The following is a 540,147-nucleotide window of genomic DNA, read 5'->3' as shown; positions in this document are numbered from 1 at the left end:
TTTTGATTTGGACTGGTACAGAGGACTTATTGATTGAATTTTACAATTATTTGAATACAGTGGATGACACGATTAAATTCACCTTGACACATTCGAGTACAGATATTCAATTTTTGGATGTCAATGTGAGAATTGAAAATAACAGACTTGTGACCCAACTGTATTCAAAAGTGACAGATAAAAATGACCTTCTTCTTTTCAATAGCCAACATCCCAAAAAAACAAAGGATTCTATTCCTTTTAGTCAATTGATTCGAGTTAAAAGAATTGAAAGTAATGAGGATTCTTTAAGAGAATCTATGAAAAATACTATGAAAAAATGTTCAGATAGAAGCTATCCTAATAACCTTTTAAAGACACAAAAGAGTAGAGTTGATCTATTAAAGAGAGAGGATCTCCTCCTAAAAAAGTCTAATAAAAAAGAATTGAATCGCATACCCTTTGTGACACCTTTCTGTGAGGAAAGTGGTAATATTTCAAAAATTATATGCAAACACTGGGGTATGCTATCCAAATGCCTACCACATGTGACGGAGTTTTCTAAGCCACCAATATTCTCATACAAACGTAACCGTACTATTAGATCAACATTAGTGAAATCTGATATCGGGTCCTTTAGAAAGTCCAGTCAAACCACACTCTCTGGCCGAAATAGAAAGGGTTGTTTCCCATGTTTATCATGTGTCAATTGCAGTATGATGCTCAAAGGGTCAAGCTTTCAACACCCTGTTACTCAAGAAGAATTTAGGATACAACATTTTTTGACTTGTGACTCTGAATTTGTTGTATATTTGTTACAGTGTCCTTGTTCCTTATGGTATGTCGGTGAAACAACTTGTGATTTCAAAACGCGGATCAACCAACACCGACATACCATAAGGAAAAAACGCATGGATTTGCCTGTATCAAAGCATTTTGTGGAAAAATCGCATACTGAAAAACAGCTGCGGTTTCGCATAATTGATATGATACCCACTCAGAGAAGAGGGGGTGATCGTGTACGATTGCTTAAAAAGAGAGAGTTAGAGTGGATTATGAAACTTAACACGTTGAAACCACATGGTCTAAATGTGGATTTTAAAATTAATCAGATTACATAGTGTTTGGTGACTTTCTTTATCATACATATGTTATAACAGAATATTGTTTTTATCTTTTATTGTTTTTTTCAGATGTCCCAATCTGTGAAAGGAAAAGCACAACTTGCACACAAATTTTGGTTCAGAAATGATACGTTGTTAATATTCTAATAAAAATAAAAATCTGGATGGCACTCATTGTTTTATATCTTTTTTGGATTTAGTGATATCATGGCAAAAAATTGGATATGGTCTATCTTTACAGGTGACGTGAGGATAATGGGAGAGTGTCCACCCCCTAAATTCTCTTCATCCTTGTAGTGGCTCACGATGCCCCACTTAATTGGGGAGGGCATCTCGGACCGTATGTGGACTTATGTCCTGACCATAATGCCATTATGATATTACGAATATGGAAACATGTTCCCGAATATGGGAATTGCTGTGAGTGCGTTTATATAAATAGAATTTGGCGCTTATTAATCCCTTAGTGACAGAGCCAATTTGGTACTTAATGACCGAGCCAATTTTTACAATTCTGACCACTGTCACTTTATGAGGTTATAACTCTGGAACGCTTTATCGGATCTCGCTGATTCTGAGATTGTTTTTTCGTGACATATTGTACTTCAAGTTAGTGGTAAAATTTCTTCGATATTACTTGCGATTATTTATGAAAAAAAACAGAAATATGGCGAAAATTTTTAAAATTTTGCAATTTTCAAACTTTGTATTTTTATGCCCTTAAATCAGAGAGATATGTCACGAAAAATAGTTAATAAATAACATTTCCCACATGTTCACTTTACATCAGCACAATTTTGGAAACAAAATTTTTTTTTGTTAGGGAGTTATAAGGGTTAAAAGTTGACCAGCAATTTCTCATTTTTACAACACCATGTTTTTTTTAGGGACCACATCACCTTTGAAGTCATTTTGAGGGGTCTATATGATAGAAAATAACCAAGTGTGACACCATTCTAAAAACTGCACCCCTCAAGCTGCTCAAAACCACATTCAAGAAGTTTATTAACCCTTTACGTACTTCACAGGAACTGAAACAATGTGGAAGAAAAAAATGAGCATTTAACTTTTTTTTGCAAACATTTTACTTCAGAACCATTTTTTTTCATTTTCACAAGTGTAAAAACAGAAATTTAACCACAAATTTTGTTGTGCAATTTCTCCTGAGTACGCCGATACCCCATATGTGGAGGTAAACCACTGTTTGGGCGCACCGCAGAGCTTGGAAGTGAAGGAGCGCCGTTTGACTGTTTCAATGCAGAATTGGCTGGAATTGAGATCGAACGCCATGTCGCGTTTGGAGAGCCCCTAATGTGCCTAAACAGTGGAAACCCCCCACAAGTGACACCATTTTGGAAACTAGACCCCTTAAGGAACTTATCTAGATGTGTGGTGAGCACTTTGAACCCCCAAGTGCTTCACAGAAGTTTATAACGTAGAGCCGTGAAAATAAAAAATCGCATTTGTTTTCACAAAAATGATTTTTTTTCGCCCACAAATTCTTATTTTCACAAGGGTAACAGGAGAAATTAGACCACAAAAGTTTTTGTGCAATTTCTCCTGAGTACGTCGATACCCCATATGTGGGGGTAAACCACTGTTTGGGCGCACCGCAGAGCTTGGAAGTGAAGGAGCACCGTTTGACTTTTTCAATGCAGAATTGGCTGGAATTGAGATCGGATGCCATGTCACGTTTGGAGAGCCCCTGATGTGCCTAAACAGTGGAAACCCCCCACAAGTGATACCATTTTGGAAACTAGACCCCTTAAGGAACTTATCTAGATGTGTGGTGAGCACTTTGAACCCCCAAGTGCTTCACAGAAGTTTATAACGTAGAGCCGTGAAAATAAAAAATCGCATTTTTTCTACAAAAATGATCTTTGTGCCCCAAAATTTTTATTTTCACAAGGGTAACAGGAGAAATTAGACCACAAAAGTTGTTGTGCAATTTCTCCTGATCACGTCGATACCCCATATGTGGGGGTAAACCACTGTTTGGGCGCACCGCAGAGCTTGGAAGAGAAGGAGTGTCGTTTTACTTTTTCAATGTAGAATTGGCTGGAATTGAGATCAGACGCCATGTCACGTTTGGAGAGCCCCTGATGTGCCTAAACAGTGGAAACCCCCCACAAATGACACTATTTTGGAAACTAAACCCCTTAAGGAACTTATCTAGATGTGTGGTGAGCACTTTAAACCCCCAGGTGCTTCACAGAAGTTTATAATGTAGAGCCGTGAAAATAAAAAAATCGCATTTTTTCTACAAAAATGATCTTTTTGCCTCCAAATTTTTATTTTACCAAGGGTAACAGGAGAAAATGGACCCCAGAAGTTGTTGTACAATTTGTCCTGAGTACGCCGACACCCCATATGTGGGGGTAAACCACTGTTTGGGCGCATGGCTGAGCTCGGAAGCAAAGGAGCGTCATTTGACCTTTCAATGCAAAATTGACTGGAATTGAGATCGGACGCCATGTCGCGTTTGGAGAGCCCCTGATGTGCCTAAACAGTAGAAACCCCCCAAAAGTGACCCCATTTTGGAAACTAGACCCCCCATGGAACTTATCTAGATGTGTAGTGAGAACTTTGAATGCCCAAGTGCATCACAAAAGTTTATAATGCAGAGTCGTGAAAATAAAAAATATTTTTTTTTTAACAAAAAAGATTTTTTAGCCCAAAAGTTTTTATTTTCACAAGGGTAACAAGAGAAATTGGACCCCAAAAGTTGTTGTCCAATTTGTCCTGAGTATGCTGGTACCCCATATGTGGTGGTAAACCACTGTTTGGGCACATGGCTGAGCTCGGAAGGGAAGGAGCGCCGTTTTGGAATGCAGACTTTGATAGAATTGTCTGCTGGCGTTATGTTGCGTTTGCAGACCCCTAATGTACCTAAACAGTAGAAACCCCCAACAAGTGACCCCATTTTGGAAAATAGACCCCCCAAGGAACTTATCTAGATATGTGGTGAGAACTCTGAATGCCCAAGTGCTTCACAGAAGTTTATAATGCAGAGTAGTGAAAATAAAAAATATATTTTTTTCCCACAAAAAAGATTTTTAGCCCCCAAATTTTTATTTTCACAACGGTAACAAGAGAAATTGGACCCCAAAAGTTGTTGTCCAATTTGTCCTGAGTATGCTGGTACCCAATATGTGGGGGTAAACCACTGTTTGGGCGCACGGCAGAGCTCGGAAGGGAAGGAGCGCCATTTTGGAATGCAGGCTTTGATAGAATGGTCTGCGGGCGTTATGTTGTGTTTGCAGAGCCACTGATGTACCTAAACAGTAGAAACCCCCCACAAGTGACCCCATTTTGGAAACTAGACCCCCCAAGGAACTTATCTAGATATGTGGTGAGAACTTTGAATGCCCAAGTGCTTCACAGAAGTTTATAATGCAGAGTAGTGAAAATAGAAAATATTTTTTTTTCCACAAAAAAGATTTTTTAGCCCCCAAGTTTTTATTTTCACAAGGGTAACAAGAGAAATTGGACACCAATATTTGTTCTCCAATTTGTCCTGAGTATGCTGGTACCCCATATGTGGGGGTAAACCACTGTTTGGGCACACGGCAGAGCTCGGAAGAGAAGGAGCGCCATTTTGGAATTCAGACTTTGATAGAATTGTCTGTGGGTGTTATGTTGCGTTTGCAGAGCCCCGATGTACCTAAACAGTAGAAACCCCCCACAAGTGACCAAATTATGGAAACTAGACCCCCTAAGGAACTTATCTAGATATGTGGTGAGAACTTTGAATGCTCAAGTGCTTCACAGAAGTTTATAATGCAGAGTAGTGAAAATAAAAAAATATTTTTTTTTCCCACAAAAAAGATTTTTAGCCCCCAAGTTTTTATTTTCACAAGGGTAACAGGAGAAATTGGACCCCAAAAGTTGTTGTCCAATTTATCCCGAGTACGCTGATGCCCCATATGTGGGGGTAAACCACTGTTTCGGCGCACAGCAGAGCTCAGAAGGGAGGGAGCACCATTTGACTTTTTTAGCGTAAAATTGTCTGTCGTGTTTGGAGACCCCCTGATGCACCTAAACAGTGGAAACCCCCCAATTCTAACTCCAACCCTAACTCCAACACACCCCTAACCCTAATCTCAACCCGATCCATAATCCTAATCACAACCTTAACGATAATCACAACCCTAACCCCAAAACAGCCCTAATCTCAACTCTAACCATAACCCTAATCAAAACCCTAAATCCAACACACCCCTAACCCTAATCTCAACCCTAACCTCAAACCTAACCCTAATCCCAATACACCCCTAACCCTAATCCCAACCCTAACCTTAACCCTAATCCCAACCCAAACCCTAATCCCAAACGTAACCCTAATCCCAACCGTAACCCTAATACCAACCCTAATCCAAACCCTAACCCTAATCCCAACTCTATCCCTAACTTTAGCCCCAACCCTAACCCTAACCCTAATTTTAGCCCCAACCCTAGCCCTAACCCTAACTTTAGCCCCAATCCTAACCCTAAATTTAACCCTAACCCTAGCCCTAACTTTAGCCCCAACCCTAACCCTAAGGCTACTTTCACACTTGCGTCATGTGGCATCCGTCACAATCCGTCGTTTTGGACAAAAAACAGATCCTGCAAATGTGCCCACAGGATGCCTTTTTTGCCCATAGACTTGTATTACCGACGGATGGCCACACGTCGCGTCCATCGTGCACTGGATCCGTTGTGTTTTGGCGGATCGTCGTCACAAAAAAGTTCAATGTAACCTTTTTTTTGTACGTCGCGTCCACCATTTCCGCGCATGCGTGGCCGTAACTCTGCCCCCTCCTCCCCAAGACATAGACTGGGCAGCGGATGCGTTGAAAAACTGCATCCACTGCCCACGTTGTGCACAATTTTCACAACGTGCGTCGGTACGTCGGGCTGACGCATTGCGACCGCCCCGTACCGACGCAAGTGTGAAAGAAGCCTAAGGCTACTTTCACACTAGCGTCGTACGCGGCCCATCGCAGTGTGTCGGGTCGACGTACCGACGCTAGCATTGTAAGCGCCGCACAACGGGTGCAGAGGATGCTGTTTTTTTCAACGCATCCGCTGCCTCATTGTGAGGTGCGGGGAGGCGGGGGCGGAGTTCCGGCCGCGCATGCGCGGTCGGAAATGGTGGACACGTCGCACAAAAAAAGTTACATGTAGCGTTTTTTTGTGCCGACGGTCCGCCAAAGCACGATGCATCCGTCGCACAACGGATGCGACGTGTGGCAATCCGTCGCAATGTGTCGCCAATGCAATTCAATGGAGAAAAAAACGCATCCTGCAAGCACTTTTGCAGGATGCGTTTTTTCTCCAACGACGCATTGCGACGGAAGCCAAAAAACGCTAGTGTGAAAGTAGCCTAACCCTAACCCTAGCCCTAACCCTAAATTTAGCCCCAACCCTAGCCTTAACCCTAGCCCTAACCCTAACCCTAACCCTAACCCTAGCCCTAACCCTAGCCCTAACCCTAGCCCTAACGCTAGCCCTAACCCTAGCCCTAACCCTAACCCTAACCCTAGCCCTAACCCTAACCCTAATTTTAGCCCCAACTCGTCTCTCCTGCCGGCCGGCAGATGGCAGCAGATGGCGAGCGCACTGCGCATGCGCCCACCATTTTCTTTGCAGAGGAAGAAGCCGGCCGGCAAGAGGAGACGCAGGAGGACCCGGGGACACTGGGTGAGTATGATAGGGTCCCCGAATCCCCCCATTTCTCTGTCCTCTGATGTGCGATCACATCAGAGGACAGAGAATTACAGATCGCTTTTTTTTTTTTTTTTGCGGTCGCCGGTAAACAGTTAATTACCGGCGATCACAATACAGGGGTCGGTAAAAACCGACCCCAATCATGTTCTTTCGGGTCTCGGCTACCCCGGCAGCCGAGACCCCAAAGATCTTCCGGGTGCCGGGCGGCGGGCGCACTGCGCATGCGCCCGCCATTTTTTCCCGGAAAAAAGATGGCGGCGCCCATCGGGAGCCACGAGGACCCCCGGGGGAGATAGGTGAGTATTGGGGGCCATCGGGGACACTATTTCTCTGTCCTCCGATGTGTGATCACATCGGAGGACAGAGAAATTAAATGGCAAATCGCGTTTTTTTTTTTTTTTGTTGCGACCGCCGGTAAACGGTTAATTACCGGCGATCGCAACTCGGGGGTCGGTAAAAACCCCCCGAATCATGTTCTCTGGGGTCTCGGCTACCCTCAGCAACCGAGACCCCAGAGAAAATCCAACTCTGGGGGGCGCTATTCACTTTTTCCACAGTGCCGTTAATTAACGGCGCTGTGGTTTAAGTACCCTTAGCGGCCGCCATTAAAAGGCGTATCGGCGGTCGTTAAGGGGTTAAAGCCGGATATATATTGATTACAATGGAAGTGTTGAAAATATATGTGATTTGCAAAATAAACATTAGAAGGAAACCACAGGCTAGCGCTTAATGAAAGAAATACATCTGCTTCATTTTCTGAAGAGTTTTTATTGTTTTCTCCTCTGAGGGAAAAATACACCTTATCCAAGATGGCGCCGGTGTCCTCAGAGCACTTGTGCGCAGGCGCAGACCATAATGCTATGGGTCCTAGTATGGACGTCACTGACATGCGCAGTGTCTCCAGGAGGACGCCAGCAATCGAATACACGCAGCAATGTGTCTGTAAGTGTGCTTCCTTGTTGATATTTTCATTTGATTGGGACACCTGTTAGATTTTAATTGATCATTTTACATATTTGAGAGATACTCACAAAACACTTTATTTGATTCACATATTTTTAATATGCTCTATGTGGTTATGAAAAAAAGCACTGATGCACTTTATTATACGATGGAGCACATTGGTACTTATGATAAAAAAAGTGATTATTTGTATAATTGTTATTAATAGAGAACATGTGTATTAGCTATATATACTCACTTCATTTGTATGTTCACTGCTTGAAAAAGGATTGTATATCCGAAACGTTGCCACGCCGTCCAGGCATTAAAAGCCCACTTTTTCCTATATTTTGTGTGCTGTTTTCCTTTTTTCTTCTATGATTGAAGCCATTTGGAATATTGGTTTGGAGAGCTTTGCACCACAGTTGCGGTAATATGATGCTGTTCTAATTTTTTCTACATAGTGAAGAGGAGCTATTTAATCAGCCCAGAAGGCGACGTTTTGGTCCCGACAGGAACCTTTCTCAAGCCTCAAGTCTCAATTTTTCTGGATTTTTAGATAGATAGACAGACAGATAGGTAGAAGGAATGAGATAGATAGATGATAGATAGATAGATAGATAGATAGATAGATAGATAGATAGATAGATAGATAGATAGAAGGAATGAGATAGATAGATGATAGATAGAATAGATAGAAGGAATTAGCTAGCTAGATAGATCTATACATAGATCGATAGATATTATCTATCTATAGATCCATCTGTCATCTATCTATCTATTTAGCTCATTCTTTCTATCTATTCTATCTATCATCTATCTCATTCCTTCTATCTATCTATCTATCTATCTATCTATCTATCTATCTATCTATCTATCATCTATCTATCTCATTCCTTCTATCTATCTATTCTATCTATCATCTATCTATGATAGATGGAAGGAATGGGATAGATAGACAGATAGATGGAATTAATCAGATAGATAGATAGATAGATAGATAGATAGATAGATAGATGATAGAATACATAGATAGAAGGAATGAGATAGATAGGTTCCATAGCCTTTGGTCGTCTCATCCCTTCATTATCTATGAGATCCAGTTATGTAGGTAAAGTAGCGGCTTCTCTTGGTAATGCAACTAAAAGCAATAAATAGGACTGAGCTGTAATGCTGGATACAGCTGTAATTATATGTTATACAGTCGTCAACTTATCAACCTCATTCTTTCTATCTCATTCCTTCTTTCTATTATGTCTATCAGCTATCTATCTCATTCGTTCTATCTATCGATAGATAGAAGGAATGGGATAGACAGACAGATAGATCGATAGAATAATAATCTTTATATAATAATCTTTATTTTTATATAGCGCTAACATATTCCGCAGCGCTTTACAGGTTGCACATCTCATCGCTGTCCCCTTTGGGGCTCACAATATAAATTCACTATCAGTATGTCTTTGGAATGTGGGAGGAAACCGGAGTACCCGGAGGAAACCCACGCAAACACGGAGAGAACATACAAACTCTTTGCAGATAGTGTCCTTGGTGGGATTTGAACCCAGGACCCCAGTGCTGCAAGGCTGCAGTGCTAACCACTGCGCCACCGTATAAGATAGATAGATGATAGAATACATAGAAGGAATGAGCTAGATAGATAGATCTATACATAGATCGATAGATATTATCTATCTATAGATCTGTCATCTATTTAGCTCATTCTTTCTATCTATCTATTCTATCTATCATCTATCTATCTATCTATCTATCTATCTATCTATCTATCTATCTATCTATCTATCTATCTATCTATCTATCTCATTCCTTAGATAGATAGATAGATAGATAGATAGATAGATAGATAGATAGATAGATAGATAGATAGATAGATAGATAGATAGATAGATAGATAGAAGGAAGGAATGGGATAGATAGATAGATAGATAGATAGATAGATAGATAGATAGATAGATAGATTAGATAGATGGAAGGAATGGGATATATAGATAGATGGAAGGAATGGGATAGATAGATAGGTAGATAGATAGAAGTCCAAAAATCAGAGGCAGCACACCATTGTGGATGAGGTTATGAAGGTATTCAAATTTAATAGCCCATCGTGGCATCGTTTCGGCCCGTGGAGAGCCTTTTTCAAGCTTGAGAAAGGCTCTCCACGGGTCGAAACGTTGCCATGATGGGCTATTCAATTTGAATACCTTCATAACCTTATCCACAATGGTGTGCTGCCTCTGATTTTTGGACTTCTATTACAAGGTTTGGTACATGCCTGAGGGGCCTTGCACCCTGATTTTTGTTTTTCTTTTCTGTGCTGCTCTCACTTTTTTGCAATAGATAGATAGATAGAAGAAATGAGATAGATATATCTATATCTATCCATATACAATACAGACCAAAAGTTTGGACACACCTTCTCATTTAAGGATTTTTCTGTATTTTCATAACTATGAAAATTGTAGATTCAACTGAAGGCATCAAAATTATGAATTAACACATGTGGAATTATATACTTAACAAAAAAGTGTGAAACAACTGAAAATATGTCTTATATTCTAGGTTCTTCATAATAGCCACCTTTTGCTTTGATGACTGCTTTGCACACTAATAAGTGGGATTTCTTGCCTTATAAATGAGATTGGGACCATCAGTTGTATTGTGCAGAAGTGTGGTGGATACACAGCTGATAGTCCTACTGAATAGACTGTTAGAATTTGTATTATGGCAAGAAAAAGCAGCTAAGTAAAGAAAAACGAGTGGCCATCATTACTTTAAGAAATGAAGGTCAGTCAGTCTGAAAAATTGGGCAAACTTTGAAAGTGTCCCCAAGTGCAGTGGCAAAAACCATCAAGCGCTACAAAGAAACTGTCTCACATGAGGACCGCCCCAGGAAAGGAAGACCAGGAGTCACCTCTGCTTCTGAGGATAAGTTTATCCGAGTCACCAGCCTCAGAAATCGCAGGTTAACAGCAGCTCAGATTAGAGACCAGGTCAATGCCACACAGAGTTCTAGCAGCAGACACATCTCTACAGCAACTGTTAACTTAAGAGGAGACTTTGTGCAGCAGGCCTTCATGGTAAAATAACTGCTAGAAAACCACTGCTAAGGACAGGCAAAAAGCAGAAGAGACTTGTTTGGGCTAAAGGACATAAGGAATGGACATTAGACCAGTGGAAATCTGTGCTTTGGTCTGATGAGTCCAAATTTGAGATCTTTGGTTCCAACTACTGTGTCTTTGTACGACGCATGCCTGGTTCCCACCGTGAAGCATGGAAGAGGAGGTGTGATGTGTGGGGTGCTTTGCTGGTGCCACTGTTGGGGATTTATTCAAAATTGAAGGCATACTGAACCAGCATGGCTACCACATCATCTTGCAGCGACATGCTATTCCATCCGGTTTGCATTTAGTTGGACCATCATTTATTTTTCAACAGGACAATGACCCCAAACACACCTCCAGGCTGTGTAAGGGCTATTTGACCAAGAAGGAGAGTGATGGGGTACTACGCCAGATGACTTGGCCTCCACAGTCACCAGACCTGAACCCAATCGAGATGGGTTTGCGTTTAGTTGGACCATCATTTATTTTTCAACAGGACAATGACCCCAAACACACCTCCAGGCTGTGTAAGGGCTATTTGACCAAGAAGGAGAGTGATGGGGTGCTACGCCAGATGACTTGGCCTCCACAGTCACCAGACCTGAACCCAATCGAGATGGTTTGGGGTGAGCTGGACCGCAGAGTGAAGGCAAAAGGGCCAACAAGTGCTAAGCATTTCTGGGAACTCCTTCAAGATTGTTGGAAGATCATTCCCGGTGATTACCTCTTGAAGCTCATCAAGAGAATGCCAAGAGTGTGCAAAGCAGTCATCAAAGCAAAAGGTGGCTACTTTGAAGAACCTAGAATATAAGACATAATTTCAGTTGTTTCACACTTTTTTGTTAAGTATATAATTCCACGTGTTAATTCATGGTTTTGATGCCTTCAGTGTGAATGTACAATTTTCATAGTCATGAAAACACAGAAAATCTTTAAATGAGAAGGTGTGTCCAAACTTTTGGTCTGTACTGTATATATATACACATCTATCCATAGATATATTTATCTCATTCCTTCTATCTATCCCATATCTATCTATCTATCTATCTATCTATCTATCTATCTATCTATCTATCTATCTATCTATCCATCCCATATCTATCTATCTATAGATATATGTATGGATAGATATATCTATGGATAGATGTAGATAGATATATGGATCTAATGGACAATACTCTGTACTCCTCCTTCTAGACCTGTCCTCTGCTTTCGACACAGTTGACCACTGCCTCCTACAACAGATCCTCTCCTCCTTTGGCATCAAAGACCTCGCCCTATCCTGGATCTCCTCATACCTTTCCAACCGCACATTCAGCGTCTCCCACTCCCACACTACTTCCTCATCCCATCCTCTCTCTGTTGGAGTCCCCCAAGGCTCTGTTCTAGGACCCCTACTCTTCTCAATCTATACACTTGGCTTGGGACAACTCATAAAGTCCCTTGGATTCAAGTACCACCTCTATGCTGATGACACTCAGATCTACCTCTCTGGCCCAGACATCACCGCTCTGCTGTCCAGAATCCCAGAGTGCCTATCAGCCATATCCTCCTTCTTCTCCTCTCGCTTACTCAAACTCAATGTGGACAAATCTGAACTCATCATCTTTCCTCCATCCCATAGATCTTTCTTACCTGACCTATCTATCGCAATCAATGACATCATGCTTTCCCCGTACCGGAAGTCCGCTGCCTCGGAGTAACCTTCGACTCTGCCCTGTCCTTCAAACTGCACATCCAAGCTTTTTCCACCTCCTGTCGCCTTCAGCTCAAAAACATCTCCAGAATTCGTCCTTTCCTCAACCGTCAATCTACTAAAATGCTTGTGCATGCCCTCATCATCTCCCGCCTTGACTACTGCAACATCCTTTTCTGCGGCCTCCCTGCTAACACCCTTTCACCTCTCCAGTCCATCCTTAACTCTGCTGCCCGACTAATTCATCTCTCTCCTCGCTACTCCTCTGCTTCCCCCCTCTGCAAATCTCTTCACTGGCTCCCATTCCCTCAGCGTATCCAGTTCAAATTACTAATACTGACCTACAAAGCCATCCATAACCTGTCTCCTCCATATATCTCTGAACTAATCTCCCTAAACCTTCCCTCACTTAATCTCCGGTCCTCCCAAGACCTCCTTCTCTCCTCCACACTTATTCGCTCCTCATCCAATCGCCGCCAAGACTTCTCACGAATATCCCCCATCCTCTAAAATTCTTTGCTCCAAAACGTCCGACTATCAACCACATTCGGATCCTTCAGACGGAACCTGAAAACGCATCTCTTCAGGAAAGCCTACAGCCTGCACTGACCCCGCTGCCTCCTCATCACTACTGAAGCTACCGCCTCACCAACGCTGGAGCTGCAGCAACCCTCAACCTATTGTCTCCTTCCCCATAATCCTGTAGAATGTAAGCCCGCAAGGGCAGGGTCCTCGCCCCTCTGTATCCGGCCATGTGCACACGTTCAGTATTTTTCGCGGTTTTTTCGCGTTTTTTCGCTATAAAAACATGATAAAAACGCAAAAAAGCGTGAAAAAAACACTTACATATGCCTCCCATTATTTTAAGTGTATTACGCATTTCTTGTGCAAATGTTGCATTTTTGTCCGCGAAAAAATCGCATCGCGGTAAAAAAAGCAACATGTTCATTAAATTTGCGGAATTGCGGGGATTCCGCACACCTAGGAGTCCATTGATCTGCTTACTTCCCGCACGGGGCTGTGCCCACCATGCGGGAAGTAAGCAGATCATGTGCGGTTGGTACCCAGGGTGGAGGAGAGGAGACTCCTCCACGGACTGGGCACCGTATAATTGGTAAAAAAAAAAGAACTCGCAAGAACCTTATATCCAAATGGATAATGCTGAATAAAAACTATTTTTTATTTATTTACGTTTAAAAACCTGTACCACACAACAAAAAACGTACAACCGTGCACACTATAACCGTCCCTCACACTGTAGACACTGATATCCCCTGCCTAACCAGCGGAGGTTGGCACCCTAGATATATATACGAGAGAGGCGCCCCCGCTCCTCGATGGCTGACCCTATCACTCCTACACTCTTTTCCTAGATGAAGTGATACAGCCAAATTAACAATCTCACGCGGCAGGAGATAGAAGAAAAACAATAATATCTTGATAGGATATTGACTAAACAGTGTGAGGGGGAGTGATGCCGTGACCTAAAGTGCAATCTTATAGTGCATAAACATGAAGGACAAACAACCTGACTATAACTGATCCCTGTTCACTGACCACCTGCCTGACTGTGGAGGTTGGCACCCTACTATACAGCGGAATTGGCGCCCCCACTCTGCGAAGGCTCACCCTATCAGTGTCCCTTTTTACCAATATGCCCCGGCTAGTAGATATATAGCCCGGCGCTTGTGCTGATGATGATTTTAATGGGTGGGGGCTAGCATGCAGGTTGGCAATAACATATTTCACAATGTATAAACACACATAGGGACCAGCCAAATGGCAACCATTCACAAAGGTAAGGTTACTCTATGAAACAATATAGCTAATACCACCATCTGATTGATATATAGCCCAGTATAAATAATACCCATGATGGAGCTAATACATAAGGGCCAACTCCAATTCCAATTCAGATGCAGATTAATGCAGCAGTTGCACACTGCTAGCATATGATGTAATAATCCCAAATTTCTTAATGTAAACACAGAGACCAACAGAATAGCGGTATGGATAAACCGCACAGTCAGAACATGATATCTGCCAGTATCAGTTAAAGTCAGGGATACTCATCATGATCGATGTTCTTGAGGACCCATGCCTCATGCCTCAACGCGTTTCACCAACTGGATCATCAGGAGGCTCAGATGAATGATGCTGCATGGTAAGCGCCCATATCCCTCCTATATATAGATTATCGTTGTAAAGCCCACACCAATCATGAGTGAGTCTCTTAGCAGCTGGAGGCAGATTTTACTCCCCACAGATAAAGAAAAAGAAAACCCCCCCTCCATTTTCAAGTGGTCATTTCCACCACCAACCGCATTAGATGTATTAGCTCACCTATCTAGCGCTGCCAGCGGTAGCATCACACCACCTTCTGCTCTATCAGCGCTGAAGCCGGCGTCCATTTCACACGTGGCACGCTGAGTTATGCATGGAAATCAAAGCGCAAGTCAGGAAGTGTAGTCTGCTTAACAGCGCAAAACCGGAAGTGACTTTGCGGCCATTTTCTTGGAGTCCAGATCGTGGTACAATCTCTACTGTTTCCACCTTTGGACTTATATATTGCGCTTATGTGCAGACAACAGCACTGCTATATCCTCATTCCTGCTGCCTCTACTCCTGGTAAAAACCGGCCAAAACGAGCACATATTTGCATAATGTACTGTGAAGTATACACGACCATGTACAAGGAGGGAGTGTTATAAGACATTTGCATAATGTACTGTGATATATGCATGACCAAATATAAGGAGGGAGTATTATATCCATTTATGGAGGGTTATATTAACCATAAGAGGGATCGGGTTATTAGAGATATATACACAATGATGATGAATAAAATTGATTTAGATGATAACACACAATAATTTGTGAATCCCAAATTAGCTGGGTTAGAAGGCCATGTTATAGCAAAACCTGATTTTTTACATATAAATCGGGATCCTCCACAATTATTATTTTGGTTACCATGGAGGAACACAAACCACAATTTAATGCACTCGGTTATCTCTTCATAAAAAGTCATAATATTTCATAAAAGGTCATAGTATTCAAGACAGCACCAGTGTATATTGTCAACACCAAGGGAGAATAATCCATACTGCCTTCACAGGAAGCATGCATAAGAGGTATATTCATTTAGACCCCTTGGAGTGACGCTATTAAAGCGGTAAATCCAGGCACACTCTTTCTGTAGTAACAGCCTGTCAAAATTACCGCCCCGAAAATTAGGGGTGAATGTTTCTATAATACTGAATGAGATGTCACTCACTCTGCCACCATGCACCTCATTCATATGTCTAGCGACCGGAGTGTCGCGTTTATGTTTAATATCACCAATGTGCTCACCTACTCTCCTCCTCATCTCTCTTATTGTTTTCCCCACATAGTTTTTGGGGCATCCACAGGTGGCTACATATACCACGCCACTGGTCTTACAATTGGAGAATTCACGCAGAAAGAATTCTCTACCATTGGATACACTGGTGATTGATCTACATGGCCGCATATATTTACAATTCACACAGTCTCCGCATTTAAAGAACCCACAAGTCCTACGATCCAACCAGGTACCATTCGGGGATGACCTTTTAAAGTGACTATGCACTAATTTGTCCCTAAGTGAGCGGCCCCTCCTATATGTTATCTGCGGCCGAGGGCCCACAATTTGAGCTAGATCTGGGTCAGCTGTCAGTACATCCCAGTGTCTGGAAAGAATCTTAATTATCCTGCTGTTTTGACAATCATATGTCCCAATAATTCTGGTCCTGGTTGGGGTTAAGTCAATACCATTGTTCCGCGTTTGTGTTTGTAGTAAAGAATTTCTTTCTTGTGCCAGGGCGTGATTATAGGCCTTCTCAATAGCAACCCTGGGGTACCCCCTTTCGGTGAACCTGTTTTTCATGTCCACCGCTTGTTTCCGGAAGGCATCCATGTCAGAGCAGTTCCTCCTTAGCCTCAAAAATTGGCCCTTTGGGATGCCATTTTTTAGAGCCTTTGGGTGGTGGCTTTCCCATCTTAATAAGCTATTCGTGCTAGTGGGTTTGCGAAAAATCTGTGATCTTAGTGATCCATTGGCCAGTTTGTTAATTTGTACATCCAGGAAGGATAATGTAGTTTCATTCAGCTCATAGGTAAACTTCATCCCTATTTCATTCATATTGAGCTCTCTTATGAAGTCTACAAACTCCTGTCGTGTACCTTGCCATATGACGAAAACATCGTCAATGAATCTATACCAAATATTGACATGTTTGTGCCACCACTTGATATCATCCGTGAACACAATGGTTTCCTCCCACCAGCCCAGGAACAAATTTGCGTACGATGGGGCACATGGGCTACCCATCGCAGTGCCCCTGAGCTGGTGGAAGTACTTCCTGTCAAAAGTAAAAAAATTTTTTGTAAGAGTAATTTCTAAAAGACCCAACACGAATAGACTATGTTCTCTACATTGTACCGCTCTTGATTTGAGAAAATGTTCTACAGCACCTAAGCCCAAACTATGTGGTATATTGCTATACAGGCTCTCTACATCAATAGAGGCCAAGAAGGAACCCTCCACGACATGGATGCCCTCCAGTTTGAGGAGAAGGTCCGAGGTGTCCCTGATGTACGAAGGGAGGGCTAGAACAAAGGGGCGGAGTATTTCGTCAATATAAATGCCACAATTCTGTATCAGCGAGTCCGAGCCAGAGACTATCGGACGTCCTTTTATAGGGTCTAAGCCCTTATGCACCTTCGGTAAGGTATAAAAGGTGGCAACCATAGGGTGTGATGGTAACAGAAAATTATATTCACTTTTACAGACAAGATTATTTGCCAGTGCTGTCTCGAGAAAACCTTTCAACTCGTTTTTATAATTAATCGAGGGATCATTTGTCAAGATTTCATAGGTGTCCCGATCTTTCAATATGGTGCAACACATTTCGATATATTTAGCTTCAGTCATAATCACCAAATTTCCCCCCTTGTCGGAGGGCTTGATAACCAGACCCTTCTTTTTAATGAGTTGGTCCAGGGATTCCTGTTCTGCCATAGTGAGGTTCGAGTCCATGGGCCCTGATGGAATCTTCCTCAAGTCTCTTTCCACAAGGCTAAGAAAAATATCCACACTTGTAATGTCTCCTTGAGGAGGCATTTTGGTGCTTTTGTTTTTTAGCTTGGTATACGGGGCCCCTCCATTTTGCGACTCGTTCTCCTCTAAGAGGCCTACCAATGCTCTAAAGCCCTCCATATCCTCCTCATTTACGCCCAACCTCTCACACTCCATTTTGTCATTTCGGGCAAAAAATTTGTTCCAACGTAATTTTCTACAGAACAGATGAATATCCTTGGTCCAAGTAAAGCTATCAAACTTATTTGTGGGGACAAAGTTTAAGCCCTTTCCCAGAACACCATAGTCTTCCCGTGTGAGAGGGACATCTGCCAGATTGATGATTTGACCATGACTCAGAACGCCTTGGGTCTCAGATGATACCCGGTTCTGATATCCCTCTCTAAAAAAGAAGAGGAGGAAGCAGAGGATGAGGAGGGGAGGGAAGATTGTTGTGGATATGAAGGGTTTGTTCCACTGGTAAACCCTCCTGTTCCCCGTTGACCCTGACCCCCTCTGAAGAGGCCCCTTGAGTACTGCTTTCCTCTGCCTCGCCATCCTGACCTATAACGTTTCCCTTCTCTCGGGGGAAAAAATGATGATGACTGAGATCGTTCTGTATCAGATGTTTCGATATCTGACGATGAGATATCAGAGACACTATTCTGATGAAAAGAATAGGCTTGATTTTCACCAAAGGTCCTGAGATCCCTCTGAAACTGTGACTGCTTCCTCTCCTTTAAATATGATTGATATTTTTCCACCGATGTTTGCAATAGGCCCTCCCGTCTATTAAAATCCGGGTCCGCCTTTAGTTTTAAAGTTTGTTCTATAGATTTATTAAGTTGTTTTGATGATGCTTCAAACAGCTTATTCTCCTCTTCGAGGAGCAGTTGCATAAATCTTATGGAAGAGTCTATAGATTCTTTCAACCACTTGGCTAGTAGCTCGGGGGAAGCAGCCCTAGGTGAGGGATTCAGATTTATTCTAAGACCTCTGGGAATCACCCTATTCTTGATATAGTTCTCTAAGGCCTTAATTTCCCACCAAGATTTAATGTGTGCCTTATAGTCACCATATAGGTCACCAAACTGTGATTTTAGGGACTGATTTACACCACTAGCATTAGACTGACCACTAGTGCAGAAAGCTTGATTTGCATCCTCCAACCAAGTATCGGTATTTAAAGGACCCGACAAGAAACTTGCCATACTGGCCAAAAAGAGTAAACTCGAACTAAACTAATTAGATAAGCCACTAAGGTTATAATATTAAAGAACTCGCAAGAACCTTATATCCAAATGGATAATGCTGAATAAAAACTATTTTTTATTTATTTACGTTTAAAAACCTGTACCACACAACAAAAAACGTACAACCGTGCACACTATAACCGTCCCTCACACTGTAGACACTGATATCCCCTGCCTAACCAGCGGAGGTTGGCACCCTAGATATATATACGAGAGAGGCGCCCCCGCTCCTCGATGGCTGACCCTATCACTCCTACACTCTTTTCCTAGATGAAGTGATACAGCCAAATTAACAATCTCACGCGGCAGGAGATAGAAGAAAAACAATAATATCTTGATAGGATATTGACTAAACAGTGTGAGGGGGAGTGATGCCGTGACCTAAAGTGCAATCTTATAGTGCATAAACATGAAGGACAAACAACCTGACTATAACTGATCCCTGTTCACTGACCACCTGCCTGACTGTGGAGGTTGGCACCCTACTATACAGCGGAATTGGCGCCCCCACTCTGCGAAGGCTCACCCTATCAGTGTCCCTTTTTACCAATATGCCCCGGCTAGTAGATATATAGCCCGGCGCTTGTGCTGATGATGATTTTAATGGGTGGGGGCTAGCATGCAGGTTGGCAATAACATATTTCACAATGTATAAACACACATAGGGACCAGCCAAATGGCAACCATTCACAAAGGTAAGGTTACTCTATGAAACAATATAGCTAATACCACCATCTGATTGATATATAGCCCAGTATAAATAATACCCATGATGGAGCTAATACATAAGGGCCAACTCCAATTCCAATTCAGATGCAGATTAATGCAGCAGTTGCACACTGCTAGCATATGATGTAATAATCCCAAATTTCTTAATGTAAACACAGAGACCAACAGAATAGCGGTATGGATAAACCGCACAGTCAGAACATGATATCTGCCAGTATCAGTTAAAGTCAGGGATACTCATCATGATCGATGTTCTTGAGGACCCATGCCTCATGCCTCAACGCGTTTCACCAACTGGATCATCAGGAGGCTCAGATGAATGATGCTGCATGGTAAGCGCCCATATCCCTCCTATATATAGATTATCGTTGTAAAGCCCACACCAATCATGAGTGAGTCTCTTAGCAGCTGGAGGCAGATTTTACTCCCCACAGATAAAGAAAAAGAAAACCCCCCCTCCATTTTCAAGTGGTCATTTCCACCACCAACCGCATTAGATGTATTAGCTCACCTATCTAGCGCTGCCAGCGGTAGCATCACACCACCTTCTGCTCTATCAGCGCTGAAGCCGGCGTCCATTTCACACGTGGCACGCTGAGTTATGCATGGAAATCAAAGCGCAAGTCAGGAAGTGTAGTCTGCTTAACAGCGCAAAACCGGAAGTGACTTTGCGGCCATTTTCTTGGAGTCCAGATCGTGGTACAATCTCTACTGTTTCCACCTTTGGACTTATATATTGCGCTTATGTGCAGACAACAGCACTGCTATATCCTCATTCCTGCTGCCTCTACTCCTGGTAAAAACCGGCCAAAACGAGCACATATTTGCATAATGTACTGTGAACTTGAAAATGGAGGGGGGGTTTTCTTTTTCTTTATCTGTGGGGAGTAAAATCTGCCTCCAGCTGCTAAGAGACTCACTCATGATTGGTGTGGGCTTTACAACGATAATCTATATATAGGAGGGATATGGGCGCTTACCATGCAGCATCATTCATCTGAGCCTCCTGATGATCCAGTTGGTGAAACGCGTTGAGGCATGAGGCATGGGTCCTCAAGAACATCGATCATGATGAGTATCCCTGACTTTAACTGATACTGGCAGATATCATGTTCTGACTGTGCGGTTTATCCATACCGCTATTCTGTTGGTCTCTGTGTTTACATTAAGAAATTTGGGATTATTACATCATATGCTAGCAGTGTGCAACTGCTGCATTAATCTGCATCTGAATTGGAATTGGAGTTGGCCCTTATGTATTAGCTCCATCATGGGTATTATTTATACTGGGCTATATATCAATCAGATGGTGGTATTAGCTATATTGTTTCATAGAGTAACCTTACCTTTGTGAATGGTTGCCATTTGGCTGGTCCCTATGTGTGTTTATACATTGTGAAATATGTTATTGCCAACCTGCATGCTAGCCCCCACCCATTAAAATCATCATCAGCACAAGCGCCGGGCTATATATCTACTAGCCGGGGCATATTGGTAAAAAGGGACACTGATAGGGTGAGCCTTCGCAGAGTGGGGGCGCCAATTCCGCTGTATAGTAGGGTGCCAACCTCCACAGTCAGGCAGGTGGTCAGTGAACAGGGATCAGTTATAGTCAGGTTGTTTGTCCTTCATGTTTATGCACTATAAGATTGCACTTTAGGTCACGGCATCACTCCCCCTCACACTGTTTAGTCAATATCCTATCAAGATATTATTGTTTTTCTTCTATCTCCTGCCGCGTGAGATTGTTAATTTGGCTGTATCACTTCATCTAGGAAAAGAGTGTAGGAGTGATAGGGTCAGCCATCGAGGAGCGGGGGCGCCTCTCTCGTATATATATCTAGGGTGCCAACCTCCGCTGGTTAGGCAGGGGATATCAGTGTCTACAGTGTGAGGGACGGTTATAGTGTGCACGGTTGTACGTTTTTTGTTGTGTGGTACAGGTTTTTAAACGTAAATAAATAAAAAATAGTTTTTATTCAGCATTATCCATTTGGATATAAGGTTCTTGCGAGTTCTTTAATATTATAACCTTAGTGGCTTATCTAATTAGTTTAGTTTTAAAAAAAAAAGAAATAAAATAAAAAATAGTCATATACTCACCTTCGATGGCCCCCGGAGTCTTCCCGCCTCTCATCGGTGCACGCTGCCGCTTCCGTTCCTATAGATGGTGTGGTGAAGGACCTGCGATGACGTCGCTATCACATGACCGCGATGGCGTCGCGGTCACGTGACCGCGACGTCATCGAAGGTCCTGCACCACACCATCTATAGGAACGGACGACGCTGAGGAGATCGGCTGTCTGCAGAGGGTGAGTATAACCATTTTTTAATTTTTTTATTATTTTTAACATGATATCTTTTTACTATTGATGCTGCATAAGCAGCATCTATAGTAAAAACTTGGTCACACTTGTCAAACAGTATGTTTGACAAGTGTGACCAACCTGTCAGTCAGTTTTCCAAGCGATGCTACAGATCGCTTGGAAAACTTTAGCATTCTGCAAGCTAATTTCGCTTGCAAAATGCTAAAAAAACCGCGAAAAAAACGGGAAAAAAACGCAAAAAAAAATGCGGATTTCTTGCAGAAAATTTCCGGTTTTCTTCAGGAAATTTCTGCAAGAAATCCTGACGTGTGCACATACCCTCAGTCTGTCATTGTTAGTTTGTTTACTGTAAGTGATATATGTAACTTGTATGTAACCCCTTCTCATGTACAGAACCATGGAATCAATGGTGCTATATAAATAAATAATAATATGGATAGTTAGGCTACTTTCACACATCAGTTTTTTTCGTCAGGCAGGATCTGGCGAATTTTTGAAAAAACGGATCCGTTGCAAATAGTAAAAAACTGATGCAACTAATCCGGTTTTTTTTAGAGAGAGAGAGAAAACGGAAAATGTGCATGATTTCAGTGGAAAAAATGCATGAAAAACCGGATTCGGGTGCCAGATTCATCATTACACATCTCAGTTTCATACGTTTTTCACAGGATCCATCGCTGTGCGTTTTTGTCGCCGTAGAGAAAAAAATGTTCCTCTGTACCTTTTCTCCGTTCGTCGGAAACAGCTTTTTTTTGACAGATCTGGCAAAAAACGGATGAAACGTGTGGCCATTAGGCGCAATCCGGCGCTAATACAACTCTATGAGAAAAAAAACAGATCCGACGAAAAAAAATCAACTTGCCAGATTATGCCTGACGGCAAAAACCTGATGTGTGAAAGTAGCCAGATATATATATATGGATAGATATATCTATGGATAGATGTAGATAGATATATGGATAGATATATCCATAGATATATAATAGCAAGGCCGATGTTGATTAATGAACATGTTTAATAAAAAAAAATTGGCAATTTTCTGCGCTAGAGGGGGAAAGCCGACGGCCGGGGGCCAATATTTGTAGCCTGGGAAGGGGGTTATACCCATGGCCCCTTCCCAGGCTATGATTAACAGCCCGCAGCTGTCTTCGTAGCCTTTACTGGCTATTAAAATAGGGGGAACCCCCAAAAGATGGCGTGGGGTCCTCCTATATTTTATAGCCAGAAAGGCTATGCAGATAGCTGCAGGCTGATATTAATAGCCTAGAGAGGGGCCATGGATATTGCCCCCCCCCGGCTACAAATACCAGCCCCCAGCCACCCCAGAAATGGCGCGTCTCTAAGATGCGCCAATTCCCACACTTAGCCCCTCTCTTCCCACTCCCCTGTAGTGGTGGGATATGGGGTAATAAGGGGTTAATGTCACCTTGCTAATGTAAAGTGACATTAAGCCCGGTTAGTAATGGAGAGGCATCAATAAGACGCCTATCCATTACTAATCCTATAGTAGTGAAAGAGTTAAAAAAAGACACAGCCAGAAAAAAGTATTTTAATATTCTTAATTTCACCATACTTACCATACTCGATCGCCTGCAAAAAATTAAAAATAATAAACCAACCGTATACTCACTTTCCGCCGTAGTCCATTTAATAAAGAGTGTCCCACGACGATCTCCCCTATAGAACAGTGACATCGGGTGATGTCACTGCTCTTTAGGGCCTCCAGTGACACACTGACAGGAGACAATGGCTCCTGCAGTGCATCACTGAGGTTACCTGAGTTTAGTGTCTCACTTTATGGTAAAGCTGCGTGGGAATTATCCCACACAGCAGTGCCACAAGTGACAGTAGGGACTATTTTTCACAGTGGCGGAGGAATACATTGCGGAAGGATACCTTCCTTCATTGTATTGTCGGAGCTCCAGGAGAGCGGTCGCATCAGCTGATCCACGGGAGATCGTCATGGGACACTCGTATTAATTGGATATCTGCGGACACAGGGAATATATTGTTTATTATTTTAATATTTTTTACAAGTGAGCAATGGCTTCAGGGATCAAGGTGATGGTGAGTATGTACTCTATGTTGTATGTACTGTATGTCTATATGTACTGTACAGACCAAAAGTTTGGACACACCTTCTCATTTAAAGATTTTTATGTATTTACATGACTATGAAAATTGTACATTCACACTGAAGGCATCAAAACTATGAATTAACACATGTGGAATTATAAATGTAACAAAAAAGTGTGAAACAACTGAAAATATGTCTTATATTCTAGGTTCTTCAAAGTAGCCACCTTTTGCTTTGATGACTGCTTTGCACACTCTTGGCATTCTCTTGATGAGCTTCAAGAGGTAGTCACTGGGAATGAATCTTGAACTAGTTCCCAGAGATGCTTAGCACTTGTTGCCCCTTTTGCATTCACTCTGCGGTCCAGCTCACCCCAAACCATCTCGATTGGGTTCAAGTCTGGTGACTGTGGAGGCCAAGTCATCTGGCGTAGCATCCCATCACTCTCCTTCTTGGTTAAATAGCCCTTACACAGCCTGGAGGTGTGTTTGGGGTCATTGTCCTGTTGAAAAATAAATGATGGTCCAACTAAACGCAAACCGGATGGAATAGCATGCCACTGCAAGATGCTGTGGTAGCCATGCTGGTTCAGTATGCTTTGAATTTTGAATAAATCCCCAACAGTGTCACCAGCAAAGCACCCCCACACCATCACACCTCCTCCATGCTTCATGGTGGGAACCAGGCATGTAGAGTCCATCCGTTCACCTTTTCTGCATCGCATAAAGACACGGTGGTTGGAACCAAAGATCTCAAATTTAGACTCATTAGACCAAAGCAAAGATTTCCACTGGTCTAATGCCCATTCATTGTGTTCTTTAGCCCAAAAAAGTCTCTTCTGCTTGTTGCCTGTCCTCAGCAGTGGTTTCCTAGCAGCTATTTTACCATGAAGGCCTGCTGCACAAAGTCTCCTCTTAAGTTAACAGTTGTTGTAGAGATGTGTCTGCTGCTAGAACTCTGTGTGGCATTGACCTGGTCTCTAATCTGAGCTGCTGTTAACCTGCGATTTCTGAGGCTGGTGACTCGGATAAACTTATCCTCAGAAGCAGAGGTGACTCTTGGTCTTCCTTTCCTGGGGCGGTCCTCATGTGAGCCAGTTTCTTTGTAGCGCTTGATGTTTTTTGCCACTGCACTTGGGGACACTTTCAAAGTTTGCCTAATTTTTCTGACTGACTGACCTTCATTTCTTAAAGTAATGATGGCCACTCGTTTTTTTTTTACTTTTAGCTGCTTTTTTCTTGCCATAAAACAAATTCTAACAGTTGTGGCATAGCGACTGGTCATGTGATTGACGGGAGGTATGTATCACAGAGAAGGCTTGTCGCTGTGATGTAACCCGGAGTGTTTTCTGTAATGCACATAAAGCAATAAGAAATTGTTTAGTATGTTTGGGTCCGGGTTACGGGTAGCTATGAGAGATGGGAGGGTCTGGCTACCCATAAACCTCACCCCTGGGTAAGGGGCATAACCATGCCTATCTATGTTTGCTTCAGGACCTGTGGTGATGTCAGAACCACATGTCTAATCATGTGACAGGTGCCTGGGTGTGGTTTTCAGGCTACATAATGGAGGTGTGTTTGGCACATGCTGGTGAGTGTTTGGAAGTCTGTCAGAGTGGACACACTTCCATGTGTCTTGGCTGGACACTGCAGAGTGGCCTGTGTGTTGGACGGTTCCAAGTGGGGACAGACGTCCTGGAAGCACACAGAGACCATATTTAGGCTGGAGAGCCTACGTGCTGGACATGGCACAGCCTGTATGCCTACAGGTCTGAGGGAGAGCGGAGCTCTACTATGGACACTGAGGACTTATCCGTCTGATGTAAGACTGTTTACCTTTGTTTTGCTGACTTAAATGGTTTATGGAGTGAATAAACCTACATGAACGCTGAAGAGAATGCACCTCCTGTTTCCTCCTACGTACGTGAGCGAGTGAACCCCTACACAGTCTATTCAGTAGGACTATCAGCTGTGTATCCACCAGACGTCTGCACAACACAACTGATGATCCCATTCTCATTTATAAGGCAAGAAATCCCACTTATTAAACCTGACAGGGCACACCTGTGAAGTGAAAACCATTCCCGGTGACTACCTCTTGAAGCTCATCAAGAGAATGCCAAGAGTGTGCAAAGCAGTCATCACAGCAAAAGGTGGCTACTTTGAAGAACCTAGAATATAAGACATATCTTCAGTTGTTTCACACTTTTTTGTTAAGCATATAATTCCACATGTGTTAATTCATAGTTTTGATGCCTTCAGTGTGAATGTACAATTTTCATAGTCATGAAAATACAGAAAAGTCTTTAAAGGGAACCTGTCGCCCGACCCCCCCCCCCCCCCAAGGTCGTTTCAAACTAACAGAGCCACCTTGTGCAGTAATGCTGCATTCTGACAAGGTGGCTCTTTTAGTTCTGGGTGCTGTAACTAGAGAAATAATCCGTTTTTTAATTTGTCAGAAATACCTTGTCTTCAGTCAAGGAGGCAGGCGTTTCCCCCCTGCTTCAGATGCCACACAGCCGTCACTCAAATCTTCTTGGCTCCGGGCGCCGCCTCCTCAGCGCTGTTTTGAAAATAGCCGGTGCCTGCGCTCCTTTTTCCTGCCTGGTGCAGGCGCAGTGAGCGCTGCCCTTCTTTCCTCATATGCAGTCTCGGTGACTGCGCCTGTGAGGCCGCCCTGCTTGTTAATCCCAGCCCCGCAGTGACTTATGATTTATTCACATTGTGGGACTGGGGGGGGGGGGGTGACAGGTTCCCTTTAAATGAGGTGTTTCCAAACTTTTGGTCTGTACTGTATGTGTTGTATGTACTGTATGTTTTATGTATGTTGTATGTACTGTTGTATGTACTGTAGTATGTTGTATGTACTGTTGTATGTATGTTGTATGTATTGTAGCATAGTGCCTACTGTTGTGATTTTGCTTTTTGCTCCCTCTAGTGGTCATTAGTGATTTGACTCTGGAGCGTCTGTCTTTTCCTATATCCTCACCTGGGCCGTTAGTTCAGGGGCGTTGCTATATAAGCTCCCTGGACCTTCAGTTCAATGCCTGGCATCGTTGAAATCAGAGCTAATCTGTTGTGCTCTTGTCCTCTGATCCTGGTTCCTGTTTTTCAAGCTAAGTCTGCTTCTTTGCTTTTTGCTTTTGTTTTGTTTGGTATTTTTGTCCAGCTTGTTCCTATCTGTATCCTGACCTTTGCTGGAAGCTCTAGGGGGCTGGTGTTCTCCCCCCGGACCGTTAGACGGTTCGGGGGTTCTTGAATCTCCAGCGTGGATTTTTATAGGGTTTTTGTTGACCAGATAAGTTATCTTGCTATATTCTGCTATTAGTAAGCTGGCCTCTCTTTGCTGAACCTGGTTCATTTCTGTGTTTGTCATTTCCTCTTACCTCACCGTTATTATTTGTGGGGGGCTTGTATCTTGCTTTGGGGTCCCTTTCTCTGGAGGCAAGAGAGGTCTTTGTTTTCTTCTCCTAGGGGTAGTTAGATTCTCCGGCTGGCGCGAGTCATCTAGCGATCACCGTAGGCATGATCCCCGGCTACTTCTAGTGTTGGCGTTAGGAGTAGCTATTTGGTCAACCCAGTTACCACAGCCCTATGAGCTGGATTTTTGTATCTTGCAGACTTACACATTCCTCTGAGACCCTGTCCACTGGGGTCATAACAGTATGCCAGGCCAGTATTAAATGTTTAATTGCAGAAGTGGGATTATAAGAAAGAAAATTTTGAGTTTTTTTTTTCCCTCTCTCATTTTTTTTTTTTCTTTTTTTTTTCTTTTCCCCTTTACCTCAGAGTGGCTTAAGCTTGCTGCAGACATGAATGTCCAGACCTTGATTACAAGTGTGGACCAGCTTGCCGCTCGTGTGCAGGGTATACAAGACTATGTTACCAGAAATCCTAGGTCTGAACCCAAGATTCCGATTCCTGAACTGTTTTCAGGAGACCGATTTAAGTTTAGGAATTTCAGGAATAATTGTAAATTATTTTTGTCCCTGAAACCTTGTTCGTCTGGAGACTCTGCTCAACAAGTAAAAATTGTTATTTCATTCTTACGGGGTGACCCTCAGGATTGGGCTTTTTCGTTGGCGCCAGGAGATCCGGCATTGGCTGATATTGATGCGTTTTTTCTGGCGCTCGGTTTACTTTATGAGGAACCCAATCTTGAGATTCAGGCAGAGAAAGCCTTGCTGGCTATGTCTCAGGGCCAGGACGAGGCTGAGGTGTATTGCCAAAAATTTCGGAAATGGTCCGTGCTGACACATTGGAACGAGTGTGCACTGGCCGCTAATTTTAGAAATGGCCTTTCTGAGGCCATTAAGAATGTTATGGTGGGTTTTCCCATTCCCACAGGTCTGAATGATACCATGTCCCTGGCTATTCAAATTGACCGGCGGTTGCGGGAGCGCAAAACCGCAAATTCCCTCATGTTGTTGTCTGAACAGACACCTGATGTGATGCAATGTGATAGAAAAACCGCAAATTCCCTCATGGTGTTGTCTGAACGGACACCTGATTTGATGCAATGTGATAGAATCCTGACTAGAAATGAGAGGAAAATTCATAGACGCCGGAATGGCTTGTGCTACTACTGTGGTGATTCTACACATGTTATCTCAGCATGCTCTAAACGTATATCTAAGGTTGTTAGTCCTGTCACCGTTGGTAATTTGCATCCTAAGTTTATTCTGTCTAACTTTGATTTGCTCACTGTCATCTTATCCTGTCATGGCGTTTGTAGATTCAGGTGCTGCCCTGAGTCTTATGGATCTCTCATTTGCTAAGCGCTGTGGTTTTATTCTTGAACCATTAGAAAATCCTATCCCTCTTAGGGGTATTGATGCTACGCCATTGGCAGAAAATAAGCCGCAGTATTGGACACAGGTTACCATGTGCATGACTCCTGAACACCGCGAGGTAATACGTTTTCTCGTTCTACATAAAATGCATGATTTGGTTGTTTTGGGGCTGCCATGGTTACAGACCCATAATCCAGTCCTTGACTGGAAGGCTATGTCAGTGTCTAGTTGGGGCTGTCGTGGTATTCATGAGGATTCCCTGCCTGTGTCTATTGCTTCTTCTACGCCTTCGGAAGTTCCGGAGTACTTGTCTGATTATCAGGATGTCTTTAGCGAGTCCAGGTCCAGTGCATTGCCTCCTCATAGGGAATGTGACTGTGCAATAGATTTGATTCCAGGCAGTAAATTTCCTAAGGGAAGACTGTTTAATCTGTCGATACCTGAACATACCGCTATGCGTTCATATATCAAGGAGTCTCTGGGGAAGGGACACATCCGTCCGTCTTCTTCCCCTCTTGGTGCGGGATTCTTTTTTGTGGCTAAGAAGGACGGATCTTTGAGGCCTTGTATTGACTATCGGCTTTTAAATAAGATCACTGTCAAATTTCAGTATCCTTTGCCGCTGTTGTCTGACTTGTTTGCCCGGATTAAAGGTGCCAAGTGGTTTACCAAGATAGACCTTCGTGGTGCGTACAACCTTGTGCGCATTAAGCAAGGGGATGAATGGAAAACCGCATTCAATACGCCCGAAGGTCATTTTGAGTACTTGGTGATGCCTTTTGGGCTCTCTAATGCCCCTTCAGTTTTTCAGTCCTTTATGCATGACATTTTCCGGAACTATCTGGATAAATTTCTGATCGTTTATCTGGATGATATTCTGGTTTTTTCTGATAATTGGGACTCGCATGTGGAGCAGGTCAGGATGGTCTTTAAAATTTTGCGTGAAAATTCTTTGTTTGTCAAGGGCTCAAAGTGTCTTTTTGGTGTACAGAAGGTTCCCTTTTTGGGGTTCATTTTTTCCCCTTCTGCTGTGGAGATGGACCCAGTCAAGGTCCGAGCTATTCTTGATTGGACTCAGCCCTCGTCAGTTAAGAGTCTTCAGAAGTTCTTGGGTTTCGCTAACTTCTACCGTCGTTTTATCGCTAACTTTTCTAGCATTGTGAAACCTTTGACGGATATGACCAAGAAGGGCTCCGATGTGGTTAATTGGGCTCCTGCTGCCGTGGAGGCTTTCCAGGAGTTGAAACGTCGGTTTACTTCGACGCCTGTTTTGTGCCAGCCTGATGTCTCGCTTCCCTTTCAAGTTGAGGTGGATGCTTCAGAGATTGGAGCAGGGGCCGTTTTGTCGCAGAGAGGCCCTGGTTGCTCTGTTATGAGACCTTGCGCATTTTTCTCTAGGAAGTTTTCGCCTGCGGAGCGAAATTATGATGTGGGCAATCGGGAGTTGTTGGCCATGAAATGGGCATTTGAGGAGTGGCGTCATTGGCTCGAGGGTGCTAAGCATCGTGTGGTGGTCTTGACTGATCACAAAAATCTGATGTATCTCGAGTCTGCTAAACGCCTGAATCCTAGACAGGCCCGCTGGTCATTGTTTTTCTCCCGTTTTGACTTTGTTGTCTCGTATTTACCAGGTTCAAAGAATGTGAAGGCCGATGCTCTTTCCAGGAGCTTTGTGCCTGATGCTCCTGGAGTCGCTGAACCTGTTGGTATTCTTAAGGATGGTATTATCTTGTCAGCTATTTCTCCTGATCTGCGACGTGTGTTGCAGAGATTTCAGGCTGATAGGCCTGATTCTTGTCCACCTGACAGACTGTTTGTGCCTGATAAGTGGACCAGCAGAGTCATTTCCGAGGTTCATTCCTCGGTGTTGGCAGGTCACCCAGGAATTTTTGGCACCAGAGATCTGGTGGCCAGATCCTTTTGGTGGCCTTCCTTGTCTAGGGATGTGCGGTCATTTGTACAGTCCTGTGGGACTTGTGCTCGAGCTAAGCCTTGCTGTTCTCGTGCCAGCGGGTTGCTCTTGCCCTTGCCTGTCCCTAAGAGACCTTGGACACATATCTCCATGGATTTCATTTCTGATCTTCCGGTGTCTCAGGGCATGTCTGTTATCTGGGTGATATGTGATCGCTTCTCCAAGATGGTCCATTTGGTTCCTTTGCCTAAACTGCCTTCCTCTTCCGATCTGGTTCCTGTATTTTTCCAGAACGTGGTTCGTTTGCACGGCATCCCTGAGAATATTGTGTCAGACAGAGGATCCCAGTTCGTTTCCAGATTCTGGCGATCCTTTTGTAGTAGGATGGGCATTGACTTGTCGTTTTCGTCTGCTTTCCATCCTCAGACTAATGGACAGACGGAGCGAACTAATCAGACTTTGGAGGCTTATTTGAGGTGTTTTGTCTCTGCTGATCAGGACGATTGGGTGACCTTCTTGCCGTTAGCTGAGTTTGCCCTTAATAATCGGGCTAGTTCCGCCACCTTGGTTTCGCCGTTTTTCTGCAACTCTGGTTTCCACCCTCGTTTTTCTTCGGGTCATGTGGAACCTTCTGACTGTCCTGGGGTGGATTCTGTGGTGGATAGGTTGCAGCGGATCTGGAATCTTGTGGTGGACAACTTGAAGTTGTCACAGGAGAGGGCTCAGCGCTTTGCCAACCGCCGCCGCGGTGTGGGTCCCCGACTACGTGTTGGGGATTTGGTGTGGCTTTCTTCCCGCTTTGTTCCTATGAAGGTTTCCTCTCCCAAATTTAAACCTCGTTTTATTGGTCCTTACAAGATATTGGAAATTCTTAATCCTGTATCCTTTCGCCTGGATCTACCTGTGTCGTTTGCTATCCACAACGTGTTTCATAGGTCCTTGTTGCGGCGGTACGTTGTGCCTGTGGTTCCTTCTGCTGAGCCTCCTGCTCCGGTGTTGGTTGAGGGCGAGTTGGAGTACGTGGTGGAGAAGATCTTGGATTCTCGTCTCTCCAGGCGGAGGCTTCAGTACCTGGTCAAGTGGAAGGGCTATGGTCAGGAAGATAATTCCTGGGTGGTCGCCTCTGATGTTCATGCGGCCGATTTAGTTCGTGCCTTTCATGCCGCTCATCCTGATCGCCCTGGTGGTCGTGGTGAGGGTTCGGTGACCCCTCACTAAGGGGGGGGTACTGTTGTGATTTTGCTTTTTGCTCCCTCTAGTGGTCATTAGTGATTTGACTCTGGAGCGTCTGTCTTTTCCTATATCCTCACCTGGGCCGTTAGTTCAGGGGCGTTGCTATATAAGCTCCTTGGACCTTCAGTTCAATGCCTGGCATCGTTGAAATCAGAGCTAATCTGTTGTGCTCTTGTCCTCTGATCCTGGTTCCTGTTTTTCAAGCTAAGTCTGCTTCTTTGCTTTTTGCTTTTGTTTTGTTTGGTATTTTTGTCCAGCTTGTTCCTATCTGTATCCTGACCTTTGCTGGAAGCTCTAGGGGGCTGGTGTTCTCCCCCCGGACCGTTAGACGGTTCGGGGGTTCTTGAATCTCCAGCGTGGATTTTTATAGGGTTTTTGTTGACCAGATAAGTTATCTTGCTATATTCTGCTATTAGTAAGCTGGCCTCTCTTTGCTGAACCTGGTTCATTTCTGTGTTTGTCATTTCCTCTTACCTCACCGTTATTATTTGTGGGGGGCTTGTATCTTGCTTTGGGGTCCCTTTCTCTGGAGGCAAGAGAGGTCTTTGTTTTCTTCTCCTAGGGGTAGTTAGATTCTCCGGCTGGCGCGAGTCATCTAGCGATCACCGTAGGCATGATCCCCGGCTACTTCTAGTGTTGGCGTTAGGAGTAGCTATTTGGTCAACCCAGTTACCACAGCCCTATGAGCTGGATTTTTGTATCTTGCAGACTTACACGTTCCTCTGAGACCCTGTCCACTGGGGTCATAACAGCCTACTATGTGTCTTGGGGGACACTCGCTTAGCATGGGATTAACACACTCAGGCACGGATTTCTATCAAAAACACAGTATCTTAAGTTTATTTCTCACAAAATAAACCACATCCTCAGGAACTTAGTAACAGTTTGAACACCATCTGGACGTATTCAACTTCAAAACAGTTCGTCTCTGACCCCGGTTAGCATTACACACGATTTTCAGACCGATACCCGTTGGCAACCTTCAAGGGTTCTTGGACACCTCTTGGCCTCAGAGGTGCCCCATACACAATGTCTCTCTCTTCTTTCACTCTGACCCCGGTCACTACAACACGGTTCCTTCCCGTTACCTGTGGGTGCCACACAGGTTCTCGGATACCTCTCTTCCTTAGAGGCATCCTGCAGACTTTCACACTCTGTCTTTCCTTTTCTCTGACCCCGGTCAGTACAACATGAACCTTCATTCGTTACCTGCCATTGCCGCACAGGTTCTCGGATACCTCTCTTCACTAGAGGCATCCTTCCGACATTCTCACTCTGACCCCGGTCAGTACAACCCGAGTCTCCATCCGTTCCACAGTCTGGTCTGTGCGAGGTCCAGAGCCCCCGCTATGTGCTCTTCAGGGAGCCGACACTCCCAACACATGGGGCTCTCTCCAGGACCTTCCAGCACAGACCATTCAGGTCCACACTCCAAGACCATGTGACCAGACCTCAGTCACATTATATAGTACTAACCACGCCCACAGGTGAGAGTGTGGATGTGTGGCTAGTTTGTCCCGCCCATCTCACACCACTAGCCTAGTAAGTCTCCCTTACAACTACACCATAGATATACACACTCTTGAGGGACTACAGGTCCCAGAACAACAACATTGCATCAGACTTACCACGCAGACTCCCTCTGCGACACATATCGGCCATTCACAACACTGCCAGTCACTGTTTTACCACCATTATCACAACAGATATGCCTCCATGCATATCCCAAGGAGCACACACAGCGCCCCCTAGCTGCCACAGGGGTCACTACAACACAGTATGTATGTTGTATGTACTGTTGTATGTATGTCATATGTTGTATGTACTGTTGTATGCTGTATGATGTATGTACTGTTGTATGTATGTTGTATGTACCTTTGTATGTACTGTTGTATGTTGTATGTATGTTGTATGTCTATATGTATGCACTGTGTATGTATTTATTTATTTTTTTACATTCAGCACATTAGCCGGATGATGGGACTACTACTGTCCCATCATTGGCTAATGTGTCAATCACTGTCACTGTAGCAGGCATAGCCCGATGAGACTTGTAATCCCATCGTACGATGCCTGCATGCACACACACACCCCAAAGACCCCCCCTGACAGCCAGCACAGACCCCCGACAGCCCTGGCAAACCCCCGGCAGCCCCACACAGACCCCCGACAGCCCCGCACAGACCCCCGGCAGCCCCGCACAGACCCCGGGCAGCCCCGCACAGACACCCGGCAGACCCCAGACAGCTCTGCACAGACCGACAGCCCCTCGGCAGCCCTGCACAGACCCCCAGCAGCCCTGCACAGAGTCCCGCACAGACCCCGGCAGACCCCCCGACAGCTCCGCACAGAACCCCGACAGCCACCCACACAGAGTCTCGCACAGACCCCCGGCAGCCCCACACACATACACACGCAGACCCCGTCCGCACACACATACACAGTCTCCGCCCACACTCTTCCCCCTCCCGATCTGCAGCTGTCATGTCGGACGCTATTCACACTAGGGCGTCCGACACAGCGGTAATTCCACATTCGTCCACTATATGCTCAGTGGCGCTGGCTAGATTTTTATCCAGGTTGCCCAGGGTTAATCTAGCTGGTACTCGGGTTGGAGGCTGGGTCACGCCCACGGTCTTTAAATAGTATTGCTGGACTTTGGGCGTCGCCGATTATAGCTTGTGCCTAGTGATTCCGGTCTGGAGTGGTGGTCTTGGAGAAGAAATATCGTATCTGGTGGTGTATTATCCTTTGTTATATTTCTCCTTCCTATTTTTGTATTTGTTTTGCCCTGGGCACATTATTGTGTTTTCCTGTGTGTCTGCGGCGTGGTGCGTTTTTAGTTTTCCCTGTCTGTGCTTTCTGTGGGGGTTGGTGTGTGGTCAATTCACTGGGTGGCGGGTGGTCATTTCAGCATAGGGCTGAAACAGGAGTCAGGGCCAGGCCTGGTGGCCCAGACAAGCGCACTATTAGTGTAAATTCTGGGAGAGGGACAGACAGGGTTTTCCCTAGTCTGAGGGATATCGCAGGGGCCCGGGTAACCAGCCTTAGCTTACCTAGTCTCCCCGTGACATTTTAATCGGCCCCAAAATTTTGTATTCCATGAATCCCATGACTTCCATAACCCGCCAGTTGGAGGCGCTGTCCTTACAGGTCACTGAGTTGAAGGGGGCGGTTCAGCAACAGGGTCTAGTAGTATCTAATGTGCAAGCTGAAACTGCCGGTAGAGTTGCAGAGCCAAAGATTCCTTTACCTGAGAGGTTTGCTGGGGACCGCAGTAAATTTGTTATTTTTCGTGAAGCTTGCAAATTATATTTTCGTATGCACCTGATCTCCTCAGGTAATGAGGCTCAGTGTGTGGGCCTGGTGTTGTCATTACTGAACAGGGACCCCCAAGCATGGGCATTTTCTTTACCATCTGATTCAGCTGCATTTAACTCAGTGGAGTGTTTTTTTTCTGCTCTTGGGCTCATTTATGATGATCCTGACAGAATGGCTCTAGCAGAATCTAAAATACGCGCTCTCCGCCAGGGAGAGCGAATGGCGGAGGATTACTGTTCTGAATTTCGCCGCCTGGCGGTGGACACACAATGGAATAACCCCGCACTGTGGAGTCAGTTTGTTCATGGGGTTTCGAGAAGGGTTAAACAAGCCCTCCTGATGTTTGAGACTCCTGCTTCTCTAGAGTCTGCTATGAGTCTTGTTATCCGCATTGATTGCCGTTTGCGTCAGGGGGCGCAAGAGACGCCGCCTATGGGAGAGGGCGTAGGTGCACGTGAGGTTGCTGCAGGTGAGCCCACGGAGCCTATGCAAATCGCAGGGGTGTCACATCATCGAGCCCCCTCGCTCAGGAAGCAGGGAGTCTGTTTTTGCTGTGGTAAAAATGGGCATTATGTAAATGCTTCTCCTCTGTTATCTAAGAAAAGTGCAACGGCGGAAAACTACTAAGCTCAGAGGGTGTGGAAGAGGCCAATCTGAGCTTATACATATCTTCCATGGTGGTCTCTCAATGTATGCTCCCTGCCAGAGTTATGGTCGCTGGCAGAGAGCTGCCAATCACTGTTTTTGTGGATAGTGGTTCTGACACTAATCTCATTGATGAGGAGTTTGTGCGCACAGCCGGGTTCAGGATCGAAAAACTGCCTCATCCTATCCGGATGGTCAACATCAATGCCGCTCCTCTCCCACAGGGGGAGATTACTGAGTTTGTGGCTGAGGTGAAACTCCACATTGGTGTCCTACATTTTGAGCAGGTTACATGTAGGGTGCTCAGTAATCTTCCTGCACAAATGGTTCTGGGTTTTCCATGGTTATCTATGCACAACCCGGTGATTGACTGGAAAACCCAGGACATAATGCAGTCGAGCGGATTCTGCCAGGAGAATTGCCTGGCCACATGTGTGTCCGCTGTGACTCCTAGCATTCCTGAGTCACTGCTGGATTTCGCGGATGTGTTCTCTGAGAACTGCTGGATTTCGCGGATGTGTTCTCTGAGAAGGGTTGCTCAGAATTGCCACCACATCAACCCTATGACTGTACTATTAGGTTAAAACCAGGGGCCAAATTGCCGAAAGCAAGGATGTTTAACATTTCTGGTCCTGAGAGGCAAGCTTTAAAAGACTACATTGCTGAGAGTCTGAGCAAAGGGCACATCAGGCCTTCGTCCTCACCTGTGGCAGCGGGGTTCTTCGTCATTAAGAAGAAAGATGGCGGGTTACGCCCGTGTCTGGATTTCAGGGAGTTAAACCAGATTACAGTTTGTGATCCATACCCTATGCCGCTGATACCTGATTTGTTCAACCAGGTGGCTGGTGCTAAGTGGTTCTCCAAGCTTGACCTCAGGGGGGCGTACAACCTCATAAGAGTCCGTCAAGGGGATGAGTGGAAGACGGCTTTTAATACTCCTGAGGGTCATTTTGAAAATTTGGTGATGCCATTTGGGTTGACAAACGTGCCTGCTGTATTTCAACATTTCATAAATGATGTGTTCTCGCATGTCCTGGGGAAATTCGTTATTGTGTACCTAGATGACATTCTCATTTATTCGTGCGACAGTGATACTCATTTAGAGCATGTTAGGCAGGTGTTACAGCTACTCAGAGAGAATAAGCTCTATGCAAAACTTGAGAAATGTGTATTTTCGGTTCAGGAGTTGCCTTTCTTGGGTTATATTGTGTCTGCTTCAGGGTTTAAAATGGACGCCGCTAAGGTGCAAGCGGTGCTGCGTTGGGAACAGCCTGATAACCTAAAAGTGCTCCAGCGGTTCCTTGGGTTTTCTAACTATTATAGAAAGTTTATCAAATATTTTTCTATCATTGCTAAACCGCTCACTGACATGACGAAAAATGGTGCCAATTTCTCCGCCTGGTCTGAGGCTGCTGTGCACGCATTCGAATTCCTGAAGAACAGTTTTGCTTCGGCCTCCATTCTGGTGCAACCGGACGTATCGAAACCATTTACCATGGAAGTCGATGCGTCTGAGGTTGGAGTGGGGGCGGTGCTGTCACAAGGCTCAACCTTGGGCGAGTTGCGTCCATGCGCCTACTTTTCCAAGAAGCTGTCGCCTGCCGAACGTAACTACGATATCGGCAACAGGGAGTTGTTGGCTATCAAGTTGGCTTTTGAGGAATGGCGACACTTCTTGGAGGGGTCGGTCCACCAGGTTACAGTTATTATCACCGATCATAAAAATCTGCTTTATTTAGAGTCAGCCAAGCGTCTGTCCCCCAGGCAGGCTCGCTGGGCATTGTTTTTCTCGCGATTCAACTTTTTTGTTACTTACCGACCGGGGTCTAAGAACACTAAGGCGGATGTTTTGTCCAGGTGTTTTCCGGGGGTAGAACCACGGGAAGATCCGGTACCCATCCTCCAAAAGGGTGTAGTGGTCTCGGCTCTCACGACCGAGGTTGAGGCTGAGATTGCCGAGGCTCAGGAGGAGGTACCACTAGAGCTTCCCATTAACAAATCGTTTGTACCGCTCCATCTTCGCCTAAAGGTGTTGGGTGAGCATCATGATGCTGTCCTGGCTGTCCACCCAGGGGTTAGGGGTACCTTGGAGTTGGTGTCGCGTCGGTTTTAGTGGCCCAAAATCTGTGGTCTCATACGTGTCAGCATGCACCACGTGCGCTAGGGCTAAAATGCCCCGTCCCGTCCTGCTGGCACACTACATCCTCTTGGGGTACCCAGTAGGCCATGGACGGAGATCTCCATGGATTTTATTACAGACTTGCCCTCCTCAGCTGGGAACACGGTCATCCTGGTGGTTGTTGATCGGTTCTCAAAGATGTCGCACTTTGTGTCCTTGCCTTCGTTGCCTAACGCGAAGACTCTGGCTCAGGTATTTGTTCAGGAGGTGGTCAGACTTCATGGGGTTCCGTCTGACATCGTGTCTGATAGAGGTACTCAGTTTGTGGGAAAATTTTGGAAAGCATTTTGCTCACGGCTGGGGATCAAGTTGTCGCATTCTTCGGCATTTCATCCTCAGTCAAATGGTCAGACCGAGCGTATGAACCAGAATTTGGAGCAGTATTTACACTGCTTTGTTTCTGACAATCAGGAGGAGTGGTCGACGTTCCTTCCTTTGGCGGAGTTTGCCATAAATAATCACCGTCAGGAATTGTCTGGGAAGTCCCCGTTCTTTTGTGTTTACGGGCACCATCCTCAATTTTGTATTCTGCGTCAGGGTGGCTCTGCTGGCGTCCCGGAGGAGGACCAGCTAGGAGCACAACTGTCATCTGTCTGTTGGAGAGTGAGACAGCGCTTGCTGAGCGTGGGTGCTAGGTACAAACGTGTGGCTGACAGTAGACGTGTGCCAGGTCCGGACCTGAGTGTGGGTGACTGGGTGTGGTTGTCCACAAAAAACATAAGACTCAAAATACCATCCCTGAAATTAGGTACAAGGTTTATTGGTCCATTTATGGTCGCTGCCATCATTAACCTGGTAGCATACCGATTGGAGCTCTCTACGGTATATAAGATACACAATGTGTTCCACAGATCTTTATTAAAAAAGGTGGTGGGTTCCATGGACGCGGCGCCGATGCCACCTCCGGTCTTGGTGGATGGCAATTTGGAATTTGAAGTCTCCAAGGTGGTTGACTCTCGAGTAGTGCGCCGCACTTTACAGTACCTGTTGCACTGGCGGGGTTATGGGCCGGAGGAGAGGTCTTGGGTACCAGCCTCGGACATACATGCGGACCGGCTGGTCAGTATGTTTCACCGCCGCCATCCGGACAAGCCGGGTCCTATAAGTCGTGAGGGCCCTGGGGTCCCTCGTAGAAGGCGGGGTACTGTCATGTCGGACACTATTCACACTAGGGCGTCCGACAGACAGCGGTAATTCCACATTCATCCACTATACGCTCAGTGGCGCCGGCTAGATTTTTATCCAGGTTGCCCAGGGTTAATCTAGCTGGTACTCGGGTTGGAGGCTGGGTCACGCCCACGGTCTTTAAATAGTATTGCTGGACTTTGGGCGTCGCCGATTATAGCTTGTGCCTCGTGCCTAGTGATTTCGGTCTGGAGTGGTGGTCTTGGAGAAGAAATATCGTATCTGGTGGTGTATTATCCTTTGTTATATTTCTCTTTCCTATATTTGTATTTGTTTTGCCCTGGTCACATTATTGTTTTCCTGTGTGTCTGCGGTGTGGTGCATTTTTAGTTTTCCCTGTCTGTGCTTTCTGTGGGGGTTGGTGTGTGGTCTATTCACTGGGTGGCGGGTGGTAGTTTCAGCATAGGGCTGAAACAGGAGTCAGGGCCAGGCCTGGTGGCCCAGACAAGCACACCATTAGTGTAAATTCTGGGAGAGGGACAGACAGGGTTTTCCCTAGTCTGAGGGATGTCGCAGGGGCCCGAATAACCAGCCTTAGCTTACCTAGTCTCCCCATGACAGCAGCGTTTCATCCGCAGCTAAACTGCAGATCTTTTTTACATCTGCGGTTTTGCGGCGGATGTGCCCGACTCAATGCAAGTCAATGGGTGCAGAAACGCTGCAGATCCGCACAAAGAATTGATATGCTGCGGAAAAAACAACGCTGTGTTTCCACGCGTTTTTTTTCCGCAGCCTGTGCACAGCGGATTTGGTTTTCCATAGGTTTACATGGTACTGTGCAACGCATGGAAAACAGCTGCAGATCCGCAGCGTCAAAAACGCCGTGGATCCGCAGGAAAAACTGCAACGTGTGCACATGCCAAGAGAGTTCGATTGTGAGCCTCATCAAGTAAGCAATGATAATGTCTGTAAAACGCTGTGGAATATGATGGCATTACAAGAAAAGCATAATAAATTAAAGAATACTTGCGGATTTTCTGCATCCAATGCAAATCTATGGGAAAAATCCCCACAGAAAATTCAGCAAGAGAAACTGACGTGCTGCGGATATGAAACACGCACCGCAGGTCAGTTTACGTAGCTTAAAAAAGCACAGTGGCCATGAGATTTCTAAAACACAGAGTTTTTGATGCAGCAAAAATATGCGGCATCAAAAAATCGTGGGCACACAGTGTAATTCTATATGTATTTTTGTAATAACTGGGCACTGTTAGGTATCATTGCCATGTTTTCTTTATTCTGACTCAATGCGATCTTGACAAAACCAAAGGTTTTTTATGTTCTGCTACATTTAAATAAGATACTTTAAACCCTTGTCGTCACAGGTAATTCTCATTTTCGTGCTTTCTTACCATATACCTTCGGTATGTATTGTTCACCCTCACCTGTGCCTTAGTGAATCCACCTAACAAAACACTCAGACCATGGATTCAGATCAAGGAGCAGCGGTATCCACAGCATGTCTTACCAGGGACATTTTGCTTTGTTAACTTCTCCACACGTGCCTACTCCTGCCCATTTTGATGGCGATCCTAAGGCATGCCGTGGCACTGTGAGCTAATGCACCGTATACTTTGATCTTTTTTCCCCAATGTTTTTTTCTGATCATTCGAAATTGGCATGTATTTTTTCTTTGTTATCTGGACAAACTTTGGTTAGGGCTATGGTAATATGGGAATGGAATGATCCAGTGCTGCATTCTCTACCATCCTTTCTGTCTTCCTTCAGTAGGCTGTTCTGACATCTGTGCCAGAAAACGCCGCACTCACATGTCCATAAAATAGTCTTTTATTACATATCACATGACATAAAGTGGTAAGCAGGGGAGAAGTAGAGAGCATGGAGGACATCTGTGCTAGTGCCTGTGCCCTTGATTGCCTGAAGAAGCTGGGCGAAACGCGCTCGTCGGGGCAGGAGGCTGAAAACTCCATTAATCTTTTTGATACAGCGGCTGATATTGAGGTATATTACTTGTTCGGTCTTTACCCTTCTTGATTTCTGTGCCTAAGACTTTCCTAAAAGGGGTTCACAACAGGCTTAAATACAGTAACCTTGTTAGATGATAGTGCTCTTTGTATTCTGTCCCCAGCGGTAAAATCTCTGACATTGATCTGTTATTGACCTTTAATTGCTTTGTTGCAATTCCCTATATAATGCACAAGCACTTTACATACGGTATTTCTGTTACTAAGCGCCATCTTGTGGCTAAACATAAAATTAACTGACATAATAAAGTGACAGCTTTGTGATTTTGGTATATTAGATCTTTGATCATATATTTATGATCATTTAACCTCGCTCCTATTTATACTTGTATTATGTCAATTCTTCTTATCTCCTTTATTCCAGTACCTGTTCCTGAATTTAAAAATATATATATTTTAATATATGTATAAATAAAATATATTTTATTTGAATGATTTGTTGTCACTTCTACTTGTTGCTCATAGTCACCTATATTTTAGTATCTGTAGCAAATATCGTTGTGAGTAGCCCAGATCACTCCTTAAGAATCATTATGAACTTGACAGATCTAAATTGTTGGTTACAAAAATCAGACATTTCAAAATAGAGACAATAGGAACAGCAGTGAAACTCTTCTTTCTAAAATGCTTCATGGCATTAATAGGGTATGTGCACACGTATTCCTGAGGTCTGCGGATTTTTCCGCAGCGAATTTGTGAAAACCGCAGGTAAAAGGCACTGCGTTTTACCTGCCGATTTCCTGCGGAATTACCATGGTTTTTGTGCGGATTCCACTGCGGTTTTACCGCTGCGGATTCTGCACAAAGAATTGACATGCTGCAGAATGTAAACCGCTGCGTTTCCGCGCATTTTTTTCCGCAGCATGTGCACTGCGGATTGCGTTTCCCATAGGTTTATATTGTACTGTAAACGCATGGGAAACTGCTGCGGACCCGCAGCGTGTGAACATAGCCTTAGATCTTTAAGACGCATATTACCATGTACCTATTCTACAGGAACACCCAAAATTTCCAAGAGTGGCAGTAAACATCCAGGGAAATTGGTATGTTCAGGTTCCCTCTTAGGTTGGTTTCACGCGTCAGTGGCTCCGGTACGTGTAGTGACAGTTTTCTCACATACTGGAGACACTGACACATGTAGACACATTCAAATAAATGGGTCTATGCATATGCCTGCGTATTTTCACGGACCGTGTGTCCATGTTGAAAACACGTAGACATGTCCGTTTTTCTCCGGCAGCACGGTCCGCAAAGCGTCCCGCACACGTGCACATGGAGAACAGTGTGCACTCTCCTCCGTGTGCACGTACCGCGGTAGGAGAGACAGCGCTACAGTAAGCGCTGTCCCCTGCGTGTGGTGCCAAAGCTGGCATTCATCCCTTCTCTCCTGCTCGGCTGAAAGCAGCGTTAGCAGGAGAGAAGGGATGAAAGATCAAGTTACAAGTGGGGTCACCTCCCGCCTAATGACCACCGTTACATTTGGAGGTAAAAGGGAGAAGCTTGGAAGCCTAAGAACACCATCCCAACTGTGAAACATGTGCGTGGCAGCATCATGTTGTGGGGTTGTTTTGCTGCAGGAGGGACTGGTGCACTTCACAAAATATATGGCATCATGAGAAAAGAAGATTATGTGGCAATACTGAAGACATCAGCCAGGAGGTCAGAGCTTAGGCGAAAATGGGTCTTCCAAATGGACAATAACCCGAAGCATACAGCCAAAATGGTAACAAAGTGGCTTAAGGATAACAAGGTCAATGTTTTGGAGCGGCCATCACAAAGCCCTGACCTCAATCCTATTAACCCTGCTGTTGTGATCACATTTACTATACACTTGTACTGTTTCAGGTCAATATGACCAGACCTATTAAAATGTTTATTTTAGCTACTGTGTTTTATGTGAACATGGTTGATCATAAGCAAATGAAAAATGAAATTAAAACTTCATTTTTATTTATTGTTTTCAGAAAAAAGGTTACACGGGCTGTTTGCAATTATGTTCGCTTTATAGCATTCTGCACACAAATAACAAACATGCTTTCGATTTCTATTACTATAACATGAAATCTAACTAAATATAACTTTGTGTTAACTTATAATGAAAACTTCAGTTTTTCTTTTTTTATCTTTAAAAAGGTTGAACAGGTTCAGGCATTTGAACACAGTAAGAAAACACATGTCCATTACATAGATATTTTGCACACCCAGCACATGTCAGATTTGCTTTATTGTCTCAAGAAGATGGACAGAAGATACATCTCATCCCTTTTTGGCTGGTAGCTGTGTTGGTGGAGGCCGTGGAGTCTCTTTTTTGAGCATGCTGGGGTTTACTTCTCTGGCTTCAATACACAGCCTAGCTAGTGATTTTACTAATTCTTCAATAAAAATTCTTTTATGCAGCTTATTTCCGTTCCACTTGGGGTCAATTTCTCTCCATAAAACAAATGTGTCGTATGCCGAAACATCCAGAATGTTGTAAAATATTATCATTGGCCAACGATTAGTTTTGCATTTGCATGTGTATGACGATATTGCTTGATCTAGTGTATCAACTGCCCCTTTTGTGGCATTATAAATAGTGATGGGCGAGCACTAAAATGCCCGGGTGCTCGTTGCTCGGGTCGAGCAGATTGGAATACTCGGGTACTCGGCCAGAACAACGAGCACAATGTAAGTCTATAGGAGACCCGAGTATATTTACCGCAATCCCCTCGGGGATCCTTTTAAGGTCTAAAAACGTCTGAAAATGATGGAAACACTGCTCAAATGACACAGGGACATCATGGGGATCGCCCCTGGAAGCATTCCTGACTCCTAGTTTACAGCCTTAATCATTTTTTTCCAAGATTCATGCCATTTTTCCCGGTGCCACAAAAAACACATTAAAACTAAACCAAAACGGGTTTTGCAGGGAAATATGTCAAAGTACATCCTCTGCTGGTTAATGACTTGCCTGTAAGGCCAAATATTTAACCCCAGACCGAAAATTTCCTCCCCCACTTAGGCTTAGTTCAGACGCAGCATTTTTTAAGTTTTCTTTTCAACTTTGACATTGCTTTCAACCACTACAAATGCATTCACTGGGAAATGTCATTGTAACATGTAACACCCCTAGCTGGCCATTTGGTGTGTGACACATAAGCAGACCCATCTTATTTCATTTAGGAAGCAGGGACTCTTGAAGTCACAGAGCCTATTGTTACTGGTGCATCAGGCGGCATTAATCTTCTTAAAGGGCCATTATTAAGCTGTGGGTCTCCTAAGCTGCTGTATTTATTAACAAGATCATGAAGCTCTGGAGTAGAAAATACCAGAGAGCAGACTAAACTAGCTCTCCCCAGGGACTCACCGGGTGCCAGCACAACAGGACAACTCCAAACAGGAAACAAAGCAAGAAAAAGGAGCAAAAACATCCATAACATCATAATTTAAGAAATGTATCTAACGTTTATTTGGAAGTTTAAATCAGTACAAAATATCCACACCATAAATAGGTGCTATATGCATAGTGCACAACAAGGAGGGCAATAAAGAGAGGATATGACAGTAACTAGGTTAACAGCGGTGCAACACAAGGTAAATCACATTAGTTACATAGGTTTGCAAGCAGGTGATCCCTATGTACTATGGTCCAACTGGTATCCAAGCTGCTGTAGCCTAGGCTGTGAGTGGATGGGCTGCCAAGAATTACGACGCATCACAATACCCCTTTCATAAGATGTCCAGGGGGGACTCCTGAAAAAGTGTTGCATTGAATTCAAGGCCTGGCCTACTAGCAATTCATATGCACCCCAATAAGCCTTTGAACCCACATACTGGATGGGCCCAGGAAAATCCACTTCACAATATGCATTTTGTACTCCCATATTCCTTTGTTTTACACATTGGCAGCAAGGCCAGCCCTGCTGCATAGTCAGCCATATGCACCCCATTACACCTTAGAACCCACATACTGGATGGGCCCATAAAAATCCACTTGTATTTTTTAATGATATGATGGTTCGGTTTGCAGAATTATTTACAGGAGAATTTGGCAATTTTATTTGCCATGTTTTTACCATTAAGGTTCAGATACAGCTTTAAAAAAGGTTAATACTTGCAATACAACACAATTTTATTGCAAACTACAAAATTCAAGGAATTGAATGTGCAGCGCCCCAGAGTCCTGGTCGTTGCAGTACTGTTGCTCCGCCACTAAGGGGGGCTATGGTACGTCTGATGGCACTGAAGGGATTCATCTGACCAGGTATCACATACACCAATACATTTCACAGTCTGGCCTCCAGGGGGAGTTAAGGGTTCTATTCATTAGGCCACTCCTCACACTTTGGTAAAACTGGGGGTTAGGCAGGAAGTTAGATCAGAGAAAAGCTGACTGGGTTGGAACCAGGCAACACCTTGTGGCAGACGGTATTGTGGGGGAAGATTCGGTAGGGTCCCTGTCAGGGGTGGGATCCTGACAGAGGCCTGGCAACCAGAGAGAACATTACGGGATCGTGCCTGCACAACATTGCGGCGGTGCCCCAAGAAAGGATAAGAAGCGAGATTTATTGTGCTGAGTGAGAAACGAGATCAAAGCAAGAAGGAGAAATTCCAGTAGGAGTCGTGCTGTTAGACCGAGGCAACATCCTACTGAGGCACAATTTACCGGTGGCCAGAACGCCGAGGAAGTATAGAACTCCAGGCCATACTTCAAACCTACGGCAGGACAGTCAGTTACAGGCGGGCTGTCTCACCTACATCACCTACGCAGACATAGGGGGCACACTAGGAGAGGGGCGACTCTAGGGTCCCGGAAGAGCTCCGAGCCTACCTGTCATACGGGTGCGTCCTAACCAGACCATCAGGGAGGGACGGAGGAGAAGATCATCCGATCGAGTTGTGAGGGAACACGAGAAACAGACACAACAGTTGTGGGGACTATCCCGTAAGCACAGCAGGGGAGGACCACAACACACAAGCGCTAGCAGGTAGACACTGATTTCCACCTGCAAAGGGAACTCTGGAGGTGCCATCGGACCGGCCGGACTTGCGCAGCCCGGTTAACCGTACCCAGGACTGAGGACCCTGAGACCTTCAGTAAAGAGGTAAAGAGACTGCATCCCTGTGTCCTTGTGATTGATTGCGTCCTGCACCACACACCGAACTGTCATCCTTCTATTGGGCGCCCCTCAGCAGCAGGGTCACGGACCGGGCCTAGCCACCGTGACAACCCCAGAACTGACAAGATAAAAAAGTGGCTGACAGCACTCACTCATTTGGGCGCTCGTTCCATATCCAGGGAACCCTCCTGGGTAAAGCTTCAGTATTATCTCAAAAGAACAGCGCTCCACCGGGTGTATCAATCCAAAGCAGTCTTTATTTAGCCATATAGTATCAGCAACGTTTCGACCATGTGCTGGTCTTTTTCAAGAAAAAGACCAGCACATGGTCGAAACGTTGCTGATACTATATGGCTAAATAAAGACTGCTTTGGATTGATACACCCGGTGGAGCGCTGTTCTTTTGAGATAAACCCCAGAACTGAGACACAGAGGCCCGGTACCGGGTACCCCTCGGCCCTGCGGCGGTGGGGGCGCTGCAAAAACTTGGCGTCACGAACAGGATCTACTTAAGCCTGAAGAATCAAGTCATGTGTGCCTTGGAACTGTGATTTATTTTGCTTGGACTGTGCTTTATTGCAAAGACTGTGTATTGCCACTTGGCGCCAGAAGTTCCCGCCAAAACCGCCGCCATTACAGCGCTAAGGAGAGCGCAGGAGAAGAAGAAGGGCATGGAAGTGGGCGTGAACAAGCTGAAGAGCGCGAAAGACAATGGCCGCCCAGTCTAAATATTTCGGCCCCTTGAGGACGTGTCCGTCAGCAGCCGAGATTCGCCTCCTGATCCTCAATGGTGGGCAGAGACAAAGAAAACGAAACCGCCCACGAAGGAGACAGCAGGAAAAGGACCAGGAAGAAGAAGTCAGCGACATGGAGGACGCCATGGCGAGCCACCCGGAGCGTGGGGTAGGAGCAGAGGACTCCCCCAGCTACCCGGGGGGGCACTGCAACCAGGCCTCCACCGCTGATGCTGAATTCCTGCAGGCCAGAGTGGACGAGCTCAGCGACCGACCCCGGCGGACGCAGCTGAGCACTGAGGCCGGGTGGAAGAAGATCTTCATCGGGAGCCTCGCCGGACGTCTGTCGGCAGCCTCGTCTGGTCCGGAGCAGGAAAGAAGTTCCAGCGCTCCGAAGCTGGAAAGCAAGGCCCTGCCGGAAAGCGGGATGCTGCAAGCAGAGATGACAACGTCGCAGCACAAGGCCCCGCAACCAGCGTTCCAGACCCCAGCGGAGACGGAGCAGACCGGCACCGGAGGGACCGCATCTGAAGCAGGTATGAAGGACGACCCTGCCCTGACAACCGACACCACTCCAGTGACTGCTAGTGCCACAACTGCTGACTCCATTCCAGTGACTGATCTTGCAGAAGCCGCTACCTCTGCTGCAGCAAATGCCCATACTCAAGCTGCGCAGACCTCCATCGCTGCGCATGATTTAACTGTACATGAAAGACGGATTAACGGCTTTTGTCCAGCACTGGGTGTAACCCTGGACCTCACTTTTCCCAGGCCAAGAAGGGTTAAGTGCCAGGTGCAGCCCTGGAAGCCGTCCAACTAAACCTCGGAGAACCGAAGATTGTAAATAGTTCATTTAACTGTTTCTGCTGTTTTGCTGCTAAAACCCGTTTAGGGTTAACTCTAAAAGGGATCCCTTTGTTGACCCGGGATCCCTATTGCTTTTTGTTTGTTTTCCACTTTTTGCACCAGTTATCAAGAACTACTGAATCATGAACAATGCATGATACAAACTCCTTGTATATAGTTTGCACCTTCTTAAAGGTGCTCTCTACTGGATTTACACAAAAACAGGACTCTTTGCGAAGATACGGTTCTTGGAACCTGCACCGGAGTCCTTGCTGCGTACGGACTTGCAGCTTGAGGAGTTGCACTACCTCATAGAGACTTGGTTCCCTCTTAAAGGGGATGTTCATCGATAGCACTTAGAAGAATGATGATGCTTTAAAAGAAAGAGTTATAATGCTGATATGTAAAAGTTGAATGTAACTAACTAGTTAATTGTAAGAAATGTTTAATAATGTTGATAGAAGAATGAGGACAGAAAGTGAACCCGTACAGGGTTAGTCAGTGAGTCCTCCTAGGAGCCATATAGAGATGGCTCAGTGATTTTGAACTGAAAGAAAAATGATAAGTTCTATACTGTGTATAGTAGTGGAAAGGCAGAAGGCCCGGGCGGAAAGGGGCGGTCCTGTAACAGAAAGGAGAGGCAGCAGGCCTGGAGCAGTTAGGACAGGCGGTCCTGCAGACATAAAGAAGGAGAATGTAGAAAAGTTGATTAACCTTATAGTGTTTTATAAGAAGGTCTTTAGTGGATTCAGCGAGTACGTCCTTAAAGGCAAGGTTAAATTATTGTTTAAGAATTTTGCACTTAGTAGAATACCTGGTTGGGTAAGAAAAGTTATTCATAAGAAAGTTATTTAAAAGTATTTAACCATGTTTGTAACGTTCAAGTGTCCTCACCTCCCATAAAGGGAAGCTCTGTTAAAAAGTTGACTTGTACTTGCATTTTCAAAATTGTATGTCTTTTTGCTAATATGTATTGTTGTTTTCTTCCCAGTCCAGGAGTACTGGATTTAACCGGGGGGGAGTGCAGCGCCCCAGAGTCCTGGTCGTTGCAGTACTGTTGCTCCGCCACTAAGGGGGGCTATGGTACGTCTGATGGCACTGAAGGGATTCATCTGACCAGGTATCACATACACCAATACATTTCACAGTCTGGCCTCCAGGGGGAGCTAAGGGTTCTATTCATTAGGCCACTCCTCACACTTTGGTAAAACTGGGGGTTAGGCAGGAAGTTAGATCAGAGAAAAGCTGACTGGGTTGGAACCAGGCAACACCTTGTGGCAGAGGGTGTTGTGGGGGAAGATTCGGTAGGGTCCCTGTCAGGGGTGGGATCCTGACAGAGGCCTGGCAACCAGAGAGAACGTTACGGGACCGTGCCTGCACGACATTGCGGCGGTGCCCCAAGAAAGGATAAGAAGCGAGATTTATTGTGCTGAGTGAGAAACGAGATCAAAGCAAGAAGGAGAAATTCCAGTAGGAGTCGTGCTGTTAGACCGAGGCAACATCCTACTGAGGCACAATTTACCGGTGGCCAGAACGCCGAGGAAGTATAGAACTCCAGGCCATACTTCAAACCTACGGCAGGACAGTCAGTTACAGGCGGGCTGTCTCACCTACATCACCTACGCAGACATAGGGGGCACACTAGGAGAGGGGCGACTCTAGGGTCCCGGAAGAGCTCCGAGCCTACCCGTCATACGGGTGCATCCTAACCAGACCATCAGGGAGGGACGGAGGAGAAGATCATCCGATCGAGTTGTGAGGGAACACGAGAAACAGACACAACAGTTGTGGGGACTATCCCGTAAGCACAGCAGGGGAGGACCACAACACACAAGCGCAAGCAGGTAGACACTGATTTCCACCTGCAAAGGGAACTCTGGAGGTGCCATCGGACCGGCCGGACTTGCGCAGCCCGGTTAACCGTACCCAGAACTGAGGACCCTGAGACCTTCAGTAAAGAGGTAAAGAGACTGCATCCCTGTGTCCTTGTGATTGATTGCGTCCTGCACCACACACCAAACTGTCATCCTTCTATTGGGCGCCCCTCAGCAGCAGGGTCACGGACCGGGCCTAGCCACCGTGACAACCCCAGAACTGAGACACAGAGGCCCGGTACCGGGTACCGCTCGGCCCTGCGGCGGTGGGGGCGCTGCAAAAACTTGGCGTCACGAACAGGATCTACTTAAGCCTGAAGAATCAGGTCATGTGTGCCTTGGAACTGTGATTTATTTTGCTTGGACTGTGCTTTATTGCAAAGACTGTGTATTGCCACTTGCCGCCAGAAGTTCCCGCCAAAACCGCCGCCATTACAGCGCTAAGGAGAGCGCAGGAGAAGAAGAAGGGCATGGAAGTGGGCGTGAACAAGCTGAAGAGCGCGAAAGACAATGGCCGTCCAGTCTAAATATTTCGGCCCCTTGAGGACGTGTCCGTCAGCAGCCGAGATCCGCCTCCTGATCCTCAATGGTGGGCAGAGACAAAGAAAACGAAACCGCCCAAGAAGGAGAGCGCGGGAAAAGGACCAGGAAGAAGAAGTCAGCGACATGGAGGACGCCATGGCGAGCCACCCGGAGCATGGGGTAGGAGCAGAGGACTCCCCCAGCTACCCGGGGGGGCACCGCAACCAGGCCTCCACCGCTGATGCTGAATTCCTGCAGGCCAGAGTGGACGAGCTCAGCGACCGACCCCGGCGGACGCAGCTGAGCACTGAGGCCGGGTGGAAGAAGATCTTCATCGGGAGCCTCGCCGGACGCCTGTCGGCAGCCTCGTCTGGTCCGGAGCAGGAAAGAAGTTCCAGCGCTCCGAAGCTGGAAAGCTAGGCCCTGCCGGAAAGCGGGATGCTGCAAGCAGAGATGACAACGTCACAGCACAAGGCCCCGCAACCAGCGTTCCAGACCCCAGCGGAGACGGAGCAGACCGGCACCGGAGGGACCGCATCTGAAGCAGGTATGAAGGACGACCCTGCCCTGACAACCGACACCACTCCAGTGACTGCTAGTGCCACAACTGCTGACTCCATTCCAGTGACTGATCTTGCAGAAGCCGCTACCTCTGCTGCAGCAAATGCCCATACTCAAGCTGCGCAGACCTCCATCGCTGCGCATGATTTAACTGTACATGAAAGACGGATTAACGGCGTTTGTCCAGCACTGGGTGTAACCCTGGACCTCACTTTTCCCAGGCCAAGAAGGGTTAAGTGCCAGGTGCAGCCCTGGAAGCCGTCCAACTAAACCTCGGAGAACCGAAGATTGTAAATAGTTCATTTAACTGTTTCTGCTGTTTTGCTGCTAAAACCCGTTTAGGGTTAACTCTAAAAGGGATCCCTTTGCTGACCCGGGATCCCTATTGCTTTTTGTTTGTTTTCCACTTTTTGCACCAGTTATCAAGAACTACTGAATCATGAACAATGCATGATACAAACTCCTTGTATATAGTTTGCACCTTCTTAAAGGTGCTCTCTACTGGATTTACACAAAAACAGGACTCTTTGCGAAGATACGGTTCTTGGAACCTGCACCGGTGTCCTTGCTGCGTACGGACTTGCAGCTTGAGGAGTTGCACTACCTCATAGAGACTTGGTTCTCTCTTAAAGGGGATGTTCATCGATAGCACTTAGAAGAATGATGATGCTTTAAAAGAAAGAGTTATAATGCTGATATGTAAAAGTTGAATGTAACTAACTAGTTAATTGTAAGAAATGTTTAATAATGTTGATAGAAGAATGAGGACAGAAAGTGAACCCGTACAGGGTTAGTCAGTGAGTCCTCCTAGGAGCCATATAGAGATGGCTCAGTGATTTTGAACTGAAAGAAAAATGATAAGTTCTATACTGTGTATAGTAGTGGAAAGGCAGAAGGTCCGGGCGGAAAGGGGCGGTCCTGTAACAGAAAGGAGAGGCAGCAGGCCTGGAGCAGTTAGGACAGGCGGTCCTGCAGACATAAAGAAGGAGAATGTAGAAAAGTTGATTAACCTTATAGTGTTTTATAAGAAGGTCTTTAGTGGATTCAGCGAGTACGTCCTTAAAGGCAAGGTTAAATTATTGTTTAAGAATTTTGCACTTAGTAGAATACCTGGTTGGGTAAAAAAAGTTATTCATAAGAAAGTTATTTAAAAGTATTTAACCATGTTTGTAACGTTCAAGTGTCCTCACCTCCCATAAAGGGAAGCTCTGTTAAAAAGTTGACTTGTACTTGCATTTTCAAAATTGTATGTCTTTTTGCTAATATGTATTGTTGTTTTCTTCCCAGTCCAGGAGTACTGGATTTAACCGGGGGGGGAGTGCAGCGCCCCAGAGTCCTGGTCGTTGCAGTACTGTTGCTCCGCCACTAAGGGGGGCTATGGTACGTCTGATGGCACTGAAGGGATTCATCTGACCAGGTATCACATACACCAATACATTTCACAGTCTGGCCTCCAGGGGGAGCTAAGGGTTCTATTCATTAGGCCACTCCTCACACTTTGGTAAAACTGGGGGTTAGGCAGGAAGTTAGATCAGAGAAAAGCTGACTGGGTTGGAACCAGGCAACACCTTGTGGCAGAGGGTGTTGTGGGGGAAGATTCGGTAGGGTCCCTGTCAGGGGTGGGATCCTGACAGAGGCCTGGCAACCAGAGAGAACGTTACGGGACCGTGCCTGCACGACATTGCGGCGGTGCCCCAAGAAAGGATAAGAAGCGAGATTTATTGTGCTGAGTGAGAAACGAGATCAAAGCAAGAAGGAGAAATTCCAGTAGGAGTCGTGCTGTTAGACCGAGGCAACATCCTACTGAGGCGCAATTTACCGGTGGCCGGAACGCCGAGAAAGTATAGAACTCCAGGCCATACTTCAAACCTACGGCAGGACAGTCAGTTACAGGCGGGCTGTCTCACCTACATCACCTACGCAGACATAGGGGGCACACTAGGAGAGGGGCGACTCTAGGGTCCCGGAAGAGCTCCGAGCCTACCAGTCATACGGGTGCGTCCTAACCAGACCATCAGGGAGGGACAGAGGAGAAGAACATCATCCGATCGAGTTGTGAGGGAACACGAGAAACAGACACAACAGTTGTGGGGACTATCCCGTAAGCACAGCAGGGGAGGACCGCAACACACAAGCGCTAGCAGGTAGACACTGATTTCCACCTGCAAAGGGAACTCTGGAGGTGCCTTCGGACCGGCCGGACTTGCGCAGCCCGGTTAACCGTACCCAGGACTGAGGACCCTGAGACCATCAGTAAAGAGGTAAAGAGACTGCATCCCTGTGTCCTTGTGATTGATTGCGTCCTGTGTCATGAATCCCAATGGCTAGGGATAGCACAGGACAAGCAAAGTACAAATATATTACGGACAAGCTCTAGGGTGATGGAACCTGGGCTGACCGCTGCCCTACGCCTGACAAACGCAACTAGAGATAGCCAGGGAGCGTGCCTACGTTGGTTCTAGACGCCACGCACCAGCCTAAGAGCTAACTAGCACTGCAGAGAAAATAAAGACCTCACTTGCCTCCAGCGGAATGAACCCCAAAAGATATAGTTGCCCCCCACATGTATTGACGGTGAAATGAGAGGAAGGCACACACATAGAGATGATATATATAGTTTTAGCAAATTGAGGCCCGCTGTAAACTAGAAAGCAGAACGATACAAAAGGGGACTGAGCGGTCAGCAAAAAACCCTAATCAAAAAAACCATCCTGAGATTACAAGAACCCATGTGCCAACTCATGGCACATGGGGAGAACCTCAGTCCACTAGAGCTACCAGCTAGCATAGAGACATAATAAGCAAGCTGGACAAAAAACCAAACAACTGAAAATCAGCACTTAGCTTATCCTGAAAGATCTGGGAGCAGGTAGGCAGGAACCAAACAGAGCACATCTGAATACATTGATAGCCGGCAAGGGAAATGACAGAAAGGCCAGGTAAAATAGGAAACACCCAGCCACTGATGGACAGGTGGAAACCAAAGGCCGCAACCCACCAAAGTCACCCAGTACCAGCAGTAACCACCAGAGGGAGCCCACAAACAGAATCCACAACAGTACCCCCCCTGTTATGGTTCTCAATGGCAAGAGAACATAGCCCAACAAACATAAGTACTAGCTCTTGGAAGGATGGAAACTAAACTGACCATGAACTAAACCTGCCGCACAACTAACAGTAGCCGGGTAGCGTTGCCTACGTTTTTTATCCCTAGACGCCCAGCGCCGGCCGGAGGACTAACTAATCCTGGCAGAGGAAAATATAGTCCTGGCTCACCTCTAGAGAAATTTCCCCGATAGGCAGACAGAGGCCCCCACATATATTGGCGGTGATTTTAGATGAAATGACAAACGTAGTATGAAAATAGGTTTAGCAAAATTGAGGTCCGCTTACTAGATAGCAGGAAGACAGAAAGGGCACTTTCATGGTCAGCTGAAAACCCTATCAAAACGCCATCCTGAAATTACTTTAAGACTCTAGTATTAACTCATAACATCAGAGTGGCAATTTCAGATCACAAGAGCTTTCCAGACACAGAAACGAAACTACAGCTGTGAACTGGAACAAAATGCAAAAACAAACGAGGACTAAAGTCCAACTTAGCTGGGAGTTGTCTAGCAGCAGGAACATGCACAGAAAGGCTTCTGATTACAATGTTGACCGGCATGGAAGTGACAGAGGAGCAAGGTTAAATAGCGACTCCCACATCCTGATGGAAACAGGTGAACAGAGGGGATGATGCACACCAGTTCAATTCCACCAGTGGCCACCGGGGGAGCCCAAAATCCAATTTCACAACAGTACCCCCCCCTCAAGGAGGGGGCACCGAACCCTCACCAGAACCACCAGGGCGATCAGGATGAGCCCTATGAAAGGCACGGACCAGATCGGAGGCATGAACATCAGAGGCAGTCACCCAAGAATTATCCTCCTGACCGTATCCCTTCCATTTGACCAGATACTGGAGTTTCCGTCTGGAAACCCGGGAGTCCAAGATTTTTTCCACAACGTACTCCAACTCGCCCTCAACCAACACCGGAGCAGGAGGCTCAACGGAAGGCACAACCGGTACCTCATACCTGCGCAACAATGACCGATGAAAAACATTATGAATAGAAAAAGATGCAGGGAGGTCCAAACGGAAGGACACAGGGTTAAGAATCTCCAATATCTTGTACGGGCCGATGAACCGAGGCTTAAACTTAGGAGAAGAAACCCTCATAGGGACAAAACGAGAAGACAACCACACCAAGTCCCCAACACAAAGCCGAGGACCAACCCGACGCCGGCGGTTGGCAAAAAGCTGAGTCTTCTCCTGGGACAACTTCAAATTGTCCACTACCTGCCCCCAAATCTGATGCAACCTCTCCACCACAGCATCCACTCCAGGACAATCCGAAGATTCCACCTGACCAGAAGAAAATCGAGGATGAAACCCCGAATTACAGAAAAAAGGAGACACCAAGGTGGCAGAGCTGGCCCGATTATTGAGGGCAAACTCCGCTAAAGGCAAAAAAGCAACCCAATCATCCTGATCTGCAGACACAAAACACCTCAAATATGTCTCCAAGGTCTGATTCGTCCGCTCGGTCTGGCCATTAGTCTGAGGATGGAAAGCAGACGAGAAAGACAAATCTATGCCCATCCTAGCACAGAATGCTCGCCAAAATCTAGACACGAATTGGGTTCCTCTGTCAGAAACGATATTCTCCGGAATACCATGCAAACGGACCACATTCTGAAAAAACAGAGGAACCAACTCGGAAGAAGAAGGCAACTTAGGCAGGGGAACCAAATGGACCATCTTAGAGAAACGGTCACACACCACCCAGATGACAGACATCTTCTGAGAAACAGGAAGATCCGAAATAAAATCCATCGAGATGTGCGTCCAGGGCCTCTTCGGGATAGGCAAGGGCAACAACAATCCACTAGCCCGAGAACAACAAGGCTTGGCCCGAGCACAAACGTCACAAGACTGCACAAAGCCTCGCACATCTCGAGACAGGGAAGGCCACCAGAAGGACCTAGCCACCAAATCCCTGGTACCAAAGATTCCAGGATGACCTGTCAACGCAGAAGAATGAACCTCAGAAATGACTTTACTGGTCCAATCATCAGGAACAAACAGTCTACCAGGTGGGCAACGATCAGGTCTATCCGCCTGAAACTCCTGCAAGGCCCGCCGCAGGTCTGGAGAAACGGCAGACAATATCACTCCATCCTTAAGGATACCTGTAGGTTCAGAGTTACCAGGGGAGTCAGGCTCAAAACTCCTAGAAAGGGCATCCGCCTTAACATTCTTAGAACCCGGCAGGTAGGACACCACAAAATTAAACCGAGAGAAAAACAACGACCAGCGCGCCTGTCTAGGATTCAGGCGTCTGGCGGACTCAAGATAAATTAGATTTTTGTGGTCACTCAATACCACCACCTGATGTCTAGCCCCCTCAAGCCAATGACGCCACTCCTCAAAAGCCCACTTCATGGCCAAAAGCTCCCGATTCCCAACATCATAATTCCGCTCGGCGGGCGAAAATTTACGCGAGAAAAAGGCACAAGGTCTCATCACGGAACAATCGGAACTTCTCTGCGACAAAACCGCCCCAGCTCCGATTTCAGAAGCGTCGACCTCAACCTGAAAAGGAAGAGCAACATCAGGCTGACGCAACACAGGGGCGGAAGAAAAGCGGCGCTTAAGCTCCCGAAAGGCCTCCACAGCAGCAGGGGACCAATCAGCAACATCAGCACCCTTCTTAGTCAAATCAGTCAATGGTTTAACAACATCAGAAAAACCAGCAATAAATCGACGATAAAAGTTAGCAAAGCCCAAAAATTTCTGAAGACTCTTAAGAGAAGAAGGTTGCGTCCAATCACAAATAGCCTGAACCTTGACAGGATCCATCTCGATGGAAGAGGGGGAAAAAATATATCCCAAAAAGGAAATCTTTTGAACCCCAAAAACGCACTTAGAACCCTTCACACACAAGGAATTAGACCGCAAAACCTGAAAAACCCTCCTGACCTGCTGGACATGAGAGTCCCAGTCATCCGAAAAAATCAAAATATCATCCAGATACACAATCATAAATTTATCCAAATAATCACGGAAAATGTCATGCATAAAGGACTGAAAGACTGAAGGGGCATTTGAAAGACCAAAAGGCATCACCAAATACTCAAAGTGGCCCTCGGGCGTATTAAATGCGGTCTTCCACTCATCCCCCTGCTTAATTCGCACCAAATTATACGCCCCACGGAGATCTATCTTAGAGAACCACTTGGCCCCCTTTATGCGAGCAAACAAATCAGTCAGCAGTGGCAACGGATATTGATATTTAACCGTGATTTTATTCAAAAGCCGATAATCAATACACGGCCTCAAAGAGCCATCTTTCTTAGCCACAAAGAAAAAACCGGCTCCTAAGGGAGATGACGAAGGACGAATATGTCCCTTTTCCAAGGACTCCTTTATATATTCTCGCATAGCAGCATGTTCAGGCACAGACAGATTAAATAAACGACCCTTAGGGTATTTACTACCCGGAATCAAATCTATGGCACAATCGCACTCCCGGTGCGGAGGTAATGAACCAAGCTTAGGTTCTTCAAAAACGTCACGATATTCAGTCAAGAATTCAGGAATCTCAGAGGGAATAGATGATGAAATGGAAACCACAGGTACGTCCCCATGCGTCCCCTTACATCCCCAGCTTAACACAGACATAGCTTTCCAGTCAAGGACTGGGTTATGAGATTGCAGCCATGGCAATCCAAGCACCAACACATCATGTAGGTTATACAGCACAAGAAAGCGAATAATCTCCTGATGATCCGGATTAATCCGCATAGTTACTTGTGTCCAGTATTGTGGTTTATTACTAGCCAATGGGGTGGAGTCAATCCCCTTCAGGGGTATAGGAGTTTCAAGAGGCTCCAAATCATACCCACAGCGTTTGGCAAAGGACCAATCCATAAGACTCAAAGCGGCGCCAGAGTCGACATAGGCATCCGCGGTAATAGATGATAAAGAACAAATCAGGGTCACAGATAGAATAAACTTAGACTGTAAAGTGCCAATTGAAACAGACTTATCAAGCTTCTTAGTACGCTTAGAGCATGCTGATATAACATGAGTTGAATCACCGCAATAGAAGCACAACCCATTTTTTCGTCTTAAATTCTGCCGTTCACTTCTGGACAGAATTCTATCACATTGCATATTCTCTGGCGTCTTCTCAGTAGACACCGCCAAATGGTGCACAGGTTTGCGCTCCCGCAGACGCCTATCGATCTGGATAGCCATTGTCATGGACTCATTCAGACCCGCAGGCACAGGGAACCCCACCATAACATCCTTAATGGCATCAGAGAGACCCTCTCTGAAATTCGCCGCCAGGGCGCACTCATTCCACTGAGTAAGCACAGCCCATTTACGGAATTTCTGGCAGTATATTTCAGCTTCGTCTTGCCCCTGAGATAGGGACATCAAGGCCTTTTCCGCCTGAAGCTCTAACTGAGGTTCCTCATAAAGCAACCCCAAGGCCAGAAAAAACGCATCCACATTGAGCAACGCAGGATCCCCTGGAGCCAATGCAAAAGCCCAATCCTGAGGGTCGCCCCGGAGCAAGGAAATCACAATCCTGACCTGCTGAGCAGGATCTCCAGCAGAGCGAGATTTCAGGGACAAAAACAACTTGCAATTATTTTTGAAATTTTGAAAGCAAGATCTATTCCCCGAGAAAAATTCAGGCAAAGGAATTCTAGGTTCAGATATAGGAACATGAACAACAAAATCTTGTAAATTTTGAACTTTCGTGGTGAGATTATTCAAACCTGCAGCTAAACTCTGAATATCCATTTTAAACAGGTGAACACAGAGCCATTCCAGGATTAGAAGGAGAGAGAGAGAAAGGCTGCAATATAGGCAGACTTGCAAGAGATTCAATTACAAGCACACTCAGAACTGAAGGGAAGGGAAAAGAAAAAAAAATCTTCAGCAGACTTCTCTTTTCTCTCCTTTCTCTGTCAATTAATTTAACCCTTTGGGGCCGGTCAAACTGTTATGGTTCTCAATGGCAAGAGAACATAGCCCAGCAAACATAAGTACTAGCTCTTGGAAGGATGGAAACTAAACTGACCATGAACTAAACCTGCCGCACAACTAACAGTAGCCGGGTAGCGTTGCCTACGTTTTTTATCCCTAGACGCCCAGCGCCGGCCGGAGGACTAACTAATCCTGGCAGAGGAAAATATAGTCCTGGCTCACCTCTAGAGAAATTTCCCCGATAGGCAGACAGAGGCCCCCACATATATTGGCGGTGATTTTAGATGAAATGACAAACGTAGTATGAAAATAGGTTTAGCAAAATTGAGGTCCGCTTACTAGATAGCAGGAAGACAGAAAGGGCACTTTCATGGTCAGCTGAAAACCCTATCAAAACGCCATCCTGAAATTACTTTAAGACTCTAGTATTAACTCATAACATCAGAGTGGCAATTTCAGATCACAAGAGCTTTCCAGACACAGAAACGAAACTACAGCTGTGAACTGGAACAAAATGCAAAAACAAACGAGGACTAAAGTCCAACTTAGCTGGGAGTTGTCTAGCAGCAGGAACATGCACAGAAAGGCTTCTGATTACAATGTTGACCGGCATGGAAGTGACAGAGGAGCAAGGTTAAATAGCGACTCCCACATCCTGATGGAAACAGGTGAACAGAGGGGATGATGCACACCAGTTCAATTCCACCAGTGGCCACCGGGGGAGCCCAAAATCCAATTTCACAACACCCCCCCTTGAGGAGGGGTCACCAAACCCTCACGAGAACCCCCAGGGCGATCAGGGTGAGCTCTATGGAAGGCGCGGACCAAATCAGTCACATGAACATCGGAGGCGACCACCCAGGAATTATCCTCCTGACCATAACCCTTCCACTTAACCAAATACTGGAGTTTGCGTCTGGAAACACGAGAATCCAAGATCTTCTCAACAACATACTCCAATTCTCCCTCCACCAGCACCGGAGCAGGAGGCTCAACCGAAGGAACAACGGGCACCTCATACCTCCGCAACAACGACCGATGGAACACATTATGAATAGCAAACGATGCTGGGAGATCCAAACGAAAAGATACAGGGTTAAGAATCTCCGAGATCCTATAAGGACCGATGAACCAAGGCTTGAACTTAGGAGAAGAGACCTTCATAGGGACAAAACGAGAAGACAACCACACCAAATCCCCAACAAGAAGTCGGGGACCCACGCGGCGACGGCGATTAGCAAACTGCTGAGTCTTCTCCTGAGATAACTTCAAATTGTCCACCACCTGATTCCAAATCTGATGTAGCCTGTCCACCACCACGTCCACTCCAGGACAATCCGAAGGCTCCACCTGACCAGAGGAAAAACGAGGATGAAACCCCGAATTACAAAAAAAAGGAGAGACCAACGTGGCCGAACTAGCCCGATTATTAAGAGCAAATTCGGCCAGTGGCAAAAAAGCAACCCAGTCATCTTGATCAGCAGAAACAAAACACCTCAAATAAGTTTCAAGGTCTGATTAGTTCGCTCCGTCTGGCCATTCGTCTGAGGATGGAATGCAGACGAGAAAGACAAATCAATGCCCATCTTGGCACAAAACGTCCGCCAAAATCTAGACACAAACTGGGATCCCCTGTCAGAAACGATATTCTCCGGAATCCCATGCAAACGAACCACGTTCTGAAAAAATAAAGGGACCAACTCAGAGGAGGAAGGCAACTTAGGCAAGGGCACCAAATGAACCATCTTAGAAAAGCGGTCACACACAACCCAGATAACGGACATTTTCTGTGAAACCGGGAGATCAGAAATAAAATCCATGGAAATGTGCGTCCAAGGCCTCTTCGGGATGGGCAAGGATAACAACAACCCACTGGCCTGAGAACAGCAAGGCTTAGCTCGAGCACACACTTCACAAGACTGCACAAAGGTACGCACATCCCTAGACAAGGAAGGCCACCAAAAAGACCTGGCCACCAAGTCTCTAGTACCAAATATTCCAGGATGACCAGCCAACACAGAAGAATGGACCTCGGAGATGACTCTACTGGTCCAATCATCCGGAACAAACAGTCTTTCTGGTGGACAACGATCCGGTTTATCCACCTGAAACTCCTGCAATGCACGTCGCAAGTCTGGGGATACGGCGGACAATATTACCCCATCCCTAAGGATACCAGTAGGCCCAGAGTCTCCAGGAGAGTCAGGCACAAAACTCCTGGAAAGAGCATCTGCCTTCACATTCTTTGAACCTGGCAGGTATGAAACCGCGAAATTGAAACGAGAAAAAAACAACGACCAACGAGCCTGTCTAGGATTCAAACGCCTGGCAGACTCAAGGTAAATGAGATTCTTGTGATCAGTCAAGACCACCACACGATGTTTAGCACCCTCAAGCCAATGACGCCACTCCTCAAATGCCCACTTCATGGCCAAAAGCTCCCGATTACCCACATCATAATTGCGCTCGGCGGGCGAGAATTTTCTAGAGAAGAATGCACATGGCTTCATCACCGAGCCATTAGAACTTCTCTGTGACAAAACCGCCCCCGCTCCAATCTCGGAAGCATCAACCTCAACCTGAAAAGGAAGTGAAACATCTGGTTGACACAACACAGGAGCAGAAGAAAACCGGCGCTTAAGTTCCTGAAAGGCCTCCACGGCCGCAGGAGACCAATCAGCAACATCAGCACCCTTTTTAGTCAAATCAGTCAAAGGTTTAACAATACTGGAAAAATTAGCAATGAACCGACGATAAAAATTAGCAAACCCCAAGAACTTCTGAAGGCTCTTAACAGATGTAGGTTGTGTCCAGTCACAAATCGCCTGAACCTTGATGGGATCCATCTCAATAGTAGAAGGAGAAAAAATGTACCCCAAAAAAGAAATCTTCTGGACTCCGAAGAGACACTTTGAGCCCTTCACAAACAGAGAATTGGCCCGCAGAACCTGAAACACCTTCCTAACCTGTAGAACATGAGACTCCCAGTCATCAGAAATCACCAAAATATCATCCAAATACACAATCATAAACTTATCCAGATATTCACGGAAAATATTGTGCATAAAGGACTGAAAGACTGACGGAGCATTGGAGAGTCCAAAAGGCATTACCAAATACTCAAAATGGCCCTCAGGCGTATTAAATGCGGTTTTCCACTCATCACCCTGTTTTATCCGCACCAGATTATACGCACCGCGAAGATCTATCTTAGTGAACCACCTAGCCCCCTTAATGCGAGCAAACAAATCAGTCAATAATGGCAATGGATACTGATACTTGACTGTAATCTTATTCAGAAGGCGATAATCTATACAAGGCCTCAGGGAACCATCTTTTTTTGCCACAAAAAAAAAACCTGCTCCCAGAGGGGACGAAGATGGACGAATATGTCCCTTTTCCAAGGACTCCTTAATATAATTCCGCATAGCAGTATGCTCTGGCAGTGACAGATTAAATAAACGACCCTTAGGGAACTTACTGCCAGGAATCAATTCTATAGCACAGTCACAATCTCTATGCGGAGGGAGCGAATTGAGCTTAGGCTCCTCAAAAACATCCCTATAGTCAGACAAAAATGCAGGGATCTCAGAAGGAGTAGATGAAGCGATAGAAATCGGAGGTGCATCATCATGAACCCCCTGACATCCCCAGCTTAACACAGACATTGTTTTCCAGTCCAGGACAGGATTATGAGTTTGTAACCATGGCAGACCAAGCACTAGTACATCATGTAAATTATAAAGTACAAGGAAGCGAATCACCTCCTGATGAACGGGAGTCATGCGCATGGTCACTTGTGTCCAATACTGCGGTTTATTCATAGCCAATGGTGTAGAGTCAATTCCCTTCAGAGGAATAGGAACTTCCAGAGGTTCCAGACTAAAACCGCAGCGTTTAGCAAATGACCAATCCATAAGACTCAGGGCAGCGCCCGAATCCACATAGGCATCGACGGAAATGGAAGACAGTGAAAAAATCAGAGTCACAGACAAAATGAACTTAGGCTGCAGAGTATCAATGGCAAAAGATTTATCAACCCTTTTTGTGCGTTTAGAGCATGCTGATATAACATGAGCTGAATCACCACAATAGAAACACAATCCATTTTTCCGCCTATAATTTTGCCGTTCACTTCTGGACTGAATTCTATCACATTGCATAGTCTCAGGTGCCTGTTCAGAAGACACCGCCAACTGGTGCACGGGTTTGCGCTCCCGTAAACGCCGATCAATCTGAATGGCCATAGCCATAGACTCATTCAGACCTGTAGGCGTAGGGAACCCCACCATAATATCCTTAATGGCCTCAGAAAGACCATTTCTGAAGTTTGCAGCCAGGGCGCACTCATTCCACTGAGTAAGCACCGACCATTTCCGAAACTTCTGACAATATATCTCCGCTTCATCATGCCCCTGAGAGAGGGCTAATAAAGCCTTTTCAGCCTGAATCTCCAGGTTAGGTTCCTCATAGAGCAATCCCAATGCCAGAAAAAACGCATCCACACTGAGCAATGCAGGATCCCCTGGTGCCAATGCAAATGCCCAATTCTGAGGGTCGCCCCGCAGGAAAGATATTACAATCTTGACCTGTTGAGCAGGGTCTCCAGAGGAGCGAGATTTTAAAGAAAGAAACAATTTACAATTGTTCCTGAAATTCAGGAAGGTAGATCTATCTCCAGAAAAGAACTCTGGAATAGGAATTCTAGGTTCAGACATGGGAGTGTGAACAACAAAATCCTGTATGTTTTGAACTTTTGCCGCGAGATTACTCAGGCTGGAAGCCAAACTCTGGACATCCATGTTAAACAGCTAAGATCAGAGCCATTCAAGGGTTAAGAGGAGGTAAGAAGCAGCTAGACAGCAATTAAGGGCTAGGCAGCAAAACTCTGAAGGGAAAAAAAAAAAAAAAAATTTCCCTTAAACACTTCTCTTTCTCCTGCTTCAGCCCAAACAATTAACACTTTGTGGGCCGGCTATACTGTCATGAATCCCAATGGCTAGGGATAGCACAGGACAAGCAAAGTACAAATATATTACGGACGAGCTCTAGGGTGATGGAACCTGGGCTGACCGCTGCCCTACGCCTGACAAACGCAACTAGAGATAGCCAGGGAGCGTGCCTACGTTGGTTCTAGACGCCACGTTCCAGCCTAAGAGCTAACTAGCACTGCAGAGAAAATAAAGACCTCACTTGCCTCCAGCGGAATGAACCCCAAAAGATATAGTTGCCCCCCACATGTATTGACGGTGAAATGAGAGGAAGGCACACACATAGAGATGATATATATAGTTTTAGCAAATTGAGGCCCGCTGTAAACTAGAAAGCTGAACGATACAAAAGGGGACTGAGCGGTCAGCAAAAAACCCTAATCAAAAAAACCATCCTGAGATTACAAGAACCCATGTGCCAACTCATGGCACATGGGGAGAACCTCAGTCCACTAGAGCTACCAGCTAGCATAGAGACATAATAAGCAAGCTGGACAAAAAACCAAACAACTGAAAATCAGCACTTAGCTTATCCTGAAAGATCTGGGAGCAGGTAGGCAGGAACCAAACAGAGCACATCTGAATACATTGATAGCCGGCAAGGGAAATGACAGAAAGGCCAGGTAAAATAGGAAACACCCAGCCACTGATGGACAGGTGGAAACCAAAGGCCGCAACCCACCAAAGTCACCCAGTACCAGCAGTAACCACCAGAGGGAGCCCACAAACAGAATCCACAACAGTCCTGCACCACACACCGAACTGTCATCCTTCTATTGGGCGCCCCTCAGCAGCAGGGTCACGGACCGGGCCTAGCCATCGTGACAACCCCAGAACTGAGACACAGAGGCCCGGTACCGGGTACCCCTCGGCCCTGCGGCGGTGGGGGCGCTGCAAATGATTGAATAGTATGAGTGCATACACTTTTGTATATGTTATGTGAGGCTGTGGCCTTTGATACAGCTAGGGGGCGCTGTTTGTTCTCCCCAGAATGTGCATGCAGACGGATGAAGTGCATAGGTGTGCATGATAGTCATGGATTTCCTGTCCGGGTTTTCCAGGTGGCTGAAAGCCACAGGTTTGTGTGTGTTTAAAAGCCCTGCAGTAAGGGGTATGGGTGTGTCAGGCCGTGCAGGCCGTGTCAGGCCATGCAGGCCGTGTCAGGTGTCTCGCCAGGTGAGGCCAGGTGTGCGAGGTGCACGTCAGTGTCAGTCTGGTGTGTGCTGGTCTGCAGAGTGCATGGAGGCCAGCAGAGCCAGCACCCAGGGCAGCTGAATAGCCTGGCACCCGCAGCGTACACAGAGATGCAAGTCGTCCATGGTACTGGTCTCGGAGGTGGACAGTCCTGTGCCCGGAGGTGAACAGTCCTGTGCCCGGAGGTGGATGTCCTGTGCACGTAGTAGTCGGAGGTGGACAGTCCTGTGCCCGGAGGTGGATGTTCTGTGCCCGGAGGTGGATGTCCTGTGGCCGAAAGAGGACTAGCATGTGCAACGATTGCAAACAGGTGGATATGGTGCCCGGCTGCTCCCCGGAGGATATCCTGAACTGTGTACGACTGTGTGAGTAAAGAGTCTGTAAGAAACTTTGTCTTATTTGTACCCGGCTGCACTCCAGAGGATAAAGAGTGCAGTGCGCTGAGTGAGTACAGAGACTGTGATATAGCGATGTAGGACACCCACGGGAACTAGTCAGAGGAGGGCTGGCGTGAGTAGTGTCTGCAACATATGAGGCTGTGTGTATGGAGACATATAGAGTCTGTGAGATGGCGTGCGGTCGCCCAGGGAAACTGGACAAGGGAAGTCTGGCCTGTTTAGGGACCGCAAAATCTAAAGCCATGTGAAATGCATTGCATTGAACTGGTGTAAACTGATCACTGAAGTTATATGCATTTATGTGAACTGGACTTTAATGCTGTGAAGAAACACATTAAAAGAGACTTTTGTGTTTGAATTTGTGGGTCACTGCTTCTTCACTGCATACAATGCTACTACAGCTTTACAGTTAACATACAAAGGTTAATAAGTACATATAAGGATTAAATAGAGTGATTATGTATATATGAAGATTAACTACATACAGTATACTTATATCATCACCAAGAGGCTTTTAAACATCATCCGTCTGGAATATCAGAGAAGCAACACCAAGACAGAGAACCCCTGGGAGATTACCTACACTGCATGGGCATCCCCAATTATGCAGGTATCAGCACACTGTACATGTACAGGCACCCCAGTTTTGGCATCTGTCTTAGTCATGTTTCTCCGGTCTTATATAGCGATTTACACTATGTAGTAACTCTAGTTTCACCCAGACCTTCAAGTCGCCACTTTTCAAGGTTGGATGAAACTGAGATATCATGGAGTCATCAGCCGAGGGGCCATAATCCCCTAGAAAATAAAAGCCACAAGGATTTAGATCAAACCACCACAGGAAGACTTAACCTTAATGTTTTTACAATGACAAACAGCAAACATATAGAGGCTTAGAACTGTTTGTGAAGTGAATACACAAACATTTATCAAGACTGTCTCACTATGAGCATTGTCTGTCACATCTGTAAATTTTTTACAAGAAATGCAGCTATGTGACTGAATGCATTCGGTATACAGTATTTTAATCTTGTTTACAAATCGCCATTTGTATTTTCACCATTTGTACATTTGAGGCAGCCAAAGTTATGGCTCTCAAGGAGAGAAACTAATATAGTGGGCAAAGCTATATTTTTAATGAACTACTGAGCCAAACTAACAGCATTGCTTTATCAAATTTATATGAAGTGTATTGTGTCCAATGTGAGCAACCAGGCAACACAAAAAGGAGCTTTTTAAGGGAGCTCTTTAAGGTGCACAAATGTTATGAAGTCTTTGCCAACAAGGATGTGGTTTCACCAATGTGGGGTATCTTTTTTAAAAATATACTATTGCCATCACAGCCCCCCCCTGCCCAAACTTCACTGGCCTATAACAGTACAAAGCACTTTCACCCTGGTGATCTAGTGACAGTTAAATAAGATACATTGCAGGAAACAGAGTTAAGAAGTAAGCCCAATGTAGTGGTGTGGGTCACTGAGACTTAAAATGGAGTGCATGAGCTGCCAAACAATTCCCCAATGGGGGTATCTTTTCTAAAAATAGACTAGTGCCATCGCAGGCCCCTTGCCCAAACTTCACTGGCCTATAATAGTACAAAACACGTTCACCCTGGTGATCTAGTTGCAGGTAAAGGACACATTGCAGGAGGCAGACTTAAGAAGTAGGCCCAATGTAACATAATGCCCAATTCCACAATGTGGGGTCCTGTTTTTACTAAATAAAATAGTGCCTTCACAGCACCCATGCCCAAAGTTCACCATACAGAACACGTTCACCCTGGTGATCTAGTGGCAGTTAAAGAAGAGACATTGCAGGAGACAGAGTTAAGAAGTAGGCCCAATGTAGTGGTGTGTGTCTCTGAGACTTGTAATGCAGTGCATGAGCTGCCAAACAATTCCCCAATGGGGGTACCTTTTTAAAAAATAGACTAGTGCCATCGCAGGCCCCTTGCCCAAATTTCACCAGCCTATAACAGTAGAAAGCACTTTCACCCTGATGATCTAGTGGCTGTTAAACAAGAGACATTGCAGGAGACAGAGTTAAGAAGTAGGCCCAATGTAATGTAATGCCCAATTCCCCAGTGTGGGGTCCTGTTTTTACTAAATAAAATAGTGCCTTCACAGCCCCCGTGCCCAAAATCACTGGCCTATAACAGTACAGAGCACGTTCACCCTGGTCATCGAGTGGTTGTGGATGATGAGGAGGATAAGGAGGATAACAACAAACAGACCAAATCTGGAAGCGTATACCCATGTGTGGTTGTGAGGAGGTGCATGAGAATATACCTCCCCAAAGAGAGAATGTATTTGAGGTTATGTTTTGCTGTTTTCACTAGGTGGTGTACAGAAGTCTTTGACAATCCAGCCCTTGTTCATTTTTATAAGAGTCAACCTGTCAGCATTTTCAGTTGACAGGCGGATGCGCTTATCTGTTATAATTCCACCAGCGGCACTAAAAACTCGATCTGACTGAACGTTAGCAGCAGAGCAGGCCAGGACCTCCAAGGCGTAGAGAGCCAGTTCATGCCACGTGTCCAGCTTGGATACCAAATAATGAAAAGGCACAGAGGAATCACAGAGGACGTTTGTACTATCTGCAAGGTACTCCATCACCATCTTCACAAACATTGCACTTCTTGTGACAGCACCCCTTGCCTCTGTGCCGTCACGATGGGAGTGTCTGAGAAAACTGTCCCAGAACTTTGCCATTGTTCCCCTACCTGAGCTGGATTGCACTTCTGTCTCACTCACTTGGACTCCTTTGTTGTACAACAAACTCTGACGTCTGCTGCCAGCGTTTTCACATGTGAATTTTCTAAGTAATTCCGCTACAAGGGCCCTCTGGTTCTGCAACATTTTAGTACACCTCTCTGCCTCTGGTAGAAGAGATTGAAAGTTCTCCTTGTAGAGTGGATCTAGAAGTGTCACCAACCAGTAATGAGTGTCACCCAAAATTTTTATAATGCAAGGGTCACGTGAAACGCAGCACAACATAAAGTCAGCCATGCGTGCAAAACTACTAACAGGCAAGACTTCTGTGTCCTTACCAACAGGACGACTGACCATGCTGTCCTCCGCCTTCTCATCCTCATCCTCCCTGTCCTCAGGCCATCCCCGCTGGACAGATGGTATGATAGCTGTGTTTGTAGTACCGTCTATAGCGCATGAAAGTAGCTCCTTTTCTTCCTCCTCCTCATTGACTACCAATCCACGATGAGAAGACATGAGGCTGGGCTGAGTGTAATCCCCCTGTATGGTTCCTTGCTCCATGTCCTTGTGCTCTGCCCGCAATGCATCCTCTTTAATTGTGAGCAATCTTGGTGCAGTCCTCAAAGTTTTTTAGGATGGTACATATATCGGGCATCCATGTCCACTCCTGAGGTCTTATGTGTGGAGTCTGTACTGAATATCGACGGCCTCGTTGATGTTGGTAGTCAACAACTGCCCTCTTCTGCTCACAAAGCCTTTCCAACATAAGCAATGTAGAGTTCCAGCACGTGGGGACATCACACATCAGCCGGTGAGCTGGAAGCTGCAAACGCTGCTGAAGCACAGCAAGGGCGGCTGAAGCTGTAGCTGACTTTCTAAAACGGGCAGACAGACGGTGTACTTTCACTAGCAGTCTGGCAGCTCCGGGTAGCTTTTCAGAAAACGTTGAACCACGAGGTTAAGCACATGGGCCAAGCAAGGTATGTGTGTGAGCTCACCTTGCCTCAGAGCCATCACCAGGTTACGGCCATTGTCACACACGACCATGCCTGGCTGTAGGTTCAGTGGTGTCATCCAAACATCTGACTGCTCTTTCAGCGCTGTCCACAACTCTTCTGCATTGTGCGGTTTATCAGCTATGCAGAATAGCTTCAGCACAGCCTGTTGCTGCTTGGCTGAGGCAGTGCTGCAGTGCTTCCAGCTTCTGACTGATGTGTTGATTTTAGAGATGGAGGATCAAGAGGAGGAGGTGCAGGAGCTGTAGACTGTGGGGGCAACACTGATTGACGTAGGGCCAGCAATCCTCGGCGTGGGGAGGATGTGTTCTATCCCAAGGTGCGACTGGTTCCCGGCTTCCACTATGTTAACCCAGTGTGCCGTCAGTGAGATGTACTGTTCCTGCCCACAAGCACTTATCCACGTGTCCGTGGTTAGGTGGACTTTCCCTGTAACAGCATTGTTGAGGGCACGGGTAATGTTGTGGGACACATGCTGGTGTAATGCCGGTACGGCACCGGGAGAAATAGTGGCGACTGGTGACCGAGTACCTTGGGACAGCCACCGCCATCAGGTTGCAGAAAGCTTCCATCTCAACGAGGCAGCATTTCTAGCGCAAGCAGAAGAGAAGAAGAGAAATATTAGAATTTAGGACTGTGGCCTGTGGGGTGTTGGCGGGGTATTTCCGCTTGCGTTCCAAATTCTGGGTTATAGACAACTGAAGGCTGTGCTGGGACAAGGATGGGACAAGGATGTGGATAGGCTTGATGATGGTGCTGCTTGACTGTGGGCCACAACATGTGCAGGGCTAGAGGCATCTTCACATGCACGGTGCACTGGGGATTGGCTTCTCCGCAAAACAGTCGAAGAAGCAGTGGTGTGACCTGCAGGCAGTGGTCCTGGAGCTGGGGTTCGGCTGACAAAGTCGGGTGCTTTGCTGCCATGTGCCTGATCATGCTGGTGGTGGTCAGGTTGTTTTGCTACCCCTGCTGATGCTCGCATGGCAGGTGCTGCATATGGCCTGTTTAGGGTTATCGGCAGAGTCTTTAAAAAATAACCAGACTCTGGAAGATTTAACAGTTGGAATGGCTACTTCCCTCATGTTGGTGTTACGGTGAACGGATGCACGCCTTCAGTCTGTGGCCACCACACTGCTTCTTCCTGCCTGTTGTGGTGATATGCCTCCTTCCCCATGTGTGCTGTTGTCCTCGCTCTGCATGCCCTCCTGCCTGGTTGGGTCAGTCACTATGTCATCCACCACCTCGTCTTTCACATCCGCACCCTGCTCCTCCTCCTGATTTTCTGGCAATTGTGTCTCATCATCGTCCATCTCTTCTGACACTTTCCCACCATCGCCTTCGCGTGACTGGGGCCGGTCAAAGCTTTGGGCATCTGTACATGCGATCTCATCTGTCCCCACTAGGGTTGAGCGAAACGGGTCGACCATTTTCAGAAGTCGCCGACTTTTGGCAAAGTCGGGTTTCATGAAACCCGACCCGACCCCTGTGTGGGGTCGGCCATGAGGTCGGCGATCTTCTGAATCTGGTATCGGAATTCCGATACCGAGTTCCGATATGTTTGCGATATCGGAAATCGGTATCGGAATCCACATTTAAGTGTAAAATAAAGAATTAAAATAAAAAATATTGATATACTCACCCTCTGACGCACCCTGGTAGTAATCGGCATCTTCCGTTCCTAAGAATGAGCACGTTCAGGGCCTTAGATGACGTCACGGCTTTGTGATTGGTCGCGGCGGCCCACGTGACCGCTCAGCGACCAATCACAAGCCGTGACGTAATTCTCTCAGGTCCTAAATTCCTCATTCTAGGAATTTAGGCCATGAGAATTACGTCACGGCTTGTGATTGGTCGCTGAGCGGTCACGTGGGCCGCCGCGACCAATCACAAAGCCGTGACGTCATCTAAGGCCCTGAACGCGCTCATTCTTAGGAACGGAAGATGCCGATTACTACCAGGGCACGTCAGAGGGTGAGTATATCAATATTTTTTATTTTAATTCTTTATTTTACACTTAAATATGGATCCCAGGGCCTGAAGGAGAGTTTCCTCTCCTTCAGACCCTGGGAACCATAGTATCCCATTGCACTGCATTGGGTTTCGCGTTTCGGACGACCCCGACCCCAATTTTTTTATAGGATCGGCCGATTTCACTCCATCCGACTTTTGAGAAAGTCAGGTTTCGTGAAACCCGACCCGATCCTATAAAAATAAAAGTCGCTCAACCCTAGTCCCCACTTCAAGTTGACTGGCCGAGAGTTCAGAATCTTGAAATGGAAAACTGAACAGCTCTTCAGAGTGTCCAAGTGTGGGGTCAGTTGTCTCAGGGCACTCGGCATAGTGGGAGGAAGGAGGATCAGGGTGAGGAATATCCGGGCCACACTCACGGCTACTCAGACTTGACCGTGTGGAAGACATGGTGGTGGTGGTGGCTAAGTGACTGGAAACATTGTCCGCTATCCAACCAACAACCGTTTCACACTGCTCTGGCTTCAATAGTGGTGTGCTGCAGTCACCTAGAAACTGCGACAGGAAGGTCGAGCGAGAAGATGTGGGTCTTTGTTGTTGCCCACTTTCACCTTGGCCACAGCCTCCCCTCTGCATGCACCATCATCATCACATCCAATTCCCCGTCCCTTGCCCCTTGCCTTGCCCATTTTAAATGACTACTGCACTATTTCAAGTGCTCAACACAAATATATTTATTAGTAGCAAAATAATATTTGATCAGTATGCCTGGAAATCTACGATTTTTCTAACCCAAACACCAGGCAGGCCTCAGCCTGATATAACAGACTGCAATCAATTTTGGGGGGCTTTTTTGTGAAGTAAATTTATGCAAAATAGTGCTGTATAGAATTAGAGTATCAGACAGCAAAAAAAAGGGGTACACCGGCCTACAATGCCAAACTTGGAGCACGCGGATATATGAGGGCTGTCACGGAAATACCACACTGGCAAATATGTGGCCTTTTTATATTTTTTGAAGCTAAATAGTGCTATATAGAATTAAAGTACTGTATCAGACATCAAAAAAAGGGGTACACTGGCCTACAATGACCAAACTTGGACCACACAGATATATGAGGACGGTCACGGAAATACCACACTGGCAATATGTGACTGCAAAAACAGTGGCAAAATGGCCTAAAATGCAAAAACTTAGAGCACGCAGATATATGAGGCCTTTTTCGGTGAATTTAATACACACAAAAAAAAATGGCACAAGGCTAGCACACACAACTATGCTATGTATGCCTGACAAACTATGAATTTTCAACAGGCCTCAGTCTGACAGAACAGACTGTATATTTTAGTTTTTTGGGGGGTGAATTTTTGGAAAAAAAAATGCAACCAGGTATATAGTTAAGAAGCTGCCGCAGCAGCAGACAGTTATGGAGCTTTGGGAGGGATGTTGTGGGAGCAATGGACGCACATACAGTTCCTGCAGGCCTTGCACTAATGTGGATATGCTGTGCCCTGCCTACCTAGCGCTGCAATATCAGGACCCACGAATTAGCCCTAAAAAGGACTTTTGGTTTCTGAGGAGTTGTGGATTTAAGAGTTGCAGACCTACACTAACTCTAAAAACCAAGATTCTGACCCTATCTTCGCACCAGCTCTTCCTACTCTTGCTGAATCAGGAACAGAATGTGGCAAGCAGCGTGGCGCCAGGTCTCTTATACTCGGGATGATGCTCTGCGGCCAAGCCAATCACTGCATGGCCACAACAAAGATGGCTGCGGCGTTTCATGGTCTGGCAGACAATCCCTGCACTTTGATTGGGTCTCTAAAATCCACCAAAAACGCTGGGTGGAGACACCAGTTACCGCTGAATAATCTCGGAAATGCTCGATGCTCGTCGAATACACCGAGCATAGTGATACTTGGGAGAGTAACGAGCAGTGGCGAACAAGTTCGCTCATCACTAGTCCTGAATAGCACACTGAGTAGCCTGTGTTGGAAGATCCTGGAAGTAGGACTTCCTGAAGAGCACATGGAAGGAGTGGATGCAGAGTCTGCAACAGCACTGCACAGGGGGAGCTACAGCCCATCTGAGGATCTGAACTAACTGATGTGTGCCTGCAAGACAAGTTAGTGATCCCAGTTCAGCAGTTTCCCTGGAGGAGTGAGGACTGACAGGAGGTCAGCGTGTGGAGCAGGAGCTCCTGGAAGGTAACCCAGAGTATGGGGAACTGTGTGCGCTGACAGGGGGTCAGTAATGAACTGTGTGGTCTCCCACGGTAAATGGACGAAGGTCTAGCGTGTTTAGAAACTATGAATCAATGTTGTGTGCGCTATATGAGTAGAGACATTGATACGGCGTACGGCCACCCCTGGGAACTAGTCAAGGGCTGGCGGGTGTAGTGTCTGAACTGTGAGTTAAAGTCATATAAGAAGTATATAAGTTAAAGCTGTAACTTAATGTCACCTGTTGGTGCCTATTGTGTTCTCTGAAGTTTAGAATGAACTGTGCATAACCCGGTTTATGACTGCATAATAAACCGCATGGACTGTTTTTGTGAGAAAAACGTGCCTGTGTGACTGAGTCCCGTTGCTAAGCGAGTGTTCTCCAACACATGCAGTAATAGTGTCGGTGTCCCTAAAAGGGGTGGTGACCCAAATAGGGATGGTTGCCCAAAAAGGGGTGGAGTCCCAAAAGGGGGTGGTAACCCGAACAGGGATAGTTTCCCAAAAGAGGGCCGAGCAACCCAAGGGGTGCCACAGTTAAACTATTGCCAGAGGCATGTGAATTATGTGTGTCCAGTCTGCTATGTGAACTTTCCACTTGGTGAGAGTTTACAGGGGTGTGCCCTACGAATGCATGAGAATGAAATGTGCAGACTGGTCGATTCTGGGAGCCCGGTGACTCTAGTGAGGGTTGCACCTGAAGGATTTGAAATACCCAATAGGAGGGTCAGGGTCACCTGCATCCATGGGCACACTCAGGACTATCCAGTGGCCAGGGTGGTCCTCGAGATGGCCAGGGACGGTGCAATCCATTATGTCGCTGTAGTCTCAAACATAACCTGTCTGGTGATAATAGGCCAGGACTCTGGCCAGTGACGTATCTAGGTGGGGGCAGCCAGGGCATGTGCCCCGGGCGCAGCTGGCAGGGGGGTGTAGTCAGGCTGCCTAATTCGGCGGTCTTCAATGTCTCCCCCGGCTGCTGCATTCTGCCTCCCCCGGGATTGAGACTCAGCTGTTCTCTGTGCTGACTGTCAAGCTGACAGCCGGCACAGAGAAGCTGCAGCGCGCCGGCTCCCAACATGTGCGGACATACCGCATATGCAGCCTGTGCGGCTGCATCGGGGTCCGGCGGAGATGGAGGGGGGCCCCTGCAGGGTGGTTGCGATGTGCAGGGAGAAATCCCTGCAGCTCCGCTGCCTGCAAGAGAAAGTAGCAGCAGAGCTGCAGCGATCTGTCTTCCTGCTCGAGCTACCTCTCACACAGGCAGCGCTGCTGGATGACATGATCATTCAGTGGCTGGCTGTGTCAGAGGAAGGCAATGAGATGCTGCGGCAGAGCTTGTGGAGGTGAGAGGTTTTGTGTGTGTGTGTATATGTAGAGGTGCTGTGTGTGTCTGTATAGAGGTGCTGTGTGTGTATATATAGAGGTGAGAGGTGCTGTATGTGTGTTGTGTGTGTGTATATATAGAGGTCAGATGTGCTGTGTGTTGTGTGTATATATAGAGGTGAGAAATGCTGTGTGTTGTGCGTGTGTGTATATAGGTGAGAGGTGCTGTGTGTGTGCATGCGTAGTGCTGCGGGTGAATCTGCAGAGAGGTAAATGGTTTTGAGTGTGTGTGCGGGGAGGAGAGGCGAGGAAAATGATGGGGCTGACGTGGAGAGGGCAATAATTGGGATGGAGGGGGAGAAGGAAATGATGGATGTGGTGGAATGGGCAATGATGGAGGTGGCAATGATGGAGGTTGAATGGGCAATGATGGGGGTGGGGGGGAAATGATGGAGGTGGTGGAATGGGCAATGATGAGGTGGCAATGATGGAGGAGGAATGGGCAATGATGGGGGTGGGGAGGAGGAAATGATGGAGGTGGTGGAATGGGCAATGATGGGGGTGTGGGGAGGCAATGATGGAGGTGGAAATTGGAATGAGCAATGATGGTGGTGGGGGGAGAATGCAATGATGATGGGGAGGAGGAAATCATGGAGGTGGTTGAAAGGGCAATGAGGGGGAGAATGGATGTGGTAGAATGGACAAGGATGGTGGTGGTGGAAAGCACACTGATGATATTGGAGGGGAGAAAATGATGGAGGTAGTGGAATGGGCAAAGGATATGATGGAGGTGGTGGAATGAGCAATAATGGGAGTCCTGGGGAAGGAGGAAATGATGGAGGTTGTGGAACGGGAAATTATGGGGTGGTGGGGGAGAAAGCAATGATAGTGGTGGTGGAGAAGGCAAAGATGGAGGTGGTGAAGGGAGCATTGATTGGGTGAGGTAGAGGAAAATAATGGGCATATATGAGGAAACAGTACAGGAGAATGGGGGGCTTGTATGAGGAAACAGTACGGGGGAATTGGGGGCATATATGAGAAAACAGTACTGGGGAATGGGGGGCATATCTGAGGAAACAGTATGGGGGATGGGTGCAGACAGTATGAGGAGCGAACTGGGGAATGTATGTGGACACAGCATGAGTAGTGATGTGAAAAATGTATGTGGACAGAGTACGGGGAGTGAGGGTGATGGGATGTGTGCAGACACAGTATGGGGAGTCAGGTGAGCAGGCAGTGTAGAAAGTGAGAGGGTAAATATGAGACAGTATGGTGAACAGGGGTATGTGAGGAGACAGTATGGGGGGAGAAAAGTGAGTGGGCACAGAATAGAAACTGAGTAGTGGGGGAGTAGCATGGGGAGACAGTGTAAGGGCACAGCCAGGAGGGGACAGTATACCAATGAGGGGGGAGTGTGATGAGAGTACAGTATAAATACTGAGCCCTATAGGGGGACACAGTATGAAGACAGTGTGAAGAGGGGGCCGGTATGAAAAGGACAGATCAGTGTGAAGAGCATGTACCATAAGAGGGACAGTGTGGGGGTCATATTTTGTGCAGACAATATAGTGAGGGGCAATTTTTTATTCAGGAGCATTATAATGACACTTATATTTTTAAGGGTATCGTGTGGAGATTTTCTGCAAAAGAGCAGAGAAGATGGAAGTTTGCAGCGACGAGCTGTGGATGAGAAAACTCATCATGGGGATCTGGACAAGATGAAGAAAAGAAGAACGACTCCAGAGACTACGTAATCTATAAGGTACCTGGATGTAAATGTTATTTGTGATACTAACTAACTCATGTTTTTATTTATGGTAGGAGCATTAAAGGGAATGTCCAGGTTTGTAATGAGTCTGCAGTCATTCTTTACACAAAGAGAAAGACACTGCATAAATGCCTGCACACCTGCGATATATAAATGTGAAGTCCAACTTTATTGTATAGAAACAAAGGACATACAAATTGTAAAACCATTTAAAACTTGATCCATAACAGACAGGATCAGAAACAAACACACCATTCCCCTCATATGATGTTATGCCAGAAAAACAAAAAGTATAATACTGGTGCAATCACAAATATATATACATATAAGAAAAGATGAAATGCAAAGCACAGTATAACCTTTTGCCTGAGGTAAAAAACCTGGTACCATACATGTGTGTAAAGTAACCACACGGTATGACAACATAAGGGCGTCCCCAAAATTGTCACCACACAACCACGCCAGACCCAGTGCTAGGGGGTAATGGCTGGACAGATCCCTATAATGAAAGATCAATGTGCAGCAGCACAAAATGTGAGGTGTCCAGCAAAATGCTGTATATAACCACTGTGACAACACAGCCAGTTAAGAAACCCCACTACAAGTATGGCAGAGCCGTATATAAATTATGCTCACATGAGAACCCGATAATTGCGTGAGAACGGCTGCCATAGAGAAAACACTGCCCAGCTGCAGCGATACGCGTGGGATTCTATGGGCAGCATGGTGGCGCAGTGGTTAGCACAGCAGCCTGGTAGCGCTGGAGTCCTGGGTTCTAATCCCACTCAGGACAACATCTGCAAAGAGTTTGTATGTTCTCTCCGTGTTTGCGTGGGTTTCCTCCCACATTCCAAAGACATACTGATAGGGAATTTAGATTGTGAGCCCCATCAGGGACAGCGATGATAATGTGTGCAAAATTGTAAAGCGCTGCGGAATATGTTAGCGCTATATAAAGATTATTATATTATTCTCCCACACCCTCTCCTCCCACCTACCAGCCAGCATGGTGTTTTCTCTATGGCGGCCGTTCTCACGCAATTATCGGGTTCTCATGTGAGCATAATTTATATACGGCTCTGCCATACTTGTAGTGGGGTTTCTTAACTGGCTGTGTTGTCACAGCGGTTATATACAGCATTTTGCTGGACACCTTCTCACATTTTGTGCTGCTGCACATTGATCTTTCATTATAGGGATCTGTCCAGCCATTACCCCCTAGCACTGGGTCTGGCATGGTTGTGTGGTGACAATTTTGGGGATGCCCTTATGTTGTCATACCGTGTGGTTACTTTACACACATGTATGGTACCAGGTTTTTTACCTCAGGCAAAAGGTTATACTGTGCTTTGCATTTCATCTTTTCTTATATGTATATATATTTGTGATTGCACCAGTATTATACTTTTTGTTTTTCTGGCATAACATCATATGAGGGGAATGGTGTGTTTGTTTCTGATCCTGTCTGTTATGGATCAAGTTTTAAATGGTTTTACAATTTGTATGTCCTTTGTTTCTATACAATAAAGTTGGATTTCACATTTATATATCGCAGGTGTGCAGGCATTTATGCAGTGTCTTGCTCTTTGTGTTCAGTATTTGCATTTCCATGCATTGTGTAGCACCCTGGTCCATATTTTGACTATATATATTCTTTTGGTATCAGTAGTGCTCCTGACAATTTTCTTTTGTGCAGTCATTCTTTGTGACTGCAGACTTCTGACTTCTCAGAGTGCGCATTGCACCCTGTCAGGATTGTCTCGTGCTGGTGATTTACATACATGCGGTCACATGCTGACTAGACATGTACACTATCCCTCTTCACACTGATCTCTCCTTTCCATACCGACCCCTCTTCACACTGTGTCCCCCCTAAAGGGCCCAGTATTTATATTGTACTCTCTCATCACACTCTCCCTCATTGGTACACTTCCCCCTCCTGGCTGTGCCCTTTCTATTCTGTGCCCACTTTTCTCCCCCCATACTGTCTCCTCACACTATTCCCCTCCCTCCTCATACTATCTCCTCTCACATCCCCCTGTTCACCATACTGTCTCCTCATATATTTACCCCCTCACTTTCTACACTGCCTGCTCACCTGACTCCCCATACTGTGTCTGCACACATCCCATCACCCTCACTCCCCGTACTGTCCATATACATTTTTCACATCGCTACTCATACTGTGTCCACATACATTCCCCAGTTCGCTCCTCATACTGTCTGCACCCATCCCCATACTGTTTCCTCAGATATGCCCCCCATTCCCCAGTAGTTTCCTCATACATGCCCCCCATTCCCCTGTACTATTTCCTCATACATGCCCCCAATTCCCCCGTACTGTTTCCTCATACATGCCCCCCATTCTCCTGTACTGTTTCCTCATATATGCCCATTATTTTCCTCTACCCCACCCCATCATTGCTCTCTTCACCACCTCCATCTTTGCCTTCTCCACCACCACTATCATTGCTTTCTCCCCCACCACCCCATAATTTCCCATTCCACAACCTCCATCATTTCCTCCTTCCCCAGGCCTCCCATCATTGCCCATTCCACCACCTCCATCATTTCCTCTTTTGCCTTTTCCACCACATCCATCATTTTCTCTTCCCCCACCATCCCCATCATTGCCCTTTCCACCACCATCATCATTGTCCTTTCCGTGGCCATCACCATACTTGCCCATTCCACCACTTCCATTTTCTCCCCCTTCAATATCATCAGTGAGCTTTCCACCACCACCATCCTTGTCCATTCTACCACCTCCATCATTTCTTCCCCCCTCATTATTTACCTTTCCACCACCTCCATGATTTCTTCCTCCCCCACCAACATTGCATTCTCCCCCCACCCACATCATTGCCCATTCCAATTTCCACCTCCATCATTGCCTCCCCCCACCCCCATCATTGCCCATTCCAACACCTCCATCATTTCCTCCTCCACCCCATCATTGCCCATTCCACCTCCATCATTGCCACCTCCATCATTGCCCATTCCACCACCTCCATCATTTCCTCCCCCCACCCCCATCATTGCCCATTCCACCACATCCATCATTTCCTCCTCCCCCTCCATCCCAATCATTGCCCTCTCCCCGTCAGCCCCATCATTGCCCTCGCCTCTCCTCCCTGTACACACAAAACCATTTACCTCGCTGCACATTCACCCACAGCGCTACGCATGCACACATACAACACACACACAGCACCTCTCACCTATACAGGTCCTTCTCAAAAAATTAGCATATAGTGTTAAATTTCATTATTTACCATAATGTAATGATTACAATTAAACTTTCATATATTATAGATTCATTATCCACCAACTGAAATTTGTCAGGTCTTTTATTGTTTTAATACTGATGATTTTGGCATACAACTCCTGATAACCCAAAAAACCTGTCTCAATAAATTAGCATATCAAGAAAAGGTTCTCTAAATGACCTATTACCCTAATCTTCTGAATCAACTAATTAACTCTAAACACATGCAAAAGATACCTGAGGCTTTTAAAAACTCCCTGCCTGGTTCATTACTCAAAACCCCCATCATGGGTAAGACTAGCGACCTGACAGATGTCAAGAAGGCCATCATTGACACCCTCAAGCAAGAGGGTAAGACCCAGAAAGAAATTTCTCAACAAATAGGCTGTTCCCAGAGTGCTGTATCAAGGCACCTCAATGGTAAGTCTGTTGGAAGGAAACAATGTGGCAGAAAACGCTGTACAACGAGAAGAGGTGACCGGACCCTGAGGAAGATTGTGGAGAAGGACCGATTCCAGACCTTGGGGAACCTGAGGAAGCAGTGGACTGAGTCTGGTGTGGAAACATCTAGAGCCACCGTGCACAGGCGTGTGCAGGAAATGGGCTACAGGTGCCGCATTCCCCAGGTAAAGCCACTTTTGAACCATAAACAGCGGCAGAAGCGCCTGACCTGGGATACAGAGAAGCAGCACTGGACTGTTGCTAAGTGGTCCCAAGTACTTTTTTCTGATGAAAGCAAATTTTGCATGTCATTCGGAAATCAAGGTGCCAGAGTCTGGAGGAAGACTGGGGAGAAGGAAATGCCAAAATGCCTGAAGTCCAGTGTCAAGTACCCACAGTCAGTGATGGTGTGGGGTGCCATGTCAGCTGCTGCTGTTGGTCCACTGTGTTTCATCAAGGGCAGGGTCAATGCAGCTAGCTATCAGGAGATTTTGGAGCACTTCATGCTTCCATCGGCTGAAATGCTTTATGGAGATGAAGATTTCATTTTCCAGCACGACCTGGCACCTGCTCACAGTGCCAAAACCACTGGTAAATGGTTTACTGACCATGGTATTACTGTGCTCAATTGGCCTGCCAACTCTCCTGACCTGAAACCCATAGAGAATCTGTGGGATATTGTGAAGAGAACGTTGAGAGACGCAAGACCCAACACTCTGGATGAGCTTAAGGCCGCTATTGAAGCATCCTGGGCCTCCATAACATCTCAGCAGTGTCACAGGCTGATTGCCTCCATGCCACGCCGCATTGAAGCAGTCATTTCTGCCAAAGGATTCCCGACCAAGTATTGAGTGCATAACTGAACATTATTATTTGATGGTTTTTTTGTTTGGTATTAAAAAACACTTTTATTTGATTGGTCGGGTGAAATATGCTAATTTATTAAGACAGGTTTTTTGGGTTATCAGGAGTTGTATGCCAAAATCATCAGTATTAAAACAATAAAAGACCTGACAAATTTCAGTTGGTGGATAATGAATCTATAATATATGAAAGTTTAATTGTAATCATTACATTATGGTAAATAATGAAATTTAACACTATATGCTAATTTTTTGAGAAGGACCTGTATACTTACACGCACAACACACACACAGCACCGCTCACCTCTATATATACACACACAGCACCTCTATATATACACACACACAAAACCCCTCACCTCTCCACAAGCTCTGCTGCAGCATCTCATCGCCTTCTTCTGACACAGCCGGGTGCTATTGATGATGTCATCCAGCGGCGTTGCCTGTGTGAGGAAGCTCGGGCAGGAAGACAGATCGCTGCAGCTCCGCTGCTATTTTCTCTTGTAGGCAGCGGAGCTGCAGGGATTTCTCCCTGCATGTCGCAACCACCCTGCAGGGCCCCCCCCATCTCCGCCGGACCCCGCTGCAGCTGCACAGGCTGCACATGTGGTATGTCCGCACATGTTGGGAGCCGGCGCCCTGCAGCTTCTCTGTGCCGGCTGTCAGCTTGATAGTCAGCACAGAGAACAACCGACTCTCAATCCGGGGGGAGGCAGAATGCAGCCGCCGGGGGAGACATTGCAGACTGCCGAGTTAGGTGGCCAGACTGAGCCCCCCTGCCGGCTGCGCCTGGGGCACATGCCCCAGCAGCCCCCCTTGATACGCCACTGTTTGAAAACACATCTGAGTGGCTGAAAACTAATTCTCTGTTCTTTTTCAGGGTCCAATCAAAGGCAAGGCGGCGTCTAAAGAGACCCTTGCTAGATGGGTTAGTTCACAATTTCGCTAGACCATTCTTCAGGCAGACACACTACTCCTGAAAACTTGAAAGCACACTATACAAGAGCAGTATCTACCTTGTGGGCAAAAAGGGCCAATGCCTCTCTTGAACAAATTTGCATAGCAGCAACTTGGTCTTCACCATCCGGGTTTTTCAAACACTATCGGTTGGATTTGGGTACCTCTGATCTTTTCTTTGGGAGAAAGGCTCTTCAAGCGGTGGTCTCTCCCTAAGGATTTCTTTGTCATCTCTCATATGGTGCTGTCATGGGGGGATGGGAAAAATGATAACTCCATACCAGTAATTTGATTTTCCAGGACCCACAACAGCACCCTTCTTTATTCTGTCCCATTTATGTGGTTTTTGGGTTCTTTCTACCTTTCACAATTGCTCACTGGGTGAAGCAGAAAAAAAAATATATAATAAATATTTCTACGAGTTAGTAGGTAATTGGAGGAAATAAGGATTTCCGATCATAAGTGTGCATATAGATATATAAACGTGTGCATGTTCTCTATCTAACTAACCAAACGAAGATCCTCTCATTGGGCTTCGCCTTTTAAATCTATAGGTTTCCTGGCCCTGGGGGGGGCGTATCCTCTCTCTCGTATGGTGCTGTTGTGGGTTCTGGAAAATCTAATTACTGGTAATTATAATTTTTCTTTCTGCTATCAGCTCTAGGTGGAGATGCTCGCTATATAAACCCCTGAGAATCAGTTCCCACTGCCATTTATAACCAAACTAGCTCTTTTAAATATCTGGGATCTAGTGGATATCCCAGATCCTGACATAGGCTTGATTACAGACAATTCTACTGGCTGATGATCTTGCAGAGCTGTTTCAGCATCATGAAACCATTTAGTCCATGCAGCATCCCCTTTGATAATTTACAAACTTGCAGTGGGGGAAATAAGTATTTGATCCCTTGCTGATTTTGTATGTTTGCCCACTGACAAAAACATGAACAGTCTATAATTTTAAGGGTAGGTTAATTTTAAAGGGAATCTGTCGCCCGAAAATTCGCCTATAAGCTTAGGCCACCGGCATCAGGGGTTTATCTACAGCATTCTGTAATGCTATAGATAAGCCCCCGATGTAACCTGAAAGATAAGAAAAACGAGGTAGCTTATACTCACCCAGGGGCGGTCCCAGTGCAGTCCGGTCATATGGGCGCTGTGGTCAGGGTGCAGCACCTCCCATCTTCATATGATGACGTCCTCTTCTTTGCTTCCTGCCGCGGCTCCTGCACAGGCGTACTTTGTCTGCCCTGTTCAGGGCAAAGTACTGCAGTGTACAGGTGCCTGGAAAGGTCAGAGAGGCCCGGCACCTGCACACTGCAGTACTTTGCTCTGCCCTAAACAGGGAAGACAAAAAAAGTGCGCCTGGGCAGGAGCAGCGGCAGGAAGCAAAGAAGACATGATAGTATGTAGATAGGAGGCGCCGGACCCGGACCGCGACACCCATCTGACCGGACTGCACAGGGACCGCCCCTGGGTGAGTATAATCTAATGGTACCGTCACACTCAACGAGAACGATCCGTGACGTTGCAGCGTCCTGGATAGCAATCTCATTGTGTTTGACACGCAGCAGCGATCTGGATCCTGCTGTGATATCGTTGGTCGGAGCTAGAAGTCCAGCACCTTATTTCGTCGCTGGATCACCCGCTGTCATCGCTGGATCGGTGTGTGTGACACCGATCCAGCGATGTGTTCGCTTGTAACCAGGGTAAACATCGGGTTACTAAGCGCAGGGCCGCGCTTAGTAACCCGAAGTTTACCCTGGTTACCATTGTAAATGTAAAAAAAAAAACCCAGTACATACTCACCTTCTAATGTCTGTCACGTCCCCCGCTGGCGGCTTCCCGCACTGACTGTGAGTGCCGGCCGTAAAGTAAAAGCAGAGCACAGCAGTGACGTCACCGCTGTGCTGTGCTTTACGGCCGGCACTGACACAGTCAGTGCGGGAAGCCGCCGGCAGGGGATGTGACAGACATCAGAAGGTGAGTATGTAGTGTTTTTTTTTTTACATTTACAATGGTAACCAGGGTAAAGATCAGGTTACTAAGCGCGGCCCTGGTTACCCGGGGACTTCGGCATCGTTGGTCGCTGGAGAGCTGTCTGTGTGACAGCTCTCCAGCGACCACACAACGACTTACCAACGATCACGGCCAGGTCGTATCGCTGGTCGTGATCATTGGTAAATCGTTTAGTGTAACGGTACCTTAACTCGTTTTTCTTATCTTTCAGTTTACATCGGGGGCTTATCTACAGCATTACAGAATGCTGTAGATAAGCCCCTGATGCCGGTTGCCTTAGTTTATAGGTGAATTTTTAAAGGTGATAGATTCCCTTTAATATTGAGAAATAGAATATCAAAAATACAATCCAGAAAATCACATTGAATAAATTATATAATTTTATTTGCATTTTGGAGTGAGAGATAAGTATTTGATTGCTCTGGCAAACAAGGCTTAATACTTGGTGGCAAAACCCTTGCTGGAAAGCACAGCAGCCAGACTTTTTTTGTAGTTGATGAGGTTTGCGCACATCAGGAGGAATTTTGGTTCATTCCTCTTTGCAGATCATTAGTGATGAGCGAATATACTCATTGTTCGGGTTTTTCCGAGCACGCTCGGGTGGTCTCCGAGTATTTGTTAGTGTTAGGAGATTTAGTTTTCATCACCTTAGCTCAGAGGTCCCCAACGTTTCTGACCTTGAGAGCCACATTCAGCTCTGAGAGAGGGTCGCGAGCCACATCCAGCCTTGAGAGAGGGTCGCGAGCCACATTCAGCTCCCGCCCCCTCACAATAGTGGCAACCAAAGCCCCCATTATGGGCATAATGGTAACCAAAGCTTTTCCACAAAAATCAATCAATCACTCCAAAGCAGTATACAAAGATCCAGGGGTTCCTACAATACCTCCAATTCAGTATTCTCCTATCAAGCACTCCCAAGTCACTGTCACATCCAGCTTTAAACACCTCCTCTGACAGGTGGTGTAATTTTGTCTTCAGTGTATCATACTTAATTCATCTCAAAACCCCTAACACCAGTATATGTGCATCCAGATCTGCTCTTCTCTGCAGGTCTGCTCACAAAATTCACCATTTTCAGATGTGCTCTTCATACCTGTTTGCTAGAACTGAAGCTATTGCACGAAGCTAACAGACAGCCACGAGCCACAATTCATAGGACCGCGAGCCACATGTGGCTCCCGAGCTACGGGTTGAGGACCCCTGCGGCTTAGCTGAATGATTTACAGCTACTAGCCAGGCTGAGTAAATGTCGGGGTTGCCTGGTTGCTAGGGAATCCCCACATGTAATCAAGCTGGCTAATAGCTGTAAATCATTCAGCTGCCGCAATGAAAATTAAATCTCCGAACACTAACAAATACTCGGAGGTCACCCGAGCGTGCTCGGGAAAACCCGAGCAACGAGTATATTCGCTCATCACTACAGATCATCTCTAAATCATTAAGATTTTGAGGCAGTCACTTGGCAACTCGGAGCTTCAACTCCCTCCATCAATTTTCTGTGGTATTAAGGTCTGGTGACTGGCTAGGCCACTCCATGACCTTTGTGTGCTTCTTTTTGAGTCACTCCTTTGTTGCCTTAATAAAAATATCCCACAATGGACAAAAGTACCTTAGATCTCTCACACATGCTCATAGTCATGTGTTTGTAACATTACACTTCAAGAGATCACATATCTCAGTCAAGGACACTCCACCAACGCATTACATAAACTAAAGAAAAACACGGAGCATAAGCTTAGGCCACCGGCATCAGGGGTTTATCTACAGCATTCTGTAATGCTATAGATAAGCCCCCGATGTAACCTGAAAGATAAGAAAAACGAGGTAGCTTATACTCACCCAGGGGCTGTCCCAGTGCAGTCCGGTCATATGGGCGCTGCACCCTGACCGCAGCGCCCATATTTATTTATAGAAAAAACAACAAATACATTACTTAGTAACAATTAATCATTAGAGACAGAATCTGAACAGCAAGGGAAACTAAGGAAAACACTGATACAATCTATACGATGGCAGCCCCTATGAAACTCTGCTTGTTTTCCATCATAAAGTGCTAAAAGTGCATGTCAAGGCAAGAGAAACTACCCAGACCGGGTTACTATCGGTCAATCCACATAAATCCCACAGTGGGGTACCGAACACATTTCGGCATATACCGTACCCAACCCGGTTCAATAACTCTTACCCATTACGCAGACATATAGGGATCACCACCGGAGCCCCAACGCGCGTTTCGCGTCGGCTTCGTCAGGGGGAAGTTTTAGCACTTTATGATGGATGATTAATTGTTACGAAGTAATGTATTTGTTGTTTTTTTCTATAAATAAAAAATGTGTATTTATACTTTTCTAAATGGGACTTATACTCCGTGTTTTTCTTTAGTTTATGTAATCCTTTGTTGCCTTAGTTGTATGTTTTGGGTCATTGTCTGACTGGAAGACCCAGCCACGACCCAGCAGGATTTTAAACCTTTACAGCGTAATGTGTTACCAATGGTTTCTTGCTGTCGTCACAGCTGCCTTGAGATCATTAACAAGTTCCCCCCATGTAGTTTCAGGCTGCTCTCACCTTCCTCATGATCAAGGATACCCCACGAGGTGAGATTTTGCATGGTGCCCCAGATCGATGTCGATTGACAGTCATTTTGTATTTCTTCCATTTTCTTACTATTGCACAGTTATCTCCTTCTCACCCAGCGCCATACTTATGGTTTTGTAGCGCATTCCAGCTTTGTGCAGGTCTATGATCTTGTCCCTGACATCCTCTTTGGTCTTGCCCATGTTGTGGTTAGAGTCTGACTAATTGAGTCTGTAGACAGGAGTCTTTTATAAAGGTGACTATGTAAAACAGCTGTCTTTAATGCAGTTAATGAGTTGATTAGGAGCGTCTCATTGGCTTGTAGGAGCCAGAACTCTTAATAGATGGTAGGGAATCAAATACTTCTCTCTCACTGCAAAATGCAAATAAATTTATGTAATTTATACAATGTGATTTTCTGGATTTTATTTTAGAACATTTTGATTTGATATTCTATCTCTCAATGTTAAAATTAACCTACCCTTAAAATTATACTGTTCAGGTCTTTCTCAGTGGCCAAACTTACAAAATCAGCAAGGGATCAAATACTTATATTCCCCACTGTATAACTGTGGATAGAAATAAAACAAACATTGCATAAATAGTAAAGAGATGATAATAAATAAAAAGTTTGTAATATGTTATTAGAAGTGTATTAAGTGTCAGAGCTCAATAAACAAGTTACATATTTGGTGTACACCACCAGTAGATCAAATCATATGGGGAAGGGTAGGACGATGAGAAAAGAATGTGTAATAAAATTTAACTTTTATTAATTATAGTGTTTACGGAAAGTATTCATAACTTTAAATTTTTCACTCCGTTTCATTACAGCTATTTGGTAAATTCAAAAAAGTTCATTTTTTTCTCATTAATGTACACTCTGCACCCCATCTTGACTGAAAAAAACATAAATGTAGTAATTTTTGCAAATTTATAAAAAAAAGAAAAACTGAAATATCACATGGTCATAAGTATTCAGACCCTTTGCTCAGTATTGAGTAGAAGCACCCTTTTGATCTAGTACAGCCATGAGTCTTCTTGGGAATGATGCAACAAGCTTTTCACACCTGGATTTGGGGATCCTCTCCCATTCTTCCTTGCAGATCCTCTCCAATTCCGTCAGGTTGGATGGTGGACATTGGTGGACAGCCATTTTCAGGTCTCTCCAGATATGCATAATTGGGTTTAGTCAAAAATATCCTCGGGTACAGTTGCCCAGGATAATGAGTGAAAAAGGCCAAAAACCAAATATTATTAAAATAATTTTTTTATTGAAAAGAATATATAAATAAGTATATATTAAACAGGGCTAAAACCTCCAAAGAGAGGGAAACGGATACAGACACAGATAGTATATGTGGAAAAAATTAATAAATATAATTAATAGTGGTAAGGCTATAATAGAAACTAAGCACCTATGGATACTGCTGGGATAGATAGAAAACAACCGTAACGCGACAGAGAACCGTAACGCGACAAAGATACAGTCCATGCGATGTGTAGAAATCCAGCAGTATACTAGTAAATGCGCAATAGCAGTAAATGTAGTAGCACCAATCTAGTATACAACTTGCATTAAAATATGCAGATAGCCTATAGTATCTAAGGCACAACATGAGGTAAAAGTGCTGGAAAAGGGAAAACTAAACCTATCAAAGAGGGGTACTACCGCTATAATCCAATGTAAAATAATTCAATAAATATAGCCGAAATCGGTCACATACACTGGACTGCGGTGTCCCATAAATGCGGTCTTACCAAATGATAGGAAAATAAACCCAAACCTAAAGGTGCCGATGCTGAATGTGCTATATATTAGAAGCGCTTACCACTAGAATGTACTGTGTCTGCCGTACTTCCTCCCGCCCGACGGGCACCGTTTCGCTTGATCGCTTCTTCCGGAGGCCGCATTTATGGGACACCGCAGTCCAGTGTATGTGACCGATTTCGGCTATATTTATTGAATTATTTTACATTGGATTATAGCGGTAGTACCCCTCTTTGATAGGTTTAGTTTTCCCTTTTCCAGCACTTTTACCTCATGTTGTGCCTTAGATACTATAGGCTATCTGCATATTTTAATGCAAGTTGTATACTAGATTGGTGCTACTACATTTACTGCTATTGCGCATTTACTAGTATACTGCTGGATTTCTACACATCGCATGGACTGTATCTTTGTCGCGTTATGGTTCTCTGTCACGTTACGGTTGTTTTCTATCTATCCCAGCAGTATCCATAGGTGCTTAGTTGTTTCTATTATAGCCTTACCACTATTATATTTATTAATTTTTTCCACATATACTATCTGTGTCTGTATCCGTTTCCCTCTCTTTGGAGGTTTTTTTAGCCCTGTTTAATATATACTTATTTATATATTCTTTTCAATAAAAAAAAATTATTTTAATAATATTTGGTTTTTGGCCTTTTTCACTCATTATCCTGGGCAACTGTACCCGAGGATATTTTTGATTAATTCTATGTTGAGTGTCCCCTTGGGCAAATTGATGTTTTGATGGACTAATAGTATTAAAATAATTGGGTTTAGGTCAGGGCTCTGGCTGGGCCAGTCAAGAATGGTCACAGAGTTGTTCTGAAGCCACTCCTTTGTTATTTTAGCTGTGTGCTTAGGGTCATTGTCTTGTTGGAAGGTGAACCTTCGGCCAAGTCTGAGGTCCAGAGCACTCTGGAAGAGGTTTTCATCCAGGATATCTCTGTACTTGACCGCATTCATGTTTCCTTCAATGACAACCAGTCGTCCTGTCCCTGCAGCTGAAAAACACCCCCATAGCATGATGCTGCCACCACGTTCACTGTTGGGATTGTATTGGGCAGATGATGAGCAGTGCCTGGTTTTCTCAACACATCCAGCTTAGAATTATCACCAAAAAGGTCTTTCTTTGTCTCATCAGACCAGAGAATCTTATTCCTCATAGTCTGGGAGTCCTTCATGTGTTTTTTAGCAAACTCTATGCTGGCGCTTTCATATGTCTTGCACTGAGGAGAAGCTTCCGTCGGGTCACTCTGCCCTAAAGGCCCGACTGGTGGAGAGCTCTTATGATAGTTGACTTTGTGGAACTTTCTCCCATCTCCCTACTGCATCTCTGGAGCTCAGCCACAGTGATCTTGGGATTCCTCTTTACCTCTCTCACCAAGGATCTTCTTCCACGATTGCTCAGTTTGGCTGGACGGCTAGATCTAGGAAGACTTCTGGTGGTCCCAAACTTCTTCCATTCAAGGATTATGGAGGTCACTGTGCTCTTAGGAACTTTGAGTACTGCAGAAATTCTGTTGTAACCTTGGCCAGATCTGTGCCTTGCCACGCCACAATTCTGTCTCTTAGCTCCTTGGCCAGATCCTTTGACCTGATGATTTTCAAGGCCACTTTCACACTTCCGTCTTTTCAGATCCGTTGCAATGCGTCATTTTGGGAAAAAAACTGGATCCTGCAAATGTGCCAGCAGGATCCGTTTTTTTCCCATAGACTTGTATTAGCGACGGATCGCGAAGGATGGCCACACGTCGCATCCGTCGTGCGACGGATCCGTCGTGTTTTGGCGGACCGTCGTCTGGAAAAAACGTTCAATGTAACGTTTTTTGTCTGCGTCGAAAAAACGTTCAGCGACGGATCCTGGGGCGTCCGTCGTTGGCTAGAATGGAAGCCTATGGGCGCAGGATCCGTTGCTGTCCGTCAGGCTACTTTCACACTAGCGTTAACTGCAAACCGTCTCAAATCGTCTTTTTTGCAGAAAAAACGGATGCGTCAAAAAAGTGAAAAACAGTGAAAAACGTATGCAACGCATACAGCATTTCGACGGATCCGTCGCAAATCCGCTAAACGTTTCCGTCGAAATACTGGATGCGTTGCATACGTTGCATCTGTTTTTACGACGGATCCGTTTTTAAAATGGGAGGCTCCCAAATTTGATTGGCTACTGGAAAATATGGAAAACTATATAGTTACTGTTTTTACAGCCCATCTTTGAGGGTTTTAGTTTTGTGGCAGCGATGGAAGGTGTTCTTGTGAGGATTGCTAGTTTGGTTACTGACGTTATCTTTGAGACGAATCGCCTGGATATCATAGTGCGGGAGAAGGAGGCGGCAGCGGAAAAACGTAGGATGCTTCGGCAGGAACGGAGACAGAGACGACTCTGGATACATCCGATTAATGAACTACGGATGACCCGGGGTGTCCAGTCCACTCTCTACCTGGAGTTGCGGCACAATCCACACAAATTCTACAATTACGTGCGGATGAGGATGGAAAATTTTGACCTTTTGCTTGCAAAAATGGAGGATGTCATCCGAAGACAGGACACAAGGATGGGGCTTGCCATCACACCGGCGGAGCGGCTGATGGTGACCCTGCGGTAAGCCTCTTTTTTTTTAATGTTTTTTAATGTTATATTACATGCTGCAGACAATACTGCGCTGACATACTGCGCACTATTTTCTGCAGCATGTAATTTTGGTTTTCTTTGCGGCCATTCCACTGCTTTTTTTTTAATGTCATTGCTGATATTGAATGTTCTATAACAGACTGCAGAAAATACTGCGCTGAAATATTGCGTTGCATTTTCTGCAGTTTTTTTTGGGGGGGGTTTGTTGACATGCAACTACTTGTTTTTCTGTCACTGGTCATTTTTAATGCTATATTACATGCTGCAGACAATACTGCGCTGACATACTGCGCACTATTTTCTGCAGCATGTAATTTTGGTTTTCTTTGCGGCCATTCCACTGCTTTTTTACACCGGTTTCATGCAGGTTTTATTGTGTGTCCCGTCCTTAAAAAATTTTTTCACAGTGCCATTTATTTAAAACTTGTTGGTCTGTGCAATTTTTTCTAACATTTTTTTTTTTTTTTTTTTTAAAGTTTCCTAGCTACGGGTGAATCTATGACTTCGCTCCATTACCAATTCCGGCTGGGCATTTCCACTATTTCAGGAATAGTGAAGGAGACATGTCAGGCTATTTGGACCACTTTACAGCCAGAGTATATCCCCCAACCATCCATGGAAATCTGGTTGAGAAGTGTAGAACAGTTTCAGCAAATTTGCAATTTCCCAAATTGTGTGGGTGCAGTTGACGGGAAACACATAAGGATTGCGAAACCGGCAGGAACAGGATCGGAGTACTATAATTACAAGAAGTATTTCTCCATCGTCCTTATGGCTATTGCAGACGCCAACTGCAAGTTCCTTGCCGTGGACATAGGAGCGTATGGACGGTCCAACGATTCGCAAGTTTTTAAAAACTCTCCAATGGGTCGTTGCCTTTATGGAGAGACATACGATTTCCCGCCAGCCAGACCACTGCCAGGAACAAGTGAACCAGCCGTGGAATATGTTTGTGTAGGTGATGAAGCCTTTCAACTGTCGCCGCACCTACTGAAACCGTATAGTAGCCGGAACTTAACCCGTACCAAGCGGGTATTTAATTACCGGCTTACTAGAGCACGAAGAGTAGTAGAGTGTTCTTTTGGTATATTGACGGCGAAGTGGCGAGTTCTGCTGACGGCAATCAAACTGAAAACAACAACTATAGACGAGGTAGTTAAAGCCTGTGTGGTGCTCCACAACTTTGTCCTTTCAAAGGAGCCCGTTTCCTTGGATGATGAAGAGTTGGAGACCACCTTGTGGGACTACCGCAGCAGCTCGGTTCGCTCTACAGGTTCTTTTACAAGGATGAGGGACCAGTTTGCGGATTATTTTGTGTCACCTGTCGGGTGGATCCCATGGCAAGACATGATTGTGTAACCTGTTTTCCATGTGTTTGGTTTATGTAAAAAATGTGTTTCTTCCGAAAAAAAAAAAAAAAAAAAAAAAAGGTACAAAAGCATGGTTTTCTTGCTAGTAAAACCAATATGTTATACCTTTCACACGTCTGGTGTTTATTTTTATTTTACCTTTGTTATTAGTTGCCATATTACCTTAATAAATCCACACACACACACAGACTAGAATTTAAATCAGACAGAATTTTATTTTAACTTTTTTTTTTTTTTTTTAAATTTTCTTTGCACAAGAAGTAGAAATATTTTTTATTTTCAAATTTTTTTTTCTAAAACTTTGCAAATTTTTTTTAAGAACATTAACAAACATTACAAATCTTGAAAGTGTGGGGTGGAGATACGAGGGGAGGAGGGGCTGGAAGGTTGGACCACGTCGATAGGTGGGGAAACCCTACTTGTTTGGGGTGCAGTGGAAGGGGGGGGGTAAAACCAGGAGGCTGACCAGAGGGGGGTGGTGTTGGGGTAGGGGGAAGACTTACTGGGGAAGGTAAGCTGGGCAAGGAAGAAAACATTGGGGAAGAAATTTGGTTTGAGGGCCGGGATGGGTATGGGGACTGGGTTGGGTGTGGGGACTGGGTTGGGTGTTGGGACTGGGTTGGGTATTGGGACTGGGTTGGGTAATGGGGCTGGTGTGGTATTGGGGCTGGTGTGGGTATTGGGGCTGGGTTTGGTAATGGGGGGTATGGTGTGGAAATGGGGCCTGGGGTGGGGCATGGTGTGGAAATGGGGCCTGGGGTGGGGCATGGTGTGGAAATGGGGCCTGGGGTGGAATTGTAGTGGATGTGTGGGGAGGTGTGTGGGTAGATTGTGGTACGTTAAGGGCCTTCAGTAGAGCATTATGGCAGGTATTCATTACCCGCATCTGTTGCTCAAAAGAAAGCTTCTCCATGCTCCTGAGCATGGATTGGAAAAAAAGATTGGCCGGAGCTTGACTTACAGCTGAATGCAGCCTATCCAAGCGACTGCTGGTTTCCTGGCTGCTTTCACTGATGCGTGATTGCACCATGTTGAAACCAGCAGTCACTTGCTCTCCCCAAATTTTGAAAGATCCTTGGAAGGATGCATTCAGATGTAAGAATTCAGGAGCATAGCTCTTTTCCTGACCCCTCTGTCGCCACGAACCTAATGGTGGTCTCGAGGTGGCAGGATCAGAGGGGTGGGGTAAAGGGAACGCTATCTGTTCAGCATCAGATGTGAGCAATGAAGGCTGCAATAATGCTCCACTGCTTGGGGCGGATGAAGTGGAGGGGACAGAGGGGTCAGTGGTGTGGGGCCTACCGACGTGGCCCTCAGTGGCGGACTCAGGAGGGATCGCTCCAGAGGGCGCAGAGGAAGATGCAGGCGACCGGTGGCTGGAGAAGGTGCTGTGAAAGAAAAAACAAAAAAAATTAATATATTGATATGAAAAAGCCCTGACTGAAACCAAACTAAGTTAGACAGGTTAACATGGTTATAAGTGGGCTGTAGAATACTTACACTCTGCTCAGCATTGTTCGCCTCAGGAAGGAGAGGGCCTGGCCGTGTTTATATCTGCTCCTCTTCCTTCCTGCTGAGCCACTCGGGGCCTGCATCTCCGCATTAAATTCCCTCTTAAAGCGATCCCTCAGTGACCGCCACCGCTTCCTAACCTTTCCATCTGTGAAGACAAGAATGAAAAGAAAAAAAAAAAATTGGTAAATGCAATACATTACATTCAGCTCAAAACATCACTGAAAAGTGAATACTTACATAGTTTGCTCTGCTGCTGTGGATGAAGGTCCTCCCACCTCGGAAAGATGTTCTGGCACACTTCGTCCCAGAGCTGACGGGTGACACTGGTATCGGCATGCCTGCGGTCAGCCATGTTCCACAGCGGCTCCCGCTCGCGAACCTCCTCGATGAGACTGTCTATGTCTATGTCATCATCGAACTCCTCTGCGGGAGCACGCTGTGAAGCCTGTGCAAAAAAAAAAGAAGAAGAAAAACAAACAAATTAGTACACTGAAACACTAAAGTACCAATAGAATCCCCCTCCAAAAAAAAAACTCACTGATGGCCGACCGCGGCGACGATTCCGCCGACTCTGGGAGCGTCTGGGAGAACCTTCAGCGGCAGCAGCAGGAGCAGGAGACTGAAATAAAGGAAACAAATTCTCTGTAATGTAGGCATATGTTTTCTGTGTTTACTTATGTATGAAAATCTGTTTTGTGTATGGTGCAGTGTGATGTGCGAAGTAACTGTTTCACCACTACTTACACTTGGTTCCTCCTCCACTTGCTTCTCTCCACCTGTCTCGCCCCCTTCTGACAGCTCCTCATCTGATTCAGCTTCCTGTTGAAACATAACTTATGCATGTAGTGATCCACAAAAATGTAAATTTAAAAAAACTAAAACAAAAACATTTTTTGTGTTACGTTACCGATACACGCTGTTGCTCTGGAGGAGGGCTGTCAGAAGAAGACATTGTTGCTGTGTCTTGCTGCAGCTGTGGTCCTGGTGTATCTGTAAGTTAAAAGACACTTTCAATCTGCTCTACACATTGAAGTAGCAGATTTGGAGTCTTCAAAACTTACTTTAAAAGACTTGTGGCTGTGGTCCTGGTGGGCTGGTCCTGGTTGGGACTAGAGGCGGCGGATGTGGTCCTGGTCCCTGGTGTATCTGTAATAAGTATAATGGATTTATAGTTAGACCACCCCCTGAACTAGGTAATGTTTAAGATAAACACCCGGCTGAATTGATGTGAGAAATGTTCATTAAAGGTGAACACCAAAACCCAAAAACAGGTGCACGTTATACCATTCATTTCCATGTCCCCCAAAAAATATTTTGAAATGTGAACCCACCATGTAAAAATATATTTACCACATTTTATTTTCAAAAATCACCTCCCCTAAAAAACCTTTAAAGAACCTTTATTAACCCCTTCCCGACATCGGACGTACTATCCCGTCCGATGTCGGGTCCCCTGCTTTGATGTGTGCTCTGGCGGTGAGCGCACATCAAAGTCGCAACATGTCAGCTGTTTTTTACAGCTGACATGTGCGCGCAATAGCGGCGGGTGAAATCGCGATCACCCGCCGCTATTAACTAGTTAAATGCCGCTGTCAAACGCAGACAGCGGCATTTAACTACCGCATCCGGCCGGGCGGCCGGATATGAGCGCATCGCCGACCCCCGTCACATGATCGGGGGTCGGCGATGTGTCAGGACAGTAACCATAGAGGTCCTTGAGACCTCTATGGTTACTGATCGCCGGTGGCTGTGAGCGCCACCCTGTGGTCGGCGCTCACAGCACACCTGCATTTTAGCTACATAACAGCGATCTGATGATTGCTGTTATGTCGCAGAGCCGATCGGGCTGTGCCTGCTTCTAGCCTCCCATGGAGGCTATAGAAGCATGGTAAAAGTTAAAAAAAAAAGTTAAAAAAAAATGTGAAAAAAATAAAAAAAATATAAAAGTTTAAATCACCCCCCTTTTGCCACAATCAAAATAAATCAATAAAAAAATATTCAAACCTACACATATTTGGTATCGCCGCGTTCAGAATCGCCCGATCTATCAATAAAAAAAAAGCATTAACCTGATCGCAAATCGGCGTAACGAGAAAAAAAATCGAAACGCCAGAATTACGTTTTTTTGGTCGCCGCGATTTGCATTAAAATGCAATAACGGGCGATCAAAAGAACGCATCTGCACCGAATTGGTATCATTAAAAACGCCGTCTCGGCACGCAAAAAATAAGCCCTCAACCGACCCCAGATCATGAAAAATGGAGACGCTACGAGTATCGGAAAATGGCGCAATTTTATTATTTATTTTTTTTGCAAAGTTTGGAATTTTTTTTCACCACTTAGGTGAAAAATAACCTAGTCATGTTAGCTGTCTATGAACTCGTACTGACCTGGAGAATCATAATGGCAGGTCAGTTTTAGCATTTAGTGAACCTAGCAAAAAAAACAAACAAAAAACAAGTGTGGGATTGCACTTTTTTTGCAATTTCACCGCACTTGGAATTTTTTTCCCGTTTTCTAGTACATGCCATGGTAAAACCAATGGTGTCATTCAAAAGTACAACTCGTCCTGCAAAAAATAAGCCCTCACATGGCCAAATTGACGGAAAAATAAAAAAGTTATGGCTCTGGGAAGGAGGGGAGTGAAAAACGAAAACGGAAAAACGAAAAATCCCACGGTCATGAAGGGGTTAAAGGGAACCTGTCACCACGTTTTTGGAAGATGGGATAAAAATAGCGTTAAATAGGGGCAGAGGTGGGCGTTACATTAGTGTGTTTGTTATGCGTTTATTACCCACCTAAGTTGCCGAAATACCTTTGCAAAGTCTCCGTTTTCGCCTGTCAATCAGGCTGGTCTGGTCAGATGGGCGTCTTGTCTTCCCCCAGATTTTGCGTAGTTTTCCGTTGGTGGCGTAGTGGTGTGCGCATGCCCAAAGTCCTGAATCCTCTGCCAGGGGATTTAAAAGAGCGCGCTGTTCGTTTTCATTGGTGATCGGTGGGCGCGGCCATCTTCCTTTGGCCGCGCGTGCGCAGAAGCGGCGCTCTGCTGGCCGCGGCTTCAGGAAAATGGCCGCCGCGATAATCCATCTGCGCACGCGCGGCATCCCGCGGCCATTTTCCTGAAGCCGCGGCCAGCAGAGCGCCGCTTCTGCGCACGCGCGGCCAAAGGAAGATGGCCGCGCCCACCGATCACCAATGAAAACGAACAGCGCGCTCTTTTAAATCCCCTGGCAGAGGATTCGGGACCTTGGGCATGCGCACACCACTACGCCACCAACGGAAAACTACGCAAAATCTGGGGGAAGACAACGCCCTTTTGACCAGACCAGCCTGATTGACAGGCGAAAACGGAGACTTTGCAAAGGTATTTCGGCAACTTAGGTGGGTAATAAACGCATAACAAACACACTAATGTAACGCCCACCTCTGCCCCTATTTAACGCTATTTTTATCCCATCTTCCAAAAACGTGGTGACAGGTTCCCTTTAAAAAATGGGATGTCAACCAACTCTTTATTGCATGTGTAACCATTGGTACATACACCAGTTTTAAATTTACCTTTCTGAAATGATACTACGGACATTTTTTTTAACAAACATTTTATTATTATTATTATTATTTTTTTTTTCTCCTTCACATCACAATTGGGAGCTGAAATGCTCTTTATTTTAAATACAAGTACGGTACATCAACTGCGAATGGTTTCAACAGAAAATCAACACTTTTAAATAGAAAAAAAAAAAAAAAGACACACACATTCAAACCACAAGCTGCAGACTAGACTTTGCAAAAATACATCCGATTTAAAAAAAATAAATAAATAAATAAAATAAGATTTAAAAAAAAAAACAAACAACAAAACATTTTAACCACATGCTGCACAGACCACTATACTTAGTAAATACATCAGAAAAAGGCAATTAACCCATTAGGCATGGACAAATGCACATGCAATCAACAAGATGCGCACAAACATGCCTGCTATGTGTCCACGTTCAGGATTGCATCAGGATTTGGTCAGGATTTTCCATCAGTATTTGTAATCCAAAACCAGGAGTGGAACAATTAGAGGAAAAGTATAATAGAAACATATGCACAACTTCTGCATTTAGCACCCACACAAATACTGATGAAAAATCCTGACCAAATCTTGATGAAATCCTGAACGAGGACACATACCCTCCCACATGAACAGTCATAAGATTGGCGAAGGCATAATAAGGTGCAGGCACATGAAGATATACTTACAAAAGCACACAGCTGTACAAAAATACACACACACACACATGCACAAAAGCTTTATGCAAATACACATATGTACAACAAAGGCAGAAAGGTGGACCTAATCAGAAGACGCATACGCACACACATACACACAGACACGTAAAAAAGGCTGACAATCCTTTGGCTGGAGCTGCATGTCTTCACAGTGGCTGGCATCAGGGTCGATCTGGACTCTAGCATGGCACTGGCTTGTGCAGGACGATGGCAGGCCTCTGGTTCTCTTCAGGTTTTAACCCCTTCCCGACCCATGACGCCACATAGGCGTCATGAAAACCCGTGCCAATCCGACCCATGACGCCTATGTGGCGTCATGGAATGATCGCGTCCCTGCAGATCGGGTGAAGGGGTTAACTCCTATTTTACCCGATCTGCAGGGAGAGGGGGAGTGGTACTTCAGCCCAGGGGGGGTGGCTTCACCCCCCCGTGGCTACGATCGCTCTGATTGGCTGTTGAAAGTGAAACTGCCAATCAGAGCGATTTGTAATATTTCACCTAAAAAACTGGTGAAATATTACAATCCAGCCATGGCCGATGCTGCAATATCATCGGCCATGGCTGGAAACACTAATGTGACCCCCCCCCACCCCACCGATCGCCCCCCCAGTGCTCCGTTATAGGGTCCGGTCCCCTCCGTCCGCCTGCCGGCTCCCCCGTCCTGCTGTCCGCTCCCCCGTCCTCCTGCCCGCTCCCCCCCTGCTCCTATGTCACCCCCCCGTGCTCCGACGCCCCCCCCGTGCCCCGATCTCCCCCCCTTTATACTTACCGAGGCTCCCGGTCCCCGTCCGCCTCCATCATGGGCGCCGCCATCTTCCAAAATGGCGGGCGCATGCTCAGTGCGCCCGCCGGCCGGCAGATTCATTAGAGGTACATTTTGATCGCTGTGGTAGGTTCTATCACAGCGATCAAAATAAAAAAATAATAAATAAACCCCCCCCTTTATCACCCCCATAGGTAGGGACAATAATAAAATAAAGAAAATATTTTTTTTTCTTTTTCCACTAGGGTTAGGGTTAGAACTAGGGTTAGAACTAGGGGTAGGGTTAGGGTTACGGGTAGGGTTAGGGTTAGGGGTAGGGTTATGGCATGTGCACACAGAGCGGATCGGCCGCGGATCCGCAGCGGATCGGCCGCGGATCCGCAGCGGATCGGCAGCGGATCGGCAGCGGATCCGCCGCGGATCGGCAGCGGATCCGCCGCGGATCGGCCGCGGATCGGCAGCGGATCGGCAGCGGATCGGCAGCGGATCCGCAGCGGATCGGCAGCGGATCCGCAGCGGATCGGCAGCGGATCGGCCGCGGATCCGCAGCGGATCCGCAGCGGATCGGCAGCGGATTGGCAGCGGATCCGCAGCGGATCCGCAGCGGATTGGCAGCGGATCCGCAGCGGATCGGCAGCGGATCGGCAGCGGATCCGCAGCGGATCGGCCGCGGATCCGCAGCGGATCCGCAGCGGATTGGCCGCGGATCCGCAGCGGATTGGCCGCGGATCCGCAGCGGATTGGCCGCTGCGAATTCGAAGCAGTTTTCCATCAGGTTTACAGTACCATGTACACCTAAGGAAAACCAAATCCGCTGTGCCCATGGTGCGGAAAATTCCGTGCAGAAACGCTGCGTTGTATTTTCCGCAGCATGTCAATTCTTTGTGCGGATTCCGCAGCGTTTTACACCTGTTCCTCAATAGGAATCCGCAGGTGAAATCTGCACAAAAAAACACTGGAAATCTGCTGTAAATCCGCAGGTAAAACGCAGTGCCTTTTACCTGCAGATTTTTCAAAAATCATGAGGAAAAATCTCACACGAATCCGCAACGTGGGCACATAGCCTTAGGGTTAGGGTTGGAATTAGAGTTAGGGTTGGAATTAGGGCTAGGGTTTGAAATAGGGTTAAGATTAGGCTTGTGGTTAGGGTTACGGATAGGGTTAGGGGTGTGTTGGGGTTACAGTTGTGGTTAGGGTTGGGATTAGGGTTACGGTTGGGATTAGGGTTAGGATTAGGGTTGGAATTAGGGTTACGGGTGTGTTGCGGTTAGGGTTGTGGTTAGGGGTGTGTTGGGGTTAAGGTTGTGATTAGGGTTATGGCTACAGTTGGGATTAGGATTAGGGGTGTGTTGGGGTTAGTGTTGAAGTTAGAATTGAGGGGTTTCCACTGTTTAGGCACATCAGGGGTCTCCAAACGCAACATGGCGCCACCATTGATTCCAGCCAATCTTGCGTTCAAAAAGTCAAATGGTGCTCCCGCCCTTCCAAGCCCCGACGTGCGCCCAAACAGTGGTTTACCCCCACATTTGGGGTACCAGCGTACTCAGGACAAACTGGGCAACAACTGCTGGGGTCTAATTTCTCCTGTTACCCTTGCAAAAATAAAAAATTACTTGCTAAAACATAATTTTTGAGGAAAGAACAATTATTTTTTATTTTCACGGCTCTGCGTTATAAACTTCTGTGAAGCACTTGGGGGTTGAAAGTGCTCACCACACATCTAGATAAGTTCCTTCGGGGGTCTAGTTTCCAAAATGGGGTCACTTGTGGGGTGTTTCTACTGTTTAGGTACATCAGGGGCTCTGCAAATGCAATGTGACGCCCGCAGACCATTCCATCAAAGTCTGCATTTCAAATGTCACTACTTCCCTTCCGAGCCCTGACGTGTGCCCAAACAGTGGTTTACCCCCACATATGGGGTATCAGCGTACTCACAACAAACTGGGCAACAAATATTGGGGTCCAAATTCTCCTGTTACCCTTGTGAAAATAAAAAATTGCTTGCTAAAACATCTTTTTTGAGGAAAGAAAAATGATTTTTTATTTTCACGGCTCTGCGTTGTAAACTTCTGTGAAGCACTTGGGGGTTGAACGTGCTCACCACACATCTAGATAAGTTCCTTGGGGGGTCTAGTTTCCAAAATGGGGTCACTTGTGGGGGGTTTCTACTGTTTAGGCATATCAGGGGCTCTGCAAACGCAACCTGACGCCCGCAGAGCATTCCATCAAAGTCTGCATTTCAAAACGTCACTACTTCCCTTCCGAACCCCGACGTGTGCCAAAACAGTGGTTTACCCCCACATATGGGGTATCAGCGTACTCAGGAGAAACTGGACAACAACTTTTGGGGTCCAATTTCTCCTGTTACTCTTGCAAAAATAAAAAAATTCTGGGCTAAAAAAATATTTTTGAGGAAAGGAAACACATTTTTTATTTTCACGGCTCTGCGTTATAAACTTCTGTGAAGCACTTGGGGGTTCAAAGTGCTCACCACACATCTAGATTAGTTCCTTGGGAGGTCTAGTTTCCAAAATGGGGTCACTTGTGCGGGAGCTCCAATGTTTAGGCACACAGGGGCTCTCCAAACGCGACATGGTGTCCGCTAATGATTGGAGCTAATTTTCCATTCAAAAAGCCAAATGGCGTGCCTTCCCTTCCGAGCCCTGCCGTGCGCCCAAACAGTGGTTTACCCCCACATATGGGGTATCATCGTACTCAGAACAAACTGGACAAAAACATTTGGGGTCCAATTTCTCCTATTACCCTTGGGAAAATAAAAAATTCTGGGCTAAAAATCATTTTTGAGGAAAGAAAAATTATTTTTTTATTTTCACGGCTCTGCGTTATAAACTTCTGTGAAGCACCTGGGGGTTATAAGTGCTCACTATGCATCTAGATAAGTTTCTTGGGGGGTCTAGTTTCCAAAATGGGGTCACTTGTAGGGGAGCTCCAATGTTTAGGCACACAGGGGCTCTCCAAACGCGACATGGTGTCCGCTAACGATTGGAGCTAATTTTCCATTCAAAAAGTCAAATGGCACGCCTCCCCTTCCGAGCCTTGCCGTGCACCCAAACAGTGGTTTACCCCCACATATGAGGTATCGGCATACTCAGGAGAAATTGCCCAACAAATTTTAGGATCCATTTTATCCTGTTGCCCATGTGAAAATGAAAGAATTGAGGCTAAAAGAAATTTTGTGTGAAAAAAAAGTACTTTTTCATTTTTGCGGATCAATTTGTGAAGCACCTGGGGGTTTAAAGTGCTCACTATGCCTCTGGATGAGTTCCTTGGGGGGTCTAGTTTCCAAAATGGGGTCACTTGTGGAGGAGCTCCAATGTTTAGGCACACAGGAGCTTTCCAAACGCGACATGGTGTCCGCTAACGATGGAGATAATTTTCCATTCAAAAAGTCAAATGGCGCTCCTTCCCTTCCGAGCCTTACCATGTGCCCAAACAGTGGTTTACCCCCACATGTGAGGTATTGGTGTACTCAGGAGAAATTGCCCAACAAAATTTAGGATCCATTTTATCCTGTTGCCCATGTGAAAATGAAAAAATTGAGGCTAAAATAATTTTTTTGTGAAAAAAAAGTACTTTTTCATTTTTACGGATCAATTTGTGAAGCACCTGGGGGTTTAAAGTGCTCACTATGCTTCTAGATAAGTTCCTTGGGGGGTCTAGTTTCCAAAATGTGGTCACTTGTGGGGGAGCTCCAATGTTTAGGCACACGGGGGCTCTCCAAACGCGACATGGTGTCCGCTAAAGATTGGAGCCAATTTTTCATTAAAAAAGTCAAATGGCGCTCCTTCCCTTCCGAGCCCTGCCGTGCGCCCAAACAGTGGTTTACCCCCACATATGAGGTATCAGCGTACTCAGGACAAATTGGACAACAACGTCCCTGGTCCAGTTTCTCCTTTTACCCTTGGGAAAATAAAAAAATTGTTGCTAAAAGATCATTTTTGTGACTAAAAAGTTAAATGTTCATTTTTTACTTCCATGTTGCTTCTGCTGCTGTGAAACACCTGAAGGGTTAATAAACTTCTTGAATGTGGTTTTGAGCACCTTGAGGGGTGCAGTTTTTAGAATGGTGTCACTTTTGGGTATTTTCAGCCATATAGAACCCTCAAAATGACTTCAAATGTGAGGTGGTCCCTAAAAAAAATGGTTTTGTAAATTTTGTTGTAAAAATGAGAAATCACTGGTCAAATTTTAACCCTTATAACTTCCTAGCAAAAAAAAAAATTGTTTCCAAAATTGTGCTGATGTAAAGTAGACATGTGGGAAACGTTATTTATTAACTATTTTGTGTCACATAACTCTCTGGTTTAACAGAATAAAAATTCAAAATGTGAAAATTGCAAAATTTTCAAATTTTTTGCCACATTTCCGTTTTTTTCACAAATAAACTCAAAAATTATCGACCTAAATTTACCACTAACATGAAGCCCAATATGTCACGAAAAAACAATCTCAGAATCGCTAAGATCCGTTGAAGCGTTCCTGAGTTATTACCTCATAAAGGGACACTGGTCAGAATTGCAAAAAACGGCAAGGTCATTAAGGCCAAAATAGGCTGGGTCATGAAGGGGTTAAGCTCTTGCTGTAGTCAGTACCTCATACACACACAAATGCACAGGCACACAGATGCACACAAAAATTGCAATACTCACACTGGCTCTATGGTGGCTGGAGTCTTGTGGCCGGCTTGCTGGAGTCTTGTGGCTGGCTCCTGTGGCTGGCTGGGGTCTTGTGGCTGGCTGGGGTCTTCTGGTTGGCTAGGGTCTTCTGGCTGGCTCTTGCTGGCAGTCTTCTCCTATCTGGGTCTTGCTGGCATATGTGGGGTTGAAGGCCCAGGCCAGGTTTATATAGATTTGGGGGTGTCTGGCCAATTGGCAACAAAATCCTGCTTCTAAGCATGCTCAGTGTAAAAAAACGTATTGCAGCTCTGCATTGCGTCGTACGACGTGTCCCGACGCATCCGTCGCTCATAGGCTTCCATTGTAGCCAACGACGCATGCCGCAGGATGCGTCGCGACATGTTTTTTAGGCGGAGACAAAAAACGTTACAATCAACTTTTTTGCCGACGACGTGTCGCCAAATTTCGACGCATACGTCGTACGACGTACACGACGTATGCCAATCCGTCGCAATACGTCGCCAATACAAGTCTATGGGGAAAAAACGCATCCTGCAAACACTTTTGCAAGATGCGTTTTTTCTGAAAAAAGACGATTTGAGACGGTTTGCAGTTAACGCTAGTGTGAAAGTAGCCTCAAATGACGGAATCCAACAACTGATTCCGTTTTTTTACACTGAGCATGCCTGGAAGGATTTCTATTCCTTTAATTTAACCCATTTTTCCTGCATCGACGGATCCGTCAAAATACAGGATCCAGTGCATCCGTTTTTTACAATCTGCACAGGATCCGTCTTTTTAACACTTAGACAGATTGTGACTGATTCTAAAAGCCGGAAGTGTGAAAGTAGCCTTATATGCACTGTGAGGTCTTAGGCTTCTTTCACACTTGCGTCGTGTGAGGTCCGTCGCAATGCGTCGTTTTGGGAAAAAAATGGATCCTGCAAATGTGCCCGCAGGATGCTTTTTTTTCCCCATAGACTAGTATTGCCGACGGATCGCGACGTATGGCCATTCGTCGCGTCTGTCGTGCACTGGATGCGTCGTGTTTTGGCGGACCGTCGTCATGAAAAAACATTCAAGGGAACATTTTTTTGTATGTCGGGTCCGCCATTTCCTACCGCGCATGTGCAGCTGGAACTCCGCCCCGGACTTTAGAATGGGTGGCGGATGTGTTGAAAAACTGCATCCGCTGCCCACATTGTGCCGAAATTTCACGTGCGTCGGTACGTCGCGCCGACGCTTTGCGACAGACCTGTACTGATGCAAGTGTGAAAGAAGCCTTATATAGACAGGTGTGTGCCTTTTCAAATCAAGTCCTATCAGTTTAATTAAACACAGCTGGACTCCAATGAAGGAATAGAACCATCTCAAGGAGAACAAGGAAATGGACAGAATGTTACTTAAATATAAGTGTCTGAGCAAAGGGTCTGAATACATATGACCATGTGATATTTCAGTTTTTCTTTTCTATTAAATTTGCAAAAATGTCTACATTTGTTTGTTTTTTTTCAGTCAAGAATGGGTGCATAGTGTACATTAATTTGAAAAAATGAACTTTTTAAACTTACCGAATGAAACAAAGAGTGAAAAATGTAAAAGGGTCTGAATACTTTCCATACCCACTGTACATAGTATGTGTTCGATATCTTTGGATTTATTCTGTTTATACTAACTATTGTGCAATTTTTTTCACTATAGTGTCTAGATCGCTTTTTTGGTATGCATTCACGCTGAAGTTTTTTTTTCCTTGTGTTATGTGATTATGTGTTATGTTAGGTCTTGTGACGCTAGTCACTACTCACGGACAGGCCGTGAGGCAGGAGAGTCAGACATTCCGAGGTCAATACCAAGAGAGTATGTAGATAACCAAGGGAAAAGACAATGGCGTAAGTCAGGTCACAGTCCAGGGTCAATAACAAGGGATAGCGGAGCAAAAGCCATACGACAAGACAAAGGGGTAGACGGAACATGGTCCAAAGGGTCTGGCAGCAGAAGATCAGAACTCAGAGCAACAGAATCAGGCTAACACTAATGAAGAAGCACAAACTACGTCTGGCAGGGATCATGGGCAGACAGCTCAGTTAAGTAGCTATGCGATTACCAGAACACTGAACACCTGCAGAAAGTCCCGCACATCCCAGTCAGATTGGACAGCAGAGCTGTCAATCAAGGCACCAGCAGCCCATCACAGAATTGGACAACCAAGCTGTCAATAAAGACACAGACAGCTCAGCAAGACAGTTTCCACAGAACAGCACAGCAATCATTCACTGAGTGGAGGAATCGTGACAGGTCTCATTTGTACAACGAACGGTGTCCACATATGTGTGATATCTTTGGACATATTCCGTGCATATTATTAATTGTGCAATCTTTATTATCATAGTATGTATAATGTTCTTATGACATGTATCAACATCAGTTTCCTTTTATGTGCTCTGTGATTATGTCTCTCCTGTGCAATTGGTGTCTACATTTTCATTAAAGGGAACCTATCAGCAGGGTTGTGCTCAGTAAACTACAGTGTCAGTTTAGCACCGTTATACTGATTAAAATGATATCTTGGTTGATGAAATCCATCTTGTGGTTGTTGTTTAATCTTTATTTTCAGTTAATGATACGCTCGTGCTCCGGGGCGGGCTGTGGGGGGGTCTTTATGTGGTGCTCTGCTTACAAATTCATCTGTATGGCTTCTGACAGGTCACTGATCCCTCACAGCTGTCTGTGGATGGATACCATGTTTTGGCATAGGTGGTTTTCCTTTATTGGATGCTGCCCTTCCCATAGTTGTTCCTTCCCGGTGAAAGACCTGGCTATTCATTGCTTGCGTTGAGAAACACGTGATGGTGTCTCCGCGGCTTTTCTACATGCATTTGCATATTTCCCATTAAGGATGAGGGCAGTGTTCTGGATCACTGTGTTGAGAAACACATGATGGTGCCTCCGCGGTGTTGGATGTTTTGATCTCCCCGAGGTCATTCACCCTTATGTTTATAGTCTTTTCACCAGGCACTGCTCCTAAGGCCTGTCCCACACGTCCAGATAATTCCGGTACCGGAAAAATCGGTACCGGAGTTATCCATGTCCGTGTGCTCACGTGGCACATCAGTGTGACACACGTGCGGCAGCCGTGTGTCGCCTGTGTGCCGACTGGGTACCACACGGACCGTGCAGGAGACAGCGCTAGAGATAAGCGCTGTCCCCTGCATCTGGTGCTGAAGCCGCCATTCATTTCTTCTCTCCAGCAGCGTTCGCTGGAGAGAAGATATAAAAAATCTTTTTTTTTTTTTGGTGTTTAAAATAAAGATCCCTGTCACCACCACCCTCCCACCCCCTGTGCGCCCGCCCGCTGGAAAAAAAAATACTCACCCGGCTCCCTCGATGCGTCCTCTCCGCGCCGCAGCTTCTCCTGTATGAGCGGTCACGTGGTGCCGCCCATTACAGTGATGAATATGCGACTCCACGCTGCTGGAGAGAAGAAATGAATGGCGGCTTCAGCACCACGCTGGGGGGACAGCGCTTACTGTAGCGCTGTCTCCTGCACGGCACACGGACTGCACACGGACAGCATCCGTGTGCGGTACGTGTTTTACACAGACCCATTGACTTTAATGGGTCCGTGTGATCCGTGCGCTCCCACGAACACTGACATGTCTCCGAGTTTTTCTAACGGACACACGGTCCGTGAAAACACGCTGACATGTGCAGAGACACATTGATTTTCCCATCACCCATGACAGCACACCTGAGAGAGGGATCTCTTTTGTGGTAATGGGCTCCATTTTCTGCTTGATTACCAGGGGCCAAGGAAGGCTAGTGCCAAGTCAAAGAACAAAGAATGTGACCTTTTGTAAAGTCCCGCTAGCAGTTCAGTGGCAGAAAAATCTCTGAACTGACTGTATACAAAAGACTCTTCAGGAAGAGACCCCTGACTTTGCCACGAATCTTCGGGCTATGATTAGAGTGGAAGTTAAAAGTTCCCGAAAGTCAGCCTTCAAAAAGTGGCGTAAAAGAGGCAGTGGACTTATCACGGATTCTGAAGCATCGCAATCCGGTGAGGAATGTCATAGAGAACCCCTGTCTCCCTCCCCATCCTCCACCCCATCCTCCGATTCCTCCTGGGACAGTGATGTAGGAGGCTGACCGTGTTTTCTGGCTGAGGACACAGATAGACTGGTTAAAGCGGTCAGGTCTACTATGGGCCTAAGGGAGGAGAAGACTCCTAAATCCTTAGAGGAAGGCATGTTCGGGGTCTGGAGGAAAAAAGGAAGCCCACATTCCCGGTTAATGCTAGGGTAAAAGTGCTCATAGAGAAGGAGTGGAAAAAGCCAGAAAAATCAGGTAGCCTGCCCTCATCTTCTAAAAGAAAATACCCCTTCGAGGAAAAAGACTCAGAAGGGTGGGATAAAGTCCCTAAGATTGATGGAGCTGTGGCCAGGTCAAGAAATTGTCCCTGCCCTTAGAGGACTCTGGCTTGCTAAGAGACCCATTGGACAAGAAAGCAGATGGGTTCTTGATGCACACCTGGGAGGCGGCCGGAGGGGGTCTGAAACCGGCAATAGCTGGGACATGTACTGCCTACTCTTTTATGGTCTGGCTGCAGCAGATAGAGGAACAGCTGAGGGGTAAGGTTCCAAGGGATGAGATCCTAGCCAATATGACCTTGGTGTGCAAGGGGCAGCAGCCTTCCTAGCAGACTCCTCAGCAGATTCTGTGAGACTGGCGGCTAGGGCAGCAGGCCTGTCTAATGCAGCTAGACGCGCCTTAAGGCTAAAGGGGTGTCCTGGTGACCTGTCTTTAAAGAATAGACTCTCTTCCATCCCATGTGACGGTCAATTCCTCTTTGGTCAGAAGATGGAGGACATCTTAGAAAAAGCAGGGGATAAAAAGAAAGGTTTCCCTTGTTTTCTGGGAGACCAGGAAACCTTTTCGGAGAAGGAAATTTAATAGAGGCCGTCCCCCTGGGGAGAGGAAGAGCTGGGACTTCAAAAACAGGGTCTGGTTACATGTTTAGAGGACCCTCTACATCATCAAAAAAGCCCTCCCAAAGACATCAGGTCAGAGGTAAGGTGGAGGCTCTCTTTCTCCCTGCCTGGATGTACTTCTCCCCCAGTCGTTGGGTACTGAGTGTCATCAGAGACGGCCTAAAGATAGATTTCATTCGTCCACCTCAGCAGACTTTTGTGTTGACATCCAGCAGAAAATCCCCAGGAGAACAACTAGCCCTGGAGGCGGAGGTGTTGGGGCTGGTGAAAAATCAGGTTCTATGAGAAGTTCCGAGGGAAGAGGAAGGAAGGGGATTTTATTCCCCCATCTTTTTGATACAAAAACCAGATGGTTCACTAAGAACTATTGTCAATCTGAGAAAGCTCAACCAGTGGGTTGTGAATTACTCCTTCAAAATGGAGTCAGTAAATACGGCGATAAAGACGTTGTTCAAGGACTGCTTCATGGCGGTTATAGTCTTTAAAGATGCCTATTATCACGTCTCAATCCATCAGGACCATCAAAAATTCCTAAGGGTAGCTCTATTTGTCCAGGGACAGATCAGGCACTACCGGTATGCAGCCCTCCCATTCCGTCTGTCTACAGCACCAAGAGTATTTACCAAGATAATGTCGGAGGTTGTGTCCTTCCTTTGTTCTCGGGAGGTAGTTATCATCCCGTACCTGGACAACTTCCTTATAGTGGGGAGGTCGGTAGATCACTGTATAAATCAAGTAGAAGAAGTGACTGTGACCCTAAAAGAACTGGGCTGGAAGGTAAATACCCTCAAGTCGAGGTTAGCACCGGAGAAAGTACAATCCTTCCTTGGGTTGTTTCTGGACTCCGAGTGCCAGCTCTATCTCCTACCGGAGAACAAAATAGTCAAAAATAGAATTATTCTTACCGTTAATTCGGTTTCTAGGAACCTTCCACGATGGCATACGGAGGTTGCCTCTTTGCGCTAATGGGGAACAGGAAATGGAGAGGTTAAAAGGCCCTCCCACCTCCCTCTCACCAGTGACTTATAACTGAAACCCATAGCACCGGTTTACCTTGAATCCCAGATTTAAATCCAGGAGTATAGGGAGGGAACTAGCGCCGTCGTGGAAGGTTCCTAGAAACCGAATTAACGGTAAGAATAATTCTATTTTCTCTAGTCACCTTCCACGACGGCATACGGAGGAATACCAACTGATTGGCGCTAGGGAGGGACAACGGCCTGGAGTACTTTCCGGCCGAAGGCTAAATCCTTGTTGGGCATTACATCCAATCTGTAATGCCTGGAGAAAGTATGCAATGAAGACCATGTGGCTGCCCTGCAGATTTGCTCTGCTGATGCACCTGCTCTTTCTGCCCAGGAGACTGAGGTTGATCTAGTCGAATGAGCCTTGATTCCCACTGGAGGAGTTTTGTCTTGAGCAAGGTATGCTTCTGCTATTGCTTTCTTTATCCAGTTGGCAATAGTACTTTTGGCTACCTTTTTTCCCTTATTTTGTCCTGATGGATGGATAAATAGATTGTGGTCAATTCTGTAAGAACTGGTTTGTTCTAAGTAAAACAATACAGTGCGCCTGACATCCAGCATATGGAATCTCTCTTCTTTGGAATTTGCAGGATTTTGGCAAAAAGAAGGTAGAATAATTTCCTGGGAGCGGTGGAAGTCCGATACGACCTTTGGAAGAAAGGAAGGGTCTAGGCGCAGTACTATAGAGTCATCTCGAATGGATAGATATGGTTCTCTTGAGAGAGCTTGTAATTCTCCCACCCTCCTTGCTGATGTAATAGCCACTAGAAAAATTGTTTTGTAGATTAGGTTTTTCTGGGAGCAGGAGGATAATGGTTCGAAGGGGGGACCTGTGAGCCCCTGTAATACTAGGTTGAGATCCCACAGTGGTACTGTTATTTGCTTCTTAGGGTTCATTCTAGAAGCCGATATCATGAATCTCTTGATCCAGCGATGATTTGCCAGATCCTGATCAAATATTGAACTGAGGGCGGACACCTGGACTTCTAAGGTGCTAGGCCTGAGGCCTATTTCTAAGCCCTTTTGCAAAAAGTCTCGAATTTTTGAAATATTCGGGTTGAAGGGATCCGGCACCTCAGGGAGACAAAAGGATGAGAATTTCTTCCAGATTTTATTATATATTGCAATGGTTACCGGTTTCCTAGATTTTTGAAGTGTGGAAACCACTGCTTCTGATAGTCCTCTGGCTCTTAATATTTGGGCTTCAGTAGCCATGCCGCCAGATTCCACTTGTGGGCATCTAGGAGATGGATTGGTCCTTGAGAAAGAAGGTCTTCTTCTATCGGAAAGTGGAGCGGCCCATCCACCTGAAGGTCCACTATCAGGTTGTACCAACTCCTCTTGGGCCACAGCGGAGCTACCAATATGGTAGGCGTTTGTTCTTCTCGCACTTTCTGTAAGACTTTCGCCAGTATTGGGATTGGTGGAAACGCATAAGCCAGCCGGAAATTCCACTTCTGGACCAGTGCATCCACTCCTTTGGAGCCGTCCCTGGGGTTCAGAGAGAAGAATGCTTCGACTTTCGCATTTCGGCTGGATGCAAAGAGGTCGATTTCTGGGAGACCCCATTTGTTCACCAGCATCTCGAAGCTTCGGTTGCTCAGGCACCATTCCCCCGGATGTATGTCTTGGCGACTTAGATAGTCTGCCTAAATGTTGGACGAGCCTTTCAGGTGAACCGCTGTCAGAGATAAGAGATGTCTTTCTGCCCAGGAGCATATCCGGGCAGATATATTCTTCAGGCAATTGTTTTTTGAACTGCCCTGATGTCTGATGTGGGCCACCGTGGTCACATTGTCCGAATATATCCGAACGTGATGTCCCTTGATCAGATGACCTCCTACTAGTAGGGCTTCTTCTACAGCTTATAGCTCTCTGTAGTTGGAAGATTTCTTGCTTGTTGACTGGTCCCAGAGACCTTGGAAAGGGGTGTGATTTATCATGGCCCCCCAGCCTCTCTGGCTGGCGTCTGTTGTTACTGTGATCAGTGGGACTTGCGTCCAGCTGACCCCTTTTTGTAAATTTTTTGGGGACATCCACCATGCCAGGGAGGCTTTGACACGGCCTGGCGTGTACAGTCTTTTGTTCAAAGAACTGGGATGGCCATCCCAATTCTGCAGGATATGTGCCTGAAGAATTCTGGAATGAGCCTGGGCCCATGGTACCGATTGAATGCAGGCTGTCATCGAGCCTACAAGAGACATGCCTTCTCTGATTGTAGGGGATCTGGTGTCCCTGAACGTTTTGACCTTTGATAAAAGGGTTTGACGGTGTTCCACTGGGAGGAAGGACATTTGTCTTGCAGAGTCCAGGAGAACTCCCAGGAATTTCCTGCATTTGGAGGGTCGTAGGTGAGATTTTTCCAGATTCGGCACCCATCCAAGAGATGTCAGGATTTCGAGAGTCTTGGATACATGAGACTCCAGGGCCTGTTTGGAAGGAGCTATTAACAGAAGGTCGTCTAGGTACGGCACTATACAGACGCCTTGCTTCCGGATAAAGGAGACTACCTCCCCCATTATTTTGGAAAATACCCTTGGAGCCGAGGAAATTCCAAATGGGAGGACGTTGAATTGATAGTGCTCTATCAGACGCCCTCTCTGTACAGCGAATTTGAGATATTGGCGATGTCTTTGGTGAATGGGGATGTGAAAGTAGGCATCTTTCAGATCGAGAGTGGCCATGAAGGAGTGTGGACCTATCAAGGGAATGGCATTCTTCACTGATTCCATCTTGAATCTTCGGTACTTTATATGCCGATTGAGATTCTTTAGATTTATAATGACACGGGACTCGCCCGATGGCTTGGGAACCAGGAATAAGCGAGAGTAGTGGCCTCGATCCCTCTCCGATTCCGGTATCTGGGATATCGCACCTGACATCTTTAGGGCCCTGAGACCGGACGCCAATTTTGACTGATCTTTGAGGGAAGGTAGGGAGGTGACTTTTAGACCCCGTGGGGGGAGGAAATGAATTCTATTAGGAGACCCTCTTTGATGACATTGAGGATCCAGGGGCAAGAGGTGATGTTTTGCCACTGGGAGTAAAAATTTGAAAGTCTCCCCCCAACTGGATCGAAGTCACCGTTTCTCCTGTTGAGACTGCTGCTGCTGTTGTTGAGGGATGAGGATGTTTCTCCCCCCTTCCTTCGGGTAACTCCACCTCCCGGACTTGCCTTTCCCTCTCTGAGAGGTTTGGGCCTGAAAGGGACGAAAAAACTTCTTTTTGGGAGTTTTTTGTTCTGGGAGGGCTTTCTTTTTATCGGTTGCTTTCTCCAAGATGTCATCAAGAGAAGGCCCGAAGACGTAGTTACCTTTAAATGGTAAGGCGCATAACTTGGCTTTGGAGGTGATATCACCAGACCACATTTTTAACCACAGCGCCCTTCTGGCTGAGTTAGTCTGTACTAACGACCTTGCAGCAATTCTGATAGTTTCCATCGAAGAATCTGCTAGGAAACCCGTGGCTCTAAGGAGACTAGGAAGGGAGTCTAATAATTCAGCTCTTGAAGTGCCCTGGGATATGTGAGACTCCAGTTCACCTATCCAGCGGAATAGAGCTCTAGCCACGCATGTTGATGCGATATTAGCTTTGAGGGCTACCGAGGAGGTCTCCCATGATTTCTTTAATAGACTCTCTATCTTCCTGTCCATCGGATCCTTTAATTGTGACGAGTCTTCGAATGGAAGAGCCGTTCTTTTAGCCACTCTTGCCACCTGAGAGTCAACTTTAGGGACATCCCATTTGGTCATTTCGCCTTCTAAGGGGAATCTACGCTTCATCTCGGATGGAGTACTGAGGCGTTTTTCAGGTAATTCCCACTCTTGGTCAATCATATCAGAAATATTCTGGTGGATTGGAAACCCCACCCGTTTACCCTTAGTTATGCCACCAAACATCTGGTCCTGTATGGACTGGGGTTCTGGCTCCTCCTCCAGCCCCATAGTACTGCGTACTGCGGCTACTAAGTCCTCAATCCAGTCAGAAGAAAAGAGATATTTTCTGGCCTCAGATGTAATAGAGGATGCAGATTCCTCCTGACGACCTGAGGATGAGGCATAAGAGAGGTCTGACTCAGATTCAGAATCCTCTTCCTGGATCTTCCTTTTTTTGGCTGGAGAGGGTGGTGGAGGGGGTGGAGGGGTAAAGGCTGCTAGGGAGGATTGCACCTCTTGCTTGACCAGGGACCGGATTTCCTCTAGTAAAGAAGGTTGCTCTGCCCTGACAACTTTGTCAGTACAGGTCCTGCAGAGTTTTTTCTCCCATGAAGGTGGCAGCTTAATATTACAGATGGCACACTTCTTTTTAACAGTAGTTTTGGGGGTAGACCTTTCTCCCTGCAATGAGAGGGGAGAGAGTGACCAAGGATACCCCAAAGTTACTATCTAAGGACCCCTGTCCCTGCGGCACTTACTGTGGCAGGGGCAGCGCTGGGCTCTGCAAGCGCAGGGCAGGTACTGCTCTCCATGATAGGAACGGTCTTACCTGCGACGTTTTCTGGCAGGTTTTATACGCAGCAGTATGCACCTGCCCCCAGCGATGTGGATACACCTCTTCCCCTCCATGGTCCAGCGTGGAGGACGCTGTCCTGCACGAGACACCGCCGGCGGAAGTGCCTCCAGGGAGCGCAGAAAGGACCGGAAGTGACGCGCGCGATCACTTCCGGGTTGCCAGCAGCATGTTGGAGGGGAAGGAGACCGGAGAGCTCCAGGAGGACTCCGGTCAGGAACACTAGCCTGCTTTGCCCTCACGGGGGCGCGGGAAGGCTAGGCACAGGTCCCGAGGACACCGCAGCGCGGCGCGACGGGAGCAGCATAGGAGGGGAGGTAAGATACGACCCCATGCTGCCCGGTTATACACAAGCCGACGCTTGTTAGATGCAGCAGTCACCGGCCACCACTGCATACGAAAGTAAACCTCTCCTGTCCCATGGGGAACAGGAAAGACACTGGTGAGAGGGAGGTGGGAGGGCCTTTTAACCTCTCCATTTCCTGTTCCCCATTAGGGCAAAGAGGCAACCTCCGTATGCCGTCGTGGAAGGTGACTAGAGAAATAAAGGGTGTTGCACTGTCAGCAATACAGCAGCCTGTAAAGACACTGAGGAAGGCAATGTCCCTGCTTGGATCGCTATCATCCTATATACCCGCTGTAGGTTAGGCACAGTTTCACATGAGGCAAATACAGTGTGAGGTTCTGTTAGCACAGAAGTCATTGAAAGGGCATTTAGAAGGAAAAATACACCTTTCCGTAGTCGTGAGAGATTACCTAATCTGGTGGACTGTAAGGGACCATTTGGCATCCAGGGTCCAATGGTTGAGGCCGCTGGAGGAAGTGATCACGACAAACGCAAGTGGTACAGGATGGGGTGCACATCTAAGGGCCCTCTCGGTACAGGGATCCTGGCCCCTGCTAGAAAGAGATCAGGTTTTGAATGTGAAGGAGCTGCGGGCCGCGGAAAAAGCCTTAAGACATTTTCTCCCTTTCTCACCATACCCGTGTCATGTTGGAAAATTGTGAAGTGGTAGCTTATATCAATCACCAGGGGGAACAAGGTCCCATTCCCTTATGAGGGCAACCACAGTCCTGTTCCAGTTAGCAGATCAACACCTGCTATCTCTCACAGCACTTCACATAAAGCGTGTCGAATATACAAAAGCAGACTACCTGAGTAGCAAAAGGCTAAAACAGGGAGAATGGTTTTTAAATCCTTGGGTGTTCCAACAAATTGTGCAGGCTTGGGGCACGCTGGATATAGACCTGTTTGCCACTTTTCACAACAGGAAAGTGGAAACCTTCTGCTCGTTAGATCCAAGGGAAGATCCGTTTGCGGTAGATACCCTTCAGATACCTTGGAAGTTCAGCCTGGCCTACGTGTTCCCCCCGATAGCAATGATTTCGGTGGTAGTGAGAAAGATCAGAGAGGAGCAAGCAAGGGTAATTCTCATTGCTCCGTTATTGCCGAAAAGACCATGGTTCTCCTTCCTAAGATAGATGTCGGTTACCGATCTATCCTAAGATAGAGGTCGGTTACTGATCCATGGATTCTACCATAGATTCCGGACCTGCTTAACCAAGGACCAGTATGCCACTCTCAGGTGAAGGGCTTCCATCTGGCAGCTTGGAATTTGAGAGGGTGTTACTGAGTCGGCAGGGATTTTCACCAGGTCTAGTCTCCACCCTGTTGAAGAAGGAAACCAATTACATCTAAAATCTATGGTAGGACATGGAAAAAGTTCCTGGAGTTTCTAGGGCAACCTGTGGGGGATGAAGCTCCGGTAGGAGCTATTCTAGAATTTTTACAGGGGGGTTTGCAACTAGGGTTGGCAACCAATACTCTCAAGGTACGGCTGTTGGCATTGTGGGCCTTGTATAATTGCAACCTGGCATCCAATAGGTGGGTGTCCCGTTTTATTAAGTCCTGTTGTAGGTCTAGACCGGTCATAATTCAGAAAATTCCTCCTTGGGACCTGAATCTAGTTTTAGAGGCACTAACTAGGAGTCCATTTGAGGCCTTACAGTTGTCAGCAGTATTCCTCACGATTAAAACATTGTTACTAATGGGCATTGACATCTGCCTGTAGGGAGAGTGATATACAAGCCTTGTCTATATGCCGTCCATACACACAGGTATTTGAGGACAGGGTGGTTCTAAGACCAGATCCGGCCTATCTCCCCAAGGTAGTTCTTATGTTCCATAGGAGCCAGATCACATTGCCCGCATTCAGTGATAATCCTAAAAATCCAGGGGAGGAAAAATTTCATACGTTAGACGTGAGGAGATCCATGTTAGACTACATGGCCATGACTAGTCAATGGAGGAAAGATCAGTCCCTATTTGTAGCCTTCCAGGGTAGCAGAAAAGGGTACGGGGTATCCAAGAGTACCATTGCCAGATGGATCAGGGAGGCCATTAGCTTGTCCTATGCTGCGTGTGGCGCTCTGGTTCCTGAAGGCATCAAGGCTCACTCCACCAGAGCTGTGGCTACATCCTGGGCAGAAAAGGCAGAGGTATCGATTGATCAGATATGTAAGGCCGCTACCTGGTCCTCACCATCTACCTTCTTTAAACACTACCGACCGAATCTGTTCTCCTCTACTGATCTAACCTTTGGTAGAAGGGTGCTGCAAGCGGTGGTCCCTCCCTAAGGTGTTTTATTCTCCAAAAATCTCTCAGGTGTGTTGTCATGGGTCAAGGGAAAGTACCAAGGTAACTTACAGGTAGCCAGTTTTTCTGGAATCCATGACAGCACAGCACCTGTATATTCCCCCCCTTTTTTACTCTTTGGTGTGCACTTTAGTTGGGTGCTTTTTTGATAATATAATGTGGTGATAAGTTTGCGATGTGAACCAACCAGGGGGACCTCTCATGCTCTGTAAACCAACTGAAGCGAGGGAGAGGTACCACCCTTTTATCCCTCTCTCAGGTGTGCTGTCATGGGTTCCGGAAAAAACGGCTACTGTAAGTAACCTTGGCGTTTCTGATACATAGCGCAGAGCTGCATCCCTCCTCTATGTATCAGAGGCGATCAGAAAAGTGCAACTTCCAGTCTCCCATGGTGACTATTGAAGCAAGTAAAAAAAATAAAAAAGTTTTTAAAAATGTAAAAAAAAAAATATATATATATATATATCTCCACTTGCAAAAGAACAGCGGGTATTACCGGCACTGAAAAGCTGTTTACTTCCCCCTTCTGTGATATTCACATTTACTGCGGATAGGAAACTTTAGGCTTGCTGCTGGAAATGGTGGTGCTCCACATAGAAAATTCACGATCCATATAGTGCACAATACATAGAGAAAAAATTTGGCACTCACCCGGTTTCTTCAGCTAGGAATGTGTCTTTATTCAACACTTAAGTGTAACAAAACATTCTTCAGCTTAGGCAGTGATGAACGAGGGAGCGGGGAGTGAAGGAGCTGGACGACGTTCAGACGATATGTTCAAATCACCCCCCTTCCGCGCCAATCAAAATAAAACAATACAAAAATCAAATATACACGTATTTGATTTTTTTATTCCACGTTCTGAATTGCCTGATCAATATATAAAAAGAATTAATCGAATCAGTAAACTGCGTAGCGAGGAAAAAAAATTTAAAAGCAAGAATTATTTTTTTTGGGTCGCTGCAACATTGCAATGAAATGCAATGACTGACGATCAAAAGATCATATACACACCAAAATGGTATCAATAAAAATGTCAGATTGGCGCGCAAAAAGGATGTCCTCACCCGGCCCCAGATCCCGAAAAATGGAGACGCTACGGGTCTCAGAAAAGAAAATGGGGTCATTCCATGTCAAGTGGACCAGTGGTCCCCACTCGACCTACTCCGATTTTGCTGAAAATTTATAAGGATGTACATGTATGTTTGAAAAGAGGTTCTGTAAATTTTTAGGGCCAGATCTCAAATACATTGGGCACTGTTGACCTTTCACTGGAGGTTCCACCAAGCCTGCGGCTTCAGCAAAGAGGATTTTGCAAACTTTGGCACATAGCCATTAGAGTTCTATACTGGCTATGATGCTGAAATTTGGCATACTAGCTCAAGTTTTGCTGCTAAACACGATAAAATTATTACCGGCTATGACAAAACAATATTTGAGACGCAATTTTGTGTCAAAGTAGCTTGAAAAACGCGTTGCATAAAATTTATGCCAAACTTTGCCCATATATAACTCAAGACCAAAAACCAATAGCAACTGGTGCTTTGCCCTGTACACCAAACATCTATATGACTTTGCATTGCTGCAATATCACGGTCAAAGCATATGTATTTTTGGAAATATTCACACCCACATATGATGAAAAACTTAAAAAAAACTGAATTTTACCTATTTTTAGGTCAAATTTCTCAAAAAGGGTACCCCTAAAATATATTAATTCTGATATCATTAGAAAGAGCACATTTTTCTCTACAAGGATCATTGGTGTTTTTTTGGAGTCTCTCAGTTTAAGAAATGAAAAATGCCACTGAACATGGTGTTATTTATTAATACGCAATGAATGGTAACTGCACTATTCAAACCCTTGCGTTGGTCCATGGTGGTTATACCACAACCAATTCCCTAAGAATTGGTATTATAATCCTATTAAGAATTGTAATAATGCTGTCTTTCGAGAATTGGCAGCCCCATCGCCTAGGAGCCATGGCCGATAGCCGTGCAAGGCGAGCCTCGGGCGGTCTCTTTATCGCAGGTTCCGAAGCCTGAGGGTGGGTGTCTTGGCCTAGGATCCCAAGCCTAATATTGGGTATCTTTTGTTGGTTCCCAAGCCATAATGTTCAGTCTAAGTGGTCTGGAATTGTTGCTGAATTTGCAACATAATCGGTTCAGAGAAGCTGTATTGTCGGCCCATTGCTGTCCAAAAAGGTCCAAATCTTAACATTGGCACCTAAAAGTTGGTCCATTAAGGCTATATCAGACAAATTCGGTGTCTCTGAACGAATGGTCAAACAAGCTCGAAAGCTTAAATGTGAACATGGGATCTTAGCCTTACCTAGAATCAAGTGTGGCAAGAAAGTTTCTGAGGAAGTGAAGAAAAAGGTGCAGTCATTTTTTGAGGACGATGAATTCAGTCGAATGTGCCCTGGTAAAAAAGACTATGTATCAGTGCGAATAGCAGGAGAAAAAAAGCAGATGCAAAAGCGACTATTACTGAGCAATATGAGGGAAATGTTTGTTGCCTATCAGGATCGGAATGGCCCTGAAATTGGATTTTCCAAGTTTTGTGAGCTTCAGCCAAAGTGGTGCGTAACCGTTGGATCTGCTGGAACACATTCCGTTTGTGTGAGTACCATTCACCAAAATGTCAAACTAATGCTTGCAGCATGCCCAATCAATGATGACTACAAAGAGCTCATATGCAAAATGGTCTGTGGGATTGAATCCAAGGACTGTATGCTTGGCCGTTGTGATAAATGGCCGGGTCCTGAAGTTTTAAAAGAATTTCTAGTCAATGTGTTTGTCAACAGTGATCCTGAAGATATTATTGAGTTCAAACAATGGATTCACACTGATCGAGACACGCTTGATACCAAACAACTACCTATAGAAGATTTCATTGAAGAATTGGTTTTGAAAATTTCTAAACTTTGTAGCCATCACTACATCGCCAAGCATCAAAGTTGATATCTGAAATCGTTGAAGGAAAATCTGAGACCTGGAGAGCTTGTGATCCTTGTGGACTTTTCTGAAAATTACTCATTTATTGTTCAAGATGCCATTCAAGGTTTCCACTGGGAAAATAGTCAAGCTACAGTACACCCATTTGTAATTTACTTCAAGGAGTTAAATGGTGAAGCTGCGCAGAACATCAGCTTGTGCATAATCAGTGATTGCTCACAACATGACACAGTTGCAGTCCACACTTTCTTAACAGTAATTGTGGAGTATCTCAAGACTCTCATCTATGGGATTCGTCATATCCACTACTTCAGCGATGGATCTGCAGCCCAGTACAAAAATTTCAAAAATTTTCACAACTTGTGCCACCACAATGCTGATTTCAATATCAGCGCTGAATGGAATTTTTTTGGTACCAGTCATGGAAAGTCGCCCTGTGATGGGATTGGAGGGACAGCAAAGAGGTTGGCAGCTCGTGCCAGTCTTCAACGCCCAACTGAAAACCAAATACTGACCCCGGTGGATTTATTCAACTTTTGCAACGAGCAACTGCATGGAATCAAGTTTTTTTTTGTTCCAAAAGAAAAAATTGACGAAATACGGGTAGTTCAAGAGGAAAGGTTCAAAGATGGACATACGATTGCTGGAACAAGAGAAAATCACCAGTTTGTGCCAATTGATGACAAAAAGATTCGCGTTTCAAGGGTGTCAAATGACCCATCATCTTTCATTGCCCATGTAGATAGATCTGTCAGATCAGAAATGCCTTTTGTGCCAATTGCAAACTCCAGCCAGGGCAATACATTGCCTGCATTTACGATAGGAACTGGTGGATTGGAAATATTTCTGAAATTTCAGTCGACGAGCATGATGCATTAATAAATTTTATGCATCCTCATGGACCAGCTAGCTTCTTTCACTGGCCTGTGAGAAATTATACATGCTGGATTCCCGAGCAGTCAATCATTGCAATAATTCCAGCACCAGCTGCAACAGCAATGGGCCGACAATACAGCTTCTCTGAACCGATTATGTTGCAAATTCAGCAACAATTCCAGACCACTAAGGGTACAGTTACACAAAACGATTTACCAACGATCACGACCAGCGATACGACCTGGCCGTGATCGTTGGTAAGTCGTTGTGTGGTCGCTGGGGAGCTGTCACACAGACAGCTCTCCAGCGACCAACGATGCCGAGGTCCCCGGGTAAGCAGGGTAAACATCGGGTTACTAAGTGCCGGGCCGCGCTTAGTAACCCGATGTTTACCCTGGTTATCATCGTAAATGTAAAAAAAAACAAAAAAAAACAGTACATACTCACATTCCGGTGTCCGTCAGGTCCCTTGCCGTCTGCTTCCCGCAGTGACTGACTGCCGGCCGTAAAGTGAAAGCAGAGCACAGCGGTGACGTCACCACTGTGCTCTGCTTTCACTTTACGGCCGGCAGTCAGTCAGTGCGGGAAGCAGACGGCAAGGGACCTGACGGACACCGGAATGTGAGTATATACTGTTTGTTTTTTTTACATTTACGATGGTAACCAGGGTAAACATCGGGTTATTAAGCGCGGCCCTGCGCTTAGTAACCCGATGTTTACCCTGGTTACAAGCGAACGCATCGTTGGATCGGTGTCACACACAACGATCCAGCGATGACAGCGGGAGATCCAGCGACGAAAGAAAGTTCCAAACGATCTGCTACGACGTACGATTCTCAGCAGGGTCCCTGATCACTGCTGCGTGTCAGACACAGCGATATCGTATGGATATCGCTGGAACGTCACGGATCGTGCCGTCGTAGCGACAAAAGTGCCACTGTGAGACGGTACCCTTAGACTGAACATTATGGCTTGGGAACCAACAAAAGATACCCAATATTAGGCATGGGATCCTAGGCAAAGACACCCACCCTCAGGCTTCGGAACCTGCGATAGAGACCGCCCGAGGCTCGCCTTGCACGGCTATCGGCCATGGCTCCTAGGCGATGGGGCTGCCAATTCTCGAAAGACAGCATTATTACAATTCTTAATAGGATTATAATACCAATTCTTAGGGAATTGGTTGTGGTTAGTGTTGAGCGATACCGTCCGATACTTGAAAGTATCGGTATCGGAAAGTATCGGCCGATACCGGCAAAGTATCGGATCTAATCCGATACCGATACCCGATACCAATACAAGTCAATGGGACTCAAGTATCGGACGGTATTCCTGATGGTTCCCAGGGTCTGAATGAGAGGAAACTCTCCTTCAGGCCCTGGGATCCATATTAATGTGTAAAATAAAGAATTAAAATAAAAAATATTGCTATACTCACCTCTCCGACGCAGCCTGGACCTCACCGAGGGAACCGGCAGCGTTTTTTGCTTAAAATGCGCGCGTTTACTTCCTTCCGTGACGTCACGGCTTCTGATTGGTCGCGTGCCGCCCATGTGGCCGCGACGCGACCAATCACAGCAAGCCATGACGTAATTTTCAGGTCCTCAATGCCTAATTCTAGGCATTCACAGGGTGGATAAAAATCAATGTTTTTTTAAAAAAATCAAAAAAATCGGATTTTTTTGATTTAAATCGGATTTTTTTTTATTTAAATCGGATTTTTTTCAATAAACTGCTTTTTGAGGAAAATATTTTACCATCCAAAGGTTCTTCCATCATGAGATAAAGCTGAGTTGTTTAACTCAGTAGAATAAAGGCTGTATATGTGTAACATTCACAATGCCATGCTCTTCCAGAGGTTTCTGTAGGATGCTGACTATCCAACAAGTTTGGGCATGTCAACTGAATGGAAAAAGAAACTAAACCAAAAGTGAAACCAAGCTAGAAGTGTGGAATTAAAGGGGCAGTATGAACAAAATGTGGAGGCTATTAATAGTTTATACAATTAAGACATGCTGCTTTTAAACACCTACCTATTGCCATATAGTAAAACAAAAAAGATTTTTACTTACTTTGGGGTCCCCCCCTCACCCTGGCGTTAGATCGTTGCCCCTAGTTTCGTCCGTGTAACTATGGGCGCACATGCGCACTGCTCTCACTTCTCATTTTAATCGTGATTTATATTAAAAAAAACCTTTTGATTTAAATCAGTGATTTAAATCATGATTAAAATCATGATTTAAATCGATCCGATTTAAATAGAAAAAAATCTTTTGATTTAAATCGTGATTTAAATCATGATTTAAATCGGCGTGATTTAAATCAATCCACCCTGGGCATTCAGGATTTTAAAATTACGTTCCGGCTTGTGATTGGTCGCGGTCACATGGGCGACGTGACCAATCACAAGCCGTGACGTCACGGGAGGCAGGAAACGCGCGCATTTTAAAATTACGTCACGGCTTGTGATTGGTTGCGTGCCGCCCATGTGACCGCGACGCGACCAATCACAGCAAGCCGTGACGTAATTTCAGGTCCTGAATGCAGAAATAGGCATTCAGGACCTGAAATTACGTCACGGCTTGCTGTGATTGGTCGCGTCGCGGTCACATGGGCGGCACGCAACCAATCACAAGCCGTGACATAATTTTAAAATGCGCGCGTTTCCTGCCTCCCGTGACGTCACGGCTTGCTGTGATTGGTCGCGTCGCGGCCACATGGGCGGCACGCGACCAATCAGAAGCCATGACGTCACGGAAGGAAGTAAACGCGCGCATTTTAAGCAAAGAACGCTGTCGGTTCCCTCGGTGAGGTCCAGGCTGCGTCGGAGAGGTGAGTATAGCAATATTTTTTATTTTAATTCTTTATTTTACACATTAATGTTGTTTCGATACCGATACCCGATACCACAAAAGTATCGGATCTCGGTATCGGAATTCCGATACCCGCAAGTATCGGCCGATACCCGATACTTGCGGTATCGGAATGCTCAACACTAGTTGTGGTATAATCACCATGGACCAACGCAAGGGTTTGAATAGTGCAGTTACCATTCATTGCGTATTAATAAATAACACCATGTTCATTGGCATTTTTCATTTCTTAAACTGAGAGACTCCAAAAAAAACACCAATGATCCTTGTAGAGAAAAATGTGCTCTTTCTAATGATATCAGAATTAATATATTTTAAGGGTACCAATTTTGAGAAATTTGACCTAAAAATAGGTAAAATTCAGTTTTTTTAAGTTTTTCATCATATGTGGGTGTGAATATTTCCTCAAATACATATGCTTTGACCGTGATATTGCAGCAATGCAAAGTCATGTAGATGTTTGGTGTACAGGGCAAAAGCACCAGTTACTATTGGTTTTTGGTCTTGAGTTATATATGGGCAAAGTTTGGCATAAATTTTATGCGACGCGTTTTTCAAGCTACTTTGACACAAAAATGCGTCCGAAATATTGTTTTGTCATAGCCGGTAATAATTTTATCGTGATTAGCAGTAAAACTTGAGCTAGTATGCCAAATTTCAACATCATAGCCAGTATAGAACTCTAATGGCTATGTGCCAAAGTTTGCAAAATCCTCTTAGCTGAAGCCACAGGCTTGGTGGAACCTCCAGTGATAGGTCAACAGTGCCCAATTTATTTGAGATCTGGCCCTAAAAATTTACAGAACCTCTTTTCAAGCATACATGTACATCCTTATAAACTTTCAGCAAAATCAGAGAAGGTCGAGTGGGGACAATTTTTTAAAACTGGTCCACTTGATGTGGAATGACCCAATGGCAATTTTTCTTTTTATTTTTTTTTTTTTTACAAACTTTGGAATTTTTTTCACCACTTACACTGTGTTCCAAATTATTATGCAAATTGGATTTAAGTGTTATAAAGATTTAATTGTTTTGTTTTTCAAATAAACTCGTGGATGGTATTGTCTCAGGGCTCAATGAATCACTGAAATCAATCTTAAACACGTGATAATTAGTTTTCCAGGTGATTCTAATTAAAGGAAAACTACTCAAAAATGATGTTCCACATTATTATGCAGGTCACAGGTTTCAAGCAATATGGGAAATAAAAAGGATCTCTCTGCTGCTGAAAAGCGTTAAATAGTGCAATGCCTTGGACAACGTATGAAAAAATTAGATATTTCACGAAAACTTAAGAGTGATCATCATACTCTGATGAGATTTGTGACTGAAACAGAGCACAGACAGAGTTCATGCAAATAAAGGCATAATGAGGAAGTTTTCTGCCAAATTCATTGGATTAAGAGAGCAGCTGCCAAAATACCATTACAAAGCAGCAAACAGTTATTTAAAGCTGCTGGTGCGTCTGGAGTCCCTCGAACCTCAAGGTGTAGGATCCTTCAAAGGCTTGCTGTGGTGCATAAACCTACTATTCGGCCACTCCTAAACAGTGTTCACAAGCAGAAACGGTTGCAGTGGGCTCAGACATACATGAAGACTAATTTTCAAACAGTCTTGTTTACTGATGAGTGTCGAGCAACCCTGGACGGTCCAGATGGATGGAGTAGTGGATGGTTGGTGGATGGCCACCATGTCCCAACAAGGCTGCGATGTCAGCAAGGAGGTGGAGGAGTCATGTTTTTGGCTGGAATCATGGGGAACCAGCTGGTAGGGCCCTTTAAGGTTCCTGAAGGTGTGAAAATGACCTCAGCAAAGTAAATAGAGTTTCTGACTGACAACTTTCTTCCATGGTCTAAAAAGCAGAAACGTGCCTTCAGGAACAAAATCATCTTCATGCATGACAATGAATACCTCTGAGTAATTGGCTGCTATGGGCATAAAAGGAAATAAACTCATGGTGCGGCCACCATCTTCCCCTGACCTCAACGCTATAGAGAACCTTTGGAGTATCATCAAACAAAAGATCTATGAGGGTGGGAGGCAGTTCACATCAAAACAGCAGCTTGGGAGGCTATTCTGACTTCATGCAAAGAAATACAAGCAGAAACTCTCCGTAAACTCACAAGTTCAATGGATGCAAGAATTGTGAAGGTGATATCAATGAAGGGCTCCTATGTTAACATGTAACTTGGCCTGTTAGGATGTTTTGGAGTTAAATAGCTTTTTTGTTCAGTGAATGTGACCTCCTAATGCTGCAAATTCCACAAATGAGCATTTTCAGTTCTTTAAAACAAATCAAATGTTTAGAAATTCTACTGTGCCTAATAATTTGGAACAGTGCATTTTGAGTTTTTATTCATTTTGGAGATTATACTGTTATCATTGGGAGGTTTCTTCAATAAAATTTGATGTATACTCTAACGGGTGATGACTTTTATTAGACTGACTGTCATTTGCACCGACCATTTAGGAAAATCCAAGAAAAATGTCATTTGCGTAATAATTTGGAACATAGTGTAGATAAGAGAGAACCTAGACATGTTTGGTGTCTATGAACTCGTAATGACCTGGAAAATTATAATGGCAGGTCAGTTGTAGCATTTAGTGAACCTAGTAAAAAAGCCAAACAAAAAACAAGTGTGGGATTGCACTTTTTTTTTGCAATTTCACTGCACTTGGAATTTTTTTCCCGTATTCTGTTACACAACATGGTAAAACCAATGGTGTCCTTCAAAAGTACAACAGTTGTACAAAAGTTATGGCTCTGGGAAGAAGGCGAGCAAAAAATGAAAATGCAAAACAAAAATACCCCTGTAGACTCATTTGTCTGTTCCCTCCCCTTTTTCCTATAAATCTTTCTGACCTGAACACCCACATTGTCTGGACTAAAGACCTGTGAGCGTGAAACGCGTAGACGTGGCCCCCTTCCCTTTTTGATCTTAGATATTTTTAATGTCACTATTAAGTCATGTTTTAATATCTTTACTTTCAGTGGATGCTGGAATTTCTTTCCTTGTGATGGTGGATATAAAAACGAGTTTAAAGGGAACCTGTCACTCCCAAAATCAGCGGGAAAGATCAGAAAGGCCCGGCGCCTGCGCACTGCAGTACTTTGCTCTGCCCTCAACAGGGCAGACAAAGTACGCCTGCGCCGGAGCCTCAGCGTGAAGACAAGAAGAGGACGTCATCGTAAGAAGATGGGAGGCCCCCGGACCGGACAGCAACGCCTATAGGACTGGACCGCCCCTGGGTGAGTATAATATGACCTCTTTTTCTCATCTTTCAGGATACATCGGGGGCTTATCTACAGCATTCCAGAATGCTGTTGATAAGCCCCTGATGCCGGTGGGCTTAAGGTACCGTCACACTCAGCGACGCTGCGGCGATATAGACGAGCCGACCTAAACTAGATCGCTGGAGCGTCGCTGTTTAGGTCGCCGTAGAGAAGTCAAACACAGCAACTCCAGAAGGATGCAGGAGCGATCCAGTGACATAACGGCGACTCACTTCTTGTTCTTGCTGGTTGTTAGCTCCATGTCAAACAGCCGGAGTGTACCGACTGGCTAGAAGGAGACGCTGCGACGCCCCCTATGCTCGTTGCTGGCGTCGTTGCTTTTGATGTCAAACATGACGATACACACCGACCTGACGACGAAATAAAGTTCTGGACTTCTAGCTCCGACCAGCGATGCACAGCGGGATCCAGATCGCTGCTGCGTGTCAAACACAACGAGATCGCTATCCAGGACGCTGCAACGTCACGGATTGTTGTCGTTCTCTTTGCAAAGTTGCTGAGTGTGACGGTACCTTAAGCTCACCTTCGATTTTGGGGGTGACAGGTTCCCTTTAAAGGGTTTTTTCAGACACCGATCAACCAGATGGTAATACTTTGAATAGAACGCCTAAACGCAGTTCAGTTCAAAGTGTAGCAGCCTTTGCCGAGTACTGCAGCACTATTCTCTTACATAGCTTTGCTACAATAACTGGAAGCAGTCAGCAGCTTGCAACACACTTCGAATCTAACGGTGCTCCAGAGTTCAGTCCAAAGTGTTTGCATTTGACAGCCGTCGGGGAAAACAGTTAATTTGTGGGTGATGGATGTCAGACTTCCACCAGTCTTCTACGGATGATCTATCCTGTACAGTGGGCATACAGATTTGATGACCTGACACCTTTACATTTTTGGATTAGCCATGCGACTGCAGTGGTAGAAAATAATAGACATATCAATACCCACCCAGTTCTTTGTTGTCATGTTACAACGATGATGTAATGACTGTAGCATAAGCGACCACTGCAGCCAATCACTTGCCTCAGAGCTATAAGATACAGGAATGCTGAAGCCAGCAAATGGGATATGGACTGAACAGGGAATAATGGGGGGACAACATCTTGGGTTACAGTCACATCTGTGTGAGTGTGTCAATCCGAGAGAAACTTAACAGATTTTTTTCCTCGGGTGTCCTCTTAGTTACATCAGTTTTTTCTCATCTTTTTTTCCTTCCTCTTTCCAGAAGCAGGCAGACTGAACTTTTTTTTTTTATCCATTAGCGGAGTCTGATCTGCAAACGGATGAGAATAGGACATGCTCTAAGTCTCATGGGCCGGAGACAAGAATTTGTTTTTAAAACTGGTATGTGAGTGGCTTTTTGAAACTCAGTGTCAGTATCTGTCTGAGAAAAGCAGAAACTGACAGCGCTTGGATGTGTCACAGATTCCTTTCCATTGAGAGATGCCGAGCCAAATTGGCACAGTACCACATGAATGCTGCGTAAATACAGTCATGTGACAGCCCACTCACATGGAGCATACAGGGGAGTCATGACAGTGAGTGCATCACACATGGTCATAATTCGGCAGCCCGCAGTCACAGACCACAGAATACTGATTTAATCCCAGATAATCCTTTAACAGAGCAAAGTGGCGAGATCATTATATAGCGTTTCAAAAATTTAAAACAGGCTGAATTTGTTGTCGCTGATCACAAGCGATTTTTCCAGCATAAAATTCAACATAAGCAACATATAGAACATGTCATCTAATCTTAGTCAATAGGGCTGTCATGTCTCCATAGACTCCAACGCATGTTGCACATGACCTGTCTGCAGATATTTTGAAGTTGCTATTTGGCACAAAAAAAAGCTGCCAGTCTTTTTTTTTTTTTTATTATTCTTAAAACAGAAATTTTGTGCTGCTGTAGTATGATTTCAAATACATGCATTTACACAAGGGCATGACATAACAGCTAGAAATAGCATACAAATAACAGTAAGTGCGTGATACTACATCTTATGTACCGTACATTAGAAGGCACTATAGATAACACTTTGGTACACTCTTTAATTACCAACACAGACTACAGATGTTTCCTTATAGGATCCAACTAGTTTGCATGATGAATAACTGCGTCACTACCAGGGCTGTGGAATCAGAGTCGTGGAGTCTGTATAAAATGGACGGACTCCTAAAATATACATAATAAATTGGGAACAGTAGCACAATACAGGATGTGCTGTCATTTTTTTCTTATAAGAATTTGGGAAAGTTATGAAATGTCCTATAAATGCCTGTTCTGTTCCTGATCTAAGGATCTCGGCTTTTAGTTGAGATTAATCTGAGCTGCACTTTGTGTACATGCTCAGTAGTGACCAGTGCTGTGGAGTGGAGAGTCAGGAAAATGTCGGAGGTTTGGCTTACCGACTTCACAGTTATGGTCACTACAAGTCCATCGTTCGTATGGCTTGGATTCCAGGACCATCAGCGACTGAAGGGCTGACAGCAGCAAACCCTGCTCGAGTTTGCGCATACCGCATGACCCAGTTATCAATTATGCCCTTAAGCGGCACACAATGATTCTCTAAAACTTTATACTGCCTCAAAGACATGTTACCAGCAACCTGGATTGTTAGTTGAACGGCAGCATATAGGCTATTAACAAACCTCGAGATCTTAATATGGCCTTGGGGCCGTATTCCCAGAGTAAGTTCCCATCCTGCCCAGCGACCTCCAGCAGGAACATCAGTAGAAGCTGTGCCGACTGGCTGGGGTGCTGATGGAGGGGTGGCTATGTATGCCCCATACTGCTTAATAGGCTCCAATTCATCAGTCCCTGCTAGTTGAACTATCAAATCAAAAAGTTCTTGCCATGGGAAGTCTTGGAAATCTTTGATTGCACGAATAGTTGTCAGAATCGGAGTCAACATCTTGAGCTCAGTTTGTTGGCACAAAGATGCTAGACATTGGGAAATTGGTCGGGTGGTAGCTTCAAGCAGTTGGAACAACTGTCTGAAGTCATCTCCTGTTGTCATCCCATGCATAGGGAGCAAAAAGTACCATCCCCGCTGGACCATTTTTGGGGTGAAGTCAATTGTATCTACATTACATTCCCGGCGTGTCTGTTTAATAATATTCTGAACTTTTCCATTTGTGATATTCCCACCACTGGTCACAATTGTAATCCCTAACGCTATTAAATTGATGATCTGACCATGGTGTGCAGCCGATCGAGGGGAAAAGAGAGCAATGATCAGTAACAATTCCAAGATGGCCAAGTCATCCCCAGCACGTTGTTTCACAGCTTCCCCAGTCGCGATGTCAACATCAATGTACATTGACACTGCCCAAGGATGAAGTTCCCCGTTGACAGGGACTGGTTTAATTGCGGACGGAGCATTATCAGCTTGACATGCAGCCACTAATCCAGTACCTCCAGGCACAAGAGTTAGTAACCAGGCAGCCCAGTGGGCAGGGTAAAATGAAAGGATGTTGTTCACTGGTTGCACAGGAAAGTCTGACGGCCAGGCATTTGTAATACTGCGAACATCCACTTTCACAGGGACTAGGACGTCACCTAATGCAACTGCGGCAGTGCCTGCTGACTGCCTAATCAGCTCATTCACTGATGCTTGGCTAAAGTACTTTGTGGGGTCCATCTTTAGCTCCCCTCCTATAGCATTGATGGCCATAATGCTTTCACGCAAGTCTCCATCACGAATCACTCCCTCTAGCTGTAATTTTCGCCCAATCTGCAGCGATAACAGGCCACGGAGCCACACATTAATGGGAGTGCCTCCTGGTAACGGGCTATGTCGTGGAAGAATTCGGGACCAGCGACTGCATGCTCCAACTTGTAGGAATTCAAAGCCACAGAGCGGGTTTATGGTCGCCATTATTCGTTTCACACTGAATGAGAATTGTACAGGGTTAAATAGACAGTAATATGGCTGCATAGGACAAAAGACAACACAGTAATATGGCTGTGGGGTGGGAGAGACAATAAAGTAATATGGCTGTAGGATGAGAGACAATCTACTATATAATTGTCTAAGGGGTACTTCCGTCTGTCTGTCTGTCCCGGATACTCATTGGTTGCGGCCAGCCAGTGGGCGTAGGCAAAAGGGCAGGGGAGGCCAGGAAGTATGCAGAGTGAGTCCCCGCCCACTCCGTACAGGCCCGGTCAAAAGCGCTGTAAAGGTGGCGGAGTCGCCATGAGGACGGGTGAGCCGACCGGGACCATGGGCACTGTTGGGCCTACCCCGGCAAAAAGCCGGGGACTAAATTAGCGGCCGCGGGTCGCAGCCTTACAGTACAGGCCCGGCCAGAAGCGCTGCAAAGGGGGCGGAGTTGCAGTGAGGAAGGCGGAGCCGGCCGGGACCATGGACGCTGTGGGGCCTACCGCCGCCAGAAGCCGGGGACTAAATTTGCGGCCACGGTCAGTGATGACGGCCGCGGTTATTCATAACGGCTGCGACAGAAGGAAACAGCGCAGCACATGCGGCGGTGACAGCGGCGGACGGAAGGTGAGTATATACTACTTGGGATGTGCTATTTACTCTGTGGCTGTGTTATATACTGAATAAATAGAAGGAGAAATTTGGGCAAAAAAGCCCTAGCCAGCTCACCACTCTCAGCCGCAGGTGCACGGGACCTTGCCCGAACCCGACGTGTTGTATCAATGAAGAAAAAAAATAAAAAAAAGGTGTTGTCCCAGCTCCTTTAAACAAATTATTTTATTGTAGACACATTAAAATTGTAAACAGCGGCTAAATCCTCATTCTGTGAAGGCGCACTAGTGTGCCAACAGTCCAGCTGTTTACAATTTTAATGTGTCTACAATAAAAGAATTCGTTTAAAAGGAGCTGGGACAATTTTTTTTCTTCATTGTGCTATATACTACATTGCTGTGCAATATACTACGTGGCTGTGCAATATACTACGTGGCTGTGCAATATACTACGTGGCTGTGCAATATACCACGTGGCTGGGCAATATACCACGTGGCTGGGCAATATACCACGTGGCTGGGCAATATACCACGTGGCTGGGCAATATACTACGTGGCTGGGCAATAAACCATGTGGCTGGGCAATATACCATGTGGCTGGGCAATATACCACATGGCTGGGCAATATACCACGTGGCTGGGCAATATACTACGTGGCTGGGCAATATACTACGTGGCTGTGCAATATACCACGTGGCTGGGCAATATACCACGTGGCTGGGCAATATACCACGTGGCTGGGCAATATACCACGTGGCTGGGCAATATACTACGTGGCTGTCCAATATACTACGTGGCTGGGCAATATGCTACGTCACTGGGCAATATACTACATGACTGGGCAATATACTACGTGGGCTGTGGCTGGGCAATATACTACGTGGGCTATGGCTGGGCAATATACTACGTGGCTGGGCAATATACTACGTGGCTGGGCAATATACTACGTGGCTGGGCAATATACTACGTGGCTGGGCAATATGCTACGTCACTGGGCAATATACTACATGACTGGGCAATATACTACGTGGGCTGTGACTGGGCAATATACTACGTGGGCTGTGGCAATATACTACGTGGGCTGTGGCTGGGCAATATACCACATGACTGGGCAATATACTACGTCACTGGGCAATATACTACGTGGCTGGGCAATATACTACGTGGGCTGTGGCTGGGCAATATACCACATGACTGGGCAATATACTACGTCACTGGGCAATATACTACGTGGCTGGGCAATATACTACGTGGGCTGTGGCTGGGCAATATACTACGTGGGCTGTGGCTGGGCAACATACTACGTGGGCTGTGGCTGGGCAATATACCACATGACTGGGCAATATACTACGTGGCTGGGCAATATACCACATGACTGGGCAATATACTACGTGGCTGGGCAATATACTACGTGGCTGGGTAATATACTACGTGGCTGGGCAATATACTACGTGGACATGCATATTCTAGAATACCCGATGCGTTAGAATCGGGCCACCATCTAGTACAGTAATATGGCCGTGGGGTCGGAGAGAATACAGCAATGGCCGTGGGGTGGGAGAGACAATACAGTAATGGCCGTGCGTGAACCGTCTAGAGTGGAGTTGATAAAATGAGGCCACAAAAAATCAACTCCGAACTAGACGCAACCACGGTACTAGCGGGAGTCGCCTGAGAAGTGCCGTAAAGCGCCATATGTGACCTGCAGTCCCGCAGCCCTCACCTACCTGAACACTAGTACTGACAGTAGCTTTAACGACTACAACTGTATGTTGTGCAGGGTGGTCACGTGACACAAGTCTGCACCCTACACGTCACCGCCACGTCCTCCGCGCATGCGCCAATCGCTGTCGCTTCCTGGTTTCATTCCTGGATGCCCACGTCATCACTCCTCCGCCGTGTACACTGGCATCGTCCTCCGCCCCTTCTTCACCCTTCACCCCGCCGCGTCTTCACAGCACCGGGGCCTGTGCGTCCAGTGCTGGGGCTCTGTGTAGCGATTCTCCGGCACATTCTCACCTGACGGCATCCTTCACCATGAATTTCCTGAGGGGAGTGATGGGCGGTCAGCAGAGCTCCGGGGTGCAGCCGTCTGGCGCCGAGACTGTGAGTGCTGCTGCCTCTGGCTGCTTGTTATACTTAAAGTGACGTCATATGTGTCAGATCACGGCGTTATGGGGTGTGTGGTCGCCATGTCTCATCCTGCACTGCCCTGGCGGTCTGTTACTCCATACACTGGGGGCTGCCCTGGCGGTCTGTTACTCCATACACTGGGGGGCTGCCCTGGCGGTCTGTTACTCCATACACTGGGGGCTGCCCTGGCGGTCTGTTACTCCATACACTGGGGGCTGCCCTGGCAGTCTTCTATTCCATACACTGGGGGCTGCCCTGGCGGTCTGTTATTCCATACACTGGGGGTTGCCCTGGCGGTCTGTTACTCCATACACTGGGGGGCTGCCCTGGCGGTCTTCTATTCCATACACTGGGGGCTGCCCTGGCGGTCTGCTATTCCATACACTGGGGGCTGCCCTGGCGGTCTTCTATTCCATACACTGGGGGCTGCCCTGGCGGTCTGTTACTCCATACACTGGGGGCTGCCCTGGCGGTCTGTTACTCCATACACTGGGGGCTGCCCTGGCGGTCTTCTATTCCATACACTGGGGGCTGCCCTGGCGGTCTGTTACTCCATACACTGGGGGCTGCCCTGGTGGTCTGTTACTCCATACACTGGGGGCTGCCCTGGCGGTCTGTTACTCCATACACTGGGGGCTGCCCTGGCAGTCTTCTATTCCATACACTGGGGGGCTGCCCTGGCGGTCTGCTATTCCATACACTGGGGGGCTGCCCTGGCGGTCTGTTACTCCATACACTGGGGGCTGCCCTGGCGGTCTGCTATTCCATACACTGGGGGGCTGCCCTGGCGGTCTGCTATTCCATACACTGGGGGGCTGCCCTGGCGGTCTGCTATTCCATACACTGGGGGCTGCCCTGGCGGTCTTCTATTCCATACACTGGGGGCTGCCCTGGCGGTCTGTTACTCCATACACGGGGGGGCTGCCCTGGCGGTCTGTTACTCCATACACTGGGGGCTGCCCTGGCGGTCTGTTACTCCATACACTGGGGGGCTGCCCTGGCGGTCTGTTACTCCATACACTGGGGGGCTGCCCTGGCGGTCTGTTACTCCATACACTGGGGGCTGCCCTGGCAGTCTTCTATTCCATACACTGGGGGCTGCCCTGGCGGTCTGTTACTCCATACACTGGGGGCTGCCCTGGCGGTCTGTTATTCCATACACTGGGGGTTGCCCTGGCGGTCTGTTACTCCATACACTGGGGGGCTGCCCTGGCGGTCTTCTATTCCATACACTGGGGGCTGCCCTGGCGGTCTGCTATTCCATACACTGGGGGCTGCCCTGGCGGTCTTCTATTCCATACACTGGGGGCTGCCCTGGCGGTCTGTTACTCCATACACTGGGGGCTGCCCTGGCGGTCTGTTACTCCATACACTGGGGGCTGCCCTGGCGGTCTTCTATTCCATACACTGGGGGCTGCCCTGGCGGTCTGTTACTCCATACACTGGGGGCTGCCCTGGTGGTCTGTTACTCCATACACTGGGGGCTGCCCTGGCGGTCTGTTACTCCATACACTGGGGGCTGCCCTGGCGGTCTGCTATTCCATACACTGGGGGGCTGCCCTGGCGGTCTGCTATTCCATACACTGGGGGGCTGCCCTGGCGGTCTGCTATTCCATACACTGGGGGCTGCCCTGGCGGTCTTCTATTCCATACACTGGGGGCTGCCCTGGCGGTCTGTTACTCCATACACTGGGGGCTGCCCTGGTGGTCTGTTACTCCATACACTGGGGGCTGCCCTGGCGGTCTGTTACTCCATACACTGGGGGCTGCCCTGGCGGTCTGCTATTCCATACACTGGGGGGCTGCCCTGGCGGTCTGCTATTCCATACACTGGGGGCTGCCCTGGCGGTCTGTTATTCCATACACTGGGGGCTGCCCTGGCGGTCTGTTATTCCATACTCTGGGGGGCTGCCCTGGTGGTCTGTTATTCCATACACTGGGGGGCTGCACTTGTCAGAGACCCCATGTATTACCCTGTGTGACTAGTACATGGGGTGCATGGCTTCTACCCCCATTCAGGACTTGTTACCCGGTGTCATTCTCCATAGGTGCGGCGAATCACACACATATATGGGGGGCCTCTCCACCTGGGGGTCAGACATGTAGCAGCGACAGCAGGGCCCACGGCTGGGGCAAGCTCAGAATGCCAGGGCGTTCCATTGCTGTGCCCCCCCCCACCCCACCGCAATTTGGGACATTGCTGACCCCCCCCCCCTGCAATTTGGGGCAATGCTGTGCCTCCCCCGCAATCTGGGGCATTGCTGTGCCCCCCCCGCAATCCGGGACATTGCTGCGCTCCCCCCCCGCAATCTGGGACATTGCTGTGCCCCCCCCCGCAATCTGGGACATTGCCACGGCCCCCCCCTCCGCAATCTGGGACATTGCTGTGCCCCCCCCCACTCCGCAATCTGGGACATTGCTGTGCCCCCTCGCATTCTGGGACATTGCTGTGCCCCCTCGCAATCTTGGACATAATAATAGCCTTTGTACAACGCCAGCATGTTCCACAGTGCTTTAGGCTAAGTGCGCACAACGCAGAATTGCCGTGGAAATTTTTGTGGCAATTCTGCAACTCATGCCGCGGGTATATCGCATGCAGAATTGGCATGCTTATTCCCGCTAAACGCTAGCGTTTTGCAAGCATAATTAGCTTGCAGAATGCTATCGTTTTCCAAGCGATCTGCAGCATCGCTTGGAAAACTGATTGACAGGTTGGTTACACTTGTCAAACATAGTGTTTGACAAGTGTGACCAACTTTTTACTATTGATGCGGCCTATGCAGCATCTATAGTAAAAGATAGAATGTTAAAAATAATTAAAAAAATGGTTATACTCACCTTCTGCAAACAGCCGATCTCCTCAGCGGCTTCCCTTCCTATAGATGCTTTGTGTGCAGGACCTGCGATGACGTCACGGTCACGTGACCGCGACGTCATCGCAGGTCCTTCACACACAGCATCCCTGGGAACGGAAGCGGTAGCGTGCACCGCTGAGAGGTGGGAAGACTCCGGGGCCATCAGAAGGTGAGTATATCACTATTTTTTATTTTAGTTCTTTTTTTTTTTTTACCAATTATATGATGCCCTTTCCGTGGACGAGAGTCTCCTCTCCTCCACCCTGGGTACCAACCGCACATGATAGCCACATGCGGGAAGTAAGCAGATCAATGCATTCCTAGGTATGCGGAATACCCGCGATTCCGCAAATTTAATGAACATGCTGCTTTTTTTTTTCTGGAATGCGATTCCGCTCAGGAAAACAACGCAGCATGTGCACAAAAAATGTGGATTGGATTCTATTAAATAGGGTGCTTAATGTGAGCGTTTTTTTCGCGGTTTTATAGCAAAAAATGCGAAAAATCTGCTACGTGTGCACACAGCCTTACAGTTTAACAGTTCATATATTATTATTGTTTATATAGCGCCATTAATTCCATGGTGCTGTACATGAAAGGGGTTACGTACAGGGTTATAGATATCATTTACAGTAAACAATATACAAGTCATAAGTAACAACGTTAATAATACAATAATTACCGTATTTCGCGGACTATAAGACGCACCGGACCATAAGACGCACCCCAAATTTGGGGTGAAAATTGCAGAAAAAAAGATTTTTTATAAGATGGGGGTCCGTCTTATTGTCCGAATTTACAGTATCTTACCTGTGGGCTGGCGGTGGCAGAGCAGGGTCACATGAGGCATGGTGTCGGCAGAGGTGGGGTGAGGCGGTACGGCGTGCACCTGAGCAGGGTCCCTTCCTGCTTAGGTGGGCGACGCCACGGCCTGGTGTCCATGGGAGGGTGGCAGCAGTGGTTACCGGCAGAGGTGTTGGGATGAGGAGGCACAGTGAGAGGTATGGCGTGAGAGGGGTCCGGGTGAATCCTGTTGTTACCGTGGTGGCAGAGGTGTGGAGACGAGGAGGCGCAGTGAGCGGGGTCCCTTTCCCTGGTGAGGTGATGCAGCAGCCCCGGTAATGCAGCAGAGCCGGGTGAATCCTGTGGTTACCGTGGTGGCAGAGGTGTGGAGATGAGGAGGCGCAGTGAGCGGGGTCCCTTTCCCCGGTGAGGTGATGCAGCAGCCCCGGTAATGCAGCAGGGCCGGGTGAATCCTGTTGTTATCGGTGCGCGCGGCCATCTTCCTGAGGCCGCGCGTTCGCAGATGGAGCTCTGCTGCCCGGGGCTTCAGGAAAATGGCCGCCGCGATCCCCATCTGCGCACGCGCGGCATCCCGTGGCCATTTTCCTGAAGCCCCGGGCAGCAGAGCTCCATCTGCGAACGCGCGGCCTCAGGAAGATGGCCGCGCGCACCGATAACAACAGGATTCACCCGGCCCTGCTGCATTACCGGGGCTGCTGCATCACTTCACCGGGGAAAGGGACCCCGCTCACTGTGCCTCCTCATCTCCACACCTCTGCCGCCGCACCTCTGCCGCCGCACCTCTGCCGCCAGGGTCCACAGTAAGCCTGCATTGCGAATATAAGACGCACCCCCCATTTTCCCCCCTTTTTTTGGGGGGGAAAAGTGCGTCTTATATGCCAAAAAATACGGTAACCCCTTTCTGCCATTAGGGGTACTATTCCGTCCATGTGACCCGGGCCCTACTTCCCATGGACGGAATATTATGTCATAAGCGATCGGCCGCGCTCACGGGGGGAGCGCGGCCGATCGCCGCCGCGTGTCAGCTGATTATTACAGCTGACATTCGGCACTATGTGCCTGGAGCGGTCAAGGGCTGCTCCCGGCACATTAACCCCCGGAACACTGCGATCAAACATGATCGCAGCGTTCTGGCGGCATAGGGAAGCATCGTGCAGGGAGGGGGCTCCCTGCGTGCTTCCCTGAGACCCTCGGAACAATGCGATGTGATAGCGTTGTTCAGAGGGTCTCCTACCTCCTCCTCCCTGCAGGCCCCGGATCCAAAATGGCCGTGTACATCTGGCCGCCACCGGAGCTGAGCTCAGCTGATCGTAGGGTGCTGGGCTTGGGACCCTCGCTTATCTCACATTGATGACCAGAGTAACTTGATAAATAAAGACAAACTAACAGGCCAACCTGATTTTGTGGAGTCCCATATGTGATTGGCAAGTTTCCATCACTCACAAAGTACCTATTTTTTTTTTTTGATAGGTACTTTGCTATATGTTTTCCATCCTTTTTAGTGTGATCAGAAGCGCCATGTAAAAGCCTGTTTACTCTTCTTTTTGCATCTTATACTATGACTTGGTAATTGATATCCTGGTTTTGATTAACCCCTTCAAGTCCTCCCACTCACTGTCGTATTGTCTTCCAAAGCCATATTTTGTCTCCCATTCCAGTGTGTGGGGCCTTTACTGTACTACATTTGCTTCCGATTTCACACAAAATCACCTTCTATTGGAGTCAGTAGGAGGTTGCCATTGTGCCACTTTCTATAGGACTCTGTATATAGCGCTTTTATTCATCAGAGCCTTGCTTACATAGGAGATTGGCTCTGTACATACGGCAGCACGCAGAACCCACTCAGCTTCCGATGCGAGCCCTGCACAGACTCGGCCTAACGTTTTATGCATTCATCAGACAGGATCAATATACAATTCTATTATATTGCCCAAGATAAGCAATGTTGCTTGTGAGAGTGATTAAGGGGAACCTGTCACCAGGTTTGTTCCATATGAGGTAAGGGCAATACCTATCAGTCCTCATGCACAGCATTCTAGTATGCTGTATCTCTGCCCGCTATCCGGCCTGCAACACCAGAAAAACACCTTTTATAAATGCTCGTCTACTGGGCGGGTCCAGTCCAATGACGTCTCTGGGCTTGATCCGGCGCCTTTTCTCTTCTTGCACTGCCATCGTCCTTGCTTTAGGTCGATGACGTGTCCTACGTCTTACATACAGTGTCCTGCATTGGGCTCCTGCTCAGGTGCACCTCTCTCTGTCCTGCCGCGGGCAGAGTAAAGTACTGCAGTGCACATGCGTCGGCGCTCTTTAGCCTTGTCCTGTGCATGCGTACTGCAGTACCTTACTCTGCCCTCGGCAGGGCAGAGAGAGGTGCACCTGAGCAGGAGCTCAATGCCAGGGACACTGTGTGGATAACATAGGGCACATCGCCCACATGAAGAAGAGAGGAGGCACCTAACCAAGACAGCAACGCCCATCATACTCGACTGCCCCGTAGGTGAGTATAATGAAAGGTCTTTTTCCTGTCTTGCAGGCTGGGTTGGGGCCATATATTAGAATGCTGTATATGGGGGTTTACAGGTAACTGGCCTTACCTCATATGGGACAAATCTGGTGACAGATTCCGTTTAAAGAAGATATCTTAACCCCTTAACGACCAGGGGTATTTTTGGTTTTGCATTTTCATTTTTTGCTCCCCTTCTTCCCAGAGAAATAACTTTTTTATTGTTTGGTCAATATGTCCATGTGGGGGCTTGTTTTCTGCGGGATGAATTGTACTTTTGAACGACACCATTGGTTTTACCATGTCTTGTAACAGAAAATGGAGAAAAAAATTCCAAGTGTGGTGAAATTGCAAAAAAAGTGCAATCCCACGCTTGTTTTTTGTTTGGCTTTTTTTATTAGGTTAGGTATTACTAAATACTAAGACTGACATTATAATTCTCCAGGTCATTACAAGTTCATAGACACCAAACATGTCTATGTTCTTTTTTTTATCTTAGTGGTGAAATTTTTTTTTCCAAAGTTTGTTAAAAAAAAAAAAAAAAAAAAAAAAAAAAGTGTCATTTTCTGAGACCCGTAGCGTCTCCATTTTTTGTGATCTGGGGTTGGTGAGGGCTTGTTTTTGCGTGCCGAGCTGACGTTTTTAATGATACCATTTTGTTGCAGAAACGTTCTTATAATCATTCGCTATTGCATTTTAATGCAGTGTTACAGCTAACGAAAAAAAAATAATTCTGGGGTATTGACTTTTTTTCTCGCTATGCCGTTTAGCGATCAGGATAATTTTTTTTATATCAGTAGATCAGGCGATTCTGAACGCGACAATACCAAAAGTGTGTAGGTTTGATTTTTTTTTGTTGTTGTTTTGAGTGGGGCGAAAGCGGGGTGATTTGAACTTTTATATTTTTTATTTTTTTATATTTGTAAAAACGTCTTTTTTTTTTTTACTTTTGGCACACTTCAATAGTCTCCATAGGAGACTAGAAGTTGCCGTAACCCGATCTGCTCTGCTACATACAGTTGATGATCTGATCACCTGTATGTAGCAAAATTTCTCACTTGCTATGAGCGCCGATCACCTGGAGAACTCTCGTTGTCATGCCAACCCATGGGCTAGCCGCGGCCTCCTCTCGCTTCCTCAAACTCAATGTGGACAAATCTGAACTCATAATCTTTCCTCCATGTCACAGATCTTCCTTACCTGATCTATCTATCACAATAAATGACATCATGCTTTCCCCCGTACCGGAAGTCTGCTGCCTCGGAGTAGCCCTTGACTCTGCCCTGTCCTTCAAACCGCACATCCAAGCTCTTTCCACCTCCTGTCGCCTCCAGGTCAAAAATATTTCCAGAATCTGTCCTTTCCTCAACCCTCAATCTACTAAAATGCTTGTGTATGCTGTCATCATTTCCCGCCTCGACTACTGCAACATCCTCCTCTGTGGCCTCCATGCTAACACCCTTGCACCTCTCCAGTCCATCCTTAACTCTGTTGCCCGACTAATTCATCTCTCTCCTCGCTACTCCTCCGCTTCTCCCCTCTGCAAATCTCTTCACTGGCTCCCGTTCCCTCAGCGTATCCAGTTCAAATTACAAATACTGACCTACAAAGCCATCCATAACCTGTCTCCTCCATATATCTCTGAACTAATCTCCCGATATCTTCCCTCACGTAATCTCCGGTCCTCCCAAGACCTCCTTCTCTCCTCCACACTTATTCACTCCTCATCCAATCGCCTCCAAGACTCCTCCCGAATTTCCCCCATCCTCTGGAATTCTTTGCCCCAACACGTCCGACTATCAACCACATTCGGATCCTTCAGATGGAACTTGAAAACCCACCTCTTTAAGAAAGCTTACAGCCTAGAATCACCCCTGCCTCCTCATCGCTACCGCCTCCAACACCAGAGCTGCTGTATTCCCCCAACCTACTGGCTCTTACCCCATCATCCTGCAGAATATAATCCTGCAAGGGCAGGGTCCTCTCCCCTCTGTATCAGTCTGTCATTGTTAGTTTGTTTACTGTGAGTGATATCTGTAATTTGTATGTAACCCCTTCTCATGTACAGCACCTTGGAATCAACGGTGCTATATAAATAAATAAAAAATAATGTGACACGGGCTGGATTTCTCACGCGCTTGTTGGAAGACAGTGTTAAATGCCCCTGTCAGAGATTGACAGTGGCATTTAACTTGTTAACAGCTGCGGATGGATCATGATTTCCTTCGGCTGTTAGAGGCACATGTCAGCTATTCAAAGCAGCTGACATGTGCTGGAAAAGATGTGGGCTCAGCACCGGAGCCCATATCAAAGGGAGGGAGTCCGACTTCGGCGTACTATAATTCCCGATGTGAGAAAGGGGTTAAGGTATAATTTTATTCAGCTTCCTATCACCTACATGCCCATATAGACGGCTTAGGAGGGTTGATCCTACTGAAAGATCCTTTAACCCCTTTCTGACCTCGGACGGGATAGTACGTCCGAGGTCAGATTCCCTGCTTTGATGTGGGCTCTGGCGGACTTCTATGGCTACTGATGCCAGTTTGCTGTCCCGTCTTCGGGCCACACTGGAACATCCATAGGGCCACATATGGCCCTCAGGCTGCACTTTGCCCGGTTCTCCTATAGACTATAGTACAGACTTATTTACAGTGGGGAAAAAAAGTATTTATTCAGTGACCAATTGTGCAAGTTATCCCACTTAAAAAGATGAGCGAGGCGGTTGAGCCGCATATTCATCACTGTAATGAGCGGCACCACGTGACCGCTCATACAGGACAAGCTGCGGCGCTGAGGGCACGCATCGAGGGAGCTGGTTGAGTATTTTATTTCCAGCGGGCGGGCGCACAGGGGGTGGGAGGGTGTGGGAGAGGGTTGGTTACAGGGTACTTTATTTTAACCAGAAAAAAATAAAAAAACAATGATTTTTCATTCCTTCTCTCCAGCGAACGCTGCTGGAGAGAAGAAATGAATGGCGGCTTCAGCACCACAAGCTGGGGGGACAGCGCTTACTGTAGCGCTGTCTCCTGCACGGTCCGTGTGGTTCCCAGTTGGCACATGGCTGCCGCACGTGTGCCACACTGATGTGCCACGTGAGCTCACGGACACGGATAACTCCGGTACCGATTTTTCCGGTACCGGAATTATCTGGACGTGTGAGACTGGCCTTAGGCACAGACACACACTGAAAAGATTTAGTCAACTTCACCCCTTATTATCTGGTTTCAGGTGTGATTTTCATATTGCTTACACCTGTTACTAGCCACAGGTGAGTTCGAACGAGCATCACATGCTTGAAAGTTATTTAACCACAGTTTTAGAAAGGTGCCAGCTATTTTGTTCGGCCCATTTTTGTTGTTTTGTTTGAAATGATTTCCAATTTTGCCCTTTTCTGGGTTTTTTTTTTTGTGTTGTTCCAATACATATAATGGAAATAAACATGAATAGAACAAAGAGTGTAATTGCAATAATTTTCTGGGAGAAATACTTCATTTTCTGGAACACTTTCGGCCATGACTGTAACTGTCAGAATGGAAAGAGAAAAAAAATTGCACGTGGGGCTAAAATAGTGTCTGCGTAAAATAAGGCCCCCTTAGGCTAGTTTCACATTTGCGGTAGAATCCGCAGCATTTACGCCGCAACCTGAAATGCACGATAAACAGCATGCAAACGCAGCGTTTTGCATGCGTTTGCATTTTCTGTGCGCATGGTGGAAAATTTAACAGGAGAAAAATCTCGATAAACAGACACCGCCAATGGGACAACAGTGGGAGTGTAATATGGGATATCTTTATATAGGCCCTTGGACTGCTGAAATCTTCAGATGTTGCTACTGTATCCTGTGTCATGATGGATCTTCGAATAGGGAGCTTTTATTTCAACCTGGATTTGAGCATCAAGCTGTTTCTTGCCTATACGTTTGGGAGCAATAAAGAAATCGAGAAAGACAGAGAAGGACACGGCGTCGGCGTTTTTAGAGACACCCCATTATTGAACTCCGGGAGAGCCGTGGAGCCTACCACACGCTATATGGCAAGCTTAATGCCAACCCAGACAAATTCCCGTAATATACCAGGATGTCTCAAGAGACTTTTCAGGATTTACTTGGTCGTGTCCAAGGAGCCATCCGGAGGCAGGACACCCAGCTCCGTAGAGCGTTTCCTGATGAGGAACGTCTCCTGGTCACACTAAGGTATCTAATAATTCTAAACAAACGCCTGTCATAATTATTATTGTTCTGCCATGTATTATTTGTATTTTCCTTTGTGTTTAGCAAAATCCCACCAAAAATAGAATTGTTCGTAATTTTTTTTTTTTTCAGATTCCTTGCTACCAGAGAGAGCTTATCATCGCTCCACCGGCTTGGAATTTTCACCTTGTCTGGAATAGTTGCGGACACCTGCCGGGCTTTGTGGAGCGTTCTCTTGGATGAATTTATCCCCCTACCCACCGCGGACATGTGGATTGAAATTGCCGACAAATTCTGGAGAGTGTGTAATTTCCCCAACTGTTAGGGAGCAGTGGGTGGAAAGCACAAATGGATTATGAAACCCACCAGATCTACAAGAAATCTTTTTCTGTAGTGCTCATGGCAATAGCAGATGCGGCTGTCGCTTTATCGCCGTGGACGTTGGAGCTTTTGTCCGTGGCAATGACTCCCAGACTTTAATTTTCCCATTCCACAACCTCCCCCCAACACTCAAGGCCCACCGATGCCATTTGTTATGGTTGGGGATGAGGCCTTTCAGATGTGTGAAAACTTACTGAAGCCATATTCCAGTCAGGACTTGAACCACACTAAAAGGATTTATAACTACAGACTGACCAGGGCCCGAAGACCAGTTGAGTGTACCTTTGGAATTCTTGTCTCAAAATGGCGCATTCTTGGGACAGCCATTAATCTAAAAATGGAGACACTCGATGAGGTTGTCAAAGCCTGTGTGGTTCTCCACAATTACATAATGGCTAAGGAGCGACCCAACATTGAACTGGATGAACCAGTTGAAAACCCATTGCCAGATTACCAGCATCACCCACTGCAGTCAACTGTTGAAGTTGCCCACATGTGGGACCAATTTGCTGCCTATTTTGTTTGACATCGGACGTGTGGCATGGCAAGATAGTATTGTGTAAAATGTGCTGTTGGGTTTGGGTCTGTACCAGTTATGTTTTAAATATTACTAATATTTGTTGTTATTGAACTACGTGTTTTGATACCTGTACTGAGTCTCCTATGTCTTTGCTCTAAAAACCACTTACCGTATATACTTGAGTATAAGCTGAGATTTTCAGCCCATTTTTTTGGGCTGAAAGTCCCCCTCTCGGCTTATACTCGAGTCATACCCAGGGGTCGGCAGGGGAGGGGGAGCGGGGGCTGTGTAATTATACTTACCTGCTCCCGGCGCGGTCCCTGCTTCCAGCACTGCATCTTCTTCCTGTACTGAGCGGTCACATGGTACCGCACATTACGGTAATGAATATGCGGCTCCACCTCCCATAGGGGTGGAGCCGCATATTCATTACTGTAATGTGCAGTACCATGTGACCGCTCAGTACAGAAAGAAGATGCAGCGCTGGAAGCAGGGACCGCGCCGGGAGCAGGTAAGTATACGGAGAGGGGGAGCGCTGCGCGATAGTCACCTCTCCTCCGTTCCGGTGTGGCTTCGTCTTCGGCGACCTCTGGCTATGACGCTCAGGTCAGAGGGCGCGATGACGTGGTCAGTGCGCGCCGTCTGCCTGAACGTCAGTGCGGAGAACGCTGAAGACGGAGCCACACAGGAAAGAGGAGCAGGTAAATATTAAAAGTGCCGGGGGCCTGAGCGACGGAGAGGTGAGTGTATGATTTTTTTTTTTTTTTTTAATCACAGCCACAGCATATGGGGCAAGTGCCTGTGTGGATCATCTATGGGGCCATAATGTTTGTGCAGCACTATAAGGGGCAAGTGCCTGTATGGAGCATCTATGGGGCCATAACGTTTGTGCAGCACTATAAGGGATAAGTGCCTGTATGGAGCATCTATGGGGCCATAACGATTGTGCAGCACTATAAGGGACAAGTGCCTGTATGGAGCATCTATGGGGCCATAATGTTTGTGCAGCACTATAAGGGGCAAGTGCCTGTATGGAGCATCTATGGGGCCATAATGTTTGTGCAGCACTATAAGGGGCAAGTGTCTGTATGGAGCATCTGTATGGGGCCATAACGATTGTGCAGCACTATAAGGGGCAAGTGCCTGTATGGAGCATCTATGGGGCCATAACGATTGTGCAGCACTATAAGGGGCAAGTGTCTGTATGGAGCATCTATGGGGCCATAACGTTTGTGCAGCACTATAAGGGGCAAGTGTCTGTATGGAGCATCTATGGGGCCATTATTAACCTTTATGCAGGATTATATGGGGCATATTTTAATATGGAGCATCTAACGGGGCCCATCAAACTTTATGGAGCATTATATGGGGCTCCTGATTCAATATGGATATTCAAAAATACTTAACCTACTGATGTCTCAATTAATTTTACTTTTATTGGTACCTATTTTTACTCTTGAAATTTACCGGTAGCTGCTGCATTTTCCACCCTAGGCTTATACTCAAGTCATTAAGTTTTCACAGTTTTTTGTGGCAAAATTAGGGGGGTCGGCTTATACTCTAGTATATACGGTATGTTGTTAGTGGTAAGGTAGTTGACGTCATTACATCCTGAATCTCTTCTGCATTGTCTATTGGATGCAGACTGAAGAGACGATGGAGGTATAATACAAAGTAGATCTGTACTCACCATTTCATGTGTGAGAAATAATGACTTCATGATGCACAAAACCCAGCCTCATGAATTCACTATTTCTGACACCTGTCCAGGTGAGTATAGATATGCCTTGTATGACCTCCATTGTCTCTTCAGTTTGTGTGAAATAGATTACGTAGACTGAAGAGAAAATGGAGGTTATACAAGGCCATTCTCTACTCACCAGGTCAGGTGTCATAAATAATGATTTCAAGACGCAAAGTTTTGTGCATCATGAACTCATTATTTATGACACGTGACCTGTTGAGTATAGATCTGCTTTGCATTACCGCCTTTGTCTCTTCAGTCTGCGTCACATAGATTAAGCAGACTGAAGAGATTATGGAGAAAATACAAGTAATATTAGTTTTTGACAACTCATAGCCCCATACCAATCACACAAAGCTGCAGTGTTCAACTTTAATAACTCCTGGAGCTACAGTGCCTACAAGTAGTATTCAACCCCCTGCAGATTTAGCAGGTTTACACATTTGGAATTAACTTGGCATTGTGACATTTGGACTGTAGATCAGCCTGGAAGTGTGAAATGCACTGCAGCAAAAAAGAATGTTATTTCTTTATTTTTTTTTTAAATTGTGAAAAGTTTTTTCAGATGGTCATTTATTATTCAACCCCTCAACCCACCAGAATTCTGTTTGGTTCCCCTAAAGTATTAAGAAGTAGTTCAGGCACAAAGAACAATGAGCTTCACATGTTTGGATTAATTATCTCTTTTTCCAGCCTTTTCTGACTATTTAAGACCCTCCCCAAACTTGTGAACAGCACTCATACATGGTCAACATGGGAAAGACAAAGGAGCATTCCAAGGCCATCAGAGACAAGATCGTGGAGGGTCACAAGGCTGGCAAGGGGTACAAAACCCTTTCCAAGGAGTTGGGCCTACCTGTCTCCACTGTTGGGAGCATCATCCGGAAGTGGAAGGCTTATGGAACTACTGCTAGCCTTCCACGGCCTGGACAGCCTTTGAAAGTTTCCTCCCGTGCCGAGGCCAGGCTTGTCCGAAGAGTCAAGGCTAACCCAAGGACAACAAGGAAGGAGCTCCGGGAAGATCTCATGGCAGTGGGGACATTGGTTTCAGTCAATACCATAAGTAACGTACTCCACCGCAATGGTCTCCGTTCCAGACGAGCCCGTAAGGTACCTTTACTTTCAAAGCGTCATGTCAAGGCTCGTCTACAGTTTGCTCATGATCACTTGGAGGACTCTGAGACTGACTGGTTCAAGGTTCTCTGGTCTGATGAGACCAAGATCGAGATCTTTGGTGCCAACCACACACGTGACGTTTGGAGACTGGATGGCACTGCATACGACCCCAAGAATACCATCCCTACAGTCAAGCATGGGGGTGGCAGCATCATGCTGTGGGGCTGTTTCTCAGCCAAGGGGCCTGGCCATCTGGTCCGCATCCATGGGAAGATGGATAGCACGGCCTACCTGGAGATTTTGGCCAAGAACCTCCGCTCCTCCATCAAGGATCTTAAGATAGGTCGTCATTTCATCTTCCAACAAGACAACGACCCAAAGCACACAGCCAAGAAAACCAAGGCCTGGTTCAAGAGGCAAAAAATCAAGGTGTTGCAGTGGCCTAGTCAGTCTCCTGACCTTAACCCAATTGAAAACTTGTGGAAGGAGCTCAAGATTAAAGTCCACATGAGACACCCAAAGAACCTAGATAACTTGGAGAAGATCTGCATGGAGGAGTGGGCCAAGATAACTCCAGAGACCTGTGCCGGCCTGGTCAGGTCTTAGAAAAGACGATTATTAGCTGTAATTGCAAACAAAGGTTATTCCACAAAATATTAAACCTAGGGGTTGAATAATAATTGACCCACACTTTTATGTTTAAAATTTATAAAAATTTAACTGAGCAACAAAACTTTTTGATTTATGCATCTGTTAATAAATCCTGCTCTTGTTTGAAGTTTGAAGGCTTCCTGGTCTCCATTCTGTGTTGCAGGCCCACTTGCTGCTGCGCTGCTGGATGGCTGGGACAGGTCCGTGGCTGTTTGATGAAACACCGCTCCAGAACCAGGATCAAGAGTGCTGCTCCAGGTGCTGTGAACAAAAAAAACAAAACATTAGTACAAAACATTTATAATAGTAAAAGCGCCAAGTCCTGTGGAATCGCAGAATACAGATTAGGCAATACAACACAATCCAATGCACCACAAAATTACTTACGTTCTCTGGGCAAGACCGGTCTCAAAAATGCCAGCATGCAGTGATGCTTATATTTTCTGATCCAGAACCACTGGGAACCCGGCTCTCTTGATGAAGGGCCTTGTTGAAGCGATCCTTCATCGAACGCCAACGTGTTCTGACTTTGAGCACCGTTTAAAAAAAGGAAAAAAAAACGGTTAGACGATGCACTTTTGGCCGGGATCACACAACTGTGTGTGATGAGAGAAACTCACATGGGCCACCTCATTCTATAGTCACCGGATCGTCACGTTGTCCGAGTGCTGCAGAACCCGGGTGTCCCACAACGGGACTCGCTCATGGACGAGGGAGATGAGGATGTCATTGTCAATGAGGTCCTCGTCCCATTCTGGAACCTATAAAATAAATAAATACATTAATGTTGGAGACATTGATATAAGGAAAAGAAAGAAAACAACAGAGACAGAAAACAGGCATGAATATTCAAAGTCAAGAAGAAAAAGGTAAAGCAAGAGCAAAGTAAAGAAATGAACAGTCAAGAATAGTAAAGTCAGGATACAATAAACAGAGTACGATCAGTCAGGTAAACTTACACGCAGCCTTGCCACACGAACGTGTCCACGCTGCTCAGGCTTGGCCTCTGCCGCAGTTGAAGAACTGTTCTGAAAAAGAAAAAATTGTCACTTTGTAGATGTGATAGAGAATACTTACCAATCTGAAGAGGTGAGTACTCACTTCACTTTCGTTTCCACCTTGTTCAGGCCCAAGACGCTCTTCAGAAGAAGACGATGACATTCTGATGCATGCAGCAAGAAAAGAAACAGAAATTATTAGGACATATAGAGACATATAGAGAGAGAAAAAATAAAATACAGACATTGGCTTTGATACATTGTTCAAAGTGTAGATTCTTCACAGCTTCAGAGCTTGTTCTCTTGTTCCCAGTCTGCTGAGTAGTGACCTGCCAATGTCCACTCCCTACTTTTATCAGTTTGGATGTGTGGGATGGCTAATCAGTGACAGGTTTTCCTGTGGAAAAACGCATGCATTCACAAACGCAAACAAATGCATGTGCTTGCAAAAGCATGCGTTCTCAGACTGAAATGCGTTTTTTTTTGCCGCATTCCATCCGCTAACAACCGCATAGGCGGCAAATTGATGCCTTTGAAATTACAACATGTAGCGTTTACCGCGCCAAGCCGCAGACAATGAAACGACGCATGCGTCGTCAAACACGGCAAAACGCATCCAATCGCAGGCACCTGCGTCCCTAATGTTAAAGATAGGAATACAAGACGCCTGCGGAAAAATGTGGCATAAACGCTGCGGACACAACCGCAAATGTGAAACCAGCCTTACCCATTACGCACAGGTCGGCCAGTCCTGCTATTGATTCAGCTGACCGTCTACAATGAGTATAGGTATCCTGGCTCTTGTCAGTAGGGGAAGATATGGGGTGGGAGGAAGAGATGGATCCAGACTCGTTAATTTTCCGACAGACGAACCGTTTGTTCTTCAGGAGATAAGTCACCGTTAAAGGTAACGACCCTCTCATAGAGGACACAGGAAATCTCTGCTGAGAATTCCAGTGTCAGAAAAGAGAACCCTCGGCGGAACAGTCGACTTATTATGTATGGGGTTAGCTAGGTCTTGGCTAAGTGTGAATAAAAAAAGCTTCTTGGACTTAAAGTAGAAAAATAATACTTGCTGTAGTAGAACGACTGCTGAGTGCTCATGTAAGTGTAGGGAAGCGTGCGTCGGTGTGTCAGGATGTGAGCTGACATGGCGTGACATTGTACTGAGCAGCTCATAAAGGCTTACAGAAAATCCAGATCACTGTACAGCATGGACGATGCGCTGAGCAGTTCTTTTTACTGACCATTGAAGGATCAGTCATAATATCTATACCCTTAGGGTGTGCTTGCAGTTTGTAGCTGAGCTGTGATGTACACGTCTGTGTACTGCTGGAGCTTTTCTCTGATTTGTACAGTAGGAGACGATTCTGATGCCAAATGCCTCCATTCAATAAAGAATGTTTTTACTGGCAGAATTGTATAATGTAATTGTATTTATGGACTGTAATATTATTCTGCGTGGTACAACTAAAAAAAGAGCTGTAGACCTTTGGCATAATAGTGAAAGCCGGGTGTTGGGACAACTAAAACTTTTCCTTGGAGGATCACAGAAGGTTATGGCTGTATTTTCTTGTGTTTAATAAGACCCTGTTCACATAAGGTTTTTGACCTATATTTAGCATGTAGGCCTGGAAAGCTCCCAATGCATGCACCAAACATCCATATGTCCCTATTGCTTAGCGAAGTGCAAAAAAGTGTCTTTCTGGTTTGTTTGGTTAGCAAACTGCACTATTCCATATTAAAGGTAACCTGATACATGCTGCCCGATCTATGAGCAGCATGTATCCGGCACTGGCTGTGTGATCCCAGCCAGGTATGTATGACTCTAAAACGCTGCTGTATGTCAGAGAAAAAGATACTTTAAAAATCACCTGGAACCAAGCTGTGCAAAAGGCTACACTAATATGTGTGTGGTGTGGCTAAGTCAGCCCATCAAGTTCCTGAAAAGTTATGCCACTTTAGTAGTTTATCTTGCCCAAGAAGTGTACTCCAGTCCCTGTGCGGCATGAATCAGCTTACAAGTTCATTATAAAGTGGCGTACATCTCTGCGGCGGTGCACACTAGCTTAACGATGGAACTAATTCATAAATTGGCATGCGCTACTTAAAGAATTGGGCACATCATCTGCTATCCAGCCCCTACATTAAGACTGGCGTGCACAACTCCAGGCTTATTGAATTGTAAGGTATACATCTATGCATCTTGGATGACTAGTCTGAGATAGGTCTTTGATGGCCTTCCACCCAACGCAGCTCATGACTGACAGGTCTCTCCATGTTCCTGCACATAGGGACAGACTTGTCAGTCTTGGAGAGGGTGATGGGGAGAAGACACCAGAGATCATCCCATGACTACGCATCCAAGGCGCATAGTCCATGGACAGATTTTCAAAGTGTGTTTTCAATGAAACCCTGCAGTGGTTCAGTGTAATCGTACACAGCTGCCGGTGTTGAATCATGCTGTAAGAGGTCCGGGGAGCATGGAAAAGGTGACAGTTTCTCTTTAATGGTGCTAAATAAGAAAAGGTGAATAAAGTTGTTTTTTTCTTTTGAGATTTTTATAGGTGACAACTGTTTCCTGACATCTGCTATATCTCCTGTTGTATTATAAAAGTCATGTATAAATAAAACTGTGCAGAACTGAGCAGCAGGACCTTGCAATGAAGCAGTCAGCACTCAGACACATTCTATACCGGCTGTAATAGAATTAGAGAAAGTCAATTAGCGTACTAAAGAAAAGGGAAACATTAGTTTATTGGTTATTGGGATGCCAAATGGCCATGAACACTACAGACTGTTTCACCCATACCGATAAGCTGCCAATGAAGCCACCGTGTTTGATACGCTGCTAAAGCTCCATTCACAACTATAGTATCATAGATTCATCTGAACTCCAACAATTCTTGATGGATCCCATTAAATGAAAGGGAACCTGTTGTGTCAAGGTATACCATTTTCCTTCAAACACTGTGGTAATATGCAGGTACATGGCGTTTAAATCATGTTTGGCCTGCATACTGGAGCAGCGGCTACAAGGAGAAAATTGAGTTGTATTCTCTGTGCATTTGCTCTTATCCAGTTATTGGGGCAGTGCTGGGAGCGGTTACTGCTCACTATACAGTGAGCTCTCTGCTATGGCTCTCCCGCACACATACGCTATAGAGCAGGCTGTCAAGCAAAGTGGCAGGAGTGATTGCAGCACGCTCACTGCATAGTAAGCTGTAATGGCTCCCTGCACCGCGCCAATGACTGGAAGCTAGCGGCTGAAGGTAGATTATAACTTCATTTTCTCCCTGTAGCCACTGTTCCACTGAGCCCGCCAAACATGTTTAAACACTATTTAACTACAGATTACACCTACAGCATTTCTGGATGTGACCAGTTCCGTTTTTAAAGAAGGTTCTTCAGTTACTCCCTTCTTTTTCATACAGTAGAAAAAAACAGGTTTGCTATAAAGAAATTAAAAAAAAAAATCTGTAGAGCAATAAATGATTAAATGGCCGTATCTTCTAATACCCCAACATTCCTCTCTCATCTCTGGTCCAGTGGGGTTGTCAAGGTTTGCTGAGGGCGTTAATTTTACAAGAGATCACAATTTTAAATCCACTAGGAAAAGTAACAAAACTTTATGAAACCAAGTTGAGATTTAAAAAGGAAAATCTTAGTTCCCCCTAAATGAGAAGCAAAACAAAGCATACTGGCTATTTCAGTGACTACAAAAGTCTGATCTTTTTTTTCTGATTATGGTGAGACCTCTCAGAGAGAACACTAAACAATTATTATAGTTTTTTAAAGCAGTAGAATATAAAAAAAAGTCATAAGTTTGGTATCACTGTAAAAAGACTGACAAAGTCTCCAGGAAAAGAATAAATCTGCCACGTCATTTTTGTTACACTTTTTTCACCACTTCACATTGAATTTTTTGAGTACGTTATACATTAAAGTGGTTTCATTCAAAACTACAGTTTGGATCTAAAACAAACAAAAAAAAAAACCCCAAGCCATTATACGGTTGTCAAGGAGAAAAAGAAGGCTTTTTTGATGACTGGGAGGGAAAAGACAAAGGCTCAAAGATGAAAAATGTCCATGACTGGATAGGACAGAATACTTAATGATGAGGTAAATACTGAACTGATGCTTCCTTAGCGTAAAGGACTTCTCCAGGCAGATGATATTGATCACCTATTCCTGAGATTGTCCTCAATATCAGATTGATAGGGGTCCGACCTCAGGTCCTGAAACCAATCGGGTGCTGTTAGCACAACACGCACAGCTACGCTGTGTAGAGGCTGCATCTGGGTACTGCAGATCAGGTCCTATTCTGAATCGGAGCTGATCTGAAGTGCAGCCACTACACATTGACCAGAGCTGCACAGCTTCATTCAATGTCTGGGCGTTGGACCTCCACCGGTCTGATATTGATGACCTATCCTATGGATAGGTCATCAACGTCTTACCCTTGGAGAACGCTTTTTAAGTGTGTCAGATACCACTCAGACATCCATAACAGGCAATCACAACCCATACGATCGAATGGTATCCATTTAACACGATGATGCTATATACCCATAGACTCAATGTAAAAAAATAACAAATACTGCTAAGTATACCTTTTCTAAGCGAGTCCTATGGATAGCATAGCATAGCCTACTGCCATATTCCTTACCATTTATTTTTTTGTAATACGCTGACATCCTCCAGTCAGATGGAGGTCTGAAGAACACTCTTGGTCTCTATTTGACGGGGCTCCACATACAAGTTTAGCATGTACTTTTTTGGCATATACGCTAAAACTAAATGCATAAGCATCTATTCATATTAGGTTATTTAATGTGTACATATATATTATGTATACATTACTTATCCGCTGGCTGCTTTTCCCAACTCTGTCATACACAGCTACGATGGACTCAGCCTAGTGTCCATGTGTTAACAGGAAAAGGTGAGTATATTATTACCAGGCATTGACTTATCTCCATTGATGACCAAGGATAAGACCTGTGAAATATATATACGGTGCATTGAGTTATTGTTTGCTTCATGTCCAAGTCCATCTTTTTTTTTTTTTTTTTTGTAAATATATTTTTAATAAAGAGAAAAGAATTTTACAAGAAAAACAGTAGTCGAAAACTACGACAATGATCAAAGTACTTTTCCTTATAATATACAATTTGAGAAGAGTAACACAAAAAAACACTCGTTCACAAACCTTGCATAAATCTTACATAAAAGGGAGAAAAAACAGAAAAAAATTAGAGGGAGTAAACCCTCTAGAATGACCACGGTAACTTTAACATATAAGCAATAACTCCTTGCCCCCGCAACAGGCGAGGACTTTCATTACCGTGAATAAAAAAAAAAAAAGGCATACCTAAAATCAATTCGCCCATGTCCCCTAGAGCGAGACATGCACGCAAATAGTATCATTATATAAGTAACTGGTAAATCATGGTACAGACCTATCACACCGAGCTGGTGGAAGGTAAACAGCTCACCCAGGGGGGAGATAGAAAGAGGAGGAAATAGAGGGGGGAGCCCAAGTAGGTGGGGCTCAAGAAAAGAAATATAAAATTAGAACCGAAAAGAAAAGAAGTAGCTTAGTAATCGACTGTAGAATAGACAGGTGTATTCAGGTAAACAGGTCAGGGAAACGAGCAGAATCTTTAAATAGAATCCATTCAGTCCAGATACCCGAAAAGGAGACCCTTGTCTGTGAAAGGTCTGCATCAATTTCCTCCATCCTAAAGATGGTTTCAAATTCTGAAAACCACTCCACAACATCGGGGGGAACCGGGTCTCGCCATCGGCGGGGGATCACCGTCCTAGCAGCCGCTAGGCAAAATTTAAGGATGTCCTTTTTTTGGGATCCCACCGAACCAGGAATCATGGAGAGCAATGCCATTTCCGGAGTACCGGTGATGTGCTTGCCTGTGATCAAACCATAATTTCGGAACACTTGGTCCCAGAATGTTCTAATCAAGGGGCAGCCCCACCAGATATGTAAAAGGGAGCCAATGCCATTTCCACACCTCCAGCAGCAGTTTGAAATTGAGGGAGAAAATTTGTGTAACCTGTCAGGTGTGAGGTACCACCTATATTACAGTTTATACCCCTTCTCCGAGGCCTCACTGGAACTCGGGAGTTTATAGTTCATCAGGAAGCAATGCTCCCATTCCTCATCCGACAAAGTCCGCCTTGCGTCAGTCAGGTGTTGAAAAAATTGAGTAGAGGGAAGAGATTCCCCTGCTCGGGGCGTCTCCACTGGCAAACAACAGTTCCAAGGGAGAGAGTCAACAGTTCGAACCCCTTGGCAAATTCAAAGAGGCCAGGAAGGACTGGACCTGCAAGTACTCCCACCAAAGAAGTTTAGTGGAGGGAGATTGGGTTTGGAGGGAACAGAGGGTGGGAATCTCGCCACGCTGTAAGATATCACCAACCCGTATGTCATCCTCGTATTTCCATTCCATGAAGGCTTTCCTGTGAATGCCCGGAGGAAATGCCGGGTTGCAAAAAATAGGTGTAAGAAGGCTGGCCCCAGGAGGAGCGGACCCCTTCACACCACTGCAGTGCCATGCCCTCATAGCCTCTGACGTTAGAAAGGAAAATCTCCCCCGTTGAAGAGCATATTGCTTTGGGATCCACTGAAGATAGTGAAGGGGCAAATCGGACCATTCTTGTTCCAACTCTACCCATTTTTTAAATTTAATTTTATATTTCCAGTCCAAGAGGCGAACTAGTATGGCCACCCTGCAATAGTTTCGGATGTTGGGTAGACCCACCCCACCAAACTGGCGTGGCCTAGATAAAACCTTGTAACTCACCCTCGGTTTTTTCCCCTTCCAGATAAAACGGGAAATCAAGGACTGTATTTTAATAAAAAACGATTTATGTGGCCAAATGGGAACCGCCTGAAAGATATAAAGAAATCTCGGCAGGATATCCATCTTAACCACCTGAATCCTACCGAGCCACGACAGCCTCAAAGGGCCGTAGGACTCCAGAAGGGATCCCACCCTGTTCAAAATGACCTGATGGTTCAAAGAAAATAATTGAAGAGGATCCGATGTGAGGTTCACCCCGAGATATGAAATCTGATCCTGTTGCCATCTAAAGGGGAAGGTCTGCTTCAAGGAAGCCACCACGGAAGAAGATAGAGAAATGTTTAGGACCTCAGTTTTGGAGTAATTAATCTTGAAGTTGCTTAAATCCCTGAAGGATTCGAACTCCTTCATAAGCACTGGAAAAGAGACGACTGGGTTAGAGACGAAGAGGAGGATGTTGTCGGCAAATAGGGCCGTTTTATGATTGGAGTTTCCAACCTGAATCCCTGAGTAAACCCATCCGGCCCAGGACATTTAGAGGTGGACGTGGATTTAACAGCTTCTGCCAGCTCCTCAGGGGTTATGTCCTTTTCCAGGACCGCCAAATCCGCCTCAAGGAGGGACGGGACCTTGATCCTATTCATATAAGATTTAATTTTATTCTTCAACGTGGTGGGATCCAAATCAGCGAACCTGCCCCTAATGTTGTATAGGGATTTATAGAACTTTTGAAAGACCTCCAGGATCTCCTCATTACTATGGACCAGTTGGCCCTTATCATTTTTGAGTGATGAGATAAGGGTGGGACCCGATCTGGGATGAAGCAGTTGTGCTAGAGGGCGCCCACAAACAGCTCTTTTGTAGAAAAACCCTTTAGTTCTTTCCTTCTATCAAGCGGGCCTTTAAGTTCAAGCCTTTTTGTAGTGAGCTCGACCAACGTCACAGAGGACCTCTAATTCTTATGCCTGCTTTCCAGGGTCTGAATTTGTGACAGCAAAGCGTCTATTTCCTCAGTCTGAAGTTTTTTTATTCTAGCCCCATGCTTGATTAAGGTGCCTCTCATGACGCACTTCAGTGCTTCCCATTTAATTGCCTGAGGTGTGGGATCTGACGCATGAGTATGGGCGAACGCTGCAATGTCAGATTTCAAATCACTCAAACAGGTGGTGTCTCGTAAAAGGTTGCCATTCAATTTCCATGAGAATTTTTTCATAGCCAGCCCGGGTATCTCCAACGATAAAAAAATAGGGCAATGATCCGACTGAACCATATTACCAATCTTGGCATCAGGCCTCCAAGATAAAACCCCCCTGCTGACCAGAAAAAGGTCAATTCTGCTGTAGGAGTTATGTGGAGTAGAATAGAAAGTATAATCCTTACCACTAGGATTGAGGATTCTCCAAACATCTATCAGATGAAGTTTAAGTAAGAATTTTTGTAGGGCTCTCACCTTTCTCGATGGGACCGCCCCCCGACCAGAGGAGGTATCTAGTTTGGGATCAAAGACAAAGTTAAAATCACCACCTATCACAACCTGGCCCTCCACAAATGAAGACAATTTCAACAATAGAGACTTGCAGACCTTAGGCTGTTCCCGGTTCGGGAGATACCAGTTAACTAGGGTCAGGATCCGTTCAGCAACTTTAACTTTCATAAAAATATAGCGTCCCCCTTCATCTATGACCTTGTCTATCAATATGATATTTAAATTCTTACAAAAGGCTATTGAGACACCTTTTGTCCTCGATTCGGGGTTGGAACTATGGGACCATCTATCATAAAGTTTACTCCCGACAACTGTTATCCGGTCAGCTCTAAAATTAGTTTCTTGAAGAAAAAGTATCTGAACCCCTAGCTTGTGCATATCTGAAAGTACGTGGCTTTGTTTTTGGGGAGTATTGAATCCCCGTACATTTAGGGAACCAAATTTCAAGGAACCCATTTTTCAATAGAACGTCGATTACCCAACCGTTAAGCCCCAAAAAGGGGTAATCCTGCCACCTGAGAGATGAGAGCAGAAAACAAGACGCAGCAAATTAGAAGAAAAAGAAGAGAAAAAGAGTAGGCAAATATAGAAGAAAAAAGGAATATAGCAGTAAATTGTTCCCCCGGGGGAGCTGAAAATTAAAAACTCTTACTTAAGATATGGGGTATAGCCGTTTCACGAATATCACGGTTTGGACCAACCGTCAACCCCTTAATGGGTCGTGTCCTTTCCACTGAAGAAAGGAAGAAAGTCAAAACAATATATAACAAAATAAATCGTATACCGACGGAATCGATAAACAATATAGCTGTATAACACACCATGTTCCCCTGCGAACTTCCCTGAGACAAAAAAATACACAAAATTGCCCAGTACAACCGAACTACCAGAGGGGGAGGGAAAGGGAGAAGAAAAAAAAGGGGGGGGAGGGGTAAACAAAGGAGAGGAGAGGGAAGGGAATGAATAAGAAGGGGGAAGGGAGAGAATGGAATAGCGGAGAGGGAAGGGAAAATGACCAAGGGAAAAGAGCAAGGCATATATCATCAGCAAGGCCATTACTGCCTAAAGCTAGACCAAAGACCTAAGGGTCTACAACTGACTGAACCAAAAATACTGGACGCTTGCATATCAGCCGTCTTCAGATACATCATTACAGTTCTGTCCTCTACCACGAGAGCTAGTGCGGCCTCTTCCACGGTTGCGACGCGCCCTCTTTCGGCGCTGCGGCATAGGGCCCATATCCTGACCAACGGAATAAGGCCAGTCAGGGAATTGTAGGCCCGGATCCAAGTCCATCTTTTTAAAGCATTTCTGTGAGTAGAAGATCCATTTCGTGTCTGGTTTTTCTAGTTGAAAACATTAGAATATGGCATAAGGCATAAAAATGGCCTACGCATTGGCATTTGTCATAATTAAGATTACTGCACAGCATTCTTTGCTAACTATATGGTCATTTTTAACCAGCTAGGCTTTGGTTCATGTTTTCTATTGCACTTATTGGTTTTAATAATTTCCCTCTTTAAACTGCAGATCCAAAAGCTTTGTGACCGAGTTGCCTCATCAACCTTACTTGATGACCGAAGAGATGCCGTACGAGCCCTCAAATCCTTATCCAAGGTTTGTTATTGGCTATATGCATGGATCATAATGTAAAAAGTGAACTGTTCCTGCAATTTATTAGCAATCTGATCTGTATCTTCCTGTCTGCATCTGTTACTTCTGTGGTTGCAGACAATAATAGAAATAGGGTCTGAAGTTTGCATAGTGTTGAAGAAAGAGGCAATAATTAAAAGTACGAAGTGCAGCTATATTGTGCCTTATGAATGCGCTTCATGAAGATATCAAATATATTCACTGTACCTCTGATTGTCACTATTCCAAAGTTTGACAACCGTCTGACTTCCTAAACACACAGTAAATTTTACTTTCTGGTCAAAATCCTTTTAAACTGTTCAAAACTCTGACATGTCTGAAATTATTTTTTTTTTATCAAGTTTGGACTTTTCTAGTGGTTAAAATAAAAACATTATGTACCATTGTTTTCACTTTCCATCTATTTTTTTTGTAACAGAGCAAATAAAAGGAACCTATTATCAGGTTTTTGCTCTGTACTCTGAGAGCAGCATAATGTAGAGGCAGAGACTCAGATTTTGGCCATGTCACTAATTGGGCTGTGTTTTGCCATTTTAATAAAATCTGTGTTTTATCCGCAGGAGATTATCACTAGAGGACTAGTTGTCTTGTGCTTCCTGGTCAACTGCTTTGTGTAACCCCACCCTCATCACTGATTAGCAGCTCTCTATTAATGTAGAGAGTGCACAGAAAGTGCTGTGGGCGGGGTTATACAGAGCTCTGCTAGATTTCTGTTTGTTTTTTTTTTGGCAGAACTATTAAAATTACTGTACCCAGTAAACTAAAGGTACCTTCACACGAAGCGACGCTGCAGCGATAGCGACAACGATGCCGATCGCTGCAGCGTCGCTGTTTGATCGCTGGGGAGCTGTCACACAGACCGCTCTCCAGCGACCAACGATGCCGAGGTCCCCGGGTAACCAGGGTAAACATCGGGTTGCTAAGCGCAGGGCCGCGCTTAGTAACCCGATGTTTATCCTGGTTACCAGCGTAAAAGTAAAAAAAACAAACAGCACATACTTACATGCGTCCCCCAGCGTCTGCTTCCTGACACTGACTGAGCTCCGGCCCTAACAGCACAGCGGTGACGTCATCGCTGTGCTTTCACTTTCACTTTTAGGGCCGGCGCTCAGTAAGTGTCAGGAAGCAGACGCTGGGGGACGCATGTAAGTATGTGCTGTTTGTTTTTTTTACTTTTACGCTGGTAACCAGGGTAAACATCGGGTTACTAAGCGCGGCCCTGCGCTTGGTAACCCGATGTTTACCCTGGTTACCAGTGTAAAACATCGCTGGTATCGTTGCTTTTGCTTTCAAACACAACGATATACAGCGATCGGACGACCAAATAAAGTTCTGGACTTTATTCAGCGACCAGCGACATCACAGCAGGATCCTGATCGCTGCTGCGTGTCAAACGAAACGATATCGCTAGCCAGGACGCTGCAACGTCACGGATCGCTAGCGATGTCGTTTCGTGTGAAGGTACCTTAAGTGATGCGTCACTTAGTCTCAAGATCATGTTGCTGTTGGATTAAATAGAAAAAAACCTGCTAATTAATTCCCTTTAAAGACTTAGAAACAAATTCTGTATAAGCTCGGTGGATGGTGGGGTCAGTACTCGAAAATGGTTTACTGTTTCTGCTTTCTCGACCCTTTTATAAACAGTTCTTACATAGGTTTTATCCTCTTACGGTTGTACCCAACCCATGACTCTTTGAACTACCATGCAGGCATTATTGTAAACAAAGTAAGGGTATGTGTCCACTGTCTGGATTAGCTGCGGATTGAACGCTGCGTACAACCGCAGCTTTCAGCCCGCAGAGTCCAGATGTTACAGCATAGTGGAGGGGATTTTATGAAATCCCGTCTTCACTATGCGTGCGAACACGTACCCGGCGGCCCTGCGTTTACGGACATGCGGCTCGTCTCTTTAGAATGCAGCATGTCTGTTTACCTTGCGGCGCCGCTCCGTCGCCACAAGGATAAATAACAGGGTCCTATATATGGGGTGCGGAGATTCCGGATGTGTGCAATGAACACATCCGGAATCACCGCTCGTACAGAAGGGGGAGGCGTTTTGGGCGGAGCGGGTTTTTCACTCCGTCCAAAGCGCCGTGAATCTGGACAGTGGACACGCACCTTAACAATAAGGTACACTAGAATAAAGCCCATTAATGTCCTTAGGGGTTCTCTGAGAACTTAGTAAAATGATGCCCGTGATATCATTCCAACTGCATCCCCTCCTAGTAATGTGTCAGGACAGGCTGCATACTGAAGACATAAAGCTCCCAAGTCCTGTGTCTCAACTGACAGAAGAGCCAGATCACACATACCTCAGGAGGCCAAGAGAAGGACTGCGATATGTGAAGAAGTATAACTTTTTGCTGAGCACAATGGTGGTTCTCTTCAGCTTCATCTTTCTCAATGAATACGTGCAGAATAGGAATACATAATGAGTCTCTTGTACATTGCTATAAATCTGTCAGTCCGACAGGAGGAGGATGAAGCTGGAGATAACATCCTTGTACTTGGAGAGCAGAATATATATTTCCAGGTCGTCTCTCATGACAGCACCACAAGGAGGTTGCTCTTCATATCCTTGATAGGGACAGGAACACAGAAGAGGTTAAATAGCCCCTCCCCACCTCCACCCTTCAGTGTTTTTCCTGTCCCTATCAGGGACAGACGCAGGAGAGATCTATGGAAGATCAGGGTTACCTGATTGGAAGCGGCGCTTCGGTCGCAGGCAGGCTCGGTTGAGCAGGAGCTCCCGAGTGCGGTCCCATCCTCCTGAAGGGGGCTCTGGCCGCGGGAGTCTGGAACTCCCCAAGTCGCAGGATACCGACAGAGGTCCCTCCACCGACAGAGGTAGAGCTGGGTGCTCCCACACGCGGCCTCATCCCCTCACAAAGGGGCTCTGAGACAGCGGCTGCTGCTGCAGGTTTCCGGCTCCCTCGGCCCCACGTGCGGCCGGTGCTGGCGTCGTTCCCCGGACTTCCGCTGGGGTCGGCGGCGCGGAGCATTTCCGGGGCGCCGGGAGGCTGGGGGAGCAAACAGAGAGGCCGGACAACACCGGATTTTTCGCCGGATCTTGGTCCCAAGCTGTCGGCGTGCGTTCCAGATGACGCATGCGCAATACAGCTGGGGACCTGTAATCACTATGGACGCCAGCAGCTGAGCTCGGAAGGAGGACGAATCAGATGTCATGAAGCCGGGTAAGACTGACTACTTAAATGACGGACAACTGACAGCACACTTGACTCAGATAAAATGGAAGGTGCTAGTCGTCCAGACGTCCAATCCTTAGAGCCGCCCACGGACCATGTGAGTAATACGTGGTATGGGAAACATCACAGTGCCTTAGATCCGTAGCTACAGGGGTCTCCCTTACGTTACAGGACAAGGACACCTCTGAAAGGCCGACTGTTAAGAAAAGGTCCACCAGATGTCCGTTATGCAGCGTCAAGCTTCCCGATGGCTATAAAAAGAAGTTATGCGAAAAATGTATCGCTAAACTTCTAAAGGATGAACAGGCTTCGTTACTGGATAATATTAAAACTATGATTCGAGACGAAGTCCAAGCTACGGTGTCTACAATGGTGCCACCCCAGTCCCCACGACCCAAAAGGCCCAGATGGGACATGGACCTAAGTTCCGAGGAAGGAGAGGTCTCGGGGTATTCCGATCCAGGCTCAGAGGAACAAGGTTCATCCGCGGTATCACCAGAAGAACGAAAGAGATACCGGTTTTCATCCGAAAATACGGACATACTGCTCAAAGCAGTTAGAAGCACCATGAAGATAGAGGACTCGTCTGAACCACTATCGGTTCAAGACGAGATGTTCGGAGGCCTAAGAACTCGCAGAAATAGAGTTTTTCCGGTCAATAACCACATTACAGCAATGATAATGGAAGAGTGGGAAGACGTGGGAAAAAAACTAGTAGTCCCGAGAGACTTCAAGTACCGTCTTCCCTTCGATCCAGAAGAAACTAAAATCTGGGAATCGGTTCCAAAAATTGATATTCCTGTGGCTAAGGTCACAAGGAAAACGGCTATCCCCTTTGAGGACTCATCAGGATTAAAGGATCCGATGGATAAGAGGTCAGAAGATCTTCTAAAAAAAGCCTGGGAGTCGTCGGCTGCCATTATGAAAACGAACATAGCGGCTACCTCCGTTGCAAGGTCTATGAGTCTTTGGGTAGACGAGTTGGAGAGTCATGTTACAGACAGAACCCCAAGAGAAGAGATCCTAAAATCTCTTTCAGTGCTGAAAATGGCGACTGATTTTATGGCGGACGCTTCCGCGGAATCGGTACGTTTTGCTGCCAGGAACAATGCACTGTCAAACGCAGCAAGAAGAGCCTTATGGCTGAGATCATGGTCGGGAGATACCCAATCCAAAAACAAGCTGTGTTCGATTCCATTTTCAGGATCTCACGTGTTTGGCCCAGTCCTTGACGAGCTACTCGAGAAGGCGTCCGATAAGAAAAAAGGCTTCCCTGAAGAGAAGCCAAAGAAGACACAATTTTTTCGTAGAACTCGCTCTCACCCAAGACAGGACTACAGAGGAAAAGGGAAGTCCGGCAGATGGAGCTACCCTAAAGGGGGCAGAGGAAGAGGTTCCTTTCGAGACCAGTCATCAGGACCCAGCAAACAATGACGCCAACAATATAGGAGGAAGACTACAATACTTCCTGGAGGGATGGCAGAACATTACTCAGAATCAGTGGATTCTGCAGACAGTGGCACAGGGGTACAAGATAGAGTTTACTCATCTACCCCCCAAGAGATTCTGTTTGACACAGACGGAGTCATCAGCAGTACATCAAAGACTGCTAACGGACATACAGGAACTCTTAGAGTTACACGTCATAATACCGGTACCCCATCATCAGCACTTCCAGGGGCATTACTCCAGTCTGTTCTCCATAAGAAAACCGAGCGGAGAATACCGCACAATAATAAACCTAAAACCATTAAACAAATGGGTGGCGTACAAACGCTTCAAGGTGGAATCTCTCAAGTCAATCGTACCGTTAATAAAAAAGAATTCGGTAATGTGCACGCTAGACCTCAAACATGCGTACTATCACGTTCCCATCCACCCATCACATCAAAAATTCCTCAGATTTGCAATAAGAAGTCGCAAGGGGATTCTGCATTTCCAGTTTCAATGTCTACCTTTCGGTCTCTCCTCTGCCCCAAGAATATTCACAAAGCTCATGACAGAGATCATGGCCCACTTGAGGGAAAAAGAAATTCTCATTACACCCTACCTGGACGATCTGTTGCTGGTAGCAAATTCATCCCAACAGATGGAAGAATCCTTAAGAGTTACCATGTCACTCCTGAAACATCTGGGGTGGGTAATAAATTTAAAAAAGTCGAGTCTCGAACCAGAGACACAAAAAATATTCCTGGGTGTACTTCTAAATTCCGAGCTGGAATACTCCTTCCTACCAGACCAAAAACAACGGTCAATCAAAAAAGAATTTCAAACGATAAAAAAACGGAAATACATTTCCATCAGGAAAGCCATGAGGATCCTAGGACTGATGACCTCGTGCATTCCCAGCGTACAGTGGAGTCAGTTTCGCTCCAGAATGCTCCAAAAGGAAATTCTTTCGGTATGGAATGGAAAGGAAGACTCCTTAGACAACAGGATGCGGTTATCCAGCGAAGTAAAACAGTCCCTCTCATGGTGGATCGATATAAAAAACCTCAAAAGAGGAAAACCATGGAATATATCTCCATGCATAAACATAACGACCGATGCAAGCTCAAAGGGTTGGGGAGCCCACATAGAAGGACGATACCTTCAGGGGACATGGCCACCATCGATACGCAACAGTTCCTCCAATTACAGGGAACTCAGAGCGGTCTGGGAAACACTAAAGGGGTGCCAACACGAAGTGCAGGGACACCATATCCGAGTCTTCTCAGACAACTCGACCACGGTAGCCTTTCTCCTACATCAAGGAGGACCGAGGCACCGTCCACTTCAAGTGCTAGCAGAGACAATATTCTCCTGGGCAGAGGATACTGTGAAGTCCATCACAGCAGTTCATCTAAAAGGCTCACAAAACCAAATAGCGGATTTTCTCAGCAGAGAGAAATTGCAACCGACAGAGTGGTCTCTAAACGGAGAAGTCTTTGCTCAACTAATCCAACAATGGGGCACTCCGCAGGTAGATTTATTTGCCACAAAGGACAATACAAAAACAAAAGAATTTTTCTCATTAAATCCAGGAGACAATCCAACTGGCATAGATGCCTTGGCTCAACATTGGGACATGGAACTTGCATACGCGTTCCCTCCCCTAGCTCTAATTCCCAGAGTTCTGAGGAAAATTCAGGAAAGTCCAGCGGTAGTGATCCTAATAGTGCCATATTGGCCCAAGAGGAGCTGGTTTCCTCTGCTGAAGTGGATGGCGATAGAAGACCCAGTGCTACTACCGCTGAGGCGGGATCTTCTGACGCAGGGACCGCTGGTCCATCAAAATCTAAAGATGCTACAACTCTCAGCATGGATCTTGAGAGGGAAATCTTGAGATCAAAAGGACTGTCGGACTCGGTTATCTCAACCATGAAGAAAAGCAGAAAGCCGGTAACCTCGGCTATATACCAAAAAATTTGGAAGAAATTTTTTACTCAAACCAATACTCCAATATCCGTTCTACGAGAACCAGATATCTCTCAAATCTTAAATTTCCTCCAAACAGGTTTTGATATGGGCTTGAGGCCTAGTACGCTAAAAGTACAAATCTCAGCGTTAAGTGCCTTTTATGATTATCCATTAGCAAACCATCCCTGGATAATGAGATACATCAAAGCTACGCAACGTATCAGACCGACAATAAGAAGTTCAGTACCCTCGTGGAACCTCACATTGGTACTAAATGAATTACGGAAAGCTCCATACGAGCCACTTGATCAGGCAGACCTAAAATCTGTAACATTTAAGACTGTCTTTCTGGTCGCAATAACGACAGCAAGGCGAATAGGCGAAATTCAAGCCCTGTCCATAACAGATCCATACTTAAAGATACAGGAAGATTGCATCATTCTAAAGTTGGATCCTTCGTTTCTTCCAAAAGTTGTGACGGACTTTCACAGAAGCTAGGAAATAATTTTGCCTACGTTCTGTCAGAACTTCACCAATGAAAAAGAACGTTCTCTCCATTCCCTGGACGTTAAGAGAACAGTATTGCAGTATTTGAAACTCACAGATGGCTGGAGAATTGATCCAAACCTCTTTATACAGATGTCAGGAAAAAATAGAGGCAAAAAAGCCTCAAAAGCGACTCTAGCTAGATGGATTAAATCTACTATTTGCGCTGCATATACTTCAGCTGGTGAATCCCCTCCAGAACATCTAGAAGCCCACTCTCTAAGAGCAATATCTGCTTCATGGGCAGAGAGTGCGGGTGCATCCATGGACCAAATTTGCCGGGCGGCAACTTGGTCTAGTTCAAATACCTTTTGTAGACATTACAAACTAGACGTTCTGTCAAAACAACAGACCGGCTTTGGGAGGAAGGTCCTCCAAGCTGTAATCCCGCCCTAAGTAGGAGTTATTTGGTATTTCTCCTTGTGGTGCTGTCATGAGAGACGACCTGGAAACTAAGAGTTAGACATACCGGTAACGGTATTTCCAGGAGTCCATCATGACAGCACCCATTATTTACCCTCCCTTGAACTCTTGTCTAATGTGTGATATAAAACATGTATAGAGAGGAAGTTCAATAAAATTGCGTTGTATCCATCCTGGTGTGGTACTTTGTAAAATCACTGAAGGGTGGAGGTGGGGAGGGGCTATTTAACCTCTTCTGTGTTCCTGTCCCTATCAAGGATATGAAGAGCAACCTCCTTGTGGTGCTGTCATGATGGACTCCTGGAAATACCGTTACCGGTATGTCTAACTCTTAGTTTCTTAATTATCACAGTCCTGCTTCTAGACGACTGAGGTATATGTGATCTGGCTCTTCTGTCTTTTGAGGCACAAGTAAAGGAATTTCCATTTAGCCAGTAAGTTCTTCATATCCCTATATAGCATGATGTAAATAGGGAGGGGAAATTGCTGAAGTACAAAGTATTGTATAAAGAGGTTAAGTTTACACCCAGGTATTTAATTGTTTCCGTTTTCCAACAGAATTTGTAGTTGTTTTTTTTTTTTTTTTTTTGTTTGTCTGTCTGTTTTTTTTAAGACCATACAATATCGCCAATGGGAGCACCTCTGTCTCTGAGGCGTTAATCTTGTGCCTCGACAATTTCTCATATTCCTGACGGGTTACTTTAAGATTGGGTGGTGTAATATGAAACTTAGTAAGAGTTAATAGGACATCATCTGCAAAAAGATAAATTTCTTCTTTTTCTTTTATTTACACCCCAAGATATTGGAGTTTTCAAGAATAACTGCTGCTAATGGCTCAATACACAATGCAAATAATGGGGGCAATAGGTGGCACTACAAAACAAAAGATTGACCAGCTCACTCAGGCTCCTGGCATCCTGAGGCATGGAATTTCAAAGGACGACTTGCAAACAGGAGAAAAGGAAAAGATTCCAGCTTCGGTAGTTGCAAAATTTATTGGACTAAAAGGATTACATCATGAGGATAGACACAGCAACGCGTTTCAAACATACAAACTTCATTCTTTGTCAAAACTCAATAGGTGGCACCCCTGTCTTGTTCCGTTTTGAGATTTTAAAACTAGGAGATATTTGGTGGGCAAATTTTAATGGAAGCCAAAGGGGATTTAGTTCCCCTTAAGGCTGTAAGAAAGGAGCCTGATAGTCCGAGTGTTTTGACTGCCTCAAACATGAAGGACCAGTTAAGGCGATCCTCAGCCGCGTCCAGTCTTAAGAGAAGGGCTTGGTTTTTATTTCTATTTTCCACTACCATCAAATCCACCACCCTCCTGGTGTTGTACCCACCCTTTCGGAAAGGAACAAAGCCCACCTGACTCTTGTGAATTAGTTGCGGTAGCCAGTAATTGAGTCTATTGGTCAGGAGATTGGTAATAATCTTTGGGTACGCGTTAAGGAGAGCAATTGGTCTATAAAGAGCAATCAAGAGGATCTCTACCTGGTTATAGGATGGGAATTAGATAGAAGTGGGTTAGAGTATCAGGTATAGGAGAACATATCAAAAAGGAATTGGAACAGTGTGGTCATATGGGTGGGTAACTGATCTGAAAATGTTTTATAATACAGGTATGTCAGACCGTCATGTCCCAGGTATCTACTAAAGGGAAATCCCTTTAAGATATCTAAAATCTCATTGGTGATTGATTTTTCTGAACCGAGCCCTCAATCTTGACAAGTTTTCGGAGGGAGGTCATCACTCCCATCCAAATCCTGTCTGAGATTTCCGAAAAGCTGACTTTGAAGTCACTTCCTATTGTTAGGGTTGATGAAGGTATTTTCTGTAGAAAGGAGAATACTTTACACAGAAAATGTATTTGGCCTGTGTTTGGCCCATATATATTATGTAGAGTAATGGGCTTACCCTGTAGGAGACCTTAGTTTATAATATATCTACCTTCCGGCTCTAGGTGGGACTTAATCACCTGAATTGAACAGCTTAGTGGGATTAGAATCACCACTCCTCAAAATAAGTGGTGGGGAAGCGGTTGTTTGGAAAGTGAAAAGTTCCTGTCTTGTCATAGTGTGTCTCCTGTAGAGAGGCAATATCCACCATCTGGGCACTCAACTCCTGTAAGTTATTTCTTCTTTTCCTAGGGGAATTAAGACCCCTTACATTAAGAGATATTAGACGAACCTTGGAGACAACATAATGGGAGTTAGGTAGTGAAGTTTATATTTATACTCACTTGTTTGAGTCGGCTTGCAGATGCATCCCCTAGGCCATTTTTGGAAGAGAAATGTTTTTCTCTCTGCTAGAGAAGTTCAATTTCCTTCAAGGGTGGGCATTGATCTGGCGACAAGGGTAGGGGGTGCACAGGAGAACAAGAGGAAGACAGAGACCGCAGTAACGGTAAATGAGAACATGTGTGTATATATATGTTTCCAGGAAGTTTCCTGGAGTAGGGTTACTTCTGCGGCACTAAATGAGCCCAGTAATGTGCTACCTAGACAACTCAACTCAAATATTAGAAAAGAGAAAAAAGGGAACCCCAAACAAAACTTTTAAGTAGGAGGGGACCAGGAGAAAGAAGTGGGAGGAACTGCAAGATAACCATTGGAGTGCCTATCCAAGTGCCCATTACAAATGAACTGCGGGACACCCGCGCAACTGAGGAACTGCTAAGTGTGAATCGGAATAAACTCTAGTAGTACCAGCCAGTACTATTTAGACAGTCCTTGTAGAGGACCAAGAAGATACAAAGGGACCCCAACTTCGTTTAGGTTTGAGTCTGGGAGTTCTGGGGGAGGTGTAATTCACTGAAACTCCATAATCATCAGCATCTCTCCCTTATCCTCTTCCACTTCGATTTCATACAGGAGGGGGGACCTCTGGAGGTGTTGAGAAGTCCCAGATTTTTGGTAAGGTCAGATTCAGTGGATCACAGAAAGAAGGCAGATCCTCCAGGGAACATAGTGTCGTTGATATCTCGCTCCGCCAAACAATCAATTATCTTCAATAATGGTTTGAGGTGCCTTCTTTTCTTATGAAGGGTTAAGTGAAAGATCAGAAAATAACTAATTCAGGGCCCAAGTAAGTTATGGCCTTCTGAGATCTAGCCTTCATTATTTCTTTATTAATTTAACAAATTATGCCACTAACAATAATAATAATCTTTATTTTTATATAGCGCTAACATATTCCGCAGCGCTTTACAGTTTTGCACACACTATCATCGCTGTCTCCGATGGGGCTCTGTTGTGAATTCTGTTCTTGGGCTCCCTCCTGTGGTTGTGAATGGTACTTTTGTGAGTTTTGCCCTTGGGCTCCCTCTGGTGGTTTCGAGTGGAACTGCTGCTCCTTGAGTTTTGCTGTAGCAGCTGCTTTCACTTATCGTTTCTCCTGGCCTTGCTATTTAACTTGGCTCTGGTCTTCAGTTCATGCCAGCTGTCAATGTTTCAGGGTTGGATTCAGTTTTCTCCTTGGATATTTCTCATGGCCTGTCCATTTCAGCAAAATATAAGTTCTTGCTAGTTCTTTTGTTGTCCATTTGCTTTGGACTTTATTGCTCAGCTCATGTTATGTTTCTTTTTGTCCAGCTTGTCATTATGATATATTCAGGCTAGCTGGAAGCTCTGGGGAAGCAGATTTGCCCCTCCACACCGTGAGTCGGTGTGGAGATCATTTTTGTAAACTCTGCGTGGATTTTTAGGTTTTAATACTGACCGCACAGTATCCTTTCCTATTTCTGTCTATCTAGATTAGAATTGGCCTCCTTTGCTAAAATCTGTTTTCATTTCTGTGTATGTCATTTCCCTCTCCACTCACAGTCAATACTTGTTGGGGGCTATCTTTCCTTTTGGGAATTTCTCTGAGGCAAGATAGTTTTCTGTTTCCATCTTTAGGGGTAGTTAGTTCTCAGGCTGTGACGAGGCGTCTAGGGAGTGACAGGAAGGTCCCACGGCTATTACTAGTGTTTGTGTTAGGATTAGGATTTGCGGTCAGTAAAGTTGCCACCTCCTCAGAGCTTGTCCCATGTTTCCTTTTAACCACCAGGTCATATCAGTGTTGCTCCTTAACCACCAGGTCATAACAGTACAGCTGGCCCGCAATGTGTTAAATGCATCTCAAAAGAGGGAAAAGAAAAGTTCTGAGTCATTTTTTTTTCTTTGCAGCCTGTTTTGTCTTTTTTCCCCTTAATCTCTGGGTGGTTCAGGACTCTGGTGCTGACATGGATGTTCAGGGTTTATTCTTTCGTGTGGATCAACTCGCTGCAAGGGTACAGAGTATCCAAGATTATGTTGGCCAGACTCCGGTTTTAGAGCCTAAAATTCCTATTCCTGATTTGTTTTCTGGGGATAGATCTAAATTTTTGAACTTTAAAAATAACTGCAGATTGTTTTTTGCTCTGAGACCCCGTTCCTCTGGTGACCCCATTCAGCATGGTGAAGATTGTCATTTCTCTGCTACGTGGAGACCCACAGGACTGGGCATTCTCCCTTGAGTCGGGGAATCCTGTATTGTCAATGTAGACGCATTTTTTCAAGCGCTCGGATTGCTGTATGACGAACCTAATTCTGTGGATCAGGCAGAAAAAACCTTGCTGGCTCTGTGTCACGGTCAGGAAGCAGCAGAAGTATACTGCCAGAAATTTAGAAAGTGGTCTGTGCTCACAAAATGGAATGAGTATGCCCTGGCAGCAATTTTCAGAAAGGGTCTTTCTGAAGCCCTTAAAGATGTTATGGTGGGGTTCCCCACGCCTGCTGGTTTGAATGAATCAATGTCTTTGGCCATTCAGATTGATCGACGCTTGCGTGAGCGCAAGGTGCTGCACCATATGGCAGTGTCCTCTGAGCAGAGTCCTGAGCCTATGCAATGTAATAGGATTTTGACTACAGTTGAACGGCAGCAATTCAGACGTCAGAATGGGCTGTGTTTTTACTGTGGTGACTCTACTCATGCTATTTCGGATTGTCCGAAGCGTACTAAGAGGGTCGCTAGGTCTGTTACCATTAGTACTGTACAGCCTAAATTTCTCTTGTCTATTACCCTGATTTGCTCATTGTCGTCCTTTTCTGTTATGGCATTTGTGGATTCTGGCGCTGCCCTGAACTTAATGGACTTAGAATTTGCCAAACGCTGTGGTTTTTCCTTGGAGCCTTTGCAGAGCCCTATTCCCTTAAGGGGGATTGATGCTACGCCATTGGCCAAGAATAAACCTCAGTACTGGACTCAGTTGACCATGTACATGGCTCCAGCACATCAGGAAAATATTCGCTTTCTGGTGTTGCATAATTTGCATGATGTTGTTGTGCTGGGTTTTCCATGGTTGCAGGTACATAATCCAGTGCTGGATTGGAAATATATGTCTGTGACTAGTTGGGGTTGTCAAGGGATACATAGTGATATTCCTTTGATGTCAATTTCCTCTTCCCCTTCTTCTGAAGTTCCTGAGTTTTTGTCAGATTTCCAGGATATATTTGATGAGCCCAAGTCCAGTTCCCTACCTCCTCATAGGGACTGTGATTGTGCTATTAACTTGATTCCTGGCTGTAAGTTCCCTAAGGGCCGACTTTTCAATCTGTCTGTGCCAGAACATGCCGCTATGCGGAGTTATGTAAAGGAGTCTTTGGAGAAGGGGCATATTCGCCCGTCTTCGTCACCGTTGGGAGCGGGGTTCTTTTTTGTTGCCAAGAAGGATGGCTCCTTGAGGCCCTGTATAGATTATCGCCTTCTCAATAAGATCACGGTCAAATTCCAGTACCCTTTACCTTTGCTTTCTGATTTGTTTGCTCGGATTAAGGGGGCTAGTTGGTTTACCAAGATCGACCTTCGAGGGGCGTATAATCTTGTTCGTATTAAACAGGGTGATGAATGGAAAACAGCATTAAATACGCCCGAAGGCCATTTTGAATATCTTGTGATGCCGTTCGGGCTTTCTAATGCTCCATCTGTGTTTCAGTCCTTTATGCATGATATCTTCCGGAATTATCTGGATAAATTCAAGATTGTATATTTGGATGATATTTTGTTTTTTTCCGATGACTGGGAGTCTCATGTGAAGCAGGTCAGGATGGTATTTCAGGTCGTTCGTGCTAATGCGTTGTTTGTGAAGGGGTCTAAATGCCTCTTTGGAGTTCAGAAGGTTTCTTTTTTGGGTTTCATTTTTTCTCCCTCGGCTATTGAAATGGACCCTGTTAAAGTCCAGGCCATTCATGATTGGACTCAACCCACATCTGTGAAGAGCCTTCAGAAATTTTTGGGCTTTGCTAATTTTTATCGCCGCTTCATTGCTAATTTTTCCAGTGTGGTTAAGCCTCTGACCGATTTGACGAAGAAAGGCGCTGACGTGATGAATTGGTCCTCTGCGGCTGTTGAGGCCTTTCAGGAGCTTAAACATCGTTTTACTTCTTCTGCCCCTGTGTTGCGTCAGCCAGATGTTTCTCTCCCTTTTCAGGTTGAGGTTGACGCTTCTGAGATTGGGGCAGGGGCTGTTTTGTCTCAGAGAAGTTCTGATGGCTCTTTGATGAAACCGTGTGCTTTCTTCTCCAGAAAGTTTTCGCCTGCTGAGCGTAATTATGATGTCGGCAACCGGGAATTGTTGGCTATGAAGTGGGCATTTGAGGAGTGGCGACATTGACTTGAGGGAGCCAAGCATCGCGTTGTGGTCTTGACTGATCATAAGAATCTGACTTACCTCGAGTCTGCCAAGCGGTTGAATCCTAGACAAGCTCAATGGTCTCTGTTTTTCTCCCGTTTTGATTTTGTGGTCTCGTATCTTCCGGGATCTAAGAATGTGAAGGCTGATGCCCTTTCTAGGAGTTTTTGCCTGATTCTCCGGGAGTCCTTGAGCCGGCTGGTATTCTCAAGGAGGGGGTGATTCTTTCTGCCATCTCCCCTGATTTGCGGCGGGTGCTTCGGGAGTTTCAGGCTGATAAGCCTGACCGCTGTCCAGTGGGGAAACTGTTTGTTCCTGATAGATGGACTAGCAAGGTAATTTCTGAGGTTCATTGTTCAGTATTGGCTGGTCATCCTGGGATTTTTGGTACCAGAGATTTGGTTTCTAGGTCCTTTTGGTGGCCTTCCTTGTCGCGGGATGTGCGTTCTTTTGTGCAGTCCTGTGGGACTTGTGCCCGGGCCAAGCCTTGCTGTTCCCGTGCCAGTGGGTTGCTTTTGCCTTTGCCTATCCCTGAGAGGCCCTGGACGCATATTTCCATGGATTTTATTTCGGATCTTCCTGTTTCTCAGAAGATGTCTGTCATCTGGGTGGTTTGTGATCGGTTTTCTAAGATGGTCCATTTGGTACCTTTGCCTAAGTTGCCTTCCTCCTCTAATTTGGTTCCTTTATTTTTTCAGCATGTGGTTCGTTTGCATGGCATTCCGGAGAATATTGTGTCTGACAGAGGTTCCCAGTTTGTTTCTAGGTTTTGGTGGTCCTTTTGTGCTAGAATGGGCATTGATTTGTCTTTTTCTTCAGCATTTCATCCTCAGACAAATGGCCAAACGGAGCGAACCAATCAGACCTTGGAAACCTATTTGAGATGCTTTGTGTCTGCTGATCAGGATGATTGGGTTACCTTCTTGCCGTTGGCCGAGTTTGCCCTTAATAATCGGGCTAGTTCGGCTACCTTGGTTTCGCCTTTCTTTTGTAACTTTGGTTTTCATCCTCGTTTTTCTTCGGGGCAGGTTGAGCCTTCTGACTGTCCTGGTGTGGATTCTGTGGTGGACAGGTTACAGCAGATTTGGACTCATGTGGTGGACAATTTAACGTTGTCTTAGGAAAAGGCTCAACGTTTTGCTAACCGTCGTCGGTGTGTTGGTCCCCGGCTTCGTGTTGGGGATTTGGTCTGGTTGTCTTCTCGTCATGTTCCTATGAAGGTTTCTTCCCCTATGTTCAAGCCTCGCTTTATTGGTCCTTATAAGATTTCTGAAATTATCAATCCGGTGTCTTTTCGTTTGGTCCTTCCAGCTTCTTTTTCCATTCATAATGTGTTCCATGGATCTTTGTTGCGGAGATATGTGGCGCCCGTGGTTTCCTCCGTTGGTCCTCCTGCTCCGGTGTTGGTTGAGGGGGAGTTGGAGTATGTGGTGGAGAAGATTTTGGATTCTCGTTTTTCGAGGCGGAAGCTTCAGTAACTGGTCAAGTGGAAGGGTTATGGCCAGGAGGATAATTCTTGGGTTGTTGCCTCCAATGTCCATTCTTCCGATTTGGTTCGTGCTTTTCACTTGGCTCGTCCTGATCGGCCTGGGGGCTCTGGTGAGGGTTCGGTGACCCCTCCTCAAGGGGGGGGTACTGTTGTGAATTCCGTTCTTGGGCTCCCTCCTGTGGTTGTGAATGGTACTTTTGTGAGTTCTGCCCTTGGGCTCCCTCTGGTGGTTTCGAGTGGAACTGCTGCTCCTTGAGTTTTGCTGTAGCAGCTGCTTTCACTTATCGTTTCTCCTGGCCTTGCTATTTAACTTGGCTCTGGTCTTCAGTTCATGCCAGCTGTCAATGTTTCAGGGTTGGATTCAGTTTTTTCCTTGGATATTTCTCATGGCCTGTCCATTTCAGCAAAATATAAGTTCTTGCTAGTTCTTTTGTTGTCCATTTGCTTTGGACTTTATTGCTCAGCTCATGTTATGTTTCTTTTTGTCCAGCTTGTCATTATGATATATTCAGGCTAGCTGGAAGCTCTGGGGAAGCAGATTTGCCCCTCCACACCGTGAGTCGGTGTGGAGATCATTTTTGTAAACTCTGCGTGGATTTTTAGGTTTTAATACTGACCGCACAGTATCCTTTCCTATTTCTGTCTATCTAGATTAGAATTGGCCTCCTTTGCTAAAATCTGTTTTCATTTCTGTGTATGTCATTTCCCTCTCCACTCAGTCAATACTTGTTGGGGGCTATCTTTCCTTTTGGGAATTTCTCTGAGGCAAGATAGTTTTCTGTTTCCATCTTTAGGGGTAATTAGTTCCCACGCTGTGACGAGGCGTCTAGGGAGTGACAGGAACGTCCCACGGCTATTTCTAGTGTTGGTGTTAGGATTAGGATTTGCGGTCAGTAAAGTTACCACCTCCTCAGAGCTTGTCCCATGTTTCCTTTTAACCACCAGGTCATATCAGTGTTGCTCCTTAACCACCAGGTCATAACAGGGCTCATTATCTAAATTCCCTATCAGTATGTCACTGGCGTCTATCGGTGAACCTTTAGGTTTAAAGGCCTGATATACTTTGTAAAGTTTGATAGTTGAGGTTGGAGGGTCTCCCAGTATAGATTTAAAGATTGTTTGCAGCAATACTTTAGGGTCTTCTTGAACGTTTGATTCAGGTATACTCCGTTCTCTCATGTTGCACCTCCTTCCCCTGTTTTGAATGTCCTCAATATGAGTATGTAGGTTTTCCACAGCTCTCATTTGTTATATTTATCAACTGTTGAAGACCCACTACATGAGATCTGGTAACATCTTGGACCCCCTCCAGAGTGTCCTGTGAGGTGCTGCAAATCTTGTCTGACACATGCAATTTCAGATCTACAAGCTTCTTTTACTTCTGTAATTAAAGTTTTAAAGTCCTCCTTAGTAGGCAAGTGGCGTAGGTACTTCTTGCAAGTAGAGAAGGATGAGGAAGACCCATGTCCATCCATTCATAATCTGATGGAGCGGGGGATGAGTTCCATCCCTCTGTGTCCTTATTGTGGCCTAGTTTCAGTGGAGTTCCTCCCAGGTATGTGACCTCACCAAGGTCCTAGTATTATTGGGCCCTTTTAGAAAATGATATATCTTGTAAACTGTGGTACCTATTCACATGGAATGCATTTTGATGGCGCTGGGCAGCCCGCCTGATCTAATAGAAGGGTGTAACTACTGGGCTGTTAACCTGGATGCTGTCCTTCAGTATGTAAAACAGGGCCTGATATTAGAAAAAGGAGTCTATAAGAAAAGAGGGAAAATAGCAACCTTCGATAAATTGTGGTCTTCGCGGCTCGCCATGGGATAGGTTCATAATAAAAGAAGGGTGTATAGTGTGAGGCATACAGATCTACATGAGATGATAGAAACTCTATAATCCCGATGGTTAAGTTATTAAAAGAGATGGGCTGTCTGTTTGGGAGGGGGTGGATTAAGTTGGGAATGGGGGGGGTCTGTTTTGGGGTGAAAACTCTGTATTGAAATATAAGAATGTAACAAGTTAATTGCCATGTGATCCTAAATAAAAATTTATTTGAGTAAAAAAAAAAAAAAAAAAACCTGGATGCTGTGCATTGCCATAGTGTGAAAAGCGCCACATGCAAGTCTTTATTGTGCATAAATATAGCAAGCAACCACCCCCTCCATGAATTGGTAGGCTGTGAGCAGTTGCCTCATCGGTATTCTTGCACCTGTGTTACTGCTATCTTAACTACATGGGTCCACTGCATCCTGCTAGTGCATTTGTTTGGAGACCTGGGCAGGTAAAGATCTCTGCCTTTTTGCTGTATTTTTGTCCTTTTAGAAAATGATATACCTGGTCTGGGGGAACTTGGGTCCGAGGGCCAGAGTGCGGTGGGGTGGACTCAGGAAGGTCTTTTTTATGTTCTATGCCCAAGTCCAGGGTGAGCTGTCAGGCCTCTGTTCTGGGAGGTAGGCTGAGGGGCACACAACCCTAGCTCAAGATACGTCTGCGGGAAGTCAGATAAAGAGATGGGGCCAAGATTCCCAGCCAGATTCTTCTCCATTATTGAAGTGACTGGAGCCTCTCCTACCTCAGTGCCGACTACAAAAATCTCCGTAGCGTGCGTGCAGGGGCTATGTCCATCATAGGCCAGGATGGTGCTGAGATGCGGGAGCCCGTCAGCTCCTTGATGAGCAAAGCATTGAGTGCTATAGCTGGTGCATGCGGTCATGGGTCTTGCCCTACCAGGGACCCATTCAGATAGATCTGCTGGCCGGTTCTTTAGTGGGAAAGCCCTTATTTTAGCAGCTCCTGGCGCGAACTCCTCTCACATGCGTCCTCTCAGGTCAGCATCCTGAACACCTTCTGTTTTTTGTTGTTATATTGAAGCCCATGTAGTTTAATAAGCCAATAAAAACATTTATTTTCTCTTTCTATGACCAGAAATATCGTCTTGAGGTTGGCACCCAGGCAATGGACCATCTGCTGAGTGTATTACAGTCTGACCGGTAAGGGACAATTACTTTTTCATCTAGTTATAAAGTTACCGTTGAAAAAAGGCGTTTGTTCATCACGTTTAACCTTTTATACTTGCATTACTACCAGAAACCTTGATCTCAATACAAATGATTAGTTCTCATATTTTCTATTTATTTGTTTTCGTGCACATGGATAGAAAACAAAGCAATAAACCTGAAGTGAATGTTTTGGCTTTAATGTAGCAAAAGGCAGAGGTCTCAGTGGGCAACACCATTTTCTTTTCTGCTCTCATTCTTATAAATAGCCGGGAGTATGCTTACACTGGTTTTCAGCATGTCCCAAAGGACACTTCTGTATATACTGAAGTGTTGACTCCTCAGTCAGTGGTTCTAACTGGGCTTGTTGTGTACGAAGCACAAATTCAATTCTTCTCCATAGTATTTTATGTGTGAATTCTTCATGGAGGTGTGTCCATAAAATTGACATTTATCAAGTATTTATACACTAGAAAATGTCTGATCGTTAGAGGGTCCCTAGTAATCCATATTTCTGTGTGGTCCTACGGTTAATGAACAGATCGGCAGGGCAAATGCACAACCACTGATCCATTTTAAACCCTCCATGAACAAAGCCTTAGCTATTAGCCGAGTTGTCTGACTTGGGGCTCGTGCACACGACCAGTTATATTGGTTTTCATGGTTGTGCAGAACCTCTCCTGCCCATTCTACATGCTAGGTGCCTTTCTATTCATCTTCTGTTCTCCTATGGAGACAAAAGTGCATTAAGAAGAGATTTTGGGTATGTCCACACTGTGTCTTTTTCCAGCAGTGAAACATGTCCATTTTTCAAGCAGAAGACACCTTAGGAAACTCTCCTCTTCTCAGAAACCCTTAAATCCAGCTTGGCGCGTTTTGAAGGCCTGACGCGTTTGAAAGAAGCAGAAATATATAATGTAATGTAAATAACAAGTCGTTTTTCCATAGAGATGAATATGTTCATCCTTTTGTGTATTTTTTGCTGTTTTCCACAAAAATGGCGAAAAAAGATGTAGCGTGAACACACCCTTACACTTCATAGACCTAAACATATCCTAATACTGAACGGTTTATCCAATGTACATTGTATCTTTCAGTGCTGATTCTGAAATAATCGGCTATGCTCTGGACACACTCTACAACATCATGTCTAATGATGTGGAAGAGGCAGGTAAGTCATGAGTCTCACCTAGATGCTCTCTTATTACTCACCTCTTGCACTTACCATTTGTAAATCTGAATGAAGTTTTCACAAAAATATCATCATCATCCACTGAAATGATTTTACATTATTCAGCTAACAGTAAGCGCCTGTCTGTCTCACAGCCAGAAGTTCTCTTTATTTATTGTGCATTCGTCTTATAGTCCCCATCCCTTGTAGAGAAAACACATGAAATGTTCTCCATGAACGTGATATCACTGTGACAGTGCCTAATATACGCAAGTAGTTACCATTTAAACTGCCGGTTCCATGGTCTCTTAATAACCTGGGCTTTTTTTTTTTGTTATCCAGTGCATCTAAAAAAAAACCCCCAAAAAATAAAAAGATGAGACAACTCAACAAGTAGTCTTAGCTAAAAGCATCCTACCATTTTTTGCATAGAGAGTTCCTTCACAGATCTAAGTGTCCACCATGGTTAGATAGCAGGGGTGGGCAATTAATTTTCCCGAGGGGCCACATGAGAGACCTTGACTGTTGTGGAGGGCCGAACCAATATGATGAAATTAATTGTGCACAATATTAATATTAGTATATTAATTGTAATTATATTAATCTTAATTGTATCTCTTAATATTTAGCAGAATTAACCCCTTTCTGCCAGCTGATGGAATAGTACGTCAGCTGGCAGAACCCCCGCTTTAAGGTGGGCTCCGGCGGTGAGCCCACCTTAAAGCCGCGACATGTCAGCTGTTTTGTACAGCTGACATGTGCGTGCAATGAGCGCGAGCGGAATCGCGATCCGCCCGCGCCCATTAACTAGTTAAATGCCGCTGTCAAACGCAGACAGCGGCATTTAACTACCGCATCCGGACGGGCGGCCGGAAATGACGTCATCGCCGACCCCCGTCACATGATCGGGGGTCGGCGATGTGTCAGGAAGGTAACCATAGAGGTCCTTGAGACCACCCTGTGGTCGGCGCTCACAGCACACCTGCAATTCTGCTGTGTAGCAGCGATCTTATGATCGCTGCTACATAGCAGAGCCGATCGCGTTGTGCCAGCTTCTAGCCTCCCATGGAGGCTATTGAAGCATGGCAAAAGTGAAAAAAAAAGTAAAAAAAAAAAAATGTGAAAAAAATAAAAAAAATATAAAAGTTTAAATCACCCCCCTTTCGCCCCAATCAAAATAAATCAATAAAAAAAAAACCAAACCTACACATGTTTGGTATCGCCGCGTTCAGAATCGCCCGATCTATCAATAAAAAAAAAGAGTTAACCTGATCGCTAAATGGCGTAATGAGAAAAAAAATCGAAACGCCAGAATTACGTTTTTTTGGTCGCCGCGATATTGCATTAAAATGCAATAACGGGCGATCAAAAGAACGTATCTGCACCAATATGCTATCACTAAAAACGCCAGCTCGGCACGCAAAAAATAAGCCCTCACCTGACCCCAGATCACGAAAAATGGAGACGCTACGAGTATCGGAAAATGGCACAATTTTTTTTTTTCTTTTTTTGCAAAGTTTGGAATTTTTTTTCACCACTTAGGTAAAAAATAACCTAGTCATGTTAGGTGTCTATGAACTCGTACTGACCTGGAGAATCATAATGGCAGCTCAGTTTTAGCATTTAGTGAACCTAGCAAAATAGCCAAGCAAAAAACAAGTGTGGGATTGCACTTTTTTTGCAATTTCACTGCACTTGAAATTTTTTTCCCATTTTCTAGTACACGACATGGTAAAACCAATGATGTCGTTCAATAGTACAACTCGTCCCGCAAAAAATAAGCCCTCACATGGCCAAATTGACGGAAAAATAAAAAAGTTATGGCTCTGGGAAGGAGGGGAGCGAAAAACGAAAATGAAAAAACGGAAAAAGCTCCGGGGGTGAAGGGGTTAAGTAAGCTGACATCCCCCTATATAACGTATGAGCACGCACATCCTGTCTATATACCATATGAGCCCATATAGAGCCTCCTATATTCAATATTAGCCCCCACATAACCTCTCTATGTACAGTATGAGCCCCCACATAGCCTCCTATGTACAGTATGAGCCCCCACATAGCCTCCTATGTACAGTATGAGCCCCCACATAGCCGCCTATGTACAGTAAGTATGAGATGACATCTGTCCATCTCCAACTAATATTTCTGTAACTGTCTTTAACTTTTATCAGCATTGCAGAAACAATGTAGGTTAGGCTGATGTCGTAGTCCTAACTCCAGTGGACAGAGTTGTTCATGTATTAGCCATGAAAAGCTGAGATGGAAACAACCATTTAACCATAGCAACTAGGGCTATTAGTTGATTATCAAGGATTGTTAGAATTGGGCTCCTCCTTTAAAATAACTTCTAAGACCCTTCTATATATGTCTATTCATTGTATTGTGAGGGCAGGTTCACAAGGGCTTATAGAACATTGTTCATTTTCATGCTGAAAACTGACAATATTTTACTCACTTGTCACCTGTGTGTAGTCCGAGTACAATGCTTTTTTTGGAATAACACCAGAAAACCATTTAGTTTCCTATGTTACAGAATTGCAACGTTTCCGTAAAAAACAGTAGCTATACTATGGCTCCTTATGGAATCCTTTGGTTTTTTTTGTGTGCACTCATATGCTTGAATGGGCAAGTGTAACTCAGTTTACGGAAGAAACTAGTGCATTCTGCAATTTTTTTCAGAGGCAGATTTGGTCGGTGAAAAAAAAAAAACGCTCATCTGCACTGCTCCATTGAATAACATTGGTCCGAGTGCTGTCCGTTTTTTTTATTTTTTTTTATGGATAGCACTCGCACTGAAATTTTAGTCGTGTGAACGAGCTCTGAAACTGATGGCACAATTAATCTTGCAGTTTCCTATAGGAGCACCTACAGGTGCTTCTCACAAAATTAGAATATCATCAAGAAGTTAATTTATTTCAGTTCTTCAATACAAAAGTGAAACTCATATATTATTATGTAGAGTCATTACAAACAGTGATCTATTTCAAGTGTTTATTTCTGTTAATGTTGATGATTATGGCTTACAGCCAATGAAAACCCAAAAGTCATTATCTCAGTAAATTAGAGTTATTCATAACACCAGCTTGAAAAATGATTTAAATTCCAAAATGTTGGCCTGCTAAAATGTATGTTCAGTAAATGCAATCAATACTTGGTTGGGACTCCTTTTGCATCAATTACTGCATCAATGCGGCGTGGCATGGAGGCAATCAGCCTGTGGCACTGCTGAGGTGTTAAGGAAGCCCAGGTTGCTTTGATAGCAGCCTTCAGCTCGTCTGCATTCTTGCGTCGCTCATCTTCCTCTTTACAATACCTGATAAATTCTCTATGGGGTTAAGGTCAGGCGAGTTTGTTGGCCAGTCAAGCACAGTGATACTGTTGTTTGTAAACCAGGTATTGGTACTTTTGGTAGTGTGGACAGGTGCCAAGTCCTGCTGGAAAATGAAATCTCCATCTCCAAAAAGCTTGTCAGCAGAGGGAAGCATGAAGTGCTCTAAAATTTCTTGGTAGAACGCTGCACTGACTAAAACACAGTGGACCTACACCAGCAGATGACATGGCTCCCCAAATCATCACGGATTGTGGAAACTTCACACTAGGCCTCAAGCAGCTTGGATTGTGACCTCTCCGCTCTTCCTCCAGACTCTGGGACCTTGATTTCCAAATTAAATGCAAAATTTACATCTGAAAACAACACCTTGGACCACTGAGCAACAGTCCAGCTCTTTTTCTCCTTGGCCCAGGTAAGATGTTTCTGGCGTTGTCTATTGGTCATGAGTGGCTTGACACAAGGAATGTGACTCTTGTAGCCCATGTCCTGGATTTGTCTGTGTGTGGTGGCTCTCGAAGCCATGATTCCAGCAGCAGTCCACTCCTTGTGAATCTCCCCCCAAATTTTTGAATGGCCTTTTCTTATCAATCCTTTCAAGGCTGCGGTTATCCCAGTTTCTTGCGCACCTTTTTCTACCACACTTTCTCCTTCCACTCAACTTTCCATTAATATACTTGGATACAGCACTCTGTGAACAGCCAGCTTCTTTAGCAATGACCTTTTGTGGCTTACCCTCCTTGTGGAGTCTGTCAATGACTGCCTTCTGGACATCTGTCAGGTCAGCAGTCTTCCCCATGATTGTGGAGCCTACTGAAACAGACTAAGGGACCTTTATAAACGCTTAGGAAGCCTTTGGAGGTGTTTTTTTTGTAATTATTCTAATTTACTGAGATAATGACTTCTGGGTTTTCATTGGCTGTAAGCCATAATCCTCAACATTAACAGAAATAAACACTTGAAATAGATCACTCAGTTTTTATTGACTATATATAATATATGAGTTTCACTTAATTTATTTCAGTTCTTCAATACAATAACTTTTTGATGATGTTTTAATTTTGTGTTAAGTACCTGTATGTTCCCTATGATATTAATTGTGTGGTCGGCACCAGGCTGAGCTGGACAGAAGAGGTTGCATGCAACTTTTCTCTGCCTGGCTTTGTGCGCTAGGATCATCATCAGGTTGAGAAACAACTTGCTGCACAAAACTCATGGGAAACTAGCCTAACAATGTAAATTGGAAGTTGTGATAAAAATGTATGTTTGTAGGACAGATAACCGTGAAAGCTATTTGAGGACGTACTACATATTTACATTAATACCAGTGATGCTGCTCCTTGAGACAATTTTGCGTTTGCAAAATAGTGACTTCCACACATATTAATAGGTAGAATTTGGTCATCCCTGGATTTTACATTGGGTTCACAGACTTGAATGTTCTTTAGGATTAGTGATGAGCGAACGCGCTGATATAAGGTGTTATCCGAGCATGGTTGTGTGCTAACGGAGTATCTTCGGCGTGCTCGACTACTATGCTCTAGTCCCCGCGGCTTTTCGACAGCCGCAACACATGCATGGATTGTCTGTTGTTCAATCCTAGACTGTTGTGGCTGTCAGAAGAGCTGCAAGAAATCCTGTTGAAGACAGTTAGCACACAAGCATGCTCAGATAATATGTTATCAGAGCACGTTCGCTCATCACTATTTAGGAAATCTTCAAAAGAAGGAATAGATTATGACACTCCAAATTCCTAACAGTTAGGGTACCGTCACACAGTACCATTTTCATCGCTACGACGGCACGATCTGTGACGTCGCAGCGTTGTATGATTATCGCTCCAGCGTCGTAGACTGCGGTCACACGGTGCAATCACGGCGCTGGAGCGATGCCGAAGTCCCCGGGTAACCAGGGTAAACATCGGGTTACTAAGCGCAGGGCCGCGCTTAGTAACCCGATGTTTACCCTGGTTACCAGCGTAAACGTAAAAAAAACAAACAGTACATACTCACATTCCGGTGTCTGTCCTCCGGCGTCTCCGCTTCTCTCCACTGTGTCTGCGCCAGCCGGAAAGCACAGCGGTGACGTCAGACGTCACCGCTGTGATCGCTTTCCGGCCGGCAGGCGCTCACAGTGCAGAGAAGCTGAGACGCCGGAGGACAGACACCGGAATGTGAGTATGTACTGTTTGTTTTTTTTACGTTTACGCTGGTAACCAGGGTAAACATCGGGTTACTAAGCGCGGCCCTGCGCTTAGTTACCCGATGTTTACCCTGGTTACAAGCGAACACATCGCTGGATCGCTGTCACACACAACGATCCAGCGATGTCAGCGGGTGATCAAGCGACGAAAGAAAGTTCCAAACGATCTGCTACGACGTACGATTCTCAGCAGGGTCCCTGATCGCTGCTGCGTGTCAGACACTGCGATATCGTAACGATATCGCTAGAACGTCACGAATCGTACTGTCGTAGCGATGAAAATGGTACTGTGTGACGGTACCCTTAGCCTTGCGTGTTTGCAGTAGGTTGATCTCTTTAGCACAGGTTACATCTTAGGGTTTGTTCACACATGGCACCTATGCTGCAGCATGGCAGTAAAATAATTTGATGTGGTTTCTTGGCGATTAGTAGTGGAGTACATGTTTTTATCCTTCACTGTTACTCGCCATTTCAGTTGTTGGAGACTGTGCGTTATTTGCTGCTTTTTTCTCACCCCAGCGCCACCACTTTTGGACATACCTGTAGGACATCTTGGAGTTGCTGCTAGTTTGCATTAGACCTGATAAGGATGTATGACCTGTTTTGTTATGTCCGCCTTCATGAATTCAGGAATTAGCCGCTTACTCTGATTTTGCTCCCTTGCCAAATTGTTCATGCAGTTGGTCGATTCCCTTCGTGGAGCCTCCTTCCCAGAGATGCAGGTGAACTAGCACCTACGAAAACACTGCTTCTGGCAAACAGACAGGCTGCTTTTGTTGGTGCAGTGACCCACCACCACCATGCACGTTCCACTGCCCGCAGCAGCATCATGTTGGACATTGTCACATTTGCTTTTTTTCCCATGTACCTTTTTGCAAAATGTTGTTTGTGCATCGTCCGCACTTAGATGGTAGCAACGCCGGTAACACTTCTTGAATTTCTGCCGTTATTTTGCTTTATGAAAATGGGAGAAACTCAGGAGTATAAGGATAAGAAATACTTTATTGTTACATATACATAATAGTTACTTAGTACCAAAAGACAAACATGATAAAAACCAGGATGGTGATAAGAGTGGATAAGGATCACCAGGTGTGCCACATCTATGGGGTCAGCATGCATACAGTGTAAGTAAGAGACCTCTGCTGTAATGGCACATACATACGTTGGCACAAAAATAATGATGAACAAGGTTACTCTTACCGCTGCTGAATCCCAAGATGATGCACACCAGGGTGGATCCCTAGGTACGGTCCCCAGGTGTGCATCATCTTGGGATTCAGCAGCGGTAAGAGTAACCTTGTTCATCATTATTTTTGTGCCAACGTATGTATGTGCCATTACAGCAGAGGTCTCTTACTTACACTGTATGCATGCTGACCCCATAGATGTGGCACACCTGGTGATCCTTATCCACTCTTATCACCATCCTGGTTTTTATCATGTTTGTCTTTTGGTACTAAGTAACTATTATGTATATGTAACAATAAAGTATTTCTTATCCTTATACTCCTGAGTTTCTCCCATTTTCATATCGCTTTTATGGAGTTGGTTTTCTATGGTGAGGGGTTGCTGGGCACTACTTAGTGTTACCCTATTCCTCTCAGTATCGAGTATGTTGCCTGGTTTTGGTATTATATTAACGTTATTTTGCTTTGTAGCCAGGCAGATCTGTGCGTGAATGATGTCCTGCTATAACAGGAGCTCCGCCGTTGCAGCGTTGCTCGGTCTCTGTCGTATGTGACTGTGTGGCTTATTAACATGGCATGCTCCCATCACCACCGATGTATACCTTGTATATTCTAGCCTTCATTTATCTGTCTTGTGTTGTAAACTTCTCTTTCTTTCTTCCATGTCTTTGCAGCCGAATCTGAAGGTAAAATTGGTGTCTGCATGCCGTTCTCATCCCACATACTCACTAACTGGTGTTGGTTTAGCTTTGTCTGTTCCCATGTCCTGTAGACCCCTAATGAACTAATCTTTAATATGAGCAGTATTTATGCAATTTCCATGGGTTGTATCAGATTACAATCAATGATCTTTTTTTTTTTTTTCTTTCCTCTTGTCCAATGGCTCTGTGTCTATTATTGCTTTTCAACTCTATTAAAGTCAATGCCATACCAGTCACAGTCTATGAACAGAAGTGGCGATGTTTCTGGGGAAAAACAGACTTGTCTTGCTAATATCACGCACTCCTGTTAAAGGGGATATCTGGGACTTTGTAAAAAATAAGTGTGCTTAAGCACTAACAGACAGACAGTTGCTACTTACCTGCCTGTTGTGCCCGACTTTGTTCTTTTGCAGCACAGAGCGGTCACAGGCTGCTCCTGCCGGCGATTCAGCTGCCTCTAACGTCATTTCGACAGAGTACCGGCTTCTTTTCCGATGGGGCCTAACTGCCAATATCCTGCTGATTGGCAGCTGACTCTCCCAGTTAGGCAGCGGGGTGTTGGCTGTTAGTCAGAATGACATTGGCAGTCCCGCCCTGTCAGCAGAGCAGAGCTGAAAAAAGGCCCCTGCTCTGTTGACGTGACATTCCAGATATCCCCTTTTAAAGAGGACGTCACCAGATTAAAAGTGACCAATTTTTGCTATTATTTTATTCCCACTGTTTACCTAAATATTCCAGTTTCTTCTTTCCACCATACAGTTCGAGATATGGGCCTATTTAATTAATGCTAATTTTTGATCTGAAACAAGGGGGTGTGGCTCCCTGCATAATAATGCAGAGCCACCTAAGGCCAGAATTGTGTGAGCCACGCCCCCTTGTAAAGACAATAAAAAAAAACACCCATAGCTTTTCAACTATATAGTAGGTTTTAAAAATGATAACAAGTTGAATACTCATGGGAGCTGCGGTAATTAAATAAGCTGAAAAATTACCACTTTTCACCTGGTGACAGGTCCTCTTTACTTAAATAAGATCTAATTCTAGCATCTCCAAAAAGGACCAATAACCAGATGATACTGAATGTAGGACATACCTGGTCTGTACTAACATACTACTAACAACACCTAATTTATTGAAAACATTCCTATAACTAGACTGAAATGTCCACGCTGTAGCTTTATGAAACCATTAGCAGATTAGAATCTGTGTTTAATGGCGGCATTGTGTTCCTTTTAAAGCAAGCAATTCAGAGATAAAAGTAGCGTGTGTACTCGAGTATAAGCTGAAGCCCCTAATTTTGCCACAAAAAACTGGGAAAACTTATTGAATCAAGTATAAGCCTAGGGTGGGAAATGCAGCAGCTACTGGTAAATTTCAAAAATAAAAATCGATACCAATAAATGTAAAATTGAGACAGTAGGTTAAAGGGAAGGTGCCACCAGTTTTCTTGAATTTTTTTTTTTATGAAATTAAGCTTAAAATAGTAAATAAAATGTATTAATGCAATGTTTGCACTGTTTGCAAACATTTCTATATGAAAAATATTCTATATTTTCTTACAAATATATATATTGACCACTAGGGGGAGCATTTTCCGTTTTAGACCTCAAGCAGCTATAGTAAGACTTACCAGCTTTACTGTTAGCTGGAAAATCTGGGCAGTAACTGCTGACATCAGCATTTCCCTCCCCTTTTGGGTGGTCTAGTATCCCTGGGGCAGAATGAAGAGCAGCATCACAGGGCAGCGCCATTTTGTGTGTGACTGCTCTGTGATCTGCTATCACACAAGTGGTGTGTGTGTTAGTGAGGTGTCGTTCGTGAACCAGCCAAAACAAAGAGCCGGCTCCCTGCTGTGAATGAAAGGAGTCGGCTCTGCAGCGTGAGTGAGCCCAGTGTTTTTTTTTGTTTTTTTCTTGTCTGTGCCTGGCAGCTTCTCAGATTCAGCCAGTGAAGTGTGACTGTGACTCCTGTGGGAGGAGCAGACAGCAGAGAGGGAGAGTGGAGTCTGTGGACTGTAAATAAATGCATGTGAGTTACCATGTGACCCAAAGAAAGGGGCAATATTACACTGGCTGGAGTGGCTTCCTCCCTGGTGTGTGACTGTGTAGGAGGAATGACAAATTGTATGTTCATCATCATCAACTGCAATGACCTGTGAGTTACCTTTTGTCCCAAATAAAGACACACTTTACTGTGGCCTCATCCATGGCATATATACATAGATGGTGGCCCGATTCTAACGCATCGGGTATTCTAGAATATACATGTCCACGTAGTATATTGCCAAGCCACGTAGTATGTTGCCCAGCCACGTAGTATATTGCACAGCCCACGTAGTATATTGCCCAGTGACGTAGTATATTGCCCAGCCACGTAGTATATTGCCCAGACACGTATGTAACAGGTTAAAAAAGAGTTAAAATAAAAAATAAACATATACTCACCTTCCGAGGGAGCCCTTGTAGTCCTGTCGCCTGTGTGCGGTGCACGAGGCAGCTTCCTGTCCCAGGGTTGGCTGCGCGCAGGACCTGTGATGACGTCGCGGTCACATGACCGTGACATCATGGAAGGTCCTTCTCGCATACCATCCTTGGCACTGGAGCCTGCCGCCTGCACTGCCAAGGAGAGGACGCGACGACGGAGGGTGAGCATAGCAGGTTTTTTTTAATTATTTTTAACATTACATTTTTTTTTTACTATTGATGTCGCATAGGCAGCATCAATAGTAAAAAGTTAGGGACACACAGGGTTAATGGCAGCGGTTACGGAGTGCGTCAAACACGGCATAACGCGGTCCGTTACCGCCGGCATTAACCCTGTGTGAGTGTGCCTGCCGGGGGGTCTGTACGGCCTGCCGGAGGATCTGTACGGCCTCTCCGGGGGGGTCTGTACGGCGTCTCCGGGGTCTGTACGGCCTGCCCGGGGGTCTTTGTGTCTGTGCAGGCATCGTCCGATGGGACTACAAGGCCCATCGGACGATGCCTGCTAGACTGACAGTGATTGACACATTAGCCAATGATGGGACAGTAGTAGTCCCATCATCCGGCTAATGTGTTGAATATAAAAAAAAAAATACTCCATACATACTCCATACATGCTACATACATACATACTACATTCATACTCCATACATACATACATACTACATTCATACTCCATACATACATACTACATTCATACTCCATACATACATACATACTACATTCATACTCCATACATACATACTACATTCATACTCCATACATACATACATACTACATTCATACTCCATACATGCTACATACATGCTACATACATACATACTACATTCATACTCCATACATAAATACATACTACATTCATACTCCATACATACATACATACTACATTCATACTCCATACATATACTACATTCATACTCCATACATACATACTACATACATACTACATACAGTACATTCATACATTACATACATGACATACATATACAGGTCCTTCTCAAAAAAATTAGCATATAGTGTTAAATTTCATTATTTACCATAATGTAATGATTACAATTAAACTTTCATATATTATAGATTCATTATCCACCAACTGAAATTTGTCAGGTCTTTTATTGTTTTAATACTGATGATTTTGGCCTACAACTCCTGATAACCCAAAAAACCTGTCTCAATAAATTAGCATATCAAGAAAAGGTTTTCTAAATGACCTATTACCCTAATCTTCTGAATCAACTAATTAACTCTAAACACATGCAAAAGATACCTGAGGCTTTTAAAAACTCCCTGCCTGGTTCATTACTCAAAACCCCCATCATGGGTAAGACTAGCGACCTGACAGATGTCAAGAAGGCCATCATTGACACCCTCAAGCAAGAGAGTAAGACCCAGAAAGAAATTTCTCAACAAATAGGCTGTTCCCAGAGTGCTGTATCAAGGCACCTCAATGGTAAGTCTGTTGGAAGGAAACAATGTGGCAGAAAACGCTGTACAACGAGAAGAGGTGACCGGACCCTGAGGAAGATTGTGGAGAAGGACCGATTCCAGACCTTGGGGAACCTGAGGAAGCAGTGGACTGAGTCTGGTGTGGAAACAGGTGCCGCATTCCCCAGGTAAAGCCACTTTTGAACCATAAACAGCGGCAGAAGCGCCTGACCTGGGCTACAGAGAAGCAGCACTGGACTGTTGCTAAGTGGTCCCAAGTATTTTTTTCTGATGAAAGCAAATTTTGCATGTCATTCGGAAATCAAGGTGCCAGAGTCTGGAGGAAGACTGGGGAGAAGGAAATGCCAAAATGCCTGAAGTCCAGTGTCAAGTACCCACAGTCAGTGATGGTGTGGGGTGCCATGTCAGCTGCTGGTGTTGGTCCACTGTGTTTCATCAAGGGCAGGGTCAATGCAGCTAGCTATCAGGAGATTTTGGAGCACTTCATGCTTCCATCGGCTGAAATGCTTTATGGAGATGAAGATTTCATTTTTCAACACGACCTGGCACCTGCTCACAGTGCCAAAACCACTGGTAAATGGTTTACTGACCATGGTATTACTGTGCTCAATTGGCCTGCCAACTCTCCTGACCTGAACCCCATAGAGAATCTGTGGGATATTGTGAAGAGAAAGTTGAGAGACGCAAGACCCAACACTCTGGATGAGCTTAAGGCCGCTATTGAAGCATCCTGGGCCTCCATAACATCTCAGCAGTGTCACAGGCTGATTGCCTCCATGCCACGCCGCATTGAAACAGTCATTTCTGCCAAAGGATTCCCGACCAAGTATTGAGTGCATAACTGAACATTATTATTTGATGTTTTTTTTGTTTGTTATTAAAAAACACTTTTATTTGATTGGACGGGTGAAATATGCTAATTTATTGAGACAGGTTTTTTGGGTTATCAGGAGTTGTAGGCCAAAATCATCAGTATTAAAACAATAAAAGACCTGACAAATTTCAGTTGGTGGATAATGAATCTATAATATATGAAAGTTTAATTGTAATCATTACATTATGGTAAATAATGAAATTTAACACTATATGCTAATTTTTTGAGAAGGACCTGTAGATATACAGTACATTAAACAGATTACATACTCACCGTTACTTGTCACTTTGCTCCCCGAAGCATGTGTCATCTGTAAAAAATATGAAAAAAACAAACAACCAATATACTCCCTGTCCGCAGAAATCCACCAGTGTCCCACGACGATCTCCCGTGGAAAGCAGCAGCATCAGATAAAAAAAACGGATCCGGCAGAAAAAACGGATCAGGCAGAAAAAACGGATCCGGCGGGAAAAATGGATCCGGCGGAAAAAAACAGATCCGGCGGGAAAAACCAGATCCGGTGGGAAAAAACATCCGGCGGGAAAAAACGGATCCAATTGAAAAAAAGGATCCGGCGGAAAAAAACGGATCCGGTGGAAAAAAAACGGATCTGGCGGAAAAAAACAGATCTGGCGGGAAAAAACAGATCCGGTGGGAAAGAACAGATCCGGCGGGGAAAAACGGATCCAATTGAAAAAAAACGGATCCGGTGGAAAAAAAACGGATCCGGCGGGAAAAAACTGATCCGGCGGGGAAAAACGGATCTGGTGGGAAAAAAAACCGGATCCGGCGAAAAAAAAACAGATCCGTCAGGAAAAAATTGGATCTGTTGGAAAAAACGGATCCGGTTGAAAAAAATGGATCCGGCGGAAAAAACGGATCCGGCAGGAAAAAGCGGATCCGGCGGGAAAACAACGGATCCGGCGGGAAAACAACGGATCCGGTGGAAAAAACGGATCCGGCGGAAAAACTGGATCCGGCGGAAAAAAACTGATCCTGCAAATGTGCTCGCAGGATGCCTTTTTTACCCATAGACTTGTATTAGTGACGGATCGTGACGGATGGCCACACGTCGCGTCCGTCGTGCAACGGATCCGTCGTGTTTTGTCGGACCGTCGGCACGAAAAAACGTTCAAGTGAACTTTTTTGTCAATCGCATCCACCATTTTCTACCGCGCATGCGCGGCCAAAACTCCGCCCCCTCTTTCCAGACTTTAGAATGGGCAGCGGATGTGTTGAAAAACTGCATCCGCTGCCCACGTTGGGCACAAATTTCACAACGTGCGTCGGTACGTCGGCCCGATGCATAGCGACGGACCCGTACCGACGCAAGTGTGAAAGAGGCCTTTATGAGCGTTGAATTAAAAAAAAAAAAAAAAAAAAAAAAAAAAAAAAAAAAAAAATGGAGTGGGCTCAAGTGCAATTTTCTGCGCCAGAGGGGAAAAGCCGACGGCTAGGGGCCAATATCTGTAGCCTGCTATGAATATCAGCCCGCAGCTGTCTGCATAGCCTTTACTGGCTATTAAACTAGGGGGACCCCCCAAAAAAAAATTACGTGGGGTCCCCCTAAATTTTATAGCCAGAAAGGCTACGCAGACAGCTGCGGGCTGATATTCATAGCCTAGAGAGGGGCCATGGATATTGCCCCCCCCCCCCCCGGCTACAAATACCAGTCCACAGCTGCCCCAGAAATGGCGCATCTGTAAGATGCGCCAATTCCGGCACTTAGCCCCTCTCTTCCCACTCCCGTGTAGCGGTGGGATATGGGGTAATAAGGGGTTAATGTCACCTTGCTATTGTAAGGTGACATTAAGCCGGGTTAATAACGGAGAGGCGTCAATAAGACGCCTATCCGTTATTAATCCAATAGTAAGAAAGGGTTAATAAAACACGCACACATTAGTAAAAAGTATTTTAATATTCTTCATTTCACCATACTTACCATACTTCAGCGCCTGCAAAAAACGTAAAATAATAAACCGTATACTACCTGTCCGCCGTAGTCCAATTAATAACGAGTGTCCCACGACCATCTCCCCTATAGAACAGTGACATCGGGTGATGTCACTGCTCTATAGGACCCTCAGTGACACACTGACAGGAGACAATGGCTCCTGCAGTGCATCACTGAGAGGTTACTAAGGTCCAAAGTCTTTCTTTATGGCAAAAAGCTGTGTGGGAAAATGTCTCACCCAGCAATGCCATAAAGTGAGACTAGGGACTTTTTTTTTTTTTACAGCAGCGGAGGAATACAGTGGTGGAAGGATACCTTCCTGCCCTCATTGTGTTCCTGGAGCCCCTGGAGAACAGTCGCATTATCTTATGCTGCTGCTCTCCATGGGAGATCGTCATGGGACACTCGTGGATTTCTGCGGACAGGGAGTATATTGGTTGTTTGTTTTTTTTCATATTTTTTACAGATTACAATGGCTTCGGGGAACAAAATGACAAGTAATGGTGAGTATGTAATCTATGTTTCATGTATGTATGTCTGTATTGTATGTAATGTATGAATGTATTGTATGTAGTATGTATGTAATCTATGTTTAATGTACTGTATGTCTATATGTATGTATGTAGCATGTATGTAGCATGTATGTAGCATGTATGTAGCATGTAGTATGTGCAGCGCCCCAGAGTCCTGGTCGTTGCAGTACTGTTGCTCCGCCGCTAAGGGGGGCTATGGTACGTCTGATGGCACTGAAGGAGTTCACCTGACCAGGTATCACAGACACCAATACACTTCACAGTCTGGCCTCCAGGGGGAGCTAAGGGTGCTATGTATTAGGCCACTCCTCACAGTCTGGTAAAACTGGGGGTTGGATAGGAAGTTAGACAGAAAGCTGACTGGGTTGGAACCAGGCAACACCTTGTGGCAGAGGGTGTTGCAGGGGAAGATTCAGAGGGGTCCCTGTCAGGGGTGGGATCCTGACAGAGGCCTAGCGAACAGAGAGAACGTTACGGGACCGCGCCTGCACGAGATAGCGGCGGTGCCCTAAGAAAGGACAAGAAGCGAGGTATATTGTGCTGAGTGAGAAACGAGATCAACGCAACAAGGAGAATACCAGTAGGAGTCGTGCTGTAAGACGAGGCAACATCCTACTGAGGCGCGCAGCCGGTGGCCGGAACGCCGAGGAAGTATTAGGCTCCAAGCAATACTTCAAACCTACGGCAGGACAGTCAGTTATAGGCGGGCTGTCTCGCCTAAATCACCTACGAAGACACAGGGAGGGCAACAACAGGAGAAGGGCGACACTAGAGTCCAGGAAGAGCTCCGAGCCTCCCCGTCATACGGGTGCGTCCTAACCATAGCATCTGGGGGACGTAGAAGAACATCATAATCGAGTTGTGAGGAAACTTAAGAAACAGACACAACAGTTGTGGGGACTATCCCGTAAGCACAGCAGGGGAGGACCACAACACACAAGCGCTAGAAGGTAGGCACAGATTTCCACCTGCAAAGGGAACTCTGGAGGTGCCATCGGACCGGCCGGACTTGCGCAGCCCGGTTAACCGTATTCCAGACTGAGGATCCTGAAGCCTTCAGTAAAGAGGTAAAGAGACTGCAACCTGGTGTCCTCGTTATTTACTGCGGCCTGCACCACATCATAACATCTTCACTATACCTCCACCTTCATTGTACGCCCCTCAGCAGGGTCACGGACCGGGTCTAGCCACCGTGACAACCCCAGAGCAGAGACTCAGAGGCCCGGTACCGGGTGCCCCTCGGCCCTGCGGCAGTGGGGGCGCTACGTATGTATGGATGTATGTATGCAGTATGTATGTAGCATGTATGGATGTATGTATGTAGCATGTATGTAGCATGTGTGTAGCATGTATAGCATATATGTAGCATGTATGTAGCATGTATGTATGGATGTATGTATGCAGTATGTATGTAGCATGTATGTAGCATGGATGGATGTATGTAGCATGTATGCAGCATGTATGTAGCACGTATGTAGCATGTATGGAGTATTTTTTTTTTTCATTCAACACATTAGCCGGATGATGGGACTACTACTGTCCCATCATTGGCTAATGTGTCAATCACTGTCAGTGTAGCAGGCATCGTCCGATGGGACTTGTAGTCCCATCGGACGATGCTTGCACACACGCATAGAGACCCCCCACACACGGGGAGAGAATGCAGGGGGGAGAGGAAGGAGAGTGACACGGGGGGAGAGAATGCAGGGGGAGAGGAGGGAGAGCGACATGGGGAGAGAATGCAGGGAGGAGAGGAGGAAGAGCGGCACGGGGGGTGGGAGAGAGTGCAGCTTACCGGAGATCTCCGGGACTGTGTGCAAGTGGGGAGGCGGAGACATAGCAGGAGAAGCACCCTGGGAGGGCAGCGTGTGAGGAGCAGAGGATGTCTGCTCAGAACATGCAGTGCCTGGAGTACAGACAGAGGAGCAGGGAGATAAATCACCCGCACTCTCCGGCTCCAGTCAGCGCTTCTGTTCTGCACCTGCAGCGATAGAGAGCAAGTGGATCTGGGCAGATAGCACTGGGCTATAGTAAAATGGCTGCTAGTCACACCTACAGCAGTGAGTTGTGCAGCCCACAGAGGCGTGCCCAGCTCACTGCTAATGCCTCTTCAATGTTATAGATAGGGTCCGCAGCGGTCTATTATCTCCTATGTCCATGGGGTGCCGTAATATGACACTGCTAGTGTCGTGCTACTACTGTGAAACCAAGATGTCAGCCCCCAGTTCCTTCTTTCTACTGGTATAACACACAAAATCTTTTTTACATGCATTCAAATCTTGGTTATAACAGCATGTTATGCTACATTACATTGATTAATGAATGATCTACAAACGCGGTACCTTACCTTTAAATGTTTTTGAATATCCATATTGAATCAGGAGCCCCATATAATGCTCCATACAGTTCATGATGGGCCCCATAAGATGCTCCATACAAAAAATATGCCCCATATAATGCTCCATATTAAAATATGCCCCATATAATGCTGCACAAGGGTTAATAATGGCCCCATGAGATGCTACATATTAAAATATGACCCATATAATGCTGCACAAAAGGTTAATGATTGCCCCATAAGATGCTCCATAGAATAATATGCCCCATATAATGCTCCATAAAGGTTTATGGCCCCATAATATGCTCCATAGAATGCTTCATAAAGGTTGATGGCTCCATAAGATGCTCCATAGAACAATATGCCCCATATGCGGCTGCTGCGATTAAAAAATAAAAAATGACATACTCTCCTCTCGTCACTGGGGGCCATTTGCCAGTGTCCTAAGCAGGCGGGGACACCGGCGCGCTATGGGGGTCAGGTGCGGGAGTCGCCGCTGGCTCAGGACACCGACACTTGCGATATTCACCTGTCCCTGTTCCACCGCTGCGCTGTGTCTTCCGGGTCTCTGCAATGACTGTTCAGGCAGAGGGCGCGCATTAAACACATCATCGTGCCCTCTGACCTGAACATCGCAGCTAGAGGACGTGGAAGACGTAGCCCGGCGGTGGAACGGGGACAGGTGAATATCGCATGGCTCACCCTCCCAGTCATACTTACCCTCTTGGCACTGTCTCTGCACTTCCTGCTTCTCCGTTGTCCTGGGGCAGCAGCTCCTTCCAGTGCTGAGTGGTCACATGGTACCGCTCATTAAAGTAATGAATATGAGCTCCACGCCTATGGGAGTGGAGTCGCGTGCATATTCATTACTTTAATGAGCGATACCACGTGACCGCTGAACACAGGAAGAGCTGCCAGTGCCGGAGACCATCTGAGAAGCAGGGACTTGCAGAGACCGCACCAGGAGCAGGTGAGTATGATGTGACAGCCGCCGACTCCTGCCGCTCCCCTGCCGACCCCCTGTGACAATGACTCGAGTATAAGCCGAGAGGGGCATTTTCAGACTAAAAAAAATGGGCTGAAAATCTCGGCTTATACTCGAGTATATACGGTATACTGGATATACAGGTAATTAGTGGAAACTTCAAGCTGTAGGTGTACAGTAGGATAGGAGTATATGTATTCATGTGTGTATATTATTATTAATCACACAATTGCCATTTGTTGTCTGGCAATGTTCTTTATTTTGCTACATGGTAATGTTTTTAATTTGTCAAATTACTTTTTTTTTTTTTTTTTGGATCGAGTGGTAGATTAGGAGCAAGCTCCATAGTCAAGCTCCATTAAAAATCATTCTCACATTTCCAATACTAAGAAACAATAGAAGCTGTTACATAGATAAAATTGGGCCTATCTGCGTCCCACAAAGTGATACTAGAAGGTTAAAGGGACTTTGTCACCTGAATTTGGAGGGCTATGTAAATGCCCTGTGTCCGGTCTGATGGACGGTGTTTCCTCTTCTTTCATTCACCCCTTCCTTTCCAGCTGGCCGCAATATTTTCTTGAATTTGAGTAGGTTTCCTCCGTAGTTCACGCGTGCGCGCAGTATGCTTTGCCCAACTGCGGGCAAAGCCGAAAATCATTACTGCGCATGCACCGGCGCACTATGTCCCGGAAGTATTTCGCTGTGTTCCGGGACATACTGCGGCGACACATGCGCAGTAATGCTTTTCGGCTTTGCCCGTAGTTGGGCAGAGCATACTGCGCGTGCGCAAGGCAAGATTGCATTGCGCACACGTGAACTACGGAGGAAACCTACTCAAATTCAAGAAAATATTGCGGACAGCGGGAAAGGAGAGGGTGAATGAAAGAAGAGGAAACACTGCCCATCGGATCGGACACAGGGCATTTACATAGCCCTCCAAATTCAGGTGACTGAGTCCCTTTAAAGGGACTCAGAATGACTGCTAGTGCTCAAACAAAGCATAGCCACTCAGTGCATCATGGCGTGGCCAAACATTTAATGGGAATCTGTCAGCAGGTTTTTGCTAGCTCATCTGACAGCAGCGTGATGCAGGTAAAAAGAAGCTGAATCCAACTGTGTATCACTTAGTTCCTTGAGTGCAGCGGTTCAGACACCAAGTTTTTAGACTTAGCAATGCAGCAGAGCTGATAAAGCTATCCCACCAGGCTGTGAGAGCATTATCCATAGACAGTGAGCTGCGTATCACGGGATGGGACAGAGTGGGACTATCATTCATAGCTGCTGTAGTCCAGACAATGATAATCACTAGGTGATGTAACCTTCATTGTAAGTAACAGCACACAGCCTGACATGTGACACATGCTTGAAGTCTGTGTTTTAACCCCTATCTCATGCTGTCCTCAGATTACATAGCAAAAACCTGCTGACAGGTTTAAGTGCAACTTACCACCTGCTTGTTTTCCTTTTATGTCCACCTTCCTTCTTTTTTGCTTGACAGCCCTGGCTTCACAGAGCATAGCTCCCTCACATTCATCCACTCTCTACATCCATACATGCTACAGTCACACACTTTACACCTGTACAGACACACATGATCACCCTTTCTACACCTGTAGGCAGTGCATACAGCCACACTACAGTCACGCACACCCCCATATGTACATGTACAGTAATGCCACATTCCCATAAAATCTGATGCCTAATCTGAGATATCAGCAGTCTATTGAATAGGACTAGATGAGTCTGCTTAACGACACCATGCTGGGGAAGAAGGGCGGCGCAAGATGGAGAAGGCATAGTGCTGTTACAAAGTAAATACATTATATATTTATCAAATGCAGACCTGCTTGTCTCCAGTGTTGGAGGCTGGAGTTCCTTCCACTTTGGGTATTTTCGACTATTTCTTTTAGCATGCCCAGGATCTGATTGTGGGGTAAAACCACTGAGGGCACTTCACCATCATTACCATTAATAAAGATAACAGCACATTCTACTCCTCTGCCATTTTATTTCTAAAATGTGTGTGATTCATTTTACAGAGGAGAACCAGCAAGTGCAGACAGACGACCTGGGAGTCCAGTTCACAGAAATGTTCATTAAACAGCAGGAAAATGTCACAATGTTACTCTCTATTTTAGAGGTTAGTCTCATCTGTTTCTTCGTTTTGTCTTCAACAAGTGGCTGTCTGGTAAAAAAAAAAAAAAACTTCCATCTTTTTATTTCTAGATGCCACAGCAGATAAAATATTTATATATTTTTAAGATTCCAGGCCATGCCCCTCTGTATACATTTTTACAGAATCCACCGCTCTGGTATCTTGCTTCTTCCTGGCAGTACTTACCCCGTCCATCAGAAAATAAATCTTCCTTTTTTTATGCTGTTCTCATAGAGGACCCTCAGTGACAGTTTGGGATTGTGGAGATTGTTATTTCAGGGGTAGAAACAGCTAGACCATAGGGCGGACCCTCACACAGGCAGAAAAGGAAGCTGCTACATCCACCATATATTATACCCTCCTGCATCCAGTAGAGTGCCCATCAGCCTGGTTGTCGTACTCCAGGACCCTGCTGCCGGTAGTGCCACTGTTGGCCTCGTGTGACGTTACACTGCTCCGTATGGTGCATCCTTAAGAACCTAAAAATGTACTCTTCAGAGAAATGCAGTTCATAGCTGGCACATGGGCAAATTGTATGGAAACGCCAGACTGTATGTGTAACTGATGACTGTTATTTACTAAATGTGAGCAGTGTTTGTAATAAAAATGCACAGATATTAAAATTGGATTCAATTATGTTATATTTAAATATTACAGATGATAAAATAAACATTTTGTGTGCACATTAATTCCTCAAATACAACACATAGAAGATCTGTCACCAAGAAGGGAATCTGTCACCAAGTTTTTGTCACCTAATCTGAGAGCAGCATAAAGTAGAGACAGAGACTCTGATTCCAGCGATGTGTCACTTATTGGGCTGCTTGCTGTAGTTTTGATAAAATCCGTTTTTATCAGCTGAAGATTATCACTGGAGGACTAGTACACCTGCTGCCATGTAGTTCTCCATATTCATGAGCTCTGGAAAACCCCACCCACAGCACTGATTGGCCAGTGTATAAACTGTGCATAGGCAGAAGGCTGCCAATCAGTGGTGTGGGCGGGGTTATACAGAGTTCAGAGAACTGGTAGATCTGCCGCAGATAAATCGGTGATTTTATCAAAACTGCAGCAAGCAGCCCAGTAAAGGTACCGTCACACTCAGCGACGTTGCAGCGATATAGACAACGAGCCGATCGCTGCAGCGTCGCTGTTTAGGTCGCTGGGGAGCTGTCACACAGACAGCTCTCTCCAGCGACCAACGATCAGGGGAACGACTTCGGCATCGTTGAAACTGACTTCAATGATGCCAAAGTCCCCCTGCAGCACCCGGGTAACCAGGGTAAATATCGGGTTACTAAGCGCAGGGCCGCGCTTAGTAACCCGATATTTACCCTGGTTACCATTGTAAAAGTAAAAAAAAACCCAGTACATACTCACCTTCTGATATCTGTCACGTCCCCCGGCGTCCACAGGGTTACGCACTGCTGCTCAGAGCTTCCTGCACTGAATGTGTCAGCGCCGGCAGTAAAGCAGAGCACAGCGGTGACGTCACCGCTGTGCTCTGCTACTGCCGGCGCTGACACATTCAGTGCAGGAAGTTCTCGGCAGCAGCGCGTAACCCTGTGGACGCCGGGGGACGTGACAGACATCAGAAGGTGAGTATGTACTGTTTTTTTTTTTTTTACATTTACAATGGTAACCGGGGTAAATATCGGGTTACTAAGCGCGGCTCTGCACTTAGTAACCCGATGTTTACCCTGGTTACAAGTGAACACATCGCTGTATCGGCGTCACACACGCCGATACAGCGATGACAGCGGGTGATCAAGCGACGAAATAAAGTTCTGGACTTCTAGCTCCGACCAGCGATATCACAGCGGGATCCAGATCGCTGCTGCGTGTCAAACACAACGAGATCGCTATCCAGGACGCTGCAACGTCATGGATTGTTGTCATTCTCTTTGCAAAGTTGCTGAGTGTGACGGTACCTTAAGTGATAGACAAAGACAGGAGGGGCGCACTCTATATTTAGTCTCAGATGGTGCTCAGAGGAAAAAAGTACAGTATAAAATATATGTGTAACCTCTGGCACTCAAAAAAATACAACTTTCTTTGCTTTGAATTAATGGATTTATTCACTACCTACCGGTATTTGGTACCTTAAGTGATGCATATCACTGCAATCAGAATTTCTGTCCCTACATTATGCTACATTCAGAGTTGTAGGCAAAAACATGGTCAAACATTTTTTTTAATAATTTGTGCTGTTAGTATTGTGAAATTTGGTAACTGATGCACTTAAAAGGGAAGCTATCATCAGAAAATAGCCTTATGATTATTAGGGTCTTGTATTACCTGTATTTTTAAAACATTTTTTGGATTTTTTTTTTTCTATTTGCTTTGCGATCTTTATAAAATAAATAAAAATGATTAATCTTACCATTTTCACACTGGCCACTGGGGCAATTTTAGACTCGTGCTTACTGTGAAAAAAATTGAGCACAGTGGCACATACTGTAGGATACAATACATATGGGACTTTTTGCTTGACGTTGACTAGGGACCAGTATTTTTCACCTTCCAGCCATATTTCATGATCACACAAAGAAAACTTATTAAAAAGTATCTAGCAATGCAAGTGACTGAGCATGTAGTAAATGTGGATTATAGCACTTGCCCCAATTTTGTGGTGCAGTTCAAGCTTGAATTATGGCACTGGTCTTCATAAATCTGCTCCATTATTTATCTGTCTCATTTGCTTTTACAGGAATTTGACTTCCATGTTCGTTGGCCGGGTGTGAAACTACTGACAAGTCTTCTGAGACAGCAGGGACCTCAAGTTCAGCAGATCATTTTGGTCAGCCCTATGGGTAAGGGTCATTCGCCACAATGACTGGTCTTTATTATTTGCATGCTATATATTTAATAGATCTTTTTGGCGTTTGTTACTATGACCGACTACATAAGTTTAGTACTTCATTGGATCGAGAACATTTGAAAGTAGTGGCGTCTGCTAAATAGCCCTCAAAGTGCCAAATAGGAGAGCTGAAGCCAAAGGTGTCGGTCATAGTGACAGATGCTTCATTTTGGTTATAGCTGTCACATAATATCTCTGGGTGAAGGATATTAGGTGTTTTCTATATATTCTAAAATGAAGAAATCTTATTTTTCAGGGGTTTCCAGACTTATGGATTTGCTAGATGACTCCAGAGAGGTGATCCGTAATGATGTAAGTCAAAGACTAGGCCGTGCTATGGAAAAGTATAATCTACTGATATAGTACATTAAAACCTTGCTACATCTGTATATCTTTTTTATGTGTGTTTTAGTTTGATTTAACCTATGTGCAGATATGTTTTTCTTTCGTTAGACCCCCTTCACATGTCCGTTTAAAAAACACGTAAGCATGAGATGGTCCGTTTTTACTATCTGTATGATTTTCACTTGGCCATCCCTGTGTACTATCCATGTGCCGTGTACTGGAATAGAATGTAGAATAGAAATTCCAGATTTTTAGATGTTAAAGATATGCAAAAAGTGAGTTGTGTGTAGCTTACTGTACAAGTAATAACCTAATAAAATGTAAAAAAAAAAAAAAAAAAAAAAAAAAAAAAAAAGACTAAATGGGTTACCCCTTATGTTTGGTAACCAGCAAAGGTAAAGAAGACAGCAGAGAGCTGATATTATCAGGCTGGGAAGATCCATGGTTGTTGAGCCTTTCCCAGCCTAAAAGCCTTAAATAAACATTCCAACTCTTTCCCTTGATCATCAATTTCTTAAAAGAATAAATAAAAACGGTTCCCATTAATAAGTATTGTTCTCCATCTAATTATAGCTCTGAGTTTTCACAATCATTAAAGTAATTTAGCGGTAAGGCGATGATGGCCTGGCATGAATGTGCTCAGGTCACCTGAAGGTAACTTCTCTTTTGTACTGCAGGGCCTTTTGTTGCTACAGCAATTGACAAAAAGCAATGCCGCCATACAGAAAATTGTAGCCTTTGAAAATGCTTTTGAGAGACTCCTTGACATCATTACAGAGGAAGGGAACAGCGATGGTGGTGAGTGTGAAGTGGTGAATTACAACGTTTCTTTAACTTGAGAACTTGGCTAATAAATAGTTTTGTGGTTTCCATAAAATGGAGCTTTAGGGTGGTTGCTTTACTCATAGGACCTCATATGTAGTTCACCCTTCATGGTGGGAACCATTTTATTATGTGGATTGTGTTAGGATGCTTTCACAGTGCGTTCTGTGTTCCCGTCAGGGCATACATTCTAGATTCCCCTCAAAACTGGTTCCGGACGCATGCACTGAAAGAGCCAATAGACTTAGGCTGTGTGCACACGTTGTTGATTTTTCGCGGTAAAAAACGCAGCATGTTCATTAATTTTGCTGTTTTTTGCAAATTTCCCACTATAAAATGCATTGGGAAATGTCCGGAAAAAAACGCACCAAAAACGCATGCAGATTTCTTGCAGAAAATGTCAGGTTTTTCTCAGGAATTTGCAAGAAATCCTGAACGTGTGCACATAGCCTAATGGTGATTGCAGAGCCAGCGTGTGCACTGCCGTGCACTTAAGGGAGTGTACACCTACAGGAGGCGGACACTCGGACACAGTCAACTATTTCTGGCTGTCATCCTCCTGCAGGTGTACACTTCCGATTGCTCTGCCTTCACCATTACAGACTATGGCCGCATAGGTGCCTGTGTCTGGCCCCCATTTTGCAGGCGATTTCAAGCATATGCCCTGACCGGTACACAGAACGCAATGTGAAATCACTCTTATTGATTTTCAATGTTATTTTCTCAGCATTTGTGATGATGGACGTTTCAGAAGCACAGCAGGCGTTCCCAGTTCCATGCTAGTATTATTATCAATAAACTCTTGGTAAAGGGTTATTCCCATACCCTGTCTTCAGCAGTGCACTACTTGCTTTTGTTGCTTCATTGGGGTACACCGGTAACCATGGGGTGTATGCTTCTGACGATAGGAGGCTGACACTATGCAGAAAAAAAAGAAAATGGCTCCTCCTCAGCAGTATCCACCCACCAACTGGTACAAAGCATGCCAGTTTTTGCTTAATGTCAGTAGGAGGCAAACATGGATCTATTCCTAGACCCGTTGTTTCCTTTTCAGGGCACCTGTTGTGTTTTATTAATCTTTTTCTCTTTGTTTTACAAGTTCTTTCTCTTTCTACAGGGTGCAGATTTTTCAACTGTTGTCCCACTATAGTGCGACCGAGAGAGCAGTGTGGTGACACCCACATCAATCACTCTTGGACCCGCAGGGCAGGACCTAATCCATTGTCACGGTGCATCAGGGTGATTCCCGGTGGCCGGTCCTAACCTTTTCCCCTCCCCACCCCTCTCCTCGGAGAGGGCTGGGAGGAAGACAGTGATCACCAGTGGTGGCCTTCTCCTTGACTTGTTAGTGGTTAACAGTCTTCTGCAACGTCTGGACCCAGGATGGTGTGGGAAGGAGGATACCTTATCCCAGTGTTCCTCTCCTACCCGGGGGCTCCTGGTGTTATCCTCAAGGGGCAAAGAAGGATTCGGAACTCCCTTTTCAGGTATGTCCCTGACCTCCCCGCGGTTTCACTCAGCCCTGGCGCATATTCGCTGTGGTGCCCAGCTAAATTTAATGGCCATCTTTGGCCCTTTTTTAGCACCCCTCTTTTCAGCAATGCCCCCTTACCGGCCACTCACCGCGCTTCTTTTAGATTGCCCGCTTTCTTTCCAATGAAAGCTCGTCTTTCTCTATCACAGTCCTGGCATTTCTGGGCCACACCCCTCGCAATCACATTGTCAGCCTGCTTCTTCCCCACTCGTTTTTAGACCTATCACAGGGCCTCTTCTCCTCGGTCAGTACACGCCCACCTTTGGCATAGCCATTCAATGGGTGGGCTCTTGCATCGCATCACCGGCAGGCATATTGGCCAACCATGCCTCCTGCAGTGTTTGGACTCCTCCATCTTTGCGTTGCCGCCTGCATCAGTCTGCACGCACCGCTCCCTTCTGCCACAGTTCTGCGGACACACAACCTGCAGAGGGACACAGCAGACCTCACTACCTCAGCTGGATCGTAGCTGACAGTGGGTAGGGCTTTGTTCTACCCTATTCATTGGTCCTCCACAGCAGTATCTGCAAAGCTCCCACTTATGCCCAACTCTAGGGAGGCTCTCCCCTGCCCCTCGAAACCTACAATTATTCATTACGCCTGCGCCTTCTGTAAGAAGCAGTGGCCCTCAGATCAGCCCTCACCTTTCTGCATCTCAGAAGTCCCCCCACTGTCTGGGATGAGATCACACCCTTTCCTCCGAAGTGGGCTGTCGCTATGTCGCAATCAGTTTCTGACCTGACCAGGGTGTCATAGTCCCTGGTTCAGGTCCTAGAGTGCGTTCCAAACCTGTCTGCAGCCACCAGTGCTCCGAACACCTCTCATGGTGATTCGCATGCACCTGACCGCAACCCTCATTACGTCAAATCTGAAGCTAAATCAAGGAAGCGAGCTCTGTCCAGCTCTCCGGGCTCCTCTACATCCTCCAGGATGCCATCCTATCCCATGCCCCCTCTTCTGAGGTGGCTTAGAATTCAAAACTTCAAGATATGATAGCCTTATTGTGGCGATTGCGCAGACCCTTAGTGTTAAAGGATGAGGCCTCTGTGCAGGAGCATTACGTCTCCTTCAAACGAGCAAAAAAAGTCTCTCCCAGGTGTTTTCTAACCACTGGAAGTTTGATGCAATTGTTTCCAAGCATTGGGAACTCTCTGAAAACCGCTTCCCAGGGAGGAAACTGCTGGATGTTCTTTATCCATTTAGGCCGGACTCACATTAGCATATGTGTGCGCAGCGTATACCTGCGTACCGATCCGCATGCGTCTTGTGTACATATATTTAAAATTGTGGAAACAGGGGCATCAGTTCGCATGCGGTAGCGTACGCCTGCGTCGTAGCGGTGTGCGGCAAACGCAGTATGTTGCATTTCTTGAGGCATCAAATATGTGCAGGTTTGCGCATGCGGATGAGTGCGTCAAAACAACGCATTACTGTCTATGGGAACGCATTGGTACGCTAGGACGTTCTAGCATGCGTTTGCACATGCAGATTATGCGTTGCGCACAGAAATGCTTATGTGTACTTAGCCTTAGTCCGGACCGCATTAGTAAATGCACAGACTCCCCTACCGTTGATCCGCTGGTGTCTCGCAAGACACTTTTGTCTCCGTCGGATTGTGCTTTTCTCAAGGATTCCACGGAAAGGCAGAATGAATCCTTGGCCAAGTCAGCTTTCGACGCAGCCAGTGCCTCCCTATATCCCATTTTTGCTTCTTCCTGGGTAGCATAGTCTATTTCTGCGTGGGCAAGAATGCTTTGTCAGGGTATTCTTACAGCAGTTCGCCCATATGTGCTGGCCGATTTGGCAGACCACATCATCCACGCTGGCAAATTTCTGTTGGCAACTTCCTTGGATGCGGCCAGTTGTAACGCCTGGGCTACCAGCTACATCGTTACCATACACCATATTGTCTGGCTTAAAGCTTGGAACGCGGACCTATCATCTAAAAAGTCGTTCACTAACCTCTCCTTCCAAGGTTTTAGACTGTTTGGATCCAAGCTGGATCAATTAATCTTGGATGCTACCGGTGACAAAAGTACTTCCCTTCCCCAGCTTAAGTCTAAACGACCATTCAATAGGAAGCGATCTCTCCAGTTTCGCTCCTTTCTGCCCTTTTCTCCTCCAGGGACTTCCTCCCGCCAAGTCCGCTCGCTCACCTGCTCCAAAGAGAGAGGAGGAAGCTGTCCTTCAAATGGGCTCCTCACAGGCATTTAAGGGGTGGATCCTCCAAACCCTCAGAGTCTCATTCCAACAGGTTTTCCTCAACCTGATGGGTTACCCACACCTGGGAATTCCTCCGGGGTGGGAGTCCGGCTTCTACTTTTCCGTGACGCCTGGTTGTCATTGGTCATCAACGCCTGGGTCAGAGAGCTTGTGACTTAAGACTACAAAATCAGGAAGACCTTTCTTCCTGTCTCTTCTACCAAGACTCCTGGCTCAGGCTCCAGGTTTTCTTCAGGCCATCTCCCTTCTATGGACAAAAGTTATTGTACCCATTCCCTTGCACGAACGCCTTTCAGGATTTTACTCCCATCTATTAGTGGTTCCAAAGATCGACGGATCTCTCCGTCCGATCCTGGATTTAAAGCAGCTGAACCATCATGTCCGGATCCGTCATTTCCGGATGGAGTTTCTACGTCCGGTCATTGCCTCTATGGAGCCAGGAGTGTTCCTATGCTCTATGGACGTTCAAGACGCTTATCTTTACATTCCTGCCTGTGTCCAGCACCAGCGTTTTCTCCGTTTCGGTATTCAGGAGAAACACCATCAATTCACAGCCCTTCCCTTCGACTTGGCAGTGGTTATGGCCATCCTTCGCTCCAAGGGGATTCTCATAATCCCCTACCTGGACGATCTGTTTATCAAGGGGCCATTTTCCCAAGACTGCCATCTGAGTCTCCAGATAACCCTGGACACTCTCGTCCATCTTGGCTGTATAGTCAACAGGGAGAAGTTCTCCCTGACCCCTGCTCAGCGTCTGGTGTTTCTGAGCATGAGGTTCGACACAGTTGAAGCCAAGGTCTTCCTTCCAGGAGAGAAGATTTCCCCTCTTCGTCAGGGGATCCATGCTCTAAACCGCCCATCTCCACATCCCCTACGTCTCTCCATGAGCGTTCTGGGGTAGATGATCGACGCTATGGAGGCCGTGCCCTTTGCCCAGTTTCATACCCGTCCCCTTCAGCTGACAAGAGGTCTGCTTCCCTGGACCAATCCATTCTGCTGCCTCTCAGGGTGAAGCAGTCTTTAAAATGGTGGACTCCCTCCTCTGTTCTGCATGGGAAATCCTTCCTCCCTCTCCGCTGGCAGATCATCACCACCGATGCCAGTCTCCTTGAATGGGGAGGGGGTTTTCTCCATCACACAGTACAAGTTTTCTGGACTTCCCAGGAGGCCGCTCTCCCCATAAATCTGTTGGAGGTCAAGGCAGTTTACCTTTCCCTTTGTCACTGGCAGACCCGCCTTGCAGGTCACCTGGTCCGCATCCAATTGGACAATGCCACTGCCGTGTCATACATAAATCATCAATGTGGGATGCGCAGCAAACAGGTCATGGCGGAGGAGGCAGATACTAGTTTGGGCGGAATGTTACATTACCACGATATCAGCCTTCCATATACAAGTGGTCGACAATTGGGCAGCTGACTTTTAGTCGTCAGGGTCTCGCATCAGGCGAGTGGTCTCTCAACACCGCCGTCTTCGACCTGATGTATCAGAGATGGGGCACCCCGGACGTTGATCTGATGGTGTCTCTGATGAACAACAAGGTGCCTCAATTTGTAGCCAGGTCATGCGACCCTCTAGCCATCGATTGCGACTCTCTAGTGATTCCGTGGTCCCAATTTCAGCTGCCTTACCTTTTTCCACCTCTCCCGTTGATTCCCAGAGTCGTAAAAAAAGATAAAAGCGGAAGGGATTCCGGTAAATCTGGAAGCACCGGACTGGCCAAGAAGGGAAGGGTATGTGGAGTTGCTAGACATGCTCTCTGATGTCCCCTGGAGGCTTCCAGACCGTCCAGATTTGCTCTCACAAGGCCCCTCCCTCCACTAGAATTCACGGTCTCTGAATTTAATTGCATGGTCGTTGAGGCCGCAGTTCTGACGGAGGCCATTTTTTTTCCCATCAGGGAATTCAGATCATGATTAATGCAAGGAAACCAGCCTCCTTGCGTATTTTTCACAGATAATAGAAAGCCTTCTTCCAATGGAGTGAGGAAAACAATTCTGTACCTATGTCATTTTCTCTTCCTTCCATACGGGGGTTTCTTCAATCTGGTCTCGACTCATGTCTCACACTCAGTACCTTTAAGCGCCAAGTCTCTGCGCTTTCAATTCTTTTTCAGCTAAATCTGGCCTCTCATCCCCAAGTCAAGACTGTCCATTAAGGAGCCTCTCACCAGGCACCCCCTTATTGTCCTCCGGTAGAGCCGCGGGATCTTAACGGGAACCTGTCACTCCCAAAATCGAAGGTGAGCTAAGCCCACCAGCATCAGGGGCTTATCTACAACATTCTGAAATGCTGTAGTTAAGCCCCCGCTGTATCCTGAAAGATGAGAAAGAGGTTAGATTATTCTCACCCAGGGGCGGTCCCGCTGCTGTCCGGTCCGATAGGCGTCGCGGTCCGGTCCGGGGCCTCCTATCTTTTTACGATGACGTCCTCCTCGTGTAGTCACGCTCCGGCGCAGGCGTACTTTGTCTGCCCTGTTGAGGGTAGAGCAAAGTACTGCAGTGCGCAGGCGCCGGGAAAGGTCAGAGAGGCCCAGCACCTGCGCACTGCAGTACTTCAACAGGGCAGACAAAGTACGCCTGTGCCAGAGCCGCAGTGTGAATACAAGAAGAGGACGTCATCGTAAGAAGATGGGAGGCCCCGGACCTGACCGTGACGCCCATCATACCAGGACCGCCCCTGGGTGAGTATAATCTAACCTCTTTTTCTCATCTTTTAGGATACATCGGTGGCTTATCTACAGCATTCCAGAATGTTGTAGCTAAGCCCCTGATGCTGGTGGGCTTAGCTCTCCTTCTATTTTGGGGGTGACAGGTTCCCTTTAACCTTGTTCTCGACGCGCTTCGGCAACCTTTGAACCCATTCAGGACATCTTGTTTTCTCTCCTGTCTTGGAAAGTTGCCTTTTATTTGCCATTACGTCCATCAGGAGAATATCTGAATTAGTAGCACTATCCTGCCATTCCTCGTTTCTTATTCTACATTAGTACAAGGTGGTTCTCAGGTCCATTCCTTCCTTCTTGCCTAAGGTGGTCTCTTCATTCCACATTAATGAAGAGATTGTCCTTCCTTCGTTCTGTCCCTCTCCTGTCCATCTCCTGGAGAAGTCTCTCCACAAGCTTGATTTGGTCAGAGCTGTTCGGATCTATCTCTCAAGAACTGCTTCTTTTCGTCACTCTGAGTCCTTGTCATTTCTGAGGGTCGTCATAAGGGGCTTCCAGCTTCCAAGTCCACCACCGACCGTTGGATTCGTTTCGTGATACTGGAGGCATATCGCGTTCAGGACAGACACCCTCTTCTGGAGGTACGGGCTCACTCCAGACGAGCTTCCTAGGCAGTTCGTCACCAGGCCTCTGCTTCTCAGATTTGTAAGGCTGCAACGTGGTCATCTTTGCACACTTTCGTCAGTTTTTGCAAGGCTCGTACCCATGCCTCGTCTGATGCAGGCCTGGGAAGGAAGGTGCTGCAGGCAGCGGTTGAGCACCGTCCTATCTAAGTCCTTTCTTTTTCGTTTACTCTGTTTCGGACTGCTTGGAGATGTCCCATGGTTACCTGTGTCCCCCAATGAATCGATAAAGAAAGAAGGATTTTTGGTACTCACCGTAAAATGTCTTTCTTGGAGCCTTCATTGGGGGACATAGCACCCCCCTGGTTTTGTGCCTATGTTGGACCTATGCGTCCTTTTGTTTGGCTAGTACATGGTTCTGTTTTTGGCTTCTCCTACTGCTTTGACACTAACCGACATGCTTTGTGCCAGTCGGTGGGTGTATGCTGCTGAGGAGGAGCTATTTTCCATTTTTTCTGCATAGTGTCAGCCTCCTAGCGACAGTACACCCCATGGTTACCTGGGTCCCCTAATGAAGGCTCCAAGAAAGATTTTACGGGGAGTACCAAAAATCCCTCTTTTCATCCTTCCTGATTGCTGGGATTACGGTAGTTACTTTATATTAATAGTTCAGGCAGTAGCACTGTCATGCACTGTGTGTACTCTTGATCAGACAGTTTTGCCACTGAAGCTGGCTGGTAACGGTGACACAATAATCAGCAAGCCTTGGAACAGTTCTTCCAAACTCGCTATGAAAGAGCTTGTAAGCACTTCATGAGTTCAGCCTCCGCTGCTACACACAGCGCTGGCCGGACCCCTTGGCCATGGGCAGCAAACAAAATAAAGAAGATTTGGAAATAACAGTAAACACAAATTTAATTGATAGTTAAATTGCAAAGTAGGTTGTCTAGTTCAAGCACTTTACATCTTTGTAGATTTTTTACAACTTTTTTTCTTTACTTTTGTTGTAGGAATTGTAGTGGAAGATTGCCTACTGCTGCTTCAGAATCTGCTGAAGTATAACAACTCCAATCAAAACTTCTTTAAAGAGGGCTCCTACATCCAACGTATGAAGCCGTGGTTTGAAGTGGGGGATGATAACTCTGGATGGTCTGCACAGAAAGTAACAAATCTTCATTTGATGCTGCAGGTAAATATCCTAAATAAAAGGGAAGGTGTCACCAATTTATTGCCAGCTAATCGGAGAGCAGCATAATGTTTAGACATAGACTCTGATTCCAGTTATTTATCTCTTAGGCTACGTTCACATTAGCGTTGCGTCAGGCGCAGCCGCTGCGACGCATGCGTCATGCGCCCCTATATTTAACATGGGCGCATGGACATGCGTTGCACTTGCGTTTTGTGACACATGCGTCACTGTGGTGCATGCGTCAGGGCGCAGAGGACGCTGCATGATGCAGTTTTTTCTGCGCCAAAAACCATGCAAAAGTGGACGCATGCGTCACAAAACGCTGCGTTGTGCATGCGTTTACATGTGCGTTGCGTCGCCGATGCTGCACCGCACAACGCAAATGTGAAAGTAGCCTTATTGGGCTGCTTGCTGAGATTTTGGTAAAATCTTTGTTTTATCAGCAGGAGATTATTACTAGAGGACTAGTACACCTGCCTTCAGGTAGTCCTTCATATTCATGAGCTCCTTATAACCCTGCCCTCATCAATGATTGAGAGCATTATGTGAACTCTGTGCGTAGGCAGAAAACTGCCAGTCAGTGGTATGGGCGAGGTTATACAGAGCTCAGCATTTAGAGAACTGATAGATTTGCAGCACATGAAAAGGTGGTTTTATCCAAACTGCAGCAAACAGCTCAATAAATGATACATCACTCGATTAGCTGATCTTTCCCTATATCATGCTGATCTCAGATGGAGTAACAAAAACCTGGAGTTCCATGAAATAGTAGTAAAACTAATTCCAGTATATATATCTTTGATAGCCAGCACTAAATAATATAGTTTCTGCAGAGCGGAGTTCTATGTAATTCTTCACTGTGGTCCAATCAGCACCTTATTTTCAATAAATATCTGATAAATTGGTGCATTTATGTGTCACTGTGCCCTAAATCATCATCTTCGACCTGCAGATTATTCTAGATATTCTAGTTTATGACCTTCGTATATTCTCATCCTGTCAGACCCCACAAAAGTGATGGGAGTAGGATATTTCTCTTTTCTGACAGGCCACATTTTTTCTAACCATATGTACATTTGAGGAATGATGTTTGACGGACAACTCACTGTGTTCCTGCTTGCAGTTGGTCCGGGTTCTGGTATCTCCAGGGAATCCTCCAGGGGCGACTAGCAGTTGCCAAAAGTTCATGTACCAGTGTGGTTTACTGCAGCAGCTCTGCATCATCTTGATGGCAACCGGGGTCCCTGCAGACATTTTAACAGAAGTAAGTCACTGGTGATATGACTAACAATCTGAAACAATCATGGTGTGCCTTATAAGATCCCTTTGGGGAGAGCATCTGTAGTAGCTGGAGCATGCAGGCTGCCAATTATGTCAATCTTAACGGTAAGCTGTCACCCGTAGAGGTGAGCTAATTGATTTGCAGGAACATGGTCCAGCAACCATTTCAGTAGTTAATTGCCGCCGGCCATGAGCCCTGCTTTTTCCTCCAGGCATGACAGCATTCCCAGTGTGTCTTCTGATCGAAGAGGTGCCAGCGATTCCAAAGGTAGCAAGCCGTTCATAGGGCTCTTGTCCAGTAGCCACAAATTACTGACATGGCCGCAAGACCAGGGTCCAGGGAATCGATTCTCTCTGCTATAGTCACCAGATTTTTCATTAGAAACTGCATCTATCTATTAGACTTGTTGAGGCTGGTGCACTTACTTTGAAAAAAAAATGTGCATGAGATTATAGTCCTTCTGACTTGGGATTTACACAGTAAGAACACCATCCTCATCAGGTCTAAGAGATCTAACTAATAAGTGAAATCTGATGAGACTCACTTTACAGGGGTTTCTTACTAATGATCTTTGTAACTTACTGTATCTGCAGGAAACGTAAGATCTGTATGATTTAGCGATGTACGCATCACTAGGACGAGGATTCCTCTATGCCCTCCTGACATCATAGCTTGGGTCTCCAACTTCAGTGATAATCAGTTGATAAATGTTAGATGTGGGAAGCCCCCTATAAGCATTTTCTAGGCGCTTTTTGTACTACTTTTGTGCGATTACCGCTTGTGCTTGGAAAGCTTTTGGTGGATACGGTAAATGTCACATCTCTAGACCCCTGTTCACACAGAGGACCTCCATTCTAGTGGGAGAAGTGTGAATTACAGTCTGTACTGTATAGAATAGTGCAGGAAATTGTCATAATTTCATCCAGTAAAAAAAAACAACATAAAACTAAACTTTTTATTTCTCTATCGCTTGAATGTAAATGGAGAATAAAAAGGGGACAACTGGAGGAAGAAATGCACAGACTCTGCAGGAGCTTCATTGGGAAGGACTATAAGATATTGTATACTCAAAGGGCCACCATGTCTAAAATAAGTGTGTCCTGGAGTCATGAACTTTTTTTTTTTTTTAAGAACATTAGAGATACAGGTGCTTTTGCTGAGTCACAAGCTCTGGAGGGATTGGGAGGGGGAGAACTCCTGGAGGGAATGATTTTGAAACATCTAGGCAGAGCGTCTTGACAGAGCGTCTGGCTCAAACACTGCAGTACAGCAGGTGGATGTCTCCTGACACTCAGGGAAAAAAATATGGCGATGAGGAGTCAGCATTAGGTAAAAAAAAAAGGGTGCGTTGGCGAGTCAGCCTGCGCAACTGGCAGACTAAATGGCGAGGGCAAGTACCGTCCACGGGAGCAGGCCCTGGAACCAGCCAGGGACTACATTTAGAAAACCCTCCGTCGGGAGAGCGGGGTGGCGAGGGGCCGTGGTTGGGCTATAACGATTTTACGAAAAAAACACCATATCACTATTGTGTTTAAGGGGACACCCCCTCCTTTTTTCCCGGGACTTATGGGGAGAGATACCTGTCCTGAAGGCCCCGGAATCCATCTTTGCAGCACGGTAAGGAAGACGTCATCAGACGTTCTGGAGGGACGGGTGGCTGGATGGTACCTGGTCCCAGGGCTGTACGTTGGGCGGCTATTAGGTACCCATACCATCTTCCCACCCTGCACGTCTGGCTCTGGAGGGCGAGCGGGCTAGGGTGTAGTGGCAAGGACCAGTCCGCATCTTCCTCCGTGCGGATGCCCCAAACACTCTTGATGTGTTAGGAGGCATGGGGTCCTGCCTGGTAGACACAAGAGGGTACAGTAGTGACGCAATCCCACACTGTGCTCCTGGTCTCTAGGGGGAGAGCGGAGTGATCAATTACACTCTGTCGCCCAGAATCGCAAACTGTATCAGAAAAAGAAAGATCATTAATAAAAAACAACAAAACCTAAAGGTAGAAATGGGGCTGAGAGCAGCCAGTTGGTGGGTGTATACTGCTGGTTTCCTGTGTCCCCCAATAAAGGCTCCGAGAGAGATTTTACGGTAGGTGCCCAAAATCTTCTATCATGGGGTTCTGGTAAACATAGACTCCATTAGCTTTTTTTTTCATAAACATTTAACAGAAGCTAAAAAAATCATTGTGAAAATAGCCATATAGAACTTTTACTGTGTTATGGTTTTTACCTTTTTCCTGTCGGTATATTTGTCTTGTTGCCACCCTAAGGCTGAGAACTGTGCGGGCCCCTCCCTGCTGCTGCGCTGTCCTAAAGGGAAGCTGATAGCTGATACACCCTGCCTGACCCACGGGCAACATGTGTCAGGCACTGATCTCAGCCAGGTATGTATGAAAAAGCATACCGCCGGGTACCATGCCTCACAGGAGACTAGCCGGACAAGCTGGTCCTTGGCGGCTTCTCACCGCCTTCTGCCAGTGACTGATGGTTCTCTCCCTATACACACACAGACCTGTCCACCAAGGGGAACGGGCAGGAGAAGCTACGGGGACTGGCATTTCCGACTAGAAGCTTGTAAAGTATCTTTGAATCTCCGCTCATTTCACAGTCACACATACCTGGCTGGCAGCATGGATCAGCTGTCAGGTTCACTTTAAGATTAAACATTAGGAGCCTGAACTATGTTTTCCATATTCCGCACAGCCGTGTATAGGGATTTCATTACATATATACCATGCAATGATTTTTCTTTGCTGACTTTACACACACAATTAATGTATTGTTATGTTTGTTTGCATTTAAAAGACCATAAACACCGTCTCGGAGGTGATCAGAGGCAACCAGGTTAATCAGGACTACTTTGCTTCCGTAAATGCTCCATCAAATCCTCCAAGGTAATTAGTTCTGCTGCTTAGCTCCTAAACTGAAGCCCCCTAGGAAGTGACCCCTTTTTAGAATCCTTCAGTGCACAGATTCATTGCAGAAACTCTCCAGTGTGAGGCTATGTGCACACGTCAGGATTTTGTCAGGCTTTTTCATCAGGTTTTGTAGCCAAAACCAGGAGTTGGTGATAAATGCAGAAGTGGTGCATATGTTTCTATTATACTTTTCTTCTAATTGTTCCACTCCTGGTTTTGGCTACAAATCCTGACAAAATCCTGACGTGTGCACATAGCCTGAATGGGACAGCCAATCTAATTCTTAAATTAGACTGGCCCAGCAATAGCTGTGTGCAAATGGGCGTCTCTTATTTGTCTGGTATCCAATAGTCAGACATTGGCTTACAGGATAGCTACCTGTAGGGGGCACTAGAGACAGTTTTCTTCTTTCTTTAGATCTAATTTGCATACTTTTTCCCAGGAGGCATTGCCAGTACAGGTATGATCACACAATATTTTTTTCAAGCATCTGAACCTCATTGTGTTTTCAAGCAAAAACTATTGTAGGAGACGCTGGAGCTTTCTCTTTTTTTTCCTGAAGTATGTTTTTGTGCGTTATTCCAGCGCTTTGTAAACCTTTTTAATTTGATTTTTGTGTAAGCATTTATGTGAGGGCTGTTTTTTGAGTGTTTTTTTTTTTTTGGGGGGGGGGCATTCGTGTGCATTTTCTTCAGTCCATTAAACAATGATTAAAACTCCAGGTTTTTTTTTTTGGGGGGGGGGTATGCAAAATGGCTCAGAAAATGCTCCAGATGACTTCCAGACATATTCTGGGTGGTTTGTTTTTTTTAAAGTCTTTTAACATAGAAACAATTGTGAAGATACGTATAAGCATTTTCTGAGGCCTTTTTCACCTGAAAGAATGTCGTGTGGCCATTTTTCTGGATTCTTTGACGCCTGAGAAAAATAAGACTATATACATCCGTCAAATACTCGTCCCCCGTATGGTAATTTGGGGCGCAGCGCTAGTCATTGATGTACTTCACATCCAACTTGACCACATGGAGGGAACGAGCCGAAGACCCAACTGTGTGCTGCGGTGGCAGGACAGGGAGAGTGGGCCTAGGACAGGCTAGTATAATGTTTATTATTCTTTGATGTCTAGGGAGATGTCAAGGCAAAATAAACATCTTTTTGGGAAATAGGGCACTTTGGACTTGCACTGAATGAAATTGCTGGCCAATGTGAGGGCATCTTCCTGAATTGTAGTTTGGGAGATTCACTTATCTCTAGTCACAAACATAACATCCCTTAGTAATCACAGAGAGAAGGAATACTGTAACATTTGAAATCTAAAGACATTTTCCGCTCTACCTTTCTTTTTTTTTCTTTTCCTCTTTTGTTTCTCTGAAGGCCGGCCATTGTGGTGCTTCTAATGTCCATGGTGAATGAAAGGCAGCCCTTCGTCCTGAGATGTGCCGTTCTCTACTGCTTCCAGTGCTTCCTTTACAAGAATCAGAAGGGACAAGGGGAGATTGTAGCCACTCTTCTCCCTTCCACCATTGATGGTAGCGCCTCTTTTATGTATCCTCATTTATCTTTTGACAGCCGATGAATGACACAGTGGAATACATCTTTACTTGTAGCACTCAGAAGCACCAATTCATTACATATAGATTGCTGTGCCATGAACGGCTTTTATATTGTATGTCCTTTATATGCCATGAAAGCTGAAAGTTGACATAGATATGATTCCCGGCAAGGTGGCTGTGCTTATGTGGATTCTGCAGTAGAATTGGACATTTTCCTGTGTCACTAGATCTTTTAATTAAGAGGGGACATTTATACCCCAGAAGCAGGACCATTTCCCCAGGGTCCTCTTGGCAATCCAGCAATTGGATGATTGTCCGATCTATCCACTCTGAATAATTATTGCTCCCACATCCTCATGTATTTTGAGAATTGGTTACCGTATAAATTTTGGAAAGCATAGGGTCAGATTTGCCCAATTTGTCCATTAGATAATATTTTAGCCAAACATCAAATTCCTTACTGCTTTTTTTAAAATTTTCGGTCAATGTGATGTCCATGTGTGCAACTATCTGACCAAAGGTGTATAAAAAAAATGAAGATTTTAGGTACTTGAGTGTAAGCTCTCTTTCTCTATCGTTTCATTGGAGGACAGAGGAAACCATGGGTCTATTCTGCTGTCACCAGGAGGCTGACACTATGTAAAAAATATTAGCTCCTCCCCAGTAGTGTACACCCACCAACTGGCAGGAAGCTAATCAGTTAGGGAGGAAGCAGTAGGATAAGCAACAGGAATACAAAAAATCATAACGGAAAACAACACAACCATAAACTAGGGCGGGTGCTGTTTGTACCCACTGTGGCCTCGTAGACCATAGATGATTCAGCAGTGACAGCTCCAAACTGTGCTCTTGGTCTCCTATGTAGGATTAGGCCCCTTTCACACATCAGTTTTTAGCCATCAAACACAATCTGGCGAATTTTGAAAAAAAGGGAACCGTTGCAAATTGTGAAAAACTGATGCAACGGATAAGTTTTTTTATTTTTACCCGGGGATAGAGTTTGGACTTCCTGTTCGAGAGAAAGAATGAATGCATGAGTTTTTTGCATGATGTCTTTAAAAAAACGGAATCGGTCGCCAGATTCCATCATTTCACCTCATGTTTCATCCGTTTTTGCGCCTGATCCGTCGCTTTGCGTTTTTTTCGCCGGACAGAAAAAATCATTCCTTTGTCCGTTTTCTTCGGCCGCCGGAAAACTAATTTGCGACGGATGCAGCAAAAAACAGATGAAACGTGAGGCCATCTGGAGCAATCCTGCTCTAATACAAGTCTAAGAGAAAAAAACTGATCCAGCGGCAATTTTTGACGGATCCGTTTTTTTCAAAATTCGCTGGATTGTGCCTGACAGTAAAACCCTGATGTGTGAAAGGGGCCTTAAAGAGTCACACAATTCCACTCTGTGCCCTCACAAGCCATGCATGGAAGAAAAAGGGAAATCATTAGTGATGAGCGAATATACTCGTTGCTCGAGATTTCCTGAGCATGCTCGGGGGGTCTCCGAGTATTTTTTAGTGCTCGGAGATTTAGTTTTCCTCACCGAAGCTGAATGATTTACATCTGTTAGCCAGCATAAGTACATGTGAGGGTTGCCTGGTTGCTAGAGAATCACCACATGTACTTATGCTGGCTAACAGATGTAAATCATTCAGCTTCGGTGAGGAAAACGAAATCTCCGAGCACTAAAAAATACTCAGAGGACACCCGAGCATGCTCGAGAAATCTCGAGTAACGAGTATATTCGCTCATCACTAGAAATCATTAATAAAAAACAACAAAACCTAAGGTAGAAAGGGGCTGGGTCCAGACCTGTCTGCATCCTAGTGACACTGAGCTAAAACTGATGAGCTTCCTGCCAGTCGGTGGGTGTACACTGCTGGGGAGGGGCTAGCTTCTTTTGGAGTGTCAGCCTCCTAGTGGCGGCACCATACACCCATGGTTTCCTAAGTCCACCAATGAAGCGATAGAGAAATCATGCAGGTAATGGCAGGCATCTCCTGTACCCATCCATGGTGCGGATGAGCCTAAGGAGCTGAATACGGACCCAGTCACAATGGCGATTTGTGAACATGATAGGGCTGATTAAATTAATTGTAGAGCACTACTCCTAAACATATGGCGGTTAAGGTTATGGAAATCTGCTAAATTATACATTACAGCATATTAATGTCTGCCCCTTCCCACAGCTACTTCATTGTCTGCCGGACAGCTACTCTGCGGAGGTCTCTTTTCTACAGATTCGCTCTCAAACTGGTGTGCGGCAGTGGCGCTGGCTCATGCATTGCTAGACAATTCCACACAGAAGGAACAGCTGCTCCGAGTCCAGCTGGCTACGAGTATTGGCAACCCACCTGTGTCTCTGCTGCAGCAATGTACCAACATCTTGGCACAGGTACAAGTATTCGCATGGCATCTGAAATAAGCCAAGGCATTTGTAGGGATGTCACAGTACTTCTAGAAAAAGTTTAAGTCTCCCTCTTTCCATTGTTTCATCAGTAGGAAGCTCTAAAGTAGACTACAGTTTGGGAAACCAATGTAGTGCTGGTGCTCAGAGCCATCCAGATATCTACTTTCTATAGACTTCCAAGGTTTAGTTCAGTTTTGGACAGTGGGGGGTATGCAGCTGTACTAGGTTTACCGAGAAATATGGGAACAGTACATAATATATGAATTGGATGGGAGAATCAATATTCAGGACTCAAGTCGATCAGCCAAGTTACTAATCTGTGACAGCTGGATGGTATCCCTACAGGAGGACATCTCACAGGCTTCCCATCCAGCAGTCACAGATTATTGACCTGGCCAATCGACCTGTCCTATAAGTCTGTTATCCCATCTCACAATTTTTTGTGACTTTGGATGAAATCCATTACAAAGCTTAAAAGTGTCATAATAATAATTCTAATAACTACATTTATGACATAATTTGCAGGGGGATAAGATCGACAGACGGGTATGTATATGTTGGCACTGCTTTCTGACACTGCAGGGCTTCTTTTACTGGCTTTTTCCGTCTGGGTCTTGTTTTCGTTCTCCCATTTAACCTTTTAATAACTGCTCTGCAGTGACTCTTACTCACATGTTCTTTCCTCTGCTGGGGTATTCCCATTAGAGGGTGCTGGGCTCATCACTGGTGCTTTCAGTAAGCAGCATGACTGCTCCATCATTCTAGAGTCCATGTCTTCTAGAATCAGGAGAGATGGACGAGGCACTTAATTCCTTATTTTAAGATGCATTCTGTATCACCAAAAAGATACACAGAAAGGTTTCTTGTATTATATTGTATTCATATTATTATATTTAATATCTTTATATTTCGATGACAGAACATCAGTTCTGGATTGAATTCTGCAGTTGCATCTTTAAAGTAATAAACCAAATCTTATTTAAATGTCCTTTGCACCTTTCTTTTACTTACGGGTGAATTTCATTTTCTACATTCGTCTTTTCTGTCTTGTTCCTTATGTATCCCCAAGCAGATCCTTGCTTGAATGCAAGTAAAACTGACTGAAGCTGTCACTGTCCCAAGATTTTGGGAAAATGAATAGTTTTGCCATTTTTCAGTAGCCATTGATGTTACCCATAGGTAGGGATGAGCGAATCGAATCTCGGGATCGTGGTCCAGTGGCCATGTCAGAATTGCAAGTCATCCTGACTGGACCCCTGCAAACCGCTCCCTTCCTGGCATGACGTCATGTGTATCACGTCGCAACAATGATGTCACGCCAGGTCTACAAATCAGAAGAGATGGCTGTTGGCAGGTAGGAGGCTCCCGTTTGGCAGCCATAAAATGGCCCCTGGACCATGGTCCTGCTAATCGATTCCCTCATCTCTACCCACAAGCAATTCTTCGCACACATGACCACTCCATGCCGTCAAAAAATCTTCCAAAAAATCATACATTTCTTAACTAAATGTAGGGCTTAAGAAGCAATCCACAAACCAAGATGTTCCACTAGGTCATTATTTTGTGGAAAGAAAATTGTATTTTTACATTCTCCATTACTTCAAAACGAATGGGTGTTAATGGCTCCACTTTTCCAATGATTTTCACAGTAGGAATGGCTTCCTGCTAGGCAAGCTAAGGCTAGGGTCACATTCTGCAGGGCAAGTACTATGTCGCGGTTTCTGTTGGAGTCCTTAGAATAATCTATTCCAATGTAAATCCTGAGCTGACGGAGTAAATGTGAACACTGTCTGGCCTCCGTCTTGGCTGTAGTTGTCTTTTTCAGACCTTTACGAAAACGAGCAACTTAAGTTTTTATGCATGTTTGAAAAAGGCGAATCCTGCCAGGGCTGAGGTCAGAGTAGCTCCATCCGCATCATGGCTTCCCGTCGGAGTACAGATTTTCAGGGATTCTCACAGAAACCCCAACATAGTGCACGGCGGAGTGCATTGTATGAGCGTGAACCTAGCGGAAACAAGTTCCTTTTCAAACTGATATTTCTCCGGAAGCAAATGCTTGAAAATTGAGAATCACATAGTTTGGGGGAGACTGCTGTATGAAGATGTAATTTAACAAGATCCCTTGTATGAATAACAGAGGACCTTTCTAGTCTCCTGATATATTGCATGAAAACATCACTCCCCCCCCCAAAAAAAAAAAGGTGGAGTTGCGCTTAAAATGTAAGCCCTCTATTCCCCGTCCTTATACTCCCTTTCCAGCAGCATCACTTTTACTGACACCGCTCTGGTCCCGCGGTGCCCTCTTGTGCCAGTAATTTCTGACTGCACGGAAGTTAGAAGCTACCGTATATCCACATACTCAGTGCAAGTCTATAATAGTCAGAGGGAGACCCTCGTAGAGATGTAGTGAAAAGTGACCTCTGCGCTCCGTAAACACTGGAGCTGCGGGAAGGTAACTTTTTTTTTTTCCGGAGACAGATGGGTGCGATGCTGGAAAAGGATGAAGGTGGCGGCAGGTGAGTATGAGACATGGGGCAGGGGAATTACATTTAAAGTACCACTCCAGCGGTGCAATAAACTAGGTGACTCCCACCTTTTCATCTATATTGTTAGTATGCAAATGTTTGCCTTGTGTTTTGTGGTTTAATCATCTGTAGGAGTAAATTAGTGCTATCTTTCTTGGTGGTCTTGATAAAGGGGTTGTTCGGCCTAAAGGTACCGTCACACTAAACGATATCGCTAGCGATCCGTGACGTTGCAGCGTCCTCGCTAGCGATATCGTTTCGTTTGACACGCAGCAGCGATCAGGATCCTGCTGTGATGTCGCTGGTCGCTGAATAAAGTCCAGAACTTTATTTGGTCGTCCGATCGCCGTGTATCGTTGTGTTTGACAGCAAAAGCAACGATACCCAGCGATGTTTTACACTGGTAACCAGGGTAAACATCGGGTTACTAAGCGCAGGGCCGCGCTTAGTAACCCGATGTTTACCCTGGTTACCAGCGTAAAAGTAAAAAAAACAAACAGTACATGCTCACCTGCGCGTCTGCTTCCTGCTCTGACTGAGATCCGGCCCTAAAGTGAAAGTGAAAGCACAGCGGTGACGTCACCGCTGTGCTGTTAGGGCCGGAGCTCAGTCAGTGTCAGGAAGCAGACGCTGGGAGACGCGCAGGTGAGCATGTACTGTTTGTTTTTTTTACTTTTACGCTGGTAACCAGGGTAAACATCGGGTTACTAAGCGCGGCCCTGCGCTTAGCAACCCGATGTTTACCCTGGTTACCCGGGGACCTCGGCATCATTGGTCGCTGGAGAGCGGTCTGTGTGACAGCTCTCCAGCGATCAAACAGCGACGCTGCAGCGATCGGCATCGTTGTCGCTATCGCTGCAGCGTCGCTTAATGTGACGGTACCTTTAGACTACAAGTCCTCAGTCATTCTTTGTGACTGCAGATTTGTGAATCCTCACATCGCGCACATTGCACACTGTGAGGATTTTACAGTCCTGGGAGCGGGCAGGCACGTGACTGCAAGTATGTGATTTGCATATATTCGATCATGTGAGAACTAGATGGGCGCTGCCTTGCTAAATGCAAATGTATTGAGGCTTTCCGGACACAGTCTATACTAGTCGGAATGTGGCCGGAAGTATGCAAATCACAGTCACATGATCGCCTGGTGCCAGCACTGGAGAATCCTCACAGCATTCAATGTGTGATTCATAAGTTTTCAGTCGTGTAGAGTGACTGCAGACTTCTTGCCTAAGGCCAGACAACCCTTTTAACATGAACCGTTTTAAGGTGGCCATAAATGTCTAATGTAACAGGGAGAAGACCATGGGGGTGTAGAGGAGAGAAGGATCAAGTATGAGTGATCTGATCTTACCTTGCCCGATCTTTTAATTCTCACGGAAGATAATGTCTGGCAGTGGCTTATACTCTCTCCCCAATTAAAATACATACTGGCGAGTTGATCTGGCGACCAGTATATGGGCGCCTTGAATAGATTTCTAAAATTGACTTTCACTAATCTTATAATCGTTTTGCTGTTGCATTATGGAGTTTCCTAAACAAGCTACTAACTTGGTTACTGTTTGTACAATGTCTGACCTAGGCTAGGACATGTAACTAATAGTCCTGGCATGCCGGGAATGTTTTCTATCCCCTTGTCTATGCAGAAAAGTCTTTTTCCAGCTCAGTTTTCTCATCTTTTTTTCTTATCAATTAGACAAATAACAATTGCCAGCATGTGCCATTAGGCTGGTTTCACACTTGCGTTTTTGTCCGCTGCGTTTTAGCGCTAAAAAACGAATGCGTTTTTTTTTCTATACTTAACATTAAAAAACGCATGCGTTTTTTAGGGTGCGTTTTGACGCGTTTTCGGCAACGCATGCTTTTTTTGACGAGTGCGTTCATTTGCAGAAATGCAACATGTAGTAATTTCTAGCGGCGTTTTTTTGCGGCAAAAAAATGCATTGCTGTCTATGTAAACGCATGCGTTTTCATAGAAAAACACAAGAAAAATTAAGAAAACCCTAACCCTAAACACAAGAAAAAACAAGATAACCCTACCCCTAACCCTAACCCTGACAAGCCACCCCCACCATCAAGGTGATAAAGGGATCCAAACCCTAACCCTATATGACAGTCAATACTCTACGAGTTTATATTTTTAGTACTCTATAGCAGTACCGTATATCTTGGTGTGTCCACATTGAACAAAGCTTTTTATTAGAAGAATATCCTGGTCACCAGGTCAACATAATAGCCAATTCCTATGGATCCCTAGGGTTAGGGGTAGGGTTAGGGTTAGGGTTTGGATGCCTTTATCACCTTGATGGTGGGGGGTGGCTTGTTAGGGGTAGGGTTAGGGTTAGGGTTTGGATGCCTTTATCACCTTGATGGTGGGGGGTGGCTTGTCAGGGTTAGTGGTAGGGTTAGGGTTTGGATGCCTTTATCACCTTGATGGTGGGGGGTGGCTTGTCAGGGTTAGGGTTAGGATCCCTAGGGTTACTAGGGATCCTAGCCCTAACCCTAGCTATTTCTGTTTATAGTGGGTTTTCTAGTTGATTTTGATGATTGGCAGCTGTCACACACTTCTCAGCATGCGTTTAAAAAACGCAAACGCTGGAAAAAACGCATGTAATCGCGGCAAAACGCCGCGTTTTTTTTTTTCTTGCAAAAACGCATGCGTCTAAAAAACGCGGCGTTTTGCCGCGTTTACATGCGTTTTTTCACCACATGCGTTTTTTTTTTAAAACGCTGCAGATCAAAACGCAAGTGTGAAACCAGCCTTAGAGGGACACATAAATCAGTGCACAAATCTCTGTAAAACCAGTGTCTTCTTTTATTTAGTCACACATGTTCTAAATATACCGGTATATTCAGAATTGCTCCAAATGATTATCTGATGTCATGTATAGATGGGCACAGATCACATTGGGGTAACTTACGACTACCGCTTATATCCAGGATGAAGATTTTTAAAAAGTGGTGAAAATGTAGCATAATCCTATCCTAACCCCATGGCTTTTGGGACTCAAGTAGTGACAGGTGCTCGGCCTCCCACGGTCTTCAAAAAGCATCTGGAAAATGTAAAGGAAATGTGTCATCTGAAAATAATTTATGCTTTTATGGGAAATATATTTACATAGGTTTTAGAATATTCTAAAACCTTTTTCCATACCAAAATTTTTTTAAAAATCTGAAATTTTGTAGTTTTCACACCGGTCTTTAAGCTTTTCTCCAGACTCAAACTCGCTGTTCTGAACAGATGATTTTTCAGCAGTCTCATTATGATCACAGACAAGATTATAATGATACGTATCATCTCTAGGTACAAGAACAGTGAACAGTCAAATTTTAGGCCTAGTGACCAGTGTGGAAATTGTAAGAATTTTTTTTTTTTATGGATACTGATATTTGTGTTTTCATAAGTGTTGACATGACCCCATTAGAACTGTAGTTTCCTGTAACTGCAGCGACCTGAGTTGGCTCCAATTGCTGCAGTTTAACAATTTAAATGCTGCTGTCAATTGCTGACAGCAGCATTCAAATTCTGCCATGCTTGTGCACACCTTGGCTCCCATCAGACTCCGGTGAAGCCATCTATGGGTTACTTCAGTTGAAATCACCCCAAATTTCCTCTTTCAGAAATAAAGAAATGAAAAAGTAAATATCCAAAGAAGTCTGATCTATCAAAATGTTCATTGTTTAAAGCCATGGTTGCACTTGATAGACCGGAGTCTTTTTTCAACCTATGTAACTATATGTTAAATGCCGAAAAAAAAAAAAAAATCAGAACTATAGAATTGCGGTTTTCCAGTTGATACACTTCCTAAAAAAGTGCAATTTAAGACCATAAAAATCTCAGATTTATTTCAATAAAATGTCCGCTCCAATGTAAGAAAACAAGCCCTCACACAGGCTCCAATAGGAAAATTAAAAAGTTCTGGGCGTCATAAAATGGTGACACAAACAACATTTTTTTTTCAAATTTTAGAATTCGTTTTTTATTACTACAAAAAACCTGGGTGAGTTTGGTTTCTCAGTAATTGTACTGACCTGGAGAATCCTGGTGCCAGGTCATTTTTACCACACAATTATGGCCGTAAAAATTAATGGTAAACTGAATGGTGTAAGTCGACACTACAAGTCGTTCCGCAAAAAAAACACGTTCTCACATAGATATGTCGATGAAAAATTAAAAAAAAATTATGGCTCTTAGAACAAGGGGAGGAAAAAATGAAAGTGCAAAAAAAGAGGGGTTAAAAGTTATTGAAGCAGTTATAAAATCCAGAATCAGCTGCCGTTTCAACAGCAAATTGAAACCTGTTGCCATCATGAATCAGTATCAAATCGCAGCGAGACTGACTCCTTCATACCCTTGTAGACTTGGTGAATGAAGGAGCTTGACCGACTGGGACAGTTAAAGGGGTTTTCCATGACTTCTATTATTTTGTGTATGGGGCTAAGAACTGATAACTACCTGCCTATTCTGTGCAGAGACTATCTCTGCTGGCTCATCTGGCGATCTCCTTGATTGATTTAACCCCTCGTCACCAGAGCAGCACCTTCTCTTCTGGTCTGCTCTGTCGACTGTGCATCACTGTAGACGCTTCGATTATTGACAGTCGGCTCTCCCTAGTTAGGCAGCTGGGAGCTGGCTGTCAATTAGCATGACATTGATAGAGACGCCCCATCATCAGAGCAGAGTGGAAGAGAAGACGCTGCCCTGTCGATGTGCAGAATCAGTTTGTCTAGTATTATATTTTATCCTATTCAGTATACGTGGCTACACTAGTAATAGCTGGGCGGCCATCTGCTTGTCAGTCTGCCTTGCTGCTACGTATCACGTGACATTGTGGTCTAATCTCATAAGTGCTTGTGTTTTGTCCCTTTTTGCAGGGCAGTAAGGTGCAGACCAGAGTCGGACTGTTAATGCTGCTGTGCACTTGGTTAACCAACTGTCCCATTGCTGTTACACATTTCCTACACAATGCAGCTAATGTGCCTTTTGTATCCTTTATTATTATGAGTATTTCCTGTCCAAGTGCTGTTATCATTTTTATACCAATGAAATAACCATACTGAAAAGAGAATACCAAAGTTATATCCTTTGTTTAAAAGGTTATTCCCATCATTCAAAATGGCAACGTGTCACTAGATATGGCAAAAATGATCAACTCGCCCATAGAAATTATTTCCTCAAAGTCTTCCGTACTCCTGATATTATTTTCTCACCCACTTCGCGGTTTAACACCTTGTTGTCAGGGGTTCCGGCCATCTCCTTGATCTGGCAGCAGTGGCCACACATCTGTTTCTCAGCCTATTGGTATTCCTATGCAGTCTGCCTGGTGTCTGGAGCGTACGTTTCTGCGGTATTTCTCATCCCAAGCCACCTCTTACCATCCCCATTCAGGCCCATAGAATAGGGGCTGTGCATGTCCAATAGCCCAGATATCGTTCTGTAAAGGTGCTGACTTCCCTGCTGTCGCAATCATTGAGCTTCTGATTTTTCAGAGGCATCGCGGGCACATGTGTTCAGCCTAGCGGCTGTCCTGGTGTGTCGGACGGGCGCACGACAGGATGTCGGAAGGCTAGGCAGCAAGACACTCCTATGTTGCAATAGCCCTTTAAGTCTATAATCTAAATAATTGGGGGAGGGAAAAGGGAGTGATGGGCGTATGTGGACCTCAAAATTCACCTAGGGATGTACACAGAAGTTAGTGCCTTACAGTCAAATTCCCAATTATGGTCCTTCCCAAACCCAAATCTTGAATTTAAACCTTTTCCACGTGATCCATTTTAAAACTCAATCTTTACCTTTTATTTTAAAATACTAAAAAAAAGCTAGTGAGATATAAGTATTTTTTTAGATTTTTTTTTTTTTTGTTCCTTAATGAACTTACAGCTCACAGGGCAGATATCCGAGAATCTTGGAGAAGAGGAGCAGCTTGTTCAGGGCTTGTGTGCTTTGCTTCTAGGAATCTGCATTTACTATAATGATAACTCATTTGAAGGCAATACCAAGTAAGTGAGTAATGTCACAGTATAGAGGTCTTACTTTCACACACAGCGTATTTGCTGCGTATTTTTACGCGCGTGTATTTTGCTGCTGCTTTACCTGCGTTTTTTTACGCAGGCAAAAAACGCAGCTGCTTTCACACACAGCGTTTTTTGCTGCGTTTTTTGCAGCTGCGTTTTTTTCAGCATTGTGTACTGAAAATAAAGTTTGTTTGAAAAAAAAAAAAAAGGGGAAAAAAAAAAGAGTCATTGAGGTCATTTCCTGTCTTTATGACTCAGAATACAATACACACTGGAGTTAACATCATGTCGATTCTGCCAGCTGCAATGGCCTTGAGCCAAAGACGCCTCAGCAAGCGGAACAGACATCAGCTGGGGTTTACTAACCCCACTGTCACTAACCCCAGGTTATTAGGGCAGGTGTCAGTCAGACGCCCCCCCTCGTAACCCTGTACGGTAAGGGTATGTTCACACGATCCTGATTTCAATCCTTTTTTTTCAGGACAAAAACCGCAGCTCTTGGCAGAAAACGCAGGTGCGTTTTTGGTGCGTTTTTGATGCGGTTTTTGATGCGGTTTTTAGTGCGGTTTTTTATGCAGTTTTCTCTGCAGATTGTCTGTGTTTGACACAAATAAAGCTTTAACTGCAGTGGGGGAAAAAAAAAAAGAAATGATGTCATTTCCTTGTCCAACCCTTTTCTTCTTCCATCCTCCATTTTGGGACTAAACACCAAAATGAGTGGACGTGTTTTGAATGACAGCGCTCCGTAGAGTGCTGAGCGTAGGCCAGATCACAGCCCGCGGATCCAGCTCTATCCAGCTATTTAAGTCTACGTTCACATTTGCGGTCTGCGCCGCAGCGTCGCTGCATGCGTCATGCGCCCCTATATTTAACATGGGGGCGCATGGACATGCGTCGCACTTGCGTTTTGCGCCGCATGCGTCACTGCAGCGCACGCATAAGTGCCACGTATTTAAGTGCCACGTATTTAAGTGCCACGTATTTAAGTGCCACGTATCATGTATTTCAGTGCCACGTATTTCAGTGCCACGTGCCACGTATTTCAGTGCCACGTATTTAAGTGCCACGTATCACGTATTTCAGTGCCACGTATTTCAGTGCCACGTGCCACGTATCAAAGTGCCACGTGCCACATATTTCAGTGCCACATATTTCAGTGCCACGTATTTCAGGGCCACGTATTTCAGTGCCACATATTTCAGTGCCACGTATTTCAGGGCCACGTGCCACGTATTTCAGTGCCACGTATTTCAGTGCCACGTATCAAAGTGCCACGTATCACGTATTTCAGTGCCACGTGCCACGTATTTCAGTGCCACGTATTTAAGTGACACGTGCCACGTATCAAAGTGCCACGTATCACGTATTTCAGTGCCACGTATTTAAGTGACACGTATCACGTATAAGTGCCACGTGTCACGTATTTAATTGCCACGTATTTAAGTGCCACGTATCAAGATTTTCCATGGAGAACAGACACATCCAGAGATATGTCTGCTCTCCACGGCTGCAGCAACACACTGACAGGAGCCATAGTTCCTGTCGGTGTGTCACTGCGCATGCGCGAGCGAGTTTACCGGCGGTCATTGACCCCGGCACTCTCGCTTAACGGCAGTGCTGCGTGGGAAAGTTCAACGCAGCTGTACTGCTGTTAACCGAGATGCCGGAGCCATTGAACTCCGGAACAGTACGCGATACACTGCTAGGAGCTTCGCTCCTGGCAGTGTATCGCCGGAGAGCAGGGGATCGGCGTGGGACACTCGTTTTATGGATTCTGCGGACAGGGAGTATGAATTTGGTTTATTATTTTTGGATTTTTTCCTGGAGGATCGAGGGCTTCGCCTACAAGTGTGCTGTTGGTGAGTATATACTCTATGTTATGTGTTGTATGTACTGTACTGTGTGTCATGTATGTGTATTGTGTGTAGGTGTTTTGTGTAACTTTACAATTGTGCTAAGTCGCCGGACACAGGGACAACTCTCCCATCCTAATACCGGATGGGAGTAGTAGTCCCATACGGCGACTTAGCACAATGGTGGCACTAGCGTCGCATGGGGACACACACACGCACACGCACACACACACACACACACACACACACACACACACACACACACACACACACACACACACACACACACACACACACATACCAAATCGATCAGCAGCCCCACGTTTATGCTCATTCTGAAGGACTCCATGCTGCTTCACTGGGGGGCGGGGGCTTCCCTCTTCCTGTCCGACGTCACGTCCGGTCCTGGGTGTCAACCCCTCCGCACAAAGACGCCGACACCCAGGACAAAGGCGCTGTGTGTGGACGGTAATATGGGGCCCTATGGGGATACGCAGACACGCCGCTGCGTAAAGAATTGACATGTCAATTCTTTTTACGCCGGCGTGTTTGCAGACAAAAGCGCCGCGTTTTTTTGCGGTGTGTCTGAACGGCAAAGTGAATTTCTCATTCACTTTGCCGGCAGACGAAAATGACATTGCGCATTTTTGAAAAGCGCCCGCAAAATAGCGCTCAAAAATGCGCTATGTCTGAAAGTAGCCTTACACACATTGATGTCACAGCACAGAGGTCTTGTACACAGTGTCACAGCACAAGGATAATCTACTTAGTGATATCACAGCACAGAGGTATTACACACAGTGATGTCACCGTACATGGATAATCTACTTAGTGATGTCACAGCACAGAGGTATTACACACAGTGATGTCACCGTACATGGATAATCTACTTAGTGATGTCACAGCACAGAGGTATTACACACTGTGATGTTACAGTACATGGATAATCTACTTAGTGATGTCACAGCACAGAGGTATTACACAGTGATGTCACCGTACATGGATAATCTACTTAATGATGTCACAGCACAGGGGTATTACACACAGTGATGTCACAATATAGGGATAATCTACTTAGTGATGTCACAGCACAGGGGTATTACACACAGTGATGTCACAATACATGGATAATCTACTTAGTGATGTCACAGCACAGATGTATTACACACAGTGATGTCACCGTACATGGATAATCTACTTAGTGATGTCACAGCACAGAGGTATTACACACAGTGATGTCACAATATAGGGATAATCTTCTTAGTGATGTCACAGCACAGGGGTATTACACACAGTGATGTCACAATACATGGATAATCTACTTAGTGATGTCACAGCACAGGGGTATTACACACAGTGATGTCACAATATAGGGATAATCTACTTAGTGATGTCACAGCACAGAGGTATCACACAGTGATGTCACAGTGCATGGATAACCTACTTAGTGATGTCACAGCACAGAGGTATTACACAGTGATGTCACCGTACATGGATAATCTACTTAATGATGTCACAGCACAGGGATATTACACACAGTGATGTCACAATATAGGGATAATCTACTTAGTGATGTCACAGCACAGGGGTATTACACACAGTGATGTCACAATACATGGATAATCTACTTAGTGATGTCACAGCACAGATGTATTACACACAGTGATGTCACCGTACATGGATAATCTACTTAGTGATGTCACAGCACAGAGGTATTACACACAGTGATGTCACAATATAGGGATAATCTTCTTAGTGATGTCACAGCACAGGGGTATTACACACAGTGATGTCACAATACATGGATAATCTACTTAGTGATGTCACAGCACGGGTATTACACACAGTGATGTCACAATATAGGGATAATCTACTTAGTGATGTCACAGCACAGAGGTATCACACAGTGATGTCACAGTGCATGGATAACCTACTTAGTGATGTCACAGCACAAGTATTACACACAGTGATGTCACAGTACATGGATAATCTACTTAGTGATGTCACAGCACAGAGGTATTACACACAGTGATGTCACCGTACATGGATAATCTACTTGGTGATGTCACAGCACAGGGGTATTACACACTGTGATGTCACAATATAGGGATAATCTACTTAGTGATGTCACAGCACAGATGTATTACACACAGTGATGTCACCGTACATGGATAATCTACTTAGTGATGTCACAGCACAGAGGTATTACACACAGTGATGTCACAATATAGGGATAATCTACTTAGTGATGTCACCGCACAGAGGTATTACACACAGTGATGTCACAGTACATGGATAATCTACTTGGTGATGTCACAGCCCAGGGGTATTACACACAGTGATGTCACAATATAGGGATAATCTACTTAGTGATGTCACAGCACAGAGGTATCACACAGTGATGTCACAGTACATTGATAATCTACTTAGTGATGTCACAGCACAGAGGTATTACACACAGTGATGTCACAATATAGGGATAATCTACTTGGTGATGTCACAGCACAGAGGTATTACACACTGTGATGTCACAATATAGGGATAATTACTTAGTGATGTCACAGCACAGAGGTATTACACACTGTGATGTCACAATATAGGGATAATCTACTTGGTGATGTCACAGCACAGGGGTATTACACACAGTGATGTCACAATATAGGGATAATCTACTTGGTGATGTCACAGCACAGGGGTATTACACACAGTGATGTCACAATATAGGGATAATCTACTTGGTGATGTCACAGCACAGGGGTATTACACACAGTGATGTCACAATATAGGGATAATCTACTTGGTGATGTCACAGCACGGGTATTACACACAGTGATGTCACAATATAGGGATAATTACTTAGTGATGTCACAGCACAGAGGTATTACACACTGTGATGTCACAATATAGGGATAATCTACTTGGTGATGTCACAGCACAGGGGTATTGCACACAGTGATGTCACAATATAGGGATAATCTACTTGGTGATGTCACAGCACAGGGGTATTACACACAGTGATGTCACAATATAGGGATAATCTACTTAGTGATGTCACAGCACAGAGGTATTACACATAGTGATGTCACAGTACAGGGATAATTTACACTGTAATGTTGTAACATTGGATTTACATAAATATAGTGATGTCACTTTAGGAATAATGCACAAAATGATTTCATAGTACAGGGATAATCTCAGGAATGTTGCATCATAGGAAATCTGTGTCTGTCTGTTTATTTTTATGGCCCTTTGGACTTTAGTTACAAGGTTACAAGGTTCTGACAAAGGCAAATATTTGTGACGTGTCCTGATGGATAATGGAAATGTGTTAACATTTTGTGTATGGGTTTTTCTATGCTTTTTTCAGCGATAGGTCTTGAATATTGGGTTGGTTGCGGTTTGACACCCCGCGCCACCAGTGACCAGACGTAGACTGTGAACACTGCAGCTCCGTTCACAGTGAAATGACCATTCACTGGTGCCGCTGCTCCGCTACAATTAAAGTGAATTGGGTCCAGAAGCTCTGCTTTTATTTACTGCCCCAGCTCCGGTCACCATTTACATCCAGCTTACAGCTGATCATTGGTGGTGCCAAGTGTCGGACCCTCATCCATCTGATAGTGATGACCTATGCAAACCATAAGCCGTTAGTATTGGAGGCCTGGAGAACCCCTTTAACTGTAATCAACTGTTTTTTTTTCTTCTCCAGAGAGAAGTTGAAGCAGTTAATAGAGAAGAGAATAGGGAAGGAAATCTTCACCGAAAAGCTGGGCTTTATCACAAAGCACGAATTTTATTCAAAGGCTGCTCAGAAACCTCAGCCGATTTTCCACACTCCTGACCACATGATGTTTGATCACGAGTTCACCAAATTAGTGAAGGAATTGGAGGGTAAGACTCCTACCCATCTTAGTTTATGCCATGTAGAATATTTGTTACACCATCCCCTCAGTGATCCGTTGTGAAAATCAAGTTTGTCATCTAGAATGAAAAATGATCTTCTTTATGTTGCCTCACTAAGTTTTCCTCATGTGCGAACGGTACACTGTATTTCCAAATCGGAGGAGTGTGCGCTGTATAAGGAACCTGTCAGTTGGTTCTAGGCCCACAAACTGCCATTAACCGGTTATCTGGGAAAAGAACAGGCTGACAATGAGGTCATTCTAGACTAGCTATTGAACCTGTTCTACAATAAAATGGCGCATGCACATACAGTGATATCCAGTGCCATTTTGTTGAAGACACAGTGTCTGCAATAACATGGTGCCATAGTGCGGTATGCACATGCGCTGACTCCGGCTCCACACTGCGCATGCGCTGCCCATCACGGCTTCGGACAGAAGGATGCATCCACCCTTGTAATGTATGTAAGATTCTGGCCGATTAAGCATAGCACATGGCTTGTGATGTATCGGGTCTGTGGGACATCAGTCAAACCAAGAGAAGGACCCGGCAGTGTGACACTTTGAGGCAAAGACTCCACCCCCATGACTCTAAACAAGAAATCTCAAAAGTAGAAACACATGCAGGAAATAAATAGTGGCTGACAATGAGGATATCTAAAGGTGAGGAAAAATCAGAATCACCACCACATGTGTTTATAGGACAAGTAAAGACCCATCGGTGAAGCTATAAAAGTAGAAAGAAAGAGCAAACCGAATACAAGAGTCCTTGGTAAACAAATAGTATAACTTTATTCATTACATAAGATTACAAATTTGGATAGGAGTGGAAAAAATAACCAGATGAGAAGCGAACGTAAGCCCCAGGGACAGTTGTATACACATTTGAATAGGACTGCAATTTATATGGCAATGCACAATACATATGATCATATCTATATATATATATATATATATATATATATATATATATATATATATATATATATATATATATATATATATATATATATATATATATATATATATATATATATATCTAATATATAAAGCTGAATGTGTGTGTGTGTATGTATGTATGTATGTATGTATGTCCGGGATTGGCATCTGAACCGTAGCAGCTACAGCCACAAAATTTTGCACAGTCACACGTCTGGACCCCGAGAGCGTCATAGGCTATGTTGTGAGGTGAAATTTTAACCCCGCGCTTTCCAATTCACCAAACAATTTTGCCCCTATCTACATAATGGGGAAAAAGTGAAAGGAAAAGTGTTGGAGGCGTCGCAGCTACAGGCACAAAATTTTGCACAGTCACACGTCTGGACCCTGAGAGCGTCAAAGCTATATTGTGAGGTGAAATTTTAACCCCGCGCTTTCCAAGTCACCAAACAATTTTGCCCCTATCTACATAATGGGGAAAAAATGAAAGGAAAAGTGTTGGAGGCAAATTAACAGCTGCCAGATCTGAACAAGGGGGACTTAAAGAATGACAGCGATGGCACCAAAGAGTATATACTGTACAGTTGCTAAGGTGGGGCCCCAACATGGGATAATCACACCACCACGGGGATATGAACACACACACAAAATGCGCCACACACTACCACGTGCTCGAACACATATACCACCCTCAGTGCACATTTCACCACACATACACCAACCTCGCCACATAAAAGTAGAAACACAAAAGTCGCCGCTCAAAACTCGCCACGCGCAAAACTCTCCACATGCAAAACTCGCCACACGTGCAAAACTCGCCACACGCAAAACTTGCACACGCAGAAAAATTGCCACACGCAGAAAAATTGCCACATGCACAAAAGTTGCAACACATGCAAAAGTTGCCTCACACAAAACTTGCACATACTCAAAAGGCACCACACATAAAACTCGCCACGCGCAAAACTCGCCATGCGCAAAACTTGCTGCACACAACTTGCTACACTAACCTGTCACATGCAACTCGACACACAAAAAGTTGCTACACGCATGTCGCCACACAAAACTCATCTCACAAAAGTCCCTACATGCATGTCGCCACACGCAACTCAACACACACAACTTGACACACGAAACTCGCCCTAAAACACACACAAGTCTGGTATCCTTCAAAAATAAAAATCTGATTAATAAGCAGACAAACTACAAGAGCAACAAATGTACCATATAGGAATCCGGCAGCTGTCAGTCACATGACCAGTCTATTATGTGTATGTGTGAGCTAATATATACTGCCAGGGGGTGGGCTTACTGTTGGCTGGGGATTTATCAGGCTGCCATTTTAGCTTACAAATACTGAGGTAAAAATACTGACCAAATAACGTGTGAACGAGGGCTAATACAGGAGGAGATGGCATACAGCTATATACTATATACAGGAGATGACACACAGGTATATACTATTTACAGGGGAGATGACACACAGGTATATACTATATACAGGAGGAGATGACACACAGATATATACTATATACAGGAGAGATGACACACAGGTATATACTATATAGAGGAGGAGATGACATACAGGTACATACTACATACAGGAGGAGATGACATACAGGTATATACTATATACAGGAGGAGATGACACACAGGTATATACTATATACAGGAGCAGATTACCTACAGGTATATAGTATATACAGGAGGAGATGACACAGGTATATGCTATGTATAGGAGGAGATGACATACAGGTATATACTATATACAGGAGATGACACACAGATATATACTATATATAGGTGAGATGACACACAGGTATATACTATATACAGGAGATTACATACAGGTATATCTAATATATAAAGCTGAATGTGTGTATGTATGTATGTGTGTATGTCCGGGATTGGCATCTGTACCGTCGCAGCTACAGCCACAAAATTTTGCACAGTCACACGTCTGGACCCCGAGAGCGTCATAGGCTATGTTGTGAGGTGAAATTTTAACCCCGCGCGTTCCAATTCACCAAACAATTTTGCTCCTATCTACATAATGGGGAAAAAGTGAAGGGAAAAGTGTTGGAGGAAAATTGACAGCTGCCAGATGTGAACAATGAGGACTTAAAGAATGAGAGCGATGGCGACAAAGAGTATATACCGTACAGTTGCTAAGGTGGGGCCCCGACATGGGATACTCACCACACACGGGGATATGAACACAAACACAAAATGCGCCACACACTACCACGTGCTTGAACACATATACCACCCTCAGCACACATTTCACCACACACACACACCAACCTCGCCACATAAAAGTCGAAACACAAAAGTCACCACTCAAAACTCGCTACATTCAAAACTCGCTACATGCAAAACTCGCCATATGCAAAACTAGGCTCACGCAAAACTCGCCACACGTGCAAAACTCACCTCATGGAAAACTCACCTCATGCAAAACTTGCACACACAGAAAAATTGCCACATGTACAAAAGTTGCACCACATGCAAAAGTTGCCTCACACAAAACTTGCACATACTCAAAATGCACCACACATAAAACTCGCCATGCGCAAAACTCGCCATGCACAAATCTTGCTGCACACAACTTGCTACACTAACCTGTCACATGCAACTCAACACACAAAATGTTGCTACACGCATGTCGCCACACAAAACTCATCTCACAAAAGTCGCTACATGCATGTCGCCACACGCAACTCAACACACACAACTTGACACATGAAACTCGCCCTAAAACACACACAAGTCTGGTATTATCCTTCAAAAATAAAAATCTGATTAATAAGCAAACTACAAGAGCAACAAATGTACCATATAGGAAATACGGCAGCTGTCAGTCACATGACCTGTCTATTATGTGTATGTGTGAGCTAATATATACTGCCAGGGGGGAGGGCTTCCTGTTGGCTGGGGATTTATCAGGCTGCCAATAGCAACCAATCACAGCTCAGCTTCTATTTTGCTACAGTTAATTAACCTGAGCTCTGATTGGTTAATATAGGCAACAAAGACATTCTCAGTATAACAAAGCTAATATATGTTGTGAAATGCTTCTATTTGCTTAGTTTTTGCCTTTTAATAATTACATTTCTATCTATTTGTTTTGTGGTTTTTGTGTGCAGAATAAATTTTTGTTAACACATTCTATTTTGCTAACAGCAGTCATTAACCCGGGCGAAGCCGGGTAGTACAGCTAGTATATATATATATATATATATATATATATGGTATCGTGATTACTCGCTAATCCCGCCCCCTGCACAGTAGCTCTGCCACCACCACATCACCACACATAATCCTGCCCCACACCCCATTACCACACACAATCCCGCCCCCCACCACATTACCACACATAATCCCGCCCCCACCCCATTACCACACACAATCCCGCCCCCCACCCCATTACCACACACAATCCCGCCCCCCACCCCTTTACCACACACAATCCTGCCCCCACCACATTACCACACACAATCCCGCCCCCACCCCATTACCACACACAATCCCGCCCCCCACCACATTACCACACATAATCCCGCCCCCACCCCATTACCACACACAATCCCGCCCCCCACCCAATTACCACACACAATCCCGCCCCCCACCCCATTACCACACACAATCCTGCCCCCACCACATTACCACACACAATCCTGCCCCCACCACATTACCACACACAATCCCGCCCCCACCACATCACCACACACAATCCCGCCCCCCACCACATTACCACACACAATCCTGCCCCCACCACATTACCACACAATCCCGCCCCCTACCCCATTACCACACACAATCCCGCCCCCCACCCCATTACCACACACAATCCCGCCCCCCACCCCATTACCACACACAATCCCGCCCCCCCACCCCATTACCACACACAATCCCGCCCCCACCACATTACCACACATAATCCCGCCCCCCAACCACACAAAATCCCACCCCCGAACACATCAACACATAATCCCGCCCCCTCACCATATTACCACATAATCCCGTCCCCACCACATTACCACACACAATCCCGCCCCCACCACATCACCACACGTAATCCCGCCCCCAAACACATCAACACATAATCCTGCCCCCCCACCCCATTACCACACATAATCCCACCCCCACCACATTACTACACATAATCCCGCCCCCCACCACATTACCACACACAATCTCACCCCCACCACATTACTACACATAATCCCGCCCCCACCACATTACTACACATAATCCCGCCCCCCACCACATTACCACACATAATCCCACCACATCACCACACATAATCCCGCCCCCCACCACATCACCACACATAATCCCGCCCCCCACCACATTACCACACATAATCCCGCCCCCCACCACACAAAATCCCACCCCCGAACACATCAACACATAATCCCGCCCCCTCACCACATTACCACACAGTCCCGCCCCCCACCACATCACCACACGTAATTCCGCCCCCGAACACATCAACACATAATCCTGCCCCCCCCACCCCATTACCACACATAATCCCACCACATCACCACACATAATCCCGCCCCCGAACACATCAACACACACAATCCTGCCCCCCCACCCCATTACCACACACAATCCCGCCCCCACCACATCACCACACACAATCCCGCCCCCACCACATTACCACACAATCCCGCCCCCCACCCCATTACCACACACAATCCCGCCCCCCACCCCATTACCACACACAATCCCGCCCCCCACCCCATTACCACACACAATCCCGCCCCCCACCCCATTACCACACACAATCCCGCCCCCACCCCATTACCACACACAATCCCACCCCCCACCACATTACCACACATAATCCCGCCCCCCCACCACACAAAATCCCACCCCCGAACACATCAACACATAATCCCGCCCCCTCACCATATTACCACACATAATCCCGTCCCCACCACATTACCACACACAATCCCGCCCCCACCACATCACCACACGTAATCCCGCCCCCAAACACATCAACACATAATCCTGCCCCCCCACCCCATTACCACACATAATCCCACCCCCACCACATTACTACACATAATCCCGCCCCCCACCACATTACTACACATAATCCCGCCCCCCACCACATTACCACACATAATCCCACCACATCACCACACATAATCCCGCCCCCCACCACATCACCACACACAATCCCGCCCCCCCAACGCATCACCACACATAATCCCACCCCATTACCACACACAATCCCGCCCCCCACCCAATTACCACACATAATGCTGCCCCCCCACCCCATTACCACACATAATCTTGCCCCCCCACCCCATTACCACACATAATCTTGCCCCCCCACCCCATTACCACACATAATCTCGCCCCCCCACCCCATCACCACACATAATCCCGCCCCCCCACCTCATCACCACACATAATCCCGCCCCCCCAACGCATCACCACACATAATCTCACCCCATTACCACACACAATCCCGCCCCCCCACCCCATCACCACACATAATCCCGCCCCCCACCCCATCACCACACATAATCCCGCCCCCCCACCCCATCACCACACATAATCCCGCCCCCCCACCCCATCACCACACATAATCCCGCCCCCCCACCCCATCACCACACATAATCCCGCCCCCCACCCCATCACCACACATAATCCCGCCCCCCCACCCCATCACCACACATAATCCCGCCCCCCCCACCCCATCACCACACATAATCCCGCCCCCCCACCCCATCACCACACATAATCCCGCCCCCCCACCCCATCACCACACATAATCCCGCCCCCCCACCCCATCACCACACATAATCCCGCCCCCCCACCCCATCACCACACATAATCCCGCCCCCCCCCACCCCATCACCACACATAATCCCGCCCCCCCACCCCATCACCACACATAATCCCGCCCCCCCACCCCATCACCACACACAATCCCGCCCCCCCACCCCATCACCACACACAATCCCGCCCCCCCACCCCATCACCACACATAATCCCGCCCCCCCACCCCATCACCACACATAATCCCGCCCCCCACCACATCACCACACATAATCCCGCCCCCCACCACACAAAATCCCACCCCCGAACACATCAACACATAATCCCGCCCCCTCACCACATTACCACACACAGTCCCGCCCCCCACCACATCACCACACGTAATTCCGCCCCCGAACACATCAACACATAATCCTGCCCCCCCCACCCCATTACCACACATAATCCCACCACATCACCACACATAATCCCGCCCCCGAACACATCAACACACACAATCCTGCCCCCCCACCCCATTACCACACAGAATCCCGCCCCCCCACCACATCACCACACGTAATCCCGCCACTGAACACATCAACACACATAATCCTGCCCCCCACCCCATTACCACACATAATCCCACCACATTACCACACGTAAACCCGCCCCCCACCACATTACCACACGTAATCCCGCCCCCCACCACATTACCACACATAACGCCCCCCCACCACACAAAATCCCACCTCCGAACACATCAACACATAATCCCGCCCCCTCACCACATTACCACACACAATCCCGCCCCCCACCACATCACCACACGTAATTCCGCCCCCGAACACATCAACACATAATCCTGCCCCCCCACCCAATTACCACACATAATCCCACCACATCACCACACACAATCCCGCCCCTCCACCACATCACCACACACAATCCCACCCCCCACCACATCACCACACGTAATCCCGCCCCCCACCACATCACCACACGTAATCCCGCCCCCGAACACATCAACACATAATCCTGTCCCCCACCCCATTACCACACATAATCCCACCACATTACCACACATAATCCCACCCCCCACCCCATTACCACGCATAATCCCGCCCACCACCCCATTACCACACACAATCCCGCCCCCAACACATCACCACACTATTGTTATTAACGTCATTTTAAGTTAATTTACCACCTGCGTAAGCACTATTGAATGTTGTCATTATTTACTTTAGTTTAATCACCAGCAGTGTTAATCACATAGCAATGAGCGTGCCGAGCGTTAGCTGGCTGGAAACATCTAGTATTACATAAAGTGCATGAACATAGCAAACTAGCGTAAATGCCTGCATAGAGAATTACTAGAAGGGATATTAGATGTCAGATTTAGTGTATTGGGGCTCATAGCCCCTGCTACATGACACTCCTTTTGCAGGTTTCTCTATTGCAGTGATGGACCGACCCAGGGGTCTTAGGGCGCCAAATTCTTTGGAGCAGTCTGCGGTCTGTATATCATTTGAGTGTGTTTTTCTAACATACTCGGACCAGTCCATATGCCATGGATCTGTGCATATTTTTTGCAAAACACTGTCCTCATACCATACCTTCAATAGGCTCTCAGCCCCTATGGGCATTTTCACAGCCTTTATAGGGGGATATATTTATATAAGGCCTCTTTTGGATATTTTATCCAGGTGTGATTTTCAGGTGTTTATGTTGTATTATTGTATCAATTCATCCTGCTAATTGCTATCTACAGACACCTTCGCTTTTTCTCCCTGAATTGCTTATTAGTGAGTACCATCTGGCATGATACTGGGCTATCTGTATAATATGCCACAGTATACATCTAGTGATTTCTCTCTACCTTAATGCTATTTTTTCATCCATAATAGAGATTTGATACTGATATGGTGTGCTGTTTGTATCCTGCATTCTTTGACCTATATACCGTAGTTTGTTTTCATGAGTGTCATGGTGGCATGGGTGTTTTCTTATCATGGGATTTAGTATTGTTATTTAGTCACGTGTGTGACTTTTAAATGTTTTTAATGTTTTTTTGCATGTTTTTGCGCTCAATAAAAATCTTTTATATTTCAATTATTGTGTGGTGATCACCCGTTTATGGCTTCAGCTTGTCCTTTTTATGTGTATTGTAGTACAGGTAATTAGGAAGATAGATGCCCTAAATAAGCTGCAGGCGCATAAGGTAGATATCCTATATAAAGTGCATATGCATATAAGTCTATGGGCTAGTTTATATACAGGATAACCAAGTAGTATGTACAAGCCCCATAAATGGATATACAAGCAAGCTAAGGATGGATATGCATGAAATTACATTTCCCTGTAAGGAGGTAGGCACAACTGTCCCTGGATGCGTCCACCCTGACGCGCGTTTCGGCGTCTGCCTTTGTCAAGGGCTCATTTCATCCTTAGCTTGCTTGCATCCATATGTGGGGCTTGTACATACCAATCGGTTATACTATTGGCTTATCAAAGACTCTTGTATTCGGTTTGCTGCTTCTTTCTACCCCATGACTCTACTAGAGTGCAGTAAACTTATGGATAAATATACACATGCTGTTTTCCGTCTCTTTTTTTCTTATGCTGCATTGGCTAGAATATAGAAGGACACTTTGTCAACTTGGTACTATGGTAGATATATAGTTAGTGGCAGTCTTTGGGCCTAAAAACACCTGCAGCCTCTTATGTCCTCCTGGCTGAGTGACTTGGCTAGCTAACTTCAGATCTAAAGAAAGAAAAACTTACTGCCGAAATAAAATGAAAACCTTTCCTTAGGAGGAATAATGGGAAAGTAGTCTAAGGCTGGTTTCACATTTGCGGTTGTGTCCGCAGCGTTTCTGACGCATACATCCGCATGCGTCTTGATTTCCTATCTTTTAACATGCATGGTGCATACGTTCGCTCGCGTTTGCTTACACATGCATTTTTTCGCGGGGCGCGGCTAACGCACCATGTTGAAATTTTTTGAGGCGGCAAATTTCCGTCAAATATGCGCAGGCATGCGGATGAGTGCGTTAAAAAAACGCATTAATGTCTATAAGAACGCATGCGTTCGATGTGCTTGCATACTTTGGACTGCGCATGTCCAGGAACTTATTTAGACCCGCCCATTGAGACACGCCCTCCTGGAAATATCGAACACATGCGCATGAAAAGCGTTTTTTCGCCGTTATGCGTAAGCTGATGCGGATAAAAAATGCTGCCTTAACCTTCCTTTTTGCATGCGTTTGCAGTTGCGGATGATACGCTGCGCATATAGACGCAAATGTGAAACTAGCCTGACTCTGGAGAGGGAAACTTGCTGGCTAATGAATTCCTGGAATCATAGCCACAGAGGCACCAAGTCAAACAGGCAGCTTTTCCCTCTGACTGCAGTGTGAGATGGAAGGGAGGAATAGGAGGAAGGTGAAATGTGAATGTAGGCAGTGACCGTGACTAGGCTGCATCTCCACGGTATCTGTGACATGCCCGATAATATGAAGGAGAGATGTGAAGCATGGCCAAAGTTTAAAGGAAATTTGTCAGCAGCCTTTTGCTGTGTAGTCTGAGGGCGGCGTTGAGACACTGATTTCAGCGATGTGTCACGTATTAGGCTATGTGCTGTTGTTTCATTACAATGTGTTTTATCAGCAGGACATTATCATCACTGGACTGGTGCCCGTGTGCATCCTGGTCCATCTTCGCCCCCACCATTGAATTATCATCTTACTGCTTTCTGAGCTCTGCTACATCTAAAAGCTCTGATTGTGTCACATTTGCTGCACCCAGTAATCTAAGTGATTCATCGCTGGAATCTGGGTGGCAAAAACCTGGTGTCAGATTCCTTTTAAAGAGAGTGATTTCTCAAACATACGGTGTCTAAGCGCATTGGGAAGTCTTCACTCCTCACTACAGAAGCACTTTACTACATTGCAGAAAATGCTGGCCTATACGCAGCACTATTTTTATGGTTAAAGCAGACTTCAGCTGGTGATGATTGTAAGATGAGTGGTAAAGACTATAGAAAAATCGGCTAGCCTATGTGACAGGTGGTAACGTGAGGCAGGCAATGGGCATCTAGTGTATATCTGACACTCTTACAAACACCAATGACATGAAGACCAAACCCAGGCAACCATGTAAGTCTTGTAAGTAAGTCCTGTAAATCCTCGATATTTCTGTAATGCGCTGCAATGTACCAGCTAGTCCCTATTAATATTCTGATAACATGTATGTATATGTTGATTTATTTGTGCATATTACTATGCTAAGGAAATACTAGCTAGTAACTCTTCCAATCTTCTTGGCTGCAGTGGTCATTATTAAAGCTATCTACAAATCTAGTGAAGAAGACAAGAAGGAAGAAGAAGTGAAGAAATCCCTTGAGCAGCACGATAACATTATATCGCACTACAAAAGTGTCATCCGAGAGCAGGTAAACGGCAATAAGGAAAAATAAATGGTACCTAAAGTACAGCACCACTTCAAGTGTGCCATTCCACTGAATGAAACAATGGTACAAATGACAAATATAACCAGACAGCTCACTGCAATTTTGTAACTTTCCATAGATAAGTGAAAACTATTATGTGGTTGTTTAGGTAACTGGCATTTGTTATATTTGCACTGGGTTGTTTATGACTTAAAGGGATCCTGTCACCCCTAAAATCGACGGTGAGCTAAGTTCACCGGCATCAGGGGCGTATCTACAACATTCTGGAATGCTGTAGATAAGCCCCCGATGTATCCTGAAAGATGAGAAAAAGAGGTTAGATTCTACTCACCCAGGGGCGGTCCAGTCCGGGGCCTCCTATCTTCTTACGATGACGTCCTCTTCTTGTCTTCACACTGCGGCTCCGGCGCAGGCGTACTTATCGGCCCTGTTGAGGGCAGAGCAAAGTACTGCAGTGCACAGGCGCCAGGCGGTATAAAGTGGACCAAGTCTTGACTCCTAAGATATGTAATAAATTGTATACGTTCGTACAATGCAGGATGTGCGGTAAATGTTTTCATAATAATTTAATGGCCTGTCATAAAGATAGGCAATCAACAAAGAAAAAGTAGTGTCCAACCCATTTAGGGTGAAATATTTAACTTTGCAATATTTTCTCCTATAGGACATACAACTGGAAGATCTGAAACAGGCAGTCTCTTCTTTACAAGTGAAAAATGAACAGTTCCAGACTACAATCTCCCAACAGCTTGCCCAAATTCAGCAACACAAAGATCAGTACAATCTTCTGAAGGTGCAGCTAGGTAGTATTCCCATAGTCCTTTCTTCAGCAAATGGAATTACTCAGATCACAAATGTTTAGAGGATCTTTTCTTTCCTATCTGAATAAAGCCATACTGGTGCTGTCAATCTCACATCTTTCTCCTTGTATATGGCTTTTTGGTTTTGTACTACATTCATTCTCTCCTTTTTGTTGGTAACCATAATGTGTAAATAGGAAAGGATAGCCAGCATCACAATTCACATAACAGCAATGTACAGATGAACGGGTTCCAGTCGGAAGAAGTCAGCCGATTAAAAGAGGAAATTGAAGAATGGACGAAACGGCATGAATTATTACAAGGGGAGCTTTCTGAAAAGAATGTTCTTCTAGAAAACTTGGTAAGATTTTCTAGGCTATACAGTAATCATGGGCTAGAGTGTACAAAACATCTTACTAATATAGACAAAACACTGTGATTCATCAATCTAATATTGGGTAGTGGTCTGGCCAAAATCTACCTGTGATCTTCATGAAGGCAAATGCATGTTGCACATTTTAATAGCTTTTCTGTGGTTTTGTCTACAGAAGTACAGTCATGCCGGCGGTCAGGCGGCAGAGCAAAGCGCTGGGGTATCGGAGCAAGTCAGCGAGCTCCACAAGGTACGTCCTCCTAACAAGAATTGGCATCAGCTCACCACATAGTTTGGTCACAAAATCATCTGCAGATCTTCCACATACATGTAACACCCATGCACACTCATAAAAAAAAGAAAAATAGCAAAACTAATGAAACAAATGTGTAAATTGTTGTAAAGAGTGATACTTTAACATAGCATCAGAGGCAGTTTATTTTTGTTTTATTTATGTGCAGGAAATGGAAACATTGAAATCTCAGCTCCTTGTTCAGTCTGCAGAAATTAACAGGCTACAAGCGGAAAGAATGGAGTTATTCCAAAAATTAGAATCCAATGTAAGTTGCTCTTGTATATTCATCATGATGCAGTTATTTGTGGCTGCAAGTGAATGTATCATTAGAAAGAATATTTTTAATAGAGGTTTAGATTTTAATTTTTTAACCCCTTAACGTCAGAAGCTATTTTCGTTTTTGCACCGATATGGCCATGTGAGGGCTTGTTTTTTGCTGGACGAGTTGTACTTTTGAACGACATCATTGGATTTAACATATCGTGTATTGGAATACGGGAAAAAACATTCCAGGTGCAGTGAAATTGCAAAAAAGTGCAATTCCACAGGTTTTTTTTTTTGTTTTTTTTTTACCATGTTCACTAAATGCTAAAACTGACCTGCCATCATGATTCCTCCAGGTCATTACGAGTCCATAGACACCAAACAGGTCTAGGTTTTTTTTTTTATTTAAGTGGTGAAAAAAAATCCAAACTTTGGTTTTAAAAAATGGCGCCATTTTCCGAGACCTGTTGTATCTCCATTTTTCATGATTTGAGTGAGGGCTTATTTTTTGCGCACCGATCTGACCTTTTTATTTATACCATTTTGGTGCAGATACGATCTTTTGATTGCCCGCTATTGCATTTTATTGCAATGTAGCAGCAATCAAAAAACGTAATTCTGGCGTTTTGAATTTTTTCCTCATTAAGCCGTTTAATGATCGGGTTAACCCTTTTTTTTATATTGTTAGATCGGGCGATTCCAAATGCGGTGATACCAAATATGTGTATGTTTGGCTTTTTTTCTTTTTTGTTTTTTTTCAATGGGGCGAAAGGGGGGTGATTTGAACACACATCTATATATATAATTGTCTAAGGGTTTTTCCGTCTGTCTGTCTGTCTGTCTGTCTGTCCTGGAAATCACTCCATATAAGGTATGGTCTACAAACAGGATACCTTATATGGAGTGGTCGGCGGTTTGTAGACCATACCTTATATGGAGTGGTCGGCGGTTTGTAGACCATACCTTATATGGAGTGGTCGGCGGTTTGTAGACCATACCTTATATGGAGTGGTTGGCGGTTTGTAGACCATACCTTATATGGAGTGGTCGACGGTTTGTCGGGCGGCCTCGACCAATCAGAGATGGGCACAGCATGGCGACGATGATGTCATAATGGTTGCCATGGCGACGATGATGTCATAAAGGTTGCCTCGACCAATCAGCGACGGGCACAGTCTGCCGCGAATCACATACTACGGGGACATGCATATTCTAGTGACGGGCACAGTCTGCCGTCACAGTCACAATCAGTGACGGGCACAGTCTGCCGTGAATTCGCCTCGACCAATCAGCGACGGGCACAGTATCGACGTAGATGTCATAATGGTTGCCATGGCGACGATGATGTCATAAAGGTTGCCTCGACCAATCAGCGACGGGCACAGTCTGCCGTGAATTCTGGAATCATCATTGTCCATATACTACGGGGACATGCATATTCTAGAATACCCGATGCATTAGAATCGGGCCACAGTCTAGTATATATATATATATATATATATATATATATATTTTGTAATCTTCAATAGTCTCCATGGGAGACTGTAATCTGCAGTTGTCTGATTGCTTGTGCCACACACAGGCGATGATCAGATCGCCTATGTGTAGCACAAATGCTCATTTGCTATGAGGGCCGACCACCGGGCAGCGCTCATAGCAATCCAGCTATGACAACCATAGAGGTCTGCTGGAAACCTCTGATTGTAATGCCAACCCATCGGTGACCTGCGATCATGACACGGGGTCACCGATGGGCGGGATTTCCAGCACACTTCCGGTATGCACAAGTTAAATGCCGCTGTCAGAGATTGACAGCGGCATTTAGCAGGTTAACAACCACAGGTGGATTGCAAATCCACCCTCGTCTGTTAGAGGCACATGTCAGCTGTTCAGAACAGCTGACATATGCCGGAAAAGATGTGGGCTCCGTCGCTGAGCACACATCAAAGGGAGGGATTCCGACGTGGGTGTATTTTTATGCCCAACGTCGAAAATAGGTTAATTGACTGTTCACATATCAAGCTTAAAATATTCCAAATCCTCACTGTTGCAAGCAAACTAGGTTTGAGACTTACTGAACCTTACTTTTTAGCTTTGCTGAATAGACTTCAACAGATTGAACAGAGCTATTTCATTAACATTACTGTACACCTAGGCCTTCTGTTGTACTTCTGAAGGCCTAGGTGGGGTTGAAAGAGACTCAAACCAGTGACAAAAATGTGTGCTTCTTCAGATAACTCCAAGTGCTTCAGATTTAATCAATTTGACAAAATTCTCACCAAATAAATATTGGCCATTATGTCTTCTACATATTTACATCTAGTGAGTTAATTTGAATATACCTTATCGGCCGCGGTGGAGCAGGGTAGCCGCTGGAGGAGGCAAGAGTGGCGTGTTGCTGCAGGCCGCAGGCTGGGATGAGGGGATGTTTGGAGGTGTGAAATTGTGGGTGTTTGGTGGTGCGGGGGCCCCGCTGATATTTTGTGAAAGCCCAGAGCCTCCGCATCTCCGTGGTTTACATTGCAGTGGACTCCGGGAAAATGGGTGTCGGGAGCAGAGCATGCACAGATGGAGATCTCGGGAGTTGAGGTCTCGGCGCCAAGATCTCAAATCTGTGCATGCGCCGCCACCGGCAGCCATTTTCCCGGAGTCCACCGTAAAGTAAACCATGGAAGTAAGGGGGCTTTGGGCTTTCACAAAATGTCGGCAGAGCCCCCCGCACAACCAAACACTTGCATCACATATCCGAACATACCTTTCTCCCAGTCTGGGGTCTGCAGCATCACCCCACTCCTGCCTCTGCCAGCAGCGACCCTGGGACCCCGCTTCACCTTCACCGCAGCCACCACCCCCGATAAGCAATAAGATGCATCAATTGTAAGAAGCGCCACCATTTCATTAAAAAAAAAGTTTTTTTTTTCCTATTCTTCTCAAAATGTAAGGTGCATCTTATAAACCACAAAATATGGTAAATAAAATACCTGAGACATTCTGCTTGAAAGGAATCCGGTCTCCTTTAGCTTTATCTCGATAAGTTTTTGTATAGACGGATCTGTAAATTTCATTGACTGTCTTCTTAACACTGCAGTAAAAAGCTTTAAAGGGTTATTCTCACAATGGCAATATCTGCATGACAAGTATTGATATGCTGTACACACCAGTCAGGAACAGGACTTCGCTGCTTCCAAACCTTAGGACAATCCCTCATTTGACTGACGGTTGATGGACGAAGCAATGGCTTTCGCTACTAGGCTGTTTATAGTGCACCCCCCAGTGAACATATAGTATATACATATCCGATCCCAACACACACAAATGTGTGTATGCACCGTATGTATGTGTGTATATATACACTCACCGGCCACTTTATTAGGTACACCATGCTAGTAACGGGTTGGACCCCCTTTTGCCTTCAGAACTGCCTCAATTCTTCGTGGCATAGATTCAACAAGGTGCTGGAAGCATTCCTCAGAGATTTTGGTCCATATTGACATGATGGCATCACACAGTTGCCGCAGATTTGTCGGCTGCACATCCCAAAGATGCTCCATACAAGGCAGGATGGATCCATGCTTTCATGTTGTTTACGCCAAATTCTGACCCTACCATCCGAATGTCGCAGCAGAAATCGAGACTCATCAGACCAAGCAACGTTTTTCCAATCTTCTACTGTCCAATTTCGATGAGCTTGTACAAATTGTAGCCTCAGTTTCCTGTTCTTAGCTGAAAGGAGTGGTACCCGGTGTGGTCTTCTGCTGCTGTAGCCCATCTGCCTCAAAGTTCGACGCACTGTGCGTTCAGAGATGCTCTTAGGCCTACCTTGGTTGTAACGGGTGGCGATTTGAGTCACTGTTGCCTTTCTATCAGCTCGAACCAGTCTGCCCATTCTCCTCTGACCTCTGGCATCAACAAGGCATTTCCGCCCACAGAACTGCCGCTCACTGGATTTTTTTTCTTTTTCGGACCATTCTCTGTAAACCCTAGAGATGGTTGTGCGTGAAAATCCCAGTAGATCAGCAGTTTCTGAAATACTCAGACCAGCCCTTCTGGCACCAACAACCATGCCACGTTCAAAGGCACTCAAATCACCTTTCTTCCCCATACTGATGCTCGGTTTGAACTGCAGGAGATTGTCTTGACCATGTCTACATGCCTAAATGCACTGAGTTGCCGCCATGTGATTGGCTGATTAGAAATTAAGTGTTAACAAGAAGTTGGACAGGTGTACCTAATAAAGTGGCCGGTGAGTGTGTATATATATATATATAGTATGTATGTGTATATATATATATATATATATATATATATATATATATATATATATATATATATATATATATATATATATATATATATATATATATATATATATATAATATATATATATTAGTAAGGTGGGGCCTTACGAGGCTTCAGGGGTGCGATTTATAGAGCAGGAGGAATTAAGCTGTTAAATATTATATATTTAATCCGAAAAGTTAGGCAGTGTTTATAAATTAGTAGACCTGTTGTCATGGGAATGGCGAAGTTCTTTGCAGAGGGTAGCACTCCGATTGGAAAATGGTGCAGTCACAGAGCAAGCTGTATCTGCCAGCACTGCTTTTAGCAGGTACAAGCCACTCCATTGGGTGACCTCAGATGGGGGCTGGTAGATGACATGCGACTAAGGTACCAAAAATTGAGATCCCCGGTCTTAAGGATATTGGCCCCCCCTTGTAGGTCCCAGTCGGAAGATATTAATGCCATATTTCCCATCGTGATATTAGTTTTGTATAGATAAGTGAGATGTAATACCTAATTTTATCCATCTAGCCCCGTAATATAGATGTATATTTTCCAATGTAATCCACAGGCCGTGCTTACGTCGGGTGACAATTCTACTATTGCTTCCAAGAATGAAGACTATGAAGAGAAAGTAGCAAATTTGCTAAAGGAGCTCAGCGCTTTAAAGGTTTGTCAATCAATTTCTATTTCGTAATGTTCTCCACATTAATAAAAAAAGTCAATTAAAACTCAGGTTGACATCAAGTGCCTACTACAGCTGTATATTAAGAGTAGTAACAAGATTAGTCTGTATTTAAGCATGCAGATAACACTTATTTCCTGATTTATCATTTATCTGAACAAGCTGGAAATCTCCTGACGAACAAGCAAAACGCTCGTTTGTCAGGTGAGATGATTTTTAAAAAGACTGTCATCAGACTGCCAGATAGAAAAGTGTGATTTTTTTTTTTCATTCCACAGGAAACGTCTCCACTGGTGTTGGGCTTTACTTCGTTCCATCCGATGCGTAGCATTGTGCTTAGTGATATAAGGCTAGATTGCAGCCATGCCATGAAGCTCCTGACTCACAGTTCGTGGCCTGATGTTAATGCTAGAGTTTTTTAGAAACTCCTTAGTTATTGAGTCAACAAATGTTGGCCTTTATGCTACTCTGCATTCGGTGACCCCGGTCTGTAACTTTGCGTGGTCTGCTACTCTGTTGATTAGTTGCTCTGGTTCCAAAACACTTGTATTTTTCCAATGATACCATTCACAGTTGCTTGCGGAATATTAAGGAAAGAAGAAATTTCATGCACTGACTTGTAAAAATGATGATATGTTATTACAGTACCATGCTCCACTTCAGTGAGCTCTTCAGAATGACCCATTCTTTCACAAATGTTTGTATGTTGCACATATGCAGTACATTCCATGGTCAGCGGACTGGAGCCTTGCATACTGCCGCTTACCTGCCACTGAAGATGAATGTGATGGACTGTTCCAGTAGCTCCGTGCCCTAGAAGTGCATATATAAAGTGGCCTTTTCTTCTAGAGCAGATGATGAGAATTATCATATGGTCACATTCCTCTTGCCCATAGCAGCCAGTTTGGTTCCTGCTTATTGCCTAATGTGGATGAATGTAATGTAAATGAATTAAATATAAAGTGTTATAATGTACCATATTGGTTTAAAATCTACATTAAGACTTTAAGGGATTTTCCATAAAATGCTTCTAAACTAGTATTAACAATCTGAAACTCTGAGCTATACTCATATGTGCAGCATTGTGATTCCCTGTCACACCTTGCTGACATGCCCATCCTAAGGCTGGGGTCACACGGCCCTCGATTTTCTCGTGCGAGAGAATTGGGATGATTGTGCAAAGTCTGTCAGAGTTTGAGCCACGTGTCAGTGCTCTGTGCTCCGATCCTCTCTCATGAGACAATTGTATCACAGGTGCGGATGAGATGGAGAAAGTAATTTCTCCATCTCCTCCATTGCCGGAGTCCGCGGTAATCGGACTGCACTCGGATAACATCTGAGTACAGTCCGATGTTTCACATCACCCATAGACTTGTATAGGTCCGTGTGTTCTGATTCTCGGATGCACTCGCAGCATGCTGTGGTTGTTCTCATAGTGAATCGGCATGAGAAAATAACCGGAGACCTGTACTGCCCCTTAGTATAATATTGGTCCGAGTGCTCTCGGATAAAACATTTCATGCCACTCGGCTGTGTTATACGCTCGTGTGAGTGAGCCCTAAGGATCATGGTGGCAGTCACTCTGACCACAGCAGTGTCCATAGGATCTACAGCACGGTCGCCATCATTGATTGACAGCAGCGGTCATCTGTTTTGCCAGCTATACGTTATTGTTGGTTTGCAAATATTTCATCTTGAAAAGACGGGCAAGTGCATGCGGAAATAACATTTGTCATTTCTTTTATTTTAGGATGAACGTAAGGCGCTATCTGAAGAGAAGTCTTTTTTAAAGCGGGAACTAGATGCTGCTCAAAGCACCTCGGCCATTTTACAGGACGAGAAACTGAAACTGACGCAAGATGTCACTGAGTCCAAGAAGGAACAAGATGATCTTTTGATACTTTTAGCTGATCAAGACCAAAAAATCCTCGGTCTGAAGAATAAACTGAAAGGTCTTGGAGAACAGGTGAGGCAGCTTGAGATTAAAGGCACATTATCAACAGAGACATATGGCAAGTGATCTAGACGCCCCAGCAGAGAGACTAGTGAGGCTCCTGCCTACAGGCACATTCTCAGCAGAGACATATGGCCCAAGCAGAGTCACTAGTGAGGCTCCTGCCTACAGGCATATTCTCAGCAGACAGACATGGCAAGTAATCTAGAGGCCCCAGCAGAGAGACTAGTGAGGCTCCTGCCTACAGGCACATTATCAACAGAGACGTATGGCAAGTGATCTAGAGATCCCAGCAGAGTCACTAGTGAGGCTCCTGCCTACAGGCACATTATCAGCAGAGACAAAGGCCCGAGCAGAGTCACTAGTGAGGCTCCTGCCTACAGGCACATTCTCAGCAGAGACACAGGCCCAAGCAGAGTCACTAGTGAGGCTCCTGCCTACAGGCACATTCTCAGCAGAGACATATGGCAAGTGATCAAGAGGCCCGAGCAGAGTCACTAGTGAGGCTCCTGCCTACAGGCACATTCTCAGCAGAGACACAGGCCCAAGCAGAGTCACTAGTGAGGCTCCTGCCTACAGGCACATTCTCAGCAGAGACATATGGCAAGTGATCAAGAGGCTCGAGCAGAGTCACTAGTGAGGCTCCTGCCTACAGGCACATTCTCAGCAGAGACACAGGCCCAAGCAGAGTCACTAGTGAGGCTCCTGCCTACAGGCACATTCTCAGCAGAGACATATGGCAAGTGATCAAGAGGCCCGAGCAGAGTCACTAGTAAGGCTCCTGCCTACAGGCACATTCTCAGCAGAGACACAGGCCCAAGCAGAGTCACTAGTGAGGCTCCTGCCTACAGGCACATTCTCAGCAGAGACATATGGCAAGTGATCAAGAGGCCCGAGCAGAGTCACTAGTGAGGCTCCTGCCTACAGGCACATTCTCAGCAGAGACATATGGCAGGTGGTAAATTGCAAAGTTGCTTGTTTGTTTTTTTACAGTTTTTGCAATTTTAACCCATGAAGAACTTGAGTAAACTTTTTTTAGGCTAGTGAGAATAGTGGGTGCTTTAGAAGGACAGTTATGTCAAGCAACAGGTGTCATGCAGCCAGTGGCACCTCAAAAACGGTTTAGCACCCAGATTGGGGGGTTAATGCTGAATGTCTAGGCATTGCACCCACTTTTTTAGTGGTTCATCAATTTTCTCCACCAACCAATTAGATTTGTTGAACGTTATTAGCTGACATAATCAACATCTCTACTCTTTTTTAGGTGGAGGATGAAGATGACTTGGAGTCAGGAGATGCCGGGGATGATGATGATGATGATGATGATCTAGATGAAGAAGATAGCCGAGATGATGACATTTAGAGACATTCATTATGCAAACAGATATCTTAATTATTTTTTTTTTACAGTAATAAAAAACATTCTAGTAATCCCCCTAATTGAACTTATAACAAGTTATGAAGGCAATGTGAAGGTGAAAACTAAGCAAGTCATTAAGGTTCTAGAGCTGTTGCCATACATCTTCCATAGCGTTCACACGTAATCATGCCTTTTTTATTTTCTTGAGGAATATGGCTTGGACAAGTGGTCTTTTATTGCTCTGCCAGTGTTATAAGCGCACCTTATCTTCTGTGGTGCTCCCCTTTACCCCTGCCAAGTACAAAGCATTGCTATGCAATGTCCGATGATCCCCAGCCCTTGTGCATCTAGTGGGCTCTGCTGAAATTTGCTGCTGCGGCCTCTTCACAGCTCACACTGAAACGATTGCTCTCTTCATATACAGACTGGAATAGTGAGGGATGGGTGGGATCAGTCCCGTCTCGTCTTTGTGGGATGGGTGGGATCAGTCCCGTCTCATCTTTGTGGGATGGGTGGGATCAGTCCCGTCTCGTCTTTGTGGGATGGGTGGGATCAGTCCCGTCTCGTCTTTTGTGGGATGGGTGGGATCAGTCCCGTCTCGTCTTTGTGGGATCAGTCCCGTCTTGTCTTTTGTGGGATGGGTGGGATCAGTCCAGTCTCATCTTTTGTGGGATGGGTGGGATCAGTCCAGTCTCATCTTTTGTGGGATGGGTGGGATCAGTCCCGTCTCGTCTTTTGATACAATTTCACGTCTACTACACTTGTGCAAGTCTAGTGCCTTCACGCCTAAATGAGCTGCGTTCCCCAGTGGTCGTGTTCGGCGCAACCTGTGGAGGCATAAGTATTTGTAGTTCTGGTAGATTATCCTTTTATTTTACACCACAATATCTTTTTAATATGGAGGGAGGGTTACTTAAAGGACTTTTTCCACTTTAGAGGACTTTTTTTTTTCTTTTCCTTAAATGCATGTATTTTTTGCTAAAAATAATTTTTACAATTTGGTTGAATTAAAGATGTTTACATTGTTTTCTGTAGCCAATCTGTTGTACTGCTTTGTGGCTGGTTGCAGAAGGAGTTATCTGAGAATCAATCAGTGAGCTCATTTTGACTCAGAGGGAGTTTGCTACCCTTATCTGTCTTTTCTGAGCTCCTCTCAGCTGATTTATGACCAGGCCACATCTAAATTAAATGTGCAGGGAAACAAAAAAGCCTGTAAAAGCCAAATAGTATACAAATTTTTAATGAAACCCAATTCCAAAAATAATTTTAGCTCTAAATGCATGCAAGTTTAAAAAAAAAAAAAGATCCCCAAAGGTGGACAACCCACTCAACACCGCGATACTTATTTTCAAACTTGTTGCCATTGCCGCTAGTTCACTATACTGGTTAAGTCAGACAAAGGTATATAATTTATTGGCTTAAGTCAGGCCATAGAGATTTAGCTGCAGAACGATGTTTTAAGAGTGAAAATATGAATTACATTAATTTCATGTTTTACAAATAAAATAATGCATTTACTTATCGATGTGTTTAGTGATTTATTATGAAAATATCTGATGCATAAATCACATGACACTCTCACTTCTGCATCTTTTTGTCTCCGATTTTAGACTACAGTGGTTTTACTTGTAGCAACAAAAAAAATGTAATTATCATGGATCTATTGATAAAATTATGTTCATAGCATCATTTATTTAAAGGGAAGTCAAAGAGGTGTTCTTAAATTGCTTTATTTAAACAGCATGAATATAAGCAAGTTTGCAGTTTACTTGGGTTTTCTATCTTCTGTCAATTTCCTTACATATTTTATCTTTTCCGTGGCGTGCATGCAGTTTCTAAATTACAGTAGATGGGTTAACTCCTAATATAACAGCCATCTCTCCCCAGCCCATTGAATTGTATACAGCAGTTAGCTGCTCACCTACCTCCCCCTCCATCTCCTCCTCTGACTAGATGCAATTATAAGTCACCAGCCAGCATCTTTCAGAGCATGTCTGGTAGTATCTGCTCTGCTCTCTGTCCTGAGCGTTGTGTTACTTCAAATGCCCTGTTGGCTATACACGTAAATCGTGTAGGCTCCAGAATAAACCACTGAAATCTGAATGTGTTACAACAAAACTTGTGCTGGGCTTTATAGTTCTACAAATACTACAGCTCTGCTACTCACCAGAGCTGTCGCTCAAGGAGGAGAACCCGCCCTCCTAGAAACCAGGAAGTAAGGAGACTGCATAGCTCTGAGCTGCTAAAGAGACAACTTGCGGATAACCGTGTATTTACATCTTCTATCAGTTTATCTGTCTTGATGGAGGAATTGAGAAACTGCTGGATCAATTTGTTAGTCTCTACTAGGATCGGATTCGTTTGATTAATTTGCCATCAGCATGCACATCTGCACATCGTTTTTTTTTTTTTTTATAAATCCTAATTTTGCCCCTCCCATACATCAGCACTGTTTTGACATTGGTGGGAGTGGGGCTGCTGAGCTTTGATGAAACAGAGGAGCTGTCTGTCTTCAGTGGGTGCCGCTGGCGAAGCAGTGATGTTTATGGGGCTGCACGTAACTAGGAAGCTGGCAACTCGCAGGGGCTGGAGGAGATTCATCTGTAGACAGTGTTGTGCCAGGATGTCATCTGCTAACTCAGCGCACACTAACTTAAAGGGGTTTTCTCAATCCATATGTTTGCTGCCACTAAAATAAGAACGCTTATACTCCCGTCCTGTGCCAGCGCCATTCCAGTAATGTCGGCACTGACTTTTGGCGATTGCGTGACATTGTTTGGACGTACCGCATATATCCCGAGGAGATGAGAGAGCTGCAGCACTCACTTTCTCCGGATGTATGTGATTGGTCTGGGGACAGGGACCGTGAATCAGCGCTGATTGGCCACAGGGATCGTGTGAGGCAACCATGTCGCCGGATCCCCAGGAGGGCCAGTGGCAACAGCGCTGGTATGGCATCGGAGAGGAGAATAGGTGTTGTTACCTTACAGGGGCAAACATACAGATAGAGAAGGGGTTGTCCGAGTAGTGTGCCACCCCTTTATCCCGCTAGCAGCTGGATCACATCTGGGACGGGGTTGGAGCACAAGGAGATCAGCTAATCAGTAACGGCTGCATTTCTTTGCAACAACTCTCTTAACTCAGAAAATACAATGACACTGCACTTGAACTAAGTAATTCTGGTGAATACTTAGCTCAACAGCTCATGTCCTCTGTATGCAGCCTTCTCCCATTGTGCCCTATGCCTCCCCCATACAGTAAACTCCTCTTCTCCTTTCTATGCCTCCTCCCCTCCAGTAATAAGTCTTCAGTCCTTCACCTGCACATGATGGCTGATTTAATCAGCTGTAATGTGCCTTAACAGCCGCAGGTGGATGAGAACTCCACCCACTGCTGTTAACCAGTTAAATCCTGCTGACAGTGGGATTTCAAAGCACCAACCAAAGGCATATCACAAATCCCACCCATCGTCAGCTTTTTCACATGTTTAGAGGGTGCCAATGGCTTCCATGACAGCTGGGGGTCTGCTGAAGTCCCCTGCACCTGCCATTATGATACTCTTGTGAACACTGGCTTGTAGAGATAGTGATTTCTGCTATACATAGCAGCGAGTCTCTGCTATTGCGCAGAAGATCGATGAAGCCATAGAAGGGAGGATAAGTTTCATATAACCACATGAGTGGACGGGGCATGCATGGGATTACAGCACCTCAACTGCACGTCACAGGTCAGTGTGACGTTCATGGGGCGGGGGGGGGGGGTGCCATAATAATGAGGAGTTAAGGGGATTTTCCAAAAACAAGTACGAAGATAGTACATAGCAGGTTTTAAAACTCAAAAAGGCATATGATCACAACAATCCCCACTCGGCATAATAAAAGCAAAGAAGGGTCCAAGAGTATATTCAACCATAAAATCAATTTATTAAATAATTGAACATTAAAAAAAGTGCAAAACCAGAGTATCCCTATCCAAGCAGGAAGAATGTATGGGGATAATAGTAGTATAACCAAAAAAACGCACAGTTAAAGTTAATATATATCAAAACACAGTTCATTAAGAGTAAGAAATGTGCAAAAAAAACAAAATGGCAATAGAAGGGTGCAAGATTACCACCCAAAGAGAAAGTCCTAGTAAGGTCCAGCATTTACTCCCAAGTGTCCTACCGAGTACTTTACTCATGCGAGATCGAGATTTAAGTTGGATGTATTTAAGACCGTGCTGCTGAAAGTGCTTGCTGGGCTGACGAAGACACGGCGAAACGCGCATAGGGGCAGCAAGTCGGAGTTAACTCATAACTATGCAAGTATTAGCCAAGCACATGCACCTTGCACCTTGCTTTTTTGCACTTTAGCACTTACAGCAGCACTGTCTTAAATACACCCAACTTAAATCTCCATCTCACATGAGTAAAGTGCTCTTTGGAGTGAATGCTGGACCTTACTAGAACGTTCAATTATTTTATTAATTGATTTTACAGTTGAATGTACTATTGGACACTCTTTTTGCTTGAATTATGCTGAGTGGGATTGCTGCGGTTCTTAATGAAGAGGAGGCAGGGATTTCTTCCAGGCACCGCACGCCCCGGAGTCTGGAAGAAATCATTAAAACATTATAACTGCATTTCTCAAGATGTACACTGCTGCTATGAGGCATACAGACAGGTAAGATTGTTTTAACCATTCTATTTTCTGTATGCCCTTAGTAATAGCTCAAAATCTTCCAGGGGGTGACAGATTCCCTTTAACCCCTTAAGCCCCAAGGGTGGTTTGCACGTTAATGACCAGGCCAATTTTTACAATTCTGACTACTGTCCCTTTATGAGGTTATAACTCTGGAACGCTTCAACGGATCCTGATGATTCTGACACTGTTTTCTCGTGACTTATTGTACTTCATGATGGTGGTAAAATTTCTTCGATAAGACTTGCGTTTATTTGTGAAAAAGGAAATTTGGCGAAAATTTTGAAAATTGCACAATTTTCCAACTTTTAATTTTTATGCCCTTAAATCAGAGATATGTCACACAGAATACTTAATAGGTAACATTTCCCACATGTCTACTTTACATCAGCACAATTTTGGAACTAATTTTTTTTTTTTGTTAGGGAGTTATAAGGGTTAAAAGTTGACCAGCAATTTCTCATTTTTACAACACCATTTTTTTTAAGGGACCACGTCACATTTGAAGTCATTTTGAGGGGTCTATATGATAGAAAATAACCAAGTGTGACACCATTCTAAAAACTGCACCCCTCAAGGTGCTCAAAACCACATTCAAGAAGTTTATTAACCCTTCAGGAGTTTCACAGGAATTTTTGGAATGTTTTTTAAAAAATGAACATTTACCTTTTTTCACAAAAAATTTACTTCAGCTCCAATTTGTTTTATTTTACCAAGGGTAACAGGAGAAAATGGACCCCTGATGTGCCTAAACATTGAAACCCCCCACAAATGACATCATTTTGAAAAGTAGACCCCCTAAGGAACTTATCTAGATGTGTGATAAGCACTTTGACCCACCAAATGCTTCACAGAAGTTTATAATGCAGAGCCGTAAAAATAAAAAATCATATTTTTTCACAAAAATGATCTTTTCGCCCCAATTTTTTATTTTCCCAAGGGTAAGCGAAGAAATTGAACCAAAAAAGTTGTTGTGCAATTTTTCCTGAGTACGCTGATACCCAATATGTGGGTGTAAACCACTGTTTGGGCCCATGGCAGAGCTCGGAAGGGAAGGAGCACCGTTTGACTTTTAAATGCTAAAGTGACAGGAATTGAGATGCGATGCCAGGTTGCGTTTGGAGAGCCCCTGATGTGCCTAAACATTGAAACCCCCCACAAGTGACACCATTTTGGAAAGTAGACCCACAAAGAAACTTATCTAGATGTGTGGTGAGCACTTTGACCCACCAAGTGCTTCACAGACGTTTATAATGCAGAGACGTAAAAATAAAAAATCATATTTTTTCAAAAAATGATCTTTTCTCCCCCAATTTTGCTGTATGGCGGCTCGTTTTTTGCGGGGCAAGATGACTTTTTCAGCGGTACCATGGATATTTTTATCTGTCTTTTTGATCGCGTGTTATTCCACTTTTTGTTCGGCCGTATGATAAAGCTTTGTTTTTCGCCTCGTGGTTTTTTGTTTTTTTTTACGGCGTTCACTGAAGGGGTTAACTAGTGGGACAGTTTTATAGGTCGGGTCGTTACGGACGCGGCGATACTAAATGTGTACTTTTATTGTTTTTTTATTAGATAAAGAAATGTATTTATGGGAACAATATTTTTTTTCTTTATTTAGGAATTATTTATTTATTTATTTATTTATTTACACATGTGAATATTTTTTTTTTACTTTATAACATTGCCCCGGGGGGGTCATCATGTTATAGTCAGATCACTGATCTGACACTTTGCAGAGCACTGTCAGATCAGCGGTCTGACGTGCACTGCTCCAGGCTTACAGGTGTAAGCCACCTCCCTGCAGGACCCAGAAGTAGCTCCGCGGCCATTTTGGATCCGGGGCCTGCAGGGAGGAGATGCTCGGTACAAAGTGAGCACATCACCTTGTACCGAGGGTCTCAGGGAAGCACGCAGGGAGCCCCCTCCCTGCGCGATGCTTCCCTATGCCGCCGGAACACTGCGATCATGTTTGATCGCAGTGTTTCGGGGGTTAATGTGCCAGGAGCCGTCCGTGACCGCTCCTGGCACATAGCGCCAGATGTCAGCTATGATAGCTGACACCCGGCCGCGATCGGCCACGTTCCCCCCCCCCCCCCCCATGAGGGTGGCCGATCGTATATGACGTACTATCCCGTCACTGGGAATTAAGTCCCTGGTCACCTCCACGGGCTGGAACGTCATATGGAATTAAGGGGTTAAAAAGAACTTATTAAAAATTTTAGTTTTTATTAAAAAATATAATTATATCTGTATTTACCCATTTTAAATACGGACTGCTCTGAAAGTTAGTATCTATCTAAAAACATTTGTTTTCGTACCTATTTAAGGGAAGGTGCACTGCCATCTTGTGCATGGCACAGCTTCTCACTGAACTCTCTGCACTGCACATGCTTCTAATGCGCATACGCAGGCACAGAGATCAGATGCACATTGCTAAGGGGAACATAGTGCTGCTTTATTAGAAGAGTTTTCTCTGCCTGCCTGCAGCATCATGATCTTCCATCTTCATGCTGGTCTTAGCTATAATGGGAGTGATTTTACACCCATCATAGCAAAGACCAGTGTGATAGTGATAGATAATAAAGCTGCTGATAGGCATGGACATGTGTGATAATATACTCCTCGCTGGTGGAGTGGCAGTGTTTGGTTTTCTCAGAAGGAGCAGTGATGTCTCCTGGATCCATGAATATGACAAAACTTTCTGGTCTTTCTCCTTATGAAGCCGTAGATCTCGTGAGATGAGGGTGTTTGTCACAGGTTTACTGCAACAGAGAGGAGCCAGAAGACCGCAGCATCTGAGTTCTGCTACTCATGCACTGATTAGAAGCACCTCACCTTCATATCAAACCTTGCAGGTTTCTTTTAGCAGTGCAAGGGTTAATCTGCTCAGTTGAGAGCTCCTGGTAGCTTTCCTGCATTAAGGCTCAGCTGTTCACTGTGATCCACTCCCATATCCAATATAATCTAGGCCCTGGCTAGTACTCATTGTCAGAGCTAGCTTATGCTGCATGACTGGAGGTTGGTGGTTGTTATTTTAGAAGGCATTTGGTGGATTTATCTGTGACTGTTGCTAGGTTTTGGGTGTGTCCTAATTCCCCATTGTCCCCTACTTTGGTTTTGCCCCATCCTCCATGCCTCGGTGTATACTTCACCATCAGAAGCAATCTGGGGAACACTGTGAGCTAGGGCGCCCCTAGCGCTCATAGAATCGTAGAATGTTAGAGTTGGAAGGAAACCTCAAGGGTCATCATGTCCAACCCCCTGATCAATCTCAGGCAGATGACTGTCCAGTTGGGGACAGGGAAGGATCCCCTTCTCCTGGTGACACCTGACAACAGTGTCATGACAGTGTTGTGGCCAAATCACATTTGTTAAAATCTCATGATATAATGTATATCAATTCAAACTGTGAGATAGGCGTTGCACAGATGCCGATCTAAAGCTGCCCATACACATTACTTTATATAGCTGTCAACTGAACACTCTGTATCCTGACTCCCCCATACACAAGAACACTCTGTTTAGCTGAGTGTTCATATATTGTCAATGGGAGAGAGGAGAAATCAATGGGTTCAGCCTTCTTTAACTTAATGTGCATTGTGACTTTTAGGCACAGGAGAGGTTACAGACTGTGATGTGCATGGTAACACAACCACATACATCATTCATAAAAATAAAGACACGGAACACGGAAATTAATTTGGAAAGAAATTGGCCGTGGCGTTTATTTTTGGGTAACCAAACAGGAATTTAATTTAATAAAATGAATAAACCAATATATCCTTTATCATATTACCATAAACAGCATAAACTTCACCATAGAATGTCCAACATCCACCCGAATCCGGGCGATTTTACCCACAAAATAAACAACACGACAAAATTAAAAACCAATAAAAGGGGAGGGAGGGCGGGATCTTCAAAACTTGCTTGAAGTAACTGCGCTCAGCGCCCATGAACAGCTGTATTTATATCTCCAAATTCTTCCCGCTCAGGGCCTTTTCACCAATCAGGGATCATAAAAATTGCGGGAATAACACCTGAGAGAAAACCGGTTTAAACCAGAAAATAACCTGCTCGTGTAACCACACAGCTTACCAGGGAAATAAAATTAACCCTCTGTATGGTAATAACTCTGTAGAATCAAACATAAGAATATCATGTTATCAAAGTGGCCGTGTTATCATGTGCCCCCCCTGAGATTTCACTAAGTAACACATGGTAACACAACCCACATACATCATTCATAAAAATAAAGACACGGAACACGGAAATTAATTTGGAAAGAAATTGGCCGTGGCGTTTATTTTTGGGTAACCAAACAAGAATTTAATTTAATAAAATGAATAAACCAATATATCCTTTATCATATTACCATAAACAGCATAAACTTCACCATAGAATGTCCAAAATCCACCCGAATCCGGGCGATTTTACCCATATGCCATGCCTTAAAAAGGCAGGGCCCCCCCAAAACGCCCCAGCCAATTCTCGACAATGGCCTGCATATCAAGATTAAAGATATCCAGGCCGATGTCGGACAAATGAACTAAGTCCCTCCTATACAAACCCGGGACTCGATCCTCAAGGTCAACGTGCCTAAAAGAAAAGCCATGAATTAATGGCATAAAATTCTGAACATTCCTGTTTACTCGTTTTCTAATTCGTTCAAGAAATGAAGAACTCTTCTGGAACCATAAAAATCGCGGAACAATTTCTGAGAAAACAAATGTAGTATTAATAAACTCATTTTTTAGTAAACACAAATCCCTTTTTATGCAAGCTAAGAGATCAAGGGTTTTCGTTTTTCCGATGTCATTGCCGCCTAGGTGAATAATTATTAGGTTCGGATAAGGTCTCATCTCAGCTAATTTACGAATCTCAAAAATCAAGTTCCTCTATACCATTCCTCTCTTGCTATGCCAAAAAATTTGGATGAGTGAATTATCAAAAGATAAATATTCAGTGTAGCATCTAACGGAAGCCCTCTTCTCAGCCCAATGAACAAACGAGTGTCCAATAATCCAAATAGTAACAATACCTGAAAGATGAACAACATGTTAATCATATAATTCGGGACGTACATATAGCTTAAAACGGCTAGACTCCCATCTACCAATTTTTTTAATGCGCGATTCACTGAGACCAATCATTGAAGCCTCAGCTGCTGCACCAATCCGAAAGGAATGAGATGAAATTTTAAGATCTCCCAAGCCCAAATAAATTAACGATTTTTTAGAATGAAATTAAATTGAAAAATGGTTGCAGGTTCATTATTCTTGTGCAAAAAGAATGGACCGCTCGAAGTAGGACGAACTGACAACCATCTATTCGCGTTAGCAACTGGGCAGATGGACGCATCGGAAATAGCATTTAGTCTTATTGATGTACCTCTGCCCAATTGATCAGTTTTGGATTTTTTGATAAACAAGGTCACGTGACGGCCGTGAACCGTAACGTGTTCAAATGACAAACCGGATGGAAATGATTTTTTGAGGGAAACAATCTCGCTCACTCTAAGAGCCCCGAAAAATGCAAAAGAAAAGGCGGAAGAAAAAAGGGATGCTTCGAAGATATCGAAACAAACCGACGGAAGAGATAGACAGATGTCTTTTAGTAAATTAACCGAAATAGGCCGACGCGAGTCAGGCAAAAACGTAGCCTTCTTAAATCCCTTTAAAAATTGCTTTACCACAAAAAATTCGGATAACGGTCTTTTACCTAGTATTTTTAAGAAAAATGAAATACCCGCCAAATTTTTCGAGATAGCTGAGAAGGATAGGCCATTCTTTACTAATTGTTCGGTGAAACCAAGAGCTAATGCGGGGTCAACATCCTGACAGGAGTGGCTATGAAGGTTACAGAATCTGACCCATATATTCCACGCGGCTGAATACTCAGCCCATGTTTTATTTGCCAGCGAATTCTTCACACATGAGTGAATTAGACTTGAATTAGTTCCCAAATCTGATGAGGACAAACTAGTCTTCCTTTTACAGCTTCTGCAATTCGGTCCAAGGATTGAGACGCCTGGCGGTGACAAATAAGCCGTGCGTTATCATTACTGTTCGACATAGAAAAAGCAGCCTTGAGCCAGATGTTAAATTTTAAACACAGAAGAGTTAAATGTCTCAGAATAGCTGCCGAAAATTGGTTCTTGGATGAGAGGGTATTGATCATAAAAACAAGGCCTTGTTTATCTGAACGGAAGATAATGCGTTTGTTGGCAAAATGCTTACCCCAAAAATGGAAAGCCACAAAAATGGAGAAAAGGTCCAAAAACGCTAAGTTCCTAGTAATCTTGCCAGTAACCCATGAATCGGGCCATGACTCAAAAACCCAAAATTCAGAAAAAACTAAACTCAATCCAAGAAGCTCATTAGCAAAACACGATAAACCGAGCTCTTCGGAGGAAATGAAAGGAGATTGCCAAAGATTCTTACCATTGAATTCTGAGAGAAATATCGACCAAATTTTTAGATCATCCTTAGCTTCTTTGTTGATACGAATATGGGCATGAGGAGAAGAATGCCCCGCTGTGAGATCATAAAGCCGTTTAGAGAAAACACGGCCCATCGGAATAACTTTTAGGGCGAAATTTAACATTCCTAGCAGCGATTGGAGCTCCTTCAAAGAAACTTTTTCCCTAGCTAAAAAACTCCGAATTAAAGTGCGTAACTTACAAATTTTTTCGTTCGGAAGGGAGCACGTCATGCTGACAGAATCAATATGGATACCTAGAAATTCCAAAGAAGTGCATGGGTAAACCGTCTTCTCCTCGGCGATCGGGACACCAAAATGCTCACAGATTTTTAAAAAACTCAGCAGGAGGGAAGAACAAGTGTTAGAGGCCACTGGGCCGACAAACAAAAAATCGTCGAGATAGTGTAAAACCCCCCCTTTTGCTACGGAAAATTCAACAACCCAATGTAAAAACGAAGAAAATGATTCAAAATAATAACAAGATAATGAAAAACCCATGGGGAGGCATTTATCAAAAAAGAATTTGTTCTCGAATAGTATACCGAGAGAATTGAAACCTTGAGGGTTGACCGGCAGAATCCTAAAGGCGGATTTTATGTCAGATTTGGACATGAGTGAATCCCTTCCAAATCGCTGAAGGATCTCAATTGCATCATCAAATGAAGCATACTTCACCGAACAAATATCGGTGTTCACTTCATCGTTGAGGGAGGCTCCTTTCGGGTAAGATAAATGGTGTATTAACCGAAAGGAGCCTGACTCCTTCTTGGGAACTACACCAATAGGGGAAATCCTAAAGTTTATAAACGGAGGAGACTCAAAAGGGCCAGCCATTCTACCCGATTCCAGCTCCTTTAACAATTTTTCCTTTACAATCATTGGGAATTCGGCTGCTGAAGGAAGATTCTGAACTAATTTACAACCCACACCTTTGAACTGGGGAACGAAAAAACCTTCAGTAAAACCATGAAAAATAAGGGAACTAATCTGCTGATTTGGAAAAAGACCTAGCCATGTGACCATGTTTTGAACCTTCACCGGGGTCAATGCTTTTTGCACTGGGTTCTTTAACGGACCCTTGCTGACTGGATTGGAATTGCTTCTTATAGCATTTAGACATAGGGTGAATGCCCCCGCAAAAGGAACATTCATGCCGAAAGCGGCAATTCGTGGACCACTTACAATTACCTTCATTAAAGGCAAAGCATATACCTTTCTTTGGAGGGGCATTCACACTCTGCCTAGATGTAGGGAATCTCTGAGGCAACATCAGATTGATCCATAAGCCGATATCTTTCTTTCCCCAGGATAAATTAGGATACATGGCCAGTTTTTGCCTGAACGACTCATCGTATTGCAACCAAGCCATACCACCAAAATGTCTATATGCTTCCAGAATGGAATCAAGGTGTTGAAATAAACCGGAGCACATATTGGGAAATCTCTCCCCAAGAACGGCAGCATAAATTGAAAATGCTTGTAGCCAATTGTTAAATGATTTAGGGTTAGATACCTTTCTCTCAAAATCATCTTTTTTGTCGTATTTATGCTGCTGTTCCTTTAAGGACGGTAATAAGGAAAAAAATATCAATGTACTCTTTTTTCCAAATTTGCTCTTTCACTAAAGAACTCAGGTGAAAACCCAGGGGAGTCACCTCACAAGTCATGGACTCCTTAAGAAAAACTTCAGGTAAACCTGGTTTCAAGATAACGCTCCCAGCTGCAGATTCACTAAAAGAAGCAGTGGGATTGCAAATTGTGGGCAGCGAGCCGCTAGAAAAGCATTCTAAGATAACATCCTTTACAACTGACTTGAGGTTAGAGGAAGAGACAAACTGGGGTACACTCAAAACCTCACCCTTGTCCTGATGAACGACCTGATTTTCCAAGCAGACTTCGGCATCCGGGTTCCCATAGGCTGGGGAGTGCAGCGGTGAAGGTGGGCTGTGATCTTCTTCAGTCTCCGAAATTGGTGAAGGAGACCTCCATGATGCCGCCGCAGCGGCAGCTGCGCTCACCTGCTTTGACTGTGTGCTTCTGGATGATCGGTAATACTTCTCTGGTGCTCCCTGGGCCACCGCAGCTCTTTTATGGCTGCGGTGGCTAGATGTAGCTAGCTCTGTGTGCCCGGCATCCGGATTCCCGGGATGTGCAGAGCGCCACATAGAGGAAGGTCCGGCGGCTGGCACTGATGACGCCGGCGATGAGGGCTGGCTTCGTCTGGCTTCCCGCGATGGACTGCGGGACTTCCGACGTGAGGGCCTCCTACTCCTGCTGCGTGCATCCGGCACCCGGTCATTCACCTTAGAAGATGGCGGCGGTGAGTAGGAGCTTCTGGGGCGGCGGCTCCTCGCTGAGCTGCGGCGTGGGAGCGGCGGTGGCAGCTGCTCGAGGGGGGCCGGAAGAGAGAGCGGAGCTTGCGGCATCGGAGCTGAGGAAGCCTCCGGAGCTGAGACAGGCCTCGCAGAAGGCTGTAAAGCCAAACAGCTCCGTAACCATTCTAGTCCACCTTCATCCTCCGCCCTGAGGATCATTTGCTGCATCAGCTCATCCGTGAGGTAATACCTTCTGATCTTCAAAACTTGCTTGAAGTAACTGCGCTCAGCGCCCATGAACAGCTGTATTTATATCTCCAAATTCTTCCCGCTCAGTGCCTTTTCACCAATCAGGGATCATAAAAATTGCGGGAATAACACCTGAGAGAAAACCGGTTTAAACCAGAAAATAACCTGCTCGTGTAACCACACAGCTTACCAGGGAAATAAAATTAACCCTCTGTATGGTAATAACTCTGTAGAATCAAACCTAAGAATATCATGTTATCAAAGTGGCCGTGTTATCATGTGCCCCCCCTGAGATTTCACTAAGGGGAGGGCATTCAGTAACATACATGCCATAGAAAGTGACAACTCCAGCCCCTGGGAAGTAAAATTATTGCTTAGAAGTGGCGTTATAGCCTCTAAAGCAAAAACACAAAGTGGCGTGGAGGAAACTTGGGGATTAGAGCAGTGTACACAGTGCTAAAATGATTTGTGGATGCAACCTATAAAGACCCCCATAGAATAACATCTGCCTAAGCTGCTAATATAAATATTAAAAGACTGACAGTCACTTGCAAACAGAAAGAAAAGTGTGAATAAGTGCAAGCTAAGAGAGCCACTTCCATATCTAGCTAAGGCTACTTTCACACTAGCGTTTTTTACAATACGTCGCAATGCGTCGTTTTGTTGAAAAAACGCATCCTGCAAAAGTGCTTGCAGGATGTGTTTTTTCCCCATTGACTAACATTACCGACGCATTGCCACACGTCGCAACCGTCGTGCGACGGATGCGCCGTGTTGTGGCGGACCGTCGGCTGCAAAAAAATGTTACATGTAACGGTTTTTGCTGCCGACGGACCGCCATTTCCGACCGCGCATGCGCAGCTGTAACTCCACCCCCACCTCCATGCACCTCACAATGGGGCAGCGGATGCGTGGAAAAACAGCTGTGCCCACGTTGCGGGAAGTAAGCGGTTAATGTGCAGGTGGTACCCGGGGTGGAGGAGAGGAGACTCTCCTCCAGGCCCTGGGAACCATATTTGGGGTAAAAAAAAAGAATAAAAATAAAAAATCATGTTATACTCACCTCTCAGCGCTGCACGCGGCCGGCCGGTCAGAGTTGCTGTGCGAACAGGACCTGCGGTGACGTCGCGGTCACATGACCGTGATGACGCCGTGGCACATGACCATGACGTCACGAAGGTCCTTCTCGGCACAGCATCTTTGGAACCGGAGCGCCGCGTGCAGCGCCGAGGAGATCCGGACATCGGAGGGTGAGTATAACCAATTTTTATTATTTTTAACATTACTATTGATGCTGCATATTGCTGCATATGCAGCATCAATAGTATAGGAGTAATCCCGCAGCGGAAACCGCGGAACAAACCGCGATAAATCTGCAGGGATAACCGCAGCGGTTTTGCCCTGCAGATTTATCAATTCCGCTGCGGGAGAACCCGCAGAGGGACGCCGCAAAGTGTGAACGTGGCCTAACAGATTAAAGCTGCACTCTGTAACGCTATAGTGTATAAACATGGAATATATGAAATTGAATGATCACTCCATCCATCAGCCTATAGCGGCTTTAATCATAGCTTGATCCTACCTACCCATATAATTGTAGACTTTCAGCCCTGGAGAGGTATCATGTTATGTTAGGTTCCCAGCAAAGAAGGTCAACTTTTGGCTGTTTGGCACACATGAATAGTCCAATTTATGCTCTAAGTATCTTAATTTTTAACTTATTCTCTATAGCAGCAATTCCAATTTCATGTATGCAATGTTTGCATACTATAATGTTAGAGTGCAGCTTTAAGTTGTTTCTTAATCTGCTGGGGAAACTAAGGATTTAGTATATCCTATATCAAACTGCTGATTATTTTGCTCTCTAGAGAACAGCTCCCACACAGCACATGTATGGGGAAGTCAGGAGAGAGAGATGCATGTCAAAAAAAGTGTTTGGCTGACAGCTTTCTGGTGTGTATGGAGGGTGTCACAAGTTTACTACGACAGAGAGGATCCAGAAGACCGCAGTGTCTAGGTTCTCGTACTCCTGCACTGAATAGAAGCACTTCTCCCTCATATTAAATGGTGCCGGTTTCTTTCAACACTGAAGGGGTTAAACTGTTCTGCTGTGCAGTATGTGCCACTCCCCTCTACTATATATTCTTGTTTCTGGTAAACTGAATTGCCAGTGATAAGTCTTGTACTGCCTGGTGAAGGAATGAAGGATTCGTTGTTCAGTAGAGGTGTTTTTGGAGAGTTGTTCTGTGACTGTTGCTAGGTGTTTCGGCTGTGTGCAATACCCCGTCATCTCCTATTTAGCTTCCCTAACTTTTTTACCTGGTGTTGTCTGTGAGTGCATATTTGTAAAATTGCTATATTCTTTTATCCTTGTACGTCCTTCCTGGTTTGTCGGGTTTTTGTATAATACATACACTATTTCTCCACACTTCCCTGGGAGGGGGAGGTTACAGACCCGGGCTGATTCAGGAGTACAGCAAGGTACATGGCCCCATCATCTTCACCATCAGAAGTAACCTGGGGAGCAGGGATAGTTAGGGTGCCCTTAACAGAATCGTGACCAGGGGCTTATGAGACAGGAGTGGTATCGGACATCATAATTCCAGGTGGGACCTTCAGAATCTACTGTTTTCACTTCAGTTTCCCTGAAAATATATTGTGCTTTCAAAAAATTTGGACTAAAGCACAAAATGTAGTTCAGATATTTTTTATATTTTTTTTTTTACACAGTTTTCATGGCTAGACGTTGTTTCATTGTCTCACTATATGGAGCAAACAACTTATTGATCTCCTCTTGTAAAGTCATTGTTGTCTAGTGTAAAAAAGCTCGCTACAGTATTCATGGTAGCTTGCACCGTGGTATCCAATATAGCAGATGATCCTTGTGAAGTCTGGGCTGTTGTTTCTGGTATATACGAGGATGTGGTGATTGTACTCCGTGTTGGCTGTGTCTTCTATAAAAATACAAAGTAATTTGGTTTAAATATACACATCGTATGCAGGTATTTTCAGAATTCGATATCAATGATCTAAAGAACAGCTTCTCAACCTTTTCTTCTGCTGCCTGATGTTGCCTGAGCCTGACCAGAAAGACCAAGGCAACTCCCAAGGCCTCAACATTAGTGGTGTAAGATTATGCCAAAATGACAAATACTACTTAATTTAAATACTGTGTAACACTGTAACATTAACCCCTTAGGCTGCTTTCAGACTAGCGTCGTACGACGCACCCCGCAATGCGTCGTTTTGGAGAAAAATCGCATCCTGCAAAATTGCCTGGAGGATGCGTTTTTTCCCCATAGACTTACATTAGCGACGCATTGCGACGGATGCGTCGTGTTGTGGCGGACCGTCGGCACAAAAAAAGTTACATGTAACTTTTTTGTGCGTCGTGTCTGCCATTTCCGACCGCGCATGCGCGGCCGAAACTCCGCCCCCTCCTCCCCGGAACTCACAAAGGGCAGCGGATGCGTTGTAAAACTGCATCCGCTGCCCCCGTTGTTTTTTTTTTCACAGTATGCGTCGGCACATCGCATTGCGACGTGCGTTGTACGACGCTAGTGTGAAAGTAGCCTTATCATATTCCAGCTTCCTGAGTTTGATATTCAGACATCATCATCCTCTGACAGCAACGCAAAGAATGGAGCTCCATCTAAGTCTGTTAACTTATTAAAATGCAGCTTTCAACCTTTGACTGTGGCATTTGCAGTGCATCGGAAGGTGGGGGAGGGTGTCATTCTATGTGCCCATCACAGTACTCGTGATGCTAAAGACCCCCATGCCTGTTATGAAGGTACTCTGGCAAACAACAGATTTTGGATAGTGTTTATTGGACACCGATGTTTACTTTTGTATTGCTCTACATAACACAAGCGATTTGGGTCAAGTAGGATTGGATTGCTAGTTTCAAGTGATCTTAGGGGACAAGCGTCCAGTGAAAAGTAAAAAAGAAAGTCTTTAAAAAATATAAAGATCCAAATCACCTCCTTTTTCCCCCATTAAAAAAACGAACAAACACGTGGTATCATTACATCCATGTAAGTCTGATCTATCACAATATAAAATTAATTAACCCAATCGGTAAGAGACGTAATGAGGAAAACATAAACGTTAGAACAAAAACCATGTTTGGTATCACAGTAATCATACGGAGTTGTAGAATCAGTCTGCCAGGTCATTATTACTGTATAGTGAACATGGTAAATAAAAAAAAAAAAACAATGTTGTGCAGGAGTTCAAATCAGTGTAAAATGAGTGAATTATGTTGCTAAAACGCCACGTGTACTTGGCTATTTGGTCAGTATTTTACCTCAGTATTTGGTCAGTATTTTACCTCAGTATTTATAAGCCAAAACCAGGAGTGGGTGATAAATACAGAAGTGGTGCATATGTTTCTATTATACTTTTCCTCTAATTGTGCCACTCCTGGTTTTGACTTACACATACTGAGGTAAAATACTGACCAAACACTAAATGTGTGACCCCAGCCTAATAGTGATTTCTGGAGCTTAGAATCACTTCTATGAATACTAACTCGCCAACAACTAGAGGACGCCTCACAGTTTGAGAAGAACTGATCTAAATTGGCGCTTCCATTGTTACCTAGGGAAAAAATGTATAACAAATGTATGCATTGGTTTTTTAACTCCGGTGAAATACTTACACAGTTCTTCCAAATGAAGTAATGATATTTTGGATAATGCTGGAAAATACCAAATAGGTGACAATGTTAATCTGAACTTTCCATCTTCTGCATTGTATATTTTATTAAAAACATTCATACTTTTTCAAGTTCCCATTTTTCCTGAACTGTAACTGCCCCATGTTATTCTGAGTTTAGAGAGTACCTGCTGTTTCGGCTGATTTTCCAGAATACATTTAGTGTAGACTATTTCTGGCCATTGAATACATTTTGCCACCACTTCTCCCCTCTACAGACTCATTTCTGAACTAGTGGGTGGAGGTTAGCTGCCTTGCATTCCACTCTCAGCACACTGAGACTTGAGGGATTCCTGCTCTATGGCCGCCCAGATTCCAGCAATTTTTCTCAGGGGGCTGTTGGGGCTCTTCATGTATCTGGAGTGTCAAATGAGTGGTGTACGCCTCCGTGTGTTATGCCGGAATTCTTACTCCAGTCAGGCACCACAACTCGTCATGAATTATACAAGCTCTAGTGTCACGCCTCTACTGTGCCCCTTCCCAGCCCAGCTCTGTCCATTTCAGCTGAGCTGGGAGGAACTGCCATGGAAACGCCCAGAACATGCACATTTTTAAAGTCAGAATGTTCTGACTTTTCAAAGCTTTTATCAGGGCCGTAAGTACAGCCGGGGCACTGCCTCGGGGCCCCAACCACCCAAGGGGCCCCAAACTGATGGTAAAAAATAGTATTTTAATACTTTCCAAAGATATTCACTGAATATTTAACTTCTAAAACTTGCATCATAAATCTATTAAAGGTCTTGCGGAACGTGGTGAAGTCTGTGTGTTCTATACAACAATGCGCAGCAGGCTTCACCACGTTCCTCTAGTGATTGAAATGTTGAGGGGCCCCACTATGAAGTTTTGCCCCGGGGCTCCGAACTTTATAGTTACGGCACTGGCTTTTATGCCACTTTTTGGACATTAGGCCCTGATTCATCACAGCTTTATGTCTCTGTAGTATTCAGGCGTCACTACAAAGAAGGCATTGCATATTATTACTTAGCAGTGTAGCTGTAAATCCAGCACTGAGGAGAGATAAAATACTAGGCAGCTACCGTCTCTCTGTGTTGCTGCAACTCCCTCAAGCTCTTCCTACCTCATTATAGACTTTGATAAGCAACCTTAACCTGATCCTTCAGTAGTCTGGTGTACTCTCTTGTCTTAAATAAATTCTGCAGTTTTTCAGAGTGAATGATGAGTTCAGAAGGTAGGGGGTGAAGAAGTTATAGCTACAAGTGGACAAACAAGCATATTTGTCTGCCTATATACTGTATATCACAAAGTTTCTTCTATCTGCTTTTACTATTAATACAAATAATATGGAAAGGATAGTGAATAAAATGATAAAAGCAGGCCTGTAGAGCATACCTTCCTGTGGGGATCTTTAATTCCATGTTTTGGATAAAATTTTCCCTTCTAAAGTAAGAAAAAAATTGACAACAAATCATTCAAAAGTATTGGAAGCATGTTAGTATTTTTGTTTTCATGAATAATTTGAAGGCTAAATGCACTTTTGTATTTTTTTTTTTGCTGCTCCCATGCATCTAAAAGAGAATGAAACAACCCTTCTCGCTACAGCTCCTTAAGATCTGGGATTCCATTCGCGCAACAAAAATTTAAGACTGATTCTTGGGTTTAGACTGTGAGTGCAGCAGAATAGCAAATATAGTAGATGTAGATTGTTAGAAGATGTAGGCGAAAAATCCATAATGAAATCCTCATGAAATCCAAGTTATGTGAAAATATTCTAACAATGCTTTAATTATTTTGTATGCTTCATATTTAATGTTAGGTCTTTCAGGTAGTGTGACATATCTGTTAGGCTAGGGTCGCACTAGTGTGTTTTCCCTCATCCGTGAGATTTGAGGCAATTATGCTAATCACACTCTGATCAGAGTCTTATCAGAGTATGATCATAGTGTGATCTGATTTTATCGGATGAAAAGATGGGAAAACAATTTCTCCATCTTCATTATTCTGTGAGGCCATGGAAATCTGACAGATGTCTTCTGAGTGCAATCTGATGTTTTTTTTACGGACTCATTGACTTACATGGCCAAGTGCGATTTGAATATTGGATGCAAATTAAGCATGCTGCAATTTTTCCTCGGACTTGTAACCGGCCACATATATTAACATTGGTCCAAGTGCGATCCGATGTTTTGTAAGATCACAACTGAACCAAAAATACAGTCATCTGCTCTCTGCACCTGCCCTTACAGGTGGAAATGGAACATTTGAAAGTTTTGTTCAACAAATTATTGTAAAGCCTTTATTTTCTATTACATCTCCTACATTTTTATGTTATTTGACTGAAGATCAAATATTGATGTCCACATATATTAAAAAAAAGATCAAAATACTGCTCTAGTCATCCCCAGATACATTGATCAACTAATTTACAGAAACACCAAAATCTGTTTCCTAAGTTGAAGTCATGACGTCATAAGTAATGATGTGACCGATGCTGGAGTCACAATGGTTATGGCCATATACTGTGTATTCACCACTAGAGAATAAAGGCAGCTCATCTAAGAGCGAGGTCCATGTTGGTGGCATTGTGTACTCATTTTAAGGCTCCATAGTTGGTGCTGGTGCCTGGTACATTGCCTCATTGTTGATAGTAACCACTGCCCCCCATAATGCCATCATACTGCCTGGGTTTGGGGCTGATGGGTGTCAGCCACTTATCTGTTTGATTGCATAGATGCAACTTACTGGAAAACAATAAGCTGTCACCAATAACAGGGCAAAAACCAACAGACACTTCATCTTGAAAACCTGATAACAACAGAAAAAAAAACTATTAGTAATATTATTGCAGTCAGTCATCGAAAGTTAAAGGGAACCTGTCACCCTAAAATTTGCCTATAAGCTAAGGACACCGCCATCAGGGGCTTATCTACAACATTCTGTAATGCTGTAGATAAGCCCCCGATGTATCCTGAAAGAGAAGAAAAACAAGTTAGATTATACTCACCCAGGGGCATTCCTGCTGGGGTCCAATGGGTGTCGCGGTCCGGGTCCGATGGGTGTCGCGGTCCGGGTCAGACGCCTCTTATCTTCATAGAATGACGCCATCTTCTTACATATTTTTCGAGTACGCCAAAGACACTCGGTTGGCACCTAAGCATGCTCACTCATCACTAGTCATAATGAATCTTTAAGATTCTAAGTATCATACACTAGTCTTAAAGGGCTCACTGGAGTAAGATTTTCCCCCAATTTTTTTTTTAAATATTAAAAAAATATATAGAAGTTCAAATCACCTCCTTTTTGCCCCACTCAAAATAAAACAATAATAAAAAAAATACATATTTGCTATCGCCACGTTCAGAAACGCCCAATCTATCAAATTATAAAAAGAAATCATCCAATCGGTGAATGGTGTAACGATGAAAATCTAAAAACGCCAGAATTAAGGGTTTTTTTGGTTGCCGCAATATAAAATGCAATATTGGGCAAATCAAAACATCGTATCGTCCCCAAAATAGTATCAATAGAAAAGTAAACTGTGCAAAAAATCAACCCTAATCCTTCCCCAGATTCCAAAAAATGGAGACTCTACAGGTTTCGGAAAATGGCTCCATTTATTCTTTTTTTTTTTTTTTTTTTTTTTACAAAGTTTAGATTATTCTTCGCCACTTAAATAAATTTCACTTGGATTTTTTTCCCCATTTTTCAGTACATAATATTGTAAAATCAATAGCGTCGTTCAAAAATACACCTCATCCCGCAAAAACAAGCCTTCACAGAGCTGTATTGACAGAAAAAAAAAGCTATAGCTCTGCAAAGAAGGGGAGCAATAAACGAAAATGGCCCGGGGTTGAAGGGGTTAAATTTCCTATGTTGTGCGCACATAATAAATTATACAGCATTACATCAGATATATTGTGTGTAGTAATATTTTTACTATACTGCAACGCATCTGCATCCAGATAGATATGATATGATCTAGACATATGAGTGTAGGAGGAGTAAGTAGTCTTAATAAAATGTATTTTAAGAAATATGAGTTGTTTATTAGCCTTGCTTAAATATTAAATGTAGAAAAAGTGGCTATGAAAATCATCATGTACCACCACATGTCTGTAAGGCAAAGTATTTGTCTGGATCGTGAAGTCTTACCTGAGAGAGGCGGACGGTTGTTGGAGAGTGGCGATGACTAGGCACTACCTCTGCCTTATATATACCAATATGAAGAGAGCCTGACTCATCTGCCACAATGCAGATTATTGTCTCACTGATATTGGACAGTTCCTACCTAATCTGGGAATTTTGATGCGTCATTTATAGTTATCCTAAGTAACAAAACAGAGGATTGTTTTCAGAATACTGAACCAAACCAGAAGATCCCAGCTGTCTTTGCCAAGATTTGTGCAATCTTCGTTCTTGGTTTTTGTGGACAAGTTGTTCATTATAATTCATTTTATGTAGACTGTGATTCACCTCATACAAATCATAACTCAAGACCTACCTTACATAAATTTAAAGGGGTAGTGTGAGATATGTGAAGTTCTACACCCAGGCATCGGTAACGCTAAACCTCACTCGTCCTCCATTCTAGCGATGCGTCTTTTCTGGTCTCCACCGGTATAGTATTGTAGCCAACCATTGGCCTCAGCAGAGTCGGACCATATTAGTCTAAGCTTCACTTATATTCAATTTCACAAGAAAAATGTAATGAAGCGGCAGCTTAACGTCTGTCTAAGAACAGAAATCAAAGCTGTCATAGCTCAGAAAATATTACAATTTTCACTGTCTACTCTCAACACTGAAAAGGCACCACCCAAGAAGCAAAAGCTTTGGAATTATGGAAATCACTGGTTGAAAAGACATGTTAATGATATCCAAATGATGAGAAAAGGAAGCAAAATGTCTCGATTTATACTGGCTCGTGCATTCGCACCAAGTGCAGAAAAGCATGCACTTACACAGCTCGGCTGCTATCAGTGAGGTTATTAAGAGTTGTCTGAGGACTGTTCTGCCACGCTGAATGCACTTGCATATGCAAATCAGCAAGAACCACTGTTGGAAACTACCTTTGCAATCACTGACCAATGACGTTCCAGATCTGCTTGATCGGGGACAAGTCTGGAGAAGCTGCAGGCCATGGTAGCACGTGTAGGCCACATAGGCTGCTCACACTAGCAACACCAACAGACGGGTTGGCACCATGCTGAACTCCACTCTGAGTCCTGGCACACTTTCAAGAATGATCGGTTCCTTGGGTGAATAAGTATGTGCTCTTTGTCATCATATCTACTCTGGATAACATCTCCTCTGGAAACATGTATCACTTATAAAACTTGCTACTGCTGTTTGAAGACCCAGAGTTCTTAGTATCCTCTAAATTAAATTACATTTTCTTCCACTAATTTGTTCTTTTAACCTTAAAGAGAGGGCAACCCGGCTCATCAACACTAAGGACATAGCAAGAGCCTCCACCACAATTTCAAGTTGTACTAGTACTCGGCTGTGAGGAGTTACCATTTTGAGGGGGTTACAGCCCTGGTCTCAGAAATCTTTATTAATAATTATAATATACGGTAATTATAATTATATTTTGCTTGCTTTAGAGGAGAGATACTTATTGTGCCCAGTAGGTGGCAGCATCAGACTGTGCGATGCCTCCTGCTCCTAGGGCAGGCAGTATGAAGGCTTCTTTCACACTTCCGTTTTTACAATCTGCACAGGATCCGTCAAAATATTGAAAAGACGGATCCTGTGCAGATTGTAAAAAACGGGTGCACTGGGCCCGTTTTTCTGACGGACCCGTCGAGGCTATGTGCACCTGTTGTGTATGCGTCTACCCTGCAAAAACGCATACACAACACAAACCAGGTTAAAAATAATTAAAAAAAATTAAAAAATCGCAATATTCTCACCTACCGGCGTCCCGTGCAGCGTTACATTGCGAAATCTGGCTACATCAATAGTAAAAAAAAGAAAGAGAGCGAGCATGCTCAGTTTGAAAAGACGGGACCCGTCGCTGGATTCCTGCTTTTCACAGTCAGCGACGCATCCTTCGCCCATAGGCTTCCATTGTAGCCAGTGACGGGCAGTGCAGGATGCGTCGCTGACCGATTTTCTGATGTGCAGAAAAAACATTCCTCTGAACATTTTCTCTGCCCGACAGACCGTTTTTTTAAGCAGGATCCAGTGCACGACAGATGAAATGGATGGCCATCCGTCACAAGCCTTCGCTAATACAAGTCTATGAGAAAATGCAGGATCCTGCATTCTCAAAAATCGACATATCTCGACGGGAGCTGAAAGACGGAAGTGTGAAAGAGGCCTTAGGGGCCCACTCAGAAGCTTTGCCCCCCTGAACCAAAACCCTTGCTACGCCTCTGGATAGTATAATAGGGACCGACAGGTCTTCCACTACACCCAATCCAACAGATTGACACCCAACCAGGAGTGTTAACATTTCCAAAAATTAGTGGCAGACACCACCAAAGTGGCATCAATTTCACCACAGTATAGATAGTATAATAGGGACCAACAGGCCTTCCACTACACCCAATCCAGCAGATGGACACCCAACCAGAGTGCTTACATTTTAAAAATGTAACCTAAATGTAGCCTGACACCACCGAAGTGGAGTAACTGTCAAGAGAATAGAAATAGAATAATTGGGACCGAGACGTCTTCCACTACAGCTAACCCAGCAAATGTAGACCAACCAGAACTGTTCACATTTCCACAAATTTGTGTTAACATGAGCATCAGTAGCAGCCACAGCAGGCACAGAAGCCACACTAAAAATATCACAGCGTGCAGTTACGTGACATTAATGCATCACACTAAAAAATGCAATATCACCTAGTCTGTACAGTCTGCGATTGGGGTGCAAAAGTCCTTGGAGATCCATGACTTGTTCATCTTCATGAAAGTTCGGCGGTCAACACTTTCAGGCGACTGCCCGCTGCGCTTATCTGTCAGGACACCACCAGCAGTGCTGAAGACATGTTCTGAGAGAACGCTGGCTGCCGGCATGATAAAACCTCCAAGGCGTGTGAGGTGAGCTCAGGCCACTCATCCATTTTGCAAAACCAAAATGTGAAAGTTTCCAAACCCTCCTTGATGGTATTTATATACAGTTCTAGATACTCCTGCACTATCCTGTCCATTCATTCACCATGTGTAAGACTTGGACTCTGGTATGCTGGTGCCCAAGTTGGTCTAAAAAAAAGTGTCAAAGGACTCACAGAAATTGCTTCTTCAACTTACACCACTGCTGCTGCTAATGTTTGACGTTGACAAATTGATGTGCCGGAGGTTGGAAGTCTAGAGCTGCGATGCGAACTGTGTGCTTCACTGCTGTCTTGGGGAAAAGCTCTCTTAAGGTTGTGTAAAGCGTGTTTCGATACTCCAGCATTCATGGGTCCCTTTCCAGGGTGGGAATCATCTGGCAAAATTTGGTTTTATAATGTGGATCTAACAGAGTGGCAACCCAGTAGTCAGCATTACTCCTAATCATAACTCTACGGGGATCATATTGCAGATAGTGCAGCAAAAAGGCACTCATATGCTGGTGTCTGGGTAACAATGAGGCTAATTTCCTCCTTCCCCTCCTGCCAACCATGAACAACTGAGAGGGGAGGATTATCCTCTTCATCTGACAGTTGCTCACCCATCACCTCTTCCTCCTCCATTTGTTCCTCGGATCTTGCACCTTCAATAACAGTTTGTCTGCTTTCACCAGCCCCCCAAGATCGCTGTAATCCAGACCTCCCTTGGCACCCACCAGTGTGACGACAGTCTTGAACTTAAAGACAATATTATCCCTTCCGCATCCTCCTCTGCTTCCTCCTCTTCTTGTGAGACCACCATCTCCTCCCGCAGGCTATTCAATGTCTGCTCCAGCATAAAGATGACCGGAATAATGATGCTGATGATGGCGTCGTCAGCGCTAATGATCTTAGTAGCCATTTCTAAACTGTGCAGAGATCCTTAATCTGTGCCCACTCTGTAAACGTGATGTGCGCCACGTCCATACTGCGTTTGCCCAGGCTATACGACATGACATACTGAATGAGGACTCGTTGCTGCAGCCACAGTCGCTGCAACATGTGCAGAGTGGAATTGCAGCGTCTGGTCGTTGCAGTAACGTCGCTCTTCCGCCAGGGGGAGTGATGGTACGTCTGATTGTACTAAAAGAGTTCACCTTGCCAGGTATCACAGTCACACATTACACTTCACACTCCGGCCGCCAGGGGGAGCCAAAAGGTCCTATCTACTAAGCCACTCCTCACACAGGGGTAAAACTGGGGGTTGGATAGAAAGTTAAAAAGAAAGCGGTCTGGGAGAGTTCGGGAGAGGACCTGTCAGGGATGGGATCCTGACAGCGGCCTAGCACAGGACAGATCATTACGGAGCCGTGCCTGTACCTCATAGCGGCAGTCTCCTAAGAAAGGACACGAAGCGAAGTATATTGTGGAGAAGTGAGAAACGAGATCACAGCACAAAGGCGATAGAACCAGAAGGAGTCGTGCCCCAAGATCGGCAACATCCTTCTGAGGCGCGTAGCCGGTGGCCGGAGCACCGAGGAAGTAATAGGCTCTACGCATTACTTTGAACTACGGCAGGGCAGTTAACTCTAGGTTGGCTGTCTCACCTTTTCACCTAATGAAGACAACGGAGGCAATTGTGGGAGAGGGGCGCCTCTAGGGTCCCTATAAAATAACTCCAGGCCTACCCCGTCATACGGGTGCGTCCTATCCATATCATTTGGGGGACGGAGAGAGAGAGAGAACAGAAACATACACGACAGTTGTGAGGACTATCCCGTGGTGCTCAGCAGGGAGGTACTACAACACACAGGCGCTGGTAGGAAGGCCACTGATCTCCACCTGCAAAGGGAACTCTGGATGTGCCTTCGGACTGGCCGGTCTCAGCCAGCCCTGCTAGCAGTGCTCTGGATTGCGGATGCCGAAGCCTTCAGTAAAAAGGTAAAGAGATTGCAACCCTGTGTCCTCGTTAGTTACGGCGACCTACACCGTCACCTACATCTTTAATTGGGCGCCCCTTAGCAAGGCCACGGACCGGGTCAGGCCACGGTGACATCCCCAGAACAGAGAGACCCGGTACCAAGTACCCCGCTGCCCTGCGTTTGGGGGCCGCTCCAACTTGGCATCACGAACAGGATCTACTTAAGCCTGAAAATCAGGTCATGTGTGCCTTGGAACTGTGACTGAATTGTGCTTGAATCGTGATTTATTGCAAAGACTGTGTATTGCTATTTGCCGCCAAAATCCACCATAGCTTTGTGGGCGGAGCCGGCCGAAAAGAGCGCGAGGCAAGAAGGCGCGGTGAGGTGCCGATTCTGGAAGAGGAACCCCACTTCCACCAGGTTAGGAGAGGGGAGGAGCGGCCATGTCTGATCCGGGAGGAGAGGTGGCGTCGGTCGCAGCCGCAGACTCAGAGACACCTCCGGGCCTTGCAGTAGGCGCAGCCGCGGGCCTTGTACCACCGTCGGGTCCCGCAGAGCTTGCAGCCCCCATCAGCCAGCCGAATACTGCCACGGCTATGGCGGCCATAATGCCCTTCTCCATGCCATACCTACCTGGAGCAGCCTGGCTCCCGTGATACTCTGGAGAATCACATACATTAACTGACTTTAAAGAAGGGATCTGCAGCCTGCTTGAGTTTTAGCCCCTGACAGAAGCTCAGAAAGTTCATATGATAACAGGCCAACTCTTTGGAGCGGCTCTGAGGGAAGTGAAGTCCTGGCCCGCTGTGGATAAGAGAACTGCGCAACAGGTCTTCGCAAAGCTTAAAGCCACCTTTGACACCCGCACCGCTACGGAAATTAAATTGACGTTCTATGGGTGCAAGCAGAGGCCGTAGGATAGCTTACGGGACTATGCCCTTAATCTCCAGGAGGCGTTGCGGGCCATCAAGCAGAATGACCCAAACAGCATGCAAGATGAGGATAAACTCCTAAAGGAGCGGTTCATTGAGGGGCTCCTGTGCAGTCACCAAAGGGCCCAACTGCACTTCCTGGCCATGCAGAATCCAGACCTGACTTTCGCGCAATTTAAAGATAAAGCCATCCAGGTGCTACAGGAGCGACAGCCCAGCCGTGCAGTACTTCCTAGGTGTCAAGCTCTCACGTACCACCAGGAGGTGGCGCCAGATGCTCCAGTTGCCGCTGAGGCCGATGCCCAGATCCTGGAAGACGATTCCCCTGCAGGACTACGCCTCCAGATGCAGGATCTGACCAAGAGCGTTGCTGCCCTAGCTCGGACCGTATAGTCCCTACAGGAGGCTCCCAAGGAGAAGATCCAGCTGGCTTCCAGACTTGAGGATGTCCCCTGGCAGCGACAGAGGAGGATTCCGCCGACCAGAGGCAGAGACGACGATCGCTTTCATCGGGACGGACGACCTACCTGCCGCCGCTGCCACCAGGTGGGCCATCTTGCAAGGTACTGTCATTTAAACGAGCAACCACTGGGGCAGAGGGCCAACCCCCAGGAGTAGGATGACCAGGCCCGCAAAATTGGAGAGCCAAATACATTGGAGGGCGACCAGTTCTTCCCATCGTGATCGACGGTATCCCCATGAACGCTTTGCTGGACACCGGTTCTCAGGTGACGACTATGCCTTACATTCTTTATAAACGTTATTGGGAGGACACCGATATTACTCGTGGCCCTGATGATGATTTCACCATAATAGCCAGTAATGATCAGCCATTGCCACAAGTGGGGTACAAAGAGGTCACCATTAAAGTGGGGCGGGTAGAATTGGAGGCCCAAGGGATTGTAACCCCATGATGACCATTGGTACTAATGTCATAGAAAATTGTCTTGCAGAGGTTATTGTCTTGTTACAGCAGGTAGCGGAGACAGCTGGTTACAGTGAACAACGTGCCCTGCAGAAAGAAATCAGAGCTCTGATGCAGAGACAACAGGTAGAGCTGACTGGTGGTGAAATTGGCCGTGTCACAGTGAGTGATTCGAACCCCATTGCGATACCCCCCAGGAGTGAAATGCTAATATGGTGTCGGGCAGCAATAGGCCTCAGGGGCCAGGACTACTAAGGCCATGGTAGAGCCTGTATATTCAGATAATAGGCCTACCCTCCTGACAGCCAGAGGGGTGGTTGAAGTCCACAAGGGGAGGGTGTCAGTACGTGTTCTTAACTGTGGGGAAGAGGAAGTCCATCTAACCAAGTATGCTATACTTGCCAAACTGTTTACTGTTGATAATAGTGTGATACAGGCACCAGGACCCTTGGTCCCGTCCAATCCGACGGAGAACAACGGCTCCGCAGGGCAACCGAGAGATTGGTGTCAGGAATTGCACGTGGGCACTGACTCCACCCCATCACACCAGAAACAGGGGGCCTACAGAGTGGTTCATAAGTATGAGTGGGTATTCAGCAAGCACCCCCTAGATTTTGGGCAGGTAAAAGGGATTCGACATCTTATCCCCACAGGAGATCATCCACCCATAAAGGAGAGATACCGTCCTGTACCCCCAGCTCATTATCAGTGTGCCAAAGACATGTTGCGAGAGATGAAGGAGGCTGGGGTAGTGAGAGACAGTTGTAGCCCCTGGGCAGCTCCATTAGTCCTCGTCAGGAAAATGGATGGCACAATGAGGATGTGTGTTGATTATAGGCAGCTAAATCGCATTACACATAAGGATGCATACCCACTGCCCAGGATAGAGGAGTCCTTGGCTGCTTTAAAATCTGCTAACTGCTTCTCTACCTTGGATCTCACCAGTGGGTACTGGCAGGTTCCCGTGGCAGAGGCGGACAAGGAAAAGACGGCCTTCATGATGCCGATGGGTCTCTGCGAATTCAACTACATGCCCTTCGGATTGTGCAAAGCCCCGGGAACGTTCCAGAGGATGATGGAGTGCTGTCTGGGGCACAAGAACTTTGAAACCGTGTTGCTATACCTGGATGACATCATCGTCTTCTCCCAGACTTAGGAGGACCATCTGAAGCACCTGGCCGAGGTGTTCGAAGCCCTGTCCAACTTTGGCCTAAAGGTAAAACCGTCCAAATGCCATCTGCTAAATCCCAAGGTGCAGTACCTGGGCCATGTAGTGAGTGCCGAAGGGGTGGCCCCAGACCCTGACAAGGTCACTGTGATCAAAGACTGGCCGAAGCCCGGCAACCTCCATGAAGTCCGAGTCCGGCAATTCCTCGGGTTGGTAGGCTACTACAGGAGGTTTATCAAGGACTTCACCAAGAAGGCCGCGCCATTGCAAGACCTGTTGGTGGGCCAATCCAAGAAAACCAAGGGTAAGAATACCCCATTTGATTGGAACGATGGACTGGAGGGATCTTTCACTTGTTTAAAGTTGGCGCTGATGGGAGAAGAGGTACCCTGAATATGACCAACCGTTTGTGCTGTATACGGATGCCAGCAACGTGGGACTTAGTAGCCGTGTTGTCCCAGGTCCAGAAAGGCAAAGAGAGAGTAATCGCTTACGCCAGCAGGAAACTTCGCCCCACTGAAAGGAACCCTGACAACTACAGTTCCTTTAAGCTGGAATTCCTCGCCATCGTTTGGGCAGTGACAGAGAGGTTCAAGCACTACCTGGCCTCAGCAAAATTCACCGTCTTCACGTATAATAATAATCTCACACATTTGGACACAGCAAAACTTGGCGCCTTAAAATAGCGATGGATGGCCCGGTTGTCCAATTACGACTTCACCATCAAGTACCGGGCAGGGCTCAAGAATACAAATGCCGATGCATTGTCCCGGATGCCCAACTTGCCAGAAATGGGAGAAGACCTGGAGGCACTTGAAGAGGTAGAGCTGCCTGCTTTCCATCGCCCCAAGGCCACCCAGTGTTCCCATCATGTGGAGAACAGGCGCAAGAACAAGCAGGATGCCACACTGAATCCCCTGCCCCACTACAGATGGGCAGAGACCCAGGATGGTGACCCCGCGGTCCGTCGGGTGAAAGAGCTCCTGAAGCAGGCAGGTTTGCATCCCGGCCCAGATGATCCACAAGAGACACAACAGCTGTGGAAGGGGACAGCAAACTGTTTATTCACGATGGTAAGCTGTGCCGAAGAAGCATCGACCCACGCACTCATGAATTGGTATGGCAGATAGTGGTCCCAAGGCAAGATGTGCCAATGGTTCTGGGAGCGTACCACGATGGGGCAGGACACTTCGGATGGAGGAAGTTGGAGAGACTACTCCGTTGGAGGTTCTACTGGATTGGCATGAAGAAAATCATCAAAAAGTGGTGTCGAGAGTGTGGCCCATGTAGCCTACGCAGGAAGGACCGTGACAGCCAACGGGCTCCCTTACAGCCTATCATCACCAAATGGCCGCTCGAACTGGTCGCACTAGATCATGTGAAGCTAACACCTAGCCGGTCAGGCTATGTCTACGCTCTTACCATCGTGGACCACTACTCTAGATTCCTGGTAGTTGTGCCTGTCAAAGATCTGACGGCCAGGACGGCCGCCAAAACCTTCCAGCAGTACTTCTGTAGACCACATGGGTACCCGGAGAAGGTACTGACTGATCAAGGGCCAGCATTTGAAGCGGAGGTGTTCCAAGAGTTCTGCAATCTGTACGGGTGTAAGAAGTTCAGAACCACACCGTACCATCCACAAACCAACGGGATGTGTGAGAAGATGAACCAAGTGGTAATCGACTTACTGAAGACCTATCTCAGTGAATTCCACCAACTGCACTCCAGCGTACCTGATGCGAGGAAGATCTAGCAAGTTACCTGTTGATCTAGATATGGGGGTCCTAACCCCCGAAGATACCTTGCCAGATCCAGATTGGGATACAGAAAGGCAGCAAAGGTACCTCCAAATACAGGAATGCGTGGAAAGAAGTTTAACCCAAGCCAGACAAAAACAAGAAAGGGACTACAACCAGCATGCTCCTGCGATTCCCTTGTCACCCGGTGAGCAAGTACTCAAATGAAAGAGGAGATTACACAAGCTTGACGACCAATGGGAAGCGGAACCGTATACCATCCTGCCATCCGATTTTGACAATACGAAGGTCTGTCTCATCAGCAAACATGGGGGAGAAACCTCAACAGCAATATCTGGAGACCACCTTAAAATATGCCCTGATAAGTTGAGAGAGAGGGAAACAGATCCAGGAACCTCTCCACCTGTAGAAGAGGAGAAGATGATACACACTGTTCTTGGCAATTTTCCCCAGTCTTGGACTCAAATAAACCAAGCCATTGTGGTACCTGTTTTAACGTTTCGTCAGCTGAAACCGCCAGAACCAAATGTAATGCCAGATCATCCGGAACCGCAATCACAGCAGACCCCACCAGAGGATGCCATGCCAACAGTTGAACCGGCAAGTCCTCCCTCTGCTATCGGTGAATCTGCCATGCCCACAATTAGTAGCAGTAGCCCTGAGAGCTCCAGCATACCAGTGCTACCCAGACTCACTAGAAGTGTAGCTAGAAGACAGTGCACTACACCAGCGATAGCAAGCGCAGCGGGCCCTGTTAGGTCAATAGCAACCCCTGCACTGCGGAGGTCTACACGTAGCACTAAGAATCAAACCCCAATTCGCTACAAAACTTGGAAATATTAACGATAGCTGCTATTTGGTTAAAAATGTTTGTGTATATATCTTTGTTACAGATTTAAAATTGACAATGGAGTAATGGACAGTGAATTGCTCCAAAGCTTTCAAAAGGGATCCCTTTGTTTACCCGGGATCCCTGCTGTTTCAAGTTTGCACCCACTGAACTGGGAGTCATGAACTGTGCATGACCAAAACTTTCGCAACGTTCAAGTGTCCTCACCTCCCATAAAGGGAAGCACTGTTATATTTACTTGTTCATAGCATTTACTTGTTCATAGCATTTCAAAAATTTTGTATGTCTTTTACTAACATGTATTGTTGTTCTTCTTTTCCCAGTCCGGGAGTACTGGATTTAACGGGGGGAGTGCAGCGCCCCAGAGTCTGGTCATTGCAGTAACGTCGCTCTTCCGCCAGGGGGAGTGATGGTACATCTGATTGTACTAAAAGAGTTCACCTTGCCAGGTATCACAGTCACACATTACACTTCACACTCCGGCCGCCAGGGGGAGCCAAAAGGTCCTATCTACTAGGCCACTCCTCACACAGGGGTAAAACTGGGGGTTGGATAGAAAGTTAAAAAGAAAGCGGTCTGGGAGAGTTCGGGAGAGGACCTGTCAGGGGTGGGATCCTGACAGCGGCCTAGCACAGGACAGTTCGTTACGGAGCCGTGCCTGTACCTCATAGCGGCAGTCTCCTAAGAAAGGACACGAAGCGAAGTATATTGTGGAGAAGTGAGAAACGAGATCACAGCACAAAGGCGATAGAACCAGAAGGAGTCATGCCCCAAGATCGGCAACATCCTTCTGAGGTGCGTAGCCGGTGGCCGGAGCACCGAGGAAGTAATAGGCTCTACGCATTACTTTGAACTACGGCAGGGCAGTTAACTCTAGGTTGGCTGTCTCACCTTTTCACCTAATGAAGACAACGGAGGCAATTGTGGGAGAGGGGCGCCTCTAGGGTCCCTATAAAATAACTCCAGGCCTACCCCGTCATACGGGTGTGTCCTATCCATATCATCTGGGGGACGGAGAGAGAGAGAACAGAAACATACATGACAGTTGTGAGGACTATCCCGTGGTGCTCAGCAGGGAGGTACTACAACACACAGGCGCTGGTAGGAAGGCCACTGATTTCCACCTGCAAAGGGAACTCTGGATGTGCCTTCGGACCGGCCGGTCTCAGCCAGCCCTGTTAACAGTGCTCTGGATTGCGGATGCCGAAGCCTTCAGTAAAAAGGTAAAGAGACTGCAACCCTGTGTCCTCGTTATTTACTGCAACCTACACCATCACCTACATCTTTAATTGGGCGCCCCTTAGCAAGGCCACGGACCGGGTCAGGCCACCGTGACATCCCCAGAACCGAGAGACCCGGTACCGAGTACCCCGGTGCCCTGCAATTGGGGGCCGCTCCAACATTATACCGTGTTGACACATCACATATCAACCTGATAACTGGCATGGAGAAAGACCTCTGTATCGATGCAAGTCGATGACCAGAGAGGTGCGAATGGTGGAAATGAGCAGACAGCTTACCTGCTTTCTGGAGCAGCTCACCCAGGCCAGGATAGTGGCGGAGAAAACGCTGTACCACCAGGTTGAGGACGTGAGCCATGCAAGCGGAAACAAAAATTCCAAGTGCGTTGAAATTGCAAAAAAGTGCAATTACACAATAGTTTAGTTTTTTTTATTTACCATGTTCACTTTATGGTTAAAACTGACCTGTCAATATGATTCTCCAGGTCAGTATGAATATGTAAATATCAAACGTATTATTTTACTGTGCACGCTGTGAGGATTCACAAGTCTGCAGTCACATAGATTGACTGCAGACTTGAAGCCCGGACAACTCCTTTAAAACTTTGGCACTTTTTTTGTATGATCATTGATAACCAAAATATACTGTAAGACTGTTTCCAAAAATCTTGTAGTTCTTCAGGAGAGAATGAAAAGCTTAAGATACTTGATAATGAAGGAAAATGTGTATTTCAATAATCTGCATCAATATCCTAAACCTACATTAAGATGTCATTTTCACCCAAAGAATATAATAATCAAATATATATTAATGGATTGATATCCCAACACAATTTTATTCATTATTAATATGAAATTTGGCATCAAAGACATACATTATGTTAATAAATAAACAATTCCTAATGAATATCAGTAACATACTGTATTTAAGGATAACATTTCTACAGACTATTGCTTGGGGTTTAATTAAAAATAAATATATAATGAAAATACTTTCTTGCTTGCTGTAATTTGTGTCTATTTCTTGTGACTATAATTCTGTCTTGGTTATGTGATGGGCACGTAGGTGCAAGGCTCGTTACCAGAGCTCTGAAATGTACCATAGTTATATGTAGCCATGCACCTGCTGTCCATCACATGACCTGGACACATTTCTATGCAATGAAAGTTAACAATGAACGTTCCCATTAAGTAACTGAAGTTGTATAGAGAAAGGGAAGAATGGGGTCTTTTTTCTCTCTCGACATTTTCTCCCTGGTTCTCAGGACGAGTTCTCCATTTAAAAGCAGCTTTATCTGTCCTACTGATCATTAGGCGTATTAGAGACAGTCTGAGTCATTTGTCAGGTGAAAAAACAAGACAGCAAGGTAAACTGTGCACGATATTTCAAGAAAAAAATATGTACAGAAAATTTGCTTAGAAAAGTTGATTATTTTTAACAAAAATGGTAGAAGTAGAAATTGTCCTGAGAACAAATTGGAGAAAAAAGCTTCAGTCCTTCCTGTCTCCAATACAGTTTCCTAATTCACCGGACCTCAATCGAAGAACCAGAAGGGATCAGCAACAGCAGCCTCCCCAAAAATATCCCTGCAAGCCTTTACAAGTGTTGCGCCTCTCTGCACAACTAGATCAGGTGAGTACATGAGCACAAATACCAAATCTGTAATCTGTGACCAAGCCAGGAAGAGTTTCTCTTCTCTTATACTCTACAATAGATGAATGCAAGCACAGATCCGAAATACCACAAAATTAGATACCGAGAGTATACTAGAAATTGGATAATTTTTTCTTATAGAAAAAATAACCTCTGTTTGCTCAATTTGGAATACCCCTTTAATTGCTACTTGCATGAAATTGCATTTATGTCAGAAATCTATTGTCCATCGTGAAGAATCTTCAGCGTTTTCAGTAAAGGTTCAGAACAGCAAGTCTTCATTAATGTCGCCTGCAAATTGAGAGGATATTTTTTTCAAACATGCCCATTGAAAAATTTCTAATAGACTAGTATACATTTGCAGCAAAGCAACAAAGTGATTTAATGTGACGTGATCATTTTCTTACATACAGTGGCATGTAAAAGGTTGGGCATCTCTGGTCAAAATTACTGTTATTGTGAACAGTAACAGCAAGTTGAAGATGAAATCATCTCTAAAAGGGATAACGTTAAATATGACACATTTCCTCCCTTATATATTTTCATCTTTTACATTTTAAAAATTACAAAAAGGAAAAAAAAGATGCAAAAGTTTGGGCACCCTGCATAATTAGCAATTAGTAGCATTCCCTTTTAAAAGTATCACAGCTTATAAACGCTTTTTGTAACCAGACAAGAGTCTTTCAATTCTTGTTTGAAGGATTTTCATCCATTCTTCCTTGGAAAATTATTCCAGTTCTGTGAGATTCCTGGGTCGTCTTGCATGCACTGCTATTTTGAGGTCTAACCACAGATTTATAATGATGGTCAGATCAGGGGACTGTGAGGGCCAATGGAAAACCATCAGCTTGCGCATTTTGAGGTAGTCTATTGTGGATTTTCACTTGTGTTAATGATCATTATCCATTTGTAGAATCCATCCTCTTTTTCACTTCAGCTTCTTTACAAATGGTGTTATGTGAGCATCAATAACACTGGTCAACAGCATTTTTGGTGCCAAAGATATTTCATCGAATTTAGGGTATTTTTGGGGTGCTGATTCTGAATATGTCATCAGTTTTGCCAGATTGGCTCAAGTTTTTGAGATTTTTGGTATCTTATTTATAGCACTTGTTGGTAAATGCGACGCATCATCTCATTAATTTCTTTGGATTAGTACTTGAACTGAGCAGTTCTCAATATAGTTTTGTGTTAATTAGTGTTCTAAAAGTTTGTTCATAGCTTGATTTTTGCACTAACTTTATGTTGTTGTCTGTTTTCCAGTGAAAAGCATGAACTCATCAAGAAGAAGTTGTCTTAACGATCCAGACTCATTCTGTTACATTTGTGGTGAATACACACTGCCAAAACATAGAAGAAACATAACAGACTTCGTAAAAAAAGTGTATTTTGCCTATTTTGGGGTTATGCTTGGGGACCAAGACAAGTTTTGGGCACCACACATAGTGTGCAAAGCATGTATCAAATTATTACGAAAATGGAGCAAAGGACAAAGAAAAAGCTTCAAATTTGGTGTTCCAATGGTGTGGAGAGAGCCAAAAAATCATCATGATGACTGTTATTTATGGTAAACACAGGTACAGGCACATCTTCACAATGAGGGACAGGCCTTCTTGCAGATTCCATGTTACTCCCATTTTCGTTTCTTATGCTTATTGAATCCTTGCACTTGCACTGCACAGAAATAACAGTCATCATGATGATTTTTTGGCTCTCTCCACACCATTGGAACACCAAATTTGAAGCTTTTTCTTTGTCCTTTGCTCCATTTTCGTAATAATTCGATACATGCTTTGCACACTATGTGTGGTGCCCAAAACTTGTCTTGGTCCCCAAGCATAACCCCAAAATAGGCAAAATACACTTTTTTTACGAAGTCTGTTATGTTTCTTCTATGTTTTGGCAGTGTGTATTCACCACAAATGTAACAGAATGAGTCTGGATCGTTAAGACAACTTCTTCTTGATGAGTTCATGCTTTTCACTGGAAAACAGACAACAACATAAAGTTAGTGCAAAAATCAAGCTATGAACAAACTTTTAGAACACTAATTAACACAAAACTATATTGAGAACTGCTCAGTTCAAGTACTAATCCAAAGAAATTAATGAGATGATGCGTCGCATTTACCAACAAGTGCTATAAATAAGATACCAAAAATCTCAAAAACTTGAGCCAATCTGGCAAAACTGATAGCATATTCAGAATCAGCACCCCAAAAATACCCCAAATTCATTAAAATATTATGGACACCAGAAAAAAATTTTTTTTTTTGTTGACCTGTGTAATTTTTTTCAATTTTATTGAATTCATTCTTCTCTCTACCTGCGGAATATTCCCTGTGCCACTGGTTGCAACACATCCCCAAAGCATGATTTATCTACCCCCATGCCTAATGGTTAGTGAGATGTTCTTTTGCTGAAATTTATTTTTTTTCTCTACACATACATTTGATCATTGTAGCCTAAGAGTTCTATATTACCTCATCAGTCCATGGGACTTATTTCCAAAATGCATTAGGCTTGTTTAGATGTCCTTTTGCATACTTCTGACTCTGAATTTTATGGTGAAGGCGCAGGAGAGGTTTTGTTCTGATGACTCTTCCATTAAGGCCATATTTGTGCACGTGTCTATAAACAGTTGGACAATGTATCACAACACAAGCATCTGCTAAATATTTCTGACGGTCTCTTGCAGTCAAGTGGGGGCTCTGATTTACCTCTCTAGCAATCCTATGAGTAGGTCTCACTGAAATTTTGCTTGGTCTTCCAGACCTTATCTTGACCTCCACTGTTCCTGTTAACTGCCATTTCGTAATTACATTTTGAACTGAGGAAAGGGCGACTTGAAATCACTTTGCTATCTTCTTTTGCCTTCTCCTGCTTTGTGGGCCTTCACCATTTTCATTCTCAAAGTACTAGGCAGCTGCTTATAAGAACCCATGGCTGCTGCTTTTTGGCACAAGGTTAGAGGAGGCTGAGTTTTTATAAAGCTGGGAAATTTGCATCACCTGGCCTTTCCTAACAATGATAATGAACAACTTATAACCCTAACAGGCTAATTAAGGTCTGAAACCCTGGATAAATGTACACAAGTCTCCAAGGGTGCCCAAACTTTTGCATTGGACCACATTTTCATAATTTTTGTAATTTAAAAACTTACTATATATATATATATATATATATATATATATATATATATATTTCTTTTTTTTATTATTTTTTTTGTGCCTAAAATGCAAAGGAATTGTGTCGTCTTTAACTTTAGGCCTTTAAAACCTAATTTAATCTTCAACTTCCTTAATTAATCACAATAACAGTAACTTTGACCAGGGGTGCCCAACCTTTTACATGCCATTGTATATCCTGTATGATACTCCAGTGTTTTTCTATTGCAGTACTGGAGCGGTGTTACAAATCTACTGTAACTTACCTGACCTTAGTATTATTGTTACCAGCCGCCGTCCTCAGCTCTTCACAGTGTCACTACAGTCCCGCGGCACCATCTTGTGACTGCAACTTTTGACTGATCGAAAGTCAGGGATAACGTTTACAAGTTCTCAATGCAAGTCTATGCAAGTCACGGATTTGCATTCACAAGTGAGATCTGGATCTCTGCATGAAACACAAACTGCTGAAGACTGATGAGATTGGCACGAATAACAGCAGAAGTTGGCAGCTGGTAAGTATAAGACAAGTGCAGGGGCCTTACAATAGTAGCACTACTCCAGCGCTGCAGTAAAAAAATGCTGAAGTGGTGATTTGTGTGGCAGGGATTGAAAATGTGTTTTTTTTTAAATAGAAATTTCCAGGTCCTAATTACATTTGACCCAATTATTATCTTGCACATGGCGTATCACATGGTACAGTAATACAGTACATACTTTGCTTTGGTTTGAAGGACCTTTGGAGACAAAGCATTTATCAGTTAACCCCTTCGTGACATGCACCGTACTAGTACTGCGCTGCGGCAACTGCAATTGTGCCAGCCGCAGTACTAGTACGGCACCGCGGTCTCGCGCTGAGCACCGCGGTGATCGGGTGTGGGTGTCAGCTGTATATGACATCTGACACCCCGCAGCAATGCCCACGATCGGCGCTAGCGCCGATCGCGGGCATTTAACCCCTCTGATGCCGCTGTCAGTAGTGACAGCGGCATAGAGGGGGATCGCGCAGGGACGGGGGCTCCCTGCGCTCTCCCACCCGAGCAACGCGATGCGATCGCGTTGCTCCGGTGATCCGGAAGGAGTCGCCGGATCCAAGATGGCCGTGGGACTCCTTCCGGGTCATGAAGTGACGTGGCTAGCCGGCGCCTGCTGAGAGCAGGCGCCGGAAAGCCTCCTGCAATGCGTGTCAGATCACTGATCTGACACAGTGCTATGCACAGTGTCAGATCAGCGATCTGATATAATATAGTGATGTCCCACCCTGGGACAATGGTAGAAAGTAAAAAACAAAAAACAAAACCCCAAATAAAGGAAAAAAAAAAATCCCAATAAATCCATTTATTTATGTAAATAAAAAAAAAACAATAAAAGTACACATATTTGGTATTGCTGCGTCCGTAACGACCCGCTCTATAAAACTATCCCACTAGATAACCCCTTCAGTGAACACCGCAAAAAAAATTAATAAAAAACAAGGCAAAAAACAACGCTTAATTATCATACAGGGGAACAAAAAGTGGAATAACACTCGATCAAAAATACGGATATAAATAAACATGGCACTGCTGAAAACGTCATCTTGTCCCGCAAAAAAAAAGCTGACATACAGAAAAATAAAAAAGTTATAGCTCTCAGAATAAAGCGATGCAAAAACAATTATTTTTTTATATAAAATAGTTTTTATTGTGTAAAAGCGCCAAAACATAAAAAAATTATATAAATGAGGTATCGCTGTAATCGTACTGACCTGAAGAATAAAGCTGCTTTATCCATTTTACCACATGTGGAACGGTATAAACGCCCCCCCTAAAAGAATTTCAGGAATTGCTGGTTTTTGTTCATTCCGCCTCCCAAAAATCGGAATAAAAAGTGATCAAAAAATGTCACGTGCCCGAACATGTTACCAATAAAAACATCAACTCGTCCCGCAAAAATCAAGATCTCATATGACTCTGTGGGCCAAAATATGGATAAATTATAGCTCTCAAAATGTGGTGATGCAAAAACTATTTTTTGCAATAAAAAGCGTCTTTTAGTGTGTGACGGCTGTCAATCATAAAAATCCACCAAAAAAAGCTATAAAAGTAAAGCAAACCCCCCTTCATCACCCCCTTAGTTAGGGAAAAATAATAAAATTTTAAAAAAAGTATTTATTTCCATTTTCCCATTAGGGTTAGGGCTAGGGTTAGGGCTAGGGTTAGGGCTGGGGTTAGGGTTTCAGTGAGAATTGGGGGGTTTCCACTGTTTAGGAACATCAGGGGCTCTCCAAACGCGACATGGCGTCCAATCTCAATTCCAGCCAATTCTGCGTTGAAAAACAGTGCTCCTTCCCTTCCGAGTTCTCCCGTGCGCCCAAACAGTGGTTCCCCCCACATGTGGGGTATCAGCGTTCTCAGGACAAATTGGACAACAACTTTTGGGGTCCAATTTGTCCTGTTACCCTTGGGAAAATAAAAATTTGGGGGCTAAAATATCATTTTCGTGGAAAAAAATATATTTTTTATTTTCACAGCTCTGCGTTATAAACTGTAGTGAAACACTTGTTGGTTCAAAGTTCTCACAACACATCTAGATAAGTTCCTTGGGGGGTCTAGTTTCCAATATGGGGTCACTTGTGGGGGGTTTCTACTGTTTAGGTACATCAGGGGCTCTGCAAATGCAACATGACGCTTGCAGACCAATCCATCTAAGTCTGCATTTCAAACGGCGCTCCTTCCCTTCCGAGCTCTGCCGTGCGCCCAAACAGTGGTTCCCCCCCATGTATGGGATATCAGCGTACTCAGGACAAATTGGACAACAACTTTTGGGGTCCAATTTCTCCTGTTACCCTTGGGAAAAAGAAATTGCGGGCTAAAACATCATTTTGTGGAAAGAAAAAATGATTTTTTAATTTTCACGGCGCTACATTCTAAACTTTAGTGAAACAATTGGGGGTTAAAAGTGCTCACCACACATCTAGATAAGTTTCTTAGGGGGTCTTCTTTCGAAAATGGGGTCACTTGTGGGGGGTTTCCACTGTTTAGGCACATCAGGGGCTCTGCAAACGCGACATGGGTTCCGATCTCAATTCCAGCCAATTTTGCATTGAAAAGTCAAACGGCGCTCCTTCCCTTCCGAGCTCTGCCATGCGCTGAAACAGTGGTTTATTCCCATATATGAAGTATCAGCATACTCAGGACAAATTGCACAACAACTTTTGTGGTCCAATTTATCCTGTTACCCTTGGGAAAATAAAAAATTTTGGGCAAAAAGATAATTTTTTGTGAAAAAAAATATGATTTTTTTTTACGGCTCTACATTATAAACTTCTGTAAACAACTTGGAGGTTCAAAGTGCTCACCACACATCTAGATTAGTTCCTTAGAGGGTCTACTTTCCAAAATGGTGTCACTTGTGGGGGGTTTCTACTGTTTAGGCACATCAGGGGCTCTCCAAACGCAACATGGTGTCCGATCTCAATTCCAGCAAATCTTGTATTGAAAAGTCAAATGGCGCTCCTTCCCTTCCGAGCTCTGCTATGTGCCCAAACAATGGTTTACCCCAACATATGGGGTATCGGCATACTCAGGACAAATTGTAAAACGACTTTTGTGGTCCATTTTCTCCTGTTACCCTTGGTAAAACAAAACAAATTGGATCTGAAGTAAAACTTTTGTGAAAAAAAAGTTAAATGTTCAATTTTTTTTAAACATTCCAAAAATTCCTGTGAAGCACCTGAAGGGTTAATAAACTTTTTGAATGTGGTTTTGAGTACCTTGAGGGGTGCAGTTTTTAGAATGGTGTCACTTTTGGGCATTTTCTGTCATATAGACCCCTCAAAGTCACTTCAAGTGTGAGGTAGTCCATAAAAAAAAATGGTTTTGCAAATTTTGTTGCAAAAATGAGAAATCGCTGGTCAACTTTTAACCCTTATAACTCCCTAACAAAAAAAAATTATGTTTCCAAAATTGTGCTGATGTAAAGCAGACATGTAGGAAATGTTGTTTATTAACTATATTAGGTGATATAACTCTCTAATTTAAGGGCATAAAAACTAAAAGTTAGAAAATTGCTAAATTTTCACAATTTTCGTCAAGTTTCCGTTTTTTAACAAATAAATGCAAGTCATATCGAAGAAGTTTTACCACTATCATAAAGTACAATATGTCACGAGAAAACTATCTCGGAATCACCAGGATCCGTTGAAGCGTTTCAGAGTTATGACCTTATAAAGTGACAGTGGTCAGAATTGTAAAAATTGGCCCTGTCACTTAGGTGAAAACAGGCTTCAGGGTAAAGGGGTTAATAGTGGTCTAAGGGTAATGTCTCTTTTTGGGGAGAGTGACATGCCTTAAAATTCATGTCCATTCTCCTGATTACTACAGTTTTCTTTTTTATTGTTTTGTTGCCAAGGGGACTACCCATTGCTGCTGTCTAACAGTGGTAGCCAAAAATGAACAGTGTTTACCAGTTCTTTTATTGAGCTTGTAAGCACTTTCCTGAAGCTCTGAGGAATCCTAGGAGAGCACAATTAGCTCCTGATCTCAGTCAAGTTCAGCCCTACACATCTCATGCTTCATAGGCAAAGCTGATTCATAGCAGCATCAGGAGCACACAGTTCAGGTCAGAAGAATTAATCAGGAGATCCCTTTCACCTAGCAATCAGGAGCCGGGAGAATGGAGAGCATTGTGCTCCTGAAAGTCACGTTGGGAGAAACCCTCTAAGTCATGATGGTGTCCAAATCTTATGAAGTCCATTAAATTCAAGTTTTGGTTATGATTTTTTCTTGCACATCATTCATACCTTCTTTGATTCCAAAACAGTGGCACCATTCCCAAAGAGAGATGTGTCTGTCATTGTTGGAGTTACACTCCTGTAAAAATGCTTTCACACAATGTTCTATTGGAATCAATGAGGCTCGAAGGGCTGCCAGCTCCGAGTGTGTAAGAAGCCTACAATAAAATAAAAAAGACTAAGAAACAAAGTAGACAATTAAAGATGTTTTAACTATGTAAATACTCCTCGATAGGAGAATTGAGTGGTAGTGTGCATGGTCAACCACTCTCTATGAAATTGCCAGAGATACAGCTCTTAGCTATCTACAGTAGTCTCTTAGAGGGAAAATAGAGTGGCAGCCATGCATCAACACTAAAGCTCAATTCAAAAGGGGACTTTTTGCCCCTTAGACACCAATGATCATTATTAATTTAAATCCTTATTCCAATAGTAGTTGCATTTTTATCATACTGAACAATACTATTCAATAGAAAGTATAGAAAATGTGTTTTTTTTTCTTTACAGTTTTTAAAAATAAAACCTACATTGTTTGGGGGAAAATATCTTTATTTTAAAATTATAATAAGTTTTGTAAATCTTTATTTAAATTGTTTCTCTACTCAACGACTTCACTATGTCAATGCTATAATGTTTTGGTGTTCCCAGCACCCCTAAGACATTATTGCTTGTCAGTAATGAACACAATGACAGCGCGCACTCTGTTGTCGGCTTAGATCAGCAGTAATGAGCTGGCACCAGAGTGTGTTGCCAAAATAGCCAGTGTGCAGAGACCAGTGCTGCCTTCACAATTGACATCACTGGTCTCTGCATGCTGTGCATTTTGACACCGCTCTATTGACGGCTTGTTACTGATCCTTTGAGCCAACAACAGAGCAGGCAATGTCATTGTGCATATCGCACAGTGTACATTGTGCAGGGACTAGCCCAGCCAATTCATTTCAGGAAGGGGCCAGAGGCTGCGGCGGTGGCTGCCTCCTGATGACCCTTCATTTGAGTATCTTAGTATGCAATGGGATTCTCAAAGTTTTTTCAGAAAGGAAGTAGGGAAAAAAGATAGAAAAGCAGTAGATAGGGAAGGATAGGGAATTTTTAATGCAACCATAGTAGAAAGTGATTCAGATTATGGCACTAAATAGATAAGAATTTAGAATGAAAATTACTTTGGTCTTTGAACCACCCTTTTAAGGCACCACTAGAATGAACGTACAGCTATGTCCATCTACCGGAAATGGTTAGTGTGCTGCTTCAAGAGTCATATGTTAAGATAAAATAAGGGGCTTTTAAAATATTTAAAGCTAAACTAAGAACAATGATGAGGTCCTAACAATATTTGTGAAGAGCCCACATACAATGATTGAGAAGCCCTGGTCTAAATTGCCTTTTCTGGAGTTTAGATTCATATGAATTTTTTCTCCTGTTGTTTCCTTCACTGCCAGTAGACATCCTTAAAATACTACTTTGTGTTCGGAATTCTTTTCTCCAATGCATAGCTCCCAACCTTCCTGCATTCAGTGGCACTGTCCCAATTTGAGGGATCAGTTCTGCTACATCAGGGCTTTGTCCCGACGCACAATACTCACTTTTCTCTCTGTGCAAAGTCTTCTATCTGGCGTCTTAATCTCTCCATAGATCCTCCTCCTCGGGAAGGACCAGCATTTCTCTTCACACACATTCATTAAATAAACATTTCTCTTCTTTTCTTGCAATCTGGTCTCTCCAAGCAATAAACCCACAACGTTTACCATTGCAGGCAGCAGCTAAAGATATGAACCACACCACTGACATTACAGATACAGTGTATCTCTATTTATCAGTATAATCTGATTAAACCCAGCCTGATAAAGTTAACTCACACAACTAAAGGTACCGTCACACTCAGCGACGCTGCGGCGATATAGACAACAAGCCGACCTAAACTAGATCGCTGGAGCGTCGCTGTTTAGGTCGCTGTAGAGAAGTCAAACACAGCAACTCCAGAAGGATGCAGGAGCGATCCTGTGACGTAACGGCGACTCACTTCTCGTTCTTGCTGGTTGTTAGCTCCATGTCAAACAGCCGGAGTGTACCGACTGGCTAGAAGGAGACGCTGCGATGCCCCCTATGCTCGTTGCTGGCGTCGTTGCTTTTGATGTCAAACATGACGATACACGCCGACCTGGCGACGAAATAAAGTTCTGGACTTCTAGCTCCGACCAGCGATGGCACAGCGGGATCCAGATCGCTGCTGCGTGTCAAACACAACGAGATCGCTATCCAGGACGCTGCAACGTCACGGATTGTTGTCGTTCTCTTTGCAAAGTTGCTGAGTGTGACGGTACCTTAAAGAAGTGTAAATGACAAAAAGTGAAATAAATATATTTTATTAAATAACAATGACAATTAAAAAAGATTTAAATTCAGAGAAGGTGCCTATAAGACTGGGGATATGGTAAAGTGCCAAATATAGGTGTACATAGTTGTACCTATAGAAGAACTACAGCAGAGGTATTACTACAATGTGGTATCTGAATACATCAATCCTGATCACCACTTTAATAATACATATTCTTCCTAGAGGTAGTATCAAAATTAGAGTAGCAGCTAAGGCTACTTTCACACTAGCGTTAACTGCAATACGTCGCAAATGCGTCGTTTTGCCGAAATAACGCATCCTGCAAAAGTGCTTGCAGGATGCGTTTTTTCAGAATTGACTAACATTAGCGACGCATTGTGACGGATTGCTACAGGTCGCACCCGTCGTGCGACGGTTGCGCCGTGCTGTGGCGGACCGTCGGGACCAAAAAACGTTTCATGTAACGTTTTTTACTCCCGACGGTCCGCTTTTTCCGACCGCGCATGCGCGGCCGGAACACCGCCCCCACCTCCCCGCACTTCCCCGCACCTCACAATGGGGCAGCGGATGCGCTGGAAAAATGCATCCGCTGCACCCGTTGTGCGGCGGAGACAACGCTAGCGTCGGGAACCTCGGCCCGACCCACCGCGACGGGCCGAGCCCGACGCTAGTGTGAAAGAAGCCTAAGACAGTTTATTTAACATAGGATATTACCTGGTGGTATACCAGATTAAGGCTGCAGACAGTGTGGCACTGTGTCCCTTCACCCCCTATGGTTATAACTATCTACACACATACTTGGCACTTTGCCATGTCCCCAGACTTATAGGCACGTTCTCTGATTTTTTTAATATGTTTTATCATTGTTATTTAATAAAATATATTTATTTTACTTTTTGCAGGTTAAACTTTAGTCCTGGGAGGTATCTTTCTCAGGCTAAGTTTAATCAGATTATAATGATATATAGATATACATTGTACATAGCAGTGTATTTCTGTATTCCTGTATCATACAGGGAGAATTAAAGTACGGTAAGATTTTTTTTATATGACTACTAAAAGATAATGACAAACAAAAACAAGTGCTTCTCACTAAATTATATCATCAACAATTACATTTATTTCAGTTCTTCAATACAAAAAAGTGAAACTCATATATTATATAGAGTCATTGCAAACAGAGTGATCTGTTTCAAGTGTTTATTTCTGTTAATGTTGATGATTATGCCTTACAGCCAATGAAAACCCAAAAGTCATTATCTCAGTAAATTAGAATACTTTATAACACCAGCTTGAAAAATCATTTTAAAATAAAAAATGTTGGCCTACTGAAATGTATGTTCAGTAAATGCACTCAATACTTGGTTGGGGCTCCTTTTACATCAATTACTGCAGCAATGCGGCGTGGCATGGAGGCGATCAGCCTGTGGCACTGCTGAGGTGTTATGGAAGCCCAGGTTGCTTTGATAGCAGCCTTCAGCTCATCTGCATTGCTGGGTCTGGTGTCTCTCATCTTCCTCTTTACAATACCCCATAAATTCTCTATGGGGTTAAGGTCAGGTGAGTTTGCTGACCAATCAAGCACAGTGATACTGTTGTTTTTAAACCAGGTATTGGTACTTTTGGCAGTGTGGACAGGTGCCAAGTCCTGCTGGAGAATGAAATTTGCATCTCCAAAAAGATGGTCGGCAGAGGGAAGCATGAAGTGCTCAAAAATTTTGTGGTAGACAGCTACGCTGACTTTGGTCTTGATAAAACACAGTGGACCTACACCAGCAGATGACATGGCTCCCCAAACCATCACTGATTGTGGAAACTTCACAATAGACCTCAAGCAGCTTGGATTGTGGCCTCTCCTCTCTTCCTCCAGTCTCTGGGACCTTGATTTCCAAATGAGATACAAAATTGACTATCATCTGAAAACAACACCTTGGACCACTGAGCAACAGTCCAGTTCTTTTTCTCCTTGACCCAGGTAAGACGCTTCTGGTGTTGTCTATTGGTCATGAGTGGCTTTACACAAGGAATGCGACACTTGTACCCCATGTCCTGGATATGTCTGTGTGTGGTGGCTCTTGAAGCAATGACTCCAGCAGCAGTCCACTCCTTGTGAACCTTCCCCAAATTTTTGAATGGCCTTTTCTTAACAATCCTTTCAAGGCTGTGGTTATCCGGTTGCTTGTGCACCTTTTTCTACCACACTTTTCCTTCCACTCAACTTTCCATTAATATGCTTGGATACAGCACTCTGTGAACAACCAGCATTTTTTGCAATGACCTATTGTGGCTTACCCTCCTTGTGGAGTGTGCCAATGACTGCCTTCTGGACATCTGTCAAATCAGCAGTCTTCCCCAGGATTGTGGAGCCTACTGAAACAGACTAAGGGACCTTTTTAAATGCTTAGGAAACCTTTGCAGGTGTTTTTTGTTAATTATGCTAATTTACTGAGATAATGACTTTTGGGTTTTCATTGGCTGTAAGCCATAAGCATCAACATACCTGAAATATATGCTCGTGTATAAGCCGAGTTTTTCAGCACATTTTTTGTGCTAAAAATGCCCCCCTCAGCTTATACACGAGTCATTGTCCTAGTTTACGGTGGGGGAGGGGGAGTGGCGGAGCAGCAGGTCACAGGAAGCAGGAGCCAGTGGCTGTGGCTATGAATATTAATTTCTCTTATAGCACGCACACAGTTACAGCTGCAGCCGCCGGTTTCCAGTAGCTGCCAGGCTCTCACGGGTGCCCACTCATTAAAGTAATGAATATTCACATCTCTCCACTCCTATAGGCTTAGAGTGAGGTGAATATTCATTACCTTAATGGGCAGGGACACGTGATCGCCCGGCCGCAGGAGCTGCTGGCACTGGAACGAGATGCTGCGAGGGCACGGAAGGTAAGTAGTATTTTTTTATGCTTTCTCATGGGGGCAATACATACAAGGATGGGGATGAGGAACCATGCAGACAAGGATGGGAGTAAGGAGCTATGCATAGAAGAATGGGAATAAGGAGCCCATGCAGACAAGGATGGGGATAAGGAGCCCATGCAGACAAGGATGGGAATAAGGAGCCCATGCAGACAAGGATGGGAATAAGGAGCCCATGCAGACAAGGATGGGGATAAGGAGCCATGCAGACAAGGATGGGAATAAGGAGCCCATGCAGACAAGGATGGGGATAAGGAGCCCATGCAGAAAAGGATGGGAATAAGGAGCCATGCACACAAGGATGGGAATAAGGAGCCATGCATACAAGGATAGGGATGAGGAACCATGCATGCCAAACTAGGGATTAGAGGAGAATGCATATACTCGAGTCAATAAGTTTTCCCAGTTTTTGGAGGCCAAATTAGGTGCCTCGGCTTGACTTATACACGAGTATATACTGTAAACACTTGAAATAGATCACTCTGTTTGTAATGACCCTATATAATATATGAGTTTCACTTTTTGTATTGAAGAACTGAAATAAATTAACTTTTTGATGATATTCTAATTTAGTGAGAAGCACTTTTATGTCATTTTCTCACATTCAAGTCTCCTTGGCAATTGAACCCACAGCCTCTATCATTGCAAGCAGCAGCTGAAGCTTTGAACCACAGCTTGCACTGATCAGCATAGGAGAATTTTGTATTCTTAAAGCTACTTCACACAGAAAAAATACTCCTATGCTTCTCAGTCTCTGAACCCACTGACAGAAAACATCTATATATAGCACATGTGAAAAACTGTTTGCTTGTTTTCTTAGAAAATAATGGTGTTTGTGATTTAGGGTGTGGTTAGGTATCTCCCTCCTTCTCTTCTGCAAAAGTTGGGCGCTATGCTCAAATGTTGAAAGAAATTAGCAATAATAGTAACCTAAAACATAACATTTATTGAAATATTAAAATACAAAGACACAACAACCATAACTGTCAAAGCCTCTCACAGGACAAGCCAAAGAATTAGCTAAAATTGTCGAGTCAAGAGACCGACGTTCTATCAAACCACTACCATTACCAGTACCACTAGCAATGTAGCAAAAATACTCAATGAACCAAAAGGGCCATAACCAGGTGCAAACTAGAAACAGATAATTCACGTTGCCCCATAGTTACAATGAAGATCCATGTAAAAGGAATACATTGGAATAATCTCACCCATCCAGTAGGGAATAGGACCTCCAAAGTGATAAAAAAAATCTCCTGTAGAGCTGAGGGCATTAAACTGTGAAAACAGACCTCCAGGTCAGGACAAACAAGATTTTAACATGCCATTCCAACTAGGGACTGCCTCCCAATGCGTTTCATCCCACCAGGACTCATCAGGGGATATAGCAGACAGGGCAGAAGGGCTCCACCATATCAGGTAATGTTCAAAAGCCTCCCAAGGGAACAGGAAACTGAAGAGGTCTATTTTTAGACATTAGCATATCGTAGAATTACCACCTACGTTTGTACAACTTATCAAATAAAGTCTCCCAACAATTAGTAGAACACCCCAAACCATCAAAGCGCCAGTAGCAATGCTCAAGTGTATCACATAGTACAATGAACTTACCCTATTGGTGACTCAAGTGAGGCGTACATGTCGTTAACAACACGCCATATTGGCATGCGTGTCGGCTCATCAAGTAATAGATTGTGCGCCAAAACCTGCGTCCATGTACACATGCTACCTGAGGTTGGGTTTCCGCTGTGTGAACTGCAAGCATTGACTCACATTAGGTATTTCCGGTCATTACCCGTAGTACTTCCAGTATGACTGAGGTTATGTGCACGAGTGAACCGCAAAGTGGTGGAACGCATCAATAAACATAGCTCACATGGCAACGAAGGTATAACCTCAGCACAGAAAAGGCTATGCGCATGCGTGAACCGCAAAGCCGTGGAATGCATCAGTATACATAGTGCCCATGGCAACAAAGGCATGCAGGATAATACATAGTTACCCAGCGCCCATGGGATTAATGCAATACATTGGATAATGCTGCCTAAAATGCAATGCGTACAAACCACAAAGGGGAAGATGATTGTAAATGGGTTACTCAATTACATATATGGAGGTAAATTAAGGTGTAAGATAGACAAAACAAATGAACATATGATTGTGTCATCTTCATCCAAAATTCAACTTGAGTTTTACATTAATTGCCCAAGAGAAAGATAGAGACAACCGAGCAACACTGTTACTCAGTATGGAAAAAAGAGAGTTTCCACTGGCTTTATTGATTACCACATGAATAGAGGTCGTCAAGCTATATTAGAGGTCAAGGATAAGGACATCATAAATGAATTAGTATGGAACAGACGGGGAAAAAAAAGGCGAGAGACAGCCTTCAAATTCCTTAAATCTGCACCTATCTGCCTATGCTCAAATGGAATTAACAAGTCACAATTTAAAGTTTTTTCATCAAACAATATTACAGTCCTGACACTCATACCTGTCAACTAAATGCTGGTCAAGCTGGTGAAACTGCCAGTGAACTGGATAGACATACATGTTGTAGTTTTTCTGAAAATCTTTCACCAAGAGCTCGATGTTGGGGTCACTTTCCCGCAGTCGTTTCTCATTGTCATAGATTTTCTTCACCTAATGTAACAATACAATTGAAATTAGAAATGCACCCTTCCCCTGTTGTAGACGGCCAATCCCAGTCCTCCTGCCAAATACAATTAGATATTATTTTAACCCAACTGTACAAACACTAAAGTGTAAGTTTTTGTAGACCTTACTTCTCCTTGTTATGTATTTATCATTAATGATGTAATAAAATATTATGAGAATAAAAGGAAAAGAGCAAGACTTGACTCACCTTGCCTTTCTGCTTCTCGGAGAGAAGACCAGTGTTTTCCTTATCCCTTTCATAAAGCTGCATGAGGACATTTTTCAACCAGTCTCTCATTCTGAATGGAAAATGTGTGAGTTCATATTCTGTACAAGTAGGGATGTCTGTAAAAAATATAGGATTATATGATATCAAACCATGGAGTAAGCTTTCACAGGGCTAAAGTTCTATATAAGATACACAAGATAAGATTCACATTTCACATGCCAACAATTTAACTTTCTGTATGAATCAAACCTCAAATTTCTAATTCATATCTGTTAGTGATGAGCGAGCTTGCTCGGATAAGGTGTTATCCGTGCTCGCTTGAGTTCTAATCGAGTATTTTCGGTGTGATCGACAAATATGCTAGAATCGCCACTACTGCATGTGTCATGGCTGTTCAACAGCTTCAACACATGCAGAGATTGCCTTATTGATAGGCAATCCCTGCATGTGTTGCGACTGTCGAACTACAGTGGTGACTCGAGCATAGTATTCGAGCACACCAAAATGCTCAATTAGCACTCAAGTATGCTCGGATAACACCTTATCTTAGCACACTCGCTCATCCCTAATATCTGTACATATTGTGGGGGCTTATGTCTTTATGACTTCATAGAAACTAGTTTAGTTTGACTTATTCAATCTCTTTCACATATTCAAAACATATCAAAAGTACTGTGCAACTTTCCAGCGGTTGATCTGAAGAATTCATATGCAGATTTAGCGTATATTTCATTGCATTTTCTGAAGCTGTCCTGCTATCATTAATGGGTCATAGTAACATTGTGAAGTGTCTTACGTTTGCATGGCCCTTGATAGTCCAAATGAAGATGATTTCCTTCTTTGGTGCCTTCCAGGAGGCATTTTGTGCCAAAAAGGTGACAGGCACTTGTGTAAGTTTTATTATCTGTCCCGCAGACCTTAAGACATAAAAGTTAAAATAAAAATCAAGCTTGGTTTTTGCCACAAGATATAATCTGTTTCCTTGGCTAGAATAGGTTGTACTCACCTTAAATCCTTGAAAAAGTCTATAGTCATGGGTATAACTAAATCAAATGCTACAGTAGCACTCACCTTAGAGCAGTGTTCCCCAAATCCGGTCCTCAAGAGCCACCAACAGGTCATGTTTTCAGGATTTCCTTAGTATTGCACAGGTGATAATTACATCACCTGGACAGGCAAGCATTCAATGACTTGTGCAATACTAAGGAAATCCTCAAAACATGACCTGTTGGTGGCTCTTGAGGACCGGACTTGGGGAACACTGCCTTAGAGGGTCCAGAGGTGAGACGCCACTGGCAGGGAATCTCTGAAGAGGATATTTGCATATCTAGAATCTAGGATCATTGCATGGCCTAGAAGTCTCCTTATGCCAGCTTGGCACACTCCACAAGGAGAAACCTTCTCCCTTAGACATCCTTTCAGGAGCTTCTCACCTACCCAAATCAAATATCTTGCTTTGCACTGATCTGGAGCAAACACTCTGAAACATGTGTCTGGTTTGGCTTTTTATCCAAAGTCATTTGACAAGGTTTGTATAAGGGTCTAATATGGACTTTTAGGATTGCTATCCAAATAGGGGGCATTAGAGTTCTAGTGCCAGCTTGACACTCTCCAAAAAGAAATGTTCCACATTAGAGGTTTTAAAATGAAATATAAGTACTTGGTGAATAACAGGTTTAACACTGGACTGGTGGAAGGGACTCAGGAAATGAGAAAAATCCACAGGTTGGGGGCACAAAATACTTTTACCAGATGCAGGAAATCCACATTGTGCCACTGGCTATACTCATCTTTATTGAAAGACCAAGTTGTTCATTCTTTGCGTTATTTAAAATTACAGTTTACAATTACAGTTTTTCAAACATGTGATTTTGAATTCTCGGTATTAAATGAAATTTAAAAAAATTAAATGAACGCTTTTGATGAAGATCATACACTATATGTGCATGGTCTTTGTCAAAAAGGTTCATTTAATTTTTCATCCGTTTGTAAAGCCTATTACATGGTTTGGACATTTGGCCTTTTAACCAACGGTGCCTCCCCATTGTGGACTCCTTTTGGCTTTTTAAAATTTTAGACCAATTTGTGGAATGCTTAGATCGCTTAATGGATTAACAAAATCTTTGCTGAAGGTCTGATTTTATTACCAACCAATTTCATCTTGACCTCTGGATGGTGCATTATCGGCCTCTCTACACTGTAAACTGTCTAGTATCATCAGCTAAGTTCCTCGTTGTGTGGTGTTTTGACATTATCGGCCTCTCTACACTGTAAACTGTCTAGTATCATCAGCTAAGTTCCTCGTTGTGTGGTGTTTTGATGCTTTGACTGTTTATGGTTTGGTGTTGGGGATGTGTGGCCTTGGGCAATACATCTGAAAGATGGAGTCTTTTTATAATGATAGACTTTTCCATAATAAAGTCCTGTAGGCTTATGTGAGATGGCTTATGTGAGAAGGCCATGTCTTGGTGTCTCATGCTGTGATCTGTTGTTCTAGTAGGAGGAATCAAATGGAGGATAGGTCTTGTGTATTTGGCTCCAAACATTTGTCAGGCATACATTAATGGGTGATGAAGGTCTGATGCTATTGAAATAGGTCAGGAGAAGTGTTTCACTAAGGCTGGAGTCACACTTAAAGTATGTGAAATTGGTCCGAGTCTCCCTGCCGAGAGTCGCACAAGTGTTCTCCGTATGGTCATGCGTGTGTAATGCATTTGCAATGCGATGATGCGATTTTCTCACACCTATGTATCCGTATGACATCCGTATGATATCCGTATGACATGCGTATGGCTTTACATTTCACACTGCTTTTTCCCATTGAATTTAATGGCTCAATGGGCTGAAATGAGGAAAATGTGTGCGTATTTGTTGCAACCTAGACGAATGGTCAGTGTGGTGTCCGAATTTTTCACGCACCCATAGGCTTGCATTGGCGAGTCTCGGCGTACAATCTCAGCATACTGAGTTTTTACACGCACATATAATATGCCAGAGAAAAAATATGGTGATGTGAGCTTAACACTGGTCTGAGTGCTATGCGATGTTTTCTCGCATAGCACACGTCCATATTCTACACTAGTGTGACCCCGGCCTAAGAGACTGTCTGTGGGAAGAGTGCCATTGATATCATAGATCATGCAAAAGCAAATCGGTCTCTGCCCTTGTTGTGCATCTAAGAGACATTCTGTCTTACCCTGTTTATGTCCTGTCTTGGGACATTTGCTTCTGCTTATGAATCCACGACAAACCTGTTACATTGGCATCCAGTGCACCGGTGAGAATTAGTTCTCTATTTTATCTTTTGTCATTACAGCTACCTTACTGATGTTTCTGAATTTACAGTTACGTTTCAACAGTTAAGTGTATTTTACTTACAAAGTCATTTCTGTTACCAGGTAAACAGTTAGCCGGGTCTTCACAAACACAAAAGGGGTCCCCATGCCGATCAATCTTACATATTTTTCCTCTTTTACATTGGAAATTATTGCATTGGTCTGTAAATGAATAAAATATTAAATACTGAACATGACAAGCTTCCTTCACACGTTTCGGTTTGGAGAGAAGTTTTCTTGCTAAATGGAATCAATAGATCCAGATTGTTCCCAACCATCCCTTCAATGATATCAATGGTAATAGTCATATAAACTGTTGAGAGACCTGACTATGCTAGTTGTAGACTATAATATATTTATGTGTTATAATGGATAGGAAATTATTTGAATGCACTATTTTGCAGCATTTCCAGTTGCATATACTGGATCTGACTAATTGAGATCTGATTAATACCTTGCAATGATTAAATAATAAAAACAGATGCAGCTCCAGCTTTATAGCATGACCTCATAAGAAAATTAGAAGATATGTTTCTACATTTTTTCAAGACCCATGCAAGTCTTGTAAACCTCAATAAATGTTTTCTTTTTATAGCAAGTCCATGCACACATGGGTGGAAACACAAAAAGCTGGTTTTCTTTTAAATAGTGTCAAGAATATAATTCATCCATCCTCCAAATACAAGAGACGTAGTGCACTTATCATATTTGAATATTTGCAAATCTTCTCTACAGTAATTAATGTTTTAAAAATTATTTAGTTTGAAAAATAGTAAAAAATATATATATATTTTAACACTCCTCTTCCTCCTTAATTCAAAGTAATATGCCTACCCAATGTCGAGGTCTGTAAGTTACCATACATTTTAAAGTATTATCTGCTGAACCTGCTGAGATCCGGCCTACCGTCTAATGTGCATTGGTGTCTGATTCTCCTTATCCATCCTTTCTGTCTAGCTATGGACCACAGCCACCCATCGAAAGTTTTACACTAAACTGTAGTTCTATTATTTAAGGCTATAAACAGATGTCAGCTACTCACTCGTAGAAAGGTTCACATTAGTTATCTCCAAACTTCCTTCCTCTTTCTGAATAGATACATTGACATCCTTGAAAAGAGAAAAAGTGAATTTATCGGGAAATATCACAAATGTTTCATTGATATATGTAACAGACTAAACAGTTTTTTAATGACACAATTAGTGATGGAGCTTACCTGCAGTTCACCAATATTCTCAAGATATCGTGGAAAAGCAGTAGTATCATTATCTGTGTTTTCATCATTTTTGTCATTAGTAGTCATTTTAATGGAGTCAACATCTGTCACGTAGCCTTTTATTCTGGTATTATTCACAATATTATCTAAGTGCTGGTTTTGCTGCATTGCTATATCAGTTTCCTTCTGTTTTCTTACAAGATCAATAAAAATGGCTCTTGTCTTGCCACCATTTTCTTCTTTAATCAATTTCTCCTTTTTAATGGTTGTGTCATCTCTAGAAGTTTCTACATCAACATTGACAGCTTCTTTTTTTATGTTAATTGCAGTCTCCAAGTCCTTAATGTCTATCATATCATCAGGAGATGGTTCTTCTATGTAGAGCTTGTCATTAGTGTCATTATTGATGTGTAAGAAGTTGGAGGCGTTGCCCACGTTTTCCACCTATAAGACATGTACATTGTTGCAATGTGTTATGACATTTAAATTATTAATTATCTGTATTGATAGTGATAAGTTGTGTTCTGCCCTGCCACACGGTTGATAGGGACAGGTAGAGTTAATGGTTGGGACTAGCTCAGAGTTGGAGACGCTAAAGCGTAGGGACAGGGGAAATTTCCTGTGAAGAACACCGATAGTCAGCAGAATCGCATGAATTGACTCCCTAAAGTGAGCAGAGACCGAGGCAACCGATTGCATGATCCAGAGTGGAAACAAGGAAAAGTGTTTGAACAAGTGACTGATTCTCCAGAGACAAGGTCTGGGGCAGGAAACCTAGTGGGACAGTACAGAGATATCTGACAGTCAAATGATGGAGCAGTGTTGAGAAGGAAAGCAGGATGAAGAGAGAGTGCCCTGTGTGATAGTTCCAAGGAGTCTGCAAGCAGAGAAGTTAAGTAACAGCCATAGTGGTACAAGTTGATCCCCTAAGGGGAAAGGGATGCAGAATCGGGGTAGAATAATAGGTCCCTCACTTACTGGTTAGTGGTGCTGTTGTTTGAGACTAGGGAATCTCCCAAAGTGCTGTGCTGGGTGGTGGTGAAGCTAGAGATAGAGGCTAACAGACAGAGAGCGAAGCTGCCTGTCTGAATGGAATGTATATAAAAATGTCATATGTTCGAAGAGAAAGGTCCATGAAGTTTTGCACCAGCAAAAGTCCATACACCCAGTTTGGACCCTCACTCTCAGGTAGCATGCCGGGCATGAAGCATGAATACCTCGCCTACGACTACCGCCCCATGCCACATTACATATGCTTTGTTTCATGGTATCCAGATTGTGACTGATGTTTAAAATATATCACAAATCTTCATCATCATAAATTCCCTCTAGAATATTTGCAATATGTGCATACTTTGTGTTACCTTCAGGTGTATGTTTTAAATTTTTATTTTTGGATTCTAATAGAAAACTTACATATTGTTCCGAAAGTCCATCAGAAGAAATTTCTTGACTTTGCTGATCATCACTTTTAGACTCTTGACTTTCTGATTCATGTTCTTTTTGCATTTTCATGTCCACTTCATCTATCATATTTACCGCATATCCTTCATTTTTGCTTTCTGAAATATTGGTTTTATTATCTTTACCATCCAGGGATGATAGCCTATCAGTGCCCACATTAAACAGACTCAAGAAGGATTCCAGTGAAAATGTGCCTGCCTTAGTTTTGGGATTGTCTGCTTGCTCACTTAGTTTACTATCTATGATGCTTTCCATGCTAGTATCCAGATCAGTGATGGCATATTGATCAATGATGGCCTTTTCCTTGTGTTTCTGCTCCTTCATGTCTTCATTTAACTGTGTACATTAAAAAGAATTAATAGGACATAAAGTCAATAAGTGAGCTAACAAAAAAAGTGCACTTTTTATTTATACAACCATAAACTTTGGATAGGTACAGTACAGACCAAAAGTTTGGGCACACCTTCTCATTTATAGATTTTTCTGTATTTTCATGACGATGAAAATTGTACATTCACACTGAAGGCATCAAAACTATGAATTAACACATATGGAATTATATACTTAACAAAAAAGTGTGAAACAACTGAAATTATGTCTTATATTCTAGGTTCTTCAAAGTAGCCACCTTTTGCTTTGATGACTGCTTTGCACACTCTTGGCATTCTCTTGATGAGCTTCAAGAGGTAGCTTGTCAATGTACAATTTTCGTAGTCATGAAAATACAGAAAAATCTTTAAATAAGAAGGTGTGTCCAATTATAACAGCGGATGTTAATCTACAGTACAGACCAAAAGCTTGATTTTAGGGTGACTTATTGTATTTTGCCATGCTGAAATGAAAGAACCATTTCATTGCCAGGTGTTTTCATTGAGACAATTTTTCCACTTTTGACACAAAATAAAACATGATAAAAAAAAGACAGGTATGATATCTAATATATATTGTAGCATAGCGCCTACTACGTGTCTTGGGGAACACTCGCTTGGCAGCAGAATCAAAGCACTCGGGCACGGTTTTCTATCTTTTCGGTTTATTTCACATAATGTAAACCGCATCCACAGGAACTTGGTAACAGTTTGAACACAGTCTGCATATATTCATCTTTACCACAGTTCGTCTCTTACCCCGGTCAGCATTATACACGGTTTTCAGACCGTTACCCATTGGCAACCTTTACGGGTTCCTGGACACCCCTTGGCCTCCGAGGTGCCCATACACAATGTCTCTCACTCTGACCCCGGTCAGTGTCACACGGTTCCTTCCCGTTACCTGTTGGTGCCGCACAGGTTTCCCGGATCCCTCTTCTCCACAGAGGTATCCATCAGACGTTTCTCACTCACACTGACTTCAGGACAGTCCCAGGTCCTCAACACAGACCTCCCAGGTCTACGGTCTCCAGGTGCTTCCAGGACGACTCCATTCGCCGGAGCTTCCAACACCAACCGTCCGTGCTATGTCCAGCACGCAGGCTCTCCAGCCTGGAATGGTCACTGTGTGCTTCCAGGACGTCTGTCCCCACCTGGGACCAGCACACAGGCCACTTTGCAGTGTCCTGCCAGGACACACGGAAGTGTGTCCACCCTGACGGACACTTACCCACTAACACTCACATTCCACCATGTGCTCCACACACCTCCTTTACATAGGTGTAACCACACCCAGGTACCTGTCACATGGCTAGTCAGGTGAGCGTGACATCACCACAGGACCTTGCACACCATATATATGCCTCAATGCATATCTCAAGGAGCACACACAGCGCCCCCTAGCTGCCACAGGGGTCGCTATACCACAATATATTGTGATGCAGTGACCCCTGTAACAGGTAGGGGGTGCTGCATGGTCTCCCCAGTATACGCACGGAGGCGTATTGAGGCTGTGATAGTGCATGGCAGTTGCATGCATGGATGTGATGATGTGACAAAGTCTGGCATTGTGGTGAATGGCCGATATGTGTGTCGCAGAGGAGGAGACTCTTCGCTGCCAGCCTGAAGCGATGTGGTGTTCTGGGACCTGTAGTCCTACAAGTATAGTGTTATATAATAGTCATGGGAGGCTGGCAGGGCTAGATATGTGAGATGGGTGGGACAAACTAGCCACACACCCACACTCCCACCCAGGGGATGGGTTACGGGTATGTAATGAGACCAGGGTGTGGGTCACATGGGCTGGGTGTGTAGACCTGTATGGTACAGGTGCAAGGTCCTGAAAGAAACCTCTGTGTTGGGCGTGCTAGCCCTGAAGAGCACATGGTGGGACTTTGCTACTGGTGGCCTGGGTATTGGACGGTCCCTGCCGGGGATGGACGTCCTGAATAGTACCCGGACTGGCCACCTGTGTGATCCTGAGTAACCTGGGTGTTGGGAGGTCCTGGGAGTAGGACCGGATCCCTGAACAGCACGAGGTGAGAACAGGGATCTGCAGAGCCAGTGACAGCTACTGTGTGGGGAAGCTACAGTCCTTCGGTGGGTCTGGACTGACTAATGTGTGCCGACCAGGCAAGTTGGTGATCCCCGTGAGGCAGCTTTCCCAAGAGAGAGGACTGATAAGGAGTCAGCAGGTGGGGCAGGAGCTCCCATAAGGTACCATAGTCTGTTGGTGCTAATTGTTTCTGTGAACTGTGTGGTAACCCACGGCAACTGGTCAGAAGAGGACCAGTGTGTTTAGTTGCTGCAAAGGGATAGTGCAAGCCAATGATACAGTGTGTAAAGGACTATATGTAAGCCGGTGATTTGTAACCTGGCTTACGGTGCGGTTTATGACTTGAAAATAAATCGTATGGACTGATTTGTGTTGAAAATTCGTGCCCGTGTGCTTGATTCCCGTGCCAAGCGAGTAATCCCCTACCCGTTAGTGAGTGCAATCTTACAATATATATTGTGATTTGACACTTAAAACTCATCAGCCATTCAGTGCTTAACGCTAATAGGCACCTTAATGTAAAAATACAAAAATTCAAGATGTTCAGAATGTATCAGTCTATATTACATGCACACATCTACCTATATACATCTGAACTGGAGAGATCAATAACAGTGAAGAAAATCAGAGTCAGCGTGTTATCTAGCATTGGTAAAAGGGGTAAGAACATTAGGATCCTGCTTCACACCTTCAGGATCACTGAAAGGCTGTACAGGGGAGGAGATGATAGTAAAATGCTATTTTTTCTGCTCCCACTCTACCAGTCTCCTTTACACAGACACAGAACCAAGACCAGAGATTGACTATAAAAGAGCAATGCACTTCCAATATTGATGTATTGAATATTGATTGTAGTATCATTTTAGAGAAAGATGAGATTCCTGGGACTTAAGCCTAAGATCTTTGCAATAACCCTCTTATTACTCGGCAGTAAAAGGGTTAAAGGTGAATTGTACATTGCTGCTCTTCTCTGTACAGTATGTTTGTATCTCAAGATGCAAAATTGACTTAGTGATTTTGATTTACCTTGGATTCAGAAGTCAAACCATGCTCCCTTATTAATGATGCTCCCTAGAAAGAAAAACAGAAAATAGAACTTAGTGTGTTTTTAACACTTATTAAATCCCACACTATTAATTAAAAGCAAACCTGTTACAGAGAACATGCTGCAAAAAATACAATGAGCGCTTATACGACTCTTCCTATGAACTTTTCCTCTAAGACTAATGGCTGGTAGCTGTTGCTTTAAAGCAGACGTGGGGAACATTAGGCCTCAGGGCCATTTACGGCCCTTGATGACCTTTTATCAGGCCCCCCCGAGCAGATTCTCAGAGACCACATTCTTGGGCAGGGAGGTGTATTTTGGTTACAACCAGCTCATTAATTTCTTCTTGCTCTGTTAGCACACACACAGTGTTCACTACTGAACACTGAAGGGCATGCAATGAAAGATTACGTCCTGAAACCAGTGCCAGAGTCAGGAGGTACTTTGTGGGTGGAGTTAGTACGGCCCCTGAAGGATGGTATAAATATCCAAATGGCCCTTGGCAGAAAACAGATTACCCACTCCTGCTTTAAAGAGAATGTCATCCCTTAAATACCATTTTAGAGTCTGGAAAATTATAAAATACTAAAACAAACATTAATTTCCTTTTGACTCACCACTCCGGTGTCACTGTTTGTCATGTTGTCTCATTTATCAGTTATGTGACCACTGCAGTCCATCACTGGCCTCAGCTGCCATGTGCTACATGGAAAATGTCACAAATAGGGCCAAAGCAAATGTAGTTAGTGACTGACTGGTGCAACATCATCACTTCCATTATCGACAAGGCCCAATGAGTGGTGATGCTGGAGTGAGTCATGCTTATTTTATTGTATTAGAATTCCCTACTTTTTGCCCAATTTTAAAAAGTCCTGGAAAAATCCTTAACTCGATGCGTTGGCAGAGGATAATGAGCCATGTATCAGAAAAGCTGAGCTGCTTCATCTTGCGCACAGTGCTCAGAAGGGAAAATACTTGTGTCTGGCTAAAAGAACATACTTGAGGATATCTACTGTACGCCCCTATCACTATACTGGGCCCGGAGACTTTCCCTATCAAAAGTGTGCAAACAACTGTGCTTGTAAAGGCATACATATATCAAGAGCAATACACAAGGGGTGTAGCAATACTCTTGTACACGGTGGTAATACACTTTATGTATAGCCGAACCACTGTGTACGAACACATTAATAATATACAATATTTACATTCTTAAAGGGGTTGGGGGTTGGGGAGAAGAAGGGAACAAATACATATTTACATCCCCTACAGAAGCATGAAATACTCTACAATTTCCTGGTAGACGGCTGCGCTGACTTTGGTCCTGATAAAACACAGTGGACCTACACCAGTAGCTCACATGGCTCCCGAAACTATCACTGATTGTGGAAACTTCACAATAGACCTCAAGCAGCTTGGATTGTGGCCTCTCCACTCTTCCTCCAGACTCTGGGACCTTGATTTCCAAATGAAATGCAAAATTTACTTTCATCTGAAAACAACACCTTGGCCCACTGAGCAACAGTCCATTTCTTTATCTCCTTGGCCCAGGTAAGATGCTTTTGGCGTTGTCTATTGGTCATGAGTGGCTTGACACAAGGAATGCGACACTTGTAGCCCATGTCCTGGACACATCTGTGTGTGGTGGCTCTTGAAGCAATGACTCCAGCACAAGCCCACTCTTTGTGAATCTCCCCTAAATTTTTTAATTGCCTTTTCTTAATAATCCTTTCAAGGCTGCGGTTATCCCGGTTGCTTATGCACCTTTTTTCTACCACACTTTTCCTTCCAGTCAACTTTCCATTAATATGCTTGGGTACAGCCCTCTGTGAACAGCCAGCTTTCCATCCTTGTGGAGTGTGTCAATGACTGCCTTCTGGACATCTGTCAAGTCAGCAGTCTTCCCCATGATTGTGGAGCCTACTGAAACAGACTAATGGACCTTTTTAAATGCTTAGGAACCCTTTGCAGGTGTTTTTTGTTAATTATTATAATTTACTGAGATAAGGACTTTTGGGTTTTCACTGGCTGTAAGCCATAATCATCAACATTAACACAAATAAACACTTGAAATAGATCACTCTGTTTGTAGTGACTCTCTAGAATATATGAGTTTCACATTTTGTATTGAAGAACTGAAATAAATTAACTTTTCGATGATATTCTAATTTTGTGAGAAGCACTTGTATGTGCATGCTCACCAAAGTTGAGCATGCAGGCATATGGGTTAGTTGGGTGGGAGAGTTGTCAACATGAAGAGTAATCAGCCAAAAGTTATCAAAGGTCTATAAGTCTCTTAAGGATATTAACCATATACCAGAGTGTCCTATTATAAATAGTATATGCATACAGTACACTTAGAAGGTTTGGAGAAGGTCTGCTACATAGATATGATATACCCAATAATAATAATAATATATGTTTCTAAAAAACATTAAACAGCTGCTAAATCTTTTACATTCAATTAGCTGAAATCTGAATTGTGCATACAATTAAATATGTTAAAAGTACTTACAGGTGATGTAAAACAGACAAGACTAGCCAGTAGGACAAAAGAATACATTTTTGCCACACCTGTTAAAAAACAATTACAATTATACTCTTGGTTATACTAATATCTGTGGAGAAAATCATACCTGTCAGCAGATTTCCTCCACTAAAAATGTATGCTTCAAACGTATAACTCTGCTAGTCAAATTGACATACACGACTACCAACCTCATATCAATAGCAAATATTTAAAAATGACTCTGACGCTTTTCAATCCCTCTTCAGTCCTAAAGTGCAGGCGTCTATCATTGATCTCTACCTCCCAATCACCTATTAACATCAATCTCCTTCCCACTCGTACTTCATCCAGTTCACTTTTCATCCACCACCCCGTCATAGAATGAGAAGTCGCTGGACTCCTCTTTCTAAAGTTGGTTAGAGGCCGTCAGCAAATATAGATGACCTCAATAGACTTGTTACCAGTCACTGCATCTAGCACATCACAGAGGAACCCCAGCCATCATCCTTTAAGCTTATAACCGGGATCTGGACATACTGTGGGGTCCCCATAGTTGCATCCATGGATTCACTTCTGCATTTGAGTGAGTCTGAGGCTAGAGTGGTCTTACTAGCTGGGTAAATAACTGTAAGGTCAGAATCAGGGATCAAATCAGGAGACAAGGATGAAGTCAGGGGGAGTACCAAGGACAATTATTTGTAGGTCAAAATCAGATGGGGTCGTAGTACAGACGTAGTCAAAGTCATTAGCTTGGTCAGAGTCAGGAACCGAGAATGTAAAAAGTCCTGGCAATCATGAAGTTATCTGGAAACTATGTCTATCAATTTCCATCAGAATGCTGGGAGTCTAAATAGGCTATGGTGCTGCACTATTGACCACAGCAGGGAGCTGATTTGGACACCACTCACACCCATTAGTCTGGCTTTGCGTAACCACAGGTCCAAACCACACCAGTATCTCTGGTAGGAAGAATTCTGCAACATCCAGAGATACTGACTGCTACCAGCAGAGTGAAAATGGCCCCTGGTGACACAAGCAGATGTTACTGGAGCAGGTCCAGGTAGAGACGTGACACTCTTTTCTTCTCGCCCTAATATCTGCACTTTTGACCCCATTCACATCTATTTCCTTCAGTAAATTTCACTAGCTGTCACTCCTCACCTAGGAAAGTATTTAATGTCTCCTTTATGGTCACAAATGGCAGTGGTTATGGATAGAACACTACCATCTAACAAACTTTGATGGTTCTCACGGTCTAATCTCTTACTAGTGTAACATCTCACTGATATTGATTTTACTGAACTGTGTTTGCTTCAACATATCTGCCATACACATCATTCAGATACAGTACTTAGTTTCCTTAAGATTCTGTCTTAGAACTGAATAGAGACTGTACAGATCTTTACACAGTCCTAAATAATAACGTTTTCTAATGAAATCCCTCCACAAAAAAAGTTTTAATGTATGATATGTTATGGAAAGTTTGAGAGTCTTAAAATGATTACCTTGGTCGCCAAGATCCAACACTGTAACCAGTCTGCGGCAGAAACCCAACTAATCATAGACCAGACAGGTTATCAGTCACAGTGATGCTAAATCCTATTCTTCTGATATTTGTCTGTTCGGCTGAAAAGTAATTGAAGTCCAGTGAGGCTGAAATTATGCTAGCCTGTCCCACACAACTGTTTATAGAGCAGTGCCATATTCCCAGACGAATGCTCCTCATTCACATGCTGTAGTGTCATGCGTAATAAATGGAAACCAATGCACCACTGACTAGTAGCTGAAGTTAGCATTGCAGTAATATATATGCAGAAATTATAAAACATAAAAGGAATAAGTCAGGACAATTTTACTACTGAAATTGTTGTTTAGGTCCTAGCGCAAAAATAAAATGATTTATCTTTTTTTAATAATATAATGTACCAGTGCTTACAATTCAAGTTTTAAAGCCTCAATCAAATTAGTCTTGCAGGGAATTGTGGGTGCAGCAATATACTCTCAAGGTACTGGTACCCCCCAATGCAATCTGCATTGGAAGATGACATGGATTATGCATCTCAATCCAGCTAAAAAAATATAATTCAGATGTACCAAAATACACTTTTGGCATGTATTATGTCAATTGGATACGTTAGCATTTGTATTTAAAACATTCTAACATTATGTTTTTCCAATTAGCATAAGATAATTCTATACATTCCATTGGGAAGACAAAAATAGCAACTGCTTATCATATTGAATAGGCATGTAACTCTGATGGAGATATGCCAGTCTTGATGAGTGCAGTGATGATTAAAGCAAAAATTTGATAGGTAAAATATGAATATTTATTAACGAGTAAAAGACCAGAGTGAACAAGTGAAAAACCAAAACCAAACTAATACAGCACCAGAACCACTAAAAGCACATTTCTGCTGTGGGTCATATTTTTACACAGAAACCTCCTAGGGAAACAATATGGCTATCATCCTACTGAACATCCTTCAAGCATTTTATAGTTACCACAAATGAATATGATATATCCATAATTCAGGGAGATATTACGCTCCTGTGGGTTGCCAGCTACCAAAACTTTTGCAATTTTACCCACAGATGTGAAAATGCTCCCCGATCAGGGATACATGGATTCTGTAAAACTAGTAAATGTAGTACAGATGGAGCACATGATGAAAGAATTGAAACCTGTGCATTTAACACCCACTGTATGTGCCAGTGGAGACATACAGAGATACATGTGCTTTCCCAAATAGTTATCCAACATTGACAGCTACCTGATAATTAGTCCATGTACACACTTCATGTCTGCTCTTCATCAGATAACCTACTTCCATTTCCTGTTCACAGCGGGGATGCAGGCAGGGATCCAATGCCCCCAGCCTTTAATCTGTATAACTATGTATGACATGTACCTTAATGAGGAATATCTCCCACGTTGTGCCCTTTAATAATAATTGTACCTAGCCTACACAAAATGTGTATACTATCTGCCCTTATTAACCATAACCACCATACTGTATTCTGTTATTAGCAATAACCTCCAAACCTGCACCTGGCAGCGATACGCGTGGGGTTTCTCCTCTCACCCCCATCCCTTTGAGACCACATGTTCATTTTATGTGAGCTTTTCAGTGAGTGGATCAGGCAGCTGATATCACAGTGATTGGTGCTTCCTATTCTCCCTTATTATAGGGTTTAATCAGTCTGATCATTTCTCTTTCCTGCTGCTCAGTCAGGTAGTATATTTACCTCTGCTTCATTGGACCTGACGTATATCTATTATAACCTAGCAATACATGTTCCCAGGGTTTTGCATTGTGATTATATATTAGATGGGCTCTTTTTTTCTGCTCACATGTGTTGCCTATTATTCTTGATGATATATCCTTTCTGTTGAATGACTGTTGTTATATTGGGATATGTACCTACTGAGTGCGGCCATTGGACACACATTCACAGTTTACAGTACGGTTTCTGGTCTCTCAGGGGATTTTTTCGAGCTCCATTTTGGAGCCTGGCACTACATACTCCTTATATGGGTTATGCCTAGGGGGTGTTTCATTACCATGACTCATTTTTGTTTTTAAATGGTTTTAATCTTTGTAGTGTTTTCAGGTGTTCAAATAACATTTATTTTATATATTCATCTATATCGTGTTGGTGTGCACACCATGATTTGTTTAGTCTTTTTTCTTCTGTACCTTTAACGAGCCTTGTCACATGACTCAGCATAAAAGCCAAAATCAGAATCTCAATTGGCAAACACTGTGTTTCGGGGTACTGCCATGGCACTACTCGGCCCCAGTGGATAACATAATAATATGAGAATATGAGAATATCTGTTTACAGAAGTTTTCAGATACATACTTCACATTTCACATATACAAAGTTGACACGCTGGGAACGTCAGAGCCGTTCTGTGTAGTATCAGCGCTGTGCATCAGCCCAGTCGCTGGTGTTCTGCATTAGATCTGCTCTATCAGCAGTTATAAGTAACATTTGTAGCCTTGTTCTCCACAAAGGCATAGATAGAAAAAAAAGTACAGTAGCAAATATAAGACATTGCAGAATGTTTTCTGGTAAAATATATTGCTTCCTACTAGTTGCCAGCAGGTGGCACACTGGCAATACAACATGAAGGCAAGTAGTTGTTGCTGAGCCAGGTAACTAGTCCTCTACATGATCTTATGTATGATTCTGATATATTCATATTGAGGCATTATACTGTGTCTGTGGGGGCATAACACTGTCTCACGACATTATATGGGAGCATAACACTGTGGGGGCATCATGCTGGGTCAGTGGTGGCACTATACTGTGTTGGGGTATCATATCGGGAGCATAATGCTGCAAGGAGGCATCATGTTGGGGCAGATTTTTGCTCACATTGGTGACTTATTTTCCAACTATTATAACCCATGTGTTTTCTATGGTATTAATATTTAGGCTTACATTATGGAATAACCTTCTGTGCGTGCACTTTCTTTTGTCTGCTATTATTATGTTTGTTATTCCATCAATAAAGATTTACCTTTTACTATTTGTCCTGTAAACTAATGCGGAGCGCCCCCACACCGCCGCAGGGCCGAGGGGTACCCGGAGCCGGGCCTCTGGGATCTCAGTCCTGGGGTTGTCACGGTGGCTAGACCCGGTCCGTTGCCCTGTCTGTCAGTGGGGGACATCCGTTGTAAATAGGTGCTGTTAACGGTGGTGTAGCGGTGCAGTTGTGGGGTGCAGGTCGCGGTAAATAACGAGGACACCAGGTTGCAGTCTCTTTACCTCTTTACTGGAGATCTCTCGGTCCTCAGTCCGGAATCCGGCTCACCAGGCTGCGCAAGTCCGGCCGGTCCAATGGCACCTCCAGAGTTCTCCTCACAGGTGGAAATCAGTGCCTTCCTTCTTAGCGCTTTGTGTTGTAGTCCTTCCCTGCTGTGCTTACGGAAAGTACCCCACAACTGTTGTGTCTGTTTCTTAAGTTCCCTCACAACTCGATTAACTGATCTTCTGCTAATCTTCCGTCCCTTCCTGATGTTACAGTAAGAACGGCACCCGTTTGTTAGGTAGGCCTGGAGTTCTTCCGGGACCCTAGAGACGCCCCTCTCCCGCAATTGCCCCCCAAGACTTCATAGGTGATATGTGGTAGACAGCTCGCCTGAGACTGACTGTCCTGCCGCTGTTTGGAGTATGGCTTAAAGCTGTATATTATTCCACTCCCTCGGCGTTCCGGCCACCGGTAATGCGCCTCAGCAAGGTGCTGCCTCTTTCAACAAAACCCCTGCTGGTATTCTCCTTCTGCTTGATTTCGTTTCTCACTCAGCACAATCTATCTCGCTTCTAATCCTTTCTTAGGGCACCGCCGCTATTCTGAGCAGGCACGGTCCCGTTACGTTCTTTCAATGCCAAGCCTCTGCCAGGATCCCACCCCTGGCAGAGACCCCACTGTCTCTTCCTCCACAACACCCTCTCTCACTAGGTGTTGCTTCGTTCGATCCAGTCAGCTTTCTCTACTAACTTCCTGCCTGACCCCCAGTTTACCCACTATGGTGGGGAGTGGCCTAATGAATAGCACCCTTAGCTCCCCCCGGAGGCCCAGCTGTGAAACATATTGGTGTCTGTGATACCTGATTGGAGGAACTCCTTCAGTGCCATCGAACGCACCATGGCTCCCCTTAGTGGCGGAGCCACAGTACTGCAACGACCAGGACTCTGGGGCGCTGCACTCCCACCTGGTTAAACGCAGTACTCCGGGACTGGGAAGAAAACAACAATACAGGTTAGCAAAAAGACATACAAATTTGTTGAGTGCAAAACAATAAGCATACTTGAACAGGCTTCCCTTTATGGGAGGTGAGGACACTTTAACGTTACAAAACATAATCAAATATCATAGCAACAGGCTACAATTAACTCTCATTACCCAACCGGGTATTCTACTAAGTGCAAATGCTGGAACAATAAATTAACATTGCCTTTAGGAAACATACACTCTTAGTTTACCAAAGGCCTTCCTATAATCACATTACAGGGCAAGGTAACTTCACATTCTCCTACTTTGAACCTGCAGGACCGCCTGTCCCTATGGCACCAGACCTACTGCCTCTCCTTTCTTTTACAGGACCGCCCTGTTCAGCCAGGGCCTACTGCCTTTCTCTACTATACATAGTATAGACATAACATTCCTTTCAATTTGAGAGCATGGAGCCCACTCTGCTTGGCTCCTATAAAGACTCACTCACTAACCCCTACGGGTCTACTTTCTGTCCTTAGTAACGAACTAACTTTCTATGGGGACGCAGGGTTTACCTTCTATCCTCACCTTCGTTATTACTTCTTTACTTTTAGTTAAACGGAACTCTACATCTACCCCTACGGGCTTTCTGCATCTTTCTCTTCAAAGAACATTATCTAGGTTTCACATTTTAAACAAATTAAACACACATAACTTTTCCATGAAAAACAGTTACATTTTCTTCAAAGCATTATCTCGACATTACTGTTCTAAAACAGTATCACTTTCAAGTTCAATTCTAACCTCCCCTTTAAGAGGAGATCAAGTCTTTCTGAGGTAGCTCTTCTTCTCAGCCTACCAGTCCATGCAAAGGCTCCGGAATGGTATCTTCGCAAAATGTCTTTAAACAAAACCAGTAGGAAGCACCTTTAAGAAGGTGCAAACTATTTACAAGAAAGTTCAAATCATGCACAGTCCATGATTTCGCAGTTTGTGTAACTTTGTGCAAAACTTCAAGAAAACAACAATAGTGACCCCGGGTCAACAAAGGGGTCACCTTTTTTTAAAGTTTACCCTGGACGGGTTTAGCAGCAACTTAAAGAACAAACAGTAACTATTTACATTTTAGAAGCAATAAAATCTTACTGGGGTTCTGCGGGAGGCGACCTCTTATCCGGCCTCACCAGGCCAACAGATCGCGCTGGTGAGCCAGGACGCCTGTTGTGAATTTGCTTTTTGCTCCCTCTAGTGGTTACTAGTTTTTTGACTCTGGTTTTTCTGTCATTCCTTTTATCCGCACCTGGGTCGTTAGTTAGGGGTGTTGCTATATAAGCTCCCTAGACCTTCAGTTCAATGCCTGGCAACGTAGTTATCAGAGCTAGTCTGCTGTGCTCTTGTCTACTGATCCTGGTTCCAGTTATATCAGCTAAGTCTGCCTTTTGCTTTTTGCTATTTGTTTTGGTTTTGTATTTTTGTCCAGCTTGTTCCAAACCTATATCCTGACCTTTGCTGGAAGCTCTAGGGGGCTGGTGTTCTCCCCCCGGACCGTTAGACGGTTCGGGGGTTCTTGAATTTCCAGTGTGGATTTTGATAGGGTTTTTGTTGACCATATAAGTTACCTTTCTTTATTCTGCTATCAGTAAGCGGGCCTCTCTGTGCTAAACCTGGTTCATTTCTGTGTTTGTCATTTCCTCTTACCTCACCGTTATTATTTGTGGGGGGCTTCTATCCAGCTTTGGGGTCCCCTTCTCTGGAGGCAAGAAAGGTCTTTTGTTTTCCTCTACTAGGGGTAGCTAGATTCTCCGGCTGGAGCGTGTCATCTAGAATCAACGTAGGAATGATCCCCGGCTACTTCTAGTGTTGGCGTTAGGAGTAGATATATGGTCAACCCAGTTACCACTGCCCTATGAGCTGGATTTTTGTATTCTGCAGACTTCCACGTACCTCTGAGACCCTCGCCATTGGGGTCATAACAGTTTGCCAGGCCAGTATTAAATGTTTAATGCGTTGCAGAAGAGGGATTATAAGAAAGAAGATTCTGAGTTTTTTTTTTTTTTATCTTTCTTCTTCCCCTTTACCTCAGAGTGGCTATGCTTGCTGCAGACATGAATGTCCAGACCTTGATTACAAGTGTGGACCAGCTGGCTACTCGTGTGCAGGGCATACAAGACTATGTTATCAGAAATCCTAGGTCAGAACCTAAAATACCGATTCCTGAACTGTTTTCCGGAGACAGGTTTAAGTTTAGGAATTTTGTGAATAATTGTAAATTGTTTTTGTCCCTGAGACCCTGTTCATCTGGAGACTCTGCTCAGCAAGTAAAAATAGTTATTTCGTTCTTACGGGGCGACCCTCAGGATTGGGCTTTTTCGCTGGCGCCAGGAGATCCGGCATTGGCTGATATTGATGCGTTTTTTCTGGCGCTCGGTTTACTTTATGAGGAACCCAATCTTGAGATTCAGGCAGAAAAGGCCTTGCTGGCTATGTCTCAGGGGCAGGACGAGGCTGAAGTGTATTGCCAAAAATTTCGGAAATGGTCCGTGCTGACACATTGGAACGAGTGTGCACTGGCCGCTAATTTTAGAAATGGCCTATCTGAAGCCATTAAGAATGTTATGGTGGGTTTTCCCATTCCCACAGGTCTCAATGATACTATGGCACTGGCTATTCAAATTGACCGGCGGTTGCGGGAGCGCAAAACCGCAAATTCCCTCATGGTGTTGTCTGAACAGACACCTAATTCGGTGCAATGTGATAGAAAAACCGCAAATTCCCTCATGGTGTTGTCTGAACAGACACCTGATTTAATGCAATGTGATAGAATCCTGACTAGAAATGAGCGGAAAATTCATAGACGCCGGAATGGCTTGTGCTACTACTGTGGTGATTCTACACATGTTATCTCAGCATGCTCTAAACGTATAGCTAAGGTTGTTAGTCCTGTCACCGTTGGTAATTTGCAACCTAAATTTATTCTGTCTGTAACTTTGATTTGCTCACTGTCGTCTTATCCTGTCATGGCGTTTGTAGATTCAGGTGCTGCCCTGAGTCTTATGGATCTGTCATTTGCTAAGCACTGTGGTTTTACTCTTGAACCATTAGAAAATCCTATTCCTCTTAGGGGTATTGATGCTACGCCATTGGCAGCAAATAAACCGCAGTATTGGACACAGGTTATCATGTGCATGACTCCTGAACACCGCGAGGTGATACGTTTCCTGGTTTTACATAAAATGCATGATTTGGTTGTTTTAGGGCTGCCATGGTTACAGACCCATAATCCAGTCCTGGACTGGAAGGCTATGTCAGTCTCAAGTTGGGGCTGTCGTGGTATTCATGGGGATTCCCTGCCTGTGTCTATTGCTTCTTCTACGCCTTCGGAAGTTCCGGAGTATTTGTCTGATTATCAGGATGTCTTCAGTGAGTCTGAGTCCAGTGCACTGCCTCCTCATAGGGACTGTGACTGTGCTATAGATTTGATCCCAGGCAGTAAGTTTCCTAAGGGAAGACTGTTTAATCTGTCGGTACCTGAACATACCGCTATGCGTTCATATATCAAGGAGTCTCTGGAGAAAGGACATATTCGTCCGTCTTCTTCCCCCCTTGGTGCGGGATTCTTTTTTGTGGCAAAAAAGGACGGATCTTTGAGACCTTGTATTGATTATCGGCTTTTAAATAAGATCACTGTCAAATTTCAGTATCCTTTACCGCTGTTGTCTGACTTGTTTGCCCGGATTAAAGGTGCCAAGTGGTTCACCAAGATAGACCTTCGTGGTGCGTACAACCTTGTGCGCATTAAGCAAGGTGATGAATGGAAAACCGCATTCAATACGCCCGAAGGTCATTTTGAGTACTTGGTGATGCCTTTTGGGCTCTCCAATGCGCCTTCAGTTTTTCAGTCCTTTATGCATGACATTTTCCGGAAGTATCTGGATAAATTTTTGATTGTTTATCTGGATGATATTTTGGTTTTTTCTGATGATTGGGATTCGCATGTGGAGCAGGTCAGGTTGGTCTTTAAAATTTTGCGTGAAAATTCTTTGTTTGTCAAGGGCTCAAAGTGTCTCTTTGGTGTACAGAAGGTTCCCTTTTTGGGGTTCATTTTTTCCCCTTCTGCTGTGGAGATGGACCCAGTCAAGGTCCGAGCTATTCTTGATTGGACTCAGCCCTCGTCGGTTAAGAGTCTTCAGAAGTTCTTGGGTTTCGCTAACTTCTACCGTCGTTTTATCGCTAATTTTTCTAGCATTGTGAAACCGTTGACGGATATGACCAAGAAGGGCTCCGATGTAGCTAACTGGGCTCCTGCTGCCGTGGAGGCTTTCCAGGAGTTGAAGCGCCGGTTTACTTCGGCGCCTGTTTTGTGCCAGCCCGATGTCTCACTTCCCTTTCAGGTTGAGGTGGATGCTTCAGAGATTGGAGCAGGGGACGTTTTGTCGCAGAGAGGCCCTGGTTGCTCTGTTATGAAACCTTGTGCCTTTTTCTCCAGGAAGTTTTCGCCTGCCGAGCGAAATTATGATGTGGGCAATCGGGAGTTGTTGGCCATGAAATGGGCATTTGAGGAGTGGCGTCATTGGCTCGAGGGTGCTAAGCATCGTGTGGTGGTCTTGACTGATCACAAAAATCTGATGTATCTCGAGTCTGCTAAACGCCTTAATCCGAGACAGGCCCGCTGGTCATTGTTTTTCTCCCGCTTTGATTTTGTTGTCTCGTATTTACCAGGTTCAAAGAATGTGAAGGCCGATGCTCTTTCTAGGAGCTTTGTGCCTGATGCTCCTGGAGTCGCTGATCCTGTTGGTATTCTTAAAGATGGAGTTATCTTGTCAGCTATTTCTCCGGATCTGCGACGTGTGTTGCAGAGATTTCAGGCTGATAGGCCTGAGTCTTGTCCACCTGACAGACTGTTTGTCCCGGATAAATGGACCAGCAGAGTCATTTCCGAGGTTCATTCCTCGGTGTTGGCAGGTCACCCGGGAATTTTTGGCACCAGAGATCTGGTGGCCAGGTCCTTTTGGTGGCCTTCCTTGTCAAGGGATGTGCGGTCATTTGTGCAGTCCTGTGGGACTTGTGCTCGAGCTAAGCCTTGCTGTTCTCGTGCCAGCGGTTTGCTCTTGCCCTTGCCTGTCCCGAAGAGACCTTGGACACATATCTCCATGGATTTCATTTCTGATCTTCCGCTATCTCAGGGCATGTCCGTTATCTGGGTGATATGTGATCGCTTCTCCAAGATGGTCCATTTGGTTCCTTTGCCTAAGCTGCCTTCCTCTTCCGATCTGGTTCCTGTGTTTTTCCAGAACGTGGTTCGTTTGCACGGCATCCCTGAGAATATTGTGTCAGACAGAGGATCCCAGTTCGTTTCTAGGTTCTGGCGATCCTTTTGTAGTAGGATGGGCATTGATTTGTCGTTTTCGTCTGCTTTCCATCCTCAGACTAATGGACAGACGGAGCGAACCAATCAGACTTTGGAGGCTTATTTGAGGTGTTTTGTCTCTGCTGATCAGGACGATTGGGTGACATTCTTGCCGTTGGCTGAGTTTGCCCTTAATAATCGGGCTAGTTCCGCCACCTTGGTTTCGCCTTTTTTCTGCAACTCTGGTTTCCATCCTCGCTTTTCTTCGGGTCATGTGGAGCCTTCTGACTGTCCTGGGGTGGATTCTGTGGTAGATAGGTTGCAGCGGATCTGGAATCATGTGGTGGACAACTTGAAGTTGTCACAGGAGAGGGCTCAGCGCTTTGCCAACCGCCGCCGCGGTGTGGGTCCCCGACTACGCGTTGGGGATTTGGTATGGCTTTCTTCCCGCTTTGTTCCTATGAAGGTCTCCTCTCCCAAATTTAAACCTCGTTTTATTGGGCCTTACAAGATATTGGAAATCCTTAATCCTGTATCTTTTCGTCTGGATCTTCCTGTGTCGTTTGCTATTCACAATGTATTTCATAGGTCCTTGTTGCGGCGGTGCATTGTGCCTGTAGTTCCTTCTGCTGAGCCTCCTGCTCCGGTGTTGGTTGAGGGCGAGTTGGAGTACGTGGTGGAGAAGATCTTGGATTCTCGCCTCTCCAGGCGGAGGCTTCAGTACCTGGTCAAGTGGAAGGGCTATGGTCAGGAGGATAATTCCTGGGTGGTCGCCTCTGATGTTCATGCGGCCGATTTAGTTCGTGCCTTTCATGCCGCTCATCCTGATCGCCCTGGTGGTCGTGGTGAGGGTTCGGTGACCCCTCACTAAGGGGGGGGTACTGTTGTGAATTTGCTTTTTGCTCCCTCTAGTGGTTACTAGTTTTTTGACTCTGGTTTTTCTGTCATTCCTTTTATCCGCACCTGGGTCGTTAGTTAGGGGTGTTGCTATATAAGCTCCCTAGACCTTCAGTTCAATGCCTGGCAACGTAGTTATCAGAGCTAGTCTGCTGTGCTCTTGTCTACTGATCCTGGTTCCAGTTATATCAGCTAAGTCTGCCTTTTGCTTTTTGCTATTTGTTTTGGTTTTGTATTTTTGTCCAGCTTGTTCCAAATCTATATCCTGACCTTTGCTGGAAGCTCTAGGGGGCTGGTGTTCTCCCCCCGGACCGTTAGACGGTTCGGGGGTTCTTGAATTTCCAGTGTGGATTTTGATAGGGTTTTTGTTGACCATATAAGTTACCTTTCTTTATTCTGCTATCAGTAAGCGGGCCTCTCTGTGCTAAACCTGGTTCATTTCTGTGTTTGTCATTTCCTCTTACCTCACCGTTATTATTTGTGGGGGGCTTCTATCCAGCTTTGGGGTCCCCTTCTCTGGAGGCAAGAAAGGTCTTTTGTTTTCCTCTACTAGGGGTAGCTAGATTCTCCGGCTGGAGCGTGTCATCTAGAATCAACGTAGGAATGATCCCCGGCTACTTCTAGTGTTGGCGTTAGGAGTAGATATATGGTCAACCCAGTTACCACTGCCCTATGAGCTGGATTTTTGTATTCTGCAGACTTCCACGTACCTCTGAGACCCTCGCCATTGGGGTCATAACAGACGCCGTTCCGGTCCCAGCAGTGATAAAATCCCTCGCCGGGAGGTCCTCCTTACTGGCAGACGCACACGTCCCTCCGGGGCACGGCAAGGCTGGGCTTCTCGGGGTTCCGCGGGGCCGGGCTCTGCTGCTTTCCCCACTGAATCAGCTCCTTCCGGTGTTCCGGCAGCAGCCTGGAGGGCAATGCATCGCTGCACGCCTCGCGCCATCCAGCCAGCCTCTCCCGCAGCCCTCCTCCAACGAGTGTAGGTGACGGCATCACCTGGCTCCAGATCGCGAGCGATCCTCCCGCTGCAAGGCTCCACCTCCTCCCGGTCTACGCGGACCTGTATCGGCTCCCCGATCTCTTGGATTACTCCCCTTCCGCACTGGGGATTAAAGGCCACCACCACACCCCAGTGTGATGGCGGGATCTCCGGAGCACTAACTAGGTCGACCGGTTCTGTAGGATGGGGCCGGCTCCGCCACGCTGCTATCAGACGCCGTAAATGTTCGGCGTCCGGCATGATCTTCAGGCCCGGCGCTGGTAGCGTACCTTCAGCCGCGGCCAGGTGAGGAGCAACAGGAGACAACCTGATCTCTGTGGGCTGGTCTAGCCGGGTAAGTACGCGGGCATCGGCCTTCAGCCGGCGAGCTAGCTGTCGGGCCTCGGCTGCAGCCACACATTCTTCAGCCAGCGGCAAAGGGGGTCGGCCCATCGGTGACTCTGTGAGGGTCAGATCCCGCAGCGCTGGCGTTTCTGGGGCTTTCTCAGGTTGCGCAGCCTCAGGCCGGACCGGGTCAGCCCCGCGTGGTGCTCCTGGTGCCGCCATCTTTGCCTCCTTTTCCGCGTCTTCGTCCCGCGGTCTCTTCCGTGGGCGGCCCCGTCCCCATGGTCTCCACCCTCCGGGCAGGATCAGGAGGCGGACCTCTGCTGTTGACGGGCACGTCCTCAGCACACAGAAATGTTTAGACTGGGCGGCCATTGCTGTTCGCGCTCTCCAACTTGTCTACGCCCACTCCACGCCCCTCTTCTCTTCCTGCGCTCTCCTCAGCGCTGCAATGGCGGCGGATTTTGGCGGCAAATGGCACAACACAGTCTTTTCAATAAAGTTACAGTTCATGCACAACAAATCACAGTCTCTAGGCACACATGACCTGATTCTTCAGGCTTAAGTAGATCCTGTTCGTGACGCCAAGTTGCGGAGCGCCCCCACACCGCCGCAGGGCCGAGGGGTACCCGGAGCCGGGCCTCTGGGATCTCAGTCCTGGGGTTGTCACGGTGGCTAGACCCGGTCCGTGGCCCTGTCTGTCAGTGGGGGACGTCCGTTGTAAATAGGTGCTGTTAACGGTGGTGTAGCGGTGCAGTTGTGGGGTGCAGGTCGCGGTAAATAACGAGGACACCAGGTTGCAGTCTCTTTACCTCTTTACTGGAGATCTCTCGGTCCTCAGTCCGGAATCCGGCCCACCAGGCTGCGCAAGTCCGGCCGGTCCAATGGCACCTCCAGAGTTCTCCTCACAGGTGGAAATCAGTGCCTTCCTTCTTAGCGCTTTGTGTTGTAGTCCTTCCCTGCTGTGCTTACGGAAAGTACCCCACAACTGTTGTGTCTGTTTCTTAAGTTCCCTCACAACTCGATTAACTGATCTTCTGCTAATCTTCCGTCCCTTCCTGATGTTACAGTAAGAACGGCACCCGTTTGTCAGGTAGGCCTGGAGTTCTTCCGGGACCCTAGAGACGCCCCTCTCCCGCAATTGCCCCCCAAGACTTCATAGGTGATATGTGGTAGACAGCTCGCCTGAGACTGACTGTCCTGCCGCTGTTTGGAGTATGGCTTAAAGCTGTATATTATTCCACTCCCTCGGCGTTCCGGCCACCGGTAATGCGCCTCAGCAAGGTGCTGCCTCTTTCAACAAAACCCCTGCTGGTATTCTCCTTCTGCTTGATTTCGTTTCTCACTCAGCACAATCTATCTCGCTTCTAATCCTTTCTTAGGGCACCGCCGCTATTCTGAGCAGGCACGGTCCCGTTACGTTCTTTCAATGCCAAGCCTCTGCCAGGATCCCACCCCTGGCAGAGACCCCACTGTCTCTTCCTCCACAACACCCTCTCTCACTAGGTGTTGCTTCGTTCGATCCAGTCAGCTTTCTCTACTAACTTCCTGCCTGACCCCCAGTTTACCCACTATGGTGGGGAGTGGCCTAATGAATAGCACCCTTAGCTCCCCCCGGAGGCCCAGCTGTGAAACATATTGGTGTCTGTGATACCTGATTGGAGGAACTCCTTCAGTGCCATCGAACGCACCATGGCTCCCCTTAGTGGCGGAGCCACAGTACTGCAACGACCAGGACTCTGGGGCGCTGCACTAATGTGCCCACTTTGTCTGGCAAAGAATAAAATAAGCCAATACTCATCTCACTCCAGTGCATTCTACATCTAGCCTGTGTAAATGGCGAAGTAGGGAGCCAATAGTTCTCTGCTTCGACACAGTTGTTAATACTGATAAAAATATTATGGGTCATGCTGTCCACTGCTGGATCGGTCCATCTGGTATTTGATAGACTTGCCAGATGGCCAGTCAGACCCTGCCCAGGGGAATGTTGCTGAGGGTTACAGAGAGCTAGATTAAACCACAATAGTGTCATACATTACTAACTGCATACAGTGATTTATCCAACTTCAGACTATATTACAGCATTTAGATGGTTCTCTTGGGGTGGTGTGTTGTGTGTATGTAAAGGAAGGCTCAGAGGGTGGGACTGAGTGGGCTGTGGGATAGATGCTGCTCTGCTTCTTGAGAAATGTAGTCTAGAGGGTGTGTGTGTGTGTGTGTGTGTGTGTGTGTGTGTGTGTGTGTGTGTGTGTGTGTGTGTGTGTGTCAAAAATTAAGAGACCACTGCAAAATGTTCAGTTTATCTGATTTTTCTCTTTATATGTATAATTTTGAGTAAAATTTAAATTGTACTTTTATTCTATAAACTTCTGACATGTCTCCGAATTTCCAAGCAAGAAATTTTGTATTTTTTTTTTCTGACACAGAAAAATGATTAAAATTAAAAAAAGACCTAGTGCTTTCAGACCTCAAATAATGCAAAGAGAACAAGTTAATAATCATTTAGAAACAATAACACTAATGTTTTAACTCAGGAAGAGTTCAGAAATCAATATTTTGTGGAATAACCATGATTTTTAATCACAACTTTCATGCGTCTTGGCATGCTTTCCACCAGTCTTTCACACTGCTTCTGGCGAAAAAATTAAGCAGTTTTTCTTTGTTTGATGGCTTGTGACTATCCATCATTGTCTTGATTACATCGCAGAGGTTTTCAATGGGGTTCAGGTCTGGAGATTGGGCTGCACATGACAGGGATTTGATGTGGTGGTCTCTTAATTTTTGCAGAGCTGTGTATATATATACATATATATATGTATACTGTATATATGACATCCTATCATATACAGTGGGGCAAAAAAGTATTTAGTCATTCAGCAATAGTGCAAGTTCCACCACTTAAAAAGCTGAGAGGCGTCTGTAATTTACATCATAGGTAGACCTCAACTATGGGAGACAAACTGAGAAATAAAAATCCAGAAAATCACATTGTCTGTTTTTTTATCATTTTATTTGCATATTATGGTGGAAAATAAGTATTTGGTCAGAAACAAACAATCAAGATTTCTGGCTCTCACAGACCTGTAACTTCTTCATTAGAGTCTCCTCTTTCCTCCACTCATTACCTGTAGTAATGGCACCTGTTTAAACTTGTTATCAGTATAAAAAGACACCTGTGCACACCCTCAAACAGTCTGACTCCAAACTCCACTATGGTGAAGACCAAAGAGCTGTCAAAGGACACCAGAAACAAAATTGTAGCCCTGCACCAGGCTGGGAAGACTGAATCTGGAATAGCCAACCAGCTTGGAGTGAAGAAATCAACAGTGGGAGCAATAATTAGAAAATGGAAGACATTCAAGACCACTGATAATCTCCCTCGATCTGGGGCTCCACGCAAAATCCCACCCCGTGGGGTCAGAATGATCACAAGAACGGTGAGCAAAAATCCCAGAACCACGCGGGGGGACCTAGTGAATGAACTGCAGAGAGCTGGGACCAATGTAACAAGGCCTACCATAAGTAACACACTACGCCACCATGGACTCAGATCCTGCAGTGCCAGACGTGTCCCACTGCTTAAGCCAGTACATGTCCAGGCCCGTCTGAAGTTTGCTAGAGAGCATTTGGATGATCCAGAGGAGTTTTGGGAGAATGTCCTATGGTCTGATGAAACCAAACTGGAACTGTTTGGTAGAAACACAACTTGTCGTGTTTGGAGGAAAAAGAATACTGAGTTGCATCCATCAAACACCATACCTACTGTAAAGAATGGTGGTGGAAACATCATGCTTTGGGGCTGTTTCTCTGCAAAGGGGCCAGGACGACTGATCCGGGTTCATGAAAGAATGAATGGGGCCATGTATCGTGAGATTTTGAGTGCAAACCTCCTTCCATCAGCAAGGGCATTGAAGATGAAACGTGGCTGGGTCTTTCAACATGACAATGATCTAAAGCACACCGCCAGGGCAACGAAGGAGTGGCTTCGTAAGAAGCATTTCAAGGTCCTGGAGTGGCCTAGCCAGTCTCCAGATCTCAACCCTATAGAAAACCTTTGGAGGGAGTTGAAAGTCCGTGTTGCCAAGCGAAAAGCCAAAAACATCACTGCTCTAGAGGAGATCTGCATGGAGGAATGGGCCAACATACCAACAACAGTGTGTGGCAACCTTGTGAAGACTTACAGAAAACGTTTGACCTCTGTCATTGCCAACAAAGGAAATATTACAAAGTATTGAGATGAAATTTTGTTTCTGACCAAATACTTATTTTCCACCATAATATGCAAATAAAATGATAAAGAAACAGACAATGTGATTTTCTGGATTTTTTTTTCTCAGTTTGTCTCCCATAGTTGAGGTCTACCTATGATGTAAATTACAGACGCCTCTCATCTTTTTAAGTGGTAGCACTTGCACTATTGCTGAATGACTAAATACTTTTTTGCCCCACTGTATACTGTATCTATGATAGGATGACTCAGCTGCTTTTAGAGGTAGACACAAGAATGTTTCTCGGGTTAATCTTCTGGGTTTCACATAACAGAAGATATCAACCTTTGTGACACACATTGCCCCTCACATACATCACAAGTGACCCTGTCACATACTCCCCCTCTGCTCAAAGCCAGGGGTTTTGGCACCTTCAGACACCAAACAGAGAATTCGGAGAGAGCATCTGCGTTACCATGTAACTTCCTGGGTCTATGCTCTATGTGGAAACTAAAGTCCTGGAGGCCAAAGAACCACCTACTGACCCTGGCATTCTTACCCTTCATTTCTTACACTAGTTTAAACATATGGCCTAGTAGGTAATACTTCAGCATATCCATGTCCCATTTTATGGCTTAACAATCTCTCGACAATGGCATTGTTTTTCTCTCAGGAAGAGAGTTTCTGGCTGAGATACAGGATGGGATGTTCTTCCCCATTTATTTCTTTAGACAGCAAGCCTCCCAACTCGACTTCTGAAGCATCAGTTTGGGCCACAAATTCTTTGCTGAAATCCGGTGCGACCAGGACAGGATGTTTACACAGAGCCTGCTTCTTCTCCTGGGATGCCATCTCTGTCTCAGAAGTCCATTTAGCCATCATCGATTTGGTGCCTTTATTTGTGGCTTGATTTCGCCTCTCCTGATGATATAGTTTAAGTATTTGGCCTCTTCATTCCCGTTGGCACATTTTTTTGATTTATGGTAAATGCCGCTTTTCTCAGAGCATCCAGAATCGCCTGTACCTTTGGTAGCTGACTACCCCAGTCAAAGCTGAAGACCACAATGTCATCAAGGTATGCTGCGGCATACTTCTTATGCGGATCTAGGATCCAATCCGTAGCCCTCTGGAAGGTAGCTGGAGCCCCCTGCAGTCTGAAGGGCATTCTGGTGTATTGAAAACACCCTTCAGGTGTCGAGAAGGCTTTCTTCTCCTTGGCATGCTGGGACATGGGGATCTGCCAGTAGCCTTTCATCAGGTCGAGGGTTGTAATGTCCAAGTCTCTCAATGAGTTCATCAATGCGGTGCATCGGATACGCGTCAAAACTGGACACCTCATTCAGACTGCAGTAGTCGTTTCAAAACCGCCACTCATCTGTCGGTCTTCAGCACGAGGATGATGGGCCTTGACCACCCATATTTTGACTTCTCTATCATGTCAATGGTCTAGCATTCTCTTCACCTCATTTGATATTACCTCAAGGAATACTTCAGGAATTCTATAGAGCTCAAGGTTCGCATTTATATGTGGCTCTGTCAAAACGTCATGCTCTACCGCCTGCGTATGACATGGCAACTCTGAGAACAGGTCACAGTTCCCCTGCAGCAATTCCAGACACTGTTGCTTCTGGGCTGGTAATAGAGTATCTGCAATTGTAACAGACTCCAATTTGGCTTCGCGACAGGATTGCAGGAAAGGAGCTTCCAGTGATTCCCGACCTCACCACGGCTTGAGCAAGTTAACATGGTATATATGGTGTGGCTTCCTTCATCCTGTCTGTTGTACCTTGTAATTAACCTCATATGGGCCTTGCCACTTAGATAGGAACTTGCTCTTGACTGTGGGGATAAGCACCAGTACGCTGTCCCCAGGCTGGAACTGCCTTAGTCTTGCTAATGGATTATACACCTTTGCTGTGCCTCCTGTGCCTGGAGAAGATGCGCCTTCATGATAGGCATCACTTACGCGATCCTGACCTACATTTGAGAGACATGCTCTACAGCTCTGGCAAAAATTAAGAGACTACTGCAAAATGTTCAGTTTGTCTGATTTTTCTCTTTATATGTATATTTTTGAGTAAAATGTAAATTGTTATTTTATTTTATAAACTTCTGACATGTCTCCAAATTTCCAAGCAATACATTTTGTATTTTTTTTCTGACAAAGAAAATTGGTCAAAATTAAAAAAAAGAGTGCTTTCAGACCTCAAATAATGCAAAGAAAACAAGTTCATAATCATTTAGAAACAACAATACTAATGTTTTAACTCAGAAAGAGTTCAGAAATAAATATTTTATGGAATAACCATGACTTTTAATCACAGTTTTCATGGGTCTTGGCATGCTTTCCACCAGTCTTTCACACTGCTTCTGGCACAAAAATTGAAGCAGTTCATCTATGTTTGATGGCTTGTGATTATCCATCATACTCTTGATTACATTCCAGAGGTTTTCAATGGGGTTCAGGTCTGGAGATTGGGCTGCCCATGACAGGGTTTTGATGTGGTGGTCTCTTAATTATTGCCAGAGCTGCATGATGCCTCTGTGTGGCGTGACCTTGCCTTCCCAGGTTTCCTTGTCAATGTTTAGGAGACCGCCTGGATGTGACCATATAGGAGCTCGAATGGAGAGAAGCCAGTGGAGGCTTGAAGATCTTCTTTGACCAAGAAAAGCAGAAATGGAAGCAGATAGTCCCAGTCTCGACTATGCTTCTCAATGACCTTTTTGAGCATGCCCTTTAAGGTCTTGTGAAACGCTTTACTAGGCCATCTGTCTGTGGATGGTAGACTGAGGTTCTCAGCTAGGTAATCTGGAGGACCTTACACAGCTCCTTTATCACCTTGGTCATGAAGGGGGTTCCTTTGTCAAGCCCATCCTAGCATAAATATGGATAAGTTCCTGGGTTATACGTTTCGCAGAGGAGTTCCTTAGTGGTACTGCTTCTGGGTACCAGATTGCATAGTCCATGACCATTAGTATGTATTGATGTCCCAGTGCAGACTTATCTAAGGGACCTACTAGGTCCATGGCGATTCTCTCAAATGGGACCTCTATCACAGGTAAGGGACTAGTGGACATCGTAAGTGAGAACAAGGAGCGGTTATCTGGCAAGTGGGGCAGGACCTACAATAATTTAGGATCTCCCGGTAATATCCCAGCCAATAGAACATCTGCATTATCCTCTACTGAGTTTTCGCTATACCCATATGTCCCCCAAAACACGTGAATGAGCCATGTCTAAAACCCTCTACCTGTAGGGTCCTGGAACCAGCAGCTGCTCCAATATTTCACCTTCCCTCTGTCATGACTCTGCTGTCTGGTGACCCGGGACCAGGGGCTCTTTCCCTGTCCCTAACACTAGGGGGCGAACTAGCTCACCCTGTTCCCCAGGTTATTTCTGAAGGTGGAGATGCCGGAGCCATTTACCTTGCCTTGTCTCCTGAATCTGCCCTCTGTCTGTATCCTTCCGCCACCCAGGGAAGAGGGGAGTAGCTGTGCACTATAGTACACCAACCAGATGAACAAGGTATCACGAACAGGGGAAACGGAAAATACCAGGCATACAAATATACCCTAACGTATAACAGAGGAATGCACCAGGGAGTGGAGGATGGGGTAAAACAAAAGTAGGAGAAGGAAAGGGAATTATCACACTTACTAAACCAAGCAGTTGTCACAGATAAACCCACCAAACACCTTCTCACATATCCACTAACTACTATCCTCCAGCTATGCAGCATAATACTATCTCTGATGATGTGTGTCAGTCAGGACCCAGATTACATTGAGGATAGGAGTGGCTAACAGTACTAAGCTGAGAGCCCTAGCTCCCAGGGCTCCCAACATTGCCAATTAACTCCTGTACTACCAAAATACCAAAATAAATTTACACCTTTTAAAAAGAAGGTGAAGTGCTGCTTTTCAGCCCAGGAGCAGGAGACCGCTATGTCATCTTCTCGCGAGACCGCAATGCACTCTTGGGACCGGAGCGTCACGAGGAGCATCGGTAAACGCCTGGGCTTGATCCAGAGGCCGACGGAAGGTGAATATATAACTATTTTTTATTTTAATTCTTTTTTTAACAGGGATATGGTGCCCACATTGCTATACAGTATACTATGTGGGCTGTGTTAGATACTGCATGGGCTGTGTTATATACTACATCTCTGTGCTATATACTATGTGGGCTGTGCTATATACTATGTGGCTGTGGTATATATTACATGGCTGGGCAATATACTACATTGCTGTGCTCTATACTACGTGGCCTGGGTTATATACTGCATGGGCAGTGTTATATACTACGTCTCTGTGCTACATATTATGTGGCTGTGCAATATATTACGTGGCTGTGCAATATACTACGTGTCTGTGCTATATACTACGTGGCTGGGCAATATACTACATGGCTGGGCAATATACTACGTGGCTGGGCAATATACTACGTGTCTGTGCTATATACTACGTGGCTGGGCAATATACTACGTGGCTGGGCAATATACTACGTGGCTGGGCAATATACTACGTGGCTGTGCTATATACTAAGTGGCTGTGTTATATACTACATGGGCTGTGGCTGTGCTATATACTACATGGGCTGTGTTATATACTACGTGGGCTGTGTTATACGCTACTTGGCTGTGCTATATTTCTCTGCTGTATCTGTGCATCATGAATCGTGGTATGTGTTAAAGAGGGGGCCCACTGAGACTCTTTCGCCCGGGGCCCTCAAAAACCTGGAGCCGGCCCTGGCTTCACTGATTGGTCACGCCCGGCGGCAAACAATCAGCGACAGTCGCAGTCCGCCCACGAATTGGCTCGGAACTTGAACCACGCTTCACCAATTGGTCGCGGCCGGCCGGCCTAATCCTTTGTATAAATTGCATTATTCTGAAAACTTCATAAAAAAACTACATACATATTCTAGAATACCCAATGCATTAGAATCGGGCCACCATCTAGTATGTATGTATATATATATATATATATATATATATATATATATATATATATATATTTACTGTGTGTGTATATATATATATATATATATATATATATATACTGTATATATATATATATATATATATATATATATATATATATATATATATATATATATATATATATACAGTTAGGTCCATATATATTTGGACAGAGACAACATTTTTCTCATTTTGGTTACAGACATTACCACAATTTAATTTTAAACAAAACAATTCAGATGCAGTTGAAGTTCAGACTTTTAGCTTTCATTTGAGGGTATCCATATTAAAATTGGATGAAGAGTTTAGGAGTTTCAGCTCCTTAACCTGTGCCACCCTGTGTTTTAAAGGGACCAAAAGTAATTGGACAATTGACTCCAAGGCTATTTCATGGACAGGTGTGGGCAATCCCTTCATTATGTCATTCTCAACTAAGCAGATAAAAGGCCTGGAGTTGATTTGAGGTGTGGTGCTTGCATTTGGAAGGTTTTCCTATGAAGTAAACATGCGGTCAAAAGTGCTCTCCATGAAGGTGAAACAAGCCATTCTTAAGCTGTGAAAACAGAGAAAAAACCCATCCGAGAAATTGCTACAATATTAGGAGTGGCAAAATGTACAGTTTGGTACATCCTGAGAAGGAAAGAAAGCACTGGTGATCTCATCAATGCAAAAAGACCTGGGCGCCCACGGAAGACAACAGTGGTGGGTGATCGCAGAATAATCTCCATGGTGAAGAGAAACCCCTTCACAACAGCCAACCAAGTGACCAACACTCTCCCGGAGGTCGGCGTATCAATATCCAAATCTATCATAAAGAGAAGACTGCATGAAAGTAAATACAGAGGGTTCACTGCACGGTGCAAGCCACTCATAAGTGTCAAGAATAAAAAGGCTAGACTGGACTTTGCTAAAAAACATCTAAAAAAGCCAGCACAGTTCAGGAAGAACATTCTTTGGACAGATGAAACCAAGATCAACCTCTACCAGAATGATGGAAAGAGAAAAGTATGGCGAAGGCTTGGTACAGCTCATGATCCAAATCATACCACATCATCTGTAAAACACGGCGGAGGCAGTGTGATGGCTTGGGCATGCATGGCTGCCAGTGGCACTGGGTCACTAGTGTTTATTGATGATGTCACACAGGACAGAAGCAGCCAAATGAATTCTGAGGTATTCAGAGCCATACTGTGTGCTCAGATCCAGCCAAATGCAGCAAAACTGATTGGTCGTCATTTCATACTACAGATGGACAATGACCCAAAACATGAAGCCAAAGCAACCCAGGAGACTATTAAAGCAAAGAAGTGGAATATCCTTGAATGGCCAAGTCAGTCACCTGATCTCAACCCAATTGAGCATGCATTTCACTTGTTAAAGATTAAACTTCAGACAGAAAGGCCCACAAACAAACAGCAACTGAAAACCACCGCAGTGAAGGCCTGGCAGAGCATCAAAAAGGAGGAAACACAGCGTCTGGTGATGTCCATGAGTTCAAGACTTCAGGCAGTCATTGCCAACAAAGGGTTTTCAACCAAGTACTAGAAATGAACATTTTATTTAAAATTATTGAATCTGTCCAATTACTTTTGGTCCCTTTAAAAACAGGGTGGCACATGTTAAGGAGCTGAAACTCCTAAACCCTTCATCCAATTTTAATGTGGATACCCTCAAATGAAAGCTGAAAGTCTGAACTTCAACTGCATCTGAATTGTTTTGTTTAAAATTCATTGTGGTAATGTCTATAACCAAAATGAGAAAAATGTTGTCTCTGTCCAAATATATATGGACCTAACTGTATACATATATATATATATATATATATATATATATATATATATATATATATATATATATATATACATATATATATATACACTCACTGGCCACTTTATTAGGTACACCTGTCCAACTTCTTGTTAACACTTAATTTCTAATCAGCCAATCACATGGCGGCAACTCAGTGCATTTAGGCATGTAGACATGGTCAAGACAATCTCCTGCAGTTCAAACCGAGCATCAGTATGGGGAAGAAAGGTGATTTGAGAGCCTTTGAACGTGGCATGGTTGTTGGTGCCAGAAGGGCTGGTCTGAGTATTTCAGAAACTGCTGATCTACTGGGATTTTCACGCACAACCATCTCTAGGGTTTACAGAGAATGGTCCGAAAAAGAAAAAAAATCCAGTGAGCGGCAGTTCTGTGGGCGGAAATGCCTTGTTGATGCCAGAGGTCAGAGGAGAATGGGCAGACTGGTTCGAGCTGATAGAAAGGCAACAGTGACTCAAATCGCCACCCGTTACAACCAAGGTAGGCCTAAGAGCATCTCTGAACGCACAGTGCGTCGAACTTTGAGGCAGATGGGCTACAGCAGCAGAAGACCACACCGGGTACCACTCCTTTCAGCTAAGAACAGGAAACTGAGGCTACAATTTGTACAAGCTCATCGAAATTGGACAGTAGAAGATTGGAAAAACATTGCTTGGTCTGATGAGTCTCGATTTCTGCTGCGACATTCGGATGGTAGGGTCAGAATTTGGCGTAAACAACATGAAAGCATGGATCCATCCTGCCTTGTATGGAGCATCTTTGGGATGTGCAGCCGACAAATCTGCGGCAACTGTGTGATGCCATCATGTCAATATGGACCAAAATCTCTGAGGAATGCTTCCAGCACCTTGTTGAATCCATGCCACGAAGAATTGAGGCAGTTCTGAAGGCAAAAGGGGGTCCAACCCGTTACTAGCATGGTGTACCTAATAAAGTGGCCGGTGAGTGTATATATATACGTACAACGCAGTACATGTCCAGGCCCATCTGAAGTTTGCTAGAGAGCATTTGGATTATCCAGAAGAGTATTGGGAGAATGTCATATGCTCTGATGAAAACAAAGTACAACTGTTTGGTAGAAACAAAACTTATCATGTTTGGAGGAGACAGAATGCTGAGTTGCATCCAAAGAACACCATACCTACTGTGAAGCATGGGGGTGGCAACATCATGCTTTGAGGCTGTTTCTCTGCAAAGAGACAATGACGACTGATCCGTGTACATGAAAGAATGAATGGGGCCATATATCGTGAGATTTTGAGTGCAAACCTCCTTCCACCAGCAAGTGCATAGAAGATGAAATGTGGATTGGTCTTTCAGCATGATAATGATCCCAAGCACACCGCCAGGGCAGCGAGGGAGTGGCTTAGTAAGAAGCATATGAAGGTCCTGGAGTGGCCTAGCCAGTATCCAGATCTCAACTCCATAGAAAACCTTTGGAGGGAGTTGAAAGTCCATGTTGCCCAGCAAAAGGCCCAAAACATCACTGATCTAGAGGAGATCTCCATAGAGGAATGGGCCAACCTACCACCAACAGTGTGTGCCAACCTTGTGAAGACTTACAGAAAACGTTTGACCTCTGTCATTGCCAACGAAGGATATATAACAAAATATTGAGATTAACTTTTGCTAATGACCAAATACTTATTTCCCATCATAATTTGAAAAATAAATCTTGCCAAATCAGACAAGGTGATTTTCAGGATTTGTTTTCTCAATTTTGACTCTCACAGTTGCTGTCTAAGTATGATGTCAATTACAGGCCTTTCTCATCTTTTTCAGTGGGAGAACTTGCACAATTTGTGGCTGAATAAATACTTTTTTCCCCCACTGTACCACTTGACAGTTGTAGTCTTTCAGCGGCCACTAATTGGCGTCAACCTTTCAGTATTCTACTCTGAGGGGATATTAGAGACTTTAGCTGACCAGTGGCTACTGACTGGCTGCAGCTGTGATGTGATATAACAATGACACCTGACCGTTGGGAGACACAGCACAACATGGCTGATATGTGGCTGGTCCAAGAGATGAATATTTCTTTCATACTTTATGGAGCACTTTTCAGTTATAAAAGAATGGCCAAGATGGACAGCTCCTCTAATATTGCACATGAGATTTTGCACTAGTATGTGTAACTGACAGTTTTTCATCAATAGAAAATCCATACACATGCTGTAGAAACAACACTATTCACATACTCTGGAACAAATCTGCTGCTCAACAGCATAGCTTAAAGGCATCTTCACACAAATTGGATTTTGCAGGGGGGAAAAATGGAGGAAAGCATTTTACGTTTAACTAATTGGCAAATCTCATCCATACAGTGTGTGAAATATTTGCTAGACTGAGTCAGTTTTTAATCTGCAGCATGTTACTTTACATTGAGAAATATGTTGCTATTTTATATCTAGAGCAGTATTATACACCAGCAGCAGTATCAAATTTATTATGATTTATTTATATGATATTCAACCAATCTGTGTTCATCTCAGTGTCCTTCTTAAAGACATACTTAAAGGGTTTTTTCAACAAATGTAATAGAATAAATTAATAAAATAAGTAGCACACATTCAAATATTAAACATTTTTCTTACTACGTTTATATTGCAAAAATATGTTTTTTATCTACTGCACTATGTCAGGATAATTAACACGGCTGCTTCCAGGACACCCAGTAGGATAGACTGCGTGAAGCATGAGACAGATACACTAAAACTGCTCCCGTTTGCTTCCAAACTCCTTGAGCAGCATGTCCATGCTCAACTTTCCTTCCACCTCTCATCTAACTCTCTCCTTGACAACCTTCAATCTGGCTTCTGCCCTCACCACTCCACCGAAACTACTGTGACCAAAATTACTAAATGACTTACAGCCAAGGCTAACAGACAGTTCTCCATCCTCCTTGTTCTTGACCTGTCCTCTGCTTTCGACACAGTCAACCACTGTCTACCGCTACAGATTATTCCTTCCCTTGGCATCAAAGACCTTGCCCTGTCCTGGATTGCCTCATACCTTTCCGACCGCATATTTAGCGTTTCCCACTCCCACACTACCTCCTCATCCTTCCCTCTCTCTGTTGGAGTCCCTCAAAGCTCTGTTCTAGGGCCCTACATTTTTCTATCTATTCCTTTGGCCTAGGACAACTCATAAAGTCCCATGGCTTTCAGTACCACCTGTATGTGGATGACACTCAGATCTACCTCTCTGGTGTCCAGAATCCCGGAGTGTCTATCAGCCATATCAGCCTTCTTCAACTCTCGCTTCCTAAAACTCAATGTAGATAAAATCAAACTCATCATCTTTCCCCCATCTCGCGTATCCCCCCTACCTGATCTATCTATTATGGTAAATGGCATCACACTCTCTCCCGCACCTGAAATCCACTGCCTCGGGGTAACTCTCGCCTCTGCCCTGTCCTTCAAACCGTACGTCCAAATTTTTGCCACCTCCTGTCACCTCCAACTCAAAAATATTGCCAGAATCCATCCCTTCCTCAGCCCACAATCTACTAAAACTCTTGTGCATGCCCTCATCATCTCCCGCCTCGATTACTGCAACACCCTCCTCTGTGGCCTCCCCGCTAACTCTCTTGCACCACTCCAGTTTGTCCTCAACCCTGCTGCCTTGTTAATCCACCTCTCTCCTCGCTACTCCCCTGTTTCTCCCCTCTGCAAATCCCTCCACTGGCTCCCAATTCCCCAACGAATCCAGTTCAAACTACTAACATTGATCTACAAAGCCATCCACAACCTGTCCCCTCCTTATAATATCGCTGAACTAATCTCCCACTATCTTCCTTCACATAATCTTCGATCCTCCCAAGACCTCCTACTCTCCTCCAAACTTATTCGTTCCTCCCACAACCGCCTCCAAGGTTTCTCCCGAATATCCCCATCCTCTGGAATTCCACGCCTCAACACGTCAGATTATCCACCACCCTCGGATCTTTCAGACGGAACCTGAAAACCCATCTCTTCAGGAAAGCATACAGCATGCAATAACCATTCTGCCACCTCACCACCACCAGAGCTGCCACCTCACCACCGCCAGAGCTGCCGCACCCCCGACCTTCTGTCTCTTCCCCATTATCCTGTAGAATATAAGTCCGCAAGGACAAGGTCTTCTCCCCTCTGTACCAGTCTGTCACTGTAAATTTGTTTACCGCAGACGATATCTATAACCCTGTACGTAACCCCTTTTCTCATGTACAGCACCATGGAATTAATGAGGCTATATACATAAATAATAATAATAATAATAATAATAATAAAACTGTCAGGATGACTGAGATGGATATTCATTCGCAGTCAGCTAAAGAAAGGCCTTTATCTTCTCCTTTAGTCCGGCTTCACTCGGTGTCCTGTCAGGTTGACTGGACAGAGGACTGTGCATTCACAATGCCTGATAGGACGCTTCTCTGTCCTGACCTCTGTTTCGTGCTTCATGCAGCCCATCCTACTTCTACTATGTGTCCTCTGAGGTCTAGGATGAGATGTGATTGATGGTAGCTGCCATATTGGAATCTTGACAGAGTGCAGTAAATATAACATAGCCTTTTGCTATAAAAAGTATATAAAAAAGGTTCAATATTTAAATGTGTATTATTTTATTTATTTTAGCACATTTCTCAAAGTACCCATTTAAAGACATACATTTTTTTTTAAATTAGATTTAAAACTAGTATACATATATACATGCAGAGTCCTATATACAGGGTCTTTGCGTGGGGTTATGGGCATAAGTCATAAGGTGTATTAACAGATAATCTATGGACAAAACGAAAAAGAATAACTAAATAGCGCAATGCAAGTACATGCGAAGGAGCTATATTTAATTTCAGACTGAGGCTGGCCCACTGGCCTATATTTATACCTGTACTAGACAGACTCCGTAACATTATTTTTGGATTATGGTTTGGCTTGGTTCAGGATTCGACTTGATCTTCAGAACTTCTCCTCCTCTGCTATACTCTATATTTGTCAATATCGGGAAGGAAGCAATTTCACCATTCCTTGTGATGCCAGGTATAAAAGAAACAGATGTTCAAACAGATCAGAGACTTTTCCTGGCAGAGATACATGTCTAATAAACAATTATCATATTGTTTTATTTTTTAATCAGCACAAGCAAACATTTTTTAATTAGAAATCGTAGATTTTTCTAAGAGTCATAAACAAATAAACTATTAATATGCTTAAGCAACAGGGCCGGGGCAAGGTATTTTGGTGCCCTAGGCAGATGAAGCCAATGACACCCCCCTCATGATTCCTTGGCCCTCATGTAAAGAACTGGGTCAGAGAGTAAGGTAACAGGACCACTAATGCACCCCTCCTTCAATAGGTCAGGTAACAAGGTCTGAAGATAACTTCCACTAGAATTTTTACCTTTTTCACCAAAAAATACCATCAAAAGTAGAAAAAAGTTTTATACTTTAGAGATAAGACTCAACAGGGAGTGTGTTTTCATAGTTAGTTATGGAATCATTCATTGCTTGCAGACCATTTACTTGATACCAGGGAAAAATAACAATATTCATCCTTGACATTCTATTGTTTAAATGTCAAACCCAAGGAGAGTCATGGAAACTAATACTACTTAACCCCTTAGTGACAGAGCCAATTTGGTACTTAATGACTAGGCCAATTTTTACATTTCTGACCACTGTCACCTTATGAGGTTATAGCTCTGAAGCACGTCAATGTATCCCACTGATTCTGAGATTGTTTTTCATGACATAGTGTACTTCATGTTAGTGTTAAAATTTATTTGATATAGCTTGCATTTATTTATGAAAAAAACAGAAATTTGGCAAAAATTTTGAAAATTTTGCAATTTTCAAACTTTTAATTTTTGTACCCTTAAATCAGAGAGTGGTGTCGCACAAAATAGTTAATAAATAACATTTCCCATGTGTGAACTTTACATCAGCACAATTTTGGAAACATGATTTTTTTTGTTACGACGTTATAAGGGTTAAAAGTTGACCAGAAATTTCTCTTTTTTTCAACAAAATTTACAAAACCATTTTTTTTGCGACCACCTCACATTTGAAGTGAGTTTGAGGGGGTCAATATAACAGAAAATACCCCAAAATGACACCATTCCAAAAACTGCACTCCTCAAGGTGTGAAAAACCACATTCAAGAAGTTTATTAACCCTTCAGGTGCTTCACGAGAACTAAAGCAATGCGTAAGGGAAAAATGAACACTTTACTTTTTTCACAAAAAATTTACTTTGGAACCAATTTGTTTTTTATTTTTACAACGGTGTCAGGAAAAAATAAACCACAAAATTTGTTGTGCAATTTCTCCTGAGTACACTGATACCTCATCTGTGTGGGAAAGCCACTGTTTGGGCATATGGCAGGGCTCAGAAGGGAGGAAGCACCGTCTGACTCTTTGAACATAAAATTGGCTGGAATCAATGGTGGCGGCATGTCGCGTTTGGAGACCCCCTGTTGTACCTAAACAGTGGAAACCCCCAATTCTAACTCCAACCCTAACCCCAACACACCCCTAACCATAACCCTAATCACAACCCTAACCCTAACACACCCCTAACCCTAATGTCAGCCCTAACAGTATTCCCAACCATAGTCACAACCATAACCCTAACCACAAACCTAACCCCTGCCCTAGCCCCAACCCTAATCCTAGCCCCAAACCCTAACCTGTCATGATTCTCAATGGCGAGAGAACATAGCCCAGCATATATGAGAACTAGCTCTTGGAAGATGGAAACTATACTGACCATGAACTAAACCTGCCGCACAACTAGAAGTGGCCGGGTAGCATGCCTACGTTTTTTATCCCTAGATGCCCAGCGCCAGCCGGAGAACTACCTAATCCTAGCAGAGGAAAAGACAGTCCTGGCTCACCTCTAGAGAAATTTTCCCAAAAGGCAGACAGAGGCCCCCACATATATTGGCGGTGATTTTAGATGAAATGACAAACGTAGTATGAGAATAGGTTTAGCAAAATCGAGGTCCGCTTACTAGATAGCATGAAGACAGAAAGGGCACTTTCATGGTCAGCAGAAAACCCTATCAAAACACCATCCAGAAATTACTTTAAGACTCTAGCATTAACTCATAACACCAGAGTGGCAATTTCCGCTCACAAGAGCTTTCCAGACACAGTAACGAAACAGCAGCTGTGAACAGGAACAAAATGCAAAAACACAAAAGGACAAAAGTCCAACTTAGCTAGGAGTTGTCTAGTAGCAGGAACATGCACAGAAGGCTTCTGATTACATTGTTGACCGGCATGAAACTGACAGAGGAGCAAGGTTATATAGCGACTCCCACATCCTGATAGGAGCAGGTGAACAGAGGGGATGATGCACACAAGTACAATTCCACAAGTGGCCACCGGGGGAGCCCAGAATCCAATTTCACAACAGTACCCCCCCCTCAAGGAGGGGGCACCGAACCCTCACCAGAACCACCAGGGCGATCAGGATGAGCCCTATGAAAGGCACGGACAAGATCGGAGGCATGAACATCAGAGGCAGTGACCCAAGAATTATCCTCCTGACCGTATCCCTTCCATTTGACCAGATACTGGAGTTTCCGTCTGGAAACACGAGAGTCTAAGATCTTTTCCACAACGTACTCCAACTCACCCTCAACCAACACCGGAGCAGGAGGCTCAACGGAAGGCACAGCCGGTACCTCATACCTGCGCAACAATGACCGATGAAAAACATTATGAATCGAAAAGGATGCAGGGAGGTCCAAACGGAAGGACACAGGGTTAAGAATCTCCAATATCTTGTACGGTCCGATGAACCGAGGCTTAAACTTAGGAGAAGAAACCCTCATAGGGACAAAACGAGAAGACAACCACACCAAGTCCCCAACACAAAGCCGAGGACCAACACGACGACGGCGGTTGGCAAAAAGCTGAGTCTTCTCCTGGGACAACTTCAAATTGTCCACCACCTGCCCCCAAATCTGATGCAACCTCTCCACCACAGCATCCACTCCAGGACAATCCGAAGATTCCACTTGACCGGAGGAAAATCGAGGATGAAACCCCGAATTACAGAAAAACGGGGACACCAAGGTGGCAGAGCTGGCCCGATTATTGAGGGCGAACTCCGCCAAAGGCAAAAAAGCAACCCAATCATCCTGATCCGCAGACACAAAACACCTCAAATATGTCTCCAAGGTCTGATTAGTCCGCTCGGTCTGGCCATTAGTCTGAGGATGGAAAGCAGACGAAAAAGACAAATCTATGCCCATCCTAGCACAGAATGCCCGCCAAAATCTAGACACGAATTGGGTCCCTCTGTCAGAAACGATATTCTCCGGAATACCATGCAAACGAACAACATTTTGAAAAAACAGAGGAACCAACTCGGAAGAAGAAGGCAACTTAGGCAAGGGAACCAGATGGACCATTTTAGAGAAACGGTCACACACCACCCAGATGACAGACATCTTCTGAGAAACAGGCAGATCCGAAATAAAATCCATCGAGATGTGCGTCCAAGGCCTCTTCGGGATAGGCAAGGGTAACAACAATCCACTAGCCCGAGAACAACAAGGCTTGGCCCGAGCACAAACGTCACAAGACTGCACAAAGCCTCGCACATCTCGTGACAGGGAAGGCCACCAGAAGGACCTTGCCACCAAATCCCTGGTACCAAAGATTCCAGGATGACCTGCCAACGCAGAAGAATGAACCTCAGAGATGACTCTACTGGTCCAATCATCAGGAACAAACAGTCTACCAGGTGGGCAACGATCAGGTCTATCCGCCTGAAACTCCTGCAAGGCCCGCCGCAGGTCTGGAGAAACGGCAGACAATATCACTCCATCTTTAAGGATACCTGTGGGCTCAGAATTACCAGGGGAGTCAGGCTCAAAACTCCTAGAAAGGGCATCCGCCTTAACATTCTTAGAACCCGGTAGGTAAGACACCACAAAATTAAACCGAGAGAAAAACAACGACCAGCGCACCTGCCTAGGATTCAGGCGCCTGGCAGACTCAAGGTAAATTAAATTTTTGTGGTCAGTCAATACCACCACCTGATGTCTGGCCCCCTCAAGCCAGTGACGCCACTCCTCAAAAGCCCACTTCATGGCCAAAAGCTCCCGATTCCCAATATCATAATTCCGCTCGGCGGGCGAAAATTTACGGGAAAAAAAGGCACAAGGTCTCATCACGGAGCAGTCGGAACTTCTCTGCGACAACACCGCCCCAGCTCCGATTTCAGAAGCGTCGACCTCAACCTGAAAAGGAAGAGCAACATCAGGCTGACGCAACACTGGGGCGGAAGAAAAGCGGCGCTTGAGCTCCCGAAAGGCCTCCACAGCATCAGGGGACCAATCAGCAACATCAGCACCCTTCTTAGTCAAATCAGTCAATGGTTTTACAACATCAGAAAAACCAGCAATAAATCGACGATAAAAGTTAGCAAAGCCCAAAAATTTCTGAAGACTCTTAAGAGAAGAGGGTTGCGTCCAATCACCAATAGCCTGAACCTTGACAGGATCCATCTCGATGGAAGAGGGGGAAAAAATGTATCCCAAGAAGGAAATCTTTTGAACCCCAAAAACACACTTAGAACCCTTCACACACAAGGAATTAGACCGCAAAACCTGAAAAACCCTCCTGACCTGCTGGACATGAGAGTCCCAGTCATCCGAAAAAATCAGAATATCATCCAGATACACAATCATAAATTTATCCAAATAATCGCGGAAAATGTCATGCATAAAGGACTGGAAGACTGAAGGGGCATTTGAAAGACCAAAAGGCATCACCAAATACTCAAAATGGCCCTCGGGCGTATTAAATGCGGTTTTCCACTCATCCCCCTGCTTGATTCGCACCAAATTATACGCCCCACGGAGATCAATCTTAGAGAACCACTTGGCCCCCTTTATACGAGCAAACAAATCAGTAAGCAGTGGTAACGGATATTGATATTTAACCGTGATTTTATTCAAAAGTCGATAATCAATACACGGCCTCAAAGAGCCGTCTTTCTTAGACACAAAGAAAAAACCGGCTCCTAAGGGAGATGACGAAGGACGAATATGTCCCTTTTCCAAGGACTCCTTTATATATTCTCGCATAGCCGCGTGTTCAGGCACAGACAGATTAAATAAACGACCCTTAGGGTATTTACTACCCGGGATCAAGTCTATGGCACAATCGCGCTCCCGGTGCGGAGGTAGTGAACCAACCTTGGGTTCTTCAAAAACGTCACGAAAGTCAGACAAGAATTCAGGAATCTCAGAGGGAATAGATGATGAAATGGAAACCAAAGGTACGTCCCCATGAGTTCCTTTACATCCCCAGCTTAACACAGACATAGCTCTCCAGTCGAGGACTGGGTTATGAGATTGCAGCCATGGCAATCCTAGCACCAAAACATCATGTAGATTATACAGCACCAGAAAGCGAATAACCTCCTGGTGATCCGGATTAACACGCATAGTCACTTGTGTCCAGTATTGTGGTTTATTACTAGCCAATGGGGTGGAGTCAATCCCTTTCAGAGGTATCGGAGCCTCCAATGGCTCCAAATCATACCCACAGCGTTTGGCAAAGGACCAATCCATAAGACTCAAAGCAGCGCCAGAGTCGACATAGGCGTCCGCGGTAATAGATGACAAAGAACAAATCAGGGTCACAGATAGAATAAACTTAGACTGTAAAGTGCTAATTGAAACAGACTTGTCAGGCTTTTTAGTACGCTTAAAGCATGCTGATATAACATGAGTTGAATCACCACAATAGAAGCACAACCCATTTTTTCGTCTAAAATTCTGCCGCTCGCTTCTGGACAGAATTCTATCACATTGCATATTTTCTGGCGTTTTCTCAGTAGACACCGCCAAATGGTGCACAGGTTTGCGCTCCCGCAGACGCCTATCGATCTGAATAGCCATCGTCATGGACTCATTCAGACTCGCAGGCACAGGGAACCCCACCATAACATCCTTAATGGCATCAGAGAGACCTTCTCTGAAAATCGCCGCCAGGGCGCACTCATTCCACTGAGTAAGCACAGACCATTTGCGGAATTTTTGGCAGTATATTTCAGCTTCATCTTGCCCCTGAGACAAGGACATCAAGGCCTTTTCCGCCTGAAGCTCTAAATGAGGTTCCTCATAAAGCAACCCCAAGGCCAGAAAAAACGCATCCACATTGAGCAATGCAGGATCCCCTGGTGCCAATGCAAAAGCCCAGTCCTGAGGGTCGCCCCGGAGCAAGGAAATTACAATCCTGACCTGCTGTGCAGGGTCTCCGGCAGAGCGAGACTTCAGGGACAAAAACAATTTGCAATTATTTTTAAAATTTTGAAAGTGAGATCTATTCCCCGAGAAGAATTCAGGCAAAGGAATTCTAGGCTCAGACATAGGTGCATGAACAACAAAATCTTGCAAATTTTGTACCTTTGTGGCGAGATTATTCAAACCTGTAGCTACACTCTGAAGATCCATTTGAAACAGGTGAACACAGAGCCATTCAAGGATTAGAAGGAGAGAAAGAGAGGAAGGCTGCAGCATAGGCAAACTAGCAAGTGATTCAATTAAGAGCACACTCAGAACTAGAGAAAAAAAAAAAAAAAAAAATTGTAGCAGACTTCCTTTTTCTCTCCTTTCTCAGCCAGTAATTTAACCCTTTTTTGGGCCGGTCAAACTGTCATGATTCTCAATGGCGAGAGAACATAGCCCAGCATATATGAGAACTAGCTCTTGGAAGATGGAAACTATACTGACCATGAACTAAACCTGCCGCACAACTAGAAGTGGCCGGGTAGCATGCCTACATTTTTTATCCCTAGATGCCCAGCGCCAGCCGGAGAACTACCTAATCCTAGCAGAGGAAAAGACAGTCCTGGCTCACCTCTAGAGAAATTTTCCCAAAAGGCAGACAGAGGCCCCCACATATATTGGCGGTGATTTTAGATGAAATGACAAACGTAGTATGAGAAAAGGTTTAGCAAAATCGAGGTCCGCTTACTAGATAGCATGAAGACAGAAAGGGCACTTTCATGGTCAGCAGAAAACCCTATCAAAACACCATCCAGAAATTACTTTAAGACTCTAGCATTAACTCATAACACCAGAGTGGCAATTTCCGCTCACAAGAGCTTTCCAGACACAGTAACGAAACAGCAGCTGTGAACAGGAACAAAATGCAAAAACACAAAAGGACAAAAGTCCAACTTAGCTAGGAGTTGTCTAGTAGCAGGAACATGCACAGAAGGCTTCTGATTACATTGTTGACCGGCATGAAACTGACAGAGGAGCAAGGTTATATAGCGACTCCCACATCCTGATAGGAGCAGGTGAACAGAGGGGATGATGCACACAAGTACAATTCCACAAGTGGCCACCGGGGGAGCCCAGAATCCAATTTCACAACACTAACCCTAGCCCCAACCCTAACCCCAGCCCAACCCTAACCCTATCTCTAGCTCCAACCGTAGTACTAGCCCAACCCTTACCCTAGCTCTAGCCCCAGCCCTAACCCTAGCCCAACATTAGCCCAATCCTAACCCTAATGGAAAAATGAAAATAAATACTCCACAATAAGAAAGAGACAAAAATGGCCTGCATGGCAGAGTTCCAATACGAAAACCACTGCTGAGCAATAAGAACATAAAGGCTAGTCTCAGTTTTGCCAGAACGCATCTTGACGAGCCACAAAACTCTGGGGAGAATACTCTGTGGACTGACAAGACAAAAGTTGAAATTTTGGAAGGCGTACGTCACATTATATCTGGTGTAGAAGTAATACAGCATTTCAGAAAAGGAACATCATACCCGCATTAAAATGTGGTGGTGGTAGTGTGATGGTCTGGGCCTGTTTTGCTGTTTCAGGACCTGAAAGACTTTATGTGGTAAATGGAGCTATGAATTCTGCTGTCTACCAAAAATCCTGAAGTAGAATGTCCAGCTATCTGTTCATGACCTCAAGCTAAAGCTCAAGCTAAAGCGTACTTGGGTTTTTGCAGCAGGACAATGATCTAAAACCCACCAGCAAGTCCATCTGAGAATGACTTAAGAAAAACAAAATTAAGACTTTGGAGTGGCCCATTCAAAGTCCTGACCTTAATCAGGTTGAGATAGTGTGGCATGACCTTAAAAAGGCGGTTCATGCTCAGAAACCTTCCAATGTGGCTAAATTACTGTACATCAATTCTGGGTGAGACAAACGCTTGATTGCAGTTGTTGCTGCTAAGGCTGCCGTCACACTAGCAGTATTTGGTCAGTATTTTACATCAGTATTTGTAAGCCAAAACCAGGAGTGGAACAATTAGAGGAAAAGTATAATAGAAACATATGCTCCACTTCTGCATTTATCACCCACTCCCAGTTTTGGCTTACAAGTACTGATGTAAAATACTGACCAAATACTGCTAGTGTGACGACAGCCTAAGGGTGGCCCAACCAGTTATTAGGTTTTGGGGCAATCAGTTTTTTACACAGGGCGCTGTAGGTTTTCTTTTAGCCTTAATAATAAAGACCTTCATTTAAAAAATGCCTTTTGTGTTTACTTGTGTTTAGTGTTGAGCGATACCGTCCGATACTTGAAAGTATCGGTATCGGAAAGTATCGGCCGATACCGGCAAAGTATCGGATCCAATCCGATACCGATACCCGATACCAATACAAGTCAATGGGACTCAGGTATCGGACGGTATTCCTGATGGTTCCCAGGGTCTGAAGGAGAGGAAACTCTCCTTCAGGCCCTGGGAACCATATTAATGTGTAAAAGAAAGAATTAAAATAAAAAATATCGCTATACTCACCTGTCCGACGCAGCCGGGACCTCAGCGAGGGAACCGGCAGCGTTGTTTGTTTAAAATTCGCGCTTTTACTTGGTTACGTGAGGTCCCGGCTTGTGATTGGTCAGGGCGGCCATGTTGCCGGGACGCGGACCAATCACAGCAAGCCGTGACGAAATTACGTCACGGCTTGCTGTGATTGGTCCGAGTCCCGGCAACATGGCCGCCATTAACCAATCACAAGCCGTGACGTCACGGGAGGCTGGACATGCGCGTATTTTGAAAAGCGCGCGTGTCCAGCCTCCAGTGACGTCCCGGCTTATGATTGGTCACGGCGCCATGTTGCCGGGACGCGGACCAATCACAGCAAGCCGTGACGTAATTTCGTCACGGCTTGCTGTGATTGGTCCGCGTCCCGGCAACATGGCCGCCCTGACCAATCACAAGCCGGGACTTCACGTAACCAAGTAAAAGCGCGAAATTTAAACAAACAACGCTGCCGGTTCCCTCGCTGAGGTCCCGGCTGCGTCGGACAGGTGAGTATAGCGATATTTTTTATTTTAATTCTCTTTTTTACACATTATTACATTAATGTTGTTGCGATACCCGATACCCGATATCACAAAAATATCGGATCTCGGTATCGGAAATTCCGATACAGCAAGTATCGGCCGATACCCGATACTTGCAGTATCGGAATGCTCAACACTACTTGTGTTATCTTTGTCTAATATTAAAATCTGTTTAGTGCTCTGAAACATTTAAGTGTGACAAACATGCAAAATAATAGAAAACCAGGAAGGGGCAAACACTTTTTAACACCACTGTTTATCTTCACAAATAATTAATGTAGCAGATGCCATGTGATTTATTATTTATTGTAACAGAATAAAATGTGTGCTTATTTGCTAAATAACTATGCTAATGAACAGGGATTAGAACAGGTTAGAAATATTAAATACTAGGCAGGATCTGCTCACATGTGTCTGATGTCATACCTTTTCTTCCCTCCTGGGTTTTTGCAAAAAGATAAAAGAGATTGAAGTTTAGGATCACAGTGCGGCACCATTCTGTTAGCGATTGCAATGTGATCCAAGATGTAGACAGCAGAGGCGTAGCTAGGGTTTTGGTTCAGGGGGGCAAAACTTCTCAGTGGGCCCCTAACCAAGTAACCTTGATTACAACTGGGTAATAGTGGAGGAGAACCTCAGCAACTGCCCTGTTGCTTAAAATAATCTCTATATAAAGACCAGCATGGATATTACTGCCATATGGTCAGTGTTAAATACCAGCCCTACAGAACATATAAGAGATTACAGCACAGTTATAGATGGTTACTTACCGCTGATGTTCTTTCTGATGGAATCATTCACTTTTCACGTCTTTTCCATTTGGCCCAGACCGACATGACAACTTATCCCAGCCAGGACTCGGCTGCAGAGAATACAACAAAAACACATTTCACGTCTCATATTTTCAGCACTGTCCCCAATGGGACTATTCCCAACCTGCACAAACTCCTTATCCTGCTGATACAACAAAACTGAACCACTGTTGCCATATGTGACCCTATTACTGCACTAGATTTGTGGTTCTCTGTGCCCTTTAAATTCTAAAGCACCCCCTCTACAATATAGTAATGCCGGGGGCAAGTGCCCTAGAAAACAGTGCCCACATTTTGTCCCCTAGAAAGTAATAATGTCCCTTTTGACAGTCAAAAAAAATCACAGAGAAAAAAGCAGAGATGGTTACCTGCTGAAGCCTCCAAAACAAATGCACCAGCAGGGCGCATCGGACCCGAATAATGATGGCAACAACACAGGTGCAAAAAATACAGATGAAACAACCACTTTCAATCCAGAATTGGTTGTTTGGCATTAGTGCACAAAAAGATAAGCGATAATAGTCTGTATGTGGCATTGTTCACACAAGCAATGCAGAGCATCTGGTCTACAGCCTATTACTAACGCACATACAGGCGGGCTGCCCAGTGCCACAAAATGCATGCTGTGTGAATAGAGGCCTACAGTTTACAGAGCCATCTTGGTCCGACTGCGCCCTGCAAGATAAAGTGCAAAAAAACCACATAACAATGTATGTAAGGTATTAGTTTATATTGGGGCCTCAATACGTAAGCCGGCAACCCACATCAAGGGTCCTTACATTTTTGCCGGTCCTAACGCTAAACATTGAGTAAAAGCTCACAGACGCACAAAGAGAACTTAAAAATCCTCCAGAAAATTGACAAAAAAAATCACAGAGAAAAAAGCAGAGATGGTTACCTGCTGAAGCCTCCAAACAAATGCACCAGCAGGGCGCATCGGACCCGATTAATGATGGCAACAACACAGGTGCAAAAAATACCGATGAAACAACCACTTTCAATCCAGTATTGGTTGTTTGGCATTAGTGCACAAAAAGATAAACGATAATAGTCTGTATGTGGCATTGTTCACACAGGCAATGCAGAGCATCTGGTCTACAGCCTATTACTAACGCACATACAGGCGGGCTCCCCAGTGCTACAAAATGCATGCTGTGTGAATAGAGGCCTTCCGTTCAGGTGTCCGGCTCCCATGAGGCCATGGAGGTTTTTTGAGCGGGACCTAAGTCCCGGGCCGCTTGAGTACCCGTGTTTTGTAATATTTGCCAACAGTTAGGACATTATGCTGATAAATGTCCACAGCAGTCGGGAAAACGATCGCGTCTAGTAACCATTGGAGGTAGTTCACTAGACACAGTGTCATCTTCCTCCAACTGTCCTTTAAAGGGACAATCACTTTAGGTTCATCCACTCTAACAGTCGAGCTTTGTGTGGACTCAGGAGCAGAGGGGAATGTCATGTCCTCTGCCTTTGCTCACCGCTGCGCAATACCTCTGGCGATGCTCGCCAAACCGGTGACTGTTCGAGTAGTGAATGGGTCGACACTGCCCTCACAAATCACACATCAGACTATCCCTCTCACATTATCCATGTCCCCTTCCCATCAGGAGATTATTTCCCTTCTTGTCCTTCCCGAGAGAATAGACGAGATTCTGCTGGGAACACCGTGGCTCCGTTTCCACTCCCCACAAATTGAGTGGACCTCTGGGAGGATATTGGGTTGGAGTGAATCATGTAGTAGCAGATGTGTGAGGGAGTGCGTTCAGGTTACCACTACAGAGATACCCGCAGATCTTACTTCCCTTCCCAAGTGCTGTTGGTTCTATGCAGACGTGTTCTCCAAAAAGGCTGTGGAGACCCTTCCGCCTCACTGCCCCTATGACTGTCCTATTCATCTCATGCCTGGAGCAAAACCTCCTCAGGGACAGGCCTATCCCCTCTCTCCTGGAAATGGAGGCTATGTCCCAATACATCCAGGAGAATTTGGCAAGAGGGTTCATTAGGAAGTCAGTGTCACCTGCAGGGGCGGGGTTCTTCTTCGTGCAGAAGAAGAACAGAGAATTACGTCCATGCATAGATTACAGGGGTCTTAATACCATCACCGTTAAGAATAAGTACCCGTTGCCCCTGATTTCAGAGCTCTTTGATAGGCTACGGGGAGCAAGGGTATTTACCAAATTAGATCTGCGGGGTGCTTATAACCTGATTCGCATCCGTGAGGGGGACTAATGGAAGACGGCTTTTAATACCAGGGATGGTCACTATGAATATCTGGTGATGCCCTTCAGGCTCTGTAATGCCCCAGCTGTTTTCCAAGACTTTGTTAACGATAACTTCCGGGATATGCTGTCCACCTCGGTCGTAGTCTATCTGGATGATATTCTAATCTTCTCTCCAGATATTGACTCTCATCGGAGAGATGTTTGCAGAGTCTTCGACCTCTTACGGGCAAATTCCTTCTATGCAAAGTTGAAGAAGTGTATGTTTGAGCAGGAGTCTTTACCTTTCCTGGGCTATATCATCTCCGCCCAGGGATTGGCTTTGGATCCTGCCAAACTACAGGCTGTGATGGACTGGCAAGAACCCCATTCTCTTAAACCGGTGCAGCGCTTTATGGGGTTCATTATTTACTATAGCCAGTTCATTCCCCACTTCTCAACTTTGAAGGCTCCCTTGGTAGCCCTCACCAAGAAGGGAGCAAATTCCAAATTGTGGTCTGAAGAGGTCTCCAAGGCTTTCACTTCTATTAAGTCTCATTTTGCTAGCGCTCCCATCCTACATCGTCCCGATGTTGATAAGCCGTTTATATTGGAGGTTGATGCCTCATCTGTTGGTGCTGGAGCAGTCCTCTTCCAAAAGGATGCTCAAGGTTGGATGCTTCCTTGCTTCTTCTTCTCCAAGACCTTCACACCAGCGGAGAGGAATTATTCCATCTGGGACAGGGAGTTGCTAGCAATGAAGTTGGCCTTCTTGGAGTGGAGACATCTTTTGGAGGGGGCTCGCTTTCCCTTCCAAGTCTTCACTGACCACAAAAATTTGTTATATTTACAAACAGCCCAGCGGCTAAATTCTTGTCAGGCTAGATGGTCCTTGTTCTTCTCCTGGTTCCACTTCACCCTCCATTATCTCTCTGGGGAGAAGAACATTTGTGCTGACGCTCTCTCTCACTCTGTTGTGTCTTCTGAGGAGGAGGAAGGGGAGCCTCAGCTTATTGTCCCTTCTGAGAGCCTGAGAACCGTAGCTCCGGTTTCGCTATAGTCAGTGCCTCCGGGCAAGACTTTTGTACCTACTTGTAATAATTATAGGGGATAACTCAGGAGACTCTTTGCATGGAACAAGACAACTACAGGACACAGTTTTATAAGTGGTAAAGTCTATTTTATAACACGGTGATTCAAACAGGTGCAGAGAGAAACTCAAGTCGACAACACTTGGTGCAAATAATAAACGCAGCTTAGCAGTCTATAGGAAACTTCAGAGGAAAATGAAATCAAGCAGAAAGTCTATGAAGCACAGTTATTCTTGAGGATACTTGGCACGAATAAATCCTTGTCTTAGTCCAAGCACAGATAGATATGCTTATTAGGCAGTTCAAATCATATCTTAGCTCAACCAGGGAGGCCTGGTTAATAGTCTCAAGTTATTGCAAAGCAGAAACAGCTTACATGTCCAGCAAATGCAGATGGAAGTAAACACGAACAGCAGATCAAGAAGGATTACTGGAAACTTGTGTATGCAGCAGGAACTCAGAGCTGAGTAGCAGGATCACCACACAGGTTCACAGTAGCAGGTGTATAGCCAGGGAGTAATCAGTGGTCAGGAGCTGGATGCAAGGCAGAATACTCTAGCACAGACTGAAGGCTGGGGTGGAGTTTTATAGCAGGAAGACACAGTGCACATGAGACCAAAGACGCCATCTTGGAAAAGGGCAGTAATGCACAAAAGGTAAAAAATGTTCAGAGTCCTGACATTACTCCCTCCTTAGAAGCGGCCTCAGGATGATCCTGGACCTTGTTTCTCAGGGAATCTCTGATGAAAACGAGAAATCTTCTGTTGGGCATTGATGTTTTCCACAGGTTCCCAAGAGTCTTCCTCAGGGGGATATCCCTGCCATCTTATCAGATATTGGAGCCGATTCCTGCGAATCCTGGAATCAATAATTTCCTTCACCACGAATTGTTCTTGCCCATCAATCACCACAGGCTGCGGAGGTGGCACAACACGTCCCTGGAAGGTATTAGGAGATACAGGCTTTAGTAAAGATACATGAAAAACTGGGTGTACCGTCATTGTCCTAGGCAGCTTCAGCCGGCAGGCCACAGAGCTCACAATACCGTTGATCTTGAAAGGGCCAATGAATTTCTGTCCAAGTTTTTGTGAAGGAACGTTTAACTTCAGATTCTTAGTTGCTAACCACACGGAATCTCCTACCTTGAACATGGGTGCAAGTTTACGGAATCTATCAGCCGATCTCTTATAACGTTCTTGAGCTGTGGTCAGGGATTCCTTCAGAACCTCCAGATTCTGTCTCATCGCAGTCAGCCTTTCCTCCACTGCCGGAACCGGAGAATTAATTGGAGACCTAGGTAAAATACACGGATGATAACCCAGATTGGCAAAGAAAAGGTGTAAATTTAGTGGAGGCGCTCTGAGAATTATTATATGAAAATTCGGCTAACGACAACAACTCCAACCAATCATCCTGGAGATAGCTGACATAACATCTTAGATATTGTTCCAGCATCTGGTTGGTACGCTCAGTCTGACCATTTGTCTGGGGATGGTAAGCAGAAGAGAGACAGACATTAAAATTGAGTGCAGAGCAAAACCCCTTCCAGAATCTTGAAGTGAACTGTACTCCATGGTCAGAGATGATCTCATCCGGAACCCCGTGCAACCGAAAGACATTCTGTATAACCAAGTTCACTGTATCTTTAGCTGAGGGGAGGCCGGTGCATGGAACAAAATGAGCAGCTTAAGTCAGGCGATCAACTACCACCATGATTGTATTCATGCCCCCCGATGTAGGCAGCTCCACAATAAAGTCCATTGATATAGACCCCCAAGGGCGGGACGGAACAGGTAATGGTTGTAGAAGACCCGTAGGTGCCACATGAGAAGTCTTGTAACGGGCACATACCTCGCAAGAGAGAACATAGTCCTTGGTATCCTTCAGGCAAGTTGGCCACCAGAAGAATCGGCTCAGGAACTCTTGTGTCTTCTGTACCCCCCTGTGACCAGCCAACTTGGAGTCATGTACCAACTTGAGGATATGCAGATGGACGACCTCCGGGACGTAGATACGTCGATCTCTGAACCACATGCCACCCTTAAAGACAAGATTAATATCCACAGGTGGGTTGGCCAGAAATACATCACCTTCATAGGCCTCCCTGCACTCCTTCCACAAGTCCTGATCATGGATAACTCTGATGAAATTGGCATCAGATAGAATGTTCTTGGTCAGGGCTCCAGGTACGGAATCTGCAGCATGGATTCGGGATAAAGCATCAGCCTTCCCATTACGAGAACCTGGACGGTATGAGATAACAAAGTTAAATTGATTTAAAAATAAGTTCCAATGAGCCTGATGAGGAGAAAGACATCTAGCGGATCTAAGGAACTCTAGATTGCGATGGTCAGTTAGCACTATGATCTGTTGTGCAGCTCCTTGCAGATGATGCCTCCATTCTTTGAAAGCCGCAATAATAGCCAGCAATTCCTTATCTCCCACGTCGTAATTCTTCTCTGCTGAGGTTAGTCTATGGGAAAAGAAAGCACAAGGATGTAGCAGACCCTTCTCTCCAGTTCTTTGGGAGAGAATAGCCCCCAAAGCATTATCAGAAGCGTCCACCTCCACAATGAAAGGAAGTGTTGGATCTTGGTGTATCAACAGCGGTGCTGATGTGAAACAGATCTTAAGCCGATCAAAAGCTTCTTGAGCCTGTGATGACCACTTAAAGGGCTTTTCCTTCTTTGTCAAGGGAGTAAAGGGACGGACAGTATCAGAAAAATTTCGAATGAAGCGTCTGTAGAAATTTGCAAAACCAATAAAACATTGGACCTCCTTAATGTTCTTGGGTACCGGCCAGTCAAGGATAGCCTGAATCTTACCAGATTCCATGTTCAGCCCCTGGGGAGAGATGATATAACCTAAGAACTGTATCTCAGAACGATGGAACTCGCATTTCTCCGGCTTAATATACAGATCGTTCTCTTTCAGACGTCTTAAAACAGTTTTGACATGTTCTTCATGTTCCTGTAGAGAGGGAGAAAAGATTAGTATATTGTCCAAATAGATCACCACAAGCTGGTCCAACAAATCTCTGAAAATGTCATTAGCAAGCTGTTGAAACATTGCAGGGGCGTTACAAAGCCCGAAAGGCATCACAAGAGATTCAAAGTGTCCATACCGGCATCTGAATGCTGTCTTCCACTCATCCCCTGGATTAATATGCACCAAATTATAAGCCCCACGAAGATCCAGTTTAGAGAACACCTTAGCATGGCGGACCCTTTCCAGTAATTCGGGAATCAGAGGCAAAGGGTAACGGTTTCGTACGGTTACCTTGAGTTCTTGATAGTCAACACAGGATCTCAGGGTCCCATCCTTCTTCTTTACAAAAAAGATATTTGCCCCTGCTGGTGAGGAAGAAGGACGTATGAAGCCTTTGGCCAGATTTTCATCAATATACTGTTTTAAGGCTTGAAGCTCAGGTGCCGCCAAAGGGTATACGTTACCAAAAGCAATGGCTGCCCCGGGAAGCAGCTCAATGGGACAGTCATAATGCCTGTGTGGAGGAAGCTGATCTGCATTCTTCTTGTCACAGATGTCAGAGAACTCTTTATAAGCTGGAGGTAAAGAAAATACCTGTACATGTGGTTCCGTAGCCGTGGACTCAGGGACAGCTTCTGTTAATGCTGAGTTGCTCCTTGTTGGGAAGATAATCTCTTTGGTCTCCCAGTTAATAATTGGGTTCTGAGAACGCAACCAAGGAATGCCTAAAATCACAGGAAAATGAGGAGAAGAAATTAGCAAGAAAGAAAGTTGCTCCTGATGATTAGGCTCCAACAAAATTTCAAGGGGTACGGTCTCCTGATCCACAAGCCCAGAGATTAAAGGTGACCCATCCACTGTTTCCATGGTAATTGGAGAGGCTCTTTGCTGAATTTTAATACCATGTTCCTTGGCAAATGCGATATCCATGAAATTGCCACCTGCACCAGAGTCAATTATAGCTGAACTGGAAATCCACTGTCCTGAACACAAGATCTTAATAGGGAGAGAACAGTGAGAGTTCTTTTCCTTCAGGTTTTTTTTTCTGCCCAAAAGATTGCTTGGATTTATATGAATTAAGGGTCTTTGTTTGGGGCAAGGAAACTAATTTTGTGGGGGTTTTTTGCTGAGTTTTGTTTTTTTGAGTTTTTTCTAAGTATATTCTTTTCAAGTTTTGCAGATTTTTTATATTGCTTTAATTTTTTGGGTAACCAATATATTGGGACACGACTTGTTAGGGATCACAGGGAATATATAGGGCTATCAGGGCCAGTCGTCGTGGAGCGAGGGCGCCAACCGCAGAAACTTAGGGTGCCAACCTCCGCAGGCAGGTAGCGATCAGTATTAGGGCACCTGACAGGGTCAGATAGTCCATATCTTATGTAACCCTGTGGTAATTTATTTGTATTAATGTCTTCAAATTTGGAACAAAGAGTTTTTAGCTTTATTTATTAAAAGTTATATTTTAGGGATCCTTGTGTTTTTGGTTTTTCTCTTGGTCTAGGATTCCGTTTTGTACTTGCTTTGGCGGTTTTGTTGTTTGCCCTGTAGACTATATCATTCGAGGATTAGTTACACAGCTCTGCTGACTGCATAACACATGATAAGATTACATGCAAGGATTAGATACATGGCTTGGAGGACAATTGCTGTGGTCTGAGCTGAGTAATTATGTAATTGGGGCCCTAAAATCATCACTGTAATGAGTGGTGAGCACAGGTTTCATCATATGTACTGGCTGGAAGAAGTCACTGGAGCAACACGGACCTGTGCTCACTGATAATTACATTGATTCCCTATAACCAGCAACCCTAGCAACCAGGCAAACCCCACATTATTTTAATGTATAAATATATGAGGGGACAGTACAAAGACCTTTCTGTTGATTTGTTTAATCATAGACCTGAGACAGGGACAAGGGGGCATCCTCTACGTCTGGAGGAAAGAAGGTTTAAGCATAATAACAGACGCGGATTCTTTACTGTAAGAGCAGTGAGACTATGGAACTCTCTGCCGTATGATGTTGTAATGAGTGATTCATTACTTAAATTTAAGAGGGGACTGGATGCCTTTCTTGAAAAGTATAATGTTACAGGGTATATACACTAGATTCCTTGATAGGGCGTTGATCCAGGGAACTAGTCTGATTGCCGTATGTGGAGTCGGGAAGGAATTTTTTTCCCCAATGTGGAGCTTAATCTTTGCCACATGGGTTTTTTTTGTCTTCCTCTGGATCAACATGTTAGGGCATGTTAGGTTAGGCTATGGGTTGAACTAGATGGACTTAAAGTCTTCCTTCAACCTTAATAACTATAACTATAACATGTACTTATGCTGGCTAACAGATGTAAATCATTCAGCTGTGGTGAGGAAAGCTAAATCTCCGAACACTAAAAAATACTCGGAGGACCCCCGAGCATGCTCGAGAAATCTCGAGTAACGAGTATATTCGCTCATCACTAGTATATATCACTGTAGGAAATTACCACTGCATTAGTGGTGCCCTGACCTGTCCTCACTGTTATCTGAGCGGACCAGCTACAATGATGTAATGGCTCTGCTCACATCAAAGTCATTACAAATGACAGAGGCAAATTGTAACCCAGCAAACAGCACTGGGCTACAATGGAATAGATGTGGGCGCCACCTACCGCTGTGAATTTGGTACCTTAGGCTTCCTGCCTTGTCCATGTGTTTTTCAGCCACAGTATAGGAGATAGGGTTGGATGCCGACCGCATTCTCCTATTGCCTGGGGTTGCTGTATTTGCAATTTCTAAGTTTCATGCTTTGACACTTACTCACCAGTGGCTCATTTAAAAAGTTACATGGAAAAAAAACAATGTTACACCAAATAATTTTAAACACTAATAAACACAAATTTTAACTTAAGTTCTAATCATAAAAAAATATATAAATATATGTGTGACACATTTCTGTTAATGTGAGTATTTCAGCTCAGTCTGATTAACTTGAATTGAAGAAAGCTGTAGTTAAGTGTAGTGCCGGGCACAGTCTCTATGAAATCTACAAAGCTGTAATGGTAAACAATCAAGGGAACACAATGTGCTTGTGAGTGCTCATCCAAACAGCTGATGGTGGGGAACACATGCCGATGGTCAGTGGCCTGCAGAACTAACATGGAAATCTATTTTTGTTCTATTTGAACTCTCGGGCTTTTTCTTCCACCCACATATCCCAATAACTAACAGATTTTTTGCTTTATGTGCCAGTTGCCAAAAGCTTCCATTTACTGCTTTTAGACCAGGCGGCTGCGTGCAAAGACTCTCCACATTCAGAGGATAGGATCTTCAATCACAGAAGTCTTTGCCATGCCACTCCAGGATGTGACCAACAGGGAAATATAAAATACAGGGATTAAACTTTAATATTGAATTGCATGCATATAATTAATAAGAATAGTTTCTTACTGATGCTCATTTACATCAGTCTGTGATTGTTGTGTCATATTGTTCTTAATAAAACTTTAATGTGTTTAGAGTTTATAGCTGTACAACCATTTCATGGCAATCTCTACACGCTGTCTAGTTCGTAGCCAATCTGGATAATTTTGCTGGTGTTCAGTAGAAGGATTTAAGTCCAATAACTATTGCAGAGAAAAACAATGACAGCCAAATTTAGTGCAGAAAAAAACATTATTGTGTTTGGCATCAAAACAATTCTGAGATTTTACAATTGTATCTATTTAACCAAAATACATATTTAGCATTTATGTGACTGATCCATTTTCTTCAGGTGGGTCCAAATATTTACTATACAAGCATATACCTAAATGCAATTATGTACCGACCATAGTATGGAGAACTGTGAGGATGCGCATATTGGGTGAGGGACTGTGGGGACCCTCATACTGATAGGTGGCTGTGGGACCATCATACCGAGTGGGAGTATCACACTAAGCAGACGGTGGGCTTTGGGGCCCATTATATTGAATAGCAGATGTGGAAACATCATACTCAATGATGCGCTGTGGTGGAGCCCATACAGAGTGGGGAGCTGTTGCATCCCCATACTGAGTGTATGGCCTTCAATAAGATGGTGTCTGTTGGTGCGCACACGTACCCGGGCTGCTGTATCCCCCTTGTCTCGGTGGCTATCTATTCAGGTGGATGGCGCATGTCTTAATGACGTCAGAGGCTGGAGTTCCGCCCACATGCGCACTTCCTCTATGACGGCCACTGGAATGATGGGTAATGTAGTCCGGGACCTGTGCGCCGCTTTCCTCAGATACTTCCGGTTTCCCCCTTTATAAACCTGAGAGATCAGTTTATGTGTGTCTCTCCTTTGAAAAAGCTGGACCGCGAAACGCGCATCAGGGGCGCCAGGGAGTCCGTGGGACTTACTTCTTTACATGGGTAAGCATTTATAATTACATCGGTGTATTTTGTGGCTGGCTGTATCGTGACCAACACTATGTGGCTACGGATCTGATGACATGCTGTGCCTCTTTTATTGCGTACACTGGTATATGCACTGGGCTTTTACCATGGTATAATATACTTATTTTGTGTTCCCATGAACTTTCTGTTATACCACTAGTCTGTTCCTTGGATTGTTCCTGTGTTTTATGTACTATGTTGACATGATTCAATTGTTCTTTGGTATTTATTTAATAAATTGAGTATTTTATAATGATTTGTGAGATTTTGTGCTTACTCCACTTTGTTGCTTTGGATTTGTCAGGGAGTACTCTCACACAAATAAACTATTACTGTGATGTTGTTGATGGAAGGGGGACATTAGTTTCCTCTTGGCCACGGTGTAACCCTGCGTTGCATGACCCGTTTAATCAATGAGTGTAGGACTGTAGAAGCCGTCATTCTGAGTAAGGGGATGTGGAACCATCATAATATGTGGGAGCCACCATACTTCATGGGATGTTATGTTATCCATTATACTGAGTACAGGGCTTTGGTGGCCCACCTAAGTGACTGGGATACTGTGCGGGCAATAATACTGTGTAGGGGCCACCAAACCGTGTGGGGGGCTGTTGGGGCCTTGATACTGAGTAGGAGGTTGTGGGGGACACCATAATTTCTGGAGGAAGATTAAAGCCATCATTCTGAGTGGGGGGCTATGGGAGCTAACATGCTAAGTGGGTGACTGTGGGATCCATCATACTAGATGGGGACTCTGGAAGCCAACATACTGAGTGTAAGGATGTGGGGGCTCCCATACTGAGTGAGCGATGGTGGAGGCTATCATTCTGAGTGGGGGTGGGCTATGGAGGCTATCATACTTATTAGAAAGCTTTGGGGCCATTTTACTGCATGGGGAGCTATGGAAGTCATCATACAGAGTGCAGGGCTGTGGGGCTCCCATACTGATTAGTGGACTGTGGAAGCAACTTTGACTCTCCACATTTCAAAAAAATAATTGTCACACACCACTAAAGTGACATCAATTTCCATAGAGTAGAAACTGTATAATAGGCCTCTGACACACCTTCTACTGCAGGCAACTCACCTGATGGAGACCTAGCTTTGAATCTCCACATTTCCAAAAATGTCACTCACCACTAAAGTGGCATCAATTTCCACAGAGCAGAAACAGTATAATAGGCCTCTGATACACCTTCTACTACAGGCAACCCACCAGATGGAGAACAAACTTTGAGTCTCCACATTTCAAAAAATTGTTTGTAACATCATCAGCAGTAGCAACAGTAGGCACAAAAGACACTTCAAAGATGGCACAGACTGCAATAACACGAGATCAATACATGACACTAAAAATGACACCATCGCCTAGTCTGCCCAATCTGCGAACTGGGGTACAAAAGTCATTGGAGATCCATGACTTGTTCATTTTGATTAAAGTTAGGTGGTCTACACTTTCAGGGGACTGCCAGATGCGCTTATTCTTCAGAACACCACCAGCAGCACTGAAGACACGTTCTGAGAGAACGCTGGCTGCCGGGCATGACAAAACATCCAAGGCGTGTAAGGTGAGCTCAGGCCACTCTTTTATTTTTTAAGACCAAATTATAAAAGGGTCAAAATTCCCCCTTAATGGTTTTGATATTGAGCTCCAGATACTCCTGAACCATCCTCTCCAGTCATTCACAACATGTCAGACTTGTATTCTTTTCTGCTGGTGCACAGGCTGGTTTGAAAAATATGTTAAACAACTCACAGAAATTGCTTATGTCGCTTACACTGCTGCTGTTTTGGAGATGATAACTTGATGTTCTCGGGTTTGGGCATCTGTAACTGGGATGCACACTGTGAGCCTCACTGCTGCCTTGGGAAAAAACACTATTAAGATTGTCTACAATCGATACTCCAGCATGCGTGCATCCATTTCCATGGGGTGAAGCATCTGGCTAAATTTACCTTGTACTGTGGATCTATCAGAGTGGCAACCCTGTACTCAGCCCTAATTCTAACCCTAAGAATATGGGCATTGTGTTGAAGATAGTACAGCAGTAAGGCACTAGGGGTGCATTGGGGTTAGGGGGTGTTGGGCTTCGGGTTGGGGTTAGGGTTGTGATTAGGGTTTGGGGTGTGTTTGGGTTAGGGGTGTGGTTAGGGATATGGTTAGGGTTGGGATTAGGGTTAGGGGTGTGTTGGGTTAGGGTTGGAGTTAGAATTGGGGGGTTTCCACTGTTTAGTCACATCAGGGGCTCTCCAAATGCGACATGGCGTCCGATCTCAATTCCAGCCAATTCTGCATTGAAAAAGTCAAATTGTGCTCCTTCCCTTCCGAGTTCTGCCGTGCGCCCAAACAGTGGTTTACCCCCACATATGGGGTATAAGTGTACTCAGGGCAAATTTGAGAACAACTTTGCAGTCCAATTTCTCCTGTTGTGAAAATAAAAATTTGGGGGCTAAAAATAATTTTTGTTGGGAAAAAAAATATTTTTTATTTTCACTGCTCTGCGTTATAAAATTTAGTGAATTACTTGGGGGTTTAAACTTCTCACAACACATCTAGATAAGTTCCTTGGGGGGTCTAGTTTCCAAAATGATGTCACATGTGGGGGGTTTCTACTGTTTAGGCACATCAGTGGCTCTGCAAATGCAACATGATGCCAGCAGACCATTCCATCAAAGTCTGCATTCCAAAACGTCACTACTTCCCTTCTGAGCCCCAACGTGTGCCCAAACAGTAATTTTGTCCTACATATCAGGTATCAGCATACTCAGGACAAATTGCACAACAACTTTTGGGGTCCAATTTCTCCTGTTACCCTTGGGTACAATTAAAAATTGGGGGCGAAAAAAATCATTTTTGTGAAAAAAATATGATTTTTTATTTTTACAGCTCTACATTATATATTTCTGTGAAGCAATTGGAGGTTCAAAGTGCTCACCACACATCTAGATAAGTTCCTTAGGGGTATAATATCCAAAATGGTGTCACTTGTGGGGGGTTTCCACTGTTTAGGCACATCAGGAGCTCAACAAACGCGACATGGCATCCGATCTCAATTCCAGCCAATTTTGCATTGAAAAGTCAAACGGTGCTCCTTCCCTTCTGAGCTCTGCCATGGATCTGATGTAAATTTTTTGTGAAAAAAAGTTAAATGATAATTTTTTTTTAAACATTCCAAAAATTCCTGCGAAGCACCTGAAGGGTTATTAAACTTCTTGAATGTTGTTTTGAGCACCTTGAGGGGTGCAGTTTTTAGAATGGTGTCAATATTGGGTATTTTCTATCATATAGACCCCTCAAAGTGACTTCAAATATGATGTGGTCCTTAAAAAAATGGTGTTGTAAAAATTAGAAATCTTTGGTCAACTTTTAACCCTTATAACTCCCTAACAAAAAAAAATTGGTTTCAAAATTGTGCTGATGTAAAGTAGACTTGTGGGAAATGTGACTAATTAAGTATTTTGTGTGACATAACTGTGTGATTGAAGGGCATGAAATTTTCAAAATGTTTGCCAAATTTCCATTTTTTTCACAAATAAACGCAAGTCATATAAAAGAAATTTTACCACTATCATGAATTACTATATGTCACAAGTACTATATGTCACAAGAAAACTATGTCAGAATCACTGGGACTTGTTGAAGCGTTCCAGAGTTATAACCTCATAAAGGGAATGTAGTCAGAATTGTCCTTGTCATTAACATACAAACCACCTTTGGAGGTAAAGGGGTTTAGGGACCTTATTCCTCAGCGCCGCTTTTTTAATGGCGCAAAGGAATAAGAGTATAGCGCCACCTGGCTCGTATGTCAACTGTACAAGACCTAATATAGCTCAATCAGCAAAAAATATGCTGAAACATATTGTTTTTAGACTGTAAAAATAGCAAGCATAAAAAATTATATAAATATGGCATCGCTGTAAAGCTGTGTGCACACGTTCAGGATTATTCGCGTTTTTTTAGCGTTTTTTCGCTATAAAAACACTTAAAAACGCATACATTAAGCATCCCATCATTTTTAATGCATTTTGCAATTTTTGTGCGCATGATGCGTTTTTTTCCGTGAAAAAAACGCATGCGGATTTCCTGCAGAAAAAGTCCGGTTTTGTTCAGGAAAATTCTGCAGAAAATCCTGAACGTGTGCACATAGCCTAATAGTACCGACCCGATGAACAAATGGGTCATATCACTTTTACCATGCAGTGAATGGCGCAAAAAATAAAAACAACTGAATAGCAGGCTTTTGTTCACTCTGTCTTTAAAAATTTTGAATAAAAAGCAATCAAAAAATATTATGTGCCCCAAAATGGTACCAACAAAATCTGCAACTCGTTCAACAAAAAATAAGCCCTCATACAGCTGTTTGCCAAAAATATTAGAAAGTTACAGCAAACAGAATGTTAGGGCTAGCGGAACGCACCAAATAATTAGAGAAAAGGAATAATGTGCGTTTGCAGCCCGGGGTCCACCGTGCAGAGATGGAACCTGCTGCTAAGCAATGACGGACTATATGGCGGTACAATGAGGATACACACGGGTTAGCTTCACCCTGTGTGAAATAGGCGAACCCTGTTGCGTCACAGGGCCGCAGTACCGCATGTAACAAAACTAATAATTAAATAGCACGAGAGTGCATGCGATGCCGCACTGGCAGATGCCACTAACCTCCCAGACTTGGGTTTGGAAAGCGCGGTGATAGCGCACGGCGCCGCACTGGCGGTCACAGCAATAGACGCTGTTTGTGTACCAGTGTTAGTTACAAGTCGGGCGCTAGATTACAATCATCCTCCTTACGCGAGCATTCAAACACAAGGGAGGGGTTGATTAATGAGCGACTTTCACTCACAACACACACACATAAACAAGTGTATACTAGTGCATGGCCGTGAGGCCATGCAAACCTTTTATAGCTGCAGCATGTACAGGACCTTCCCAGAAGGACCAATGGGAGGCTGCCACAGAAGTTGAGCACCTTCAGGACCTTCCTGGAGGACCAATGGGATCTGCTGCAGTATCTGAGCATGTGACCCTCGATCTCCAACGGGAGATCTTGCCCTGGGCATGCTCAGAAGGGGAAAAGCAGGACTTAGTCCCAAAAGCGTCTGCTCGCCGCTGCCCAGCACTGGCTTCAATGGCAGAAGCTGGAAAAGCAGCAATAACCCTTTGCACAGAGTGAGACTGAGCAAGACACTGGGACCGACGTCTCCGCTTAGCAGGCTCCACTGTGGCTGATGCAGAATGAGAGACCGCAGCAGACAAGGTTCGAGATTTCCCCTGTGCAGCAGCGGGAACTCGACTCCTAACACAGAATATGACAAAAACTTTTTTTTATTTTAAAAAAGTGCAGCGCCCCAGGGTCCTGGTCGTTGCAGTAATATCATTCTCCAATGGGGGGAGTGATGTTTCGTTTAGAGGCAATGAAGGAGATCTCTTTACCAGGTATCACAAACATACAACACATTTCATACTCCAGTCCACCAGGGGGAGCTATGCTCCTATTTATTAGGGCACTCTTCACACTTAGGTAAAACTGGTGGTCTGGGGAGGAACTTAGGCAGTTGCTGTCTGAGCTCCGCTCAGGTAGTTGGTCCCTGACTGGGGTGGGAGCCTGTCAGAGGCCTAGACAGAAGGTCACGGAGCTGCACCTGCCCTACGTGCGGCAGTTTCTAAGAATGGACACCAAGGAGAACTGTATTGTAGAGAGGGTGAAAAGAAGTCATAGCAAAGGAGTGGATACCAGAAGGAGTTCTGCCCTGCACAGGCTGCCTCCTTCTGAGGCGCAGGATCCCGGTAGCTGGAACACCGAGGGAGCAACAGTCCTTTATGCCTTGCTCCAGAGACCAGCAGGACAGCTAATTTCACGTTACTGATCCGCCCCATACCCAGGAGGCAAGGTGGCAACCACTAGAGGCCGGGGCATGATAGAGTCCCTGTAAAAAGCCTCAAGCCACCGGTCATACGGGTTGTCCTATCCATCTGGGGGACAGAGAGAGAGACATAACATCTACAACATCTGTGAGGACCTTATGAGAGGCTCAGCAATAAGGTACTACAACACCAAGGCGCTAGAGGAAGGTTACTGATTTCCACCTGGATAAGGGGACTCTGGATTTGCCTCCAAACCGGCCAGACTCTGCCTACCCTGTGGTCTGGTGCTCTGGACTGTGGATGCTGAAGCCTACAGTAAAAAGGTAAAGAGACTGCAACCTTGTGTCCTCATTCTTCACTGCACCTCTCACCATCCACCATCTACACACTGGGAAGCCCTGGGGATACACTTCACCTGTGGGAAGTATACCATCTAGCTGCCCTAACATCACCCCAGCGAACCCCTTAAAGCAGCGTCGGTCACCTTGACCGAATACCACAGGTGGCGTCACCAACTTTATCCCTTTAAAGACCTTTCCCTTTAACACGGACCTCCCGAGGGCCATGGACCAGGTCAGCCACCATGACATCCCCCTTGAGAACCGAAGGGCCCAGTACCGAGTTCCCCTAGCCCTTGGGGGCGCTCCATAAGCATTTTTACTGTTTGATAGCAGCAACACATAAAAAATCTGTTATAAATCTGGCATCGCTGTAATTGCACCAACCTTAAAAATAAATCCACCTTGTCACTTATACCACAGTTCAAAAATAAAAATGAAAACTATTGTTGCACTGCTGTCTATTTGTTCATTGTACCTCCCAAAAGCTCACGTTTATCCTGCATTTTTTGCTGAGCGCTTACATCAGGGTTTCCGTGTAAATTTCCAAAAACCACAATTCAGACAAAACCCTGATGGAACAACTCACTTATGAGTCAGATGAAGTCACTTTGGAAGATCTGTGTTCCAAGCAAAACCAAAGAAAACCTTGTATCTTAGCAGATAATAAACGATTAAAACCAACTCTTTATTACTTACCGTATTTTCTGGTGTATAAGACGACTGGGCGTATAAGACGACCCCCAACTTTTCCATAAAAAATATGGAATTTGGGATATGCCCGCTGTATAAGACGGGGGTCATCTTATACGCCCAGTCATCTTATACGGCGTGTGGTTCCCAGGGTCTGAAGGAGAGGAGACTCTCCTTCAGGCCCTGGGATACATATTCATGTTAAAAATAAAGAATAAAAATGAAAAATATGTATATACTCACCTCTTGTGAATTCCGCTCTTGGGCTCCCTCCGGTGGTTGTAAGTAGCACTTTTGTGAATTCTGCTCTTGGGCTCCCTCCTGTAGTTTTGAGTGGTATAGCTGCTTCTTGGATTTAGTATCAGCAGCTGCTTCCACTGATCTTCTTTCTGCTCGGCTATTTTAGTCTGGCTTTATCCCTCAATCAATGCCAGTTGCCAATTGTTCTTGCCTGGAGGCACGGCTCTTGGATTTCCCTGACACTCTGACCCGTTCAGCTAAGTTAAGTCCTTGCTTGTCCTTTTGCAGTCCACTTGTTGTAGACTTATTGTTCAGCACATTTATGTTTTGTTCATTTGTCCAGCTTATCAGTATGTATCTATTTAGCTAAGCTGGAAGCTCTGGGCTGCAGATTTTGCCCTCCACACCTTTAGTCAGGTGTGGAGATTTTTGCATATCTCTACAGTGGACTTTTTCTAGTTTTTATTACTGACCGCACAGTGTTTCTTTCCTTACTGTCTATCTAGCTAGAATTGGCCTCCTTTGCTGAATCTTGTTTCATACTACGTATGTCATTTCCTTCTCTCACAGCCAATATTTGTGGGGGCTGTCCTATCCTTTGGGGATTTTCTCTGAGGCAAGATAGCTTTCCTGTTTCTACCTTTAGAGGTAGCTAGTTCTCCGGCTGTGACGAGATGTCCAAGGAGTGACAGGAACATTCCACGGCTACTGCTAGTGTTGTGTTAAGATCAGGGACTGCGGTCTGTATAGTTACTACCTGCCCAGAGCTAGTCTCATGTCGCTCCTAAATTACCAGTCCATAACACTCACCCCTCCGAGAAGCCTGGCTGTCACTGCTGCAAGCGTCTGCCTCCGTTCCTAAGAATTGCAGAGCAACCCTCGATGACGTTGCAGTCCTGTGATTGGTCCGTGACCGCTCATGTGACCGGTCACCTGACCGTGACGTCATCGAAGGTCCTTCACGCTCTGCAATTCTTAGGAACGGAGGCAGACGCTTTCAGCGGTGACAGCCAGGCTTCTCGGAGGGGTGAGTATATACATATTTTTTATTTTTATTCTTTATTTTTTACATGAATATGGATCCCAGGGCCTGAAGGAGAGTTTCCTCTCCTTCAGACCCTGGGAACATCCAGGATAGCTCCCTGCACATGCCGTACCTGGCGTATAAGACGACCCCCGACTTTTGGGACAATTTTTAGAGGTTAAAAAGTCGTCTTATACGCCGGAAAATACGGTACTTTAAAATTTTAGACAGACCAGTCAACATACAAACAACCGTGCTAGGCTGTACCTGCCCCTCACACTGTTAATCCTAGACTGCCCTGCCTTGCAGCAGAGGTTGGCACCCTATACATATATATACGAGATAGGCACCCCCGCTCAACGGAGGCTATCCCTATGACTCCTGTATGTCAATCTACAGATAATGTGATACAGTTAGACCATCATTCTGACATAACAGGAAAATACAATAGCATTGAGGATTCCTTCTTGGCCTCCATAGACGTTGAAGGTCTGTACAGCAATATACTACATAATTTGGGCTTAAGGGCAGTTGAACATTTTTTGAGATCTAGAGCAGTACAATATAAAACTCATAACCAAAATACAAATAAACAAATCACCTGCGCTTATAGAATGGTTGTGCTGAAAGGTATTTTACATACTACCTTCCATCACAGGGAAGTGCTGAAGGTAAGCAGACACTGTAATTAAACAATAAACCTGGATGTTCAAGGGTTTAAATATATATAGATATGGACAAGACCTCCCCAAATAGTTCACCCAATGGTGGCCCGTAAACAAGCGTGCTTAGTTCTATGAACATATGTACTCACTGGGTGTGGAGACAGAAGTGAACACGACGTGGAAAGCAGCAATCGTCCTATTTGGGAATGGTGTTCTGTTTAGCTTGATGAATGCGGGCTGCACCGTAGGGCTGCGGGGTAATATCAGGACCGACTAGGCTTGAGAATAGGTACGCTCGCTCAGCGCTGTGTGCGAGCGGGGACCGCGAGCTCTTGGCGTGCCCCGGCCGGAAGCAACGCCGGAGCTGTAGCGGTGTATGCTGGGGGCGTGAATCCCGATGTGACGTCACAGGGTAGGAGGGCGGGCTAAGGACAGGGCAACCAATCCGACGCGTTTCGAAGGTTTCACACCTTCTTCGTCAGGGATCCCTGACGAAGAAGGTGTGAAACCTTCGAAACGCGTCGGATTGGTTGCCCTGTCCTTAGCCCGCCCTCCTACCCTGTGACGTCACATCGGGATTCACGCCCCCAGCATACACCGCTACAGCTCCGGCGTTGCTTCCGGCCGGGGCACGCCAAGAGCTCGCGGTCCCCGCTCGCACACAGCGCTGAGCGAGCGTACCTATTCTCAAGCCTAGTCGGTCCTGATATTACCCCGCAGCCCTACGGTGCAGCCCGCATTCATCAAGCTAAACAGAACACCATTCCCAAATAGGACGATTGCTGCTTTCCACGTCGTGTTCACTTCTGTCTCCACACCCAGTGAGTACATATGTTCATAGAACTAAGCACGCTTGTTTACGGGCCACCATTGGGTGAACTATTTGGGGAGGTCTTGTCCATATCTATATATATTTAAACCCTTGAACATCCAGGTTTATTGTTTAATTACAGTGTCTGCTTACCTTCAGCACTTCCCTGTGATGGAAGGTAGTATGTAAAATACCTTTCAGCACAACCATTCTATAAGCGCAGGTGATTTGTTTATTTGTATTTTAGTACCTATTTCAGACGGGGTGCAGCACAGTCCTCGTCACCTCACCAGCTGCTCCCTATTTCCTGTTTTCTTTCTCCCGGTTCTTGCACCCCCCTTTTTTTTTTCTGGTCAAGTGCAGCGCCAGTGTATATATTATTTTTAAAACTCATAACCAATTTGTGTTGGATTTACTACAATTTACACTTACTAAAATTTTTTTACCTTTGACAGGAAGTACTTCCACCAGCTCAGGGGCGCGGCTATGGGCAGTCCCTGCGCCCCATCCTACGCAAACCTGTTCCTGGGCTGGTGGGAGGAAACCATTGTCTTTGCTGATGACACGCGATGGTGGCACCAGCATGTAAATATATGGTATAGATTTATTGACGACGTCTTTGTTATATGGCAAGGGACACAACAGGAGTTTGTTGCCTTCATAGAAGAGCTCAACAACAACAGGATAGGAATGAAATCTACCTTTGAATTGAATCGAACGACATTATCATTCCTGGATGTCCAGATCCATAGAAACATAGATGGTTTGTTGAGGTCACAGATTTTTCGCAAACCTACAAGTACAAATAGTCTACTTAGATGGGAGAGCCACCATCCTAAAGCTCTAAAGAGTGGCATCCCCAAGGGTCAATTTCTGAGGCTGAGGAGGAATTGCTCTGACATGGATGCTTTCCTTAAGCAATCGTTGGACATGAAGAAAAGGTTTATGGAGAGGGGTTACCCAAGAGGAATTGTTGAGACAGCATACAATCATGCTCTCCAGCAGGACAGAAATTCCTTGCTACAAAGTCAAGCCCAGGGTCATAAAGAAAATACAGCCCTAAACACAACCAGAATTATTGGTACATATGATTGCCAACATGATAGAGTAAGGGGCATTCTGTCTAAATATTGGGATATACTTACAACTGATCCTGATTTAGCTGAATTTGTGGGTCCTCGACCACATATAACCTACAGGAGGGGCCTCTCATTGAGAGATAGGCTGGTACACAGTCACTTCAAGAGATCAGCCCCGAAGGGAACGTGGCTCGATCGTAGGACACGTGGTTTTTTTAAAATGTGGGGATTGTGTCAACTGCAAATTCATGCGACCCTGTAAATCGATCATTAGTGCATATGATGGTAGGGAATATTACCTGCGGGACTTCTCCAATTATAAAACTAGTGGCGTAGTCTATGTGGCCACGTGCGGATGTCCCAAAGACTATGTGGGGAAAACACGGAGGGAGTTTAGAAGAAGGGTATGGGAACACATCGGTGACATTAGTGTTATGACCCCAATGGCAGAGGGTCTCAGAAATAACTACCAAGTCTGCAAACACAAAAAAACAGCTCATAGGGCAGTGGTAACTGGGCTGACCATATATCTAATCCTAGCACCACAAATAGCAGTAGCCGGGGAACGTGCCTACGTTGGTTCTAGACGTCTCGCGCCAGCCGGAGAACTAACTAACCCTAGAAGGGAAAAGAAAGACCTTTCTTGCCTCCAGAGAAATGACCCCAAAAGTTGGATACAAGCCCCCAACAAATAATAACGGTGAGGTAAGAGGAAAAGACAAACGTAAGAATGAGCTAGGTATTTAGCAAAGAGAGGCCCACTAGCTAATAGCAGAATATAGTAAGATGACTTATATGGTCAGCAAAAACCCTATCAAAATATCCACGCTGGATATTCAAGAACCCCCGAACCATCTAACACGGCCCGGGGGGAGAACACCAGCCCCCTAGAGCTTCCAGCAAGGTCAGAAATCACATTTAGTACAAGCTGGACAAAAATAAGAGCAAAGCAAATAACCAAAAAACAAAGAAGCAGGACTTAGCTTAATTTTGCAAGAACCAGGACCAGCAGACAGGAGCAAACAGAAAGGATCTGATTACAACGATGCCAGGCACTGGACTAAGAATCCTAGGAAGTTAATATAGCAACACCCCTGGACTAACGACCCAGGTGGTGCCAAACTGAGGAAAGACAATCCCAGAGTCATATGACTAGTGACCACAAGAGGGAGCTAAAAAGTCTAATTCACAACAGTACCCCCCCCTTAAGGAGGGGTCACCGAACCCTCACCAAGACTACCAGGGTGATCAGGATGAGCAGCGTGAAAGGCACGAACTAAATCGGCCGCATGCACATCAGAGGCAACCACCCAAGAATTATCCTCCTGACCATAGCCCTTCCACTTGACCAGATACTGAAGCCTCCGCCTGGAGAGACGAGAATCCAAGATCTTCTCCACCACGTACTCCAACTCGCCCTCAACCAACACCGGAGCAGGAGGCTCAACAGAAGGAACCACAGGTACAACGTACCGCCGTAACAAAGACCTATGGAACACGTTGTGAATGGCAAACGACACCGGAAGATCCAAGCGAAAGGACACAGGATTAAGGATTTCCAATATCTTGTAAGGACCTATGAAGCGAGGCTTAAATTTAGGAGAGGAGACCCTCATAGGAACAAATCGAGAAGACAGCCATACCAAATCCCCAACACGAAGTCGGGGACCCACACCGCGGCGGCGGTTGGCAAAACGCTGAGCCTTCTCCTGTGACAACTTTAAGTTGTCCACCACATGATTCCAGATCTGCTGCAACCTATCCACCACAGAATCTACCCCAGGACAGTCAGAAGGCTCCACATGACCCGAGGAAAAACGAGGATGGAAACCAGAGTTGCAGAAAAATGGCGAAACCAAAGTAGCGGAACTAGCCCGATTATTAAGGGCAAACTCAGCCAACGGCAAGAAGGTCACTCAATCATCCTGATCTGTAGAAACAAAACACCTCAAATAAGCCTCCAGAGTCTGATTAGTTCGCTCCGTTTGTCCATTAGTCTGAGGATGAAAGGCAGACGAAAATGACAAATCAATGCCCATCCTAGCACAAAAGGATCGCCAGAACCTGGAAACAAACTGGGATCCTCTGTCAGACACAATATTCTCAGGAATGCCGTGTAAACGAACCACATTCTGAAAGAACACAAGAACCAGATCGGAAGAGGAAGGCAACTTAGGCAAAGGTACCAAATGGACCATCTTAGAAAAACGATCACATACCACCCAGATGACAGACATGCCCTGAGACACCGGGAGATCTGAAATGAAATCCATGGAAATGTGTGTCCAAGGCCTCTTCGGGACAGGCAAGGGCAAGAGCAACCCGCTGGCACGAGAACAGCAAGGCTTAGCTCGAGCACAAGTCCCACAGGACTGCATAAATGACCGCACATCCCGTGACAAGGAAGGCCACCAAAAGGACCTAGCCACCAGATCTCTGGTGCCAAAAATTCCCGGATGCCCTGCCAACACCGAGGAATGAACCTCGGAAATGACTCTGCTGGTCCACTTATCAGGAACAAACAGTCTGTCAGGTGGACAAGAGTCAGGTCTACCAGCCTGAAATCTCTGCAACACACGTCGCAAATCTGGAGAAATGGCTGACAAGATAACTCCCTCTTTAAGAATACCAACTGGTTCTGCGACTCCCGGAGAGTCAGGCACAAAGCTCCTTGAAAGAGCATCAGCCTTCACATTCTTTGAACCTGGTAAATATGAGACCACAAAGTCAAAACGGGAGAAAAACAATGACCAGCGGGCCTGTCTAGGATTCAGGCGTTTAGCAGACTCGAGATACATCAAATTTTTGTGATCAGTCAAGACCACCACACGATGCTTAGCACCCTCGAGCCAATGACGCCACTCCTCAAATGCCCACTTCATGGCCAACAACTCCCGATTGCCAACATCATAATTCCGCTCAGCAGGCGAAAACTTCCTAGAGAAAAAGGCACAAGGTCTCATCACAGAGCAACCAGGGCCTCTCTGCGACAAAACGGCCCCTGCCCCAATCTCAGAAGCATCCACTTCAACCTGAAAGGGAAGTGAGACATCAGGCTGGCACAAAACAGGCGCCGAAGTAAACCGGCGCTTCAACTCCTGGAAAGCCTCCACGGCTGCAGGAGCCCAGTTAGCAACATCAGAACCTTTCTTGGTCATATCCGTCAAAGGTTTAACAATTCTAGAGAAATTAGCAATAAAACGACGGTAGAAGTTAGCAAAACCCAAGAACTTCTGAAGACTCTTAACTGACGTGGGTTGAGTCCAATCATGAATAGCTCGGACCTTGACTGGGTCCATCTCCACCGCAGAAGGGGAAAAAATAAAACCCAAAAAGGGAACCTTCTGTACTCCAAAGAGACACTTTGAGCCCTTAACAAACAAAGCATTCTCACGCAAAACCTGAAACACCATCCTGACCTGCTCTACATGCGAGTCCCAGTCATCAGAAAAAAACAAAATATCATCCAGATAAACGATCATAAATTTATCCAGATACTTCCGGAAAATATCATGCATAAAGGACTGAAACACTGAAGGAGCATTAGAGAGCCCAAAAGGCATCACCAAGTACTCAAAATGACCTTCGGGCGTATTAAACGCGGTTTTCCATTCATCTCCTTGCTTAATGCGCACAAGGTTGTACGCACCACGAAGATCTATCTTGGTGAACCACTTGGCACCTTTAATCCCGGCAAACAAGTCGGACAACAGAGGCAAAGGATACTGAAATTTAACAGTGATTTTATTCAAAAGCCGATAGTCAATACAAGGTCTCAAAGATCCGTCCTTCTTTGCCACAAAAAAGAATCCAGCACCAAGAGGGGAAGAGGATGGACGGATATGCCCCTTCTCCAGAGATTCCTTGATATACGAACGCATTGCGGTATGCTCAGGTACAGACAGATTAAATAGTCTTCCCTTAGGAAATTTGCTACCTGGAATCAAATCTATGGCACAGTCACAGTCCCTATGAGGAGGCAGAGCACTGGACCTGGACTCGCTGAACACATCCTGATAATCAGACAAATACTCAGGAACTTCCGAAGGAGTAGAGGAAGCAATAGACACCGGCGGGGAATCACCATGAATACCCTGACAGCCCCAACTTGACACAGACATTGCCTTCCAATCCAAGACTGGATTATGAGTCTGTAACCATGGCAAACCCAAAACGACCAACTCATGCATTTTATGCAGAACAAGAAAACGAATCACCTCCCGATGTTCAGGAGTCATGCACATGGTTACCTGTGTCCAAAACTGCGGTTTATTTTCCGCCAATGGCGTAGCATCAATACCCCTCAGAGGGATAGGATTTACCAACGGCTCAAGAACAAAACCACAGCGCTTGGCAAATGACAGATCCATAAGACTCAGGGCAGCACCTGAATCCACAAACGCCATAACAGGGTAAGAAGATAATGAGCAAATTAAAGTCACAGACAAAATAAATTTAGGTTGCAAATTACCAATGGCGACAGGACTAACAACCCTTGTTAGGCGTTTAGAGCATGCTGATATAACATGTGTAGAATCACCACAGTAAAAACACAACCCATTCTGACGTCTATGATTTTTCCGCTCATATCTGGTCTGAATTCTATCACATTGCATTAAATCAGGTGTTTGTTCAGACAACACCACCAGAGGATTAGCGGTTTTGCGCTCCCGCAAACGCCGGTCAATTTGAATAGCCAGCGCCATGGAATCATTAAGACTTGTAGGAATGGGGAAACCCACCATCACATTCTTAATGGCTTCAGAAAGGCCATTTCTGAAATTTGCGGCCAGAGCACACTCATTCCACTGAGTAAGCACGGACCATTTCCGAAATTTTTGGCAATACACTTCAGCTTCATCCTGGCCCTGAGAAATAGCCAGCAAGACTTTTTCTGCCTGAACTTCAAGATTGGGTTCCTCGTAAAGCAATCCGAGCGCCAGAAAAAACGCATCAATATTTGCCAATGCCGGATCTCCTGGCGCTAGCGAGAAAGCCCAATCCTGCGGGTCACCCCGTAAAAAAGAGATAACAATTTTAACTTGCTGAGCTAAGTCTCCAGATGAACGGGGTCTCAGAGATAGAAACAATTTACAATTATTCCTGAAATTCCTAAACTTAAATCGGTCTCCAGAAAACAGTTCAGGAATAGGTATTTTAGGTTCAGACATAGGACTACTGGTAACAAAATCTTGTATGCCCTGCACACGAGCAGCAAGCTGGTCCACACTTGTAATCAAGGTCTGGACATTCATGTCTGCAGCAAGCTCAAGCCACTCCGAGGTAAAGGGGAGGACGAGAGGAAAAAAAAAAAAAAAAAAAAAAAACTCAGAATTTCCTTTCTTATTATCCCACTTCTGCAATGCATAAACATTCAATGTAGGCCTGGCATACTGTTATGACCCCAATGGCAGAGGGTCTCAGAAATAACTACCAAGTCTGCAAACACAAAAAAACAGCTCATAGGGCAGTGGTAACTGGGCTGACCATATATCTAATCCTAGCACCACAAATAGCAGTAGCCGGGGAACGTGCCTACGTTGGTTCTAGATGTCTCGCGCCAGCCGGAGAACTAACTAACCCTAGAAGGGAAAAGAAAGACCTTTCTTGCCTCCAGAGAAATTACCCCAAAAGTTGGATACAAGCCCCCAACAAATAATAACGGTGAGGTAAGAGGAAAAGACAAACGTAAGAATGAGCTAGGTATTTAGCAAAGAGAGGCCCACTAGCTAATAGCAGAATATAGTAAGATGACTTATATGGTCAGCAAAAACCCTATCAAAATATCCACGCTGGATATTCAAGAACCCCCGAACCGTCTAACGGCCCGGGGGGGGGAACACCAGCTCCCTAGAGCTTCCAGCAAGGTCAAAAATCACATTTAGTACAAGCTGGACAAAAATAAGAGCAAAGCAAATAACCAAAAAACAAAGAAGCAGGACTTAGCTTAATTTTGCAAGAACCAGGACCAGCAGACAGGAGCAAACAGAAAGGATCTGATTACAACGATGCCAGGCACTGGACTTAGAATCCTAGGAAGTTAATATAGCAACACCCCTGGACTAACGACCCAGGTGGTGCCAAACTGAGGAAAGACAATCCCAGAGTCATATCACTAGTGACCACAAGAGGGAGCCAAAAAGTCTAATTCACAACACATTAGACACAAACGGGATTCTCCAATTGCCAGCCACATGAACGAGGTATATCAGGGGAATGTGAGTGAAATTTCATTTAGCATCATTGAATCATTCATTTTAAACTCTCGTGGTGGAAACCTTGACAGATTGTTGTTACAAAAAGAATGTGCCTGGATTCACCGTTTCAATTGTGTCATTCCAAGAGGCCTAAATGAGAATGTGTCGTATGCATGTTTTTTATAAAGAATATGCCGGAACTCATCTCTTGGTATATATGAGCCTAGAAAAGACACTATTAAGCCTGCTTCTTTACAGTATTTACATGCAGTGGATTTTTTCGGATGATAAAATATTATTGAGACTTGCCAAGTCGGGTATTGATGCCCATTTTTTTATGGGATCCATGAATTATCATGGAACATCATTATACATCATGTTTATTTGTGTATTTACCTCAGATCATTGCAAAACCCACTGTTCCTATTATAAGTATATATGTTTGCAAGAATGACTTACTATGACAAATCATTGCTTTCAAGCTCTACATGGGACATAGCGATTGTGTATACGTGTATTGAATGGTGCACATACTTCTAAGCAATATAAGTTTGTACCTCGCCCTGGTGCTCTACATATGTAGCATAATCGAGGGCGTTCTGATATGCGCAAGGGAAAAAGCGCACAGCTTATTGTTGTACAGGTGCACCAGTTTATATAACTCTCGGCAAAACTGGGGCCGATATATACTTATTCATGCGCAGTGGCATTAAGTATCTAGTCCCCGGCAAAATGGCGGCTTGGGGAGGCATGATATGCGTAAAGAGCATAGCGCATAAGTTCAGCATGATGTTAAGTAATGTTGTCCCTGGTAACATGGTGCCTATAATATATCCGTGTATGTGAAGTGAGTTTGTATACTTTATTTTCATGAACAAGTCCTGATAATAGATCCGTACATACGCAGAATAACCTTTTACCACAAATATTGTACTTATCCACCCGCAGTGCTAATCAGCATTTTGTCTTCGGCAAGATGACTGCGAGGGATGGCCTGACATGCGCAAAGAATAGAACATAGCGCTGGGGTTAACATTACACCATGCAGTGCTGTCCCTGCCAATATGGTGGCCAGAACACATCCGTTCATGCGCAGTGGGATTTAATTAATTTTTTACCTCCAGAAACATGTCCGCCGGAACATTTCCGGACATGCGCAGAGTGATCTTTCACATACACGTTGGGACACCATGTGCTGTGGACGCCGACCTATTTCCGGTCCGGCGATCCTCAAGACAGCACACAAATAATATGGAGCTGGGAAATTTCGGCAGGGCTACAAGTTATAGAGTAAGTGTCTGACCTGATAAACACCTTATGCAAATATATATTGGGCCCATTTTTTAAGAATGTCTCTTACCTCTATCGATCTCAGGATGTGGTTCCTGATTGGTATGGTGCCCAATAGGTTAATCTATATATAATAGGGCAGTGGGCGGTCAACATGCAGCATCTATTCATCTAAGCCTCCTGATGAGCCATATTTGGTGAAACGCGTTGAGGCGTTTGGTTATGAATACATCAGAAATGATAAGTACCCCGTTGGTGTAACTGGTATATGTATATATCGCAATGTGGGATCACAGTTATTTATCAGTACTGTACCCATATAGCCTGCCTGATTGGTGCTTGGCCATAACATTGTAGGCCACTTGAAGTGACATTTGTTTTTTTCATTTAGCACATTTTGTAGGGCTTGTTGATAGGGCAAGCCGTCGTGGAGTGGGGGCGCCGCATCCGCTGAACAGTAGGGCGCCAACCCCCACTGACAGGCAGGGGGTAGATGAGCAGGGAACAGTTACAGAGAGGTACTTAGTATGTATCTAGCACTTTTTGCGCTTTATATTGTTTATTGGTTATTCACCCTTTTTCACACTGTCCTATAAGTGCCGCTATTGTATTTTCCTGTTATGTCAGAATGATGGTCTAAATGTATCACATTATCTGTAGATTGACATACAGGAGTCATAGGGATAGCCTCCGTTGAGCGGGGGCGCCTATCTCGTATATATATGTATAGGGTGCCAACCTCCGCTGCAAGGCAGGGCAGTCTAGGATTAACAGTGTGAGGGGCAGGTACAGCCTAGCACAGTTGTTTGTATGTTGACTGGTCTGTCTAAAATTTTAAAGTAAGTAATAAAGAGTTGGTTTTAATCGTTTATTATCTGCTAAGATACAAGGTTTTCTTTGGTTTTGCTTAGTTTTTTTGAACCTTGGTTGTATATTCTATTTTGTTTTAAGATCTGTGTTCCAGTAGTGTCCCACCATTTTAGGCATCTTTTTAGTTCACAAGTGTGGACGACTATAGATCTGTACACACCTAAAAAAATGGATACCACCGAAACAGACACCAAACTGTCTGCAAAGTGTCTCTATCTACCTCATTATGGTGGATGGTTCCATCTGGGGTTTTGTCTGAATCGCATTTTTGTGTGATTTACATGGAACCCTGACGTAAGTGATCAGCATAGAACACAAAAATCCCAGCCTTATATTGAAAGTGATAGAAAAATATTATGTACTCTGTAAGCGGCAGCTGGACAGGTCGTGGATGGGAGGTATGTGTCCCCCAGGTGCCAAACCTTGTTTATGTAGGACCCGGAGAAACAGGCTCCAGCACATATAGTGCTGAGAGGTGTTTTTATGTTCCGGAATTATGGGTCTGGGTTTTATGAGTAGCTGAAAGAGCTGGGTGGGATCAATTGCTCACTTAACTCCATCTTGGATGGTGAATCAAAAGGAGACAAAAAGGACCATACATTATGATGCGCACTCCTGGAGTATATGGTAGCAAAAATATGAACAATTTTATTACACAAAAAACAAACAATTAAAAACACAAAAAAATATCATAGCGAAAAGTGAATTCATTGCGAACAATAAAACCTAAAGATGATCAATGTAAATCACAACTAATATCCCATGGAGATCTGGAGTTGTAATGATGCTCAAAATCAAAGTGGAAAATCAAATTGCAGGCTGATCCAACTTCATTGGAAATGTCTCAAGACAAGGAAATTATGCTCAGTAGTGTGTGTGGCCTCCACGTGCCTTTATGACCTCCCTACAATGCCTGGGCATGCTCTTGATGAGGTGGTGGATGGTCTCCTGAGGGATCTCCTCTCAGACCTGGACTAAAGCATCCGCCAACTCCTGGACAGTCTGTGGTGCAACATGACGATGGTGGATGGAGCGAGATATGATGTCCCAGATGTGTTCAATCGGATTCAGGTCTGGGGAACTGGTGGACCAATCCATAGCTTCAATGCCTTAATCTTATAGGAACTGCTGACACACTCCAGCTACATGAGGTCTGGCATTGTCCTGCATTAGGAGAAACCCAGGGCCAACCGCACCACCATATGGTCTCACAAGGGGTCTGAGGATCTCATCTCGGTACCTAATGGCAGTCAGGCTACCTCTGGTGAGCACATGGAGGGCTGTGCAGCCCTCCAAATAAATGCCACCCTGCACTATTACTGACCCACTGCCAAACTGGTCATGCTGAAGGATGTTGCAGGCGGCAGATCGCTCTCCACGGCGAATTTGCCAATCCTGGTGTTCTGTGGCAAATGCCAAGTGTCCTGCACGGTGTTGGACTGTGAGCATAACCCCATCTGTGGATGACGGGCACTCAGACCATCCTCATGGAGTCGGTTTCTAACCGTTTGTGCAGATACATGCACATTTGTGGCCTGCTGGAGGTTATTTTTCAGGTCTCTGGCAGTGCTCCTCCTGTTCCTCCTTGCACAAAGGCTGAGATAGCAGTCCTGCTGCTGGGTTGTTGACCTCCTATGGCCCCCTTCACATCTCCAGGTGTACTGGCCTGTCTCCTGGTAGCGCTTCCAGCCTCTGGACATTATGCTGACAGACACAGCAAACCTTCTTGCCACAGCTCACATTGATGTGCCATCCTGGATGAGCTGCACTACCTGAGCCACTTGTGTGGGTTGTAGAGCCTGTCTCATGCTACCACGAGTGTGAAAGCACAACCAACATTCAAAAGTGACCAAAACATCAGTCAGAAAGCATTGGTACTGAGATGTGGTCTGTGGTCCCCACCTGCAGAGCCACTACTTTTTTGAGTGTGTCTTGATAATTGCCAATAATTTCCATCTGTTGTCTATTCTATTTGCACAACAGCATGCAAAATTTATTGTCAATCAGTGTTGCTTCTTAAGTGGACAGTTTGATTTCACAGAAGTTTGATTTACTTGGAGTTATATTCTGTTGTTTAAGTGTTCCCTTTATTTTTTTGAGCAGTGTATATATTCCACTGGTGTAAATACAATAAATGGGGAACACTGACAAGTAGCTAGCTGTGGGACATCACAAGAGCATGTTCCCTTCCCCTGGTCTGGTAACCATTCATTCAGGCACTCCCTTGGTGGGATATCTGTAGAACCCTGCATTTATTGGTTCCAAATGCTGCCCTTAGTGGTTTATTACTAAGCAGGAACCCTCTGCAGTTCTATTGTTCCCATTATAGGACACACAAGCTATTCTCTATACATTATTTTTGGAGATCACTTGCTATTTTAGCACTGTTTAGGGCAATTTTTCTGTGTCTCGCCTGATCTATCATTCATTCTGTGGTTACTGGAGTTTACACTAGCCCCACGCCGTAGTGATTTAGACTCAATCTTACTGGCTATAGGGGCTATTTTGTGGTGCTACTTTATATCTGATCTGGGGACGCCCACTCTTACATTTCAACATGTATGGTTGTACATTTTCTTGAAGTCTATTTATGTTTGTTCATATGTTTTTTACCATCTATATCTACCCACATTGGAGTCTTAAGCTCTTGTGTGATGTCTCGGAGCTAAACACTTGTTAGTGTTCCCCATTTATTGTATTTACCCCATTGGAATATATATACCATATATACTCGAGTATAAGGCGACCCGAGTATAAGCCGAGGCACCTAATTTTGTCACAAAAAACTGGGTAGTCTTATTGACTCGAGTATAAGCTGGGTATGCATTGTCCCCTCATCCCTATATTGGTATGCATTGCTCCCCCGTCCCGTCCTTGTAAGTGCGGCGCCCCAGTGTCCTGGTCGTCGTAGTGATGTCATTATACTTTCAGGGGAGAAGTGATGTCATGTCTGAAGGCAATGAAAGACAGCCACATTCAGGTATCACACACATACAACATGTTCACACTCCAGACCAGAAGGGGGAGCTCTAAGCCTGTTTAGGGTGTGCTCCCCTATTTACATCCTGATTTGGAGGAAAAGGGGTTCAGTTCCTGTCAGGCAGAGAGAAGGAGAGGAGCTCTGCTGGCATGACGTGCTGCAACTCCTGGGAAAAGACACTAAACGGTGGACGTACAGCGGAGAGTGTGCAGGAAAGCAGAGCACATGAGAGGAATATCAGAGGGAGATCAGCCAGGAACAAGCTGCTCCTTTCTGAGGCGCAGAAGCCGGTAGCCAGAAACACTGAGGGAGTAATAGACTACGCTTCAGAGACCGGCAGGACAGTCAATTCCAAGTTGGCTGTCCGACCTTAATACCTAAGAAGACTCAGTGGCAACTGTGGGGGCTGGGGCGTCTCTAGGGTCCCTACAAAAAGCCTCAGGCCATCAGTCATACGGGTTTGTCCTATCCACACCATCTGGGGGACAGAGAGAGGAAGACATACCACTAAGAACATCTACAAGAGTTGTGAGGACCTTACCGGGAAGCTCAGCAGGGAGGTACTACAACACCCAGGCGCTAGTAGGAAGGCTACTGATTTCCACCTGGATAGGGGGACACTGGAATTGCCTTCAGACCGACTGGACTCTGCCTGCCCTGTCATCTGGCACTTCGGGCTGAGGATACCATCTGAAGTCTTCAGTAAACAAGGTAAAAGACTGCAAACCTGTCTCCTCATTCTTTACTGCACCTTGCCCACACATAAACTCTTTTACTGGACGCCCCTGAGGGCCACGGACCAGGTCAGCCACCGTGATACCCCCCGAATCGCAGGACCCGGGACCGAGTACCCCATTGCCCTACTCTGGGGGCGATCCATATGCATGGGTCCTCCATCGCTGTCCTTGTATGCATGGCTCCCCCCTCCCGTCCTTGTATGCATGGCTCCTTATCCCCTATCCTTTTATGCATGGCTCCTTATCCCCATCCTTGTATGCCTGGCTCCTTATCCCCTATCCTTGTATGCATGGCTCCTTATCCCCTATACTTTTATGCATGTTCCTATTAAAAAAAACAACATCCTACTTACCTTGCCTGCGTGCCCTCGCTGCATCTCGTTCCGGCACCAGCAGCTCTTCCTGCCGAGCGATCACGTGACCCTGCTCTTTAAGGTAATGAATATTCACTCCACGCCTATGGGAGTGGAGAGGCGTGCATATTCATTACCTAAATGAGCAGGGCCACGTGATTGCTAGGCCGGAAATGCTGCTGGTGCAAGAATAAACGAGATGCAGCGAGGGTGCACAGGAAGGTACGTAGGATGTGTGTTGGACACCATTATGCAGGACACATCTGATTCTTGGTAATGAATGACATTAATATGTCTAGCTCTACTTGTCTATTATGCAGGTGCACCTTATCACTAAATCAGCTCTAACTGCGTTCATTTAGTCTATACTAACAGCCTCTTATATATTCTATATTGCACTTTGCACTTTATTATTGAACCAGGAGGCTGCATAGGTTGGATTAAGTATTGCAGGCATACATTCACTTTGCCTCCTGTTAGATTGGCACAATATATTATGGTACTAATTAAGTACAAATACCCTTGATCTTATATATTTTGTGCATTTAATAACACTGTATGTCCATGAACATGTATTAGTGTTCCATTTGTGTCCTGTCCTTTTGGTTCAGCCCGTGTTTTTAACCCTTGAATATTGATTACTAATGATTATTCTAATAAAATTTATAGAATTTTTAATTATCTCTTGGTATGGTCGTAATAAGAACAATAACAGTCTAGGAGAAGAGAATAATTGGAAAACATGTCAATTAACTGCCACCTTTGACTAATTTTAATCCACCCAGGGGAAAAAAAAGCAGGAGTCTCTCTGTATGGGAGACACCATAGCAGCTAGAGTCTTCCCAACATATCAGAGTTCATTTCAAATTAGGAAATAGAGCCTGCAAATGAGGAACCTGGTGAAAATATAGAATGTAAGTAATATAACAATTAGACATAGTTTTCTTCCTCATGTAGATCCACAGGATGGCTTATTCCAAAAAATTACTTAGAAGTACAGTTAGCCTTTAATATTTTAAAATCCCTTTCTTGTGTTCTAGGCAACCAGTAACAACATTTCTCAAAATGTTACTGAGTGAGAGACTTGCAGCTCCATTGCGTGTAAACCACTGACTGGCTTATGTGTTTAGAACGTAACATCCATCTTATAATGTTCCATTTCCTTGGTCTCATGGCCCACCAGTGGTAAACACCTATTACCATTTTGGGCATTCTCAATTACACGATGGAGTGAAAAATACAGCTATTATGAGTCTGCACATACTTGCACCTCCTCCACCGAGAACCTCAAATAAATGCTTGTAGCCCTCACTGAACATAAAAACATTAATCTACAGAAGCTATACCACTATGTTATAATCAGATTTCTCAGAAACATGGGCTCCCCTCATATGTATACAGTCTATACAAGTAAGGCTGTCTGCCTTGTATCCAGAGATAATTGATACTTACGTGCTGTGGTTTCTATCTTACAAAACATGCAGAAATAACATCTCCACTCATGGAATTTCTTACGTGGAGGATTGACACATTGTATGCCAAATAAGGACATCCTTCCAGTTGTCCCAATACCCATACAGATGACGTATTAAAAAAGCAAAACTATGAGTGTGTAAAAAGCTTGCCTATTAGAATATTTAAAAAAAACCCTGTAACCTCTCATGCCTCATATTTTTGACTCAAATGCATAGCTGGTCCCCTGGTGCTCTGCAAGTCGTTTTCTTCAGAAATGATGTGCTACTTTGAAAAGGATAATCATCGACATAAATATGTATGGCACATGAACACTATGGCCAGTGATTTGCTTGATAAAATTAAGCATAGATAACAGATTACATCAGCCTACACATCAAATCATTATGTAGAAACACTGGGAATTTACAATAATTCCACTTTCTTTCTACTTACATTACTGTACACTCCAATACTGATTATTTGAGGTTGCTGAATAATGGTTTAATGATATCTAAAACATAAAGGAACTCTTTCATAAGAGTTGAAAAATCAGCACACAATGATTTTCAATACAACCAATGTCACCCCCTTAGTTAGGGAAAAATAATAAAATTAAAAAAATGTATTTATTTTCATTTACCTGTTAGGGCTAGAGTTAGGGTTAGGTTTAGGGCTAGGGTTAGGGCTAGGGTTAGAGCTAGGGTTAGGGCTAGGGTTAGGGCTAGGGTTAGTGTTAGGGTTAGGGCTTGGGCTAGGGTTGGGGCTAAAGTTAGGGTTAAAGTTGGGGTTAAAGTTAGGGTTGGGGCTAAAGTTAGGGTTAGGGTTGGGGCTAAACATAGGGTTAGGGTTTGGATTACATTTACGGTTGGGATTAGGGTTGGTATTAGAGTTAAAGAAAAAAAAAAAAGGGAGAAGCCAGCACTGCTTAGGGTTAGAACACAATACAAATGGTGCATATGCACCTACTGAATTCTAACTGTAGTTCAAATATGAGACATTTAGCAAATAATTGATCAATTATTTGAGCTACCCCGCCACTTCACGGCAATCTCATAATAGGGCAGTCCTACTCTACGTATTATATTAAAATCGTGCCATACGGCCTCCTAGATGTATAAAGAGTATAAAAAGACAGACACCATTACTAATTATGACATGCAAACTGTACCTGGAGCATTTTAAGAGTCACCCCCTTGGTGCCAGGAAGGAAAAGCGTAGGTGAAGGCCTATCAGGTCCTGTGCGGACATATCAGATCTGGTTTCCACACCTCCAAACCAGCACCAAAGTTAAAGAGTGAGACAGGCTGAGACACAGCTGCAAAATTAATTAGAGCCTGAGGCAGGGCAGGGCTGCTGTGTGTGTGAACAGCAGCCTATCAATCACAGGGAACACAGAAAGAATGGCATACGTAACCCAGTGTGCGCGGCAACAGTGGTGGTCAGCCACTTACCAATGTAAAAGAAAAAAAAAAGGGAGAAGCCAGCACTGCTTAGGGTTAGAACACAATACAATTGGTGCATATGCACCTACTGAATTCTAACTGTAGTTCAAATATGAGACATTTAGCAAATAATTGATCAATTCTTTGAGCTACCCCGCCACTTCAATGCAATCTCATAATGGGGCAGTCCTACTCTACGTATTATATTAAAATCGTGCCATACGGCCTCCTAGATGTATAAAGAGTATAAAAAGACAGACACCATTACTAATTATGACATGCACACACACAGCAGCCCTGCCCTGCCTCAGGCTCTAGTTAATTGTGCACCTGTGTCTCAGCCTGTTTCACTCTTTAACTTTGGTGCTGGATTGGAAGTGTGGAAGCCAGATCTGAAATGTCCGCACAGGACCTGATCGGCTTTTACCTGCGCTTGCCTTTCGCGGCACCAAGGGAGTGATTCTGAAATGCTCCAGGTACAGTTTGCATTTTTTGGTAATGTTATTTAATGTGGTCTTTCCTTTTTTTTTTTCTCACTCTTTATACATTTAGGAGGCCGTAATGGCACAATGTAAATAAAATACGTAGAGTAGGACTGCCCCATTATGAGAATGCCGTGAAGTGGCGGGGTAGCTCAAAGAATTGATCAATTGTTTGCTAAATGTCTCATATTTGAAATACAGATAGAATTCAGTATGTGCATATGCACCTTATGTATTGTGTCCTGACCTTAAGCAGTGCTGGCTTCTCCCTTTTTTTTGTCTTTACATTGGTAAGTGGCTGACCACCACTGTGGCCGCGCACGCTGGGTTAGGTACGCCTTTCTTTCTGTGTTCATTGTGATTGATAGGCTGCTGTTCACACACACAGCAGCCCTGCCCTGCCTCAGGCTCTAGTTTATTGTGCACCTGTGTCTCAGCCTGTTTCACTCTTTAACTTTGGTGCTGGTTTGGAAGTGTGGAAGCCAGATCTGAAATGTCCGCACAGGACCTGATCGGCTTTTACCTGCGCTTGCCTTTCGTGGCACCAAGGGAGTGATTCTGAAATGCTCCAGGTACAGTTTGCATTTTTTGGTAATGTTATTTAATGTGGTCTTTCCTTTTTTTTTTCTCACTCTTTATACATTTAGGAGGCCGTAATGGCACAATGTAAATAAAATACATAGAGTAGGACTGCCCCATTATGAGACTGCCGTGAAGTGGCGGGGTAGCTTAAAGAATTGATCAATTGTTTGCTAAATGTCTCATATTTGAAATACAGATAGAATTCAGTATGTGCATATGCACCTTATGTATTGTGTCCTGACCTTAAGCAGTGCTGGCTTCTCCCTATTTTTTTGTCTTTACATTGGTATTAGAGTTAGGCGTGTGTCAGGGTTAGGGGTGTGGTTAGGGTTACCATTGGGATTAGGGTTAGGGGCGTGTTTGGATTAGGGTTTCAGTTACAATTGGGGAGTTTCCACTGTTTAGGCACATCAGGGGCTCTCCAAACGCGACATGGCGTCCAATCTCAATTCCAGCCAATTCTGCGTTGAAAAAGTAAAACAGTGCTCCTTCCCTTCCGAGCTCTCCCGTGCACCCAAACAGGGGTTTACCCCAACATATGGGGTATCAGCATACTCTGGACAAATTGCACAACAACTTTTGGGGTCCAAGTTCTCTTGTTACCTTTGGGAAAATAAAAATTTGGGGGGCTAAATATCATTTTTGTGGGAAAAAAAGGATTTTTTATTTTCACGGCTCTGCGTTGTAAACTGTAGTGAAACACTTGGGGGTTCAAAGTTCTCACAACACATCTAGATAAGTTCCTTGGGAGGTCTAGTTTCCAATATGGGGTCACTTATGGGGGTTTCTACTGTTTAGGTTCATCAGGGGCTCTGCAAATGCAACGTGACGCCTGCAGACCAATCCATCTAAGTCTGCATTCCAAATAGCGCTCCTTCCCTTCCGAGCTCTGCCATGCGCCCAAACGGTGGTTTCCCCCCACCTATGGGTTATCAGCATACTCAGGACAAATTGGACAACAACTTTTGGGGCCCAATTTATCCTGTTACCCATGTGAAAATACAAAACTAAGGGCTAAAAAATAATTTTTGTGAAAAAAACAAAGAATTTTTATTTTCACGGCTCTGCATTATAAACTGTAGTGAAACACTTGGGGGTTCAAAGCTCTCAAAACACACCTAGATAAGTTCCTTCTGGGGTCTACTTTCCAAAATGGTGTCACTTGTGGGGGGTTTTAATGTTTAGGCACATCAGGGGCTCTCCAAACGCGACATGGTGTCCCATCTCAATTCCAGTCAATTTTGCATTGAAAAGTCAAACGACGCTCCTTCCCTTCCGAGCTCTGCCATGTGCCCAAACAGTCATTTACCCCCACATATCAGGTATCAGCATTCTCAGGACAAGTTGCACAACAACTTTTGGGGTCCAATTTCTTCTCTTACCCTTGGGAAAATAAAAAATTGAGGGCAAAAAGATCATTTTTGTGAAAAAATGTGATTTTTTATTTTTACGGCTCTGCATTATAAACTTCTGTGAAGCACTTGTTGGGTCAAAGTGCTCACCACACATCTAGATAAGTTCCTTAAGGGGTCTACTTTCCAAAATGGTGTCACTTGTGGGGGGTTTCAATGTTTAGGCACATCAGGGGCTCTCCAAACGCACTCCTTCCCTTCCGAGCTCTGCCATGAGCCCAAACAGTGGTTTACCCCCACATATGGGGTATCATTGTACTCAGGACAAATTGTACAACAACTTTTGGGGTCCTGTTACCCTTGGTAAAATAAAACAAATTGGAGCTGAAATAAATTTTTTGTGAAAAAAATGAAATGTTCATTTTTATTTAAAAATTCCAAAAATTCCTGTGAAACACCAGAAGGGTTAATAAACTTCTTGAATGTGGTTTTGAGTACCTTGAGGGGTGCAGTTTTTATATTGGTGTCACACTTGGGTATTTTCTATCATATAGACCCGTCAAAATGACTTCAAATGAGATGTGGTCCCTAAAAACAAATGGTGTTGTAAAAATGAGAAATTGCTGGTCAACTTTTAACCCTTATAACTCCCTAACAAAAAAAAATGTTGGTTCCAAAATAGTGCTGATGTAAAGTAGACATGTGGGAAATGTTACTTATTAAGTATTTTGTGTGACATATCTCTGTGATTTAAGGGCATAAATATTAAAATTTGGAAAATTGAGAAATGTTCGCCAAATTTCCATTTTTTTCACAAATAAACGCAAGTTATATCGAAGAAATTTTACCACTGTCATGAAGTACAATATGTTATGAGAAAACAGTGTCAGAATCGCCAAGATCCGTTGAAGCTTTCCAGAGTTATAACCTCAAAAAGGGACAGTGGTCAGAATTGTAAAAATTGGCCCGGTCATTAACATGCAAACCACCCTCGGGGCTTAAGGAGTTAAAAAACATGAACCAAACATAAACGGGACAAAAAATAAGCAAGAAATTAATCTGTCCACACAAAAATGACACAATCCCCTTTGAGAAAGCATAACAGCGAAACGCACGTTGGGGCATTGGTGGGTGTGCGTGGGGTCCATTACCTTCTATATGAGTAAGCTCTATAGTACATCTATGCCATATATGGGCTAATTAATCTTTCACATTGATATTCAATACTGTACTGCGTGATCTTCTTTGTGGACGGACAAATTTCTTGTTCATTTTTTGCTTTCTGTCTTATATGATATTGTATCACGGTCCACAGTGATTGAGTCACTTATGTTTTACATGCATTCTTGAAAAATTGAACCAAATCAGTACCATTACTTGTCTGATATATACGTATTGCTACCCCTTATTCTGACCTTACCCTGCCACCTCTTTTCTTACTTGATTAAATCTCTCTTTGAATTCTCCCACGTCTCATTTATTTTTGGTTCATGTTTTTTTAGTATTTACTCTCTAATAAATATGTGTATTTTTATGTCTTTTTTGAGTGTTTTTTTTCCAGGTACTCTGTATACTGACATTGGTTGTGTGCTATATTAGAACCCACCTACTTATTTATTTAAATATGTTGGGGAGACTAACAATTTAGATGTCTCTTGCCCCTATATTTATGTATATATGTTTTTTAGACATTTTTATGGTCACAATGATTTTCAATGATGTTCAAATTAGGGGACTGTGAGGGCCATTATAAAATCTTCAGCTTGAGCCTTATTAGGTAGTTTAATGATCCTGCTAACTGCCATTTCTTAATTACATTTCAAACTGAGGAAAGGGCAACTTGAAAACACTTTGCTATCTTCTTATAGTCTCCTCCTGCTTTGTGGGCCTCCACCATTTTCATTTTCAGAGTGCTAGGCAGCTGCTTAGAAGAACCCATGACTGCTGTTTTTTTGGCACAAGGTTAGAGAAGGCTGGGCTTTTATAAAGCTATGAAATTTGCATCACTTGGCCTTTCCTAACAATGATATTGAACAATCCATAACCCTAACAGGCTAATTAAGGTCTGAAACTATGGTTCAAAGTTATCTGAGCACGCAAATCTCCAAGGGTGCTCACATTTTTGCATTTTCCTCTTTGTAATTTGTAAAATGTAAAAAAGACAAAATGTATATGTAGTTTATATATATATATATATATATATATATATATATATATATATATATATACAGGTCCTTCTCAAAAAATTAGCATATAGTGTTAAATTTCATTATTTACCATAATGTAATGATTACAATTAAACTTTCATATATTATAGATTCATTATCCACCAACTGAAATTTGTCAGGTCTTTTATTGTTTTAATACTGATGATTTTGGCATACAACTCCTGATAACCCAAAAAACCTGTCTCAATAAATTAGCATATTTCACCCGGCCAATCAAATAAAAGTGTTTTTTAATAACAAACAAAAAAAACAACAAATAATAATGTTCAGTTATGCACTCAATACTTGGTCGGGAATCCTTTGGCAGAAATGACTGCTTCAATGCGGCGTGGCATGGAGGCAATCAGCCTGTGACACTGCTGAGATGTTATGGAGGCCCAGGATGCTTCAATAGCGGCCTTAAGCTCATTCAGAGTGTTGGGTCTTGCGTCTCTCAACTTTCTCTTCACAATATCCCACAGATTCTCTATGGGGTTCAGGTCAGGAGAGTTGGCAGGCCAATTGAGCACAATAATACCATGGTCAGTAAACCATTTATCAGTGGTTTTGGCACTGTGAGCAGGTGCCAGGTCGTGCTGAAAAATGAAATCTTCATCTCCATAAAGCATTTCAGCCGATGGAAGCATGAAGTGCTCCAAAATCTCCTGATAGCTAGCTGCATTGACCCTGCCCTTGATGAAACACAGTGGACCAACACCAGCAGCTGACATGGCACCCCACACCATCACTGACTGTGGGTACTTGACACTGGACTTCAGGCATTTTGGCATTTCCTTCTCCCCAGTCTTCCTCCAGACTCTGGCACCTTGATTTCCAAATGACATGCAAAATTTGCTTTCATCAGAAAAAAGTACTTGGGACCACTTAGCAACAGTCCAGTGCTGCTTCTCTGTAGCCCAGGTCAGGCGCTTCTGCCGCTGTTTATGGTTCAAAAGTGGCTTTACCTGGGGAATGCGGCACCTGTAGCCCATTTCCTCCACACCAGACTCAGTCCACTGCTTCCTCAGGTTCCCCAAGGTCTGGAATCGGTCCTTCTCCACAATCTTCCTCAGGGTCCGGTCACCTCTTCTCGTTGTACAGCGTTTTCTGCCACATTGTTTCCTTCCAACAGACTTACCATTGAGGTGCCTTGATACAGCACTCTGGGAACAGCCTATTTGTTGAGAAATTTCTTTCTGGGTCTTACCCTCTTGCTTGAGGGTGTCAATGATGGCCTTCTTGACATCTGTCAGGTCGCTAGTCTTACCCATGATGGGGGTTTTGAGTAATGAACCAGGCAGGGAGTTTTTAAAAGCCTCAGGTATCTTTTGCATGTGTTTAGAGTTAATTAGTTGATTCATAAGATTAGGGTAATAGGTCGTTTAGAGAACCTTTTCTTGATATGCTAATTTATTGAGACAGGTTTTTTGGGTTATCAGGAGTTGTATGCCAAAATCATCAGTATTAAAACAATAAATGACCTGACAAATTTCAGTTGGTGGATAATGAATCTATAATATATGAAAGTTTAATTGTAATCATTACATTATGGTAAATAATGAAATGTAACACTATATGCTAATTTTTTGAGAAGGACCTGTATATATATATACAGATGCGGTGGAGTTTTATGGAAGATTATTCTTATATAGTGAGTGGGCTACACACACACACACACACTCACACATAGACTTCGCTTAGGGAATGTGATAGGCCGCCCTAAACAGATGTGTTTTAGAGAGTGTCTAAAACTGTGTAAGTTGTGGATAATCCTAATTTCTTGAGGTAGAGCATTCCAGAGGATTGGCGTGACCCGGGAGAAGTCTTCGAGCCGGGATTGAGAGGTACCAATTAGTGCAGAGGTTAGTGGAAAGTTGCTTGTAGAACGTAATGAGCGAGTAGGCCGATAACCAGAAATGAGGGAGGAGAAGTAGGGGGATGCGTTACTGTGGAGAGCTTTGTGGGTGAGAATAAGCAGTTTAAATTAGATCCTATAATGAATTGGCTGCCAGTGTAATGACGGGCAAAGAGCAGACGCGTTCGAGTACCAATTAGCCAGATAGACTTTGTGCTTTTTGAAATTTGCTATTACTAAATATTTTCTACTATACATTGCAGCAAGTGGCTCAATAGAATGGAGGAAACTCTGGTGATGCTGATCTTAAAGAAATATAAGGATCATTTATTTTTCAAATTATATTGCCCCATCACCTTTTTGAATATGGACTTTTTGTAAACTCACCAAAAGCAGGAACCTCTGTACTCTGTTAAGCTTGCAAATAGAATTTTTCTGGTTAGCCAATAAAGGTATCACTCCTAGAATACTTTTGTCTTTTTGGTTTATGTGTATTGCTGGCGACCGACATGAAAGGTACTGGACAGAGTGTATATCTCTCCTAGAAAGATAAGCTTGGTGAGATAATAAAAGTGGGTAGTACTGGTTGGTGCAGCAGCTTACGTGCTGAGCTGCTTTATTTATGCTAGTTCTGGGCCGGGATTTATTGAAATGATGAGGAGGATTTAGTGGTGGGACTCATCACTCCCACTCCCGCTCCAGTACAGGTTTTGCAGGAGGCTTTTCAGCTCACCTGAGAGCGGTCGTCTCACTATAGACACAGAAATGGCTGACAGAAATACTTCAAAGTGTCATAGCCTGTCGACTGATATGGTGTGGTTCTGAGAAGGACAGTGATTAAAGGTGCTAAATGCTGAGTTGCTGGAGAGGCAAGCTTGGCAACCATCCCTGGTAGCGCAAGTCAGAGGACTGTATGTTAGATAGTGCCTAGCCAGGCATATCTTTGTTGTTTTGGTTTCTTTACTGTTTGTTACATTTTTGCTGAAAATAAAGCTCCATATTTTACTTATATGAACTGTTCTTGCCTATGTCACTGCCACGATGCCCTACAAAGCTCTAGTGTATTACAATATGGAGGAGAATGTGGGCATCGCAGGATAAGGGGAATGGCATTAAAAATAAAGGCTTCACCAGACAGTGAGAGTTGCTGTCTGCTGTTGCTGTGAATCGCAAGTTCGCAAAGAATCATGGAAGCGGTGAATTAGTGGCTCCTGAACGTACGTCTACCATGTGGCTTGGGGAGTGTCCAGTTAATGACCTTGGTGCGGTCTCTAAAAACTATGCAGTCCCAAGTGCACACTATTGGAGAAATCGATAAAACTCTGGTACAGGCCAAGGAATGGGCCTTGGAGCAGCAGCACCAGGTCCAGGAGCAGACCACCCACCTAATGCTGGAGCTGATGGCATTGCTGAAAAAGGAAGTTGTAGTGCACTACAAGACAAGGCTATCTAGACTCCCTGTGTTGTCGGGTGCCAAGGAGGTGGTACAATGCTACCTGCAAGAAATGACTCCAGATGATGGCATGGAGACTTTCCAAACTTTCTTTGAACTGGCAGCCCAAAGGCAGAAGCTACCCATGGAAGAGTGGATGGATGTACTTGTGCCCTACTTAATAGGAAAGTCTCAAAAAGGCTATCATGACCTTAGTGAGCAAGACGTGCGAGACTGTTCAAAACTGAAAGATTAGATTATTGCCTTTAATGCTAATAATGTCACACAGAAATCAGATCTGTATTGGGGTCTTGTCTTACATTCTTTTGTTGGGTGCTCCTCCCCTAAAATTCAAAATATATGGTATACATGCAGACTACACTGCGTGCAGAATTATTAGGCAAGTTGTTTTTTGGATCACATGATACTTTTTATACATGCTGTCCTACTCCAAGCTGTTTAGGCTTGAGAGCCAACTACAAATTAAGTAAATCAGGTGATGTGCATCTCTGTAATGAGGAGGGGTGTTGTCTAATGACATCAAAACCCTATATAAGATGTGCTTAATTATTAGGCATCTTTCTTTCCTTTGGCAAAATGGGTCAGAAGAGAGATTTGATGGGCTCTGAAAAGTCCAAAATTGTGAGATGTCTTGCAGAGCGATGCAGCAGTGTTGAAATTGCCAAACTTTTGATTTGATCACCGAACAATCAAGCGTTTCATGGCAAATAGCCAACAAGGTCACAAGAAGCGTGTTGGGCAAAAAAGGCGCAAAATAACTGCCCATGAATTGAGGAAAATCAAGCATGAAGCTGCCAAGATGCCATTTGCCACCAGTTGTGCCATATTTCAGAGCTGCAATGTTACTGGAGTAACAAAAAGCACAAGGTGTGCGATACTCAGGGACATGGCCAAGCTAAGGAAGGCTGAAAAACAACCACCTTTGAACAAGAAACATAAGATAAAATGTCAAGACTGGGCCAAGAAATATGTTAAGACTGACTTTTCAAAGGTTTTATGGACTGATGAAATGAGAGTGACTCTTGTTGGACAAGAGGCTGGATCAGTAAAGGGCAGAGAGCTCCACTCCAACTCAGACGCCAGCAAGGTGAAGGTGGGGTACTGGTATGGGCTGGTATCATCAAAGATAAACTTGTGGGACATTTTCGGGTTGGGGATGGAGTGAAGCTCAACTCCCAGACCTACTGCCAGTTTCTGGAAGACAACTTCTTCAAGCAGTGGTACTGGAAGAAGTCGGTATCGTTCAAGAAAAACATGATTTTCATGCAGGACAATGCTCCATCACATGCCTCCAACTACTCCACAGCATGGCTGGCCAGTAAAGGTCTCAAAGAAGAAAAAATAATGACATGGCCCCCTTGTTCACCTGATCTGAACCCCATAGAGAACCTGTGGTCCCTCATAAAATGTGAGATCTACAGGGAGGGAAAACAGTTCACCTATCGGAACAGTGTCTGGGAGGCTGTGGTGGCTGCTGCACACAATGTTGATCGTAAACAGATCAAGCAACTGACAGAATCTATGGATGGAAGGCTGTTGAGTGTCATCATAAAGAAAGGTGGCTATATAATTTTTTGGGTTTTGTTTTTGCATGTCAGAAATGTTTATTTCTAAATTTTGTGCAGTTATATTGGCTTACCTGGTGAAAATAAATAAGTGAGATGGGATTATATTTGGTTTTTATTAAGTTGCCTAATAATTCTGCACAGTAATAGTTACCTGCACAAACAGATATCCTCCTAAGATAGCCAAATCTAAAAAATAAAACACTCCAACTTCCAAAAATATTAAGCTTTGATATTTATGAGTCTTTTGGGTTGATTGAAAACATAGTTGTTGATCAATAATAAAAATAATCCTCTAAAATACAACTTGCCTAATAATTCTGCACGCAGTGTATACAAAACAACAATACCATCTGAAACCTCTGTCCAGCTTAGGCTACTTTCACACTAGCGTCGGGCACTGCACGTCGCAATGTGTCGTTCTGGATAAAAAAAACGCATCCTGCAAAGTTGCCCGCAGGATGCGTTTTTTCTCCATAGACTTTTATTAGGCTACTTTCACACTAGCGTTAACTGCAATCCGCCACAATGCGTCGTTTTGCCGAAAAAACGCATCCTGCAAAAGTGCTTGCAGGATGCGTTTTTTCCCCATAGACTTACATTAAGCGATGGATTGCGACGGATTGACACACGTCGCAACCGTCGTGCGACGGTGGCGCCGTGTTGTAGCTGACCGTCTGGACCAAAAAATGCTACATGTAACGTTTTTTGCTCACGGCGGTCCGCTTTTTCCGACCGCGCATGTGCGGCCGGAACTCCGCCCTCACCTCCCTGCACTTCCCCGCACCTCACAATGGGGTAGCCGATGCGCTGGAAAAATGCATCCACTGCCCCCGTTGTGCGGCGGAGACAACGCTAGCGTCGGGAACCTCGGCCCGACGCACCGCGACGGGCCGAGCCCGACGCTAGTGTGAAAGTAGCCTTAGCGACGCATTGCGACACAGGGCCACACGTCGCAACCATCGTGCGATGGTTGCGTCGTGTTTTGGCGGACCGCCGCCACAAAAAAAGTTACATGTAATGTTTTTTGGTGCGTCGAGACCGCCATTTTCGACCGCGCATGCGTGGCCGAAACTCCACCCCCTCCTCCCCGGACCTTGCAATGGGGCAGCGGAAGCTTCCTAAGACTGCTTCCGCTGCCAACGTCGTGCATTTCTTTCACAGTATGCGTCGGTACGTCACTAGTGTGAAAGCAGCCTTAGACATCAAGGTGTTGCTAAGCTCCATACCTTGTGTGCTTTTAATAATACAATGGCAAGTTTTGGAACTTTTGATCAAATGGGTATTGAAGCCAGAGCAAGTGATATTCATACCAAGCATAAGAACATAGGAGATTTGAGCTTTTCTTTTCGCTGCAGTAATTGTGTAGAGAAATATATCTTATATCTTAGCCTCTTTCAAGTTAAATTAGTTTTCTGGGCTTGAAAGTAATTTCTGCAGTCACTCTATGTGACTGCAGATTGGCAAATCCTGACCATGTGCAGCTGGGTTAAGAGTCTGGTCAGGAATACCATTGTGGTCATTTATATTCACTTAGAAGAGTAAATCTAGTCAATAACTAGTCAAGTCAATATCATGAGGCTCTATTTGCACACAAATTTTATTTCCCCTGAATTCTACCATTACTGAAATTTGCTGTTGTGTTCTACTGGGACACAGCTGAAACCTGGGGTGACCAAGACTTCAGAGCAGCTCTGTCAGCAGCCACGTCAGAGTCAGGGTAGCAAATATCCTCAAACAGTATCACATTATCTTTAACCAGTTGATTTCATAAGTGAGACATGATTGGTTTTCCATTAGGACAATGAAATATCTGTGATTATTATACTGATTACACTGTATCAGGATACATTCTAGTCACATTCCTCTATTTAATATTTGTGCTTGAGTGATACAGAAAGATACTGAACTATTGTTTTATTATTATTATTATTATTATTATTATTATTATTTATATAGCACCATTAATTCCATGATGCTGTACATGAGAAGGGGTTACATACAGAGTTATAGATATCATTTTTCCCTAAATAAATTTACAATGATAGACTGGTACAGAGGAGAGAGGACCCTGTCCTTGCGGACTTAGGCTCTATTCATCCGTTATATCTACAAATTCACATGAAACCATTACAATATTCCACATATACCATACTACTATATAGTTCGTACCAGGATGACGTCTGTAAAAGAAAATGCATCCAGTTAAGGGCTGAGTTCTTGTACCAGGACAATGACTAAAATGTCAATATATACACACTGAACAAAATTATTGTTACTCTGCAGTTAAAGTAGGAAAAACCCACAACAGTCACTGAAATAACTTGAATCTGGCAAAACTAGTTTTCAATTTAAATTTACTGAATATCAATTAATGAAATTGAATTGTGGTTTAACCCTTTCCCAACATACGCCGCACTAGTACTGCTCTGAGGGAACTGCACTCCCGCAAACAGCAGTACAGCGCACAGATCGCACGGCTTCACGCTGCGTGCCACGGCGATCGGGTGCAGGTGTCAGCTGTATGTGACAGTTGACACTCTGCAGCAATGCCCACAATCGGTGCTAACACCGATCGCGGGCATTTAACCCCTCTGATGCCGCTGTCAGTAGTGTTAGCAACATAGAGGGGTATTGCACAAGGAGGAGACTCCCTGTGCGCTTCCATCAGGACAACGCATCTAATCATGTTCCCCTGATGGTCTCCATGGAGACCCTTGGCCCCAAGATGGCCATGCGGTCCTTCCGGGTCCTGCAGGGAAGGTGGCTTCCCAGTGCTTGCAGAGACCAGGACCTGATATGCCTCCTTTCCTGCCTGTTAGATGCTGCTCTGATGTTCTGCATTGCAGAACATCAAAACAGCAATCTGATGTAGTTGCAGTGATGTCCCAGGATGGGACAATGTAAAAAAGTAAAAAAAAATAATTAAAAAGTGTTACAAAATAAAGAAAAAAAAGAATCAAATATTTTTTCAATAAATACATTTATTTAATTAAATACAAAAATAAACAATAAAAGTACACATATTTGGCATCACCGTGTCCGTAGTGACCCGCTCTATAAAACTGTCCCACTGGTTAACACTGTAAAAACAATAAATAAAAAACAAGGCAAAAAACAATGCTTTATCATCATTCTGCTGAACAAAAAGTGCAATAAAATGCAATCAAAAAGATGAACCTGGGGGGAATTTCTCCATCTCCTCCATTGCCGGGGTCAGCATATAATGCACATTACTCAGATGATATACGAGTGATGTGCGTTGTCTCACTCGCACCCATAGGCTTATATATACTCAGCCGAGTATTGGTGACAATAGCAGCATGCTGTGATTTCACTCGCACACTGAAAATGGCCGAGAAAAAATACGGTGAAGTGAAGAATAGAAGAATACTGGTCCGAGTGCTATGCGATGTTTTACTCATAGCACTCGTCCATAATCAACGGTAGTGTGACTCTGGCCTAAAGTTTAGATACTATGAGACAATTTTCTAGGACCCCCAAATAATCAGTATTAGTAGTGTTCAATAACTGATTAAATTAAGTGACAACCTTCAGGACATTGCCTAATAACCATTTTGGGGTTGGCCATGGTGGGCGGATCCTTATTGATCAGAAAGTTATCCCCTAGTCCTCTGATAGGAAATAACTTTTAAACGTGAGATCACTCCTTTAATTTGGTTGTGTCCCTTTGTCTTTCTGCTCTCTTCGATAAGAACTTAGACATTGCATGTGTACACTAAATAATTTTCTTTCTGTTATATTGTCAAATTATTATTATTTTTGTCAATTATTTTCATCGCAATTGTCTTTAGTATATATTTTAAGCATAGCTCTCATTTTGCAATATTGTGAGAGATTTTGCTTTAGCTGATGTGCAGGACATGAGCCGTACATTTTGTGTATAGTATGCCATTTAATTGATACCCTGACTTCACCCACAGCATATATTACGTCGCTGCTAAGTCGTGTATTTTGTATCTCAGTAACGTTGTGTGTGGGGTTATGATGTTTATCCTCACATAGTGAGTATGGGCAGAGGATAGAGCTTCTGAAAATAAGGCTAGAGCTGGTCATGGTCATCTAATTAGGAGGAAGTTAGAACAGTTATTTTGTAACCACAAGTTTCATAGCGGAAATTCACTCTTAGAATGGTGGAAGTGTAGGTGTAATGTTAGAGACACCTTGTGAGATCACATTTTTCTAACAGACGATTGGTTAAGGAATTTTTCAAACACTGTTTAAATCCCTCAGAAATGTTTCAAATCCCAATAACACAGAATATACATAACTGGGATCACAGCACCAGCCTGTTGTCACTGCAGTCAACTATTCTCGGAAAACACCAGCCAGGTAAATATTTGCATTAAGCTTTGTCTCTAGCAGACTTTCTAGCAGATTCATTTTCTTCTTTTTTACAAATTCAGATACAAATTAGCTAATATCAGCCGAACCAGATAAAACCATCTATAGGCAGCTGTTTCAGTGGTCTTACCACTTATTAGGAAAGAGGCTAAGGGGCAATGGCTCTAATTAGCAGGCAATGCTAAACTTTGTTTCGTTGTTCTTGCTCTTCATTAATAAAAGGTAGAGTACAGTATACAATTTTAGCATAATCCAAAATCTGATCACAATCTTTATATGCAATCCCAATTCTTTTAATTTTAGCAGCTAAATCTGTGTACGTCATGGCCTTAAAGGGGTTGTCAAGAATTAAGATCTAGAGTCTAGAGATCTAAATTGGGATTTAGAATCTAGATCACGTGAAGCAATTATCCCCTTCTACTCCTCCTTAGTCTGGCCTCATCTGGAATACTGTGTCCAGTTCTGGGCACCACATTTTTAAAAAAGACATTGAAAAACTGGAGCAAGTTCAGAGAAGAACAACCAGGATGGTGAGAGGACTGCAGAGTATGTCCTATGAGGAACGGTTAAAGGATCTGGGAATGTTTAGCTTGCAAAAAAGAAGGCTAACAGGAGACTTAATAGCTGTCTACAAATATCTGAAGGGATGGCGCAGTGTAGAGGGATCATCCTTATTCTCATTTGCACATGGAAACACAGGAAGCAATGGAATGAAACTGAAAGGGGAAAGATACAGAATAAAAATTAAAAAAACTTTTTGACAGTGAGGGTGATCAATGAGTGGAACAGGCTGCCACGAGAGGTGGGGAGTTCTCTTTCAATGGAAGTCTTTAAAAAGAGGCAGGACAGACATCTGGGATGGTTTAGTGAATCCTGCTTTGGGCAGTGGGTTGAATACGATGACCCTGGAGGTCCCTTCCAACTCTAATATTCTATGATTCTAGGATAAGAGTCTGCTTTTTTCCAAGAAAAGAAACACTAGTTTTTATGCGCTGTGGCTGCTATTGCAACTTGGCTCCATGCACTTCTTTGTTCATGGACAACAATGACATTATTTATGAAAAATAATAGACCACTTTTTAAAAAAAACCTGAATACTCCCTTTTATATTGGATTAGAGTTTATCTAAACTAGGTAGTCTTCATGTTTAAAAAGATTTTCAGATGATATTACATCATCCATTTTGCTTAGAGTTTGCCGTACTTATTAATTATATTTTAACAGCCTTATTGCTTTGATGTTTAAATGAGTTGATAAACAGTGAGGGTAACTCTTTTTTTTACTAAAATGCAGGTACAGAAAAAAAAAAATTTTTGCTATTGCTCTTCATTTAAAATGTTGCACCATGTGACTTCTATTACCCTTTGTGCCGAACTGTACATTGGTGTCTGCAGAATGAGATAACTGAGAATCTGTGAGTCCGGTCTGACCGGGCGTTTGTAACTCTTTTATCTGTATTTTTATGATCTCTTCTCAGCTGATTTAAGATCACATGTAGTCCACACTTTGGTGACCGCATGTGGAAAAGGTTCAGAAATTGACCACCTCTCTCCTTTCTAACAGCCAAGGCCAAAGATGAGTTCCGGCCATGGTTATTAGCCATTTAAATGCCACTGTCAGTAATTTCTCTACACACAGAAGTCAATTGACTCTATGATGTCCTTTCATATAAAACGTTGCTTTTTTTCCGTAATAGACTTTTAAGACTTTTCTGTCTTGCATAAATAAGGATATGGAAAAAGTCCTATAAAAAGAAATCAGCTTAAACCACAAATCATAGAGTTAGAGCAATTAGGTGGGTGTCACAGGGAGACGATGAAAGACAATTTGTACAAAATCTTAACAACTAGGTTCTTACTTTAAATGCACGTTAGCTGTTTAATGGTGTGCTAAATTGCATCTCCTGGCTCTGAAAAACACTGCTTGTACTGCATTATGAAGGAAGGAAACAGAAAGAACACAGTGTATATGAATTATTTATTATAACTGTCAATCATTTGTTGGTAAAGGGTTAACATATTGCGATGTGGGGTATTTAACAATAACCTGTAATCAGGTCAACATTGGAGAGTTTTTGCTTCTATTTCACTTTCGCTACTACCTTGAGTACTCTTTTTTATCCACCATATGGTAATATAGATATTGTCCTTTTTACTCAGTGCTAAGTTTTATGATCCTTATCATATGGACGTATCTCACCGGATTCTCTGAGGCCATGTCTTTAGGCTGTTCTGCATAATTCCCCATGTGAGGCACACTCCCTTGGTAAAGAAGACAAAAAAAGCACTGTTGTAGTTGTGGATTGGGAATTCTGTGAATATTTCAAGCTTTACCATTCTGATCCATCAAGTTCATGATAACCTTTGTCATACAGTAACATATCAAATCAATGAGGTATTTTCATCCTTTAATGTCACAGAGAAGTAGAGAAGCTCAACTCTCGGGAAACCGATCTTTGAACTTTTAGAACTCTTGCTATATTAGAGTTGGCCAATATGTTTAGTCTAGTCAACATTTAATACTACATTTACATTTTGCTTGAAGTGTATGTATGTTTGCTTAGCTCCAGTGTCTGAAGAACCAAAGCTCTATACAGTGACTTGAAAAAGTATTCATACCCACTGAGCTTCACTTTTTTTATATTACACCTATAAATTTAATTGTATTTTGTTGTGATTTTATGTGATATACCAACACAAAGTAGCAAGTATTTGTGAAGTGTAAAGTAAATTATACCTGGTTTTCTATTATTTTTCAAATATTAATCTGAAAATTGTGACGTGCATTTGTATTCAGTGCCTCTTTGGGTTCTTTTTCTACCAGTTTTGCTCATCTATAGGCTGAGATGTTTGCCCGTTCTTCTTAACAAACTAGTGGAGAGCATCTGTGAACCTCAATTTTCAAGTCTTGCCAAAGATTCGCAATGGGATTTAAGTCTGGACTGTAACTGGGCCATTCAAACACAAAGAATATACTTTGATTTAAACCATCCTATTGTGGCTCTGGCAGTATGTTTGCAGTCGTTGTCCTCCTGGAAGGTGAACCTATGCCCCACTCTGAAGTCTTTTGCAGCCTCTAACAGGTTTCCCTCTAAGATTGCCTTGTATTTAGCTCCATCCATTCTCCCATTAACTCTTTCCATCTTCCCTGTCGCTGTTAAAAAAAATAATCCCCACAGCATAATGTCGGAAGCAGACCTCTATGATTGTCATTGCCAGATTGCTAGGAGCACTGCCCGGTGGTCGACACTCATAGCAAGTGAGCATTTCTGCTACACACAGGCGATCTGACCATTGCCTGCATGTAGCATAGGCGATCAGACAACTGCAGCTTCTAGTCTCCCATGGAGACTATTGAAGCATGCAGACAGTAAAAAAAAATGTTTTTCAAAATATAAAAAAAATAAAAAAATAAAAGTTCAAATCACCCCCCTTTCGCCCCATTCAAAATAAAACAACAAAAAATCAAATATACACATATTTGGTATTGCTGCATTCAGAATTGCCTGATCTATCAATATAAAAAAAGAATTAACCCAATCACTAAATGAGAAAAATGTAATGAGAAAAAGATTCAAAACGCCATAATTACGTTTTTTTGGTCGCCACTACATTGCAATAAAATGCAATAACGAGCGATCAAAAGATTGTATCTACACTAAAATTGCATCAATAAAAACGTCAGCTCATGCACAAAAAATAAGCTTTCACGCAGCCCCAGATCATGAAAAATGGAGATGCTAAAGGTCTCAGAAAATTGTGCCTTTTTTTCTCCTAAAGTTTGGATTTTTTTTCACCATTTAACCCCTTCACGCCGCGGCCCTTTTTAGTTTTTGCATTTTCGTTTTTCACTCCCCTCCTTCCCAGAGCCATAACTTTTTTATTTTTCCGTCAATATGGTCATGTGAAAGGTTCTTTTTTGCGGGACGAGATGTACTTTTGAACGACATCGTTGGTTTTACCATGTCTTGTGCTAGAAAACGGGAAAAAAATTCCAAGTGTGGTGAAATTGCAAAAAAAGTGCAATCCCACACTTGTTTTTTGTTTGGCTTTTTTGCTAGGTTCACTAAATGCTAAAACTGATCTGCCATTTTGATTCTCCAGGTCATCATGAGTTCATAGACACTAAACATGTCTAGGTTCTCTTTTATCTAAGTGGTGAAAAAAAAATCAAAACTTTGCTAAAAAAAAAAAAAATTGCGCCATTTTCCGATACCCATAGCGTCTCCATTTTTCGTGAACTGGGGTCAGGTGAGGGCTTATTGTTTGTGTGCCGAGCTGACGTTTTTAATGATACCACTTTTGTGCAGATATGTTCTTTTGATCACCCGTTATTGCATTTTAATGCAATGTCGAGGAGGCAAAAAAACGTAATTCTGGCGTTTCGATTTTTTTTTCTTGCTACGCTGTTTAGAGATCAGGTTAATGCTTCTTTTTATTGATAGATCGGGCGATTCTGAATGCGGTGATACCAAATATGTGTAGGTTTGATTTTTTTTATTGTTTTATTTTGTATGGGGCGAAAGGGGGGTGATTTAAACTTTTATATATATATATATTTTTTTCATATTTTTAAAACCATTTTTTTTACCTTTGCCATGCTTCAATAGCCTCCATGGGAGGCTAGAAGCTGGCACAACTCAATCGGCTCAGCTACATAGCAGCGATCATCAGATCGCTGCTATGTAGCTGAATTGCATGCTTGCTATGAGCGCCGACCACAGGGTGGCGCTCACAGCAGGCCGGCATCAGTAACCATAGAGGACTCAAGGACCTCTATGGTTATCATCTTGACGCATCGCTGACCCCCGATCATGTGACAGGGTCAGCGATGCGCTCATTTCCAGCCGCGCGGCCGGAAGCGCCAGTTAAATGCTGTGAGCGTTTGACAGCGGCATTTAACAGGCTGATAGCGCAGGTGGATCGCGATTCCATCTGCCGCTATTGCGGACACATGGCAACTGTACATAGCTGACATGTCACGACTTTGATGTGGGCTCAGCGCCGGAGCCCACATCAAAGGGGGAGACACGACATGTGCCGTACTAGTACGGGGCATGTCGTGAAGGGGTTAAATAAAAAAGAACCTACACATGTTTGGTGTCTATGAACTGGTCATGACCTGTAGAATCATAATTGCAGGTCAATTTTAGCCTTAGTGAACACTGTAAAAAAACAACAACTGTGGAATAGCACTTTTTTTGCAAATTCACCTTACTTGGAATTTTTTTCCCGTTTTCCAGTACAATATATGTCAAAACCAATTGTGTCATTCAAATGTACAGCAAGCCCTCACATGGCCATTTTGATAGAAAAATAAAAAAGTTATGGCTCTGGGAATAAGGGGAGCAAAAAACAAAAATAAAAATACCTCCGGTCATGTATGGGTTAACAGATCTGAAAGTAATAAAAAAGAGAAAGCATTCTTCTAATATAATGGCAGTGATCTCCTGCTTTATATATCTATCATGTTGTCATTTTTTTATTATTTGTCTTTTTGTACAATAAATTAATATGCAGTTCAAAATTTTGTAGGCTTACACAGACATAGTCAGCATCAATGAAGAATATCCTTGCATGTGTTTGCCTCATCAGTCTGGCCATAGGATATCCGGTACGTAGAAAAATATTAACTAAAACAAGAAACAGTGAATATACATGAGAAGTAAAAGAAGTTAAAGAAGCCCTTCCATGAACATTTTTTTCCATTAATTTTGTTCATATGTGTATAATGTGTAGTTTGAGTGTATTAATACAATCATCTATCACTATTGTCTTCATGATCTAGCAGCATTCTGCATCTCTCCTCAGTGACGTCACCACTCTGCAGACTCTCAGGGTCACACTGCGCTCTGTGTGTGTGACCTGGAATGGCTTTTACAATGTAAGCCTATGGACAGTCAGAAGGAGACTACATTAGGCTTACTTTGTGGGTCATGCATAGAGCATGGAGTGACCTGAAGAGTCTGAATTTCAGTGATGTCACTGAGAAGAGGATCAGAATGGCACTGGATCCTGAAGACAATGGTGGTAGGTGAACTTATTCATACACTCAAACTGCATGTTATACACATCCGCACACATTTAATGAAAAAAAATATATAAGGCTTTTTTAAATAACACAACTTTCATTTTCCCACCAGGTTCCAAATTCAGATTCAAATACTTCTGAAAATGTTGAGGTAAGTCGCTATATCTAGAAAAAGTTTCAATATTGCAATTTGTTTTTAAAAGAGTTTTCTGGTTTCAGTTTTCAGAAAAACCCTTACCCAGCAGGTGCTTTACTCACCTTCTGAGGGTCAGACACTGAGTATCCACTGCCTGACTCAATGAGCTGATCAGAGCCATTGTCCTCTCTTATTGGATGCAACGTTGTCGACATGACGTCAGTACTGAAGGCAATGATAAACACTGAGAGCAGTGATGGAGACTCAGTGCTGGACTTGGGGAGGATGAATTTAGCCAGATGATTATAACAAATTACACCTTGGCAACTCCTTTTTTCAGAAAGCATAACAACTTATTTATGCTCCCCGAAACGCAGGCTACCATTCCATCATTTCAGCCAAGTATGATTATTTCTAAAACGCTGCAGATTTTCAGAAAAAGCATAGATTTTAAAGCCGGCCAGGGACCATGCAGCTCAGGTGACTAGTGCAAAAGGTCATGTCCAGGAGGTTTCACCATCCTATCCTTGAGTGGTATGTTTTTCCCTATATATTTGTGTAGGAAGAGATCTGTTAGTCATGGGAAGTGTGATGGAAAGAAGCCAAAGGAGACCTCAGACTAGTCATTTGAGATGCAAGCTTTAGGTGCCCACGATGGTAGTCGTGCGCGAGCTGCTGCTCCGTAATGCCCTGGCACTTTACAAACAAATCATGGCCCAGTCCATAAGTGTTGTGCAGTGTACATTGCATTGCACTCACTTGTAGGCCAGAGCCCTCTGCTGTGTCAATGTCCTCAGTTCCAGGACCAACCACAGACACATCAAGGGGCACACAATTCGCTTTAATAAGTTCAACTTTACTGGACAGTTCAGTTACATTAGTCTTTAACACGCAGTATCGGGCACAGCACCCTCCAGTTCTTGTTCCGTCAACACAGAACATTTCAATCATTTTCTTACATTCAGCTTGGATGATCCCTACTTTAACAGGTTCTGTTAGCTCTAGGGATTCCCCGTCCATCATCACAGTATTCCCAAGATCTGCTACTTTTCCCTCACGCAGTTCGTCGTCCATCTTCCTCGGTATGATAAGGTTGTCAGTGCTCTCTATAGCTCCCGACTTGAGCCTTAGCCTCCGGATGTTACTGGAATGTCCACTGGGAGTTTTGTATGATCTCATACCACCCGATCATTTTGCCCACTCTGTGCTTCGGCCCACTGCACCTTGAATTTTGCCTTGCCTCCAACGAACACTTTCACTAACTGACATCAACTAGGAAGTCATGAATAGCAGGATAAAGGGGTTAAAAAGTGACTCACATTAATTATTTTCTAAAAAAACAACAACAAAAAAACACGCGCCAAATGAGTGGTATAATAGGTAAGAACTGTTATGGATAGCAGCATATATTGCTAGGTAATATATTACAGTATTCCAGAGAAATATGCAGACCAATACCATGTTTACATCAGGGTTAGATATCTGCCCATGGGAAGTGTATTTAATCTCTAAACTACAGCATTAGGAACAACAGATCATGTATTTTATGAAAAAATCAAATAATAAACATGTATCATGTTCCCCTAGATAGTACATCCTCATTTCTCATGACCATAATCATGCATTTGTTATAGATATGTAGCTTAAATAAGGTATATACGGTAGTAATACCAGTATCTACACAAAGAACCAAAAAGCTACTTCACAACCAAACCATGGCCAAATTAATGGCACCTGGTAAAAACCTAGCCAGATTGCACCTCCATATATATCGCATTCAGTCTAGCAACATGTGTAGTGGTTACTAAACACATGGATCATTGTATTTGTGACAGAAACCTTAATAGATGATAAAAATACCATCAATAAATGGTAAATGGAACATTCTCGCCCATTTCTTATGGCTTGGTCATATATCCAAATGGGGCATCAGTAGACTTCCTTCCCTTTTCTGCTTGCCATAGCCCCTCCCAATCTGGGCTATTCCCAAAATATTAACTGTATCTTGCACTACTGTACCTACAGTAACTGTCTATCTCTATACTAAGCAATAAACTATATCCTATACTTTCCCTATTCATGAGCTGAGTGTACCAGAGCTACCTTAGGTGTTACCTTTGCAGTACCCACAGAGCAGCATCAGCACCTATCACACTATACATTCGTCACATTACACTCTATGCATTTTACATGTCATTATAAATCGCAGTAAAAACAAAGCATGACAGTAATCACACTATGCAATTGTTGCTTTCAGGGGCAGGAACATGACAGTCTCTATCGCACCCTTGCACATGGTCCAGTGTCTGATTCATGCTGCCTGTCGTTCAGTGTCACGCCTGTACACAGTGCATGTTTGTTTGTGGCATTATTTTCTGGAAATAAGGCTTTTTTCACACATCTGTGTCTATTTTCATATGCATGTAAGGAAGACTGTTTTAGTCTTACACTTTGCACCTGTGCTACATTTTTTTTTCTCATCCCTTTTTTTCCACCAAAGCAAGTAGACTGAGATTTTATATTCATTGAATCTGAGCAATGGATCAGTTAAAAGCAGATAGTACATGTATGAAACACTGAAGTAAAATGATTTCTTTCATTTTTCATCTGTTTTTAACAGATCCCCATTGACTTTAATGGCTTAGTTTGATTCACTAAATGGTTGACAATAGGACATGATCTGCATTTCCTGGCCGGAGACAGATATTTGTATATATCAATGAAATTCTATGGGTCCGTCTTCTGTCCAAGAAAAGATTGGACAACATTAAAGCTTGTCACCTGGATGTTTGAATGCAGCCTATCAGTCACGCTATTCTAATCTGTACTACTCCTTATATAATTAAGCACCAAATGTTCAGTAATGACTTGAGGAATTATTTCTTCTCCGATTTTACATCTATTCATTTGTCTATAGTTTATCAATCTTATGTCACTCTCCGATGTAGTAATCCATCATGTTCATGCACTTATTATAGGTGAACAGCAAGTCATCAGAATCTAGTTTGCAGAGCTCAGAACAACGGGTACGTAAAAACAAACTTCAATTATATGAAAGTAAATAAAACAATGAGGAGATTTCCAGAGCAGTATGAGCCAGAATTCTGGCTCAGTTTGTACAAAAGTACTCTCTGGTGTCCTTACAACATTTCTTATGTGTTTTGGAGACTTTCTGAGCCTCATTCAACAATATAGTTTAGTTTAAATCAGGGGTGTACAACCTTTTCTGATCCAAGTGTCACATTGTCATATTAAGTCACTTTTAAGAACTGCACAAAATGAAGGGTATATTAACATCTGAGGCATTTAAGGCATATCAAAAGAATATTCCATATGAACAGGTTCCATTTCCAGAACTTCCATTTTTGAGAGAATGAAGTCTTCTTCTCCCCAATTGGAACTCAGGTGTTTTGCTAGCAGCCTAGCATTTCACAACTACCATAATCTGCCACATGCATAGAGAGCCACTTCATTCAGACATTCATTTTTGTCTTGTATGTGCGTGACATGCAGAAATAGTGCTAACTGCTGTTGCTTCAAAAGCATCCAGCAACTAGAGAGGTTAACACAGGCACAGGAGACAGGGAGTGGTTAGCAGAGCCCCAGGGGGATTTTGGGAAACGTGTTTACTGTTCTGGCAGCAGCCAAGGGATGAGTGGTGTGTTTATGTGATCTGTCTTAGGCCGGGATCACACATGCAAGAAAAATGGCCGAGTCTCGCATGTTAATACCTGGCATTGCTGCCGTCACTCAGGAGCAGAGCTTGTGGCCGCATAGCAATACATGGAGCAGCACGGTCCGCTCCTGAGTGACGGTGGCAATGCCGGGTATTAACATGTGAGACTCGGCCGTATTTCTCGCATGTGATCCCGACCTTACAGAAGTTCAGGCAAGTGAACCATAGGGACACAGGATTCATTTACAGGGTGGAGTTGGGCTACCCCCTATACTGCTAGTTAAGGAAGTCTAATAGGAGCAGGAAGATACGGACTGGAGAAGTTGTGTTACAGGGATAATCTCCCTCAGCAAACCCTCCCCCTCCCTCCTCCGTTACACTGTGCTAGAAGGAATGCTGTATACTACTCTGCTTTTCTATAGAGTCTTGATCTGTGCTGAACTGTGCTATCAAAAGTTGCTTTGAACAGTGTGTGGGAGGCTGTGGTTGGTGCTGCCCAAAAAGTTGATCGTCAACACATTAAGAAACTGACAGATTCCATGGATAAAAGACTTATGACTAGTATTGGAAAGAAGGATGGCTATATTGATCATTCCTAATTAATTGTAATGTCGGAAAGGTATTTTTGTACATTTTGAGTTGTTTGCTTATTATTTTAACTTTAATAGATGAAAATTAACTATTGAGATGAGAAGATTTACATTTTTCATTTAGTTGCATAGTAATACAGCACATTAATAGTTGCTCAATAATTCTGCATACATAGATATTCTCCTAGGAAAGACAAAACCTCACTTACATTTTTTTAAATATTGTGGTTTAGGTTGATTAACTTTATGAATTGGCTGGTTCTCCTGTGATTGTTCAATAATAAAATTAATCATCAAAAATACAAATTGCCCAATAATTGTACGAGCAATGTAGTCAGACTCTTATATTGTTGAACTTAAAGGGAATCTGTCAGCAGGATTTCATACCCCAATCTATTTATATGCCCATGGAGCCCTTTTAAAAACAAGATCAGCAATACCATTAAATGGCCAGTTTGGTCCTCTATTATTGAGAAATGAGTGTTTGAATTGATATGCAAGTGAGGCTGAAGAGCTATGGTAGATCTGAAGCCTCTGTTACTCAAGTTCTAAACCTCCTCCTGCTTGACTGCCTCCATGCTATGTGACTTCAGGCAAAGGTGCCATCATTCAAGTAGGAGAAGGTAGCACTGGGCAGGGTATAGAGCTGGAGTGACAGAGGCTGTAAAGTCTCCCACAGCCCTTAAGCCACATTTGCGTATTAATTCAAATGCTGATCTCTCAGTAAATTAAGAACTGATTGGCCATGTAAAGGTATGGCTGTACTTTTTTTTTAAACATCTACAGGTGCTTGTAAACAGTTTGAGGTGTGAAATCCTGCTGAGAGATTTCCCTTAATAAATACATTACAGATGACTAAATATTTTCTTTTTCAATGGATAAGTGCCCAATAATTGTCTGTCTCATCTCTTGGACCGAATGTATTAGGAGAACTGTTGTTTCTTTACCCCTTACTGTAAAATGAACAAGAGTCTTAAAATGGCACAGAGAAAGGAAAGAGTAAGTTGAGCATCCGTGTTGCTATTTATATCAAAGTCGATGGTAGTTCTAGCGAGATAGCTATGTCAGCTTGTCCAAAAAGAAGATGAACAGCGCTCCAACCGGGTGTAGTAGTATCAAAGAAACAATTTATTTTGCCATGATGGCAAAATAAATAGTTTCTTTGATACTACTACACCCGGTTGGAGCGCTGTTCATCTTCTTTTTGGATTATTTGGAGTATCCAGGATGGTTCCCTGGACATAGAACGGGCGCCCCCTTGAGTGAGTGCTGTCAGCCCTTTCTTTTTTCTAAGCTATGTCAGCTTGTCAGCTTTTTTTCCTAACCTAATACACCTTTAGGTTGTGCAAAAAAATATTGTTGTGTTTCTAATATGTTTTAATTTATCTATTAGTATGATTCAAGTGAAGAAGCTGTTAACCGTGAGAATGAGGAGGTTAGTGGAGGACAACATGAAGACAATGACAATCAAGATCTCATCCCAGCTGCTATTGATAGCATAGACATTGAGGAGCAACTCACAGATGTGGATGATAGAGATAAGCAAGACGGTTACAATGCTGCACCCGTTGTTCTAGAAGAGGCTAGACATCCTGTCGGTAGTAAAGAAGACGATAATGAAAATGATGATGAATCTGGAAGCCATGAGAATAAGTTTGACAAGTCTCTTGTAAGTGAACATCAAATTAATCTTCAGGTTCAGATAGACTAAAGGACTTTATAATCTCTCGTTTATGATTCTCCTGCCCTTTCTGTAGCCAATCTTCCTGGTTTGCCCATGATAGATTTGAATTTATACATACTAGCTAATCTGAAGAGGCAGAGTTGTAGTGGAGCAAGGAGAAGCAAAGGGAACCAATAATGATGTAGCTGGCAAGAGGTTATTTTACCTGTCTACTGTATGTAGTAGGCTTAGGGGAAATTAGATATTAATTTATGTAGAGGATAAATTATTTTATTTTGAAACAAATATATAGGCATTCTGTGTATAACACTGGATAATCACATTCTGTTTTGTCATGCAGATTGTTCCAAAAAGTGGGGATCATTCACATACTGCCACTGAAAAACAGAAAGGAGGGCCTTGGACACAGTCAAATGAGGCAATGAAAAAAGGCAAAGAGGATGCCAAAATTGACCTAGATGAAACGATTCAAGAGAATTTATCACATGAAGATAATGACAATGATGACAATGATGAGGAATTAAATACTAATGATGATGACAATGATGATGATGATAATGATGACAATGATGATGAGAATGGAGACTATGAAGACAATGTAACTATTAAAGTTGGAGACAGTAAAGAGGATAATCAGGAATGTAGAAATGAAAGTAAAGAGAATAATGATATCAACAGCAAGCTTAAGAAAAGTCAGCAGTACATCAATGAAAAGGACATTGAAGAAATGCAAAATGATGATTCTAATATATCATTAAACCATAACAGTGACTCTAGTACAAACAGGGATGCTACCATAAGTACAGCTTCTGAAAAAAGCAAAAAGGCAAAAAAAAACAAACAACAAAAAGAAAAGAAGATTGCTACCAACCAAGGCAAAGGACATCTTGAAAAGCAGAACATTAAGTCTGAGGAGCCAAACCAAATGTTGAATACGTATAAAACCCAAGAAAAGCACAATTCTGAAGCATTGGACAGTGCAGAAAATGTACTGAATAGCAAACACGATGAATCAAAACTATTTGATAGTCGATCAGATGAAAATGTTAATTCAAAAGAAGAACCTCACTCAAAAGAAGATAGTAATTCAAAGGAAGACAGTCACTCAAAAGAGGATGCTCACTCCCCTGAAGACATTCATTCTTCAGAAGACACAACTTCACAGGAAGACATTGTCTCAACAGAAGACACAACAGAGGACTCAACAGAAGACACACCTTCAATAGAAGGATCTCAATCAAAAGACAAAACCTCAAGGGAAGATACTCATTCACATGACGATACACTATTAACTAGCAGAAAAGATTATGAAACTCAAAATGAAGATGTCACCAAGTCTAAAGAGTCAATTGAAGATGTTACTCAGTCAAATGAAGATATCAGTAAATCAGAAGAAGATAATAAATCTGGAGAAAATGTTAGTCATGCTGAGTCCAAAGAAAAACTGCAATTAAAAGAAAATGAAAAAGCAATGAGGAAAATTAGCAAAAGTTCATCTGTGGAAGACAAAGATGCTTCCATGTCTACACAAGATACAAGTGAATCCATAGAAGACAGTCAAAGTAACCAAACCTCTGAAGAAAACTCTGAAGACACAGACTCATCAGAAAGTGACAATAAATCACATGGTTCTGCTAGCAAAACAGAGGAAGACAAAAGTAGTGAATCAACAGAAGTCACTAATTCTTTTAAACTGATGTCTGTTGCCTTAGGAAATAGTTCTTTAGAAGACAGCAAATCATCCAGTAAATCAGCAGAGGTCAATACTGTTTCCAAAGAGAACACTGTAAAAGATCATGATTCATCAGACAGTGAAAGCAAAGAAAGTATATCAGCAGAGGACAAGGGAAGTCAATCTAGAGAGAGTTCTGAATCTATTGAGGTGAGGCGGAACAGTGAGTCTAGTGAGTCTGAGAATGTCAGTAAAGAATCTATAAGCTCGGAATTTGATAGAAGAAGATTCATGTTTGGTGCTTATCAGCGTAAAGCTATCGGAAATGATAATGACTGCCAAGATGGGTATTAGACTCAGGGCTTATACAAGTTTAAACCTAGCTTATATAACATTTAAACAGTAAGGATGTGTTTGATAAATTGTTACCTGGAGCTGGAAGACAACATGACACTCACTGATATGAATGTATAACGTGTTTTCAATATCTGGATGTAATGTTTCATCAAAATACTGTAGATTATAATACAGTTTGATTACATTTATAAATCGTCCTTTCAAGGGGTGACAATGCAAGACATATAAGCTATGTATTGGTTTATCCAAAATGATACCTCAAAACAGTCAAGTTACAAGTAGAAAGACCCCAGAAAGCACTGGAAGATCTTTCCTACCATGAATAGTCAATTACTGTATTTTACACTGTGTGCACAATTAGGCAAGTGAGTATTTTGACCGCATTATCATTTTTACACATATTTTCCAATGTCCAAGCATATAAACTTGAATGCTTACTGGTTTGTGTATTCGTGTATTAAAATGAGAAGGGTGTGATCAAAGGGTTCAACATCCTTTATCAAGTTGTGCAGAATTATTAGACAGCTTGTTTTCCTTAGACAAAATGGGCCCCCCAAAATTAACTGGCTCTGAAAAGTCAAAAATTGTTACTAGTGTTACTGAGAGACACAACACTCTTAAAATCGCTAAGATATTGGGGCGTGATCTCAAAACCATCAAAAGAAAAGGTTTTTTTGCAAATAGTAAACAGGGTTACAAAAGACTTGTTGAGAAATGAAGACGAACCATTAACTTCCAAAGGTTTGAGAAGTATCAATCGTGAAGCGACCAGGAACCCATTATCGTTCAGTGCTGTCATAATCCAGATCTGCAACCTCCCTGGAGTGCCCAGAAGTGCAATAAGCTTTTACTTCTCAGAGACATTGCTAAGGTAAGGAAGGCTGAAATCTGACTTTTTCTCAATATGTTTTTTTGCGACCCTATGGACTATTGTAACAAAACTGTTAATGGTTCTGTTATCACACCCTGGTACTTTAGCAATTTCAATAGTTTTGCATCCCTCTGTAATACTTGTAACAATTTTTGACTTTTCAGAGTCAGTCAAATCTCTTGTTAGCCAATTTTCCTAAAGGAAAATTAGCTGCCTAATAATTCTGCACACCTTGAAAAATGGTGTCCTGATATCCTTAGACATCACCCTACCTCATTACACAAATCTAATAAGTATTCAAGTTTATACAGCTTGGAGTTGGAAAAACTGCATAAAAACAATAATATGGTCAAAATACTCATTTACCTAATAATTCAACACACAGTGCATACCTTTTTTATTTCAACATTGTAGCAAATATTTTACTATTAAATACACGTAGAGGGTCATGTATGTTTAAAACATGGGCTGACCATAAGCGTCTAATTTTTCTGTATAGAGTGCGATTTGGCTCTAAAGATAGTTCTCTTTAATAGTGGTGTAAGGAAGAATAGCTCCAGTGGGTACCCCGGTAGTAGTTGTCAACTTCCCTTGTTGTTCTTCTACCACATGAAAAGGTAAAAAATAAAGTATGAAAACCTGAGAGGCTGATTGAAGAATTAGGTCTAGAATTAATCACTCTTTGGTATGCACTAGTCTGATATAACGATAATTTTCAAGAATTTTGGCTATTGTAAACTTAATAAACTAATGGTATTGTGTTACCATAAAATTAGCCCATAAAGTATATGAGTTGACATTTACTAGACATGTGGCAACCATATGGCACTAACCTTGCCTCTGTTTAGCATTTATTGTGTGTTTGCTTCGGATGCACACACTACAAATGACCTTAGGGCTATCCTGTGGATTGAAGGCCAAAAGAGTGTTCTTTTCCCTCAAAGTCCGGCAGCTAACCACAAAAATATATGGACTGGAGTAAGAGACTTTGCTATTCTGTTCTGTGTAGTCCAGTAAAACATCTACTTTTTTAACATAGTAATCTATGGGTGATAGATATTTTCATTCATGTTCACACTTAAACGAGCCAAGCATACATGTTTATGGGAGAGTTGGAAAGAAAACTGCCGTAAAGTCAAGTGTTTGACCAACATGTATGGAAAGTATGTGCCACCTTATCATGATTGAGAGGATGGAGCCAGAGGAAAGAAAGAGAAGACAGGTTAAATAACATATGTAAGAAGATCTGGGTACGGCACAAGGCCCAACGCAGCCCACAGTTCGGTAAAATGAATGCGACATCAGGTGCTATTTACATTGAGGTTTATTTATTCATATGTAGACATGAAGGTTTTAGTAGCAGTAATATACTTTTGAATATTTATGAGTTAATCTGTTGTATATAAGGTCTGATATCTTTTCAGAAATGTCACCACCTTTGTACAAAGCCTGTGTCTATTGTTACATCTCAGCCCCATCTTAAATGAAGATGAACTGCAATAGCAGACACGGCCCAAATACATGACATGAGCTGTTTCTAGATAGAAAGCAGGGCCTTTTTCTAAATTCACACAACTCCAATAACTTGTAATATTTTAAAAATGTACATTTTGTTAAAACTTCTAGAACTTTGCTTGTTTACAGCATAAAGATGATTTTTTAGTTGTCTTTACATAATACTTTGCTCAGTGAATAAATATTGTTAAGCAGAAATTATTTATAGTAGTCCCTGAAATGATCATATCAAGGACCTCTGTTTTTAAACCAAAAAACAAGCAGAAGAATAAAAATTAACCTCTTTTTTTCTCCTTTTTCAGAACATTTTACTTCAAAATAGTTGACTTATCTGCTTCTTCACATACTTGAAGGGAAGCTATCATCAGAAAATCACCTGATGTTTAAATAAGGCTTTTGGGCTACATGTTTTTTTTTTATAGCTATCACTATCCTTATTGAAAATAGAGAAGAGAAATATTGCAAATTTCACACTGGCCACTGTTTTTTTAGACTCTAACTTAACATCGTTTCAGGAAACAATACATGTACACAGACAAATCCTGACCCTATTTATTACATTGAAAAATATAATGAGCCTGTGCAAAGATCATTGAGAATGGAGGGGGGGCAGAGTCAGCTGTGACATCACTTATTGTGATTGGTGGGTCCTGTTTTCTCTGCTGTGAATAGAGGTGTAACCTGGAATTGTAATCCTGTCTCTGCTAAGGAGTCATACTGTAAACGCTTCCTGAAAGGACATGAAGAATGAATCTAAAGATGAATCTAAAAATGTCCCATTGGCTAGTGTAAAAATTGCATTATTTCAAATTTTTTTATAAAGATCATAATATGAAAAATCTTTTTTAGCAAAAATGTTTTAAAAGTACATTTAACACAGAAACCTGAATTTTAACAATAGGTAATCTTTTGATCATAGCCTCCCTTTAAAATTGCATAAAGTGGCTGATGATGGAGATAGAGGAGCATGAGACCATGCTTGTTCATCCCGCTACTCCAACTGAAAAACACTGCAAATGAGAAAACTTTTTGTTTGTTTGTTGGAGAAGGCTTATGAATGGGTCTGGTCATCTGTTCCTCAATGATCTGCCAGTCTACGAAGAAAGCTGTACTAACAAATACAGGACGATAGTACTTGTATCTTAGTAAGTGCAACACAATCATGTCATCAATACGTCTATTAAAATAAAGATAAAATACCCAACTCCTTTAATAACTATTTGCACCAAAATTTACAACCAATTTAGCCAATAAAAATTGCAAATGAGAAAATAGTAGTATTACTATTACACTGAAACTCTAGTATAGAAAAAGAGTCTGAATTTTAGTAAGTGTGAAAATTAATGGTAGCCATGAATTTAATAGATTTATGAAATGGGACACAAATACTATAAATTTATTACAGCATGTCAATCATTTAGGCTGAGTCCAAATCAGACATTGGGTAAAATGATACCACTTTTAATAAATCTGGGTCAATATATTTCTGTAATACTCTTTTAATGAATCTATAATCCTTCAATGATGCATTTTAACTGAGCAACAGAGAAAAACTTGGAACTTTAATTTATGTCACTACTTTATAATAAACTAATGCAGCTACATCTGCCTGTGTTATATAATTATGCATTTTTATATTGTATGTAATGTTCAATCTATTAGTGGATTAAAGCTCTGTTTACACTAGCATCATGGTTTCTGTTCATTATAAAAATTAGGACAAATGCATTTGTTTCTAACAGAATCCAATAAATCTGCACAGATCTCATTGAGGTATAATTCCTTTTGAGGTTTTGCAAATTTTGATGGAAAAATTGATGAAAGTACACTATTCTTAATGCCAAAAATATTGAAAACCTCACAGACAGAGCAGAATGCTAATGTAAATGGATCTAAACCATCATAATAATATAATATAAAAATAACACAATCCAAAAACAAATCTTTACTCCTGCCAATACAATTCATGTTTTATGGTGCAGCAATCATTGCTCGTCATTTCTATTGTACATAAATTATCTCTTTATACCGCTAAAACCTAACAATAATATAAACTGATTGATATTTGAAATGTTCGGTAAAATTAATATTTTATTTCTTAGAATTGTTTTCTTTGATATTTATTAGTTGGCACTGTCAGATTTATGTTAATGTTTTGTTTTATTGCATATTAAAATAAAAGGATATAAAGTACTGTGTATTCTGTTTATTCTTATATGATCACTGTTTTATCAGTAGTATTTACAATACTGGAGAACTCACTGAGGGTAGAGATGCAGCTAGCTCGATAAAGACATAGTTGTGCCATAGATATTTCTATGCTGCTCAGAAGGGGCATTGCTAGGGGCCTAAAAGATCAAGGGCCCAAGCCCCAAATTATATCTCCCCACATGATTCCACTCCCACTACTTAACCCCTTACATTTACGCCGATGTCGGTATCCCTCTCGTTGATGTAGGCCCCGGCGGTGAGCCCACATCTTTCCAGGGACATGTCAGCTGTTTATAACAGCTAACATGTGCCCGCAATAGCCACAGGTGGAATTGCGATCCACCTGCGCCTATTAACTAGTTAAATGCCACTGTCAAACACTGACAGCGGCATTTAAATGGCGCTTCTGGCAATCGCGCTGGAAATATGCACACCGGTGACCCGCGTCACGTGATCGCGGGTCACCGGTGTGTCAGCATGGCAACACAAGGTCTCCTAGCAGTGCTTGACTGCTGTGACCGCCACCCAGTGGACACTACGGGTATCGGAAGCTGGCACAATTTTTTATTTTTATTTTATTTTATTTGTAGCAAAGTTTGGAATTATTTTCACCATTTAGATAAAAATAACCTAGACATGTTTGGTGTCTCTGACCGGGAGAATCATAATGTCAGGTCAGCTTTAGCATTGATTGAGCCTAGCAAAAAGGCCAAACAAAAAACAAGTGTGGGATTGCACTTTTTTTCAATTTCACCACAGTTGGATTTTTTTTTCCATTTTCTAGTACACGACATGGTAAAACCAATGGTTTCGTTCAAAAGTACAACTATTATAACAAAAAAAAGCCATCACATTGACAGGAAAATAAAAAAGTTATGGCTCTGGGAAGAAGGGGAGCAAAAAACGAAAACGCAAAACTGAAAAGAGCTCTGGAGGTTAAGGGGTTAAAAGATGATCTATGCAAATATAATTATTTTATGCCACTGCTAACCTTAAAACACTCTATACACAGCTCACAATTAACAACATAACTACCATACAAAAGAATACAACTACACAATGTCGATTACTATTACCACTACATAGTGAATACATAATATTACAATATGACCATTAACTCTATACAGTGGTGAAAAAATATTTAGTCAGCGACCAATTGTGCAAGTTCTCCCACTTAAAAAGATGAGAGAGGTATTAATTGACATCATAGGTAGACCACAACTATGAGAGTCAAAAATGAGAAAACAAATCCAGAAAATCACCTTGTCTGATTTGGCCAGATTTATTTTGCAATTTATTTTGGAAAATAAGTATTTGGCCACCTAAAAACATGTAAGATTTCTGGCTCTCACAGACCTTCTTTAAAAGTCTCCTCTGTCCTCCACTCATTACCTGTAGTAATGGCACTGGTTTGAACTTGTTATCAGTATAAAAGACACCTGTCCACAACCTCAAACAGTCACACTCCAAACTCCACTATGGTGAAGACCAAAGAGCTGTCGAAGGACACCAGAAACAAAATTGTAGCCCTGCACCAGGCTGTGAAGACGGAATCTGCAATAGGCAAGCAGCTTGGTGTGATGAAATCAACTGTGGGAGCAATAATAAGAAAATGGAAGACATACAAGACCACTGATAATCTCCATCGATCTGGGACTCCACATAAGATCTCACCCCGTGTGGTCAAAATAATCAAAAGAGCGGTGAGCAAAAATCCCGGAACCACACAGGAGACCTAGTGGATGACCTGCATAGAGCTGGGACCATCGCAACAAAGGCTTCTATCAGTAACACACTATGCCGCCAGAAACTCAGATCCTGCAGTGCCAGATGGGTCACCCTGCTTAAGCCAGTACATATCTGGGCTTGTTTGAAGTTTGCTAGAGAGCATTTGGATTATCCAGAAGAGTATTGGGAGAATGTCATATTGTAATGACACACATGTGTGTCACCTAAGGAGCCTAGGGGGTGCTTGCAGGGGACCCAGAACTGAGCGCAGGCAGTATGAGAGCTAAAACATGCAGTTTGCACAGGACCTGACACTGAACAGTCATGTGATCACAGGAGGCAGAGCTACCGCATGTGAGGACAGGGCAGCAGCTGAGACTGCTGAATATGGGGCACAAAACATAAACATAGTCAAATAGAGAGTAAAGGGTCAAAGACAAACGAGAGCAAGGTACCTAGGAATGAGACAGCGAGTGAACCGAGATGAGCCAAGTGGTCAGAGAACCAGGAAGGACAGGGCAGTACAGAGCAGAACATAGAGGCAGAAGTCAGGGGATGGACTGGGTCATACACAGAAAAGCTCACACGCACAGAGGCACAACGATAACAGATGAGTAACCTGGGTCAGCAATCCCTAGTCGAGTAAAGGAAGTATCACCGACACTGGACCCAGGAACTACCAACATTAAATAGCCACCCCAGAACCAAAGAGAGGCAAAGTATCTTAACCCTGACCTGACCAGGACGGAGCCAGAACCACCCTGTCGTGAGTCATGACAAATATGGTCTGATGAAACCAAAGAACAACTGTTTGGTAGAAACAAAACTCGTTGTGTTTGGAGGAGACAGAATGCTGAATTGCATCCAAAGAACACCATACCTACTGTGATGCATGGGGGTGGCAACATCATGCTTTGGGGCTGTTTCTCTGCAAAGGGACCAGAACGACTGATCCATGTACACGAAAGAATGAATGGGGCCATGTATCATGAGATTTTGAGTTCAAGCCTCCTTCCATCAGCAAGGGCATTGCAGATGAAACATGGATGGGTCTATCAGCATGATAATGATCCGAAGCACACCACCAGGGCAATGAAGGAGTGGCTTCATAAGAAGCATATGAAGGTCATGGAGTGGCCTAGCCAGTCTCAAGATCTCAACCCAATAGAAAACTTTTGGAGGGAATTGAAAGTCTGTGTTGCCCAGCAACAGGCCCAAAACATCACTGCTATAGAGGAGATCTGCATGGAGGAATGGGCCAACATACCACCAACAGTGTGTGCCAACGTTGTGAAGACTTACAGAAAACGTTTGACCTTTGTCATTGTCAACAAAGGATATATAACAAAATATTAAGATGCAAATTGCCTCTTCTGAGAAAAAGAGGACTTAACTCTATAGCGCCACCTGTTGTAAGTAGCGATCCTACAAGTCACAATCAACCCTTTAACGAGTCGTGCAATATGACTTAGGATAAAAGCCATATCAGTATCTCAATTCGCAGACACGGTGTTTCGGGCTGTTGGCCCTCGTCAGTGCGAAGCATGAGAACTGATTTGGCTTAAAATATTAAGATGAACTTTTGTTATAATAACCAAATACTTATTTTCCAGCATAATTTGCAAAATAAATCTTGCCAAATCAGACAAGGTGATTTTCTGCATTTGTTTTCTTATTTTGACTCTCATATATCTGGTCTACCTAAAGTATGATGTCAATTACAGGTCTCTCTCACCTTTTTAAGTGGGAGAACTTGTACAATTGGTCACTGACTAAATACTCTTTTCCCCACTGTACACACTCGGCCTAATGGCACGTGTTGCTTTTTGTAATGTTATATGAATCAGTGTTATTATCATTTCTTGTAAGTGCAGCGCCCCAGAGTCCTGGTCGTTGCAGTACGGTAGCTCCGCCACTAAGGGGGGCTATGGTACGTCTGATGGCACTGAAGGAGTTCATCTGACCAGGTATCACAGACACCAATACATTTCACAGTCTGGCCTCCAGGGGGAGCTAAGGGTTCTATTTATTAGGCCACTCCTCACAGTCTGGTAAAACTGGGGGTTAGGCAGGAAGTTAGATAGAAAGCTGGCTGGGTTGGAACCAGGCAACACCTTGTGGCAGAGGGTGTTGTAGGGGAAGATTCAGAGGGGTCCCTGTCAGGGGTGGGATCCTGACAGAGGCCTTGCGAACAGAGAGAACGTTACGGGACCGCGCCTGCACGATATAGCGGCGGTACCCCAAGAAAGGATAAGAAGCGAGATTTATTGTGCTGAGTGAGAAACGAGATCAACGCAACAAGGAGAATACCAGTAGGAGTCGTGCTGTAAGACGAGGCAACATCCTATTGAGGTGCATAACCGGTGGCCGGAACGCCGAGGAAGTATAGAGCTCCAAGCCAAACTTCAAACCTACGGCAGGACAGTCAGTTACAGGCGGGCTGTCTCACCCAGACCCAGGAAGACACAGGGGGGTAACAACAGGAGTGGGGCGACGCAAGAGTCCCGGAAGAGCTCCGAGCCTCCCGTCATACGGGTGCGTCCTAACCGTAAGATCAGGGGGACGTAGAGGGAGAACATCAGAATCGAGTTGTGAGGGAACACGAGAAACAGACACAACAGTTGTGGGGTACTATCCCGTAAGCACAGCAGGGGAGGACCACAACACAAGCGCAGGAAGGTAGGAACAGATTTCCACCTGCAAAGGGAACTCTGGAGGTGCCATCGGACCGGCCGGACTTGCGCAGCCCTGTTAACCGTATTCCGGATTGAGGACTCAGAAGCCTTCAGTAAAGAGGTAAAGAGACTGCAACCTGGTGTCCTCGTTATTTACTGCACCGCACCTCCACCACCATCCACATCTATTATTGTACGCCCCTCAGCAGGGTCACGGACCGGGTCTAGCCACCGTGACAACCCCAGAGCAGAGACTCAGAGGCCCGGTACCGGGTACCCCTCGGCCCTGCGGCAGTGGGGGCGCTACATAAGCAACTTTAAACCTACTCTTAAGCTACTTTACATAGCCTCATATCATGTATTTTCCTCAACAGTGATTCTTGTCTCCCTTTTTGTCATGTAATCTTATAACTAGTGTTGAGCATTCCGATACCGCAAGTATCGGGTATCGGCCGATATTTGCTGTATCGGAATTCCGATACCGAGATCCGATACTTTTGTGGTATCGGGTATCGGTATCGAAACAACATTATTGTGTAAAATAAAGAATTAAAATAAAAAATATTGCTATACTCACCTCTCCGACGCAGCCTGGACCTCACCGAGGGAACCGGCAGCGTTCTTTGCTTAAAATGCGCGCTTTTCCTTCCTTCCGTGACGTCACGGCTTCTGATTGGTCGCGTGCCGCCCATGTGGCCGCGACGCGACCAATCACAGCAAGCCGTGACGTAATTTTCAGGTCCTTCTAGGCATTCAGTATTTTAAAATTACGTTCCGGCTTTGTGATTGGTCGCGTCGCGGTCACATGGGCGACGCGACCAATCACAAGCCGTGACGTCACGGGAGGCAGGAAACGCGCGCATTTTTAAAATTCTAAATTTAAAAATGCCTATTTCTGCATTCAGGACCTGAAATTACGTCACGGCTTGCTGTGATTGGTCGCGTCGCGGTCACATGGGTGGCACGCAACCAATCACAAGCCGTGACGTAATTTTAAAAATGCCCGCGTTTCCTGCCTCCCGTGACGTCACGGCTTGTGATTGGTCGCGTCGCCCATGTGACCGCGACGTGACCAATCACAAAGCCGGAACGTAATTTTAAAATACTGAATGCCTAGAAGGACCTGAAAATTACGTCACGGCTTGCTGTGATTGGTCGCGTCGCGGCCACATGGGCGGCACGCGACCAATCAGAAGCCGTGACGTCACGGAAGGAAGGAAAAGCGCGCATTTTAAGCAAAGAACGCTTCCGGTTCCCTCGGTGAGGTCCAGGCTGCGTCGGAGAGGTGAGTATAGCAATATTTTTTATTTTAACTCTTTATTTTACACATTAATATGGTTCCCAGGGCCTGAAGGAGAGTTTCCTCTCCTTCAGACCCTGGGAACCATCAGGGATACCGTCCGATACTTGAGTCCCATTGACTTGTATTGGTATCGGGTATCGGTATCGGATTAGATCCGATACTTTGCCGGTATCGGCCGATACTTTCCGATACCGATACTTTCAAGTATCGGACGGTATCGCTCAACACTACTTATAACCCCGCTTTTTGGACAACAGTGCACGTGTGTCGACATTTTAGCAATTTAAGTTCAACTCTCAGAGATCGACAACAGCATTTAAATGATTAAATAGCAGTTATCGGAGCTAGCTTCGGCCCTGCTGTTACAGGCACATGTTTGCAGTGTAACAAAGCTGGCATATACAGAGTATGGTGCTGGCTCAGTTCCTGAGCCTGTCCCATACACCCACCACGACTATATGACATAATTTTGATAAATGTGGTTAGAAAGGGGTAATTTTGTATACCATAAAGTAATCATATGATATATGTTGTATTTCAGCAACTATGTAAGAAATACAGAGATTGTACAGGAAATGTTGCTGCTGGTAAGCTTGCAAAACTCTAATGATGTGTTCTCCTGACTGTTCTTCATAGGCCAGCATAACTGAGTGCTGATTTGATGAATATACCAAAAAGCTAAATAAACCTTTAGAGTTTTTTGGGAAAGTAGCCTAGTGAGTCATGTCATGCCAGGAAGCAAAGAATTAGAATGATTAGTTTGTACAATGTGAAATATAACAATGCTTACAACAACCCAGTGGGATTGGTTAATCAAAGGATTACACAGAGTTTAAATTTGCACTCTTACCTGCAATAACTCTGCAGATATCTGGCACTGTGAGCAGAGCGAGTGCTGCCTGTAGCACTGGATGATCAGGTATCCTATATCTGTAAAATATTTCTCAGTCTAAAATACATTAATTGTACATTTTTCTTATTGGATGAGATTATGGCAAATTGTAAGCTTTTATACATACATTTTATATAAACGTACATTTAGAAGACAATGCTTACATGTTAAGGGGTTTTCCATCATAATAAGTGATGGTATATATAGTACAGTGGGTACGGAAAGTATTCAGACATCTTTAAATTTTTAACTCTTTGTTTCATTGCAGCCACTTGGTAAATTCAAAAAGTTCTTTTTTTTCTCATTAATGTATACTCTGCACCCTATGTTGACTGAAAAAAACAGAAATGTAGAAATTTTTGCATATTTATTAAAAAAGAAAAACTGAAATATCACATGGTCATAAGTATTCAGACCCTTTGCTCAGTATTGAGTAGAAGCACCCTTTCGAGCTAGTACAGCCATGAGTCTTCTTGGGAATGATGCAACAAGTTTTCCACACCTGCATTTGGGGATCCTCTGAAATATCTGAAATAAATGAAATAACTGAAATATCCTGCATGTCTATTGCTCCATTCCCTGACAGCAAGCAAGCTTGAATGGTAACATATCATTCATTCTTTGAACTGAAATATCCTGCATGTCTATTGCTCCATTCCCTGACAGCAAGCAAGCTTGAATGGTATCAGAGTCCTTCTACCTTCGGCATTGATTCCTGCTTATATCTATATTTGTTAGCCAGCTTGTTATGCAATTGTTTTTGTTTCTAGATATTTAATTCTCTTCTGCTTCTCCTTATGCCAAGAGTTCGCATAACTGTTTTTCAAAGGGGTTTATGATCCATGTAGACCTGGACATTTGTTTATCTGATCACTACATTTATTGTGCCCTGCTGTCTCAATTGAGTTAGATTGATTGGTAACGAGAGGGGGGAAGACCAAAAAAAAAAAAAAAAAAAAGTGAGAGCTAAGAGCTGGCCACCTATAAATGTAGATATAGCTTGGGGAAGCATTCATGCAGGGGGCATTCGTGCACTATTATTCGTGTACATTTTTTTTTTTCAAAGTACTTTTTTTTCTAAGTATTCAGCAGTTATAACATGGCAGTTAGACAGGGCAGGAGACAGGTAAGACAATCACAATCTATTCCCTATTCAGTTGGCACACAGCAAATACTCACCATATGTATTTGTATAATCTATATCATGGCTGCTGCTTTCACACACAATCACCGCCCTTGCATCAACTCTTTACACTCCATCCATATTGGCCCCTCTGTCCTGGCCTCTCCTATGTATAGCACTCATGCTCTGTTCACATTGCTTAACAGTACAGATCCATTCAGTCCCACCATCCAACACAAGAGCCGCTCTCACAAATCACTTAACCATCTGCTCACTCTTTCTATCCTCCTTCTCCTAGTTGCTGGAGACATCTCTCCGAACCCCGGCCCCCCATGTTATAGCCAGTCAAACCTCCCAACTGCTACACCCAGAAACCCCTCTAACCTTATTAATATTCCATGCATGCCTTCTGTCTCTTTCAATTGTGCTCTTTGGAATTCTCGCTCTGTGTGTAATAAACTCTCCTTCATTCATGACTTCTTCCTTTCTAACTCTCTTAATCTCCTGGCTCTTACTGAAACCTGGATCCAGCAGTCAGACACCACCGCTGCTGCTGCTCTCTCATTTGGTGGACTACACTTTTCTCATACCCCAAGATCAGACAACAGAGCAGGTGGAGGCGTTGGTCTGCTCCTTTCACCCAAATGTACCTTCCAAGTTATCCCCCAAGTACCCTCACTTGTATTCCCTTCCTTTGAGATCCATGCTGTCAGATTCTACGTCCCCTTCTCCATGCGAGTGGCGGTGGTGTATCGTCCTCCCGGCCCCTCTCACCAGTTCCTGGATCATTTTGCCACCTGGCTTCCACACTTTCTCTCTTATGACACCCCCACCCTCATCATGGGTGATTTCAATATCCCAATTGCTTCTCCCCTCTCCCCATCTGCTTCTCACCTTTTATCTCTAACCTCCTCTTTCGGCCTCTCGCAGCATACTAACTCTCCAACACATGATGATGGAAACTCCCTTGATTTGGTCTTCTCCCGGCTTTGCTCACTGGATGATTTCACAAACTCCCCTCTCCCGCTCTCTGACCACAACCTTCTTTCATTCTCTATCAAGAACTGCCATCCCGCTCAGGTCATCCCCACTTTCCACACTTATAGAAACATACAGGCCATTAACACCCAGAAACTTATGAAGAACTTGCAGTCTTCATTGGCCCCAATCTCCTCCATCTCTTGTCCTGATTCTGCTCTGAAGCATTACAATGAAACCCTGCAAAGTGCCCTGGAAGAAGCTGCACCTCCTATACATAGAACAACTCGGCACAGACGGCGACAACCGTGGCACACGCTGCAAACACGTTTCCTGCAGCGGTGCTCCAGGTGCGCCGAACGTCTGTGGAGAAAATCTAATCTGCCCGAAGATTTCATCCATTATAAGTTCATGTTAAAAACATACAACTCTGCCCTTCACCTCTCCAAACAAAACTATTTCAACACCCTCATCACCTCGCTGTCCAATAACCCTAAACGTCTCTTTGACACTTTCCGGTCCCTACTCAACCCAAGAGAGCAGGCCCCAACCACAGATCTCCACGCTGACGATCTGGCCAATTACTTCAAAGAAAAAATTGACCACATTCGACAGGAAATCATTTCCCAATCTCTTCATACCAAGCACTGTCCTCCCTCCCCCACTGCATCTAGTTCACTCTCTGACTTTGAACTAGTTACAGAAGAAGAAGTAAGCAGGCTCCTTGCATCTTCTCGCCCGACCACTTGCACCAGCGACCCCATTCCGTCGCATCTCCTCCAGTCCCTTTCCCCGGCTGTCACCTCTCACCTAACAAAAATATTCAACCTTTCCCTCACTTCCGGTATTTTTCCCTCCTCATTTAAGCATGCCATCATACATCCACTACTTAAAAAGCCCTCCCTCGATCAAAATTGTGCCGCTAATTATAGACCTGTCTCTAATCTTCCCTTCATCTCTAAACTCCTGGAACGCCTGGTCCACTCCCGTCTTACCCGCTATCTCTCAGATAATTCTCTTCTCGACCCTCTTCAATCTGGTTTCCGCTCTTTACACTCTACTGAAACTGCCCTCACTAAAGTCTCTAATGACCTACTAACAGCTAAATCTAATGGTCACTACTCCATGCTAATTCTATTGGATCTCTCCGCAGCATTCGACACTGTGGATCATCAGCTCCTCCTCACTATGCTCCGCTCCATCGGCCTCAAGGACACCGTTCTCTCTTGGTTCTCCTCCTATCTCTCTGGCCGATCCTTCACTGTTTGTTTTGCTGGTTCCTCCTCCTCTCACCTTCCCCTTACTGTTGGGGTTCCTCAAGGATCAGTCCTAGGCCCCCTCCTCTTCTCTTTGTATACTGCCCCTATTGGACAAACAATCAGTAGATTTGGTTTCCAGTACCATCTCTATGCTGACGACACCCAATTATATACCTCTTCTCCTGTTATCACGCCGACCTTTTTAGAAAACACCAGTGATTGTCTTACCGCTGTCTCTAACATCATGTCCTCCCTCTATCTGAAACTGAACCTGTCAAAAACTGAACTCCTCGTGTTCTCTCCCTCTACAAACCTACCTTTGCCCGACATTGCCATCTCTGTGTGCGGTTCCACCATTACTCCAAAGCAACATGCCCGCTGCCTTGGAGTCATCCTTGATTCCGAGCTTTCATTCACCCCCCACATCCGATCACTGGCTCGCTCTTCTTATCTGCATCTCAAAAACATTTCCAGAATTCGCCCTTTTCTTACTTTCGACTCTGCAAAAACTCTTACTGTCTCACTTATTCATTCTCGTCTGGACTATTGTAACTCTCTACTAATTGGCCTCCCTCTTACCAAACTCTCCCCGCTTCAATCTGTCCTGAATGCTGCTGCCAGGATCATATTCCTCACCAACCGTTACACCGATGCCTCTACCTTGTGCCAGTCATTACACTGGCTACCCATCCAATCCAGAATCCAGTACAAAACTACTACCCTCATCCACAAAGCACTCCATGGCTCAGCACCACCCTACATCTCCTCTCTGGTCTCAGTCTACCAACCTACCCGTGCCCTCCGCTCTGCTAATGACCTCAGGTTAGCATCCTCAATAATCAGAACCTCCCACTCCCGTCTCCAAGACTTTACACGTGCGGCGCCGATTCTTTGGAATGCACTACCTAGGTTAATACAATTAATCTCCAATCCCCACAGTTTTAAGCGTGCACTAAAAACTCATTTGTTCAGATTGGCCTACCGCCTCAACGCATTAACCTAATTATCCCTGTGTGGCCTATTAATAAAAAACAACAACATAATCACGTTCCTCCATCATGTTCTCATACACTTTATGCAGTTAATAGCCTCTGTGTCTGTACTGTTACATACTTAGGCAGTTAACTGGTTCATGCAGCTTTACATGAACACCCGAGCCTTACACTATGGCTGGTCCAAATAACTAAAGCAATTGTTACCATCCACCTCTTGTGTCTCCCCTTTTCCTCATAGATTGTAAGCTTGCGAGCAGCAGGGCCCTCATTCCTCCTGGTATCTGTTTTGAACTGTGATTTCTGTTATGCTGTAATGTCTGTTGTCTGTATAAGTCCCCTCTATAAGTTGTAAAGCGCTGCGGAATATGTTGGCGCTATATAAATAAAATTATTATTATTATTATTATTATTATTATTATCCTCTGCCATTCTTCCTTGCAGATCCTCTCCAGTTTCATCAGGTTGGATGGTGAATGCTGGTGGACAGCCATTTTCTGGTCTCTCCAGAGATGCTCAATTGGGTTTAGGTCAGGGCTCTTGCTGGGCCAGTGAAGAATGGTCACAGAGTTGTTCTGAACCCACTACTTTGTTATTTTAGCTGTGTGCTTAGGGTCATTGTCTTGTTGGAAGGTGAACCTTCGGCCAAGTCTGAGGTCAAGAGCACTCTGGAAGAGGTTTTCATTCAGGATATCTCTGTACTTGGCCACAATCATGTTTCCTTCAATGGCAACCAGTCGTCCTGTTCCTGCAGCTGAAAAACACAACCATAACATGATACTACCACCACCATGTTTCACTGTTAGGATTGTATTGGGCAGGTGATGAACAGTGCCTGTTTTTTTCCACACATACTGCATAGAATTATCACCAAAAAGGTCTATCTTTATCTCATGAGACCAGAGAATCTTATTTCTCATAGTTGGGGAATCCTTCATGTGTTTTTTTTAGCAAACTCTATGCGGGCTGTCATATGTCTTGCACTGAGGAGACACTTCCGTCGGGCCACTCTGCCATAAAGGCCTGACTGGTAGAGGGCTGCAGTGATAGATGACTTTCTCCCAACTCCCTACTGCATCTCTGGAGCTCAGCCACAGAGATTTTGGGGTTCTGCTTTACCTCTCTCACCAAGGCTCTTCTTCCACGATTGCTCAGTTTGGCTGGACGGCCAGGTCTAGGAAGACTTCTGGTGGTCCCAAACTTCTTCCATTTAAGGATTATGGAGGCTACTGTGATCTTAGGAGCCTTGAGTATTGCAGAAATTATTTTGTAACCTTGGCCAGATCTGTGCCTTGCCACAATTCTGTCTCTGAGCTCCTTGGCCAGTTCTTTTGACCTCATGATTCTCATTTGATCTGACATGCACTATGAGCTGTGAGGTCTTATATAGACAGGTGTGTGCCTTTCCAAATCAAGTCCTATCAGTTTAATTAAACACAGCTGGCCTCCAGTGAAGGAGTAGAACCATCTCAAGGAGGATAACAAGGAAATGGACAGCATGTAACTTAACCCCTTCATGACCTTGGGATTTTCTGTTTTTCCATGTTCGTTTTTCGCTCCCCTCCTGTTGTGAACTGTGTTTCTGGGCTCCCTCTGGTGGTCACTAACGGTATTGTGTTAGGTATGTCTTGTTGCAGGCCTGAGCTCCAGCTGTGTCGTTAAGCAGCGGGTGTTTCCTATTTGAGTCTCCTCTGGACTCAGTCTCTTGCCTGGCATCGTTGTATCCAGACCTATTTGGTCTCCTCCGGATTCCTTTCAGTCTGCCTCATGCAAGAAAAGCTAAGTCTGTTTTGTACAATTTGGATCGTTGCATTATTCAGTGTTTTTGTCCAGCTTGCTTTACATTTGTTTTTTGACTCGCTGGAAGCTCTAGGGGGCTGATATTCTCCCTCCACACCGTCAGTCGGTGTGGGGGTTCTTGAATGTTCAGCGTGGATGTTTTGTAGGGTTTTCTGCTAACCGCATAGTCCACTATCTATTTTCTGCTATCTAGACTATTGGGCCTCACTTTGCTGAATCTAGTTCATCTCTACGTTTGTGTTTTCCTCTTGCCTCACCGTTATTATTTGTTGGGGGCTTTCTATATCTTTGGGGTTCAATTTCTCTGGAGGCAAGGGAGGTCTTATTTTTTCCCTTTAGGGGTAGTCAGTTCTCCGGCTGGCTCGAGACGTCTAGAACCAACGTAGGCACGTTCACCGGCTACTTTTAGTTGTTTGTGTCAGGATCAGGTATGCGGTTAGCCCAGTTTCCACCTCCCTAGAGCAGTATTTATATTTTTGCTATCTTGCCGGAATATCAGAGATCCTCTGCCATTGGGATCATAACAGAATGCCAGGCCTAAAGAAAATGTTTAATGCATCGCAGAAGCGGGATTAAAAAGAAGTTCTGAGTTTTGTTTTTTTTTGTTGTTTTTTCTTTTTTTGCTGCAGTTTGCCTAGCTTCTTCCATCCCCTTTTTCTCTGAGTGGCTGAAACTCTGCTGCAGATATGAATGTCCAGACTTTGACTTCTAGTGTGGATCAGCTTGCTGCTAGTGTGCAAAGCATTCAGGATTTTGTTATCCATAGCCCTATGTCTGAACCAAAAATACCTATTCCTGAGCCGTTTTTTGGAGATAGATCTAAATTCCTGAATTTTAGGAATAATTGTAAATTGTTTCTGTCTCTGAAACCTCGTTCCTCTGGTGATTCCGCTCAGCAAGTTAAGATTGTTATTTCCTTCTTGCGCGGCGACCCTCAGGATTGGGCCTTCTCTCTGGCGCCAGGAGATCCTGCATTGGTGAATGTTGATGCGTTTTTTCTGGCACTCGGTTTGCTTTATGAGGAGCCTAATCTTGAAAATCAGGCTGAAAAAATGTTGCTGGTTATCTCTCAGGGTCAGGACGAAGCTGAGGTATATTGCCAAAAATTTCGGAAATGGTCCGTGCTTACTCAATGAAATGAGTGTGCACTGGCCGCAAATTTCAGAAATAGTCTTTCTGAAGCCATTAAAGATGTGATGGTGGGGTTTCCTATCCCTACAATCCCTAAATGATTCAATGGCTCTAGCCATTCAAATTGATCGACGTTTGCGGGAGCGCAAATCTGATAATCCTTTGGCGGTGCTGTCTGAACGGTCACCTGATTCTATGCAATGTGACAGAATTCTGACCAGAGCCGAGCGACAAAATCATAGACGTCAAAATGGGTTGTGTTTCTACTGTGGTGATTCTACACATGTTATCTCAGCATGCTCTAAACGTTTAAAGAAAAAAGTTAATCCTGTCGCCATTGGTACTTTTCAGCCTTAGTTTATTTTGTCTGTGACTTTAATTTGTTCATTATCTTCTTACTCAGTTATGGCTTTTGTGGATTCTGGTGCTGCTTTAAGTCTGATGGATTTGTCGTTTGCCAAGCGCTGCGGTTTTGTCCTGGAGCCTTTGGAAAATCCTATTCCTCTTAGAGGAATTGATTCTACGCCATTGGCAGAGAATAAACCTCAGTATTGGACGCAGGTGACCATGTGCATGACTCCTGTACATCAGGAGGTGATTCGTTTTTTGGTACTGCATAAAATGCATGATGTTGTCGTTTTGGGTCTGCCATGGTTACAGGCCCATAATCCAGTTTTAGATTGGAAAGCTATGACTGTGTCTAGTTGGGGGTGTCAGGGGATTCATGGCGATTCTCCATTGGTGTCTATTGCTTCTTCTACTCCTTCTGAGATCCCTGAGTTTTTGTCAGACTTTCAGGATGTATTTAATGAGGCCAGGTCCAGTGCCCTTCCTCCTCATAGGGACTGTGATTGTGCTATAGATTTGATTCCTGGTAGTAAGTTTCCTAAGGGATGACTCTTTAATTTATCTGTGCCAGAGCATGCCGCGATGCGGAGTTATATAAAGGAGTCTTTGGAGAAGGGACATATTCGCCCATCCTCGTCCCCTCTTGGTGCAGGATTCTTTTTTGTGGGCAAGAAAGACGGGTCTCTGAGACCTTGTATTGATTATCGTCTTCTGAATAAGATCACTGTTAAATTTCAGTATCCTTTGCCATTGTTGTCTGATTTGTTTGCTCGGATTAAGGGATCCAGTTGGTTCACCAAGATAGATCTTCGTGGTGCGTATAACCTTGTGCGCATAAAGCAGGGAGATGAATGGAAAACGGCATTTAATACGCCTGAGGGTCATTTTGAGTACCTGGTGATGCCTTTCGGATTATCTAATACTCCTTCTGTGTTTCAGTCCTTCATGCATGACATCTTCCAGAAATATCTGGATAAATTTATGATTATTTATCTGGATGATATTTTGTTTTTTTCTGATGATTGGGAGTCCCATGTGAACCAGGTCAGGATGGTGTTTCAGGTTTTGCGGGAGAATGCTCTATTTGTGAAGGGCTCAAAATGTATCTTTGGGGTACAGAAGGTTTCTTTTTTGGGTTTTATTTTTTCCCCTTCTACTGTGGAGATGGACCCAGTTAAGGTACGTGCCATTCATGACTGGACACAGCCCACGTCTGTTAAGAGCCTGCAGAAGTTCTTGGGCTTTGCTAATTTTTACCGTCGTTTTATCGCTAATTTCTCCAGCGTGGTTAAACCTTTGACGGATATGACCAAGAAGGGTTCTGATGTTGCGAATTGGTCTCCTGCGGCCATGGAGGCCTTTCGGGAGCTGAAGCGTCGGTTTACTTCAGCGCCAGTCTTGTGCCAGCCGGATGTCTCTCTTCCCTTCCAGGTTGAAGTTGATGCTTCTGAAATTGGTGCAGGGGCTGTTTTGTTGCAAAAAAGTTCTGATGGCTCCGTGATGAAGCCATGCGCCTTCTTTTCAAGGAAATTTTCGCCTGCTGAGCGGAACTACGATGTTGGTAATCGGGAGTTGTTGGCCATGAAGTGGGCATTTGAGGAGTGGCGACATTGGCTCGAGGGAGCTAGACATCGTGTGGTGGTCTTGACTGATCATAAAAATCTGATTTACCTCGAGTCTGCCAAGCGCCTGAATCCTAGACAGGCCCGTTGGTCGTTGTTTTTCTCCCGTTTTGACTTTGTGGTCTCGTACCTGCCTGGTTCGAAGAACGTGAAGGCTGATGCACTTTCTAGGAGTTTTGTGCCTGATTCTCCGGGAGTCTCTGAGCCGGCTGGTATTCTCAGAGAGGGAGTAATTTTGTCTGCAATTTCCCCAGATTTGCGACGAGGGCTGCAAAAATTTCAGGCTGATAGGCCTGATCGTTGTCCACCAGAGAGATTGTTTGTCCCTGATGGATGGACCAACAGAGTTATTTCTGAGGTTCATTCTTCGGTGTTGGCGGGACATCCTGGGATTTTCGGTACCAGAGATTTGGTGGCCAGGTCCTTTTGGTGGCCTTCCTTGTTGCGGGATGTGCGTTCTTTTGTACAGTCCTGTGGGATTTGTGCTCGGGCTAAGCCTTGCTGTTCTCGTGCCAGCGGGTTGCTTTTGCCCTTGCCTATCCCGAAGAGGCCTTGGACGCACATTTCCATGGATTTCATTTCGGATCTTCCGGTGTCTCGGAAGATGTCTGTCATCTGGGTGGTGTGCGATCGTTTTTCTAAAATGGTCCATTTGGTGCCCTTGCCTAAGTTGCCTTCCTCCTCTGATTTGGTTCCTTTGTTCTTTCAGAATGTGGTTCGTTTGCATGGCATCCCTGAGAATATTGTATCTGACAGAGGATCCCAGTTTGTGTCCAGATTCTGGCGATCCTTTTGTGCTAAGATGGGTATTGATTTGTCTTTTTCGTCGGCTTTTCATCCTCAGACTAATGGCCAGACCGAGCGAACTAATCAGACGTTAGAGACTTATTTGAGATGTTTTGTTTCTGCTGATCAGGACGACTGGGTTACCTTTTTGCCACTGGCCGAGTTTGCCCTTAATAATCGGGCTAGTTCTGCCACCTTGGTTTCACCCTTTTTCTGCAACTCTGGTTTTCATCCTCGTTTCTCCTCGGGTCAGGTTGAACCTTCTGACTGTCCTGGGGTTGATTCTGTGGTGGATAGGTTGCACCGGATTTGGAACCATGTGGTGGACAATTTGAAATTGTCACAAGACAAGGCCCAGCGGTTTGCCAACCGCCGCCGCGGTGTGGGTCCCCGACTTCGTGTTGGGGATTTGGTTTGGTTGTCTTCTCGGCATGTTCCTTTGAAAGTCTCCTCTCATAAGTTCAAGCCTCGCTTTATCGGTCCTTATAAGATTTTGGAAATCCTTAACCCGGTGTCTTTTCGCTTGGACCTTCCAGCGTCTTTTGCTATTCATAATGTGTTCCATAGGTCCTTGTTGCGGCGGTACGTGGTGCCTATGGTTCCTGCTGTTGAGCCTCCTGCCCCGGTTTTGGTTGAGGGCGAGTTGGAGTACGTGGTGGAGAAGATTCTGGATTCTCGTATCTCTAGACGGAAACTCCAGTATTTAGTTAAGTGGAAAGGCTATGGTCAGGAGGATAATTCCTGGGTTGTCGCCTCTGATGTTCATGCGGCTGATTTGGTTCATGCCTTTCACGCTGCTCATCCTGATCGCCCTGGGGGTCTTGGTGAGGGTTCGGTGACCCCTCCTCAAGGGGGGGGTACTGTTGTGAACTGTGTTTCTGGGCTCCCTCTGGTGGTCACTAACGGTATTGTGTTAGGTATGTCTTGTTGCAGGCCTGAGCTCCAGCTGTGTCGTTAAGCAGCGGGTGTTTCCTATTTGAGTCTCCTCTGGACTCAGTCTCTTGCCTGGCATCGTTGTATCCCGACCTATTTGGTCTCCTCCGGATTCCTTTCAGTCTGCCTCATGCAAGAAAAGCTAAGTCTGTTTTGTACAATTTGGATCGTTGCATTATTCAGTGTTTTTGTCCAGCTTGCTTTACATTTGTTTTTTGACTCGCTGGAAGCTCTAGGGGGCTGATATTCTCCCTCCACACCGTCAGTCAGTGTGGGGGTTCTTGAATGTTCAGCGTGGATGTTTTGTAGGGTTTTCTGCTAACCGCATAGTCCACTATCTATTTTCTGCTATCTAGACTATTGGGCCTCACTTTGCTGAATCTAGTTCATCTCTACGTTTGTGTTTTCCTCTGGCCTCACCGTTATTATTTGTTGGGGGCTTTCTATATCTTTGGGGTTCAATTTCTCTGGAGGCAAGCGAGGTCTTATTTTTTCCCTTTAGGGGTAGTCAGTTCTCCGGCTGGCTCGAGACGTCTAGAACCAACGTAGGCACGTTCACCGGCTACTTTTAGTTGTTTGTGTCAGGATCAGGTATGCGGTTAGCCCAGTTTCCACCTCCCTAGAGCAGTATTTATATTTTTGCTATCTTGCCGGAATATCAGAGATCCTCTGCCATTGGGATCATAACACCCTCCTTCCCAGAGCCATAACTTTTTTATTTTTCTGTCAATTTGGCCATGTGAGGGCTTTTTTTTTGCGGGACGAGTTGTACTTTTGAAAGACATCATTGGTTTTACCATGTCGTGTACTAGAAAACGGGAAAAAAATTCCAAGTGCAGTGAAATTGCAAAAAAAGTGCAGTCCCACACTTGTTTTTTGTTTGGCTTTTTTGCTAGGTTCACTAAATGCTAAAACTGACCTACCATTATGATTCTCCAGGTCAGTACGAGTTCATAGACACCTAACATGACTAGGTTATTTTTTATCTAAGTGGTGAAAAAAAATTCCAAACTTTGCTAAAAAAAAAAAAAATGTGCCATTTTCCGATACTCGTAGCGTCTCCATTTTTCGTGATCTGAGGTCAGGTGAGAGCTTATTTTTTGCGTTCTGAGCTGGCTTTTTTAATGATACCATTTTGGTGCATATACATTCTTTTGATCGCCCGTTATTGCATTTTAATGCAATGTCGCGGCGACCAAAAAAATGTAATTCTGGCGTTTCTAATTTTTTTCTCGCTACGCCGTTTAGCGATCAGGTTAATGCTTTTTTTCATTGATAGATTGGGTGATTCTGAAAGCGGCGATACCAAATATGTGTGGATTTGATTTTTTTTTTATTGATTTATTTTGATTGGGGCGAAAGGGGGGTGATTTAAACTTTTATATATTTTTTTTTTTCAAATTTTTTTTTACTTTTTTTTAACTTTTGCCATGCTTCTATAGCCTCCATAGGAGGCTAGAAGCTGGCACAACACGATCGCCTCTGCTACATAGCAGCGATCTGATGTTCGCTGCTATGTAGCAGAATTGCAGGTGTGATGTGAGCGCCGACCACAGGGTGGCGCTCACAGCTGCCGGGGATTAGTAACCATAGAGGTCTCAAGGACCTCTATGATTACTATTCTGAAGCATTGCCGACCTCCGATCATGTGACGGGGGTCGGCGATGCGATCATTTCTGGCCGCCCAGCCGGAAGCTCAGGTTAAATGCCGCTGTCTGAGTTTGACAGCGGCATTTAACTAGTTAATAGGTGCGGGCAGATCGCGATTCTGCCGGCGCCTATTAAGGGCATATGTCAGCTGTTCAAAACAGCTGACATGTCCCGGCTTTGATGCGGGCTCACCGCCGGAGCCCGCATCAAAGCGGGGCTTCTGACCTCGGACGTACTATCCCGTCCGAGGTCAGAAAGGGGTTAAATATGAGTGTCTGAGCAAAGGGTCTGAATACTTATAACCATGTGATATTTCAGTTTTTATTTTTTAATAAATATGCAAAAAGTTCTACATTCCTGTTTCCTTTCAGTCAAGATGGGGTGCAGAGTGTAGATTAATGAGAAATACATGAACTTTTTTGAATTTACCAAATGGCTGCAACGAAACAAACAGTGAAAAATTTAAAGGGGTCTGAATTCTTTCCGTACCCACTGTATATCATATACCATCACTCTCTGATTAGAAGGAGGTTCTAGTACAAAGGCCCCCACTAATCCTGAAGATAAAAGGGCCACAGCGCTGATTTAGAGCTGGTATCTGACCAGGGTACATAATATTTTAAAAAGCAATGGCAAAGGGAACAGTTGTAATTAAAATACAAAAAAATTAACTTAGACCTACATTGGCAGAACCACTGAGCCCAGTGATTGGCTGCAGCTATCTTTAATGCTGTAGTTGTGATGTCACCGCTGCAGACTGTAAATATAGACTAGAGCAACTGTAGATAGACAACTCTGGAGCAAGGGAAAGTAGGTTTGGTTTAATTTGTTATTTTCATTCTCTACTACTCTATGAATTAAAAAAAAAGCCCTGGTAACCCCTTTAAAAATATTGTAAAAATTTATATATTATTTAATTTTTTTTCATAAAGCTCTTTAGTGTAAATATTTTTGAACTTTAAATCATGGATTTAGCCAGAAATAAGCAATTTGCTTTGTTTCCAAATGACCAAGTATCCCTGGTGTCCCACTGGTACTTTTCCAGCATATAAAGACCTGCCATCTTGACTCCACAATCCCTCAAATAGAATTACCTGAGATGCTGGCAATACCATGATTTTCTATCGCAAAGTCTCTTTTATCTATTTTCCCATTAGCAAGGTGTTATGTTCCTAGTAACAGAAAAATAATGGACCTGCTACAACAAAGTTTTTACACGTTTATTATGGCATAAAAAGCTTTGTAATGTCACATAATTTTTGTGCAACTGGCAGTTGAGCTAAAATTATGCGACTTTTGATGTTCTCATGCCATTTTCCCCCAGATCCTAAAAATTGAGCAAAGCTGGGTTGGGAGAGCATAGCAACCACTTCTCATCAAATTCATTACGAGCTGCATCATTCTATGTGCCACAAATATTACTCCAGCAGCTCATGAAGCAGGAGCATTTGACTCCAGCCCATCTTCTCATCAAGACTGGTGTCAACAATGCTGGTCTTGATGAATCGGGCCCAAGGTTTTTCTTTCTTGCAAATCTGGAATTTGCAGTAGTTCGGACTGAATCTTTCTAATCCAACTGATACAATTGTTTTAGTTAAACTTTTGGAAAACAGTATCCATCCATGGTAGCTAATTTCAGCTTCAAAATGTTGTCGCTTCGATGTTGAGGTCAAGATTTAGCCAGGAAAGATGATCCCACCATAGTTGGACAACTTTAACTTTGTTAGAAATTCAGAGAAGGCTCGTTAAAGGGTCGACATTGACTTGTAGGATTGCTACCTTCAAATAGGTGGCACTAAAGTTCTAGTTCTCTTCTTTTCTGAAGAGACAATTTGCATAAATAGCATATTTCCTAGAGGAGCATTGCGGCTTTAAGTCTCCTCATCTCAGCATGCTTAGCATGTCAATCTCCACAAGAATAAAATAATACTGCTTGGATATAGGTCGGATGCCTCTCACACAGCCAAATCAGATCTCCACTTTGCACTGCACGAGATTCTGGTTTAGCTATTATTCTAAGTCATGTGACAAGGCTCGTTAAAGGGTCGACATTGACTTGTAGGATTGCTACCTTCTAATAGGTGGCACTAAATGTCATGAAGTGACTGTCCTGTCGTGACATGACCCTACAGGTGGTCGCTCACAAAACGGCGAGACACACACAAGGGAAAACCGGGGACACAACGGTGGGTCCTGCGATAGGGAACGGGGAAATGGACACCTCCTGAACTCTCCTAAGGATGTGCCCTAATCTTCCTGACATCCCTATACAGGTTATTTCAACCTGTCGCCTAGGTGGATACCTCAGCCCTTACTCGCCCTGCACCTATCCCTAAGTAGGGAATTGGCAGGGGGGAGCACTGGTCTCACCGCTGCACGAATACAACACAGGGGAAGTTACACAACAAAGGGACAAAGAAATAATAACACCACACTTAGCTTTCTCTGCTGCAATGCACCGAACAGCAGAGTAAGGCACCAGATAAGAATATAGTTGAAGAACAACAGCACTCAGCAAGCTCCTTTTCCAGCAAGGTTGGTATCTAAAGGACCTGTATAACCAACAGTCAGCTGATGCATCAAGTGACCTTTTGAAGAATGGTGGGAGTGGTCACCAACATCAGCTGACCCAGCAGTAATGCAAAGCAATTCAGTAACACCAGCGGCCACCGGGGGAGGAAAACTGCATTAACCCCAGATGACCTGAAAGGAAAAAAGGTTTTAATCTGAGGGAAACCAGATCGGCCACAGATCCAAACCTGGATCGTGACACTAGAGTTCTAGTTCTCTTCCTCTCTGAAGAGACAATTTGCATAATTAGCATATTTCCTAGAGGAGCATTGTGGCTTTACATCTCCTCATCTCGGCATGTTTAGCATGTCAATTTCTGCAAGGAGAAAACGATACTTCTTGGATATCGATCAGATGCCTCTCACACAGCCAAATCAGATCTCTAATTTGCACTGACGAGGGGCAGTACCCCGAAACACAGTGTCTGCAAATTGAGATTCTGGTTTGGCTATTATCCTAAGTAATGTGACAAGGCTCGTTAAAGGGTCGACATTGACTTGTAGGATTGCTCACCAAAAACAGGCAGAGATGCTTACCTGTCTAAATAGACCTCAATACAAATGCACAAGCAGGGTGCAGCGGACCCAAATGAAATAGCAGATGCACAGGTGCAATACCTAATGAAACAGCCAGCCTTCAATCAGGGATTGGCCGTGTGGTACACCAATGCACTAAGATACATACTCTGTATGTGGCGTGTTCACACAAGGAATGCAAGCATCTGGCTCCAGCCTATTAATGACGCCATGTGGCGGGCTGCCCAGTGCTGCAATGCATCCTGTGTGAACAGAGGCCACAGTGTACAGAACCATTTGGGCCCAACTGCTCCCTGCAAAAAATATACGTGCAAAACAAAACATATACCGTATATACTCGAGTATAAGCCGAGATTTTCAGCCCAAAAACGGTGCAGAGCACTATATGGCACAGCTATAGGGCAACGGTGCAGAGCACTATATGGCACAGCTATGGGGCAACGGTGCAGAGCACTATATATATGGCACAGCTATGGGGCAACGGTGCAGAGCACTATATATATGGCACAGCTATGGGGCAATGGTGCAGAGCACTATATGGCACAGCTATGGGGCAACGGTGCAGAGCACTATATGGCACAGCTATGGGGCAACGGTGCAGAGCACTATATATATGGCACAGCTATGGGGCAGCGATGCAGAGCACTATATGGCACAGCTATGGGGCAACGGTGCAGAGCACTATATGGCACAGCTATGGGGCAACGGTGCAGAGCACTATATGGCACAGCTATGGGGCAGCGGTGCAGAGCACTATATGGCACAGCTATGGGGCAATGGTGCAGAGCACTATATGGCACAGCTATGGGGCAACGGTGCAGAGCACTATATGGCACAGCTATGGGGCAACGGTGCAGAGCACTATATATATGGCACAGCTATGGGGCAACGGTGCAGAGCACTATATATATGGCACAGCTATGGGACAATGGTGCAGAGCACTATATGGCACAGCTATGGGGCAACGGTGCAGAGCACTATATATATGGCACAGCTATGGGGCAACGGTGCAGAGCACTATATATATGGCACAGCTATGGGGCAACGGTGCAGAGCACTATATGGCACAGCTATGGGGCAACGGTGCAGAGCACTATATGGCACAGCTATGGGGCAACGGTGCAGAGCACTATATGGCACAGCTATGGGGCAACGGTGCAGAGCACTATATGGCATAGCTATGGGGCAATGGTGCAGAGCACTATATGGCACAGCTATGGGGTAATGGTGCAGAGCATTATATATATGGCACAGCTATGGGGCAACGGTGCAGAGCACTATATATATGGCACAGCTATGGGGCAACGGTGCAGAGCACTATATATATGGCACAGCTATAGGGCAACGGTGCAGAGCACTATATGGCACAGCTATGGGGCAACGGTGCAGAGCACTATATGGCACAGCTATGGGGCAACGGTGCAGAGCACTATATGGCACAGCTATGGGGCAACGGTGCAGAGCACTATATGGCACAGCTATGGGGCAGTGGTGCAGAGCACTATATGGCACAGCTATGGGGCAACGGTGCAGAGCACTATATGGAACAGCTATGGGGCAACGGTGCAGAGCACTATATGGCACAGCTATGGGGCAACGGTGCAGAGCACTATATGGCACAGCTATGGGGCAATGGTGCAGAGCACTATATGGCACAGCTATGGGGCAGCGGTGCAGAGCACTATATGGCACAGCTATGGGGCAACGGTGCAGAGCATTATATATATGGCACAGCTATGGGGCAACGGTGCAGAGCACTATATGGCACAGCTATGGGGCAACGGTGCAGAGCACTATATATATGGCACAGCTATCTATGGGGCAACGGTGCAGAGCATTGTATATATGGCACAGCTTTATGTGGAGTATCTATGGGGCAACGGTGCAGAGCATTGTATATATGGCACAGCTTTATGTGGAGCATCTATGGGGCCATAATGAACGGTGCAGAGCATTATATGTGGCACAGCTTTATGTGGAGCATCTATGGGGCCATAATGAACGGTATGGAGTATCTATTTTTAATTTTGAAATTCACCGGTACCTGCTGCATTTTCCACCCTAGGCTTATACTCGAGTCAATAAGTTTTCCCAGTTTTTTGTGGCAAAATTAGGGGGGTCGGCTTATACTCGGGTCGGCTTATACTCGAGTATATACGGTAAATATACTGTGTTCCAAATTATTATGCACATAGAGTTTAGGAGTGATAAGGTTAGAATTTTTTGTTTTTCATTTAAACTCATTGATGGTGATGTGTGTCAGGGCTCTTTATATCACTGAAAGCAATTGCAGATACCTGTGCAAATTAGTTTGGCAGGTGTGTCCAAATAAAGGCCTTAAGAAGGCTGTTCCACATTATTAAGCAGCCTACATTTTTTGCCAAAATGGGAAAGAAAAAGGATGTGTCGGCTGCTGAGAAGCAACAAATTGTGGAATATTTAGGTCAAGGCATGACTACAATCAACATTGCCAAGACACTCCATCGTGATCATCGCACAATCAAGAAGTATGTAGCGGATTCCCAGCACACACGTGTACGTGCTGATAAGGAAAAATTGAGGACTCTTTCCAACAGGCAATTGCATAAGGTTAAAAGAGCAGCTGCAAAAATGCATATGTCATAGCAGCAGACAAGTTTTTGAAGCTGCTGGTGCCTCCAACGTCCCCAGAACAACAAGATGCAGGGTCCTTCAGAGGTTTGCAGCTGTGCGTAAGCCATCCTGTCGACCACCTCTATCCACTGCAACAAGCAGAAACGGCTCCAGTGGGCCAAACGATACATGAAGACTGACTTCCAAACTGTTTTGTTCACCGATGAGTGCCGTGCAACGCTCGATGGTCCAGATGGATGGAGTGGAGGATGGACACCCATGAAAACACGGCTAAGGCGCCAACAAGGAGGAGGTGGAGTAATGTTTTGGGCTGTAATCATGGGGAGAGATTGTCGGCCCCTTTATGATCCCTGATGGGGTAAAGATGAACTTCATAATTTATGTGGAGTTTCTAAAACAACACTTCCTGTCATGGTTCAAGAGGAAGAACCGTGCTTTCCACAGCAAGATCATTTTCATGCATGATAATGCACCATCTCATGCTGCAAAAACACATCTGCATCTCTGGCTGCTATGGGCATAAAAGAGGACAAACTTATGGTGTGGCCACCATCTTCCCCTGACCACAACTGTTGTGAATTCTGCTCTTGTGCTCCCTCCGGTGGTTGTTAGTGGTAGTGCTGTGGTTTCGGGATTATAGGCCGGGCAGGTGTTTCTGCTTATTGCAGCTCTATTCGGTATTTAGGTTTGTAGGATCCATCAATCCCTGCCTGTTGTCCATTGTATCTTGGAGGGATTGCATCTCTGTCTGGCTCCACTGCCCTGCTGTCATTTCAGCTCAGATAAGTGCCTTGTTTTTGGTTCTCTGTAGCACGCATGCAGTGTGCTTTTATGTGCAGTGCAATCTATTGTGTTTTTGTCCAGCTTGACTTGTTTGGATTTTTCTGTCATGCTGGTTTCTCTGGAGATGCAGATATACATCCTATGTCTTTAGTTAGATGTAGTATATAGTATTTTCTGCTGTTGAATTTTCTAGTGTTTTAATACTGACCGCTTAGAACTCTGTCCTATCCTTTCTATCTAGCTAGAAGGTCCTCTTTTGCTAAACTCTGTTTTTTCTGCCTTTGTACATATTTCCTCTTAAACTCACAGTCAATATTTGTGGGGGGCTGCCTATCCTTTGGGGCTCTGCTCTGAGGCAAGATAGGATTTCCCATTTCCATCTTTAGGGGTATTTAGTTCTCCGGCTGTGTTGAGGTGTCTAGGCCTGGATAGGTACATCCCACGGCTACTTCTAGTTGCGGTGTCAGTATTAGGATTGCGGTCAGTACAGGTACTACCTACTCCAGAGATAGTCTCATGCGGCTCAAGGGTCACCGGATCATAACACTCAACCCCATTGAGAACCTCTGGAGCATCATCAAAAGGAGTGTCTATGATGGCGGGAGGCAGTTCACATCTAAGAAACAGCTCTGGGAGGGTATTCTGTCCACATGCAAAACAATTGAAGCAGAAACCATCCAAAAACTGACAAATTCAATGGACGAGAGAGTTCAGAAGCTTCTTTCCAACAAGGGGTCCTATGTGCAAATGTAACATCACCTAGAATAAAATTTTCACTTGAAAACTGTTTGATTTCATTTTGTAATTAGCTGATAATGCTTATAACGTCACAATTGACCATTTTTTTGTTCAAAATAAAAAAAAAAGGTTGAAAACTCTGCTGTGCATAATAATTTGGAACATGCATTTTGAGTGTTTATTTTTTTTAAAAAGATACTGTTTTCATAGGCAGTTTTTTCCAAAACATTGCAATTATACTAGAATAGTAGATGACTGGAAAATAACAATGACTGCAATTCAGATAGGTAATTTAGAGAAAATATGAGGAAATATTATTTGCATAATAATTTGGAACATAGTGTATATGTAAGGTATTGGTTGATATTCTGGCCATAATATGTAAGCTGGCAACCCACGTCAAGGGTCCTTACTTTTTGCCAGTCCTACTCTAACATGAAAAACACCAAAATAGGAAAAAATTCAAGAAAACACACCAAAAACAGGCAGAGATGCTTACCTGTCTAAATAGGCCTCAATACAAATGCACAAGCAGGGTGCAGCGGACCCAAATGAAATAGCAGATGCACAGGTGCAATACCTAATGAAACAGCCAGCCTTCAAGCAGGGATTGGCCGTGTGGTACACCAATGCACTGAGATACATTCTCTGTACACTGTGGCCTTTGTTCACACAGGATGCATTGCAGCACTGGGCAGCCCGCCACATGGCGTCATTAATAGGCTGGAGCCAGATGCTTGCATTCCTTGTGTGAACACGCCACATACAGAGTATGTATCTTAGTGCATTGGTGTACCACACGGCCAATCCCTGATTGAAGGCTGGCTGTTTCATTAGGTATTGCACCTGTGCATCTGCTATTTCATTTGGGTCCGCTGCACCCTGCTTGTGCATTTGTATTGAGGCCTATTTAGACAGGTAAGCATCTCTGCCTGTTTTTGCTGTGTTTTCTTGAATTTTTTCCTTTTTTGGTGTTTTACTTGTAGGATTGCTACCTTCCAATAGGTGGCACCAGAGTTTTAGTTCTCTTCCTCTCTGAAGAGATAATTTGCATAATTAGCATATTTCCCAGAGAAGTATTGCTGCTTTTAGGGTACTGTCTCACAGTGGCACTTTGGTCGCTACGACGGCACGATCCGTGACGCTCCAGCGTCGCTCCATTATCGCTCCAGCGTCGTAGACTGCGGTCACACTTTGCAATGCACGGCGCTGGAGCGATAATTTCATGACGTATTTGCGATGTAGAAGCCGTTGGTTACTGTGCACACATCGTATACAACCTTTGTTACACGATGCGTTCATGCCGCCACTGCGGGACACTTGACGACGAAAGAAAGTTCCAAACGATCTGCTACGACGTACGATTCTCAGCGGGGTCCCTGATCGCAGTAGCGTGTCAGACACAGCGAGATCAAAACTATATCGCTGGAACGTCACGGATCGTGCCGTCGTAGCGACCAAAGTGCCACTGTGTGACAGTACCCTAAGTCTCCTCATCACGGCATGTTTAGCATGTCAATATCCACAAGGAGAAAATGATACTTCTTGGATATCGGTTGGATGCCTCTCACTCAGCCAAACCAGATCTCCACTTTGCACTGATGAGGGGCAGTACCCCAAAACACAGTGTCTGCAAATTGAGATTCTGGTTTGGCTATTATCCTAAGTCATGTGACAAAGCTCGTTAAAGGGTCGACATTGACTTGTAGGATTGCTACCTTCCAGGTGGCACTAGCGTTCTAGTTCTCTTCCTCGCTGAAGAGACAATTTACATAATTAGCATGTTTCCCAGAGGAGCATTGCGGCTTTAAGTCTCCTCATCTCAGCATGCTTAGCATGTCAATCTCCGAAAGGAGAAAACGATACTTCTTGGGAATTAGAAATTCAGAGCAATGGCCCAAGTCATCCAGTTCTGAATAGATTTTATTATAGTTAAATATTAACATTTGAAGACTTGTGGAGACCTATATTTTTACTTATGCTTTTTTCTGATGTAAAAATAAGATCAGATATATTAAGAATGAAGAACATGTATTTCAAAGACTTTACGATTATGCCAAGTGGTCATGCAATTTGTGGCATCGCTCTATAGTAGTTTGGACAGTACCACACACATAGTTGTTGTTGTTTTCTATTTCCAAGGATAGCCCCAGTAATTATAGACTTCTCTGTACCAGTTCTTAAAGTGACAGAAGTTCAACTTCACTATGCACACTTTGTCCAGATTTTGACCAGTGATATACACAGAAGATGTGGTAAAAACATCTTTAATTCCATGACTAAAGAAAAAATGGAAAATGAAAAGCTTTATGACTCTGAATATTGGGTTGCAATCATTTTATCTGTAAGAAAAATGCTTGCATTGTAAAAAAAACACCGATTAAAATGAATGGATGGTATAAAATAATATTATAAAAGTGCTGTATTACTGTATTCTTCCTTCCCAAAAAATTTTTCAGCTCTGGGCACTTCGGCGTCAGGTCAGCGGGGCTGATGATGTCAAATCTGCTGGATTAATTAATGAGTTATAGGCATCTAAAAATGATCCCACTGAAAAATAGAACTCTTCTTACAAAAGAAAGTTGACAGAAAAATGAATGGTTCTTTCAAATCAAATCAAATTTGGGTCCTGAACTCCCAAAATAGGCCAATCCTGAGTAGGTTAAAGAGGGTTAACATTCTGTACAAGTTGCTTCATAAAGTGTTAGTTCCAAATTCTCTTTTTCTTTAACACAACCAGTATTTTTAATTGTATAAAGATATTATGTTTAGCTGCTCTAGGCACTTTTAGCAGTCACGTCCCTTACTGGAAAGTCAGACAAAGGGTATGTGCACACTAAGTCTATTTCAAGCAGTTTCGCTATGGAACTCGCTAAAAAAGCACAAAATAAATGCTAAAAAGAATAAACAGATACACTGGAGTGTAAAAATGACTTTACAATGTTCAGTGCTTTGAGCTTCTTTTAATAGCTCCAGGTTTCCAATGCCATAAAAAAAAAATTACTGGAAATTTCTTCAGTTCATGGAATACAATTTAAATAAAAAATATTGGAAAGAATGACTTTAGGACAAAAGACTCCTGAAGCGTCTTGTGCCTGAATAACTAGTGGGGTTATCTGTGCATCTACCCTAACAGTGCAACATACCATTTAGGTAGTAGTTAAAAAAAACAACCATATACATTAGATTAAAATTGGCAGAACCTACCAAAATCAACAGTGTAATGTGTATGGGAATCCCTGACTGATGATTGTTTGGGAAGATAATGATCCGGCATGTTCGATTTCGGACTATACATCCTTTTGTTCTCTGAGCGATAAGATGTCTAGCAGATGCTCTCTCATAGAGAACACAGAAGCAATCAGCAGAGTGCACTTCTGTATATGGGAGAGTCGAGAGAGGAAGTCCCTGGCACAATGATCGGACAGCTTTCTAAAGTGTATGGGGAATGTACTTGTTCAGCTGACATATATGGCCTCATTAAGATGACTGCATTTTAGTCAAACACACTCACTCTATAATGATCTACTATTTTGTCTAATAAATTTAAAGATTACTACATCTACATGACTACATAACCAGAATTCATATCAGTACATTAATACATCACCAGAACCACCATCAGTATATGACTACTTCACCAGAGCCACTGTGATTAGAAAAATACATCGCCAGAACCACTTATGGTAAATTAATACATCACCAGAACCACCATCAATACACAAATACCTCACCAAAACCACCAAAAGTACATGAGTACATCACCAGAACCACCAACAACAGAAAAATCCATTGCTAGAACCACGATCAGTACATAAATTAATCACAAGAACCAATGTCAGGACATGACTACATAAAAGGAACACTGTCAGTATATAAATACATCACTAGAACCATCATCAGTGCATGAATACATTAACAGAACCTTCACCAATATATGACTACATCACCAAGCTGAGTAAGGCAATTGACTGCAATGTCAGGTTAGGCCCCAGAAAATACAATTGTATCATATGAAACTGTTATTCCCAGTATGTCTGTAACAATGGTAAGTGGATGATGACGTTTTTTGATGTTATATCAGCCATCACCAGGAACCACTGTACTGATGAGACTCAGGCGATAGCACTCTTAACCCCTTCACAACATTTAACGTAACTTTACATCATAGTTGAGAAAGCGTTTCATCAAAATGCCTTAAATTTACATCTCAGTTGGCACAGGAGCAGTGCCCTCATGATTGCCACCAGGAGCTCGACTTAAATGAAAGCTGAGGCTCAGCTATTTTTCTTCTCTTACAAGTCGGATTGGGGAAAGGTCAGGTTGGGGCAGATATACAGCATTATAGAATCCTGTATATCAGCCCTGAAAGGTGATGGCCGTATCTCTTATTGGCCAAATCTGATGTCAAGTTCCCTTTAAGTTGTGTAAGAATTGCAGGATAGCATAGGAAGAAAGGATTCTAACAAAAACATAAAACATATGTATGTTTTACTGTGATTGATATACATCGTACATATATTTTTTTCAGATTCTAGCTTGAAGAATGAGAATCTTTATCATTTATGGATACATTTTGGGGTTCACTTTTGCATCTCCGGTAAGTAAAGCATTAAGCATAAGTAAACATTGTCTTTTTATTTCCAAGATCATTTTTTGACAAATTGGACAAACAAAGCATTTTGCACATTTAGATCAGTACCCTGCGTTTAAGAGCATTTGCTACCAAATTTCTTCTTTTCTGTACATGACTATAATATTATTTTAGTTGCTTAAACTGCAGTTATAATAGTTATAATATACAATATACAATGTATATAATCTAGCAAAACAAAGTTCTACCCTTGTTCATTCCTCTCTTTCACCAGACACAAGTCAACTCTTTTGAATCATTCACTTGAAGGGGTCATCCCTTTCAGAAAATCTTGGTACCCTGGAGAAACTTTTTATAAAAAAAAACCCCAAACCACACTTTACTCACCGTCCCAAAGTTCAGCTCTGAGTCCCTGTTACTGCTCTTGGTGTCACTGCGCCAGTGTAGCAGCCAATCACTGAGTTCATCAGCTCTACCTCTGAAGATTGAATGCCCTGCTAATTGCCCGTTACATGGTTGACAGGATGTTAGCGCTGCGTCCAATATTTGACATAGGGAGAATCAGCAGAGACCCAATGTCGGTCCCCTTGGATGGCGAGTAAGGGCGTGGGTTTTTTTTGTTTATCAAACTGTGTACAAGGACCAAGATTTTTTCAAAAGGGATAACCCCTTTAATGTACAGAAAGTAACTAAAAACTGAAAAATGACTCATGGAGACATTAATAAAGTAATGGATGTGATGCAATTGAATATCCACAAGAGAATATATCATTAACTAATGTTCATTGCACCCCAAAAATGGTGGCAGAAAAACTTTAAGAGTTTGTGAAAACCGCTGCAGAACAGATTGGTGCTGTATACAGTATCAGACTGGGGTGCCAAGGGTCCACCAGTAACCAGCTCCAGGGCCCCACTTTTCAACTACATGCAAATGTAAAATGATCCTCAATCACAAATTTGTAAAACAATGAACAGGGTAGATTATTGAATGAATCAGATGCTGCCTTTGTCTGAACATAGTGATTCAATTACATCGTGCCAAGCACTGCTCATATAAGAGGGCCACTCCTGCACAGGGGCCCACCAGAGAATACTCATGCTCTCCTGTGTGCCAGTCCAAGACTGACTGTATAAATATGTAATTTTGGAAAACATAGCCTGCTACGTGTCCATAATCTACCCCCATGCGCTCTACAGTATTGTATGTTATATTATGGAATATTCTCCCTTCGAAGCACTGAATTCAGTGCCTAAATATCTGTCTAAAAGAACCATTTTCCATCAAAACATATTAAGAATTCTGAAATAATGTGCTATAGATATTCTACTTGGCAATATTTTAGTGTCTTTATGATAATTCTATGTATAAAAACTTATTTTAAAGATCACAAGATTTCCAAAATGTAAAGAAGGCCTGAAAAGGATCGACAATGCTGACAAAAATGGAGCTCACCAAGAAGAAACTGCATGCAAAGAAGTACAGTTACATACTGCAGAGATACTAAAAATTACTCCCAAAATACAGTCAACACTAAATTACACTGGTGTGCAAGGAAAATTAAATGAGGCAAGGATTAAAAAACAGACATCAAGCAATGAGATGCACTGGAATTCCATGATAAAGTATCGACCTAGAAGAGATCTGAGTCAACTGATACAAAAACATCCAAAAAGGAAAACTGGAGGAAAGAAACATAGGCCACAGGAAACCAATAAAATAATTCAAAGTCATAATCTTTACAATAAATCAAGAAGGATAAAAGTAAATGACATGTTGAAACACAAACTAGAAAAAGGAACCACCGTAAAACAATTACAGAAAAGAAGTAACAACTTTGAAGACATCACCAATGAGATTCCTTACCATTCTCCAGACATTTCCTATGATTGGGACATGCAAGAAGACTTCAATAATGACTCAGAAGAACGGAATGTATCTGCCAGCATAAATAAAAAAACTGAAGATTTCACCTTAGATATAATAAATGAAAATAGTGAGTACACTGACTCTAGGGAATCATATCCTATTAGTTCAAGTGAATCAAGCAACATCTTAGGTTCCTTCGAAATTAATAACCCTACGGAGCCAAATATATCAAATAGTTCAAATGAATTTAGCTACAGTTCTAAATCAGAGGAATCCATCAGTGATGTCAGGTCAGAGGACTTCATCAGTGATGTCAGGTCAGAGGAATCCATCAGTGATGTCAGGTCAGAGGAATCCATCAGTGATGTCAGGTCAGAGGACTTCATCAGTGATGTCCGGTCAGAGGAATCCATCAGTGATGTCAGGTCAGAGGACTTCATCAGTGATGTTAGGTCAGAGGACTTCATCAGTGATGTCCGGTCAGAGGAATCCATCAGTGATGTCAGGTCAGAGGACTTCATCAGTGATGTTAGGTCAGAGGACTTCATCAGTGATGTCCGGTCAGAGGAATCCATCAGTGATGTCAGTTATAAGCCAATTATTCTGAAAGAATCTAGTAACTTCCAAGAATCTTCTGAGCTAAATGTTCAAAACTGTGCTATCACTATTCCAGTCTCTGACACCAGGGATGGACTTACTGAGTCTAGGCTTTCAAGTGATTTTTGGAGTCAAGAAAACTCATCTCAAACCAATGGACATGGTGAATCTAGTAATTCAAGTGATGCCATTGATTCTAGTTCCAATAAATCTAGTAACTCATGCACTTCTAATGATTCCACTCATTCCACAGAGTCCACTGTACATGAGGGTGAGAGCACAGAACATGATAGTTGGTACATAGTAGACACTGTAATTACAGATAACATTGAAGCAAATAAGCTCCATACTTGACTTGTTCTCTTAACCCTCTCATGGGTGTTACCAATAAGTGGAAGAGGTAGGATCAGAAAACAAAGCTTCAACCACAGCAGTATTAGAGCACAGCACACCAGTTGTTAGATGGTAGAGCAACATTTTGCAAGCCTATACTCATTATATGTATTTTATGACACTGCACTCTATGCATAACATTTATCAATTTCAATAAAAGCATCCAATAATGTTTGTCTGCTGCTGAACTCTTTACAGTTTACAACTTGTACACATGGGAGTTCATGTTTCTTTTTATAAACAAACTCACTATCAAACAATCTGTGTATGTAGATAGTGTTTGATTTTCTTTCAAATGTTTAAAAGCAATATTCCATTAAAAATCAACTACTGTTTAAACCATGTTTGTTTGTTAATCATATTTATTAAGACATTTTCATTATTTTTATTTTACATTTTCCATGTCACAATCTACAAAAAGTTTTGAACTCTGAGCCTCACAATAGGCTGACACTTCTGGTTTTGCAGCGATTTATTTCAACATTCATATCATTATCAACACAGGCAGAAACACAATTAAATATACATTATATGGGCAAACATTGGGACACACGTCTTAATAACACAATTCAGATTTTTCATTTAGTTTCATTGCTAAAGTTATATAGAATCCAAACCCTAGCCATGCTGTCTGCCTTTACTAGTATATGTGAAAGATTGAGTAATGTAAAGAGCTCATTGAATTAAAGTGTGGTTCTGGTATAGGTTACCGCCATTGAAACAAAGCAGTTCATAAAATTTCTTCTCTTGTAAATATTCAATGAACAACTGTGAGTGGCATTATTGAAAAGTGAAAGCATTAAAGAGCCACAGCAAATCAGCCATGAAGTAGCAGATCATGTAAAGTTATAGTGCTGGTCACCCTGTGCTGAAGTGCATAATGCATAAAAGTCACCATGGCTCTGCTGACTCAATAACTGCAAGTTTCAAACCTCCTCTGGCATTACCATGAGTTCAAATATTGTGTTCTGGGAGCTTCATCACGTGGGTGTCTATAGCTAATCAGCTGCATGCTAACCTTCCATTATCAACCACAAAGCATCAGACAGAGTGGTGAAAGCAGGCTGACACTGAGCTCTGGAGCAGTGGAAATATGTTCTGTGAAGTGATGAATCACGCTTCTCTTTCAGCAGTCTGATGGAGGAGTCTGTGTTTGGTAAATGCCAGGAGAAGTGGACCTGCCTGACTGCATTGTTTCAACTGTAATTGAGGTAATGATATGGGTTTTATTTTTTAGCGGTCCATGCCCCTTAGTTCCAGTGAAGATAAATGTTAATAATTCAACATTTCAAGCTAATTTGGACAATTGTCCCAACTTTGTGGGAACAGTTTGGGAAAGGCCTTTTTTTTCCCAGCATGACTGTGCCTGAGTGTTCAAAGCAAGTCCCATGAAGGCATGGTTGGGTAAGTTTGGTGTGGAATAAATTTACTTACAAAGCCTTGACCTCAACCCCATCTGTTACCTTTGATATAAACTTAAAAGGATATTGGGAGCCCATCCTCCTCATCAAACATCGGTTCCTGACCTCACAGACGACTGGTTGCATGATTGGAGAACTAAAATGCAATCAGATAGTATTTAAGGCACCGGTATGGTAAGATAAATGTCAATTTTAGCACTTGTGAAGCCAAATACAATTCAGAAAGTATAGAGAATAGCTACTATAGAAATAAATTATATGGGTCCTGCAAATCTTCAACTTATTGGATTTTAATATCTGTTGAATTAACCTGATAAACATATGACAACTGTATGTGACTAAAAAACCACATGCAGCTGCTATATGTGATGCTGAGTCACTTCTCATGGACAACCCTTGAGTTTGGATAGTCAAGGAGTCTGAGGTCAAAATCCAGGAAGATACGTCTTAAACAGAAAGAAGAGACAAAGGCTTAGTCAGGTAATGGTCCGAGATCAAAATACCAGTAGGATAGAGGATCAGAAAAAAGGGGTTAAACAGTGGACAGTCAGAACGAGGTCCAAGGAAAGGCATTGAAAGATCATAAAGAAAAACACTAGGCACAGACAAACCCAACCACACTTTACTGAAGCTATGTACATCTGGCAGATGTCTAAGACTAACAGCTCAATTAAGTAGCGGGGCAATCACCTGGGACAATGAACATTTGGAGACATCTCCCAATTTCACATTGGTTGGCTGAGCTGTCATTCAAAACACTGACAGCTCAGCACTCCCCTGCACCAGAATTGAAACTGAGTTGTCAATCAAAGTACTGACAGCTTCGGCGCAGCGCTGTACCAGAATGGATGGCAGAGCCATCAGTAACTGCAACCCAAAGACACTGAGAGGTGGAATCATGACAGTACCCCTTCTTTTAGGGGACCCACTGGAAAACAAGGTTTACCAGGAAATTTTAGATGGAATGTACTCACTAACTGCTCGGCCTTCACATTTCTAGCTGGGACCCAGGATCTCTCCTCTGGTGTACATCCCCTCCAGTGGATTAGGAATTGGGGGAACTTTCAGACCCAATGTGAATCCACAACCCTCTGAACCTCATACTCCAAGCCACCATAGACAGAAACCGGATGAGGTGGGGATGAGGGAAACTCCTTTAATATGGGTTTATGGAACACATTAGGGATGAGAAGTGATGGAGAAAGCTTTAATCTGAATGCTATCAGATTGACCACCTCCAGGATGATCTCATATGGACCAATTAACTTTGGACCCAACTTTGCCTATGGCACTTTAAGTTTATTATTCCTAGATGACAACCAAACTTTATCCCTAAACTTAAAAACTGGACCCACCAAACATCTTCTATTGGCCTTTCATTTTTGGTAAATTTGAGTGGTCCAAGTGTTCTTTTCAACTTCCCTCCAGACATCCCTAAGTCTCTACATGCCGTTCTCCATCCCAGGATATTCAGAACTGATGCTAGAAAATTCTCCAAAATGGGAATAAAAACCATAATTACAGAATTACAGGCTCTAGTAGAAAAATATTTAGAATTGAGAGTCCTCAGTGGTTGATACCTTTTAATGGCTAACTGAAAAGATGGTAACAAATTGCAAGCTTTCGAGACTACATACGTCTCTTCATCAGGCAAAGACTAAAACAAATTCTGAAGAATCACATATTTATGCACAACATAGTAGGCTCTAGTAGACTAATTTACGTGACTGTTAAGGCAAACTCAGCTAGAGGTAAAAATGAAGAACAGTCCTCCTGCCAATCTGCTACAAAGCACCTTAACATTTGTTCCAAAGATGGATTTGTTCTCTCAGTCTGACCGCTGGTTTCAAAATTGTAAACAGATGAAAATGACAAGTCAATCCCGAGTTTACTACAAAAAGCTCTCCAGAATTTAGAGACAAATTGGACTCCTCTATCAAACACAATGTTACCTTATGAGAAATGAACAACAACCTGGAGAGTGTCAACTACCACCCAGATAGCAGTTTTCCCACCAGACAGAGGCAAATCATTGCTGAAATCCAAGGACAGATGAATCCATGGTCTTTCTGGAATTGGCAATGGAGCCAATTCCCCCAGCTGGCCAGTTATGACAGACTTTAGCACTTGCCCAGACTTCACAAGCAGATGCAAAATCTTTAATATCATTATGCATGGACGGCCACCAAAAAAGATAGCATTGGCTTTTCATGTAACAATATCACTAGGATGACCACTCAAGACAGACTCATGATGCTCCTGTAACAGACGCAATCTTAGGCACAAATAATTTGGACCCTGGAGTAGCGGAACGAGCCACAGACTCAACTTTACGGATCTCCGCTTCCAACTCCAAGGCTACCATAGAAACCACAATACCCTGAGTAATAATGGAGGATGGAGGTTCTGGAGGAGAAGTAGAATCGAGACTAAGAGATAATGCATCAGTTTTCACATTCTTAGAGCCCAGCCTGAATGTGATAGAAAAATTAAACCTAGAGAAAAACAAGGACCATCTGGCCTGTCTAGGAGTTAGCCATTTAGCTGATTCAATGTAAGCTAGACTCTTGTGATCAGTGACTACAGTAACTTGATGAACCGACCCCTCCAAAAATGCCTCCATTCGTCAAAGTCGAATTCCCAACATCGTAATTTCTTTCCAAAGATGACATTTCTTTAGAAAAAAAAGCACATAAATGCAGGTTTTGGGCCCTCGGATAAAACTGCCTCTACTCTGACCTCTGAGGTATCCATCTCCACATTGAATGGTTCTTGGAGATCAGGTTGAATTAGAATGGGAGCAGACATGAAATATTCTTTCAATTTTTCGAAAGCCCTGATAGCATCTGGCAACCAAGCCTTCAGATCCTTCTTTTAAGGTCAGTAAGAGGTTTAGCAATCTGAGAAAAAACCCTTGATAATTTTCCTTTAATCCCAAAAACTTTGCAAAGCTTTGAGATCACGATGTTGAACCCAAACAATTATGGCCTGCACCTTCCCAGGGTTCATCTTAAACCCTTCTGCTGACAAGATAAATGCCAAGAATGAAATTAGCTGAACATAACAAATTTTTTTTTTCTAATTTAGCAGAAAAACAGTTCTCCTTCAAACTTTGTAATGCAAAACGGACATGTTACAGGTGAGAGTCCAAATCGGGAGAGAAAATTAGAATATCATCCAGGTAAATCACAATGTATCTTCCAATGCAATCAGAGAAAATATCATTCATAAAATTTTGAAAAACAGCTGGTGCATTTGTAGTGTCCCAGTCCCTCCTCCTCTCTGTTGCAAAATATAGTTGTCGGGTGGTAACCAAAAACCTATGTCCTGCTATGTGGTTTATTCGATAAATTGTCCTATACTGCCATCTACTGTCCAAAGTGTAAAGATGCAAGAGTTTGGTCACATGACATTTTCTCAGCCCGGTTTCCGGCGGATGCCTCTAAAAGCTGCTGAGAGAGGAGTCAGGGAGGAATTCCTCTCCTTCCTGGGAGGAGCGAAGGAGAAAAACCAGCCTGAGTCACGTGAGGAGAGATCTACTTCCTAGGCTGCTGTGCCTTTAGCCTAGGTCCCGCTTCCCTTAATCCTCAATCGATCAGGAAACTGCCACAGCCTACACCAGGAGGGCATCTTAAATTTCAATCTTCATATAGACAGAAGAGATAGAGCTGTACAAGGGCTCTTGTTCTACACTCCACTCCTGCGGGCTTCCCTGAGACCCCCGGAGCAACGCGATGTGATCGCGTTGCTGCGAGGGTCTCCTAGCTCCTTCCTCGCTGCAGGTCCCGGATCCAAGATGGCCACGGCAGAGTGCTATGCAAACTGTCAGATCACCGATCTGTGATGTCCCCCCCTGGGACAAAGTAAAAAAGTAAAAAAAAAAAATTTCCACATGTGTAAAAAAAAAAATAATAATAAAAATTCCTAAATAAAGAAAAAAAAATATATTATTCCCATAAATACATTTCTTTATCTAAATAAAAAAAACCAATAAAAGTACGCATATTTAGTATCGCCGCGTCTGTAACGACCCCACCTATAAAACTATATCACTAGTTAACCCCTTCAGTGAAGACCATAGGGGAAAAAAAAAAAACGAGGCAAAAAACAACGCTTTATTATCATACCGCCGAACAAAAAGTGGAATAACACGCGATCAAAAAGACGGATATAAATAACCATGGTACCGCTGAAAACGACATCTTGTCCCGCAAAAAACGAGCTGCCATACAGCATCATAAAAGAAAAAATAAAAAAGTTATAGTCCTCAGAATAAAGCGATGCCAAAATAATTATTTATTCTATAAAATAGTTTTTATCGTATAAAAGCGCCAAAACATAAAAAAATGATATAAATGAGGTATCGCTGTAATCGTACTGACCCGAAGAATAAAACTGCTTTATCAATTTTACCAAACGTGGAATGCTATAAACGCCTCCCCCAAAAGAAATTCATGAATAGCTGGTTTTTTGTCATTCTGCCTCACAAAAATCGGAATAAAAAGCGATTTTCACGGCTCTGCGTTGTAAACTGTAGTGAAACACTTGGGGGTTAAAAGTTCTCACAACACATCTAGATAAGTTCCTTGGGAGGTCTAGTTTCCAATATGGGGTAACTTTTGGGGGTTTCTACTGTTTGGGTACATCAGGGGCTCTGCAAATGCAACGTGATGCCTGCAGACCAATCCATCTAAGTCTGCATTCCAAATGGCGCTCCTTCCCTTCCGAGCTCTGTCATGCGCCCAAACAGTGGTTCCCTCCCACATATGGGGTATCAGCATACTCAGGACAAATTGGACAACTTTTGGGGTCCAATTTCTCCTGTTACCCTTGGGAAAATACAAAACTGGGGGCTAAAAAAATCATTTTTGTGGAAAAAAATGTTTTTTATTTTCATGGCTCTGCGTTATAAACTGTAGTGAAACACTTTGGGGTTCAAAGTTCTCACAACACATCTAGATAAGTTCCTTGGGAGGTCTAGTTTCCAATATGGGGTCACTTGTGGGGGGTTTCTACTGTTTGGGTACATCAGGGGCTCTGCAAATGCAACGTGACGCCTGCAAACCAATCCATCTAAGTCTGCATTCCAAATGGCGCTCCTTCCCTCCTGAGCTCTGCCATGCGCCCAAACAGTGGTTCCCCCCACATATGGGGTATCAGCGTACTCAGGACAAATTGGACAACAACTTTTGGGGTCCAATTTATCCTGTTATCCTTGTGAAAATACAAAACTGGGGGCTAAAAAAATCATTTTTGCGAAAAAAAAAAGAATTTTTATTTTCACGGCTCTGCGTTATAAACTGTAGTGAAACACTTGGGGGATCAAAGCTCTCATAACAAATCTAGATAAGTTCCTTAGGGGGTCTACTTTCCAAAATGGTGTCACTTGTGGGGGGGTTTAATGTTTAGGCACATCAGGGGCTCTCCAAACGCGACATGGCGTCCCATCTTAATTCCAGTCAATTTTGCATTGAAAAGTCAAATGGCGCTCCTTCCCTTCCGAGCTCTGCCATGCGCCCAAACAGTCGTTTACCCCCACATATGGGGTATCGGTGTACTCAGGACAAATTGCACAACAACTTTTGTGGTCTAATTTCTTCTCTTACCCTTGGAAAAATAAAAAATTGGGGGCAAAAATATAATTTTTGTGAAAAAATATGATTTTTTATTTTTACGGCTCTGCATTATAAACTTCTGTGAAGCACTTGTTGGGTCAAAGTGCTCACCACACATCTAGATAAGTTCCTTAAGGGGTCTATTTTCCAAAATGGTGTCACTTGTGGGGGGTTTCAATGTTTAGGCACATCAGGGGCTCTCCAAACGCAACATGGCGTCCCATCTTAATTCCAGTCAATTTTGCATTGAAAAGTCAAATGGCGCTCCTTCCCTTCCGAGCTCTGCTATGCACCCAAACAGTGGTTTACCCCAACATATGGGGTATCGGCGTACTCAGGACAAATTGCAAAACAACTTTTGGTGTCCAATTTCTTCTCTTACCCTTGGGAAAATAAAAAAAATTAGGGGTGAAAAGATAATTTTTGTGAAAAAATATGATTTTTTATTTTTACGGCTCTGCATTATAAACTTCTGTGAAGCACTTGGTGGGTCAAAGTGCTCACCACACATCTAGATGAGTTCCTTAGGGGGTCTACTTTCCAAAATGGTGTCACTTGTGGGGGGTTTCAATGTTTAGATATACAAGTTACACACGGCACTCAAGGCTCCTGGGTGGTGCTCAAGTAAGGTTTCCAACCTGTCAATGAATGATTAATAACTTGGTACTCAAAAGTTCTTTTTGCAAAATGAAAATAACTTTTTCGTTTATTAGTGCAACCAGTTCAATGATTAAACGTTTTCGGTCACAAGACCTTCATCAGAAACATCTCATATGAAACTGGAAGCAGGGCAGCGCAATGCATAGGCCCGAATGGCCTGAGCACAAGTGTAACCGAGCGACTAGACCTGGAAAATCCTGGGGGGTATACTGAGGTAGGGCGCACTGGGGAGGCGAGAGCCCCGCTATAGGGAACTGGCACTGATACGTCCAGGTCCAGGAAGCCGAGGTGCTGTGGAGCCGGTGTTGCCACTGTTTCAATGTTTAGGCACATCAGGGGCTCTCCAAACACAACATGGCGTTCCATCTCAATTCCAGTCAATTTTGCATTGAAAAGTCAAATGGCGCTCCTTCCCTTCCGAGCTCTGCGGTGCGCACAAACAGTGGTTTACCCCCACATATGGGGTATCAGCGTACTCAGGACAAATTGTACAACAACTTTTGGGGTCCATTTTCTCCTGTTACCCTTGGTAAAATAAAACAAATTGGAGCTGAAATAAATTTTGTGTAAAAAAAAAGTTAAATGTTCATTTTTATTTAAACATTCCAAAAATTCCTGTGAAACACCTGAAGGCTTAATAAACTTCTTGAATGTGGTTTTGAGCACCTTGAGGGGTGCAGTTTTTAGAATGGTGTCACACTTGGGTATTTTCTGTCATATAGACCCCTCAAAATGACTTCAAATGAGATGTGGTCCCTAAAAAAAAATGGTGTTGTAAAAACGAGAAATTGCTGGTCAAATTTTAACCCTTATAACTCCCTAACAAAAAAAAATTTTGGTTCCTAAATTGTGCTGATGTAAAGTAGACATGTGGGAAATGTTACCTATTAAGTATTTTGTGTGACATAACTCTGTGATTTAAGGGCATAAAAATTAAAAATTGGAACATTGCGAAATTTTCAAAATTTTCGCCAAATTTCCGTTTTTTCACAAATAAACGCAAGTTATATCGAATAAATTTTACCACTATCATGAAGTACAATATGTCATGAGAAAACATTGTCAGAATCGCCAGGATCCGTTGAAGCGTTCCAGAGTTATAACCTCATAAAGGGACAGTGGTCAGAATTGTAAAAATTGGCCCGGTCATTAACGTGCAAACCACCCTTGGGGGTGAAGGGGTTAATGGTACCACCAGTGTAATTGCCTCATGTTCTACTCCATCTTCTACTGTATGCCCTGCGACAGGGAACCGTTTTAGGACTTAATGGTGAATAAGCAGTGAACACTATTTCCACAGTGAAGCAAACTTACGAGGTCCATCCTTGGTAGTAATATAGTTGAAGGACTGTATGAATTAAGATAGTAACCCGGTATATAACCGGCGGTCAGCCGATCACTTTATTTAAGCAATGAACTGGGAAGATTCCATCCTAAACGGGACGGTGATCATCTCTCTTGCTACCTAAAATTTCAAGCTTGTATGAAAGAATGTGATGCCATCGCTATGGACTATGTATTTTGAAGTGAATACAGCAAAGACTCCCTTTTGATTACGTTAATACCCTTGTCAGCATTCATCCTTGAAACTGTGTACACACACAATAAGAGGCTGTAATGGTTCAGTGTGAGGGACACAGGGCCAGGTCCGGAATGGGGCTGAAATTCAGCCCTGGCATTTGAAATCACACAGGCCCATGTTGTCCCCGTCCCCATGAACCAGATGGGATATATTAATAATGTGACCCTGGATGGAGGAAAGGAAGATTTACTACAAGACCAATATCTCTAATGATACCCATCGCCTGCTTGGGTAAGTGACAGAGTCAGCAACTTTGTGCTTCGTCACAACTCTTAGTCTGAGTGTCTTGAGAACACCGATTCTGTTAACAATGTAGCAGACAAGGAAGCCCACGACCAGACAGGCCCTTCTGGCATTTGCCAGAATTTCCAAATGGCCAGTCCGGCCCTGCACAGGGCTAGCACACCACAACGCCACCTGTGTGACATTCTTAATTTCTTCACTATTGGCCAGCCCTGGCACCTAAAACATCTAATTCCCCCCTGGTCACTGCTCATTTTGTAACCTAAATACAATGACAAGATTTTCATAAAGACCCTCAGGTGTTAAGAATGCCTTTTTCCAGTCACAACCCTTCCGGATGCATATCAATTTGTAAGCCCCTCTAAGATCAAATTAAGAAAACCACCTGGCCCCCAGGAGCTGATTATATAGGTTGGGGATGAGTGGAAGTGGGTATTTTTAACAGTGCTTTTGTTTAGCTGTTCGAAATCGAGGCAAGGATGCAGACCTCCATCTTTCATCTTTACAAAGAAAAATCCGGCAGCGACATGGGAGGAGGAAGGTCAGATATGACCCTTCCATAAAATTTTGTTAACATATACTTTCATAGTGGTCCATTCAGGCCCAGACAATGTGAAAAGGTGAGCTTTAGGTAATTTGGCATTAGGGACAGGATTAATAGCACTATCATAAGGTTGATAGGGATGTTGTATCTCAGCCTCTTTTTCTGAGAAGAAATCTCCGAAGTCCTTCAGGTATCATGGCAGACCCTTCAGACTAGCAAAGCCTATTTGTACAGACTTTACACATTTCTTTTAACAATTTGGGGGCTACGTTTATCTATTTCCTTCTGACACCAATCAATAATAGGATTGTGAATATGCAACCATGGAAGCCCCAGTAGCAACCAAGCAGGTCAATTATCCAAAACAAAACAGGAGATGGATTCAGAGTGGAGAGTGGAGTGGTCCCACTTGGAGTATGAAATCCACCGTTACCCTCTTGACCAAATTCCGGGTTAACGGTGTTTTGTTAATGACAAAATTTTGAATGGGTATGTCCAAGCTAACTGCAAAAAAAGTAGTGTCAGCTTACCAGCATGGGCGAATATTCCCTGGTGTTGTCCAGAGCCTTGAGCGGATCAGGAAGAGCAGCCGCAACAGAAGCAAACCTGAAGGTGGTATGATCCAGAAATAAATGCTGCAAGTTTTCTTGTAATAAAATATAGATTTTATTGAGCCATTTTAAAAGACAAATCCAATCCAACAATGGCACACATACACATAAGGCACTAGTAACACATTACTTTATTATAAAAATGTCCATTTTTAGAGGAATCACAAAACCGTGTGAAAGATTACATCAAAGATGATTTCCTAAATGGTCCTTAAGGCAAATACAACAGTCTCCAATATAGATCGTGATAAGTTAATGGAAAAAAGCAGAAAAAAGCTTTAAAAACCCCATAATCCTGCTGTTACCTTTACAACTGAATATAGTCCACACTATAATAAAGTAATTTCTATCATAAAAAATATTTACTAAATCTTAACCAGGACAAAAATAAATAAATAACATCCACTTTGTTTCCAAAAAAGCACTGATGTTAGACTTTATGCTATCTCCTAGCCTTTTCTGCAGAAATAAGGACAATGTACATAATGTCACGGAGTTACCGCCACAGAGCAGTACCGCAGTGTCTGATGGCTCCTGCTTCACTGCTGGAAGAAGCACTTCTCCAGTATATTAAAGGTGTTTGTTTGCTTTCAGCAGGACAGGGGTTAATCGGCCATGTGGTAATCCCTGCATTCAGCTGTGCTCCATTAGCCACTCCTCACTCCTATATAAGCTAGGCCTTCTGGCTAGTTCCTTGTCTGAGATAGCATTTGCTAGATAGACCTGGAGTGTGAGGAGCTGGTGTCTGGAGAGCTGGAGGAGTTTATTGCGCCACAGTTGTTTGGTTTGTTCGCTTGGAAACTCCTCATCCTTACCTGCTTTATTTTCTTCCCCCGTCCTTCACACCCTGGTGTATACCTCTGTTATTTGTAAGAGTATATTTGTGTGAGTGGAATTTCTTTTACCCTTGTTTTTGTTTCCCTGTCTGTCGGGTTGGTGTACTGCGGTACACGGTAGCGCCTCTCTTCCCCGGATGAGGGAAGGTGACAGACAACAGATGCAGGGCTGTTGTTAGGAGACAGGGCAAGGGTGGAGGCCCCGACATCCTCGCCATCTGAGGTATCCTGGGGAAAAGGGCGAGTTAGGGCGCCCCCTAAAACTAGAGCCAGGAAAGGGGCCCCTGGTCCCAGTTTACTTGCTAGTCCAATCGTGACACATAAGCATAAAACATGGATAAATAGAAAAGGTTTTTTTAAATGTTGGGTCACTCGCTGCAAGCCATGAGATTATATGCAGAAAACGAATACATTTCAATCAAGACACAATCTATCGAGTTTTCAAGTGCATTATTTTATTAATTGTAATACAATAAATCTTATTTATCTCATAGAATGCACTCTCTCAAAAATACAACATGTTGGCTGCACTACCCATCCGGTCAAAATATGTATAAGACGACATCTCTCTGATACAATTAACCCTCTGGTAATATCGGCATCTGCGGTCTCCAAACATTTTGCCAATAGACACAAACGAGATATGATTGGTTTTAAATCTTCAGGCATAGAGAAAGTATATAGACTAGAGATGAGCGAACTTGTTCGGAAAACATTTGCCAATATAAAATTCAGCATGAATGTACCAAATTTGTATTCGTGTTCAGTTTCCTGAGGATTTTTACACAAAGTTGGCAAAATTCAGTCACAATTCGGTAAATCATTGCATTTCCATTAATTCTTTGGTTATTACTTTGGCTAGAATAGTGTTGTTGTATGATGAGCGGGGGGCAATGGAATGAGGTGTTTAAAGAGGCGAGTGGGTGTGTATAGGTCAGAGGAGCTGCGGAGTGGCATTTTTTTTCCTTTTTTTTTCTTTAGTAACTTAATGTGTGTACATTTCGGCAGCCAATGACAGCGCAGAAACCATCCACAACGTCACCACACTAGATCTTCTGTGATTGGCTGCCAAAGTCACATGTCCCTGGCCATATAAAAAGTGGACATCTTGTTTTGCTGGCTCCATTTTTTCAGTGTCACAGTGCATTGAAGTCACTCCTGAAAGTACCACAAGTGAACTTGTCAGTTAGCTAGATATGATCCTATCCTGTGTGAAATCGATCTTCCAGCATTAAAATAGATTGTGCAAAAACTGTGTTGCAGTTTCAGGAGGCCCCATGTGCTAATCCAAATCATTTGTGATAAAACTGGGTTTCAAGGAGAAATCAGAAGGCTAGATTTCCACTTTAAAATCGTTGGGCCTAACATTGAGGTGCAACCAGGAGTCCCAATTTGCTAATCCAATTTGTTTGAGATAAAACTGTGTTTCAGTGAGAAATCAGAAGGACAGATTTCCATTTAAAAATCAATAGGCCTAATATTGGCGTGCAGTATGTATGGGGGGCTAATTTGCTAATCCAAATAGTTTGTGATAAAACTGTGGTTCAGCTACATATCAGAAGGCCAGATTTCCACTTAAAAATCGTTAGGCCTAATATTGGGGTGCAGCAAGGAGGTACAATTAGCTAATCCAAATCGTTTGTGATAAAACTGTGTTTCAGAGACAAATCAGAAGGTCAGATTTCCACTTAAAAATTGCTAGGCCTAATATTGGGGTGCAGCAAAGAGGTAAAATTATCTAATCCAAATCGTTTGTGATAAAACTGTGTTTCAGAGACAACTCAGAAGGCTAGATTGCCACTTAAAATCGTTAGGCCTACTATTGGGGTTCAGAGAAGAGGCCCAATTAGCTAATCCAAATTGTTTGTTATAAAACTGTGTTTCAGAGACAAATTAGAAGTACAGATTTCCTCTTGATAATCATTAGGCCTAATATTGGGGTGCTGTGAGGAGGCTCAATTAGCTAATCCAAATTGTTTGTGATAAAACTGTGTTTCTGAGACAAATCAGAAGGCCAGATTTCCACTTAACAATCGCTAGGCCTAATATTTGGGTGCAGCCACGAGGCCCAATTAGCTAATCCAGTTTTTTTGTGATAAAACTGTGTTTCAGTGATAAATCAGAAGGTCACATTTCCACTAAAAATTGTTAGGCCTAATATTGGGGTGAAACAGCAGATTAAAAGAGGGGAAGGCTACATAGAACATGAACGGGAAAAAGCAAGGTCGTAGCGGAAGGAGGAGTAGGCTTGAACAAACACCATCTAGTCCTATCCAAAGACCACTGACAATATTTTTCACTGGACAGGCTACTCCACTCTTTTTTTTTGGCAGCCGCACAGCCTTGTAGATGAGGGCAGGAAAGAGCATGTGCTCCTGTGGATGCCAAGCACTGCATAAAGTGGCCTCTCTCCTCTTTTTCCTCCACATTAACATCACACGCAGTACAATCCTCAGAGGTGGCACCACAAATATCCTTCTTTCCCCTGCTTCACAAATTTTCAAATGCCCAACTGACTGTAGGGAGCAACAGATGGGCCATTCTGCAGAGCTGTTCACACATTGTATTTTATTGGCATCAGATGTCTGCTCTGAAAATTCCCAGAATCCAGAGGAGGAAAGCGTCTGCTCCGATGCCCAAAATTTTTTCGTGTTGAATCCAGGGACAGACGAAGTAGGGTCTGAGCAGAATCCAGACCCTTGTCACCAGACATTAACCACCGGGGGTGGAAGTGATCCTGATGAGACGCAAATACCAGAGGCACATGCGGACTGTACTGTAGAGTCAAGGAAGGAAAAGGAGGAGGGTGACTCGCAGGATGAGGAGTATGAGAACAGAGAGAATGACTGAGTTTCTAGATCCTACTTGGTGTCAATCCAGAGGTACGCAGCTGAGTAGCTCAGAAGAGGAGGAGGAGGAGGAAGACAAGGAAGTTACATTTCCTACACAGACACAAAGTGATGCAACCGCAACAAGCACTGGGGTAAGTTGGTAGGGACAGCATAGGTTGCCTAGACTGGGCCTTTTTAAAGACCACAAAGGATAACCCAACTCACGCTATCTGTCAAATTGGCAAAAAACCCCTCAGTAGATGCAAAAATTGCAATAATTTGACAACTACATTAATAAACCTGCACATGCGCCATCAATATGCAGGAATCAGGAATAGTGTGAGAATCTCACTGTGCTAAAATACCGACTAGTGGGCCTCACCAACCACCGGCTGTCCCATCAATCATATCTGCTGTTTCTTTCTCCTTCGTCACCATGCCAAGTCTAGTCACACATGTCTCTGGCCGACGAAACTCTACTTGTTTACCCCCAACAGTCAGGGTGAGTGATAACCCATCAATTGATGGCCGTCACAGTCCCCCTGTACCAGTTGCCCAGTCACCATTACTTCTCTAAGAAAGCTGAACCACCAGCATGTCGCAGACAACATAAGACAAGGCTTGAGGGACAAACCTCTGTATCTAATACTTCCTCCACTGCCTCTGGCTCCTCCACCTCCTCTAGCGTCTCCACCTGTGCCCTAAACCTTTTCCTTAATCATAAATAATAAAAAATGGAGGTGCTGCATGAGGTATCAGGTCTCCCAGCTAAGTAGACCTACACCACTCCATTAACCATCAGGTCCTCATTGAAACTTCAATTCCAAGCTGCAAATGCTGGACCTGACCCTGATACCTCATGCATTGTTCATGGCTGACTGCTACCTTGCTATTTGCAAATTTCTACTGTGGGTCAATTGTGTGTCTTGATTGTGAAGCTTTTTGTTATGGGCTGCCGGTGGTCTGTGTGGGCCTCCCAGGGCTCTGTATGGGCTGCCGGTGGTCTGTGCGGGTGTGCTGGGGCTCTGTATGGGCTGCCGGGGCTCTGTACAGTGTGCAGGCATCGTCCGATGGGACTACAAGTCCCATCGGATGATGCCTGCTACAGTGACAGTGATTGACACATTAGCCAATGATGGGACAGTAGTAATCCCATCATCCGGCTAATGTGTTGAGTGTAAAAAAAAAAATACTACATACATGCTACATACATGCTACATACAACATACTACATACATGCTACATACATACTACATGCTACATACATGCTAAATACATTACATACATGCTACATACAACATACTACATACATGCTACATACATGCTACAAACAACATACTACATACATGCTACATATATGCTACATACAACATACTACATACATGCTACATACATGCTACATACATACTACATACATGCTGCATACATACTACATACATACTACATGCTACATACATACTACATACATGCTACATACATGCTACATACATACTACATGCTACCATGCTACATACATGCTACATATATGCTACATACATACTACATACATGCTACATACATACTACATGCTACATACATGCTACATACATACTACATACATGCTACATACATACTACAAACATTACATACATACATACTACATACAACATACATACCACATACATACAACATACTACATACATTCTACATACTACACACTACATACAATACATACTACATACATGCTACATACATGCTACATATATACTGCATACATACTACATGCATACATACATACTACATACAATACATTCATACATTACATACAATACATACATATAGACATACAGTACATTAAACATAGATTACATACTCACCATTACTTGTCACTTTGTTCCCCGCAGTCAGTGTCATCTGTAAAAAAAGATTAAAATAACAAACAACCAATATACTCCCTGTCTGCAGAAATCCACGAGTATCCCACGACGATCTCCTGTGGAGAACGGCAGCATCAGCTGGTGCGACCGCTCTCCAGGGGCTCCAGGAACACAATGACAGGAGGAAGGTGTCCGTCCGCACTGTATTTCTCCGCCGCTGTAAAGAAAAGTCCCTAGTCTCACTTTATGCCATTGCTGTGTGAGAAATTTTCCCATGCAGCAATTGCCATAAAGTAAGACTTTGAACTCAGGTAACCTCAGTGATACACTGCAGGAGCCATTGTCTCCTGTCAGTGTGTCACTGAGGGTCCTATAGAGCAGTGACATCACCCTGTTTTTTGCAGGTGCTGAAGTATGGTAAGTATGGTTAAATGAAGAATATTAAAATACTTTTTTCCTAATGTGTGTGTTTTATTAACCCTTTATTACTATTGGATTAATAACGGATTGGCGTCTTATTGACGCCTCTCCGTTATTAACCCGGCTTAATGTCACCTTACAATAGCAAGATGACATTAACCCCCTATTACCCCATATCCTACCACTACACGGGAGTGGGAAGAGAGGGGCTAAGTGGTAAGACTGGTATTTGTAGCCGGGGGGCAATATCCATGGCCCCTCTCTAGGCTATGAATATCAGCCCGCAGCTGTCTGCGTAGCCTTTCTAGCTATAAAATATAGGGGGACCCCACGTCATTTTTTTTTGGGTCCCCCTATTTTAATAGCCAGTAAAGGCTACGCAGACAGCTGAGGGCTGATATTCGTAGCAGGCTACATATATTGGCCCCCGGCCATCGGCTTTCTCCCCCTGGCACAGAAAATTGCGCGGGAGCCCACGCCATTTTTTTTTTTAAATTAAACACTCATTAAGACCTCTTTCACCCTTGCGTTGGTACGGGTCCGTCGCTATGCGTCGAGCCGACGTACCGACGCACGTTGTGAAATTTGTGGGCGGAAAATGTGCATGATTTGAATGGAAACATGCATGAAAAACAGATTCAGAGGCCGAATTCATCATGTCACATCTCAGTTTCATATCTTTTTTGCCGGATCCGTCACTGTGCGTTTTTTCGCCGGACAGAAAAAAACGTTCCTCTGTATATGTTTTCCGTCCGGCAGAAACAGCTTTTTTGACGGATCCGGCAAAAAACAGATGAAACGTGTGGCCATCAGGCACAATCCGGCGCTAATACAACTCTATGAGAAAAAACGGATCCAGCGGAAAAAAAATGGATCCAGCAAAAAAAAACGGATCCGGCGGAAAAAAAATGGATCCTGCAAATATGCCCGCAGGATGCATTTTTTACCCATAGACTTGTATTAGCGACGGATCGCGATGGAGGTCTGATATTCATAGCAGGCTACAAATATTGGCCCCCGGCCATCGGCTTTCCCCCTCTGGTGAAGAAAATTGCGCGGGGGCCCACGCCATTTAAAAAAAAAATAAAAATTTAACGCTCATTAAGGCCTCTTTCACCCTTGCGTCGGTACGAGTCCGTCGCTATGCATCGGGCCGACTTACTGACGCACGTTGTGAAATTTGTGCACGTCGTGGGCAGCGGATGCAGTGTTTCAACGCATCCGCTGCCCATTCTGAAGTCTGGGGAGGATGGGGCAGAGTTTCGGCCGCACATGCGAGGTAGAAAATGGCGGACGCGACGGACAAAAAAATGTTCACTTGAACTTTTTTTTGTGCCGACGGTCCGACAAAACACGACGGATCCATTGCATGACGGACGCGACGTGTGGCCATCCATCGCGATCCGTCGCTAATACAAGTCTATGGGTAAAAAATGCATCCTGCGGGCATATTTGCAGGATCCATTTTTTTTCCGCCGGATCCGTTTTTTTCCGCTGGATCTGTTTTTTCTCATAGAGTTGTATTAGCGCCGGATTGTGCCTGATGGCCATCTGTTTTTTGCCGGATCCGTCAAAAAAGCTGTTTCTGCCGGACGGAAAACATATACAGAGGAACATTTTTTTCTGTCCGGCGAAAAAACGCACAGTGACGGATCCGGCAAAAAAGATATGAAACTGAGATGTGACATGATGAATCCGGCCTCTGAATCTGTTTTTCATGCATGTTTCCATTCAAATCATGCACATTTTCCGCCCACAAATTTCACAACGTGCGTCGGTACGTCGGCTCGACGCATAGCGACGGACCCGTACCAACGCAAGGGTGAAAGAGGCCTTAATGAGTGTTTAATTTAAAAAAAAATGGCATGGGCTCCCGCGCAATTTTCTGTGCCAGGGGGAGAAAGCCGATGGCCGGGGGCCAATATATGTAGCCTGCTACGAATATCAGCCCTCAGCTGTCTGCGTAGCCTTTACTGGCTATTAAAATAGGGGGACCAAAAAAAAATGACGTGGGGTCCCCCTATATTTTATAGCCAGAAAGGCTACGCAGATAGCTGCGGGCTGATATTCATAGCCTAGAGAGGGGCCATGGATATTGGCCCCCCGGCTACAAATACCAGTCCACAGCCGCCCCGGAAATGGCGCATCTGTAAGATGTGCCAATTCCGGCACTTAGCCCCTCTCTTCCCACTCCCATGTAGCGGTGGGATATGGGGTAATAAGGGGTTAATGTCACCTTGCTATTGTAAGGTGACATTAAGCCGGGTTAATAATGGAGAGGCGTCAATAAGACGCCTATCCGTTATTATTCCAATAGTAATAAAGGGTTAATAAAACACACACACATTAGGAAAAAAGTATTTTAATATTCTTCATTTAACCATACTTACCATACTTCAGCGCCTGCAAAAAAACATAAAATAATAAACCGTATTCTACCTGTCCACCGTAGTCCAATTAATAACGAGTGTCCCACAACGATCTCCCCTATAGAACAGTGACATGGGGTGATGTCACTGCTCTATAGGACTCTCAGTGACACACTGACAGGAGACAATGGCTCCTGCAGTGTATCACTGAGGTTACCTGAGTTCAAAGTCTTACTTTATGGCAATTGCTGCATGGGAAAATTTCTCACACAGCAATGGCATAAAGTGAGACTAGGGACTTTTTTTTACAGCGGCGGAGGAATACAGTGCGGAAGGATACCTTCCTCCCGTCATTGTGTTCCTGGAGCCCCTGGAGAGCGGTCGCACCAGCTGATGCTGCCGTTCTCCACGGGAGATCGTCGTGGGACACTCGTGGATTTCTGCGGACAGGGAGTATATTGGTTGTTTGTTATTTTAATCTTTGTTTTACAGATGACACAGGCTTTGGGGAACAAAGTGACAAGTAATGGTGAGTATGTAATCTATGTTTAATGTACTGTATGTCTATATGTAAGTATTGTATGTAATGTATGAATGTATTGTATGTAGTATGTATGTATGTATGTAGTATGTATGTAGTATGTATGTAGTATGTATGCAGCATGTATGTAGCATGTATGTAGCATGTATGTAGTATGTATTGTATGTAGCGTGTAGTATGTATGTATGCATGTAATGTATGTAGTATGTATGTAGCATGTTTGTAGCATGTCATATGCATGTAGTATGTATGTAGTATGTAGCATGTATGTAGCATGTAGTATGTATTTAGTATGTAGCATGTAAGTATGTAGTATGTATGTAGTATGTAGCATGTATGTACCATGTATGTATACAGTATGTGGCATGTAGCATATATGTAGTATGTATGTAGTATGTAGCATGTATGTAGTATGTAGTATGTAGCATGTATGTAGTATGTAGCATGTATGTAGCATGTAGCATGTATGTAGCATGTATGTAGTATGTAGCATGTATGTAGCATGTAGTATGTATGTAGCATGTATGTAGTATGTATGTAGTAGGTATGTAGCATATATGTAGTTTTTTTTTACATTCAACACATTAGCCGAATGATGGGATTACTACTGACCCATCATTGGCTAATGTGTCAATCACTGTCATTATAGCAGGCATCATCCGATGGGACTTGTAGTTCCATCGGACGATGCCTGCACAGACGCACAGACCACCCGGCAAGCCGCACAGACCCCCCGGCAGGCCGCACAGAGCCCCCAGCAGGCCGCACAGACCCCCCGGCAGGCCGCACAGACCCCCCGGCAGGCCGTACTGACCACCGGCAGGCACGCACAGACCACCCACGGTCCTGCACAGACCCCTCCCGCACAGAGACAAGCAGTCTCCTCCCACGCACCGCCCACACTCAATTATACTGCAATTTTTGCACTGTGGGCACTTCCGATTCCGGTATCCGATATCGCAAAAATATCGGAACTCGGGATCGGAATTCCGATATAGCGAATATCGGCCGATACCTGATATTTGCAGTATCGAAATGCTCAACACTATTCATCATGCATGCTGAGGATAGGTGATAAAACTATAAAACCCAAATGAAACCAGTATTATACTGTTACATTGCAGTTGGTATGTATTTGTTGAGCTATGTCCATGTATCACAGCTCTCTTAACAAGTTTAACCTTTAAGCTTGCAAGGCCACTGAAGGAATGGTCTCTAACACAATCTACTATATAATTGTCTAAGGGTCACTTCCCTCTGTCCTTCTGTCTGTCTGTCATGGATATTCATTGGTCGCAGCCTCTGTCTGTCATAGAAATCCAAGTCGCTGATTGGTCACGGCAAAACAGCCATGACCAATCAGCGATGGCCACAGTCCAGAAGAAAATGGCCGCTCCTTACTAACCGCAGTCAGTGCCCGGCGCCCACATACTCCCCTCCAGTCACCGCTCACACAGGGTTAATGGCAGCGTTGACCGCGGTGTAACACACTTGGTTAATGCTGCTATTAACCCTCTGTGACCAACGTTTACTATTCATGCTGCCTATGCAGCATGAATAGTAAAAAGATCTAATGCTAAAAATAATTTAAAAAAAATAGTTACATACTCACCCTCCGTTGGCCCCCCGGATCGAAGCGGTTACCGATGCTCCCGGATCGAAGCGGTTACCGACTCTCCTCGCGACGCCCCGGTGACTGCTCCATGCATTGCGGTCTCGCGAGATGATGACGTGTGGTCTCGCGAGACCGCTACGTCATCATCTCGCGAGACCGCAATGCACTCTTCAGACTGGAGTGCGCGAGGCAATATACTACGTGGGCTGTACAATTTCTTACGTGGCTGGGCAATATACTACGTGGGCTGTGCAATATACTATGTGGCTGGGCAATATACTACTGGCTGGGCAATATACTACGTGGCTGGGTACAATTAACTACGTGGGCTGTGCAATATACTACGTGGACATGCATATTCTAGAATACCCGATGCGTTAGAATCGGGCCACCATCTAGTAAAATATAATCAAAAAAGTCATATGTACTTCAAAATGGCATTAACAAGAATTTAATTTCAAACCAAAACAATAAAGCCCTCACACAACGTTAAACACAAAAAATACTGCAGCATGAAAACAATTATTTAAATAAAGGGAGCAATTTATCAGAAGCTTTCACGCCAGAAAGCTTTGAAAACATGCAAAGTTTAGGCACAAGTCAAAGTTGTGTCTAAATCTTGGATCTGTTGGCTTTTTCATGGCAGTCTCTCAAAGCTTTGACAAAATGGTTGGAGCTGGAGCAGGATGGGGGCTTGATGGGAGGCATGACAAGCAGTGGCATTCCCTATTCCAGTTATCTCATTCTAGTACCTGATTGGAGTGAAATTTCTGGCATTGCACACAGAGGCTCATGCCACTCATCAGCTGCTCCAGATTCATGAAGAGGTGTGCACTTCTGATTCCAGCACACCTCCTCATCAAGAATGATGCAGAAAACACTGGTCTTGGTGAATTAGGCTTAAAGTGTTTGTATTGTACAAAGATTGAAAACATTAAGGCTATGTAAATTTGGTTTCATCATAATCCTAATGACTCATGTTGGTTATCCTGCGTGGTGAACGCGAGAAATAAAACCAGAAAACAACAATGAAATTACTGTATCTCCTGCCAACACAGAAAATTCCTTGTAGGCATACCATGATGTACAATGGTACATTAAATTCATTCTAAAATATCACCAGTTAAAAATTTATTTTGTCCAACTAAATATAGTACAAGCACTCATATGGTTATGCTAAGAGAAAAACGTTGTGAATAATGACTTATGAAAATTATTGACAGGTCCAAATGTACCAAATACTGTTGTGTCTTTAAGTGGTTAAAGGCAGCCAAGAAAGTTAAACAATAAAGAAAGTAAATGTATTTCAAGTTAACATGATTAATTTTGGAGCATTTTTTATATATAGATTTGTCAAAACTCATATCATATGTAAGGAAACCTATAGCAACAAAATCTAAGTAAAAAATGTAAAATACAAAAATAATGTGCTGCTTATATTATTTCTATGAAATGGGCTGTTTGCCTGAGAATCTAAGTATTTAGGTCTCAACATACAATGATGACCATTTTATAAGCTTGCTTCATAAAAGATCCTTGCTTAAAAATAGTTTTGGAGGGAAAAAAACTAGATGAAAGGCTTTTTATTGCACTGTACTATACTCTGAAACATCATTATATGTTGGTATTGGTCACCAAACCCTTCCAGTAAACTTAGACCTTCAATTATATGGAGCGAAACAAACATGCTGGCATTGTAGGGACGTTTTTCTGTAAACTGTGTGGCCATCGTAAGTGTTGATATTACAGGTTCTTCTGGAGAAAACGCACTTGGTGATGTCACTCCTGTGGTTTGATTGGCTAGAGACAAATAATGAAGGCGTTTATATTGCAACATGTCCAACTTACCCGTCAGGCTAAATCTGTGCTCTTCACTCTAAACTTCAGAACATTTTGAAAACGGTAAGAAGGACTTTGTTCCATTACTAGAACTTATACTCTTCTCTTCTATTTGCCTGTTATCTGCTAGATATTTCATCCTTATATAGATTTGTGCTATTAATTACGTGAGAAAAGGTTAGCTATGAGTAAATATTTGGATTGATTAGACTTTGGATACCCAATGTGTCCAACTCTATTGACATTCTGCAATGTCTTTCGATGTTTGTCCTTTATAGGGATGTCAAGTTGCTCTAGAGACTGAAAACCTTATGTCTAAAAAGTGTTAGTCTTATTTTATTGAACAACTAATGTGTTTCTTACATACTTTGATGTTTTATGTTATTAAAATTGTAATGGACCGTTGAAGAAAAAGCTTTGAAGGCTTCTACAGACCAAGGGCCATTGGAATACAAACTTCTCATCCCAAGCTAGAGAGCTGGCTATAACTAACATTGTAAGGGGAAATACACCCAAACTTCAATGAAAGGAATCATGTATGCAATCCATATGGGACAGCCACAATTTTCATTCTAAGGCTGTAGCAAACTTTAGAGTCCTAAAACCTATTCTAAAATATAACATATGCAACACTTTAAGAACAGAGCTGTGAAAACCAAGTGTATCACAACAATGGGGAAACGTATTCCTGCCATCTTGTTCTACCAGCATGATGTTTAGCATGTGCTTTCTTACTTTTCAGTTCACAATTTAAAAGGAAGTGGATTTCATAATAATTAATCATTACTCTTCTTAGAAAGAAAATAGGTAATAATTTTACAAAATAAATTTTGTTTCAACTTTTTTTGTGATCATTAACATTAACCAAAAAAGTCACTACTGAAATTAATCTACCGTAAGTAGTGTCTACTATTTGTTAATACTGGATATATGAAATTCAATATTGTTTCTAAAGGTAAGGTAGCCCCAAATCGAAGAATACAATTGAGCCCATTTGGTGTTGGTTGTCACCATTATTCATCTAACCATCTAAAGCTTGATTTTGTTTTCATTCTCTTTCTCCCGCCATGTTGTTTGGTTTAATGTCCCAGAGCCCTGATTGCTAATATTTATTGCCAATGGGGAGATCTCCGTACAGATTCTCACAGCCTATGAAAATTAGGGATTCAGGCAGCCTGGACCAGGCCCTGTTTCTCCAAGGAACCAATAGCAGTCACATGTGCTATGCTAAACATGCCACTATATATGGGATTTCTAAGCAAATTGTGCAACACAATGTGAGTATCTTTTCCATATAGACATGTACACATTGTGATGCTTCATAGTAAATCCTAAAACTCAACAAATGAGTTTCAATAGTCCTTCTTAGAAAATCAACTTTACAAGGTGGATTTCCAGTTATACTCTAGGAAATATAATGATTTTTCCAAACTGCCTATTTATGTCGTCCGTATCATAATCTTTCCACCCATATGTATTTATGTTCCATTGACAGGAAAAATGAAGGCAGCACTCATATTTATCGCTCTTTGGGGTCTCAGCAATGCATTTTACGTAAGTATTTTTAAGTGGGAAATGATTTATAAGGCTGGTGCCATCATTTATCATCATTACTTAGTTTAAAAAAAAAGAAAAAACATAATATGTTCTATTACATTCAAGCATTTTACTATTACACTTTTTGCTCAAACTGTTTGGATGTTCTAGGTTATCTTCCCCCTGCTAACAAACCTACTGCCCCTGACATTGCGCTTTTCTTCATTTCATGTGTCCTCTTGAAGCAAAGGGGTAAACATCACATTTCTGTGCCAAGGGCAGAGTCCAAAATGTTTTATTAGTATTCAGCATCTTACAGTAAATACGTATTTATTTTTAAAAAATAATAAAATATATTATCCCGAGAGGTTGATAGTGGATACTGGGTCATGGTGACATCACTCCCCATGAACACTGATGTAATCACTCTAGTGGACAAATGTAAAAATGTTTTGTCCTTGATAGGTTTAAAATGTTTTTATATATATTTATATATCATGATTGGCACTGTTTCCAGGAAAAACATACCATACACGTTTTTCCAATTTCATTCAGCCCCTTCAAGTTAACTATGCAATTAGAATTATTGCAACCCCCATATTGCAAATATAAAGTTTATTAGCAACATTTACCATCTTTCTGCTGCTATTTAAATTTCACTTATTTCTATGGTTTTTTGCAAACAGCAGAATGTTTATAGATTTTTCTTAATAAACCTAATTTGCCACAGGGGGGAGAGTAATTTTGACTGCAACTGTAGTGGTGATTGGTATTGAAACGGTAATCTAATTGTTACCCTGAATAAAATGCTCAACTGTATATACAGTAGTTGTAAAGCTGCAAAAATTCTGCAGAAAAAATTAGGTTTCTATGAACAAATTGTTTATTTTTATTAAGATAAACCGTTTCCAAAGAAAATGGAAAGGAGATGATTCTGAAGAAAAAGGGGTAAGCAATTGTTGGTTTGTTTTTCTGAGGTATCATAACATTAATATGTTAATTGTGTTTTGATTTAAACTCATAGAGATGCCTTCATTCCATTAAAGCTATAACTATATTATACAGCAAATTGGGGAAGGTAGAGGTACATGTAGTTCCATGTTCAGTGCTGTATCTTAGACATTGTTTTATAGTTTAGATTTTCAGCTTGGACAATTGCTATTCACACTGACCTCCCCACCTCACAGTATATACATATATGTACAGCATAGTATATATATATATATATATATATATATGTGTATATATAAATATATATACCGTATATACTCGAGTATAAGCCGACCCGAGTATAAGCCGACCCCCCTAATTTTGCCACAAAAAACTGGGAAAACTTAATGACTCGAGTATAAGCCTAGGGTGGAAAATGCAGCAGCTACTGGTAAATTTCAAAAATAAAAGTAGATACCAGTAAAAGTAAAATTAATTGAGACATCAGTAGTTTAAGTGTTTTTGAATATCCATATTGAATCAGGAGCCCCATATAATGCTCCATAAAGTTCATGATGGGCCCCATAAGATGCTCCATACAAAATACGCCCCATATAATGCTGCATACAGTTTATGATGGGCCCCATAAGATGCTCCATATTAAAATATGCCCCATATAATGCTGCACAAATGCTGATTATGGCCCCATAAGATGCTCCATAGACACATTTACCCCATATAATGCTCCACAAATGTGGATTATTGCCTCATAAGATGCTCCATATAGATATTTGCCCCATATAAAGCTGCACATGGCCCCATAAGATGCTCCATAGAGATATTTGCCCCATATAATGCTGCACATAGCCCCATAAGATGCTCCATACAGATATTTGCCCCTTATAATGCTGCACATGGCCCCATACAGATATTTGCCCCATATAATGCTGCACATTGCCCCATAAGATGCTCCATACAGATAATTGCCCCATATAATGCTGCACATAGCCCCATAAGATGCTCCATACAGATATTTGCCCCATATAATGCTGCACATGGCCCCATAAGATGCTCCATACAGATATTTGCCCCATATAATGCTGCACACAGCCCCATAAGATGCTCCATACAGATATTTGCCCCATATAACCCTGCACATGGCCCCATAAGATGCTCCATACAGATAATTGCCCCATATAATGCTGCACATGTCCCCATAAGATGCTCCATACATATATTTGTCCCATATAATGCTGCACATAGCCCCATAAGATGCTCCATACAGATATTTGCCCCATATAATGCTGCACATGGCCCCATAAGATGCTCCATACAGATATTTGCCCCATATAATGCAGCACATGGCCCCATACAGATATTTGCCCCATATAATGCTGCACATGGCCCCATAAGATGCTCCATACAGATATTTGCCCCATATAATGCTGCATATGGCTCCATAAGATGCTCCATAGATATTTGCCCTATATAATGCTGCACATGGCCTAATAAGATGCTCCATAGAGATATTTGCCCCATATAATGTTGCACATGGCCCCATACAGATATTTGCCCCATATAATGCTGCACATAGCCCAATAAGATGCTCCATACAGATATTTGTCCCATATAATGCTGCACATGGCCCCATAAGATGCTCCATACAGATAATTGCCCCATATAATGCTGCACATAGCCCCATAAGATGCTCCATACAGATACTTGTCCCATATAATGCTGCACATGGCCCCATACAGATATTTGCCCCATATAATGCTGCACATGGCCCCATAAGACGCTCCATACAGATATTTGTCCCACATAATGCTGCACATGGCCCCATACAGATATTTGCCCCATATAATGCTGCACATGGCCCCATAAGATGCTCCATACAGATATTTGCCCCATATAATGCTGCACATGGCCCCATACAGATATTTGCCCCATATAATACTGCACATGGCCCCATACAGATATTTGACCCATATAATGCTGCATATAGCCCCATAGGATGCTCCATACAGATATTTGCCCCATATAATGCTGCACATGGCCCATACAGATATTTGCCCCATATAATGCTGAACATGGCCCCATAAGATGCTCCATACAGATAATTGCCCCATATAATGCTGCACATGGCCTCATAAGATGCTCCATACACTGTTGCTGCAATTAAAAAAATAAAAAATCACATACTCACATCTCAGGCCCCCGGCACTTGCTATATTCACCTGCTCCTCGTTCCACCAACGGCCGCCGCTGTGTCTTCCCCGTCCTCTGCACTGACGTTCAGGCAGAGGGCGGCACGCACTAATCGCGTCATCGTGCTCTCTGACCTGAGCGTCACTGCAGAGGACGCGGAAGACACAGCGGCGCTGACGGAGGAACGGGGAGCAGGTGAATATCGCGCACTGCATTATACTCACCTGCACCTGGCGCGGTCCCTGCACTTCTGTTCCCCGGCACCGGCAGCTTCTTCCTGTAGTGACCGCGCCTGGAGCAGGTGAGTATTATTACACAGCTCCGCTCCCCCTCCTCTGCCGACCCCTGGGTGATGACTCGAGTATAAGCCGAGAGGGTTACTTTCAGCCCAAAAATGTGGGCTGAAAATCTCGGCTTATACTCGAGTATATACGGTATATATATTTCTATGTGTATAAATTATATACTCAGCTGGTGAGTGTAAGTTTTCGGAACATCCAATGAATAAGGCCACCACATTAAAGCTTCTTATATTATACACCATGTTTCAAATTATTAAGCAAATGATATTTTTCTTGGATTTTCCTAAATGGTCGGTGCAAATGTCAGTCAGTCTAATAAAATTCATCACCCGTTAGTGTATATATTGAATTTTATTGAAGAAACCTCCCAATCATAACAGTATAATCTCCAAAATGAATAAAAACTCAAAATGCACTGTTCCAAATTATTAGGCACAGTAGAATTTCTAAACATTTGATATGTTTTAAAGGACTGAAAATGCTCATTTGCGGAATTTGCAGCATTAGGAGGTCTCATTCACTGAACAAAAAAGCTATTTAACTCCAAAACATCCTAACAGGCCAAGTTACATGTTAACATTGAACCCTTCTTTGATATCACCTTCACAATTCTTGCATCCATTGAGTTTCTGCTTGTATTTCTTTGCATGAAGTCAGAATAGCCTCCCAGAGCTGCTGTTTTAATGTGAACTGCCTCCCACCCTCATAGATCTTTTGCTTGATGATACTACAAAGGTTCTCTATAGGGTTGAGGTCAGGGGAAGATGGTGGCCACACCATGAGTTTATCTCCTTTTATGCCCATTGTAGCCAATGACTCAGAGGTATTCTTTGCAGCATGAGATGGTGCATTGTCATGCATGAAGATGATTTTGCTCCTGAAGGCACCTGTCTGCTTTTTTTACCATGAAAGAATGTTGTCAGTCAGAAACTCTATATACAGTACTTTACAGAGGTAATTTTCACACCTTCAGGAACCTTAAAGGGCCCTACCAGCTGTTTCCACATGATTCCGGCCCAAAACATGACTCCTCCACCTCCTTGCTGAGATTGCAGCCTTGTTGGGACATGGTGGCCATCCACCAACCATCCACTACTCCATCCATCTGGACCATCCAGGGTTGCTCGACACTCATCTGTAAACAAGACTGTTTGAAAATTAGTCTTCATGTATGTCTGGGCCCACTGCAACCATTTCTGCTTGTGAACACTGTTTAGGGATGGCCGAATAGAAGGTTTATGCACCACAGCAAGCCATTGAAGGATCCTACACCTTGAGGTTCGAGGGACTCCAGAGGCACCAGCAGCTTCAAATAACTGTTTGCTGCTTTGTAATGGTATTTTGGCAGCTGCTCTCTTAATCAAATGAATTTGACTGGCAGAAACCTTCCATATTATGCCTTTATCTGCATGAGCTCTGTCTGTGCTCTGCTTCAGTCACAAATCTCCTCACAGTATGATGATCACTCTTAAGTTTTCGTGAAATATCTAATGTTTTCATACCTTGTCCAAGGCATTGCACAATTTAACGCTTTTCAGTAGCAGAGAGATCCTTTTTATTTCCCATATTGCTTGAAATCTGAGGCCTGCTTAATAATGTGGAACATCATTTTTAAGTAGTTTTCCATTAATTAGAATCACCTGGAAAACTAATTATCACATGTGTTTAAGATTGATTTCAGTGATCCCTTGAGCCCTGAGACACAATACCATCCACGAGTTTATTTGAAAAACAAAACAATTAAATCTTTATGACACTTAAATCTAATTTGCATAATAATTTGGAACACAATGTATGGGCTGAGGTAGGCAGAAAATTCAAAACAATCAAGAAAATTTTGGAATTATGGAAATCATAGGCCTTAACCCGGAGTCACACTAGACTGTAATACGGACGAGTGCTATGCGATAAAAAATCGCATAGAACTTGGACCAATGTTAATCTATGGGTCAGCTCGCCTCATCCAATATTTTATCGGGCATATTCAGTGTGTGAGTGAAATCGCAGCATGCTGCGATTGTCAGCGTATCCCAGCCGAGAATCGCCAATGGAAGTCTATGGGTGCAAGAAAACTCGCACACCACACGGAAAATCAGTGTGACTTGCGAGAAATACGCGTCGGTGTACTGTAAAATCACACTGACAGGTTAAAATAGAACAGATAAAATAAACGTCTACACATAGTGTGTACATATATATATATATATATATATATATATATATATATATACATACAGTGGGGCAAAAAAGTATTTAGTCAGTCAGCAATAGTGCAAGTTCCACCACTTAAAAAGATGAGAGGCGTCTGTAATTTACATCATAGGTAGACCTCAACTATGGGAGACAAACTGAGAAAAAAAAATCCAGAAAATCACATTGTCTGTTTTTTTATCATTTTATTTGCATATTATGGTGGAAAATAAGTATTTGGTCAGAAACAAAATTTCATCTCAATACTTTGTAATATACCCTTTGTTGGCAATGATGGAGGTCAAACGTTTTCTGTAAGTCTTCACAAGGTTGCCACACACTGTTGTTGGTATGTTGGCCCATTCCTCCATGCAGATCTCCTCTTTTTTTTTGCTATCATATATATATATATATACTAGATGGTGGCCCGATTCTAACGCATCGGGTATTCTAGAATATGTATGTCCACGTAGTATATTGCCCAGTGACGTAGTATATTGCCCAGCTTTGTAGTATATAGCAGAGCTATGTAGTATATTGCCCAGCCACGTAGTATATTGGCCAGCCACGTAGTATATTGCCCAGCTATGTAGTATATAGCAGAGCTATGTAGTATATTGCCCAGCCACGTAGTATATTGCCCAGCTATGTAGTATATAGCAGAGCTATGTAGTATTTTGCCCAGCCACGTAGTATATTGCCCAGCTATGTAGTATATAGCAGAGCTATGTAGTATATTGCCCAGCCACGTAGTATATTGCCCAGCTATGTAGTATATAGCAGAGCTATGTAGTATATTGCCCAGCCACGTAGTATATTGCCCAGCCACGTAGTATATTGGCCAGTTACATTGTATATTGCCCAGTGACGTAGTATACAGCAGAGCCACATAGTATATTGTCCAGTGACGTAGTATACAGCACAGAGCCACGTAGTATATTGCACAGCCCATGTAGTATATTGCACAGCCCATGTAGTATATTGCCCAGCTATGTAGTATATTGCCCAGCCATGTATGACACAGGTAAAAAAATAAAAAATAAACATATACTCACCTTCCGCCGGCGCATTGTAGCTCTGTCGACTGGCAAGTCCTTGTAGCGCAGGACCTGTTATGACATCGCGGTCACTGTCATGGTTCCCAATGGCAGGGACTCAGGCAAAAACGGACTAGCTCTAGGAATGATGGAATCTCCGATGACCGCGACGCTGAACCTAACACGCAACTAATAGTAGCCAGGGGGTGTGCCTACGATTATCCCTAGACACCTCGCACCAGCCGGAGATCTAGTTACCCCTAGTAGAGGAATACACAGACCTGGCTTGCCTCCAGGGAAACCCCAAAAGTGATAGTAGCCCCCCACATATAATAACGGTTAGGTAAGAGGAAAACACGTACGCAGTATGAATATAGATTCAGCAAAGAGAGGCCCTCTGACTAGATTGCAGAAAATACAAAAGAGGACTTCGCGGTCACCTCAAAACCCTAAACAGCCATCCTGAAATTACTTTAACTCCGTTATCAACTCATGACACCGGAGTAGTAATTTCAGATCACTAGAGCTTCCAGCAGCAAGAGAAATATAAATGCATGCTGGACAAACAAACACAAAAAATGCCAAAGATCCAACTTAGCTGAATTGCAGACTTGGAGCAGGTAGCAAGCAACAGAGGTGCTCTGGAAACATTGATTGCCGGCACTAGAATGACTGAGAAGCCAGACTAAATAGGAAACTCCCAGTTTCCTGATGGGAACAGGTGAAAGACAAAAGTCAGCCAGTACCACCAGTAACCACCAGAGGGAGCCCAAAAACAGAATTCACAACAGTACCCCCCCCCTTAAGGAGGGGGCACCGAACCCTCATGAGAACCACCAGGGCGATCTGGATGCGCCCTATGAAAGGCGCGAACCAAATCAGAGGCATGAACATCGGAGGCAGCCATTTAACCAAATATTGAAGTCTCCGTCTGGAAACGCGAGAGTCCAAAATCTTCTCCACAACATACTCCAATTCACCCTCCACCAGCACAGGAGCAGGAGGCTCAACAGAAGGAACAACCGGTACCTCGTACCTCCGCAACAATGACCGATGGAAGACATTATGAATGGTGAAAGATGCTGGTAGGTCCAAACGAAAAGATACAGGATTAAGAATCTCCAAAATCTTATAAGGACCTATGAACCAAGGTTTAAACTTAGGAGAAGAGACCTTCATAGGGACAAAACGAGAAGATAACCACACCAAGTCCCCAACGCGGAGATGATGACCCACACGACGATGACGATTAGCAAACTGCTGAGTCTTCTCCTGAGACAACTTCAAATTGTCCACCACATGACTCCAAATCCGGTGCAGTCTATCCACCACCGTGTCCACTCCAGGGCAATCCGAAGATTCCACCTGGCCAGATGAAAAACGAGGGTGAAACCCTGAATTGCAAAAGAAAGGAGAAACCAGAGTGGCAGAACTGGCCCGATTATTGAGGGCAAACTCTGCCAACGGCAAAAAGGCGACCCAATCATCCTGATCAGCAGACACAAAACACCTCAAATAAGTCTCCAAGGTCTGATTAGTTCGCTCCGTCTGGCCATTAGTCTGAGGATGGAATGCAGACGAAAAAGACAAATCAATGCCCATCCTGGCACAGAACGCTCGCCAGAACCTAGACACAAATTGAGACCCTCTGTCAGAAACGATGTTTTCCGGGATACCATGTAAACGAACCACATTCTGAAAAAATAAAGGAACCAACTCAGATGAAGAAGGCAATTTGGGCAAGGGTACCAAATGAACCATCTTAGAAAAACGGTCACACACCACCCAAATGACGGACATTTTCTGAGAAACCGGGAGGTCCGAGATAAAGTCCATAGAGATGTGCGTCCACGGCCTCTTCGGAATAGGCAAGGACAACAACAATCCACTAGCCCGAGAACAGCAAGGCTTGGCCCGAGCACAAACATCACAAGACTGTACAAAGGCACGCACATCCCGAGACAGGGAAGGCCACCAGAAGGACCTGGCCACCAAATCTCTGGTACCAAAAATTCCAGGGTGACCTGCCAACACAGAAGAATTAACCTCCGAGATGACTCTACTGGTCCACTCATCTGGAACAAACAGTCTCCCAGGCGGACAACGATCAGGCCTATCAGTCTGAAACTCCTGCAAAGCACGTCGCAAGTCTGGAGAGACAGCAGACAAAATCACCCCATCCTTAAGGATACCCGTAGGCTCAGAATCACCAGAGGAGTCAGGCTCAAAACTCCTAGAAAGGGCATCTGCCTTCACATTTTTTGAACCCGGCAAGTATGAAACCACAAAATTAAACCGGGAGAAAAACAACGACCAGCGCGCCTGTCTAGGATTCAGACGCCTGGCAGACTCAAGGTAAATCAGATTCTTGTGATCAGTCAAGACCACCACCTGATGTCTAGCACCCTCAAGCCAATGACGCCACTCCTCAAATGCCCACTTCATAGCCAAGAGCTCCCGATTACCGACATCATAATTTCGCTCGGCGGGCGAAAACTTTCGAGAGAAGAATGCACATGGTCTCATCACTGAGCAATCGGGACTTCTCTGCAACAAAACCGCCCCCGCTCCAATCTCGGAAGCATCAACCTCGACCTGAAAAGGGAGCGAAACATCAGGCTGGCGCAACACAGGGGCGGAAGAAAAGCGGCACTTAAGCTCCCGAAAGGCCTCCACAGCCGCAGAGGACCAATTGGCAACATCAGCACCCTTCTTAGTCAAATCAGTCAGAGGTTTAGCAACACTTGAAAACCCAGTTATAAATCGACGATAGAAATTAGCAAAGCCCAAGAACTTCTGAAGACTCTTCAGGGAAGTAGGCTGCGTCCAATCACAAATAGCCCGAACCTTGACAGGATCCATCTCAACAGAAGAACGGGAAAAAATATACCCCAAAAAGGAGATCTTCTGAACCCCAAAAATACACTTTGAACCCTTTACAAACAAAGAATTGGCCCGCAAAACCTGAAAAACCTTCCTAACCTGTTGAACATGCGACTCCCAGTCATCCGAAAAAATCAAAATATCGTCCAAATACACAATCATAAATTTATCCAGGTATTTACGGAAAATATCGTGCATAAAGGACTGAAAGACTGAAGGAGCATTAGAAACACCAAAAGGCATTACCAAATACTCAAAATGGCCCTCGGGCGTATTAAATGCAGTTTTCCACTCATCTCCCTGCTTAATCCGCACCAAATTATACGCACCCCGAAGATCAATCTTAGAGAACCACTTTGCCCCTTTAATACGAGCAAATAAATCAGTCAATAGTGGCAAAGGATACTGGTATTTGACTGTAATCTTATTCAACAGGCGATAATCAATACAGGGCCTCAGGGAGCCATCTTTTTTACCCACGAAAAAAAAACCTGCTCCTAAAGGGGATGAGGATGGACGGATATGTCCCTTTTCCAAGGACTCCTTAATATACTCTCGCATAGCAGCATGCTCAGGCACAGACAGATTGAACAAACGACCCTTGGGAAACTTGCTGCCAGGAATCAAGTCTATAGCACAATCACAATCCCTGTGAGGGGGGAGAGAACTAAGTTTAGGCTCCTCAAAAACATCACAATAGTCAGACAAAAATGCCGGAATTTCAGAGGGAGTAGATGAAGCAATGGAAACCAAAGGTACTTCCCCATGAGCCCCCTGACATCCCCAGCTTAACACAGACATTGTTTTCCAGTCAAGGACTGGATTATGAGTTTGCAACCATGGCAATCCAAGCACTAAGACATCATGCAAGTTATGCAACACAAGGAAGCGAATCACCTCCCGATGGTCAGGAGTCATACACATAGTCACTTGTGTCCAGTATTGTGGTTTATTCCTAGCCAATGGTGTGGAGTCGATACCCTTCAGAGAGATAGGAACTTCCAAAGGCTCTAGGCTAAACCCACAGCGTCTGGCAAAGGACAAATCCATAAGACTCAAGGAAGCGCCAGAATCCACATAGGCATCCACAGTAATAGATGATAATGAACAGATCAAAGTTACAGACAAAATAAACTTAGACTGTAAAGTGCCAATTGCAAAAGACTTATCAACCTTTTTTGTGCGTTTAGAGCATGCTGATATAACATGAGCAGAATCACCACAGTAGAAGCACAACCCATTTTTACGCCTATAATTCTGCCGTTCACTTCTGGACAGAATTCTATCACATTGCATAATCTCCGGTGTCTGCTCAGAAGACACCGCCAAATGGTGCACAGGTTTGCGCTCCCGTAAACGCCGATCAATCTGAATAGCCATAGTCATGGATTCATTCAGACCTGTGGGCGTAGGAAACCCCACCATGACATCTTTAACGGCGTCAGAGAGACCTTCTCTGAAATTCGCCGCCAGGGCGCACTCATTCCACTGAGTAAGCACAGACCATTTTCGAAATTTTTGACAATATATTTCAGCTTCATCATGCCCTTGAGAGAGGGCTATCAAGGCCTTTTCAGCCTGAATCTCCAAATTAGGTTCCTCATAGAGCAACCCCAGTGCCAGAAAAAACGCATCCACATTGAGCAGCGCAGGATCCCCTGGTACCAATGCAAATGCCCAATTCTGGGGGTCACCCCGCAACAAGGAAATCACAATTTTAACCTGCTGAGCGGAGTCTCCAGCGGAGCGAGATCTCAGAGAAAGATACAATTTACAATTGTGCTTAAAATTCAAAAACCGAGATCTATCTCCAGAAAAGAACTCAGGTATAGGAATCTTGGGTTCTGACATAGGAGCATGTATAACATAGTCTTGGATATTTTGAACCTTAGAAGCAAGAGTATTCAGGTTTGTAGCTAAACTCTGGATATCCATTTCTTAACAGCTGAGATCTGAGCCATTCAGGGGTTAAGAGGAGAGAAAAAAGCAGCAGATTGCAATTATGGCTAGACAGAACTTCTGAGCAAAAAAAAAAAAAAAAAATGTCAGAAACTTCTTTTTTCTCTGTTTCTTCAGCCAATACCTTTAATACATTATGGCCGGCAATACTGTCATGGTTCCCAATGGCAGGGACTCAGGCAAAAACGGACTAGCTCTAGGAATGATGGAATCTCCGATGACCGCGACACTGAACCTAACACGCAACTAATAGTAGCCAGGGGGTGTGCCTACGATTATCCCTAGACACCTCGCACCAGCCGGAGATCTAGTTACCCCTAGTAGAGGAATACACAGACCTGGCTTGCCTCCAGGGAAACCCCAAAAGTGATAGTAGCCCCCCACATATAATAACGGTTAGGTAAGAGGAAAACACGTACGCAGTATGAATATAGATTCAGCAAAGAGAGGCCCTCTGACTAGATAGCAGAAAATACAAAAGAGGACTTCGCGGTCACCTCAAAACCCTAAACAGCCATCCTGAAATTACTTTAACTCCGTTATCAACTCATGACACCGGAGTAGTAATTTCAGATCACTAGAGCTTCCAGCAGCAAGAGAAATATAAATGCATGCTGGACAAACAAACACAAAAAATGCCAAAGATCCAACTTAGCTGAATTGCAGACTTGGAGCAGGTAGCAAGCAACAGAGGTGCTCTGGAAACATTGATTGCCGGCACTAGAATGACTGAGAAGCCAGACTAAATAGGAAACTCCCAGTTTCCTGATGGGAACAGGTGAAAGACAAAAGTCAGCCAGTACCACCAGTAACCACCAGAGGGAGCCCAAAAACAGAATTCACAACAGGTCACATGACCGTGTAGCGGTCACATGACCGTGACGTCATGGCAGGTCCTTTCCGCGCAGGACTTCTGATGACGTTGTGGTCACATGACCATTACATCATGGCAGGTCCTTCTGCCAGACTATCCGTGCACCGGAACGTGGCGGTTGCATCGCAAGGAGCGGGAAAGGCGGCGTAGGTGAGTATATAATCATTTTTTATTTTTTTAATTATTTTTAACATTAGATGTTTTTACTATTGGTGCTGCATAGGCAGCCTCAATAGTAAAAATCTTGGTCACACAGGGTTAATAGCGGCGGTAACGGAGTGCGTTACCCGTAGCATAACGCGGTCCGTTACCGCCGGCATTAACCCTGTGTGAGCGGTGAGCGGAGGGGTGTATGCGGGCGCCGGGCAGTGAGTGCGGGGAGAAAGGAGCGGCCATTTTCTTCCGGACTGTGCGTGTCGCTGATTGGTCGCGGCAGCCATGACAGGCAGCTGCCGAGACCAATCAGCAAACGAATAACGGTGACAGAAAGACAGAAGGACAGACGGAAGTGACCCTTAGACAATTATATAGTAGATATATATATATATATATATATATATATATATACAGTACAGACCAAAAGTTTGGACACACCTTCTCATTTAAAGATTTTTCTGTATTTTCATGACTATGAAAATTGGACATTCACACTGAAGACATCAAAACTATGAATTAACACATGTGGAATTATATACTTAACAAAAAAGTGTGAAACAACTGAAATTATGTCTTATATTCTAGGTTCTTCAAAGTAGCCACCTTTTGCTTTGATGACTGCTTTGCACACTCTTGGCATTCTCTTGATGAGCTTCAAGAGGTAGTCACCAGGAATGGTTTTCACTTCACATGTGTGCCCTGTCAGGTTTAATAAGTGGGATTTCTTGCCTTATAAATGGGGTTGGGACCATCAGTTGTGTTGTGCAGAAGTCTGGTGGATACACAGCTGATAGTCCTACTGAATAGACTGTTAGAATTTGTATTATGGCAAAAAAAAGCAGCTAAGTAAAGAAAAAACGAGTGGCCATCATTACTTTAAGAAATGAAGGTCAGTCAGTTCGAAAAATTGGGAAAACTTTGAAATTGTTCCCAAGTGCAGTGGCAAAAACCATCAAGCGCAACAAAGAAACTGGCTCACATGTGGACCGCCCCAGGAAAGGAAGACCAAGAGTCACCTCTGCTTCTGAGGATAAGTTTATCCGAGTCACCAGCCTCAGAAATCGCAGGTTAACAGCAGCTCAGATTAGAGACCAGGTCAATGCCACACAGAGTTCTAACAGCAGACACATCTCTACTACAACTGTTAAGAGGGGACTTTGGGCAGCAGGCCTTCATGGTAAAATAGCTGCTAGGAAACCACTGCTAAGGACAGGCAACAAGCAGAAGAGACTTGTTTGGGCTAAAGAACACAAGGAATGGACATTAGACCAGTGAAAATCTGTGCTTTGGTCTGATGAGTCCAAATTTTAGATCTTTGGTTCCAACCACCTTGTCTTTGTGCGACGCAGAAAAGGTGAACGGATGGACTCTACATGCCTGGTTCCCACCGTGAAGCATGGAGGAGGAGGTGTGATGGTGTGGGGGTGCTTTGTTGGTGACACTGTTGGGGATTTATTCAAAATTGAACGCATACTGAACCAGCATGGCTACCACAGCATCTTGCAGCGGCTTGCTATTCCATCCGGTTTGCGCTAGTTGGACCATCATTTATTTTTCAACAGGACAATGACCCCAAACACACCTCCAGGCTGTGTAAGGGCTATTTGACCAAGAAGGAGAGTGATGGGGTGCTACACCAGATGACCTGGCCTCCACAGTCACCAGACCTGAACCCAATCGAGATGGTTTGGGGTGAGCTGGACTGCAGAGTGAAGGCAAAAGGGCCAATAAGTGCTAAGCATCTCTGGGAACTCCTTCAAGATTGTTGGAAGACCATTCCTGGTGACTACCTCTTGAAGCTCATCAAGAGAATGCCAAAAGTGAGCAAAGCAGTCATCAAAGCAAAAGGTGGCTACTTTGAAGAACCTAGAATATAAGACATATTTTCAGTTGTTTCACACTTTTTTTGTAAAGTATATACTGTAATTCCACATATGTTAATTCATAGTTTTGATGCCTTCAGTGTGAATGTACAATTTTTATAGTCATGAAAATACAGAAAAATCTTTAAATGAGAAAGTGTGTCCAAACTTTTGGTTTGTACTGTGTGTATATATATATATATATATATATATATATATATATATATATATATATATAAACATATATATATATATATATATATATATATATATATATTTATATTTCATAGAGAGTTAGATAGCAGAATAGCCGATAATTCAATTATCGGGTTCTGTAAAATCATTGCAGAACCCTACAGGATATGAGACATGGTTTACATACAGTCAACCATTGCATATCAGTTAGATTTTAATATGTCTCTCACTAATAATGTTAGTAGTGTGTGTGTGTGTCAAATTTTGGAGCTCTAGGTGTCAAATTAAAGGGCTAATTCACTGAAAAAACTGGTGTGGGCTCCCGTGCAATTTTCTTTGCCAGAGATGGAAAGCCAGTGACTGAGGGCAGATCTTAGTAGCCTAGAGAGGGACCATGGTTATTGGCCCCCCCGGCTAAAAACATCTGCCCCCAGCCACCGCAGAAAAGGCGCATATGTAAGATGCGCCTAGTCCGGCACTTTGCCTGTTTTTTCCCATTGACCTGTTGCATTGGCATATGGGATAATAAGGGGTTAATGTCACCTCCTTCCTATTGTAAGGTGACATTAAGCCTGGTTAATAATGGAGAGGTGTCAATAAGACACCTATTCATTATTAATCCAATAGTCTAAAAGGATTAAAAATACACACACACATCAAGAATAAAGTCTTTTAATGAAATAATTACACACACAGGTTTACCATCTTTATTGCACCCTCAATCCAAGCGAAGCCCTTGTTTTTCTGTAAAAAAATCCAAAATAAAAAACCAACAATATTCCATACCTGTCCGCCATACAGTCAATTCCCACTCTGTAAATCCATCTCAAAGGGTTAATTAGTTTACAACCGGGAGCACTGCTAATGCTAAAGTTTCTGAACATTTTCCCACGCTGTCAGTTCACCGCGCCAGGCGGGGAGTTGGAGCATGCTCAGTGACTACCGCTGACGTCACTTAGGCTGTGCTGACTCCCCGCCTGACGCGGTGAACTGACAGCGTGGGAAAATGTTCAGAAACTTTCCCACACTAATCAGTTCATGTACAGTCTGGCGAGGAGGCTGCGCAGGCAACTTTTCATTCATTCCCCAGTAATTTACAGCTGGGAGTGGCCGCATGGGGCTCGGGGCAGATATTTTTACCCCTTGGACATAACTATGGTCCCTCTCTAAGCTATCAATATCTGCCCTCAGTCACTGGCTTTCCCTGTCTGGTGGAGAAAATTGTGCGGGAGCCCACGCCAGTTTTTTCCATGAAATAACCCTTTAATTTAATACCTAGAGCCCCAAAATTTGACACACACACTACTAACATTATTAGGGAGGGATATATAAAAATATAACGGATATGCAATGGTTTACTGACAATTGAATTCCCGGCTTTTCTGCTATCTAGCTCTGCATGAAATAAATATATATATATATATATATATATATATATATATATATATATATATATATGCATATATATATATATATTTTCACAAATATTTGAGCCCATGAATCCATTATATGTCCATTTTGCAAGCGGGCGAGAAAATCTCGTCATACGGATGCCATACGGATGACTCATGGATACTTTTTTGAGAAAAAATTGCATCCTCGCACTGCACAAGTATCACTGTTCATGAAACATTTGTGCAATTCTCGTCCATGTAAAACAGACCGATTTTTTAATTTTTTTATTTTTTTTATACACTATGTGTGACGCCAGCCTTATAGACATGCTACTCACATAGAAATGATGAAGAGATGGAAGCAAAATTTTTAACCCATCTCAATTTATTCAGTATCATCTATAAGCACGACATACTGAAATACACACATTTCCACATCACGCATGCTGCCATTGAGGTTATTAATGGTTGTCTGAGTAATGTTCTGTTATGCTTATCCATCCTATGATTTCAATAACTCTATAACTTTTCCTTCTCGACTTGTATATATAATATATATATATATATTGTATATATATATATATATATTGTATATTTATCTACAGTAGAAATGTTATTTTTAGACCAGTGGAACAAATGCTGTGAGCGTGGGCATGTGTGGGATCACTGACCATATGTCTTTTGGCAGAGAATGCCTACAATTACATAATTATAGGGAGCACCACATTCACCTCCTGTACTTTGGAAGTCGCACAGTGAGTGATCATTAAGGTGAATACATAGCCCACTAAAGATGTGATAGAGCTTATTTTTCAGGCACACAAAATCCATTTTAAAAGCTGAGCCTTTTTTTGATGGAGCAGACCTTTATTTGACCCAAACAGTTGCTTAGCCTCCTGTATAATTTGTGTAGGTAGTATGGTTGGGTACATGACCCCTTTTCTCTCCATAGCCTTCTGGTGTTTGTATCATATTAGAACTGTCATGAATCTGATCTCTGAATGTGACACCAGGTGAACAGTAGAAATGAACCTTTATCGCACCCTCAGTTATACACAGGACACATTTACCAGGAGAATCACCCATTGTGTTTAGATTCAATTATATAGTATTCTCTCCACCATATGATTTACCTACATAAATTAAGGGGCAACGTCCCTTTACAAAAGTAAAACATGTACCTTTTAATGTACTATCAAATGAAAAAAAATCTTCAACTGTATGTTTTTTTTCTGTCCTTCAGGCATTAAGACATAGATATAGCAACAACTTTTTCCGACGTGTGTACTTTCAGGCTCCTCCTAAATACATAACTTATGCTAAGGTAAGAACATGCTCTTCTATTTGTCTAATGTGTCTGTTATTCACCACTGCTGTCTAGTTATTTGCCAAAGCAGAAAACTAGATGAGCACACCGTTGTAGGCCTCCACCAACACATACGTTTCTGAGATCTAGAAAGCCCCTCAGCCTGGGCAATTGAGTCCAATATACAGTAAGAGAGAACAAAATGGCCTCTCTGGTAAAATATTGGCAGATTTATTACATTTCCATTAAAAACAGGTTACAAAGAGGACAGTGTTCTGGTGTTGATGCATTTTGACTTTAGCAGTCTTAATTGTAACAACAATGATATTTAACCCCTTAACGACCAGAGGTACTTTTGATTTTGCATGTTCATTTTTTGCTTCCCTTCTTCCCAGAGCCAAACATTTTTTATTTTTAGTCAAAATGGCCATCTGAGGGCTTGTTTTTTGCAGGATGAGTTGCAGTTTTGAACGGCGCCATTGGTATCGTGTACTGGAAAATTGGGAAAAAATTCAAAGTGCGGAGAAATTACAGAAAAAAAGTGCAATCCTACAGTTGTTTTTTGTTTTGCTTTTTTGCTAGGTTTGTGCTACAACTGACCTGCCATTGTGATTCTCCAGGTCATTACGAGTTCATAGACACCAAACATGTCTAGATTCTTTTTTATCTGGTGGTGAAAAAAAATTCCAAAGTTTGTTAAAAAGAAATTGCACCATTTCCGATACCCGTAGCGTCTCCATTTTTCGTGTTCTCCGGTTGGGTGAGGGCTAATTTTTTGCTGCCATTTTTAATGATATAATTTTAGTTCAAATATGATCTTTTGATCACCCGTTTTAATTTTAATGCAATGTCGGGGCGACCAAAAAGCGTAATTCTGTTGTTTTGACTTTTTTCTCGCTACGCCAATTAGTGATCAGGTTAATCCTTTTTTTATTGATAGATCGGGTGATTCTGAAAGCCACAATACCAAATATGTGTATATTTGATTCTTGCTTTATTTTGAATGGGGCGAAACGGGGGTGATTTGTACTTTTATATTTTTTTATCTTTTTTATATTTTTTAATTTTTTTTTTCACTTTTGGCATGCTTCAATAATCTCCATGGGAGACTAGAAGCTGCCATAACCCTATCTGCTCTGCTACATAGAGGCGATAATCAGATCGCATGTCTGTAGAAGAATTACTCACTTGCTGTGAGCGCCGACCACTGGGCGGCGCTCATAGCAATCCGACAGTGACAACCATAGAGGTCTCCAGGAGACCTCTGGTTGTCACGCCAACCCATCGGTGACCCACGATCACATGATGGGGGTCACCGATGGGCGGATTTCCAGCGCGATTGCCGGAAGTGCACGTTAAATGCCACAGTCAGCATATGACAGCAGCATTTAACAGGTTAATAGCCGCGGGTGGCTCGCGATCGAAATAGCTGACATGTGCCGGGAAAGATGTTGGCTCACCGCCGGAGTCCACATCAAAGGGAGGGAGTCCGACATCGGTGTACTATTACACCCGATGTCGCAAAGGGGTTAACCATTCCTAACAACATAGTGGCAGAGTCACTGGAAAATTGCTGCTTGAGGGCGTCTACCCTCAACTATGCACATTTGTTTCCACAGACCACATGACTGGTCCATTATAGTCAATTTATGACAATGTAGCATTTGTCTGGTTTCATTCATCTGGTCAGTGTTTGGTATAATGGTCTAAAATTATTGGCACTTATCATCTTAAAGGATTCCTGTCAGCAAGTTTTTGTATCCACATTAATATAAACTTTGTTAAGTTCCTGTAAAGCTGAATAAATCCATAGATTTGCTCTAGCAATCCATTTCTCCAGCAAGTGCAATGGAACCTTGCTCTGTACTCCCAGCTCTCCCGCCTCTATCCCTCTTTTCCCACCTGCCACTGACTGACAGGACACTCTTCTCTTAGCGATCTACTTCCCTTCCTTAGATCTCACACAAGTACCGCCATACCAGATTTCACAACATCCCTAGTACCTTACGCCTCTCTGTAAATTGTAGTGCTTGTGCAAGATTTCGGGCATGGCAGCAGGTCACTGAGAGGATAATGACGTGACAGTCAGTGATGAGAGGCCCCGGATGGCGGGGAAAGACAAAGAGGAACTCTAAGTGTAGGGCCAATCCACATGCACTTGGGATCTCTTTAAAATAGAAACACAAATTGCTAAAATGAAGGTATGGATTTATTCAATAATTCAGTGACATAATATAAATTATATAAGTCTAGGGTACAAAAACCCGATGACTAGTTCAAATTTCATAGCAAAAAAGGTCATTATCTCATAGGTTTCCTTTATTACTTCTACATAGATATATAGTTAGTATTGTTAAAATAAGGCACATGTCCATCAATTCTACTGAGGGATAGGAAAGGAGAATAGGGTATATGTACATCCATAATTCACGATCCAGTCTGCCCTAAACAGCACATTTTATCCTGATTCTGAGTGTCAATCGACTGCATCAACATGTAGTATGCAAATTTTATACATTTGTATAAATACAGTGGCTTGCAAAAGTATTCCCCCCCCCTTGGCTTATTTTCATGTTTTGCTACTTTACATTCTGGAATATCACAGGTTTTTAGGGTTGGTATCAATTTTCCTACAATTGTGACAATTTGTTTTTCTTTCATTGTGAAGCAGACAACAACTATAACAAAATAACTTACAACTTTAGTGTGTATAAATATTCACTCCCTTAGCCTGCTTTTGCGGTAATTACAGCTGCACGTCACTTTGAATAAGTCTCTAGGAGCTTTAGGAGCTTGCCACATCTGACCAATTAGACTTTTGCTCATTCCTCAAGGCAAAACTGCTCCAGCTCCGTCAAGTTAGATGGTTTCTTCTGGTGAACAGCAATCTTCAAGGTGATGAGCCATGTTGGTTTGACGCTAGACCTAGCAACTACATTGGTGGCCAAAAAAGTTCAATTTTGGTCTCCTCTGACCACATCACCTTCATCCATACTTTGTCTTTTGGCAAACTCAAAATGAGCCTCACATTTTTTGTGTGTAAGTGTAGGCTTTTTTCTGCCCATTCGTCCATAAAGGCCACCTCAATGGAGTCTATTACTTATTGAGGTTGTATGGACAGACAATCCAGTCTCTGCTTGGGAACTCTGCAGCTCCTTCAGGGTTACTTTTGATCACTATGCTGCCTCTCTGATTAATGCCCTTCTTGCCCGGGCTCAGAGTTTTGGTGGGCAGCCCTCTCTTGGCAGGTTTGTTTTGGTAACATGTTCTTTCCATTTGATGATAACTGATTTGATGGTGCTCCAAGCGATTATCAGACATAGGGATATTTTTTTATAACCCAACCCTGACTTCTCAGCAACTTTGTCCCTGACTTGTTTGGAGAGCTTCTTGGTCTTCATGGTGTTTGGTTAGTGGTGCCTCTTGTATGGTGCTGCAGCCTCTGTGGCCTTTCAGAAAAGGTGTGCATATACTGACAGACCATGTGACTCTTATATTGCACACAGGTGTACTTTCTTTCACTAAGCATGGGACTTATAAAGGTAATTGCTTGCACCAGAAATTTTCAGGGGGTTCATAGCAAAAGGGGTAAACACATATGCACATGACACATTTTTTTATTTGATCCCATAAATGTAATTTATGCCTATATTTTTCTCACTTCACTTCAGCAACTTTCACTATTCAGTGCTGATGCATCACACACAAATAGGATTACAAAAATATTTAATCACATTTCATAATATAACAAAATAGGTAAAAAGCCCAATGGGGGTCAAATACTTTTGAAAGCCACTGTTATTATGTTATTATCTTCAAAAAATGCATCTAAGCCCTTTTTTAAATCATCAATGTTTTCCAGTGTGACCAGTTCCTGTGGTAGACTGTCTTATAGATTAAGGGCTCGTTCACACGAGTGTATAATGGTCTGTGGAAAAAATCACGACCTGCTACAAGTGGCTCCAGAATTGGGATCACGTGCACCCATAAAAGTATATGGCCACGTTCACACGTTGCGGCTTGCTCTGCGGGTTAATCCCGCAGCGGAATTGATAAATCTGCAGGGCAAAACCGCTGCGGTTATCCCTGCAGATTTATCGCGGTTTGTTCCGCGGTTTCCGCTGCGGGATTACTCCTGTACTATTGATGCTGCATATGCAGCAATATGCAGCATCAATAGTAATGTAAAAAATAATAAAAAGTGGTTATACTCACCCTCTGACGTCGCGATCTCCCCGGCGCTGCACGCGGCTGTGCCGACAAGGACCTTCGTGACGTCACGGTCATGTGACCGCGGCATCATCACGGTCATGTGACCGCGACGTCACCACAGGTCCTGCAAGCACAGCAAACCGAAGACCGGATGCCGCGGGCAGCGCTGAGAGGTGAGTATAGCATCATTTTTTTATTTTAATTCTTTTTTTTACACCAAAATATGGTTCCCAGGGCCTGGAGGAGAGTCTCCTCTCCTCCACCCCGGGTACCATCTGCACATTATCCGCTTAACTTCCCGCAACGTGGGCACAGCCCCATGCGGGAAGTGAGCGGATCAATGCATTTCTATGGGTGCAGAACCGCTGCGATTCTGCACCAAGAAATTACATGCTCCTTCTTTTTTTCCGCAGAAAAGCCGCGCGGCTTTTCCCACGGAAATCCGCAGCGTGGGCACAGCGGGTTTTGTTTTCCATAGGGTAACATTGTACTGTACCCTGCATGGAAAACTGCTGCGGATCCGCAGTGTCAAGTCCGCTGCGGATCCGCAGCAAAACCCGCAAAGTGTGAACATAGCCTATGGGTGTGTGTAAACTTCAAACAGCACCTGAATGTCACTAGAGTGCAATTCGACATCCATGTACCAAGACAATGGAGAAGATGGACAAATTAAGTTCTCCATCTTCTCCACACCTATGCTCCAAATCTCTCATGCAAGGGAATTGGATCCCAGTAAACTGCCAGAGTTTGAGCCGAGTGTCATTGGCATAATCGAGCCGATTCTCTCGCATGACATAATCTATGCTCGTGTGACCCCAGCCTAATATTTCTCATGGCAAAGAAGGTCTGTTTCCTCTGGAGATTGAAACTTTTTTTTCTCTTAAACAAGATCATACCCTCTTATCTTATGAGGGGGTTTACATGAAACTGCTTTTAACCATATTTTTTATATGGGCTATATTTATAGTTGCACATATTATGATTTATCTTCCAGGCAAGCGATTCTTCAGAAGAAAATGAAGATAGCTCTGACGAAGTATGTATATGCGATCTATTTTTACTTTGCTCCTGTTTAATATACAAATATACATGTAGAAATTTATTTTTGTACTAAAAAAATCATTGACAATATTTTCTTTTCATAAAGCAAAGTATTACTGCTCATCACTATAATGAGACCTCTCTCCACAGTTAACATAAAATTACGATTCTAGAGCATTTTCCCAATAATTTTGCATTGCACTGCTCTTCTGTTATTTCGTCCTACAAATTTATAAATACACTAGCTGTACTACCCGGCTTCGCCCGGGTTAATGACTGCTGTTAGCAAAATAGAATGTGTTAACAAAAATGTATTCTGCACACAAAAACCACAAAACAAATAGATAGAAATGTAATTATTAAAAGGCAAAAACTAAGCTAATAGAAGCATTTCACAACATATATTAGCTTTGTTATACTGAGAATGTCTTTGTTGCCTATATTAACCAATCAGAGCTCAGGTTAATTAACTGTAGCAAAATAGAAGCTGAGCTGTGATTGGTTGCTATTGGCAGCCTGATAAATCCCCAGCCAACAGGAAGCCCACCCCCTGGCAGTATATATTAGCTTACACATACACATAATAGACAGGTCATGTGACTGACAGCTGCCGTATTTCCTATATGGTACATTTGTTGCTCTTGTAGTTTGTCTGCTTATTAATCAGATTTTTATTTTTGAAGGATAATACCAGACTTGTGTGTGTTTTAGGGCGAGTTTCATGTGTCAAGTTGTGTGTGTTGAGTTGCGTGTGGCGACATGCATGTAGCGACTTTTGTGAGATGAGTTTTGTGTGGCGACATGCGTGTAGCAACATTTTGTGTGTCGAGTTGCATGTGACAGGTTAGTGTAGCAAGTTGTGTGCAGCAAGATTTGTGCATGGCGAGTTTTGCGCGTGGCGAGTTTTATGTGTGGTGCGTTTTGAGTATGTGCAAGTTTTGTGTGAGGCAACTTTTGCATGTGGTGCAACTTTTGTACATGTGGCAATTTTTCTGTGTGTGCAAGTTTTGCATGAGGTGAGTTTTCCATGAGGTGAGTTTTGCACGTGTGGCGAGTTTTGCGTGAGCCTAGTTTTGCATATGGCGAGTTTTGCATGTAGCGAGTTTTGCGCGTTGCGAGTTTTGAGTGGTGACTTTTGTGTTTCGACTTTTATGTGGCGAGGTTGGTGTGTGTGTGGTGAAATGTGTGCTGAGGGTCGTATATGTGTTCAAGCACGTGGTAGTGTGTGGCGCATTTTGTGTTTGTGTTCATATCCCCGTGTGTGGTGAGTATCCCATGTCGGGGCCCCACCTTAGCAACTGTACGGTATATACCCTTTGGCGCCATCGCTCTCATTCTTTAAGTCCTCATTGTTCACATCTGGCAGCTGTCAATTTTCCTCCAACACTTTTCCCTTCACTTTTTCCCCATTATGTAGATAGGGGCAAAATTGTTTGGTGAATTGGAACGCGCGGGGTTAAAATTTCACCTCACAACATAGCCTATGACGCTCTCGGGGTCCAGACGTGTGACTGTGCAAAATTTTGTGGCTGTAGCTGCGACGGTGCAGATGCCAATCCCGGACATACACACATACATACATACACACATTCAGCTTTATATATTAGATATACCTGTATGTAATCTCCTGTATATAGTATATACCTGTGTGTCATCTCGCCTATATATAGTATATATCTGTGTGTCATCTCCTCCTGTATATAGTATATACCTGTATGTCATCTCCTCCTATACATAGCATATACCTGTATGTCATCTCCTCCTGTATATACTATATACCTGTAGGTAATCTGCTCCTGTATATAGTATATACCTGTGTGTCATCTCCTCCTGTATATAGTATATACCTGTATGTCATCTCGTCCTGTATGTAGTATGTACCTGTATGTCATCTCCTCCTCTTTTCACATGAGGATGTTCCGAATCTAGTGCAAGTCTCATAAAACTCAGCATACCAGCAAGGAAACTGACATGTGGCAGATCTGAATCTTGCACCACAGATCAGTTTGCACTGAGTAAAAAAAAAAAAACGAAGCATGAGATTTCCATAAATCCCAGCCACTTTGCTGTAGCTGTGATGCGTTTTTGATGCAGCGAAGATATACAGTGTCAAAAACTGAACAAAAACTCATACTCATTGTGGGCACATAGTCGTCACACGTCCTGGTGATTCCTGTACTGGAAAAAACAGCAATGCTGAGATTCGTGGTCCGTGTCCGTCTGTGTAATCCATGAGTATGCGTGCCGTCCGTGTGTTTAGAAAACATGCAAAAATCTAGGTTTCTTTCCACCAACTGAATGAAAGTGCATCAAGTTTTATCTACTTAAATGAACCTCAGTGTTCACATTATACAATAGTAACTTTCGCTCCGTAAGTTACGCACACAAGTTGCAGCAAATAGTAAATGCATAATAATGTGCCGCTACTGATAAGATTCTACCTAAATAGGAGGGAAAGGAGGAAGCATCTAGATCTTCCTTTCTATCTACATAGAATCTCATCATTAGCAGCTGTAATCTCCTATCTCAGTAGAGGGAAGTCGGTATTCACTGAACATAGATTTTACCTCAGAATTAAGAATTTTTATAATGACTGATCAGTTCTGACAGATAAAGAGGCATATTTCTCTCAAGATATATATTATAAAATTTCTTAACATTTTACTTTTTTCTACTAAATTTTAAGTTAGCCGCAAACCTTTTATTTACACAAGGGTAACAGAAGAAAATGCACCATAGATTTTTTGGTGCAATTTCTCCGTAGTACAACGACACCCAATTGGTGGAGGAAAACTACTTTTTGAGCACATGGCAAGGCTCGGAAGGGAAGGAGAGCCATTTTACTTTTTGTTCTCAAAAGAGTTTCTCAAACTATTAGCTGACTTCATGTCACGTCTGGAGAGATCTTGATGTGCCTAAACAGTGAAAACTCCCTGCAAGTGATGACATTTTTGAAATTAGACCCATCAATGAATGTATCTGGATTAGTGATCAGCGAGTATACTTGTTGCTCGGGTTTTCCCGAACACACTCAGGTGGACTCCGAGTACTTGGATGTGCTCGGAGATTTAGTTTTTGTCACTACAGCTGAATGATTTACAGCTGCTAGACAGGCTGAATACATGTGGGGATTCCCTAGCAACAAGGCAACCCCCACATTTACTCTAAGCAGCTGTAAATCATGCAGATGGGTCAACAAAAACTAAATCTCCGAGCACATACAAATACTCGGAGACCACTCGAGCATGCTCGGGAAAACCAGAGCAATGATTATACTGGCTCATCACTAATCTAGATGTCTGTTGAGCACCTTAAACCCCCAGGTGCTTCAAAGAAGTTTATAACATAGAGCAGTGAAAATAAAAAATCAAAATGTTCTCACAAAAGTGTTTTACCCCTGCATTTTATATTTTAACAAGGTTATCAGGAGAAAATGTACTGTACAATTTGTTGTGCAATTTCTCCTGAGTACGCAGATACCCAATATGTGGAAGAAAACTACTGTTTGGGCGCATGGCAGGACTTGGAAGGGAAGGAGCACCATTTGACTTTTTCAAAGAAAAATTTGCTCGAATCTTTAGCAGATACTATATCGTGTAGGGAGAGAGCCTGATGTGCCTTACTAGTGGAAACCCCCACAAGTGACCCCATTTTGGAATCTAGACCTCTCAAGGTATTTATCTAGATGTTTATTTATCCGGATGTGTAGTGAGCACTTAAAACCCCCAAGTGCACCACAGAAGTTTATAATATAAAACCATGATAATAAAAAAAATCAAATTTTTCCCTCAAAAATGTTCTTTTAGCCCAAATTTAGCATTTTCTCTAAATTAACAGAAGACAATACACCACAAAATTTGTTGTGAAATTTCTAGTGAGTACACCAATACCCAGTATGTAGAGGAAAAGTACTGTTTGGGTTCACGGCAGGGCTCAGAAGGGAAGGTGTGCCATTTGACTTTTTGAACGCAAAATTTGCTGTAATCATTAGTGGACACTATGTTGCATTTGGAGAGCTCCTGATGTGCCTAAACAGTGGAAACTCTAATAAGTGACCCCATTTTAGAAATTGAACCCCTCAAGGAATGTATCTAGATGTATGGCATAGCACTTTTCAGAGCCTTTGTACTACCAGTGATGTGGAAACCGCCTATATTTCCATTGACAGATGATGGACCAAAGTGTGGACTTTTTTGTGGATTGAGTTGAAGCTTTTATTGGAAACATTTTACACAACATTTGGGATCACATTTACCCTGTGCTCTACGCTGAGCACTTACTTTGGAGCTTCCATCTACATGTCCAAGTAACATTATTCAGATGAAACCAACTAGGGATCCATTGAGTATAATGAGGCATAAGAGTTACTCTGGAATATGTCTGTCCTCTCTTCAGCTGTGTCCTTCTTTCCAGAGGGAATCAAAACTGTGGCATACAGTGTTTATATGCATGCTTAAAAAGACGGACATTGCTGAATCAGAGGCCAGACAGCGTCCACAGTGGCTCCATCTGCCTCATCATAAGGAATCTTCTGCTGGAGGTTCCATCTAAATGATGTATTTCAGTAAGAGCTCAACATAGAGTGCAGGATAAATATGAGCTTGGCCATACTGCGAACTTTGTGAGACAGAGTGAACAAATCAAAAATAGGTCAAGAATTGGTTTTACTTATTTTTTATGCCATTCTTCGTGCAGTATAAGTGGTTAGACAACGTAGCGCTCAACGTAGAGTGCAGGATAAATCTGAGCTTGGCCATACTGCGATCTTTGTGAGACAGAGTGAACAAATCAAAAATAAGTCAAGAATTGGTTTTACTTATTTTTTATGCCATTCTTTTGCAGTGTAAGTGGTTAGACAGCTTCATTAGTCGAGTCAGTGCAATTACAGCTATACCAGATTTATATATTTTTTATGGTTGACTGCAATGACACACTAAAATATGCTTTTTACATCACCATATTTTGAGAGCTATCATGTTTCCATATTTCTGCTGACAAAGTTATATTGGGGCTATTTTTTGCGGGGCGGGTTGACATTTTTATTGGTTCCATATTCGGGCACATGGCATTTTTGACTAATTTCTATTTCAATTTTTGGGAGGTAGAATGAAAAAAAACAGTTTTTTTTCATGCCATTCTGCATGTGGAAAAATTGATCAGACTGCTTTATTCTTCGGGTCAGAATGAATACTGCGATACCACATTTATATATTTTTTATCTTTTGGCACTTTTACACAATAAAAACTATTTTATAGAAAAAATAATTACTTTTGCAACACTTTAGGCTATATGCACACAATGCTTATTTGCTTGCACAAATTTCTCAAGGTTTCTGCATCTCTTGGCAGAAAAACGCAGCTGGAAATACGTGCATTTTTTATGCATTTTTGATGCGTTTTTCATGCATTTTTTCATGCGTTTTTCATGCGTTTTTGTCAATCCATAGAGCTAAATAAAGATATATTATAAAAATAAGAATTGTGATGTCATGACTTTTGGATATGGGATGGACCCCACTCCTTCTTAAAACCACCATAACTACTGTAAACCTAGGTACTAAAATAAATACACAAACACATTATTTTGGTTGTCAAAATGGCCACAGCTTTTATTCAAATCACAGGATTAAATAATCACAGTAGGAGTCAGGTGGAGTGCTAGTACATTGGGATTCACACGTACTGCGATATCCCCATCTGTCTGACATACAGCACCAGGACAGACAGCCATAAAGGGGCGGCACGCACTGGCTTGCCATTCAAGCAGAGCCAGTAAACTTTCAGGGCACCAATGACCCTATTATCCTCACTCCTGTGCTTAACCACTGTGCCCGCCCCTGATTGATGTTACCATTACAACGTCCTTGAGGCTGGCCACCAAAGCCGAGCCTGCTCACCACCATGAGGTTTTACATCCTCTATTAGTTAAAATGAGTCCACCTTAACTTGTCTGCAACTTCCACCTGACTCCTAAACCACAAAGCTGTGACGGGTTAAATATTCCAAGTCTCATTTGACACCTTTTTTTTTTTTTTTTTTTTATAAATAATTAAATCATTTTTGTAAACTTAAAAACTAGAAGTCCCTGCAAAAGCATTAATGGGACTAAACTTGGCAAACCCCCGACTCACAAAGAGTCATCCTACAGCGCTCAGGAGAGGAAAAACCCCCTGTGGAGGAAACCTCCAGGGAACCATGGCTGAAGGATTGCCCTTCCCTTGGGCTTAGAAGGTTACCACAAATAATAACTCTTTATAGCCAATATACAATTGAACATGGTACAAGATATACAATGACAAATTCAAAAATACAATGAAAAATTTATCATTATACAAGCAATAATTAAAAAGTTTAAGGACAAAGATTATAAACAGGGCGGGAGGGCGGGTAATGTTTCCTCCTGTCCATCCTGTGAGAGAGAGAGGGAGAGCCAGAGTTGCCTCCCCTATATAAGCCCCACCCTCCTCACAGTAATACACCAGGCACAAACATCTAAACTTCCTCTTAAAGCAACAACACTCTTGTTTAAAATCTACACCGCAATACAAACAAAAGCTGCAGGAGTTCTCGGTCCACCCATCCCCAAGTCATGTCCACCTCCATCTAGTCTCCGGTGGTTTCTTGACTTTTGGATATGGGATGGACCCCACTCCTTCTTAAAACCACCATAACTACTGTAAACCTAGGTACTAAAATAAATACACAAACACATTATTTTGGTTGTCAAAATGGCCACAGCTTTTATTCAAATCACAGGATTAAATAATCACAGTAGGAGTCAGGTGGAGTGCTAGTACATTGGGATTCACACGTACTGCGATATCCCCATCTGTCTGACATACAGCACCAGGACAGACAGCCATAAAGGGGCGGCACGCACTGGCTTGCCATTCAAGCAGAGCCAGTAAACTTTCAGGGCACCAATGACCCTATTATCCTCACTCCTGTGCTTAACCACTGTGCCCGCCCCTGATTGATGTTACCATTACAACGTCCTTGAGGCTGGCCACCAAAGCCGAGCCTGCTCACCACCATGAGGTTTTACATCCTCTATTAGTTAAAATGAGTCCACCTTAACTTGTCTGCAACTTCCACCTGACTCCTAAACCGCCACCAGCGAGGCCATTTGACACCTTGAATGGACTCGACCCCCATCACCCATGCCTAATAAAGTCATCAACGAGTTCTGCATGCTATGGAAAGACTGTGCATATAAGTAACAAAATTCCAGGACTACAGATTAATTTTAACAATGCAACACTACCAAATTATGATCAATAATACGGTAACTACAGCAAAATAACAGCCGCTAAACATGCTGCAATGTGGATCCTATAATGGGTAATGCAGAAACTAAACCATAATAAAGGGGGTAGCCACAGTCTGACTACCTGTATAATGACATCTGTCATGCCTCAAAAACTATTATACCGCATGTATTGTAGCCAGCTCTAATAACTCACTAATTCACAGATTTTAGTTCTAGAAACCACCATTACATACAGTTGCTGGGCTGTGTAGTAACCAATTCTTAAACCCACTTACTATTACTACCCAAAAAGTGATGAGTGTATATAAAGAGAAAGATATTATAAACAAGGAGAAATTAAAAGCCATACACAATATAATATCAACATTATAACCGATCATTAAATAATTTGAACAATTTCTGTAATATTCGGACATAGTAAATGAAATAAGCCTATAGCAGAAAATTCTACAAAGGCATTATTAATAACCTTGCCACGCCATTGTTAATTGCTTTACAGGCATTTGATAACAAATACCATTAACCCTCTCCAACTGGGACAAAGGCATTGGGAATAGGCACATCGCCCTTCGTGTTAATGCGCTTGATTTCTTCACCCTTAGCCGCTCCCACTGGCTCAAGGGCATCGAGATGCACTTTATTACTTTTCCCTTAGTCACTCCCACTGACTCCAGGGCACCCATATTAGGTACATTGCTCTTCAGTTTAATTCCCCAGATTACTGCATTGTCCAGAGGACAACCTTGAAAGAAACAAGAGTTAGTCAATATAAACAGTCAAAATCTGTGCCTCAGCATTCTCAAGTCACATGAAAAAAGAGAGCGTCCTTGAAGCTAACGATTGTATTGAAATGCATGCCTTTTTTTTTTTTTTTTTTTTTTAAGCTATTGTTCCTAGCTCATAGGACCAAATTTAATTTGTAGGCATGTAGAATATGATTGCCATGTCCACAGGGACTTTACCCTAACTGGGTCTTGTAGGATATAAATGCTTCTGGAGACCAGGGGGCCATACTGTGATGGTCACTCCTCCACACCAGGGGGCCATACCAAAGATGGCTACCCCTCCATACCAGGGGGTCATACTATGATGTACACCCCTCCATCCAGGGGTCATACCCGAGATGTTTTCTCCTCCACACAAAGGGTCATACTATGATGAATACCCCCCTAAACAGAGGGTCCATACCTGAGATGGTTACCCCTACTGACCAAATCATAATTAGCTTCAAGGACCCACTAAAAAAGAAACAAATAAGTGCTTTTTTTTTTTTTTTAATACCTTTATTAAAACAAACATACAATAACCCAACAAAGCATAAATAACCTTAGCTCGCTGGGAGGAGTCCTTGAAGCTCATAAGATCTGGCGATTACCAAACATAAAGTGAACATAAAATGTACCAACAATTACTCCCAGCCGTTACCCCACCAGCTCGGGAGCACCATAACCACAGGGTTCCAATGTTCACTTGCACTTCCTGAGGATCCGACAAACCCTTGCCGAAACTCCCCTCCACATTTCACCAGATCCAGAACCATATTTAATACCAAACGGAAGAATCCATATCCCAATGGATCCCCCAGACCAATTTGCAACCAACTTCAAGGACCCCCCCAACTGCCCGGCTCCAGGTAATCCACTCAGTCTGTGCTATCCACCATCTTAGGTAATATAAAATTAAGCACTCGGTGGGTATACACCATTCCTGCAAATATATGAAGGGGACAATATAATTAAAACAGCATACAATAAAACATCAAAGCATAAAGAACATTAACATGCTGGGAGGAGTCCTTGAAGCTCATAAGATCTGGTGATTACCAAACAAAAAGTGAACATAAAATGTACCAATTACTCCCAGCCGTTACCCCACCAGCTCGGGAGCACCACAACCACAGGGTTCCAATGTTCACTTGAACTTCCTGAGGATTCAACAAACCCTTGCTGAAAATCCCCTCCACCATTCACCAGATCAAGAACCAAATTAAATTCCAAAAAGAGGAATCCATATCCCAATGGATCCCCCAGACCAATTTATAACCAACTTCAAGGACCCCCCCCCCCCAACTGCACAAGATGTGGGAGAAGTGAAGATGAAAACACCATGTAAGTTTACAACCAAGGTATATTACAGGTTGATACTGGAAAATGTCCCATCATAAGGTCAGATAAATTCGATGATGGGCAATGCTGTGTTATATGCTGTAACAATAAAGAAGCCGCCTGCTCCTCTACAGCAGTTACAGACAGGCTCTCTAACCACCAGCTGCACATATATCGTAAGAAAATATAATATGTGCGTCTAGTATAAGCTGCATGCAGCCATAAGTGTACGTGCAGAAAACTGCAAGGTCTGTGTCCCCAGTCAGTCACACCACCTACATACAATAGACAGGGCTGAAAACTGGGCCCATGATGTGTTCTCCAGAGCAAGGTGCAGCATCACACTAGGAGTGCCCACTCACTGCCCGCCATGTGCTGAGTTATTAGTGCCCACTCACTGCCCAACATGTGCTGAGTTATTAGTGCCCACTCACTGCCTCCGCCATGTGCTGAGCTATGTCCACTCACTGCCTGCCATATGCTGCATTATTAGTGCCCCACTCACCACCACGCCATGTGCTGAATTACTCCCTGAATATTTATTGACACCTGATAATATATATATAGTAAGGCTCCAGGTAATGCACTCAAGCTTGTGCTATCCACCATCTTAGATATATAGAAAAAGGGGGGTGGATATATCAGGCAGGACAGCATGCAACATAATAGGACTAAAGGCTGCCATATCTACAGAAATAAAGCACGGATTTGGAAGTCATGCACAAATCATATGTGCAGCAAGGAAAGTAACCTGGAGACCCAGGATCTAACATGTACTCAAAGTCTGTATACATGATAAGCATGCTGCACAGAGATGGAGCCTTTACTCTTATATCACATATATATAGTGAGAGTAACCTGTCACACTGGATCTGTACACCCAGCATCATCAGACTGTATTGTACAGAGATGAGGTTACATACAGGTCACCAGACTCCATAAATGGGAAGGGGGGGAATCAGAACACAGCAGCATGCAATGCACAGACATGAAGTGCAGCCTCTTACCCTCATATATATATACGGTATATATATACACCATCCCATTAGTGATGGGAAATCTAGTTCATTTTGGTGATTAGTTCACCATGAACTAGTTCACTAAAAAGATTAGTTCAAAAGATTAGTTCATTTAGTTCATTTAGTTCAGTATTTCTCTGGATTCTGCTGAGAAGAGATGGATCAGTTCTAGTTCGTTACACAGAAGCTGTGGCTCCTAGGATGAGTTATAGTTTTGTTAAAATGATCAGAAATAGTTAATACATCTGATCATTACATAACAAACTCTTGTTAAAGGGGTACTCAGTCTGGAGAAAAAAAATTAAAAAGTTATTTATTCAAGTTAGTAATTTCTTTTTTTTCTTTGTGAAATATTCCAGCCTCCCAGTGCTGCTCAGCTGCTGTGTGTCCCAGAGCAGAGAATGTCATGCTGCAGGAGCTCGGTGTCAGACTGGGAAGATTACATTACTCCCGGCATACAGCAGCTGATAAGCACTGGAGATGATTTTTTTTTTTTAAATGTATAAGGCTACTTTCACACTAGCGTTTTTTTTGCAATACGTCGCAATGCGTCGTTTTGGCGAAAAAACGCATCCTGCAAAGTTGTCTGCAGGATGCGTTTTCTTCCCATTGACTAACATTATCGACGCATTGACACACGTCGCAACTGTCGTGCAACGGATGCGTCGTGCTTTGGCGGACCGTTGGCACAAAAAAACGCTACATGTAACGTTTTTTCTGCGACGTGTCCGCTTTTTCCGACCGCGCATGCGTGGCCAGGACTCTGCCCCCATCTCCCCGCACCTCACAATGGGGCGGCGGATGTGTGGGAAAAATGCATCCGCTGCCCCCGTTGTGCGGCGTATACAACGCTAGCGTCGGTAACCTCGGCCCGACGCACTGCGACGGGCCAAGCCCGACGCTGGTGTGAAAGTAGCTTAACTTTCATCATTCTCCCGTTGATTTGAGAACATTTTCTTTCAGCCCATTGGCCCTACTGGCACTACTGCAGTATCAGAAAGCTGACCTGTGATTGGTTGCTATGGGGCAAAGAAAATCTTCCTATTAGACAGCCTGATAATTCTCCACCCTATCCTGTGAGGAGCTGATAGGAAATGCATCATGTCATGTGACCTGTGAACTAAATGAACTATGTGAACTAAATGAACTAGATGAACTGCTGATCTAGATGTTCTGTTGACAATGACTCAGGACAGCCTAGTTCAACATGATGCATCTCACTGAGCCCAGCAGCAGTTCCCCCTGTATTAGTGTGTAGAGTACTAACTCATAATGATTGTGTATGAGGGAGCTGAGAAGCCGTTCAGCATCCTGAGAACAGAACAGGAGACACTGGTAAAGATTTTAGCAAGACTGATCTTCTAGGCTACAGGAGGCTGATCTTATCACAAAGACTGGTGAGGGGCATGAACCACACCACAGAAACACTCTCTCTCATACACACATGAGCTGTGTCTGTCTACTGTACAATTTCAGTTTTTATTATTACTATTATATTTGTATTTGATGTGTGGTATAGTGTTTTACTACCTTCTTTTCCAGCATCAGGAGCTATAAAGAGCAAGTGTGAGAGCAGGGATCTTCAGTGTGAGGAGCTGTATGAGGGATCACTCTCTGTCTCCTCCCACTTGCTGTTTAGTTCATAATGAACTAATCTCTGTCAGGATGGTGAACTAGATGAACTAGTTCACTCTGAAGATGAGTTCATTTTGAACTACTCACTCACGAACTACCCATCACTACATCCCATTACTGCTCCCTCTCACCAGTGACTAGTCCCTGTAACTGCCCAGTTCCGCGCTAGCAATAGCAGACACTGTATGTGTCAATCCTCTGACCCATCACACAGATACCCCAAACTCATGAAGACTCTGTATAATACAGCAGAAATGTGATACAGCAGCCATGTCTGTAAGGAGGTCACACAGGAGCTGTCTCTGCAGTGTGTGAGGCAACTTGTAACAGACCCATGAAGGAACATGGCAGCTACATGAATCTCTGAGGTAATATTGCTCCCAAATAAGATGTAAGAGCTGAGACTACACTAATACATGATGAATGTGGAGTAGTATATCAGCCATGTCTGCAGGGAGGTACACATGAGGGAACATGGCGGCTACATGAATTTCTGAGGTAAAATTGATCCCATATATGATGTAGGAGCAGACACTACACTAATACATGATGTGTGAGGTGAATGTACTCCTATCAGCTATAATGTGAGGTGATAACCCCAGTATTATACTCCCTGAAACTGCAGACATGTTTCCTTAATGTTTCCTCCTGTCCATCCTGTGAGAGAGAGAGGGAGAGCCAGAGTTGCCTCCCCTATATAAGCCCCACCCTCCTCACAGTAATACACCAGGCACAAACATCTAAACTTCCTCTTAAAGCAACAACACTCTTGTTTAAAATCTACACCGCAATACAAACAAAAGCTGCAGGAGTTCTCGGTCCACCCATCCCCAAGTCATGTCCACCTCCATCTAGTCTCCGGTGGTTTCTTTACCTTCAGCCAGATATTCTCATTATTATTTAATAAAGGCAAACAAACAGTCACCAGCCTATATAGGAGCATTAACATAATTAACCTACATTAGCTGTAATAAACCAGCAAATATCAGAAATCTGCGTGAAATGCAATATCTGTATATTTTTCAAAAAAATTTTGTTCTGGGGTTACTTTGCTGCATCTGGCACAGGGTGTCTAGAATCTGTGAAGGGTTCAATGAAATCTCAAGACTATCAAAGGATTCTAGAGAGAAATGTGCTGCCCAGTGTCGAAAATCTTGGTCTCAGTCGCAGGTCATGGGTCTTGCAACTGGATAATGACCTAAAACACACAGCTAAAAACACCCAAGAATAGCTAAGAGGAAAACATTGGACTATTCTGAAGTGGCCTTCTATGAGCCCTGACCTAAATCCTATTGAGCATCTTTGGAAAGAGCTGAAACATGCCATCTGGAAAAGGCAACCTTCAAACATGAGACAACTGGAGCAGTTTGCTCTTGAGGAGTGGGCCAAAATATCTGCCAAGAGGTGCAGAAGTCTCATTGACAGTTACAGAAATCGTTTGATTGCAGTGATTGCCTCAAAAGGTTGTTCAACAAAATATTAAGTTAAGGGTACCATCATTTCTGTCCAGGCCTATTTCATGAGTTTTATTTTATTTTATTTTTTTAATTCTGTGGAAGCATGGTTAAAAAAAGTAATTTATGACTGTCAATTGTTGATTTTCATAGATTTTTAATTTATTACTTTTGTCAGATTCAAGTTATTTCTGTGACCATTGTGGGTTTTTCTGTCATTAAATGAGGGCTACCAACAATTTTGACCACGTGTGTATGTAATTAAGTAAATGTTTTGGTATTTTTTACAATTGAACACAGGCGCCGGATGATGAGACTATTTTCCCATCATCGGCTCATGCTGTCTCTGTCATATGTGACAAAAGACTTAGCTGGATGGGAGTAGTTTTCCCATCAGATGATGCCTGGGTACACACGTCGCATGGGTAGACACACACAGACAGATACACAGAGACACACTCACATATCCTCCACCCACACAGAGACACACACACATACTCTCCACCCACACACAGACGTCCACACCTATTCCCTGCCCACACACAGAGACACACACACATATTCTCCGCCCCCACACAGAGACACACATATTCTCCGCCCACACACTCTTCCTCCCTCTGACATCATTTCCTTTGAAATTTGCAGCATTTTTGGCAGAAAATCTGTAAGTAAGTAAACAGCAAATATGCAGACCTTTTTACACCTGCATTTTTGCTGCAGATTTGATTGATTCAATTGAAGTTAATGAGTCAAAAATGCTGCAGAAATGCAAAAAGAATTGACATGTTGCAGAAAATAAAACGCTGCAAATACGGACTGAAATTTACTGATCTTGTGCACAGCATTTCAGGATTGTCATTGCATTACCTTGCATAAATATTTCAATGTGTTTTTGGATCATTTATGCGTGTAAAAAAACGCATCAAAAACGCATCATGTGCACATAGCCTTATTCTGAGATGTATCACTTTTTTATTTTTCTGCTGATAGTGCTGTATGGCTGCTTGTTTTTGCGGGGTAAGATAACGTTTTCAGCTATACCGTTTATCTTTGTATTTGTCTTTTCATTGTGTTTTGTTCCACTTTTTAGGGGGGCAGTATGATGAAAAAGCATAATTTAAAGTGTTTTTGCCTTTTTTTTTCGATGCTCACTGAAGGAGTTAACTAGTGTGACAGTTTTATAAGTCATGTCATTCTTTCACACTTTTTTTGTTTGTTTCTTTTTTATCACATAAAAATATTTATGGGTAAAATACAGTTGTGTGAAAAAGTGTTTGCCCCTTCCTGATTTCCTATTCTTCCACTTAAATTTTTCAGATCACCAAACAAATGTTAAAATTAGACAAAAATAACATAAGTTAACACAAAATGCAGTTTTTAAAAGAATGTCTTTATCAGTAAAGAAAAAAAATCCAAACCTACAGGTTCCAGTGTGAAAAAGTGATTGCCCTCCCCTCCTAAAACATAAATTAACCCCTAAGGGTATGTTCTCATGGTCAGTAATTGGCAGCCTTTTGGGCGCAGCACTGCCGGCTTTTGAACACAGGTGAATCTGCATATGTTCATTAACGTCACATTGGACGGGTGAAATTTATCTTGCAGAGACCCGCATCTCCGAAAGATAAATTGACATGCCGTAGTCTGGAAAGACCCCCCCACATGTCTGTCTGTGCAGATAAGCAGCGGGCATTGGTGCACACATAGTGGACATGGGATTTCTTGAAATCCCATCCACTATGCTGTACCATCTGGCCGCTGCGGGTTGGACGCTGTGGATGTATGCAGCATCCAATCCGCAGCGTTTACCGACCGTGGGAATATACTCTTAGAGACCAGGCCAATTTTTTAAAATCTGACCAGTGTCACCTTATGTAGCAAAAACTCTGGAATGCTTCAACATATCCCATTGATTGCGAGACTGTTTTTTTTGTGACATATTATACTTTATGATAATGGTAATCTTAGGTTATGTTTTGCTTTATTTTATAAAAATATTAGAAATTTGACAAAAATTTGAAAAAATCTGCAATTTTCAAAGTTTGAATGATTATCCCTTTAATCCAGATAGTCATACCACACAAAAACATGAATAAGTAATGTCATGTCTGCTTTACATCAGCACCATTTATAAAATGTTGTTTTATTTTGTTAGCATTTTAGGAGGATTAAAAATGTAGCAGTAATTTTTCATTTTTTCAAGGAAATTTACAAAACTCACTTTTATAGGGAACTATTCAGTTTTAAAGTGACTTTGGGGGTCCTATATATTGGAAACTCCCAAAAGTGATAGCATTTTAAAAACGCACCCCTTAACATGTTCAAAATTGCTCTCAGATAGTTCATGTGCTGTTCAGAAATTAATGCAAAGTAACATAACAAGAATGAAGAAGTTTATTTTTACCAACTAAATGTCGCTAGCTTTTGAGCAGGTTACTACAGCCGGCAGACTCTAAGACCACTATTAGGTTATGAATTTCCAAGTGAAATATCAGGACCACACAATCATAATCTCAGGGTGCTGATGCGGTTAAAGAGGGAGCCCCCATGCTCTGTTAACCTTTTAGGTACTGTGATCACTATTGACAGCAGGATTTAATGGGTTAAACAGCCAAGGTTAGTGCCAACACTGATTGTGGCTGATGCACCAAGTTGTCAGCTATAGTGGACAGCTGACAGCTGCTGGATTGTCACCTGTATGGGGAGGCTAGTCTCTTATATCTCAGGTCAGTAAAAAGACGCATTGGTGGTCATTAAGTGGTTAACTGTGGTTGATCACATCTTGGGAAGCTGAGTTCAAAGTTCCTAGCCACACCTGGGCCTAATTATTGGTAAACCTGTTTTCAATCAAGAAATCACTTAAATAAGACCTACCTGACACAGTGAAGTAGGCCAAAAGATCCTCAAAAGCTAGACATACCTCGACCCCAAAAAATTCTTGAATAAATGAAAAACAAAGTAAATGAGATTAATTAGTCTTGGAAAGGTTGTAAAGCCATTTATAAAGCTTTGGGACTCCAGTGAACCACATTGAGAGCCATTATTCATAAATAGCAAAAACATTGAGCAGTTGTGAACCTTCCCAGAACTGGCCGGCCAACCAAAATTACCCCAAAATGATTCATCCAAGAGGTCACAAAAGACCCCACAACAACATCTGGAGAACTGCAGGCCTCACTTGCCTCAGTTAAGGTCAATGTTCATGACTCCACTATAAGGAGGAGACTGGGCGAAAATGGCCTGAATGGCAGAGTTCCAAGATGAAAACAACTGCTGATCAATAAGAACATAAAGGCTTGTCTAACTTAATTCAGAAAACATCTTGATGATCCCCAAGACTTTTGGGAGAATACTCTGTAGACTGTAGGTGATGCACACATGTTGATGATGTCACACAGCCATTTGGCCTTCCTGCAGCTGTGATGGCTGCAGGCGGTAGTGTTACTGATGGTGTGGGCAGCAGCATCCATGCTCCAATTACACTGGCACCTGTGGGATCCTTATAAATGTAGGATAGGACACTTTTTAATTTACACCTCCCCTTAAGAAAGCTGCACTCGAAAAACGCGTCGGCGCCATGCTGGCGGGCTTATGCTGAGCCTCTTTATTATGGGTAAGCAATACTTTACATGATCTATTGGTTTCTGCTCTATTTCATATCTATGATATATGTTGATATTGTATCCTTTAATATATATGAGCCTAACTACATGGGTACATAGCATATTATATGTTGCTTTACTTGCTAAATCTACCTCTTGCCCTCTAGTTTTTCCTCCTTTTGTTGGCATATTTGTAAACTGATGGTATTTATCATTTTTTCTAATTTTTGTTTCAATACATTTTTTTTAACTTATTGGTGGTTTGTGGCTACTCCATTTTTCTCTTGATCAGTATTATTACAGTTATGTTCGTTTTACTCTGAAAAACTACAGCTTGACAGAGAAAACTTGGGTTCCCCCGTGGACTCGGGCAGGGCCCTGGGGGCTTCTCCCTGCCCGAGTCCACTTGCCTAAGGAATTATGCAGATGTCCATGCATCCGAGATCAGATTGCAATAAGCATACTGTCTGCAGCTCTCCCAAACCAAGCGTGACAACCTTAGGTCTGTCATACACCACAGCCAATCAGGTAGGGTCTGATAAGATAAATGTCAGTCAAACAATAAAGTAACAGTGTAGTATAACAGTGCAGTATACTGAAGCAGTACTGTGTATGATTAATGCGACCATGAGATAACATTTTAAAGTTTCTTTGGGGGACTATTAAATATTGTAAAAAAAAAGTTGATGTTTTTTTAAAGTAAAAACACTCCCACTAAAATCCCAGTTTTTCCCCACAAAAAATGTTTTTATCTGGAAAAAATAAATGTAGCAAAAAACATGACATATTGGGTGTGGCTGCATTCACAACACGCAGTATAAAATTATATCATTATTTATCCCAAAACTTGAACATTGCAAAATTAAATGAAAAAACAATGCCAAAATTGCCATTTTTGTTCATCCTGCCTCACAAAACAAAAAAAAAAACATGATTAAAAAAGATTTATGCATTCAAAAAATGTCCACGATACAGCACTGTAAACAAAAATATAACTATATGGCTCTCGGAACATGATGGAAATTAAAAAAATATTTTATTAAAAAATTATTTTCTTGTGCAAAAGTAGTAAAATGTAAAACATATCACTGTAAATGTCTCTACTCATTTTATAAATTAATATTATTTAATGGCCTTCAGCTGGATCTCGAGCCATGGAGACATGATGAATAAACAGTCACTAAGAAGATCCATCTTGTGCATGCCCAGATGGGTCTTCTCCGCTATTACAGGTGCATCTCACAAAATTAGAATATCATGAAAAAGTAAATTTATTTCAGTTCTTCAATACAAAAAGTGAAACTCATATTATATAGAGTCATTACATACAGAGTGATCTATTTCAAGTGTATATTTCTGTTAATGTTGATGATTATGGCTTATAGCCAGTGAAAACCCCAAAGTCATCATCTGAGTAAATTAGAATACTTTATAACAGCAGCTTGAAAAAATGATTTTAAAATCCAAACTCTTGGCCTACTGAAATCTATATTCAGTATATGCACTCAATACTTGGTCAGGCCTCCTTTTGCATAAATTACTGCATCAATGCAACATGACATGGAGGCAATCAGCTTGTGGCACTGCTGAGGTGTTATGGAAGCACAGGGATACTGTTGTTTTTAAACCAGGTATTGGTACTTTTGGCAGTGTGGACAGGTGCCAAGTTCTGCTGGAGGATAAAATTTCCATCTCCAAAAAGCTTGTCGGCAGAGGGAAGCATGAAGTGCTCTAAAATTTCCTGGTAGATGACTGTGCTGACTTTGGTCTTGATAAAACACAGTAGACTGTTGTGAATTCCGTTCTCGGACTCCCTCCTGTGGTCATGAATGGTATTTTGGTGAGTTCTGTTCCTGGACTCCCTCTGGTGGCTTTGAGTGGAACTGCTGGTCCTTGAGGTTGGCTTTCTCAGCTGCCCTCGTTTATTCTAGGCTGGCTTCCCTATTTAACTCCACTCAGATCGTTACTTCATGCCAGCTGTCAATGTCTCAGTATTGGTTCAGATCTCTCTTGGACTTCTCAGATGACCTGTGTCATGATTCTCAATGGCGAGAGAACATAGCCCAGCATATATGAGAACTAGCTCTTGGAAGATGGAAACTATACTGACCATGAACTAAACCTGCCACACAACTAGAAGTGGCCGGGTAGCATGCCTACGTTTTTTATCCCTAGATGCCCAGCGCCAGCCGGAGAACTACCTAATCCTAGCAGAGGAAAAGACAGTCCTGGCTCACCTCTAGAGAAATTTTCCCAAAAGGCAGACAGAGGCCCCCACATATATTGGCGGTGATTTTAGATGAAATGACAAACGTAGTATGAAAATAGGTTTAGCAAAATCGAGGTCCGCTTACTAGATAGCATGAAGACAGAAAGGGCACTTTCATGGTCAGCAGAAAACCCTATCAAAACACCATCCAGAAATTACTTTAAGACTCTAGCATTAACTCATAACACCAGAGTGGCAATTTCCGCTCACAAGAGCTTTCCAGACACAGTAACGAAACAGCAGCTGTGAACAGGAACAAAATGCAAAAACACACAAGGACAAAAGTCCAACTTAGCTAGGAGTTGTCTAGTAGCAGGAACATGCACAGAAGGCTTCTGATTACATTGTTGACCGGCATGAAACTGACAGAGGAGCAAGGTTATATAGCGACTCCCACATCCTGATAGGAGCAGGTGAACAGAGGGGATGATGCACACAAGTAAAATTCCACAAGTGGCCACCGGGGGAGCCCAGAATCCAATTTCACAACAGTACCCCCCCCTCAAGGAGGGGGCACCGAACCCTCACCAGAACCACCAGGGCGATCAGGATGAGCCCTATGAAAGGCACGGACAAGATCGGAGGCATGAACATCAGAGGCAGTGACCCAAGAATTATCCTCCTGACCGTATCCCTTCCATTTGACCAGATACTGGAGTTTCCGTCTGGAAACACGAGAGTCTAAGATCTTTTCCACAACGTACTCCAACTCACCCTCAAGCAACACCGGAGCAGGAGGCTCAACGGAAGGCACAGCCGGTACCTCATACCTGCGCAACAATGACCGATGAAAAACATTATGAATCGAAAAGGATGCAGGGAGGTCCAAACGGAAGGACACAGGGTTAAGAATCTCCAATATCTTGTACGGGCCGATGAACCGAGGCTTAAACTTAGGAGAAGAAACCCTCATAGGGACAAAACGAGAAGACAACCACACCAAGTCCCCAACACAAAGCCGAGGACCAACACGACGACGGCGGTTGGCAAAAAGCTGAGTCTTCTCCTGGGACAACTTCAAATTGTCCACCACCTGCCCCCAAATCTGATGCAACCTCTCCACCACAGCATCCACTCCAGGACAATCCGAAGATTCCACTTGACCGGAGGAAAATCGAGGATGAAACCCCGAATTACAGAAAAACGGGGACACCAAGGTGGCAGAGCTGGCCCGATTATTGAGGGCGAACTCCGCCAAAGGCAAAAAAGCAACCCAATCATCCTGATCCGCAGACACAAAACACCTCAAATATGTCTCCAAGGTCTGATTAGTCCGCTCGGTCTGGCCATTAGTCTGAGGATGGAAAGCAGACGAAAAAGACAAATCTATGCCCATCCTAGCACAGAATGCCCGCCAAAATCTAGACACGAATTGGGTCCCTCTGTCAGAAACGATATTCTCCGGAATACCATGCAAACGAACAACATTTTGAAAAAACAGAGGAACCAACTCGGAAGAAGAAGGCAACTTAGGCAAGGGAACCAGATGGACCATCTTAGAGAAACGGTCACACACCACCCAGATGACAGACATCTTCTGAGAAACAGGCAGATCCGAAATAAAATCCATCGAGATGTGCGTCCAAGGCCTCTTCGGGATAGGCAAGGGTAACAACAATCCACTAGCCCGAGAACAACAAGGCTTGGCCCGAGCACAAACGTCACAAGACTGCACAAAGCCTCGCACATCTCATGACAGGGAAGGCCACCAGAAGGACCTTGCCACCAAATCCCTGGTACCAAAGATTCCAGGATGACCTGCCAACGCAGAAGAATGAACCTCAGAGATGACTCTACTGGTCCAATCATCAGGAACAAACAGTCTACCAGGTGGGCAACGATCAGGTCTATCCGCCTGAAACTCCTGCAAGGCCCACCGCAGGTCTGGAGAAACGGCAGACAATATCACTCCATCTTTAAGGATACCTGTGGGCTCAGAATTACCAGGGGAGTCAGGCTCAAAACTCCTAGAAAGGGCATCCGCCTTAACATTCTTAGAACCCGGTAGGTAAGACACCACAAAATTAAACCGAGAGAAAAACAACGACCAGCGCGCCTGTCTAGGATTCAGGCGCCTGGCAGACTCAAGGTAAATTAAATTTTTGTGGTCAGTCAATACCACCACCTGATGTCTGGCCCCCTCAAGCCAGTGACGCCACTCCTCAAAAGCCCACTTCATGGCCAAAAGCTCCCGATTCCCAATATCATAATTCCGCTCGGCGGGCGAAAATTTACGGGAAAAAAAGGCACAAGGTCTCATCACGGAGCAGTCGGAACTTCTCTGCGACAACACCGCCCCAGCTCCGATTTCAGAAGCGTCGACCTCAACCTGAAAAGGAAGAGCAACATCAGGCTGACGCAACACTGGGGCGGAAGAAAAGCGGCGCTTGAGCTCCCAAAAGGCCTCCACAGCAGCAGGGGACCAATCAGCAACATCAGCACCCTTCTTAGTCAAATCAGTCAATGGTTTTACAACATCAGAAAAACCAGCAATAAATCGACGATAAAAGTTAGCAAAGCCCAAAAATTTCTGAAGACTCTTAAGAGAAGAGGGTTGCGTCCAATCACCAATAGCCTGAACCTTGACAGGATCCATCTCGATGGAAGAGGGGGAAAAAATGTATCCCAAGAAGGAAATCTTTTGAACCCCAAAAACACACTTAGAACCCTTCACACACAAGGAATTAGACCGCAAAACCTGAAAAACCCTCCTGACCTGCTGGACATGAGAGTCCCAGTCATCCGAAAAAATCAGAATATCATCCAGATACACAATCATAAATTTATCCAAATAATCGCGGAAAATGTCATGCATAAAGGACTGGAAGACTGAAGGGGCATTTGAAAGACCAAAAGGCATCACCAAATACTCAAAATGGCCCTCGGGCGTATTAAATGCGGTTTTCCACTCATCCCCCTGCTTGATTTGCACCAAATTATACGCCCCACGGAGATCAATCTTAGAGAACCACTTGGCCCCCTTTATACGAGCAAACAAATCAGTAAGCAGTGGTAACGGATATTGATATTTAACCGTGATTTTATTCAAAAGTCGATAATCAATACACGGCCTCAAAGAGCCGTCTTTCTTAGACACAAAGAAAAAACCGGCTCCTAAGGGAGATGACGAAGGACAAATATGTCCCTTTTCCAAGGACTCCTTTATATATTCTCGCATAGCCGCGTGTTCAGGCACAGACAGATTAAATAAACGACCCTTAGGGTATTTACTACCCGGGATCAAGTCTATGGCACAATCACACTCCCGGTGCGGAGGTAGTGAACCAACCTTGGGTTCTTCAAAAACGTCACGAAAGTCAGACAAGAATTCAGGAATCTCAGAGGGAATAGATGATGAAATGGAAACCAAAGGTACGTCCCCATGAGTTCCTTTACATCCCCAGCTTAACACAGACATAGCTCTCCAGTCGAGGACTGGGTTATGAGATTGCAGCCATGGCAATCCCAGCACCAAAACATCATGTAGATTATACAGCACCAGAAAGCGAATAACCTCCTGGTGATCCGGATTAACACGCATAGTCACTTGTGTCCAGTATTGTGGTTTATTACTAGCCAATGGGGTGGAGTCAATCCCTTTCAGAGGTATCGAAGCCTCCAATGGCTCCAAATCATACCCACAGCGTTTGGCAAAGGACCAATCCATAAGACTCAAAGCAGCGCCAGAGTCGACATAGGCGTCCGCGGTAATAGATGACAAAGAACAAATCAGGGTCACAGATAGAATAAACTTAGACTGTAAAGTGCTAATTGAAACAGACTTGTCAGGCTTCTTAATACGCTTAAAGCATGCTGATATAACATGAGTTGAATCACCACAATAGAAGCACAACCCATTTTTTCGTCTAAAATTCTGCCGCTCTCTTCTGGACAGAATTCTATCACATTGCATATTTTCTGGCGTTTTCTCAGTAGACACCGCCAAATGGTGCACAGGTTTGCGCTCCCGCAGACGCCTATCGATCTGAATAGCCATCGTCATGGACTCATTCAGACTCGCAGGCACAGGGAACCCCACCATAACATCCTTAATGGCATCAGAGAGACCTTCTCTGAAAATCGCCGCCAGGGCGCACTCATTCCACTGAGTAAGCACAGACCATTTGCGGAATTTTTGGCAGTATATTTCAGCTTCATCTTGCCCCTGAGACAAGGACATCAAGGCCTTTTCCGCCTGAAGCTCTAAATGAGGTTCCTCATAAAGCAACCCCAAGGCCAGAAAAAACGCATCCACATTGAGCAACGCAGGATCCCCTGGTGCCAATGCAAAAGCCCAGTCCTGAGGGTCGCCCCGGAGCAAGGAAATTACAATCCTGACCTGCTGTGCAGGGTCTCCGGCAGAGCGAGACTTCAGGGACAAAAACAATTTGCAATTATTTTTAAAATTTTGAAAGTGAGATCTATTCCCCGAGAAGAATTCAGGCAAAGGAATTCTAGGCTCAGACATAGGTGCATGAACAACAAAATCTTGCAAATTTTGTACCTTTGTGGCGAGATTATTCAAACCTGTAGCTACACTCTGAAGATCCATTTGAAACAGGTGAACACAGAGCCATTCAAGGATTAGAAGGAGAGAAAGAGAGGAAGGCTGCAGTATAGGCAGACTAGCAAGTGATTCAATTAAGAGCACACTCAGAACTAGAGGGAAAAAAAAAAAAAAATTGTAGCAGACTTCTTTTTTCTCTCCTTTCTCAGCCAGTAATTTAACCCTTTTTTGGGCCGGTCAAACTGTCATGATTCTCAATGGCGAGAGAACATAGCCCAGCATATATGAGAACTAGCTCTTGGAAGATGGAAACTATACTGACCATGAACTAAACCTGCCGCACAACTAGAAGTGGCCGGGTAGCATGCCTACGTTTTTTATCCCTAGATGCCCAGCGCCAGCCGGAGAACTACCTAATCCTAGCAGAGGAAAAGACAGTCCTGGCTCACCTCTAGAGAAATTTTCCCAAAAGGCAGACAGAGGCCCCCACATATATTGGCGGTGATTTTAGATGAAATGACAAACGTAGTATGAAAATAGGTTTAGCAAAATCGAGGTCCGCTTACTAGATAGCATGAAGACAGAAAGGGCACTTTCATGGTCAGCAGAAAACCCTATCAAAACACCATCCAGAAATTACTTTAAGACTCTAGCATTAACTCATAACACCAGAGTGGCAATTTCCGCTCACAAGAGCTTTCCAGACACAGTAACGAAACAGCAGCTGTGAACAGGAACAAAATGCAAAAACACACAAGGACAAAAGTCCAACTTAGCTAGGAGTTGTCTGGTAGCAGGAACATGCACAGAAGGCTTCTGATTACATTGTTGACCGGCATGAAACTGACAGAGGAGCAAGGTTATATAGCGACTCCCACATCCTGATAGGAGCAGGTGAACAGAGGGGATGATGCACACAAGTAAAATTCCACAAGTGGCCACCGGGGGAGCCCAGAATCCAATTTCACAACAGACCTGTCTACTCCAGCATAAGCTAAGTTCCTGCTAGTTCTTTTGTTGTTACTGCTAATTCTAGTCCAGCTTGCTATCATGATATTTCCTTGCTAGCTGGAAGCTCTGGGGGTGCAGAGTTGCACCTCCACACCGTGAGTCGGTGTGGAGGTCTTTTTGCATACTCTGCGTGGTTTTTTGTAGTTTTGTTTTGCTGACCGCATAGTTCCCTTTTCTATCCTCTGACTATTTAGTGAAGACTGGCCTCCTTTGCTAAAACCTGTTTCATTCCTGTGTTTGTGACTTTCCTCTAAACTCACCGTCAATATATGTGGGGGCTGCCTTTTCCTTTGGGGAATTTCTCTGAGGCAAGGTAAGGCTTCTATTTCTATCTTTAGAGGTAGTTAGCTCTTAGGCTGTGAAGAGGCGTCTAGGGAGTGTTAGTTACGCTCCACGGCTATTTCTAGTGTGTTTGATAGGAGTAGGGTTTGCGGTCAGCAGAGTTCCCACTTCCCCAGAGCTTGTCCCGATATTCAGTTTAACCATCAGGTCATTCCGGGTGCACCTAACCACCAGGTCCATAACAGTAGACCTACATCAGCAGATGACATGGCTCCTGAAACCATCGTTGATTATGGATACTTCACACTAGACCTTGGAAATCAAGGTCCCAGAGTCTGGAGGAAGAGTGGAGAAGCCGCAATCCAAGCTGCTTGAGGTCTAGTGTGAAGTTTCCACAATCAGTGATGGTTTGGGGAGCCATGCCATCTGCTGGTAAAGGTACATGATGTTTTATCAAGACCAAAGTCAGAGCAGTCTTCTACCTGGAACTTTTAGAGCACTTCATGCTTACCTCTGCCGACAAGCTTTTTGGAGATGGAAATTTGGAAATTCTCCAAAGGGACTTGGAACCTGTCCACAGTGCCAAAAGTACCAATACCTGGTTTAAAAACAACAGTACACTGTGCTTGATTGGCCAGCAAACTCGCCTGACCTTAACCCCATAGAGAATCTATGGGGTATTGTAAAGAGGGAGATAAGAGACACCAGACCGCACAACGCAGACGATCTGAAGGCTGCTTTCAAAGCAACCTGGGCTTCCATAACACCTCAGCAGTGCCACAGGCTGATCGCATCCATGCCATGCCTCATTGATGCAGGAATTGATGCCAAAGGAGCCCCAACCAAGTATTGAGTGCATTTATTGAATAAACATTTCAGCAGGCCAACATTTCGGATTTTAAAATCATTTTTCCAATCTGGTGTTATAAAATATTCTAATTTACTGAGATAATGACATTTGGGTTTTCATTGGCTGTAAGCCATAATCATCAACATTAAGGCTATGGGCTACGTTGCAGATTCTAAGCACAATTTTCCTCATCAAAACCGGACTCCCTTGCCAGGAAATCCGCTCACGTTTTTTTGCGTTTTTATCGCGTATTTGTCACGTTTTTATCGTGTTTTTCATGCGTTTTTTTTCCATGTGTTCCTATATAGTTCTATAGCAGCAAAATTGCCGCGATTTCGCAAAATTAATGAACATGCTGCGTTTTTTTCCGCGATGTGTTTTCAATGCGGAAAAAAACGCAGCATGGGCACAACAATTGCGGAATGCCATTAAAAACAATGGGATGCATTTTGTAAGGATTTTCTAAGCGTTTCCACAGCAGAAAAACGCAGCAAAAATGCTTAAATGTGGGCAAGTAGCCTTACAGAAATAAACACTTGAAATAGATCACTCTGTTTGTAATGACTCTATTCAATATATGAGTTTCACTTTTTGTATTGAAGAGCTAAATGTAGAAAAACCCCTATATACGGCTGTATAGTACTGCTTAGCCACAGGGTGAGACTCTTGAGGGACAGAGTGCTATTTGACTCCTGAACCACAGATTTTATTAAAATAGTTTCCAGACTCCATATACAGAGCCCCTAAGTGCTGAAAAACAGAATCCCTCCCTCAAGTGACCCCATTTTGGAAAGTATACCCCTTTGGGAATTTATCTACAGGTTTAGTGATGATTTTGACTCCATGGGTATTTTCCAGATACAAGCAGTAGTGAATATTACTGAGTGAAAATTCCAAACTGCCATTTAGTGACCAGTATGTTGGAATGACCAGTACATTGCTGTGACTAGGAATGGGCGAATCAGAACTGTAAAGTTCTGGACCCGTACCGCGGGTCACAAGGTCCCGAACACGGGTTTCCATGGGAAATCCGTGTTACAGTTTGGGTCCAGTTCAGGTCCAGGGCCTGTAAAAGAAAGCATAAAATTAATAATAAACATTATTATAATTATACTTACCTGTCCAGTGACGCGTCCTCCAGTCCCGCTGTCTCCCGGCCGCATTTGCTTCCGGGCTGCTCTTCAGGGCAGTCTTCGTTTTTTTCTGGCAGTGTTCGTGTGGTGACGTGACGGGAGTAGATTTAGGAGCTTTGCTACATGCTACATCTAAAAATGTTGTGTTACAACTGCTGCACCCAGTAATCTAAGTGATACAGGGCCTCTATCTGTACATTAGGCAGTTCACAGATGGGGTAGCAAAAACTTGGTGACAGATTCCCTTAAAAGTGTTAACTCCATTCTGACATCAGATGTAATGATCCGTCCATGTGGTCTGGGTCTATTTGACCTTGGGCTGATTATTATATCTGTGCGATCGTCCGCGCACATGGGTGGTGTGCAGGCAATCGCCGCCGGGTGTCAGCTGATTCTCACAGCTGACACCCAGCGTTAGGTGCCAGGAGCAGTTACAGAAAGTTCTCCCAACAATTTAACCCCTAAAATCCTGCAATCAAACACGAGCGCAGCATTCCGGGTGCCAGCAGAGGGCTGACAGCTCCTCTGCCTTTGGATCGGAGACGTGGGGCCCCGATCATTGCCATGGTGACTGGATGTCGTCAAGACAAAAAAAATTAGGTTCCAAAATTGTGCTGATGTAAAGTAGACATGTGGGAAATGTTATTTATTAACTATTTTGTGTGACATATCTCTGTGATTTAAGGACCTGAAACTTAAAAGTTTGGAAATTGCAAAATTATCCAAATTTCCCCAAATTTTTGTGTTTTTCACAAATAAACACAAATCATACCAAAGAAATGTTAACACAATCATGAAGTACAATATGTCACGACCTCATGAATTAACAGTGGTCAGACTTGCAAAAATTGGCCTGGTCATTAACATGCAAACCACCCTCAGGGATAAAGGGGTTAAAGTGTGAATATGTCATCTCCTACCCATGATAAAGTTTTTAAAATGAAAATTTTCAATTTACATAATTTGTTCTTCTAGAATACAAAATAGTGTGCAATCTTCTATCCTGTTTTTAAATCCTGTGGTTTTATGAGTCATTATAAGGCTCTCTTCCCAGCAATGTATTCTTGCTTCTAAACCACCATAGAGGTTAACCTCAAACACAACAAAAGGCCGAGATACACAGTCTTGGCTGAACACATTCCAGATGACTTTTCTAGGAATGAAGACAGAATCCTCACTAAATACTTGGAGAAAGGTTGATGTAAGCAGGAGTAAACAAATTTGGTAAAATAAAGACATTCACATTTTTCTAGCTTAATATCAGGTTACTAATTAATCTTATTGCAGCAGGAGGAATCCGTGGATGTTGGTAAAAATGGAAACAATGCTGCATCAGAAGAAACAGGGGCAGAGGAATCAGAAGGAAATGGGGCAGAAGAAGAAGCTGACTCTGAAGGTGCCGAGGAGGAGAACGGAGGAACCTCTGCTCCAGAGGTGACAAGCGATCATTATATTAATTTGGCAGGCAGTTAACGATAACAACTAAACTGGCTGACTCTTCGAAAGGCCTCTAAAAGAATCTGGCCCATTGCTTTCGTTGCTTTGATTGGCTTGCCAATTTCATCTTGTACTACTTTTATTAACTGTCCCTCATTGTATAGATGTATACTGTTTTTTTGTCATCACATTCGTATTTATTCTCATCAGGACCACGTGAAATATTATTTGTAATAAAAATATCAATGATAATAAAGCAGCAGGTGGCGGTAGGTTAAGAACTTACGTCACATCATCCATGGTCGTTGTTGGCAAGGGTACCACATGTGACCTCTCAAAAGTTCTTCTAGTGATGCTGTTGAATATTGTGGGTTACTGCTAAATTAATACTCATCACAACTTTTAGAAGAATGTATCTTTTTTTGGCTTTTCAGTGTCTTTTCTGATGCCTTTTAAGACATTCTTTTGTGGAGCTTTTTTCTTATATTCCATACATCACATAATGGCCAGAACGATGAACCAATCACTTATTTTAGCTTCTACACAGCTTTCAAAGTCTTAGTGTTTAAAAGAAGTGCCAAGTGACATACGCAGAACAGGTCTTTTGTTGTGCATACGTCCATTCCATTTGGCATTTTTTTAGTGCAGCATCCATATGAAAAAGACGTTTGCATTTACCGTAATACATTTGAGCCTTATCTTTATTACTTTTTTTTAACAGAATAGCTTTTAATTTCTTAAAGAAGCACTCCCATGAATTTTTCTTAACTAAATCTGTGTATATGGATGTAGTGTAGTGTGAGTGTATTAATATACCCAGCAACCTTCACCTTCTCCAGGATCCAGTACCGTTCTTCTCCTCTTCTCAGTGACATCACCAAATTTCAGCCTCTCCAGGTCACACTGAGCTCTACATGCCCCAAAGTGGCTTTTACAATGTAAGCCTAAGAAATGTTAGAACGCGGCTCGATAGACTTACATTGTAACAGAGAATTCTGGCTCACGCATAAAGTGTAGAGCGATATGGATAGTCTTAAGATTGGTGATGTCACTGAGATGAACAGGTTATCTAGAAATAGGATCCAGGAGAACAGGGCGACAGGTTAATATATTAACACATTCACGCTACACTATAAACACGTGCACAGATTTAGCACAAAAAATATTACTGTTTGAGGTAGCGACAAATGTAGGGGTTGCCTTACTCATCTCACCATCAGTCTCGGCTGTGTGTGTCTGACAAAAAAAAGGGCTAATTATTGTTGATAGTACCTTAGTTATGCCAGAAAAGTGTTTATAATAATTGTATAAAATGAACCTGATTGGTAATACATGCTACCCAATGCACAGGCAGCACATATCAGGCACCGGCTGTATAATCTCAGCCAGGTTTGTTTGACTCTGAAATGTTGCTTCAGAGAAAAACATACTTTACCAGTCTCAGGGGAATGAGTAACGCTGGATACAAGTCGGACAGGCAGGTCCCCGACTACTTCTCCTCTCCGGCTGCCTTGATAGATTTCTGCCAACAAGCTGGAAGTTAAATTTTAACTAGCAAAAGGCTTTCATACTTGACGATATTGAGCAATGTCACTATATTGTATCATATTTTCTTCTCTTAATAGGTAGAAGATAGTACTGCAAGCCAGAATGAGACCACAACTGATGACGCACAGTCAAGCACAGCCCAGGAGAGCAGTACTGAAGTGCAGCCCACACAAGCTGGTACCATTGAACCTGCAACTCAACAACTTAAGGAAACAGCTGACCATCCCACTGAACTCCCTAAGAGCAGTGATTATGATAACCTAGGTGCTGAGGAAGGTAGCAATGCTCATGTATATGAACCTGACAATAATGGCTACTATAATGAAAATGGCTATTATTACCATGAGAATGAAATTGATCCTAGAGGAGTTAAAGGTGATAATTATGGAAGGTATGATGATGATTACCACTACAGAAACCACCTCTACCAGCACTATGCTCGACAGTATCAGCAATATTATAATCAATAGATGGAAAGCAAGGAGAGTGAACACATTTTATCGTGGGTTTTATAATATGTTAATATGTTTGTTTTAATTGTTGAATAACTATAAATTTAACACTTATGAAAGGTCAAAAGCTTTGATCATTCAATAAAACTATTCTGCGAACCATACTGGTAAATATTCAATGGATTGGTCTTATGTGATTTCCCAACTCAGGTATCTCCTTTTACTTTTTTGAGAGTATTATAGGTTCTTCTATTACTGGAAGAGCTCACAGAAATGAGAAAGAAATATGTATTATGTATGTAACTTTAATAGATAACCTCAGTATATGGATATTTTTCCCCAGAAAATGATACAAGGATTTTTATAGAGTTTTCCTTGGGATACAAACAGAAAATAGAAAACATGACTTCTGTATAACAAAGAAATTTGACAATATGAAGAATCACATATCGATGGCAAATCGACAATTTTTTGTGATATTTTGATGGTGAACTTTTCTTAGCCATAACCATTAGCAAGAACAAGAGATTATATGTTTCTGAAAGATGTCTGCATATCTATGGATAACGTAAAGCCCAGAGTGACAATGTCTTCATCAAGTTAAAATCTAATGAAGTGCTATCTGAACATAGAAACTTGCATTTGTTGCT

General features: G+C 43.9%; 7 protein-coding genes across 10 annotated transcripts; 3 read left to right on the top strand and 4 right to left on the bottom strand.

Annotated features, from left to right (window-relative positions):
* Positions 1-92,777: 92,777 nt before the first annotated feature.
* On the bottom strand, positions 92,778-94,618 carry LOC143774294 (uncharacterized). The gene is made up of 3 exons (XM_077261771.1): positions 94,240-94,618; positions 93,988-94,147; positions 92,778-93,875 (listed from the first exon to the last, which is right to left on the bottom strand). The coding sequence occupies exons 1-3, from the start codon at positions 94,352-94,354 to the stop codon at positions 92,987-92,989; spliced, it is 1,164 nt and encodes a 387-aa protein (XP_077117886.1). The 5' UTR covers positions 94,355-94,618; the 3' UTR covers positions 92,778-92,986.
* A 34,121-nt stretch (positions 94,619-128,739) lies between these two features.
* Positions 128,740-133,213, bottom strand: LOC143787608 (uncharacterized). The gene is made up of 2 exons (XM_077276508.1): positions 133,076-133,213; positions 128,740-130,747 (listed from the first exon to the last, which is right to left on the bottom strand). Exon 2 carries the CDS (start codon positions 130,732-130,734, stop codon positions 129,283-129,285), a length of 1,452 nt encoding a protein of 483 aa, XP_077132623.1. The 5' UTR covers positions 130,735-130,747; positions 133,076-133,213; the 3' UTR covers positions 128,740-129,282.
* On the top strand, positions 133,186-256,713 carry USO1 (USO1 vesicle transport factor). 4 transcript variants are annotated; one of them, XM_077276476.1, is made up of 26 exons: positions 133,186-133,454; positions 159,086-159,172; positions 177,850-177,914; positions 179,018-179,091; positions 186,486-186,497; positions 199,162-199,262; positions 201,988-202,090; positions 202,394-202,449; positions 203,160-203,280; positions 211,357-211,535; positions 212,659-212,799; positions 215,622-215,710; positions 217,109-217,263; positions 219,471-219,676; positions 220,217-220,237; positions 227,092-227,202; positions 228,098-228,216; positions 233,794-233,975; positions 245,041-245,162; positions 245,845-245,983; positions 246,178-246,341; positions 246,529-246,603; positions 246,815-246,913; positions 251,765-251,863; positions 253,629-253,844; positions 255,097-256,713. In XM_077276476.1, exons 1-26 carry the CDS (start codon positions 133,386-133,388, stop codon positions 255,193-255,195), a joined length of 2,904 nt encoding a protein of 967 aa, XP_077132591.1. In that variant the 5' UTR covers positions 133,186-133,385; the 3' UTR covers positions 255,196-256,713. The 4 variants fall into 4 exon arrangements, with proteins under 4 accessions (XP_077132591.1, XP_077132599.1, XP_077132605.1 ...); XM_077276484.1 differs by lacking the exon at positions 186,486-186,497; XM_077276490.1 differs by lacking the exon at positions 220,217-220,237.
* Positions 256,714-271,466: 14,753 nt separating this feature from the next.
* LOC143774223 (uncharacterized) lies at positions 271,467-277,784 on the bottom strand. Its single transcript, XM_077261643.1, has 5 exons — positions 277,751-277,784; positions 276,341-276,403; positions 274,991-275,038; positions 273,585-273,623; positions 271,467-271,875 (listed from the first exon to the last, which is right to left on the bottom strand). Exons 2-5 carry the CDS (start codon positions 276,392-276,394, stop codon positions 271,702-271,704), a joined length of 315 nt encoding a protein of 104 aa, XP_077117758.1. The 5' UTR covers positions 276,395-276,403; positions 277,751-277,784; the 3' UTR covers positions 271,467-271,701.
* Positions 277,785-290,438: 12,654 nt separating this feature from the next.
* Positions 290,439-423,774, top strand: LOC143774074 (uncharacterized). Its single transcript, XM_077261407.1, has 7 exons — positions 290,439-290,800; positions 290,950-291,066; positions 414,739-414,817; positions 415,347-415,385; positions 418,349-418,396; positions 421,030-421,305; positions 421,661-423,774. Exons 3-7 carry the CDS (start codon positions 414,764-414,766, stop codon positions 423,344-423,346), a joined length of 2,103 nt encoding a protein of 700 aa, XP_077117522.1. The 5' UTR covers positions 290,439-290,800; positions 290,950-291,066; positions 414,739-414,763; the 3' UTR covers positions 423,347-423,774.
* SPARCL1 (SPARC like 1) lies at positions 291,053-320,740 on the bottom strand. The gene is made up of 12 exons (XM_077261526.1): positions 320,675-320,740; positions 319,176-319,234; positions 316,642-316,686; positions 313,144-313,527; positions 311,728-312,171; positions 311,554-311,620; positions 310,555-310,673; positions 307,973-308,093; positions 307,156-307,292; positions 306,784-306,932; positions 299,037-299,185; positions 291,053-291,378 (listed from the first exon to the last, which is right to left on the bottom strand). Exons 2-12 carry the CDS (start codon positions 319,221-319,223, stop codon positions 291,350-291,352), a joined length of 1,692 nt encoding a protein of 563 aa, XP_077117641.1. The 5' UTR covers positions 319,224-319,234; positions 320,675-320,740; the 3' UTR covers positions 291,053-291,349.
* A 61,077-nt stretch (positions 423,775-484,851) lies between the features above and the next one.
* Positions 484,852-539,865, top strand: IBSP (integrin binding sialoprotein). Its single transcript, XM_077261296.1, has 7 exons — positions 484,852-484,904; positions 486,337-486,395; positions 487,275-487,325; positions 503,611-503,691; positions 508,880-508,921; positions 537,348-537,494; positions 539,123-539,865. Exons 2-7 carry the CDS (start codon positions 486,342-486,344, stop codon positions 539,513-539,515), a joined length of 768 nt encoding a protein of 255 aa, XP_077117411.1. The 5' UTR covers positions 484,852-484,904; positions 486,337-486,341; the 3' UTR covers positions 539,516-539,865.
* The last annotated feature ends 282 nt before the right edge of the window (positions 539,866-540,147 follow it).

Source organism: Ranitomeya variabilis, chromosome 1 (assembly GCF_051348905.1).
Source record: "Ranitomeya variabilis isolate aRanVar5 chromosome 1, aRanVar5.hap1, whole genome shotgun sequence".
Classification (NCBI taxonomy): domain Eukaryota; kingdom Metazoa; phylum Chordata; class Amphibia; order Anura; family Dendrobatidae; genus Ranitomeya; species Ranitomeya variabilis.
Note: the sequence above shows the minus strand (reverse complement) of the source record. Positions and strands in the feature narration are given on the sequence as shown.

Bases quoted from the DNA above. Each gene is read 5' to 3' on its own strand.
- LOC143774294 (XM_077261771.1), bottom strand. From the start codon at position 94,354: ATGGCTGACCGCAGGCATGCCGATACCAGTGTCACCCGTCAGCTCTGG. The intron at 94,148-94,239 runs GTAAGTATTCAC...TTGTCTTCACAG, and splicing joins ACAGCAGCAGAGCAAACTAT to ATGGAAAGGTTAGGAAGCGG. The intron at 93,876-93,987 runs GTAAGTATTCTA...TTTCTTTCACAG, and splicing joins CGAACAATGCTGAGCAGAGT to CACCTTCTCCAGCCACCGGT.
- LOC143787608 (XM_077276508.1), bottom strand. From the start codon at position 130,734: ATGGCGACCATAAACCCGCTCTGTGGCTTTGAATTCCTACAAGTTGGA.
- USO1 (XM_077276476.1), top strand. From the start codon at position 133,386: ATGAATTTCCTGAGGGGAGTGATGGGCGGTCAGCAGAGCTCCGGGGTG. The intron at 203,281-211,356 runs GTGAGTGTGAAG...CTTTTGTTGTAG, and splicing joins GGAAGGGAACAGCGATGGTG to GAATTGTAGTGGAAGATTGC. The intron at 246,914-251,764 runs GTAAGTTGCTCT...TGTAATCCACAG, and splicing joins TCCAAAAATTAGAATCCAAT to GCCGTGCTTACGTCGGGTGA.
- LOC143774223 (XM_077261643.1), bottom strand. From the start codon at position 276,394: ATGAAGTGTCTGTTGGTTTTTGCCCTGTTATTGGTGACAGCTTATTGT. The intron at 273,624-274,990 runs GTATGCTCTACA...GGTATTTTCCAG, and splicing joins TTAAAGATCCCCACAGGAAG to CATTATCCAAAATATCATTA. The intron at 271,876-273,584 runs GTAAGTATTTCA...GTATTTTTATAG, and splicing joins ACTTCATTTGGAAGAACTGT to AAGACACAGCCAACACGGAG.
- SPARCL1 (XM_077261526.1), bottom strand. From the start codon at position 319,223: ATGTATTCTTTTGTCCTACTGGCTAGTCTTGTCTGTTTTACATCACCT. The intron at 308,094-310,554 runs GTAAGTAAAATA...TTATGTCTTAAG, and splicing joins CTGGTAACAGAAATGACTTT to GTCTGCGGGACAGATAATAA. The intron at 291,379-299,036 runs GTATGAATGATG...CTCAATTTGCAG, and splicing joins CTGTTTTGGAATCAAAGAAG to GCGACATTAATGAAGACTTG.
- LOC143774074 (XM_077261407.1), top strand. From the start codon at position 414,764: ATGAAGAATATCCTTGCATGTGTTTGCCTCATCAGTCTGGCCATAGGA. The intron at 414,818-415,346 runs GTACGTAGAAAA...TTTTCCCACCAG, and splicing joins GTCTGGCCATAGGATATCCG to GTTCCAAATTCAGATTCAAA. The intron at 418,397-421,029 runs GTACGTAAAAAC...TTTATCTATTAG, and splicing joins TGCAGAGCTCAGAACAACGG to TATGATTCAAGTGAAGAAGC.
- IBSP (XM_077261296.1), top strand. From the start codon at position 486,342: ATGAAGGCAGCACTCATATTTATCGCTCTTTGGGGTCTCAGCAATGCA. The intron at 486,396-487,274 runs GTAAGTATTTTT...ATTTTTATTAAG, and splicing joins GTCTCAGCAATGCATTTTAC to ATAAACCGTTTCCAAAGAAA. The intron at 503,692-508,879 runs GTAAGAACATGC...TTTATCTTCCAG, and splicing joins AATACATAACTTATGCTAAG to GCAAGCGATTCTTCAGAAGA.